This window comes from Rissa tridactyla, chromosome 4 (assembly GCF_028500815.1).
Source record: "Rissa tridactyla isolate bRisTri1 chromosome 4, bRisTri1.patW.cur.20221130, whole genome shotgun sequence".
Taxonomy (NCBI): Eukaryota; Metazoa; Chordata; class Aves; order Charadriiformes; family Laridae; genus Rissa; species Rissa tridactyla.
In genome coordinates, this window is record NC_071469.1 from 30,463,914 (window position 1) to 31,040,629 (window position 576,716).

The 576,716-nt window shown below is 39.3% G+C and overlaps 4 protein-coding genes and 1 long non-coding RNA gene across 24 annotated transcripts; 3 read left to right on the forward strand and 2 right to left on the reverse strand.

Annotated features, from left to right (window-relative positions):
• Positions 1–6,100: 6,100 nt before the first annotated feature.
• On the reverse strand, positions 6,101–201,613 carry MIPOL1 (mirror-image polydactyly 1). 14 transcript variants are annotated; one of them, XM_054200335.1, is made up of 15 exons: positions 197,068–197,124; positions 192,273–192,396; positions 172,025–172,069; positions 169,341–169,475; positions 167,997–168,076; positions 151,377–151,563; positions 148,489–148,624; positions 147,396–147,501; positions 135,013–135,142; positions 130,087–130,120; positions 129,657–129,827; positions 107,063–107,170; positions 60,915–61,009; positions 32,545–32,775; positions 6,103–12,453 (listed from the first exon to the last, which is right to left on the reverse strand). In XM_054200335.1, the coding sequence occupies exons 4-15, from the start codon at positions 169,343–169,345 to the stop codon at positions 12,387–12,389; spliced, it is 1,350 nt and encodes a 449-aa protein (XP_054056310.1). In that variant the 5' UTR covers positions 169,346–169,475; positions 172,025–172,069; positions 192,273–192,396; positions 197,068–197,124; the 3' UTR covers positions 6,103–12,386. The 14 variants fall into 14 exon arrangements, 13 of the variants coding, with proteins under 13 accessions (XP_054056322.1, XP_054056318.1, XP_054056319.1 ...); XM_054200340.1 differs by lacking the exon at positions 197,068–197,124 and adding an exon at positions 196,559–196,629; XM_054200338.1 differs by lacking the exons at positions 192,273–192,396; positions 197,068–197,124 and adding an exon at positions 199,817–201,344.
• LOC128909109 (uncharacterized) lies at positions 77,538–85,401 on the forward strand. Its single transcript, XR_008466250.1, has 3 exons — positions 77,538–77,707; positions 79,751–79,884; positions 80,981–85,401. It is a non-coding gene; the product is annotated as an uncharacterized LOC128909109 (long non-coding RNA).
• Positions 201,393–463,221, forward strand: SLC25A21 (solute carrier family 25 member 21). 7 transcript variants are annotated; one of them, XM_054200350.1, is made up of 11 exons: positions 201,393–201,596; positions 350,230–350,278; positions 395,342–395,425; positions 434,107–434,173; positions 436,973–437,164; positions 440,655–440,714; positions 442,209–442,316; positions 447,249–447,413; positions 457,243–457,376; positions 458,246–458,298; positions 460,301–460,811. In XM_054200350.1, exons 1-11 carry the CDS (start codon positions 201,530–201,532, stop codon positions 460,396–460,398), a joined length of 1,077 nt encoding a protein of 358 aa, XP_054056325.1. In that variant the 5' UTR covers positions 201,393–201,529; the 3' UTR covers positions 460,399–460,811. The 7 variants fall into 7 exon arrangements, with proteins under 7 accessions (XP_054056325.1, XP_054056324.1, XP_054056326.1 ...); XM_054200349.1 differs by lacking the exon at positions 460,301–460,811 and adding an exon at positions 460,875–463,221 and having other exon boundaries at positions 201,394–201,596; positions 457,243–457,424; XM_054200351.1 differs by lacking the exon at positions 460,301–460,811 and adding an exon at positions 460,875–463,221 and having other exon boundaries at positions 201,394–201,596.
• Positions 463,222–466,206: 2,985 nt separating this feature from the next.
• On the reverse strand, positions 466,207–485,882 carry PAX9 (paired box 9). The gene is made up of 5 exons (XM_054197981.1): positions 485,837–485,882; positions 483,895–484,521; positions 481,415–481,557; positions 476,135–476,287; positions 466,207–466,461 (listed from the first exon to the last, which is right to left on the reverse strand). Exons 1-5 carry the CDS (start codon positions 485,880–485,882, stop codon positions 466,207–466,209), a joined length of 1,224 nt encoding a protein of 407 aa, XP_054053956.1.
• Positions 485,883–537,545: 51,663 nt separating this feature from the next.
• Positions 537,546–539,330, forward strand: NKX2-8 (NK2 homeobox 8). The gene is made up of 2 exons (XM_054197982.1): positions 537,546–537,711; positions 538,780–539,330. The coding sequence occupies exons 1-2, from the start codon at positions 537,546–537,548 to the stop codon at positions 539,328–539,330; spliced, it is 717 nt and encodes a 238-aa protein (XP_054053957.1).
• The last annotated feature ends 37,386 nt before the right edge of the window (positions 539,331–576,716 follow it).

Consider the following 576,716-nt stretch of genomic DNA (forward strand, 5'->3'; position numbering starts at 1 on the left):
CCAAGGGGTGCTGGAATGAATGCCGTTCTTGTCGGTATCCAGCTTTCCTAGGGTGAGTGCACCAGAAAAGCAACAGTAAATCAAGGAGGAAGAGCCTGCCATGTTGGGTTTATATGTTGAACCATTCTACTGGGTTTCTCATCTTCATAATGCACAATAGCTTTTCAAGCCAAGGAGATCTTTTGCTTTGGGTTGAACTATATTATATGCACGTATTATAATCACCATAAATTGGCATGGTAGCTAGCTAGATACATGTGTTGTATATTAATCGCTTAGGTAAAAGAGTAACTGAATAGGAACTAAAGACATAATTTACAGGTTTTGCAAGTGGGGGGGTGGGGTGGAAGGAGGGAACAGGACATGCCTATGGCAGGTGGTAGTATATCTCCTACACATCCTGGGTCAAGAGGGTAATATGTGGTTCAGCCTGCCAGACGTCCGCTCGCTTTACTACTAGTGGAAAGCCATAGTCGCAGCACCCAGTTAGACACCTGCAGCAGGTGGTTTTAGAAGAGCTCTGAGTAGATAAAATGTCAACATCACTGAAAAAAAAATTAATATGACTTTTAATGAGATAGTAGGTAGCAGGTTACCTGATAACAAATGGTTGGCTCTACAGGAAATGAAGCTGCGCGAGGGTGAAGTTCTGGATGAAACAGCTCGTAACATGTAGTGTTAGTCATTAGCAGACCAGATTTCAGTGACTGGAAAATTACAAGGATAATGCTGTTACTGAAATTCAGGGTGGATAGTTACAATGGGCAGTTGTGGATTTGCTATATAGGGCTGTTGAGAACAGTCCGGTAGGATTTTGCAAAAACACGCACTGATGAAAGCGTATTTTCTTTAGGCACAGGCAGTTCAGATTTATAAGAGTCTTACTCTAGTGGCTGTTAGAGCTCTGGGGAAATAAAGTTATCATGAGCAGACAAGCAAAATGTGGAGGAAGCAAGGCATTTAGCCGCTTGAAAAGCAATTGGGCCGAGTTTCTCCATTAGGCGATCAAAGAAGAGCAAAACTCTGAAGCTTTCTGGCCTTCGTTCCAGCACATGCTGTGGCAGTCGCTGCTGTATGCAGATGGTTGATGCTGTAGCTGTGCAGGCGAGAGCGGTCCCTCTCACTCTCCACAGATATCCCTGCACACCTGCAGCGCAACCCTTCGCCAAGCCTTTGCTTAGCGCAGAGAGCAGGGTGAGTTTACACATCTTTGTCCTTGCTTCTCCTGCGCTTCAGGCTCTCGGGAGGAGAGCAAACTCTACTCCAAAAGTACTGTAAATGGGTGCAGTGCGTCCCATGTGCAATGCCTGTGGCTCAGAGCCGGGGAATGGCAGTCCAGCAGAGTGAGCCCGGCCCTGTGCAAAACCGATGTCTCCAAAGAGCAAATTCCCGAGGCAGATTTCACTCGGGATGCATCTACAGTTGTGTTTCGGTTTGTGCTAAGGGGGCACTTTAAAAGCCACTCTCCCATCTGGCTCCACTTTCTGTGCTTTGGTTCACATCCCCAAGCAGTCTCTGTGCACTCAGGATACCACAGAAATGATACTGAGAGATGTGCTTCTCTCGCCTCCTACCGCATAGCCCAGGCCAGGGACCAGCATGGAAAATGCACAGAAATGCACAGAAGTTGGCCGTGGGGGGCTCCACGCCATCTTTTTGCTCTAGGGATCTGCTTCTCCTGCCTGACCTGGGAACCTAGACGTGCAGGACGTGCAGCCATCATTTGTGCACAGCATGGGTTCACACGCCTGTTACTCTAGCAAGGATGGGCAAAAACACTGAATGTACTCAAAAAACCAGATTCTGTAAATGGCTCCGGCTTAGATTTGAAGCCTGAATAAAAAAGAAGTGACTTCAGGCACAGATAGGTGTTAGTTGTCGACAAGGGCATGAATGGTATTAAAAACTTGCTTCCAGTACTCTATAGACACAGAGACCAGTGGTTCCCTGTCTGTTGGGACCCCACAGACAGACAGTATCTCAAGACCCTACAAGGATCTGCAAAGCATGGTCACCTTCTACCGTTCCTCTTTCTTAGCCTCTCCTTCCCTACTTGTCTCACCAGCACATGCAGCACCACCCCTCTCAGCCACAGCTGGTTTGATTTATTTGACTGGCTTTTATGGGAACCCGTTGAATTAAAGAAGAACTTACCTCAGTACAGCAGATGTCTGGGCCCAAGCGGTCCTATGGTCTGAAAGGCCAAGGGAGCATCTCTACCCTGGCATGCACGTGTGTGCACCAGGCAAGGGATTCTGTACCCCTAGGGAAGGGGGAATGCGGCTCATGTAGTCAGCAGGAGGCACGACTGCCTACATCATGCTGCTGGTGAACCTCAGTTACTGCACACAATGCAGCTGCCCTCCAGGATAATATCTCCTGGGGGAACGGTCGGTCCCCAAGGCCACAGTGACCTTTCTGAGCCCCATCCCCTATGACAGATGCCCCAGAAATCAACTCGCTTTCACAGTATCACCCCTATATCTTTGGATGCCCTGAAACTCCACAGGTTCCCCTTTGCCTCCGAGGGGGACCCTTGGAGGGAGTCCCTGCAAAGCTGAACATTGCTACTACTGGCAAGAAGAAAAAAATAAAATATGTTACAATGGTAAACTTCAGTTTTGTTGACTCCCCTGGGAAGCTGTAACCAGCTCCAGAGGTTTTTCCACAGCCTAGTAACTAAACAGTCTACGAAGCAGCCCAACATGGGTATTATTTTTAATAATATTTGTATTATACGTGTGTACATATGTATATTGTTAATATATGTGTATTGTTAATAATATTTGTATTATCCATATGTACAAATTTTAATATTTGTACATATTTATAAAATTCCTTTTGTACATACAAAATTTGTTGCTGATATGATTTTATAGCTTGACCTACAGCAGCTACTGAGCAAATAAAGGCACATTAAAATTTAAGCCACCAAATGGCAACTTTGCTATAGACACAGTCCGTAATTTTATTCATACAGTGGCAACTCATTTTCTTGGACTAATAATGAAGACAGCCCAAAATGAATCCCTGAGGGCTGTAAATTAGCAAGGACCAGATCTTCCAGGTGTTCTCAGTGGTCACCAGTCTGGGCCACTGAAAAGGCTCCAGCGCCTCTTAGCCCCCTTTTGGCTAAGCCAAAATCAGGTAGGTTAACCAAGCCCTGCCCATTCTCTACTCACTTGAAGAGAAGCAGCCGTGACTTTCTAAGCTGGAGAGTGGGAACTATTAGAAATGTGCTAAAGAGCTGTGGATGGCAAGAGGTGGCGTTTCATGAGTGCACCTGAGCCACAGTAGAGCCACACCTGGCAGTGCTGCCTGCACCAACAGAAGTGGTAAGATCTGCCCGGAAAATCCCCAGTCTAGTTTAGTCAATTCTAATCAAGCACAGAGAGAAGAAATACAACATACAGTCAAATGCTTATTTAGGCATTTCTTCTACCCATTTGGGAATAAAGTACTATTGTTATTTATTTTCCTTTTAAATGTGTGCTGAGATTTATTGATGAAAATTGTAAAAGGGATCAGATCCTATTAAATATAATTCAATATTTACAATTTTGGTATCATAACTTTTTGTGTCATATTTATACCAAGAAAGCCTTAGCGATAGGACAACTGCCTTTTCGATTGCTCAACCTGAGAGAAGTAGAGGGGACACTGCCAATTTTCATATTGATTATACAGTGACCAAGATAGCTAAAAGGTAATTAGAAATGCTGTTTTATTTGAAATTTAGAACAAAGGTAGCTTGCCCTATCAAACAAGAATTTAGTGAAAAAACTGAACACAACCAAATTTCAACAAATTTCCTAGGCTTATGCTCATACACCAACTTTGACCTCAGTGAGACGCCTACTTTCAAATATTACAACAGCTGTACCTCGCTTTGACTTCCATGAAGTTTTCAAGACTTCTACGTATCAGCAAAGCAAAGGCTTTCTGTCACTCATTGTAACAACTTTTCCTCCTTTTCTACATCTGAAGCAGGGAAAGCTTCCACACTCAGGCGTTTTTGGATTTCACCCAATTCCTTTCTGCTGTTCTAGTCAAACTTTAATTTCTATCGTGCACTTCCCCTGTTAGCAACAACGGGGCAGTCCAGGTGTCCTGATTTGTTCTTCCTTGTCTAATGGGAAGAAGAGTCCAAATCAAAGCTATGATTTACCCACGTCTTTCTGTTTTCTGACAGGATCACACATTGAGGCCTCGTAACCCTGTGTTTGATATGGTGTTTTGGAGCCCCACAGCTCCATAACTGTATTCGATGACGTGGATATGGAGGCCTAGATTTTTGGACTGTGGTTGAGGGTAGTGTCCCCACCAAAGAGAATACGGCCAAGTGGTAGAACGGGTCTGCCATTCCACAGTCAGAGCTTGAAGCATTTCATTTTCTGCCACTGCTGTTTTAAAACAACTGACATAACAAATGCCATAACTGATCACATACCGAATCTTTATCTATTTGTGCACCTCCCACTCTTGCTTTACTCTACCGGTAATGTTTAGTAACCATCACCTGTAATATTGATGTTCTCCATGGATTGGTAGAATGTTAGGGGTGAGAAGGAAAATTTTCCCTATATAAAGTGGAAGAAACAAAGCCGAAAATTTTATATGGCATGTTAAAGCACCAAATGGGATGATATTAGTGCTATGAGCATGTGTTGATGGAGACTTCCTGCTGTTTGTTATTCTATTTCTAGTCTAGTAGGCTTTCACAGAGGCCGCACCTGAGTTGAGTATGTTCTCTGAATAAGTTAATATCCAAGTGAAGAAATAAACTAATTTTTTGAAAAGCTGATTCTTACTTACAGACACTTGAAATCTTGCTTCTAAGCAAAATTTCAATGTCTAAGTTGATATTTATAATATCAGCTAGTTGATATGGATATCAACTTACACATCAGTAACCTCATTTCTCATAGACTGATTCTTGAAAACAGTTTACCTCTTTGATAACAAAACTTGTGAAATAGTGGCACTACATCAGTGGAAGTCAAATACTAATGAACAAAGTCCTGAGGCTTCAGACAATGAGAGTAGTACCAAGGTAGTTCTTAACTTTTGCATCGTAATATTTTGATTTTCTTTTTTCGCTTTTGTAAGTCTGGCTCTGGAATTATTTCTGCTAATAGCTCATGAACAAATATACCATCGCTTCCATCCTTTGAATTCTTTAGTAAACCATTAAATTTTTCAATTTTATATGAAATACAGTGTGCACAAGTGTGAGTATCAATCATCGTAAATTCATGTAATGTATTCTACAAGGTTTATCATAACCTTGCTTTAGCATGGCCACTGGGAAGTAGTTGTGACCAATTCTATCTGGTATATCGCTGTTTTACCATATAACAATGGATCTTCTTCTATCACGTTCAGAAGCCATTCAAATAACGATAAACTGTGAGTGTGACACTGTTCGGACCTTTGGACCATGGTAGCCATGGAGAGAACATGTCAAACTCCTCCTGATGATGGCATCTCAGAAAGGAGTGTGACCCTTAGCAGCCGGCCGCTGGCTGGGCAACACCCCAAAGCACGCGCACAACTGTAACGGTGTGCTCCAGGACTTGTTGAATGGGTGTTCTTGCAGGCTTTAAACAAAATATGGTGGTTTCCATTTATACATTCTCAACTTTTTAAATTTCAGGGCAAGTTTCAGGTGAAAACTTGGGAGAAAATAAAAGGGTTTGTTTTTTTTTTTTTTAAATAAAAGGTTAGACTAGACGTTGCCCCTGCCCCCTCCCCCTCCTGCTTCTGCCAAGGGAAGGAAAAGAAAACCAACTCCAGGTGAAAGACAGCTTTTCCTTTTCCTTGAGCTATTCTATTTTATCAGTTCAGTACACCTTTTCAACCTGCTTTCTTTATTGCCTGGCCCTGCACTCACCATCAGGGTTAGTACTTACCGATGACAGTACATAGAGTGACTAAGAATAAAGCACTGCAGGATTTGGCCTCTATTCCTGTATTTGATTAATTTTACAACCAAGTCTTGGCTACCGACATGAAGCCCTAAATTCTGAAAACCCTTCTGGTGCCGTGTTTCGATTGCTTAGTTGAAGAGAGTTACCAGGTAAATGTTACCTTAAAATTGATTAAGTTAATGGCAATATTTTACAATTAACAAAAAAAAAAAACCACCCCAAAACCACACAACCCCAGAGTCCAACTTCTTTTGCAAAGACTATTTTAATAAAGGGATTATAAAATACAAAAGAGAGAGAGACAGGTAACCCAAGATGCAATTTTGGAATGCAAACTTTTAGTTCAAATGTGCAAGCTTGAACTTAACAAATGTTTAAAATATTTGAGTTTTTCAAATGGTGCCAAAATAAACCATGTCTTTTCTAAAGACTACATATTTAGCCAGGCACTGGCAATGTAAATCTTTCAACCATTTCAAGTATTTGTTTAAAAGCCTCCCAGAACACGTGTGCTCCCAACAAAACTGAAGACTGAAATGTTTAGACCACTGAAGCTCAACAGCTGACTTATAATCAACCTAATATGAGAACACCACTTTGGTTTTTTGGACTTGTGAATACATTTTATTTACCAATGCATGAGAAGAACAAACAGAGAAAGTCCAGCTCTGCAGACGTGATGTGAAATGGCACAGCGATAAGGGTCAGTACGTGTAACGCTGCGATCATAGCAAGCACGGTATCAGAGAAACTGCCGGTCAGTGATTTCGTGTGCCTCACAGCTTATTCTTGCACGGCAGGAGAATCTTAGGGGGTAAAAATTAAAAAGAAAAAACCCAACAAACCTAACAGCTTTCATCTGGAATTATTCCAAATGAAGAAGATAAAGGCTCAGAGAAATCCTGACATTTAGATAGCAAGTTCATTTGTGTACGTGGATTAAAGATGTTACAAATCTTGATCACCTGATAAAAATATTTATAAAGCCGTTTAATTTGAAAATTAAGGTATCTTGTAAAACGTACTGTGATTTGGAATAAAGAAAGAAATGTGCCTATGACAACATATTGACATTACTAAACTATTTCAATATGATGGCTTATTTGTAAAAGCAGTTTTAATATTCCCCTACATTAATGATTAACTAATGAATCTTACTTTCCTGTGAATATATTTAAAGAGGAATCAAACTGACTTCATCTACAGGATTCCACTAACAAGACTGAGCTGGCTCTGAACTTTTCAAATATCAGCAGTTTTCCCAACACTAGTACAGAAAACCCTGCTACCAATTTTGGGCTGTGGGCTGAATGAAAAACAGTACTAAATGACTAAAGGTCCACAGTTCTTTTCTGTTAAAGTTGATTTGTCACAATATTGTTAATTAGTGAGGGCTTAGGGAAGGCTTACTATGAATATAATTACAGTGCTGAAAAGCATTAATAACGCTCTTATCCCGAGCCAACATGATGCTATTTACATATTTTACCCTGGCATATACCAGAAATGGCTCCCAACGCGTAACGTGCTGCAGGATCATCAAGAGAGACACACAGAATCTCACAGGGGAAGGACGTTTCTGAGGATATCAGTGCTCTTCAAGACAGCAGGGACACTAATTTGACCAGTAATTACAACCGTCACCATAAGCATTGCCTGTGGTGAGCCACCTTTCATCATGAACTGCTGTTCCATCGGGAGGCAAATGAATTGCTACTCCCGGTACCTAATCTGATGCAATCTCATCCTTCTCTCATAAATTAGGACAGAAGTGACAATTGCATTTGTCTGCTATATAGGGCAGGCTTCTTTTCACCTTCAGAGCTCTGCATGGACATCAATCAGTTCTCAATGAATAAATGATAAAAGCCAATTAACCCTTGTTATCGTTATTGCCTATTTCTACACGCCAGACCAGAATTCCTGCCCTCCTTACCCCGAAAGGCAAAACTCAGGCCGGGTTCAATGGGGCCAGACATTCACCCCAGGGCACTAAAGGCTGGGCCTGCCTTGCTGGACCTGTGGGGCTTTTGCTGTTCACTTCAGCTGGTGAGGAAGCGAAAGTGTTTTGACGTTAGCCATGTAGATGCTTTTGCAAACTCCCCCGAGGAGCCTAGGCACCTCTTCACGGGCTGCATACCTTTTCTGGCTGTCACTAAGGGATTTGCCAAAGACCACACACCAGGTTGTTAACAAGGAAGAGCGAGAACCCAACCGTTTCCACATCTTCACCTCTCAGCACAGTAAATTTCCCAAGGTCCTTTTCAATGACGACAAACATTTCTAGCTGAATTTTAAAAATCAACACCTAATTTAATTGTGATTCAAAGTAATTTATGTACAGGATGATAATAACCCCTAACTAAAAAGTTCACTGAATTTCAGGCTATTTGGTACAAGACAGCACAGAGTCAAAAAATATTTTTTCACTTAGGTACAATGTGTCAAAAAGAAAATTGTGAAGAAAATTATCACCTAATTTTACCGAATGGAGTTATTACCCACAACCAGATGTATCTGACATTAAGCCTGCTAGACTGTTTTTGCCTGAGCAATCCTACCTTCCTAAACAAAGCCAGCTGACACAAAAGGATGGAGGTCAAACAGTTTTGCTGTATGAAGCCTGCACTCACAAGACTATTTGCTCAGAGGCGGAAAGATTTGGGGCAAGTTGAAGACTTCTCGATTCTCCTAGAGAGTAACTGAGCACATTCATGCGTGGAAAGCAAGCCCTGATTTAGTAAACTTGCATTTCCAAAGTAGCAAACAAGCTTCCTCATAAAAGCTGCCAAGGAGTAAGAGGGAAGATCTTTACATGGAAAAATAAGTAGTTAACAGTTAGATTAAAATAATGGGTAAGAATAAATATATCATTTTAACAGTGAAGGAAAGTTACCTTATTGTCCTACAGGCATCTTTGCCCAGAGCCCATGTTCAACTTAACCAAGAAATCACCTTGAAAAGGGAGTTAATTTGGAGATAGCGCTATTTCATATGTCCGTATTCAGTGTGGAGATACTGACGATACTATGTTACTGTGAGTAGTAAAGGTGAGCTGTGAAAAGAGATAGAATAGGAGCTCATGGTCATGCTAAAACAGCAGATGACATTCAGTACCCATAAATGCAACGTTATGCATTCAGAGAACAGTTCTGTCCCCATACACCCTATGATAACCTTTGAGCTGAATATTATAACTAAGGAATGAGATCTAGAGTTGTTAATGTTATTACAGAAATATTAATTCCAGGAAATCATCTGCCATAAAGCAAATCCAATGCTAAACATGGTTACAAGTAGCATAGAGAATAAAACAGACAACATTGTTATGACAACTGTTAAAGTCACAATTTGTCCGTATCTTGAATACCAGGCACAAATCTGGTTGTATCTCAGTAGAAACACTGCAGAACTGGAAAAGAAATAGATTAGCATGACAAGGCCAATTAAAAACACAGGACAGCTTCTCTACAAGAGACTAGGGATTTTCTCTGGAAAAGAGATGGTGGGGGAAGGATGCCAAATATGTAGAATCATGAGGGACCTGGAAACAATATGAAGAAGGAGAGGTTGTTCACCGTTTCTCTAATAGAAAAACTAGGTGATAGCAAATGAATAGAGCTGGCTCATAACAAAGAAATGGGAATGTTTCTTCACTCAATGCATCATTAACTGCATAAGTCCTTGTGACAGGAACAAGCAGATACTGAAAGTTTAAATGGATTCAAAAACAGGTCATGAAAAAATGCTGCTAAATACAAAGACACCATTGCTCAGAAAGCCCCTAAATAACAAATTACTGGGAGACCATTCGGGAGTAAGGTCACTTGTGTTGGCCGGACTTTATACCCTTTCCTAGGCATCTTCTACTGGTTATTGTCAAAGGCAGTCTTTGGAGTAGTTAGACCTTTGGTCTAGCATGGTACAGTAGTCTTTACATTTTTATCTTTATTCCTTCTTTACCATTTCCTTAGAGCAGAAACGTTTCAACAGCACTGACAGCTCAGGAGACCTTGTCTTTGACTTAGCGCGCTAAAGCACAATGAGGGCAGTAGGAAAAAGAGCAGTTGAGTCTTTGTGCTGGTTTTGGCTGGGATAGAGTTAGTTTTCTTCATAGTGGCTAGTATGGGGCTATGTTTTGGATTTGTGCTGAAAACAGTGTTGATAATACAAGGATGTTTTCATTGATGCTGAGCAGTGCTTACGTAGCGTCAAGGCCTTTTCTGCTTCTCACACCACCCCACCAGTGAACAGGTTGGGGGTACACAAGAAGCTGGGGGGGACACAGCCAAGACAGCTGACCCCAAATGACCAAAGGGATATTCCATACCATGTGACGTCATGCTCAGCATATAAAGCTGGGGGAAGATAAAGGAAGGGGGGAATGCTGGGAGTGATGGCGTTTGTCTTCCCAAGTAACTGTTACGTGTGATGGAGCCCTGCTTTCCTGGAAATGCCTGAACACCTGCCTGCAGATGGGAAGTAGTGAGTGAACTCCTCATTTTGGTTTGCTTGCGTGCACAGATTTTGCTTTACCTATTAAACTGTCTTCATTTCATCCCATGAGTTTTCTCACTTTTACTCTTCCAATTCTCTCCCCCATCCCACTGGGGGTGAGCAAGCGGCTGTGCGGTGCTTCGTTGCTGGCTGGAGTTAAACCGCTACAGTCACCCAAGTGCCAGACGGGCACAAGAGAGCTGGTGAAGGGGCTGGGAGTCAGGGGGTGACAGTCCTCTGCTCTGGAAGCATTAATCTTTCTTCCCACTGAATAAGTGTGGGGGAGAGATTCCAGACTCACTGGCTGTCTTAGAATTGACCAAAGGTCAAAAAGGAGCACTTCAGAAGTTTCTAGAAGTGACTTGGGTAAATTAGGCATGGAGGAATGCTAGTCATCTCCCTGCAAGGGAGTTTCAGTTTCGTCAACTGAAATCAGGAGGAGCTTAGGTCTGCAGATGAAGAAGGTTGAAATGGCATTGAAATGTGTCCCCCTACCCAAAATTAAAATTTGATTTTCTTCAGCTAGACTGCCCTATCATGACATCTGTACAAGCAAACATTAAGAGGGAAGACAGCATAACAGCATTAAACACAAAGCAGGGAAGGCAAGTGGAAGCCTTAGGGAGCTACGTCCACCCTGCCTGAGCTCGCTGGTCCTGACAGTAGCTTAAAGCCCACTGTGCTCCTGAGATTCAATACTGAATTTGGGCTGTTTAGAGATTGCAGCTGCCTTCTTGAGCAGGTTTGTAAGAGTGCTGACCTGACTCTTCTGCTCACCTTTGGTCATGTGACAAAGACACAGAATACAGGGAGATGTTTGGGTGACAAACTTAACAAATACAATATACAGGTGTGACTCTCCTGTATCTGTAAGGTCCATAGTGTCTGTGTACCCCAAATTTTCCTCCTCAGCCCTCAATTTCTCCCCTCCATGTAGGAGTCTATCCTTCAGCCCAAGAGTTCAGTCCCGGGGCACTTCAGGAGTACACAAAGCAGAGGGTTGACAGTCTGGCCTCTGGAGTACCTCTGGATGGTACTCCTGCTCTGCAGAACAATCAGAGGTCTAGAAGAAGCAGGCACAAAGTCCTGTAAGAAAGGGGTGAGGGACCCACCTTACACTGAATAGGTGAATTTTGACTGTATAAGGTGGTTTCTGAATGTTTGAGAGATTTTCCCTCATAGGAAGCAACAGAGGAGAGACTAAAAGCAACACAGGAAGCCTTCCCCCCTGTCTGACATACTGTACAGTGTCACAAGGCTTTCATGTTGCGATTTATGAAGCTGTGCCTCCAGTGAAACCCAATGGTACATTTCTTTTTAACGTACGCTGAAAACGCCATGAACTAGCAGTAGCTATTCAACCACTGTATAAAGCTATACATATATCCTTCCCTTAGACATAGCCACAGTCACTAGCTGCAATTCAATGGGCTATGAGTAAGGAGGAAAAAATCTCCAATATACTAGCCAGAGATATTTCTTGACTGTGAACCTACTTTATCAATTAATATATTTAACATACAAATACTGGGCTGTTTGCAGTCTCACAAATGACACAAGGGATTTTAATTTTGAAACTGCCTTGCAGGATTTTGCACCTGAAGCCTGCAGTATTTGAACACATGATCAAGCTGTGCCTTGCAGCAGACTATAGTCTAGTAACGTCGAGAGGACAGACTGTTAAAATAAGCATCTACATCATTTTTCACAGTACACAGTGCCACAATGCATCTGCTTAAAAACAAATATATGTTTGCAGTGAAACATTTCAACAAATCAGAGAACTCAGCAGCAAAGTAGTTAAACATTTATGATTTGATTTTATCTCAGCTTGGAATGTCGCTGGAGTGTCCCACTTCTAACAACTGTTTGCTAAGTTAAGGCTTTAGTGTTTACACAGTGCTGAATGAAGCAGCCTGGTCACCAGATGTGAATGCTTCCTTAGACTAGAGCTTTCAATCAGATCACGGTCCTAATGGTCCCTGCTCCAACCTTCTTCCTCAGGACGTCCACCAGCCTTTCCAACCTGAGAGGGGGCAGGGGAGAGGGAGAGGAGAGAAAAAAAAAAAAAGGAAGCTAACGTTAGGAATGTTCTGGCTGAAAGAGACAGTGTTTGCACTGAACCAAGCTGTCCTGGTGGTGGTCACGCTCAGAAACAAAGCACTACTGTAAAAGACAGACATTAAGGGAAAATGCAGACAACTTACGGAGAACTTTTTAACCTACAACGCAATCCATTTGCAGCCAGTGGTACATATCAACTCACTTTTCTTTTGTAGTATACGTAGTATTTGAGGTCCCCATAAGGCATTAACACAAAACCCCGTGCAGCAATCCCATGGCGCATTTACACTTTGGTGCAAGCCGCACATTCAATTCTTGCACTTTTTAAAATATGAGTGGTCCGTGGCTCTCGTTAAATGTAACACTTAGCTGCTGTTTCCCCTTAAAAAATACCCTGCCCGTTATCCAACAGATACTTTAATTGTCCAGTTTATAAATTTATGCCTAAAACCCCATGTGTTTTATCTCAAAAACTTTTTCAAAATACTCAACATGACAAGTTTCTGAGGATGTGGACGATGATATTTCGAAGATGGCCCGTATGATTATTGTGTCGACACAACTGCAGAAAAATTAACAGTCTAAATAAGTAGGACAGCGAGCCGCCTAATCCTCTCTTAGTTTTAAGGCACAGGCTATAAGCATATCCAGCATCTTACTAGCTTAATTTGTTCTTTCCTTCTGTTAAAGTAGGCAGGCAGATACAAAGAGCTAAATTTGTTCAGGGTTTTCCATTTGCACACATTTATCTTCAGCACTCCAGTAACCACGAATTCAAGCTATTTCTTCAATATATCTGTATTTTATGGAATCCTTCAATGAAAGTTCTTCCACAAATAAACTAACTATATAAAAGCAGACAGTGTGTGTAGTAGAACACTTTTAGAACCATGTCCAGCATACTATACACACAACTTCCGTAATGGATAAAAGGAGTTGCAGGTTCAAATAGCTGTATTCACTGTTGCGAGTTGACCACTTTTTCTTATCTGAAAAGACAGGACTGTTTTTTTTTTTTTAATATATTATACAATACGAGGAATGCAGATAGGAAATAAAAATAGCACAGCTTTATCAAAACTGCAAAATTCATTTTATCTCATGGATGCATTAGTAACTTCAGTGCAGGAAAACTAGTTAACACTTCTTGGATTTATTGTCACAAGTCATGACTAACACACATGGTACGTATTGAAACACTCTTGTTTTCCAGGAACCACCAAGCACCATGAAGCTACACCTTTCATTGTACTCACCAGGTGACTTAATTCCTGAAACGAGATTAAGAATTCACCACCCTAATGTAATTATCAGACACCAGGAAACGTATGTGGAAAGTTCAGCTGGTTCTTGCTGTTTCACAGGGACTCTAAAGGACTGAAAGCCCAGGTGAAAAACTACTGCTTCGCTACTCCTCTCCCTTCAGTTTTCCATGTATCGTTTTTCCTTTCTAATCAATTAGTGCATTTTTCCTGGTTTTGTAACAGGCATCTACTGCACTTCTTTGTCTTTATGGAGGCAGCACCCAGACAGTCAGTGCAGTCAGTCCCTGCAAGTATGAAGTCAGGGCTTTCACAAGTTATTTGCTCCTGAAAGTTTTCTCACAGTGGATAAATCAATGTTTTCTGGGTTCTAAGGGTTTTAACTCAGTTACTGATAGGTCATATTTTCCTCAGCCTCCCTTGCTGAGAAGTTTCCCTGTTAGATCAGTTGCTAGTCCATGTGCAATTTCAGAAAGCAATGGCAGATCAGTCCTCACTTTTAATAGCATGTATGTTCTGAAGCACTGCAGCTTTCTCAGCCACTTTAACTATCACTGGAGGTCTCTTTCTCTCTCACAGTAGCACCCTCTTTAACGTGCTTCAGAGACATAAAGTGCAGGAGAAACATTTCAAATTGTCAGGACAAACAGAAGGTTGGGGCCACAAATTGTTTTCTGGGAGACAGCAGAAAAATAGCAAAATCTGAGATCATGGCTTATTTAAACCGCTGTTCAGTTCAAAAGAAATACTGCATGGTTTATGCAAGTGGGGGAAAAATGACTCCAATAGCTGAGGTTTCGTTTGGGGAGACGTAGGTTGGAGGTCACTGCTTACACGCTGTCCTGCAATTAGGCTTAGATGTGCACCACTCTGTGACCAAGCAATGACACTGCACACCAGAGCAGACGAGTTAGCGAAGAGCTGCCCATGTTTGGAGAGAAATACCACTGGGATGAAAGTAGCTGTCTTCTGTTTAACCTTGAAACTGTCAGGCTTCATTGAAAATAATGAGGCTTAACAATCATAGCTTCTACTTTTCAAATGAATGATGACTGAAATCATCAAAATGAGGTATCCTGCACCAAACACAAACCGTGCAGGGCTTATTTGCCTTTTGTTTCAGTCATGTGTGGATTTGCAAATTTATTTACTCTTTATTAGAAGAAAGAAAAAAAAAAGCAGCAGGGGATTAAGAAACCATACCTTTGAAAGAGATTTAAACAATAATGTAAAAGAGAAACTGTAACAGCTATTTATAAGATAAAATAACAGAGGGCAAAATTCACCCCTACACAGACACAAGACCCAATATACCACTGAAATCCCACTTAAGCCTACAAAATAAAGCTATGGGCTGAATCAGTGGTTAATAACTCTTGATACAGGCCTCAGGGGGCTTTTCGGAACGATAATCCTGGACTCTTTGTTCACCAAGGGCCCAACTCTGCCATCCCGACTCACACTAAGCAACATTTTTCTTTGTGAGTAATAAAAGGCAGCTAACAAGGCCGTTTGTGTCAATGAGATGCTACCTGCAAGGGGTGCGGGTGGCAGAATCGCCCCTTGTCGATAAGGCTCTGTACCCAGCCCGGTGGGATGCTGCAGGCAGTTCCTTCCAGAGGTTAGGCATTTTAATCCATGGTAAACTGAAGGGATAGCCTTATACCTCAAGACCAAAGGTAATTTAAATATCTAAACAGACTCATGGGAGGTGCTGGGAACTACCCTAAAATTCTCAATGTTTGCAGAGTTTTATTCAAAATATGGAAGACACTGACCTGAAGAAAGCAACTTTTATTACTTTGTGCAATCATAGAATCTTCATGGTTGGAAGGGACCTTTGAGATCATCAAGTCCAAACACACACACACACAAAAACCCCCTACAGTCTCTGTCACTAGAGCATGCCCTGAAATCATGATGCATCTGCCACTATAATCTCAACATATTTTACTTAACTGAAAGCAATACTGACTATGTTTGACCGCATACTAGGACACAGATTTAACAAATGACATTCATCTTTTTGCTTGTGAAGGAAACAGTCCTCATAGCATAAATTAAATGCACAATATGACACTATCTTCTCCTGAGATGTAAGGCAGACAGCCACTGAATTTGCGTTTCGTGAAGCAAGGAAACAAGTCATTCAAGAAGAAAGTATTTCAGCTGGTGCTTTAGGTCAGACAGAAAGATACAGTGGGCAACTCAGCTGCAGGGCTGAAGGTCCAAATGTGCAAGGACAGACAGACATGTTTAGGAATGTTCAACAAAACCTCTTAAGGTCTCGTTCCTCATTCTTACACACTCCAATTTCTTGCTCAGAGATTTTGGAAAATCCCAGTAGGTGACCCTCGCTATTTCTTGATACTTAAACAATTCTAGAAAATTTGTCCCTTAGCAAATAAATTCTCTGAGCAAATGCCGCTTCAGCATTCTCCACACAATTACTGTATGTGTGCATGCAAAATAAGTAAAAATGGAATATAAAATACAGAAATAAACTACATATTCAGGTGGATAGGTGCAACTTTGGTCTTATTTATACTCACTTGCACATGCCCAAAGTCAAAAAAGTCCTGTGTTTTTTGGGATAGATATAATTCGAATCCATGAAAAGCACAAAGATGAGAACTAGAAATATTCTTTATTTACACTACCTACTTTTTGAATACTCATCTCAGTGCTTCCATGAAATGGAAACATAAAAAAACCCCCACAAATTAGGAAAGGGACATCGGGTCCATCGTTATTTTTAAGCTAGCAAGAGACACACTATTGTGAAGAGTCTTGAATTGCAGTGGCTTAATTCTTCCTCAATACAAAATTGGAATTAATCAGGTGAATCTGTATTTTGATACAGAAGTAAAAAGATTTCCTGGAGGGGCTTGCTGCTATGATATTACCAGTTCGAATATGTACTTTTAAAAAGTGTTGCTAAGCTTAAGAAGGTCCCCAACTTCAGAGGAATGCTACCTAAACAAGAACATTGCTCTGTGTGTCTTCCCCAAGACAAATTCTCAACCATTCTCAACTCCTCTTCCAGTTATTCCAAACTGTGTTCTCTTAACAGGTATGCATACATCTGACAAAATGCCTGTATGGAGTGTATGTTGTTATTTGGAGTGTTCTTATGTAGTTCCTGAACTGTCTGACAATCTGCTTTGATTTTTAGCCTTACAGAGCTTTGCTCCCTTGAGTATCAGTCTCTATCGTAAAGCAGACTTAAAATCCTTACTGACAGAGACGTTTGTTCCACGAGCCCAGAAGCCGAACGTATAGTTGCAAAAATGTTGCGTTCTCATCTCTAGTGCCGACTTAAACGCGCATTTTTGGCTTGCTCTCCTCTTCCGCTTATTCTGCTGAAGAAGTCTAGCTCTAAACTGTAGCTTGGGATCAAAAAAAATCTGCAACTGCATAAGGATCAGTACATCCTCCCATACTGCTACATCTCTCGCCAAAGGAACTCACTCCGCAGGACAGCAGTGGCCTTTATCCACAAGTTCTGAATATGGCAGAATTATACAGTCACAGAGTGATCTTCCAGGGTATCATGCCCCAGAAATAGCCAATATGGATACCCAACTGAAAGAAAAGGGCATCCTTCAAGTAGCCTATGTCCTAATCTGCAGAGCTATATATAGACTAGCCGAAAACAATAGCTTCTACCTGCAGATGGAGGAGTTAAGCGATAAAAACAAAACCCTGTTGGATTTTGAAATGCTATATAAAGGCTTATAAACCTAAACTATAACCCTTGGTTATCTTTCCAGTAGATAAGATTAGGTTTAGACTATGAAGATGGCCTTACTTGCATGATTTCTGGCTTCTTGTGGAATGTGTTTTGCTAACACTAATTCCCTTTAGAAACCAAGCATTTGAAAATATATTAGGTAAATAAAATGCATTGGACAAGAGCATTATAGGTAGTTTAGCAATAGAGCTCAGTGAATAACTGCCTGTTTGGTGAGTGGTCATACAAACAAATTCACTTAATTTCACCTCAGAATAAAAAAAATTACTTTCCTTTCCTTTTCTTCTCCTTTCCTTCAGTCCTCCTCTTGGATATATTTAATCGAATCCTTAATGGAATACTTGTTTTCAGGCACTTTCCGTAAAAGTCAAGGAAACAAATGACACCGAGAAGAGAGGATGCTGTGGTACCAGTCTCACCGAGAAACCAGTCATTTGGGTAGGACCATTTCCTCAAGAGGCTGGAGGAAACTGGTTCAGCTCTATTATCTGTATGGCGGAACTGGACTCCAGCTGTTTCCCTCTCAAGGGAGCAGCACTGCGCTAACACCGGGTGCTGTGGTGGCTTGTTCGCAGTTTCAAGTGTTGAGGCTGCTCCAATTGAATAAAACGCTTAAATATTCACTGGATCAAAGCCTGGAATGTAAGGGTATGACCTTGCAGCGAGTGGCCTATCTACCACGCTACAGAGGCATCGCCCTCTTACCTCTGGGTCACTCAGTGAATCTTTAATGATTCTTATTCTTCAATTCAGGTATTACTTTTGCCACCTCAGAAGCCTGCCTTTTGAACAATAATAATTTTTGACCGACTCACTAAAAAACGTTGCTGGTTGCATTTAACCGTCACACACCAGTCTGTAACAATTCCTTCACAACTCATCACAGTGGTAAAGGCTACACGTGGTTCAGACGCACCGGGCTGCCTCTCTCTACTTAACAAAGTTCCCTCTGCATCTTTTGGCTGGGAGACTGGGCGTCTTTCTAAACGACACGCTGGAGTTCAGCAGTGGTTTTGAACCTGATGCAGGAATTATCGAGTAAAATCCAGTGGCCTGTGTTAGACAGGTGGCTGGACTGACCGGTATTAATGGTCCTTTCTGGTCTTAAAACACAAGTCTTAGAGACTGATTTAGCAGCATCAGCGAGCTCTAAACCGTGGTAGACCACAGTGTTGAATCTAATCACTCCAGGCACCGCCGCCAATTCCTGCCTGCCCAACACTGTTTGTAATGTCACTCCAAAAAGTATGTTCCATTAAACTTACAGGCCTTAAATTTGGCAGGGCAAACCATTCTGCCTCTGAAAAGCACTGTCACAAAACAAGCATTCCTATTAAATCCCTTTCAGCGTCTTCTCAACCCAAAAGAGTAATTCTGTATATGATTAAACTTAGAAGTAAATACAGCCAGTTGGGCTCCTGACAGCAGACATATTTCAAAATAAACCTGGCTTACACAGGCCTTGGCTAAAATATTAAGCCTTTATCTGTGGTCCACAATAACTAATCTTGTCAAATTGTTTGCTCTCTACCTTCTGTTTGGAAGATTATGAGCTAGCTCACCATTACTATTCACCTTGTGCCATCACGACCAGCAGGAAAAGTGAGTGGTAAACACAGTTGGTCTATTTTGACAGCATTTCACCCTACTTTGCATTGATGTAGATTGCTACACAGTACAGGATAACACAGAATCAGGACTTTGCATCTACGCTGGATTTAATGCCACCTTGTGAAAGGTATTGCTCCTTTGCTTTCAAATGCTTTCTCAGGACAGCATATATTGATTGCCTAAAATAAACAAGTTTATGAGAAAGGAAAATAAACCCTGTAACTACTATGCTAAACCTCATCTGTGTTTCAGTAAATTGAGATCTGCAACATGCTTATCAATTAGACCAGACAGAGACTCACGATTGGATGGACCATTCATACCTGAGCATGACTGATATAAGCAAGTTAAAAATTTAACAATAATTGAAATAGAGGATATATTGGCATATGATGGCCAAATGATACCGATCAGATTATTTAATCAGATCACAGAATTTCACCTCATTACTCCAGCTTGAGTCTGACAGTTTATATGCAAATTTTATGCCAGAAAACCCTTTTATATACCTCATTCCATAAGCTTGGATTACTTTTAGCACCGACAGTTTCTGCTTCCACCCATTTGGGGTCACAGGTGGTCTCTTTTGCAGGAGAAATCTTGACATCAAAGCCTACTCCTTACAGTGAAAGCATTTCCAGAAACTTTGTGCCGTTATGAATAGGCAAGGGTCAATTTTCTTGCCAAATACTTCCTGGAAGTCTCTGTCATCTGCTTAGGAAAAGCTAGCAGATTTACATTACGCTAATATATCTTCCCTATAGAAAGTATTTTGTCACAGTACTTATTCATTCTGAAGAGGGGAAAAACATTAATTCCTACCGACTCCCGATGAACACTCATCCTGCCCATTGGTGAAGATGTTGGGTATCCTTAGAGTACCATGAATCACAGGCAACCTTACTCTGTCTCTGAACTGTTTCCCATCTTCTTGAGAGCAATACTACCTCAGAAAAGCAATTATTCTTTGCTTTGAATGCTTACAACATGGATGGATGCTCAGAACTTTTATGTAAAGTGTTCAAAAGGCAGACATCAGCTCTATTTTGCATTATGTGTATTTTGCATGCGGCAAAACAGTGTGCAGAGAAGTGAAATGACTTGTTGACGCTCAACCAATCAAGAAAACTGAAAAGATCCACAGACTTTTTTTCCTGTTTAATTTTATGTATAAATAGTCTTGAGCTGAAATGGGTTCCTCATGTGCACAAAACCGAAAAAGTATAGGCATAAATACATGCAGAATTAGAGCCTAAAATTGTTGGATACAGAGCCCACCTCTCTCAGCTTCTCAATCCGTGCTCTGGACCATGTCAACTAGTAACAACTAGCCAGTTCTCTTATTCTATATCCAGCTGAGATGTGTTTCAGGAGATGGAAGAAGGACCTACTTTTTAGAGGATTTTGTTTTGTTTTAAATCCCTCTTCAGGAATATTTAAAAGCAATGTCAAAAATCGGTTATCTAAAACAAATAGTATTTCAAACCTGCCCAAAACAAACAGATGGGATTCCTTATGAAATGCAGGACCAGCAGACTGATACATATTTACGGATCTGTACAGCATGGGGTTACTAAGAGACTCTAAACTTTAAAAGTATCAGTCTGAAACCACCACATTACACCTTTCTGCATGTTTCAAACAAGCCTTCCTTGTAAGGCCAGGTCTGAACCTCTCAGCTGCCTATTCCAAGCCAGTTCCACCCCTTTTGGGCATGTTCTGGTCAAGTCATGTTTACAATGAGTTTGTAAAATTGCAAATACTGAGGTACTACTCCGGCTGTTTCCCAAGTACATCCCATCAAAGCACAACTTTGGCAGACTCCTCTTGATATCGTAAACAATAAAGACAACATGAGCTTTTTTCTTGATTCCACAAATATTTTACAAAACCCGATGCAGACTTGCTGGCTCTAGACAGCTCCCACCCTTGTGACCAAGAGTAATCTGGAGCTTGTGGAGAGAAATTCCTTCCTATAAACCATTATCAAATCCCTCCACTTTATGTTAAAACCAATGATTTTTACATAGGTTTGATATATTTCCATAGATTTGCCTTCCTGGCATAACTGATGGGATATCGTCCAAGCTGGAATTTCTTCTATGATATCACTGAGAGATCAAGTAACAATGGAAATGGGTTTGGATGTAAGAGGAAAGCATTTAATTAAGCTCCCACTTGTGGTAAGTCCTTTGTAACATGCTCAGACTGGTAGGTGAACTCCTCACCCTTCCAGTGTGATCCAGTGGTGCCCACCCTGGTTTCAGGGTAACTCACACTTAGTCATAATCCTGAAAAGTATTTCTATAAAAAATAAGAGCAGTCTTCCCTTAGTAGTGGACTAACAAAAAATCCACGAGTGAAACACCCTCTCCTCCTCTTAATGTTCACAATATATTATAGGTAGATGTTATCAACATGAATCTTGTCTATTACGGTGATGTTTTTACGGTGATGGTGATCCCCTATGCAGGGATAAAACCAGCAAAGATGCCTAACCGCTCATTTACACACAAAAAATGGGCTTTAAAAATACATTCTGAGACTTAGCATCACAGAGCAAAGTGTCTTCTACACATGTGTAGTGCTCCTTAAAATACTTCATAGGCTTTTTCCTGTTATCAGCCATTCAAGGCCATTAAGGTAAAAACAAGCCTTCCCACTTCTAAGCTTCAGTAACCTTTCTCCAGTAGTCGTCAGACAGACTGTCTCCAACTGTCTTCTGCACCATTCTAGCAAGATAATTCACATTAGATTTTTTTCACTGGCCCCATGGGCTTATTTTGCTCCATGTTCCTTCCATCCGACTGGGAATGAGCTTCTCCTCCTGCTCCTGGGAGGTGAGTGAATTCCTGAGCAAGGCTGACACAGGAGGGAAGCAGTGGACCTTCAGCTCATTTTGAGGACAGCTTTAATTCTTCTGAACTAGTGAGCTTGCAGGCTCAGGCCGTGGCGGCAATTCTGCCTGGTGGTGACATCAATGGGACTGATTGTAGGAGAAAAAACATTTAATCCCTGCTGAAGAAAGCATAAAAATTTGGCTTTACATCAGATTCACAAAACTGTCCAAAAGCATAGAGTAAAATATTTTCTCAGTATTTAAAATCAGAAATCTGTGAAACGTCTTTTGTGTTGAGTTCATCAGTTCGGATATCCCTTTTATCAGATGTAGATGTTCACCTGTTATATCCATCAAAGAATTCACATGATTACCTTATCAAATAAAAAATTGAGGTAATAGAGATGGATATGAGGCACAGAATAAAGTGCTAAATATAGTAATCGTATTATACACCTCTCCAATACCTGCAATGTCTTCCACTCAAAGGCTGAATTCTGATACTTTGTATGGGTAAAAATTCCTTACTCTGTAGCTGAGGTGATAAAATTTGTTCCTAAAGATTTAGCCTTCCAAAAACTCAGTGTTTAGATATATATCCTTACACCCACGTCACATACAGCAAAAATGTAGAATGGGAAAGCCAAGCAACTTGCCAATAAAATAGTGGCAATGATGGGGTTAAAGCTGTTGTTAGCTCTCTTACATACAAACACAATTGATCTTTCCTTTCTACAAAATATTGTTAAAAAAAATTAAAAGAATTATGGAAAAATCTAGCTATTAATTAATGACTCAGTATTACATTAGAATAATGAACTGTAATTTTTTCCTTGGAGAACTAGCCTGTGCTTCAGTAAAGGTACACTTAATTTTAATGGAAAAATTTAAATGATTTCAAGTTTGCTTAAAATTAAATACCTTGTTGACCTAGTCAGTTGTTTCTATTTGTTGCTGTAAAGAACTGATCCAGCAATTCTCTAAAAGATACGTAATTCAGGATCTTCAGAAAGTCTGGGTTTTTTTGTTGAGCTTCTGCACACACATTTACAGTATTCAATCTTTTGCATATGTTAAGAAACAGTATGAGTATTAACAGAAAGAACCGCAAATTTATTTTTATTCCTTCAGCCAAGCCACAAATAAATGACTCTTGCAAACAAACCAAATACTATTTAGTAACGGCAATGTAAATGCCATGGACTTATTTTATTTGGATATAAAATATTAAAGTAAATGATTATTTGCTGTGACACTCATTTTATTGTCTTGGAAAAAAAAGCAAGTCTGAGAAAAAGTTTTCTTGCTGTTATCCAAGGAGCAGTCAATCTGCTTTTCAAAGTTATTTAATAATTTGTCATAGAATGGTTAACTATAAGCTTACAAATACTGTGTCAGCATGCTTCTTCCTATTGGGCAAACAACTTCAAAATCTAATTTGTTTGTGTTATTGGTCTTACTAAATATTAGTCTTTGCAAGTCTGGTTTGCACCATTGATGTTAACTACGCCAACATTCTGATTATGTTCTGAAGTATTCCACAACAAGCTGATATTATACAATACAAGCCCAAGAGCTAGCTGATCCAGTTTACTGAGTATACTTAGTGTATTTTGCTACTGATAAATCAATAAAACCATGTTGTAATCTACAAACTTCCATCTCTGTGAAGCGGCTATAAGCAAACTGTAAATGAACGCACGGGTCAAAAACTGGGATGCTGTGATTATGTTGACTCTGAAAACATTTGACTCTCATAGAATACATTTCAGTGTTTGAGAGAATGAAGTTTCAGCACTGCTTATATTTTTGTGAAAGACTGAGATGATAAATATTCAAATGATGATAAATATTTGTGTTTATATTGTAACTACCCATACTTTAAGAAAACAATATCTGCACTGCAATCCACAATTTGCAGAGGTTAAGTAAATGTAAACCATAGCTACACAAAGAAAATAAATACTTGTCTTAGACTGTATGCTCAGTTTTGCATTCTTCATCCATGTGAAACTCCCTGCAGCCAATGGATATCTCGGGTGTGCGAGGAATGCAGGAAAGGCTTATCTGTCATTCCCTTTGGTTGGGATTTTTTGTCTTCATTCTGTTAAGTACGCCACTGAACATAATCCTGGCATCAATCATAAACTGTCAGATGCTAAAGGCCTCACTGTAATTTATCACACCCAAAATATCCATGAGAACGATATCCCATAATCTGCTCTGGCAATATCACACATCGTAACCGTATGAGACTTGTGGTACTGATACCACAAACTGCTCTATTAAGGGCCATCTTCAAATGAGAACGAGACGTCAAAAGACATTATGAATCATTCGTACTACAAAGGGTGTCAGCTGCAGTAATTCTGAACATCACCAAATCTGTCTTTCAGGACTCTGGTATAGAGAACAGGATCTGCAGCTCCACGTGCGCTCTGCACTGGTGCGCTTCTCCTCCAGACTGCACAGAGAGCATGGCAGCACTTGGGATGGGATTTGCAACAACTAGTTTAAGGAGAAGGATGCTTCTAAACTAGCCAAATAGGGGGGTTTGGTTTTGGTCGTTTGTTTTTTTTTAAAGCTTCAGGCCCTCAGTTTATGTGTCTTGCTCCAGGCTGTCCAGAGGTCCTCAAGCCGCCCTTCTCTGAAACTAACCTGAGGCCACTTGTTTCTTTTAAGGTGACAAAGCTAAAAGCAGTGCTACCACTCCTCCTTTTTAAAACAAGTATAAAAGATTATACTGGCTACCAGCTAGAGCCCTCAGCCAAACTAGGGAAAACTTCGTTTTAATCCACATCTGCCACTTCTCAGGAGAGCTGTACACGCCAGAGCTGAAGAGTCTTCTCTACTTCTCGTTCTGAAGCTATGAATTTCTACAGAAGAAACAACTGAAATGTTATTAGACCTGAAGATGTGATTCTGTGGGTGGTGATTGAGGGCGCTCACCTGGAAAATAGGAGATGGGTGTTCTGGTACTGTCTCTGTATTTATGTTCAACAGGCATCGGATAAAACTGAGAAAAAGCCCTAAAGGGAAGTGTCAGAACCAGGTCTTGCTTCTCAGAGGTGAGTAGCCCACTCACTGTTCTCTGATCCAAGAAGCCTGTATTATTTTCTGCTATGTGGTACTACTTCAAGGTAAGGAACAGAGAGCATCCAGACCAAACTTGCATGGCTAAAACATCCGCCTGAGATACAGAAGATCTGAACCAGGATCTCCTCAAATGGAGGAGGAAACGCATTTCCATTCTGTACACCCCAAAGGAGTAATCCTGCTCCCAAAAAAACACTTAGAAAACTGGGGCAGGGGGGACACAGATGTCAAGGAAGCTTTCGAAAGAAAACATCTGAGGTCACACTGCTTTGTGTGGATCTCAGTGCAACCAGTGTGCATCACTCTGGTTCCGCACGTACTTCTCCATTTGGGTCTCCAAGGAACGCAGGCAGAAAAGACAAGAAGTCAATTGTTTTGTATTTTTTTCAGTCAGAAGTTTTCTGCTTATGCTAACCCAAGTCCTCTCTTCTTTGGGCCGGGAAGTTATCAGTAGTAGTGGTACTAAGTTGTCAGGCACCCCCTCCATCACAGCCTGCAAATTTTACCTGGAATGTAACATGGAGTAAGTGAAGTGGACATTGGTAAGTGAAGTGTCATCCAATAAAGATAATAGAATCCAACGCAGAAAATACGTTTCATTACAGCTTTGCATGAATAATAAAGTAGTTTTACCAAGGGAAACAAGATCTGCCTAGTGATACAGAAACATGGCATACCTACAACAGCCCAGAGAAGATGCCGTCAGTGACTGAGTTTGTTCAGCTCACCTTAGATTTGGATACTAGTTCAGTATTTTATTTCCTCCAGACCCAGAAAACTGATTTCACGCTGTATGTTGAATTTCTCTGAGGCTGCACATAACCTCACTGGCCCACTCAATTCTTTTATTACAACAAACAGGTATTTCTACAAGACTTTTTAATTCGTCATTTCACTATGCATATTATTGCAGTCTGAGGGGAATTTTTCTGAGAGGAGTCACTGGCATGAGCACAGAATTCCAAGTATTTAAATAAATTCTGACCCTACTATGTACTGCTTTCAGTTAGATCACACATGACTTTCTTCACACATTTCAATTAGTCTTAATTCCTCACTAAATTCCTAGAGCAGTCTACTTCCAAGCCTATTACCCCTAAATCCAATAAATTCACACTGCCTGTTATTGCTACCCTAGTTAATGGTAATATTTTAATATATGATATGATGTGATTGTTACTGGATTTTGTGTTTTAGACTTTCGTATGTTCCTCTTCATGTCTTGCATGCCAAAGAAACTTTGCATCAGCTCTGCTGCACTCTGCAGAATTCTTCAGGGTATGTGGTGGTTTTGCGTGTCTGGGAATCTTCCATCTGGCTAGTGTGGGTTTCCTAAACACCATAAAACCCCGCCTGTGGAGATTGTGTATCTCTTATGGGCCCCATGGAGCTTATAATCTGCTTTTAATCATTGCACCAGGCAGCCAACACATCAGTCCTCATCAAGCAGTTTTTTCCATGTTGAATCTCTTTTAATAACTTTTGATCCAGTTCTGAACATCCAGAACCATTGCTGATTTTCATTGGTATTTCATTGGTGACTGCTACAACAGTTGTCTTCCTTGGCCCCCCATTTCCTTCCACACAAACTCGCATAACCATTGACTTCTGTGGCTTGCTAGAGCAAGTAAAAGATTCTTAGCACTTTGCCCTCACTCGCTCACCTTTTGAATGTACCCATCAGCATCTGTTTCTAAGTAAACTACAGGTCACATCCTTAACTGGGACAAATGAATGAAACTCAGTGCGACAGAGCTAAGCCAATTTGCTGTAACTAAGAAACTAGCTCTATATCTACATTCTTCAACAACTCACCAGAACTCACTTTACATTTCAAAATGCCAGCACGAATTAAATTATTCCCTATATGATATTAAAAGATTACCAACTACTCAGTCCCAGCAGAACTTCACAGCAGCAGGCAGCACAGTGGTTTTCATTTAAGGCAAAACCACTTTTGACATTTGCTAAATTATTTACTGACACAAATCAGTGAAACTATTAATATCTATGAAGCTGTACTCCTAGATTCCAGTAGTTAACATGTGGATCTGACATCCATCAGAATACAGTTTTGTAAGCAAAAAAAAAAAAAGCGGTCTAGTTTTAGTAGGGAAGTCTGAACATCTAAATGTAACATCTTAATAAAGTAAGACATTAAATCCTATTTATTGTTTTGAAATATGAAAATTAAAGAAGCGTATCTGTAAAATTTTAAATAAAGCCAGTCGAATTATCTGGCATTTTGGTCGTTCCTCCAAAACAAATAGCTTTAAGTCCCAGTGAATGTAAAACTTGTTTCTTTTGTGCAGTGCTTCTGCCTGCAATTTCTAATTAACCAGCTCCATTCTTATCTACAAGGAGTGACTGAAGGCATACAAGCTACAATGTATACTTCAACTAAACATATGTAGGTATGATTTTAAAAGGGAGGTAACTAGTTAACAACATTAGCATGCTGCAAAGAGGCTCAATTAGTATAATAATTCAGAAATCTTGCTTTTAGCCTGTTCCCTGCGTAGCTGTGCTGTACTGAATACAATCTGCACACTAAAGATATCATGTTTGCAGTTAAAAATCTCCAGAGACTTTAGACCCATACATAAAGATACTTATTTCAGTCTTTTCTGAGACACTGACCTGTATCCTCATTTAAAAATGAACACCACATCTTTATGTTATTAAATCTTTGTTTTGATCTATTAGTATTCACCAAAGTGCCATTTTATACAACCCCGCACTGAATAGGCAAGGCTGGAGGTAACCATCTGCAGCTTTAGAGCCTGCGTTTGAATTGATGAAAAGAGCTTTGTGTTTTCATTGCCAAGTTTGATTCTTCCAGTCATTAGACATTCCCCTCAGATCGCATCAATGAAGCGGACTCTCTTACACCCATGTGTTAAATTCTCTTCTCCTCATGGTTTCCTTTGCCAGCTATACTCCAGAAAGACTACTGGGTCTTAGCCACATTCTTCTCACAGCTGTGTTAAAAAAGAGCATCAGAGCGTCTTCCCAAAATCCATATGTGTATCTGGTCAGTCCCCTGTCGGAGGGTCACCTCACATTGTGGTGTGATTATTCAAATATTCATTCTTGTTCTTGAACTGCACTGCTCGGATCATTCTGGGAAAGATTAGACCCTCCAGCCAGCACTGGAGAACGTCTTGGATGTTGATGTGAAGCACACACAGCTCCCGCACTCGGAAGGCAGATTAGATTTACTGGCAGAAGAGGGGGACTAACCACTTAATAAATCCTTGCTCCTCATTTCTTTACATTTTCGTACTCTTTTGAACCATGCTGAATGCTGGTGAGAACTGTTTGGTTTTGTTGTGTCATCGATGGACTTATTTACCAGCATCAGCTAAGGAACAAAACTAAGTGAACAACCGTGAAAGCAGAGAAAGTATGTTCAGAAATGCTGGAGGGAAATCCAGGATTACTAAAAAAAAGGGTGTATTCCAGTAACAATGAAAGTTAGGCGGCCAAAAAATCACGCCTTAAGATGTAAAGCAAATGCTACTACAGGTAATGTTTATTTTATGAGAGATAGTAATTTCCTTTGATAAATCTGTCTGCTTATTAAGAAGATTGCTTAGTTTTCTTTTGTATTCAATACACTGAAGTATTTTATGGAAATCTGTAACTCTCCTGACATCCTCCTTAAAAGAAAAAAAAAATCAAAAGAAAAGGTGTCTTAATAAACAGTTAAGGAAAAATGAAGTTAAGAATTTCTCTTTTACATCACTTACATACTTGCTTTATTCATTGTAAGAACTACCTCAATAAAGTGCCCAAGCAGCATATTTCTCACCATTTATGCTTATTTTCATACCTGTACAGTTTAGCATTGCACCATTACTTTGTGGATTTGTGTTTAGTTTTAGAGGATTACATAGAAATTCTACGTGGGCACCCTCCGCTGCCACCTCACGCAGCTACGTGAGCGTGCAAGTGTGACTGTGCCCACACGCAGAGAGCGACACTTTACTGAGCTAGACTCTTTAAATTCTGAGGAAAAAATAGAAGCCCCCAATAGACAAATTGCATTAAAATTCACTCCAGCTGCAAAGGCCTTGCAGAAAAATAGAACTTTTTCTGGAAAAAGAAACCACATCAAAAGAGGCCTCAACCTTTACTGATAATTGGCTAATATTGATTTGGTATTACATTATAACCTCCTCTGATCTCACTGACATCAGTAGCCACTCCTCAATCCCAGCGGTTCCAGCAGGAAGGACAGTTTTCAAATGTCTTGCTTCCTCTGCTGGCAGAGGCATTAATTAATTCACAGGCTTTTCCAGCCACCTTCTCCAGGTCAGCCCCATTTCCCTGTTGGGGCTGCACCAGCTGGCTCCTGGCTTCTCCGGCAGGAATGACTTGCAGGGGGCCTGTGGCGCTGAGCCAACACTCCCGGTGAATTCTGCACCGCTCTCCTAATTCTTTGTTTGTAGCCACGAAATTAGAAACATTAATTAAGTATAGAAAATTATGGTCATAGCCATTCTGCAGAGTATAGGTTAAAAATATTAAGTATTGTGCAGGTCATCATAATTTCCTGTAGAATAAATATGTACTGTGTTACATATGTGCATGCATGATTTTATTTACATACACCACACCATTAAAACGTGTATTTGCTTTATAAACTAGAACAGTGCTCTCTTAAAAGTCCAATGTGTATGTTGTTAATGTTTCAAAATCAAAATAGATTCAAAGAAATGCTGCTAAATCTGTGCGGTCACTCTCTGAGCACCAACAGCTTCTGTTTCACACCACCACCCCTGCTGGGATGGTGACCCCAAATCATCTTCACAGGCAAGAGCACACAGTCACAATTTATATCTCACGCTGCAGTGAGCCCACATGAGATTTCACCCTACTTCAGTATAAACAAAATTTTACTATATCCAAGTTGTCTATAAGCAGATTCCAATATATCCCCCTTCTGGTTCACAGCTGCTGTTTCATGTGGGATCAGATCCAGAAATTTTTTAGATGCTTTGTGTCCTGACGGAAAACACAGGACCGCTATTCTGACTTGGATCTCACATTTAGAAAGCAACAATTGCAGGTGGGTACACAAGTGGCCGACATGATGGCAGTGCCGTGGAGAAATTACATCTCTATTTCAAGCTCTGTATACGATGCTGAATGCAAACACCGAAGTTTTTAACAATACGAAAAAATTCTTTCGTGTTGTCAGAGAACGGATTAGCAAAGGCATAGTGAACACCAGTAAATTACGTGGTACGAAGATACGAAGTACAGCCTTTTTCAAAAATTATTTTAATTATTCTAATCATATTATTGCTTAATGAAGCTTATAATTATTTTCTGATTTTTAACTGTTGCTACATTATTCATCTATTTTACTGAATAGTATTGAGAAACTACTTTATATAGCTGCTAAAAATACTTACCACATATGTCAGAATTCAAATTTACTTGAGCATTTAGAAGAAGTTAGCAAAACAGATGTTTTGGAACCCTATTTAGGCTATGAATCACAGTGCCACATTTTAAATTACAATAAGCATCCTCTTAAAACAGCATTAATAATTAATACTACTGTAATTAATACCAAGAAGACTTTCCGCTGACAGGTTTATAAATTGTCAGTTCCTTTTTGAAATGTAGAATATCCTACATCTCCGAGATAAAAAGCTAAGCTAACAAATGAGTTCCTGCCTAATTGCCAAACACTGATTTGTATGAAGCGGTTGAGGTTACAAAGAAATTGGGAATTCTCAGCCCGGTTTCCCTGCTGATGAGTACGAACTGTCTGTGTAGCTCTCCCAGAGGTGTCAGAGGAATCTCTATAGTGTCACACAAGGGTTCTTAGCTCAAAGTAAACACACTTTCCACAAACTCAGCTGCTTAATCTGTTTGCAGGTTGAATTATAAGATGGGGGTGGATGACTCCGGGTGCTGGGAAGACGCACAGAGCATTTCCACAGTTTCTTGGTAAAAAGGGCATGCTATTGTCATCAAAAGACTTCACCCAATTGTTTAATTTTGCTATAGGCTCAGTGGTCTGATCTCAGCAATAATGAAAACTAACCTGACCAAAATTTTCCCAAGTAGCTCTGCATGTTAAATTGCGTAAATTCTTTTCGCTATAGCAGTACATCACCGCCACTTTAATTCAGGTTGTGGCTGCACTTCTACTCTCGCCACCCTGGTTACATGGGATTAAACAAGACTGTTTCACTAAAAAAACCCCAAACAAACCAAAACCCAGTCTTCACTTGAATATCTATGGTTAGTAAATGCTTACAAATAAAATGAAATTAAATAACAACTTTAAACAACGGACAGAAAGGTTTAGCCAATATTCTCTTTAACATGCTGTAATTATTTTTCATGGGCGTATTTTTATCAAGCATGCACCTGCTGAAGTTTCAAATAAATCTAAGAGTTCAGAAAAAAGATTTGAATGATTCTCAAACAACCACTGGAGGTTTTAAAGAGATGACTGAAAATATGTATTTTCAGTCATCTCTTTAAAAAAAAAACCAAAAAAACTTAGCTATATTTTATGTAGTTAAAAATAAATTAAAACCATAAAAATATGTCGTCTTTATTTTTTTTATAGGAGAACTCAGCATGTATTTTTTTTTTTTTCAAACAGGAAGAACTCTTGTTAGGTCCTTGCAATATATTATAAGCCATCTGGCTACTCCGGAAACACGCTGCAGACATTAAAGTTGAAGACAAATATGGACTGACAGGAAAATTTGCATCCGTTCAGCACTGACCACCTAGGAAGGGTGTGAGAGGGCTATTTTGCAGCTGGTGATATAACACAGAGATGAGAAGTGCCAGCCCGTGAAGAGGCTCTGCCTACACGGTTGCCTATGTCCCAGCAATCAGACTTTCAAAGGCTTATGTGATAGCAATAACAATCATGACAATAAGGACTTCAGTAGAGATGAACTTCAGGTTTTGGAGTTCAGTAACCTTTTAACAGGGAATCTTATGATGGGAAAGAGAATCCAATCCCTGTTCACCGACTCAGAGACTTCCTGTTAGTTTCAGTGAGCATTTGAAGCCACCCCTAAACAACCCCTTCAGCATTTACTGTGCCATGAAACTTGCCAGATGCATAACAGACCAAAAATGAGAACCTTAATATTCTACCATTCAATTATAAATGCAAATACTCTGTTGCCATAGGATTGCCATGGGGTAAAAAGACAGTGAAAGCCATGCACCGGAGATGGAAACGCTTCCTCTGTGCTTTGCACATGTAGAAAGCAGTTTCCATAAGAGTAAAGACAGGCACACTGACTTGCGTAATACTATAAAACTTAAAATGATGGGCTTCACACTGAGTCAGTGACGAGCTGAACAGCCAACAAAGAAGGAATCATTTTAAAGGAACTTTTCTGAGTACCACCTTCAATCACAGACAAAATACCAGAAGAAACGGGACATTTCATTTGGTTTTTGACTGCGATTTTTCTTGAAAGAAGGCAAGTGACTTACTTCTGAACTTTTTCATTGGCCTCCTGCGAAGCCTCCAGGGCTTTCTGAAGCTTCAGCTCTGTGTCCTTTTGCTCTGACCGAGCCTGCTGCAGCTGAGCTGCCAGATCTTCAATCTGGCGATAGGTAAGGGTCACAACACCCTCCCTGCCTTGCGGTCCACCTTCACAAGTACCAGAAGTACAGTTAAGCTGGTCCTTCAGACTCATTCCTTCAGACAAAGATTTGGATAAGCTGGGAAAACAAAATCATACATATATGTTATTAAGTTTCAGCCTAAGGCTGAGCTGCAAGAATACTACACTCAGTTTAATTAATGTTTTTAATATGATCATAGATGGATCTAGGTGCACTAATACCAAAACAAGTTTTATTTCAGAAATGACAGAGAACAAAAAGAACATCCTGTCTCCGCAATGCTACTCTAGAAGCATGTAACAACTATCACAATTTTTAAAAATCAAAAACCTATTCAACAAAATCTTAAAAGCAGTATTTTTCAGCTGTAGCATCTTCCTGATCACCTTTGAGCTGCAGCAAAAAGTTGTTAGTGAGATTTACATTTGAATTGATCAGTGTAAGTTACTGATATGTTATTAACTCATGTTACACAGGACTCTCTTTTAGCAAGCATACTCAGCAACTACAGGAAGTTTATTTGCAAAATTGCAGTTTTGTCAACATAACGAAAGGAATGAAAATGCTACAATGCAAAAATTAATACCATTGAATCAGCATGATTACTTAGAAATATGACTGATTGGCACATGCTAAGAATTCTAAAGGTCCTTGGTCAACGTTTTTGTCAGAGGAAACTTAAAATATTTCTTGATGCTTGTTTAAATAAGCTAGTAACACCTGTACTAGAATATAATGTGTCTTAAATAGCCTCTCTGTAGTAGACAGAGATAGGTTACCTGCCAGCATCAGGGTTTTATGACAGGACATTTCAATATCTATAGTGTCCTCTGCCATAATTTCTTGCAAGGTCCCTTCTGATCCACTTTTTTGGCTTCACTCAGGCAAAGGGTAGACATTTTTAGCATCTGTTTCACACTGAAGTGCCGTGGATGGAAATTCAATCCATTCAGTTTTATACATGATTTTCAGGTATATTCATAGAGATACCAAATCATAGAGATCAAAAATAATACTCCGCTGTTGTACAAGCCAGAATACAATACTACGCGCTTTGTACTTGTGTGCCAGAAATTTCTGGACAAATCAAAGGGAGGTCAGAAATTAAAAATGAAATTGAACAGGGTCTTAAGGTAATATATTCATGAAGCTAAAAGAAATAAATATGCCTGGATCAGCTAACAATAGCTATGAAGAACAAGCAAAAAGAAGGAGTATTAGACAGACAGGTTACCTATAAATAATGAGAAGAAATTGAAAAAGGGAGAATAAAGACGAAGATGGTGCATGAGGTAAAAAAATCTCAACAAAGCCTGTTGACTATGGAATTACTTCCCAAGAAATCAGTAGGTAGCCAGCTGCTTGAGTTACTAAGGTGCAATGGTCGAAATCACATTAAGAGCTGATTACTAGGGGAGGAGCCTGCACCAGCAAGCTCTCCGTGGAATTAGCAATGATTGCTTCCCATCTCTTCATAGCCATAATTAATTGGTGAATTTTACACCAGTCAAAAATGACACGAGTAGTAGAAGAAATTCATCAAAGACATTTGTACCAAAAATGACGGCAACAGGATATCATAATGAGCAGTGTTTTTAGATAAACAATTGAAGTAATTTCAAAACAACTTCATGAATATCAGAAGCTGTTGCTGTATTGATGAGCACGACTTGACACCATCCCTCTGACTGACGACAATGCAAATATCAAACGTTATTTCAGTGCGGATTTCTAGTAGCAGTGCGGACTGATTGCAATACTCAAGACATACTCTGCATGACAGCTGCTAGCGTGCAATAGCATATTTTCTTCCTTTCCAGTTTATGAAGTTGTTTGTATGGAAAACACCCTTCGTTATGACAGCCCACAGAGGAAAATCATACATAAACTAAAATATAATATAAATGGACAAGCAAAATGTGGATGAACTGATAGAAATACAGAAGCTAAAAGGTCAGAGTGTTGATGTGTCATTACGCCTACTACCTGTGATTGTCTGAAAATAATGTGAAGAACCTTTTCAATTAAATGAGGACATATTGAAAATATAAATATTTATAAAGGGACATTAAAATCCCTAGAACAGACTCATTAAAAATAAAATTACTTCAACAGTTGCACGTAAAATTTACTGACCGCGGTTCCATTATGGTTGAGCATTGATCACCATGGAAAAATACAAAGGTATGCAAATAGTGCTGAAAGCAGGTTACCGAAATACCACTGCTGCCTGCTTCTTAAACACCTGTCACAAGATTAAAAGAAAAAGACAGATGAGAAGCTAAACTGTTCAATGAATATACGGGTCCATGATAAAAAAAAAAAAAAAAAAGAGGATAGCCTAAATATTCTAACTTGTTCACAGCAGTTGAGAGGTTTTTTTTTCCCAGAAAAAATATAGTAATTTATTTAGATTCTAAAATACTGGCCCTTTCTGGCTATGAGTGGGCTCCTTCTCACAGACTGTCCATGAACAATACAGTGCGCAATACACTATTACATGTTTTAACTCATAATGACTGCATCTGAGTGATCAATAGATTCTGACATGTATATTTTGTAGCCAGTATGATTCCTCCAGATAAAGGCATGATGTTTCACAGATCTTTTAAACTTTTTTTTTTCAAAAGCACGCAATTGCCAGATTTCCATCAATATGTGTTTTGCTAAAATACTTTAATTAGTCCCTTTTGATACTTATTAATTTGAAATTCCTTCATTAATGTCCCCAAGATTATTTGTTCAAAGAATATTGATGCTATAAATAAAAAATAAATGGGAGTTCTAGGCCTGAAGAATGGGTCACAGAAGCATTCAAACAGTTCCTTGATTTAAGAAGTTCACATGTTCTTTATAGTAAGCCTTTTGCTTTACTATGGCAGCACGGCCCCTTTCTTGCTCCAGCTTGGGTCTGAGAGCTTCAATGGCCCACCTGAACTGTGTCCAGGCAGAAGAAAAAGTGACATGTGATGAAGTCTCTTATGCAGCTCCTGCAGAGATAGCAAGAGGCTTCCTCAGACCCCAAAGTCAGAGCAGCTTCAAGCCTGCTAAAAAATTTCGCCAGTTGTAACCGCTCCCAGAGGGACTTTACTTTGGCTGAAAATCAACCGTATGAAGTACTGCTCTTATAACACTTCTCTCCTTGCCAGGCATACTTTTGCTGCAAGGTGGGAAATGATTTTCCACCTGAAGCAGTTACTGAACAACACAGAGAAACCTTCCACCTAAAGGAAAAAAAAAAAAAACCAACCCAGCAAAAAACAAACATTCCCTATCCATCCCCTCCCTCCTCCCCCACCCCAGTGATAAACATAACCAAAGGCATGTAGGTCTGACCTTGGTTTTCACCACAAATGTTTCTGACACTCAAGTTCTGGAGACCTCTCAGACCTCAGCCTGCACTCAGGGTGGCTTTGAAGAGGGTCCCTTCATACTGCTGAGTACACTCAAGGGCCAGGAAGCATTGATACCTTGAAAATGCTACCTCAAAGTTACCCTTAGGAAAAAGTGCAATAAGACGATATTAAAAAAAGCCCATAAGACTCAGAAGGACTTTGACATTTTGCTGTAAAGCAGAGGATATAAAATGGTCAAGTTTGCATTACATCTGAGTCAGGAGTCTGACAGCTGGTAGACTGGTGACTAGATGGCATTGCCCTACCATAGACAAATATTTTACTAGCCTTCCTTCCTCTGCAATTACACTAGTTAAGAGGACCGTGTTTTCTCTTCAGTACAACCACCCAAATCTCTCTCACTAATTTAACTGAAAACAGCAGCTGTGTTAGACTCTGTGGCGCACAGGCCACAGACCATGGTACAACAGTAGTGCACGTTGCGCGTAACGCAGAGTGTGATCGTTGCACTGTCACAGCCCATCACAGAGTGTCGCTCTCTAGTGCGTGGTGTACCCACGCATTCTTAGTCTAGGATGGGCTCCGGCATCTTTTTTATTTTATATTCTCTCACCAAACCCAACAATAAACACTTGCTGAACAGAACACACCACTGATTTTCTTCTCTGTGGTGGCTGGTGATATAACTTCAGGATTTTACAGAGGATAAGAACAGGTTGACAGATAGTGCTGATCATGCATGTCCATACTGTCCAAGCTCAATTACACGTGAATATGGATCTACAGTGAGCAGTAGGTTGAGTTTCAGCCTTCTCTCCTGAAATGATCTAGAGAAACCCGCAATCTGTACAAACAGTCTGGACAGTAGATCATTCAAGCACAGGTTCATTATCTACAGTGAAAGCTTGAACTGGCTATCATCCATATTAGAACTTCGATTTTTCAAGAAACACAAATTAAAGGCCTCTGGCAAACACATTTTTCCTCCTCGGGCATCAGTCTCCTCATCTTTAAAAATGAGTAATCACAATAATACCTTTGCAAGGTGCTCTGAGCTTCATTACTGAAAAGAGACCCATCATTGTCGAAAGAGCTTAGTTAGATGCAGCACAGCCTGAATTTAGGACAAAACTAAACCCAGACAGTCTTCTGATGACACCAAGCAACACACGTTTTCTTTTGGGCCTCATTTTCCCTCTCCAGGACCACTGCAGTACCCACACCATTCTCCTACGACTAGCTTGGGAGAGGTAGTAAGGACATGGAACGTGATTTAATCATCTGAGCCTTTCTTGAAGTTGAAGGACTGCTGGGACTTGTTCTCAACAAGAAATAATCAGAAACCATACCTCCATTACAACCCCCCCATTTACAGAGTTGCACAGTAATCAAATGTCTCCGGTTCATTTCATGCAGCCACTGGGTAAATTGCTCAGATAACACAGCCTCACGTGAGAGCGATACACTCACGGCACCCAGCACCACCTAACATTCCTCACATTCACCACCCCATCAAATGGTCCAGGATCCCAACAAAAATAGTTTCTGGATTAATAATGTTTGGTTGAAACAGAGCAAAACATACATGATACTGATGAGCAGAAGGAAGCCTTTTGGAGATTTTTCCAGCTGTGGTACTATCCTCTCCAGCTAGATCCACACACCCACAGTTAATAGCTTGTAGGTAAGAAATGCACCTGGATTTCCTGAGCACATGATGCACCTAGAGCTGGGGTCTCTGTCATCTCTAACTGACTAATTAGAGTCTGGAAGATGGTAACTTAGCATTAGCTTTTTTCACACGTAATCAGCTCTCAGATATAGTGCATCGGAGTTTACTGAAGAGACTACTGTAGATTTTACGCTTTAATCCTGAATATTACTTGATGCATGTTAACATTAATTACCCATCTTCACGGTTCCGCAATGTACCTGTATTAATTGCAAGACACAGATTCACAGGCTCTCAGATTTCTTCCATGAATCAGGGGACTGTGTTTTCAATACAACAGCAACTATTGTGGATACTCTTCACAGTTTCACTAGACTGCATTTTATTCCTAGAACCGAGCTTGCCTTAAAATGTTCCTGTCGTGTTTTGACAGGGAATTGGCTGTATTAGCATATTCTAGCCTAAGCATTCATAGAGTGCAATTATCCAGCCCTGAAGGCTTGCTTCTAACTAAATAAAATTAATCTGAAAGTTTAAAAATAATTTTATTTTGTATGGTGTTTATCATGCTAGAAGTTACAAGAAAGAATTTTGCTATCTTGTATCTGTTCTTTATTGCCCATTCATATGCTTTGGCCATTCTTAAATATTTGCCAATGGCTTTAGTTAAGAAAATAACTTAAACTTAGTATTTGTGATACTGTAGTTATTCCCTACAGTAATAGATTGTTTAGGTAACACTGCAAATACAGTGGGAACCTTATCTATTAATCGAAGACAGAACTGGCATCAAGTCATCAAGAGTGACCTCAGTATTTGAATATAAAGGATGTTTAAGATGGTGCCAGAAACCCCACGTTTTACCGTGCATCGCAAACCCCCGGCCACTTTCCCCGGGAAGCAGGAGCATCCTGTCTGGGGCGGCGCAGATCCTGGCTCGGCTGCGGGCAGCGGGCAGGGAGGAGGGGCACGGCCGGCTCAAAGACAAGAGGCGTTTTCACCCTCCCAGTCCCCAGGCTGAACTGGCAGCCCCTGTGCCTCTCTGCTTGCTGCTGGAGGCCACTGGGTTGACATGGATCACTGAAGGGGTGTGTACGGGGGTGGTGTAGAGCCAGCGACTCTGGCTTCGGGCCAGCAGGGAAATTGCCTATGTCAGGGATTTGCAGAAACACAAACCTGGTGGAAAAGAGACAGAGGATCTCGTCCTAAAGGTCATAGCGGTTTATTTTTTATATTTTTTGTTATGTTTTTGGCAACATCAGTTTTAAGAACAGTGCACCTTTTTCCTCAAAATTAAACTTAATTAAGAAAGCAGAAACTCTGGTTGTGCACTAAAATAATAGAGCTGCTGGTACACCAACTAGAACAGGTAGAAAATAGACGCAATATGTACTACTTTTTTTCGGGTTTTTTTGATGATCCTTGCCAAGAGCTTCATTCTGAACACTGTCTCTTACATGGAAACCAGAGTATTATGGCACAGATGAACATCAGGCCTTCTGAGCAGGCGTTTCAGGATCAGCTCCTACAGCTCCACACATCTACCCACCAGCCTGGTCTGGACTGCAACCCCTTCAGCTCCCACGGATCTGACAGTACACAGCAAATTGCTGTCTTGAACCCTTACTCTCCAAAATGCCAATGACGGAAATCTTTCCCGATGACAAAGAATGTGCACATTCAAGGGTCAGGCACATTTCTGCTAAGAGCCTTAAATGATGCCTCCTGTCACCGTAGTTTGAATTTAGAATTCCTTGCATAACTAACAAAATCTGATTGAAATTTCTCTGTTGGAAATTACGCATGAAGTTAAGGCTAATTTGGTTTGCGCCTTTAGTTTCCTTTGCAGCTTCTCACTGGTAAGGGTAATGGCTTCTGACTTCCATTTTTATGTGAGTGACACACACACTGACAATTTTATTTCAAATGAACAAACTCCTTCTGCAAAAAGTAGTAATACTAGTAAATCACCTCCAGTAATAGATAAACTGCAACAATTCAGATGAAATAAATAAGAAACCTGACCCTGAAAACTAGAAAGTCAGTGAAGCGTCTGCTCAGTGCAAAGGGGTACTTCATATATACAACCGTATATACATCTATATAAAATAAAACTGATAGTACAGATATATATCATAATGCAGGCATCAGAATCACCTGAAAACAAGCTCGATGTAATGACTATGTGCTGTTGACTTTTATTTTTGTCTCCAGGGAATGGTGTTTACTTTGCTTTAAAATTTATATGAGTCATTTTGTTATGTGCCTTTTTTTAATTAGTCTGAAGGAAACAGTCTTTTGAGAAAGAGAGCGGAAATCAATTCTGATTCGATACAGATAGCTACTGTGCGATGTAAACTGTGTGTTCTTTCTAATTAAATGTAAACATGTGCAGTTCTAAAGTCCAGCAGTGATGACAACAACTACTAGAAAGGATTGCTTAAGCCCTGGTCAACTGATTCTTGTGAACCTTTTGTTCATACCGTAGGTGAGCTTGTGCAATCTGTCGCAGGGTGAACGCCAGTTGTAACTGACTTTATTTTAGGTCATCTTCAGAGAAAAGACTTGACAAGAATGTGGAGCGCTCTGTAATACCTCCAGTTACCCATTAACTATGTCCTTCTGATAGCTAATCAATAGCATTGCATGGAGCCAAACACACTGCACTGAACTGCCCCTCTTCCAAAAGCCAAGTCTTGGTAAATATTTAATGGCAGTAAAGGTGTTTTGAGTCTTATCAATCTGATATGTTAAAGAACTCTTGAAAGAAACTTTATCTTGCTTCTCTCTGCATAAATAATTTGTTCAGTTACAATTTTAGCCTTATGCGAAAGCACTTAATTTAATGATCTAATGCTTTTAAATCAAGGCTTTGGACAGAGAAAATGTAGTTTCAATCCACATGTCACAAAATAAAGAAAAATCGAAGTTTATTTCCTTGATAAAATGCCAACTAGAAATATACATCAAGGAACCCAGTCCTTTATACTGTAGTAGTAAATACTGCACCAGACTCGCTCAAAACCTGTTATACAAGTGCTCATTTGAGATTTTCTTACAAGGCTTCAGGTTCTGTAAAATTCTTAGCTCTCACTCACATCAAGATGGCGTAGGATTTTTAGCCTCTTTTCCGCACGGAAAGAAAACAACTCTAAAATAGTTACACTAAGATCCAGAGACTATTTGTTCCCATACAGTGAATATTCCTATCTTCAAGTGGGTATATGCTCAGCTAATGAGTTTTAGTAAGCGTTTTTCTGTTTTGTGTTTTTCTGTGCAAAGCAGTTTGTCTAGATCACTAAATGGAGAAACACTTTTACCCATATCCTTTAACACCGAGTGCATGTACACTCTGCTGCAGCCAGGTAGGAACCAAACGTCTTCTTAGAGACTTCGACAGGCTTATTCCATGCCTCTGTGCTAATGTCACAGGACGGAGGAGGCTCCTGACCTCCTCCCCCAGCACAGGATTCCAGCCTTCTCTGCATGATCCAACTTCAGTATGAGCCTAAGTATTTTGAAGAAACTGATTCAGCAGTGGATCCAAGCTTTTTCTTGGAAAATAATCTGGGAATAAAACATTGATAGCATTTCAGTTTCCAAAATGTGAATCACCATAAATGTTTTCCCAGAAGTATAAGCATTATTTTTTTTCCCCAGTGTTTAAATGGCCTCTTTAGTGCTCTTGATGCCATTCAATAGATTTCAAAAATTAAGATCACGGGAATAATTCCCAAACACTGGCATAGATAAACTGAACAGCCTGGAGTTTTCAAATCACTAGTAATTGGCTCTGATGAAAACAGTATTAATTAAAATCATAAAGGCATATAAATCAATCAAGCAGTAAAGCGCATGGCACCATTCAGCAAAGACCAGCTGAAAAAAGCCTGTTACCAATAACCTCAGAAAATATCTTGTACTTAATACAATGTTATCTTTATAAATCAGACATGATCGTGAATTTTATGGCTGTCCTGATTTGCTATTGTGATCACTTGGCTTAACTTCCCCACTGAACCAGAAAAGCAAGAGACGAAGCTGTCTTGGACCCAGGGCTGGAAGCCAGCCCTGCCTTCAGCATGGCCAGGAACATCCAGCTGAGTAGATGGAAGAGTAGAGTCTCTCCAGGAGAAGGCAATTAAAAGAAATACAAAGAATGGAAACGTGTTTCAAAGATGGAATAACCAAATACATATGGAATTTGAGAGAGGGATGATCTCATGGATGAGCTGAGTAGTGCTAAAGCTAGAAACCCTCAGTGTGACTGACCCGGGAAGGGAATTCACTTGGGGCTCTGTCCTCTTGTCATCCCTTTATTGCCGAGTGATTCGGTTGGTTAAAAATCTTCGAGTGGCTTTTAAAAAAAAATTAAAATATACCATGTTTTTTAATTGGAGGCTATTTCCCTTCTGCCCTAGGAAAATAAAACAGAGAGTATTTGAACAGTTTTGTCTGATTTTTCTCAAAGGTGTTACAGAAAAATATTAAGCAACTCTGACCAAAGGTAAACAAGGTGTCCTGTGCTCCAGCACATGCCCAGCTGTGGTCACCAATGTGCCCAGAAGTGAGGTACACTGGGGAGCTCTAGGTGAGTGTGCCTAGTACATGGTTTCCCCACTTTCTTGGTAGTGTGCACAGCCACACGTGCCGCTCTGAAATGGCAGGTGAGTCACCAGGGGGACTGCATGTGCTGCAGGCTGGAAACCTTCCTCCAGATGCCCGTAATGTCTACTTTAAAGCTATCATGGCTTCTCCCATACAAAAATGCAGTTGGTTTGGAGATTGCTAGGCAGATATACACTTAGCAAGTCACCTCCTGAAAGCCATGCAGATGACACAACGTCAACGAATCGCTACTTAGTAAGCCACGTCTTACCTAGTTGCTGCTGCCAAACCCTTATTCATATAAATCATACAGCTCCTTGGACAGTCAAGCGCTATGAAACAAGGCAGTTAAAACGATGGCTTAAATGATAAAGGTAACGCCTGAGAAATTTAATATAGGGGAAGTCTGCTTCCCTATTGTACCAGTGCTTACTGAAGGAACTGGGCAGACTTGTCTGGGCCATTCTCCTGAATGCGAAAGAAGGACGCACACTGGGGGAATGATTTAGTGGATTGGGGATCAGAGCTCTGTCTTGAATTCCCTCTTCTATTTCACATCTTCTGTGTGGTACCGAGCAAGTCACAACATGCAAACCTCAGCCTGCCATGCTGAAACTGGGAGTAAAGTGCCTTTCCCTTGCTTTTTGTCTTCCTCAAATTCTAAGCTTTGGGGGCCCAGGATTGCTTCTTATTACCTATGTGTGCCGCATCTGGAAACCTGAGGCCCTGATCTTGGTTCAGGCCTCAATGCAAATTATTATTTGTGGGAAGATACAAAAGAGCTAATTAACAGTGTGCATGTGTTGGCAACGCACATCAGCCTGGTTAACCTCAGCAGACAGATCCAGGTTTGGGACCTTTATGGAAAAAACACAACAGTTTCTCACAAGGAGGCATTTTCTGCCTCCCCATTGCAGGTTCAGCGACCATTGCCACCATGGGGTGCAGATGGTGATAGCAGCCCCCCGTGCTTTGTCGAGCTGCTGTGAGCCCAGGATCCTTGTTAGTTGCGAAGATGTTCTTGGCTTCCTCCTAGGCAAAAGGGGCCATCAGCTGGATACGGCCTACCAACTGGAAGCTGAATCGCACAACTCGCATGCCTCTTGAGAAGTGAGGGAATAGACTGGTGGCTGTTGGAGAAAAAGTGAAGAGGGAGCTCCAAAGTGTAGGGGTTGGAAAGTGGCTGAAAACAGATGCTGAATTGATTTCTGTGTCCTAAAGCTTTTAAATCGTCTTCCCTTACCTCTCTTTTCCTTCACACTCGTAAGTTTTAACCATTTGGCTACTGAAATCAAATCTGTAAAAGAATAATATTGTTGTGCACTGTAATTTAGCCTGGGTGAAGAGGAAAACAACAGTTCTAACTTCGTGAAGCAAGAGTTCACAAGAAAAACTGCATCTTTTTCTTTTTACCAGCATATAATTTCTCCATAACCAGCAGGTAAAAGTGAAATACTGTAGCAGGAAATGTATTGGTTGCACTGAACCAAAGGATTAATTATTTTCTCAGAACCTGACAAGGAAACTGAATGAGTATGAAAGCTCTTGTGAAATCTAGCCAACACTGAATTCAACACTGTTCAATTCCTGATTTATTTTTTGAACAAGACAAGATAATTATTAGTATGAATACTGCCTACTGTGCTTATACACATTCAACTGATATTATACTCTCCTCTGACAGGAGTTGTAACATTGCTTAAGAGGGAGAACTAAATTCCTTGGGATAAGTACATTGGGATAGTACTCATTCCACTGTCACAACTGTAGAAGTATAATAACATATAACTCTTTTGGTAAAGACAGTAGGGTAGAAGAACTAAATAGAAGAGTAAGTATCTCTGTATCTCCGCCTAAGACCTCAGGATGGAAGTCTAGCCTCTGTATTATTCCCTTTTACAGAATATGATTGAAACAAACAGAATGTGATGTTAGATGAGCCTGGATAACATTAAGATCCCGCATAGCTCAGAAGCAAAAGAAAAATAAATCAGATACTATCAACCTTGTTACCCATGCTTCTTTCCACTCCTTTGGGTGAGGAACAAATTCATATTACTTCTCCTTCTTCTTTGGTGAAAGCTCCTCCCAGTTCAATCTTTAATGATAGTGGAAGTCATTAGTGCATTTCCTGCTGAGGACCAGGAGAAAGCCTAGTACAGAATGCCTTGAATTTATTTGTATCGAGAAGCTAAAGGCTGTGGCCATCAGTATGTGCTTACACTGTTCTGGGTGTCTAGTACAAGTAAATGCTTCCTGGAAATCTTACTGCTTCCTCCTGATCTCTGGGAATAGAACACCAGAAGAGAAAAAATACAAGAAAATATTGCTTTATACATAAAGAGGGGCAAGAAGAAAAAGTTCCTTCAAGAGTAAAAAGAAACAATAAATAATCTAGATATTTGAAATTTTGATCTTAACCTTGCTTACCTCAATGACCATGGGACAGGTATGACACAAATCCTTCAGGGTGAATTTTGAATGCAATGTACAGAGTTTTTACCTTAATGAGATATGTAAGATCAGAACCTATGAATCAAGCCTATGATATGCCCCTAAGTTATTTTTTCATGGACAGTGGGTGAGCGGATGTCATTCCTCTGTTTAATCAGGAGTTAAAGCGTGTACAGTAATTCCTTATTTTCACAATATTCCTTCTGACAAAGATAACAACCATAAGAATGGTTCCCAGCTGGCTAAACCTGACATACAGGTTTTGTTAATAAAAAAATGCATGACTTAATTAATGAAACGGATCTATTAAGACTGTCCCCCAATCTACCACAGTGGCCCCACCTACAGCTGAACTTCACATGACCTATCTTATGCAAAAAGAATTGTAATAACTTGCACTGGAAGCTGTTATAGAGGAAAGGTTGCTACGAAGAAAAAAATATGACTCAGAAATGAATACAATGCCCCTAGAGGAGAAAGCTTAGTATTTTCACTTTTACTCAATGTTTTCTTTTACAGTGAATAATTGAAACGATTTTGCTAAACTGTGTAAAATTATTTCATCAAGAGTAATTACGCTTGATCTATTAGCACCTGATACTATCTATTGTTTAAATTGCTTGCATTCAATCCATGAGTAATGTCAACAGTATTAACGTCCATTATGGAAGCATTAGTTGAGTAAAAATCATTTTTAAGTGTTCGACATTCTTGTAACCTTCCACCAGCATAATGTTCAAAAGAAATATCATTATATCAACATCTTCTTGGATTTTTTTTAAAGGCATGTCTTTACTTAAGTCTGCAAACTCAGGGTCTTTACACTCACAAACAATTTACCTGTTTTGTTCTGGCAAGCATAAATCTGTAGCAATCTACTCATTTTACATTCTTCTCTGTTCCCGTCTAGCTGTTCCACACTAAATGGCTATCCAAATTCACCTCCATCAACTTTGGCAGGCTCAACACCTCCTTTGCTCAACCAGTTTTTTCCCCCCAACCATAAAGAGCTGCACTGTTACAAACAGAAAGAAGGAACTCCGCAACATTTCTACAACAAAGTTATATATATATTCATTGATTTGACCAAAACTGCTTCCCCCCACCTCCCCCAACCTGAACTAATACAACAACTGGACTCACCTATCTGGAAAGCAGATACCTTTTTTCTCTCTTGCAGCCTCATCCTTATTTCAAAGGCTTCCAAATTCTCGCTGCCTTTTAGCAGAGGAAACATTATGAACTGTTTGAGATTACATTCTCACTCAAAGTGATGAATGCCACAGTCTTTGCCAGAATAAAAAGCTACTTTCTCTCCTTGGAATAGTAACTTTACAGTAATTTAGAGGAAGCGGGAGAAACAGTTGGTCATTAAACATTAAAAGTATTAATGGGGCACTCACAGTGTATGGTTTGTCTGGAAAAGGCAGTTCTGTACTTGCATTTCAGAAGGACTGCTGCAATACAATACCTACTGTGATAAATTTATGTTTACCCCACTTAACATTTAGCAGAATCTAATAACGAAAGCTTAAATCAATGTATTTTCCAAAAAATGCATGAGTAGCACTATTCATATCTTACAGCTAGGGGAATCGAGAGGCAAAGAAAAAACATTCCAAAAGAGGCCCTTCATTTCCGCTCCCCAAATGGAGACCTTTAGAACTTGGTGTTTACAAGTTTCAAGGACTTGCAACTGCAGATGAAAACAATGGCAAAACAGAATATTCAAAGCAGGGGCCCTCAAGCACTTCAGCAGCATGTAAAAAATCATCCACTTCTCCAGACTCATGTCGCTCTTGAAGTCTTACTCGATTCTCTGTAAACCTCAGACCTGAGTATATGGATGGAGCATTTGGCAGCACTTTCTTGTTACGTGGCATTGTTGGAAACGGAGCTTCTGCACAGCTCAGAAAAATGATCCAAAAAAGAAGCAACACAGGCAATGTAGGATGCTGGTTTGTTTAATAAAAGGGTTGACGTGATTCCCTGGAGTAGAGGGAAACATGATTGATACGAAGTTTATTACGTTAGGAGATATAAAGAGAGACAAAATTCCTAAGGAGAGAAATTCTGTTTGCTCCCAAGACACGGTGAATCTGTTCTTCATAGTTTTCTTTCCTAGTGCTAGTTCTTCATTATCTATCAAGCCTTAAAATGATAACAATTTGGTGAAGGCTCTGTGGATCACCTTGGCCTGCAGTTCTTACTCATTTAGGTGATTAGGTCAACTTCCTAAATTTTAGGAGGCACAACAGTAGTAGAGATAAAATAACAGGACCACTTCAGAACACGCTTAAATCAATGGGAGAACTCTCAAGTCCAATGTAAATATATCTGTTTACAAGGAACTCCAGAAATGGAGACACTGAGAGAAACAGGCATGTTCACTACGTCTTGAGCTTTTAGTGTAGACCTTTTGTCTTGTGTGGCCTACTCTGGAGGAAGTGAGGTCTTAGTTTTGTCTGAGGAAAAAAATTAGTTCACAGGAATTTGAAAAACAGAGGTTAAAAACCTATGCCTGGAGCTATATGTCTGGAGCTAGGGAGAACGTGACCCAGTTCAGAAGTCATTTGTAAGAGCAGAGTAGATGACAGGATTGTTTAGATGGTGGACAAAAAGCTGTGGGACACACAAACCAGATATTTTGCAACAAACAAAACCAAAAATCAGCTTGCCAAAAAAATCAGAACCCATAATCTGATGCACATTTATCAAAAGACAGTAACAACTTGCCTATGTCTATGACGAGCAAAATTCACTGGCTGTTCAAGCTGAAGCACAGGGAAACCTTCAGCGGGAGGCTTTGGGAAAGAGAAATGGAGTATGACATTCTCTGAGTAACTATGGTGTGGGAGGGGGAAGAAATTCAGTTGCCGGCCCCATCAAGTCCTGACAAAAGGAATGCGAGAGCTGTTCCCAAGGTGAAAGAAGACAGGCTGAACAATTTGGCTAATGGGATCACATTGAGCTAATGGGATCACCATGACTTGCTCTGCTTCTGTTGGTGTATGTCAAAACTCTGATGTGTTTTCAAATACATTCTCTTTTCACCAGCAGTGGGCTAAACCTTGAGGCATTTCTGAGAGAATTTACATCTCTTCAGATTTTGAGATTTGTGTGGAAAGAGTCTACAGGGCAAGAACACTTCAAGTTCAGAAGTTTACAAATTGTGAGAGCAGTTTCTCCTCTGTCAAAGAAAGGAAAAAAAAAAAGAAACAGAAGGTTCGGAATTGTTAATATCTTATTAAATGACATTTATTCCTGCTGCCCTCAGACAGACATTCAGAGTTTACAGACACTTCACATTTGCACAAGCCCCCAGTTGCCACCTCTCACAAGCCGGGTGTAGACAAGAGAATAAGCCCAACTGCGCTGCAGCACCAATCTATACTACGGCATGTTCATATTTGGCAAGCACTGACAACACTTGGGAACGCTGTAAGCAATATTACTGATTTCTAGAAGCTCTGGAAAACTTGCTTAATGGTCTTGGTTATAGTACCCTGAAAGTATTGTAGAGATGCTCCTGGGTAAACCCACAAGGATTTAAAAATAAAATAGAATAGGTCAAAATGAACAAGCTTTGGTGCCTATAGTTAAACTATGCTCCAGTGAGCGACTGGCTTTCCAAAGGGGCATTTCCAGGTCCCTTCCCAGCTCCCTAAGTGCAAACTCAGGTGCCTAAACTTACGTATTCAAGACTGAAAATTTTGGCCACACTGTTTAACAGGCAGATCTGCTGGCAGATCTGCTGGGAGGCCTCTTGTAACCAGATTTTTTTTTTCTTAAAGCCTCATGTTATTGGACAGATACTGGCCCAAGTCCAATCCACAACTGCAAATCCAAAGAAACAGCTCAGAGCAAACCAGCAGCCTTATTAGCTTTTAAAGATTTCATTTTCAAGAACTCAAGACCCTTTATTGACTAATGAAAGGTTGGGTCCCCAAGCCCACAGACTGATGTTGCTTGGAACATATTTTAATCATTTTGGAGTGCTAGCAGCCATCTGTCTAAAGAGCTTTGATCGCATAAATGCACTCTGAACTGCAGCTTCTTCTGACTCCAAACCCTTTCTGAAAGCCAAAGGGAACCCACAGGCATGGCAACTTTGAGACAATTCAAGGCCTTGCGATGTGATAAGGCTGCTTTTATTATTTAGCACATCATTAGGTTTAATGACACCACAGATAACAGATACACTAAAAAGATACCATTGTCATCTCCTATCTTGTAACAGTAATATCCAACTGTGACTTCACTTTGTTTCTACCCAACACTTCTTACTTACGTTATTTTAAAAGCATAGATAAATGAAACAAAAGGAATGTTTTTCCTGCTGCAAGCACCAGAAATACTAACAAAATAAATACATAACAAATAAATAATACAAAAGCCAAATGAGCACTCTTTCTTTTTTCACTACTTTCCTGCTGTGACTTTTTTTTTTTTTAATATAGAAGACAAGCAAACAAATCCCAAATAAGCTACTGTATTTACAGTTTAGGTTATTGGCTTTTGGGCAGATACTGTTTGCACGTATGAGTTTAGTTTGGCCAGCACTGAATACAAATTTACATTGAAAAGAGAGAGAATCCTTGCTGTTACAGCTTTTATAGTGTTAACATTTATGAACAAATTTTACACAATTGCCATAATTATTTCCTACTCTAACTCATGAAACAGTCTGGGCATCTCAAAGCTTATTTTGTGGTGATCAGTGTTTTCATCCCCGTGTCTACTGAATGGTAGAGAGACATGCTATAAACCCTGAAAGCTTGGAAGAAACAACAATGTTGAGAACGAAGAAAAAGTACTTAAATTATCAGAGTCAAGAAATTTCTCTCAAAAATGAAAGCAGCAGCCTTAAGAAAGTGGCAAAAACTGCATAAAAATAGCTCTCTTGATGACGGGAGACACACAATAGTGGATTCTGTGTGGCAGACCATGACTTCCTTTGCTCCAATCGTCAGCAACCTCAGTGGGTTCAACCCTGAGCTTACAGGACTTGCAAGTTCTCTTCCTTCTGAAATCTGATTCCTGGCCCTTTTACTCAGTCAGGACACCACTCACCAGTCACCAGAAGAAAATTTTACTATCACACACTGCAATATTGTATTTTTCAATTCAGTAGCCTTCATACTAAGTGTGGCTAGCTAGCAGTGTGAAGAAGGTGAAAGAAAGAAACAAACACAGCACTTCTGTGTTGCTCATGAAAACATTTGTGGGTGGCCATGCTCTAATCTGTATCACTGATAGAGCACAGATTAAGAGAAAAGAAGACAAAACCAAAACATGAAGTGGCTCAGGTAGGGGAAAAGCTTCTTTAAACTCTGCTGTCAAAGAAAAAATACCACTGATGATTCACTCAGTGTAACTCCCTCCCTCTCCTTCTGTGGCTTTTCCTTCCTAACTCACAGCCAGACAAGCTTCTCTGCTAGTGAGACAGCAGCTCCATAATGCTGCTTACATGCTTTCTTGGTGGTGTTAGGAAAAACCAAGTGCTCTGTGCTGCTTCTCCTTCCTGTCATGACCATACGAACTGCAGCTTATGAAAGCAAACTAATACTAATATGTTTCATTTTACACAAATATTTGAGAGGCTCAGAATTGTGCAAATCCCAGCAGGCCCACTTCTTCACTGGATAACTGCAGCTGACGCTTCCAAGTTGGTCCCTACCCTCTATAAAAACGACAGCCTTCACACCTATGCTGGACGAATTACCCGTGCAAGATGAGTAACACATCATTATGCAATGCTGGACACAATGTTCAAACCCTTCAGCTTCCAAAACGCAAGCCTCTATCACATTAGTTAGAAAAGCAGCTTGTGGAAGGAATGTAAAACCGGAAAATATTCCAGTAAAAGGCATCAGCATGATATGCGTGTAGCAATTTAATAAAAGCTCTAACTTAAAAAAGCAACTGAAAAAAGAAAATACCTTACTCTCGGCTTCTCTCTTTGTAAACACAACAGGTGGGTAGTCTGCTGGCTTGTGTTCGGTGACAGGCAGAGGACTTCTCCTGCCACCTGAATTCCTAGATATTTCCTAACAGAAGTTTCCCATTGACTCCACGGCGAGCAGGGTTAAGCTCAAAGTAAGAAAAGCCATGTTATGTCTAGCACTGGTTGAAAATTGCTCATGTGGAAAGTCTTCTCACCAAACAAATATTTTTTTTTATTGGGAGATGTAAATTCCAACACAAAAAATATGTTGGCTTCCTGTGGCAAATTTCTAAGTGAAAATTTTCCTTTCACCTTGACATTTCAACTTGAAATGCTGTTTTGTTTCAGTTCTTCAGCTCAAGAGAAATGAACGGAAACACAGCAAAATGAACATTTTTTTTATTATTGAATTGACATTTTAACATAAAAACATGTCCTGTGAAAAATCAACAAAAAAGAAATGGCATTTAAAGTCTTCCTGACAATGTTATTACTTTATTTCTAAATATCATATTCATAACAAAAGAAATTCCCTTTCATACAATATTTATATGGCAAGCCGAATTATCTTTTTGCAGTTTTAGATTTTCTCTCAAACTTCTCATGGGAAAAATTGTCTTTTAAACAGCTCTTATTACACACACAGTTTTCCTGTGTTTCTTTAACTTGCTCTAGAGAGGGCTGCTTCTTGTCCTGTGTCTGTTCTCCTTCCCTCGTTTTAAAGTAGGAGTACCTACATTTTCATAGTCATAGATCTCTAAAGGTGTTATGGAAAATGGTAAAACTTCTTATTCAGTTTATACAAATAAAGCAGCCAAAGCAGAGTTTGCTGATGTGATTCATTTATATTCATCCAGCATTTCAATGGCAGAATCAGAATATATAGCCTCTGCTCACAAACCCTTTCTACCAGGTAACAGATTTCATAATCCTGCATATCCTCTTTATAGATTTTCCAATGTTTCTTTTGAGTATCCTTACATTATTCAGAGTAGATATTAACTCTACCGATCTCAACACCCTAATTTTTACAAGTATTTCTACCGGAGTAGAATACTTTGTGTTACTAATCTACTCCAACCTACCAGTAGCAGTCTGTCAGTTGTTCGCAGGTAGCTCTTCCAGAGACTTTAAACCTTCCTTCCAGTAACTCTACTTTATTAGGCTTTAACAAATTTGAAAAACAGTTCCTAGAAACCTCTAGCTATGTACTTATTCCAAAAAGCACAGAACAAAATTACACTTCCTAGACTTTTCAGCTCACTGAGAAACTGAGGAAGTCATAGCAGAAAGCCACAGAGAACAGAAGTAAAAGAGAAGGGGAAAGAATCGGCCAGGTTAAGGAGAGCTGCTAACAGAAACCCAGCAGGGCCATGTATACAGAGTCGTGAGACCATATCAGCATCCGATGGCAAGGAATTCCTTTCCGTCAAGAAAATCCCTGCTCTTAGAGAAGAGCAGAAACTCATCTGAAAAAGTCCATCACAGAAAAACGACAAGGTAAGCATTGTTTTAGTTCACATTACTCCGTGACAGCAAATAGGCAGGGAAGAAGTCTGCTCAAGCCTGGTGAAATACAGTATAATGAGTTGTTATTAGCTTTAATGTGCTAGGCACTAGTGACCAGTTGGTCCTCAACTGATTTTAAAAACTTGAGAAAGTTTGCCAATATAACACACCCAACACACAGAAGCAGTAGAAGAATGAGCACAGTACACAGTACAAATTAAAACTGCATCACAGAGCACGTTAGGCACTTTGGTCCATATTCACGCTGCTCATGTTCCTCCTCAGACCTTCTGCTTAGCGTTTCCCATTGGCAAGGCACCCCTGAGGGCCAAGAGCCAGCCCCTGGAAACATTAGGCACAAAGATTTCATAAAATGTAGGTCAGACCAATCCATGCCTGAGTCAACAGCAGCACAAGGCAACTTGAGTGTACTACATTCACCTAGGTGCTGGTTGCAGGGATGGCGTCGGGTGGCTTGTTATTCCATCAGGCGGCTGGGATCTCTGACAGTTCAGTGCTTCCTCTCCCTCGAAGTTTTTATAAATCACTAAAGCTGAGTAGGAAATTGTTTTTCCATGCTAAATTTTTTTTCCCCAGTGAGGTGGGAAAATTTTCAAAATCGTGTCAGGGCAAAAAGAGAAACATTCAAAGGTATTTTTCGTGTGTGTCTCTGGATGAATGAGAGACAGAGGAAGCTTGGGGAGCACTTTGATGGCTAAGATATTCCATTGGGAGGCAAAAAAAAGACACCCCCTCCTCCCCAATAGGTTCAGATACTGCTTTGCCTTTTCATTGACTGACAAACAGGCACTGGAAACACCAAGCCTATGGTATATACTGAAGTCTCTCTCTACCACCCCCCTTCTCTGCAAATGGTCAAATATTAATTGGAGTACGGATGTGAGTCTGGTCTGCCACACTCCCAAGAAAGTTCCCTATCCACTGGTTTATAAAGTCAGTCTCTCTGACTTTATTATTGCTAGCAAGTAGAGTAAATGCAGAATGAGAGACTATGATCAATTCCAGGCTAGTGAACAATAAGTCTGGGAACGGGGCAGGGGGAAGAGGATAATAATTCCAATAAAGTATGAAATATGTAAGGATAACAAGGATAACGAGCATAATGAGGTAGGGCTCTGCCTCCACTGCTTACCTGCACCAAGACACTGGGAAATACAGCTGTCTCAGTAGCGCCAGTCAAACTTCATACTGATCTGTTTTCCCTGGGCTTTTATCTCCTGTAGCACTAACAAGAGCTGTGATTGCACAAGCAATAAGGAGACAAAGGGAAGGAAGCCAGAGGCGTTTACCAGTGGGAAAATTCTTATGGGACTAGAGTGAGAAAGACCCACCAACTTAAAGCCCCAGTTCTTTTGGGGCTGCAGGACCCCACTGGAAAGTGTCACAGTAACAGAGAAGAAGCTTGAACCCACGGATTCTAAATCCCAGGTCCAAATTACCAGGGTGTTGGCTGCCCTCACCCCCACAAATTGACTAAAATTCACTGAAACTTCCAGGGGCTGCTCCGAGAAGGTGTGGTTTTAACCAATCTGATTTAAAAAAACACCCCATTTTTGACTGATTTCAGCACTCAGTTCAAGAAACAAACAGGAGGAAAGCATGCACGTTAAAAAAACGCCACAAACCTAAACCACGAACAAGGGCTAAATCGCCATTCCTTGCAAGTCCAAATCTCCCACGGAAATCAGTGGGACTTTATATGTAGAGAATAAATTAAGAAATATAGTTTGGATAGTACCTGAGTTTTTTTATAATAATGAAAGACAAACAAAAACTATAGTGTTCCTTTACAGAGCCATTGTTTTCCATATGTTGGGTTGTATCGAATTGCAGTGGGTTAGGTTCCTTCACAAGGAGACATATCACACTGTCTGCCACTGTATTATAGATGCAAGTGCCTCATCTCTTTGATATAAAAGAGAATGTCTCCTCTGCTTGGAAGTGGGAAAATAGAATTCACTGCTGCAAGGACAGGGACAACTGCCATCTTCTCCCTGATCTCCCCAAAATCGTTCTGCAAAAAGAACAGTAAGTTTACAGTGATATCATTATCCGGTCATTCGTCTTAATGACTGTAATTATACCATGTTCTGTTTAAAGCAACTAAGACTGAAACAACGACAGCAACTGCCAGAATAGCTGCGAGCAGATAGGATGACAAGAGCAGGAAAATGAGTCAACGGCCATAACTGAAAAAGTGAGATAAAAAACCAGCCATGAAAAGACCAGTTCTCTGAGGTCAACTGCAGAGGCAGGTGCTTGAGGTATCCTGCTATTGCTTTAGGGGAAGGACTAAGATCACCACTCTGCACTAGTGGTTGCAGCCTCACTAATCCCACTGTAAATGGGTTCCACTTCACTTGGACTGGGAAGCTGGATGTTAGAGCAGCCCAATCTTCTGCTACACATCATGTCCCCCTGAGAGAAATCTGGACCGAAGAAATCTCTGAAAAAGACTGAGAGATGGCAGAACAAACAGGCTGAAATGTTTGAGCAGGGGTCAGTCAGAGAACAGAAGACCAAATATTTAGGCAGTTGTATTCTGACTTGCTGCTGCAGTGGCTGAAAACCACATAGAATACAAGAAGAGGATGAATATTGACATATTAGGTAGAATAACTTATAGCTTTTAGTAGCCCTTGAAACTGGAGTTACGCCGTTATATATCCATGCACAGAATCCATGGAGGATGGTTGAAGTGGTACCATCTGAGTATTATGTTCCATAATATTGGCCATGAAACTATAGAATGGAAGTAAATTAAACACGCACCGCTGTATCCAGAGCTTGAATAGAAAACATCCTTATTTTCAGAACTGCAAATAATGCCTTGCAAAGCATCTTTTTTTCATCTATTTCTCCTTTTATAGGGTGATTTAGTTCTGTAATTAAAATCAAAACTGAGTTTTTCCCTGTGCTTGTAAGTCTCTCATTTGAGGAAACAGAAAAAACCTCTTGATTCTCTTCTCTTTCACGTCAATCAATTTCAATCTTTAAAAAGATGAACTTCCACGTCATTTTACAAGAGACTGTGAAAAAGATATGGACACCCATAAGAACAATTGTTATTTTGACCATTTGCTTATGTCACTTAAACATGAATTCCAATTTAATTGAAGCATCAAGAGTATTAGAAACTTTTAGATTAAAATTTTATTAAACTTCTTCAACAGTTTATAACTTTTCAGAAGTGATACAACTGGTTAGGAAGCAAAAAATCTGCAGTTCTGATGAAGAAGCTACCCATATTGACTGAATGTCTGATTCTAAAAATATTTCTTTCAGGTCACAGTATTTACTATTACAAGGGGTTTCACTGAAGATACTCTTCTATTTCACTATTGAAAACTGTCACATAACTGTAAAATAAGCTTTTTTTCTCTCATGCTGGTTCTGACTTAGAAGTTCCAATTACTCTGCAACGTGCGTCTCCTGGGAGGGTGACATGTATCTGCCATTAAAGCTCCATCTCTCCATGCTACTATGATCTTTCTTTCAGACCTTTACTTCATCTCAACTTCAGGAGAGTAAAAAAGAATTATAATTTAAATTTCATTTTAACACTGCCAGTTTTTTCAAATGTCTGTTCGTTGGGAAATTTGCTGCAATAAATGTAAGTTTCTTCCCATTGCGACTTCCAGCCTGCAACTATTTCTGCAACTATTTCTGCAACTATTTCAACAGCAAATTGGAAGAACCTTTGGATAAAGATTTTTTGCAAAAAGTTTTCACTGTCCTCCTTCCTCCCCTGTGAACATCAGACTTGGCAAATATATGGCTTTTACAGCACTTGATTAAATCACAAAGGAGCCTCTTAAATTGTCATTGAAATAACTACTCTAAATTACTAAAAGTATCCCTAAATTTTACCTTAGAGCCTGGATATAAAAATTTTTATCCTCAGCAGCTTCATTCAAAAGTGTGTGAACTAATGCAGATGCACATTTCTTATACAGCTGGAAAGTAAACATTTTATTGAATCTGCATCACTGCATCTGACCCCAACACGAAACCTATCAAAAACATACTTTTAAGTAAAGATAGCCCTGTATTTTTATTTTACTCCTATCTTTCTTTGCAATGGGGTTGATATGTTAGAGGCTTACCTTTTGCTGTACTAGTTAGAATCTGTTCAGATTATTTGGCTGTGAAAACTCATGGTACCAGAGATTTTCAGCGAAATATTTTAGACTTAAAAAAAAAAAAAGGAAAAATATATATGTACTTCTCTATAGAGAGCTATATTTCTCATACACAGTTGTATTGTTTTAGCTAATATGTGAAAAATAACAAGTATGCAATAGCATATATCTTTGTCAGCATTTTAACGTGTAGGAGAAGTACAATTCTGAAGCGCTACTGAACTAGAAGGAAACTGGTTATAACAATGGACGCACCACATAACTGAAAAATATGCAAATAAAAACCTTGTGCTGATGTTCAAACAACAGAGATATGTGAGGAAGAGGTAGTGGGATTAACACTCCCACATACTTCAAAAGTGATTATTTGGATATAGCCTTCTTTGGTCAGTGAGGATCTATGATTTGCATTAATCCCTAGCTTAAAGAAACTGTGTTGAAATAATTATACTAGTAAGCTAGAAACTCTATACTGTTACAAACTGTTATGCAAATTTTAATTTCTGGTAGGTATTTTTGGGTTACTATCCAGCAAATGCAATTTTCCTTTTAAGACATGACACAGAAACAACACAAGAACAAACAGAAGCAGAGAACCTGCCAAGCTTTATTCGGAGCCAACTTCTTCTCCCTTCTGTATCTAAACTAGTGTCTTCCTCCTTTTCTTTTTCTCCTTTTCACTTCTCTTTTGTTTTAAAGAAGGATGGAATTTTTCTGGGATGTGCTTTCTTTTCAGAAAGTCAAAATTCATATAGGAATCAATTTTCCATCATTTATTCCCCAAAAGCTCATTTTAATTTTGGTTTGGGTCTTTATGATCTTCCATGAAACTCCAGTTTCTGTTAGGATTCACCTTCCACTTCATCTGCAAAGAACTGTGCCTTACAACACAGACTTCTTCCACAGTTAGAGAAAAAAATGAAATGGCTTCAAGCAGCAGCAGCTACCAGATCACAGAATTGTAGAATAATTCAGGTTGAAAGTGACTGCTGAAGGTCACAATCCAACCAACCTCCCTCTCAAAGTGATATCAACTATGAGATCAGACCAGGTTACTCATGACTTTAGCAAGTCAGGCACTGGAAATCTCCAAAGATGGAGATGGCAAAACCTCTCTGGGCAACCTGTTCCAATGACGGACAGCCCTGATGGTGAAAAAGTTTTCCCTTATAACCAGTCTGAAACTCTCTCATTGCAATTCAAGTTTGTTGTCTCTCACCTTCTTGTCATGCAGCACTGGAAAGAGCTTGTCCTTCTTGATAACCTGCTCATAGACACTGTCAGGCTGCTGTTAGGTCTCCCTGAAGCCACCAAAGAAAGAAAAATACTTTTTTTCCAGACTGAACAAGAGCAGTACCCGCAGTCCCTCTTTACAGTGCAAATGCTACAGCTTCCTGACCATACTGTTGCATGTTCACACATATGGATATTATGGACCTAAACATCTCTTCCCTGATTTTGTGTAATAAAATGATATTTGGCTTTTTCTGAATTATACTAACGTTAGTGGAAGACAGATCAGTAAAAAAAATACACATTTTAAAGTTACTGTTTACACACATGTGCATTCAAAAATTCTTAATATATGCACACAGTCATTACTTTTATGACCAAACCCCTAAAATGTGGTTGTGTTAAGGCTTTAGGTATCCCTTGCACACTTTAACTTTAGCCTCTAGTATTTGGGGTTTTTTCTTAAATTTGTTTCTCTTAAGTTAAAGGATGATGTAGAAATCTCAGTTAAAGCAAGGAAACAAGGAAGAAAAGTATGAGAAAATGCTTTTTCTAAGGCCAAGGAAGACCTAATGGTCTTCCATTAGGAGAAGGCACCAAACGAAGCCAAAATTCCCAAGCTGCTGTCATGCTGGCACCCCGGAGACTACAGAAGGTGGGAGAAGCTCGCAAAGGGATGAGAGAACAGTAGGTGAAGGAAACGTGTACTCTGCATAATAATGTGTCTCATTGCAGCTCTACAGTTCAGATGAGGAGTGGAGCGTGTGTGGAAGCCTACTTTTTGCTCACTGGGGAGCCCTGAAGTCCAAAAGAGAAATAACTCCAGGGAAATGTAGTCTTGAACAGCAAAATCATCTAGCTAACTCACTTGGATCAAAGCACAAAAATTCCACCTCGGTCCAAAACAGGCTGTCTGCAAAACGTTCTCAATGCTTGCTCTAGATTACCATAGCATGGCAAGCAGTAAAAGGAAATAAAAAGACCCAGCAGACATCTACACAAACATTCCTTAAGTAGCCTCCACATACAAAACAGACAGTAATTTTTCACTCATTTGGGATGGCCTGGAAAATGCACTCTCTACTTTGTCATTCATGATTATTGTGGCCAACCCACCCTTGGCCTGACACAGTCCCCAAAGCTTTATGCACATATGCCATATATTCTTTTCTTCATCTACCTCATTTGGCATATGTTCAAAGGACTGCCACACTCTTGCATGATAGAGGCTGAAGATGCTCATGTAATACATGGGAAACTGTAACTGAAATTTTAAGATATTCATAGGCATCCCCATAATCATGCAATTAATTTCTAACCAAGGAAAAAGATAGGGATGAGGCCTCAAACATTGCTCCTTATACACTTACAGGGGCCCTTCTTGAACCTGGTGAGGGATGCAAAAGGCAAAAATTCCAGGTGGCCTTTTGTTTTCCTAGCTGTGTCTCTGTATGCTTTGACAGTGTCTCTATGCAGAAAGGTTGTGGAGTCTCCATCCTTGGAGATAATCAAAACCCATCATGACACGGTCCTGGGCAACTGCTCTAGGTGTCCCTGCTTGAGCACAGGGGTTGGACAAGATGAACTTGAGAGATTCCTGCCAACCTCAGTGAATCTGTGCCTCTGTGTGTCCACTTCAGAACGCATTACAAAAAGAACATCCCCTAAGAACAATGAGTTAGGAGATAAAATCTTTCATTTTTGATGTTCTGAGCTATGTAACTTGTATAATTTAGTAGTGATACAATAGTTCTTGCCCCAGGGGATATTCAGATGAGTATTTCCACACCTTATGAGTAACTCTTGCAAAATACCATCATCAAACTTACAATGAAATTCTCCTGTTCAAATTAAGGGCCATAAGTTAATGACACGGTACATTCTAGTGGTGATTTCTGCAAGTCATTATTGTTAACATTTCTGAGATTTAAAGCATTTACATCAGTAAACTGCAGCTGCTGTCTACTACACTTGTTAAATACTGTATGTTAGTGCAAACTTGACACACTATCTCAAAAACATAATTTAAGTCAGTGAAAAATCTCCTGCAATGTGCAGAGACCAACACAAGCAAACTCTTAATTTCTGAAATATCAATAGAAAAATTGCATTTCTGTTTTTAAATTATTCTATGAATCCCATTTAAGTGAGTAATAAGGTCACTATAATAAATTCTTTCTAGCTTGGTAAATCATACCATAATTTGTGCACATACTAAATGCTGACCAAATTCATTAAAAGCAATAATCACAAATTGCTTGGGGTTTCTATTCACTATTAACAGGCTTTAAATAAATGCCTATGAGATTTAGGAACAAAAGTTGTTTTTGAAACTTCCCTCCAAGGTTTTAATAAACTTAATGAGAAGGGGAAACTCTAAAAACCTCTAGAAACCCGAGTATTTTTCACTTGTAAATGCTGAAACACTGAAAACATACACAGTTCTTCTACTGCAAATGCTTTTTAGCCGTAACTAACTAGTCCTCTTTATTTCCAATGAACATAATATTCACACTACATTTATTATTTACCTCTGCAGCCCACATCCCTCATCACAGACATTCAGCCTTCAGATTCACAATTTTCTGCTGTGTTGATGCCAATTCTCCTGCCTTTAACCTGCTGGCAGCTCTCTATCCCCTCTCACACAGGAGGTCAGGATGAAATGAGAGCTGTAACCCAACATCACTCCATAAAACAACCTAACTCCTTCACTGGACCACACAGAGCTTTTCCTCAGGGACTAAAACCCACTGATCCATGCAAATGTTCAGTGCAGCCCACCTAAATTAATGAGAGAATGGCTATTTCTCTCATTCTACGTACTGCTACAGAACGTAAGGAATTAAAACATACACATTAAGTTAGGGTTGAAAAGAAAAGAGTCTTTTAGAACTATAGATTTTATTATTTTGAAATCTATGTTGATTACATTAGGCATGTGCAAACAAGCAGGGAAGAAACAAGCACTTATGTCAACTGGTTCTTTTGTCCTCATGTTTTGAAGTGAATGCATCGCTACAACACAGCTTTTTCATTTATATGAGAATCAACTGCCAGCAACCTTCCCCTTCCCTTAGAAGAACCTAATAGAAAATTTAGGCGAAAAGGACTTCTATTTCAAAGAGATGGTTGGTGAGCAGTAAAGCAGAAATGCAGGCCTTGATTCATTGATGTATTCACGTTTCCAGCAAATACCTATTTGATAAGGCCATTTCCTTACTCGCAGTCAGACACAGTACAGAAAATTTCCCCTATGAGTCACTGATTTATACTAGTATTAATTATTTTACCTGTAATAAACATGCAATGTCTGGATTTCTTCTTCTAATTTTTTGCACTGTTGAAGAGCGGCCTCTTTTTCTTGTTGCAAGGCTATCAAGTCTGCCTGCAAAACAACAAACAAATGATAAACAATTTATTCAGAATATCTGTATTGCTTTGAAAACAAAACAATCCTTTGTGCATTCATTTCAGTCATGCTTTATTATTATTACATATATAAAGTTATACTGCTTTGTAGTACCGCCTATTCAATTCTTATGAAAAAATCCTTTCTTGCTCTAGCATTGCAAATTTTCTAGTTTTTTTCTCCCAGCAGGATGATGTTTTGAATGGTTTCCCTCGTGTGCACAGTAAACTTTTTGAATGGCTAAAGTTAGACCTCTTCAGTTTAGCCACGTGTTTCTCAGCAAACATATTTCATATTCCTATGATATAATATTCCTATAGTGCAAAACTGTTGACCAACATATAGGGAGTGAAGCAAGGAACACAGCCACAAACTAGGGATGCGTGACTCTTGGTCTGCACATGGCTCTTCGTCTGTGAAGCACAGCTCCCGGGCTGATGTTCCTGGCAGGACAGCTGCCGGATAACCTGCACCCTGAGCCATGGGCAGGCGATGAGCCAACGGGAGCTGCTGGGACTGGCACCACCGGCTTGCTCTGGGCTCTGACTGCATTCTCACCCAGGATCTGGTTTGTAGTGGAGCGAGGGAATCCCTGAGAAACCGCTGTCATCTCCCACCTGTGAACCCTCCCGGATGTTCCCTCTCCCGCTGTTTGTTCACACTGCCCTGCGAAGGGCTTGTGACTCATGGCCATTATGGAAATTGCAGCATGCGGCTTGTAAGGTCAGGAGAGTAGTCAGCCCCGACACAGCCTTACGGTTAAAGAGGAGGTAGGAGAAATAAGTACTCATGTATATTTAATATGGCTCTATAGCTTAATCACCATTAATTTTAAAATGTCCAGTTTCAATAGCACTGCAGGACTCCCTTGAGGGCCCAGGTACCATATAAATTATCTTAAAATCAGTGGATGATTAATTATTGTAACAACAAATAAGACCGGGCTTGCACAGCAATTCTTTGACACATGAGCCTGAGCATTGGGCTGCTTTCCAATGTTTTTAATTCATGGCGTAAGTTATTAATTGTACAAATTGTAAAGCCCCAAACCAAGAGGCACATGTGTGAGAAACGCTGACTGTGGATTCTGCCAACTCTTCAGGACAGCCTTGCGGAAAAGTTTCTTGGTAAATTAAAGACCTGTTACATGAGCTACAAACACATGAAGGGAAATGCAGAGAGTTCAGCCTCTAGCTCTGCCAGACTCGCTGTATAATCATGAACAACTCCGTCTGTATGCCTCAAAATCTCTCTCCTGAAACAGGGCTCCCACTTGCTTCTGTTTCCTGTTTGTCTGTTAAGACTGTAAGTCTTCAAGGCAGGTGTTTTACTGTTTACTGTCAACTCCCAGTCATCTATGGGCAATTTATTCTCCTGGTTGATTAATCATGTCCTGGATACATGGCTGACTCCTGGCAAATTTTATTAAACACCGCACTGCACAAATGCAGCTACACAACCAGTCTCTGCACGGGGCTACTCAGTGTGTAGCGCTGCACCCAGGGTTTTGCATTGCTGGGGTACACGACCCACTGTAATTGCTCCTGTAACAGACATTCATAAAATTTTAACAGGAAGTTCCCTGGAGAATGAAAACAAAGTGTCTTACTATAAGGAGGGTTCCTTCACCTTTAAAAGCAGAAAGCGTTAATGTTTAACCTCTGAGTGACAGTGGTTTAGAGCTTCTGATACTGCAAACAATGTACTGGATGCTGGCAAGCCCTAACTCCTGTCAGCAAGAGGTTAAAATCCTCTGCAGGTGAGCCTCTTGCCCAGTGTTTCTTGCTGCCTTGCAAGCAGAACTCGCGGAACACAAGGATGTTAGCCAAACCAAGCTATTTTCTGTAATTATACTGTTCTGTAGGTGAAACAACATTCTTAAAAATTGGAAAACACGCTTGAATCAAAGTAGGTGGTTTGTTCTAGAGGCCAATAATTAACATCCTTGCCAATTTTCAGTGTACTGTGAAGTGTGATTGAAATGGTAGACTGGAAGGAAATGTTTGCAGCTGACACACCTACTCACGGAGAGATTAACGGCTAGTCTCTTTGGAGAACTATCATAAAAAATACACCTTATGTTCCACTTGCTTTTCAGGACAAAAGTCAGAAGGCACGAGAGTCTGAAGACTCTTATTTATGCCAGTTTTTCAGCAGAGAAAACTGCACTGATTTGACTGGGTTTGCACCAGCAAAAATAACAGCAGAATCGGGTGCTTTGGATTCTAAAAGAACACAGCTACAAAAACTGACGGGAAGAAAAGCCACTACATGCCTCCTCGGTAGCATGTAGTGGGGCTGATACTACGGAGCTGCATGAGACCAACAAAAATTCAAGCACAGGAGTTTTTGTGCACAGCATGCAGCCACGCGACAAAATGACCCACCACTCACGGGCCTGAAGAGTGGTAAACACAAATAAATGACTCAAATATCCTCCCAAAAGAGAGATGTCTTCCTTCACTAGAAGAATGAAAGCAAAACAGTGCCTATCACAAAGTAAAATTGCTAACTAAAATAATGGTGCCTGCACTACTATAAAACATTTGGAAGACTTCTATAGTGTATATTGAAATCCATCCATAGTGCACATGGCAAAAATCCTACATGAGCTCACCTCTAGTAATAACAATAGCTGCTTGGGAACTTTTTAACAAAATATTATTCCTTTGGAAAATGTCAAGCTGTGGAAATCGGAACTCTTCACAGAAATGGATCAGTTTTGATTAAAGTTTTTTTGGAAGGCAGGGTAAAGAAGGAGCAACAAGAAGAAAAAGAATTACACTCAGGGTCCTCTGGTGGAGGTTTTCCCGAGAAAAGGTCAATTTAGAGGTGAGGTCAGTCACCACTTTGGTGTACAGGTGACCCTCAGTGAAGTTCCTGTTTAACCCTGAAAGGGTATTCTGATCACTGGGATATGGTCTCTTTCTCACAATTTTGTCCGTAAGTTCCTACGTTTTCATATTTGGTTTAAACATGGGTAGATCCTTCCCCCATCTCTGTCCCCCACCCCCACTTTCCTATAAAAGTCCTGTTTCTACACTTCTGCCATTTTGCATCTTAGCAAACAGTTGTTGAAAATTTAAATTTTCCAATTAAATCTAAAAGCTAATTGCTACATATCAAACTTAAAATAGCCAGATCTTGACTAAGAAAATCTCATTACTGATCATTTTGCTGTTGTTTTTGTTTCAAAGATATTTAAATGAACAATGCTATGTGTTGTCTTAACGCAAAGCCTGGAAAAATACAAGATTTCAGCAAAGGAAAATAAAGGGTAAAACATGAGCACCCTCAACTGCAATCTAAATGCTTTCCAACATCCAACAGAAGGAAAAAACCATTCAATGAACTTGAGTAATAAAACTTCACAGCTCTATCTTTTTACTGTTTTTTTTTCCTCATTTGTGTGTAGGGAGCATATATACTTCCACCTAGATATATGTATAGAGAGCATATATTTTTCCTTCCTTACACAGGCTAAACAACCAACCTTTTCTGTTACCTCTCAGTAAGCAGGCTCTCCATTCTCCTGATCAATTCAAACCCATCTCTCATCAGTACTCTGCTAGCAGCACATCCTAACTCCAGTGGAAACAGCTTACCCAAGGCATTCTTGCATCCCTTTTGCTCACAGTCACCTTCTGATATCTGTCTGCTTTCCTGCCTACTGGTATTACCCAGCTAACGGTGGAAATTCTAATTCATCCTGAAATGATGATACCTTACACTTGGTGCCATTGAATTCCACCCCACTGCTTTTATTTTCCCAGTACTCAAGGCCATTCCAATCTTTCTGCAAGATAGCTTGAACTGATTTTGTGTTAATAATATCTCCACTTTGTATTAATAACATCTCCCAGCTCAGTGTCATCAAGCAATTTTGTTGGTACACTGTTGTTCTTCATGCCAAAGGTTCTCAATGACAGCATTAAAGAAAACTGGTTCAGTACCAATTGGTGAGAAACTGGAGAGAAATTCCACTAGTGAAATCCTTGGACCTTAACGTTTCTCATTTCAAAGCTATTTGCTGTTGCCTTCCTGCTAACTAGTTCCTTATTGCCTTTGACTAATCCCTCATCTCCTTCATGGGTACATGACATTTTGCAGACAGACATGAGCTCAACGTGCCCATCCTTCCAAACAAGAGATACTGGGTGAACGCAGTTAACATCAAGCAGTATTTCCTGCATTAAGCTTGTGCCTACTTGTAAAATAACAACATACACATTCTCCACTGTAATTAATAATTTTCCATATGGTACCCCATAGAAGCTTACGTGTCAGCTTATATTTAACAAGTTTCCTTATCTAAATAGCTGGTTATCATACCAAAGAAGAATTCTTGCATGATCTTATTTGGGCAAAAGTTGTACTTCAATCCACTGTTGATGGATCCACGCTTTAAAAGCATTTTCCTTCCAAATTTACTCTGAAGCCTCACAATAAAGACTATCTGGTCTGCAATTGCCAGAATTATGTTTTTTGCCCTTCTAAATACAGATGCTGCCTCTGTTAATTCCTGGTCATATTACACCATCCACAGCCTCATAGGATTTATTAAAGAGCTTTGCTATCGTTCCTGCAACTTCAGATACTAGGTCTTTCAGAATTGGGGATGAAAACCATCCATTATCTCAATCTGAGCACAATGGTCTATTGAACAGCTATGATGTACTCCATTTCCATACAGTCACTTTTCTTAACCTCTGTCCTCACAGTTGACATCATCATTGCCCAATGCTGAGAGAAAAAAAAACAAAATTGCACACTTTCGGACCTAATCCGGATTATCCTTGATCTCCATGCCATTCTCAGAGAGGTGGCACATTTCCTCTTTCCTTGTTCTTATTTCAGTCATTATGATATTGTTTGTTTTAATTTCTTTTCCAAGGGCCAATTTAGCTTAACCTCTGGCAATTTTCATTTGCCTCTATATTTCCTGTTTTCTAAGATATATAACTTTCTTGCTTGATAGGTACTCTTCTTGTAGAAGAGTTATTCTTATTTTATTTTAACTGAGATTAAAATTAACCCCATTAGAAGTGACACCCTTCCCACCCAAAGCATTTTCCCCCAGCTTGACTGCTGTTAACATGCAGGTATTCCTTAACTCAGTAATAGTTGCCACCAACAGCTTGCTTTCTACTGATTCAGGATATTCCTATGGATGAGAAGTCTGGAGAGTCTCAAAGGTCATTTCTGCAATTTATGGACTCAATCATTTACATTTGGTAGGGCTGTATAATGGGGAAAGATGGCAATAAGAGGTCTTTCTGCTCCTTTGGTCCTCTGTTATCTGGAGTCTGAAATGGAATCTAGCCACAAATGGACAACTGGGAATTGCCCCCATTTCTCATGGGGGAGAAGTATGTTTGTGCTGATACTAGCAGGCTAGCCGGACAGTAAGAGGTCAGGTGTCTCCTGAGGGCAGCAGGAGACTGGGAGGGGGAGCAAAGGTTTCTTTCATTCTGAACTAGAATGAATAAGCAAGAAAAAAAAATCGGGAAAAATGTTTTTAAACCATTGAAGAAATGTTTTTATCTTACGCTATTTTTAATGCTTTTATGTTTTACACATCATGTCGATAAGAGAAATACGTACCGCATGATAGAGCAGGTCATGTTGTGATATATTATGACACCCAACTTCTAACCATTCTGTTATTTTTACATTAGCAGCTGCTACTTAGTGCAGATTACAACAGCTCATCTTATTTTCTACATCAAAGTGTCAACATATCAAACTGTTCCACCAGCAACAGAAGCAGGTGATGCTTTGATGTAGAAAAGAATATAAGCACTTGTCTTATTAATTAGGGGATCAGAGGTTTACAGGGTCAAGAAAAAGACTCCAGCTAACACGAAGGGACAGAAAATGCCTAGCACTCTAATAGCACACTAAGTGATCTCCTTGTTTTTTAAATCACAGTGCTAACGTGTCAAACTGTTTCATTACAATACAAAAAGGGGACACATTGACCTAGAAAATTAGATAAAATGTTTCAACTTGCATTTAAGTATCAGCTGCCCTCGATGATTTTAGGAATGGAAAGTGAAAATTAGAAGTGTACTATAGTATAGTTATAAATTATTGAAACATCATTAAATACATCATTAACAATAATAAATCTGAATTTAAAATGTAAAATTAAAACTTCATGTTGAATTTTTTAAGTTTGAAATGTAGTTTCAAGTATTCACCAAATAACACTTCTGGGAGATAAACTTGAGTTGGCAAAGTTTGGAATACTAACAGAAATCATTAGAAATTCATGAAAAGTTGTTTCTCAACATATCTTTTTCACATCATAATGGAAATAGTTTTTACTAAACCTATCTTAACTTTGAGTAAATCAAGCAACTGTATTGCTGATCCCTCCCTGATGGCTCTGTGCTGCTGTGGAGGATCAGTACAGCTAGAAAACTACCCTGAAGAACCAGCTGAGGATTGTTTGTGTGCGTGAATTTCAGGGTAACAGTAGCAGTGGTGGGAAATCTAACAGCCTTTAAGCTACATCTTCCCCCAACACACCGCCACAACCACACCCGGGTTGACATTCCCTCTGGGCACAAAAGAACGGGATCTCAACAGCAAACATGACCTTTATGAGTTTGCATCAGGATCAAACAATTAACCATAATAAGATTTTACTCTACAATCTAATACTATTGTTGGTCAGAATAAATATCAGTTAATGAAACTTTTTTTTTTTTTTTAATAAAAAGCATTGTTTTACTGGAACAATAATGACCTGTCAAGACATACTGGTTTAGATGGAAATATTTCTGAGGAATGTCAGGCAGAATTTCTGACAGAAGGGAGAGCTCCTCCCCAGCCATGTGATTAGGTTATTCGTTTTGGATGCAGAAACCTAATGATGAGTCTCAGTCTCTTGCATTAACTCACCTTGGACATGGCAGACTCCCACCAGCAAGAGTACGTCTCTGCTCTAAATTCATGTGAATTACCCATGTTTCTGGTGACCTCCATTTGTCTATGTCCTCTTTGTGACTGGCACAAATAATTTTTTATTAAATTGCTAAGTATGTGAAAAGCAGATCCAGGCAGAAGCACGTAGGAAAGGAGACTAACTCCAGAGCCCAGCCATCAAAATGTTTGCAGGTGCTCAACTTGCATCAGAGAGCTGAAATCAGGGTTTTCACATATACGATGCAAGTGCACCAACACTCGCTTTTTAGCATGTATAGGTGCATCTTTTTCAGTTACTTTACAAAGAATTTCTTCATGTTTTCTCTTATTGTAATTAAAAATAATAACCCCATAATCTCCCTTTTATTCCAAAATGGACTTGTCATTTTCAAGAAGTGTTGTGCCGCAAGTCTAGCTAACGCCACCTTCCCCAACTCAGTCTTTATGCTGTCACTAATTTAATATTTTTATGGAGCTTTTCAGAAGACTTGTAAAAGATATCACTATCTGAGGTCCAGACTCTTGTTTTCATCACAACAAATTCTCTGGTAAGAATACATGATCGTACCATATGAGTATTATATTTGTGGTCATTCATTTCTGAGAGGTCCTGTTGTGAGTGGGATGACAGCTGCAAATACGCAGATTGTGCAATCAGGAAAGAAAATAAGAATTGTCAAATAGCTTTTTATGGCTCTGTCAAAGAAAATTAAAGGATCCAATAGCATTTTAGCCCAGACTAGGTACATATCTGGTTCATTTTATTACAATAAGAGCAAACTTAGTATCTACTAATTATCTTAAAGCAACACCAGTCGAACCATTATGCCTGAGATGTGAATGCCTCATTCCTGTACTGCATGGTCACATCCCACTGGGAAGCACACTGTACTAGCAGTATTTGACAAGCAGTTTACTCTTTCATCTAATGATATGCCCAAATGAGCACGTATTACAGGCAGATTCAGTCCACTACCACATTATGCAAGAAAGTGTCTCTATGCAATGCTCATGATATTTTTCAGTGAGAATTAAGAATTAGCTCGTCTAACCTTAGATATGATGTTGATACAAAGTTTCTTCATCTGCAGTATTATTTTGTAATATCCTATAATTCTCCCAAGTAATATATGGTATATTGAAATTGCAGGAAAAATTAGCCATTCAAAGGATAATCCAAGGCATGTGGTGAGTGTGTGAGACTAATACATGGAACCATTTTATTGTAAAGAAAGATTCACATAGTGAGGAAGATTAATTTGAAATTCTGCCCCTGTAAGTTTGACCCCAAACTGTAATTGACTTCCCAGGGTCAAGATTTCATTTATGGTTTCCATTTGTTTGAGTACATACTAAAAGACCCAGAGATACCATCACACATACTTACTATGTGCATATGGATAACTACCTAAGGATACTGCAAAGTTTATTTCAGGTAAGATATAACCTTAGTGACAACAAAATGACTCCTAAAAACTTTCAAGGACGACAGCTCCAAAATACACATTCATAGCTGAGCTGGGCTTTGCACATAAATAATGTCAGGTGCAGAGATGCTGACCTTTCAGTAGGAGGGATTATATTAAGAACACAAACTGGAGGTGCTTTAAAATAGCAAGTAGGTCTCCGTATGCAGAAAGGTAGACACTTGTATCATTACTAAACCGTGATGCATACTGTGAAAGAAAATAAAATGAAAACAATCAAGACGACTTTGTTTTGATAGAGAAGCAAAAAGTCATTCACAAGTTATATTTCCATAGTAGCTAGGGCTTTAGAATCTAAATGAAAAAAACAAAAGTAAATTAATTCTTTACTTCTCAGATTAAAGACTGCTTATAACTGTGGGCATGTGGAAAGGGCATATTTCTCCATGTTCTGTAATTCAGGTTTGGCCTTGGTGACATCATAGACTTTGTTTCTGATCTAAAAATCAGTTGGAAAAAAGGAATTTCAAATAAAAAATGGAAAGACATCAGCAACACAGAGAAACTGGTCTTATTTGAGGGGAAAATAAAGCACATTGTTTTGGGCATGGTGTATACTGTTTATCTGAGAAAGCCTTCTTATGTCCCTCTTCATGGCTACATAGGTAACTGGACTAGAAAACAGACACATCCCTTCTAAGGGAGACCAGGTTATCAAATATAAGCTTAAAACAAAGAAGGAAAAACCTCTCTGATCTACTTTAATAACAGGCATGTTTCCCTCAACTCTGACAGACTTGACTGGCTTCACACCGCACCATGAAGACTGTTAGCCTTTATAACAAACTTTACTGGCAATCTCCTTAGGGGAAATCAAGAAGGAAATGACCGTCTAGGCTGGAGTGAAATGAAGAAGCCTTCCAGGTACTGTCTGAGACCTACTGGAGGATTACTCTGGGAAAGCTTCAAATGTCAGCACCCATGACAAACCTGTTGTCCACACAAATGACTTTGGCCACTTGCAGTACCAAGTCAGTATCTATCTGCCACAAACCGTAGCATGTCGTCAGGATCCAAAAGGTAGTGTTGTAATGTTGTCTCAGAAGCTTTGCAGTAACAAAGACCCTATTCAATAAAAACAACGTTCCCCTCAGCCCCAAAAGTGTCCTATCCAGTTTGGGGCGGAACTGAACTGGCAGAAGAACAGAAGAAAGTTCGTGTTACAGCCAGACATGTTTTATCTGTGCTGCAGCCAGAAACTGTGTGTGCTTTCAGGACTCTCCGTCTGGTATATTTTCAGGCTCTGCTAACAGACCCCAAACTGCAGTCCACAGTAGACCACAGCAGTCACCTCTCTATTGCTGAAAAGAACCGTCCAGAAACCATGCTCTGGCCTTGAGATCTGCTGGCATGACCTGCCTTGTGTTACCATGTCAAACGCTCTCTTCCGTCCACCGCTAAAAGGAAGGGCTGCTAACATCAGGTTGTCTAAGGGGAAAAGCCCTGGTAAACACTATCGTTCAGAAGCATTGTCTGGGACAGTGGGTTAAAAATGTCCCATGGAGCTTTCTAACAAAAAGCATAAACGATTGCATGTCACTGTGCAAGCCTGTGCTCTGATCCTATTTTAGTTACTAGGGTAGGTACAGATAATTGGTCTTGTCAACTAATAATAATTGGTCTTGTCAACTAATAAGGGGTTAATAAACTTGGATCAAGATTGATAAACCTGACTTATGCATGAGTTTGACTGACAATTTGCTTCTCTCACTCCCAGCAGGCTGGTGAGGCACTCTTGACTGTTCAACAGGTGTCACCCACAGCTCCGCTCAAAGATGCAGGAGTAATTCTTGCTCGGGTAAATCTTTCTAACCTTACTCCACTACCCAACCGCTATTGCAGACTACCCCTTATGGTAAAGTTCTTGTTCTTGGCTTTGACCTTTGACCAGCCATTGACCATGCCCTTCCATTACCTTTTGGACTTGGTTACACTTTGGCTTCTCTGTTATGAGACATTCAGTTATTACAGTTCCTTACCCCTGATTTCAGCGTGACACCAGTCCAACTGAGATACTTAGTCCAATTGAGACAGTCTGCAACATTTCACAAGTCTCTTTTCCATAAGAAAATATGTACATTGAAATCATTCATGATTCATAAAAGGGGCAGAAAAAAGCACGCAAGGCGGTAATTTGAGCAAAAAAGGAGTCAACAATTTACGCTCCAAAGCTTATAACTGATGCTAAGTGATAATATACTCCAAATCATAACCTTTCATGCAAAGAGACAGAATGACTGTTACCTCTTGACAGACAGTACTTCTGCAGAGGCAGCAATGCTTAATCCCACTATCAGAATAAAGCTACAAATCTTTCATAAAACCATGAGTCTGTACAGGATTATAAAAATGAATTGTCTCAATGACTTCAGTGGGACTGCTTCAGTCCATAAGTTCCAGGATTTGGAAGGAAAGGCAGGGAAGAAATGAGTTAATATTTAGTACTTCACTTTGTGGTCTTCACCTTATGGAAAATGAATTACTAGCACGTACACGCACTCAAATTTGTCTGATATTTTTGTACTCAACAGAAACTCAAAATCAAAGTGCAGAGTTCAACAGCAACTGTTACACTTAAGAAAAGAATTAATCATTATTGAGCAAAAGTAACTGCTGGCAGGAAAATTAGAATAAGAAAGAATCCAGGAGTATATGACCCACACTGACATGTCCAGACCTTAACTACCAAGACTTTCTGAAACCAGCTTTGAATCTTCTCTTCTTCTTCTCCTTTGATATCTGAAGTTCTCATCAGACAACTTAGCAAGACAATTTGGGCTCTTTCTCCAGCTGGATTGATGTTGTGCCTAGCACTTTTGGGAAAGACAAAGCCGCACACCTGCTCCTGAGGCTGGCTGCAAGCTTTGCTACCTTGAGCCACTTGTGCAAGTGTGGAGTGACCATGAATTTGAGACACCGTGAACAAGCTACCATCATATCTCCTGTGATGAGAAGATCCTCAACAGATAATTTAAAACAGTTTCACTCTCAATCTGTGCAATTCTAGATGTGTAAAAGGGATCAATCATACTGAATCTGAATAGCTGGTGCTCATTTTGACCAGAACAACTCCCTAAATCTTGCTTTCTCCATAATCTTACTACAATGTTTTTCACAAAAGTAGAACTCAGACTAAGGATTTAAAATTAAAGTAAGAAAAGTGAATAGAGGTGTTTGTGAGAACATACATTTATGTCTTTATATGAACCACCTGTCTGGTAGAAAACGTACAGGATAGTATTTAATAGACGGCATCTTCCTATTGAATCAGCAGGGGACAGACGCCTCCAAGGATTGCTGCGGATGCCATACTGTTGGATGAGATTTGTTGATACAGGTGAGTTACCCTCACACAGGACTCAAAATAATGTTCTGATGCTAAAGAATTCTGTTCCTTTCTGCTAAAAATCTATTTACTAAAATTTATATGAGATAATCATATATGCATATCTATTCAATTAGATTATACTAGTTCTTTGCCTTGGGCAAAAGCTTTTTTTTTTCACTTTCTACCTAAGTTTTAGTGCATAGTTGCAGAACATGTCTAAATTTCTGTTGCAACTCAGACTCAACTACATTTCAAGTGGAAAAAAAGGTAGTTGCCACGTATCTGATAATTGAAATGTTCAGAGAAAAGAAGAGGAAAGGAAGGGAATGAGGAAAGTGATACGTTACTCACAGTATTTTTTTTTTTAATTATAACTTGCAAAATGAAACAAAATAACCCACTGAAAAGATAAACATTTTTGTCAACTATCAAATGCTCCAGCAATTTTCCACAATATAATCTAACACAGAAGGTGCATTTTTTCCTCTTATTTGTGCAAGACAAAAGAAACCATTTCAATCACCAAAGATTGTTCTGTACAAAAATCACGTCTGATAAACCCAGACAGCAAACACTTCTCTACCTTACTATCTTACAGTTAGAATTTTACCCAATGCTTTTGTTTTTATTTGTTCAAAGCATATCTTATACTTTTTCACTGCACTATTATACATTTCTTCACTTGAACACCTGTTGAACTGAACTTGTCTTGCCAGAATATTTTTAATTATGCAATCCCTACTCTGTCATTGGCAAGCACTTGGGTAGAATTTCTTATATACCTTTCAACATCCTCAGCAGACAATTAAGAACTCAGTGTACAGAAATATTTGCCAACTGAAATATCAGTGAGACAAGTTTAATCAAGTGATCTTGACTAACTTTTAGTAAAGAATCACAATTTTTTCCTGATCAGCTTACCGCTTCAAAATACCACTTTAAATGCTATTTCTTAGAAATTTTTATTGACTCAGGCATTCACACAATCTGCAATACATGCCTGACTTGCATAATACTTTGGGCAATAGTTCCATTAATACTTGAACACTTTCCTTTCATGGGTAGGATAATGAATGCCAAATTTGCCTCCAGCTTTTAAGATAATTTGGTTTTGCAGGGAAAATCCTGACCCATTGAAGCTAACAGAAGTTCACTGTTGACTTCAATGGGATTAACATTTCCCTGTATTTGTATACATGCATTCTCTCTTTTTAGTGATGAGTTTTCCAATTATATGTGTGCTGTACACAAGGATAACACATAGAATAAGTCTAATTAAGAGAAATGTCTTTGACTTTGTGTTTGCTGACTGATACTATAAATGTAGATACTTAGACAAACATTGTGTGGAACCCCCTCCAATTCTGTAATGATAAAATGGCAAAATATTTGTGCAGTGCAAGGTGCCACCTGGCATTTAAACTTATCAACGTATGCAGGTTTCATCAGAGGAAGGAAAAAACACCGTCTGTGCAACAATTTTTGTGAAGGATCTGAATGGCAGTAATAAACTTCTTCAAATAATCACCACTTCCAGAATGATGACACCTTTTTGGGGCAAGGGGTGCAGGGTTGTTAAACTCATACACGATCAGGGAAACCCATTACTTTCTTTTAGAGGCTGCTGGATTGGCAGCCCTATTGCGTAGGCATACTGCTGCGGATTGTAGCTGTTGTATGAAACTCCACAAAATGCTTTTGATCCATTTTATCTTGCAACTTAGCAAAGAAATGTTGCAATAAGAAACACCAACAAAGATCTGAAATACTTAAGCTCTGGATTACCATATTGTGTTCTCCTGCCATTCAATGTGTCAGACAAAGGCAGTGGTGTTCAAAGTAGAAAAAGAAAAAGAAAAAAGAAACTGGTCACAGAAAGTGCAGAGCACAGAGTAAATAATATTCCTCTACATCCCTACTCTTTCATAGATTTGTTGTTAAAAGAGTTGCAGCAATTAGGCTTTTGTTAATTACCAGCTGTTGAAACAGATGTGTTGACTGTCCTTATTAGCCAACAGCTGGGACAGGAGAACAATTGATGCTCTCTAAAACCAACAGCCAGCTGCTTTGCAGTAATTATCTCCTATCGATAATACAGGTGATAAAGGCAGCAAAAAGGTTACGAGCTTCAATAACCAAGGTACTGTTATTGAATATCAATGGCATTTATGGTTAATTTTAGAAAATGAGCAGAACAGTAAGTTGCTATGTCTGCTTCCTATCTGCATTGTGTCAAGGTCAAGCAATATGCAAATAATAGGGGAAATACAACCAGAAAAAAACCCCAAAACATTGTTTGGGTTTTGTTTTTTTCTTTTTTTTTTTTTTTTTATTTTTTGTTTGTTTTTAACCCTCTTACTGTATTTCAAATGTCTTGCTGATCTTTAAGGAATGCTTTCTCTTTCAGGTGACCATGACTAGATGGCATTCAATATTATCTCAGTTTCCCCATATGCCTTTCCTTGCATTCAATTTTAACACAAATGACTTTTTGGAAAGTGCAGATGGTTACTCTTACCTGTTGGGAAATTTTCTTTTACAATGTGCAGTACGATATGATAAACAAATGATTAAAGAAGGGGGCCATCCCTCTAGAGATTTAGGTCCTAGTTTCAGGCATGCCATCAATTCTTAAGGAAATTCACTTTACTTCTTGGAATTCAGTTTCCTGGGCACTAAAATGGGAGAACTATGTTTATCTTGATCAATCACTTTGTGATTGATGACTTTAACATACCATTCAAATGCAAAGTAATGCTTGCATAATACATTACTGTAACAGGAAAAAAATGCATGCTTTTCTAGTATTAATATACGTCAAAGGTTATAAAATGAATAGTTCTTTTAGAAGCACGGGGCCAGATTTCCATGAATGAGAACCACAAGTGTAACTGCTAATATTTAAATGGAATGTATCAACATAGGTAGTTGGATGGTTTGTATTTACTTTTGCTCCTGCTTTGATTTATATTTTCTCATCTCCATACCCTATTAAAGTGCATTAAAAGAAAAGCAAAGCAGAGATTTTAAACCATTTCTATTAGCTGCTCAGTTCATCTCAAGCCAACAAAAGACATGTCTACAAGAATCTACAACCATGTCTATTCACTAATTAGTCTGCACTTAAAGACACTGCCTTACTGAAAACACGGATTAAGGCTGGTTGAATACTTTCCCTTTCATAGACCTCCCTTATGTCTCTGTTGGGTCATCATAAGGAGCTTGTTCTCTGAGCTTTAAGTGGGGGAGCTTGACAATCAGTTCTGGGCTCATCAGTAGGCACTGGGGCAATTAACAGGAGCTACTAACATTTTAAGGGACATGTAGTAAAGAAATCAACTAGCCAAAAAGTTTCAACGACAGGGATGGGTAAAAATGTAGCATACTCCCATGGCAGTTACGTTTTAAGAAAGATACACTACAGGATACATTATTTTTTATTTCAAAATAAAGTGAAACAATGTACTTCTCAGTTCCCACTTCAGATTCAAAAGAAAAAAAAACCATGTCATTATAGCAAGAAAATTGACGTGGATCCTTGTACACACACCCTCACACCTATTAACAGGAATCCACAGCACGTTATAAAAGAAACAGAGAACTTGAGCCTAATTGTCAGTTTTTACTTTGGGAAGAATGCAAAAAAAAAAAAAAAAAAAAAGGGAAGAGGGAAGGAGAAAGAATGGTTTTAAGCAACAGCTTTTCATTGCCTTTCATTCTTTCCTTATTTCTCCAGCTGCTTCTCCCTATCCTTGCAGTGTTTTCAGGCCGTTAACACTGGGTTTTCCCCTGGAAGGCAAAACTTGGCCGTTTGCCTTTTGTTTGTCATCCATGAATGAGTTAGTGGGGGAGTAGCTGGGGAGAGTGGGGAAAGTGGTTTAGTTTTGGTCTCACGCTGCTTTGGTCTACCAATGGAAAGTTAACATTTAGACCATGCCATTGAAGAGCTAATTTGAGCTATTGACAGTACAGAGCTCCTCTGCCTTAGGAACAGATCTGAAGAAAAATTTGTATCCAACGTGGAACTAAATTCAGGATGGAAATCAGGAAATTCTTCTGAGCTGGTGTTCTGCATGGGTTTCCATGGCAGAAACTACCACAAAGCAAGCACGAACTTGAAGCCTTGAAGAAGAAAATGACGGTGAACATTGCTTCACCTCGGCCAAGGCATACTCTAGGAAACTTTCAAACTGTGTGTATGCAGCCAGGGCCTCCACTGCCTAAATCCTGCAGTTGGGATGACCAGTTCAAGGCTGTGAAATGGTCACAACTGGCACCATGTGCCTGCAGAATTAGCCACCATCCCCTACTCTAAGAGCAGAAAAGCACCCTAGGGTGTGTACTGTGTGGCCACTGGCATGCTGTCAGAGCGCTGAAAGCACCTGGACTTTGGTCTCGTGTCTTACAACAGTCACAGTCTGGTTACACACAGCTTCACTGGGCTCGCCATCTAGTTACAGCAACACTACCCAGCCAAAAAACAGACCTAAAAAGATCTGAATTAACACATGAATCAGACATATTCTGTCTGCTGAGCCCCTCGTCAACCTCTACTGCACCTTGGTATCTACTTTCCTAACAAAACCTACCATACATAACCTGGAATCAACATACAGTGCATTTCCCTTTGTATTTCTTTTTTTTTTTTTTTTTCAAATAAAACACCTCGACACAGCACAAGCCAGTACCCTGAGAATGTAAAGTTGAAGACTGCTGCCCGAAACAAAACTTTTCTGATATCTCGTAAAATCTTTGTAAATGTGACAATCAAGTGCTCAAGAAAATTCACCTGGCAACAGCTGCATTGAAACAAAGTTACTGCAGCAACAAGTAACGTCATGGTGTTAATAATTGACAAGGAAAGAATGAAAAGGTGAGCAAGGGATAAAGAGGACAAAGGAAAGATTTCAGTATAAACTTCTACTGGTAAGTAATCAATCAAAATTAAGATTGAAAGAGTCAGTATGAATGTTATATTGAGAGCTGAAGTGAGTTTGATATCTTGGACTGCTGAACGGAGCTTGTAAAGCTCCATTTTCTGCAGCCGGATTTGCAAAATTTGACAAACAAATCTCCCGCTGATTTGAATCTACTTTCATTCAATTCCCCCAAGAAACTAAAGCAAACGCGGGAACAGTGGCTTCTCATGTTTGCTGTATGCGGGAAAAGCGCTGTGCGATTCCTGGTTCTGCAGGTTAAGGCAGGAATTAGCAATGCAGTGGTAATGAATGAGTTTCTCGATTTACATAATCTAACAAAAGACCACTCCCCTTGGAGGGAGGAACTACATCCTAGAGACACTGTTTGGAAGAAGCTGTTTCGGATGACTAAATTATCAACAGCCTCGGGTGAAATGGACTGCTATCTTAATACCCACCACTACTACTGCTAGAGGTCACAGCAGCAGGAAAAACTTTTGAAAATACAAGTTAAATATTAAGAAATCAAGATTTGTTTCCTCAAATCATGATTTTTTCTGTATTCCATTTTTATACTAAAAACTATAAATTAACACAGTTTCATTTATACCAACGTAGCTTTGCCCTTTGCCGAGAATCCTGCCAGCTGGTAAAATGTAACTGTTTTCTACAAAAGATATTCTCTAAATTTAATTCAAGTATCAGAGTTAATAAAACAAATAACTCTTACACTAAAATCCAATACTCCAAAAGAGTGTACTCACAAAATGAAGGAGTTTACAAGTTCAGCCCCCCAGAATATACTGTTTTTCAGTGACATTGGTAGCCAATCTTGGTTCGTGATTTGCGAAGATACACTGAAGCCCCATCATTTCTCAAAGATGGAAATCCAGCCATGTGGCACCTCTCGAGGGGAAAGAAAGCACTAACTCGTACCAGCTCTTAGGGATATATTAACAGCAGCTGAATGTAGATGCCATCAATAGACCATGTTTTTTCAAAATATCAAAATCTGATAGCAAAGAGTTAGTGATAACTTATGAAATGTAAATAATTATAGATGAACTGTAACTGTCAAAATTATGTCATAGGATTACTTACAGTTCACTGGACATAATTACACGGGCCCAACACTGCTCCTACTGAAGTCAAGGGGAGTTGTCACAGTAAGTTCGGTAGGGATGAGGGGTTTCTTTCTGGTCTAGTCACTAACAAGTTGTCAGTATTGGCAAGAATTAATGAACTTTTTATTTCCTACAAAAATTAATTGATTTTTCAGGCTTCAAGAAAATGACACTTCCACAGTCAAAGAAGCATTATTTAATGCTCAGACTGTCTGCTGAGGCTTCACAGCGTGACACAAATTTAAAATACAACTTATTATAAAACTTAGATTTCTTTTTAATTTACTGCACTGTGGTATTCTGAAAAATTCTGAGAACTTTATCCAACGTCTAGGTGATATATATATAATCTTCCATAAAAAGTCTTACTTTTTACATCAACAAGACTGCAGTTGAATTGCCAGTTTCTCTGAAAATAAGCCCTTTTATATACAACAAAATTTCTATCTCTCCTAGATAAACTGCTAGCTCAGAGTCTGTGATCAGTAATGGTGTTTCAAACTCTAGGAAACCTCTCCTTTGACTGAGTTACTAGCAAACCCCTTTGCTTGTCCTACTCTCCTTACATTATGTTTTGGAGAACTATGGTCAGGGATAATTGCTTCCTAGTAGCTACAAATATCATCCTCATTATCGTAATTTAGCAATTAGGTTGAAATATTTGTTGCTACAAACACTGAAACTAGCTGCTGGTATCTACAATAAGCTTCACAGCTCAGTAAAAAAACACAGTAAGTAAATATTGATTGACAAATTCAAAGTATATTTGATAATAAAAGTATCTCGCTATTTCATTATTACTGCACTGAATCAAATTATTATTTTTAGAAAATGTAACTTCCCAAAAGTTTGTAAAAAATGCAGTCATTTAAACTAACCATTCATAATCTTTCCTACATCATAATTATAACATACACATTTTGCAGTTGTTATTCCACAGGAAGAAAATAAGTTACACAACTAAAGAACCAAGATTAAATCAAGAATATTGACTGGAAAAATTTCCTGTGCCAACACACATTTTAGGAATGTAATTTTATGAAGAACATTTTGTAAGAAGGTAAATAATGCCTTTACACTTCATATTTTTACATACAGGAAAGGGAAGGACAATGCCAGGGAACCTGTCTCAAGGTTAACCTAATCTCCTAAACATGTGTCTTAAAGAAGTAGATATCATTAGCAACTGATTAAAGAAAAAAATAAACATAGCCGTAGATTTCCAGGGAACACATCTTTACCCTGTTTCATTATAAACAATGAAGGACAAAAGTCAGACAACCTCTCACTGTTCAACGCGTTATTAAGCTTTTGACAGAAGCCCATTAAACATAACACGTCTTGAGTTCTCGGCTCATTTGAAGTGGAAGGAGCTGCTCCTTACCAACCAGAGTAATTTCTGTGTCACTGCCGTATGTATAACACATTTTTACTGAGATGATGTGGGGGACAGGACTACCTCTCATCAGTGACTAACAAAGCAAATTAAGACCTGGTCCAAATTCAGTAGCTCAATTCAGAAATGCAAGTTTAACACACCTGAGGCTTGATTTAAGATTTGTTTTGAAGTACCATAAGTATACAGGAGAAACAGTATTATGTACAGCTACATGTTAACACTGTATATATATGGGTGTATAGGTCCACACACACCTAAACCCATCTGTGAGCGTACCTTTCTACACAGACCTAAGTGTATAATTATACACACAAATATTACACACAGAGAAATGATGCCATTTATCTCCCCTGCCTTCAGCCCCCTCAGGTTTAAGTGAACCAAGCAGTTACAAAGAACATTTCACATACCTTCTGCATTTATCTTTAGGGAAGGAGAACTGCCTCGTGGTGATACGTTCCCCTCTTTGTATTGACTATAAGTGGAGCCCTGATAAGTGGCAGCTAAAGATGGGTGAATGAACCCCTTCCTCGACAGCACAGTAACAAGGTCATGAAGTCAAGTACAGAGATATTAGGATATGCCAGAGGGAAGGTTACCAGTACACATGCATCATGATTCTACTTTTAACTGCATGAAAATATTTTTCCAGTCTTCTTTCTAATTATTGCATGGAGTGGACCTATACCTGGGCATGAATCATCCCTGCCCAGTAGAAGAGCCTGTTACCTATTTATTCCCGTTTCTTTTGTTGCAGCCATTGGAATGGGACAGCAGTAAGAGAGCAAATACGCTTTGCATTTAATGAAGCTGAATGCTGCTCAGCAGTCATGGAATCTCTCCATCCTTTGGTTAAGGCACCTTAGCACGAATTAACTGAAAGTTTTCAGAGGGATTCATAGTATGTTACCCATTTTCTGACTGTGCAAGATAAATCCCTCATGTCTAATCTGCAGAAGTACCGTGCACTCACAGCTGCAACTGAAGTCAATGGGAGACAGAACATAAATGCTATATAATGCCTCCACGTCAGACCTCAGAGGAAATTACTAAAGGCTTCAACTGCACTGAAAACAATTAAGAGGAAAATTAAAACGTAAGTAGTTATCCACAGTTATCACAAGTGAGAAAGTTTATTTCCAGCATTTTCCGCCTGCCACCCATGACTGAAAAGAAGCAGATTTCGATCCGTGAAACAGCACGTCACAGTGAAAGAAGGGACTGTATGAACAGGACGGCCTACACCACACAAGTAGGAGGCTAATCTTCTCAGTTGGAAACTAGCTGGAGCAGCCAGGATATTAAATCAGCAACACAAGGGGAGGTTATTTGGAAGGCAAATGAGGTACATGCTCAAATTCAGCACCTAACGAGCAAGTTGAACCAATGTGGCAAAGAATATAATGAAAAGAATCTCTTCAATTGTTTATGTATTGATCCTAGGAATCTGGGTATGCACCAAGAGGAAACTCTCATTGATGGGAATAAATTTTATATAACCAGAATTACTACAACATGGTGGACAACTGGCATGTTAAAGTCTCTGATTAAGAGAAAGGATAAAACAGACAGTAAGGGACAGGAAACCTTAAGAGAAAACCCCATGCCATTATTCCTTTTAGAGTGATCAGTAACACAGGACCACAGCTCTTGAATATGTAAAGGTCAATACACTAACTAACATAACTTAAGAAAGACTTTGCTGATCAGCAAATTAACTAGGGCACAGGACAAATTTTTCTTCAGTACATACCTATAATCTTTGGATAGGAAAATAATGATGCTATAAGGGACTTCAGTTTAGGACATGTATTCCCGGAATCTTATGTGGACAATTATAAACTAGTACTACACACTTTCAATAACCATATATCATTTATAAGCATGAGGTAAGCAATCTCATCATAACACAGGAGATGTTAATCACTATACTGGAGATTGATAAATACTTAGAGATAAGTGATAATAAACCAATTGAGTTTCACATGAGAAAAAACAACCAGAATCTTTACATGCACAGAAACACTCAAACAAGTACACAAAGTACTTCAAAACTGTGACAAAAAAGGATAGAAGAATATGATAGAAAACTGAAGAGTCTTTAAGGGTGGCTATAAAAAAATATCTGACCTCACAACCAAGCAAAAGTAGAACTCCTTTTTCATGTAGAAAGCAAATAAATAAAATCTATGATAAAAAGTCACAAAACTACAGAGGAAACAAGTACAAATACATCCTAAAAGGTAGAAGTTCTGAAGCGATGCCAATTGATAAGAGTAGCTAAAGGCATCAAGGAAAAATGCATTGTTGGCAGGACTACAGATAATAAGGAGTTCTCATATGAGAGGAACACTGAATGTGTAAGCCCATTCCAAGTTTGGAATACCTATACCATAAATTGCAATGAAAAAAAAACCAAACCCACGACTGTTCAGTGTGTAAGTTGGTCTGTCTTTGGAAAAAACAGGATGATACAGTCACAGTTTATGTAAAATTAATAAGCACTTTTCAGTTTATTAGAAATCAAGGAGAGATAGGTTTTACATTTACAGATTCAGACAAGTTTCACTTTAGATGTCGCAGGGCTATCCAAGAAGATCCCTGTTAATCAATCTTAAAATACTTGGACATTCCCAAAGACTGGAAGAGCACTAATAATGTGTCAATATTAAAAAAACAAAGACTGGTGGGATTAAAACTAGGCCAAATAAGTGAAAATACTGGATTCAATAAATACAGATTTTAATGAAAGAATATAATTACTTCTGGTCAACATGTTTTTGTGTAAAATAGGTCTTGCCAAACAAACCTGATTTCCTTCTTTGATGAGATTAGAAGCGGATGTTGTACAAAGATTTGTTAGGCTTTGACTAGTCAGACATAACAGACTGATAAAAAAAAAAAATCACTACACACCGTCAAGAAAAAAACTTCTTAGGTGGATTCTGAATGGGCTGACAGTTAAAAAAGCACCAAAACCCCATGTTCCAAGAAGCAATTGTCACTGAATAATACTAGAATACTGGTAAGGTTACACAGGTGTCAGTACTAGGCACTGGTATACTCCTAGTATAGGATACTCAACATATCCTTCAATTACTCGGAACCAGGTAGCCACGGTTAGTCATGTTCATGAACAACAAAGAAAGTAAGTAAATAATGATGACGAAACAGTGCTCTGGGCCATTCGGGAGTTAGGCATATTCAAATCACATGTATTTTAATAAAACCAAATGCAAAGGACTCAGTCTAAGAACAGCGAACAGAGGCTACTCTTACAGAAAGGGTAACCATATTCTGAAAAGCACTGACTCTGAAGAAGATTTGGGACTGCCATGCACGATGACGGTGTAATGCTGTGGAAAATCTGGGAAGATGCAATCTTTTGGTGTATACACAGTAAAATAGTAAGTATCCCCACGAAGCAATTAAGGTGATTTTACTTATTATATATGACACTGAGAAACAAAGAGAATATAAGAATGCACATGCATCTGTGTCCAAATTCTAAAACAAAAGGATGTTAAAAACCCAGAGAAGATGCGGAAAAGAGCCATACCAGTAACGCAAGCACTAGAGGAAAAGGCATGTAGTGATAGATCTTATTCTGTTTAGATTATAAAAACCCCTGAGGATATGCCTACTCAGTAAAGACCTACAGAGATACATGTGATAATTCTGAACAAGGTAAATTAAGTATCAGGAACAGAATAGTTTTGTGTTGCTATTGATTTGCATTGACCCTCAATAAATGGACAGAAAATACAGGATATGAAAGAATTTTTAATTTAGTTGTGTAAGGGTAACTTGAATCACTGGAACAAATTATCAAAGGAAAATGGGAGTCTCCCCACCTCTTGGAATTTTTACATCAGACTTAGTACCTTTCTGGAAAGCAGGTTTAAACAAACATAAATTTCTGGGCTCAATACCGGGACAACTGGTGAAATCAATGATCTGTGATATTCAGAAGACCAATTAAATTACATAAAAATATCTTCTGGGCTTGACCTTAAATGCTAGGGATTTATGAATGACAAATATCGTAAAAGGTAAAGTCTTGTATGTCTCAAATAAGCATGCAAAATTTGTGGGTACTTTTGACCTTAATTTCTTCATGCCTTGGTTTCCCCACAAAGCATGAAGAAAACACTCCTACAGGAATACATTAAATCATTGTTTATTAAACCCTTGGTTCTTATAATGTTGAATACTACAGAAAATCCCCATGATGGTTACTCAAAATTCTGTTTTCAGGGAAAGGTTTGAACAGTATCCAGTAAACAAGGGATTGGCACACATAATGAACAAAGAAGATAAAAAAAATATATTGATTGGCTGTTCTCTGGATACTGTGTGGAGCAGGAATGCTGTGAAATAAAGCACACATGATCCTGTAATGAAAAATGTTAACATACTGTTTCAGGGGAAAGGGGAGTAAATGAAGATGCTCGCTTCAGAAATGCCAGAACTGAGGTTAACTCTTGATTAACTGGCTACTTCAGTGCAGCTTTTTGCACGTATAGCAAATAACACTGTACAATTGTGCACATACACAATACTTATAATTATTGTCTAAATAACTTGCCTTCCTGAAAGGACAAATGTTCTGATGAATAACTTTGCTGAAAGCTTGCCCTATCATGCACTCCTTAAATCCCCTGCAATTTGTCAACTTTGAATGCAATACTTCTCCAGGGGCTACCAATGAGCTTTTCACATCTTGCTCATGTCATCCATTTTCCGCTTGATTAGTGGGGACCTGAAGTAATCTTTCTGCTTCACAGAACAACTAAAGCCAACATACACGAAAATACCAGTATCTTAGGTACAGCTCTTAGCATGGGACAAAGGTCTCTGGGGATGTTCAGGCTCTTGTTGGCCCAATGAAGTGGCGGAGACAGATGAGGAAGAAACAAACATCCAGGCTGAAAAAAGGAAGGATAAGTTGGGAAAACAATGAGGGAAGACAAAAGAAAACATTTTTGAGAATGGGGAACAGATGAAAGCTGTGTGATGTTGAAGGTATGGTGTAAGATGTGAGAAGAGAGAAGTAATAACTTGTATGGAAACATGGAAGAGAAGAATGCAAAGCTCAATGCACTTTTCAGACATAGATCAAAAGATGGAAGGAGCAGAACATAATATGAGAATAAAAATAAAGATAGATATTTTTTCACATCCCATTTTCTTTTATGTGACAAAATTTTTGTGGGTTTTTTTTTATGTTTAGCTTTTTTAAACCTTTCTGTTTTGAAGTATTTGGATAAACAACTTGTATCTCAAAATGTTTTAACATTGAAATATTAAACAGATTATTATTCTAAAGAGAAATAAGTGAAATTATTAAGTATCTGAAAATAAGCATCACTTCTCTTTGACTTCATTAAAAATACAAAACAATGTATTTTTATATTTTTTTTCCAAGTCAGAAATGCCACTGAATAAATCTTTGACCATAAAAGTGAATGAGTTTAAAACTACTAGAGGTGTTTTTGGTGCCAGTATCTTTTCAACGTGAAGCCAATTCAAGTACCACTTCTTTTAATCTTCACGACTGCCCCCAAAACTGCCAGAGATCAGTTGGTGTTCATACTATTAAAAACTAATGAAAGGCATAGAGTTTAATTTGATAAGTTAAAACCCCTTCAAGGCTTAATGTCATCACTTTAAATGTAGCATAAAAAGAGCAACAGAGAGAAATGATTGAAGCTCTTCACCATGGGTGTACTACTCTTGATAGATTTAAAATTTGCACTTCTACTACTAGATGCAGTATTTTGATATATAAAAGAAAAAAAAAAAGAAAAAAGTTTATATTGACATTGAAATGTTTGTGATTCCTTGGCAAAAGGATTTCTTTAAAAAACAGTGTAAAAATCAAGTAAATTCTTCTGTACCAGCAATACTAACGAAGCCCTGTCTGATACTTATATTTAGCCCCTCTCTGCCTCTTACACTTTCCGCCTACCACCTTTCCTCGTAATAACAACCTCATATTCCTTCCAATATCCTCATAAAATTAATGGATTGTACCTTTATCCTTTATAGCTTTCTACTACAATACCTCCAGTTCACTCTACTTAACTTTTCTGGTCCATCATTTGGACAGTAGTGATACCGTGTTGCACAGCTGTCTCCTGCTAAACAGCAATGGCTACTGATAAAGCTCTCCTTGACTTTTCCTTGAATGGGACATTAGGAGTTTCATGAAAATTGGCATCTGAGTAGAAGAGAGAAACCCTGTTAGGAATTCAACCATTATTCTTCTGTCAGAGTTCGTTGAAAGTAGCTAAAAATCAGAAGGTGAAAACAAAGACTGTGTAATCAGATATCCCTTATTTTCTTAGGGAAATTTTTTCTTAGGCTAAAAAAACCCTGCTTGCTAGATACTTCATATAAAATCCTTTCTTCTTTTTTTACATATTAAAATTAAAGTACATTCTCACGCACTGTTCTCTTGAGAAATCATTTCTATCCATAAGAGACTGTGATCTAAAGACCACAGAGGCCTTCCAGTCACATTGGTACACAGGAAAAGAACAGAACAATGAAAGGTCATCAAGAAGATGAAGATGAGCCTTGTATTTGCAAACGAAGACATTTTTAAACAGTTGTTTCTCATGGACTGTACATACAATTGCTGCAAACACAGGAATAAACGTGGAGCATATGTGAACCTCTCCACCTATTTTCATTCTTGTTGAGGCTCTCTGAGAGAAAAGTGAAAAGGGCAGATGGATTTCTGAGTTTTTACAGTATAGTGGAAGACCCATAGCTTCTATAATTAAAGATATATACCAGTAAAGACTTTGCAGGTGGCAACCTCCCTGAGAAGATCAGAGGTAGTAGCTGATGAATGAGATTGATAAGAATGCAACTTTCCCAAATCAAGTACTGAATGGAGAAACCAAATCCGTTGCATGATGTTTACAAGTAAGAATTGCTTTGCAAATCTCAGATATTGACTTATTTTAGAAACAAGCCAAATAAAATTGTTTGACTTCCCTCCAACTGCACCTTGAATAAGACCAGGTGAGACAACACCATGCAGTCCATGCAGAACCGGGTGCAATACTACCATACTGCCTGTATGCTCTTCTGAAGATGTGATATGCCCTGGAAACACAGAAGGAGGTGGTGCTGAGACTGATGAAAATGTATCCTACCTTTAAGATATTTTCTTACCCCTGGATCAGAAAGGCATAAAGTGACTAAAAGCAAGACGATACAGCAATCTTGCCAGCACTCAGACCTTGACGAAACTGAAGCGGGGGGATCCATGATATTTCAGTTGTAGCAAGGTATACAAGATCTGTCATATCAAGTGCACTGTTGAGTAGGATGGAAAAAGAAAAAAAAAAGCTGCGGAGACTGTAACTTCTGTATTTGTCCTTTTTTGTCTGTATTTCCTTCAGACAGAAGAGCTCCTTCAATACTGATGTGATTCCAGTACAGGAAAAGTACAAAGTCCGTTAAATTCAGGAGGGTTCCCAAAAACCTGCTTTGCAGACTTACTACAAATGGCCACACAAGTTCTTCTCGAGAGTCTATGTGAAAGTGTTCCCAGGTGAGATGCTGCGTATCATGTGTTGGATTCAGTACCACCCTGATACTGCTACACAGCCTACACCAAAGGCAGCCAGCCTATGGCTGGTCTGAGCAGCTACATGATCAACCAGTTGTGTATACATCCCCTAACAGGACAGTTGGCCTACAGCTCACATAACTATGTCTTTTCTTAAACAGATGATCTATTTTGTCTTACATCTGTAATGAAAGTGTAAAGACTCAGTGGTATTTCACAGATATTTTAAGGCTAAAAACCCCCAAGTGAGCAGCTAGAGTGACTTACTAGATGGTCACAGGCACAAACTGAATAAATATAGTTCATAGAGGCAATTCCATTTTTAAGGTCACTCAAGTGTTAACTGCTAGGAAACTGCTGTCTTTAATTTTGCTCATATTAAACTATCAGCTTTCGCAGGGAGTAATTTTAACAGAGGTTAAAAAGCAAACAGACGATCAGATTTTTAGAGGTGCTGAGGCAGCTCAAGGCAGGTACTTAGTGGGATTCAAAAATCTGTAAGTGGGTTAGATACCTAACAACCATTAAAAGTCTTGAGAAGTAGGCATCCAAACCACTTAGACATATTTTGAATATTACCTCCCTATTCACCTCTTTCTTATCAAGATCTTAGTGTTGCCTTCAGAAAAACAGTTACACTCACAAAGCTTTTTCTTCAACTTTCATATGTTGATGTTATCCAGCTTGCTTTTAAAACACATCTACACCTGGTAATTTAATAAATGTGACAACTTCCCTATCTTTTAGACATATCATTTAATTACCTTTAGAGCCCCCTGGAATGAATTCTGTGAGCTCTTTAGATCTCTTGTGCCCCCCATTTCTTAGCCGAGGTACTGGCTTATATCCTTTACTGATATGAAACAGTACTACTATGTGGATTCCAGTGATACTACTGTGCAGGTACTCAGGTGAGGATCTAGCTCACAAGCTCTCTATTCAGATGAATATCCTCCTGATTTTCTGAGTCGCTCAAAATGGGTGAACATTAAAACTCCCCTATTTTCTGCGCACCTTTCCTTGCAGTCAGAGCGTGCACCCGTACCGCTTCCCCTAGCCCTCGGGAAAGCCGTGGAAAGGTGGGTGCTCTTCTGTGTATCACAAAGGAAAATCATTCTGGTACAACTTCTCGGTTTATCAGAGGTGCCTGGACTGGAGAGGACTGGCATGTTCCCACTTTGCTCTGTCGAGTCATAATGTTACACCCACAGTATTTAGTTGTTCTCCATTTAGGCTAGGTATTTTGGTTAAGGGGTTTCATGTTGTTCATCCCCGTACACTGACCTTAAATCTGTCTATTAAGCTCACAATTCTACAAAGAAATCAGCCTAAGGGAGAAATCCCCTGTGCTCCTACATCAGGGCTGTATTTTCTTTTGCCTTTTCTTCCTACTTCCAGAAAACAAAACCTGACCTATACTGAGCGATCCATAAAGAAAACCAAACATAATTATGAAGCAGACATATTTTTATAAACAGGAATGTCAGGCACATCATCTGGAGAAGAAGGTGGAAGAGATGTTAGATCAATTAAAAAACGCTTGATAAAGCAGCTGGGGTTTTCTTAAAAAGTCAAAAAAGTCTGTAAAACGTGAACAAATTTTAAAGGTAATAACAAATAAATTTGGACCAGCAGTAAAAAATATGCCTCTCATCAGATGAGTATCATAAATGCTGCCCCTTAAATGATTTAAAAATTTGTAAGCAAACACTGAAAACGTGTGATAACTCAGCCTTTTTTTTTTTTTTTTTTTAAAAAACAGTCGATCTCCGTTACCCAATTTTCAAGAGATGTCTATGTTACACGTAACTTAACTCTATAACCCATTGCAGGTCAAGGTATTTACGTGATAAAATGCAAGTTAGCACATTACAGAAAGTTAATACACATCAAATACTAGGATTTTATGAAGGAAAACTCTACTTAGAAAGGAGTTGTAAGGGGAGTTTCTGTTTTTCAGGGAGGGCGGCAGAAGGAGGGCTGTGCCTGGGTTTTGTTTTTGGTTTTTTTTTTTTTTTAATTGGAGTATGGGTACAAGCATTTCCAAATACTGGAATGAAATATCACTTTTCAACAAAAAGTGATATTTTCTGTTATTATTATTTACCATTACAACCCCCCACAAATGAACATGATGTTGACTTTATTTTCACTAGAAAATAAAGTAGCAAAGATAAAAATTTACCTTAATAGATTACGAAAAAAAATACAGGCACTGCACTGTCTGATGGACTATAAAAATTTAGAAAATGTTTTCAGCTAGGCACAAAAATGCTGTTAATGATTAGCTGCATAACAAGAGATTTATCTCTGTCTTTTTTTCCTTTCCTTTTTTTTTTTTTTTTTTTTTTCCCCCTCTGTGTGTGCATGTGTTGCAAAGGCAACAGAGCCATACTGCAGGTCTGTCTGTGCCATTCTTAGGCCACTTTCAGGCCGATTGAGAAAAGCTGCAAAGTAAACACAGGTGTTTTAAAACTGGAGCCGCTGTCATGGACAACCACAAACACCCTTAACCCTGATGTGGCAACGCCTCTTTCCCGCCTTCTCTTTTTTTAAAGCATTGCCCAAAAAGAACATGTCAAATGTTTCACCTTTCACCACCTCAAAATAACTTGGAGCTTATAGCATTGTTTGGCAGATCTCAAGCAAGGAGATCATTTTTTCATTCCTTTTCAGATGTAGCCAACTTCAAATCAGTCCCATAAAATAAAGAGTCATTCTATTTCTAATTATTTTATTTCCAATGTCCACTGATTTACCTGCAAGCACCATGTTTCAAGTTGAACATTTCCTTCTGCAAATGTAATTCAGACTCCTTGTTTTCATGATTCAGGTTCAACCAAAAAGACAGTGAGGGGATTTTGCAATAACTAAACAAGAGATTTAATCCAGTGGCTAAGAGGATAACTAAAAAAACATAACAACAAAAAAAAAAAAGCCACAAATCCCTCAAATCAAAAGAAGAAACTTTGGGTTTTTTGGTTATTGTGCAAGAATACATACAAAACTGAAAAAATACTGGCTTGTAAATTAGCTGTTCCAGGAAACAGCACCTCCTGTTTAAGAGCCATGAAGTCCTGACTAGCTAGAGAAAAAGTATGGAAAGCAAAAGCAGAACACATCCCCGGAAATTATGGAGTTAGTCTTCACTTATGCAGTTGATGTGCAGGAGGAGGGGGGGGCAGTATTACATTATCAAAAATGAAACATCTACTGACAGTTATAAGTTAGTTCTGAAAAACTGGTAAACTAACCAAGAGTGAATGTGTTGCAAACATACAGCACTGCTGAAACGATAACACGCGGCAAAATCAGGTCTTACTTATTGTTAAGAATGATTTTTCCTGTCAGCCTCAGCCTTCAGATTCCAGAATGATTTTCTTTTTGATGTAGATGCTCACACACCCCGGCTTCAAAAACCAGACACCAGACTTACTGTGTGTCCTCCGCTCCAACTTAAACAAACAGTAACGACTTCTTAAGATAGACAGCGCTCATGCATACATTTATTTATGTTAGGACACAAGCAGGACTTTTCTTTTTTCCAGATTTTGCCCGGTGTGGTAAAGAGACACTATTATTTATCAAAGGATCTGTCTGAACAGCCCGGAGCCTCCTCATCCCCTATTAACTTCACCGGGCATTGAAAATCGTTCACAATCTCACAAAACGCCTTTTAAAAGATGACTTGCAAAACTGAACTTTACAGTAAAAAAAATCAGTTATTGTTATTTCCTTTAGGCCAGTTTGTCTTGTTTTTTTACAAAGATTATGAACTATTTTGTATACTTTTATATTAAAAGTCTAACCAATAATACATTTGAAGCTTTACTGACTATAACAAACAGAACACAACCATAATGAATGTAAAGAACCAAATTTCTGCCATCAGACAGAGTCACTCACGGTGCTGTGCGTTACCTAATGATCACTTAAAAGAAATCACACACACAAGCACACTTACTAACCTACATATGTTAAGATTGCAACAAAAGCCATAAAGAGCAAGTGTATTCACTATTTCGCCTCATTTGTTGCTATTTCTGGCCTCTGCATTAAGCACACATGACTTGAAAATCATATACTGTTGAGACTATTACGCATAATGGACAAATTAGACTGAACAATATTATGTATAAATTCGCCTTTTCATGGGTTTGGATTAGAAATACTTTTCCGTTAAAATAGGAAGGATTTATGCTTGGCTATAATACAAAGCAATAGAATTTAATCTGATCCATTAAACAACAAAAAAAAGTGCACCAGTACGCTAATGGAGGAAATCATGAAACGTTCTGATAGCAACAATTCAGAGACAGCAGAAAAAAAAGGGAGAGAAAAGCTTGTTGAAATAACCCTTTTTAAGTGCAAAAATTTCACCCCATACAAAGATGCAGCAATAACGGCATTATTTACCTGCCGATCTATGAAGTCTCAGAAAGTACGTTTTAAGCTAACAAACTGAGTTAGGGGAACTTTATCAAACCATAACTACCATTAAACAGCAGTGATAGATTTATCCCTCCACACTACAGTGACCTCCTGGCCAAAAGCTAATTTCTCATTCTTCCAGCCTTTTGCATTCAAAGTTATTACTCAGTCACAAAAGGAGCTGATTTTTGAAGCTAGAAACTTGCATCCACATTTTGAGAAATAAGGGGTGCTTTCAGCTCCACCTAACTTTAAGATAAGTTGTGGACACTCAGCTTTAGGCATTTATTATTTGATGTTGCTCTAGAGAAAAACTTATTTTTTTCTACATGTCTTAAAGCACCGGCAGGAGATATACAGTAAAACTGTAAAAAATATTAATAATCTTTAACTGTGAAAAATGAGTTTCACTTAATGAAACAAATCATGAATCTGATTTTACCTTTTCAGAAATGGGGGAAAAAAACCCCACAAGAAACACTAAAAACATCCCTAAAGTTTTACTCACATGAATAATAGGTACTCTCAGAAGTAGCTTCCTGCGTGAGGTTTACTGGATTAGGCCCCAGTTTGTGAAAATGTTGTTTCTGGACTGAGACCTGCTATTCTAAGTTTCAGCTGGAATGAAGTTTTCAGAGTGGAGCTCTTAAGTCCTAAAGATAGGGGTCAGAAGGGAAACAACGCAAGGGTGTGAAATACACTGTTGCTGCTGCAACGTCAACTCGGATTGGTAATTTTTCTCAAATTACCAAAGAAAGGAAATATGAAGTCTGATGTCACTTTCTTCAAACATAAACACATCTCAGCAAGACCGCGAGTCTTTTTCTCCTAAAGAATAACTGTAAAAACAAAAATACGAGAAGCAGACATTCCTTTGCGAGGACAAAGTTAATAAAACATTTTATTTGGGAAGTAGACATGATACAATTGGAGTTTGTAGGTGCACTTAGCTCTGTTCTAATGTTTTAAATGTGACAACACTTGTCAAAAGATGTTAAAAATTGTTTTGCGGTCCAACGAGTCACTCAGCAAGAATAATTTTTAAGCAGCTTTTCTTTTTGTTTCAGTTAAAATTAAAATCCATGCTGTGTAATCCTTGGAGTCAATCTGTAATTAAGGGGATTTGAAGAGAGACCACGCACCGCATTAATGATAAAATTTAATATCTGTTTTAATACTCTAACATAAGAAAAAAACCCTAAGCAACATACAAAAAAGCAATCATCCCCCTATTTTGTGTGAATGCAGCATATATGCACCATTACTATGTCTAGCAGCAATGCTGTATTTGATGTCAGCTTTTTGTTTATAGACCAAATGTTTCAGGATTTAGCATCTACAGAGCTTAAAACTGCATCTGCTTGAAAGTTGGCACTCAGATTTAATAGGCTAGATAAACAGATTTTATTTTATCTAGTTTGGAAAACCAGTGTTTTTGTTGTTACTGTTGTACAGCAATTCCAAACGGAAGGAGCTATCAGCAGCCTTTCCAAGGTTTCAGTCACTCTCCTCCCAGTCACTTGGCCACTCTCTCTTCCAACATCTAAGCCAATTACAGCTCAACCGTAAGAAACAGGAGCAGATAACGAATTAGACCCAATTCATTTTATGCGATATGCTTAAATGCTTAAAAGTCTAATACGTTACAAAAAAGTGATAGTACTTGGTATACTAAGTTTCTCCTCCAGGCTATATGCAAAAAAAAAGTCTGAAATCTGCGTCTCTTCAAAATGCAGCTAGTTGCAACCAAGTACTGTATTCAGACCATTTACGGTGGAGGCAAATACAGTTCCATTTTTAAACTAGAAACCTGCACTAATCAGAAGATGCGATGAGGGATTGAAGTACCAAGGCAATGAGGTATTTTATGATTCATTCTTTTTATTCCCCCAAAGAACTCAGTAAGAAGCACGGTTAAAGAAGAGGTGCTCTTAATGAGATTTTGGGTGGAAAGGTTTTGAAGGGATATGATGTTTTTCACCAAGAAAGGATAATAGATTCTTTTAACACGGACATCAAAGATTTTTTTCCTGTTAAAATGTCTTCTGGTCTGAGCTCTTCTGAAAGAACTAGAAAGCATCACTGTAGCATCTCATTGTATCATGCAAGATACCTAGTTTACGAAAACAAATTTGAACAGAATTTCCTCTGATCTCTGAATAATGTCATAACAGCCTAAATGTGTGTATAAGAGCCTAAGGCTTCCCAGATTTGGGACGTAGTCCCATTAAAATTTAGGTGCATGTGGAACTCACAAGATTCTAAATCAAAGCAAGGAAGGGTTCATTTCTTCTCAAAATTTACATCCTATAACAGTAACCAGCAGTCTGCTCTCCAGCAGTCACTGCTACGTATGTGCACAGAATTGGGCCTAATCTACAAGATTAACTTCAGTGTTTGAAAGTCTCATCCAAATGATGCTTCTAATATAAAAAAATAGTTAAATGGTATTGATTTTGGGTAGGAAACTGAAGTAACAAATGCTATTGTGTAATAGTAAATACGTGTATATCGCATTGCCTGAACATGGTATAAATGCGAATTGGTGATTGTGTTAAGCTGCTATGCAGCCAAATTTACAATTTAAAATTAAACTCAAAGACTCAAATGTCATTTTGTGGTTAGATACAATATATAAAGAAGCCTACTGGGACTTCATTTTCTGAACTGTATTGGTTGATACTGTATTTTCCATCTCCAGAATTGATTCTCCACTCAAGAACAGATATCGACTTTCACAGTTTTACTATCGTAGAATCATAGAATACCAGGTTGGAAGGGACTTCAAGGATCATCTGGTCCACCCTTTCTTGGCAAAAGCACAGTCTAGACAAGGTGGCCCAGCACTCTGTCCAGCTCAATCTTAAAAGTGTCCAGTGCTGGAGAATCCACCACTCCCCTGGGGAGATTATTCCAATGGCTGATTGTTCTCATTGTGAAAAATTTTCCTCCTGTGTCCAATTGGAGTCTCCCCAGGAGTAACTTGTACCCGTTACCCCTCATCTTCTCCATGTGACTCCTTGTAAAAAAAGGAGTTTCCATCTTCTTTGTAGGCACCTTTTAAATACTGGAACATGGTGATAAAGTCTCCCTTAAACCTTATTTTCTCAAGGATTAGTGTATACTAGACATATTCAGATTTCACAGTTGCATAAATTTGCCATTTCCTTGTGGGTCACAGTCAAGATGATTATTTCAATGCTTGTTTGTTTATTAAAGAAAACGTGCTATGCTGGAGGCGTTAGTAAAATGGTGATGGTGTGACTTGTGCATAGAGTTCTTTCTTTACAAATATGTTGGCCATACATTCTGAAAAACGGAGACAGCTCTTTTCTAATTTCACCTTTTTATTGCTTTATCTTTGTAAGATATATTTACCTTACCACTAAGAAAGGCTGAATTTTGGAAGTAACAACACAGCTGGCTGAATTTTGGAGGCATAAGAAATAGAAGTTTTAATTGCAAACATATTTTACAAGAGAAATCAGACCTTCTTTAAGTGTTTCCAGTGAATAATTCATTTTTTGTGCAAGCATAATGAGCAATTTTGATTGAGCTACATGACAGAGCTATGCATGCAGTGTTTCTAAATATGAAGATAAGCCTAATATATGTTGAGTTGAAATCCTAATGCATTGATATACTTCTGCTCATGTGAAGCTTTATAACTTTCAAGTCTTCAAACAACAAAGAGCAAGGCTGAGTATTTCATATGCCAAAATTCTACCTGTATTTGTGCTACTTGGTAAAGATAATATTAATTTACTTTCTGAACAGGTGGTACACCGGTGTGCCTGCACAGGTATTTTATGCTTAAGGTCTGGAAGCTTAGAATTACTGAATTGTACTATCAAATTTACTACTTGACCCCTAACGTATAATTCACTATTCTGAAGCTTACGCCTAGAGAAAAGCCAAAGTCCAGCTGCCAGTTCATAATCTCATGAGAAAAGCTGTGGAGATCTACTGGAAGAGTGAGGTGAGCAATATTTTACTTCATAAAGCCCAGTTTCACAGAAGAAAAATATAAAGATCAAAATAAATCCAAGTCCATTTGTTTCTTCTGCTCTTCAAGCATTCTCCTAATGACCTGTATACTGCTAGGGTAGAAATATGTACCTGCTGCACACAAGGAATACACCTCTTCCCCTTAGCAACCTGAATATGTGAACAGCAGTGTCCACTTTTCCTTACACATTTGTGTGTTACACCACCCACATAAAAGTCAAATCAGGATTTTGCTTTTATTTATTGGGAAAAGAAAGGGATTCTCAAAAGCCTTGCAGTGATCAAGGAGCACAAGTTCCCTAACATCAAAAACGCACCTCTGCACCAGACTAAATAAATAGGTGGGAATCAAAAAGGACAAGCAAAATGAGTCCTCACTCCTCCAAGTAAATGATGGCTAAGCACCAAGCTGCACTTTCTGGACGTGGTCTCTTTAGGTTTTAGAATGAGGTGAAGTCAAAAGAAGCTTCTCATCTGGTAACAGAATAGGAGAGACTTTCAGATTACAGGAGAAAGAAAAATAAGAGCAAACACGCAACACCTCGAGGCTTCTGAATCCAGGCTAGCTTATAGCCTCATGACCATACTAAGACCTAATGTTTCAGTGTCTTCCTTTACCATCTGCCCCCCCTTCTACTCTAAGCCATATTTCAAATGACCACTTGCATGCAAAATGCTAGGAAATGGTTCTCCAATTCTCCAACAGCAATTTGGATAAACTTAAACATACAAAGACAAAACATTCCATTTTAGAAAATACCTAAAATTCTGAAATATTTATATTGATCCTTTATCCTGTCCCTAGTTTCCTCTATCCAAGTTCTAAAGTAGATTCTATCAATTCCAAGAGGTGTTTCAGATAAGGAGGTCATGGATGGGTCAGAGCAAGACCTTTGCTATTTAATGACCCTGTAGCTTGCCTTTTGCACAAGAGCTTTGGTTACTACCTTTTATACATTCTGTTGTAGGACAAATAAGTGACATGTCATCATGCACTCAGGCTCAAGATTTTGTTTACAGTTGCTGCTCAAACAAAAGAGAATAATTTTCCCGTGCAGCATAAAATATGAAGGGTGTACAGTAAGGCACTGAAAAAATGATTGAAAATTAAGATTTACTACACTTTCTTTCTGCATGTATGAGTAACAGTCTTCATATGGAGAAAGAAACAAGATTTAGGAAATAAAAAATTATATATAACAATGTAACTCCTCCTCTTCATTCATTAAATCCAATATCTTGACTCCAGCATCGGTATCTCTGAGAATACAAAAACTTAACTTGGCTTAATGTTTTTGTTACTTGCTTTGTTTTATTATGTTACTATGCTGATAGATACTTTGAAAACTATACCAGTGAAGATTAGGGACAATATCATAAATAAAAACTAATGCTAAGGGCTTCTTTAAACATTGCAGAAAATTACTCTTTCATGTACAAAATGCCTTCAGAATTAGAATCTCTTAACTAAGTTCAGAAATATGTTTTAAAGAAAGTGGCAAGAGAAAAAGTGAGTTTTAGTTTTCTTACAGTAAATCTGACACTTTAGGCTTTATAATTGTTTTAAATCAGATTAACATATGCCCTTAATTCCTAATCCACGTAATCCCAAAATGAAGCTCCATACTAGTGTGAAAGTAAAATATTTTTTTTATAGCTCTTTGAAGTGCAGCAATATGACACCTCCTCAGACAAAGGTTCATACTGGTAGTACTGCTATTGACATGTTATTGGGTAGAAGAAGGAAAAATGAACCCGTGACTGGGGTGATAAACTGTACCATTGGAGATGGCAACAAAGCTTATCAGTACAGTTAAATAGAGTTTTTATAATCTGCGCAATTACAGAATGGATAAATGAAAAACATGGATGAGATGGCCTTATCAGCATGAAGTTCATGGTCACAGAAGCCTATTACCATGAAAGCGATGATTCTTTGCATACCAAAAGTAAGGACATGGAAAGCAGCCTAGATGACTGTGAGAATGATAATCCAGACTTAGAATAACCTGAAACCAAAATATTGCATTCCAGGAACCTGCTGCCTTCATCAGAAATAACACTTCTACTAATTGGAAGTAGTAACACTGACTGACCTCATGGAAAGGCAATTTCCACCTATGAAATAGAAACCAAAAGCAAAAAGGCTCAGCCGAAAGGTTTGAAGGACCACATCCACATCATCGCCAATAACAAAGGGACGTTTATAGTATGTATAAACAGTTTGTTGATGTTTAAGATTGTCAAGAGTAATCTGGTGCCAAAAAAGATTTGAAGGCTGTCAAATAAAAAGCAACAGACCTCCAAGGAATCTTTAGTGGCGCAGATGAAAGCTAAAATCAAACACAAAGTGTGAATGAGTAATGAATTCCTTAATGCTTAGAACTGAATCAAAGTTCAATAAATATATCTGCTCTGGTTAGAGATGTTCAGCATCTGTTAACTGGAGAGAAGGAAGACTTACACTCCTCAGGCAAGGTGACCAAACTCTTTTAGCCAAGACGCTGTTTGTTCAGTACATCAAGACACATTCAGTGCCATTTTTGTGCAGCTGTTTACAGGCAATATGAAGCACGCTAAAATTCCTTAAGACATACAGTGCTCTAGACAAGCATAATTAACTAAGCAGATACAACTCAGGATCATTTTCAGGACACATGTTGTTCTGCCAATAAATGTTTGCTCTCATCCATATATTACCGTGCTTTGAAAAAATTCAGAAAGACTTGAGGTCACAGTAAGGAAGAAGCACCACTGCTTGGTCTCCTTTCGTTTGAACAGAGTCCAAGAAATCCTGAGTAGCTGCTGTGCAGAACACACGGTACGCACAGGGCTGCCACGCCAGACAGTGCTGCCAGCGGAAGGACAGCCCTACAGATACAGGAGGGTGGTATGGCCAGTGCAACCGAGAAAGCAAAGACGACAACTTGGGTACATCGATTTGTTTCCTTCAATTTGAAAACAACCCAAGGTTTGAACAAGTTCAAAATTCTGGCCCACGGTGACACCTTAGTGAACCAAGAACAGTACAAACGGCACTGCCGACTATCCACACAGCCACATAATGACATCGCAAGCTGACCACTGAAAATCACACAAGTACTAATGTTACCAAGAATCATTTCTATTAAACTCCCAAGTAGATAATGCTTCATATAAATCAGATTTGTCAGGCTCTGGGAGCCTGTGTTTCTAAAGAGACTCGGGCATCTTCACTCTCAGTGCCAGGCAAGTGTCTCATCTCAAAATTTATTTCGCATGTTCTCCATCAGGGGAAAACATTGTATTATTTGCTTATGGCACATTTAAGCAATTATTTTAACTTTCAGCTCCCTATACAAATTAAGATATTTTTGGTCAATGAATACAAATATCTATCAGTGATGAAATATTAATTATAAGATGGGAGGAGACTCTCAGTAAGAAGGTATCTGTCACTCGCGGGCAACTATTCTGTCAAGATCTGCACAACTAAATAAAGCCTACCAGCCTGGATGGCTAGAAAAAACAATTATCAAAACTGTCCACTGAAAGTGATACTAGTAGATCAAATTTCTGAACTTAGCTTGTTGACTCATGGTCAAATACATGTGCTAAATTAGTCACTTCCTGCCTATAGGGGATACACGTAAGCAAACCGTTAGAGTCCTAAATATGTGACAGCAGATGAAGGAGAAATCCTTGGCTGAGGATCTCTGGACCTGAGCTGACCAGAGGACCCGGTCATAACATTTGGCTCAAAGGGACAATTGGGTCCAAGGAAACTTGAAATGACTGCTTTAAAGACCACTCGACCAGTGCTCACATTTTTCCCACTGGAATTGTTGGGGAATGTTGGTCACTGTGGAATTATGTGAGCTATTTTCTCCCTCTCGATACACACAGATAACTAGGCAGGTTGTCAGAAGTCTGTAGCAATAACTTTTGGAGACACTGCAACTTAAGCAGAAAGGAATGCAGAAAATTAATGTTGAAGTGGAACGTGGGCAGAATTATATCCGTAGAAGTTGTACACAGCCTCATTTTAGTGTTCGTTTATGGCGTGATGCACCGGCTTACACTGATATCCTCTGAGGTGTACAGTACTATTTAATAACACCAGCCATAAAGTGACTAATCATGTTTCTAGCATGGATAAGAGCTGAACAGTCTTGGGTCTAACCTTAGTGACACCCTTTAAGACCTTGTGATTAAGTGCTTTTGGGTGCAGCACAAGCAAAGGCTCTGTTCAATGGCAATTAAGATTGCGACTGTATCTCCTCTGTCTGATAAAGTGTCTAGGAAGCAACAACTGAAGAAAAGGGTGCATTCTTATCCACATTCAGATTGTCAGCAACGTGTTCCAAGTTTTACTAGGTCTATTATTTCCACCTCCACTATGTAAATAAAACCAATGACTACTCAAACTTCAGCAAACTTCCACTCTAAAAATTAACAGTGATCTCGTGCTTTATAACAAGTTTTACTGACAGGGTAGCAAATCTGTCTCTCACGTTGCCTGGGCATTTAAATGAAGGCACACACTGCTTTAGGGTAGCTACTGGAGAGGGAAATAAACTCACTCTGGCTTTCTATAACTTGAACTGGACAACATTTCTGAAAGCAGAAGAAGAGAAGCGGCACCTTTCTTAGGAGAAGAAAGTGAACTACTGAAATGGCTCTTGCACAAAGTTAGAGATTGCAGCTTACTGTGATAAATCCTCTAGTATTCTATCCTCATGTAAGTTATTGGAATAGCAGCGTGAAGAACCTTTCAGCATTAGTTGTAACAACATATTATTTGCTGGAGATAACCTCCAAGAAGCCTGTTAACTATTCCCATTGCTCCTGAAATGTTCCCGTAGTTTCAGAAAAATAGATATAGATCATAAGTAAACGCAAGGGCAGCATGTATCTCCTCACATTGATCAGCAGATCTGCAATCTGCTTTTCTTCCCCTTCTACTTCCAATATGGAGCTGGCATCCCAGTCTTCAAGTATACCTATAAATGCGTTTGCAAATGTGATAGCAGTCCCTTTTACAGGTAACAACACATGATATCCAAAAGGAAAAGCAGGATTGCTTTAGGGTTCACTCCAGAGAGCGAGCTCTCAAACTGAGCTTTCACAAATCGATAGTCTCTGTTAGATACAGAGGGAAAAGTGCATACTGGCCAGAGGAATTCACAGCAAAATGTGAAAGAAATGGGTGATTTGTCCATCATATGAATAGTGGTGAGCTGCTTCATTGAAAAAAACCCCAAACCAACAAAACTGCAACCACTCTGAGGTAAGCACAATATTTTAAAGCATCTTTTATCATATGACTCACAAACAATAACATCATACCAAGAAGTAGATCAACTGCATTTTTTTAAGGTCTTTGCGGAACAATGTCTTCACCAGTGGATAACACAGCTATTCATCTGTTAGCTACAAAACAGAGGTAATCAGCAGCTGGTTTCTACCACTCACACAGCACCACAGTTAATTTCAGTCGAAATGACTGAAGCCAGCAGAGTCATGTTCTGGATCTGTCTGGGCCTTGCCATGTTCAAAACTTACATTCTAAGTTTCTTATAAATCAACCTGACCTCTGTTGCCTCATGTAAAATGATTATGGAAGTATTGAAAGGCTTTTCTCTAAGAGTTTTCTAAGATGCAATTAATAGCTATAATAAAATACAAAAATGGTATGCTGAACGAATGAGTAGAAGAGATGAGATTGGAATCTTTCAGTTTCCCACCACTGGTTAAGGCAAGTTTCCCTGGATTACAGAGCATTTCAAAAGTGTGTGGTTCTATCAGAAACAAATCAGAGGCTTTATAGCCATAAACCAGCTCTAAACTAATTAAAATGAAGATCTAAACATAAAAACATTGTTAGAATTAGTTAGTTTTTGCAGATAAGAGCCACAGTTACTACCTTCTGAAAGAAACACTTTATTCCATAGTCAATATCATATGCCTAAATAGCCTGCGTATTCCACACTTTTCAACAGTAGCAAACACTTTAAAATTCATGTTAAAGCTTTTCTTAATTTTTTTTTAAGCTCTCATGGTATCAGAGTCTCCTGGGATCATGCTCTTCATGGATGGTATGTTGACTAGATAGCTTGATTTGGTTTTGCAGTTGGCATTGTCAAGCAGACATGGAGAAATAGATTCTCCTCTAAGAATGTAGGAAATTCTGGGAATCAAAACAGAGCCTAGTACAATTTATGACAGGTATCAGGGAGTACTTAATTTAAATCTTCTAGAGTAGCTTTTCCATAGGCATCATCACTGGAACAACTACCAAAATGCTATGCATTGTGGATTTCCTGCCATTTACACAATTCTTATGTGTCAGCAGAAAGCAGATGACATCAGCTACAGTTGCTTTATGACACTACTGTAGATGAATTTCTGACAGCTCCTTCAGGTCATGTTTTTGCTTCTGACTAGATTTATGATATTCTTAATAAAATCATGGAAACACGTAGGATGCATTCTACAGAAAATCACAACTAAAAAGATAGATCAGTCAGAAAAATATAACAAAACAAGCCAATCATAACCAAAGAGTAGCATCTTAACAGTTCTGAAGGAGACTAATAACCTTTACAAGTTCTAATGACATCATACTTGGCTGGAGTAAACTCATTTAGTCACTAAAGGGCACCTGATTTTGCATCATCATGAAACACTCTCTCCTCCATTTTGAGAGTTTGGCTTGGAAGTAAAATTAGTGTGTCTCTTTGGTCTTTAAAGCAGATTAATAGCTGCTTTGAGAAGAATGTACCACCTAATTAAAAATTACAAAATAAATCAGGCATGTGAAAAAAAAGTCACCTCTCCTTATGTTTCATTCAAATCCAGTTAAACATATTCCATGAATTTTCACATTAAATTATTTGCTTCACAAGACTTATTTTGTATTCTTCTTCAACTGAGTAGAGAGGACATTCACACTGGCAAAATCTTTATTTTTCTTTAGGAAAATGTATTACTTGATACTCTGCATTTTAAAACTATATGCTACAAAGCCAACAACAATAAAATGATCCACAACAATATTTGAATACTAATGAAAAAACTGCAATTTTTAAACTTTTCTATGTTTAATTGAATCAGCTATTTCAGCGTATTGTGGGAATACATTTACCAGAATCAGTAGAGACCAAATGTTAATTATGAAGGCCAAGCACAAATGAATAATCTTATGTATAGACCCTGACACATTAGAACTGCAAAGCACTCTGCAGATCTTATTTTATGAAAATGTACTAAGAGCGCAAATGTATAGGCCCTTAGGAAGCAATTATCCCTAAAAGATTTAGCTATAATTCAATCGGAAATATTATAAGAGATTTTTTAAAATGGTTTCAGAAGAGGAGGATTATTTTACTTTAACTATGGAAATAGGGGCCCACATGCTTCTCTGAATGACCTCTGTGCAGTTGTGGGCATTGCCTGGAGGGAAGATTTGAAATTGGCCTTTTCGGTCAATTAATACTATCTCCTATGACCAATAACAACGTTATAAAAATTAGGAGTACCAGCTTGGTATTGTGGGACTGAATGGCCCACATCACTATACAGAACGTCCCATGCAATAAATACATTAAATATGGAAATTTTAAGTCACGTACTACTAGTATATATGACAGAGATAAGCTAAGAAGACGCGGCTTACCAAAGACGTGCAGATGTTATATCGCACAATAAGATGGAATGGCACAGCACAGGACTAGACAGCATGCCTTATGCGTCCTGTTTTATTTGTCACATGATCGTCAAGTGTGACATGGGATCTAAAAGTGTGTAAAAACAAAAGTATGCAAGAGTGCTTGTATCATCTTTGTGATTCCCAGATCCTGGATCTGGCCAGTTTCCTGCCACCACACCTCTCCCACCATTACAATCTGTCTCTGCTGCTCTGCCTCACTCAGGTGTCTACTGGCTGCTACTGCCTCAAAGAAGGGTGGCAGCAGCCCTGTGAGCTAATATAAGTAAAATTAAAGCTGAAAGCTTGCAACTTATTTTACCTACTAGACCGTCATACCGTCAATGGAATGAAATATGTTTCTAGTGGATTGGTTTTACACTTTTTTACTTCTGAGCAACTCACTACTGTGAGATGATTTTAAAAAGTAAGAAAGAAAAAACAAAATAACCTGTTGGTTTCTGTTGTTAACTGTAGTTCAGGACCCCATAGAGGCAATGACCTAATCTTTTATCACAAACTTTTATGCCATCCTTAATCTAGCTCATCCTGATTACTGTATTTTTATCCATTTAAGATTGCAAGTATCCTTGCACCACATCTGATGCTGACACTTCCATTACTCCCTGATGAAAATCTAGAGAGGATCAAATTCCTCCTCTGCCACCTATCACAAAATACATCTTTTGCCAAACTGAATCAGACAACTTTAATTAAGCTTAAAAGAGCAGGGAAAATTAAACATTTGAAAAACCCCACAACCTTTCTTAACAGAAACTGTCCTGGATAGACACAGAAGGAATACCTGGACTCTTGCTGGACAGGTGCTTACAGCTGAACTAATAGCACATCGCACAGTTCCCAGTTTGCACATGGAGGTGGTTAAAGCAAGTGCAGTTCTATGGATCACGGTGAAAATAAAAATAGTTGTGTTGGTATTTAACTCTGCACCACAGAGACAGATAGCCAGTTGCGTTTCTACGAAAAAAGCAAGATGACCAGAGGGTGATCTGCAGCGGAGAGGAGACAGGAGGGGATTCTTGGGTCTGTACATGCGCTCCATGTGCAGCACTCACGGTAGCTACCGAGCGCATGCGAGGCAGGAGGGGGCAGCTAAGAACAAGAGCGTTTCACAGGGCAGGGGTGTGCTGAGACCCACAGCGCACTACTTGTCAGCGGGCTCTGGCTGGATATTTTGGCACCAGTCAACCCCATTTCTAAAGGAGTCACTGGCACGACTTTCATCCCCAGCAGCCAGCCCATATTCTCTAGGCTGTAGCTTCACTAAAAAGGAGTGATAAACTTTTCATTTGCATGGGTGCTTAGGTCAGGATGAGCGTTCACATGCTGTATATGAAAGCTAACTACTATTGCCAATATTTCATATGGACATTTTAAAGTTTTCAAGGTCAAGAATTCAACAGAACCCATCGGCCTTTTAAAAAGTATTCTGTTGGACCTGTCCTCACTGTAAGCAACATTTATATGAACTGAGACAAACTCTACAGAGGTACAATATTAAAAAAGTTCAACTTTACCAAAAATTGAAAAGCACTCCTTTTTTCCTCCCCAGACTCTCATCTCTAAAAGACTACGACCAATTAACCTCTAACTTTGAAAAAATCAAAAAATGCCTGTGACAGCCAGAAATTAAATTCTTTAAAGATTAGGTGCTGGGAGAGCAATATCAGGCTTAGGATGAAATCCTAGTAACACTCTGAACTATTAAGTCACTTCTTGCTCTGAAAATATAATTATTCTGTAAGCATTATGTCAGGCAATATTAAATCTAAAATGTGTAGTTTCAATAAAACATTGCTGTTTTCAAAAGGAAAGACTCTGTGCATAATATTTTCAATGGCACAGAATAAACAAGTCAGCATGCAATTAATGAAAAACAATACTACGTTCGATAAGTAGCACGAGCAGCTAGCACTAACTTTTCGTGATACGAGACTCAAAACGATACTATTATTGTGACCAGAAACAGCCCTGAATGTTTACAATCTCTATTTCTAGTCAGCTGAGGATGGATTGCTTTCAGTATTGCACACCTGATTTTGTAATATTTACCATAGATTCTGATGGCAATTATAAACCCACGGAACATACAGCATTTGTGTGGCATGCAGCCTCTCACTGTTTATTCATTACACTTTTTTTTTTTTAACTGAGAAATGTCAAACTACGCAAGGGTTTACCTTAATTCCTATACTTTGCATCAGTCAAGTTGTTGCATGAATAATGATGTTTCCCAAATATAAAAAAAAAAAAATAAAAAATCAAAAGGAGGCAGAGGAAAATCTGCCTATAAATGAGATACGCTTGGATCTTACTGCCTAAATCAAACACAATTTTAAAATGACAACACAGTATCAACAAAGTAACTTCTGTATTTATATTGTCTCTCCACTACCCATAAAAGAGATTTTTAAGAATATAGTGGTTGAAATAGGTGCGGATGGTGTTTGCACATCTTACCTGGCATAGTCTCTCTTTCTGGCTAGCAGTGAGATTGCTGGTTATGTAGCTATCAATTCCACTGACGTTACAATTTCCCTTTCTCAAAGCAGCAATAACCTGTCACTTTACACTGTCCTTTCTCTGACCCTCTCCCGTCTGTCTGCTCATTTTTATTCTTATTGACAGGACTTATTATTCCTCCTCCCAATTCCAACTAGCTACCCTTTTGCAAATAGTAGTATCAACTATGTGGTCACTAGTAGTATAGGTCAACAATGTTATTAATATAGCACACACTGCTGGGAGCAGATCAAACAGCCATGCTTTAAAATATTAGTTTTGCAAAGGTACCGCGAGTCAAATAGTTGCAGTTTTCTTCACGTTATAAAATGCAATATTGCAAGGACAGACCCCAGGAATTTAACATTAATTACCAGCCCAATAATTTGGAGGATATGTTATTTTTTTTCTTGTTGTTTTCATACACAAAATAAAATAAAACCATAACAGAAGGGTGCTGTATCTGTGTTTAAAGAAGGGGTTGTTGGCAAACACCATAGCTCACTTCTGCCGAAATGTACACAACTGATATATGCAGCCCAGAAAGCTGGCACCAGGGGCTTACAACCTTAATTTGCCTGCAAGAAGAAATGGAGATTTACCTTCAGAGCACGTTCTTGATTGTTTTCAGCAGTCAGATGTCTCGTGTTGTTTGCTGAAGTCTGGTTCTGCTCTTTCAGATGATGAAGCTCCTGCTCCAGCCGTTTGCACTGCAACGAGGAAAGAATCCCATTAAGTAGAGGAGTGTGGGCATATTTTTTTCAACAAGCCAAACGAATTAACGTAAATAACCCCATCACCATTTCTGCAGTAGAGAAAGCATCAGACAAAAGCAAGTTACAATCCCAGATCAGTACTACAGCTACATTTTCTAAATGGGCATCATTATTCAGTTTCTTCCTGGTCCAATTGTATGCCAAAAAAAGCTAAGTTTAGTATCAGATAAAGACATTTTTCACAATGTTTTATAAAGTTTTAAAAATTATAAAGACGTCAGGTTGAAATTCTGCTCCTAGTTATGCCAATATAATGATGGATTTTCATTTTTATATATGAAGTAAGTGGATATAAAGGAAGCAATATGTGCTTTTAGAAAAGCAAGCAAATTAAAGACCCTCCTTCCAAATCTAGGACCCAGCCTTTTATCAGAAAATATACATGTAATTTTTATACTTGTCTTTTTCACACTAAGAGATTACTCTAAATCTCAAACACACACCACATCTTGAAAGAAAAGCTTTAAGATTGTTTTGTTTAAATATTTAACTTAATGACAAAGAATGAAAAAATTAACGTTTGCTATTGTGTGCATACACACGTATACTTACTGCTGTCAGCCAAACATTTTAAAGAATAAAGATGTGCAAATTGTGAGCTAAATTATATTTCATTGTTTTTTTTATGGTAACCATAAGAGGTCTTGCCAGTTACCTTAGTTTGAAAAAGTAATTAGTTGTCAGCAGACAGTTCATTGTCTTATAAAAGACAACCAAGAAACTGATTTGCAAAAAAAAAAAAAAAAAAAAAAGGCAAAACAAACCAACAAACCAGACAAAGTACCGGGAAGATGTAGGAGAACAAATGTCAAAAGGAGGGAAAAGCACAATATTAACAGGAACATTTTAAAACAGTATATTACAAGCAAGTAGTTTTGTTATCACCACCAAACCCCAAAGCTGATACTCTGTTGGAACAAAAGACAATTAATTCATTAACAGTATTTTAATAAATACTTTCTGAAAACACTAGTAAGAAAGGAATATAGTGCCCATGTAAGCACTGCTGTTTCAAATGAAAGACCTGGAAACATCAGTCTCTTGTGCTATCTTAGTGACTGTAGAAGACACAAAATCGAGCTTCCCATCAAGTGTATACAACCTTTTCCTGAGCAATTCAGTACATGGGACAATGAATCTTGCTAAAAAAAAAAAACTCTAAAAAAGGAAAAACTGTGAAACAGAGAGCTGCAGGACTGCAAAAATTATAACTGAGGTCTAAGTAAAATAAGGAGTACTGAAGGATCTCGAGACAGAAATTTTAAAAGACATACCAGTACATACATTTCTTAAACACAAAGTAAGTCCCTAACAACGTACTGCACACTAGGTCTCCAGCATAGTATATATAACGGAATGATTCAATCGTATATTTGAATAAGTTTTAAATAATTGTAGGTGCCCAAGAGTACTTTTAAAAAATTCAATTCACATATCTGTTGTACTTGATTACTTCTGTTAAAAATCAGGGCTCATTTCTTATAGGATTACTTATTTTAAAGGCAGCAAATCTCTCTGGCCTAGAGCGTTCTGTCAGCGTCTGTTGTGAAGTTCCTTAATGCACAGTTTCATTTTTATTGCAAGAAAAAGAGAAAAAGACACTTTCCCATAAAATAGGGAAATACAGGAAAAATGTTAAGATACATTTGATTTCAAATATTTTTACAGACTTAAGATATTTAATGTCTATCTCACACACACACAACAAAAATCACAGATCACAGAATCATAGCTGTAATTCTTTTTCCATGTCCAGCATGAAAATTATGTGTCTGCAGACATGAAGGCGCTAATAAAACTATTGAAGAACTAAACCCAGATTATGCAGTTTTTTTCTCTAGCAGATTTTTTTTTCTCTAGCAAAAATGATCTAAACACCATTTCAGAAAATAAAATCAATCTACTATTACAGGCATTATCACGACACTTCACACGTTGCATGTAATATCAGCAGGGCTCTCACTTTTCTGCTTTGCCAACGCTCTTCAAAACAGTGCTTGGGAATTCCCAATTTGACAACAGCACAGATTTCTTACAGTAAAGATTATTAAAAAGGCCAAAATCTCAATCTATCTTTAAAACATGAATTTATATTTATGCTTGTGGATGCCCCACCCCTGGAAGTGTTCAAGGCCAGGCTGGATGGGGCTTTGAGCAGCCTGGTCTAGTGGGAGGTGTCCCTGCCCATAGCAGGGGGGTTGGAACTAGGTGATCTTTATGGTCCCTTCCAACCCGAACCGTTCTATGATTCTATTCTCTTGACTCCAAACGAGAAGTGAAAATATGCTAAGAGCAAAACCTAGCTATGGGACCATATGGAAAGAGATCTTGATGTACAGAGCAGGTCATACAACTAAGGGTATGGGTGCAATCTTATTCTGCTCTCCACTCCTGTGAAGACAGGACAGGGAAACAAACAGCAGCAGTGCAACTCTAGTATCATGCAGCATACAGAGTATGTACCATAATGACGCAACACAAGTAACATAAGGTGGATGGCCCTCCCTATGAAGTCATCTTTGACATGATTACATTTACATCAACCTTGGCAGCATTTACTATCTCATATTTAATTTAATTTCCACTAATAATGCTGATATCTGAAAAAACTGGACATATTAAATCAGCATACTGCTTGAATCCATTTTGAGGGTATCATTGAAAGAAATTTGACCATTATACATAAGCGTCTTGATATGTTGGAAATAATGTATTAACAGAAGATGCTCTGAATTATCAATCAAAATGTATTTATTCCTAGCTGTCTAGGAAGTCAAACCTTTAATTATCCTGTTTGTCAAAGTATTATAATAATACTCGTAAATGGCAACATCGTGTATGCCTTACTAAAATTTCATAGTCTACAACAATTTGATATCTGAACTACTTTTAAAATATTAAAATAGTATTCTAAAAGCAAGCGCTCTTTTTCACAAGAACAAGAGCACAAGAAATTTCTGTGTAATCTTGCCATAAAGAAGAGTTTTAAAAATAGAATTTAAAACAATGCAGCCCTTCTATCCATTTGAGCCAACATTTTTTGAATTCTGTGTCATTGGTTGTTAGCAAGGTCCAGTAAAAATAGATGTTCTTTAAAAGAACATGTGTTTTTATTGGTTCACTCTTGGGCTTTAAAATGCCAACAGCTGCAAGCAAGAAACTGGATTTCCTTCTAAAAACATATATAAAAATACTTTTTGGAGCAGAGTGAAGAGAAAGTATCGTCTAATTCAGTACTGGCAAAAAGGAAATGTTGGATGTATCCTTTTAAGAAAGCTGAAAGCTAAAGGAAGTGTTTCATTTTAAATATTATAAATAAGAATGTGTAAATCCTGTTATCCCAAACTTGTGAAAATTCATACTTGGGAAACATTCAAACAGAACCCTCCTAAAGTCAGAGACAAAAATTTTGTGCAACACAGGTTGCCTAAACATCTGATCTGAGATATAATTGTGCACTGAAATGGAAGTTCCCATGAATTTAACACTTTGTGACAGGCTGTTAATTGAGCAAACTGCTTTTTTACCTCTGATCCTTTGAGTGTATCAAGGAATATGAGCAGTGTAGATGGAGGTCAAAGAGAATATGCCTTGATCAGAAAGCTGAAGACTTTGCTAAGTAAAGTATATTAAAGTCTCACAAATGGTAACATCTCATTTTATAAAGGTTTCACACAAACAATGCACCAAGAACTAGCTTCATCGTGTGGTCTACTGTGTTCATGCAGAGTTCTGCAACCAGAGAGGCAATACTGAAGACAAAAAAAGAATAAAAAAAAAGCAAAAAAAGCAAAAAAACACCAACCAGAAAAAGGTTTCCTCTCTTCTTTCAAACCCTCAGGTTTGTTCTCCTCTCTGAATACATTTCCCTCAAAAAGTCTCCTACCTTAGCTAGCCTCATTCAGGTGATAACGCACTTGTGAGACAGTGAATTTCTTTAAGCCTGCTCCAAGTGTTCCTTGAGCAGCCATCAGTGCCCAACTGTACAGTTTTCACTGCAAGATCATCCATTCCCAGCAACAGGCACTCAATCTTCTTTTAACCATATTTCCACTGTGCAACCCGGCTGTGCTCTTCTAAATGCACCCAGTCTTTCCAAACAAATACCCCTGCAGAGGATATATCACAAGCAGCTAAGACACAAAACGAAAAGCTATGGTATGGTATGGTAACATACCAAAAAGATAAGAAGAGATTTTGGCAGGAAAGAAAGGACGGACAGCAAGTACACCTGTTCTCTCCTCCCATCTTCTAATTTAAACGATTAGACTACTGGTGAGCCTTAACGAGCATCAGCTAACATGATACAACAGAATGAGGGTGGTTGTGAGAGACACCGGTTCAACCCGCAGTGGGTGCTGACCCCTTTCAGTGATTACGCTGGTGGGAGGGTTGAGAACGCCACCGAGAAAATCCAGACAAACTGCAAAAAAGGAGCGCCTGCTAAAAGGGGTCAGTAATGGAGAGGTCAAGAAGTGAACCAGGACAATATCACTGAGTCCTTGAGGCTAGACCACAAAGAGACTGTTAAAAGATGGTCCTAGTTCCAGGTACACAAAAGGAATAAAGATAGTTTAGAACGAATTGAGTATTTCAGGAGATAGAAAAATCAATGCAGATAACCACTTAATAGTGTTTGGCCTTTACTAGAAAATGAGGTTGCATTAACATATCAAACATAACTTTAGCACTTGTATAAACAAATCATCTTTAACATGCTGTCAGCTTTTCAGCATTTTCTTCTTCAGCTTGTACCTATAACATGCTAACACGGTGTTAGGGTGCCTGCCATGTCTACACAGACTGATGAGTTCTTTTTGATCATTACTTAACATGATTCTTCAGTGAGCTGTTCTGCAAGTAAAAGGTACAGACACCGCACAAGACATCTGTACAAGAAAAATCTGCAAGCCATTGGAGAAATAACACTATCAGGGACAAAGACGGAATACAGCAAAGCGTTAACATTGAGCAGAGCAACCCCCTGCCCCCAACCATTTGGTCCCGCTGCAGTTTGTTTATACGAAGACACCACCTATTCCCTGAGGCCTCATGCAGAAGCATATTTAACTCTGCGCTACTCAGGTCAATCAGACTGTTCACGTGCTTTCAAACAGACACAAATGTTTTGCTACACCAGGGTCCTTGGCTCTCATCTCACTGAGCTAGATCGTGACGTCAGGTGTGTTACTCATTTTGTACTTCAGCACAGATTTGACCCAGCGAAAGGGTACTGTGACACTCCTTGGCTGAAGAAGCAACAGTTAAAGCTGAATACAACAGAAAACCATAACACTTCCTTACTACAAATGCAGTCTTGGTGGCGTTTTAATCCTGTTACATCTATATTTGCTTTTAATATTACTACATAGTATACAATGTTTTCCATCGTCTTTCATTAAGAGGAACCCAAACCAACCTCTCCTGAATTTACGGTAATATGCTGGGGGGGCGGCGGGGAGCGGGGCGGAACGGAAAGAGCCAACACATTATGCCATTTATATGCTGGGAAAAAAACGGAATTGATTTGCCTCTGTTAATACAGATATGAGGGTCAAAGTCTAATGAAACAAATGTACTAGCTAGGACTAAGATGAGGCCAAATTCAGCACAAAGTTCTTTCCTGAATTCTGAATTACATTTGATTGTCTCATTCAATTAGTACATACAGAAGATAGTATTTTATGAAAAATGTGTTTGTTCATCTTGAGTCCTTGTCAAAACCTGCAATGGTTATAATCTTATGAATCAGCACTGGCATAAACACATAAACACAAGACTCCACTGATGAGACAGCTGAAAAAAGGGACAGTATGTAGATGGAGGTACCACAACGTGCTCGCCCTGTTCTTCAACCCTTCCTGAAGCCTGGACTATTGGCAGAGCAGGGTCAGTGTGGTGAAGTAGGTGGATCTTTGGTCTGATCTCATCGCACCTGGTCAGTCTTATGTGGTCTTCGGAGTTTAATAATAGATCTTGTATATAACCACAGCCTCCCACAAATAGCTTCATTCCGCCATTAAATTTAAGGTAACATATTTTTATTCAAGTCAGACAAAAATCGAAAGTGAGAGCATGGCCACTTACCATGGGTTAGCCAGTGCGTAATTACTTGATTGCATATCAGGGCATTCACTTTAAACAGTGAGTACTCTATCATGTTCTGTGGACTTTTATTCACAAAGACTTTGCTGAACTGGGATCTCAATTACTGAAGTAGTGAGAAATAAAAATAACCTAGTTCCTACTGAATAAGTTGGGCAAATGATTTATGTCCTCCAAATTATGGGAAGGGAAGTAGGAGTCCATCTGAATGGCAGATGAATTATTTTCCAACATGCATTTTTTCTTTTACGCATTTTAAACAAAATGCTCATCAGCAAAGTAAATGACACACTGTATCTTGATGGAAAATGCACAAATACCATTGAAAGATGAGCTTGTGGGATACCAGGATCCTACTACTACACAGCATAATACTTTTGTAAGTGATAAATTGCAGATACGTTTTGAAATTAGTTAACACATATTCACTGCAATGAACAACTGAAGTACAAATAATTATTCTAGACACAAAACAAGATGAAAAAACATGGCTAATTTTTCACCTGTTATATTTTTTAAGTCACCACCTATGGAAATGTAAATACAATAAACAACCATTGTAAGCAAACAAAACCAATTCAACTGATTCTTCTCTTGGTTTATTATTTTGTTCGCCCTTTCTCACTTCGTTTATAATGACCTGCACTTCAGAATAGCTCCCAGGTCAAAGATGCCGAATGGAATGCAAGTGTTCTCAGTTTGACAGCCCTTCTCTCCCCCTCCCCTCAATATTTTTTTTTTTTTTAAACAGTCTGCCCCTTGTCCCAAATTCATCATGATTTCTGGAGAGGCAAACATCTTGCGCCACTTGGATGCTGCACAACTCTTTCCTTTGCAGACAAAAATAATACCAAAGTCATCCAGTCAAAACACAAACCAACCTTTGGTGTCACTATGAATTATGTACTTTGAACGGCAGATGTTTGGAAGCACTTATATTTATATAAATAGATTTTATCCTTTTTCTTCTAAAATAATAATTTTAAAAGAAATAAAGAAATGAATGAGTTTCTACATAATAATCACTAAAAGCATTTTTCCATTAAATTATAATTTTGAATTAAGGCTTTCTAACGTCTGAAAGAAAAGATTTTCTTCAAAGTTCTGGCAAACCATCAACAAATGTGTTTAAATGATTATTTATACAATGCCCAGCAGCTTAGAACTACTGGGATTTCAAGAAAAAGAAGTGCTTTTGTAGAGCTTAGGCCTCAGAAACATATGCATCTTTAAAAATTTATATTCTATTAGTAAGAGAAACACTTAAATGTAAACAACTTTTTTTTTATTTTTTGCAGCAGGGCAATGGTGTCTTGCTTCATCAGAAGCCACAAAACGAAATGCATCAAAATACAAATTAAACATTTTTGTCTTCCTTGTCACTATGAGCCAGCTGGAACCTGCAGTATTAAGGCAGATAATATGCTGTATACATGACTTGGTTTCTCCCTACCTTTCCCTTCCCTTTCTATTTCTGAACACTCGAAAATGCAGGAAAACAAGCTTTCATTTATTTTCGCTTGAAGAGTTAAAGGAACTGTAGGTGCACAGAAAGCCATTCAGAAAATTCAGACAAGAAAGTTTAACTGTTTCCACTCTTCGTGTTAACAATCCTTTCACTTGCAGCTATTCAACACTGGGTAGTATGACACCCACCCAACTCCGTTCTCTATATATTCCTACAATTCCTTCCAATGATGACATTTCAAAGACTAAGACAAGCTTGATCTACTTCTCAAAGAGCTCAGCACACACAGACTTTCCTAATCAATGACACTCATTATAAAAAATGTGCAAGGAGAAGAAAAAATGTGATGGTCTCCAGCTATGTGTGATTCACAGGTCATTCAAGCAGGGTTTCCGTGCTGGCTGTGCCACTGGACTACCACGGCTCTGCTAACAGGGGATTGCTGACAGACCCCTGATTTGTGGGAGGAAACTTAACAGTAGGAGCTGCTGAAGCCACATAACTGGCTCTTCTTCACAGCTTCCCGTACCCATTGCATGTTACCAATCTTACGTCGCCTCTGATCCATTCTTTGTAGCCTTTTCTAATCAGAACAGAAACCCAGTAACTTGGAATCAAACATTTATTCACGAGCCTGTACTGGGTCTGACATTAAGCAAAAATGCATTCAACTAACCTAAGAGCGATTTTTTCCCTAACTGCCTGTCATATATAAATAGGTGGCTTCTGTTTTACATGGAAGTCACATTATTAATTCAATTTTTTAATTTCATGCCTGTACGTCTAATAAGTAATGTATAAACCAGGCATGTAAACTGATGAGTAGTACGCAAGGTTAGTATGCTTATTCACACACCCACCCCTCTGCAGGTTTATAGAAACACTATAAACTGGCAGAGTACAATGAACAACATGTAGTTTGTCTATCACTTACAGTCAAAAGCAAAGGAAATTACCAATACTCCCAAATTCAGCAAATGGAAAATACTAATTAAAATTTTACCATAAGAGGGAAAGATCATTCAAGAGTAAAGATTCTGTTTTAAAAGCAATGACAAAAAAAAAAAGTAAATCTTTATTAGGTAAATTCTAAATCACTCAGTAAAGATCCATCAGTATAATACCTAGACTAGGATCAGTTTTACTTTCAATGCAGGGCAGCAATTCCAGCATACAGATTCAAGAGATGATTTCAGAGTAGAAACTTCTGCATAGAAAATAATTTGGAGTAACTAACCTCAACATCTTTAAAAACATTTAAAGAATAAAACTACATAACACCAAAGAGGTCTTGGAATAAATTTGCCATTAGAGCTGGTCATGTATTAGTATGCTACTTGCAAGAGAACCAGGACTGAAATAACCTACTGACTACCTGAAATAATTTCTACCCTGGTTGAATAGTAAGTAGTACAGCAAGGAATGTCCCAAAGAAGCCAGTCAGGGCAGTTGTTTAAAATGCTATTTTGATCTTCTTTTACTTACGATCTTAGTATCAATTTTCCAAGTCAATGCAGCTCCTACATACTCATTGAAACGCTATTTTGCGAGGCAGCTTTTGCCATTCTATACTCCAGTGCTAACTACTGTGCGATTCGTTAGCACACTTAGCTGTAATATTATGAAATGTGCTACTAGAAATGCAGATAACTTAATATACTTGTCTTCAGTTAGATACCTCAGTAACCAGCCACCTCTTCATCATATCAGCTCAAAAAACAACCACATTTTATTCCAGCAGATTTAGAGATTCTACATGTATTCTTTCTAAACATGGAAATATAATCACAAAATGGTTGAGGTTGGAAGGGACCTCTAGAGGTCATCATTCCCAATCCTCCTACTCAAGCAGGGCCACCTAGAGCCAGTTGCCCAGGACCATATATAGATGGATTTTTAATATCTTTAGTGAGGGACAGTATAAAAGGACTATAAAAGACTATCTATTCCTAATAAAAGGAAGGAACACACATTTCAGAAATCCATAAATTTTAATATTACTAGCTATTTTACTTTTCTGTTTTATTTCTCCTCCTTCATTGTTGAAAGGCGGAAACACAAGTCTTCCCTCTCCAAGTTCTTTAGTCTCTCCCTCCTTCAAATGCAGCGTCTTTCCTCCTTTCTTTTGCAAGACAGAATGTAAAAATACTGTAATTCTCAATTCTCATTTTGGCCTGTGTGAGGTCCATTCTACCGCACTGTATCATTTTTGTCTACATTTTTGCTTCGACTTGTTCCCATAAATATCCTCTTTATTATGCGATTCTTCTCAATAACCCTTCTTTAATTATACGCAGTGTTTAGTGATGTTATATATAACTCTTTATAAACATTGACTAATCACTTTTTCCAATATTTAAATGAAATTAGTAAATAGGACTTCCTTTTTTTATGGGATGAAAATTTAGCACAGAAAGTTTAAGAAGCTTAATCAACTGACAAGATCATGTCAGAAATGGGATTACTACACCCAAAACCTTTGCTTTACTGACTTGACCAAATAACATGGAGTTATTGCTTCTCATGGCCACGTGTTTTGCTGGCTCCTCAGAAGAGCAGTCAGTTCCATTACAACCAGATGGCCTGCAGCCAAGAGACAGCTTGTCAAACATCTGACCAATACACCATGACAGATAGCTGATAATTGTTTTTGTTTAAAGACTTTCCCCCACCCCCAGTTAATAATCTGCAGTGCTGGTACTCAAAAAATATATAGAGTAGAATGGAGGTAGTGTTGGCTGATACACCTGAGTTTTCAGCCATGTAAACTAGTGAAGGTGTATGAAAAGGAGACGTTTTAGAAAGAAACATTCACAGCCTGATCTTCCAACTAGATCTAGAAATTAGGAATGTGATTCTCAGATGTATGCAAGGCACTCAGCTGCTGACAGAGATATATTTTTAGAAAGTGTAGCCTTGTTTAATTGAACGTAACCAATATTAGCTGAGAGGAAAACAAAATTTGGTAAACAATCTGTCATTCTAATGAGCTGGTTTTCAAATAGTCTTCAATGGATTTTCTTAAAATCCATATGCAAACAAGACTATCGCCTAAACGTTAAATTGGCACTTAGTGCACAAAAGGGCAGGAATACTTCTTGTCCATTTTTAAATATGATCGCATTATTTGAGAAAACAGTATCATGCGTCACTGTATAGATGCCACAGATTTTTAATCTCTTTATTCAGATACTGTAATCACGGGGTTGCAGGTGTTCCTCGTAGTACACACTGTCTGTTTGTCCTGATAAATACCGTACTCTCAATTGAGCCATCAATTGCTTAACTGGCAGTTCTTCAATTTTTTGTTGTGGAATGCTTTCTCCCAAAACTCCTTTAATGTGTAGTAAAAGGTACTTTAAACTAGAGATTATAACAAACTAAATCGGCTAACTAGGTAGGTGAAAGCACAAAGCTCTGCAGATATGTGAGGGATGAGAAATACTTTTTGAATAAATGACCTGAATCAGTAGTATTTGCTCTTTCTTCCTGGAATCAACATGTTTTTTAGGAAACTTTGATTACAACTCTCTGAAAGCAATATTAATATCAGTGTTTTAAAAGTCTCAGAATAAGTGTGAAAATGGAGTAACTAATTATAAATCTTCAAATATTACTGTGAAATCAGTTTTTTTTTCTCACCAGTACAGAGATCTAGGTAACAGTAAATGTATAAAATTTATATTTCAGACATATTTTCAAATTTGCTCAAATGTACCAAAAAGCAGTATAAAAATATTTTTTAAAAAAATCAAGAAATTGATCAGATTTGCACAAGCTTAAAATGAATCATACACATAAGACAAAGATACCCCACAAAGACATGTTTAAGAAAGTAAACAAAAGCTCTGCAAAACTAAAACAAAACATTTAGAAATTATGTATTGCTCAGCTTCAGTAACACTGAGAAATGTCTGCATGATTACAGTGCATGAATAAGACTTTTCAAATATTAAGTAGTGGTTGAATCTGAAGATTTTTACTTCTGTAACAAAATTTAGTTTTAGCTTCACTGAAGTGTTTTACAGGGATTGATGTGACTAGCTACCCAAATAGATGCACGCATCTCAAGAAGAATGACCGTGCGGTTTGAATTAACAGCCACCTAGAAGCTTTCTGATATGTCACTGAAACGCAGAAACCCTTAAAGCTAAAATCAGCTGCCTTTGACACATGCAATTACCAACATTGCTCTCATCCACCTCAAAGCTTCCTGACAATTCCATCCCTCATGTGTAGAGGGTAGGACACCCTAAGCAGAAAAAAATTAAGAAAAACACAAAGACAGAAGAATGTTATGACAACTTCTGAAAGCAAAGTGATGGGCCTGCCTGCCAAAACAAACAAAATGGGTAAATGCATGACTACTGCTGAGAAGTGTCTGGATACCATAGAAGACAACACACATGACATAAAGGGAACATGTATCGAGAACACAGCTGCTGGATAGCCCTACAGTAGAAAGCAGGCTGATATGACTACTTAGCACAAGGGATTAACAAGGATTTTGCTGTTTCTTCTAGGAGGCTGGCACTGGTTGCTTTCATTTTCACAGTGAGCATTTCAAGAATAGTTTTGCAGACTGAGGTTCAGTTACAGTCCTAATATTTTGATTGTGAATGGGACCTCAAGCAACGAGGCTGAAAAAATGCTTGCAGATTGAGAAAGAATACTTTTGTCTCTAAGCTACAGAAGATGAAGGAAGTAAACTCACAGGAGGGCTGGTGTTCACTTCTGTTCCAAACACTACCCAGCAGAGCTCTTTCAGGCAAAAAAAAGAGTGAAATCTATTGTTTTCTAACATTTCTGGGATCTGTAATACAATCTCTGTCTGAGGTATGAAATTCATCATCATGATTACAACATGACTTGGAAGGAAATCTTACCTGTTGGTGACAAGTCATCTCATGAGATGACTAGGAGCAAAGTGTTCACAGCCATTCTTCTGACACAGAGCTTTACTCTGTTCTTTGGGTTTTATCTAAAATTTGGTAATATTTATGCAGATGTCAGAGAAAGATGTTACTGCTACAGATGTTACAGAAATAAGCAAGTCAGCATAACTGAAAGATGACCCAGTAACATGCAGCAGAACTTTGGTTAATAGATTTACATGTTTGTAGCTGCTAATTCATTAACTAGAGGTAATATTAACCCCACCCCCTCCCCAAAAGATAGTATCAATTCTGTTATCAACAATATAAAGTATACATGCAGAAGCACTACTGCCAATTACCCTGCATCAGTACATTATACCAATAAGATATGCTGTAGTTAGCCACTTGTATTCTGTATTTCTGATAACAAACACAGAATTGCAAAAAGTTGTCATACCTTTATGATTTAATACTGTTCTTCATCCAGTTAATTTTTTTTGTTATAGCTAGAAATATAATACTTTTTACGCAATAACAGCTTCTTAAAGGTCTTTACATATTTCTACATATTTGAATTGTGTCATTTAAAAAAAGTATTTTCAATACAAAAGTAAACTATAAATCAGAAAACGATCTTTTGTGCTGAGTTTGTGTATACCCACAGCACACGCAACAATAAATACTTAAAAAACACTACTGAAAAGAATGACAACAAAATATTAACATGAGAAAGCATTAACAAGTTCCCTGACAACAACATCTTACAATCACACGCAGATCACACGTAATAGGAAAGCCTGTCCTTCATTTCCAATAGAGGGTAATAGAAGCTAAATTTTTCTCGTTCTCAAGCAACTCAGCTTGAAAAATAATTAACAGTGAATAAACAGAACATGGAAAAGAGGGTAAATCCTAGATACTCACCATCTGAGGCACGAAACAGTAAAGCCATACAACAAACAAATGTAGGCATACTTGGTGAATGAGATGTAGATAAGTTAATGCTACTGCGAAATCTTTCTTTCATAAAGAGAATATTGATAGATTTTCTTGTTCCACTTTTTTTTTGCCAGGGCCACTACACATTTTAGACCAGAATATGTAAAATAACTTCATCAAGCCTGCAGACTTCCAGAAATTGATTAGTGGCTTCACAACTGAAAAAAAAAGGTCACAATGTCCAGACCAAAGGAAGAGGCAAAATTGCTCTTGTGGTAATGGTTACCTGTTCATTTAAAAGCAATTAAAAATCTTGAAAGAAATTGAAGTAACAAAAACATTTATTAAGTCCTACATTTCAGTCACAATCATCTACCATTCTGTTGAAAATGAGTAATCCGCTTATCATCATTACAATAATTTTTCCTTACATCCTCTGTTACTGGCAGACCTAAACTTCCTTACTCACCACCTCTCTTTACAGCTTAACACATATGTTGAATCACAAGAATGACTGCAGAGGGTATTGACCTGTCTTTTAGCATTGCAATATTTCATTTTAGGGACTCTGGGGGGGCGGGGGGGGGGAGAAATCAACAAAAAGCAGGTCTATTCATTCTTCTTATTCCATTTCCCACAGTATTCTTAGTCAACTACTGATGTTGTGGTAGTGGCACTATCAACAATACAGTTTAGCTGCTATTTTTGAAGATATCTCCACTGCCCAATTAAATCCAAATTTTATATTCTGTGTGTCATTTTATTGGCGATCTACGCTACTGGTTCAAAATCTATTTCTCCTTGAAGGAAACAAGTTCATTTATATCTTGTGGACAGCTCAAAAATCTTCACCAGAAAAGTCTGTATATAAAGTAGTCTAACAATTTTCAAAGTAAACAGGCTGAATACAAATGTACTGGAATACTTCCAAGAACACCAATAGCTTTTACTTCCCTTTAGTTGTTTATTTTTATTTTATTTAATAAATCTGATTCTCCTTCTTGAAGTCATCTCATTTTTATCCTTAATTTCATGTAATACACTAGCAAAGATTTATGTAATCATTTAAAAAATTTTTTTCTTGAATTAAATGGATTTTTTTCCATTTCTATACTTGTAAGTAATGAAGGTTTGAACTTTAGATAAAAGTTCTCCATGATTCTCAATAACTCTCAGAACTTTTCACTGACGAAACACCATTTGCACACTACTTTGCATAGGGGGTGCAATTTGTAATTTCTCTCACCTGCCTCTACTTCTTAGGCTGAGTTTTGCACCATGGAGTGACTATCTGAGAACATGAACTGGATCCCTTTTTTGATTAAAGCAAACTCAAAGATGCACTCCAGGAATGCACCTAGTGCATTCTGACACGAATGAGTATTCGGTTCATAGGAGCTGACGAAAGCTAGTCCAAAGTAAAAACCAACCAAAAAAACCACCCTGAACCCCTAACAAAAAACACTCCTGCCAAACATGTTAATGTGGATGTCAGGGGCTGAGAACTATTTCATACTCCAGATCAATTCCTATTTGTTCACACTACTTGCTAATACAGACATAATCAATCACAAAGTTGCAATTGTGAACATTCAAGAAATGGCAAGTGGGTAAAAGCAAGGAGGGAAATGAACACACAGGTCAGACATATTAACCTTTTCAGACTCCCCATGAAATGTAAATATGAGATGCAAAAATCTTGTTTGTCACCTATCAAAAGAATTTTTACACAAACTCATCTGGGTATCCAAAATAAAGTATTTTTGCAGAAAGACTTATTAGAAAGTTGCCTAAGAAAACCAGCTTTTAATATGAAACACACAGAGGGATTTATTTTTTTTTAATTTTTAAGAAAATGAGAGACATTTTATCCAACAGGTAAGCAAACTGAAATTTGATTCAATGCTCAGTACCTAACTTGAAACTGTGAATTGTTGAGTACCACGGAAAACTTACTTTATATACCTCTACAATAATTTTGGTACCTATAGAACTTACGGCATGCACAGCGAATCAGTCTCTTCAGAGGGAATACTGTTTGAATTCTGCTTGTATCACATTGGAAATTTCCTCTATGTGTTGTTGTACTGAAACAGGCAATCAATAAGTATACAAAACATTTTGTCTTGCCTTCATCCTAGGGTTTTGACATTAAATATTTAAATTAATTCTAGAAATTGGTTTGGAAGACTAAGCTGTATGAACCTAGAGCTTAGCACCATGATAGATGAGTCAAATAGCAATTAATCAAACAAGCTTGCATGCAAATTTACTGTCATTTTCAAAGTGGTGAGGAGTTTCTAGGTACTGAAGAGAAGATGAATGTTTAACTGAAAATTCATTAAAGTTGACAATTAAAGACACAAAGCTTGATCATGCCCTCAAATACTATGCAGACATGTATTTTCTGAATTCTGCACAACACACTGTTTGCAGAGGAACAACAGGTGATTTAACAATGCAAACAATGATGTGTCTCAGGGCATCATTCAGCCAAAACCTTATGGCAGTGAAAAGAAGAAAAGTAGTATCAATTAAAAATTTGCTTCAGAAGTTCAAAAAGACAAACCATAATCCGCCTCTTCAAGGAAACATTGCATTAACTTTTACATATTTACTCATACCTAGCATTCATGAATTAAATACAAAAATTTGGTATAAGACCTCCTTAGGGTAATTTCCTTCAGATCCTCCTCTCCCTCACACTAATGACCTACCAGCTGACCTGCACTACCAGCTGTGAGAAGCATTAACTCAAAAACTACAAGCCCTCATGCAACCAAAGCCTTGCTGAAGTCAAATTAAGGAGTAAGCTGCAGAATACTCACTTTCACTAGTGAAATGCTGACTCCAGTGAAATCAAAGTGAGTTTCATGCCCTACTAACAGATTTCTGCCTACAGAGAAATCACAACCTCTGATATATCAACGCAAGAGCCCAACTGACACAGATGTGTTATGTCCCCAAACCTTCTCCTGTCATGCTGTCTGAACATTGTGCCTCTCCTCAGCTTTCTAAAAGCCTTGAGAACTGAGAGTTACATACAGTCATCAAAGAAAACAGCACACCATGACGAAAGATTAAACAGGTGTTTTTCTTTTGGGGAACATTCTACCAAATCAGAAAACCCAATGTATCATGAGGATTCTGTTTGGCCAGTTCTCTAATTTTAGCCTCCAGTGGACTAAAATTCCTACTTCAGAAGAAAAAAAATACTTTATACATCTTCTGAACATAGCCAAATATTTAACTGAGTATTCCCTTGGAAAATATTCACGCTCCAGCTAGCACAAATATGTCTGAGGTAGAGAGTCAGAGCATACCTAGCTGTCTCAAAAAGAAAAGAATTATTATAATTTTTCAAGCTACGTTTGTTTTTAGAAGAAGTAAGCAGCCAAGTAGGGAAGAACCTGTCCTTTTGTGAGATGCAAAAGATTCTTGATGCTCTTCAGCTTCATTCCCAATAATTTTACTCCATGCCTCCCAACTACAGCAGTTACTGGCTCTGTTTGGCTCAGTGAAAATTCTGTAACTGATGAGATTCACTTAGTTTATTCTCAGAAGCAGTGAAGAAAACATAGATTTAACCATGTTCGGTATAACATGGACTTCCTAAAACACGGATTTAGTCAAATTTTCAAAGGGTTATCTTTATTTAGGAACACAGGAAATGAAATGTGATATTATAAAGCACCATTATAAAGCAACACAACCAAATGGAAAACTATATGGCTAATCACAACAATTACTCATATAATTTGGCTTTTTGTCATCTTACTTCAGGATCTCTTACTCAGCATTACCTCCAAAGAAGAGACATCTGTGAGGTTTATCTGAGGCCAGTGATGTGAATGCTAATAAAACTGACAACCGTTTCTCTCCAGCTCTTGTTTCTTTTCTCCCTGCAGTCACAGTGCAACATTTAATGTCAAATCTCAAATTAATTTTTTTTTTAAATTATTTTATATTTTATTCCATATCCCTATTGCTTTCTTTCTCTGTTTAACCATCCTGCTGGCAAGTAATTTCCCCATGGCCACTCATCTGCTACCTCTCAGAGAAAAGCACAGCAAATGAGGGCAACAGGAATTTGCTGTTGCCTGCCCACAGGAAACCAGCCATAAGAGTGAACCAGCATGGCCCTTAGATGCTCAAATTACAATAAACATCTCCTTTACCTTCACTTCCCTCCTCAAATAAGCCCATGACCAAAATCATCAGTACCCCACAGCAGCTGCCTGGTTCACAAACAACTGTGAATATAGTGTCCTGCATTTTCCTGTTCCCAAATATCAGTGGCAAAAGGGAAAAGGTAACAGAGGAAGCATCCTGGCACAGCAGCTAGAAGGTCACTGTCAAATGTGCTCCTGCCACCCAAGAACTCGATTGGTATCCTTAACCAGGAAGTATCAAAGGGCACCAAAACACAGAGTTTAAAACTGAACTGCTAATTTGAATTACTAAAAATAACATCCCAAGCCGGAGCTTGAGTTGCAAAGGAATCACCTCTATCCTAAGATTAGAGAGTTATGAGGCATTGTAACCAGTCACCTGACTATTCCCCAATTAGGGGCTCAAGATCTGTAAATAATTTTTTCATTTATATGTGCTTCTGTTGGTTTCACACTTCATGCAGTTCTTGGGTTTATCACTTCAGTAAGACCTGTTCACTCATGTGTGCTGAGAATGCCTTAATGCTCTGTGAATCACAGATAACACGGAGTTCTACACCTTATTTGGTGTAAAAGGAGGGAAAATGCTTGAGTAGAATGTACAAAAAAAGTTAACAAGAAGCTGGCTTGTTGTAAGCACAGACATTTGCCAGTTATTAGTCATTAGTCGAAACTGATAATGATGGGCAGTCAAGCATAGTGCTTCTCATCTTTGTTTTCAATGACGATAAACTGCTGCCTGCTGCCAAACGGTGCCTCAAAATGGAGAAAGGTACTTAAACTTCCCTTAGATGAGCAACTGGGTGCATGCCAATTTTTTACATGAACAGTCATAAGCATGTTCCTGCACAGCAGGATGTGATCAAACTATTCAAAGCTGTAAAACCAGGTTTGCTTGCCAGTTATGTTATTGCTTCAAGATCAGTGTACTACAGACGATACTTTGCCAGCCATGAAACCACTGTTTTTCCTTAACAACAAATTCTACACCTTTAATATTTAAAACTCTGTATAGAACTGACTGTTCCCAATTAAAAAAATATTTACAAAATTGAAGTTAGGACCGACAACGTATCAAACACATGTTCTCCTGAACTGTAAGCCATCACTTAGCTTTAAAAAATCACTTCCTTCAAGCTGTATCAATTAAAGGTCCCCTTTCTTCTCTAAACCAGAAGAAAAGTAATTGTAATGACTTACTTAAGTTCTCAGCTTCAGCTGCCAACCCTGTAACATATTAACATTCCTGTCCATAAGGTGTGATGTGGTTAATAGGTGGTTGCTAGTTTGAGACATTGCACTGTATTGCCTCCTGCTGGAAACCACTTTTTTTGAAGTATTTTATGAAGATCACACAATGTGACCATGCCATATGTAATCTTTATTAAATGTCTATCACTAATTGGATTACTCAAACAAGAAAGACTTTTGAATAAAGGCAGAACTGTAGTACAACCAACAGGACAAATAAGTTTTTTTCCTTGAAGAGGTTAAGACAAACCCGATCATTACAGAGAAGAAACTGGTGTTCTATTTCTCACAACAGTCAGCATCTTTCTCCACTTTCCTTTCAAAGTCAGTCATAAAACAGACTCAAGGTCCCCAGTATAACACAATATCTGTTCACTAACAAGCATATCTTAGCAAATACAACCAAACAGTTGAGTTTGTTTTTTTAAGGGGGTTGATACAGGAGAAGATGGATGTCAATGTTTAGCCATGCTTTAGTTGTTTGTTTTTTATTCACTTGAAAATACATACTAAAAGTAGTATCAAATATTTGAGTTTATACCATTTTATTTGTTTTTGCACATACAAAAAGTAGTTTGCATATTTGCTCAGCAATCTAGTGAATGATCTAAGATTACATACACAGCTCAATATAGTGATAGAAGTGCCTCTATCTGCTTCGTAGTAAGAAGTAACATTCATGTTTGAAATCTCAAAAAAATATGCTGTTCTTGGGTGTTACGGCTCAAAAGAAACATTTTCATGACCTTTCCAAGACATGGACAGTGCTCTTGATTTTTTTTAAGAATAAAAAATTTATTCAAGTAAAATTCAAATAGAAGAATCGCAACTAGCTAACCGTTGTCAAGTATGCTGCAACAGCAGTCCAGTTAAACGCAACTTAATACTATGACTACGAGAACAAGTATTGCAAAACTGCATTTCAAAGACTCATTGAAAGTAATCTGTATTTCTTTGGTCATAGGAAATGCACAGTTTATAGAATGTCCATTCTCTAGGAATGTAACCTACTTGAAATCGACGCAATGTGTTGGAGCTGTGAAGACTTTTGAGTTATTGTTTCTTACCGCTAGGTACTACTTATGTTCACTGAGTTCAATTGTCAAATTCCAGGCTATTGTGAAGAAAACCATAAAGAAGGATAACAGGTGCAGTTTCATTAAATACAGTCAAGTCCCAACCCTTATTATTGTATATGCAGTTCTCTGTCATATGGAACTGGTTATGGTGGTCACTCAAATGGCATTGCTGTCTCCAGCACCATACAACAGCAATCAGGAGCAGTGCAACATGGTGTTCACACAATGTGTCATGAAGCATTTAGTTTCCATTGCCCAATTACCTCTGAACTTTAAAAATGCCTTTTCCAGAGGATAGTCACTGCATGTTAATGGTTTACTCTATTTACACTTTGTCTCAGCCCCTTCTCATCAATGCCCTCCCCCATATTTGATGTCACCTCCACCAAAAAGAAAAAGATTTTAACTTCCAGATGTTATGAATGTCTGAGGCAACCTCAGGTCTTACTTCCAATAATTTGCATTTGTTATGCTAAGCATATACATCCGCTGAATTATATCTAGTCCCTTTGTGGTCTAATGTAGGAATCCCTCTCCTACTGTTCTTGCTGTTAGCACTGTAATAACTACTGCTACTGCAATGTTAACAAAAGACTACTAATAATTCCAGTACAGTACGAATTCCCAAGGAATCATCAAGTGAGAAACGCAGGTTGAAATGGTAGCTTCAATTCCAAGGACCTATTTTCTAGATTCAAGAGTTACAGCCATAAAAGCATCGCGTATGTGAAAACACAACACATGATCAATAGAGTTCTATTAATAATAATTAATTTCAAACAATGTTATTATAAATTGTAAATGGTATCACGGCAGTACAGCTTAATACCAAATATTTAAATTTTCATTTGGAGCGGATTTATTATTTTATTCATTTATTTTTTCAGCTGCACTGTGTACTTAACATTAACTGTACTTTTTGCTGACAGGCCTAAAGATGGCTTTGTTAGTTGTAGCACTTGAACCATTACTATATATAATAATTATCTTTATTAATTTCCAAGCTGATTACTTGGAAAAGATTACTACTTAAACAGGCAGATTAAAAATCAATTCAGTTAAAATGTATATTAAAATGCCATACAATGACATTCTTCTGACATTCATAAAAGTTTCATGGTCCAAGTATTCCTGAAAGTCCCCTTCAACAAAGAGGCAAAAACTGACAAAACAAAAATAAAAATATCAATAGATCCTTCTCTTTTGCTGAAAGCTTCTTTCTTATAAGCTGCTCACTTTTAAATGCCCTGTGCAAAGAAAAATGAACATAAAATTTTGGCAGGACTGTTGGATGTTTCCCAATAGCTACGCTGCTCCTCATTATTATAAAAGCAAAAGAAAGTAGGCTGAAAAAGCAAAGTTCCAACATTAACATCTTTCAACATTAACATCCCTTGCAGTGCATCCTGGGTAGACACACAAAATAGTTTAAGCACCAGGCAGATGGGGCTTTCAAGGTTAAAGTAGGAGAGAACGCAAAAACAACGACTGCGAAAAAGTGAAAATTACATGGTGTGTAGAAGAGACTCTTTTACCAGGAATCTCCTCAATACAGCATAAATCCAATCAACATTATCAATACCACTCAAGATCACAAACCTGACTTTAAATCTAATAGAAATTAGTTAGATGTGGGCTAACTTTGGCAAGTTACATTAAAAATATAAATTTTCAATATTGGAAAAGTCAGATGAAATTTCTCGCCTGGGATGAATAATGAGGAGTTTCATTCAGTCTAAAATCTTGTTTTCCCAGGAGATATATCCCCTACTTGTAAGACTTCTCCCTACAGCCTGTTCCTATTGAGCTAAATCTAGGTTTAAATCCAGGCAAGAAAACCGTGAGGAAAACCAAAACAACAGAAAAACTCTTCCACAAGATGAGAAAAGTAAGGCAACTCTCTTCATGGTGAAGAGATTGAAGACAATATTGTTCTTTGAAAATAGGAAATTGCAAGGAATGAGTATCTGAGTAGAAAAAGGACCCCAGCTTCTTTCAAGTCATGTCGCAGAAGTGAAAGACTTTGAGTCAAGGACCACATGCTGATTTTTATCTCCTGAATGTAAAGCAGCAAAGGGATGAATTGCTTGCATTGTTGCATGTGGTACCCTTTAATGTATATTTTTGCTACTTATAATCCTTTACAAATCCTTGAGTCCCAGTTAACTGTTATCCAATGCATTATACCAATACAGCATACTGCAAAACGAAGCCCTTAATAGCCTTTTTTGTTGGTCAATACACTGAAAACTATTTTGTTTTAAAAAAGGAGACAAATAGTGATCAGGTGCAAAAAATACAAAAATACCTTTTCTCATGAAATGCATTGATGTCTTTTCAATGGGCACTGCTACCACGAAGAAACAGTTGATCATTAATCAGCCATTTACTACAAGGCCTCTCTGAGATTTTCAACAGAGAAAAGGAAACAAAATAATTTTGTTCCCCAAAAGCAAAGAAAAAAAAAAAGAAAGAAAAAAAGAAAAAAGAAAGTTGGTATTGATTGATTATATACTTGTAGTGACTTACTTGAGACAAAGCAGCATCCCGTTGTTCTATTACTGCATTCATTTCCTCAGCTATTATTTTCTTTTTACGTTCTTTGGTCCTGTGTATTCGATTCAGAATTATAGCTCCATTCTTCAGTATATCTATCCCTGTGTCTGCATTGTTTATTCTGTTCAGTAATTCCTGTAATGTCTACCAACAGCATTATATGTTAGTCAGACATGAAGTTTTAATATATTTTATTTAATATAGGGTTTTAATTAATAGGCACATGTGAATTGTAAATTGACTGAGTGAAGTTATTGAATTTTCATATTGCAGCAAAGATGTACATTATTAGTGTGTCAATTCTTCTTTTTCCCACATCTTAGTTCTTGAAACCCACTCAATTGAACTTAAGCCTCTAAGATATAAGACTGACATCAAGAAATCTCCTCAGAGAATGGCTTACCATGTCATTTTCTTCAGGGTTAATATTTTCTAGCCTAGAAAAAAGGGACACAGAAAGCCTGATCAGTAGCATTTCCTTAGTGCAGCAAAATGAGTTCGCTTTTTAAATCTTTAGAACCTCAAGTAATTTCATTCTACTAGTCTTTAGAGTCAACCATGACACTGAACATATTAAAGTGCCACCTGCTCGACTCCATCTTTCAATAATGCTCCATATCTTCAGCACTGACTTCAGACTGTTAAGTTATTAATGTTTACTGCTATATATGACTACAAGGATCAATTGTTCATATGTGCTTAGATGAAGAAAGTTCCCCAGCGATAGAAATGACTGATGCTCTTATTTTATTTATTTCTGGGCTTACAACTTTTACCTGACATTATATTTTTGTTGTTTTTACTGCATCCCAAATGAAACAGGACAGGACTTCTGTGGAGGGTTGTTTTTTTTTTTCCCCCCCATTTTAAAGTAATTCTTCTTCCACCACTCTCTTCCAAAATGAGGAAAAAAATCCTACTTCAAGTTTCCTTAAAAATATTTTGATTTTATATCTTGCATAAAATAGCAGGCTAATTCAATTCTCTGCGAGGGCCCTATTTAATTCTGGAACACCCCCCTCACACACACTTTCCCCCCTTTTTAGTTCAACAGACCTTATATTGACCTGTCAAATATAAAGCTAATACAAGGAATTTAGTCATACAGCATTGAACACTGTCTGTGCAAAAGCAGTGAGTGATAGCACAAAAATCTAATAAATGGGATTGTATGCATTTTATCTTACTTAAGGTTAGTTATAGGACAGCACATTATTTAAAACACCTATGTATATTTTGAAACAGAAGAGACCTCTCTTCTGGAAAAATGAGCATATTTAAGTTACCTTACCACTCCATTGCTACTTACTTAATGGTGACTTGTACTAAAAGTAGATCTGTCACTAGCATATGATATTTTAAAAGATACATATAGTATCATTTAACATCTACTAAACAGCTACACACATTTTTTAAACAGTGCTCTGACAGGTGCTGCTCTGAAGCCAAGACTATAGCTAGCAAACATCACAGAGCGCTTGACAGCACGAGCACCTTTTACATTAAAGCATTAGTTTTACTAGATAACATTAGATAAGACATAGGAAATCAAATGGTACAGAAATTAATTCTTTAAACAAACTAGAAATAATTCAGAATGTACTATCAGTGTACAACGACTGGTATATTTATATGGAATTCATAAGCAATAACTACTCCAATGTATCCAATCAGCATCAGAACTAAACAAAACAAAACAAAGGCTAACCTTTGCTGGGTTTGACTTGTATTCACAAAGTAACACAAATCATAAAATAACGAACATATTAAAAGTCCAAATTCTCAGAACTGTCTCCTTGACTCGTCTCCTTGTAGAGTTCCTGCTTTAGGTTTTTACATTGCTCTAAGTGCCACTTCATGTGGGACTTAAAAACGGATCACCGGCTAGTTTGTATTCACAATGAAAGGAACGGTATTTGTCAAAGTAAATTGGCAGGACTGACCTGGCTTCTCCAGAGGACTTCTACTCTGCTAAAAGTGTGGGTCAACAAAATCACCCAGCCAACCAACAGGCTGGGTAAGCAAGACACCTTAGGGAAAAACGGGGGTGGGAAAAATAACAGGAACTTCTACAATAAGTGTAGCTTTTCAGGATACTACTGGCACATGGGATCTGTCTGTAGGTGCATATACATCTCCTTAGGTGAGAGGACTTTTTAAAAAGAAGCATCCAGAGCCGTGTATTTGCCCTGCTGCCTCTCCCTGTGCTGTTGCACAGGCAATAAGTGACCCTTAGATCCCTCATGATCCAAGGATTCCTCTTTCCCCCAGTTCTACACACGTTCTGCTTCTGTAACCCCTAGGGCTGAGAGGACTGAAAGAATTTTGGTTGTTACAGTTAACTAATGACAACAGAATTGTTCCAGCTGCTAATCTAAAGAAAGCACGAAAGTGCTTGATAAAGGTTGGCAGGCTGTTCAATATTACCCTCTTGTAAAGATCTCTGATTGGAGTAAGTCCAAAGCAGATGGAAGGAGTGACCTGTGCTTTAAAACTTGATGAGTGTGGCACAAGTAGCCAACGTTCTTTAAAAAAATCCAAACCCCTATGTACTCCCCGTCTGAGGCAGAGAACTTGACCTTTTGAACAACTAGCATCAGGAAGAATATATTAAGTGTGGTAGTTTGAAAAGTTCAGAGATTTCAGAAGAAGCTCCAAAATTAAATAATATAAACAAAGTCCCTCATGGCTCATCCCAACATCTCTGCTCCTTCCAAAGGATTAGTGAAGTGGTAAGGTGAACTGCAACAAAATTTCCGTTCAGCCACAGTAATAAACTACTTAGAATAAAGAGGCTGAGAAAAGTAATTTCCTAATGGGGTTGACTCTGCTTCTGAGAATGAAGCATCTCAATTTGACTCTTTCTCAGTCACAGTCCTGGCTTATTTCTCCAATTGCAAAATGCCAGACATCCAGGCAGATATAGAAATGCATGTCTTGTCACCTCAGCTGAGATGTTACCACAGCTAGTAAAGATGCCCAATGTTCTGAAAAGCCTGAGTGCTGGAGCCAGGCAGGAATCTTGGCTCCATTCAACCATTTCTTGTTTGCAATGTGTATGGCTGCATGAATAAGCACCCTGTAAGCTTAGAATAAGTGGACCAGAAGAAGAACAGCTGAGCCTGATGGAGGCAATCCTGCTGTCTTGGTTCTGTGATGCCCAAAGGTTTCAAAAACAGCAAAGAACTTGTTCCAAAAAAACCCAAACAAACAAAAAAAAAACCACACACCCCACCCCCAACCTAATAATTGCAACAGGAAATGTTTCTCTGTACCATACCATTGCTCTTTTGGGAAAGAAATATCACATTATCTAGAAGGTGCTGTCACATAGAGGACTGATATGGGTAAGGGAAGAGCTGTGGTCAGCCTGACCTTGGCCAGGTTGTACACATGGATGTAGTCACTGTGGGCTGAGGTAATACTGAATATAAATTGATGGAACAGAGCAAGGCATTTTTGAAGTTTCTTACATTGTCTGATATGGCTTAAGACATTCCTTAGTATTATAACTTGCAAACTGTGGTTGACAGCAACAACAATTGCTATTCTCTATACGATAGCAATAAGGTTGCTATCAGTCAAGAAAGTTACTGACCCTCTCCTTGGAACAAGTACCTTTTTTGTCATTACCAGGGTGTCCAGTGCCTTCTGCTATGACATGTTTTGGGGAAGGTAGTATGTATGTTCTCCAAGAAATGGAGTTTCTTCTCTTGTCTTGTCCTTATGCTTAAAACTGAGTTGGTCTTCCAGTACACGAGTGAAGCAGGCAGAAGAGGTTGACGGGAAAACAAGTGATGGTGTTCTGAGGGATTCATGCGTACCAAGACCTGCCACATGCTTGTCTATGGGTTCCACTGCAGAAAATGCAACAATATGCCTCATACGTGCTTAATTACCTGTGATTTCTTCCAGAAACCCAAAAGTCATTGATTGGGTCTGTCGACCAGAATAATTAATTTGCTGCAGGACTTGAGTGCCTTAATCCCAAAGATCTTGAGTTTTTGCTAACAGTTTATACACAGTTTCATTTGATTTTGGGGCCACACAAAACTTTCTTGCTTTCTTTATTCTTGGAACATACAAAATTAGAAGAGTGACAGGAGAAATTGGAAAGACTGGAGTAAGGCTCACAGTTATGATGCCTCTTAGGGGAATGTGAAGCACACTTGTAATTTCCTCAGAGACTGCTGCTCAAAGCAAGATTTCAGATGCACGTACACCTAGAATGGGCTCTGGAGAGACATTGACTCTATCAAACTGTGCACTAATTCTTGTGGGAATGGAATCCCCTAATCTTGTTGTTGAGTCATACTTACAGGCTGTGACAAACTCTAGCAACTTCTAAATTCCACAGAGTAATGGTGCACAAACTATGCAGATTACAGAAATTTATTTAGATAACATTCTCTGGCCTTACCTACAAAAATACCCAAAAGACTGGTTTCTGCCATAAAGAGGAAAGAGTGTTCTTATTAGAATCATTATTTCAAACATAATTGCCTGCCATTTAGTTAACTAACAACTGCACCTATTCAGTGTCCTACCATGAAAAACTTCTCTGTTTGCTTTGTATTTCTCTTGGTAGAAAAATAGGAGAAATTTCTCAGTCACTCTAGACCTTGGGGACTACCATAGATGGCAACCAACATGATCACAACTCAGATGGAGAAGAATTACATGGAGAGGCAAATCGTAGCTTCAAAGCTACCTATATCACAAAGTGAGGAAAGAAACTGTTCTTAATCTTCCTCTCCTGACTTAAGAGTTTTGTTTAACATGAGATTGCCTATTTCTGTTGTGTTAACATGGCATACATAAAACTCTGTGAAGTATTAATTATATCCTTATTGCCTTACAAACTGCTCCTACACTAAAGATAAGAAAAACCCCATATATTTTTACTACATCACCCACATCATTAGTCGAAATTTTGCTGAAGAAAATGTCTAGTGGGCTTAAGGGCTTGATTGATTTCCTATACATTACAACTTCTGACTGACATTCTGGTACTCCATGTCAAAAGATCCCTATAAAATGTCACATTCGTCTTATTTGTCCCCGAATAAATCAATACCAAAGCTTTTGATTATATTTTTAATTTTTGTGATTAAAATTATTCACCTCACTCTCAGTCTCTAGAGAAAAATACAGTCTTATAGGACAGCTAATAAATTAACTCATGGCACAGTAAGACTAGCACAAACCTAGCACTTCATCATAGAGAAGTTTGTACTAAGTTATCCTACAAAACTACCGTTGAGCAGTTTACGACAGTCACAGACCGACACAACAACCTTTTTGCACAGGGCAGGAAATGTATACTTACTCTTTGAGAGACTCTTCTAAACGCTGGACCCATAGAAATGCTTCATCTCTCTCTTCATTGGCTAACCTAAGCCTTGCCATGACAGCCTCATCACGTTCCCGTTGAGCAGAATAAACTTCTTCCACCAAAGCTGCAAAAGTAACCAGTGTGTTTAACAAATAAGTTTGTCAGGGAAATACACTATTAGATGCACTTACATGGGGCCTTTGCCAGCATCTCCTAAAATCAACATTTCTCCACTGACTTCGGATTACTCTGGATAAGCTCTATATTACTCTTCAGACACAACACTAAATTGCTGTTGATTGCTAAAATGAATACTTTAAGGAATGAAATAAAGCTATGTTTTCAAATTCACCCCTGTATAATCAAACAGGGCAAGGAAGGGATTTGCTTTGCATTCTGAATTCTTGCTTAATGGAAAAGTAATTCTTAAAGCTCAGAATCATATGAGACACTAGTAGGTTTCTTCTAGGACATAGAGTTAAAAGTAACGATCCATTAAAACTACTTCTACCATCACACTGCTTCCTATCAAGGTGGCGCACTGATATTAAACATTAAAAATTATAATATTTTCATATGTTTCTGGTATCGCAAGAGTGGCACAACTGGCATCTCTCTTTCTCTGCCAAGCCTTTACTTTATTGTGTAATATACTGTTATATTATCTGTTACGGCATACATGGACCTTGGAGCATTAGGTGCCAATAAACTAAGATTTACTGTCTATCCTTGGGAGCAAACTAACACCTTCAAGTCATTCCTCATCCTGAGCTTACATTTTCTTCCTGCCTCTCCCCTGTCAATATGTCTAACACCATCTCTGGCACACCGCCAGAATCCTTACCTCGACCCTGCCTCCACTAAAATCTTTATTCATACTTTCATCATTTCCCTCTGCAATACTGCAAATCTCTCCTCACAGTCATCATAAAACCCTGCAGTCAAAACGCCTAGGGACTTTCAGGGATGCCATAGCAAGACTGCTATCACTCCAAGACAGAGGTCTATATCCTCTTCCATTGTCACAGGCACCTCCAAAAACTCAACTGAGGTCTGTAGGTTCCAGGATTCTCCATGCTCCCCTTCTAGTCTGCCAAGCTGGTGCTCAGCCACAGTCTCCTAACACCATACTACAGTCTCTTGCAAATTTTGGCATTTTTTTTTCTCAAGAACCTTCTTTATTAATCCATTGCTGCTGGGCTTTCTTACCCCCTTTAGAACTCTGCTCCTCTCTGAACCACTGCTCAAGTCATTAAGATCTCAAAGAAAGGCTTCCTCTTAACTTTAAGCTAGAGCTCTTATCCCTTCCATTCTTGCCTCAATTGAACTCAACTTTGTTGCCTTTATAGGTTAAATTACTCTTAGTTCACCTTTGTACATTATTGTATGAAAACTCCACAGTGTAACATAAAACACTTAATGGTTCTTCACAGAATGGAACAATAGGCACATAGCAGTATGTTTTGGTAGCAGCTAAATTGCTGGCACAAAATACATATTATCAGTACCGAAGAAAAACCCAAACACCCCAACCAACTGAAATACAAAAAGTGGTAAATTTCAGCACAGTTTACAAGCAGCTCAGACAACCAGGGAGGTAAGATGAGTGACAAGACTAATAGAAAAAGAATGCGGAGAGATTAATTAGGATGATGTTCAAGGTAGGAAAGCAATCCTCTTGTCCTCAAGCTGGGGAGAAGAGCGTCACTGAGGAGTAAGGAAGCATTTTTTGCAGGTCTAGCAAAAGGTTACACGGTAACAGCGGACTGGACGAAAGAAGACAGGGATAGTCTAAATGTCATTTCTGGGAGTGCAGACCCCCCTTTCACAAAAATCTGCAGAGGAACTGCAAGCCTAGTCATTAGGCCAGAAACATAACTAGTTGTGTCCCAACAAGAAACAACAAAAGAAGATATTCAACATCAGAAGCACAAATCTTGAAACGTACGGAAAACTAAACAAACACTGATTTAATTATCTTCTATTCGAGTATTTACTTGTCCACAGGAATAGTGTCTTTTTTTCTTGAAGCTCTATTTACCCTGTTTGCAACAAGGAAGCTTTACTTGATTTGGAACGGAAAAAATAAAGCATGAGTAAAGCAGCCGCAAAACTGCATACACACAGAGTACTAGTCAGGAATAAGTTTGCAGCACTTGCAGAGGATGAATGTGATATCTGCAAAGGTAGGGGGCTCAGCAAGAACAAATCACACGGAGTGGGCTGTGCATTTCAGCTCACCAGGCTTCCACTTGGTTGGTGAGATCTGTGATAGCAGGGAAAGTTGTGCCTCAGCATTGACTGCCAGGGCAAATGACAATAAAACTTCTATGTCCCGGCTGGATCTGGAATACACGAGCAGTTTAATTATGTGTAGTAATTATTACCTATCTATACCCTAATATATTTGTTTACAATAGTTCTTCCAGTAAATCATGACAGTTTATCTAGCATCATGCAAGAGACACTGCACAGAGAACCCTTTCCACAAAGCTGCAAGTGGAAACATGCAATTTTCATAATGAAAACAATTGCTGGAATGAATAGAAAGCTGCCTGAAATAACTGAAGATTTGGCACTTATTGTTTTTCTAGGGTTAATTAGGTTCCAGATTAGTTAACTTCTTTGAGTGCATCCCTTCTTCTGCCAGACCCTATGGCGTCACCACCTTAGCATGGAACCCCACAATTTGCTGACTGCTACAGTGGATCTTGAGTGTGCAATTACACTTAGAGGGACTGTGTTTTTGTATGTCCAGTTCCCTGTCTGAGGAACTATAACCAGTGGCAACGACAACTATACAGGCTTTTTAAAACCAGATCGTTGCTTATTTGTGCTTAAACCAAAGTAACGTGTATATATAACAGTATGAAAACATTCAGAAAAAACTTAAACATCCTGTTTATCTCAAATATTACCTGCCCTGATAGCAGCCCAGAGCCTGATTACATTGAACAGTGAACCCTTCTCCCACCCAAAGACGCATTAGAAAATACTGTCTTTTAACTATTATATTTAACTATTTAACTATTAACCAAATACCTGAAAAAAAATTTATACTTTTTCCATATCAATTACAGGTGTTTGGCTTTTGCTTCCATGTCTTATAAGTAATATTGCAAGTTAATTTTTTCATATTAAAACAGATTAGGGAGAGTGTAGAAAATCCTGTATGATGCTTGCATGGTAATCTAAGTTTATAAAAAAAAAAAAAAAAAAAGAAAAAAAAGATACTTAACTACATGGCATTTCAATACCATGTAGCAATACTGCCAGTGATCACAAGAAATGACCAATTTAAAAAATATTTGAACTCCTCATCTAGCTCGTTTTAATGGTCTACAGAAGGCTAACTCATCTGACTCCTTTACCAGCCAAAACTTCAGCTGAATTTAGGTTAGCCATTTCTGTTATCCAATGCCTATACATTTCTGACTATTTAATATTTTGCAAATTCTTTTTTTTTTAATGCTATATGGAATAGCATAACAGTTACACAATTGCAGGTAGTCCAAACTATGATGTTGTTAACAGCAATGTTCACCATTCACATTAAACTATGGATGAGTCACAAGTAAAAGTTCAGGATGATAAGGATCACTAGATTCTTCAAATAAGCCAACTACAATACATACACCTTTGGGTTGCAATGCAGCAGCAAATCTAAACATTTTGTGTCATGTTTAGGAAAGTATGTGAAGTATAAACTGTCCAATCAGAAGTCTATGACAGACAGTAACATAAACATCCTCCATATTAAAAAGAATGTCCAGATTATCATCCCTATGCTTCTTGAAAATGCCAGGCAAAAATTAATTGAGAGTAACAAGTCAGGCTCCTGAGTCCCATTCAAGGTATGGCATATCCAGCAAAATACGAGCCCCGTACTGGCACACTGACTTGATGCCTGATCCAATGAAAAAAGGGATCCAGCTACTTAGTCACCAACTGCTCTGGTCGACACCACAAGGTTTTTCTTGGAGACCTTCCAATGGCACACCAACCAACCCTATCCTGTTTATCTTGAGGCCTGACCAACAAGAAACACAAATTCTTATAGAACTCATGTTTCAAGCAAGAAAATGACACACAAAAATGAAGTATGAATAGTCAAGTATTAAGCAAAAATGAATTGTGTCATTTACTAATTCATATACATATAATGACATTCAAGAGTTAAAATATCTAAATCCCATAGTGCTAAATTAAGAAAAAAGGATTATTTTCCCATGCTTGCAAACTGTGTAATATATACAAATGTGACATTATTATTTAGTTGCATAAACTTTATTTGCTTTAGAATAATTTAATAACATCTTTCTCCTTGTAACTAAAACCCTGCACACTCTAAAAGAGCTCTTTATTTTAAAGGAATCATTATGCTAAACTCATCAATTCTAAAACATTTTTAGTTTTTAGTAAAGAAAACAATTGTAAACAGAGAGCTTTTGTAAGGTAGATAGCTATTACAAAGTTCACTTAGAAAATCAATATAGCATTTTAGCTGGAATTTGCTCATTAAACACCCACAGCTCTAATGCAAATTATGATGGAATGAATAAAGCAAATACATATGCTTCTTTCTTTTTATTAAATGTAAAATCTACTGTTAATTGCATCTGGTATGTCATATAAACTTTTCTCCTTAACTATTAAATGGAAGCTTTTACAAAAGTCATTAGAGATTCTCTTTCTTTGACTTGTATAAATTTCAATATTTGTTCAGTAAAGGTTCACAGCAGTTAAATTACATTAACAAATATTATTAGCTACTATGTAAGCCAACTAAGTAAAATACTTATATTGCAGGTAAAACAAATCAATGGGTGTTTACAATAATATTTGGATATGTCCATTTTTAAACAAGCTTATCAAATATCATGTAATTCTTAGTCAAATGAGAGAGACTCAAAGTAGATTTTTTCTTCCCAAATACTCAAATTTGTTTAGTAAGCTAATTGTTTTCTAATATGGGCAAAAGTAAATATGAAGAAGATGAACCATACTGAGTATGAGTTTACTGAGTCAAAGCAGTGTACATATTTTCTTAGTTGAACCTGATTCTTTTGGCAAACCTATCTTCTACACTTTTTGAACTACCTTTAAAATACAGCAGTAGTGGTAAGGTGTTTTGGAAATCATTCTAGTTTAAACAGTGGTTCATGATTTTCCAAACAACAGAACTTTGGGGGAAGGGAGGGAAGCATGGTTCCCAGGAAAAAAGTTTGTTTGCTGATTTCCTAGAGGTCATCTGTGTAAATACAAAAACTGAATAGGAGAGGCAAGGAAGAAGAAATTGTTAGGACTTAAAACATCCATGGCAGCAGAAATCACTTCACGTTACTCATTAAAAAATGTAAGATCCAGTACACAGGCCAGATCTTATAACAAAAAGATAAGATCACTACCCACACTGTTATCTCAGGAGATGCAGTAAATATTATAACACTATAACAATTGACTTTCAAAATAAGTGAGTTTTACAGGAATAATAACAATATTTTGGACTTTGCAAGGTGTTTTACATTAACAGATGTGATGAAATACTGCTTTTGGCTTTGGATTATGTGGAAAAAAAAGTAATCCAACAAATAGCACAATTAAAATTCTGCTAATTGTTTTTGTAACAAGCACCAATTATAGTGATCAGGTACTTCCAAGAAAAAGAAATGGTGATAAAGTTTTTCTTTTAATAACAACGTATTGTTGCAGAAGTTTTGCAGTTTAAGATTTAGTATTCAAGATCAGTGGTTGCTGAACAATAAGTGACTTGAAATTTTCTTTGGCATTGACTCTGGTACATTCAAGGTAATTTTACTGGTTACTCGCACCATTACAGCAACAAGAAATACAAATGAGATAATGTTTTCACAAAAAAGGCTCTGAGCATCTTAAATACTCAAGAATTGACTGAAATAATGATTAATAACTCAAAAAATTTTGATACATGATTCCACTTCTGTTTCATATAGGTATACAGCTCTAATATAGGAGTGAATGTTGAACTCATGAGAAAAATGAAACAAAGAATATTTTCTGTTTTCTGCCTTTTGGAGATGTATATTAGTCTGAAGGAAAAGTAGAAACATGAAAGAACTTGCTTGGCCAGGTCATACTTCGAATTCAAAATTCCTGTAATGAGCTTCTTGTTTATCCTGCTCAGTTGCTCCCCCGAAAAAACTGTCAGCTGAAACTTATCCTACAGACAGGTTTAATTGAAGCTTTTTAGGGATTTTTATTGTGCTTTCACTTTGGATTTCTGAGTAGCAGCTACACAAATGTGAGGAATTCAGGATGTATACTGGGAAAAGAGGTGCAATGACTACCTGCCTTTTCATTTTCGTCAGTCCTGACATTCCTGTCCACTATTGCTGGGGCTCTGTCTGTCTAATCACAGGAGGACTTGGACACAATCCTTGCCATTTCCAGATGGGCCGCTATTATTAAATTTTATTTATCCATATGGATATATGCTTGATCTTCTTACAGAAATACAAATATGTATGTATTTGTTATCCAGTCAATTTTAGAAGTCAAAATCCTCTGCAATGTCTTTCTACTAGATTTAATGACTGTGCTCACAGTTCTTAAATAAGCCACTCTTATCGTAGCCAAATAAAAAAAAAAAACACCCCAAATTTACTGCATTGCTATGAAAGCCTTTAAAATGTGTCATTAATTGGTCTCTGTGCATACATGTTACAAAATGCAGATAATCCCTAGAAATGTTCAAAGCCTAAGGCCCTTATGCAGTTCTCATTCAGGTTAATGGCAAACTACCATGAGCTCCAGGGCTGACTGTCAACTTAAAAATAGCGCTGAAATGTTCTATTACTAAACAGACAACTTAATTTCCTAGCTCTTTTTTTGAAAGCTATCATTCATTTACTTTCAGTTATGACCTATAGCTGAAAAATAAAAGCAAAATAGTGATAAGAAGATCAGGAAAACTACTTAAGTGTTTTCACTGTTCCGTACCAGGAATTATAGGCTATAAGTCATTTACACCTAAATGTGATTTTATAGATAAAGCAATCTGAACAAACACTGATAGAACACAGTGACTTCTTTATTGCTTTGTACTTGTTGGATGTATTTAGTGCATAGCATTCATCTGCTCCTACATTTCCAATGCTATAAACAGCGCTCTTAATAAAAGGCTAAAGTTGCTTAGTGGCAGCTCTGCATAGGGTTTTCTTTGTGTACTCAGATCCCAATTCAATTAAAAAAAAAATAAAGTGGGAAAGAATAGGAGAGAGTATTATACACAGACCCCAAGGCAGTTCTTGTGAAAGCCAATCCCTGTACAATACTTAAGCCTCTATTTCTAATACACTAAACACAGCTGACTTCAAAATTCAAACCATAGTGCTGTTACGCTTTTTTTGGTGAATAATTGCTGATGCCTAAATATTTACTTAAGGGGAAAAAAATATAACTGTTGCATTAAAGTTTGCAAGTTAAAATTTGTCAGGTTGAAGAAAAGTTTTTGTAATACTCCAAAAAGTAGATTATTTGCAGACCGTTTTATTCCTGAATGAAACCGAATGCTTTATAGTCGTCTAGCACCATAATGAGGAAGAGAGAAGGGCCAGACTAATCATGAAAATATGCAGAAGATACTGGCTTGCTTTTTACATACAAGCTCCACCCATAAATAGCTTAGTAATTTACATTTTAACCTATGCCAGCTCTTCGTATATTGTACTTCAAACAGCTGCACATAACATTCTGACAATCAATAATTCTGACAATCTGAAGGTAAAATTACATTCTTTCAAATTAAGCCATTAAAAATTAAGCCAAGATGTTCTCAGTCACAACACTCCCTCCTTCAGGGTTTTTTTTCTGTCCTTTAGATGGATTGTCTGCCTTCCCATACAGAGGATTCAAATCCTACAGGTATTTTCAAAATTCTGTTATTTACCAGGAAATCTTTTTGAAAAAATATTCAGGAAGTAGTTTTGCATTATGAAGCATTAATACAATAAAATCCCTAAGAACTATATAGACTATATACAAATGAATTATGCACAGAAAACTGAGTTAGTGAAGTATATGCATTACCTACTCAAACTGTAAAATATCATTCATATTTAGGTTTATAAACACAAGGGTTGGGAACTATTGAGTTCTTTTGGCTAAAGCCCAATATTGGCCTTATTTCAGTTTAATTGGAAGAGGATCTTGAATTCATCTTCTCCATGAGATATCAGGAACCCGGATTTCTGTTTGTACCAAAGGTTAATAAGAAATGTGTCTGCAAAAGTCAAACAGCATTAAATACCAAAAACTGATTATTATTCTGCAGGAGTTGTTCTGTCATTCATAATCTCTCCATGCTCCAACCTTCCACAGCTAATCTTTAATGGATGACATGCAAGAAAGAAAAATAACATCTAAAAAGGGACTCTAAAGTGAGCTTTGAAGAAATGGAAAATACTTTTCTTCTGTGCTGGAAGTTATTGCCACCCAAAGTTTATTACTGGCAAGATTACTTATTTCCTCTTCCTTTATGGGATATTAAATCAAACTAACTCTAAGCTAATAGCCACTTGGATATTTGTGTTCACTTTTGCTATTAAAACTATTGCATATGCATTCAGTAATTATTTTTCAAGTTAATTGTGGAAACTTCAAATAATGTTCATGAACATTTGCATACCATATTCAAGAATTCCAAAATACCACAAATGTTAATTCTCAACATTTTTGTAAAAACAAACCTGAAAAAAGGAACTTCATTGTAGGTATATTGCCGTAGTTTCCAAGAGACTGAAAGCTGTATAACATATACAACAGTATTAAAAGTACTGCTTTCCCCTTTTTCCACACTATATTTCCCATCATTACCCTGGTCTTTCAGAGAGCATCTGCAGAACGGTCATAGAGTTGTCAGGCATTAAAGGTAGTGTGCAACACCTAACAGACCTAGCAGGGCTGGACTCAATCAGCTGACTGATTTTAAAATGTATTAAGTTTTAGTAACACTATTATTAGATATTGTCAAAACCCCCCCACAGAATAGCCTTTGCTAAAGAAAGATGTAACAAGAAATATTTTCTATTGTATTTTCCTTCAGAATTATTCTTAGTCCCAATATATAACACTGTGATAGCAACAAAAATATTACAAGAGCTGAGGCTCTGACGCCAACTACGGTATATCTTGTTGCAGTAATGGTGGGAGTTACTGTGAGAAGACTAGGGCTTTAATATTTTTTCCATTTAGAGAGGCTACCACTATGCTCTACAATTCTCACACTCAACCAGCTCTTTTCCTCTAAAACTTCCTATATACCCCTGTATAATTCTTTTGTTAGGTAAAAATGAAGTCATCTACTATGTCCATCCAAAGCGAGATCTGTTCTCTCTGCTAGTTCTTTTGAAGACTTACTCCTTTGCAATGCCTCCATCCTTATCTTCCAGTCTGTCCTCAGAAGATGTGTGCTCCTTCTCCCTTTCCCCTCCCACAGACTGCACCCATTCCATTTTCTGTTTTGCAGTCCCACATTTCAAGAGTTGCCTATTCTTCACGCCTAGTTCACATGTTGTGTTCCCCTTTTTCTTTAGTTTCCTAGTTTCAGTTCCTTCACGATGTGCTCTTCCTTGATTTTCCTGATGTTGCCTCCGCCTCTGTTCTTATTCTCTTCATGATGGGGACTGAAACCCACGCTACCTTCAGACATTGGCTTATAATGAGAGGATATCCAACAGAAGAACAATGAAGAAACAGTAAGATCCTGTGGCAACGATAGTCTCTAATGCTTAAAAGCCTGCAACCAAAACTGAGAATTACCTGATTTTCCTTAGCCATAGACACCTGACACAGAGATAGGGACCCAAGGAAGTTCTAAAATTCATTTTCCAGGTCTGTAAAATTTAAAAATAAACACCTTCTGAATATAAGTTATTTACTGCACACAATATTGAACATTCTCTTCCATCATGTGGAATTTATAAAAGCAGTCTCATTAATTTCTTTGAAACACTTCTGCCTTAACTCTACTATTTCTTATTCTCTGATGAAGCATTTAATAAATTTACACTTTTCCTCTTCACTTCTTCATGTGAACAAAGTGAAAATTATAAAGCAGCAAGCTTTGTGCTATTTGTTTCTGAAGATTGTGGTAGCTTCATTTTAAAATGGCCTTTGTCTTTAGTTTTTCTGTTCTTTCCATGGGACTTGTTTAGGTAAAACCCATCAATTAGAGGGTTACATTTCAAAACGGAATTGTAGTATTCCTCAAAGTTGATAACATTTCTGATGTTTTTTTCAATACAATTTTGTGGAGTCATTTTCTTATCATAAAGTCAGTACTAAGTAATAATAAAAATGCAAACACCCATATTTACAAGCTTCACTCTACCATGTGTTATACACTGCAGTAATTAAACATTAACTAGCAACACAAAATCACAACAGCATGTGTTCTCCTTTCCTCAAAGGACTTAACACAAGGAAAAAAAAGTTTTTCCTTAAACACACTGAGTTGTCTTTATTAGGTTCTGCCTGTCCATTAGAACTCTCCCCAAGGCTTTTATGAGAAAGACACACATAGACCTCCAAAACTTTGGTTCACATCATTCCAAAGTTCAAAACATTTATCCAAACTCGGCAACATTCTTAGAACAGTGAGACAGGAAGCAAAAAAACCATGAAATATTAACAATGCTTCCTTTTTGCAAACAGCTAAAGTAGTAAGGAGCCTCTTGCCCTCTCTCTCTGCATTTAAAGGATTTTATACTTCCTGAACTTATAAAAGGAGAAAAAAGGGTATTTTTTTAAAGGTCATCCTTATTACACATTGTAGCTCTCATTAAAATTTGGTTTATTATTCCTTTTAAAATGGAATAACTACGTTACTTATTATAACCATATTCATGAGATACTGTTTTGAGGAGAATATTATGCATAGGCCATAATTAGAAGCTTTAAACAGTAACACAGGAAAAAATAATTTACTAACAAATATTTCAACTGTATCCATAAAAATGAAACTAACCAAGGTTTTGACACACCTTCTGACACACATTTCTTTCCAGTTTTTAACAAGCAATGAACACCTATGTCAGAGAGCGTATTTCTCTATTGTAGGTACAGAGGTAAAACACTGTGCAAATATCTAGGAACAAACACAAAACTTGGGATCCAACCCAAACAATTTGCATTAGCTTTCGGCTGCTGGATATAACTGTGATTCGCAGTGTGGGTTTTCTTTCTTCTGAAAATAAAAGCAAGCATTTTATGTAAACTGAAATAAGAATAAAATTATGCCTGTATTTCCATTTGTTTCGTAATATGTAGATTAGATTTGCTTTTCCCTTCCTCCACCACAGAAAATCTAGGAACTCTCTCTTCCATCTATAATATACACAGAATACTGTATTCTCAGGAGTTTGATGTTAAGTGGAAAGTCAGCCATCTGTTTCTTCAGCTGGAGAGTTTATTTTCTGCTCCGTTTTCCTGAAGACAGTTACTCCTATCATCTGTACCATTGGCTTGAGGTCAGGTATTAGTACTTTTAATACTATATGAAGCGTTGTGGTCTCTGAGGACACAATTTTTCCTAGCTTACACTTTATTTATGAAGAAATGATTCGATGAATTTATAAAAGTAGTCCCATTAATTTCTTTGAAACACTTGGAGAAAAACCTCAGAGTATTTTTCATCCACTGGATACACTGCACATACTACTTTACAAATAAGAAAAATACTCAGATTCATGACTTTAGAAATTTCCAACACCACAGAATACAAACTGTCTCCACTTTACCCAAAGAACAATTAACAACAAATACAAGCATGCATTCACTTTCAACTGTAAACTTAAAAACCTTTCATTTTGTGAATTTGTATAAACTTCATTCACTGGAGACACACCATCATCACACAAAAATTCATTAACTACCAAAAGAACAGATTTTTCAAGAAAAGTGCGGGTCTCTAGTTGAGGTGAATGTGTGACTATCTCCATACACGGCGAGGGGGTAGTATTGCTCTGAACGAGCTAAAACAATAAGTGGTATTTGAACTGCTGGTTGAAAGGTAGAGGCACTGGTAATCATTATTTCCCCTTGTTTGTTCAGGACCTTCCAACAAAACAAACAACCTTTTTGTGATTGGATTGACATGGTGTTAACAATGCATTTAATGCCCAAATCAGTATGAATACAGGTAAAGCTCCTGCTAATACCAGTACCAGGATGTTAAAGCCACCTATTTTCTAAGCAACTCTAAACAGCCACACATAAAAAAAAAGTCAAATCTTCCCTCCTTTAGCAAATAAAGCTAACATTCACTAGGCCACGTCATATAGCGACCGCGGGTACTGTATGAGCCATACAGCCATCTGTCAAACGCTTGCCTACAGTACCTGCAATCTTTTCTGCAATCTTAGCTTCTGTAGCTCTCTCTTGCAGTTCTAAGTCCAGTTTTATTGTCTTCAGCTCCTTGTCCCTTTCAGACAGCTTATCTTGAAGCTGAATTGAACAAATGGACAGTGAGATTCTTATCTAGCTGAAACAGTTAATCAACTATTTTAACCACAACAAATTTTTAAATAATAGTGTCTTACCCCCAAAATACAAACAATAAGCAATACAACAGAAGTTCAGTTAATTATATGTATTTATTTAAAGGACAAATGTTAAAATTATCTATTTTATCATCTGCCCTATCCTGCTCCACTAGACAAGCAGCAATGTGCGCACCATCATTTGTATTTGGGATTCTCTTCTTCAGGTATCACCAGCTGTGGACCTTCTCGCTAAGGAAGTTCAGAATTACATGGAACATAATGCAGGTGGCGTGCCTGCATGAATAGCCTGTTTCCTACCAAGAGTGCTGACATCACAGCCTGAAGATCCTGTGGTGTAAATGCATAATTTTTCATGTGCATCACCAGCCAGAAAACTGGTATTCTTTCACATGTTGAGGCCTTTCTTTTAACTGGGAATTCACCAAATCTGTTCTGGGACAGATATCTGAGCTTGCCATTGAATATTCAATGACACTTCATGGAAAGACTATAGACTTTTCTGTGGCTTAGGTGCATGCAGCTGCTACTAATGCTAGAAGCAATGCAGTGTGCAAGTAGGATGGAATTTTCTTCCCCTCAACAAAGAGAAGGTATCAGGGCACATTCGTCATCTGGATCACATGCACAGAAGCACAAGCTCCAGATTCTGTTCATGAAATCCCAGCCTTGATTTTGGTCCTCTTTGGTTTTCATCCATGATGCAAGAACCTATGTCACTGATTAAAAAGGTCAAAGGGTAGAATGAAAGACTTTTTTAATTCCAAAGAAGCGGTTGTTAAGCAGATACTTAGAATCTAAAATGACAAGAAAGCTATTGATTGGTTCTCTAAAATAAGTAACAAAACTAAATTAGAAACAGTTTAAAATGTATGTTTTGTAAGACAACCATAGAAGATCAAACGCTGTGATCTGAATATCTCAATTGTACCTTTTTATTTTTGGCCCTCAGAGTGTCCAATTCTTTTAAAAGGAATGCAGTTTCTGTTTTTCCACCTAAATCTGCAGCATCCTTCCATGAAGGTATAAATTCAGGGAGCATCCTGTTAGCCTTTCTTTCCATGGTGCTGTGATTAGGAGGGGGAAAAAAAAGAAAGAAAAATAATGCAAAACCAGTTCTTCCCTCCACCCACTGGAAATAAAATACACAGAAATAAATTATCAAAACTTGTTAACCATCGCAAATGGATTAAATAGCCATTAAAATGGATGTCCTTCTACCATTTCTTAAATCTGCAATTCTGAAAAAAATCTGTAAATCTGGAATAGTAAATAAATGTACTACAGTGCTAAGACATAAACCAGATGAATATGAATTGTCTATGAAGCCTATAAACAGAAAATGCTTAAGGGAAGCAAATATTAAAAACCTGTGCTTAACACAGAGTGACAAAGTAATGAAACATTTGGGGATCAAATTAATGCTCACGTTAAAAGAAACCAAATTCTTTGGTAGGATGGACAATTCCACATGAATTGAAATGAGAATGTCTGGAAGACAAGATATAGGAGTTCATCCTGAAGAAATCTGTGAAATTATGGTGTTATTATTATAACTGAGAACAGGAGTTCCGTACTGTATACCAGTCATAGAGTTTTAAGATAACTTATTTAGCTATAGACAGGGAAAAATAAGACAAGATTCAATGGCCACAAAAATTCTATCTCAAGGTAAGACTTTTATAAAATTCCTTGGCTATCTGTTGATACTCACAGATAACTCAGATCTCCTTTGTAAAATAGCAGTAAAATCAGTAGATGAATAGATTATAGAAGGGAGATTAGCAAATATTTTTAACATTCACTTCCCTTAAGTGGTTTTTGTTTATAGGCTTCATAGGCAATGAGTCATAAGAAGTAGCCACAGAAAAGCTATACCTCTGAACTAGTCCTGCTGTATACATTACTTTCATTATGTGTAATTCACATCCTGGAAAGAAAAGAAAATCTATCTGTTGCTCCAAAGAGTCGTTCTCTTAGGTAGACTGTTGTTTGTACTCAGTCACCCCTTTCTTCACCTGCTTCCATTGCATTTATTTTCTCTATGGTTCTTTAAGAAGTAAGTTAAGATCCGTACGCTGCAGGCAAACTCTGGTGCAAGCTAAAGCACATCAAACGTAAACAGCAGGGAGATTCACACTGAAAAAGTACTTAGTGTATTACACTATATATGGGGTGGAAGAGTGCTTAAACGGCTTGTCTTCACTTTCAAGATCCCTCAAAGTCTATTTCATCCTTTCTCTGTCTAGCAAATTTCATTTAGTATCATTTTGGACTACAGGTGATAGATGCCTCCAGATACTACTGCCCAGACATTACTAAAGGGGTTTTGTGCATATTCCATGTTCAGGAGAGGCTTCCCATGAACAACTTTATTATCATCTTTTAATCCCTCAAATGTTTTCTTTGTGATGTCTAAAAGAAAACTAGAAAAGTCGCATTGATGGTACACTAAGACCATCCTCTACAATGCAAATCAACACTGACACAACATTTCCTGGGTTGTTCTATACCAAGATATTTTCTCATCTCGTATTCTAAATGCAATCTGTTTGGGGAAGGACAGATTTTGTGCAGTTTATATAGTATCTACCACAATGAGTTTTTGGCCTATAGCTTTAGGATCCTACATGCAATATATTTGCAGATGAGATGGTTCAACATGCTGATTGCTGTGGGGGGTTAATCTCAGTGTTCAAGACCAGCCTGACTGCCAGTGTGAGTGTCACTGGTGAAGGGTAGGAGCAGCAATCTTTAGCTAACTCTGTGCTGGGCTGTACTTAAGCACTCAGCATTATATTTGGGTTTTAGTGCAGGATGCATTGACCTAACAGCATATTTCAGGCCCTAATGCAAAAAAAAGGCAACAAGACAGACAGAAAAATACTATGGACTGGTTTTGGCCCAATGGGTCACCACTACATCATACTAAAGATAACAAAACCAGGTGTAGAATCTGACAGACAGCTGAAGAATTAGAGTATATTTTTCAAAAGTACATCATAGGGCTCCACAGCCTTGGTCCCATTTTCAAAAGCAAATCTGTCACTCTCAGTTAAGACTTGGGCTTCAGAATGCCTAAGTCACTGAAAATCGGTAGCATGTTCCCTTGTCAGCTGGGTATACCTTCATATATTGTATCACATATAGCATGAGCATATATGTTTCTTAAGACTGCAGCAGAGGACCATAGCTCAGTATGGAAATTAATGACAATAAATGACCAAAAGTTAATGACAGAATAAAATCTTCAGAGTTTGTATTACACTTTTCAACCCTATTTCCCCTTCTGCAGATTCCTGTCACAGACTGCCTACAGGGCATCACAGCTCCTCCTCCTCAATCTTACAACTTTATCTGGACTTCACCCTACTTTATTCCTGCTTCCTAGCTGCTTTATTCCTGCTTCTACTCACTTCCATGCTGCTTCATTCCTGCTTCCTACTCAGTCATCATACTTAGGGTACACTGTGCTTGTTGTGTAAAGCCAAAGATACTGCTAGACTTCTAGATCACTTTTCTAATTCTGTTCAGTATGCATTTTTAAAATTCTCTGTAGAGATCACAATCATTGAAACACCCTCAGCATGTCACATAAGCCATTGCCATGATCATATTTTGTATCAGTGCTAGAGGGTACAGTGGTGAAATGCTGCACTCCACAAGCAAAGAAGGGCAGATATAGTGAGTTTAAGTAAAAAGTTGACTTACTGATTCTCAGTTGGAAAGTAAACTTCCCTGTCTTTATACAAAAATCCATATGTATATTGCCTATAATTCCAATCTAGAAAAACTATATATAGGGATATTTGGTTTTACCTTGGTTCTTCAGGATAGGAATTATAATCACTTGGGGCTCCTCCTCTTTGACTGGTTACTGGCAAATATGAAAGTTTCGGTGCTTCAACTTCTGCCTCGATGAAAAATTCTGTATTTTTTTGAGAATTCTGATGAAACTGAAACTCAGCACAAAAGTCATCTTTTTTCTGTTCCGGGATGTGTCTCTCTATTTGGAAACAGAAGCAAACATTTTATTTTTTTTTCATTTAGAGATTTCTCATTCGAAAATTGCAATATTCTTACTTGTACCAGAAAGGAGAAAGTACTCTAGTTTCAGATTCACGGCTTCCTCATCCCACTAAGGAACAAAAGCTGTGTTACCTAAAGCACAGGTGTAGGAGTTACAATCTATTTACTGAATTTTTCTCATGGAAACCTGAAAAAAATTCATCACCATTTCCTAATCCCTCTTTACCTTAAATGACTGCTTAAAATAATGCTGACCCTAGGAAATAATCTACCTATCTTTTGTAAAAATCAGCTCTACCCTAGTGAGACATGATGAATTTCTGCTGTAGACAGGGAAATTTGCAGGTCGTGAACTAGATTCTTTCTTATATTGACACCTTTTGCAAATCCATTTTAGCTACAAAAGGAGTATCAGCAAGCTGTAATTAGCAACGACAAATTTAAGGCCCCTTTATTCACTCTTGGAGAGCGTAAGGTACAGGGTCATACAACTAAAGAACTTGAAGAATGCAAAGCACAAATTGTGCCAAAGGGAAAAATTATCTGATTAAAATGTTGAGTGTGATAGTTAGTTCTCTTAAGCTTGGCTACTAGATATTTTTAGGACATATTTCTGCTATCAAGGTATTTAAATTAAAGAAAGATCTACATACCATGAATGTTCTTTCATAAAGTAAGAACAAGAAAGTTTTAATTATAGAACTACACTAAAAAATGAGGAGGAAGAAGCCTAAAAAAGCTGCAAATGGAAAAAAGGTGCATATACTCTTCATTCTTTCATTTAGATTAGTAGAGAACAAACACTGGAGCTTTTTCTTATTTAATGAAGGTAGCATTTCCAGACATTTTGGATAAATTAGATAGTATACATTCTTTGATCCAACTTATTACTTCCTCCTCAAAAATACTAAGAAACTGTCTATACATCTACAAATAGCCTGAAAATACACATCAATCAGTATCAAGGTGTCGTGCTGCATGTAAGACATAAAAGCACAGATTCCAAGACAAGAACACTGAAGACTGTCTCTAAAATCCGTTGCAATAGATTCCTTTCCTTGAAAAAGGAAAGACGCAGCCAATGGTACAGGAAACATCCTGAGGGCACAGAGAGATGATTTCTGGATCGGCTGAAGTCAGTTTACCAAGTTCCCATAGAACTTAGCTAGTTCAGTAGATCCTTATCTACTTCAGCACAAATCCACTTGAATCCACTCTCACCATTCCTCAAAATTATAACCACTGATTTTTGTACTAAAGGAACAACAGTCAACAGCATAACCGAATCTGTGTTTCTGAGCAGTAATAAACACGTGGGGACCATAATTTGATAAAAAAATTGTTAATAAATATACTCTAACACTACTTTCAGTACTGTGATTGAAATATGTTCCTTGGATCAATTCACAGCTAATGCAGAAATTGAACACAGCCCACAGCCACCTGGATTCTTTGAGCTAACGTATGCTGTTGCTCACTGGCTTGAAAACCTACAGGTTTTCGAACAGAGATTTCCTTTTAAGTGCTGCTACATTCTAAAGCTGGATTCAACCTCTTGCTCTCTAAACAAACAGGCACTAAGTTCACTATGTATACTCTAAGAACCTGGCCCAACTTGCAAGTGGAAACATAAGGGCAGAACTCGAAATCCTCTCCAGTTAGTACTACCTGAAAACACACCTAGTCTGAATCTCAATACTTGCAAAGCTTCTTCTAGGGAAACATACATTTGGTTGAGATGTGTTTCCCATTTGATTTACATTATAAAGAACTGCCTATAAAACATCATCCTGTCCAGTTCTCCCATTTCAGATGCAGTGATCTGCCTATATACAGTTGCAAATTATGCTTTCACACACTGAAGGGTAAGTGCAAGGCTTCACTTGCCATAACAGCTTTTCCTCCCATTCTTCTCTAGGGCATCAACATTTTCTATAAGCCATATATATTTGAAGTGCCTCAAGTGAAGTGTGTTGCATTCGATGAAAGAATTCAAGCACAACACACCCGTTGCAATAATCAGTGACTGTATTGCCATGAAAATTTGTTCCTTGTTTAGCATTAACTGCACTCTCCTTTGGCCCACACTATATGAAGGTTGGAGAAGAAAAGCCTTCTCATTTCAGAATGCTAACAAGATTAGATGACATTAGCTACCACAGTTACACTAGGACAAATCAAAAAAGGGATTCTATCCCTTTAGCATGAGAGTAATCAACTGAACAAGTTTTTCTTGTTTTCACAGTTCCTGTTTTTCAAATTTTCTGCTTTTAGTACCAGGACTTTAAAGAGAGTTCACAGAGTCATTGCAGTTGGAAGGGATCGCTGGAGATCATCTAGTCCAGCCCCCCTGCTCAAGCGGGGTCTCCAAGAGCAAGGTTCCCCAGGACTATGTCCAGATGGCTTTTGAATAGCTCCACAAGCAGAGACTTGACAACTTCTCTGGGCAGCCTGTGCCAGTGTTTGATCACCCTCATCATAAAAAAAAAATATGTTTCCTCGTATTCAGAATTTCATGTGTTTTAATTTGAGTTCATTGACTCTTTTCCTGTCAATGGGTACTACCAAAAAGAATCAGGCTGCTTCTTTACTCCCTTCCATCAGGTATTATTCATACTGGTAAGATCCGCTCCCCTAAGCCTTCCCTTGTCGAGGTTCAGTTTCAGCTTTCAGCCTCTCCTCATACATAAGATGCTCCAGTCCCTTTATGGCTCTTTGCTGGTCTTGCTTGAGTAAGTCCATCTCTTTCTTGTATTAGGGAGCTCAGAACTGGACTTGACGCTCTAGGTGTGACCTTACCAGTGCTGAGCAGAGAAGATGGATCACCTCCCTTGATCTGCTGGCAATGCTCTTCCTAATGCAGCTGAGGATGCTGTTGGCCACCCTTGCCATGAGGGCACATTGATGGCTTATGCTCAACTTGCTGTTCACCAGGATCCCAATCACTTTCTGTAGAGCTGCTTTCAAGCCAGTTGGCCCCCAGCATGTATAGTTACATGGGATTATTCCTGGCCAGCTGCAGGGCTTCACATTTCCCCCTGCTTCATGATGTTCCCCTTTGCCCAGTTCTCCCACCTGTCGAAGTCCCTCTGAATGGCAGCATAACTCTCTGGTGTATGAACTACTCCTCACAGTTTTGTATCATTAGCAGACTTGCTGAGGCTATACTTCCCTCCATCATCCAGATCGTTAATGAAGACATTAAACAGGATTGGATCTATTTTTGACTCTGGGAGTACACCACTAGTGGCTTGCCTCTTACTGGACTTCATGCAACTGATCACCACCATCTGGGTGCAGATATTCAGCCATTTTTCAATCGACCTCACTGTTTACTTATTTAACCCATACTTTGCTTCTCTATTAGGATGTTATGGGACACAGAGTCCAAAGACTTACCAAAGTCAAGGAAAACAGCACCCTGCTCGATCCATGTTTTATTTCCTACTTGCCAGGATAAACCATTTTTGATCTTGGACAAGGTGATCCTTGAATATCAACCATGTCTCTTGGATCCCTCTTCTCTCCAAAACTGTATCCTGTGGGATCCTTCCAAGTGGATGTCTGAGGAGGCCAAAGTCTATTCTCCTGAAGTCCACAGCTGAGGTCCTGCTTTTTGTCCTGATCCCTCCTCTCAAAATCCTAAACTCGATCACTTCATGGCAACTGTATCCAAGGCTACCCCCAACTTCAACATCCACAACTAGTCCTTCCTTGTTTGTAAGTATCAGGTCCAGTGGAGCACCTCCTCTTGTTGGCACCTCAATCGTTTGTGTCAGGAAGTTGTCATCAGCTTACTCCAGAGATGTCCTAGATCATTTGTGCCCTGCTGTTGTCCCTCCAGCAGATTATCAGCATCGCTGTAGTCCCTCATGAGGGCCATGACCTGTGAACATGAGGCTCCTTCCAGTTGTCTGAAGATGATCTCATTTACTTCACCCAATCCTCCTCCATGCCCTTCCCTCTTACTGGCAGAATCAAGGATAACAACAATTCTATGATTCCATGATAACACCACCTGGGGCCCCATGCTGTTGACCATCAGCCCCAGAGCCATATAGTCACATGTAATACTTCCCAGGTCACCCCAACAGTATCACTGGTGCCCACATGGAAGAGCAGCAGAGGGTAACAGACGGTCAGAAGAGCCTCAGCAGCCTCTCTATTACATCCTAAATATGAGCTCCCAAAAAGGAACAAAGCTCTCTAGATGACAAGTCAAGTCACCAGACAGATTTTTAATTTTTTTTTTTTTTAAAAACAGAATGAAGTAAACATGTCTGCTTGATGCGGTAAACATCTGCATTAGCAACTGAACTTCAGGCTAAATCCTCAGGCCATGTCAAGATACAGATTTTTATGCCTTCAACTGTAAGTTACAGCCGCTGGTAAAGAAGAATTTATAATGGGACTAGACCTGTGTTGGCATTTATTAATGCTAATGCTGCTTCTTTAAGCAACTTACATTTGCAGTACACCTTTTCATCCAGATTCAATTCCCTCAAGCACATGGGTAAGACTAAGCAGCATCACAGCAAGCCTGTAAGTGTCGTTCCCGGAAATGTTACGCAAAACACAGAGGATCTATTTTTTTCCCCTGCTGGCTTTGTAAGAGAAGATGATGGCAGCCTCCTCCACTCAGAATCGGAAGCACTCTGCCCAAGGGCATTAAGATTAGAGGTTTTACTTGTTTAATAAAGTTGTAATGCATTTTTCGGTCAACATGCTAAATCTGTCAGTAGAATGCTTTGTGGAAGACATTTTGAACGCTGTCAGATCAATGGGCATAGCGATTTTTTTATTTTTAAAACAACTTTATTCTTCATATAGTCCATGACCCCCACCCCAGGTTATTTAGGCCTTGGTATATGGTAGCTTGTCTTGCTGCTAAACTAAGTAGCAATATTAATCTATGCACTTCAGTGCTCTTCCTCATGCCTCCTGCAAATTGTATTGTGCACTAATTACCAATGCTGCAGACACACACTGGGGAATAAGTAGCACTTGCAATAATCAGGCTGCACAAGGAACATCAGAGAAAGGGTAAAACAGCCTTGCAAGCTTTGGAAAAAATGCTGTAGTTTTCATTAAGCGGTATCACCACCATTGATTCTGGTTCTTGAGTATACTAAACAACTTATTTTCCATATAAAAGAAAAAGTTCAGTAGCCCAGATTAATATTTCACAACAGGGAGAAGCTGAACAGCTGATCTTCTTCTGTATGTATTTATCTTGAATGAATAGCTTGTTCACATTGAGGGAAAGAAAAGCAAATGTTAGGAAGAAGGAATATAAAGACACTAGAATTAAAGCTGGGAATTGATTGTGAGGAATATAAGGGGAAGATAACGCTGTCATGACTTGAAATAGTAAAGATAGAACAGAATTCAATGTTGTTAAGCTGGGAGTGGTTAAAAAGTCAAGTAAAAACATTGAACCTAAACACAATTTGCAGGCAGCCACTATTTCTCATAGCTACTTAGAAGTGGGGGAATTGGCACTGAGATCAGGGAAAGCACAGCATCAGAGAATCCCGTACTGACACTAATAAAATGGACAGAAACGTTGAAGATGTAAGTGCACAGAAGGTGCAGATTCACCTGGAAGGCTAGAGAAGCAGTAGCTTCTCTTGTTATGCCACTCAGCATACTCAGCAGTCCCATCACCCAGCAGAAGCTCGGTGGGCACCTCCTTCCCCCTGTTTGTAGTCTTTCAGCACCCCACCAGCCAAATTGCGCTGATCAGCTCAGAGGTTTGCAGGAATAACAATAAAGGAAAACAAACAAAAACCAGCAGAACACGCATGCAGCACCACAAAATACACTGTTTGCTACAGATCTGCCTGCAGATGAATATGTGGACGTTGGAAGCCCTTGGTGCTCCAAACAAGCTTCAAGTGTGATAGTACTTACCGCTTACCTGTAGCTCCCTAGTATTTGTTTTCAGCTGGTCTGTAGCACAGACAAAGCGTGTTCTCATCTGTCTGCATAAGACTGCATGAATGAATGCCCAGAGGGATGGCAGTAAGAGGCAGAATAGGAAAAAGAGCAAAACCAGGAAGGAAGAGAATGTGCCATACACACTCTGGGAGTAGGAGCAAAGCCGAGCGCAAACTCAGTAGCGTACTCTTCTGACACTGCCTGCAGCCTCAATTACTAAAAAACCCAAAAATTCAGTGATCGACAAACTCTAATTTACTGTTAATCCTGTATTTTTTCTTCTCAATCTAAACTACAATGCAGCTTTAAAATTGCCTTTTTTTTTTGTGGTTGTACAATACCAAAAACTTTGAATTCCAAGCACCAAGAGGGAATATTCACTTTCCAACAAAACTATCAAAGCAAAGAGCCACCCTGCCCCTATACACACTGGAATAAAAGGACACACTTACTACAGTTTAAAAATACTTTCTCTTGCCCCTAGTTGCAAGCCACACATCTACCTCAACTTGCTGCAATAACTGTCAAGTGTGTAAGAACATTACTCGACTGGGGCAACTTCCTTTTATTTTCACTAGACTAATTGCTATTCTATATTATTGACTCTCAAATTATCCAGATTTTTTTTCACATTAATAATATTACACACATTTCTGAAAAGATAATTTTTTGGGATGCGTGTATGACAGTGCACGTGCACCTGTGAGTGTTCTAACAGGCTGTTAGGCCAAGCTGTTGCTGCATTAATAAAAAGCAATTTTAATAGCTTCATGTGAAAAATGGATTATGGAATTGTCTTAAGTTCATAACACTTAATGCTACTGGACTTGAATTCTGAAATATATTAATAAATAAATAGAAATTAAATATCTGAGTCTAACGGAAAACTTGAACCTGATAGCCACTAGGCTTTTCAAGCTATTCAAATGAAATTAGTTCTATGGCTGAATATTCCTTCATGAGGTTAAAATGATGAGTCAGCCTTTTGGTCAAAGACAAACGTTCATTCACTCAGCTGTATAACTACTGGAACTTCTACCAAACAAAATGACGGTGAAAGATTCAGATTGCTCAACAGTTCGCCCCTTACTGAATGATTAAAAGGCATAAATCCTGAAAATGAGTGCGAAACCAAAATTAAAGGATTTTATAAGCATAAATATGTAAAGAAAGAAAATGAGGCTGGTAGAAGAAATCTGATCTTATTGCCTGGCAATAGGAAGAAAAGAGTTAGTTAAGGTTTTATGCATTTTCAGAATGCCTGTTATTTCCTTTTTCATATGTATTTGAGTTGACATAGATGCAACATATACGATTTACATGCATATCTCGAGTCTCATTATTTTTGACTTTTTCCTCACTATTTTATCTTTCCCACAATTGCAAACATGTTTCAGAGTTAATCCCAAGAAAAAAATGCTGTACTTAATTCAAGAAGAAAGTAATTGCTGTTTCTAGAAAACAATTACAAAAGCTCAGTACAAAAAGTACAAGGTCAATATACATTTTCTCCAAAAAAAACAAACAAGAAAAAGTGCAGTTTTACTCATCTTTGGACTTACTACAGATTTATTCATGTTAGCAAGTATTTAGGCCCCTTCAGTGCAGTGTCTTATACTGAAAACCAATAACCTGCAACTAAGCAAATGGTTGTCTCTTCATGACACACTTTTTCTAACGTTTACAGAAAACTGGGCAAACTTTAAGATGATTATTCAGTAGGACTCTAAGATCTCACTAAATCACTTCTGTGGCACAGCAGAATGGCAGTCACAGCAACCTGATACTTCTCAGATACTACTCAGAGTAGTTTCGTAATACAAAGCTAATTCCTTTTATTTCTCAGCGCTCTGCCCAGCCAAAGTGTCGTGTATAACCAGCCAAGCCCTTGGCAGTAACGAAGAGGAAATCACCACGTAGATTCACTGTACCCTCAATGCCCCAATGATATGTAACTGTGTGCCCTCCTGAGAGCACCATGGGTCAACTCAGAAGAGTAAGGACTATCAACTTGCTTTTAAGTAACTCTTACTCAGAAGGTCCCGAAATTTACACTGAGATAGGATATCTGCTCTTATTTTAAGAAACAATTAACAGAGGTTCACTGAAGTAAGCCTTGAAAACATTTCCTGCAAACTCATAGATATTTTATAAGGGATGCATAAGCACTGTGATGGTCACTTTAATGCCATCAAGATTGAGACAGTAACGAAGTAAGTGGATCGAGGTCATTGAGCAAGTCATGTCAGAAGTAAAATTGCTGAAGTCCAAGGCTCTGTATCTATGCTTTTGGAGCCTGTGCTACCTCACTGGTGGCCCTTCCTGCTCCTGTCTCTTCCTCCGAGACCTCAAATTCTCTCTTCTGTCAGAAAGGCTTTAGCAACTCATTTCAATGGGACTTCAGGAAAAAAAACCCACATTTTTACTTATGAATGAGAAAGTAACATTTACACAACCAAAAAATTAAGAGAAATTTCAAATAACTAGATTGGTAACCTTCCGCATTCCTTTATGACGATAATTCTCATTCACATGGCAGACTACAGTATTTCTGTTAGAAGACAGATGTGCAGTGTACAGTATATACAAGCTTCCTGTAATTTCAATAGTAAGCAGGAGAAATTAAATAACTATTTTTTAACTTTTTTTTTTTTTAAATTGACTATCGTGCTAATACAGAAAACTTCGGAACAATCAAAACTGTTTTAAAAATCAGTCAGGTTAACAGAACAATATAATTCAAATGCTTGGTCTCTGGCTACAGCTAAGTATTTAAGTTGTCCAAAATCATGATCAAAGACAGCAACGTATTCTTATTGGAACTTTGTTGAGAAAGTTCTCTGCAAATGAAGTAAATATAACCTAAGTTATATTTTGCATTAATGTCTTAGTTTGCTGTATATCCCACGACACATACACACACACAAAAGGGGCTTGAAAATATTTGGTCTGCAAAAATACAGACAAATCTCAGAAGTTTAATGGTTCATTTTTTTATTCCTTAAAGGAATCTAAAGAGAACAGTGAATTCATTCTGTGTTAGCAATTTAAACGGGGGGACATCTGTGTTACTTTGAATGCTTCTTTATTCACCTGTACTTGTGTGGAACCCTGGCAACACCCTTCATAAAGAAATAAATCGAGAGGGAGATTAAGAACAGTTGGAGTTATTCTGGTAAAGGCAATTTTTTACAATTCTCCCAGGATTCTGATTATTTTAGTAATGATGCTTCCCTCGCCTGCTTCTTAGTCTTTTGCCCTCCTATTTAGCATCTAAACAGCAATTGTGTACAAACTGGTGAATATTTAAAATAGAAAAACACTTCCAAGTCTTTAGAATATGCAGCCAATCATTATTTTGGTATTCACTGCAGCTAATCATGATGCATTTATTAATGTGTAAATATCAGACATTTCCTTTGGCATTCCACTCTCCTTTTGCAATTCATTAACATATTGTTATTTTAAAATATTAGTTTCTGAGAAGACACCAGATTTTCATTGGATTGGTCTCTCACACTTGAAAAAGCATTTTTATATTCTGAAAGCATCAAAACAGCAGAATCTCGAGGCAGATACTAAGTGGGATTCACTGAAACACAATGTTAGTTCTAATGGATGGATGATTGTGTTTGGTCTTTTGAAACTTTGAAGTATAGGTAAGTCTTGATCACACAAATTAATAAATCCTAAAGCTGGAGTTAACAATAACCATTACACCCAAATTCTGCAGCTTAGCCCAGCCAATTTTTCAAAAGGTCAGGTTGTGAACTGGAGAAGATCAGGGAGGTCCACCGCATAGCTTTGTTGCCAGGCATCTCTCGTCTGGATTGTTGCAGGCATTTATTAGTATTCGTCAGCAGACTCAACAAAGCAAACAAGAAATTCAAGCACGAATAATAAAATGAAATGCTGCTATATAACCCTTTGTCATTCAGCAAATATGGGACTTTTTAGCTACATTGTTCCTAAACCTGGGTTACTACTTTAATTTTTCTCCACAGTGCTGACTGAATGAGTATGCATGTGTGTTAAATGCAGAGCTCCCTTAACAACTGCAGGACTGCCATTTAATCTGTTGGTAGATGGACCATTTCCTGTGGGAACTCTAGCTATGATTTCCAGATCCACCAAATAAATCTCAGATTAAGATTCCAAATGAAACCTGCCTTTGGCAGATAAAAAATGTCAAGATGGATATAAACAGTAAAATTATAAATTATCTAGGTGTTGCACGATGACTTGATGTGCGTTTTTTGTTTACACTTTCCCCGATATCACAACTATACAAGGCATTCATCAAATGTCACACTTTCATAATATTGGAGGCATCATTAAAACTGTTTGGCTAAGGACCTTGAAGTGTTTAAGCAGTAGCTCAAAAGTATATTTGTGCAAAGTAGAAGAATAAATTTACATATCAGCAGCAGCTCATAAGGGATGGGTAAATATTCTGTTTATCTCTCATTGTAATTCAGGTTAGTTTAAATACAGGGTTTCAGGATATCATTACAGCCTATATGGAGTTATTACATAATTTCCAAACATAGTGTCTGCTAGAGTTTTACTAAGCATGCTGTGTTTATGTTTTCTAAACCAGCTGAAAACAAAGTAAACCCTCCCATCCCATTTTTCTTTTGCTATTGTCATACCAGACAATTGCTTTTCACATATAACCCCTTCCATTATCTAAATCTTAATGATCCAGAACTCCCTTTTATCTAGGCAGGGTCATGTTTCCTGATGCCCATTAATTATAGTGAAAATTCTCTTATCCAAATGTACTCAACCTCCCCTACTGCAAACAAACAACTAAGGTTTTGCTGAATTAGAGTTCTAAACAAAATCCCAGAAAACTACAGCTTTAGAAGTGAAGAAAAATATTGTAATTTTAAGCGTCTGACATAAAAGAATGGTCACTCTGCATAAACTGCCATTAAGATACCTTGCCCACACACGCTTTTCTCAGAGTAAATGGTCTACTAAAGATGCAGGTGAACTCTCAGATAAGAGTCTCCAGTGCACTCCCTGGAGAACCTCTTTTTAATAAATGTTTTTGTTACGTCTTTGCTCTGAACTTAAGCTCCATTCTAGTTGTTATTAAAATGGAAGCAATGAAGATTTTTTTAAAGAAAATAACCAAATTCCTCTTGCACTTCTAAAGCACTACATAAAAATTTCTGCGGTAATAAGTGCTGCTCCCCCTGAAGCACATTTCAAGACGTTCTGAAGTTAGCTGCACTCATACTTTAGACACTTGAGCAATTCAAAGTGTAATACTTCATGGTGTGCATTCTCCCCATCTTTAGTGCTTGCAATACTCAGTGCAGATAAGACACTACACGTTTTCAACGTACTATAAAGGGTCTAACAGAATCATATTCACAACACTCCAATGGGTCAGGCAGATAATGGATACTTAATTGTGCTTCTGATGAGGAGTCTTTCTGCAGGCAGCCTGGCCAGGAATAAACTGTATTTAACCATTCCAAATGTACAAGGAAAGAAATGGGATGGAAAAAGGAGACACGAGAATTTATACATGTGAAAGGGTGATGATATTTACAGGAAAGACCAGACAGTATTTGATCATTTTTCAGTTATCACTAGCTACTTTTTATCTTGTAAATTATCACGTGTTATTCCCTCTTTTTCTATGCAAGATGTTTTCTTAATCTTCCATACTTAGTGTTGCTCTACAGCTACTAGCCACTCTTCCCATGTTTGACTCGTGCAAGATCATCCTCTCAGCCTCTCTTCTGCCTCCCACACTGTGCAGAGAAACCTGCAACTACCCCTGCCACTTTGCAAGGGGATCTCTTACAGCTGGCACACAGCAAGTTCGATGCTGAAAGCACAGCACACATGGAAGACACTAATCAATTGCGCCACGTGTGTGAAGAGGACTCTGCCTTTCTGCATATCATATAGATTCTTCTGCATACACACCCATGCAATATCCAAGTCTTTTTTCTTTCCCAGGTAAACAGCATTCCTTATTAGTAAAAGAGGGAAGGAGAGGAAGAATAGGCTCACAGTACCTCCTGTTGAGGCACGTAAAAGAAGAAACAGACTTTAATATGACAAGTATGGTTTATTCTGCCTCCACTACAGCCTTGGAAGAAGGGCTTCAGATTTATTTTAGAGTGTTTACAGCTGTAACTGGTGTATTCTGGAGAAAGGGGAAGCAGCACCTTTACAATGAGTTACTTTTTGACTAGCTAGAGCGTCAGATGAGAAATCTTTACAACGCCACGTTATTCTCAAAGCATTCTTTACCCCTTCATCTTTGTGTGTGTATGTGTGTTAGCTTATGTGTGTTAAAGTCACACAATAGTGATTCCAGACAAAAAGTCCTTGTAATTACTATTACAAAACCAAACCCACAAAAGAGTACATTAAAATCATTACACAACTAGAAAAACTTATTACTTCCAATAAGATAGTCTAGAAATGTGTTGAGGAACAGGAGCTTCCTTTCTAGGAATTTAGAAAAAAGAGAAATTATTCATTTTACTTATATGAATATGCATATATGCATGTGACTGTACATTGCCTTAATTACCATGAGTGCAAAAGGGATGGCTGACAATTAATGGAATTTATAAATGGGAGTAGATAAATGCAACAAAATTTCTAGAGATGTTTTATTTCCTGCATATTATTCACTACACAGCAAAAGAACTTAAAAGTCTTTTTGAGAGCAATACACAGGCATATACACCTCATGACTACGACAATACAAGGAAAGCTATGCCAGATTCTTCACAGTAAGCACCATGCATTCATGCAAGACCAATGCATGCACAAAGACACAATGCAATTAAGACAACTGTCTACGTGTAAGCTTATCACATGTACATGTGTCTGACCAGCTATATATACATAACTTGTTCATTATGTTTGCATATCCGTTTTCCTCTTCTATTTTCCCTGATGGGAGCAAGACCAGAAAACAACAACTCTACCACAAGATAAAACACCTGCTTTTCAAATTTCCCTGCACAAGCTGATTCTGTTGTTCTGTTCCAATCTACATTTTCACATCTCTTTAAAGCTAGAGTCCCCTCTGAACTTGCAGAGTTTCCAGACATGCAATTCTAAAGTATTTTTACAAGCCACACAAACATTCTTTTGAAGGGTAACAATTTACAGCATCTATAAGAATCATAACTAAGAGCTGACTTCAAATTCTTACAGGTGAAATCGATTCTTTGACCTGCATTTTCATATGTGCTTTAAGTCGTGGTTTAGAAATATATATATGTATGTATTTCTATGTTTGAACAATATAACAACCACCTTTTAAGAAAGTAAACCACTTTGCCATTAAAAAGAATCAACCTATTACCTTGTTTTAGGAAATTCCAAACAAAAATTATACAATGCTTTTCATTTTGGAGTCAGAAAAATTACAATTTTGTTGTCAAAACAGACCAAACAGTACTAGATATTCTAGGACAACCTAATTTCTGCCCTGTCCTTGAAAAATTATAGATACTCAGAACTATGACACAAGCAAAAACATTGCAGTAGTGAAAGACTATACAATACAGAACAAGTATAGCTGCACCCATTCAAACGCAGTACGTGATACGAGTCAAATGAGACACAAATTTAACTCCGGTATTTGCACACTCGCCCCTTTCCTATCCTGCAAACTCTTTTGGAAAATTGACATATCAAGTCCTGAATGTATATGCAAGTATGAAAAGCACCCAATTTCAGGTTCCCTCATGTGTTTTCACAGTGTGTTGCTGCAATTTTTGTCAAGCATGGAAACCCTGCTAAAGTAACAACTCCACCTAGGTGCAATGTGCTTCCCCCTCCTGCCACGATAATGCAAAGATATGCGTCTATTTGCCAACACAAGTTTATTTTTATAATGGACTACCATCCTAGGCTTTCTAGGTTGGATCCTGAATATTTTTCATTTGCAAATTACAGTCTTCACTGGCCTGCTGCCAATGCTCCTGATATATTTTCTCAAGTATTCTTAGAGAGAAATGAAAAAGTGACTATCCTCCTATTAAAAACTAGGTGCTGTGGAGATAAGCAGTACATTTAAATTAGATATAAACCCAAAATAATAATCCTTGCCCACAGACTGTTCTTTAACTCTTCCTAATATATCAGAACAGAGACAGACAAATGTCTTCAACCCACATAGGTATATTATATTCCAAACAACATGGAAGGTTATAAAGAAAATCTCAACTATCAAATACTTCAGATAAACGTTTCTTAAAGACTACCTCTCTTTCAAGTACTTCATTTTATAACATCTATTAACAGGTTACATATTATCCTGCATAATTGCCATAAATCTACCACTTCTCTGTACCTAACATTTTTGCCCCCCCCCCCCTTTTTTTTTTTTTATATTCTCATTGCTTGACTGAATTTTCATCTGGTCAGCTGAATTTAATCTGACAAGCTTTACCATCCTAATTTTTTGACCAATAATTTAATCTTCAACATTTCAGTATGTTATTAAAAAAATAATTTTGAATAAATCATTATATTCTAAAAAACAGCGTTTAAACTTCCAAGTTACAAGCAATAAACAACCAGATACAGTATAGTACCAGTCACAAAAAGGAAAGATATCACAGATGACAAAGCAAGCAGGACACAAAATGGTACACATTTCAATAGAAGATTAAAAGTTGCTTTGATTTAGTAGTTCAATGAGAAAACGCACCAGAATGTCTACTAAGGGTACATATTGAACATTGTGTTGCTATAATTTATTTATTATCCTTAGGATAAGAAAATGTAATTTAATTGTTAATACCCAAATAAAATTCTAAGAAAAAAAAATCCTCATCCAAAGCAGTATGATGACATGAGATTAATCCCTTTTTTTAACTTCCCTAGGAGTAAAAGCGTAAAGAATTACATGACTTATCAATGAATAAAAAAAAAAAAAAAAAAGTATATCAATTTTACTTTTGTATATATAACAACTTCTATTGGATACACAAATACGTAAGTGTTAGCCTGGAAAAAATGTCTTTCTAAACAGCACAAAATACTAACTTAATGCATCAGAAAAACAATACACATGAAACTTGGTAAATACCCATTTTTTAAAGTATCTGTGAGCAGCAGAAGAATGCCATTCTTGCAATTAGACAGAAAACATTTCACAGAGAACCACTTTATGGGATTCACTTGCCTACTTTGGAAAGTTAACCTTTTGAACCATTCTTAGGGTATGCTGACCCCTAAAGGTCTAAAAATACTAAATCTGATTAAGCCATTACACATTTAAAGTACAAATTGTCAGAATACAATTCTCTGCTAAGTTATTCCACCATGACTATTTTTGTTTTCAGAGTATATGATTCAAAAACTTTAACTTCACTCACTAATAGCTCAAAATTCCATGAACTAAAATGGGTTTACAAGTAGTTTATTTTACACAATAATCTAGATAGAAATTCCTTTACATATGTAAGAAATACTCCCAAGCGGGAGTATTTCTTCTTTCTTCTAAACAACAGACTCTTCGTGAGAGACTTGACATTTATTATCTTTTGAGAAAGAACACATAGTATAAAATTTAAAAAAGGGGAAATACGCAAGATGCTATCAGGCTCTGATATAGGAGGCATCTTTGATGTTGACACACCTATTCTATTTTTTTTTTTTTTAACCTACACACAGCCCCTTACTGGAAAAAATCCACCCTTTTATGATGTACTGAAGGTCTCCTTCCTGTGTCTTTCCCTTTGTTCAATCCACACGTTATTATCTAGTCACAAGCCACTGTCTGACAATTCTCTTCTGTAAAGTCATTCAGTCACCTGGTGTGCTCTCAAACTCAGTGTCCCTCTCCCCCCCCACCACTTTTTTTTTGTTTAAGTTTCTGCCATGAAACATAGAAGAATGTATCTGAGAGCAAAATTTTGGTCATCCAAATACAAAAAGATCCTTCCATCCTGATGGAGATGAAAATTCCATGAACCATGAAGTTCCAAGTTAACCAAGGCTCCCTTTACATCCAAGCCTACCTTACTGTCTATATTCAATTGAGGCAATAACAAGAAACTCACTAATATTAGAACATGGCTTAATCATACTCTGGCCAGGCATGAGTAGCCAAGAAAGTCACTTTAAGGCAGACTTTAGATTTGTTGTTAACTCATTAAAAAAAAAAAAAAGTTGGAAAGTGCAAGGTATAGACAAAGAATTCAAATAAGACTTCTCAAAGTTATAGAAAAGCATTTCAATAAACCAGAAAATAAAAATAAAGCCGAAGATTTACATTCCTGTAGCTGCTCTCCTCTTACCCCAAATACTTTTAAGAGGCAGTGTGTGGTTGTGGGTTTTTTGGTTCTTTTTTTTTTTTTTTTCTTTTCTGCCAAAGCCAGTCATGGATCGGCAAGAACAAATGCATTCCAGTCACTGCCTAGCACTGGTACAACACCTGAGGTTCCTTATTAATATCTTAAAAGTCCTTACCTTTTGACCAGTTCTCCATTTGTTCTTCCGAACTTGTTTGATCTGGCACTGACTCCAGCTTTTGCTTGAAGATTTTAGAGCTAAAATAAAGCAAACTCTAGATAAATAAACTTGAAACAATACATTGTAACACACCTATACTTTGCCTTCATTTGACACAAAATTTGCAATGATTTAGAAATATTTATAACAGGTCAATAAAGTATGTGTACTTTAACAGTCAGCGCTAAATTATATTTCTCAGTAAAACATTTTTTCTTCACACATCTAATTTTTACAATGGTTTCGTCCAGATTTCTGTTGTGTGTAACACCTTTGTTGAAAAATTTATTAGCTTGTCTTCTTGTTCTAGAGTCTGGTCGTGGAAGTACATGCTACTGAGCACAGCCCAAATCACACTGAGTGGTCCCGCTAGAGGCAATGAGACTGCTCACTTCGGTAATTATTACAAATGCTGGTATGCGCTTTACTTTATAACATTCTTTCTCCTACAAAACATCAGTAAAGTGGCCCATGATGACTCCAACTCTGAAACTGCAGGTTTTTCTAAACAGCTAAATAATCCATCCTAATATTTGCATACATATTGCTTTAGACTATATGGCTAATTAGACAGTTGCAGTATTTCATATAATCAAAGATCTTCTAGGAACAGCTCTCAATACTCAAAAATAAGACCTACAGTAAAATGTTATGCTTATCAGGTAACGTTCTGAGTGTTAAAGTATATGTTCTCTTATATGTTAAAAATTCAACTATATTCTATATGTGAAGGAAATCTAAATAAATTTGCAATCTTGCTAATATAGTAAGCTTACCACAAATTTTATTATGTACTCAAGCACTTATTTTAAAATGTACTGTACAAAGGACAATTTTTCATCTTTAACTACGTAGTTGTGCTTATTTTCTATGTTTTCCCTGCTATATTTTTTCTACATTTATTAAAAAGATACAACATATGCCTTGAAGAGGCAGTGGATGGATCATGAAAATACCCAGAGAGTTGTCATTGTGCTAATAAATGTACGAGTTAAAAGAGATATATAAAAAAAAATTAAGTACTTATTTTAAAATTCAAGCATATTATACCAAGACATATGTTCTAACTAATAAAGCAGCAGAAGAAATTCTTTTCCTATACAACACCAAGAAGGCTGATGTTTTCATTTTTATCTTTGAGATGACAAAAAATTATAACTGTGCAAACACTTAAGATTCCACATTAGCATTCAAAGAAATACGTATTTAACTAGTATTTGTTGTTAACTATAATCATCCATAATAAAAAAAATAGTGCACGATTTGATGTGCTTAGGTCTTAACAAACAATAACAACTTCACCTCATATCGCAGAACACTGAGCTCCTTACAAGAGTCCCTCAAATGAAGCTGTACGCTTCTTTTTCAATTCTGTGTAACTGTGTTGATTTGGAGTTGGCAATCTTTTCCTAAGTTCCTCATTTACTTTTGGATTAGCTGAAAATATAGAAGGTTATTAATATCAAGAAATAGGTTTCTGTCAATGAAGCCATTTCCCTACATATTGCACAAAAAGGTTCATAATAACTGCAGTATTTTAATAAGATATTCATATACCAAGACATGAAGAAAATACGGTATTTAATAACCTCTGGAGTATTTTAAAACATGTCTTAGGGCCTTAATGTGCCTAGTAATATACTATTTAAAACCATAATTTTATCCCTCCACAATATACAGTCATTCTTCCTCGCCATTTACCCAGCTAATGAATGCCAGCAATTAGTAAAATGTAATCCCATTGCACAATCATTTTAATGCTTTTAGCACTCAGAAAAGTAAACACCAAATTAATACTGCTCAAGCCATATCAGATCCTAGTTGGAAGCAAGCAATTATAGTTCAGCTCCTCAGGTGTAATTAAATGATTGGAATGATTTAGTTCCATAAATGCAAGTTAATTCATAAGCAAGCAACAAATATACTGGGAGTAATTACAAGAAACATTGACAGTCTAAGCAGGGCATGTGCCTGCATGTACCTGATGTAGGAAAATGCTGCCCTCTCCTGGAAATAATAGACTATGGCACGGGAATAATTGGAGACAGAAGTCAAGAGGCTCATTTGACAGACTGCCTACATAGGTGAAATATGTTCTGCTAATTAATAGGAATTTTCTGGTTTACACAAACGGAAAATAAAAATAGTTGGTATCAGATTAAGGCAACCTAGTGATCGAAGTCAAACAGAAAGGCCTTTTGGGGCTCCCTAAGGTCTGCAGTATACTTTCCCTATTATTAGAAATAAAAACGTTAGTAAATAGAACAAAATATTCCATACACTAAGAATGTAAATCGGTTGTTCTGAACACAAACGCTGCAATAGCTATCTAACTTATGCACAACATTTACATATCATTCAAGATGTACCTTTACAGTAGGTACTTTGAGCATAAGGTATTTTTAGAAACAGAATTTATTGAACCATTATTATTCAGACAGTGTTAAACTTCGCCACATCAACAACAATCAGAAGCTGTCCATGAAGGTCTCCTCAGGAACAGTCATCAGAAAAATTAAATACAATTATTTTAAAGCTTTTCTTTACTTTAATTTGAAGACAAACTTAATAATCAATCTTTCCAATAGTCAAAAGAAATTTAAGCTGAAAATTAAAATAAAGTATATCGGTGGACTGAGACAAAAGTGAAAATGCAAAATGATACTGTAAGCCAAAATCTGGAGTTAAAATATAAATACTGATTTCCTTATTCACTACCTATTTTTTCAACCCGCATTAGTGTTAAGACTACTACTTTAGCATCATGCATAGAAAGCTAAAAAAAAATAAATAATTGAAATAATTGTCCTTATTTGTTGACTATAATATGCAATAGTCACGTAAAACTCCCACTAAATATTTAAGTACAAAACTACCTACAAATATGAATATAAATTAACCAGCATCTTCCTACTAATGAAGAAATTCCAGATCTACTTTTTTTGCCCACTACAGAAGTAACAAATGCTTCCCAGTTCTGCATATAGCAGGACGGGAGAAAACTCATACGCTGTGGTCAGTATATGACTATTTTCCACACACAGAAATTGACTGTAAGAAAGCTCAATTCCAAAGCACTCCATCACTGTAAAAGCCTGAAATTGTTCTTTACCAATAGTGCTTTGGCATCAAAATATTTCTTTGTTCCAGATCTCTGTGTATTTCAAAACAAACCCAAGCTGTACACAAATACCTTCACTATTACCTTACCTATTGTGGAAATGAAATAGATTATTTTAAGAAGTTGCATTATTAAAAGTTTAAAATGTACAGCACATTTGCTTTGCCCTTTGGTGTCACAGTCCTATTTTTCTATTCAAATCTTGTACACTGTAAGTTAATTGCTTTTGGAAACTACTTATTATTCATGTAAAAATTAATGTGCCAATGTGTTTAAATCCTTTTAAATGACCATTCATGCATCTTTCTTCTTTAAGTACCAATGAAATCTGTCAAAGACATCAATGCAAGATGGTCTTAGAGAAAGTTCTAATAAAGATTTTTTCTGCTAACATAAGATTTTCATTTTCGTCAACTTTACTTAAATTCCATTAATTTTTTAAGCTGCTTTTAATAAATTCACAAGTAAAAAATTTTAGGCTCCATAGTCTGTCATTTGTGTTCCAGCTGACTTTATGAATATTAATAACAGTGTTATCCTGATTAAATAGGCTTCATATAAAATCCCTGTGAATCCTATAGCTCAGACATCTCATTTTTCCAACTCTTTATGAATTTGGATTCAGACATTAAACTGGAAAAAACCTCTAAAAAACAGATTCAATGGTACATTCGTGTACCCTTAAGCAAAAAATTAGATGTTCTAATGATTCAAATAATTAAAATTGATAGGACCACATATTGAGATTTCAGGCTTTCTGTAAACATGCAACATATTTTAACTCTAATGAAAACGTCAACACTTCACAGAACAAAGGATTAAGAATCTATTATAAAATAATAATAATGTCTATCCTTATCCTTACCTTAAACAACAGACGATATGATCTTAACTCTTCATATATGGACTGCTGATTTGCAGAAGTATTTCCCAAAGAGAAAGAAATTAGTGGATGCTTAATTACATAAGCATACACATGTGAAAAACAATATTAACTTTTAATTGGTTTATACTTCAGCAAAACCAACCTTTTTCTAAAGAATGTCAAATCGAAGCACACAGGAAATTTTAACATTATCCTACGAGACTCATCCAGTTTCAAACTGTCAACTTCTTCCCATGCTTACATGTTTGAATTATTTACACCTATGACAGATTAAAACGGAAAACTAAGCTCACTACACTGCCTTCACTTTTTCTTTTTTTTTTAATATAGTGTTAAGTAAAATTACTATTTCCTCTTTCATTCAGGGATATTTTCTGTAAACATGGCCATCAAAATATTTTGCCTTCCAGTATCTGGAAATATGAATGGATTTTAGAAGAAAAAACCCACCTAAACAAAATAATGGCAAGTTCAAAAGGATGGAATTCCGGTCCTGGTTCTAATTACTTATCAACACAAACTTTTAATAAGACTTAAATAAAAACAAAAAGCATATAAAAATAACATACATCTGCATAGCATAGGTAGAAAGCATACAGTGATTTACTTGTGCAGTTCTGAATAGCTTTTATTACAGCTGTGGCAGCATTCCCCCTTTTAGAGGAAAAGGCCTCTGGAATCTCTGCAGAATACATATTGCACAAGGGAGAACCTCACAATAAAACCAACTACCAACCATCTGCAAAGTGACGTTCACCCAAGGTATTTAGATTAGTGACAGTCTGCTGTAGCTGCCAGCACTTTCCCTCCCTGGGCAGGAGATCAGGAAGTCCATCTTCTAAGCTGGAGTTCAGTTACTGACTCCCCCTCCCCAGGAACAGAAAAGCTGTTGAGACCCTTCCATACCGAGCCCTGATGATTGCAAACCCCTGTTCCTTGGTCTTGCCTTGACAGGTTTTGAAGACAACTTCTGGATCACAGCCTTAGCCACTGTGACAGGAAGCACACACTTGCTGGTGTCGATCGAATTCACCTCTTCTTCACAAGAAGTGAAGGCTACCCTGCCTGCTCTGCCTCTGGTGGAACAAGACACCAGTTGCCACCACCCCTTGGAATGGCACCGAGCCAGTCTTCGTCCACCTTAACGATGCAGTTGACAGTTGCCATTGACAGTTGCCACTGACAGTGCAGGGACGGAGCTATGTGAGGGAGGGAACATCATATACTTTATGGATAGGGAAATAAAGAATGAATTTTAGTATTATTTTCATAAGATTAATTAGATTACCAGGATCTCCTAAAATATCCTGAAACGTTTTGCCTCAGGCCAAGCTAAACTAAAAACCTTAATTTAGGAAGGTACACTACATAAAAACCAGTTACATTCTACAAGCATTTCCCTAGGGAACAAACAGACAGTTTTCTTAGCCCAGGTGGATGCCAAGTTTTGATTCAATGACATACTCCTCCACAAAAAAAGTCACATTTCCTCACTACTTTAAGAAACTTTACGGCAAATCAGAAGTCTAAGACAACCCAAAATAAGTTAAAATTAGCTTTGGGCAGTTATAAAAATACTAGTCAAAGAATAACTGAAATATTCCACCTTTGACAAATATTTGAAGGGGCTAACACATGTCTGTTGGATACTTGAAAGCTGTGAAATGAGACATACTTTGATATTTGATTACAGTTACTTTTTTTATTGTATTCCATAACTTTTATGTGCTTTTAAATACAAGTAGTTCATGCAAAATATTCTGTTTCTTTTTAAAAGAATGTAAAACACAGGCAAGCAGATTAACCCTGTAAGTAGAAGAATGTAGCATGAGTAGTACTTCAAATTTAAAACTCTATCCTGCTACAAAGACATCAAGATTTTGGTTTATAGAAGTAATTGCATTATCTGGAATCTCAATAAAAGCATTTTCCCAGAGGGCAGTCATGTAGTAATCCCTGGCTTTTCTCCCCTACTGATTCTTGGCCCAAAATGAGATGAGACATTTGCAGTTGGTTCCAACTAACCTGCGTAAATCAGAAAAACATGGAGAACCAGGGCTCGGCTATTTTTACTGTGTTGCTGCAGCAGCTTCTTCACATTCTCATTAAAGAATTTGCATTTGGTGCTTTTTAATGATGGAATACACTAAGCCAAAGAGCGCTCATTCTTTATGTCATACTTTTGACAAAGGGAAGAGAGAAGACATACAAATGCAGTTTCAACTGGTTTACAATAGGTTATACCTATTCCTGAATCAAATTTAATTGGATAAAGGACACGTACTTTTCTCTTTATTTTTTCTCCCTGATTTCTGCTATTAGCTCAGAGTCTCAAGGCTCAATTTTCTCTTTGCACATTCCAGGAAGTGTTTTATGTGCATATTGGTTCACCAACAGCCCCTCTCTTCTCTCCTCTGTTATATTCTCTCTCCCCCATTAACAACCAAAATAACAATCTTTGTATCTTATTTACTAAACAATCTTGAGCTTGCTCTGTCTTCTTTCCCACTTTTTAGCTGTCCTTTGTCCTCCCTTTCTTTTCTTTTTCTTTAGTTTTGTCTTCTCTTTGACAACACACGCCTTTTCCTTCTCCCCCTGCCTGCCACCTCTTTGAAATGTAAAGAAAACTGCAGAGGATCTTATCAAAGACTATGTCTCCTTTTTTCCCCCAGCTTTTCTCATCTTGGTGTACATTCTGTGAAGCAGCTTTCTTCTGTGACACCTCCGTTAGCATTATTTTCACTCTAATAATGAAACTATGATATGCCTTGGTCAAGTGTAGAATAGCCAATTTATTTATCTATCCATTTAGCTAACACTTCACTGGTCTTATAACTCAATTATTAGATATCACATAGGCAGCCAGATCTCCATTTCTAAACAGTTTACATCCAGATTGTGATTTCCATAGCCTTTAAGGATAGGATATATACATGCATTTTAGGCTGGCTGTTGTCTTATCTAGAGCCAAAAGAATATTTAGTAGACTATTTTAGTAGAATCAGCACTACATCCCCATGCCGGTGAGATCTAGCTGCACATGCACTCTATTGACAGGATCATAGCCAGCGGACAAAGGGAAATGATTAATCCCCTCTAATTGGCACTTGTGAGACCACATCTGAAATGCTGTATCCAGTCTGACCCTCTCATGGATGTCCTGAAGCAAGTCCAGCAGAAAGCCGTCAAGACGATTAGGGATGTGCTGCACATGACTTATGAGGAACTCAAATGAGTTGAGTTAGTTGGTTTTAAGGAAAGAAGGCTAAAGGGGGATTTTATTGGATTTTACCTGCCTTGTGAGCGAATATACAGAAGACAGAGACAGATTCTTCTCTTGGAGACAAGTTGTAACACAGATAACTCAGAGTTATGGGTAAGAGATTTTTCACAGCGAGGGAGGTCAAACACCGGAACACGTTGCTCGGAGACGTTGCAGAATCTCCACTGCTGGAGATGTGCAAAACTCATCTGGATATAGCAACCTGATCTAACTTAGGAGATCACCCCATTCTGAGCAGAGGTGTGAACTGGATGATATTCACAGGTCACCTCCTGACTACCTATTTAATTATTCTAAGGATTGCAATAAAACAAACCCACCAGAACTAGTATTCTTATAATACACTAAAATCTGGGTTGCTTTCTGCTTTACAAGGTAGGACAGTAGAGCAGGGGGAATAAAAAAAAAAAAAAGAAAAAAAAAAAAGCCAGCAGTGAAGCTCAACTGAAGACATCCACTTGGCAAAGAGGCAGAATGCCAACCGGGAGGAAACAGTGCACCAATAGCATCTTCACCAGCAGCATTTTGAGGACTACTTGCCTCGAGAACCCCATTTCATCCAGTTTGCTACATGACTGGATGATGTGGCATTAGACCAAATGTCAAATGCTAGTTTGCACACCATCCTTCAATAAACAAAAACTGGACTACTGATACAGATATTTCTGAAAGCACTTGCCTCAAGCCCCACAAAATACACCTCCACACCCCAAACTTAAGAAAAAGTCACTGTGACTAAAGAGCTACAAAGCTAACTATGGAAATGATTAAAGAAACAGAGAACTTATGTTTGCAAAATTCATTGTCTATTATATTCACGATCTTGAAATTCCCAAATCATATTTTTTTCTATCACAGAAGTAAGTTGCTAGTCTAGATTTTACCACAAAAGCAAAAATGAAATCACAGAACATTATATGCCCATAAAAATGAGAAGCAGTAACTTAGTGACAGATTCATAAACCACTAGTATAAGTAATAGCATTAAGTAGAAATGATATTTCTCCTGCCAAAAGCATTCCAATTTAATTGTTCTGCTGCCTTCACAGAAAGAAGGAAGATTGAACATGGACTTAGTGAAGAAAATGAGGCAACAAACCCCACTGAAGCAGAGAAACTCAGTTTATCCAGCCAACTTACATTTCTCAAAGTACCTTCAAATAGCACCATTTTTCCTGACAGCAAACTTTCTAAAAATAAAAAGCATAAAGACTACAAACAGTGTGGATATTGGAGCCTGACCAAGAACTATCACGAGTGCTGAACATGCAGAGGCCTGTCAGAAACGTGCCAACCTTTCAAGACTCAGTCCTGTGGATGGGGACCGAGAGGGGCCCATTGGTCTCTCGCAGGGAAACACAGTCGCACTGGTTACGTATTTGTCAGACTGTTTCGAACAGCATGAAAACACAAATGTACCTTTACTGCTGTTGTAAACCAACATATCCAGCACACTGGATCTACCCCAAATTATTTATGCACTCAAATTCAACAGCATACATTTGAGCTGCTGAAGAGAATCGCGACACCTGAAATTTCACAAGCTAAAACGAGCAGAGAAATAAAACCACACCGATTCCAGATCAGCCAGTTTTGTTCTTTTTAAGAGAATTAACTAAGCTGTCATTTGCTTAGATCACTATCTGAAGAGAAAGCTATCCTTTAACTGAAAGCAGAATTGCTCCATAAACTACGCTTGCACAGCACTAAGAGCACTGGAACATATAGCGTTGCTCAGGTGTGAACACAAACATACTTTTGACTCAATAAACATATAGTCTCTCCCCAACTTGTGATTTTTTTTTTTTTTTTTTTAAATCTAGCAACTGGATCCAGTACATAGTGCCTTTTCTTCCTTATAAATGAGAAGTGGAGGGAGTTACAGGGGAATGGCACACTCCAGGACACGTGTGCTACGCTCTTAACAACACTTCAGAGCATATTCAGCACCTATGCATTGGCTGTGTGCTTTACAAGATGCTCAACATGTATGATATATAACATGCCCTATTATGTACTGTTGCTTATTTAGTATGATTAGCAGGCTAGTGTTTTTAGAAACTTAATACAGATGCTTCTCTCAAACTTAATGCAATATCAAAGAAACCTGAAAGCCAGTGCCATTTAAAATAGCAAGCTGCACATCCAGAAATGGTCTTGGACCGTCAGAGAAGAATCAGATATTCTGAGTTGGGCCAGAACTCAATAAGAACTGGAGAACAGTCAGTGAAATTAAGTCTGTTGAGAATGGCCAGAATTTAAATGGAAGCTAAAAATCAAAGAGGCTAAACCTGCAAACATTCAGCACCATGGAGTTGTTGCACTGCTTCCTTTTCTTGCACCAAAGGAAGGTACAAGGTTAAAGGGGAGTTGCCATTGACTCCAAATCAGTGCCAGGCAGAGGTATTAGCTAACGAGGTTTAGATCATCAGTCACATTATCACAGACATTTCTGACAGATCCATCTCCCTGCCAAATTTTAAGAAAGCAATGCAAAACATGACCATATACTGGCTTCCCAATGAAACTACTGCAATATTTTTGTTTACATCTGGGAAAACAATGTATTTATCCTTAAACCCTAGTTAAACCCTAGTTTGGAATATACCCAAAACCTTCTCTCAGCTGAAACTTACCAAAAAAAGTCACCTTCACCCAGTAGGAAGGAAATGAGTATTGTGGAAAAAGAAAAATCTCCATCTAAAACGGTCACGTTACAAACAGTGGAAAACTCAAAAAAAATGCAGAGGTGCAGGACAACTTTAAGCACAGGCAGAGCTAAGAGATAGCCTGTAATGAAAGCTCTGATATTTCTGTTCTTGTCCAGCCAACGAAATAGTTGAGCTTTTTTTTGAAATACACATTTGAATAAATTGTTCTCATTCCTCAATCTTGTCATCATTTATAATGATCCACAACACAAGGAATAAAGAAGCCGGACAGGCTTACTTTTTAAAAGATGTTTCTTTACTGGGTTTTGAAGAAAGATCATTTAAAACCCTTTGTAAGCACATTATTCAGCCAAAAACACAGAAGTAATTTACAGTGAAGAACCCTTAAAGAATTCCTCTGAGAACATAAACTACAAAAAGGTTCATATAAGTTGAGGGTTACACAACTGACAGAAAAAGTTCTTATTAGGTGTTCTAAGCCCTAAAATCAGATTCTTTCCACACAGACAAATGGAAAAAAAAATACTGGAAAAATTCAAGACCTAGGATTATCTAGCCAGTTTCAGCAAGATTATTCTCTTCAGTTTTTTTGTAAAAAGAAACAGATGGAGGTTCTCTTCTTTCTTGCAACCTCATCACAAATTTCGATATCTTGCATTCATTATTCCTTGATTCATCAAGCTACATTAATGTTTTCATTGCCAAAACACTTGACACCAGAGGTGAAAAGAAGAAATTATGTGAGGTTGCAAAGAGCTGAGACAGCAGCTGAATCTTGGCCCCACACCAGTTATTCCTGGGCGGAGCAAAGAATTTCTAAATCCACTTACTAGACGAAGGAGGCAAAATTCTTCTTTGGCACTTCTGAAACCCAGGCTTATTTTGATGACTGCTTTCTCTTGCACATAATTGTGCTGAACAGTTTGAGGCTTGTTTGCCAGATATTCTGGGCATTACAAATTGCACTGCTTGGCATCACTAGAAAGTAAAAATTAAAAAAAAAAAATAATCAAGACTTTATAGCTACAGAGGCATAGCTAACACACAAGATTAAGAAAAGGGCAAATCTGGCCAACAGTTCAAATACTCAGAACAACTCTCAGACATTGTCAAGCTGCAAGACTTGTAGACTCCAGAGTCTTACCTCCCCTTTCATGTTGAAGGAGCACCTGACTAAGTTAGGTATGTGCACTAGGATGGCTTCTTTGCCTAATCATTACACTAGAAAAAAAACTCCTAAATAGCTTCCTATTTCATAGTCAAACTGGGAGGAAAGAAGGGAGAAAGTCCTCTGGAATACTTCTTAAAACACATTATGAATAAAGACAACTTTGGTTTAGTGTTGTGTTTTTGCAACATCTTGCTGTCAAAGGCAAATCTTAACATGTTCAGACTTTAATGTTAAAAAAGGCATCATTTTTCTGATAAAGTTATGCCACTTTGACACTGCTTTCATAGTGGTCTTCAATATTCTTCTTTAAATGTCTTCAAGACTTTAAAGCCACAACATCTCAAAAACTATTTCCATTTGGAAAAAGTTATGTTTTTACATAAGTAAGTCACAGCCCTCTTGTGTTTTCTTCTTATCTAAAGGAAGTATTTCACTGTACTCAGTTCTTCAGCTGGATTGTGCATTTGCCAAGCAGACTGGTTTGGGAAAAGAGCTACAAAGTTGTTGCAGTTTTTGCCACAACTTAGCTTATTACAATGTGTTGTTCCTGCTTGAGAAGGGTTAAGTGAGTTTAATTTACTCATCACACTTAACTTCACTGAGGTGTAAGACTAGTTTTTGTTTTTATTGAAGATACTTGTTAAAATAAGCTAAACACAAGGAAAAGGTAGCTTAGTACTTAAAAGTTTTGCACAGTGCTTTCAGGACAGGTTGAAAAAAAAAAAAAAAACACACCTAGTCTCAGACATCCATTAATAGACACCTCCCTAAAAACCTGTTTCTCAAGATATTTGAGAAGTCCAGAGACCCTACAACTAGCAAAGTCATGCTCCAATCACTATTTCTTTTTAATCAGATGGGATATGGTTTTGTTTCAAAACATTTTAGATAACTTTAGATAATTTTTACAAACTTATCTAGAACTGGCATTTAACATTAGTCTGAATGAATTTCTATAGCAACTGGAATAAAATTTTGCTTTTATTTACAGTCTCACATTCTGGTATTAGTAAACAGTGTCACTTTTACATAGAATTGTATTAAATAGCATTACAGTTTAAAAAAAAGGTCCATTACTGGGTTATTTTATTACATGTGGGATTTTTAAGAACTGCAGATGTACAGATAATTAATTTCCCTGATGTCTCTAATGGACTGAATGGCTGTATTATTGGAAAGAAAGTGTAATGTGTAATACTAAATGGGCTCTCAATAAAGTATCTGGTTTGATTTTATTTTTAATTTTTTTGGTAACTTTAAGGGTAGATTTGAAATGTTTATATTACACCAAGTAGAAAACAAGCTACTGGGCAGATACAACTGGAAGGGAACCTCAGTATGATAACAGCATATGCTATTTTTAGTAAGTTTTCTCTCATAAGTGTAAGACACTGAATGTTTGCCAAAAGAATTTTACATCTAGGAGGGTTTTTGAAATACGGAAGATACTTTTAAACTATGAAAAGAATTATAATTTTTGCCTAATATTTAGTAACCTTCAGATACTGTAATTCCACTTCAGATCCTGGAAAAACATTCTGGAGACAAATATTAGTCTACCACTGGATAGTGAAGAGGAGGAACAAAATTACATTTCAAGGGGAAACTGTTTTAATTAGAGTTACCTTGTACACCTGCACAGCAGTCACCTTCAGTACAGTGTGAGAAAAAGTGTTACACCCCACAACTGTGTTTATTCTTTCTGCCATCAAATTCTGAGTCCATAAAGCAAGAAGCTGAAGCTTGCTCCCAGGCATATTTATATCTCCCTACATTTATGCCACTGCAGTGCAGAAAACTAACTTGAAACACCCTTAATTGGCTGACTATACATCCTAGGATAAGAGTCTTTTGATATATCCATTGCACCCTAATCCATAACATTTATGACAAAGGAATCCTCCATGGGTGCTCCATTCTTTTATACTGTTGGGGTGCCACGAACAAATTAGGGGGGTGGGTCCACTAGTGCCCTTTCACAGTTGTATCGCATCAGAAACAGCCTCATTATGATCCTGAAAGAAATCCCATTGTATCAAAAAATGGATGGTGAGCCTATTCTCACAGGGAGCTGCATTTCCATATCTGTCCTTCCGCAGCGTAATTGATCTTTGCCGTTTGGAAAGAAAGCCCGATCACACAAGAAGCAGACCTCAGTGATCCAATCACCAGCCCAGCAAATGAAAGCTGCTGAGCTACAGCCTGCGCAGAAGCTTACCAAGCGCTATACTAGAACTTCATACTTGTTAAACCATTTGGTACGCGAGACCCTTTACCTTGAAGCCTACCTAACAAACGAAAGAGCTGATCCTGACCCCGCCGCAGTGGCCCGCCCTTTGCTGAAGCGGAAGAAGTTACAAGCTCACAAACTACAACTACTGAAGAAAGCAAAAGACCACTTGTAATCCCAGAGCTTACCTAGAAGACCTGTTCAGCAACACCAGATCAGCACCCTAGGGATGTTGTGTCACTACTCATCGCTAGTACTCTCTGCCGTGATCTAACTCAGGTTAACAGTAGCAAATTACTGACCTCAGAGACACTGGTATTTTGACAGGAGCCCAGAAAACCTGGAGTCTGTAATAAGCAACAGACGTAGAAATCACTGCTTCTGTATAATAAGGGCAGCTGATCGAGACATGTTTTGGAAGTCAATGCTTCTGAAAAATGTCCAGCTCGACAAAATACCTGTCAGGTCTAGTAACACTTTTTGTGAAGCGGATCTCATGTCGAGAAGTCTTATTTCTTATCGCTCAAGGACTCAACAGCTCCAATACATTACATATGGAAAAACCTGTCACTGAACGTTACAGCTTATTTATGAAATATTTGTGGAAAGATGAGTGGCAGTCATTTTGGTTAGCTGCCTACACATTTCAAATTTCAGCTTGCAAATTGGTTACTTAGAGGTTGTCTCTTCCTCCAGTTCAGACTGGCACAGACGGTCAGCTGAGATACCTGAACCTGAGCTACCTCCTTAAAGGATAAAATCATCAACAGCATATGTTCTCTATGAGGACCTAGAATCCATTTTATTGTCCCGCCAAACCTGATAAATAGTTAAATTTCCTTCTAGATAAAATAAGCCTTCCTGATATAAGATGCTCCTGATAGGAAGCAATTTATTACAGAAATGGATTCTTAAATCATGAGTTCCATCATCTACATAGCATTTGGATACCATCAACTACCTCTCCAGCACACGCAAGGCTGTTTGAACAGGGCCAATCTAATTTCCAATGTTATTGCAGCAATAGTTCCATTCTCACCCACAGACCCCAAGCAAGCTTTGCATTAATCTCTTCTTAACAAAGACATGTTAATTTGGCTACAGGTAACATACAGGAGGACAGAGAGCATTAATACCTATTTACTCCTTTGAAAACCAAAAATACTCAAAGCTCTAACATTTATAATGCAAGTAAAGAGCGCATAGTAGGAAACATGGTACTTATTGGATTCATTTTATTCACTTGGTATTTCCCACAGTAGTAATGTGTTTTGCACGTGAAGGGGTTTCCATCTACTGACCTTGGCATTTGTCAGGACCATACTGTGATTTATATTGAGAATTCCAAGCCTTTATCTGATCTTATAAATAAATGTAAAATACATAAAACAATTATCCTAGTGTAAAATTGAATTTTATCTCTCTGTAACCAGCTTTTGTCTATGCTATATATTTCTATGTTTGAGTACAATTCAAAATTAATAATAGGTATAATTTATTTTCTGCCTTTTCATTATCTTGACATTTTAACAATCTTTTTTTTATATATATACTCAGGCTTTAATTTTATACAGGGCTTCAACCCTACAGTTTCTTTTTAGACACAGACAATGTGTCTTTCAGAATATCTGTTCAAGGAATAAGCCTGCTGAAAGAACATATTGGCCATTTAGCAGACAAAAAAACAGTATAAAGAAATAACAGGACTTTATAACAAAGGAAAACACCAGATTAGCAGCCTGGTCTAGTGGGAGGTGTCCCTACCCATGGCAGGGGGGTTGGAACTAGATGATCTTTGGAAGGGGAGGTCCCTTCCAACCCAAACCATTATATGATTCTATGAAAATGTAGCACTGTGTGTAAACAACAGAAAAACACATATTAGAAGAAATCACAAATTACAGTGAAGAATTAGAAGAAGAAAGTAGAGTTCTGAAGTTGGTGATTCTGGAAAATTTTTAACACAGAGCTTAGATTTAAAAAAAAAAAATTATTTTTTTTAATAGCTAAAAAAGATAACCAAGGAAGTCCTTTTCCAGTTAAAGGGCAGCCACAACTCTATATTGAATGCTGTAGTGCTAGCATTTTAACATAGAGGTTAGTCTAATGTGGACATGAGCTTTTCAGTGGTCCATGAAAAATCACTTTACAGAACAATTTTTGGGGGCTTAAATAAATTACATAAATGCACCAGCCTAATAGTTTATTTTCTTTTCTTACCACAATCAATTAACATCACTTCAACTAACTATCCCCAATGTTTTACTACCTCAGACATATGTATGTTGAATTTAAAGAAAGTCAACTGTTTCTAAAGTCAAGTTCTCACTACCGCACAGGCTCAAGTGTGCTTTGTATGCGAGTGCTATGGGTTTACACAGAAGCTTTCTTTTAAGGAAAGCAAAAGGCTCAGAATTAGAGAAGGTCAGGAAGAAAAATGACAAGAAAAATTTGTTTTCTCCAAAATGGCAGATCTGCAACAAAAGCAAGATGCCCAATTCAGCTGTGCCACATGTACACAAACATACACGGTAAAGCATGAAAAAAAATCCCAAAGAGATTTTGATGAATAAATACGAAGAATGGCACAGCTATACGGACCGGTAGAAAAATTGCAACTTTCCACACAGGGCAAGCAGAAGTTCATCATCTTGGCCACTCTGCACAAAGCCAGACTGGCAACACCAGTGACTTGTGCACACTCACAGTGGGATTCCTTCACGTCTGCAGCAAATGAAGCCACTCACTGGGCCTTTGTGATTAGAGGAGGAATGTCATAACCATGGTGGTCTAGACTGCTACCAGTAAAAACAAAACATCCCAAAATGAGTGGCCCTTGGTCTGAAATGGCTGTGGTCAGGATGAGGCATGTTTAGGACGCAGTCCCTCGAATACCTTGTGATAAACGCACACAGAGAAAATAACACGAAAGAACACTGTAGTTAACTGAATAAAAGGTTAAAGAAAATAAACAATATCTTTGCAGCTTAGCATTTATTTGTGAACTGCTGGTGCAACTCTATGCTTGACAGAAAAGCTATGAGGCTTTTGGTAGCTTGACAAGACAATCTACAGGCTTGAATGAAATGTTCAGCTTAAGGAATTAGAATAAATCTGATGACTGATGTGCTACTGAACGTGACAGACTGTCATCTGTTTTAAACAGGATCTCTGTAGGATGTACTGAAAGCAATTTTTTTCCATTACCTTAAACATACTAAGACTTTTTCCAATGAGTTCTGGCTAACCTATTAAGACAAAAGATCTTCTCAAACTCTTGCCATTTCAATAAAATAATGAAATAGTCATTCGGCTTACTTGCATAATTAATTCATGCTAACACTGTGATCAATTTACATCCAGTCCACAAAAGCATACAACAAAAACGATTACTCTTACCTCCCAAATTAACCATAAAATTATAAGATATGAACAAATCAGTGATTACACTAGCTTATCTAAGCCCTGTTCATATATAAAGTTTCATATATAGAAATATCAAATTGTTTACCTGTTATCAAAGCAATTAAATACATTCTTAATTGAGTCAGGAAAACATTCTAGTAGTATCTTTTTCATATTATCAGCAGATTTTATACAAGAAAATAGGTGCAGAGTTCTGCAATAGCTTTTTACAATCAAGAAAAACTGATCAACGGAAGTCCTACAGTGAAATGGTACTGCAACAGATAGCTAGGGATAGATTAAAAAACACAAGCTCTAGTTTTAACCTGGCCAGATCCTATAAAACAGTTACAAATCCTAATACATGCATGTATTTACTAATTTTAAATATATACATAGACACAATTATATAAACAATGTAAAATAAGATCAAAATCTTTGTGAGGCAATTTATGCTATTTTAAAAACCATACAAGTATCAAAAACATCGGCAAGTTCTAGGCTCCAATGGGAATATCCTTCCTTTGTCAGACTGTAAATAGTTCCTGTAGGAACTACTGAGGTGCTTTATTATGTCCTTATTCTAGAGATAGTGTTTCAAATCTGTTCTACAAACCAAAAATAAGGAAAAAAAGGGATTTTGTGACATCCACCTGGAATCTGTGCCTTAGATATAGGTAATGGGCAAAATTGCTCATTGGTGGATTAAGAGCAATAATGTCAGTTTGAACCACTCTGCATTTACAAAGCTGAACGAGGGAGCCAGCACAACTCCCAAGCTTGCACAATCTGCTTCCAAAGGGGAATAAGACTCAAACCACCACCAAAGTCATTCAACTTTCAGAAAAGGCTACTTGTCACAGATGCATACCATTTAAGACATTTTAGCTATCTGGCAAATTTCCCTCTTAGTTGGTTGATTTATGTGGAACTAAAATTTCACATCACACATATTTCTAAGAACAGAGCAGCCCATACCGTTTAGCCTATAAATGTCAGCATTAGACCAATTTACCTTGCTAGTTTCCCTTACTGCTATACAAGAGTATCACAATTAGTGGTAATTAGCCCAGCAGGAAGCCTGTTTCTAGGCATGGGCCAGACTGCAAGTGTATACCACATGTATTTCACTGCCCACAGAGAATTAGCATTTTGAAAGATGCTTTGCATTAGAGCTAGTGAGCTTATGTGTCTGAATGAATGTTAAACTCTGAATATGAAAGCTTTGACAAGTCCTGCTGGTAAGATGCAAATTTAAGCCACAAAAAGTTCAAGAAGCTCAGTCAAAATAGTTTTGCGTGTAAGTGCAGTTGTCTAGGTGTCCCCTCCATTTGCACTCAGAAACCACTCAGACCTCAGAAGACCAACAGACCTTTTTTCAATCAGTTGCTGTGTTATAGATGATCAATACAGAAGATCACAAGCCTCTGCACAATCTGATGATTTGTTCTATATTTTGCAATTCTTTAAATGGCTCTGTTCCCATAATCTCCTTCCCCACTTAGCGTAACAAAACCAACAAAAATACACTATAGCAGTGATGAAATCTCATGCTACAGCAATTATCAAATAGGTCTTTGAGGTACTCTACACTATCAGGAGATAAATCTATTACTTCTGCTTATATCAGAATTAGAAATTAATCTTCTTGAGTTACCACCTGAGATCTTTTGGATGAAGAGAAATGGAACAAGAGCCCAGAAGCTCTGATTCTTCCCAAAGCTTTTCACAATTGTTAGCTGTCCATTTCTATCATCTTTCTTGAGTCAAAACATCAGAGCTCACCTCTGCTATTCAACATGTGTTCTATTTTCCCTGCTAAATGCTTCAGGCACTACATAAAATCCCAAAAGAATCAGGTGCTGATACATAAGGAATGCTGAACACACACAGAGGTGGTCTCCACTTTCTTCAGGACAACTGCCAAATTCAACTGATGCATCAAGCACAGAAAAACATTTGTTATCAGTCATCTTTTCATGATGCTTTCCATGCACTAGCAGGTGCAAGGCTGTATTTCTGTGTTTTGTTTTTAAAAAACATTTTAACACCAATTTTAATGAAGGCTTGTCTTTTCTTCCCACATTTTAATGACCAGTAAACCCACCCTTGTTGATTCTACCACTCCTTTCACGTTTCATACAAGATTATTAAGCTCTTCTTTTGCTTCTAAGGGCAAACATTCATTGGAATGTCATTTTCTGGACATTTTATCTTTCCAGCTCTACCCTGTATTTCATTGAAGGCTAACTTTTCCTGAAAAAGCCCCCTCCCTCTTCAAAGAAAATGCTCCTTTAAGGAGAACATGAGCTAAAATTTTGTAACCATTCCTTTGAGAATCTGAGAAAGGGACAGAGCTGACCCAAACTGGCCAAAGGGATATTCTATACCACATAACATCATGCTCAGTAATAAGAACTGGGGTAATGCAAGAAGGGGGTGTGCAGTTTGTCTTCCCAGGCAGCTATTGCTCAGAGAATGGCTGGGCACTGGCACACTTGTGGGTGGGAGGTGGTGAGTGACTTCATTTGCATTTTTTGGGGTTTGTTTATTTTGTTTGGGGTTTTTTTTTTTTTTCATTCTTCTTTTTCCTTTGCTTATTAAACTGTCTTTATCTTGAACCATTAATTCTCTCACTTCTGCTCTCCCTATTCCTCCCCCATCCTGCCGGGGTGGCGGCCAGAGAGCAGCTGTGCAAGTGTTTAAACTGCTGGCTGGGGTCAACCCACCACCCCACAGTTTTTCTTTTCTCTCTCAAAAGCACAAGGATGTTCATAGTTGTGGTTTGTGTTTGTTTTTTTAAATGCACTCCGTCTCCAAAGTGCAACAAATAGTTGGGTTTGAAGGACTGGTGTACTACAGTTTGCTATGTGCCATGTTAAAGAAAATCCGTAACTTCATTTTTGCAAACCATAAGCAAAAGTGATTGCCAACCATTAAAACAAATAAAAACCCCAAATGATGGCATTCCATCAGAATTCTAACTCAATAATTTATTTTTGACAAATGCTTTCAAAATTTCGCTTTTAACCCTATTCCCTAACATCTGAATGCCGGTTTCACATGCATAATGAACAGCAGGCAGAAACACATTTCTGAAGATTCTTTCAGATTGCAACTTAGCTCAGTGTTCTTGTAGTCATCAGACAAATCTGCAGGCTTTGAGAATGACTTAATTTTTCTTTTTTGGGGATATAAGGTACTGTACAGGAGTGTTATTGCACAGAAATATTAGTCAGAGTAAGAATGCCACCGACCCACACCCTTCCCACTGTTTTGAAATGTAAACATTAAGTCATCTAGAATTTCAAATAAGAAACGCAGGGTATATGTTATACAAATTCTGTACCTGTAACAATCACAGAATAATCCTAATCTGTCGGATTTTTCATGTATATACTTATTGAAACAAACACAAAAAAAACCCCCACAACAAGAATAAAAACTTGCTACCTCTTATTCACTCTAAAACATTATCCTCCTTTCTCCCTTTAAAATTAAGAACCTTATGTCACATTTTCAAATAAAATTAGCACCTTGCTATTTAGGAACTGTTCTCACACTACAGCAACTTGTCTACATACAAACCCGCATCAGGTAAACTTACTACTAAAGGAAGTTGTTTGCAACTTGCACATTCTTCACAGTTTTACAAGCAGCCTACACAGATGTCAATAAAACAAGTCCATATATCAGTTGGTTGAACTGCGTAACACTGGGCTGAGGGTGTGGACACACACTGTGCAAAATGTGGAATACGCAAAATTAGCTACTGCTGATTTTGAATTTATGAACTGCACTATTTGAAAAATTTCAATACTCGAAAAGGTAGTTTCAAAAGGATCAGCAGCTGGCATTAGTGAGAAACAAAAATACAAAACCAAATCCCCAAACTTAAATTTTAAAAGCAAATTATTTTGCTCCATATTTTTCTTAAGAGCTTCCCACAGGCCCTGTTTTCGATGCTCTCAACCAAGACTTGCCCAACGACAAGCAGTTGATTCAGAAATTAACTGAAAAGGGAAAACACTTGGCCTATCAGACAAGCTCACAGCACTTTAGAACAGATCAGGCTATTTCACCCAATCACCTGCCCCCCAGGAACAACATGAAACTGGCCCTAAGCGTCTCAGCACATGGTCACTGCCTTGATTTGCACAGCTAATACTAGGCATTTAATTTTAAAACGGTGTTCATTTATTACATATGAATAAAACATATTACAGGTACAGAAGCTTCTCCTGCCTGGCTCTCTGGGTAGAGAGGCTGCAGGTTCTCTTACCAGCCTACTGAAGGCTGGCTGTTGGCACAGGGCTCCATCTACCGGTTTGCAAGCCTGTATGCCCATGCGAAGAGCTGGTGGGGAAAAAAATTAAAATCTCAGCAGCTATTTCACATCTATGTTTGCTAATGAGATCAGAATATTCAGAAAACATTACTGCTTCAGAAAAAAAAAAAAAAAAAAGACAAGACACCCAACAGTCAGAACATAGGCACTCACACATGCTAGGAGGGAACAGTTGCATGTATAGGAAATCTTTCATTATCCTTTAACATTTGCAAAATGTATCTTAAAAACTGTTCTAAAGAACCACAATTTTTCTACAAGAAGCAGCATACTATACAGTCCCAATCCAGATGTACAGCTTTATCATTCCTTCTTAAAGCAAGCAAATAACAAAACACAGATAACACAGAAAAATTACTGGAAATTAATTGCATAATATCTGCACAATTTAAAGCATTAGAGGTGGTCTTTTTTTTTTCCTTAAAAAATGGGATTCCTCAAATATACGGAAGAAAAAAAATTCAGTAGGAGACTGCCATCAGTTTTCAAGGGTATTTCTGCACTGTAGCAACTGCAGCTCATGCAGCTATAGTATGTGTAACTTTAAAGATTAATTTGGCTACTGCTGTCATATGCAGCATTTCTCAAATTGAGGCATTTAACCCTTGCCTTACTAACCCTACCCTGCCTTCAACTCATGTTTGGCAGTGAGAAAGAGCAGTGTCTTTTCCTCCCCAGGACCCTCTGTGCCCATCAGCTCAGCCCTGTTGACCTCAGGCTGCAGAAGAGAAGCCGGAACAGAAAGCAGCAAAAGCAGCAGCCGTGCTATCACTTCAGAGGAGCAGTTCAGGTAGTTACCTGAGCTCATTTTGAAGAGGGTTACAGTGGTGGCTGTAGGGCAACAGCTGAGAAATTAGATAGCAGCCACGACATCTAGTTGGCAAGGGGCAAAAAACAGCTGACCAGTCATCCCAGTTCTGTTCTCCAAGGTGTGCCGAGCAAGAGCAGCAGCTAACTTCAGACCTCGTGCAAGACAAGAGACAGTGCAAGAAAAGGACGGTGAGCTCCCCAACTCCTCCCCACGTCTTTTCTTTAAACACCCTGCCCCATACTCATCACCGAGTTGAAGGCAGCTAAGTAGGGCTCAGTACTGTTGCAGGTACAAGAACAATGGGATCAGGGTAAGAAAACCACAGAAATACCCACATCCCACGCTCACACTGTACCTATACGTAGGAAAAGATGAGAATAATTTAGCCAGGAACACCTGGAAACAACCAACAGCAAGAAGGCAGGAATGGAGCACGGAGTAATAAAACCCAGGCACTACGGGACATCCTACAAGGCAGGGAGAACTGGTGAACAAGGACAGCAGGAAATTCATGCAGTTTCTCCTGAGGTTCAGTTTTCCCAATTTAGCTTGTCCCCCTAAAATGACAGTTGAAGAGACTAATGGACAAAATCTCCTACAATGAACTTGCATAACACCACAGAATAAGAATAAAACCAGAAAGGATATTGCCTTTTTTTAAATCTTATTTTAACTTGAAGGAAAAGCAAAATTTAAACCTTGAAGGTGGCTTTTCACTTGCTAAATTAAAATTTTAATAAAAATGCATTTTAAAACACAACTGAGCAGAACTATGGAGTTGCTGGTGTCTCTTTAAGGAACAATGATATCAATGCAGGTTACACTTGAGAAGGATATAGGTGTGGAACTACATCCTTTTTCATCATACATAGTCAGGTGCAAAGAGAAAAGTTTAACTTCAAGATTCCTGTGGTCTAATGAAAACAAATACCATTACAAACAGATCCAAGAATACAGACTTATTAAACACTGTTTGTTTTTCTTTGGATATAGATCATGGGAACTGAGATATTTAACTACTTCAAGACTAATTTTTATTCTGTCTTAAACTGGTTACACTGGCAGCAAGCTCATGGTATCCTGACAACTAGCAGATGGGAAAAAAGAAAAAACAAAAAAAGAGTGGAAAAAAGTCATCTAGCGTCTGTGAAAACAGATTTAAATTTGTATCTGAGTATTTGATCGCCCTAATTTTATTACACTGAGCAAATGAATGTCTATGATACTACCTGTATCACTCATATTTGTAATAAAGAAAATCAAAATCAGAACACATTTTTGTAGCTCTACAAAAAGAGCTACAAAACATTCAACAAACCTTAAAGTCATGGTGGATGTTTCATAGTGCCATTTTCCCCATTACAAGGAAGGTACCAAGGAACAAATTGGTCACACAGTGCTTATATCAAACTTCAGACAAGGAAAACCACATCCTAATTTTCTGCTACAACAGAAAATGGAAAAACTGCCTCTTTCAGTGCACACATAAAAGCACACTATAGAAAAACATGACGAAAAAATACTGCTTTGTTTCTCATGCTTGTATCTAAAAGTTTACATAACCAAGTTAACACATACTCACCTATGTTGAGTTGCAAAATCCTACAGAACCTGAAATTTTATTTACTTGAACATGAACCACAAGGACAACACATTGAGAAACAGAATCTGAAAGCAACGCCAACTATAAATCAAATTTGAAATTAAGAACTGTACTTGAGAAAATGGAACTGTGCCTTTCTAAAAGTAATACTAATAACTTTATTAAACTATTATACTGATACTTGAAACTTTATTTTATCAATACTAATAACTTTATCATAGGGTAGGTAGAATTTATGCAACTACCGCAAGCATTAAATGACAATATCGAGACAGGACACTGCATTCAGTATGTATCTCCTTCATGTTTCACCATCCAATCTGTCTAACAAGACTAGATGTTTTTAAAGAAATATACAACTATGTATCATACCATTATTGAGAAAAATAAACGCTTAAAAGAGATCACACTTATTTTTGTATAACTTCTTTCAATAGCATTGAAGTGGCCACTGGAATGTCTTAGGATAACTTTCTAATTATGCTCAATTAGTATTCTCAGTTCTCTAACTACACTCAGCTACAAGCTGAGTTACTATTTTCCTTGGTAACTAGGCTTATCTTTTTGGCAGTCAATTAAGATTCTAAAATTAAGTTAAAGTTATAATACACATGAAAAACCCCAACAAAAACATAGTACAAATTGGAGTTTTATTTCCTACTAGATGTAACATGTAAGTGCTAAGAATAGTTCCAGTTCCTCACCTGTTGATACATTAGAATTAACAAAGGAAGGAGGTGCGTGTCAAGTACATACATTTGGAAATGGTGTAATGAAAGAAAGCTAAAGCAGAGCTGATTACTCCCAAAGGAAACAAGCCAAGGACATCTAAAAAAAAAAAAAAAAAAAATCAATGTTCACAATACAAAGATTTGTACATGTATTTAACTTTGTGCATTAAAAACTGAAACAATGCACAATGATATTTTTAATTGTGTAAGTGCTCTGGCAAAAAGAAATATTTTAATATTTTTTCATTTACATACATATCAAATGCCATGCCTCAGAAAGCCCTATTCCTGTTCTCCAAGCCAATCTAAGCTTAGTACTATTCATTTGTTAAGTTGCCAACTAATTACAATTTCTAGTTCCGGTTCATACACACACACAACCACAAAGCAAATCTTCAGCACTAAATACTCTCTTTGCGAGTGGATATTTTTATTTATAAGCTAAAGCACAAGTCAACATAAATTACTAGATTCATACATTTCAAAAACACCATTAAAAAAAAATCAGGGTTTTACTTCAAGTAAAGCATTCTTTGATCCCATGTTGAATTCTCTCACAGTGGAGCATCATACAGCATTTTCAGAACAGTTTCAGTTCAGACACAACCCTGCTCTCATTCCACAAATGCTGCCAGGAACTCCTACCGCCTCCCTCCAAAGACTTAATCAATAACTGAGCATTTTAATCCTTCTTTGTCCTAATACTACCTTACTGAACCTGATTAGATTTTTCTAATTTATTTCACACTTAACATTTATATTAGTGGATAGCTAGCTGTAATATTACTATTTAAATGAACGTATAACTTAAAGATCGAAATCTGTCTTCAACAGATTTAAATAAAAGGACAGAAAGGATAACATTTGTCTACCAGCATGTTATGTGGATCTCCTTAACTCAATTTACTATGGATTTCATGGTGCAAAAATTAATGCCCTCCAGGAGCTGAACTCATTACCAATTATTTCTTCCAAACCCACAGTGTAATCCCATGCTGCTGTGATGGATGGGAATTTGCCGTTTACTTAAAGGCAAGTTGGATCTATTCCTTGGTTTGCTACTCTAGCAAGCGATACTGAGTAAAATGATACCATATATACTGTCTTGACTTCCTCTTAACATGGAAAAGATACTATGAAACACTCTCATGTATTTTATTCCCTGATAAAACTGAGAGCAACATATTGAGAACAATTTTAACTACACTTAAAGCCGCCAACAGAATTATATGCCTTTTTCAATATTAGTTTCTAGAATATATCTCAACAAAGCAAACAGCCGGGAGTTGCTCATGGCCCTACTCAGTCCTTCATCCCCTTCCCTACTCCAGAACCCACAGAAGCATCCCTGCAAGTCACGTGGTGCACAAGTATCACTTTGAACTCACAGCACGCATACAAATAACCTCCCACTAGGCACCTGACCTGATAAACTCCTTTTACATGCCTGTAACAGAAAAGCACTGGTAAACAAAGAAAGAAAACAAAACAAACTGTACACATATTCTGGTGGCCAATATAAAGTTGACCCCAGGTCACACGTGCCACAACTCTATCTTTCAAAATAAAAAACACTTTCAAAATAATTAACTGAACCACTGAGTTTTAATACCTCTGAAAAGCATGAAAGAAATCTGACGTCTGTGACAAGGCTCAGACAAATGTAATGGTGCACAGTAAACAAAACGAGCCATTTTCACATGTAGTTGGTGTTCAGTAACATACAGAGGAAACCCATAAGCAACACATACTGCATTATGCTAGCTATCCACTGGCATTCAATTTAAGTGATTATGTCCCTGTTACTTGAGCTTGGGACAGATAAGCAGTGCCTGTTCCACACTTCATACAAGAAGGCTCAAGAAATTCCATTTATTTGAGAGAGTTGTAACTAACATATATGAATAATTCCAAAAAAATATTGATTCATTGATACTATGAAAATCCAAAATCAATCCCAGAAATATTTCATATAAAATATGTTCAAAATTCAAATACATAACATTCTTTAATATACCAAAAGCCAGTACTCTGCAGAAACTGCCAGTTTGCATTTTAACCTGTCCTTAACAGACAAAAGTCTACATCTAGAATCACTGTGGAAAACAGAAGCCTGCTGTTACAGTTTCTGTACCATGGCTCATGAGGCTAGCAGGGAGCATGACAACCATCCTAACACTTAAAAAATTAGTGGCTCAAAGCAGCAGAGATTCATCCTCGCAAATGAGCATACACACTAGTTCTTTCCACACCTGTATCTGTTCTGCAAATCAGGGTTTGGTACTGTTTCTATTAATTACCCCTTCAAAACTGTCTTCCTTTAAAACAAGAAAGCAAAAGCCAGCACTTGTACTTTCAGAAACATCTGCCAGTTGCAATATTAACAGATTTAACTACAGGGTAATGGACTGCAGCCCAGAAGGGTTGGTTAGTTGTTTTAAAATTCAGTTTCAAAACATCTATTGCCCTTATAGGGTAACAGATGTAAAAGTGAAGAGAAGCCTCTGCATAGATTTGGGAGATTTGCACTAAAGTGAACATCTGCATGCTGCCACTAATGTGCAGCATCTACTCTACCATATGTTTGACAGTCTAGAAATTTTAAAAGGTGGTAGCAAAAAGATTCATTAGGATATCTCTCAAGTTCACATGACTGATTTTACACAAAACTGTGATCAATAGGCGGGACCGTCTCCCCCTTCACCCGCAGCTCACTTGCGCCTTCTTGCTTTCAATTCTAGCGAATAATTTAATAATTCATTCCACAGTGAATTACCAAATCCATACTTTCCCTCATCCCCTAACACTTTCCAGCAAGCTCTGAAAACTTCCTTATGCTTTTACTAACCTAGGCACCTTCAAAAACTAAAACCCCCACAAACTGCAAAAAGCTAGATCTGGGCCACAGGGCATCAGCACCATACTCCTATTTCTGCCAGTAATACAACGTGTTGGGTTTGCCTCGCTGCAAGAGAAATAGCAAGCTTGACAATTGTTTTGTTTCTTACTGGTCAAGAAGAGGGTAACACCATAATAGTGCTTTTCTAATTTATCATCATATAGAATGACTTCTAACAAGCAGAGAGACAGAATAAGAGAATGCAAAGAACAAAAGTAACATTTCCCTCTCCAAAAGGGGCAAACCAATGAAATGAAGTGAATCCATAAACAAAACAAAACAAGGCAAGAAGTCTAATTAGTTATCACATGAAAACTGGCTAACAGATTTTTAAAGTTTCATTTGCTATCCCTGTATCGGTGATGGGCAGAAGAGCTCATAGCCATCATGCCAATGGTACCTCACTGGTGTACACAGCTCAGTCTCACACCTAATACTTCTGAAGGACCTTGTCATGTACATTTTGCTTACTTAAAAACAAAACAAAAACAGAACCACCACATAAAATAGCATGTTTACTTTGACTGTTACGACTTAGTTTTAATTCTTGTTAAACCTCAGAAGATATTAAAGTTAGTACCATAACTTATTCAAATAAGCAAATAATCCAAAACAGGTGGTTTCAGGTTGAACCAAAGTTGTATATTCCCAGAGCAAAACTGGAGAAGGATAGAAGCTCAAGGACAGGTGCAAGAATAAGGGAAGCACATCACTGAGTTTCCCTAACACCTACAGGTCCCACAACATCCAGAATCTGCAGCTCTGAGATCTGCTGAGCCAGAAGCCCACCTCTGTGGTTAACTGGTCCAACTAAAGCACAGCGACTTAAGGCTGTTCTAACAGTAGTTAGAACTTGCTGACATATTGAAAAAGACACTATGCTGCTGCAGGGCACTTCGAATTCCCAAACTCAGGCTCAGCAAACTCCTACATCTCCAACTGTTCCATAGGCAAATATCGAAGCGTGTGCTGTCTCAGACACAACAGGCCTCTGTGTACACATACTGAATGCTTTTCCTCCAAACTGCTCACACTGAGAAGCCATAGACTTTTTCCTCAAATGAAACAGACCTTTACAACACAACAAGAAACTGGGTTAAGTATGAAACTTACTTATATTAGAAGCTGAGGTATACAGTTCATTGAGACTCCCTAAGTATCTTTCTTGAAAGTCATAAATGTGCAATAATAATAATAATAATAATAATAATAATAATAAAAAGCACAGACTGCAAACTTTATTTTGGCAGGGGTTTTGGTGTGTTGTTTTCTTGTTTGTTTATTTTTTTCTTTACTATATTACTATTCAGACTACCCTTCACACCCTATTCTCACCTGACACTAAAAACCCAGCACTGACCTCCTGAATCTGCTCGGGAGGGGTTTCACCACAGATTCTCCAAGCGCTGCCCCCCGCTCCCGGGAGGCGGTGGCGGCAGCCTGTCCGTCCTTCCGTCTGTCCGTCCTTCCCTCCCCGCTGCCCTGACAGCCTCTGAAACTCCACATCGCCCATCCCCGCACGGGAAACTCGCTTCCCTCTCTCTCCAGCTGCAGAGCCGGGGGCCGCCCGGCGGCGACCGGGGCCGAGAGAAGTAACGGGGATCCAGGCAAGGGGCTGCCACGGCCCACGCGGCCGGTAAGCGGAGCAAGGGCCCGGCGGCGGCCCGGCCCCAGAGGCGGGAGAGGCGAGGAGGATGCCGGGCAGGGCCGCTCGACGGCGGGGAGGCGCTGAGGGCAGAGCGGCCCCTACCAACACCGTCTCCCAGCCCCGCCGCGGGAGACGGGCCAAGTTCAAACCCGAGAGCCGCTGGGCAGCCATGGCCTCCCCGGGCCGCGGCCGCCGAGGGAAGCGCCCCGACAGCCCGTTACCTGCGCGCTCCTCCCCCGCTGCCGGCGTGCGGCCCCGCACCGCCGCCGCCTCCTCAACAAAGCCCGGGAGCGGGCGGGCCCTGCGGCCGGGGCGGGAGGAGAGGCGGGCAGGCGGGAGCGCGCAGCGGCGGTGCCACGGCCCGAAGGCGGGGCTCGGGGGCGGCGCGGCCCCGCGGGGGGAAGAGGCGGCACAAGGGCAACAATGAGGGGGGGAACGGGACCCGGCGGGGAGCTGCCGGTGCGGGAGTTTGAGGGGCTGGTTTGCGGGCGTCTGCCCTGCCCGCCGCGCCCCCGCACAGGGAAAGGTCGTTTCCTTTTTGGGGGGTTCGCGCTGGACGCTGCCCCAGGCGCGGTGTTCCCTACTGAGAGATATAGCGATCACAAATGGAGAGACAAACCCTGCCAGGGCTATTAAGGAGGAGAAGGTAGTGGCCCAAATGTACTGGTTTGGGAAGGGGCCGTATGAAAATGGGGCTAAGCTTAGAGGTGCTTTGGGAAACCACCCTGCAGGTGGCCCTTTGCGGGGCACTAGGGAGGGGTGGATGGAGGAGGAGAGATGTGCAATCCATAAAAGAGGCTTTCAGCAGGAGAATTTATTTGTGTTGAGGTGAACAGATTTGGAGTTTGAATACTGTGAGATGAACTTAACATTTTCTTAACAATATCAGAGTTTGGGGTTTTTTTTAAGGAGTAGGTGTTATGCTATTCTGTAAACATATTCTATGTAAATTATGCACCCTCTGAGCACTCTTTTTTCATTTTTTTTTTCATGTAAACCTTCTTTTTTTGTTGCAGTGACACCTCCTGCAGAAAACAAATCTGAGCAACCATTTTCATCACCCTCTGATCAACTCCAAATTCTGTTTACTGTTGAACTACTGCAGCAAGTCCGCCTTAACACTAGATTTGCTATTTGCATCAAAGGGAACATTGCGCAGGGATCTCCGGAACAAAAAAGTAGTGATGTTTCAGCATCTGCTTTTTGATGATACAGAACACTGGAGACTTGATGATCCTGCTATATTTATTGAGCAGCAGTCTCAAAGAGCCAAACCAAGGGATCTAATGCAAATGTTAATGAAACATTGAAGTTGAGATTTTAATTACTTAAAGGTCAGCACATTCGATGTTTATTAATTTAAGGGAGTTATTCTGTATTCCCACAGCAATCCCCACTCTGCTCATACATAGATCAAAGAATTCAAGTTACTGTTTATTTGCTGATCCATGCAAATTATATAACTGATTTTTATAGCTGAATATTATTCTTCTTTTGAAATTATGGTCTCAGTCTTAACACTTTATTAACACGTCTCCAAGTCTTTCCTGTGTTCCCCTACTTTTCAGTAGCAATAAAAACACTGTTCTTCTCTAATCTTTGTACTAAATTACCAAAGGCTACATTTCTTTTCAAGTGTGGAACCTCTATTCAGTTAGCAACATTTGTTGCTAACTTATCCCAAAATACTCCCAGGCACTCTGTAAACAAACATACCAGAACAGTATTAACAACTGCATGAAAATGCTTTTCCAAAGACACTTTTATGAAGATTTTGCTTCCAAATACTATGGCACCTGCAATCCATTCTCAAAACAGGAAAACGTGTTTGGAAAGGTTTGATGAATGATTCCCAGAAATGCCTGTAATGGGAATGAAAACGCTTCAGTTTCAGAACCTTATGCACAAAACCCACCTGTAGGCTGTTGCAGGATCCTTCCTTCTCGTAATGCTCCTCCTGTAAAAATTACTGTGGTTTTGTTGGTAGAAAAAAAGGTTCTGAATGAGGTGGACAGTTAAACGAGATAATCTTGTTTCTAATAGGTTTACATTATTTTCTCACCAACAGCATAATAGTAACCTTTGTATTTCCATCCATCCAATCTGGAGAGCTGTGATCTGAGAACTCTCTCACAACACTCTCTGAAACAAATTGTTTCTTACTGGACTGCTTTCTGCCTCTATGAAATAAATAACGGCATTTTAATCCCAATCTAAAATATACTTTGTCTTTTATTTAAATATTTTTTTTTCATTTATTAATTAATCTCTTTGATTATGTGAATTCCATCCATCGGAATGCTATTTTTTCCTGTCTATCAACTTTAGGTATTTCCATCTTCACTTTTATAGCAGTCAAGTATGCCTTTCTTCACAATGGACTTTATCCTCAACTTTTTCCCTTTTCCTTGAGGGAAAGATGTGGTATTATTATAACAAATGCAGATTTCTCTTGTACCTTAAAGGTACCTTTTCAGGGCTGGAGGGCAAGGAAAACCAGCATATCTTCTCTTCAACTCTGCTGTGCTACATATATTCCTAGAGTCAGAGTCATAACATCCCAACTTTAGTACAATGCCTCTGGTGTGCCTAAAACTCACTGTGCCTTTACCTTAAAGTCACTACCTCAGAGGCTTTAAATGAACATATGGAAGCCCCTCTCTTACTAAACTAAAATGTATATAGACAGCAGACTGCAGTTGAATACCTATCTGAGACACGGAAAATAGTGCATAAATATACTGTTCAGACAAAAGAAACAGATCCAACTTAATATGTTTCTTAAGGAATAGAGAAAGAACTAGGTACCAACATTTGCCTTTGATAGCTGTGTTGCAGGAATACATAAATGCACCTAGTTACAAATTATCTATACCTTGCGTTTAGCATAAGCTGATGCCCTTGTAAGGCAACGGCAGTCTGTCTTTTTTTCAGGGGAGAGAAGTTAAAAAATAAGGATGTAAAAGCTACCTTTCTTTTCCTTCTCTTTTGAAGAGGTGACAGCAAATCTAGCCTCCTAGTTCTATTTCAAGATGCTTGAGATCACACATGGTATTCAGAATTCAGAATCACTTTGAAGATAATGTGAAGGATTTCTGATTCAAAATGAATATCTTGTCTGTGTTAATGCTCTAGGGCTGTTAGCAAGAAAACAAAAAAAAAAATAAAATTAATCCCAAATTATCCATGTGACTGGTTAAACAAAGTCTAGTACCTTATTCAAGAGCCATTTCCTTAAATCCGTCTTCTTAACTCTAATAAACGTGCCCTTGAGATCAACAGTAGCTCTGTTTTCTCCCTGAAACCAATGTAATTGAGCTTGTATGTACCCCTGATTGTTAGAAAAGAAGCAAAGGCCAAGCTCAGAGTGGACAAGCCTTCCCTCAGGGTAAGAAAGAGGCTACTAGAGGCTGTGGGCTACGTGCAAAAGGAGGATAGAGAGAAGAGTATGAGAAACCCCGGTGTTTCAATGCTAGGCGGAAGAGAAGTGGAGACAAGGAAAAAATCTTTGCAGCTAGATGTTGGTAATCCAGGGGTTTCACTAGTAGAGCAGGGTCAGTGATACAGCAGAGAAAATAAAAGACCACCTGCAATACTGCATCTGCTCCCAACTTTTGCAGGCTCCATATCCATAGAAACATTTAGGTATTCAGTTGTTGATTAAGTGCTAAAGCTGTAATTTATTAACCTAAGCATCATTTTGAATCTGGCTCTAAGTCAAAAAGACCATGTACTAGTAAACAGAAAGGATCTATGCCTGTTCGCTGGCCCTGAGAATAAACTTCCTTGTGCGTTCTGCATCCACATAGCTGAACTGACTTCCCCTTCATTGGTGCTGCCTCTGGGGATGAGCCCATACTGTCCCCCACGTTGTACCCTGGCATCTTCTGGAAAAGCACGGTTTGGCCTTGGTGAAAACAATGTTGAGGACTGTCAGCAATAGCACTGACTGTGTCCCAGCGCTCCAGCCCGTGCCCTGGCACCGTTTCATTTACTTTATTTCACGGGCCAATAGGTGCGCGTAACACATGCAATAGCAACTCTCCATGTGACAAAATACCCGTGTCCTTTGAACACCAAAGAGCTGGAACCAAAGTCTAAAGGTTTTAAAAGAACAGTATGCCAGTAAAAGAAAGACAGCCAGTGGCCAAACGGCACTACTGACCCTTCCTAGAAGCGGATCACCAGGGGATCTGCGGGTGTTGGCTGGGTCCCAGTGGCGGTGGGCAGCAGGGCTGCAAATGCGTGCTGTGTGGCACCGTCTCCCAAGCGAGGAGTAAACGGCACAAGCCCGAGGAGACGACAGGCCTTTCCCCCGTCAGCTCGCTGACAGGCCGCCAAGCCTTGCCTCCCCGCCCCAGCGAGGGCGATCCCAGCGCCGGCCGCCCCAGCTCTTCCCGGCTGGAAGCGATCAGGAAGGGCTCCATCTTCTGCGCCGTAATCGCCAGCAGCTGCGAGCCCGGGCCCTCCCCGCGGCCGCCCTCTGCCCGCCGGCTACTAAAGGCTGCAGCGTGGGGCCCAACCTGCGCGCCCCCGCCCCACCCGGCCTTGCCGCGGCCCCCCCGCTCCGCAGATAACCGCGGCTCCCGCCTCCCCCCGGCTCTTCCCAACCCGCCCAGCGCCCAGTCGCCCCGTCTCAGCAGCCGCTCTCCCAGCGCCAGCTGCCTCGCGGCGCGGGCGAGGATGGCTCGGAAGCCCGGGAACTTTCTGCAGGAGGCCTCTCACCAAATCGTCGCCGGAGGCTCGGCGGGTAAGTGGCGCGTTCCTCCCGGGCGGGGAGGGTCTGACCGTCGCCCGCCAAGCTGAGGTGAAGTGAGCCGCGCCGCCGCCCCCTCGCCGCTCTCCTCAGGCGCAGGAGCGGCGGCAGGGAACGGCCTGGCTCGGCGGTGGCGGCTCCTCCCTCCGCCGGGCGGCGCGGGCGGGCCCCTGAGGGGTCCCGGGGGCGGGAGCGGCGCCGCGGCCGTAACTTCCGTAACTCTGGTCGGGGGATGGTGAAGGGGCACCTCCCCGGCTCTGCGGTGTATCTCCGCCAAACACGCCCTGACAGCCCCTCGGGTGATAAGGGCGGTAGGGAGGCCCCCTTCAACCGCAAGAGCCATGGGTGTCCCCTCCACAGCCTCCCTGGTGGGTGGCAGTTGGGCTTCCCTTGCTCGAGGCTGACTGAGCCAGTAACTTTCACAATAAATTTTAATGCCAGCCTTTGCAATCTGCCAGTAGTGCATTGATGCAGGACAGAAAGTGGTGTTCCCCTTCTCAAATGCCTTCCCCCGGTTGCTGCCTTACAGAGAAACCAATACAGGGCTGCGGTGGAAATGTATTTCTGTTGGTTTGCTAATGCTTTTAGGAATGTCGCTGTTGCTAATTCATCACACTATTTGTACTGCAAAGGACAAATATCAAAACAGAATGCATCTGCTTAGCAGTGAAAGCATTGCTAGTTAATTTCTTCAGTTTGTTTTCCCTAAATCAGAATCAAGCTCAAATATTTATGTCAGCCTGCCTTGTAGGGAATATTTACAAAATATCCTGCTTTTTCAGTGTATATATGTAAATCCTGTTAGGATTTCAACTATGTAGTGTGTTTTTAAGTGTTCTTTAGTGTCTCTTCCGGGATCAAAATGCTGTTTGCTGTGTTATGTTTTAATTAAGAGGAAAACTACATGGTAACACTGCTGTGTCTTACATAATGCTTTGGCACAAGCAAAATTCTCTGGGTGAGTACTGTGGGACCCTGACACTGCATGTGAGCTGATGCTCTGTTCCCTCTAATTCCCCTGCTGCCCCTAAATCCACTCTTATGCATTCCTGCCACCAACAGACATCTGGGCGCTTCCTTTTTATGCCCGTGACTCTGCATGTCCTTTGTTTTCAGCCTTCTGCTTTGGCACAGAGAGATGTCACAGCAGAAGTGGAGAGGTTGGCTGTCCTGGCCCTTCCAGTGTGTTGTATGATGGTGTTTACGTAGCTCTCTTGCAGCCTTGGAAATCCTAAAGCTTTTTTAGATTCTGCTTGGTACCATCCCCACCTGTCCCTTAGCAGAAAAAGGAAAGGTTTAATCTGTACTAGCCTGTTGAAGGCTCTTCATACGTGAAGGGATACTGAGGTGCTTTGCAACTAGATGTTTTGCAAGATGACAAATTTATCTGCCTATAGCAGAGGGCCCATGCCTTAGTGATTCAGATCAATTTAACTTGGTATCTTCCCATCCTCTGGCAGTAGCCTGTTTTCTTTACAGGCTCTCTTTGTTCATAGAAGTATGGACAGTTTGGCTAACACACTGGTGGAAAGAAAAGTCATTTAGATAAAGGCAAAGTTTTACAGAAGGACTAGAACTGGAAAGTGAGTGTGTTTGAGGGTTGTGTGGTGAAAAGACAGCATGAAAACTGTTTGCTGATCTAGTAGGCATAAGTGTTAAGGTGAGAGAAGTCTCAATTCAAGGAGACAACTGATCTGCACTTAACGCTCTTCTAAGGTATAAGATGGGAAGCCTGCTGAATCTAGTCCAGAGGCATACTGTTAAAAGGTGCTTGCATCCTTTTGCTTGGTTTCCTGACAGGCCGGCAGCATCCATCACTAGCCTTAAATCTGTAGAGGAATTTCTACTCATTGGTTTTGAAATAAACCAGTAAGGACTGTTCTCTACTTCTGAACAACACTAAAATTATACCAGAGGGATTGGTAAACATTTGGCTCAAAGTGGAGTTCTAAGGTATTAGCAGGAAATGGATTAAACTTGAAAACTTGCTTGACAGATGCTTAAAACTCCTGTTGAGTGTTTTTCTTGGTGATTTATAGAGAAGATAGAAGAGGAAGGCAGTAGCTTTGAGGTCTTCAGTCTAAAGGTTAAATATCTCAGGCAAGTGTGGATCTAACACGGAAAAGGTGGAAGAAGAAAGGAAGGGATGGATGGTGTGAGTTGTTGACGGTGTACTTAGTATTTCATCCTAGTGAGGGAGCTGGTTGTCTGAACTTAGTTTTCCAGTATCACTTTAGATACCCTCTATATTGCTTTTGGCTGCTTCTGCAGAAGGACATAGGGCTCTTATAGGTGCTTTGTCATATTTATGGGCCTCATGTGAATGTCACAGATATCCTAGCCTGCCTTTCCTACCTGTACCACAGCCTGGTATTTAGAAGGAAACTGGTAAAAAAACCCAACCCAACATTGTGGTGAACTAATGTTTAGATTTTTAAGAAGTTCTGATCATCTTAACTCGTCTAGTTAAGCACAAGGAATGTATGAAGCTGCTTGTAAGAAAGGTGCTGTAAGTTGGTGTCTTTGTCAAAACAATGACAGGAAAGTAGCGAGGCAGTTGGGCAATGAACTGCACTGCAGAATAGGTGTAACTGAAGGGTCAGAAATATTGTCTGCGTAAGTAAAATGAGAGGTTATTTAGCATCTGCATGTCTGATGCAAACGATCTGATAAGAAGTGATTCTGCTAGGTCGAGTGGAAAATGATTAGAGATAAGCCTAAGCTGTCAGAACAGAAAGAAAGGGATTTTTGAAGCTTTATGGAAGATGACAGGACTTCTTCATAGACTTAATAAAGACAGGGGAAGGGGAAAGAAAGAAATCAAGCATGACCCCTAGTCTACAGGACTGATAAAATGGAAGATACTGGCCTGCTGAAGGAAGGAGAAATGAAAGTATTCAGCATTGTAAAGGAAAAGATTTAAGCATACCACTGGCTATCTGAGGTATTTCTAAGTTAAACTTGAACGGCTCTGTGCTGTAATTGAACTGTAAAACTTAAGCATGACAGGATCTCGTGCCTACTTGTGCCTGTGCCAAGGGCTGCATCTGCTTCCGCATGGCTCGTAATTTAACATGAAGTTAAATTAAACTGAAAGCTCTGCTTCCTGAAGGTGAAATCAATCTTAAATATGAACAAAGCCTTACTTGGTCTTGGTTTATGTTCTTTCTGCTAGCATTCAGTTTGCTCCCATCTTTCAGATTCCTGAATGGAGGTTAATAGCATTATTGAAAATACTTGGTTTTGTTTGCTTGCCTGGGTGTATGACAATAGTAAGGAACAGGACTTTGATTGAAATGTAATTGGGACACCTCGTTAGTAAGTTTGGTCCATTCTAGTACAGTGAACTACAGACATAATCCTTTTCTCTAGTGGTTAATTAGTAAACTAAGGCATGTGTGGAATTCATAAGGGGGGAAAAAAAGAAAATAAATTCTCTAAACTGTAAGAATCACTGGGGAAAGAACAAATTGTGAATATCTAAATTTATTTCTTTAGACTTATAGTAATTCTTCAAAAGGCAATTTGAGAAGTCCAGTGAATGCATGGTTCAAGTCACAGGAAGAATTGTTTCTATAATTCACAAGGATCAAAAAAATCCTTGTTTTGTCCACCTGTATGGAAAAGGCAGAAATTAAAATAAGTGTTGCATACAAAATCAATAGTCCTCTATCCTTATAGAGAGGAACTGAATACTGCAAAGTATGTTGTGTGATACCCAGGTTGATTTGCCAAGACATCCTTGTAAGAGTTCTGAGTGAGTTTGAATTACAAAGTATCACTGTAAACAATTGCACAGATGACTCTTGGCTGAATATCGTTACCCCAAAGGTTTTAGGATGCTGCTACTTGGTATAGGTATATTCTTGTTTTTTAATAACAAAAGGTTGCAGATGGAGACAATTAGCTAAACACACAGGTAACATCGTTTCATTTATATTTAGTTTGTATGCTCACTGCTCTTGCTTCCGTACACTTGCAAATAAATAAGATATAAACAGTTTTAATTTTGAAGTTAAAATTTTGAAGAATTGACTTAATATATGTAGTAGGTGGTAAACAGAAAGATGACATATTTTTCCAATCTGCAATATTGAACTGGTCTTTAAGTACTTTTCTGCTGTAATTCAGTGTGTTTCTCTTCCTAATTCCATTTAATAAATGAATGTGAATTATTGGCTTTCTCTTACTGCAAAATGAACATGGGAGAGTCGGAATAAAATGAGCCTTTTAAAAAAAAAAATTACTTTGTAAGAATAACTGGAGCTGGTCTTTTCCCCCTATTCTTCCTATTTTCATGGAACAGCAGGGTTTCTGCCTCTTTGGACCTCTTGGCTTCGATTTTTTATTTTTTTGGAAAGAGTTACGTTTCCAGCTGCATTGAAATCTAATAGGATTTTGGAGTCTAATTCTCTTAAGCTTCTTTGAAAGTCCAAACCTTTTCTTGTGAGAGGTGTTTTATTTCAGTAGACAGAGTTGATTATCCTGGATAGCAGCAACTCCTTTGAATCAGATCTATAAGCACAAAGGCCAATTGTCAAAGTAAGACTGTTGGATGCAAATAAAATACTAAAAACAGTGTTTGGTGTTCCAATGACCAGGGGCATTAGGCAGATGAACATCACTACAAGGTATGCTAGCCATCGTACTCTGCGAAACACCTCAGGTTATTTGGTCCCTATGAATAGGAGAGGGAGTGTGATAGATGTACAGGAAGCACTTTAAACAGCAGGAAAACTGGTTAATTCTCCCTTTTTCTTATTTTCCCCTGCTAGGTGTTTAAGTAACTTGTTTTGATTATTTTGCTGATGCTTTTCTGGGAATTAAAGTTAGGATGAGTGTTCTATGTTTTCTCAGCTGCTTTTTTCTTGCTTTTAAGCCATGCAATTAGCATTCACATGTGATTAAAATAATCACTTAATGCTCAGAGGTAATTCAACTAGCTAAGTACTTAACTAAACCTTGTAACCATCTTGACTTGAAATCATAATACTTTAAAGTGCTTAAACCTTCCTCTTAAGTCTTTTAAGGCTGAAATATCTAAGACTACAGTATGTGCTCGTTGTCTTTCACTGCCTGTATTTGGCATTTTGGATGCTAACAAAGACCGCTTCTATTAAAAAGCTAAGGGTGGTAAGCAGTCAAATAGAATGCTTTCTTGAAACTAATACTACAGGTTAAAGTATTCCAAGGAAACACACTTGATCCTACCAGTGAGGCCAATTTTCTCTACTAGGCTGAGAAACTGATAGTGTGCTACCTGTGGTTGGACTTAAAGCTTCAAAGGGGAGTTGCTTAGTTGGCAATATGTTAAGGAGAACTTTGAGTGAAGAGAAGGCAAAGGAAGGTTAAGTGTTTGTAACCTGAGATCAGATATCCTGAATCTCCTTAAGTATGCTCCTAAGAATCTTGAGGATGTAGGAACAGTCAGGAAGTTAAGACTTGAAGATTTCTATCTGTTTCTGCTCAACCATCCCCTCATGATGTGTTTTACAAAACATGCCGAAAAGAAAATGTGAAATACCTTTGCAAAGTCAATGCAACCCCTATGGCTTTCACCATTATACAGTTCAGAGAGGGGAATATGGTATTCAGGACAGTTTATGACTTCAGTGGGTCCCTGGGAATAAGGAACAGCCACTTGGGAAGCTCACAGAAACTGGTGCTAGTTTTGAAGTCAGTATTGTTGAATTGCTGACCCATGTCTTCTGAGCCCTTGAAAACCAGGTAAAATAATGTTTTTCATCCCATGAGAACGTACCTCCATGCTGAAGACCAGTGCAGCAGCCAGGTAGCTGAGGGTATGTAGAATGCTATGTAAGGAACCAGCGGCAGTTACCTTGTGACATTCCCCAGCAGAAATTTTAAAAATTTCTGTTTAAGAGTATCTCCCAACCTACTGTAGCATTTCAAATTTTAATTTTGTAAGTAACATTTTTCAGTCTCTGAGCCTCCCCTTATCTACTACTGATAATACTAAAAATTCACCCCTGAATCTGAAAGACAGATTGGAATATTTGCTTCATATACATCTTCCTTAATTAAAAGTGTTGTGGGGTTGTCTCAGAAAACCTTGTTTAACTTTAGTGGGAACTAATAAAATCCTTGTGGGCTATCATACACTGTGCTGAACATGCAAAATCTGGCAGCTAGCAAAATTCCTATAAATTTTCAGACAATTAGTAATTTGAAAAAACAGTATTCCTGCAGTATACTTCTAGTTTAAATGGAGCAAATGAAAACCTCTGTATGTAGTGCTTATGGTGAACTGATGTTTTTTGATCAAGTCATTGCAGTGTACTGAGAAGTTATGAACACCTGTTTGGAACTCTTCAATGTGTTTCATGCAATGTGTTTTTTTAAATGTAATAGTGTTTCTGTGGAGGTTAAGATATGAAGAAGTAATTCTTAGACATTTATGTGACAGTAGCAAAACCAAACTAAGACTCTTCATAACTTTTAACTTGTCACGATACCTGTTGTGTGCTTAGTACTTACTGTAGAAACTGGGACCTTGAAAAGATGAAGTTTTTGTCTGTGGGCTTAGAAATTGCACATAACAAACTACTTGTTGAACCTGGGGGTTAAATTTCAAACTAAGCTAGTGTTGCCTTGTTCTGATACTCACCATTGGTTTCAGCATCCTGCAGCAAACTCATCAGTCCTGTTCTGTCTTTGTTCCAAGAGAAACACTGGGGAAAGCAGGAGGGTTTTGAGAAAGGGTATACATTTTCTACTGCTTTTAGTATAACGTGTTTGGTGTTTTTTTTTTTTAAAAAAAAAAACAAACAAGACCCCGACCAAACGACCAACCCCAAACCTCAAAAACGAGTAATGAAGTTACTCGTACTCATTTGCTCTATTGCCCACAAGATGGCAGTGTAATACTACAAAAAGATGCTAAATGTGGTATTTCCTATGGGTGGGAGAGGAATAAAAGTGTCTGTTGAACCTGTTGCAGGTGAGAAGATCAGCATATGTCACTTTGGATGATAATATGTGAAAGCAAAGCTTAAAGATATAAAACAAATAATGATCAATAAATGCTGATTTCATAAGTGTACTGCAAAACCAATGGCACTGAATTTGACTTTCCTTGAATCAACTGCAAAAATTGTAAATGGTGATATATCGTTGGTAAAGGTCAAAAGATGGTCCTAAGGCTAAGACAGTACGTATAAATCAGCGAACTTGGGATAAAGTTCCGGTCCAGTGGAATTCATGTGCAACTAGCTACTGATTTCCACAGAGTGAGGATTTTGTGTCTTCATGATTTTAATTTTACCATATATTTTATGTGATATTGCAGAAATATCTTTGAACTCTCAATGCCCATCTATAAATGAAGTGAAGACTGCTGTGTTACAAGTAGCTGTAAGCCTATGTTAACTTCTTTCAGGTATTGGCAGGAATGAGACATAAAGCAGAGCATAAAAGCTTAACAAGATGTACTTTTTCAGAACAAACTCTAAATATTTTGTTGTCAGATTTCCAAGTTAAAGAATAGTACATATTTTACATGGAAAAGCAAATAGGTAGTCAAAATAATTAATACTGGAGCACGCCTGTTGTAAAGGCAGAAATGCTTTGCTGCAGAGGCAGTTCTGAAAGTTGATGCAAGTTCTTGTGAGCAAAGATTATATTAGGGCAAAGAAAAACTTTTCATTTCTGTCTTTGTTGTTTCATCAGTTGTGCTTAGTGACCAATGTTCATGTTCAAATACATATTAAATTGTCATAACCCAAAGGCTAATTATGTAATAAGAATAAAATTCTAATGTATAGAATTTTGATAGCAGTCCATGTATTTCTGTGTCAACGTTCTAGGAAGGAGAAAGAAAACTGGTGCTAATTACTTCTGTGCAGCAAATCTGGGAATTTTGCCTGTTAAGTGGTGTTACCAATTTTCCTGTAACTGTAGCTTATTTCCTGTGACGTTACCTTGGATGTCCTTATACTTGTGAACATTCTTTCTTATGCTTATTACTCTTCTATTTCAAGCTAGCAAGGTGTGAGACACTCAAAATCATACCACTGAGACTGGAAGCACTCATTTGTTACACGATTGACTCTGAAATTCTCTCTGAAAAATGGGTATATTAACCTAAACTCCTCAGACTGGCCTAAGTATTATGATTAAGGTTGATATGAATTAAAAGTGCTGAAAGAACTAAAGACAAGTAGGAAAAACCGCTGCCTTTTCAGATAGTGATGTGACTCCTAGAACCTGGAAGTGCTGAAAATCAATATTGTAATGAATGGAGAGAATTGACAACGGTTTCATTATAGGGATGCTTCTAAGTATTTTCAAGTATCTGCATCTTGATTCATAAAGGCCTTAAATCTTTTTTGCTTCAACTGGAGTTGAAAATGTAGAATTAATTTTTTTCCCCTCTAAGGAGATGAATTGTCATTTGCTGCTTGTAGAAACCATCACTGGTCCTGTTGATGGATAAAACAAATCAATACTCTTTTTCTATAATCAGCTTTCACCCTCTCATGCCTTATTATCATTTATGCAAGAAAGCGTTAAACATCAGTCATTATAATATAATAGTCTCTATGCTGACAGTCTGTAGTACAAGTCAACTGCTTTTGTTGTGTTTGAAGTGGAATAGTTGCAGGACAAGTACCTGCCATTTTTCCTGCAGTATGTCTTGTCCTGGGGCTCATTATGATTAGATATAATTTCACTAACATCTGAAACATCTAAAGCTTTAACTGTCTATAGTGTCTTTAACTGTCTATAGTGGTGATTTTCTGATAAGAAAATATGGTTATATCTTAGAAACTCTGAATGTTGTTAAGTCCCGCCCATACAGGGGAAAGGAAACACAGGGGTAATTAGCCTTTAGATCTGCTTTTCAGTCATTGAACTACACTGTTAACAGCTGCTTTTGTTTTTCCTCTGGATCCTTTTCAATCTGCCAATTTTTGGCAGGAAACATAGTTTATGGGTCATCTTTCAGCCTTTAGTCAATGGATCATTTCCCAGTTCAGGGTGTTATCCTAGTTTCCTGGGCTTTTTGCTGTTTTTATTATACTGAAGTGTGCTGACGTGTGACTGGTGTCCCCAAACAGCAACACTCCCAAAAGCAAAAGGAGAGCCTTAGCAGTACTTTCAATTTGAGAAAATTCTTTACAGTATTTATCTTACTTCCTCTTAGAGCTAATTTTAAGGGGTTTTGTGACAAAGTTTTACTTATTTTTCTATTACCAAAAATTCTTTTTTAATATTTAGCTAGAGGTTTGATTTTCAAAATTAGTATATGTTTTGAATGTATAGTAAAATTGCTCAACTTTATTTTTTCAGCTGACTTGAGATAGCATGCTGAACTTGGTAAAACATGAAAGGCATGGTTTAAAAAACCCAAACAAACACAAAACAAAAAAAAACCAAAACAACAACAGAAAACCCCAAACCCAAATGATGGTTCTAACTGCCATAATCATATACACAGAAACCAAATTTAACTCTTTATTATGGGTTTTGTGATACTTGTATCTTCCAGCTTGTGGAGTTACGTGATTTAGTTTCAAAACTTGAGTTTGATTAAAACTCAAATTTTAAAAAAACAACAAAAAAAAAAACCCCTCACAACAACCTATCTTCAGTGATGTGGCATTAAAGCTTGAAATGATGAATTGTAAAGGCTTTAAGAACCTAAAAACCAAAGCTTAAAGATGGCTCTCATGATTTTTAGATGAATTTGGGGTCTGAGCCATGAGGTTGTGAATGCTTGAGGCTGGCGATGACACACTAGCCTTTTTTTAGGTTGGTTATATATATCTTCTCTACAGGAAGGTTTGCAATACTGCCTTGTATGTGATGGTATATAAACATATGCTTAATGTAACCTTGTGGTAACAAGTAGAAAACAAAGCACTGGGCTGCTTATAGGTTGTTAGAAGAATTTGTTTTCCAAAACAGTGCTTTATTATTGATGCATGGTCAGCATGGTCTTGTAAGAGTATATACACCATAGTTTTGTCAGAATTGCATAAAAATGTGAACAAGAGTGTTTGCCTTGCTCATGCTGCACATCCTAAACATTGTGTCCAGCACCCTTTTTCAATGTTTCTGCGATCATATCCTTGGTAGTCTCCATCTCTAGACTGCAGTTCCTCATCAAAAAGAGTGCTTACATAAAGGAATCAGGAGTATTTTGAGAAGAAAAGACTTCTGGAAGAACCTGGGAGCTCTGAGAGTCCTCAGAGTCCTGCTCTTCACTCGTTTCCGGGTCTGTGGTTAAAAAGCCAAAGCAATGGGAGTTTTAAAGTATTGTGTTGTATGGATGAGAGCTTTATTCGCTTCTCCTAAATGGGATTAGGATTCTGAATGGTGTTGGGGTTGTTGAATTAAGCAGGGAAGATGTGGTTGCCACTTATTCATGATACCTGTTAGTAAAAATTTTTACATAGCCAAACTGTAATGCTGACTGGGTAATGAGACAGCCCTTGCTTAAAACAGCCTCTACTGTGCTTTTTTTTCCTAAGCAGTGAAGAAAACAAGTATCAAGATACAACATGCTTTATCTGGCATATTCTTCCTTAGTGTGAAGTATGATGATGACAATTCTAGATGACAAAAAGGAAACAAATCCATCTTTTCTGCTGATTTGTCAGCAAACTTTTGTCCTTTCTGCAAAATTATATTTCTTAATATGATAAGAAATACAGCTTTAGACATATCTAAAAGGGCAGAAGAAAGCATATGGGATTTCTGCGAATATAAAACAATTAATATTGTTAGAGACTAGACTAAATGGAAAGAAATGTCTTATTTAGAGTATGAAACTCTTCTAAGTTAATGTCCGTAAAGTTTAAATTAGTTCAGACTTTTTGTATTAGAATAAATGTTTCCTTTTAAAAAAGCATAATAATCATAATCAAGACTAAATTTGTTCTGTTACTTATTTTCAAAATGATTGTACATGTTTAGCAGACTTTTGATTTAAATCCCTAGGGATATATTGGAGACAGATGTTTAGATGACCTCATGTTTAAAGTAAAGTTATATTTGGACACTAGATCAAATTTTCCTTAAAATCTTTCCTTATATGTTACATTGTGGAGGGGTGCAGAGAGTATTGAAAGATTTATGTTGAAAATGTACTGCTTTATTTTAAAAAATAGTTATTAGAGTTCAGTAGATTTTATTTCATGGGATCCTCAAAAGCACAAAATGTCTGATTATGAAACAGTATGTTTACAAATGAAAATATTGTTTCTTGTTGGAGAGCTAAATGGGAAACAGACGTCTTTAAAAGTTCCTTGAATTCAAAAGCAAATTTACCATGTCATTTATACCTTCCGCCCAAACTTGTTTAAGACTACAGTAGAACTTAAAATGTACTATCAGTTGAAGAGTGCATAACAGGACATAACAGTAGCTGGTATTTTTACTACTCTCTGCTTTTGAACAAGTAATAGTTTTTTATGAAGCTGCAGTTAATGTCATAGTGTGAATGGCTATGCTGGTTTCATATGTGACACTGAATAACATTTTGGAAAAAGTCTTCAATGTTTTATCAAGTCATATTTATCAAAATTGACCTGTTGAAAACTTATTGATTGACAGATAAAAAAAAAGCCTCTTCAGTCTTTTGAAGTTTATATAGGCAACACTGGCTTTTAAGGTGTTTTGTTAGATAAAAAAGTTACCGAGTTGTTGAAATTCTGCCATTTGTAATTGTAACTGAAGTATCATAGTAATAGAAGTATAGCTATTTTTGTCACTGCCAATTATCTTTTCCCCAAATACTCCTTTACTGGTAGAATACTTTTCTTTGTAGGCTGACACAAAGGTTGCACTAAAAGATTAATCAGATGCTTGGCACATGGACTGCAAAATACACTTTGCCCAGACCTCATGTGAACACTTCTGTGGGACAGTGTTTTTATTGTTTTCTGTCATTTGTGATTAGGAAGGTTGATGTAGCCAGCAGAGCTCAGCAATGTATTTTGTTCTGAGCAGACCTTAAATTTAGGCAGCAAATACAGCATTTTTCAGTAATCTCATTGAGGTCCACTGGATTAGAGCCAGTGTAGCTGTCTCCTGCAAAAAACTTAAATTGCTTTGCAGTATTTGGAGCCTCTTCTTTCATGTAAGAATGGATATTTGGTCAACACTGGTATAAAAGTTAGATCTCTGCTTCACAAAGGGAGTGAAAGGAAGAGATCTCATCCTGTTCCTGAAAAAGGAGCTTTTATTCTGTCTTGTTCTTCTAGGGTTTGTTGCTATTAGGTGAATGTTGATGTACAAATGTGTATTAGGCATGGGCAATAACTGTTTTGCACAGCATGGATCTAATCAAAGCCTAGTGAATGAATGTGTGGTACCTATGTGATGCCATCTACTGTAAGCAGACATTATTTTAAGTTTTTCTTCCTGAATCAAGATTTGGTATTTACTTTATAACTCTAGAAAACAAATGGAAAAGATTCTTCTAAAAATTAATGAAAATTAACACACTTTTGCACAAAAATAGGATGATATCTGGTAATTCCCACACAAACTAAAAGAAAATGTGACCCCCTGTTGAAGCGGTATATAAATGGGACTCCTTTTCTATATTTGTGTGTATAAAAATTCAATCTGTTTATAGATCTGGAAAATCTATAAAATGTATAATCTACCCTGTATTGAACATTAAGATTTGATGTTTTTTCTGTAACATTGTACTTACTTGAAATTCAAAGATTTCTGGTAGCGAAGTAATAAACAGAAGGATTACACAAACTCTAAGCAAAAGTAGTTTCTGAAAATGAATAGGGAAAAATAAGTTTATTAAACTCCAGTTTATGCAAACAGAAGCAAAAAGCGGCCACAAAATTGGAGCAGATAGCCCTTAAACATCCACTAAAAGTGTCACTTGTCAAAATTGCTGGTATGAAGATAAGGGGCACTGTAGAATGAACTTTAAATTTTGCTGATAAAGCATCTTTTACATTGCGTTGGTTAGATATTGTCTACACAAAGATTTTCTACATTCAGAAATGTTCTTTAAAAGTGCTGCAAGAATATTGCTCAGTTGACACAACACTTCTAGTCAGACTAGTCATTTGCTTAGTCTTGCAGTCCTAGAGTGAATGCTTGGAATTGGGCTGAAGTAACTTAGGCAACAACCTTTTGTTTGTGTAGCATGATCTTACTAGTCATTATGTAACAGCCTGGTCCTTCTTTCTCCATATCAATGTATACTTTATTCAGGGAATGGAAAGAATAATGGCTTTCTATTGAAATACTCATCTTCTCATGTAATATGTTATCACTTATGCATACAACACCTGACTATTTTTTCCTTGATTATGCATGAATCTCCTTATGCTACTTGAGTATTTTCACTGAGGACTTGGTTGGTGCGTTGAGATTTGCAGGAGTCTCTGGCGCCTCAAGATATACATCACCTGCAAGTAAAGTAGATATGTTTACTAGGATGCTATGAATGTTTTATGCAACTTGTAGAGAGGCGGGGACATAATCCTAGGAGGTAGGAGGAAGAGATGGTTTTCATTGCCTTAATTGCAATGATCATCTCTTTTAAATTTTTCTCCTTGCCTATAGTCCTCTGTTTTCTGAACTGTGCATCTTCCAACTATTTTGAAGTAGAAGGGACCCTAAAGACTAAATGCTACTTTCTTACTCTGACTGAGCTGTATGCATTCTGTGTGCTGAATGGGGGTAACATTCTTCAGGGAAAACCACTGCAGTCAACTAGAGATGGTATCACAATTATGACAGCTCAGTCTTAAACTGATCTTTTTCTGTTCAGTCTTAATCTTTGTTTCCTACACTTTAATTAATCTTTATAATTGCACCTAGAACTGTAATTGCCAAACCTGTGAAGAACTGAAAAATGGAGAGAGAGAAAGTCAGTATTCTATCAATCCCCTCTTTGGTGGGACATCAATAGGGCTGGAACCTTATCTAGTGCAACTGGAATTGGGGATAGCTTGCTTTGCCTTTATTTTGACAACAAACTCTATGGTTAGGGAATTAAATTCAGACAGGAATAAATCACTGTATTACATTTTGTATGATGGTTGAACTGTTTGTAAAGCTTGAACATATTTTATGTGTTTGCTAATTGTTTTGTAAACTTTTCAGTATTCAACTTTGTAGTATAAATAGTTTTGACTATGGATAAGATTTAGACTGCCTGCATTCCACATAAGAAAAACTGGGTGCTTCTAACTTATTGAACAATTCAGAACAGACCCAGGAGATTCATGAGACCAGTGAAAGAGCTGAGACCCTCCTTGGCTTGTAGCCCAAGGAACCAAGAAAACTGTATTTTTCCTAGAGTGGTTTTTTCACCAGGCTGTAAAACTGGGTTCATTCTTGCTCTCTTTCTAGGTCTTTGAGTCTTGCAATCACTTTTTGCATAGCAGTACACATCAAACATGGGAGAGAGTAACTGTATATGCAGTGGCCCTGGTGGTCAGTCAAGTCTTCTGAAAGGTGAAATAATATATTTGATTTTTTTTTTAGCTGAGGGCAGCCTTAGGCATAATGGTTTTTCTTTCTGGACCCTAACACATTAACCTGTCATGTGTACTTCCAGGGGAACTGGAGGTGCCTGAACCATGAGACTAATCAGTATCTCAATTCCACAGAAATCAATGGAAGTTACTCTTTCCCTGAACCTCTTAACTATACTACATCTGTGTCAGATATCCTGTGGTGTCCAGCATGTCAACATACTCACTACTAGCTCCAGGTGGCTGCTCCCTGTATGTGTACAGGAGCTGAATTATTTCACTGGCTGTGGGCTTGGGAGCTCTGAAGTGTCCTGTTGAAGTCAGGCAGCAACTTTCTAAGTATTGGAGTGCCCTAAAGTATATAGGCAACTAACTTTTTATTTAATTTGAGCTTCTAAAACTGAGTGCCTAAAAGCATATATCAAGTAATTTGAATAAAACAGGCCTTATTTTCAATTACAACTCACTGAAGTTAGCAGGAATAGAATGGTGACTAGTTAAAGTAATCACCTGTCTGGTAGGATAGACTGGTAAAGGGTTCCTATCCCAGTGACTTTGGAAGTTTTCCTCAACTGAAACACATCAATTGATTACTAGAGAAAAAAGCTATAATGATACTGGAGGAAATTATTTTGCCTTGATTTGAAGCAAAAACTAAAAGGTCACTGTCACATGCTGCTTATAGGAAAAAAGAGTTTTAAACTGGAAGAATATTCACTTTATACCAAAGTAGTTCAAAGTTTTACTTTGCTAATTGAGTATTTTTAAATAACCTTGGTAAATATTAAATTCCATAATCTAAACTTTAACACAAAAAATTACTTTTGTTGTAACTATTGCAGAATGGAGGTTAATCACAGCAGTTAAGGGTGAACAATATATAATTCATGTAAGTTTTATAAGTATAAAATACAGAAAGATCAATTGATGGACCACACAGAGCCTTGACTGTCTGATTGCAATTCAAAGTTGGTCCACCTTTAAGAAAGGGTTGGGCCAGATGACCACCAAAGATCCCCTCCCACCTAAGTTACTGATTCTAACTCTATTAGAAATGCTGTTTTTTAAGTTACTTGTAAATCTGAGACAATGTAAGTTACATCTCTATGAAATCCTGCAAAAGGCTTGAACTGATATCCCCACCTGCATTTGGACGTTAGGCTAATATATTAGAAATTTTGCTCATTTAAGAAAGTAATCCTGTAGGAAATGGTTTTTGTGATAGTTAATTATATTTCTGTTATAGTTTACATTCTTGGTTTGTACCTGTGGTGGAGAAATAATATTTCTGTAACAGGCTGTAGAGCTCATAGCTGAAAAATCCAGCCAGCTCTGAATTTGTATTTCTGAAATGTGCAACCTGTTGTCAGGTTCTTCTGGATCAGATGTATTGCTTAGTGAAAATAGCTGTATGGTGTGTAGAAGAGCATCATAAATCTCTTCTGGAAAACTGGTAACCCTGGAGTCTTACATAAAACTTCTTTCCATCCAACAAATTTAAACCTTTGCAGGGAAGGAGGAGAGCTATTCTGATGTACCCCTGGCATCCTTTTCCATGAATTCTTTCATGGATGCAGTGTTCTTAACATATGTTATTTTCTGTTCTGTTCTAGAACTTTTACTCTCAAACTTAAACAAAATTCTTCTTAGTATTTGACTTCCCTTACCCCAAGTAATGTATGTAAAGTCACAGTGACACTGTTATATTTTGGACCTGGATTCATTGGCCTTTTAACAAAGGATGTGGGGTGCATATCTGGAAATAGCTTCTTTTTTGTAGTCAGTCTGGAAATGGTAGTCTTGCTGAGTGAAGAACAGGGTTTTTATGGACTCCACAGACATTAATAAACACTCTCCTGAGTTTATTGTACTAATCAAGCTAAAACCTAAGCAGTCTTCTGTCTGAGCCTATCTACATTTATCTAATAGCATTGCTGTTTTGTCTTGACTTCCTAGCTTAGACTTTGACACTGTCATACAAGTGAACTGTCAGTATTTGCCTTGGAAGCTTCTATGAACATCAGTTATTCATTCAGTTATAGCTGGGACTTGTTCAATTTCTCTTATTTTCTATTGAGATTTGCATCCCATATGTATTAATCATCTTTGGTTGGCTTTGAGTTGGAGGCTGAACTCTGTCTTCTGGGGCTGGATTGAGCACAAATTTCTTTCCATTGTTCAGTGCCCAGCACATATTTGTTTCTCCCCCACTTGTTGAAGGATGTAGATTGGCAACAGTCTGACAGTGCTAACATCTCATCCAGGTCTGTTTCCATTCAATGGCAGTTCCATTTGTTTTGCTTTGCTTCTGCACAGCAGCTCTAGCTTTATCTAAAACTGATGGTCATGCTTTGTACATAGAATATCAAGTGATTGTGTTATTTTTCTAAAATATGGTCTGTGCCAAGCAGGACCTAAATGTCAGGATGCACTGACTGTATACAATTGTGTGCTTTGTTTTCCTGTTTGTTCTTGCCAGAGTCCTCATGGTATCAAACCTGCTGATGGGAAAAATATTTGCTGTCAGTGATCTCTTCCAAAGTCTCTCCTGTTGTATGTAGTTTAAATATTCCTTTTTTCATGTCTACAAACTAGGTAAATAAATGAAGGCCCTGAGCTTTTTTACACTTGTTGTAGCCAGTAAATATATCCACTCAGTTCCTTCTGCACATTCTGATGCCTAAAGCAATAAACTCCCAAGTTTTGTAGGCTGTCTTTTGAAGAAAGTTCCCTATTTACTAAGCATGAATCTTCTATATGTTGAACTTCCATGTTTCCTGGAAGTTTCCTGTACAAACTGCTCCTTGTTTAGGTTAATCCTATGGGTTATTGTATGCCAACACTTTGTGAAATTAAAACACCAGAAAGCATGCTTCCCAGCCTGATATTTCATATTTTTTCCATTTATTATTTGTTTTTACAATTAACTTGTGTAATTGGTAGAGATGAAGTTGCTTGCGTGAGCCCTTTCTTTAGCCAAAAGCTACCTATGAGAATGCTTTTCTTATTTTACCTGTTGCTTTCATCTCTGGCTTTTTATCACTGTCTAGGTTAAAATCTGAACAAATTCTGGGTGCATTTTAAGTTGATGATATATTCTGCTGTTACAATGTTCCTCTGACCTATGAAGAGAGGTGGTGCTACCCATCTATGCCTGTTCTTATTGTGTCAGCAAACTCTTTGAAATGATGCTCACCTTCTAGAGAACTGGTCCAAGGAGCTTACGTGACAGAAACCTAACTGCTTTTGGTAGGGTTAGTTTTCTGTCAGTTTATTTGCCTGATCTTCAGGAGCCAGCAGGAATTCCCAGTCAGTGGAGGAAGAGTAGGTAATGGTTCTGGTAGCAGTTGGCTTTTTGGATTGCTTACCAGTCTTATCAGGCTGCAGTGAGTGCCAAGAATACTTCTGCTTCTGAACTTCACCCAAAGCTTAACAGACATCAGCAATTTAATTTGCTTGCTCTATTGTGATAGTTAATGAAGCTGTTTGTCACTTTCTATATTTTCCCTTGTAGGACCTGCTTCTCAGGTAACACAAAGCTTTAACAAATGCCATTAAAGGAAGATATATATTCAAATAATCCACACCAGGAAAAAGGATTTTGCTCATCTTTGTGTGAGGATTAAGAGGGAAGGAAGGTTCCACTTTGCTTTTTAAGAAAGAGCTTAATAAAATCTTCATACTACTGGTATGCTGATGGACATATTACTCATAAACTGAGTTTAGGATCTGGGGAATGTATTTCAGGCTTCATATTGCCCTTTGCTCAGTGTATAATCCACTTGACTGTATGTGTGTGGGGGGGAAAAGGCAAATTGCATCCATGGCAGTTGAGTCACTGATTGTCAGTTTCCTGTGTATAAGCACATCACTAGAAAAAACTTCACAATTTGTATTAATCTACAGTACTGACAGATAAACCAAGGCATAGAAACAGTTTCAAGTATGTCTTCTGCCTTTCTGATGCAGGTCATCTGAGGGCAGGGGCTGTGGCTGGAAATGTGAGGGGAATTTGCGTTTTCAGCTCACTTGCTCTATCCCCTCTAGGCTTCAAGGTGGCTGATTTTGATGTTTTTTCTGGTACACTATGTGGGTTAGTTTAACTAATTTTTCTGCCTGACAGTATTTCTCTTAATTTGCTCGTAAAAGTTTTAGAAGCTTTTACATATGTTCTTGTTTGCTGTATTTTGTAATCTTTTTGTGTGTGGTACTTGTACTTCAGCATTTAAGGTGGAGATGGCAGTGTTGTGCTTCTCTGCTGTCTTGCTTGGAGACAAAAGCAGATCGCTTAGTAGGATGCTCAGGCTGCTGTGCTGTTGCTGAGTTCGTGTGTGCAAACAGAAGACTAACCACGCATGGGGGTTTGCTATGTGAAATCTTTTCTTTAGGAAGATAAGCATGTTTTACGACAGAAATACTGAAATTAAGAAGCTACTGGAAGCAGTTAAAGATCAGTCTGTAGGTGTTGCAGGAAAGTATGGTATTAGTTGAAAAGTTCTATTACATAACACTGGATTGAGAAATATTTAAGCTAAGAATAAGTTTTTTGCATAGAATATTGTCTGTTAGTTCTAGATTAAAATGGAAGAAAACTGGCTTTTGAGCCATTGATAATTTGGAAGTTACAACCTTTTGTAGTAATTATGGAGACTTTATAAACACTCATAGAAACTAATATTACTTTCAAACATTATCACTAATCTTGTAGGTGTCTGGGCACAAATTCCCTGGCTTCAGTAAAAAAACCCAGTCCTGTGTTTGGAAGACCTATGGTGTAAATGTGTTCTTGGTGGAGCTGGAGCAGTGCCTCTGAAACATCTGGAACTTTGGCCTTGTGTTTGGAAAGCAGCCAGATACTGACCTTGGTGGTCCTGCACCTGTGGATGTAGTGCCCACTCAGATACCATCTACTTGCACACTTGAAGTTTGAAGATCTAAGCTCCACTGACTACTTGTGTCTTGGCTTTCTCACTTTCATATTATGGTGTTAACTATATAAGCAAATATTTCCTGAATCTCTTATTTAACACAGCCTTGCAGATGACAGATACCTTTGTTATGCTGAGATTCTTTTACTTTTAACCCCCTAGTTTTCCTCCTTAAGTTTTCGTTCCCTCTCCAGTAATGCTTTTACAGTTCGATGGTTTCACTGTACACTTTTCTTCTAACTCTGAACAAGAACATGCATCTGTTAAACTGCATCCTAGTGACTCACACAGCTATTAGCAAAATTCAGTGGCAACTGTGTAACTTTAAGCACCTATTAAATCATGGGTAGATATAAATACTTTTGGAAATACGAAGGCATATATAGTATGAAAGAATAATATACTGCATATTAGTGGTGTATGTGTTTTTAGTTCTTCATTCCTCTTGCAACTCACATCAACAGTGTTAGTTTTAAGAGCATAACCCTTAATAAATATGTGGTAGGGCTTGTATTACTGCCAGAGCCTTACCTATTTTATTGTATAAGTGAAGACTTTGGTACTTAAGGTGTTTGAATAGCCCTTGCAAAATATGAAAAGGGATTGGAAAAGGGGGATGACTATGATACATTTGTGTCCTATGTATACTGTCTACTTGTTTCTCTAATGACTGTGACTGTATTTACAACTCCAGGTCTGTCTAAAGTTTGTTCCTCAAATCAATATTTAAAAGGTGACCTCATTCATATTTTCTAGTCCTGATTCTCTGTTGCTTCTTGAAGTCTTATTTCACTACTTTATTTTCTCCTCCTCGGAAGCAGGAATTTCCTGAAAACTGTCTCTAGACTATGTAGAGCAAGGTGTATCACTTAACACATAAATATAGAATATAGTGTGATGGCACTGCTTGTGTGTGTTTAAAATATGTCTACTTACTGTATCAATGATGATTTTAGAGTTATCAAGTAAATTATTATTCTATGTCATCAGTGTTTTACCATTTAACCATTTTTAATTAATGATGAAGCTGTTTCATGGCGTACCACCATTTTGTTACTAAACTTCAAGTATTCTACTACAGGAAAGTATTACCTCTACTTTTTTTTGTTTGGTATTTTAAATTCTTGTGTATTATCTGCAAATATTGTACCTTATTTGAAAATTCAGATATATTGATATTTTTTGATTCTCTAAAGTAGTGATTGACATGCACCAATTGCACTTTTTAAAAAAAAAGTGCATTAATTAACATGGCTTCTTAAAATATTTATATAGCTTAGGTAATGAAAAGTAATTTCCCACCAAAGGTAACAACTGGAACCATGACTTACGTAAAACTGAGATCAAAAATCAGTTAAAATCTCCATTTCTGTATCATCATTCTCTATAGCCAAGTTTCTGCTGCGCATAGGATCTTCAAGACTAAAAGGAACCATAACCACTGTAGTCATGTCTATGTTTTCAGAAAACTAGATACAGTAGCGTGTGGGCATTAACTGTTCCATTTCACTCCGTGCTAATGTTATACTAATGATGATGCTTATAAATGCTAACAATTTTGCTGCTCATCAATGCATGCAAAAAAATAGTAGTAGTATCATGTTATGAAGACATGTGCCAGTGTCTTCTGAAACTTATATGTGTCTGTGATGGCCTGGTAAGACTGCAGCAGGTCAAAAATGAGTATCTAAAGATGTGTCTATTTAAAAGTTCATGCTTAGGCTTTGGAGTAACTTGATATTGTTCTGAAGGAGGGTTTGTCAGTATCCAGAAATCTGAAGTACTGCATTTCAAACATGACTGCAAAAAGTGTGGGTTATGTTAACCCATTAACTTATTTGAACTTAAGTATTAAATATTTAAAACTACTTTATTTTAAATAATATTTCATTAGTCATCTCCTTGCTAAGGCTGCTCCCATACTGAGCATACTTTAGCCTTCTGGTCAAGATATTACTAATGAAGTGGAAGATGTGAGTAACGTCCTCTCAGTGTACTTTTCCACTTTGATTTACTAGTGAAATGAGCTGACTACTTAGTGGTTATGTTGATGATATGGTGTGGCCTGGCCATGCTGTGTTTGGAGCGGTATGTTGTTTTTTGGATAGAAGGGTCAAAGTTTTTACTGTTGGAGGCAGAATAACTGCCATCCTGCTGCTGGTGTGTTTTTTTTCATGTGAATATATCACTATCACTCTTTCCATAGGCAAATGTATTTGTACAGATTTTAGGACAGATTTTGTAAGCACAGATGCAATGTTTCCATGTAACATAAGTACTGAATATTAGCAGATCAAGGGAAGGTGAGGATTAGTCAACAAAATGTGGATATGTGTAACCTTGATTGTTTAAAGTTCTTTTCTTTTAAAATTCGGTGCCTGTTTAGATCACTAATGTATTTTAATTGTTTCCATCTTTCAAAATATGTCTAGCAAGTTCAGTTTCTAGTTGTTGTTACACAAATAAACTGGTATTAGATGCATTGCTTTCTTCCTTTCAAACATACTTTCAAATTAGTGCTTAATGTGGTTTGAAGACTCTGCCAACATATTCTTCCAGATCCTTCTCTTGTATGAGGGTGGTTGATTACATCTATCTTTCTTTTTTGGTTTACAAATGCCAATATATTCTGAAGAATGCAAACCCTGGGACCATTTGTCATCACACTTTGATTGTAGTTCACTTCATTATTGTGTATGTAGGAGGAAAAGCAAACAATTAGATGCCTAAAGGGGGGAGGGGGTGGGAATTGGAGTGTCAGGGCATGCTAAACATTCTTATTGCACTGCATACTTCAACCTCCTATTGTTTTCCCATTGCTTTTAACACTTACCTGGCTGGAAGTCACAGATGTACATATACTTAAAAAAGAAACAGAACTGTTTGGCTGAAATACTAGATGATAATACTCTTGAAACATATGGAGTCTAGGGGCTACAGACCTCTAGGATTTACATTTAAGGGCTTTTCGTGGACTAGGTGCCTGACTTTTTTTTTTGGATTCTGAAAAGTTCTTTCAGTTCTCATTAGAATGAGATCTCAGTTTTCAATAATCTGATATGCTAGGCATAGATGTAGATTTATTCATGTCCAAACTGTATTAGGATTAATGGTGTAGGTAGGCGTCCTTCAGCTTCTCTGCTGAGCTCCATTCAGCAGGTGTTTAGAGCAGCTTCATGAGATCAGGCTTTGTATAAACCATTGTGGGAAGAAAGATAGTTCCCCACAGTTTTGTCCTGTGTCTGCTTTCTCTAGCTCTCCAGTGTTAGATCACTTGACTGTGATGCAAGATACTTGGGTTCAGCTCTTTCTCTGCCTGTGAAAATGCAAGCTTGTGTTATGTGCAGGGGTAGTGTGGTGTCCCCTTCAAGTTTGTGGGGAACAGCTCATGCTCTTAGCTTTCTGTATTGATCAACTTCGCATGAAATATTTAAGGACCAATGAAAGTGGTGTGCTTGTTAGACCAAGTATGAGTGTGGGGCAAGGAAGGAGATTTCAATAATCTGGACTTCCTGCTCCCCACGAGTGCCCCTTCCACTAGACCATAGTATATAGCCTTTGATCAAGTGGATCTTTAATTATGCAAAATAGACTGGTTCGAATAGCAAAGGAATGACTAAACTTATCTCCTGCAGTTCTTGTATTGTAGCTTAGCATTTAGGGCAGTCTCCTGGAGATGACAAAGGCAGGTTCAAAAACTTTCTGGTAGAGGCAAGCAAGGAATCAGTTTCCCTTGCCTTGATGTTATAATTAGGTTACCTGTTGGCTTGTGGATACAAACACTGTCATTGCTCTTTCAAAACAGGGACAAATGTTAATGCATCTAACTCCAGGATGAGGCTGCAGGTTGAAAAGAGGTAGAACGAGATTCCTTACAGCTGCTGAGAATCTGGGTGCTAGATGCTGAAGGGACAGTCTCTCCTTTTCCTTAGTACAAATTGGTGCCACTCTTCAGCTGAGTCACGGAATCACGGAATCTTCAGAGTTGGAAGGGACCTCTAGAGATCATCTAGTCCAACTCCCCTGCTAGAGCAGGGCTGCCTAAAGCACATCCCTCAGGGCTGCATCCAGGCGGGTCTTGAAAATCTCCAGAGAAGGGGACTCCACAACCTCCCTGGGCAGCCTGTTCCAGTGCTCTGTCACCCTCACTGTAAAGAAGTTTTTCCGTGTATTTGAACGGAACTTCCTATGTTCTAGCTTGTGCCCATTGCCCCTTGTCCTGTCGCTGGGAACCATTGAAAAGAGCCTGGCTCCGTCCTCCTTAAACCCACCCTTTAGGTACTTGTAAACATTAATCAGGTCCCCCCTCAACCTTCTCTTCTCCAGGCTAAAGAGTCCCAGCTCTTTCAGCCTTTCCTCATAAGGGAGGTGCTCCAGTCCCACAATCATCTTGGTTGCCCTTCGCTGGACTCGCTCCAGTAGTTCCCTGTCCCTCTTGAACTGGGGAGCCCAGAACTGGACACAGTACTCCAGTTGTGGCCTCACCAGTGCAGAGTAGAGGGGGAGAATGACCTCCCTCGACCTACTGGCCACAGTCTTCCCTATGCAGCCCAGGATGCCATTGGCCTTCTTGGCGACAAAGGCACACTGCTGGCTCATGGATAATTTGCTGTCTACCAGGACCCCCAGGTCCTTCTCCTCAGAGCTGCTTCCCAGCATGTCCGCCCCTAACCTATACTGGTGCTTGGCATTCTTCCTTCCCAGGTGCAGGACCCTACACTTGCTTTTGTTGAACCTCATTTGGTTCTTCTCTGCCCAGCTCTCCAGCCTGTCCAGGTCACGCTGGATGGCAGCACGGCCCTCTGGAGTGTCGGCCACCCCTCCCAGCTTGGTATCATCAGCAAACTTGCTGAGGATACACTCTGTCCCCTCATCTAGGTCATTAATGAATATATTGAACAAAATTGGTCCAAGTATTGACCCCTGAGGGACACCACTCGTTACAGGCCTCCAACTGGACTCTGTGCCGCTGATCACAACCCTCTGGGTTCTGTCACTCAGCCAGCTCTCGATCCACCTCACCGTCACCTCGTCTAGCCCATACTTCCTCAGCTTCCTAATGAGGATGTTATGGGAGACAGTGTCAAAAGCCTTGCTAAGGTCAAGGTAGATGACATCTACGGCTCTCCCCTCATCCAGCCAACCCGTTATAACATCATAGAAAGCTATCAGATTGGTCAGGCATGATTTGCCCTTGGTAAACCCATGCTGACCACTTCCAATAACTTCCTGTTCCTCTATGTGTTTGGAGACGACATCCAGAATGAGTCGCTCCATTACCTTCCCAGGGACAGAGGTGAGACTAACCGGCCTGTAGTTCCCTGGGTCCTCTTTCTTGCCTTTTTTGAAGATTGGAGTGACGTTAGCCTTCCTCCAGTCCTCAGGCACCTCTCCTGTTCCCCACGACCTTGCAAAGACAATGGAGAGTGGTCTAGCGATAACATCTGCCAGCTCTCTCAGCACTCGCGGGTGCATCCCCTCAGGGCCCATGGATTTATGAATGTCCAGCTTGGCCAAGTGGTCTCTGACCCGCTCCTCCTCAACTAAGGGAAAATCTTCCTCTCTCAAGCCTCTCTGGCTTTTGGCTCTTGAGGAATCCCAATGGCATTTACCTTGTCATACCCGAATCAAGCATTCGTGAATCCTATGTAACCCAGTGTGCATTGCACAAATGAGGAAGAAAACTTTAATGTAGGTGCAATAGCATACAGCATTTATTTACAGCATGTTGTTTAAGGGTTTAGCCTCAAAGCAGCAGTTTCAAACCTTAAAAGTGTCATAGGTGTGTGACAAGTGAGGGATAAAGATAAGCGTGATGAGGATAAATGCCTATTCCTCTGATAAGAGTGAGAAAAGCTCAAACAAATCAGTAGCCCCAAATTGAGTCAAGTATAGCATCCATTTCAGTGGCACTTTTTCCTGTTCTTCAGTGTTCTGAAACAACCTGCTTACTGTAGAGGCATGAAAATAGGCAGCAAACCAACATAAGGTAAATTGTATTGCATCTTTCAAATGGGCATTTTCAAAATGACACTCTTAAAAATGTGAACCAGAAGAACTGTGAATTGGATCTGTAGGCACTAAATTAGCCAAGGTGACAATTCCAGAAGAAAACATGTTAAGTTATGGCTGGTGGGGTGTACATACTGCAGAGAAGAGCAGAACTGAAGACCCAGTTGTTTTTGGACACTTCTTTAAGTGTTGGTGGGATACTTCTGCAGGCTGATAATGGTTACTTCCATTTCAGGGTTAAGGCTTCAAGAGTGTTCTCTGCTTAATTTGCTACAGTCCTTCATAGTATTAAAACCTTAAGTAGTGAAGGTAGCTTACTGGAGGCCCTGTACTTGTCCCTTCATTCTAGACAATTTTTTTCTGCTGGTTGTCTGTAATTTTGCATTCCAGTGACTTTAGGAACTGTTTTCTTAATTGGACCATGTGGAAATAGGGGATGATATCATGGCTGTTTAGTAGCTTCAAGTCCCCTGCTTGTATAGCATGACTTAAATGACAAAGATATCTGAGACAAAAGAAGATGCATTGGCCTAGAATCCCTCTACTGCTTCATATCAGTCAACCTAAACTGAAAACACAAATTTTGGTATCTTCCTTTGGCTGATGCTTGGTGCTAAAAGCAGCTAAAGCTCCTAGTTCACTACATGGTTTTTAACCAATATTATTGCATTAACTAATTTTTAACTAGCACTCACTTCAGTTACCCCTTAAATGAACATAGGCATGCATACAAAACTTTGTCAATAACCAGTTTACAGGCTTAGAAGCAAAAGCATTTACTTGAGCCCTAAACTGACTCTTCCTATGGATGCACCAAGCTGGGGGAGTCCATTTGTGTTAATATAGGAACTGAAGTTTTAGGAATAAGTCATCTGACAGTTTGGTTTGATGCAGCACTTAAGTGAACTTGGTAGGAAGACTCCCATTCATTTCCATGTTCATTAGATAGCCCTTTAATCCATAAGCAGGAATTTCCTTATTCAAAGCACATCTGTCAGCTGGGGTGGAATTGTAAACAGGCTTCGGCCTAAGCTCATCTTCCCTGCTCCCATTGAGTGACAGGTTTTGTGTTTTTTTTAAAATGTAAATAAGTGATTTTTTTTTTTTTTTTTTTTTTAGTCCAGAAGCTGGCCTAGTGCCTGCCTCTCCACCCATGGCTTTAAAAAAAAAAAAGAAAGAAAAAGAAAGCTTTTTCAAGTTATGTAGGCCCAACTAAGGAGCTCAATTGCTCTGAGAATCATGACTTGCATAGCCTGGAAAGCATTTGAACAAGTTGTCAGTTCTCTGTTCCTGACCCCTGTTTTTGGCAGCTCTGCAGTTCCTGACTGAAGAGCAGGAATGCTTTGGCAGCCTTTTGGATTTTCCTGATGCTTCTGTTAACTACAGTGCTTCCATCTGTTGTCTTCAGAGGCTCATGCAATCTGGAAGGCATAGATTATCAACTCTGGATTGCCTTGTTAGGTTTGAGAGACAGAAACGTTTTATGTTTTTTTCCTTAAATTTTAACCTGAGTAATGTATTAAGGGCTGTACTAAGCCAGACCTAAGAGATGATGGGGAAAATAACTTGTATTATCTATTTTATAATCCCTTTGTGATTACCCTTCTTGGGGAAAATGTTTTATTAAAGGGCCATAGCAAACTTGTGTACAATTGAATGAAGCAAGTAGTCTCTCTTACCAGATGTTTAGATTTATAGTCCCATAGGTTGGCATTTGTTTGCCTTCCAGCATTTATTTATCTTTGAAGCTTTGTTTTTAACTCTGTAGGTAGTTGTCTTCTCAGTTTTCCTCACTAGGGCTGTTCTAAGAGTGCTTTTCTTTTTTTCATTTTTTTAAAGCTGTTGTAATGCAATTACTTTTTTATACATGTTTTAGAGATGCAATTCTTGCCTTTATAGACTCTTTTTCTAATGATTAGGAGTACCTCAGATCAGTATAATTGCAGCTTGTTCACTCCAGTTCTCACTTAAGAGTTTTGCTATGTAACTTCCTTGAAGTCACCTGAGTAAGATCTGAGATCAAAATCATACCCAAACCAGTATGGTATACAATAGTTGGCTTCAGCTCTTGCTGCGTGAGACTGAAAGGATTGCTATTTTTTTATTTTGCTCTAATTTTTAATGTAGACTTAAATAGATACACTATAATACCTTTTAGATAATCCTCATCATGCCTGTTTTGGCTCATGTTTGGTACCGAATCATAATTCATTGTGGTAAAAATAACACTTACGTGTAGGAAAAGGAGTGGAAAATGAAACCCCATGCTCAAAAGAATGACTATTGGTATCGGTTTCAAGCAGTGATATCTGCAATCTGTAAAAGAAGGAAGTGGTGAAAGTCTTATCACCCAGGTCCTTTTAACAGTGCATTAGAAAATAGAGTAGACTAGAATGAAAGAATGATCTTGTTTGACTGGGAAAATGGCTTGTTAGGTCACTTCTAGTTCAGTTTCTGATTAAGGAACCCCAGAGTGAACTACTCTTAACCATGCAGGAATAGGCATGCACCAATACAACAAAGCATCAGCTCGGCAGGAATAATAAACCATAAAAAGTATATTTATTTCAAGATACTTGAATATTGAAAAGACGTAACATATGAGAAGATGGCAAATTGTCATTAGATTTTAGCTGTAGTGTGACTTCTGCCTTTGGTGTTGTGAAATAAAATGAACTTCTCAGTGGGGACTGTAAAGCTTTTGCAAGGCAGAAAATTTCTGCTTTATCTGGGAGAACCCCTGTGTTATATGCCTCTTCCATGTCTTGGGAATGACAGTTTAAAAAAACCAAACAAACCAAAAAAAACCCCAAAACTTAAAATCAATATATGGCAGCAGTGTCAAGAGACTGGCTGAAAATGTTGAGGGTATCTAATCCTTTTGTGAATAGATGTTCTTTTCATGTGAAATATTAAGTTGTAGACTTTAGGAATAACAGGATAAGCTGTGTGTGACTTTACACATCTGGGCAATGCTTTTAATACACACATTGCTAAGCTTTTGTCTGTGTAATGTGAAAATAAAATGCCTAGTATGGTTCATAGAGATTAGACTTACTGCTAGCAGACTTTCAGAGCATACAAGATGTTCTGCTGGAACACAGCTTTGGGTCCTGGTTTGTGAGAGAGTAGTTAACTTTGGCGTTTTTGGTTGACCTGGTTTTTCTGCTTCTGCGATATCAAATCTTTGTAAATGGGCAGTGAAATAAGTGAAGTTAAAGTAACTTAAACTTTATTATGCTGTGTAGTTTGTTAACTTTTTTGATGTTCAGGTTCTAAAATTTTTGTTTATTGGTAAAAAATCAAAGTATATTGTAGTCTATCCTCACGTCTCAGGCAGGCTTGTCAAATATTTTCCTCATGTGAGCTTAAATAATAACTTCTATAGGATTAAAATTCTTGTAATAAAATGATTCAGAATTTTCTTCAAAATTGAAGAGAAAGACACAAAACCTTAGTGTTTTATAGTGTGTGTATTTTTTTCAAGAATAAAAAATACTGAATGGCTTCAACCTTATACATAGCTGTACTGAATAATCCAACGGTGGTTTATACTGGGAAGATCTAACACAAGGGAAATGTTAGGAAATTTCTTTTAAAATATATATATATAATTAAATAGTTTTCTCAAGTTAAAAGAAACTTTGCTCTCGGCGCAAGTGAGAGGAAAAGGACGGATCCTGCTTTCTTCACAGCAGTCTACTGAAGTCATCTGGACTACTTGCATTAAAAACAATCATCTGGACTGGTCCCAGAGTATTACAGATGATGTTCTAAGGAACATGGAATATACTTTTTTTTTGCATAAGGAAGACTGCAGGACCCAGGTGCTTTACTGGCTAAGATTAATTTTGAGGAATGTAAATGAGAATCAGTTGCTATAATATTTCAAGTATCTAATAATTTGCTTCATTCGTAGCACTCTTTATTTTATAGTTATTTCATGTTCCACAGTGTTTATTATAAACCTAGTTTATGTTTTTTTTCCCATGGAGACTCTTCACTGCTCAGAGAAAATCTTTGAAAACATATGTTGTTACATAAGAGCCTGTTTGTGGGAACCTGGGGGAACTTGTGCAGACTTTTGCTTAATCATCCTCTGGAGAGCAACAACGCTTATTTCCTGTCTGCTTCTATTACTTGATGCTGTGCCTTAAAAAGGCACTGCAACCAGGAAGAAAACACCTCTGAACTGACAGAAAACACTTGGAAATATAAGGAAAAAAATTAAATAACAGCCATGTGAGGCAACTTGGTGTAAATAATAAACTAATCCTTGAATGTTGCACACTTGATTTATATAATGCAATGGCAAAAATACAGTGTGCAGGTTTCTTTAGACTTCATTACAGCTCAATGAAAGTGTGATGCCAGTTCACCAATAGGTGAAGGAGAATATGCAACTTGGTATTTAGGTTGTATACCCATATCCCTTGTGTGCTTTTGAGTAATTTAGCAAAAACTGATGATTGCTGACCCCATTTGAGACTGTCTGGTATAAAACAGGCTGCACCCTAGAAAATCTCTATTCATAATCCAGGGAAAACCACTGTCTCTTCAAGTGATGTTCTTGCTGTGTCTGTGGTGTACCTCCAGTTTCTGCTCTAATACCCAAGAACCCTTTGGTGCTGCTCTGTCCCTTTGAATCTAATTTCATGCACCTGTTTCTAGAGCAGAGATATTAATGTTTTTTCTTAAGTGGACATTGGAAACAAAACCAGAAAAATATGAGCTGGATATAATACGATTTCTATTTTACACTGTACTTCAGTGTTGTAACTTAGAGGTCAGTTTTCATGAATGTGCTCTTTCTCTGGGTGAATATATTTGATGAGACTTAGGTACTTCTGTTGTTGCGTAGCTGAAGAACAGTTTAGAATGATTCATCTTAAGCCAGACTCTGTCTTGTTAAAACACTTATTCCTCTAGACCAAAGACTTTTTTAATATCCTGTTCCTAGTGAAGTTGCTGAGGCAGTACTCCATCCTTCTTCTCAACTTGTCAGAACTTACCCTTGTCTTGAATACTTATTTTCCCTCTGGTTTCTATAGGGTCAGCCTTCAGCTTTTTCTCCTTGATGTTTTTCATCTTCTGGTGTGAACAAAGGCAGATATTTTTAATTTCTTCTTTCACTTCAGCTCAGAGGCTCTCATAAGAGTGTTCTTAATTGTTTTTTCTCATGTCCGCACATAGCTTTTGAGCAGTCTTATCTACAAAGATGAGTTTAAATATTGTTTCTATGCTGTGACTTGTATCTCTTACTTCAGACCTCAAGTGTTTTAGTCTAGCTTAAATTCTTGATTTGTTATTGTGAAGTAGCAATTTGTGTTCATGTCTGAAATGGGGTTTTTAGTCCTCTCACTGTCCAACTCATCTTCATTCTCTCTTGATAAATATGAAATACATCACCAGTTCTCTGCATCAACCAAGCCCATAGCTGTGATACCATTTCAGACAAGATAGGCAAGAGACTCTGTCTAGGTGCTCACTTTCAAATCTCCCCAATCTGTTTGCATAACACTTCTAGGATCAGGCTTTGTGGGCAGCACTAATGTGTAAAAACACTTTTTGAGGTGTCTTACATGTCTTAATGCAAGAACCTTTTCTTGCTGCTTGAAAGCAAGAAATAGTATCTTGCTCAAGATTCAGAAAGCTTATTGCTGTTGCTGGTAGGAAGTGTATCACCATGGAGGTGTCTGACCTCATATCTAATTGTTCTGGTTCCCATCCATATTGTATGCCTCCAGGCCTTGGAAGTTCTGTATCCAAGGGGGGAAAAGCACTTGTATGTGCAGCCAGCAGTGAGGGCCTCTGGAAAAGGAAGTTTTGTTCCAGAGGATATTCCCAAACTCTTCTTCAGCAGGGTCAAATAAGGAAGTTAAAGGAGGATTCTCACTCTTCTCACCTAAAGATGAAACAATTACATTTGGAGTATCTGTGAGATGGGAAGCTCCAAGCCAATGTTTATTTCTTGCTTTCACCAGACAGTGAACTATTTTACTGAAGTGATGAAAAATGTCTTAACTTTTGCAAAAAAAAAAAAAATCTCTTCATGAGGTATGGACAAATTTTCTTGCTTCTGCATTTTTGAAGAAAGGGAAGAAGAATGTATTTCACTATCACTTTGGCTTTTAAAGTAGCACAGGGATTGCAGTGTTAAGGAAGAATTCAGCTTTACGAACCTCCTGATCTTCCTTTAGCTTAGAGCTGGCCTTTTATTTGTGGCATCTCTGGAGAAGTTTGAGCTAGGACCCAGGAGTGACAGCAGTGCTCCCCTCTATGGTTTTTTCAGAGCACTGCCTCTGCAGCTTGACTTTAATTACTAAACTATTGTCACAGCTGACACTGGCATAGCTGCTGCATTCTGCGTGCTCACAGGAACATACAGAACTTGTAATTCCAAAAAAAACCCCAAATGAAATCTGAGATATGAGTTGTACCTAAGCAATAATTTTAATAGCTCCGCTTCTAGGTGTAGGATGCTAATTGGGTGGCACTGATATTGTACTAAATGAACATGCATCATTGAAGTCTATTGTTGCATTGCTTTGTTTAAATATGTAGTACACTGCCAGCAGCAGCATGCTGACGGAAAACTGTCACAACAGCGATCACTACAATCTGGGAGTTAAGTTTGACTGAAACATATGTCTTCAATTTTAATAGCTCAGCTTCCCAGATGCCCTAGAGGAGAATATTGCCTGAGAAGGAGCTTTTCATGTAAGAATAATTTGTGTTAAGTAGCTCAGTGATCTGTTTGTTAGGTTAGAGCTGACAGTTTGTTTATATTTCTAAAGGGGTATGATGAATGGGGGAGAAGTTGATGCTAATTAGCCTAAATTGTTCCTAAGAATGCAGAGCACTTTGCCAGTTTCATTGTTTCTGTTTCTTTGCACACTTTCAATAGTTGAATGGAGTTCAGACCATTCATCATAATTTTAGGTAACACGGAAATAAATGAATATAGCACGGGTCAGCCTGTACAATGGAAGATGTCACTTTAGAGGTCAATTAGATAAGACATCAAACTAGGACTAATGTAGCATTTTCTAATGAACTTCTATAAATACAGCAAATGTGTTTTCATCTAAGAAATTAATTCTCTCTGTCGTGATACTAGTATTAAGTATTCCTTATGAAGCTGCTTGTCTTATTAGCATAATGTTTTTATCTTGGACCTCAACTGTTACCTCAAGGTATGGACCTCTAACACTCCATATGACCAAACGTGTTACTTCTCAGTGTACTGTATATCAGATATAATAAATCTAAAAAATCTGCTCTTGGGAGAACAAACACGTTGGTCAGGTGTGATATGCAGAAGGTGTTAGCAAAAGGGCCTGAAATGAATTGAAGGCATGGCAAATGTAACAGAGGAGAAGCTTTCAATGTTGTTCGTTTAACTTTAGCATGCTGTATTACCCTTTGTTTTTAGGTTTGGGAAACATAACTCAGCTCAAATTAAAAACATCCTATCCATACACAAAATGATAATTTTATAAGAATGTATATTGTATCAAACATTTTCCTTCATAAATTGAAGTTAGGTTTGGGGGATGGGGATTTGGAATGTTCTGTTTTCAGTCCTTATACAAGACCATTCTTTTTTAATTTATGCACATATAATACCACAGGAAGAGATGGTATAAATTTGTGGACTGTGGAGAATGAGTGAACATTTTTGAATCAGGATCTTTAAAAGGGGTGAAATTTGAGTATGATTAAGTTAGGAAAAAGGCTCGCTTACGGCGGAAGTCAGAGACTCTGTATACATTATAGGCATGTCATGGCTTTTAAAAAGTTATGCTAGACTTCTATACAAATTCCTTCACAATTTGTATAACCCCAAACAAAATTCTGTGTGGTTCTGAACTCTTGCAAAAGTACAAAATAAAATAAAAAGGAGTGAAATAATAATAGTAGTTAGTATTCCGGTCAGGAATGAGTGTTGCTGTAGGGCAGGCTGGTAGCTTACACTGCTTGGGTGTTTTGTTGGTCACTAATTTTCTTGGAAGGAAATGATCCCATGCCTTATGCTATCCGCGTTTGTGCATATTTGCCCTATAATTGGCATTTATTAAGGGGACTTTTGGTTTGATGGATGACTGTCAGGGTATTGCCTGCTAGCTTTGATGCGGATTGCTTTTACATGAGGTTTTTTTACATTAACTCATTAGAAACTCTGCTCTGCTTCAACATGCTCTTTATTTACCTACTGAAAATGTGAGACTTTTCAGCCCAAGTTTCAAGGGACTTAGTGTGGTTTTATTTGTGTGCCAGTGTTTTAATTTGGACAGACGAAAAGGGTACATAGCAGAAAAATACTAAACTTTCAACCTGTGAATATTAAAACTTATGAGAGGTTCATCTAATCAGCTTAGTTACCTTTGAAATGCTAAGCTGCTAGCAAAGTATCTTTAGTTTATAGCATTAACTTCAGCATTCCTAATTTTTTTTAACAAAAAAAGGCAAGCAAAATCCAGTCCCATAAAAGCAGCAGGTATAGTAATATTTTCACAGCAGGTCAATATTCAATGAACATTCAACAAATCCGGGACTGGTGTCTGAGACACATTATTGTTTTCTTCAAGGCTGGATTGATTTGGTCTTTTTCCTGTAATGTATCTGGGACATAGGACTGTTAATTAGATTAATTAGCTATAACATGATTTATAAGGCAGTTATAATAAAACCATGGTTACCTGTGTATTTAATTGTACTGCCATGTTTTGATTTGACGTTTAGAAAAGCACACGAAAGAAATGGAAGTTGTGTGTGCTGACACTGTCACTTTGAAGGTTCTTTTAATAAAACGTTTTCTCCACCAATAGCTGTGCAAAGGAGAACTATAGCTTGCTGCACTGAGCAAAGCTTCTCTTAGAGTGAAGAAATAATTGGGATGTTCAGCAGGTCAAATTTTTCCTCTGGGTTCACGTTACAAGAAGAAAATTTGATAGAGAACTTCCTACTCTTTTAGTTTTTCATTGTTTACTGTCTTGATGTTTTAATAAGGTACTGAACATCTTGTGCTAGCCACCCTTAAAAAGACAAAAAAGGCACACGCTTTTTTTTTGTGAACTCTGGAATTGTTTTCCTGTTTTCAGTTGATACATGGATACTGTAACGTATTTCTTACAAGGCATAGTAAATGTAGGATTAAAAAAAAATTGAACCTTATGATTCAATATTGCTTGAATTGGAAAATTTGATGTAGATAATTGACAGAATAACATGACATGGCTCCATCTTTTCTGCAATACAAGAAGTTTGTGAAGGATCTGAAACTTATTTGGGTTGATCCCAAAATGAAATGATTGATTTATTCCCAGTCCTGTAAGTTACTTGTGCATGTCTTTAACTTGCTTGAATAGATTCTCTGGACCAACTGACATGCTGGAGCCTAATCATTTGTTTAAGGGTTTGCAAGCTTACAGCTTTCTTGCTTGTATGTTCTATTGCTGTAATTAGCTGTTGCTGTCTGAAGTCTGTTTAAATGTGACTTTTCAGTTAATTACAACTAATCCTGACCCTGTCACGAGGAACTAATTTCTATTTCTAGTAGTGAGACTTCTATGAGTATATCAAGAACATATTAACCAAATATAATCCTATTCTTATGAATTTGTAAATTAAAAGGCCTATTAACCTCACTGAACTGGAAAAAAGTTCACTGACGGTGTTTGAAATGTTCAGCTCCCTTTTATTTATTTTTCATGGCTTGATATAGTACCCACAAGATATCAATGCCAGAAGAAACTGCAACTAAGTGACCAAATATTTTGTTTGTTTAATTTTAAAAATTAGCTCTGTCTCTTACCCTTGCCTAGGGGTGGTAGGGAATGGGGAGCAACAGAGTTGGCAGAAGAATGTTTACCCATGATTTAAGCTTTTGAATTCCATCCTGAGAAGCTCCAAATACAAACTTGAGTTTGAATTACTAATGTTGTTGTGGTTGTGATGCCAGTATGAGAGAAGCAAGACTTAAGAGAGTCATCAAACTCAAGCATAGAAAACAAATTATCAGTTGCTTATTCCATGCTTGTTTTGAGTAAAAATCTGAGGTTTGATTTTTACCAATAAATAAGTCGAGTAACACAAAATCAAAAGTTCTTGCTATCCAGGGAGTTTTATTTTCCCCACAAAGGACTATCAAGTTGTTCATTATTAAACTTGACTAGCCACAAGCAGTTGGTGACAGTAGTGATTAGGCATCCCCTTCCTTACACATAATGAACAATCAAATAATGAAGAGGACACAGTTTGTTCACATTCATTTCCATGGCTTATTTGACTAAGGAAGTTTGCCTAATAATAAATGCAGAGGACTGCAAGTTGGACTTTCTGGATGTTTTTGCTAGTTCAGCTGCTGTTTTGCTCTGTAGTTCTTCTGAGCATTTGTACAGCCAATTAGAATGGGACACTGGATAGAGATGGGAGAGAAAGAAAATTTTAGGAGGGCCATGCAGTTGGAAAACTGCCGTCAACATGGATCTGTTTCTACCCTAAAGCATTTCTCAAGGTGTATCACAAAGATCATGGGACTTTTAAAAGGTATGTACCACAAGCTGTTTGGTGGAGAAGTTTCTTAGGGTTTATCATTCCATCCTTTAATTAGCTAAAAGTTTTTTCAGAGCTGAGAAACTGTACTCTGCATCTTACACTCTACCTATCAACCGTTACCTTCTACTTCTGTCTACATACGTGTTCTGCTGGCTGCTAGATTTTTTTGAGGTTCCTCCTTCCTCACCTCGCCATTTTTTCTCTTCTCTGCATGGACCAATGTGGAAAAGGATTCATATGGGCAGGTGGAGGAAAATGGAGCTAGAATTTTTGCAATGGTCAGCTGCGGTTAGGGTCCAGGAATCTTTAGTGGCAGCTACAGGTGCTGTGCCCCAGAGCAATGCCTGGCACAAGGAGGCCTCATCGTAAATTGAAGCATTAGCAGTTTTGGGCTGTCACTGTCAGTCTCGCTGAAGCTTAGAACTTGATGACTTATGTTCCTGAAATCCCAAATTATCTCTATTCCTTCAGCCTTTTGAGTTATATTCTTACCTGTGTAACTCCACATCTGTAACTTATTAATCAGCCTTCTTGCTCCTCAAATAATATCACAGAGGGATGAGTTTTTAAAGGTCACTACTGTCCTGGCTAGTTAGTATGCTGTGTGTTGAGTTGGAGCTAAAACTGGAGAATCAGGGCTATCTCTGTCAATATCCATGGTATAGAAAGGGGGAGATGCCTGAAATGCACATTTTATTCAATGGGCTGTTTTCTCTGCTTTAAGAAGTTTCTCCTGAGTGTTTTGACATCCTGCAAAAGCAATCAAAGGACACTATTTTATTTGCATGAGGACAAATCCCCTCTGGCACCACAGGGGTTCAGCTGAATTGGAGTCTTCAAGTACAGCCTGGTAGACACTGAGGTAGTGAGGAGATGACTTCTGTCACCTATTTCCTTGTGGGGGAGAGACATTGACAAGCTGAACAAGACTGTGACTGCTTACTCAAGGTATTTTTTTTTTCCTGCCCTCACTGGCTTGAACAGGCATCTTAAGAATAGCTGAAGTCGAGTGATTGATTCCACAGCTAGTTTTCTTCAAATACCTGACACTAATTATTTGCTGTGTAACTGACAGACAAAGAAGGGCCTATATCTGTAAAGTAAACCAGTGCTATGCTCTGAAAGCAGAATACAGTTCTTTGAAACAGGTACTTTTATTCCTAATAAACAGAACAGAGAACCTATCTAAGTGAAAATGCAGAGGATGAGATTTATTCCTCTTGCTCCTGCTTGAGGAACTAAGAATTTGTGGCAGTTTCAAACAGCTGGACTTTGGCCAAAGAGGGTGAATACTGAAGAGATGGCTTTTTAGCCTCATAATTGAGGCACACTGATATGTTGTTAAAAAGTCATGAGTTCCTGTTTTAATGGGAATTTGTGTTACAACATGTATTAAAAATGTTGAACCTACTGGATCTAGAAATGAATTCCACACCTCCTTGCTTATGGAGAAGTGCCTCAAGCATTAAGATTATCTTGAATATCTAATCTCTCTTTGCCTAAAAGACTTCAAGCTGATGAGTTGTGGATGGAGAACCATAGATAGGTGGGCAATAGGGGATCTTAAAGCATCACATATAGAGGATGCAGCAGAGAAACACATTTAATCCGCCCAGGTAGCCTGTAACATACCAAAACGTAGATTCTAGTGTGTGTTGTCGGATGCCTTGGGCAGAAAGTATGTAGCACTCCCGAGAACCCAAATTTTGATTTCTCTTGCTCGTATCTTTAACTGGGGTCAGAGTTACAGTCACTGACAGTCACTGAAGTTAACAGTATGTGAGTATCCAAAGGGAGCAGCCTTCTAAAATGCTTCTTGGGGATCTGAGTGTAAATTGCTGTGTGGGTCTAGCTCTCAAATCATTGTGCCAGTGATCCCATGTCAGGGATTTTTTCCCTTTAAAATTTTTGGTGTTCAGGTAACTTGCTGCTGTGGTAAAATGATGAACCATGCACCAAAAATATTAAACCTACCCACTGGTACATAGTTGGTATGAAAATTCTGCTTAGAACTTCTCATGGACATTGCTCAACTTCCTACTGTGTCTCAGTAGTTAAGCAAAAACTTGTAAAATAAAGCTTTCAAACAATTTTTGCCAAAAGTGGGTTTAAAAACAGTTGAAATGTTTGACAGATTTGTTTGAAATGAAGGGAATCCAGTGCACAAATCAAGCTTTGAAAACTGATTGAAGAGGAGAATTTGGGGCGCAGATTTGAATTTGATATAAAATCACCCAGTATACATGAATTCTTGAGATGGCTGGATCGAGAAGACTAGTTCCACCTCCACTCTGCTATAAAGAAATATGGTACAAAGTCTACATCTGTGCATGTATCATGCTGTTAATGGCAAACCTCATGTTCCACTGGCTATTCCAGACATAGGTATGAAATAATGGCTTTAAGAAGAAAGTTACAATTAAAACTAAGCATTTATTATTATGGAATTAGAGGAAAAAGAAGCATCAGGGCTATGCAGCAGTTTACAGCACAGCAGCAAACATGCTTTTGTTTTTCCAAGGGAATCTTTGTCTTCACTGCCTTTGCTTGTCAGGCACACAAGCTATGTTTGAGTAGACCTGGAAGCATTTCCAACTTCTGGGATCTGACTGACCTTATCTCATGTTGCAGCAGAACTCATGCACAAACTAAGCCTTCTGCTTCACCCCGCAGCCGTGTATCCCAACAGTAGTCCGAGACCCAGCTTTCCACCAGTTCCTTTCTCCTTCCTGCTGTCCCCCCAGGTGCTATTGATTGATGGGAGGGAAACCTGAGTATGAGGCCAGATGGGAGCCAGACCATGCAATAGCTCATCAGACTGATCTGGGTGATGAGGAGACCAAGGCACATGGTTAACATAATGTTCTGCAATAGACACCCAGCTTATTAGCCTGGGTGCAGTCAGAAAGTAGGAGGAGTAGCTTGGCTATGTCTAATCTAAGCAGGTAGAGGAAGTTACTTATGATATTACTGTGTATTTAACAACTAGTCTGTGATTGCATACTTGAAGGCTTCAGATATGACTTTTCACTAAGTCACCAACAGGTTTAGTTTTACATAGTGAAGGAGAATCAATGAAGCTATATGTAATAGTGCATCTTCAGACAGTTCATGGTAAATGGTTAAAAGCGATACAGATGCATTTGTTACATCTTAATGTCTAGGATTACAGGTTAATTCCTTTTTTATTGATTGGAAAAAAAAAAGGAGAAATCCTTTGTTTGCAGAAGGTAGTAGTCACTTCCACAAACCAAGCCAGGTGAGAAGAACTGCATTTGTCAAAGAATGTTTTATGCAGGTTATACCTGACTGGGAGACAGTAGTATGAATAAACATCACGATACCGGTTAAAAAGAGGTAGTTATGTGTGTACACTGTGAAATGACAGGGTATGGGAAATGGGAATTTCAGTCTTCTGAGGAAGAGTTATTTCTAGCAGGTTTCTAATGTGCTTATTTAAAATCTAAGCTATGCTAGCCAGTATTTACCACTGTTAGAAGGCTGCAGAGATTTTCATATGGCTGTATTAATAAGTGAAAAATAGAAAATTGCATGAGTAAAAAAAAAGTGAACACTTTCAAATTTGGGACAAGACAAAAGAAAAAAGTTACTCCATTTGAAATCCAGAGAACTTTACAATGCTGCAAGTAAGTAAAAGCAGATGTTGTAAAGTTTAGAAAATCAAGACATTATTTTCCTGTTTCCACTGAATACTTCTAAACACATTATAAATAAGCTTTGAAGTAGTACAAAATACTGTGTTTGTTTTGCTGATAGCATCTTTTTTTATAAAAAACTTTATCAATGCTTGTTTAAGTTATAGACTAAATGATATCTGTGTGGTTAAACAACTGGCTGTATCTCTTGCAAGTACAATGCTAAACTACTTGCAGTGTCTGAGCCTATCTGATTGATCTTCTGAGTTTAACTTTAAACAGATTAAATATTGTCTGTTTACAGACTGTAAAAATTAAGCCCTACTCTTTTGCAAGTTCTTCAAAAGAATATGTTTTTCTTTTGTTGCTGTAAAAAGTAGTTTTAAATCAATAAATTGTTCTAAAACACTTACCTAAGTCAGTATAACAGTCATTTTGGGTGTCTGGCTCATTGTTTCTAGGTATATGCTTTACTTTCAATAAAATGTTTAGAGGCTTTAATAAGCAAATAAATTGATCTATATTTGTGGTTCTAAAGGCACCTATTAAAGATCATGCACATTAAATCTTTTATGTGGTTCTATTAAAAAGTGACCACTGAACAACAGACTTGCTAAATTGCAAGGTGTGTCTGTTAGAGGAAGCCAAGCGTTTCCAAGTAGCAATCATGTATTTGGGGGATATGTGTATCAAAACAGCATGGGGAGACTGAGATTGCAAGTTAATTGAATTATATCCAATTAGTAGACAGCTTTAGTTTGGAAAACAGTCTTAAATAACAATGTTGTCATTCCTCAATTAGTGAGTCCTGAGGATGCTGGCTGTTGAGAATGACAAAGTAATTAAGCAGTCTTGATATTTGCTACACTATTAATATTCATCCTATTATATTGATATTCCTTCACACTCAGTGAAGTCTCTTTTTATAGTATTAAGGTTCTGAGTTTGAGAGGGAGGAATTGTTTTCTCATTTTGCCGTTTCCTGGTGAGTAGGTGTACACAAACTGCGGTAAGCATTGGTTTTGAGTGGCTGATCATGTGAGAAATACTTGGTCTTCACCTTCTTTACTTACTGGCTTGATTAGACTACGGTATCAGAAATTGTAATCATACAATTGTAATCTCTTACAAGATTTTTGGATCTGAGATTTGAATATACATTTGATTGAAATGAAACGGCTTTAGTTGGCCTCTGAAGAATTTTGATGTGTGTAGATTCGTTTGCTTCCCTAAATGGCAGAGGAGCAAACATCTGTGTTCACTGGTGGTGCATTCCAAGCGCATATACACAGCTGCAAATAGCATATGCAACAGAAGCAAATTCTTCTCAGGTTATTTTAGATGGCTGTATTTTGTGTTAGTCGTACTGGTCTCTCTCTAGTCCTTACGTATAAGTAAGTCTCTTCAGGATACTTGTCATCTGACCTGTTTTAGCAGTCTTCCTTAGGGTGACTCAAACCATGAAAAACAGTGCTTGTTTCTCTGACTACAAAGTGAGCCTGATCAATTAGCTCAGATGTCCGTGGTGGTTCAGGGGAGCTTCCATACACAAACTTTGAATAACTAGTTTCCCCTATTTATTGCCTACTTTTCTGAATTCTTCTAGTTTTTAAGTAGGACAATATTACTTGTTTTAACTTAGTCCTTCTGAGTTGCTTGAGTATAAACTGTTTTAGCAGAAGTTTCTAGCATAGTAGCACATGCAGATTTGTGATGTTAGGCTCATAATTTGAGATGGTTCACTTCCTAGATAAAAATACAACTAAGTGAACCCTTTTTTGCTGTCAGAACCAATCATGTTTTGATAGATAATCAGCTTTTAATTACCTAGGGTGACTTGGGATAGGGAAGAGGAAGGATTGGAATAACACCAGTAAGCAAAGCCACAGGAAACGGGTAAATCAAGACATAAGAATGCACACTGAGGGATTAATAGAGCAATGAAAGAAAACTTTGGTGACTATGACAGTGAATGTAAAGGCACTTGGCATAAAGATGAGACAGATCTGCACTGGTGTAGTTCTTCTGGATTAATGTTCTGTATGGACATAACTAGCTCAGTGCTAAATTAGTTTGGAGTCTGTGCAGCCCTGGTTCCATTAAACAGCTCACAGATGAGTGGCTTTTGACTGCTTGCGATCACTATTACTTCATGCATAATACGTATTGCACCAGTGAGAATGCAGCACATGGAACACCAAAAAAACCCCGAAAAGTTGTATTTTCTTTTCTTTCCATTCATGTACTTATCCCATCAGTATTCTTATAACTCACAGTATATCTGAAATCTGCATCTCAGGACAATTGTGATGTGTCTGCAGACTCCATTTTACTTCCTTTAATTTTTGTTAATTTAATTATGTACTTTTCTGAAGTGAGATATTCACTAAGCAGCAGGACCTTTCAGTCAAAGCATCACCTGCACTCCATTACTGACCTAGTCATATTTCCATAGTTTCTATTTCCATTCAGTCCTCCACCTCTGTGATAAGACAAGCCTTACTGACATTCCAGACAGGTCAAACCATGGCAAATGGCTTTCATTTACTAGAATTGTAAACTCCTTTGGTACCTCTTTCCCCTATGTCTGTAGACTATTTAGGACTAGGAGCCCTGAGGTTTTTTTTTTACTGTAGACACTAGCATAATGAAAATAGTACAAGTACCCAAGCTGGCTGAGGACTTGAATGAAGCACAGCTTGTATTGCATATGCCAACTTTCAGCCATCAAAAGGTAATTTAATTTGGCCTTCTGAGAAACTAAATTTTGGTTTTAGAGCTATAATGATTAAAAAAGGTTGGGAGGAAAAGAAGAGTGTTCAAAACATTTTTGAAAACCACGTACTACTAGGAAAATCTCCATCACTATTTAAAACTATTTTTTGAAACTGGAAAAGTTGTATAAGCAATTTTGTAGTAATTTTTTAATGAATAAATTCTGTTAGCATTCTTTGTCTCTTCTTGCATGAATTAGTTCATTGCATGATTTACTCTTTTTTTCAGAAAAGAAGCTCAGAGTTCACTTAAATGAGAAAAATATGTAGTCAACATGTACTAATTCTCCTTTTCTCACCTTTAATCTTCACAAAGAAATGTGGGTCCACAGTCATTGATGGTTTTACTGGATGTTTCAGGTATAGATATATAGTTAGATTTATATACAGATATATAGCTATTTACAATAGTTATTTTATTTAAAATTACTAAAATATTTTTGGGTTAAAACCACTTCCTACATTCAGGAGGTAGGCTTCTCAAATTGCAGTGGTAACAGTAATCAGACTAAGTTCTATAATCTGTGCTGTTGCAGAAGCAGAGCATGGTAGAATATTTTCCTTCTAGTACATTATAGTAGGTATCTTCAGCTTCATGTATTTATCACATACATTAATGTTTACATAGGAGCTGAAATAAGCAAAGATGTCACACAATTCATCCTGGTCTTTGGAAGTATGGAATTTCTTTTTGGTGCAATGTATGTTTTTTCACACTGTGCCACATCTTTCAGTGGGCCACGATAAAAAAACAATGCAATGCATTAACTTTTTCTGCAACAAGACCTGCTTCTCACCACTTGCCCTGAAAGCATTTGCTTGTCTTTCTAGGTTGTTCTGGCATTGCCTTTCCATTTATCCTATTACGTTCAGCTCTTGCCTTGAAGGACATCTCTGAAAAGCTTCCCATACAGAAGACTCTGCTATGGCTTTTGAAATGCAAAGGACTCTGATAGATGTATGAGCTGTGTCTAGACGTTGTTATGTTTTTCATTACCAAAAATCTGGGCCTCACTAAATGATAGGGTAAACTCATTAAGACTGTAGAGTAACTATCCGTGCTCTCTTTCTTTGACTCTTAACAGTGAAAAGATGAGTTACTGCTGCTAGCTTGGAACATCAGTGCTTAATACTTTACTGTATATATTTTTTTATGTAACTTTTTCCTTCCTTACTCAGGATGTATTTTTGTTTTTCAAGCTTGAATATTATATTTATGGGTCTTGTCTTGCCATAAGCTTACAAACTGATTTTTGGTGTCATAGAAATGGTTTTTATTTGTTTTGATGATAATGTGCTGTTCTGGCACACACTATTCCGGCTGCTGGAAGAGTAGTATTTTAGGAAGATGGAAAGTGGAAAGTTTTAAGGCATACAAGTTTTAATGGACAACAGGACAAAAAGATGGATGTGTGAGGAGGAAAATGTGTCAGAAATAAAAGCAAGATGATTTTTCTTTGAAGCCTGGGAGTTACTTTTTTTTCTCAAAAGGGCGAAGATAATTAAAGTTGGGTACATCACATTCATCAATGATTGAGGTGATAGACATAATTCAGAGTTGGACTGTTAAGAGATTTTATTGAAGAGGACTGTGAAGACATCTGCAGTTACTAGGTAGGAATATGTGAAAACAAATCAAGCCAATACCCCATTCATTTATTTTCCATTTTGTAAATTATATAAGCTGAGACATCATCTAGTATCTCTGCTGCATGCTTTGAAGAGGAGGATTCAGTTCTGAAGTCCTGTCTGGAGCAGTGTAAGAATAGCCTATGCAGCAAGCATAGAGTGTGAATCCTGCTACTGCTTTACTTCACTGAAATATGTTTAGTTATGCATTCCTGTTTGAAGTCCGAAGAAGTCCTGCCTGGGAGAGTTGGTTATATGAGATACCTTGACCTGTATCTCGTTAACATATAGTCATGGTGCTTTCACACTTCTGTTCCATTTTTTTCCTAGAGGTAAAACAAGGTAATGTAACATTCCTTTTGTATGTTTATTTCTTGCTTGTGATGTGTGAGGAGAATCTTATAAATTATAAAGGAACTCCATAATCTTAAACCATGAATGAAAAATTATGGAGAACCTGAGTGCACACTAACTTCCAGGTAGATCTTCTGAATTAAAAAAAGATCCAAACCAAACCACAATGAAAAGGGTCCCTAAGATAGGAGGGTCTTGGATACAGTAACAGTACCAACACTTGCAAGTATATATGCATCTTGATTTCCATATATGTCTTGGTAGGTTTTTTTTATACTCAGCTACACACTATTTTCCTCACAGTAGTTACTTATCATCATTTTTGAAATTAGGTTTTCCAAATTGATATCCATAAAGCTGTATCCTAAAATTGAGCCAGGAATACCAATGTTCCTGTATCTACCTTACATCCTAGCCCTGGTGGTGGTAACTGCTACCATCACTGATAGTGGGGTGAAAAAGCCCTTGCCTCTAATATTTTTGTGCACTTATCTTCCTTATCTGCTTCTTTATTAAACATATTGGACAATGTATGCAGTCTAGCAAAACTATTATGAACATGCTGCAACTAACATAATCAGTTTGTAGCGCTACTTAAGAAAACCTGTTTCTGCTGAGGTAGAAAACTTGAAGTTCCAGCTTTCCTCAAAATTCCTAGGGGCAAAAAAAAAAAAAGCCTCTCCAAGCAGATGAGGTCAGTCATCAAATGTGAGCCACTTCAGAGAGTTGGGGCTAACCAATTCCAAAGCCAAAAAACCTTGTGTGAGAACACCTTTCTGTTAATTCCCAGCTGTTCATATCAGCTGGGCTTCATCCAGAGTCCTCTGCTGAGTTGGGCTAGAGAGGGGAGGAGGTAACTTCTTCAGGCCCATCTCTTCACCGGGACTCCCAGTATGTACATTTGCTGCTTGGTGCTGATAGTCGGAAACTTACAGTCCTACTTACATTAGCATATTGATACTGTAGCACTTAATCACAACTTAAAAGAGCATTGTGTGTTTTTTATTTGTATGTATGGATAAAATGGTGTTAGGGCTGTAATGTTAAATTAGACTAATTATGATCTTTGAGGAAGAGAACATACCTCAGTATTAGTTCTGATAAATTTAATTTATTCACTTTCCAGGATGACAACTGTTTATATGGATGCCCATATTTCTGGCTATCAAATGTGTGAGGAAACTGATACTGTAATAGATATATATATGAATTCTTCATATGTTTTGCTAAGTAGTTATGATATAGAAAAGAAGATCAAATCACTATACCTGGCATATGGCATGGAAGGCAGTAATGTCACATATGTTCTGCTGGAATTTGTTTCACGCTTCTGTTAGTGCAGCAAAGATAACACTGATGCAAAAATGAACCCAGTGTCCTCAGGTAACTAACTGAATGACCAGGCATCCAATCCTCTGATTTTATTTAGCTTTTCAGCTTTTTGTCTGGAAACATTTAGCATATTAAAAATAAAGGCCATTCCTTTGAAGTTTTCCTGGTAGTCTACAAGGCCAAAAAAAGATAGCGGAGAGCACACTGATAAGTTCCTGGTTGATTGGTTGCTGAGAAGAAATACAGTATTTTATACTAAAGATGTAAGCCATGACTTTCTGCGGGGATATACTGCTTTCCTGTAGTATTGGGGATGACAAAGAAGAATATAGCTGAGGTAATCACAAATTATCCAACAGAGTGGGATGACTTTTTCAATCAGAAATGGTAGAAAGCTTCACCTGAAGGTACTGTGATATGAGAATTGAGCACCTGTGAGGAGTCTAGGAACATATTTGAACTATTTGGCCTGAAAAACCGGTCATGTTATGACTTATGCTTAGTTTGAGAGCTAATATTTGCCCAGCTTAGTTTGCCAGTTATGGGAAAACATTTTTTGGGGAGAGGAAGGGATGTTTGTGGTTTGGTTTTGAGTTTTTTGGGGTTTTTAGTAGAATCCTTGCCTGTATCCTTTTTTAGTGCAAGGATGCACACTGTAGAATTTTTTTGTAAACTAAGGAGTAATTTTTTCTAGGATTTTTCTTGATTCATTTATTGGTAGCACATCCCTGGGTTTTGCTCTACAGTCCCTCTCTAACTCTACTGGCTAGAGGAATGATGTTCATTCTCAGTTGCCAAAGCTTTTATATATGCCACATGTGCAATGGTGATACCAAGGTGACAAATTGCAGAGTCATCTGATAAATTGTATTTACATCCACCTTTGACCACCTCACCTGCTTTCTGCCACTAATCTATCTCCACTGGGATTTATTCAACATTCCAAACCTTGGAGCAGCTTCAAACATCTGCTAATTTAAAAAAAAAAAATCAACCTGCCAAAGAAAAATTTCCTGCCTTTCTCCTAGCCAATGAAGTACTCTCTGCCTCCAAGAAATACACTGGCCTATGTGGAAAAAAAAAAACAAACCTGGACAATAATCAGCTGTACACCCATGGCAAAGTTTAGTACTTATAAACCTTCATATTTTGGACACTTTTGGCTTCAGCAAGATACACTGTCTGGGGCTGAGATACTCAACTTTAAAACCTGGATGCTTTTATTTATAAAATTCTGTTGGAATGCAGTTGATTTCAGTTCACATGTGTAAAGTTATCCTGTATGCCCACTGATGTTAGTAGGAACAGGTTTGGGCTGCTGAGAACTTGAAAAGAGTCTTCAGTTATGGTGCAGGTACCTTTACTGGAAGGTCTGGCCTATGACTACTTTGTTGAAATTATATTGGTGTCCATTATTAATATTGCCTGTAGGCTTCATGACACTTTGGTCCTTGGAAGACTATAATTTCATTCCAGTAGGACACTATTGGCAGTGTCTGTATTTAAGCTCTTATGGCTCCATGTACTTAATCATAGACCTATATTTAAACTTGACGTTAGGCATTTACTTCAAAAGTACCCTCTGAAACAAGATGTTAGTTGGCTTTTGAACAACTTTCTCAAGCTAGGTCACAGGCCATTTAGTCTCTGTTAATGGCAGATGGCTGATCTTAAGGGGAACATGAAACAAGTGGCTTCACAAAGCAGTTAGATATTTGCAGCTGCATTTAAAAACAGACTTTATGAACTGCTTAGTTAATGCTACTGAGGAGAACAGCTAAATATGGGACTTCTAATATGAAAAAATGAGAGCGCCAGTAAATATGTGGAATAGTTTGGGATAGCAGCCCGACATCTGTGGTATGAAGGGTTGGCCAGGAATTATGCTGCAACAGGCTGTGCTTTACAGGCTACAGTATTCTTGGCTCCAGTATCTTATTCAACAATAAAAATTAATGTGCAATATAATGTTTGATAGTCACCACTATTCTGAAAATATGATCGCATGTGGAAGTATTTCATAACCATTTGCAAACATCTCTCTGCTTTTAAAAATGTACTTATGCACTGGTTTAAAATATATCTTATTGCTTAATAGGGAATGTACTTGTAAATAATTCTTTTGTCAAAGCTGTTCACCCCACCTCTTCAAACAGACACTTTGAAGAGATTACCATTTTTGTGACTCATTCAAAATGTGTGAAATAGCTTGTTGTGCTGTATCAAGCTGTTAAGTGGGCCCCTTGCCAGCTGAGTACATTCTTTTTAAAATTGTTGGAGATACTGGGACATAGAGAAGTAAACAAAAATGAGCCACTTCAATGGTAGAAATACTCAACACACACTTGCCAAATAGTCACTAAAGGGAAAACACATTTTTTCCACAATAAAAAGGAGTTATTGTGAAAAATGCCAGGCCAATAAAATTAGAAGCTGATGTTTTCAAATTGATTTGTGAGAGTACAATGAGAAACTGTAGAAATTACTTGTTATTCCTGCTAAATACATCTAAAAATTATAATGGAGACTGCCAATAAATACCAGTAGTGTTTTTGGAAGGGATATTTAAATTATGCTTTTAGAATTAATTTCCATATATGAAAATATAAATACTCTTGTGGCAAGAACAGGAGCCATCAGTAAGAATTTTCTAAATCTGATTATTTTTTTTAAGTATCCACCGCTGATGAAATTCCTGTTTCTAATGTACTTGCCCAAAGTCTTCTGTGTTACTTAACTTGTTTTAGTGTAATGAATTGTGCTTAAGATGGATAGGGTCTTACACAGGTGAATGTGGCAAACACTGAGATTAATCAATCATTTCATTTTTCTTCCCTTAAAAAGAAGGGGAGGGGAGTATGGAGACAGGGAGTGGAGAAAAGCAAGAAGAAAATAATAATATGAACCTAGTATTGAAGATGAAACATAAAATGAGTAGGGTTTTTCTTTTTCTTCACTTCTGTTCCTATAAGGTCTCCTGGGATTTAAGTATCTCTTAAATCTATTTTTGTCAAGGATCAAATTTTCCTAATGATACCTTACATATGCCAATTACCTCCTCATGTTATCACTTCTGTGAGTACGAAAACATTTATTTACTTTTCAGTATTTGTCAGTGTGCTTTGTTTCTCTGAAACTGTTCTCTAAACCTTGCTCTGTTTCTTTCATTAAGTAAAAAAAAAAAAAACACATGGGAAAGCAGCAAGGCAAAAGGTATTCTGAATTATTTTAAATTGCTAAATATGCATGCTAGCATGTATGCATATATGTTTACATATAGACATATATACACATATATACTAATATCCCAAAGTTGAACATTATAAATATAGTGTACTACATTACATAGAGATGTAGCACTCTATAGCAGTGCCAGAACTGAATTTAAGTATTTTGCTTCCCTATTTAGCATACTTTTTGGAAACGGAACACATGCTTCTCAGGCAACTTTGTAATGCCTAGAGATCAGTTGCTGGGATGTATTTTTTTCTTTTAGGCTTAACATATTTCTGCTGTTCCTGGAAATCAGGGGAAACATTTAGCTGTTTACTTAATTGTGCTTTTAACCTGCCATGTGGCAGCAGAAGCAAGGAAACTTCACGTTCTGCACTCTGCTGTCAGCTTTAAAAACACATCAACAAGTATAGGGTATCAAATTCACATGTCTGTTTTTCCATGGCAAATAAGGGTTACCCGTAGTGTAATATTAAAAGAAAAACAAGGTGATCAAAACTGTTTTGAAGAGAAGCTACTTTTAGTATTGACTTCTCTGCAAATAGCTTTGTTAATTGCTGCTTCATTAGTCATTATGTGTTGAAGTAATTTCAATTATTTGATAGCTCGGAATGTTTTAGGGATTATTCTGTCTCCCAGCTAATTTAATGGGAGTCATCTGTAGGTTATTGACTAGTTCATCCATCTTGATTCACTATAATGTAGTTGAGAATGTTAATCAGTGCATCATAGAATCATTGAATGGTTCAGGTTAAAGGGACTTTAAAGATCATTATCGTAAGCATTGCATATCTGGGACATGCACACGTTTATCATCGTGTCTTTCTATTTTTGGATTACTTGCTTCTCAGCAGTTCTTCCCAGCTGGGTTTGCCCTTGACTCGCTGTGAATGGGGTGGCACAGTTGTGGTGTAACCTGTCTGTTGAGTGTGTGCACACTCTTAGCAGTCTTCGGAGGAAGCCAGCTAGATTTAAAAATACTACAGCTCTGTTCAGCCGCAGCTGAATAACACTATAAAATTTAGATAATGGAAAACTCTGTATTCTATATCAGAGTTAACTGTAGATTCTTAGTGTATTTCTACTTAGTTTTCTATTTCTTCTGCAAGAGATGGCTTGCTTAGCTGTGATTTTTTTTTCCCACAAAAGTGAAAAAAGAGGGCAAAAGTGCAACAGGGCTAGCAATAACTAGAAAAAAAAGGAATGAGAATGGAAGGGGAAGAAGATAAAACCTGTTTTTTTAAAATTGTTTTTCATTTTTCATTACAAATTGATCTAGCCTCTATTAAAATGAATATAAGTCCATTAGGATTGCATTTACTGAAATGGGATTCAGTTGCTAAATTGCACTTATTTTCAAATACCTTCAGTGTCTTTTGGAACAGAAAGTTGTGAAATATTTTGTTGATAAATGTTGCTTTTTAACCTGTTGGGATACAGTCAATTTTAGAATAGTATTGTCAACAAATGTTGAGCCTCTTGTTTAAATTATTACAATGTCTTTTAAAAATAACATACTTTTTGCTGTTTGTTTACTAAGTTGTTGATATTCTTAAGCAGCAAATGCTGAAGGATCTAGCTTGTTTTTTCTGCTTTGATCTCAATGTTTAAATGCTGTAGTACTAGGGTTAGATGTACTGCGCGAGAGTCTTTATGCAAATTCCATGTTTCATTACGTGGAAATAAAACGTTCTAATTGTAGATTTTGGAAAAGCTTGGGTTTGCACATATAAATTCAGGGCCATAACTGCAGAGTCCTCCTTTATTAAGCCTGTTAATAAATACATATATATTTTAATTTCATTCCACAGTGTAATGATTATTTTTCCTTGAATTTCAAGTATTCAATTTCAGGTAAAAAAAGCACATCCCAATTATTTTTTTTAATATAACATATTGTGGCTTTGGAAGAAGAGAATGGGGATGTTTTGACAATAAAATGTGTGGCATTTCCTGTTGGTTGAAATTTTGGTTTGCTTACTAAGTTAATATTTAATGTTATCATTGGCAAGGCAAAATTCTGTAGGAAAATATCAGTGTGAATTTTACTAGTGAGGTGGGAGTACAGGCCATAAAAAATTCTGAGTTTCCCTTTTAAAAACTTAATCCATTTGTCCAACAGGAATGAATACAGAAGGACTGGAGGTTTTGAACTTCCCTCACATCTGGGTATAGCAGTGTATTTTGACTCCAAGCACAATAAAACAATCGTACTTGCTGGTGGTATATGACATAATGACCCAAATATGTTTTTAAAAAATCATTTATTGCTGTACATAAACAGCTAAGTTAGCACAAGGGATGATAAAATAACATTGGTAATTCTTCCTTTAGCTGGGAACCATTGGTGGCCCATTAGGATTCCAGATGTAGCTGTGTGTGCTTTTCCATTTGTTTTCTAATGTCTAGTGCTTGGGCCCTTGGTACCTTGGCTGTGGTTGTCAAGCGTGTTGGCTTTTCAGCTTGAGGTCTTCCTGGAGAAACACACTGGCCTAGCTAATAGCTATAAAGCAGCTTATTGTCTTGGGCCTAGTTTGTTGGGACTAGCTGGAGTGAGGGCAGCTTCCTGTCAAAGGTCAAACACCAGCTTGACCGAGTTTTCTATAGTAAACACTTGCAACTGGACCTCAAAACGTAGATGGTAAAATATAAATAACAAGATGTTTTAAAACATTACTTAAAAGATGGCAATCTGTAACAATTCATATCTACTAAGAGTACATTGGACTACATTCAGGTATTCAAGTATTATGTGGAAAACATTCTCTAATTTCTTTTGCAGGCAATAACTTAAAGTACTAAAATGTCTTAATGAAAGAGGGGAAAAAAAAAACTAGAGAAAGTAACAATGATGCGGTCTATTTGCCTGAAAGCTGAAATAAAACCTTCACTTTGTTTTGTATGAGTTAGTATTCACAGCTGTCTGTAGCTATTGATAGTCTTGTGATGTTGATTTAAGACAAAACACTTAACACATGAAGCTTACATTAAGCAAAGGCATGGTAAGAACAGAGCTGCTGTTAATATAAGGTCAATATATTGATACTTGTTTATATAGATCCAGACTGTCAAAATTATTGACTTGCTTAGTCCAGCTGAGTTTCCTGGGACTATTTATGTGAGTAGCTCTCATCTAGAAGTGATTGTTTGTCATTCTGGCCCTACCTGATTTCAGTGAGAATATTTGAATAAGCACTGTTTGGTGTCATTACAGCCTCCAGTGATGCGAATGCCTCCATTGAAATAGAAATTCAGTGGCCATGTAAAAAATATATTGTGAAAAATGTTGGGGTTCATTTTTTTTTTAAATTCTTTATTATACATGTGTGTTTAAATAGAACTGAGCCCAAAACAGGGCAGTCTGGACATTCCTGAACTGTTTGTGAATATATATGTGTGCATATCCTTGTTTTCATATGTGTATGTATTTTATATAATCACCTACCAGTATAATACAAATTGATCTGAATTTACTCTTTTTGAAGTCCAAGAACATCGTACAACTCTAAGGTACTTTGCATCATCTATACTAACTCTGCTTACCTGGCATTGAGAAGATTTTGATTTTCTTGGCTTTATATCCATGGATTTTAAATGCCTGTGGGGGCATTTCTGAACTGTGAACAGTTTTAAGTATAAGATTGTTTACTTTAGTTTTAATGCAAAGCTTAAGACTATCTAGATTCAATAATAAATGTAGGTGTCTGGCCCCACTAGTAAATACAGAACACACAAGCAGGATTCATTACTCAAGATGCAAAGCACAAAATCATTACCAGGGACCAAATGTATCCATGCATCTGAGGAAGTGCTGGTGGCAACCTGTTTAACTCCTGCTTGTGGCAATCCAGAGTTATATTATTTTTAAAGCCAAACAGTGGAACACTTCTTCTCACTGCTAAGAACCTGGTGTGAGTAGTCCAGCTGAAGTCATGAGGACTAGTTGTGTGCCTGTGGCCTTCTGGAAGATGACTTTGAGAGGGTTCAGACCCAAATGAACCACAACCTATCTTTTAACAATGAGGCTGTGGGCTAGACAGGATGAGAACCCTCGTGTTCCCTGGTAAAGCTTCCTGTGTGGCAAAGACTGCAGAATTCCTGCAGTCACAGCCAGAAGGTGGTTGCTGGTGAGTGGTTAGGACCATTATATGCAACGGAAAATGTCACTTTTTGTTGGGTTTTTTTCCTCTACTTGCTACCAAAGTGATTCTCAGAACAGAAAAATATTCTTGCTGACCTTTACCAAAATACCTGAATGAGCACTTCAGAAACAAACTGAAAGTGGATGGATGGAGGGGGGCATGGGTAAAGGGGAAAAGAGTGTGTAGAACAGAGGGCAATGAAGTGAAAGGCCCAAGCAGATGAGGTGAGCCTCATCTTGTCACAGCTGTGTGAGTAATCAAGAGTAGTACCTGAGTGAGTTCGAAGCAGAACTGGATGCAGTTCCTGCTTTTATAGCTAATCAGTACACCTAATTTCTTCCCTGAGCTCTATATATTTTCTTTATGCATGAGATTGTTTACTTCTGTACTCATTTACCACACTTATATTCCGAATACTGTATCAAAAGAGGGATAGGTTTCAAATGGGAAAACTATCAAAAGTCTATGAAGTCTCGTAGCCAGCGGACAATCAAAACATGGTAGAGTAAGAAATATTTGCCTTAACAGTATCTTGTAATACTAACAAGTTTTGTGGGTGTGTCTAGCTTTAATTTTTCAGTATACCTGACTCTTATTTGTCTGTACCATTAGATTTGTGTAGTAAAGTGTATAGTGTGCTTCTGTGGAGCGTTATGTTTTTACCTTTCTCTTCTTGGAGCATACTAAGCGTAAAATTGTAATCAACATAGAAATTTTCTTAAAGAAATTCTTCAGTTTTATGTAACACTGAATTGTGGTGCAGTCTAATCCACTTGACTAGCTCATTCCACAGCTGAATCAATGTGATAATTCTGATAATACCTTTCTTTGATCACTTCCACTCCAGCATTATGTTGCTATACAATTTCAGAATAGAACAATTCCTTTAGCATGTGAAAGATTAAAAACTGGCTAAATATCAGCCCCTTGACTTTACAAATTAGAAGTCATGTACCTATCAGTAGAATGTTATTTGAGAAGCCATTGAAGTCAGCAAATGTCTTTGTAGATAATTCCATGTCCTGGTCAAAGTAGGCTACTGAAATCTGCCTGGTTGGCGGCTTCTGCTCTCTCTGCTTCATGCACAGTGGCATCCAGTGACCAGTCTGCAGATACAAGCGTCATGTTTCGAACTGCTTCTCATAGGAGACAAAGACATTAAATCATTTAAGAAATCCGAGGTGAGGGAAAGTGTTTGTTTTCTTTTTTTGGCATTTGCACTCTTTAGCCATCAAGTATAAACACAACAAGCCAGCAGTACTTTTGAGGATTCATATCACCCTCGACCTCTCCTGGGCTCAGCTGGAGCCAGCTGCTGTACAGCTGGGCAGCAACTTGCAGTGTATGTAAGGACACTTGCAGACTGTCACTGTCAATAGCCACATACTGAGATACTGACAACAGTGTAACATTTTTAGTGAAGTAGCCCAAAATTTATACCCCCTTTTGAATCATTTTCTGTAGATGTCAAAGAGAAAATCAAAACAGGTCTTTCTAACTCTGACTGGTGAAGAGTTTTAAAGAACTCGCCTCTAATCTGGATCCTATTATACAAAAAGAAGCTTTGGAAACATTGTAGTGCTGGACACTGTTCCAGATGTGTCATGAAGGGAGGGAACTCTGCCATTTTGTCATCCATTACAATTGCAAAAAGGATATTCTTGTTACATACACTATGTACGCCAGAGTGAACAGGGAAGGATCTAGTTGTTGTCTGTAAATGAACAGTCTGCATTGGATTCTCTGCCCTATGATAGCCATTGTTGAGAAACAGTCAATTTTATCATGTTTCAGAAGAGATGGTTACTTTGATATTACAGTAGTTCTCATAGTTGCCTTGTGAAATGTCTCAATGAATATTCAAGGCTATGTATTCCCCTGCAAGATACAGAATTACACAGTGGAACTTAGTGTTAAATAGTATAGAATGGTCATGCTAAAGATCTTTGCTACATTCTTGTGTGGAGACCAGATCCAAAGGTGGCTAGATCACTTCTCAGGAGAAAAATACCCCTGCAGTGATGTCCTCCATTCCAGAACATAGCACTCTGTACTTTTAGGTGAGTCTGAAATGTTAAGCAATAAAGGCATGCTTTATCTTTTATAGTCTATTTCTGATGCTGTGCACTTTGCTCTTTCTGCACAATGACACTCTCCAGTGCTACTGCTGAAAGACAAATTGAAGCTAGCCTGTACCTGCTTCTGTCAGGTAAAAGATGTTGATCCACTTCTGGAATGAAGAGAGACTTGAATCCTAAGATTTGAACCATAAGGTTTCCCATTAAAAAAAAAAGTGATGGAGGCTGAGCAGTAGCAATAGCTCCTTTGTTAGTGGTGTTTTATAAGTGCCCACAGACATGTTTTCACAAGGTCCTGGTCTGTGTGTGCATATCAAATATGTTGTGGGTTTGCACAGTGGATGGGACCTCTCATGTGACTTGTGTGTTGCTCTACTTAAGTTTTGAAACCTGAACAGGCCTAAGCAGGAATTAATTTAGCTGTGGAAGGCAGATCTTAGTGGGCACAGAAGCATCACCAGGAGCTTATGGAACATTAGGCTTAGAGAGTTGCCTTCAGGGTTAGACAGCTCCTGAATAGAGCTATTTGGAAATGCGTGCATAAAATTGTCTGAAGTCTTATTTTAGAAACTTATATCCTCAGCTAGTTATTTCATATTTTTCATGGAAATCAACAGTCAATATGTTATATTTAAGTCAACATTTTTGAATTTAAATGCCAATGGAAGACTTCTGCTGCTTCTGTCAAGGCTAAGCCTGACTCAGTCTGCTTAATGACAAGGAGTCCTATTTTTACCCTGTGTATTATTCTATGTGTATCCTCTTTAAAGGAATTATTTGTTACACACTTTTATGAGCTGAAGTGCAAGAAAAACCAGTCTATTAATACATAGTTGATAACTGTTGTTAGCTATGACACCACTTAGTGCCATTCATGGATCCAGAGTGTGTTTGTGCATAAAACAATATGTTAAACAGTCGGTGGTATGACAATTTACATCAGATGCTGGAGCTGAAGAATGACTTCTAGGTGCCCAAAGATTTCTTTGGGCCTACCCTGTATTCTCTAGTAAAGCCAAACTGCTAAAGTTAGATGGGTTTGGACTGCATTCAGAGTGAAGAGCATCTAGAAAAATGCTTCTAAGGGATATCTGAAAGTGTGCAGGGGAAATCTCTGAAGCAGCTTAAGCTAGTAGAGTTTGGTTTTAGATCATCTGCTTCCCATCCTTCTATAAGGGGCAAGGCTGGAGCTCACTGTACTCCTGCTGGTAGTTAGCTGGTGGAGTTCTCCAAAGTTGCCTTAAGTAGAAAGCATCTTGCAATTGGCAGATAAATTAGAATTATTGTGCCCTTCTATTTCTTTCTCTTTCAATTTAATTCCTCCTCTTATGGGGCCCTTCATCCAGAGCAGTGGGGGCTTCACTTGCTTCCATTTGGTTTCTTCTGCAATGCTGCTGGTGAGTCTTTGGCTGGGTGTGTGTCTTGATGCTTTTCATAGCCAACATGCCTTTATTGGCTTCTATTGTATGAGTATTTGAACAATGTCAATATGGAAATTGCTCCTTGGGAAAGATTATGGTGAAGGGATTTCAGATTGATGTCTACCTGTGTAGAGTCCACTTGATTTTAAAAAGAGTAAACAGTTTACAACTATTCCTTCTTGAGTCTGTCCAATCTTTGTTGACATAAAAAAATTTATTAACACTGTGGTATTTTCAAAAATGCTATTTCTGTGGCATATACTCAGTAATTTTCATGTTTTTAGAATGTATATACACACCTTTTTTTTGGCAAACATTTAATTTGCATATATCTCAACTGAGAAATGGGAAACAAAGAGGATGGTGTGCTGGGTAAAGTAAGGATACTCTTGAAATGCTTCACAATTAATCTGTCCAACTGAAATTATTCTTCTAATAATGTGCTGAGCTGAATTCAGTGTTTACTTGAAGTTGACCTTAAATCACCTGAGTCATTTGATTTGAGACTTCCAGTTGATCTTGAGAGAAAGATTCAGAAAGAATAAGCACTTTGATTTGTAATAATTTACTAGTGTCTTATTATTGTTTAATTTTTGTTACACTCATGTTTTTAGAATTAAAGATTCAGTCTAACAATATACAGTAATTGGTACTGACTCAAAAATTGCAGCTTGCGTGTGAGGAAGGGCCAATTTTTTGTTGAATTTCCAGAACAGAAATTCTAGTACATTGCTCAGAGAACACACGTGGTTTCTTCACTTTTTAGACATTAAAAATGATGCTTCAGCCAACTAAACACTTTCATGAACTTGTACACTCTTTGATGTCTAGCAGGCAGACCAATAATACTGTAGTTATTTTTTTAACATAGATTATTGGTTCATGCTTCTTGGCAATAAAGGCACCTAATAACCTAAATAAAAGCAACTAATAAACCCACAATGCACCTTGGAATTACTGGGGGATCAAGTATTAGTTGAGTGACTTCTGTTTAAATTATCAAAAGTCTACCGTGTTTTCTTTAAGAAACACTTCAACTTTGGAAAACTAAATTTAGTAGCTTTGTATCTTGTGCTGCTATTGGTATGAAAAGACCTTAAAAGAAAGTTTCCTGTGTAAGAATGGTTTATTGTAAGAATCTGAGCAATTTTTCTGCATGCTAATGTAGAGCGTAATAGTCAAGGGAGTGGGCTATTAAACCAAGATGCTGTAACACTGCCTCCAAGTCTATAAAGCTGTTTTTCAGTGTATTTATGTGAAAACATAGTTGGAGTGACTAGAGGTGACACATCATTTGTTTGGCATTAGATATTCTAGTTTATTGTAATTAAATTTTGTGTAATTGTGTGGCAGAAGAATAAATAAATGGGCATTTAAAAGGTTTATAGGTAAGTTTTTAGAAGATTGCATTTCCAGCTTATTTTTATACAGTGGAATTTTTGATGCTACAGTAAATTAAGAAGTTGGATGATTTTCATGTGATATCCTATTTCACTAATACAGAATAACCTTGAGCCACAGTAGGGCAATAATTACCAAACTTAAATCAGAGAAAAACTTAGCCAAGCAGCTGTTTTCAGTTTGTTAGGAGATCCATTTGATTTACTCTCTTGGTCAACTTTCATTACTTTATAAGACAAAATTTCACTGGAGATTTTAACCCTGAATTCCCAATCTTGTTTGCTGCCTGCTGTAAAATTGCATGCTTGAACTGTCACGGCCACTCAACGTGTGGGGGAGCTACCGTTGTGTTTTACATTGATCACAGTTTTCATGACAAGTGGTTTCAAATATTAAAGGGTGCAGGTAGAATTCATCCCTAGACATATTTCTAGATGACCTTTCTCTCCTGTGGCAAAGGAGGGGAAAATGCTTTGTGTAAGGTCACCGTCTTGCACTTTGGCGCTTTGTTGGTTAAAGCAGTAGATCACATCGTTGTGAACACATTGGCACACGGATTGTCACCTTTTTTGTTGTTGGTATTTTACAAGGTCAGCACATCTCTACTGTCTCACCCTGAAGTTTCATATACTTCCCAGGTTTTGTTGTTGTGAAGTTTGAAACTTAATGCTAGCCCCTATCTAGCAGTTAACTCATTTGGATTTAACCATGCCTATATCCAAACACTGTCTTTGTTGCACTTTACGGGGCTACCATAAAGCCAATGTGATGTATTGATAATATGGTGATTACCAGAAACTCTTTATGGCATTATGTGTTACTGAAAGGAGAATACAGACATAAGATTCTGGTTGTTTTTCTTGTTTTGCACAACTCTTCTTATTGTTATTCTAAATATTGCTGCTTCTCTGGGTTTTCTGTCTGTTACACTACATGAAGATTTTAGCAAATTTTGAAAAACTGAAATGTGCTTGAAAGTGAAACAGCTGACAAAATCACGAAGTTTCTGATAAGTTTATTTACGGCATCAGTTCTATTATTGCAGTCTGTTTTCTTTCAGGGTAGTCTAAAAAGCAGGCATGGGAAAAGGAAACTGTTAAATGTATCTCACATCTTTGGAACTAGTTTAAAACTTTCTTTTGTATAAAATTGTTGATATTTTTTTACAGCTTCAGTAATAGCATTTCCTGCCCTTTCTGGTTATGTTTTTCCATTTAGAAAAGATAGTGCTATGCCTCATTACCCACGTTCCTCATTGAGCACACTCAGCAATCCTGTATTCTGTCCTTTACTGTCCTGCTTTGGAAAAGTCAACACCTTTAAAAAAATGGGGGCTACAAATATTGTACTTTTCTTGGTGGCTGCTTATCTGTGCAGTTGTGACACAGAAAAAGAATACTATAGTTTTCTGCATGGCCTTTTTTGTCTTCAGAACATTTTGCAATAGTTAATTATATGTTATTCTGTGCTTAAAGTAGATTTTTAGTCTCGGCTCATACACATCACATGCAGATATTTGTTTGGGAGCTCAAAGTTATCAAGGTAGTTGCATCGTAACTTTAATCAATGGAGTTTAGTTGTATAGGAAACATGAACATGTTCAATTGTACAACAGCCAATTCACCCCATCTCCAGTGGCACTGAGTGTAGCTGGGTTTTAACTGGATAGATAAAGCACTGCTCTGTTGTCCCAACAAGGGGAAATGGTTTGGAGCAAAGCTAGAAATTCCAGAATGGGGAAAGGCGGGCAAGTAACTGATCTCAGTGAAGAGACTTACAATGTAACCTACTTGGAGCCAGGGTTTCAAGGATGTGTTTGCTTCCATGGCATCAACTGGTTATCAGGCTCAGGGTGGTTCTGTTTTTTTTTCTCAAAGCTGTGGCATATGTTGTGCCATCCTTATCCTGTGTAGTTAATGAAAGGCTGAAAGGCTTGCTCTTAAAAAAAAAAAAAATCATAAATGAATGTGCCAGGAGATCTCTTTTGCTTTTGAGGAAGGTTAATGTCCTCCAAAGCCAGTAAATTCTTCTTTCTGAAGGATTAAGTTTCTAGGAAAACTTTCCTAAGCTCTAGGAAAGCTTTACAGTGAGCTCATCCTTTTAGTGAGGCTTTTGTGGAAAGTCTTCGTCCTATGTTAATACTGTTGTGTGTGTTATTGATTCTGTTGCTCACAGGTGGCACATGAATACTCAACAGAGACATTAACTGTGTAGTTAAAAATTTGCAGCATCCCGTATCACTGTTGTGATAAATCCATGTTAAATATCAAATGACAGAAACAACATATATAGACTGAAGTTATGCAACATATTTATTAACATCCTGACAATGCTGTCCAAGACACTTTCCTGTTAAAGACAAGTTCTTTCAAACATCCTTTGGGCAACATTTACATGTTGGTGTTTAAGCACAAGAGGAATAAAGATAAGCTACTGAAAATGGGTGTCTATTATCTTTAAGCATTCAACCTAGGTAAAAATGGCCTTTTCACTAGAATCACAGAAAATAGGCAGTTGATACATCAGCTCTGAAAACCCATCATCCCTCTGAGTGTAAAATACCTTTCAATAGGAAAAGCCTTGAGCTGCTTAGTGAAGAGCAGCTCTCCTTCTCTGACTGTGGAACTTCTTGTGCTCATATGCAGACAGGATGTGATACAGGGACTCCTACTTCTTTCTATTGCTTTTGTACAATTATGCCATATCAGGCAACATTGGCAGGTTTTTTGAGTGCTTTTATTTTTCCAATTACATGACGAACTGTAGAAAATAGCCACGGTTTTGATCCAAGCCCTTAACTCTAATTCCTTACCTCCTTTTAAGTACATTAGGTGGCAAGACAGTGTGATCTTCCCATAGTGGTTATTCTTGGGCTCCCCTGAAGCCTAAGACTATTCCACATTCCCCAGCTAACTTCTGCATGCCAAGAGGAAGCCTAAACTTGGAGGGGTTTTTTTTTTTCCCCTCTTGTGCTGTGAAGTCCCTTTCCATTCTTTCTGCCTGCAGTTCATCACTCTGCAGTTGCCTCAGTCAGGATCTGAGGGTTCTTTCTTTGCTTTCTTAGTTTTCCATATGCGATCTTTCATAGTGCAAACAACCCCTAAAACAAACAAACAAAAAAAAATCTTGTCCTGTTTTTACTTAGCCAAGATACCTGTGTTTTAGAGTTTCTATCTTTGCCTAGAGCCAGGAAGGAAAAAGGGCAGTACACTTTGGAACCCAGGGGGCCTAAAGAGGAAATTTAAAAAAAAAAAAAAAGACTTTGCTTTTGGTGGTTTTGGTGTTGTGGGGTTTTTTTGTGTGGTTTTTTGGTTTTTTTGTTGTTGTTTTTTTTTTTTTTTAGGAAAGGTCATAAAACATTTGATCTGATACTAGAAGTCTAACAGATATCTCCTTTTCAGAGAGATGTGGAAGCACTCTACTAAGGTTACAGAATAATGAATTGTATAAAGTTTTATTGATGTTACCTATAGTAAAAAACAGTTACATATTATTTCTGTACTTTTTCACTTATAGAGAAGATACATTCTTGCATACTTTCATCCCTGGCAGAAAAACCTATATATACCCAGTCAACATACTGCAGAATCTCGCTTTATTAGTGAGGCAGGTGCAGACTTTACCAGTTGCTCACCCTACTTAAGGTGATGGATCAAAAAAATGCTGTCTGGAGTACAAAAAATAAAAGTGAAAAAAAAAAATCAAAGTGGAAAAGTTGGAGAGTGAGCTTCTTTGTGGGAGCATCCGCAGTGGTTACTGAATATTCTCTTGCCTCTCAGACCTAGAGTAGAAAAGAAGAAAAACATCTCTGTTGTCACAGCTGAGCACACTGATAGCCAAGTTGTTTGGTTAGTGGAGATGTAATTTGTCTTTGTTTCTTAGTGACAACTCCATGCCCAAGCTACTTCATGATATTCGGGAGCTATGTAATGTTGTGTTCAAGTGATGTATTTGCTAAGTTAAGCATTGTTAAGTTTGTCTCTGTAGCAATGATACTTAGATTTTCCGAAAATTACAGGCTAAGATAATGCTATACTCAAAAATAAACTTAAGAGGCATTTGAAGGTGGGTGGAGAGAAACAATAGAAAACCCCAGTGTATCCTTATCTAAATGGCTGAATGATGCATATGTAAAGATGGAAGTTCCTGGGGACATTGTTAAATAGTTAGTGAATATACAGGAAAAGTACAAATTGAGCCCGTGGACTAATTTCCAGATTCTGTGAAAAGGAACCGAACTATGACTCAGAGCAGATCCATTTCAGTGAAGGAACTCTGTTCTTCTGAACAGTACATGCTGAGAAATATTCACTGAACTTCTACTTGACTGGTATGAAATGTCAGTCACTGACACTACAGAACTTTGGCTTTTTGGCTTTTTTGAATACATGCACATTTCCTGTGAGGCTGTAGATGTGTAGAGGGTGACAGCACTTAAGATCCCTTCTGTGACTAAGACAAAAGACCTGCAAAAGTATTTTGAAAATCATTTGATGTTGCACTGCAGTCTTTGGAGCAAGAAAAGGGAACTGGTGAAAGCTCCCCCGTGTCACAAACTTGATGGTAGGTGATGGACTGCACCACAATTTGGTTTGATGCAAATTCTGTAAAATGAAATAAGTTTCATAGTGTGTATTTTGCCACTTTTGAGGAACTGCATGCTTTCCATATTAATGAATTCTTAGTACTCTTGGTACAATTCAGTTGCCTACTGGACAAGTCTGATGTGGGATCTTATAGCTGCTGCTGTTTGATGTCTACACATTTACTCACTTAATTTTTACATACTTAAAATTTTCCTGTTCATTCAGTCCTGCTTTTTTAGAGTTTTCCCATTGATGCTGTTTGTTCCACCTTTCTTGCCTGACATAAATTTAATTGTATACTTCTACCATTACCATTGCATAATAAAAGCTGGCAAAACCAATAGGTGCTCTCCTGCACGTTGCTTAGAGCTGAATACATAAAAATACACTTCACCAAAGAGACTGTGAACTAATCTATCCCCTGTTCATTTGACAGGAATGCCTGCACTGTATTTGATGGCCGTGGAGCCTCTTGCATGCAAAAAACTGGGGCCGGGGGGAGGCCACAACAGGAGAATAAATGCAGATGGCTGATAGGGAGGGAGAAGAATTAAACTTCATATGAATTATGTTCTAATGGTGATTGCTGATCCCTTTACTCCAGTGTGCCTCATGCCTTATGAAGCAAACGATGGTATTCAGAGAAGTCTTGGGCTTAAGAGTCAATTATATCAAATCCCAAGTAATAGCACTTGCAATGAACAAAAGATACTCAAAAGGCAGTACAAGAAAAACTTAGATTCCACTGGCTAAAAACTATGATAAAGTACTTGGGGATCCCCATTAATTCCCATCTGGAAAAAGTCTGCAATGAAAAAGCAAGCCCATTGAACAAAATAGGACAACTTAACAATATCATAGATAGTTTGAATAGCACAAATTAAAAAAAAAAGCACTCTTTTCTAAACAGTAAATGAGTTTAATTAAAAAAATATATACATCAGAAAACTCAGATACCTACTACAGAATTACAGGTCGCTGGGGGGGAAAAAAACACAAACAAACCCACAATTCTTTGTAGTTTACATGTCAGTGGAACTTAAAGTACTTGAACATATCCAAGTACATCATGAAAAGTATAAAATGCAATTGCCCTTATTTAGCAACAGTGTCCAAAACACTTACCTGTTTATGAAGTCTTTAAAAATTTGAGAATGATGTTGAAGTGAAATTAGTGATGTCTTTGTTTCTTCAACTTTAAATAGTTATGTTTATTCAAGAAGGCAAAATTCACTGTTTTCCCCCCACACACACTTCTATATGGTAAAAGTGTGCTCAGGTTGAATGTTGGAAGAGTAAACCTGCTACTGGCAGTTGGAGGATAGGTGAGGGGTGAAGCTTTTAATATGTGAAAATTTTGCACACTAACAAAAACAGAGGCAAAAGAATAGCTTTTTATAGATTTAGCCTACTATTTTTAGAAGCTTTAACAGAAGAACTGGATAAGCTTTATAGCTGGTAGAAGACTTCCAGTTAATAGAGCATGGTCCCTATAAGTAAGGACTTCTAGTAAGCTGTTAGCTTTGATTTAAAAACCTTATCACAGAGCTGTCTCTGAGAATGAGACATTTCCATGATTTTTATTTTGTATGCTTGTCAATACTAAACTTGGAATGCTTACATGCATGGCTGTAACTTTATCACTTTAATGTGAACTTTTACGCAGGAAACTCTATCAAGATGACTATGTGTCATAGAATGCAATTAAAATATGATAAAACATCATACTTTTTACTCAGGTGTGAGTGAATGTTGGGGAAACTTGGGGTCATGTTCTTTCACATTCCCTTTTTCTTGTTAAACATAGTACAGTGATAATTATCTTTAAGATAAAAGAAGGTGGTTTTTCAAGGAGTATGATTTCTTCCTGAAACATACGTAATTCATTGTGCCATCATTTCAATAAGATCTACTAAGCAAGTATTGTTGAGTTGCTTTTAGTAGCGCTTTTCTTCCTAGGATTCCTACTGCTTTAAGAATCACTTTCTATTTCTCTGTAGTACTCAACTAGAGTTTCTTTTTGTAGGACAGCAGTTTCCTCAAATTTCTTCACAAATAATCAGCAAATGTAATAGATTATGGATTTTAATTGAATAAAATGGCAATGGCAATTCCAGTTGATAAGTCTCTTGTACAAAGTACATTAATCATTGGTTGCAAGTTGAAATGATGTATTTATATACATGTGTAAAGGTCCGTGTAAATATATAGTACACAATGTAGATGGAATAGCCAATAAAGGAATAGATGACCTCAAGAAAAGTCTGATTTAACAAATGTATATCTTTAAATTGTAAATCTAATTATTTGCCTTAGGTTTGCATTGCTTGGGAACTTAATGTAAGACTATGTTAAATAAACTTATTATTTCCGTTTTTCATTTAACCTGTGGGTTATGCTATGACCAATCTGTTTTATATCCTCAGTCAACAGATGATTGTATTTGGTAATAATTTATCAAGAATAAAAATCTGTTTTTGAAACTAATCACCTCATGTTAGGTCTGCCCTTTTTCAAAACCACCATCTGATATTCATTTTGTCTGCAAGACAAACATACTGATGAAAATGCATCTACCACAGGATACAGCGAGTGGAATGAAGCAGTTCTACTCTTTGTATATATTTAGAATATTTTGTTTTCCCAACAGATGGACCAAATTTTAGTATTAAAGACAAAAAAATCAATTTCACATAGCACATAAACAATTTTGAATGAGTAGATTTTGCATTTCTGATTAGTTTGTAGCAAAATATCGCATGCAGTTTGAGGGTCAACTTGGGCCATATCAGAGACAAAAGATTTAAAAGGTTACTTTAACTGCTTTGTGTTTGACACGAAAAAGCTATGTCTGGAAGTCAGAGTTCTGAGCAAGCCTTTGAATTTGACCCACTGAGTTTAAATGCTGGGGTTTTCTTTTGGATGTTCTCCATGTTCTCAGAAGTGGCTGCTCTTTGAAAAGAGATTGAAAGTACAGATGTGTTCGTGCATTAACTTCTGTATCATGAAGCCCCTCTCTGCTTAGACTTCTGGTCATTGCCTAACCTGATGTGTTCTTCTTTTAGGCTGTCAGAAGAGTCTTGCAATTATTCCTTGCATCTTTCCTGATCAAAGCTTCCCATAACGCTAAAATATAGGCTTGATTAAGCCAGCATGCGAGCCACATGCATGGAGTACATGGAATATGGAGATATGGAGCACTTACACTATTATACCCTCTATACAGTAGTACTGTGATGTTAACTTCTGCCCCAGGAGGTCTGAACCAAGAACATCAAGCCCATTTTAACTTGCAGTGCCAGCTAGATTTAGACTTTTTGACCCTACTGAAATTCTACTCAGATTTTTATAGTGCAACAAACTTATTAAATCTTAAAGTAAACCTCAAAAGAGGCAATAAACCATTAAAGTAATGAAATTATTATTTTTAAGAACTGCATGTGCTGCAGCTGGACTTCTAGTGTTCATTCTTCCCAACTGCTTTATTAAAACAAATCCAAACAGTTTCCTAAGGCAGTTGTTGTAAATTGTTATCAAAATTAGGAAGTTGGGAATTCTATGGTGTCTAGTTTGAATGATTGTATTTTTTATACTATCTTTCAGCAGTAAGTTATTCTATATTGTGATTTGAAATTACTAGAGTAACCAGTATTTAAAATTGCAGGTAATGTAATCTGGAGTCAAACTGTTCTTGTTCTACACATTCATTTTATTTTTGTTGGGATGTTTGTTTTGTGGGGGTTTTTTGTTGGTTTGGTGTTTTTTTTTTTTTTTTTCAAATTTCAAACAGGGGGCTTTTCATTCCCCTATAACTCTCCCCCTTCTTCCACCCTAATTTTCCTAGTGTGTTGGCCACCATGACAACAGGGATTTTATCTGACAAAAAGTTAAAAAGCTTTGGAAAACAAAGAGGCTAAAAAATGAAATACAGCTGTTTGCTTGCAAATATAAACCAGAAGGCCTCAAATCCTTTCTACTGATTGGCTGGATTACTTGAAATGTGGCTCATTGTTTCATAATAATCAGCAGTTATTTTTCCCTATTAAAATGTACACTGGCAAAGTATTGGAAACAGCTTTCCCAATCCATTTCTATAAGGAACTGGGAATATAAAACATCCCTATAACTTTTACTGCTTACATGCTAAGGGACCCACCAAAACAAAACTGCATAGGTTCAAAATCCATTTTATATATACATGCATATTAAAAATGGGTTTATATACTATTTTTCAATACAGAGAAATACAAAAGTCTTTTACAAAGTAGCATTTTTGGTTGCTGGCGGTGCAGGCAGTAGGCACATATGGCACCTACCATAACTTCAGTTGTAGCTCTCGCACATCTTTAGACATGTTTAGATCCGATTTTATTGAGAAAGGAAATGTTGGCCAGGATTCTGAAGTTATAACCAAGCTGTAAAGAAAAATGACAGATCAATTTCTAGTTGGCACCAACCAGAGATAGGCAGAGATCTACAGCTCTTTCATATATCACATCACAGCAGGCTGAAGTCTGGCATTGAAGTTCTCATGCCCAGTATGATTTTAATTTTCAACTGTGTAACAGTAGTTCGTCTACACTTAGTCATAATGAAATGAAATACTTGAGGTGGTGTTTTCCTGTTAGTTTCAAATATTACTGCAGTACCAGAGTATCCAGAGAAAAATGGCTACAGTATAAAAAAAGGTAGAACAGTAACGAGCAAAGGGAAGGCAGACAAATTCTGACCCGTCCTGTACCCAGCAAGGTGTACATCCATCTGCTCCCTAGCCAAGAAGGAAGATATGTAGTTTGTAGTAAATATTCAACCTCACACACAGATGAATTATACAAATTATTTAAAAAAGGCAACTTGTTTTGCGTTCTGTGCTGAGGCCCCTTGGGTAAGCGTGTAGGCAAGGAAGCACTGAGCTCCTGCAATTCTCATTTCTTGGATGTCCTCCAGACTGGAAAGCAGTGGAAGGTTGGCAGCTTGAGCAGTGGTGTCCTTATCAATATAAATGAATTGCTTTTGCTTCTCTATAATAGATTTGGGTTTTACCATAGATTTTTTTTTTTTGAGAATGACTTTAACTTTGAGTTGAAAAGCTAGTTAATACAAACTTTTCCAAATTCCAGTATTCTGATTTTTTCTTTTCTTTTCTTTTTTTTCCTTTTTTTTTTTTTAAAGCCGCACAGAAGTCTTTCATTTCTGCAAGTGTGTTCCTACTCACATGAGAGTCAAAGGAATGAGGTGATAATTCTGAGAAAGAAGTAATTACTTAGATTTCTTTCAAAATTTAAATACTTGACAGTGTTCAGGAATCCAGCTCTTCAGGTTGCCAGGAGCAGGACAAGAGCTGACCCAACTGTTGAACTAGATCATTGTCTGTTACTCTAACTGCATGACCATGAGAGTCACTCAGTACTTAAGGACTTGAAAAACGATCTTCATTGTAATGTAGTCTAATGGTTTACCTCCTTCTGGAAGAATTAACAATTATAATCCTAGTAACACCTCTTTAATGATATTTCTGTTATACCTTGATGCAGTAAGTTTTTATGGTCAACAACACATTAGTAGGTTAAAACAAGCACTTTAAAGATGACTAATGTGCCATGTATTTTGGTATATTTTATGTTCTAAGTGTTCTCACAGCATCCTGAGCAAATATTTGATTTCCTTGCATGCCTTCCTATACAACTAGGATAGTAATAAATGGAGAGGTGTGCACGTCTTGTGGAGAAAGTCCCATCTCCTATGCTGTCATTGGAATTTGCGATACAATCTTTTAACAGAGCTGAGAAGAGAGAAGCAGGGGACAGACAGACCTTTTGAAACCTGCCCTCACCACCACCTTTTTCGTTTCAGTGTAATATTTGGGGGGGGGGTGGTGGTGGTGGTTCTTATTTGTCTCTTGCTCCTTTTCTTGAGACCTTGTAAAGAATAATAAGACATTGAGAAAAGGCAAGGAGAGAAATTAAAAACTGTCATTACTCTCAGAATTTTTCTGCTGACTATGAAAAAAAATTCTGATTAAGAAAATATTTTGCATAAAAATAAGTTTTCTTGCTGTTGCATATCACTTCTTCAATATGCCTCTATTCCAAAGAAGTTTCTCAAATGAATGTTCACTTCAAAACCATCAGATTAAAATTGAGTTCTTGTATTTTCTAGATTTTTATTTTGAAGGCCAAGTTTACAAGTAACCCTTAGTGTTGTGCTGTGAAAATAGCAATAAAATTAACGCAAATGTGTATGCGCATGCCTACATCAACAAGCATTATTCCACATAAGTATTATTTGTATCTATAAATGCTAAGGTGGATGTCATATTTCTTTTTCAAACCACTTTTTGAGAAACATGAATTTCTTTTGTATTTGTCCTTATAGTACAGAACCTCTAATTACATGCTACTTTGGAGTCCCTGAGACGGATCCTTAGTTGCCTGTCAAGAGTATCAATGCTTTTCAATATCCCTCTATCCTTTTTTTTTAATGATGGCTGTAGACTAAAAAGAATGTGATGTCTCAACGTATTGTTTGGCGTCATACTAACTATATGTTTATTTGTTCAAGAATAATATATTAATATTTATTTCATAAAATATAATACCCACTTTTTAGATGCTAACTAGATTGCAGACAGTATGTTTCTTATTCTTAAAGAAGTAACAACTCAGTTTTGATGAATAAGAAAAAAATTAGGTGGAAAAATAACTGTTGTTTCTCCTTGCCTTCTAAGTTTCTTGCAGCAAGAGCAGAGTCCTGAGAAATTTTATATCTAAAATGATTTTGCTTTAGTCATACTACTTTGGGGATGAACGTTCCTAGAGCAGCAGACCTGTATTCATTTCTAGCTGTCACAAGAAGTAAAAATAGATATTAAAAAAAGAATATGCATGTGATACCTTTGTATATACGTCTGCATGATTCTTGTTAACAAAATACTGACTTCATATGCACTCTGTTTTGAAAAATAGAAAATAAAGCCAAAACATCAACAAATGAATGTTCTTGGTGGTTATGTTTGCTTTAGCTCTACTGCTTTTTATCTGGCTCTCTTGATGAGATTAATATAACCTTACATTCAGTGGCCAATTTCATATTTTGAAGTTTTCACACGTGGTTTGAGTTTCTGGAGGTCTCCTTTAATTTTAGCCACGTATAAATTCAGTGTCTAGTCTAAGCTAGTTATCTGAGCTTCCTGTATTAATAAAGTGCACAGTGAGAGGCATCTTGTTCAAAACTGTCCTAAGATTGGTATCTAAAGCGGGGACAAATGTTCTCCCATGGAGCTTTTATCTGTCTCAGTTGAGTGGGAAACTGTTTCCTTAGGTTAGATGCCTGACTTCTTGCCTAAGGTGGTAGATGAGATAAATTCCACCCTATGCGATAAATAACATAGTTTTAAGGCTTTCTTGGTGCAAGGACAATAGGCTAGTGATTTTGGAGAGTCCATTGCACTTAAGTAGCCCCACTAGCCCTGGTAGGCCTATGCATGCTTTTAAAGCTAAACACATGAATAAGTCCATGCAAGGCAGACGCAAAACGGTAAATCAAAACAGTAAGTTGACTTTGTTTACCACAGAGTAATTTTGGAGCCCTTTACTGTGTACTCATTTAGTTCTTGAAGTATCATATTGGAGTGTTGGGAGAAGCAAAGATGAGTGTGCTGTATTCCTTAGTATTGCTCCATATGTACCTTAAAACCAATGTGCAGAAGGAGGAGCTAGTGATCCTCAATTAATTCTCAGGCTCTGAAAGCTCAACTTTAAGCACATTTTGTTACTGCTTTACAGTTTACCCTTCTGTCAATAGTTTGGCCTGTAAATCACACAAGCAGGTAAGAATGAGTACAAAAGCAGTTACCATGGTTCAGCTGATCCATGTTAACTAGTTGAATTGAGATAACTGGACTGTATGTCTGGGCCCTTTTTATTTCTCTAGGAAAGTCATATAGCATCTCTAGTTCTGCCTTGCTTAGAGCCAAAAGAAATAGAGGTAGAGACTGAGGCAGACTAGAAATTATAATCTTGGCAGTGCACAGAAATTCAGCTATTTAAGTACAAGCATACTATGTAACAGTTGCTCCCAACATAATTTGAGGCAGATGCCCTCAGTCTGTCCCTCTCAAAACTCAGTTTACAATTCCTCTCACTATTTCCAGCTGTAGGAGAGGCAAGAAACAGTCTGAAGGCTTCAGTGTTCTCCTTTTCCATAGAAATGTAGGTGAAAATCTCATTTACCTCTGGGAAACAGTCTATTTAGCTTATCTTTGCCTGTATTAACTGCAGCTTGTGAGAAACTACATGTTTTGTTACTTTACTTTTAATATTAAATTTCTAATTTGTAGTGTCCTAAATCCAAATATGCCTGTCTCTGTAATCCTGCTGTGAGGATGGGAAACTGATTGCATCTCAGATAAATTGGATCAGTAGGAAATACTCCTCCCTTATCCTCCAAAGTGTGTTTAGTACCAACACATTCTCAAAACTTAGATCACAGTCCACAGTATCGTGCGGAGGGAGTGGGGCATTTGAGTTTTTTAGAGGGAGCATGTAGGAGCCAAGCAGCTGTTTTCTTCCTTGGTCACTGCAGTAGAAGAAAGCAGAGAGGGAAAACAGGTAGAAAAGGATCAGACCTATTGAAAGAGAGGGAAAGGGGACATTTTTAACAGTGAATTGAAAATAGGGCAAACCTACCTTGACCTACCTACTTCAATTTGATACGGCGTGTGCCTTTTTGTGTAATTTTACTAGGATTCCGAAATTCCAGTGTGACTGCGAGGTCGCTATTTAACTAGCAACTGGGGTGGACATTCATAATACCTTCAGCTCTCATTAAAATTAATTGGAATTGAGTGTTCTCAACATCTGGCATTATTGGGCCCATCCTTAGCACATTTGTGAAAGGCGATTATAACTAACATTTTTTAGTAGATGATATGAAGTTATATGAGACTGTATAACACTGAGGATATGTTGTATTTAGTGCCTGAAAAGGGAATTAATCATTAGGCTTCTTTATGTCATCAGTTACTTCATGTGTATGTTTACTTTCTTGCTTATCCGTTTTTAATATGCTTTGGCAATTATTGCATTAGCACACAAATATTCGTGGTGAGACTAAATCTAAAGAAAATATGACTTTATACTGAACCCCAGTAATGATTCCCCATGTGAGAGGAGAAGGTGTTATGAGACTGAGTTGTAAGCAAGTTGGAAAATTTTGGCTGTGTGTCTCTTAACTAAATGACTAAGCTGGCAATTGAGGAAAGGATGTGCTTTTATCTGAGAAACAATTGGACAGAAAAGATGACTGCTATGCCAAGCTGAATGAAAAGCCACTAGAGAAAACAATCTGTGGCAGGTTTTTTTGAAGTGAGTTTCTAGATCTTTGGGAGGAGCTCATTAGGGCTCTTTAATTATTTGACTGCCAGAAGTTGAACTACGGCACACGTTTATCTCACGAACAGACTGAGATTCAGCAATAGACTCAGAATAAAGTAGCCATGCGCTATTTATGGTTATTTTGTATGGCACTGTATGGCACAAAATCCTGTTTCTCTCTCTCTTCCTTTGAGGCATAACTTCTAGCAACTCCTGCCATTAGACTCAACAGTGTTCCCGTGCGCAACAGCTGGAACCAGGCATCGGCAGCTCTGCGTGGCTGCAATGTCAAGTTAGGGGGTGGCAAAAAAAAAGCATCTCAGCCTTAGCCTAACAGGAGGATGTCTAGAACACCTACCTGATGCCTTCACTTTAAGAAAGACAATACATATAAATTAGGTGTCCAGGTGTCACAAGAGCACAGAGTTGTGAGAGTTAAGCAAGCGAGGCAGTTAATGGAGAGAATTAGGTGTATCTAAAGGGAGGGTCAGTGCAAAACAGAACCATTTTTTTCAGGATTCTTGTTCCTCTTTTCAGCCGAGATGTGTAATTGAGTTGCACAGTGAATACTTCAGCCAGCTGGGATCCAAACTGAGAATGTCCCTCCTGAGAGCAGGATGCAGCTGGGCTCTTTGTTGTGTAATTGCTATTGACAAGCACAAAAAGTAGGAGATGTAGTTTGAATTCTCTTCAGCCTGAAGAGATTCATCCCCAGCCTTCCCATGTGCTAGAGGAGTCCCCTACTGTGTCCCAGAGAATAACTCTACCAGTAGAGGGTCCTCCTTCACCCTTGCTGCTCAGAGTGGGGTGTTCTGTTCACAGGAATGCAAGAAGGCAAACAAACACTAGGAAGCCTGAGTTGTTGAACTACTGGAAGAGGGAGAGCCAACTCATTGCTGTCTTTAATGATTGTTTAATGCAAAATTCCATACTGCGCTAGAGTAAAAGAAAAAAGAAAAATAACAACCATAAATAAATTTTCATCTCCAGCAATTTCAAAAGTGATACAATAACAAGCCAGTATATCCTCTATGAAATGACAGAAGGAAGACTACACTGGGTGAATATTTATTAGTGAGAACACGGGCAACCATTCCATTTGAATAAGGCAGCTAGACTTTGACCGTTTCCCGCTTTGTTTCACTCTTAGGCTGTGGTGCTTGCTGCAAAATGGATTAGAGCTGTTTTTAAAAACAGATTCTTGCTTGTGGAAAATCAGCTACTGGCAGCAGTGTTCTAGCTCTACGGTGGAGTCCAAAGGCGATTGTCCTGATGGCTTCTAACTTCCTCTGGGGTCTGTAACGTGATTACATTGCTGTGGGGCTGGCTAGACTGCTCTTCCTCTGGGAGCACTTTAACCTTTAATTTGGAGGAATTTGTGCTGTTACATATCTGCGTACTAAGGTAATATATCGTGGTTTGTGCTTTGGATGTGTGTTGTCTATTTCCACATACACTTTAAATTGAATCTGTGTTATGCAAAATCAACATGTTGCCTTCAAAGACCACCTACCATCAGGATCCTGACATCATGTTTTTCTTGAGAATCAGTGAGGTAAATTGTACAGATCATGCTTTCCAGCCCTCACTATTCTTATAGCAAGCGGTTTGCTAATCAGACAGAGCAATAATAGTTGAAACACTGTTCTTTTTAATATAAAAATGTTCACATTTTACATATGTTTTATCCATTCTTTTATTTTACATGTACAGTTGGGACTTTCGTAATGTTCTCAATCCCCACTGGCCTTATTGACTTTGCAATGATTTAAAGATTTTTAAGGATTTTAATTCTTCTAGTCCTTTCCCTCTCCGCTCTTAACATTTATATCTTTAGATTTTATTGGCCTCAGGAAAAATTAATAAGCAGTAGCTATTTTTAATAAATCCATTATTTTATTTCCATTGCATCTATTCTCTGCAGTATTAGGAGCTTTTTTAGGATTAATACTGTTTTATACTTTGCTTTCCTACAGCTATTGCTATTAACTGTCAAAATTGTCTAAGTATTAACACGTGTAATAAAAATACAATACTTAATCAACTGCTTTACTAATTACTTACCAATCAGAATACAGAACTGTAATGTGCTTTTAGTTGCATTTTCTTTCTGGCTTTGTATTGATTACAGCCACCAATGCTTTTTTGAAAACTTACTTCATACCATTTTCAAATCTTTTTTATTTTTCAAAGCTTTATCTTTGGAAAACGAGTCAGATTTATTTCATATATCCAACTAATTTTACATTTGAATTCAACTTTTTAAATTTCATTAATAATTTATCCTCATTCAAATGTATCATTTAAATTGTTTAATGAGATGGAATGACTTTCCAATTATACTATCTGTTTCATAGTCACAGTAGATCCCTTTGCGTAAGACAAAGAAAATCTAAGCAGAGGAGTAAATGAAGTTTTGAGATGTTTTACTTAGTGTACATACTCATAGGAAATTTTGAGGTGTTTTACCTTGTTTAGTGTACATATTCATATAGAGCTTTTTGTCTTGTAGACTTAATTTGTGGTTAATATTATTGCTCCTACAATTATTACTAGAATAATACAGCCATGTAAGAGCTAGGGGACCTCTGGATGGCATTTGGTCCAGCTTAAAGAAGCTCAGAGTCAGATCAGAGTGCTCAGGCCATGTCCAGTTCAGTTGTCACATCTCTGAGTGTGGAGATTCCACAGCCCATTTGAGCAGCCTGTTCCAGTGTTGACAACCCTAGCTGTGAAAAAAGAATATTCTTGGTATTGTGGCAGCTGTACTGGGCTCAGATCAAGAGTCAAGGATATTTGGGGTTAGTATTGTATTTCAAAAATGTAGAATGTGTTTTAAATTGTCCAAATAGCTTATTGACAGAAGAACGAACAACTAAGAAAATAATCTTCTGTACCAGAATACTAGGCTGCTGTCTTCTCTGCTGGAGCACCTACCTTAACAGTTAAACACTTGAATTCAGCAGCACTCCTCATGTCATTATGTTGCATATGTGAGTTGTTTGCAGGACTTGGTATTACCGGGTAGATGTGAGGTAGTAAACACCACTATAGAAATGTCCTTATTGATAACATATTGTGTGGACCAGAGCTGATTAAAGCTGAGGTGTACCTGCTCCACAGACAGACTTACTTATACATGGGACTACGATGATGCAAGAGAGCATTTTGTGAGTCGAAGTATTTATATGTGTCATTGTTCATATTCTCTAGGAAACTTTGTGGTGTCTTGGAGAGAATGGATCTGATCCTGTTCAGTGCCATCCAGATTATTATTGGTGGCAACGAGAAGTTTGCTGTTATTGACAAGCCCTAATAAAGCTAGAGATTAAAAATGTCTTTCTCTTGCAATATAAAGGACTACATAGATTGTATGTTTGGTATAATTTACAGCCGTTTCCCCCTGAATGGTGTTGTATCATAACCCCATAGTCAGTTGGTTTTTTCTTAGTTTGGATTAAAATCTCCTCTGTGCAGCTAGACTGTTACTTTGTACTCATTCTTAAGGATGTAGCAATGGTTACATTGGGATATTAGGAATTCTGAATCTTTGAATGCTTTTTAAAATTGGAACTGCTCATCATAGCTGCAGTTACTAGAATAAATCTTTTTAGACAATACCATGATGTTAAACTTCATCGGGGAAAGGACTGAATTTTGGAATGGTACCATTGCTATAGATAGAAGTTCAAAATTCAGTTCAAAATTGGCTTTGTTTATCTTGTAGTTCAGATGGGGATGGTTCACAGCCTGTTTTAGGGGAATATTTTGTGGAGAGGTAAGAGAAGAAGAAAAGGAAAGCCATTTCACTGTCATATTTGAAGGTTTGGGGCTATTTTCCTTTCCTTTTTTTTTCTTTCCTTTCCGTTTCTTTTTTTTTTCTTTTTTTTTTTCCTTCTGTGGCAGCTGTTTGAAGCTGCTCAGGAGCTTGGAATGTTAGAGTAATTCCCAGGGAGCTGGATTAGTGGGCAGGTGATGCAGTCATGGGTATCACATACCTCTCCAATTTTTCAAATGGATATTACTCCACGTATATGGGGTGTGAGTGTGTGCTATATACATACATCTTCCAGAAACACCAGGCAGCTGTATTTTGGTTGATAATGTATATGAAACAACATCACAGTCAGGTGGTGGGGAGAAATAGTGCATTTCATGAATTTATGAAATACTGTGTAAGTATTAATTTACATTCAAACTATGACAACATAAGTCTGAAATTACTTCTTCTTTTCCTGTAAAATTATCCTTTCTACTAACAATGAACATTTTCACTTTAAAAAGTAGACAACAGAATATGTTCATAACACTATGACAAAAAAGCATTATAGTCTGTAAATTAATAAAGGGCAGCCATGTGATGAACGTCATTTAATTCTACTTTTGTCCCAGATGTCCTGGATCTAGAAATTAAAGGTTGGTTTCCTACACACTAGTGCAGGCTGTCACTGTTAAGTGTTTCCAGACTTGCTGTGTGTGTGTGTGTGTGCTTTAAGCCCATGTACATATAGCGTGTCTCATGCACAGGGGATAATACAATTGTAATTCTAGCATCATGCTCTGTAACATTAATTCTTACCGCCTGACTGATAAATTTTAATAGGGGGATTTTGTCTAATTTTGTTTTCCTGAAATGTTCATTTTTTGTACCTTTTACTTCCTCCTTTTTAAAATGATTAAATACTCCCATAACATTTAAGCAGTCTTTACTGATAAAAGTAACTTGAAACTTGAAAGAAGTGCCGAGTTCTTGTCTTTGATGGGCACAATCTGGATGTGGCCTAGGCAGGAGGAGGAGGACTTCCCCTTCTGTTTGTGGACCACATGAAGTCCAAGGGAATCTTTCAGTTGTCTTTGTCATGCATTGCAGGAGGCCTTATGTGAAGTTTTCTGTGGCTGTGTTTCTGCTATAATCTATCTCACAGGAAAGCAGCTACTGTATGAAAACCAGCCAGCGTGAGGCTACTGAAGGAGTCTGTGGTTTTTATAGCCATATACATGTTGGAAGGACCACTCTAAGAAGGCTCACTTAGAAAACAAGATTACTTTTGACCTAGGAAGAACTTTCTAGCCTTCAAATGGAGCTTTAAGTGTTCATGATCCAAGCGCCCATAAAAAAAGGGACATAGACTCATTGCTGCAGATCTTTTTATATTTCGAGTTCTTAAACTTGGATTGGGTAAGACATCTAAGTTTCTATGGGTGGTTGCACAGAACCATTCTGAAAATGTAGCTGTTACCATATTTAGGTTATGAGCATAGGAACTTGGTGTCCAAAGTCACAGGTCAGTTTTGAAAAGATAATTTGCATGAGTAAAATTAAGTCTAACCAGAAAGTATTGCGTGGTAAACAGATTGTGTAAAGATATTTTGATACAATTACAGATGCAATTCTCTTTCTGCCTTTAAGAGCAATGGAGCATTCTGAAACAAACTATTGTGCCTTAAAAAGTTTCTTAATTTTTTTGAAAAATAATTTATCAATTACAAGTATTTTTATTCAGAGAAATAAAAAAAAATGATAGCTGTCTATATATAGAGCAACAACTAGGTAGCCGACCAACACTGGAGTGGTGTTACATATATGTAGTGTAATTTCTGTTGTACTTCAATAAAAAATTAATCATTGATGACCTCATGGTTCTTTAAATGAGACATGCAATTAATTTACTGCCATAAAGAATGTAGATTACCTGCAGAGTTGATATTCTTGATATTTGGGGATCTTTCTAAAGAATACGTCTAGACATACAGAAGGTGTGTTTTTATGGAGGCCTTGTAAAATCCCTCCTCACTTGAGTTCTTTTAAAAAAAAAAAAAGTTTAATCATAAATGTGGTGCATTTAAAAGGTCTAAAAGTTCCCTTGGATCATTTCAGCCTTGCAAACTTATTCATGCGAGGCACATTCATATGAAATGGGTTTGTTCGTAACCTTCTTTTCCCTTTGCTATATTATGTAGGAGTAACTTGATTCTGAAATTACCATCTACCTACTGCAGAACTGGTAGGAGGCATAGAAGTGGTTTTGTGACCTGAGCAATTCTTTGGAGTAGAAAATAGTAGCAAGCTGATTTAGGGGCAGTACAAAAGTACTGTAAAAATGTTTGATTGCTGCTTAAACCTAAACAGGGACATATAAAAATAATAATAAATATGTATGCAGCTCTCTAATACGCTTGGTTGTACAATTTTTGACTGGAAAAGCATAAGTGAGTAATTAGATAATTGCTGCCTTGATTGAGCTTAATAGGAAACATTTCAATTAGGCTAAAACTACACAGAGAGGAAGTAGGCTTTTACAAAGGGAAACATTCCTTGTCATGCAACTGTCAGCTTTTGCCCACAGTAAGAGATGGGATTAAGTGGATCTATGGAAAGGAAACAAAAAGAAGGAAGGAAAAAAAAAATTAGAATAATTAGACTTGTACTTAAACAGTGTCTTCTGATACAATTTCTTGATGATTCCAGTTTTGATAACATAGCTCTTATATAAACCTCTTGGCTGCAACAAATTATGACGTTAAAGCCATGTAAGAGGTTAAATTTCTCCTTTAAAAAAAGAGAGAGGGGGAGAAAACTTTTCTCATTCTGCACAATTTAACATTTTTTCAGATTATCCTCACCTGCCAACAGTGGAAAAAGTGAAGTGTGAGGTGAATATTTTTCTTGTGGAAAGTGCCTATGCACTGTCCAGAATCCAGGAATTTTTCTGCAGGATTACTTGTTGTGTCAGAAGCTGATTCCCTCTTGGTGTAATACCTAAGCTGGCACGGTGGGACAGCTGGGGCCAATTTTCTTGTGGGTACTTCCACAGACTTCAGCCATACCCACTGCTGCGTGTGGCAGTGTAGCTTATGGGCATTTTTGTCCATGTTAATACCATCCTTGCATTCATACCAACAATTAGTAAAGATGGTTCTTCCATGACTGGCTGCTATGTTAAAATAAAACTGAACAGATGCTCTGTTGTTGTCTAATATTACCTGCCCCCTGAGGCTGTGCGGCTGCTGCTGCTGAAGTCACACGCAGCAATTACATAGCTTGTAAGTCCATTACAGCTCCTATGGGCCCAAAAATGCAGCTAGGGACAGGGAGGAGTGGGAGGACCAAGATGCATGAGTCAAGCAGTATGCAGGAGGGTGAGCAGCATGTTTATGGTGCAAAAACACTGCTTTTCTCTTGTGGAAAAGGCTTTTCCTTGTTTTCCCTGTCTGGTTGCTCAACTGCCATTTACCACCTAAGAAAGAAATGTTTTTATCCAGCTAGAAACTGTTAGGTTACAAATATCTGCTCTTTATTTATAAATCCATTGTAAGCCACTGAGTCTCTATATGACGTTACCGTTAGCTTCAATAGTTTATATTCAGCTGTAATGGAAGTTTTCTAAGCTAAGGAGGACTGTGCTGGTTTTAGCGCTATGGTCAGTGACTTTGAGAAGGACACAGTTATGCTGTGAACAAAGCTGGTCTTGGGGATAAACGGTCAATCAGGACATGTGGCTTTTGGTGTGGGAGTTGTGGACACTGCTGGGAGAGGTTAAATTCTCCGTTAAATATTGCATCAGCATCATAATGTCACATTAGGAGATACTGAGAGACTTGATTTGTCTTCTGGAAGCAATGGCTAACAGTGACACCAAATATTTGTATTTATTAAAGATACCACAGGAGTCTACGACTGTGCAGGCTGTTCCCCATTGTGGTATTCTATCATAGAGGCTGGAGCATTTCAATGACAAATGAAAGAATTTCAATTGTCTGAGGAGGGACTAGATTTCATCAGTCCGCGTTTTGCAACTTAGTATTTAACTTTGGGACTGAAAATCTGAAGTGTTGATGTATGTTACTAGTCAATATGCTAATAAGTGCTCCTTTAGTAGGAAGAGATGTATGTATGGCAGTTTTCAAAATAGTAAACTTTGTGTCTAAAGAAAAAAGGGATAATTTCCATAAGTCTACACCTGCGATCTTGTATTTGAACACTAGGACAGGAAGAAGGGGATGCTAAATGCCATTAGGAATGGACTGCTGATTTCAGAGGGAGGTTCACTTTATATGCCAAAAATGAGAGTGAAGCTAGCGTGTGTGAGCTCACCAATGAAGATAAGGTGGTAGTAGTTTCTATTTATGTGCACCAAAGCTTAACATATGGCATGTTGCAGAAAGTTTTATGTAAATAGACACAAACTTTGTTTTTTAATATACTCTTCTGCATGCAAAAGTTTAGTAAAAATGAATTTCCTTTTTCAAACACCAAAAATTATATAGAATTTGCATATTTTCACATGGTACAGCCAATAATTCCCTTGAGATCCTCATGGAATTGTTACAATTGCTGCTGAAGCCTGGTGTCAAGTTTGTTTAGCCTAGAAATAGTTGGCCTGAGGTAAAGAACCATTGGAGGTTTTCACGTTTGCAGTTATAATTTAGTAATTTATGTTTGCATGATGTATGACAAATTGACTAATGACTGCCCTAAAGAGAAATGCCAGCCTGGCATTTCATATGCAGAAATCTTAAGGCAGTATCAGGTGGACTGTCTACCCTACAGGGCAGCAATAACTCTGCTACTCATTCTTAAATTTTATATTTTAGTTAGGTACAGTTCCTTGTGTAGTCTTTTTTTCCAGGAGCTGCTTTTAAATGGAGTTCTGCATTACGACAGAAGCTTGACATTCTGCCAGAAAAGTTGGAAATGAAGGCAACTTAAAATAAATACTGGTGATATTTCTTTTTCTCTCTCCCTTTCTCCTTCTCTTTTTCTCTCTCTCTTTTTTAAGGAAAGGCATATGTTCTTATCCTAACTTGTCCCAGTAGAGAGTCAATTACAACCAGTTGGCTGCAAGTCCAATCCAAGAAAAATACCGAGTACAGAAACTTCAGCAACAGGTACCAAGGGCCTCTAGTACAGTCAGTCATTCTCAGTAATATGAAATGTGAACATAAAGCCTATGGGTAAGATATTTTTAGGCCTTAAGTTTCCCATGATGGTCCAAAATGAATCAATAAATTAAAGCAGACATTTTTGTGTAGTTAGGTATTTTCCTGGATAACTCTTTAAATGTCCACAATAGTATGAGATCTTTTATGTGAATCGTGAGAATAGAACAATGTCTTATTTAGAAAAATACGCCTTGCCAAATGTTCACGTATAGGCATATATTCTGCAACTTGCGCTTGTAGGGTCAAGTAAACATTAAACTATAGAGCTAAATAATAAAAAAAAAGCATGCATAATAATAAATATGCAGAGGAAAAAAAAATACATGTTGTCTGTTTTGCTGATGTCAGTCCTCATATCCTCACACACGCTGTGTCTTAGAACCATCTTGCAGTGGTGGAATTCACCTCTGGCAAAATAAGTTTCTCCCAAATCAACTAAGGTAAGCATCAGTATATTGAATGTCAGAGCTCTGCCAGATTGGCAAAGGAACTTTGGCTGCTGCACAGATACAACGGTGTTGAGACCAAGGCCAATGTTAGTATTTAGCAGTATCTTTGGGCAACTATATTTAAAGACCAGGCAAAGTTTAGACTAGCAGATACATAATTTATTCCACAGACAGCCTACAGAAGGAGAGGTAAATGTTACTCTTTTTTGATGGAAGCATTTAATTAAGTTGGCCTCTGTTCTGCACCTCAGTATTTACAGAATGAAGAGGGAATACGTGGCTGCTAACATTACTACTTATGCGGCATATTGATTAGATTTAGGCAGAGAAAGCAGCAACACAAGTTTGAAATTGCCCTGTTCCACCTTAATCTTTATTCAGGAGACCTTTTGTCTCAGCACTTGCATGCATTTCCTTTCTATGGTTTGTCACCTGTGTGCTTTCAGTATTTAACTCATGATCATTCTTAGCCCCTGGGGTCCTAGATGCAGGTGATGGACCAACGCTCGGATCGTTCTGTTGGTATTCAAGGTGTAGAACCAAAACTCTAAGCACGAAGTGAAGTCGAGGCTTCCCAGATGCAGAAACTAATTGTTCAAACCCTTTTCAGGCTCTGAAACGCATTCCAGCAGATTACATGAACTCATCTGTTTCCAGACTGACTAAAACTGGTTAAAATATTTTTAATGGACCAGATTTCTCTATAAAAGATAAAAATGATGGTTTAGTGCAATAAAAAAGTTTTGTGGGGGCAGCTTATTTTGATAAATTCTCAGTAATAAGAATAGAAATGAGAGTCCAGCAATTTTCTGAATTCAATTCAAAAAACCGTATGGTTCTGATATGATAAAACATTTTATTTTGATGATTTTGTCTGGATTTGTTTATTACAATGTGTGTGTCCAATATTTATGTATAACATTTACATATTTATTTCAGCTTGTAACACTATATTTGATATCATAACATGGTTTAAGTTTTTAAAAATAATAAAACTACCCTACTAGGAAGTTATTTTTTTGTCTTGGAAAATTGAATATCTCAATACTGCCAGGAAGAAAATTTTACATTAGAGAAAGCAAAATTAATAGTTTAGTAGTAGTCCTGATGCTTTTTCTCTTCAATTTTTATTCTGTGGAAATTGTTAAAATGTACCTCTTCTTATTTTGACTTTTCCCCTCTCAGATGTATCAAGTCTGCAACATAATGAAAATTCTACTGAGACTATCCCTGCTGTCAAATACTGCAGGAAATTTGCCCAGTCATAAAACTTGCTATCAAGTTGTTCCTGGTGACTCTAATTTCCATTAGAATATGTGGCTCTGACTGACTAGTTTTCCATTTTTCATAAGGTGTATTAGACCGGTGCTTTTGGGAAGCACACCTGTATGACTTACTGCCAGGTTTGTCCAATTAGGAAGTTTGGCAGTTGCTGATTTGTCACCTGAGGCTGCCAGAGGTTCTCAGATAATGGTGTTTCTATGTATGCCTTTACTGTTCTCTCTGTTCCTCCTTCTCTTCGTGATGCTTCTATCTGAGCCCACAACAAAAAAAACCACCAAGTGTTTAAGGTGTGTTGGGCTACCTGACACTTCTCACACAAGTGGAAGAAAAGTGCTCTTTATTTACTATTGCTTTTCTTCGAAATTAGAGGTATCCCCAGGAGACTGACGGGTAATTAGGGATGCCTAAGAAGGCATAGGGTGTTAGAGGATTTCAGTCATGAGACAAATACATAACAGTATGTTTATCTTGTTAAGGAAAGTTATATCATAAGACAGTTTGGAATGTGCACTGTGTGCAAATATGATATTTGAAAATATTATTTTCTCATTTGATGCTTAAAAGAGGAGTTTGATGGTTGCTTAACATATGTAGCCAGGAGGATGTTTTGAGTGCAAGGGATGGATTCTTTTGTGCCACTACTATGTCACCCTAAGGAAATGAGGGCAAAAGGATGATCAAGGTGGCATTAACTGAAAGAGCAAAGATCATGAGCTACAGAATGGAAAGTGTCCTTCAGTGTGGCTTGTAATCCTCTTATTAATAAGGTACATGCTGAACATGGAGGAACTGAAGGGGCTGCACAAGGAGTTCAGGATCTGTGCTGAAGGATTGCCTCCTAATCACCACTGTTAACCAGGGAAGCAGTCCGAAATACAGTGATCATACCTCACGCTGGAGAAGCCTGATAAAGTATTTTTCAATGGCATTTTCTCCCATAAACTAAAAGATGTTAGAAGAGTATGGGAAAAGTTCCTTACATAGAAATGAGGACTCTGGCTATGAAATTATTTTCTCTCTGTTAGTTCAACATTGTGTTCCATCATAACTGCTTAATGATCCATTTCCATGTGCCTCCATGAAAAACAGAGTTTGAAAACCAAGATTTCTTCTAAAAACAAGATTTTTCTTTTCTTTTCCCATTCTTCCTTTTTGTGGGGGTTCATTTGGTCGAAGAAGAAAGTAGCTGGCAATCTTTGCTTTGGTGTATTTGTTAGTTAACTATAGGGTCTCAGTTATAGTTTCTTTCTTTTCAAACTCGATGCTGGAGATCGGACTCATACAGGGCAGGACAATAGTTCACATTATTAAAATATTAGTCTTAATGTATACTACCCAAGAAGAAAATGAAGTGTAAAAGAATTTGTGGGTCATCCAGCACTCCTTCCTGTTGAATAATTAAATCATTGTGGGCTTTGATTTGGATTGATTTGGCTTAACATAACTGCTGAGCATTTAGAAATCAAGATGCAACTGAAGGTGACCACCGAGGGCCACCACAGAAGCTGTAGAAAGGAATTGTTTCATCTGAGAGTAATGTGTATTTGACAAATGGTGTAGTAACCAGGGTTTAAAGAAATGAAAGCACGTAACCAATGACATTAAATATAGGAGGAGAGCATGCTACATAATTCCTACTGTTAGAAAACCAGCTTTGAAGTCCCCAGAAAGCTACTTAGTTTCCCCTCTGTTAAATACACAGGGACACAAATTGAACCATAGTCCAGCCTATTGCTGAACAAGTGGGTCTGTATTAGACTAATGCTCCTATATCGCTACTGGAAGTGAGGTAGGAGAGCTTGGATGCTTACATTTGTGTTAGTAAGTCTGTGAGAGAAGAAAATGTGTTGGAATTCTTGATGTATTTTGGCTAGAAATAGCTGCTGTTAGCACACTTATTTAAGAAAATCTATAATTTGAGAGGGGAAAAGCAGTCTACGTGCTCACAACTTGTAAAAATTGTCAGTTTGCAGGCTATTGTCATACAGATAGGCATTATTTACTTGTAAAAAAAAATTAAATGCATCAACAAGTACTGAAGCTTATAGTCAGTCATGCTGACACTTCATAGTCATTATACGTGCAATAAGATTTATTGTTAAAGGCCTAAGACAGGGATTCAGGAAATCTGTCCTTGGTTGCTAGTACTTTCAAAGCCCTCCTGTCTAATCTTGGGCAAAACTCCATTTTCCATAAACAAAAGGAATAATTTTTCATTATCTCTAATAAATCCATTCATTTATTGTTAATGAGGCATTCTTATGAAGCTGTTCCACTTGTTGAAAAGCTGTAAGTATGTGAGGATATATCCTTTTCTTGGTTGGATAAATGGCTTCTTCAAAAAGATTAATGCTCACTATCTTTTGTTTGATTTTTTTGTTTTTTTTGTTTTTGGTTTTTTTTTAAGGCTAGGAAAGTGATAAAGTTTTAGGTCTTCTTTTTTTTTTTTAATGAAATGGAGGCCCAACCTAAAAACTGAAAGGGTCTTATACTTTAAGCAAGTTACTATAAGACAAAAATGGAAATAATGAAAATTATGGTCATATTAATTGTAATTAAAAAAAATCATACAAACCCCAATAAACTTCATTCACAGAGCCTATTGGTTTTAATCTTTGCCTTAGTAGATTTTATTTAAGCAAGCAGGCAGTCTACCCTCTTCTATCTGTTCTTATCTATCCCTATAGAGTAGTGTGCACTGCATCATGTCAGTCTTAGGAATTTTTGTCTTTCCCTGTCTCATCTCAGCCTCCAGCACGTTTTGTCCTGTTGTGATCATGCCCGTGTGGGGAAGCTGGGACTGACTGGTTATAGTGTGCCTGGTTGTGCTGCCTAAAACTTTCTCTATGTCTCTGGCTATCATTCTTGTGGGTCTAATATTTGCCTAAGGTTACACATGGCATCACTTCTTGAATTCTGTTTCCTTACCTCTGCCCAGTGCAACATAAAATTTTCTTGTAAAGTACAGGAAACAGGAAAGGTTGGATAGGTTTCGGTGCCCTGTAGAATCTAAGCTACTTTTTCTTCCCCACTGTCATAGTTTTACATTAGGCAAGAGCAAGGGGGGGAAGAAAAAGGGACTGATCTTGCAGAAAGGATATTGGTGGATAAACAGTATGATTTGTGCACAAATGTTGGGTTAAGGATCAACGTTTTAGAATAACTAACTTCTGCTTATGTAGCAGGAGAATGCAGGACATGTCTAGTAAAATGTTAATTGTATTAAAATGAAACTATAGACACACAATGATACAGAAATCATAATAAATGCAGTTATTTCAGTGAATAGAATGCTGTTTTCTTTGAGGATTCTTTTAGTTTAAGCATTGTTTGCAAAGATAGTGTTTAGTGAAAAAGAGGTGCCTCTGTTATATAGAACAAGGAGAGAAGTGTTATATGTGCTGACAAAAGGACGACGTTGCAATTAGCTTGATTTAATAATACATTTTAGTGTTTGTCCAAGCTACTTTGTGAAACAATTCTGAATATCAAGGTCAATCTTTTCAACTTCAGTCTTTTGATTGAAAGAAATCAAAATAACTTGTGAATGATTTGCAAACTGTGATTATTGGTAACATTTACGCATCAATGTTATCTGAGACTCAGTGTGCCTGAGTCTGTTATATGTCTGTACTGTACAATTCTGTGTAAAAACATGCAAATCTGCAAACAGGACAGCTATAGAAGCATACCCTTGTGTTTGAGTTTGGCTGTGAACAACTAACATTCAAGCGAGCCATATTTTTAATCAACCCACTTTTGCAGAACAGCAAGCTGCTGATTTCCAAAATGCAAAAGAGAGCAGAAATGGACAGCCATCAGATTTTGGAGAAAGAGTATCCTGGGGATGTTACAGAGCAGTAACATTGCAGTTCAGTATTCAAAAGAAGGTTGAAATTGCAGTGGGAGTTTGGACTCAGATGACAAAATTTGGGATATGGTAGATGTGAGTTTGGTGGGTTTGACCCACCTCTCGGCTAATCCATTTCATAAGCTTCAGTGTTCTGCAAAGTGCAACAAAATTGATGCAGGACTACTACTCAGGAGGCTGTTCATGGACCAGCAAATGAGATGGAGAAAAATGCTGAAAGGCCACCTAGACGTGTTGCGAGGACATGCAGGATGCATTATGACAGATGATACCCGTCCAGTATTCCCTGTGAATACATGGGGCGAACAGCTGGGGGATTCTTAGTAGCTTTTGATTAGACTGCTCTGATATCTCAAAAACTACCTGGAAGTCTAATGTAGGCATACATTGAGTTTTACTCCTCACCAACTAATTCATTATTTATTTGCTAATTTAAGTGCTCTAATTATCACCTAAGATTCATCATAGTTTGTAAACCCTGTTTCAGATTTCTTCCTCAACGCTGGCTTTTAAGCATTGCTGCAGAACTCTACAAAGCTAGTGGAGAAAATCTCCTCTGCAAACACTCAGAAAGGGAGACAAAATCATTATGCAGACTAGACTTGTTCACAGCAATCTTGAGTTTGATGGTTCTGGCTGACTCATACTCTGAATGTATTCAACAGGCACAGTATTGTTCATGTGGAAAGACTCCACAAACAAATTCCCTACATAAAATCTACTTTGAAAGTATACTTCTGTAACAGTTTTTTCAAAGTGAAACTTTCAGCGTTGTGGACGTAGGGAAGATCATTCCCAGTTACAGTTATGACTATTAGAAAAGACTGGAATTGAAAGCTAAACTGGTAGCATTCCAAATATTTTGCTGGTGCATAGAAATAGAGCTAACTGAGATTTTTGGACAAGTGGATAAATTTTTTCTGCTCTGAATTATTATTATCTGCTCTGCTCTTATTAATTACTTTTGTTTCAGCAGGAATTTTCTTTGCAGATGTTATTGCTCCAAAATTTGGCGTATAAATTGCACATTAAATGGAAGTTATTGTCACCTTTCCTGAGTGCTGGAAAGTAAACACTGTATTTTTATAAAAATGCATTTCATTTCAAAATATCTGGTTTTTTTTTTTTTTGGTCCATCTTATGTGACTGACTGTCATGGTTAAACCCCAGCCCGTAGCTAGGACTGCAGCCACTCGCACAGTTCTTCTGCTTCCCCCCAGAAGGGCAGGGAGAAAAGGAGAGGGAAGGGAAACAAAAGTGTAGAGATAAAGACAGTTTAATAGAACAATAACAGAAAAGGAAAATAATAATAATACAAGTCACTCCCACCACCCAGTGAATTGGTACCTTCCCGAGCAGTGATCATGGATTCCCCAGCCCCTGGCCAACCCCCATTTATATACTGAGCATAACATCTATGGCACAGAATATTCCGTTGTCCATTCTGTTGTTCTGCCTGTGCTCCTTCTCAGCTTCTGTGGCAAGCTGAACAGAGTCCTTGAAAAGTACAAGCATTGCTTAGCAGCAACTAAAACAATAGGTATTATTGACATTCCTTTCACAGGGATCACTAGAAAGAAAATTAACTCTTTCCTGGATGAAACCAGGACACTGGCAAAGTGTCAAACCTGAGACTGCACTACCTTATAAAATGGGTATGAAGAGAACAAAGGGAAAACTACAGAAGAGAATTCATCTGTTGTTCCAAAGCAAGATTACCTTCCCTGTTATGAGGTTATTAAAAGATTATCTTTTCCTGCCTTCTACAAACAAGATGACCTTTAGTGTTTTCTGATGCTACTTTATATATCATGGTATAATAAAAGTATATCTGTGGGTGAGTCACTTATTTTAGAAAAAGTAAAAGCTGCTTTGTGGAAACAAACAGTGCAATCCCTCTTACGTCTTAATTCTCAAACTGAATCGTTACATTATTTTCTTGTAAAATTAGGAAATAATGCCTCTGTGAATTTGTAGATGATAGACTTGCAGACGATCATTTGGAGATAATTGGGTTTGCTACATCAATAAACATTTATTTACAAACTGTTTTCTTTTTGGATTCTGAACTTCTATATCAGTAATCCCCAGTGGCATCTGATTCCTTCTTTCAAATCTTCATTTCTATCCTTGTTTTGCTAAGCTTCGTGTTAGTACTAGCAGTAACTGCAAAACATCTTCAGGAGCAGGAGAGTAAGAGGAAAAAATGGAAGAGCTAATAACATCTAAGTTATTTCCAGGACAGTCTTTGTTTTGGAAAAGGGTCAAGAAAAGATAATATCTTACTTACCGACCTTCAGCATACTTATCATTAAATCTCTGACTCAACTCCTAAGCCAGCAACTTTTGTATGAAGCATATTTTAAAAAGGTTTGTACATCAAAACATAATTTTTTTATTTTTTTTTTTTGCAATCAAAATTCTTAAAAGGAATATATGCTATTCAGTTACAAAACCTGGAGAGGCGAGGAGTTATAATACCAGATGTGACTCTTTACAAAGCTAGACACATTCATCATCTGCTCACAGCGCGTTGGCTTCTTATTCTGCTTCGTTGTCTCTCGCTTACTTAATAGGCCTGAGGAGCATGCTGTTTCACAAACATAAATTCTCTTGAATTTAAGATTCTGGGTATGATCCAGTATTCTCTACCTCCTTTGGCAGCCTCCAAGGATAAGGGATGAAATAGACAATATGTGGCCAATTTAATTTGAACTGAATTTATGATATTGCATTTCAGTGCCCAATGTATGATGAATTTCCTGGTAAAATATTGCATAGAAACATGCAGCTTGGATCTGAGATCATAACAACAGTCAATGACCTTGCATACCTTGTTTTTTAGATACAAGTTGGGCTAGTATTAAGATATAAACTAGTGCTTATAAACCACTGCCTTTCTTTACTTTGAATTATAAGTTAGTGAAGATAAAAATAATGCAGAAGAATAAGAATTCTCTTTAAAAACAATTTGAGAAGAATTTTTCATTTATAATTGAATTTTTTTCTGTAGTTTCAAAGAAGTTTAAAAAATCAATTTTCTCTTTAAGGCAGTGGAACGTTACTAGAAAGAAAAAATTCAGCATTGACGTTTTGTGTATTTCTACAGTCAGGGAGACTTTAATTTGAAAAAGCCCTTAAACTGAAAATATAGAATATTTACAAATAGAAAAGTCGTGGGTGAATCTAGTAGCTGCTTGAATCATTTTAGAGGGCTCTAAATGTGTATTTGTAATGTTATAGAGCTGGCGAGTGTTGTTGCACAATGGCAGGAACAAGCAAGCAACAGCACTAGGGTTCATTCTGGCTGCTCGCGTTTCCTTCTGAAGCATTGACAGCTGCTGCACAGTTTGAGATTCCCAGCCGAGGCCTCTAAGATTAATGACTCGGGGGAAGAATTGAGCCTATATAACAGTATTTCTTATAGACAATAGGGATGAGCAGACAGAATATTTTACAAATACTGCGCATATCAGCAAAATTTGTCTGAATCTGAATCAACCCGTGCTCTGTTTCCAGCTTCTAAACCACATACGCTATCATTATGCCTCAGTAGATCTCCAGGTGACTGGAAGAAAAAAGATGGTCTGCTAATATGTCTATATGGGAAGACTTACAGAAAGAGTGTTCTGAAATGTATACACGTAAACTGATTACAAATTGCATATTTAGACAGATATTAAATTGGATAACTATTGTATGGGGGACCAGAATATGCTTTGAAAGTGAAGCCAGCAACAATAAATCTTACAGAACTCCTCATCAGCAATAATATCTTAGTAGATGTTTTTCTATCCCTATTGGATATGTTCCATTGTGAACAAGAAATGCTACATTTGTAACACGAAGAGAAACGGCTACTTTAGGAGCCACAGGAAAAGAAAATGGTCATTCCTTGACCTACTTGAAGTTTTGAATCAAAAGTGGAGAGTTGAAGTTGAGGCGATAAAAGCATTAGATGTATGCCAAATGATGTTTTGTAATGTGAATGTCTCACTTTTGAAATCAGTAGTATTGAAATTTGCCCTTTCTCTGCATTTTAAGACAATAAATTTTTTGCTTGTGCTTAGGGACTGGCACATGGAGAACAAACATTTTGGAAATTAGTTATTCCACTCGTCTTGATAACACATACATGTCTACTTTTAGAATACCTTGTAGAGATGATTTTTCATCCCTACAGGATAAAGGCAATCACTGGTAGGATAATGGCAATAATTGTTTGCAGCTGTAATCCCTTGGAACAAAGTTTTGTCGTTTTGACATGTTCTCTCAATAAGAATATGTTCTGGAACAAAGCATCAATTTTTTATCTCTTATACCTACCTGAAGTAAAACTAATGCAAGCTACGGGGACAACTTCAAGCTTGCAAGTGGAAGTAGTATATAAATCTAGAAGAGTCGTGATATAGAATCATGGAATTGTTTTGGTTGCAAGAGACCTTTAAGATCAAGTCCAACCATTAACCCAGCACTGCTATGTTACCACTAAACTATGTCCTTCAGCACTACATCTACATGTCTCTTAAATACCTCCAGGGATGGTGATTCAACCACTCTTCTGGGCAGCCTGTTCCAATGTTTGATAACCCTTTAGGTGAAGAAATTTTTCCTAATATCCATCCTAACCCTCCCCTAGCACAACAAAGGATTTAACTCCATTCACCACAAACCTTTGGAGCTGGCCATCTGGCCAGTTTTTCACTCAGTGAAGTGTACACCCATCCAAGCTGCGAGAAGCCATTTTTTTCAGGAGAATGCTGTGGGAAACGGTGTTAAAAGCTTTACTAAAGTCTGGGTAGACAATGTCCACAGTCTTTCCCTCATCCGCTAAGTGGGTCACCTTATTATAGAAGGAGATCAGGTTAGTCAAGCAGGACCTGCCTTTCATAAACCCATGCTGACTGGGCCTGATCGCGTAGTTCTATATGTGCCGTGTGATGGCACTGAAGATGATCTGCTCCATAACCTTCCCTGGCACCGAGGTCAGACTGACAGGCCTGTAGTTCCCTTCATCCTCCTTTCAGCCTTTGTTGTAGATGAGTGTAACATTTGCTAGCCTCCAGTCGACTGGGACCTCCTGAGTTAGCCAGGACTACTGATGAATGATGGAAAGTGGCTTGGTGAGCACCTCTGCCAGCTCCCTCAGTACCCTTGGGTGAATTCCATTCGGCCCCATAGACTTGCCTGTTTCTAAGTGGCGTATTGGGTTGCTAACCGTTGCCTCTTGGATTATGGGGGGTTCATTCTGCTCCCCATCCTTGTCATCCAGCTCAGGGGGCTGGGAACCCAGAGAGCAACTGGTCTTACTATTAAAGACTGAGGCAAAGAAGGTATTAAGTCTTTTCCTCATCCTTTGTCACTATGTTTCCTCCTGCATCCAATAAAGGGTGGAGATTCTCCTTAGTCCTCCTTTTGTTGTCAAAGTATTTATAGAAATGTTTTTATTTGTCTTTTATGGTAGTAGCCAGATTAAGTTCTAGCTGGGCTTCGGCCCTTCTAATTTTCTCCCTGCATAGCCTTACGAAATCTTTGTAGTCTTCCTGAGGGGCCTGCCCCTTCTTCTATAGGCCATGAGCTTTCTTGTTCTTCCTGAGTACCAGCCACAGCTCTTGGTTTAGCCAGGCTGGTCTTCTTCACTGCTAGCTTGTCTCATGGGAACATGGGCACATGGGGACAGGCAGCTCCTGCACCTTAAAGTTTTCCTTCTTGAAGAATGTCCAGCCTTCCAGGACTCCTTTGCCCTTCAGGACTGCCTCCCAGGGGACTCTGTCAACCAGTCTCCTAAACAAGCCAAAGTCTGCCCTCCAGAAGCCAAAGCAGTGGTTCTACTAAACCTCCTCCTTACTTCTTCAAGAATTGAAAACTTGATATGTTTAATTGTAGTAAAAGAGACAGTTATATGAACAAGTCATAACAACCTGTTGTTGTAGTCTTAATATAGGTTAGTTAATAGATCATATAATGCACAGGTATATGTAGGCAATTGGTAATACAATACAAAATACTGTTTAACTGTGGTGATTCACAGAAATAATACTGTACTTTTTTATTGCCTGAAAATCTAGACAAAATTACAGGAAACAAAAAAATATTGCATGCATTTCTTAAGTTGTCTCTTACCTATAATTTCCTAATAAAATACTACATTTAACTATTCTACTTGCAGTGAATTGAAAGATCTGGTTTGGCCCATGAATGACTTCTAATTTCAGAAAAAATAGATTGGCAAAATTGGACAGAATAGTTTTTAATCACTGAAAAGCATTCAGTTAGATGGCAGATAACAGTATTTTTTAGTGCGTTGGTGTCACAGAGAATCTTACTAGAAGTTGTTATTGAGGTTTTTTACCTGGTTTTGGACACCGATTACTGAACATGTTGTGGAATTTGAAAAATTGGCCCTAAAATATTTCGAAGTAAACTGTTTTTTCCTGCTGCCTGTAATCAATCCATTCATTTCTGATCTATGAGTGATGACTCAACCTTCAACTAAGATTTAGGAAGGAGCTTGTGTTTTGAGCTGTCAGAGAACCGAGCTCTGGATACATAAATAAGAAATTCTCACTTTCTCACAGATGTTTATCATGGCCTACTTTAATTGTGATTTGTTTCTTTGTATCGCTAGGAGGAGGGCAGAATAGAGAATAGAAAGAAAAGAAAGAAAGAGCAAGCAGGAAAATGACAGAAAAAGATACCATAAGGCATTGGCAGAAAGAATAAATGTTCATGTGGTAAATCTGTATTTTATTTTTTTTTTATCATGTTGGCTAGATACATGTGTGCACGTATTGCTCTGCCTTCTATTGTAATTTGAAGGACTGGCTCACATATCTGTGTCTGGTCTTTGAGAAACTCACAGATGGTAGCCATCTGAAACATAGCTGGGCCAAATTCGTTTCCAGACTTCTCAAAGTCACTTTTGTGTTTTCTGTACCTTAAAATGAATATATTTTCTTCTGCAAAGTTCAAATCCAGATTCAAGTGTCTCTAAGATCTGAACTACATGTGATAATTTCATACTGAACTACATAGCTGACAATGCTAATGTAATTGTAGTACCACTTCTCAGATGTTTATAAGACAAATACAAGCATTAGGGCACAAACTGCAAATTGCTAAATTGGAAAAAATATATTTTAAAAACTACAAAAAACTTATGCTTTTCCTAACAACTCAAAGGGATTGTGAGGTTCTAAAGATAGTTCACCCCCATAGAAGTTTTGTGGGACATCATTAAGGGGAGAATTCTCAAATAATAATTCTTGCCAACAACATTATTTTATTTTTTATTAAGGAGAAGTGGTTAAAGAAGAGATAATCTTGACATATTTATATCTGCCATTCAGTCTTATTTCAGGTCAGTCATTACTCAATAACTTCAGGAGATTAAGGAAAAGAACAGTGAATGTAAGAATTACAGTCCACTTGAATGACCCTATAAAACCTCTAAATAGATGGGTCGAAGCACCCGAGAAGTTAGGAATATCTGTACAAGATGCAGTGTTTTAAATCCTTCTGAGAATGGTTAATCTAGACTGATGGAAGAACACATTCAGAATAAATCCAAGGCATTTTCTAATTGGACCATTTGCATCAGAAGGCTAGTGGTATCCTGGGCTGCATCAGGAGGAGTGTTACCGGCAGGTCAAGGCAGGTGATTCTTGCCCTGTACTCAGCACTGGTGAGGGCACATCAGGAGTGCTGGGTCCAGTTCTGGGCTCCTCAGCACAAGACAGACATGGACATAATGCAGAAAGTCCATCAAAGGGCCACCAAGGTGATTAAGGGACTGGAGCATCTTTTATATGAGGAAAGACTGAAAGAGCTGGGACTGTTCTGCCTGGAGAAGAGAAGGCTTAGGAGATTCTTATCAATGTGTACAAATATCTGCAGGGACAGAAGGTACAAAGAGAACAGTGCCAGGCTCTTTTCAGTGGTGCTCAGTGACAGGACCAGAGGCAATGGGCACAAACTGAAACACGGGAGGTTCCCTCTGAACATCAGGAAATGCTTTTTCATTGTGAGGGTGATCAAATAGTGGCCCGGGTTTCCCAGAGAGGTTGTGAAGTCTCCCTCCTTGGAGATATTTAAAAGCTGTCTGGACGTGGTCCTGGACAATCAACATTGGGTGGCCCTGCTTGAGCAGGGGCTTGGACCAGATGATCGCCACAGTTTCCTTCCAAATTCAACCATTCTGTGATTCTGTCATCATAAAGTATTGAAAGATTATGTTGCAGCATTCCATCCCTTCTATAATTTCTTGTCTAAGGCCGCCTGACTTGTTTTCCTCCTGAAGTCTTGCACACTGGAGTACTTTGAAGATCACCTTATATTGACTGTTCTATAGAGTATTGAGAAAAATTTAGTCTCCCAAATCCAGTCCTTTTATTGGTGCCAATTCACCCAGGTTTCATCTCATAAGTTTCAGCCCACTACATCCCTTCTTCCGTTTTACTGATCTAGCTTGGTCAGGCTCATTCTTCGTAAATTTCTGTAGTTCTGTGCTCTTCTTTTGTAGATTAATTTAGGCTAGCTGTAGTTAGGTACCAGCATCTCCCATATGGTTGGTTTTTTTTCAGTTTAGCGTTTGGAATGGAATCATTCAGCATTGCAGGTCCTTCAGTGTTTTTAGTTTTTTTCTCTTTCTTGGGTTGTTATGCATTACCTTACATACTTGGTATTTTCTCCAGTGTGGTAGGGAAAGGGAAGAGTTTTGCCTAACTTGCACTAGAAGGCTCCCAGGCCATGATAGAAAGAGAAGTTCAATCTGGAACTTCTTGTGGCATTTCCTCCCATCCGGTGTTTGAGTTTGCCCCAGGGATGCAGTAATGTGTCCTTGGAATCTTAAAAGGCTACACCATGAAACGGGCTGGTAGGTCCCCAGTCTGAGATGACCAAAGCTGCCCAACCCTGTTCAAGCTGCAGAATAGCTAAAATGCTGACTATCTTGATAGTGAAATCAAGCAATGCTGGTGGCTGACATTTCAAATTAAAAAATGAAGGAAGTCTTTGTTTTTAACAAGTATATACCCGCATTGTCATTGTAATAACTTAAGGAATCTGTCAGTGGTACACATTAAGAAGTAGACCAGCAGAAAGAGAGTTCTAATATTTGGAAAACTTCAGTAACTTCTATTGAACCTTTCAGTAAGTGTCTCTGTGGTAGCTGCATTTCCACCCAAGCCCTAACATTTAATTACCCCAAAAATTGAAATCTACCAGGTCATCAGTCAGTCTTAGAAAGATTGAATGTGTTCTTCAATCATTCTAGATTTGTCAGGATCAAATTATTATCATGTATGGATCATGACTCAGCAGTCTGCTAAGAGCAAAGCTTAACAAGTTGTTATTCCTTCCTTAAAATAAAAGCAAACAGGTGTTGGGTCAAAAAATGTTAATGTTCACCCTGGTCCTCCACAGTTCCAGGAAAGAAATAGGTCTATTCATATATACATTGGCAAGCATGTCATAAGATGGGACCAAGGCAGTTTTAAGAACATGGCAGTTCTAAAAAAACTGTTTCCTTTCCCAGGCTGCTGCCTGCAAAGCAATTAGGCAGCACAATTTCAAGAGCAACTTGAAACGTCAAGCTACATGCTTGTACATAGAGTATCTGTTTAGCATAGTGCTACTTGGGTTAACTTTTTTATCATAGAATCATAGAATCGTTTGGGTTGGAAGGGACATTAAAGATCATCTAGTTCCAACCACCCAGCCATGGGCAGGGACACCTCCCACTAGACCAGGCTGCTCAAAGCCCCATCCAGCCTGGCCTTCAACACTTCCAGGGATGGGGCATCCACAACTTCTCTGGACAACCTCCTTTCAGGTAGTTGTAGAGAGCGATAAGGTCTCCCCTCATCCTCCTTTTCTGCAGACTAAACAACCCCAGCTCCCTCAGTCGCTTCTCGTAAGGCTTGTGCTCCAGACCCCTCACCAGCTTTGTTGCCCTTCCCTGGACACACTCCAGCACCTCAGTGTCTTTTTTGTAGTGAGGGGCCCAAAAGTGGACACAGTATTCAAGGTGCAGCCTCACTCGTGCCAAGTACAGGGGGACGATGACTTCCCCTAGTCCTACTCACCACACTATTCCTGATACAGGCCAGGATGCTTTGTCATAGTGTATAATTTCTTTACTAAAATCACATGCTGTGCAAATCCATCAGTGCTTTTAAACTGTTCTGCCATTAACTTTTTTTAAAATTCAGGCAAACTAATTCTCTAAGTCTAGAATGTCTTTTGTTATTAGGTATATTTTTAAGTTGATCTCTTTGTTGGTGGTATATTTTGCAGTCATCTCTGAAAGTGCTGTAGTAATGGTAAATGTGTCCCCTTTAAGACTCCCAGGATACACATAAGATAGTCGGTGCTCCTTGTATCTTCTTTCTGTCTGTCTTCTATAGTATTTAGATGGTACCATAACATCTTGGTGCTTGTGATTGTACTGTGCTTGTATTGTTGAAAGTTTTGTCAGAGTACATAGAAGGTTCCATGTATATTGTTGAAGATTTCAGAGTTTTGAAATAAAAGCAGTTTTTAAAATGTGGAGAGCACATAATTTCTTTAACCGTAAAGATAAATACACTAGCACGGTTTTATTGTGCTAGGTGGCATATAAGCCTATAGAAAGGGAGAGGAAGGAGTAAGTCATTCTTGTGCCTTGCCATACAGGTTCTTTAGCACATTCTTTGTGGTGTTTGGCTTAACTACACACGCAGAGTGTCTTGCCTGACATAGGTCCGATGGGTGAGAAATCTGGCTTCCTCCTGCTGAGTAACGAAAGGAAAGACAACCAGTGAGTGGTTATACATATGTATACATATGGAGGTTATGCCACGCAACGGGGTGCCTGTCTCTGACCTAGTCTTAGACGTGCTTGAATTGCTCCAGCCTTTTCTCTCCTCCTCTCTTGGCTTTCCTGTGCTTCACTACTGGTGGTCTGCTGTATACCATGCAGATGTTTTCCCCATGTTATTTCATGGTTATTTTTCAAGTGGTTTCTTAGTAGAAGGGATGGAGGGTCCACACATGGGAACATCTGCTCGAACAATTTTTCAAAGCAAACAGCAGATGGCATTGCTGCTTCCTTTTGATCTTGCAAGAAAAAATCCCATACCAATGGTTGTTGGTTTAAGTTTCAGGCTGCTTGGTAATGGTGTACATGAGTATTTGCTTCTCCCTTTTCTCTCAACAGTAGCACTACTTGCAGATGTTTTCTCTGGAACTTTCTTTTTTTTCCTTTTTACTTTTTGTGACCTTAACTCCTACTAGGTGTCACGATCTTTGGGTTTTTTTCTCTGGACTCCTTATGGGACTTTATAATTAGTGCCATATCATCATTACCAATTCTCTTTCTCTATTCATATGCAAATTGTAGGGAAATAGAAGGCTCATGCTACTCTTCAGCTTTGATTTTTCTGTGGTTCAGCCTCTGTATATACTGAGTCAAGAACTTTATATACATCTCCTTTGATACTCTTTTTTTTGAAGAAAGCTTTATTTCTCAAGGCAATTTCTTGATCTAATTACGGTTCTTTTTGCTTATTTTTTGACATTCAGACAATTCATGCATTTAAGTGTGTAAAGTGTGTATGAAATTTGAAATGCTTAAGTAAATTTGTAGGCTCTTTTTTGTCATTTGATTTAGCATTAATTGAGTTTTTAACTGAACCCTCCTTGCAACATGCACATTCATATTTTATCACCCTGACACATTTATATGACTTCCTTAGGTATTCTGATCAAATCTTACTGTTCAGGGCAACCGGGTTGCTCTTGTTAATGGGTAAGAGTGTGAGAAATTAAATTTGCATTTGGGAGGTGAAAACATGACATAAAAATAATCTCTGTTTGTAGAGAAGGGAGGCTGCAGTAAAATTTGTGTGATATGGGTAAGACAGTAATAGGAGTAGGAGCACAGGAACAGAAATAGGAGCAGTCTCTGGGGGCAATTCAGTCGAGTTTATTGTCAGCCTGATGGGGGAGTTAGGAATGTCACTCCCCTTAACAACCCTGGAAGCTTAAGGTGGAGCCTTTGAGCACTCTGTCCCTTCAGATTTGGAAGGCTGTTAATAGAAAGCAGAGTATGGGTGATTTTGTCTTGTTTCTAAATTATACTAAGTTGTATTTAGTCATTTTAGGTAGACGCCAGCAGAACTCCTGCATTGAAAACTCTGGTGCATTTGCAGAGGATCCTATTTTCAGCTCTTCTAAACTCCCTAAGTTTAATTGTGCCTCATCCTTCAGCCTCCACTTATTTATGCTATACTGCCATCATTTGCATTATCTTGTTTCAGTTTAAACCTGAATTTTCCTAAGCAGTGCATACAAATAATTTTCTTATAAAGATTTTGTCGCTGATTTTTTATCTTCTTTAATATCTTGTTTTCTATAAGATTGTATTTCAGTAATGTTAATTTCTGTTCTAAATATTCAGTTGGTTGCTCATTGCTGTATATTCTTTAGAACTTCAAGATAAATTTTTTGGGGGGGGGGTTGCATTTTTTTCAAAAATTAATTTTAAACCTCATCTAAAATAAACAATCTATTTATGTAAGTGATAAAATGCACAAAATGTTGGCCTTGAATGTTCTGTGTTTTTCACTGGAACTTGACATTGTAATTGAAACCAAGAAATAAGACAAAGAAAACATGTTTTCTACACACAATTGCAAATGGCTTTGGTATCTTTACATTCTCCAGCAACCAGCAACTTTATTTTTTTATAAGAAGTTCATTTCCTTATTGAGATAAATTTACAGATGGAAATGAATAGTTACAGTTTGTTTGTGCCTCATTTAATTGAATAATAAATAAAATGAAAAATGAATTGAATAAAAAATAAATCTGGGGACCAAAAAAAAGGATACCATTTTATCCATATCCTAAAATTGTTGGAAAATTGGTGGGTATCAAGAAAGGGAACTTGCATTATCCATGTAAAAATTACTCAAGAAGAATTCTCCAGAAAGATGTGAATTAGCTAAATGTATTTTTATTTGGTGCCATGAAAAAATAGGTCCATACTATCAAAATTAATTGGATCCATCAGTTAAAAATCTAATTTCAAATCTGTTTGCAGCCTTCACTGTATAATTTTTATATCCCAGGACCTTTAATTTTTATTGGACAAAGAGATCTTGCAACCTGTTCTGAAATACTTATCTACTATTTGTCAGTAGTGAAATGGCCTTTGTAGAGAGCTATTCTATGGCTTTTGCCTATTGGTATCATAGCAAGAAAGCTTTGATGACTGTGTCCACTCAGGGGCATGGACTAAAGACCGATGTGAAAGGCAGAATTGTCAGTGCACTTAAGTTGGTTTTTAATTCGTTTGCTTTTAATCAACGTTCTAGTATTTGCTGCTAAAGAAATCGTCTTGCTCACAGTTGTGCATTCCTCCCTTGTTGCCACCTCCATTCCCAAGAAGGAGGATTTGTGTGGATTCACTCCAGACACGCATCAGAGGATGCAACCAGGTTAAAACTACCCTGGCCGAAAAAAGCAGGAGGTATGAAGTAGTCTGTGGAGCTAAGGAAGTCACACTGACTGGAAGATTTATAATAACATATTTTATTATTTATATTATGGTAGTTTTCAGAGCTGCTGTGACAAAATGGTGTTAACCAAAAATTGTAGGCTCTTACATTATTCTTTGATTCTCACCAAAAAGGACTTTATCTGCCAGCTACAAGCAAGATCTAATTCTTGTACCAGTCCTCAAAATGCCATTTGCAGCTTGGTGAGAAGCGAATTCTAATTTCTGAGGTTCCCATACTGCACTAAAATTCAGTAATACTGGGGGTTTTGGATTTGTTTTCTCGATAGAATCTCCCTATCTCAGATTCACCTCATTTCACTCTGGACACTAGACATGTTTTAAAAGGTAAAGCAAAAAAAAATAATAATAGAGAGGATTTCAACAAAGGATTGTATTTTCAACTTTAAAATTGGAACCAAAGTTACAAACCAGAGAATAATATATAAAATGTGTTTTTAGTTGCCAATGTTTTGCTAGTTTCTGCTTATGGTTTCTCTGAACTGTGTCTTAACTGAAGGAGCCAAAGATTTGATTGAGTGGTGTTCAATCGTCTTAGCATTGTCATTCAAAGCTAAGCTTGCTTTTTTACTCAGACCACACTTGCTGGGAACTGCATGAGCTACTCAATAGCACTTCACCCCTTGAATGCAATTTCAAAATTGATTTCTAAAGTTAATCTTTCCCTTGCAAAGTAGAACTGTTTCATTCTGGGAAGCCATCTAATCTGAGTTCATATATTCTCTCTTCTTCTAGGTGGAGACCACTCTTCTTCTTCAATTGTTTTCCTTAAGAATTATCTTTTTGATTCTTTGATTAGAAAGGAAATTTGAGGATCCATAGCTCTCCTCAAAGTTTGACTGTGACGACACACATTCTCCTCCCCATAGCTCTATGAAGTTGTGGATCTTCTTCCTCCCCCTTTTATTGTAAATGAAGGTTTTAGTGCTTGGATCAGTGGCCATTGAAAGCAAATTAAGTATTCAAGGATTATTTGATCCAAATAACAAGACTTTTACAATAATTTGCAAATTACATGCCTTTGGAAGCATTCCTTCAGCTCAGAATTCTCTTCACATGATCTGTGCATTCGTAATACAGACAACAAAGTAATCACTGAAAAGTGCTTTTTTTTCCAGACTAACTCCTGCCACTCTACCTAGTACAAATGGATATCTTTAGATAGTTTTAGAGTTGTGTGCCATCACACAATCTTTGTGATTGTTCTGTTGTATAGTTTGGTGGTAGAGAATAACAAGTCTGCACTGAACTCATAGTTGATTGCACTAAAATAAAGATATTCTTAAGCTAGTAATAATAAAAAAATTATTAAATATGTTACCATACCAAGTGCAGCAGGGTAAGTCCTACCATGAGTTCATCACCCAAGTTTACACCTCATTTCTTAGATGAGCTTTTGTAATTTGTCCTGAGTTCTATACAACCACAATTAAAAAATAACAAAAGAAAAAGGACAAAAACACCAAGGCTAGCTAGTTTTGGCATGTCTTTCATTGTTTTTCCAGATACACATTATTTTTGCACCATTTTTCTCGATCTTAATATTTACTGAAAATATTATTGCTGTTTCTTTGGGCAACCCAGTGCAATCCCAAGATTTTCATGTATTTACAGGTTTTTCTAATTGTGATTTACATAGAATCTTAAAATCTTAAAAAACAACAAAATTAGGGTGGTTTTTTTTCCCTTTTAGGAACCTTGTGAAATCTTATTTTCAAAGTATAACTGGTAGGTTAACGTTGTCTGGCTTTCAGGCAACTTGACAACACGTGCAGTATTCACTTGCTGGAATTCCATGAAGCATAAGTATATGCTTAAAAATCATTCTACCACGTTTCTTCTTATTTATTCGTTGTCTCCTACTCATTCACAATTCTTGTAAAAGAGAAAACAGATGATGACATTTTCCCATGAAGCAATTCTTTATTTGTTTATTCAGGAATCATTACATGGAGTGGTGCATAAGGGACAACATTGACTTGCATGGTCTCACAAGCAGATGAAGTCACGAATTTTGATTTCACATCACAACCATTTTTTGGTCAGGTTTGTTTCTAGTCTATGTAGGTAGCAATTTAATCTCATTTTGTATTAGTTTTCTAACCACCCAGGCAAATTTCTACAAAAGGCAAATGTTCTTCTCCTATCCCACCCTCTTGTTACTTGGGGACAGATGACCTTGGAATGAATATTCTTTCTGCCATTACGTGAGTCGCTGCCATGTTTTATTCATATAAGGGACATTCACAATCCGTTTATTATGTGGAAGTGTAAAGGACAAGTGGTGATCGTGCCATAGTATTTTAGTGTGCTAATATTCTATTTTTGGTGTTTAACACAAATCTAGCAGTGTTCAGTACAGAAGACCTAACCTTGAACATTAACAGAGTAGCTGGAGCTCCAACACTAACATAAGCATGCCAAGCATTTATATCAGGCTAGATTACTCACCCCTGTTGAAGCTAAATGAAACTTCTATTCTCTAGATAGTCCATTTGAAACACAAATAAGAAATCAGAGGTACGGGAAAATGGGAAAAATTACTAATATCATGGTTTTCAAAATTTACAGAAAAGAAGTGGACCTTCTTAAAAATCCCGTCTTCTCATTTTGTTGTAATTTATTCATTCTAGAAGGAAGGAATATGGTGCTGTGAAAGGTATATGCGTACATACTAGTATTATGGCATGCACAGAACCCATAGCAGAATGGTATTGGAAGGGGAAGACAAAAGAGGACAGGAATATATGAGCAGCATTGGGAAAAGTAAGAAGAGGAGGACAATCCAAAGGAAACAGATAAGGAGTGGGAAGGAGACAGGTGACACCTGGTGTCAGCGAGGACAGGAGGAGATGATGATAGGATTTGTTTGAAGGAGAGTGGTATAATGTTTTCTGTTTCACAAACTCTGCAGAGAAGGAATGATTTAAGAAGGAAGTTGAGCAGAACAAGTAATTTGCTGTCACTGAGCCCACAGATGTTGGAATAAAAAATGCAGGAGTGCATTTGATTAGCAGGGCATGAATAAGTAAGTATTGTAAGGCTTAGTTAATTGATATCTGTAGGACACTGTTAGGATGTTATACTCTGCCATTCTCCATAATTGCATGTTAATATTTAATTTCACCACTTTGGTGCAAACAGCAGATTTAAACTATTACATGTTTAAGATTTAATGAATAAGATATAGCACTTGGTATCACAATGGAGTTCTAATTCCTGTGCCAAGAATCTTTTTGTTTATCTTACATTCTGTAATAGTGCACATGTGCATAGTGTAATGCCATCCTCTAGAATAGTCCCTGTCTCAGAGGGAGAAAAGTTTCTCTATTGGTAAATGTAATGGCATCAGGTCTCTCTGCTGGTGCTGTGTGGAAAAGACAACATCCCTGAAAGCTTTACATTCTCACATTGTTGGAGCTTCTAAGTTTTGTCAGGTGCTGGTGACTTGGACCTAACACTGAGTTGTAACTCAGGAGACAAAACAGTTGGAAAACTTGGAGAAAGGCTCTAAGGGTCAGCGAAATTTACTGTGGGCAGCTGCTGCTTCAAAGCAGCTCGCTATGCAGAAGCCTATTAAGAAGTAGTAGGTTACTTTCCTGCCGTTTCCCCAGCATGATGGATGACGTTCTGAAAAGTGAAAGGACTTCCTGTGCCACAGAGGTTTTCCCTGTGACTTCTTACCCAGACCCAGTTGCTTTCATCACACTGATTACACTTCCATCTAAATACTGTTATGGATCTCTCTAAATAAAGTGTTTTCCCCACATGATGCTGGGAGGAATTTGTTTTCATCTATGATAGGTGTTTGAATGCCATCATTTACAGATGGTACTATTTATATTCTAAATCTCCATTTACAATTCAAAACAGCAATAAATTCTTACTAGAAATAGGTTCAAGCTGCAAAGGTCAGAATTGGAAATTAATTTTTCCAAAGTTTTGGTGGGCTTAGATTTTGAAACTAAACTTCTTACTATAATAGGAGTCAACAGCAGAGCTTAGAATAGTTTTGATTTTCATATATAAAAGTTTGTGTTTGCATATGTCATCATATCTAATTTTAACGTATTAAATCAGAGTACACTTAGCTTAGGGTAGGGTAAATTCCTTGCTTTTTAATAGCAGTGTTCTTTAGCAAGATAAATGTTTTTCAAAAATATGTGAAACTGTAGCAAAAATCTACATGAGATCAGCTAAGATAATACATATTATGAGCCAAACTACTTGATGACCCTAATTAAGATACTTATCTTCTCTTCCATACTTAAAATAGAAAAATGTAAATATTGATGTATCGGTGAAGACGCTGTAATTGTGTGGGTTTGGGATCTTTAATTTTGTATATATCACAGGAAACAGAACATATTGCTAAAAGAGAAAAATGCTTTCCATGGGATTTTTATCATTAAATCCAAATATGTTTGAAGACAATGACAAATGCCCTTTTAAATTCTAAATGTTTCAAGATAAAAACTGTGGCCAATTCTTCAGCAGAAGCTTTTGCTGGAATTGTTTAGGAATGTGAAGAAAGGAGGGTCATGTAGTCCTGCTGTGTGCCTCTCTCTTGCTGCCTTTTACTCCCTCCCCTTTATAACTTCTTCGCTCTTTTGCCAATCTTAACCAGAGCTAGCAGAGGGGTGGAAGCCTCAGAACTGTTCAGCTTCAATAAATTCTGTGAGAACAGGATGAGATAGGAATGCATGCACTGGCTCAGAGCAAATGTCCAGTGAGCTCCCTCTGGCCATGGCTATGAGTAAATGGTTAGGAAAATCATACCAGAACAGAGCAAGTAAAGACTGATACTTCTTCCAGTATATTTTCCCAGCTTCTGCCTATCATGTTATAGGCTTCTTTCACCCCATGTCTATCAATCTACTTGCTGACAGATAACAGGCATTACTTGAGGTGGCCTTGTGAGATACAACTTCCCTCTATGAAAGCCACGTTAACTCTTTTTATAGAATTAGTAGCACATGGACAAACATGATATTCGTTACTCTTCATTTCTAGGGTTGTGCCTGGTACAGAAGTTAGATGTTTTGGGGTTTATTTTCCCAGTTCTGCATATCATCCCTACAGTCCACATATGATATCTTATTTGTTGCTTCTCAGTATCATTCCTTCAGCTTCTCCATGCATTTTTCCAAAGCGTTATTGGTAGGAAGAAAAATTGCCTTTTGTGTCCCCCTTTCCTCCTCACTTGTGTTACTACAGCCCTTTGTACAGCCGCACCATTGAGAGCAGAAACTGCTAAATCTGAAACCCCAGGATCACAAAACACCCTTTTGTTGCTTTCTTCATGAGATTTTCTGGGAGATTTGCTGTTTCTGTTATTGGTGGGCAAACGAACACAACCAAACATCTCTACCTACATTTTGTTTGTATGTGCTTGTGTCTGAGGTGAAGACTGCTTTCATTTCACCTGTCTAGTTACTTAAAAGAACTTAATGACTCCCTTTACATTTATGGTGAATAAATAGTGACTGTTAAAAAAATCCACCTCAGTGGCATCTATCCCAACCCATAAAAGTATTTTTGCAAGTAGAACTGAGGTTTAGACTAAACTGTATTTCGCATTCAGTTATGCCACTTTGTGATGTTTTTGCTGTTTCTGCGAGGTTCTCCGTTGCACAGACTTTGTATAATAATGGCAGCTGACCTCTACATTCCCCAGTGCTCTTTGCTGAAAGTCAGTCAAGTTACTTAAACAATTTATACAGTATTGGGCCTCAGCTGACCAACAGCTAGCTATGGTGGGCAAGAATGGTCTTGTTCTTTTTCCTTCCTTAGATATATCAGTTGTTCTTTAGCTGTAGAGCTTAACTGACTGACAGTGAGGCGGCTGACAGGGTTACATCGTGAGCCAGTTGGGGAGGAAAATCAGAACAACGCTATTATGTTAGATTGTAAGATGAATTATTTCTGACACCTTTTAAAAATGATTGCAGGAAATACCCAGGGAACTAGAGAGGAAGGAATTTGGCATCTGTGCTATGCAGATTAGCAGGAACAAGAATCAAGTCTAGAATTAGTAAGTGTCTGGGCAGAGCCAAACTGGCCATAGCAAAGCGAAGTCAGCAGTGGGAGTAATGGGAGTTCACAGGGAGTCAAAAGAAATGTCTACAAAGAATGTAGTCTAGTTGTATTTTCAAGAGACTTTTGATGAGGGTCCTCTCCAAAGGTTGTTTAAGAAACTGTCAGAGAGTAAGGAAAAACCATTGGACAAATAACTGAAGAAAAGGAAACAGAAAATAAGAGTAAATGGTCAATTTTCACAGCAAATGGAGATCACCAGTAAGTCTTCTCAAAAAAGGGAGGAATAGGGAGGTGACAGTCCATGAATAATACTGTTACACAAGGAAATTAAAACAAGGGCTAACTAAAGAGAACTGCAAATGGAGTTTACTAAGTCTGTTGAATGGCTTTGTGATAGAATGTCAGATAAAATCAGTTTAGGTTAGTGTAAATTAATAGGCGAAGGAAGCGGGGGAAATCCTAGCTTTGCATATGGAAAGACAGACCTTGAGACATCTGTTATCACTCAGTAGTTAGATCTTGGGCTTATAATAGATATATTTCTAGACAGAAGTAGAAATATTTGCATTATATTCCTTTAGCAAAAGAGACAAATAGAAATAATAGTCCTGCAAAAAGACTATCTTAGTATCAATCAAAAGAAAACAAATCCAATGTTAGTAATTATTTGGAAGGGAACAGAAAACAAAATTTATGGTTCTTTGTACAGCTGTTGTGTTACCATATTCTGAAGACCATATGCAGTTACACTCCCCCTCTGTCTCTATAAAGACTTGTTAGAGCTTGGCCAGATTCAGGTAATGATGGCAAGGCTCACCATGAAGCAGTATTCATACAGGGAACATTTAAACAAGTCAGGACTCTAGGTCTGTAAAGAAATCCTGAGGAATATAAAATACAGAAGGAACTACCTCTGGTGTGGGGAATCCCTCAGCTGTAAATTACTGAAGTCTATTGCTGGGGGGAAGGGTATCACTCTGCTCACTCTTTTCTTAAACCCCTCAAACATCTGCTGTTGGGTACTGGGCTAGATGGAGCTTTGATCTGACTCCGTACAGCCATTCTTACGATTGTCTGGTTTAACAACCTGAATTAGGCCACAATGTGGTCAGGTTATGCAAATGGAGAAGGAGGAGTGACAAATGCTGTCCTCAGCCTTATTTCATGCACTGACCCTCAGCAAGTTTACTGCTGTTATTCTGGTGTGTGCAGTTGCAGACTCAGCCTGTGTATAACTGAATTTAAAGAACAGAGTGTATCAGTGGTTTGACGTTTTTGCAGTCATTCCTTAAAATGTGCATTGAAACTCAAGAGGCTCAAATGATACTTAAATTAGAAGGAAATCCAAATAGTTTATGACATGGAAAGCTCAATGAGGGGGCCCAAACAATGCTCCTTCTTCTGGTGATGTGATAATACAACCATCCACATGTCATTATTGCAAAATCATAGATGCGTTTCACATACAAAATTGCTTTTAAGAGGCATATTCCCTTTTTTTCAACTACCACCTTTATTTCTTTTCCTGCTATCATATGAGAGCAGAAATGTCAACTCTGCATGCTTTTTGTGTTCATCTTGTGCTCAGGAGGGAACAGAAGCAGAATTCTGGCCAGATTTATAGATTTGCAGTACCAGTATATGTAATTGATAAAATGTAATTTTTTTAAAGAATACTGGTTGTAGTGGCCATATGTGCTGAATCATTTTTAGATCTAACACCTAAACTCCATCCTAATTCTGGCTTCATGCCGGCATTCATGCTTCGTGGAAGCGTACACAGGACTTCTGCACTCCCACATGTGCTTTGTGTGCTTTCCTATCCATAGAGGCTTGCTGCCTTCCAAATTAGTAGAGAATCTGCAACACATATGCTTCCAGAAACTGTGTCAAAATATGATGATTTAATACAGCATTCCTTTCTGATTAGGAAAACTACTTCCAATGAACTATCAGCTTAAAGATTTTTATCAAACATTCAAACTACTGATTCTGCTTTTAAATGAGGCTTTTCTTGGCTGTAAGTTACCTCATTCAGACATGTCATACAAGGAGATTAATTTTCAGCTTGTAGAACACTGATTTAAAAGCATTCCCCCCTTTTATATTAAGCAGAGAAAACAGCTCATAAATTGACACTTACTTTGTACTGTTATCACTGTTCTCAATGCCTCAAAGGCTTTGGGCTGCCTTGATACAAATTAACCATATTAAATATCAGTCAAGCACATAGACATAAAGGATACGTGATGATCAGTATTTCATACAATGAGAGTACACAAAAGCTATTACAGTTTTAACACATTAAACAAAAATATGAAACAACTAAGAAAAATAGAAACATAAGATGAAAGGATTAATTCAAAGAACTTTATTTAACAGTGCAGATGGTGGATTTTCTCAGTGGTGATCCCAGGTTTCTGGGCCTTCAGCAGTAAAGTTTTGCTCCTCATCCTCTTTCCATTTGAAGATACCCATCCCTCCCCTTTACCTCTTCCTTTCCTTTCCGGGGAAGCCAATCTCCAAGAGTGTAAGACTGTAGAACCTAGACCACGCTTTCCCCTGATTTGTAGCAAATGCTAGGTGTAACATTAGTTTCACAGGCAAAGGTCTTGATTTGGTTTTATTACCATGTTCTACAAAACATCCAGTGTATAAGTAGTTTGTACAACTAGTTTTCAAAAGCAGGCTTCCATAGATCACGTTATAATAATTTGGTCTGAAGGTTAACTGGTTGAATGAGCTACTGAAGTAAAAACCTTTCACTACAGAAACAAAAATGAGTTTTAAAATTTTGAATTAGTCCCATCCCTTGAGTTAAAACCTTTTGTAGAGTTAGAAAATCTTCAGTTTGGGAACCCCTCATTTCTTCTTCCCTAGTGAAGAAGAGGGAGGAGGATGTTTCCACAGGCATTTTGGTTTTTTCATAGTTATATCCTTCTTCAGCTTTCCTGTTCATTGCTGTTCACAACTTTCATCCCCAACCTCATCAAGATTTTCGCACACATTGTCTTAGAAATCTTCACCTTCACCCTTCTTCTGCAATATTGTGCATAATCATCAACAAAGGCATAGGCATTTCAGTCACACCAGGGAGAGGACATAAAATGATTCATCCTTGGATTAACACCAGCCCCTTCAATGTAAGGTGATGAGTTTCAATCACTTACTTTAATTTCTCAGCCATTTTTTTAGAAATGCTAGAAGCCAGCACAGCATGTGAGTAATATAATATATAACTCTGCTAGTATAAATGATAGCTTAGCTGTAGAGTTGGTGAACAAATGATTTGCTAGTGTAACCTAATACCTCCAGTCTAATTTGGTGCTGTGAGAGGCTAGAAGCTGAAAGCAGGCACAAATGCAACATGTAAATTTCTGTTTAATGCAGTGTTTGATAGCCACAGATGGCTACGCTTGTAGACAAAGGCAAGTAAAAAGAAATAATAACTTTATGGACTGGAGACATTTTGCAAGCTTTTTACTGCCTAAAAAAAGAAAAATCAGGATGCAGCCCATAGAAAGAAGTGAGGTGGTAAACACGGAAGAGATGGACAAATGATTTGTATCAAATAGTTTGATTGTAGCTTAGTTCAGATTTGGTGCTTTACAGATTCTTAATCTGTGCTTATGAAGGTTGTGACCATTTGCACTGTGACTATCCTGCAATCTTCTTTTTATAGCCAACCATTTGGACTCATCCTGAAATGCTGTAATGATTTTTTTTTTTTTTAAGAGTAAGTCTGCGAATCTACAGGACTGCAGTTTAGTTGTTAAATCACAGACTCTTCAGAACATAATTCAGTCGCAATCCTTGACTCAAGTTATCCAACTTACCAGTTGGTGATTTCTCTGTTACTGGCCTTTTTGAATGGCTTGATATAGGGTCTCTTTAGCATTTGCCACCTTACTTTCCATATCCGGAACCTCTTTGGGTTTTTTGACTTCCCTGGAGTAAAAATAAGAACAGGAAAACTCTCCTGTTCCTCCTGCTTATAGTCAGATCCTCAAGGGACTCAAAAGACTGTAGAGCTCTGTGAATCACATCCTTGTACGCATACGCAAGGACTCCTGGGGCTGCCTACCATTCATTCATTAGTGAATATGGCGTTTAATCTTTTAACGTAAAGGTGCTAAGAATTCAAGAGATGACCAAATGCTTGAATCCGTAAGTGAACAAAGAAATATTGGTTCCTTTCCAAACCTTCTGAATCAAACCACAGGGGTTCATTTTGTGAACTGAACCCTGCAGGATTCACACAGCTGTAGAGAGAAATCCAACACCTAGTCCAAGTGAAACAATTCCAGGATCCAGCAAAGAATTCCTAAACCACACAAGCCATAACAAAAAAAAAAAAAAGAGTCTTGTTTTCTGTTTTTAATATTGATGTAATGTATCCATTTATTGTCTGTGTCCTTACTACCAGTAAGTGACTATTCTTTACTTCAGGACAAATCATAAAACCTACAGTAAGGTTTTCTTCAGGCAAACTGTCCTTGAAGTCTATAGAAGCTGGAATTTTGCTCAAGTGAAATCTGAATGAGGGTCTCATGTTATGGCCTTTAATAACTTTTACTGACTTTTTAATAACACATTTACAGGCATTTAAATAAAATTAGTAGAACTGTGACCTGTGTCACTATGAATTTTTTCAGGATTCTGCTTTCTTCATCATGAGGGCCTTTTAGGCCTCACAAAGTGAGGACTGAAGAAACCGTAGATGGTTGAAGTGTGACAAAGTAGGTTACTGAATTAGTGATACAAGGGAAAACATAAATAGAAAATCTAGCTAGATTACATAAAATCAGACACACTTAATTGATGCACATTTTTTACATTGTGTATGGGAAGCGGGAGTTGAGAAGTACAGCTTTTGTTTCAGAAAGTCAGATGAATATACCAAAATGTATAGTTTCTGAAAAATGTTGTAAAATCTATAGAGATTAAGTCCTGCGCCTCCCTTTGTTCGTGTAGTGGACAGACTGAAGTCAAGAGGATGTCCCTCAAAATCATGCATGTGCTTATATGTATGCTGTTTGAAGTTGAAATATAAATGGATAATAGCCTCTTTTCTTTGAAATAGCACTACCTGTCCCACCCTGAAACTTGTATCCTTCTTACTGCCTGGTAACTAAATAAGTGATAGTGTGTTCCTATTGTAGTATGTTATAGCTCTCTCCCGAACATTAAGTTCATAAGCAGTAAACTGAATAGAAATTAAATGATTGCAAATTAGGAAAGCATTATTTTGTGGTAGCGTTCTCTGATGTAACAAGCACTGCGTGTCTTCCCTGTTTTAGCTTTTTTTTTTTTAAAGTGTATATCCTAGTGACAGGGAATCCACAAGCACTTAGGAATTTATTCTAAAAGCTAACTAGTATTGCTGTTGAGAATTATTTTATTTCTACTTTTAATTTGTCTAGCTTTGGCTTCCAGCTTTTTGATCTTATACTTTTATCCACTGTCCTTTTTTATCAAATACATACCATCCTATATGTACGCATGAAACACAACAAAGTTCTAACATCACACTATAAACAATGTGTGGTGCAGTAGGTGTTTTATCTCACTTTGTCATGCTATTAGTAAAAACTTTTTTGTTTGCTTTGTTTTCATTTGGAGCATCTTATGGGTGGATGTTGTTGCTAACAATTGTTCAACAAACTTTGTGCAAATAAATTTCTGTACTTGTTACCATGTTATAACAAAATAAATGAGACATGTACTGTGCAGTTCTGCCAGACCTGGAGCAGACGGGAAAAGATATAAATGTGTCAGTATTACGGGAGGGAAAATACATAAATGCACATGGCGACTCTCTTAAGTCTTGGGCTCAGTGTGATACTAATTCATTTTGGTGACATTTCGAAAACTTCTCCCAACATTAATAATAAGTTTATAGTGGGGGGTAATTCTGACAGACACAGTGTTGAAATAAAAACTTGGAAGAATGTCCATCAGATTTTACAGGTGCATAGAACATGCATTTGCAGTTGATTGATGATCTTTTTGTTAAAGGTTGACATAATGTTGAATGGAATGTTTTGTTTATATATGGTGGTCTAGTTTATTGACCAGTACCAAAATGTATGACCAATCTGGGACTTCATACAGTGTCTCTTTTTTTCTTTTTTTTTTTTCCTTGGAAAATTTTTCTGTATTTATCTTCTCTTCTGATCATCAGCATCTGGATGCTCTTTGATTATTTTATAAATATGGTTTTCTTGAACTAATTTTTCCTTTTAAAATATTCGCTTGAACTGAAAATTCCCAGAATTTTAAGCAATATTTAGAAAAAAGATTCTGGGATCGACCTTCTGGGCAAATGTTATAGAACTTAGTTTTCCTGCAGTTTTTTACTGAAAAAACTGAAAAAACATAATAGTTGGCATGTAATTTGAATAGAGCTGTCTTCTATTTGGAAGACTATTTCTGTTGAATTTCACTTAAAGAAAGAAATCAGAAAAAGAAGATCTGAAGATGTCTATCCCTAATGACTGGAAGTGGAAGAAGTGGAAAGATGATGTCCCTATTTAATAAAGAAATTGATTTGTCTCATTTATAAGATCAGATCAGTGGAAGAAGGGACGTCTTTAACCTCACTTCCAGTTCAGAATATTACACTTTCCACTGCAGCAGCTAGTTATCTAAATTGGTTTTTAAAAAAAAACTGAATTGGTTTTAAAATTGTGAAGACGTGTGCATTCAAAACCATTCTTGAAATACACGTAAAACTTAAGCTTCTATCTTAACAATAGCAACGTATAAGCTGCTCTCAGTTGTAATAAGCATGAAATAAGAACCTTTTCAGTTCTTCAGTCAATTTGATTAGCTAAAGTTGGAGTCTCTAAATATCTTTCAGTCCAAACTGACATTGACTGCAAAAGGCTTTTTTTTGAAAGTTGAAATAAAACTGGCTAAAGGTCCTAATACCAACTTTGTCCTTAAAGGTCAAGCTATGATCTTGTCTTCCTTGAGAGCACATTTGTATTTGTCCTCAGGAATTCTTTCTCCTAACTGGACAATCTTATAAACAATGTTTATTCAGGAAGAAAAAAAAAATGTATATCTGTATATTGGAGATATTAACTAGTTTGTTGGTCTGCTTTCATCTTCTTTGTCTCAGAATATGGGGATCTATATTTGCGTAATCTCAGTGTACTTGTCCTGACGAAGAAATGAATAGGACAAAAAGGGAGATACTTCTTAAAAACATCTTCCCCTCCATTAATTGTGGCAGCAAAAATTAGAATCCAAAACTGTTCTGCCTCTCCTGGATCATTGAAGTATATGGATTGAGATATAGTCAAGGAAATTATCTGGTTGTAATCCAGCCAATTCTGGAGATAATCTAACAAATAATATTAAAAAGCAAATAACTAAAAGACCTGCGTGTATCGAGATTTCAGATAGGACAGTGTATCAGTGAATCCAAAAACGTAGGCTCAAGTTCTCTTCTTATTCTTCATATAAACAGAATATTTTATACATTGTTTGTTTCTCACTAGACCTTAAGAAAAACAAAGTTAGGGAAGTTAGTAGCACCTAGATGGATCAGGGGGTCTTGGCTCATGGGCCTCTTCTGAGATATAAGGGAAGTGTGATCTTCATCCGAGTCTTTTCACCCTCAGACCAAGTTTGACTTGTGAAAAGTCTTGGAAAGTATCAAGGCTCTCCAACTGCCTCGTTTCATTATATCTTATCTCTATAGGAAGAGAATTTCCTTTGTTAGTTTGAGTAACAGTTTCTGTCTGATGTTCATTGTATAGACTCCTATATTTAAAATGTCTAATATTGTAATTCTTAGATTTTCCACAGATACAGTATGAAAGTGAGAGTTCTGTGTGTGTCCCATTCAGGCTTCAGGCCACCAAGACTTAAACAGTCCAAGAGTTGTTCTCGCTGATTGTGAACTGTATGAAAGAATTTAGCTAAATTATAACTGCTCTATGCACCTGTTTTTAATTCTGAAGGAAATTGATTCAGAATCTTTTCCAGTCATGTTCCGATGATTTTTGTGTTCCTACAATAAAGATGAAGCCCTTTTAAGCAGGTAGGATTCCCCCCTTCCGTCTTCTGATTCCAAATCCATAAAGGTTTGATCCTGATGCGCTGTATAGCCTCTCAATACCCTTTAGGCTGCTGTAAGTTTTGTTTTCTCTCTTGCTGCTGTAGCGAGTGAATGTAGACGTTAGATAGCAGTATTGACAGACTGACAACACGCTCTTTTCTTCTAGGACCAAAGACATCCTCTTCCTTCTAAGAAGGAAGTCAAAGAATTGGAAGAATCATAGATACGTGAAGTGAGGGTGTAAAATGGGAGGATTATGTAAAGGAAACTAAACTTTATAAAGAAGAGTGGAGGGTGTTTTCTGTGCCCAATGAAATTCTGAAATGACAGTTCTGTGAGGGTTGGGGCAAATAAACTTCAGTACAACTGTAAGAATATTTGAGGGTGGATCTTTGTTGAAAGAATTTTTAGAGTAGAGCTCAGATAATGGTTAGTGATTTAACCTATTTTATAAAACACTGTATGTCAGCATTTATGAATGCTCAGTGTGTGTTTCTTTTGTATATTGGGTGTTAAAGACAATTCTTATAATGTTTCTAGGATGTCTTAGAAAGTAATAAATATTTTGCTTAATTCTGCATCGACTTTACCAGCATTGATTTATTAGAAACTGAATTAAAAGGCATTTTGTTGTTCTTTCCTTTGTCTTTGTAACAAATTCAGATTTGTTGTGTGTGGAGGACTCAGAGTAATCATCAGGCTAATCAACTAAAACACATTATTTAAAAAGTTAGATATTTCTATACGTTTAAACTGAATTTCAGAGGGAGCACAGTTAGTGATGAAGCACTTAAAATTATATTTTCTTTTGTATTATTGTGATTTTATGTATTCTAACATAGTTGCATAGTGTTTTGATCTTTTCCCTTACAGATCAAAGACTGCTTATCAATGTTGGTTAGCTTGTTCTAATTGCTAATTCAAAATAGTTGATTAATGATAATATTTTAATATTGGTTTGAGTAGTTTTTTGACCATGTGCTAACACTTAAAACTACTCAAACTGCAGGCTCTTTAAAACTAAAAGGAGGTGTAGGCTTCCAGTGCAGTGTAAAATTAGTTTATATCTGCAAAAACAAGTAAACTGCAAAGAACAGTGTGGCTATCAAATTGACAACTGTTAAGTATTCCCAGTGAATTATCTTGGGTTTGTGATATTCCTCCAGTGAATACTTGGATTTTAATTAGGACTTTGTGACTTTTGAAAAGCTTAGTTTGGCACATAACTCCCAAGTTCAGGAGTAATTGTCTGGAGTTTCTGCTATTTATCACAAGGCAATGCAGATAAATGCTTCAGTAATTGCGTTGGTTTGCATATAAAACCCATCATTTCCATCTTTTACTTTTCTGTTATTCCGCAAATGTAAATCCAGTCTTGTACAAACTTTGTATAACATGGAACTTGTATGGAAAGTGATATTTTGGGACCAACACAAACTCCTGTGTTACGCTGAAGTCAGAATGCCGTCAGGGAAATAAGTCTTTATCTGACATGAAATTACTGATGAAAAATACTTCTATATTGTAACGTTGTTTTAAATAATATGCCACCTAAGAATGTATTTTGTATATAATAACTCTAAGAAAAAGTACATGCAGGTAGATATTCAGGCCTTTCTGTGCTAGGAAGTTTAAACATACATCAGGTGTGTATGTGTCAGAGCCTGTTGGAAAACTCTATGTCATGCAATTCAGAGCAGACCTGGTAAATCTATTCATCATGAGCCGCAGACCACCACTGTGTTTGCAGCGCAAAAAGCTAGCCTTTTTTTCTGGATAATAAATGATCACAGAACTGGAAATGAGTCAGACCTTTCAGACCAGCCAAAGACAAACTATCTTTGATTCCAGTCCTCTTGATTCACCTGTACATATTCCATGTATTACTCAGGTGCTAAGCAGAAGTGCTTTTTGTCTTGGAGACTGAATGGCCCTTTAGTTTAAATTAGGGACGTTCACTGGTCTTCCCTGAGAAAGTAAAATAAATTTGCTAGTGGTTACTAGTTGTAAAAAGCTGTTAAAATACACAAGTTCTGCCTCATTTCCAGTGAAATGCTGTGACTTAAGAACACTCGTTTATTGTTACACAGTATGCTGCCAGACAGTCCAGGTAGATGAAACCTGATTCTCTCTCTTATTGCTTTAAGCATTTCATTATCACTTGTGGGTTGTTTCAAAAGACAAGGAAAATATGAAACTCCTTGGAGTGAAGTAGTAACTTGCAGCTGAGATTTTTTTGGTGGGTTGTTAGGTTTTTTTAGCAATAAATTGACTGCATTTGACCTTTGACTCAGGAAGACCGTCTGGTTTTCTATTACTGAGGAACTAAGTTTCCATAATGACAGTGCTATCAGAGGTGAGATGCGTAAAAGAAGCTGTTATGTAATGAAACATGAAGAGACACACATGAAATATTAAAAGCTTGACTGGGCAAGTCAGCCCGTGTCAACGGTAATGCTAAGAACATCTATCATAGCAGAAGCTGTGCCCAGTCTGTGATACCCTGACTGCAAGCTAGGTATGTAGTCAGATTGCTGAAGTGGAGCCCTTTTTCACTGACCTGTTACAATGATATGAAGTGTTAAATGTATTTGTAGATAAGCTGTCTGTTTGCTATATCTAGACAGCAAACTGTTCTTGATTGATTCCTGCCTTTGCTTTCCCAAAGTATTTTTAGTGATTTCTTATGAACGTATGTATTAATTGTATGCCTTCGATTTTTAGCCCTTGTGCTTTTTTGTTATTCTAATGATGATATTAAAACTTAGGCATTAACAACGGTGGGAAACTGCAGAAATCACAACTGTTTCTTCGTATTTAAATGCAGTTACATAACTTTGTCATGGTCTTTTAATTCATAGGAAGTTATGTCCGCATGGAGACAGACCATAGAAAAGTTCGCTTCATTCTTAATTGCATTTGCTTGGTATTCATGCCTGTCATCTCCTAAAGTGATGATCCTTCCATTTCCCAGGTTGCAACTGCTTTTAGGAAAAAGCAGAAAGCCTTGCAGACATCTGCCATTTACTAGATTGCGGATTCTGTTTTAACGCTCTTAACGCTTGTCTTTGATCACGTTATATGTTAAAAAACGAACTTAAAAAAGGCAAGTGCATTTGAATATGTGTCACAGTTCATTGTTAAAATTAGTATAGCTGGAATTAACCTAGCTGAAAAAAGTAATTTTGCATTTACAACTTTTCTGGAGTCTGTGTTAGTGATTTATAGAATTATCAGCTTGTTAACAAGTTGTTAGGGATTCCTTTACTTTGCTGTTTGTTTTGTTGGGTTTTTTTTAAGATGAGATAGGAGAATTTTTAAATTGCTTGTATCATAAATCCTTCCATTTTCAACATCCTGTTTTCTAATTTGAAATGTATTATACTCTGCAACATTTATTCCCACAATTTCTGGTTTGGAATTTACTTAAACTTTTTCACCACGCTAACACAAAAGCAAATAATTATTAATTTTATCCTCATAAGATCCCTCTGAGACAGAGAAATACTAGCTTAATTATACAGCCAAGGAACTATAACGTGAGATAGATTGAGTGACACGCGTAGGTCGCACAGGAAGCCTGTAGTTGGGTTTAGGATTGAAACAAGGTCTCCTGAGTATCAGTCTGGTCGCATCTTTTGTTTACGGCTATACACAAAACCATTTGTTATTTTAATACTCATTTAGTGATTATGATAGTCTGGGGATTCTTTTAAAGTAAATAAAACTTTCTATAATCCACAATCTTCATTGAAAATGAAACCCAGACCAAGGATGTGTTTTTCTGTTAGGTTGTTTTTCTTAAATTCTTTTAAGATTTTTAAATTTTTTTTTTCTTTTTTTGCCTTCATGTCTATGAAGTTCCTGCTTTAGCTGAGACAGGAGGTAAAAGAAGAAACTTCAATATCTTCAACCTTACTGGACTCAGGACTAGCAGGAAATCTCACAGGAAACCTTGTGATATTTTCAACCATGAGCCTTTTTAGTCAGGTATGAGAGGAAAGAGATGCACAAGAGGTGAAATTATGATCTCATGAAGCTTGCGGGGGGGAGTGTCCATTTTTAGGTTTGGATATCAGTAATGTGTCCAGACCTGCCACAACCACCCTACTGTAATGAGAAAGTCAGGAAAACAGAGGACCGGCAGTGCAAAAGCCCACTAACCAAATTTCTCTGCTCTCCAAAGACAACTTGTACGTAACCTTCTCCATTGCTTCAGCCACTTTATAAAGTAGTTCCACAGCTTTTGTGCTGTCCTCAGTCTTGGCATGGATGATTAGGGCATACGTGTTTTGAACATAGCACAAAAGGCACAGTTTTCATTTGTGCTCTTAACATTAACCCTTTAGTTCAGCCTGTCTTATTTGCTTTGACACCAAACAGATCTAGTTCTGCTGTCAGAGGGAAATATTGTTTTCTTTCTTCTGCTTATTTCCAGGTATTGTACTTTTCCTAGTCTTTAGAAATTCCTACCTCATCTGTATTTTCTAAAATATTTCACAAAATTCAGTAAGGGTGAAGAATAAGTCTGTCTTGAACTCTAAATACTCCAGCTTTAGGAAACAATTAGTTAGACTAAATTCTGGAATGTCCTGTTCTTGTTTAATATCAAATGTCTTGTAAAGAGGACGCAGAGGATGAAAATGGATTCCCCACCCCCATTGCTGTGAAACTAGTAACTGTTTTGTTTCTCTAGATGAAACAGATTATTAGATCCAAAGTAGCTCTTGAATTTAAATTATTTATTAGTTATCTATCATTGGAGACACCCCTTCATGTTATAAATTTATGTTTGTTAAGTATTTAAGTATCAGTCAATATTGCAAATATTGCAATATTGTTTAAATGTGTATTCTATAAAATCTAGGTTAAAAGGTTTTCTAGGAAAGAAAGAAAATCTTCCTTCCATTCTAGGAAGGAATTTGTAAATGTTTTTCCAAACCTTTTTTTAAAATTACTTTGATCGATCATGCCCTCCAATGTTTGCTTTCCAGCTTTGAATACTCTAGCAAACACGTTTACTTGTAAGAACATTGACTGAAAGCACAGTCTGTAAGCACATACTGCGGACTGTTTACAGAATGTGAATTATGAATATGTGTGGCAAGCAGTTCTACTAAACACTGAGTTTAGTGTAAAAGGAAAGAGACTGAGGAAAAAGTCTCACACACCAGGACAAACTAGTACATCATATTATTTGCCACGCATGTTTTTAAATTGCAGATAGTCACATTGAACTCTCTGTTCACCTTTACCTATGCTCAGTACTTGAGCTCAGTAAGAATTTCTTCAGTGCATAAGGTTTGCTCAGTTCTGTTTTAAGCAGTGTATTCGCAATTTATAACTAGGAAGCCAGCTGTACAAGGGAATGTGCAAGAAAAAAAAATACTTCTTACTACAAAAAAATGCATAGTATAGCTCATGTGACTATGACATCTACAAATGTTTAATAATTTCCTCTGTAGATATGATAAACACTGTTTTAGTAAACATGTTACAATGCATACGGAAATAAACCTTTTTCTTAAAATCCTCGATGTCAAAACAGAGACCAAAAAATGACTGAATTGCTGTAAGTATCGTTGAAGTGAAATCCTGAATAAAATTTTTTGGTTTTAGAATAATTTCTGATTTCCACAGCATTTCAATTTGCAGGGGTTTGTTTGTTGGCTCTTTATTTGTTTAAAACATTTCAAGATAGATTGTATGTGTATTAACTAGAAAGAGAGAGAATATTGTTATTGGTATTTTTCAGTTCTTCTGGTACTAGAAAGCCATAGACTTTATCTTTTAAATCTTCTGAAAATTGTAATTTAAGGTAGGATATTGTCTGCATTTTTCTTTTTTTCCTTCCCTCTCATGTGAACCTTAGTTGAATAAATCAGTCTTCAGACTGGGGCACTAAGAACAAGTAAATCTGTTTGCTTCACTGAAGGCAAACAAGGGTGAAATGATTTAATGTCAGGTAATACAACACCATGAAGGCGTCTCATAGAAGTTCCTGTGCATATTCCTTGTTTCCTATGATAATAATGGTTTGTGGTAACATGCTGTAATGTGTGTTCCCACAGAATTGTCTCATTTTTGCAAAACTAATATGGGTTGCTCTGCGCTGCAAAAAAAGACTTCCTAAAAATGGCCATCCAAGGGAAATGTATACTTGCTACACATTTCCATAATCCATGGGTATGGATGAGGTGGTTATAAAGAACTTCAGCCAGTGTTTCTAATGCTGGAATAGAATTGAAAATTTTCTTGAGAGTATGACTATCGAATGAATGCAAGTAGAAGATAATACCTTTAATTGTTTAAGTAAGAGGTATTACTTTTCCTTTAAAAATCCATTATAGTAGTCAGTAAACAAATGACTATTCCCCAAATCTTTTTCCTCTCCTGCTGTGTTAGACTATGTGGAGGGAAGTCCCATCATATGTTTACAATTGGTACAACACTTCACAACTCTTTCTGCTGCACAAGAAGTGTTGGGGAGAGTGGCAGCATTGGCTTGGTTTAAGTTTTGACACCAGAGTCCTGAAGCACAGCTTTTCCTTGGGTCCTAAATCACAGGCTCTAATATAGGGAAAAGTTCTGGCAAAATTTCAATTAAATATTGGCCTGCTCCTATGTTAAGAAGTTCTCTGAAAAAATGTATATATGTTTGGAAATTGTACAAGTACAAGTGAGGGGTCTAATCCATGCATATATTTAGACTGAATTTTTGAATTAACTCAGTGGCTTAAACTTTTTAAGTGGATGCTTTCTAGTGTCTCAGAAACATCACACATGTAGTCTTTCTTTGTCACACTTTTCTTAAAGCCATCTTGGAGTACAAAAACAAGACGGTGTGTTCAGAGCAGAAGGTGAAAGAAAGGTCGGTCATGCAGCATTTTTTGGCTTTATTCTTTGTGTTGTCTACATTATCAGTCAGCCTCTCAATCTGAGGCTTTTCTCCTACCTCCCAAGCTCTTAAAAATGCAACGTTTACATTCAGATTTAGAATGTAATGCACAACATTACAATGAATCAATTAAAAGATATATTGAGAGCCAAAGGCTCTGTAGGTCTGTGTTCAAAGTGCTCAGAGGACCTGTGACAGCAATAAGTCTGATTCTTGATGTTTACTCATCTGTTCCAGGAAATCAATGTAAAACCTGAGGTATATTTTAATGTTGTTAAAACCCTAAGGAGCTTAAAAAGTGATCTTAGGTGTACCCTTCTACTACCTTTATCCACTAGGTGACAGTACAGCTCTTTTACCTTTTTTTTTATTGCTATCCATAGGTGTTTTTTAAAAAAGTAGTTTGGTACAAACTTCTAAGAATGTGTTCTTTCTAACTGAAAACTATGTGCCGTGCATGATTTTTTAATGAGAAAAAAATTTTGTATGGTAAGGAATTTTTTTTCTCAGTATAGTTACCTTAGTTAATGCAAAGAAAATTCCTTATAATTGAGCAAAGTTGTTTGTTTTTAACTATGAAAAATAATATAAAGTGGCTTAATTGTGCTCTGATAAATAGCTATGGAAAAGCAAATCCTCGAAGTAACTGGAAAAAAAAAAAGCAGTTTTCAACTCCAAGGTAAGATTTGCAGAACAATTATACTTTTAATTGGAGTATTGGTCTTTAAGAAAAGATCTTAAATTAATAAAACTTTCTCTTTAATGAATAATGCTTTGTGCAGTGTAGTTAACCCTTGTTTATATGACTTTTTACAGTGATTTAATTAGAGATAAATTACTCACTTTCAGTACTGTGTTTTATAATGCAGTTGTCTTTTACTTCAGCTGTTAGTTCCTTCTTGCTTTCTGTAAATGTTTGAGAAGCTCAAGCACTGGAAAGAAAACAAAAGATAAAGTTAATAAAATTGTATTTCGGTGAAAACTTGCATGCGTTTTGAAAACTGATCGTGGCTAACACTGCTGCTCTATAGTTGGGTATAGTTATGTCTCCAAGTTTCTGTAAATGAATTCCGTCAGCCAATGTCCCGAGATTAAACTTACTGTAAAAATTAACTTCACGACATACAAATATATATACATATATATATATAAAATATATATATATAATTAATTAAATTGATCATTTGTCAGGTATAGAGACCTGAAATATTCCTGAAAGCTGAGTGAAAGTATTAAAAAGCCCAGGAGTGACCAATTTAGTGTTTATAATAAGCATTTTTTGATGCATTTGATAATAGGAAGTGGTTTTGATGAGGTTATTTTATGTTACATTGTCACATTGCATATTGTTTACGGCTTGTGTAGTTGCCTGTTCATACTAAATTGTCCTGATTCTTAATAAAGAAAAAGAATTTGTTACATAGTAGAACTATTTGCTTTTATCATTCTTCTGCTGCATTCTGAGAATAAGTCTTTAAAACGAATACCTAAATGTATTCAGAGGCAAATTAAATAAACAAAATGAATATTGCACATTAATAATAAAGCATGCTAGTCAATAAGTAAAATGAAATAACTTTACTGATTTGATGGGTTGTCTTACCAAGCACCTTCAACATAAACCTTATAGAACCGTCGATTTTGAATATTTAGACTTGTAATAACTTACTCATTAAACATCGTTCCTGTAAAAGAAATTCAGAATGATTTACAGTACTGATTTCCAGCTGAAATTTTGACAAGATTTATGCTCCGGTTACTAACCTTCTTCCCCAAAACGGTGCAAGTCTGAATAGAATTTGGCCCATTTATGTTTAATGGCTGAGGACCATGTAAGGCTTACACATTTAAAATTTATGATAGAGCGTTACAAAGGATTGCTTTGTACATTGACTGAGGATTTCTAGCAACATTTAGAGGCTGGTTTATTTCAGCGCTTCTAGTAAAATGCTGTGGTTCACCTTTGAGACATCATTTTACGTACATTTTGTATGTAACTGTCATTTGTTTTCTTATTACAACACGGAGTATGAATGAGTATTTCATTTTAAAGAAAGAGTTCCTCCCCAAGTTCCATCACTTTCCTGTTTCTTCTCAGACAGTGAAGATCAAATACCTTTTACTACGTAGTCATCTGCATGCCCGTTATAATAATTTTTCCTGTTTCTTTTAGGCATACATCAAAATAATACATCCTCTGGCTGTACTACGTAAGAAGCACTTCTGTACAGTTTAACTGTAAAACAATTAAATAAGAAAGCTTGCATACATGATTTTAAGCAATTGTGTAGATATTGGACAATAACGTTAAACAAAAAAGTTACTGAGTTCTTAAATGGGAGATAAGAAGTTGCAAACAAAATGTACTTACAAAAATGTTGCATTTTTCTACTATTACTTTAGGGATCAGAGTGGCAACTCCATTCATAACTTTATGGTTAAGAATGTGTAACTTCCACAATAAGCTTGTATTTTGGGGTGTTTATGGCTGAACTCAGCCATTTAAAAATAAACTAGAAAAGCTGTGAGGTCTTTTTTTGGCAGTGATTTTTTTAAATATATATTTGGAAAAAATAGTTCTGCGTTCTCGGGGTGTACATAAATAGAAGTTAGTGGTTTTCAGACACATTTTTGTAAACTTGTAAACCAAGGAATGTTTTATTTTACAAGATACAATTTTAGAAACCTGTAGTTCTTAAAATTATCAGTGTTAACAAAAACAGTATATCAATTTTTTAAAACAGTTAGCTGCCCTCTGTGAATGCTTTTCCCAACACAAACTTTCCTGAGCCATATCACGCTATTAGTTTCTAAGAAGAACAGAAGTTAACTAGAAATTTCTTTTTAAGGGAGTCTGGTACAATATGGCTGCGTGTACTAACACCCATGGCCTGTTTTTTTTACCTTTGTCGTATTACACTAATGACTTAGTGTAATGACAGTTACAGTTACATTACTAACTGTAATGACAGTTAAGTCTCTTGTGATTTATAGCAGTGCAAGAGAGACATCGGATCAGTCATGCTTTTAGCAGCTCCTTCTACAAAATATGATGTGAAACAATACCTTCGCTACTGAAGTCTGGTCATCTCTATTCCATGTTTCACAGGAAAAATTGATGGCTTGATTCTGAACTTGCTGAAATCTGTAAAAGCAAGGCTTTTTTTCAGCTTCAGCAGGTGTCGAGTCAAGCCCTTTGTTCTGGTCCTGCAAGGATTTATGTGCATACTCCTGTATATCCATGAATTTCACATAAGCAAAGTCATTGCTGATTTTAAGGCCACTGAATTTTAGCATTACTTGTATTTTTATTTACTGTAGTTATGGTTCCGTTATAAGTTGTAGTTGCATCATTCACAATCAAGGTTTAAAAGCTATTTTGCATTATTTGCCATTTCTAGTGTTTATTTCTTCTTTGCAAAAATATGAATGAATTTCAAAATGTGCAAAAGAAAATTTTCTTAGCATAAGAAAAAGTATGGATAGATGGAGGCTGAGGGGTGAAAAGTATCATCATTCATAGGGTAAAAAAGTGAAATATTAAGAGTAACACAAAATGTAGTAGGGCGAAGGAGAGCAGATGCCTGCAGTTCTTTCAGCTGCAAGATGTACCTCTCCTATTGCTAGAATGGCTGAGAACCTCTCAATGCTGAATGTGTTTATCCTCCTGGCATCCCTGGGAGGACCAGAAATATCATTGGCCCCGTTTTGCAGCAGAATGCTGGGGCACAGAATCTACATGCAAAGTTATCTGCATTATTTCAGAGACTTCCAAGGTTGCACGAGCCTCTGCTCTATATGTAAGCACTGTCTGTCCTCCCTTAGCTGAATAGCTTCTTGCTACTAACTGGTAATGTTGTGATACTGCAATCTTTTTTGCAGCACAGGCAAGAGGGCAAGATTTTTCTCACACTTTAAGTAGCAAAAACAAACATAAAAGTGACATTTATTTTTATTAGTCTCTCATTTGAAGTAATTTATAAAAATGCATTTGTTAGCTGAACAACAGATTCATCAATCTTTTCTTCGTGCCTTCGTGCTCTGTCTGTGCTTCCTGAGTTCCTAATACCATCCTGTAATCTTGCTAGCTTTTACTTATGTGCTCTTACATTTGGACAAAGGCAGTATGAGCTGTGGCTAGTTTGGTGCAATGATTATATAAATAGACTAGTAAATAACACCTGCAACTAGCTATGTATCTGTTGCCAAACACAATTCCTAATCATAGGACACGGGGTAACGGCCTCAGAGAGAGTCCCTGAGAGAGGGTAGATTTCGATTGGATGTCAGGAAAAAATTCTTTACTGTGAGGGTGGTGAGGCCCTGGAACAGGTTGCCCAGGAAAGCTGTGGATGCCCCATCCCTGGAAGTGTTGAAGGCCAGGCTGGATGGGGCTTTGAGCGGCCTGGTCTAGTGGGAGGTGTCCCTGCCCATGGCAGGGGGTTGGAACTAGATGATCTTTAAGGTCCCTTCCAACCCGAACCATTCTGTGATTCTGTGATCAAGTTTTACTTTTAATAAAAGCTGATAAGACTATTAGACTAAAGAAGTATCTAGCTTGACTTCGCAGAAGCTGATTTAAAAATGAAAATTAAAAAAAAAAAAGCAGAATCCTATATATTTAAGATATCCGTCTCTCTGATAAACGTAATTGAAATTGGCCAATGAGTTCGAGGTGTTCAGAATAGCTGAGGTTGAAAGGTGTCTCTAGAGAATGTCTAGTCTAACCTCCTGCTTAAAGCAGGGTCAGCTAGAAAAGATTGCTCAGGGCTATGCCCAGTTAGGTTTTGAGTATCTCCGAGGACGGTAACTCCACAGGCTCTTTGGGCAACCTGTTCAGTCTCGCCCTTACAGAATACTCTTATGTGAAATCGAAATTCCTATATTTCAGTTTTTCCCCCTTGCCTCTTGTCCTGTCAGCTGGGCAAAAAAAACACTGAAAAAGGGCAGCCTCCTGCCCCATGAGGTGTTTATACCCATTGATAAGATCCCCCGAGTCTTCTCTTCACCAAGCTAAACAGTGCCAGCTCCCTCAGCCTCTTCTGCTGTACACATCAGAAGCTCCAATCCCTTAATAACCTCCAGGGCCCTTTGTTGTACTGGCTCCAGTTTGTGCATCTCTCTGCTGTATTGCTCATGTACGAGCCTGCACATGTTTTCTGTAGTTGTTCTTACAGTTCAGTACTGTTGAACGTATGTAAGCTTTACTTAGTAAGCAGTAGAGGTAATTATTAGTTTTGTACCTCAACCAAAAAATGATCAGGCAATGTGACTTAAAGGTATATTTAATTTGATTTTTACCTTTTTGTAGAATTATAAGATGTGCAGAAGCTGGAGGAAGGAATACTAGACAACACCATAAGCAGAACACTTTGCTGGTTATGCAAAGGAACAGCATCTTTTCTGTCACTAACAGGACTATTCATTGTTCAGGATATGTGAATTTGGATAAAGGAATTGACTATGTTGAAGAAAAATAATGTTGGAATCCAGTCTTCTGATTGTACCTGAATTTTAAATGAGATTTATGCAGGCTACTGACTTCTCTTTCATACAGAAGTGCCATGACCATGTGTCACTTCAAACTTTCTGAGTGTATAACTTCACTGTGTTTGGAAGTGCAAAAATAGAACAATATAAATAACACATATGACCATACAAAATATAGTTATAACTTTGACTATGTATTTTATGCATATATATAAAACTGTAAATCATATCACAAAATTACAGAATGGTAGGGGTTGGAAGGTACTTCTGGAGATTATCTAGTTCAACCCCCCATCCAGAGCACATATATACTTACATAAATACAGATATATACTTACATAAATATGTAACTGATCTGTAGAAGTGTTTTAATCCTCCCCTTTCAATACCATTGTGCTCTTAGACACAGCTTGTTTTCAAAGATGCCACTTTTTTCCTTAGCTGTGCACTGTGCCATTCTAGAAATTGTTCTGTAACATAACATTCTTTTTAATGATTTGAGTAGTTTAGATTTGAGGGACAAACGTAATGCCTATGAATTGTGCCCATTTTTAGATTTTTATTATAGAATCATAGAATGTGTTGGGTTGGAAAGGACCTTTAAAGGCCATCTAGTCCACCCCCCTGCAGTAAGCAGGGGCATCTTCAACTAGATCAGGTTGCTCAGAGCCTCATCGAGCCTGGTCTCCAGGGATGGGGCCTCCACCACCTCTCTGGGCAACCTGTTCCAGTGTCTCACCACCCTCATTGTAAAGAACTTCTTCCTAATGTCTGATCTAAACCTACCCTGCTCTCGTTTAAAGCCACTGTCCCTCATCCTATTGCTACATGCCCTTGCAAACAGCCCCTCCTCAGTTTTCCTTTAGGCCCCCTTCGGGTACTGGAAGGCTGCCGTTTATGTTGTAGAATAGGCTCCAGTGAGAGTTACATGCACTTGCACCTTATTAAATTTGATTTTTTACATCAGTATTTGCATTCGACTTTGGAGTTACCTGTCACTTGGTTGAAGAAACGTGGTGTATTCAAATACAGAAGTGACAAGTAGGAGAAAAGCAGAGAGAACAGGCATAGCAAAGTCAGGCAGACACAATTCTAACCTACCAAGAAAATTGCCTGTGAGGATTTCTCCAGCTGTGTCTCATTCCATAAATATCTTATTCAAATTTTATAGTGATCACCAAGCGGTGTTGAAAAAACAGCCTCTGAATCTACAACTGCTATCTGGCTATCATTTATTTCAATAAATAATGCAATTTGTTTATGGAATAGCATTTTTGCCAACTACAGTAATCATAATGAACTGTGTCCTAACGATTTATTACAAATTCCTCTCAGAAATAGAAATTATTAAAAAAACAAACAAACATCGTGTTCTGTAAGATACTTGTGTGTCAGGATCTTCCTGATCGTAACACACTTTGTTATGCAAATAGCGATGGAAGAATTCTCTTCAGTCAGAAACTTTTTTAGTGAACCTGCAACTAGTGACCTAAATTAAAAAGCATAATTCTGAACTTTAATTAATACTTAGCTAATTTAATTGAAGAAAACACAGATACTGTCTAATTAATTACTGATTCTCTAATTCAAAAGTGGAAGTGCAAAAGAATTTGTTTTTAAACTATATATATATATCTGTGTGTGTATGTACCTATTCATATGTCTTTTTTCAATTATTTCTATTGTGTATCAAAATACTTCCTCACCCCTATAGATTACAACATTTTCCTGAAAACTTTTTACTCATTTGTTTTCTGGGTATGCACATAAATGAAAAGGTCCAGGTATTTAGGAAAACTGAGCACCTGGAGTTGGATCAGATTTACAGGATATCGGTGCCTGAGAGTATGCACAGATGTAGATCGCCAAATAAAGGTTGCTTTCTTCTGATCTCCTTTGTCCCTAGCTTCTTCAGTAATCTATTCAATTAACACACAGCAAATGGATTTGCAAACTTTATTCGAGTGATAATGCTGAGTACCACTAACAGTTTAAAGACAGTACCTGCCATTAATGGACTCAGAAACAGTAAGAAAGGAAACATCAGGGCAAGACAAAGTTAGGGGAGTAGTCGGTGGAGAACTCATAGAAAAGTTTTCAGGAGAAAATAATTTTACACCATTTAGTTAGTTTACAAATCCCAGTAAGATAATTATTCATTAAATCAAAGCTTCAGTTTCCCTCCCTCCCTTTTCAGGGGGTTCATGAACGGTAGCAAAAAAAATTATTTGATGAAGGATCATGGGAGATGAAGAATATCTGTGGTTCAGTTTGGTAAAAGAGGTGTAGATTAACTTGTGGCATTCAGAATCTACTACTATCAATTCCTATTGATTTGGCCGATTTTTCAGTCATGATTCATGTGTTGTGAATTGAGAAGACGCAGAACACTGATACTGGTGAAGCTCATGCAGATAAAAACTCAGTAACAAAAAGCTGCTTTGATTTTCTCAAGCTAAAATTCCTGGTGGTCATGATCCCTTAACTAAATAAAAACTTTCACATAGTAATGTTGAAGTGCTTTAGCTTCAACAAAGCTAAACCAAAGTAATTCTCATGATCAGCCTGAGAATTTAGTTGGGCAATATATGTTGAAGTGAATAATTACATAAATGTTTAAAAACAAAGTAAACAACGTATGTTTTGTTAGTTTCAGAGATGTATGATGCTGTTCCCAGTTCAGTATTTCCCCAGTTTGCATCAGAGTCAAAATTGATGCATTCATATGTTGGAGGAAAACTATTGTGATTCTGTCTGCACAAAGGGCCTCTCTTAAGGTGTTACTTCTCAGTTTCTTAAGTTGAGAGACGGGTGCTACCCAGCATTTGTCAGAGCTGTGATTTTTGTCCAGTGATATAGGCATGGCTCGATTGAAAAAGCTTGTTCTTCATGCATTTTCTACATTTCTAGATAAGTTTAATGGATCTGTTCCATTAAAAATACGGCTACAGAACATCTACACGTTAGGGAGATTTCATATGGCTCTTGTTGCACCTGAAAAAATAGTTTCATTTTCAGCACTAAAGAGAGAGAGAACAGCATCAATGTTCATGGTTTTACATTTTAACATACCAGGTGAGAGGGCTACTCTTCAGAATGGTTGTCATGCTAGTTTCAAAAAATACAAAAATATTTGGGCTTTCTGGAGTTGAACGGTCCGTGCTGGCTGAGTGCCAGTATAAGTAAAATGTGTAGAAATGTAATGGCCCAGAGCAAGCTAATAAATGACAGTGTCGCATGAGATCTTCAGGGAACAACAAGAATATGCATGTCTTTAATATTTATTTGTGCTTTTGGAGAATATACAATGTATTTTCGAATGCATTGGAGAAAAAAAAAGTGCCTTCAAATGAAAACAAATATGATTTAACTTAACAGAAAACAGTAAGGCATAAGATATAAATTGGGAAATACTGTTTATTCAGAAGTAATTTAGTAAATCAAGGCTTCTGTGAGTTATGGTTCCTACTGCTAGGCTGTGCATATACAGATACAGTCTGATTTATTGTTCACAAAAATGGCAAGAGACAACAGGTGGATGCCAGTGATAAATTAAGATGTAAAGAAAGGGAAAAGACTAAGTGGTTGTAATGCAGTGATGGTGCCATGTGTGCGAAGTTTGAGTATAGCTGTAGCCATGTGAATTCTGCAGTAATCATGGGTTAAACTATCATTACTTAAGTTTTACCCTTTTTGTTGCCATTGTATAATATATGCATTGCCAGATTCCTTGGATATCTGCTAGTGTGACTTCATCTGGTGTTCACTCAGGGGTACTGTTTTGATTAATGTTTATGTTGTCCGCACACGTCTGTTATATAGCACAGATTCAACATTGATCGACAGAGATGCACACCTTATCAGACGACTTTGATTCTGAAGCATGATGGTGTCCATGGCAAATCAGTATTCAAGACCTATTCAATGAGAAAATGTCCTGGTGGTTTAGTTTGCAAGAGAGGGGAAAAAAAAATCTATGTGATCGTGATAGCACTTGAGGATGTTGAGCATTGGAAAACACACTGTACTTAAGTTAGAAGACAGGTTGCTGTTCCTAATACTTTAAACTTCTTTACTCCTTCAAAATTCCTATTGTGACAGCAGAGGCTTGTTTGTTTTTCTGAAAAGGAATACTTTAATACCAAATTAAGTGGATGAATGCTATTGTTTAAAACAAACTGTAATAGTTCAAAAAGCTGTGTCACTTTCCTCAGAACAGTTTTCCATTTCACAAAAAAACCCCTATTTTTTCCTTACATTTTAAGTCAGCAGTGGGCTGCTTTCCAGTACAGGCTTGTACAATGATTATAAATAGTCAGGTGCAGAGGCACCAGCCATTTTGAGGAAAACAGTGACGTTTTCTTCATTGGGTCTCATGGTAGGAAACCAAATAAAAGTTGCAATCTAACCATTTATGAATTAATGACCCTGCAACATACACAGCGTTTATTCACGTACCTATGCATATACCATAAAAATGGTAGTAATTAGCTACACAGATGATATCCTCTCCAGTCTAAGTATCAAGTTTCAATGCTCTCCTGCAAGTCAGTAGTGCAGGACCGCTTTCTCACTGACTTTCCTACTGGAATGGTTCCAGGGTGCAGGGCTCCTGGAGGTGGTCTTCTTCTAAAGGACTTTTATGTTTTCTGCAAAAATGAATTCTCAGAATTAACTCTGAATGAACAGACTCATTTTATACTGATAGGCTATCCAAGATGGGAATGTGTAACCTACAAATTAAATATGTTGTTACTTACAGTATCTGCAGCATTAAGTTCCAAGTGTGGAATATAAGGAATATCAAAACAATTAGATATCAGAAACTGAGCATTCTCTCTAGCTGCTAAAGCCAAGGTTTCCAACTAGCATTTCCAGGTTTTTTAAGTCTCACAGTATTTTCATGCGTCTTGTAATTTGATGTTTCTCTTTATCTGATCCGTCATGCCAGATACAGACAGAAATGGAGGCTGAAGAATGCTGAATGTAGACTGCATACACTGAAAAGAGGAATCTGGGAACTAAACCAAAAAGGGACTTGTAGCTTTAAATTATGTGTTTGCCCTAATTAAATTGTAAGATGTATTCTGTTATAGTGAGGCTGTTAGAAGCATTTTTTAAAAGTGAGTTATGACACCGAGGCTGATAAAAGAGTTTATGTATCCTATCCTACGTATTAACTACATTAATTACATTTCACTAAATGGCTCTTAGGTTGATTTTAAAGAGTACTTTAAGTAATACCTAACTTTTAGAACAAAAATCACATATGAAATAAGAAGAGTAGAAAACACATATTAGAAGCCTGGTTTTATTTAAGCAAGTAAGAGTAAGACTATTCCCATGAATAACAGGATTGTGGCTGTTCTCAAAGTGATTTGCATGACTCTTGTCTAAAACTTTTGTCTCACAATTTTTATATTACTTAATCATACATTAATTAATCATCCTGTAATGAGATGCCTTGCTCTGTGGACAAGGGGAGGGCAGTGGATGTTGTATGCCTCGGCTTTAGTAAGGCATTTAACACAGTCTTCTGTAGACTCGTTGTCACCATATTGGTGGGATATGAGCCAGATACCTGGTCAATAAGGTAGGTGGAAAACCGGCTGGACCGTTGGGCTTGAGGAGTTGTGATCAGTGATGCGAAGTCCAGCTGGCAGCGAGTAATGAGTGGTGTTGCTCAGGGATCGATACGGGGAGCAGTAGTGTTCAAACTGGATGATGGGATGGAGGCCATTCCTAGCAAGTTTGTGGATAGCGCCAAACTGGGTGAAGCGGACCAGGGTTTTCTAATGTCAGATTAAATAACCTCAGTAGGTCCCTCCTAAACTATATTATGCTATGATTTCATGCACAACAGAAATAACTGGTGTAGTGGTGTAAAAAAGCACATGTTCAAGAAAAGAGTGTAACACGTTAAAATTTATATCGCTACTAGTTGTCATCAGTAGTTGCAGTAAGAGTGTTACAGACTGCATTTTCAGTGTTCACATCTGTGCTGAAGGACAGGCAATGAACAAATGTCTGTTTGAGTTAAGGTGTTTTCTAAGGCTGCTGCCCTGACACTGTCTTCATCAGTAGAAAGCTCAAGTCTCCACGTAGCTGAATGTGGACACTGGGAGTCTCTCTTCAGCCGAAGTGTTGGTGTTTGCCCCAGTTCACTATATTTAGCTTTATGTGTGGCTTTTCACCAAATCTGAACCATTGGTTTCTGCACAAGACATTATGTGTAATTTCACATACAAACACTACCTGACATTACTGAATTCAACCTCCTTTCTTCCAGTCCCAGAGTTTTTCCATGCCTTCCTCCTATTACAACCTTTTACTCAGATAAATTAGCTTTTCCTCCCCCTATTCTATGTAAAGGGTGGCCAACCTTTGGACTTCCGAATCTACATACTGCTGATGCCTTATGTGGATGAGTGCCAGAAGGTGCAGAGAACTGTGAAAACAAGGAAGTCTGAGAAAATTTCCGAAACAGAAGATAACAGCGGCTTCCTGACACAGCGTAACTCCACTGCATTATGGAAGCAGGCTCTAATCAGACATTAATATCACACAGCAGCCCATCCTGAATCCATCGTGCTGTCCTACTGCCAGTAGTGTGATGCTACACCAGGAGATGAGCTGCAGAGTTGCTCAAAAGCCAGATTGCTGCTGCTTTTTCTTTGCTGTCACATCAAAACTGATCAGGGTATTAGCTGTAAAGCAGAGCAGGATATGTCCACTAGCAGTTTGGGAAAATAAATAAATGTATTTTTCTTTGTTTCACAAAAAAACCCTTTTCTCTACATTTACAGTGAACCAAAACTGTCTGCTCTGTTGTCAGTTCATCAAGCACTCTTCAAACCCTAAAAAGGAAAAGGCGTCCAAACCAAACCCAAGGATAAGACAAAATCTGGTTTTAAGTAAGAGCGTATGTAATGTAGATGTTTTGGGGCCTCAGCTCTAATAGCTTAATCTTGTCGCTCATTTCTGTTTTGCTTAATTAATTGCAAATACAGACATAACAACTCACCAAAAAGGAATTAATTGGATTAGTTGAGTCTTTTAGTCACACTCCTCTAATAATAATTTAAAATGCAAATACTGTGTCTTTAGGAGCTTTGCGGGAAATTTTTACTTCTTTGATGTCATAGAGTAGAAGGAGCATATGTCATCATTTGCCTCCTGCAAATGTTCAAGCTGGTTCTGATCCTCGCAGCGTGGATTTTGCAGGTCTACCTGTTCCTAATTTTCACAGCTTGAGAAGAGGACAATACTTGAACTTGCCGGTATACAGGAACTCTAATTAAGTGAAGAGGATGGATTGTACTGTCTAGCTTAAGATGATGTGGAGAGATCTGGACAATGAAGGACAGACTTTGCAATGCAGGTTTCAGGATATCCACTGTTTAGATGTCAAAAACTTGGATCTGTAGAATACCTTTCAGATTGCACTACATGACCTGGCTGTGACATACATATTTTTGCAGGGAAAGGATGGAAATGACTAAGGGATATAGAAGTTGCCTATTAGCATCAACAATAGTGTGGCCCACTATGCCATGGCAGAGGCATTTGATGAGGTCCATCTGAAAATACCATAGCTATACTGAGACTTGCAGTTTGGGTTTTTTTTTACCTGACATGTACCTGGCCACCTGTCAGTGATTAGAGCTTGTATTAAGGAAATAAACAAGGGGGTTATAGAATCCTCACTGGTTTTGTGCATTCGTTTTGTTCTGAAAAAAAAAATCACGTTTCATAAAACTTAGAGGAGGAAATGCGTGTTCTGTGAGAAAGGATCCTTAGGAATTCGTAATTACTTTCGGCATACCAGAACAAGGGCATTTGCTACCTGACCAAAAGATGAGATATTTTCTCAAAGGAAGAAGCTGAAAATATCTATCAATACAGTTGGTGGTAAGTCCTCATACTTCCAGTGGAAAATTATTCCTTCTTAACTGGTGGTATTTATGTTTTTAAGACATTTGTCTCTTGGCAAGTTCAGCATTACCAGCCTCTGTGCCTCTGTCAGAGGATTATTGCTCTGTCTTTGTGTTAAATACAGCTACACCTTTTCCCTTTCTTTTTCGTCTTTGGTGTTTTGTTTGTGTTGTTTTTTTAATGCTGGCAAGCTGCTGATGTAATTAAGTTTTGGAAAGAAGAGAGGGTGTGGGTGCCTGAAAAAGTTAAAGATGGGTTAATTCTAGACATGGCTTTGCATGTTGACATTTCCCAGTTAACACACAGCTTCATAGTAGATTTCTCTTGAAACTTTGCCATGATCTACTGCCAGCAAATGGGAGTGGTGAAAAATACTGGGAAGACCAGTGACTGCTAAAATAACACAAAATAGTGGTGCTGTCATCACCTGTTGCCACAACATAGAATTCAACAAAAAATGCGTGGAGTAGAAGACCCTAGAATATTTGACAGTACTGTGTATACAGGTCACCTTCAAGAAAATACTTTATCTTTTTTTATTCTATCTACAGGTACTTGATAATCAGTTGTTGTGTTTTAGTAGCCTTGGCACCAAGAGTCTAGTTCCTTACTGGTATACATTAGCAGGCTTATCTGAAATGCTAGGAAGCTGCTTCCATTTTAATAAGCAGGGAATTGGGTCCTGAATATCTTTTTATAAAAAGCAGTAGTTTTAGGCCTTGTGTCGTGGTTTAACCCCAGCCAGCAGCTAGGACCATGCAGCATCTTGTGCAGTCCTCCCCCTTGCCCTTAGAAGGGCGGGGAGAAGAGGGAGAAATGGAGGGGAAAGGAAAGGAAAAAAACCTTGTGGGTTGAGATAAAGACAGTTTAATAGAACAATAACAGAAAAGGAAAATAGGAATAATAACAACAGTAATAATAATAACAATAATAACATAAGTCACTCTCACCACCTGGTGAATTGGTACCTTCCCGAGCAGTGATTGTATATTCCTCCCCCCTGGCCAACCCCCATTTATATACTGAGAATTACATCTATGGCAGAGAATATTCCATTGGCCATTCTGTTGTTCTGCCTGTGCTCCTTCTCAGCTTCTATGTGAAGCTGAAAAGAGTCCTTGAAAAGTATAAACATTGCTTAGCAACAGCTGAAATAATATGCATTGTTGACATTCCTTTCACAGCAATCACTAGAACGAAAATTAATACTTTCCCAGCTGAAACCAGGACATCTTGTAATTGTGATTAATATTGGTATTGTAATCCGATAGTAAGGATCGTTAATATTGGTGGGATAATGGAGAAGAAAAAAAAAGATGCATGTAGTTATAGATCTCTCTGCTTTGATACACAGAGGTTGAATATATTCTTCTTGAGACATCATTTAGAATTTGATCCTGTCTCTGTTGTATAAAAAACTGTTCACCAAGCTTCAGTGGAAATTTTGGACAGCAACAAATCAAAAATGAGATTATTTTTTTTGTACTGCAAAATGATTCAATTTCTAGTTACCTATGTAAAATTCAATGAAATTGGTGAGCACTCCCTGCAAATGATAAGTACAAAACTTTTAATGAAAACTGAAATCTTAAAATGGCAGTAGATCAACCTAATTTTAACAGTAATATATCGTTTTTCATCATGTAATATTATAACTACTGATACATGCAAAAAAACCCAACAAACAATATATTTGAAAATCTCAGGAATATTGAAACATTCAATGAAAGTCTAAACTTCTATAGCCTTAATATTTGTTGGGGTTTTTTTCTTAATTAAGTGAAATATTTACTACAAGGAGATGCATTTGTGAAATAGCTAATTTGGGCTCTATAGAAGATGAAGGTTTTCTGTTGTGAAAATGGTTTTTGTACAGTTATACTTGATATTTTTGTCACTTTTTCCAAGTAAAGTGGAAAAATACCATTAAATTTGTTCTTCAATATTAAAGATTAAGAGGAAAGAAGAGTGTAAAGTATAGCATTGAAATGGGAAAAACCCATTGTCTTAAGTATGCTTTTAAGTAGCATGCATTCAGAAACAGTAAAAAGCCCGTTTTAAGAAAACTTTTCAGTAGCCATCTGGAATGGACTTATGACATTTGTACAACAGTAGGTTACCTATACTTTTGGATTGAATTATAAATATGATTTCACTAGGTGGGGAACTAAAGATAGTTTAGGTTTTCATAAAAATTTTATAAAGACTATCAACCCTGAAGTTATTTCACAGCCAATGGAAAAAGCAGGGACTGTTTAGTTCCATTGCAGCAACTAGTGGAGAGGTTGGAAAAAACCTGTTCCAGCTATCTTGATGGGAACCACAACTTTTTCAGAAAAGTCATTGAAATAAAGATTGGCAAAGACAGAACTAGAAAGCCACTTTGCAAAGCTAAAATGGGCACAATTTGATATGCTAAGGTACAGCAATTGTTATAACGGCATCACTACATCTCATTATAAGCTAATTCTGAAATTTTTGCTTTCATTTGTGGTCAGTTGTCTCACTCTCCAGGCAATGATAATCCAATACTGAGTTTTCCCCGATGGCAAATTAGCTAATATATTTTCCAAGTTTCATGTATTTCCATGTACTACATATGGGGTGTCATGACTGATTGGAAACATAAGTTCATAGTCATAAGTAGTGTTTTACAGCATATATACTTTATTTTTGGGTATATTTTGTATAAAATATTACCCATAGATTGTGAAGAAATGATGCAAACAGGAATTACTCTTCTTCAATGTTTCTGAAATGTTTCTGCTCATACAAGCATGAAATTGAAGCTGTTGAAATTTAATGAGGAAAGTCGGGGAGGGCTCACCCTAGGATAGCTGGTCACTTTGTGACTGGATGGTTCATCCCATTGTAAGAGACTTCACAATACTTTTTTTGCACTTGTTTTTTTCACAGCATTTTTGAGTTCAGCAGCTGTCCCAGAGCAGACTGCTGTAAGGGTCTCAAACACTAGTTGTTCCATGTCTTGTGTGTATATTTTTGGCAAAGTTTTTATGTGTTTTTTTAACTACTTAGTGTATTTTTACCCAGAATAATGGTTTATGATCATTGATTCAGAAGAAAATGAATATGTGCATGAAAATTAATAAATGCTTTGTAACGGTAATCTTTTAGGAACATTTCCATTCCTGCTGCTAGGTTTGTCTTTGGGCAAGCTTGTCTTTGACCATTTTAATATTTTCTGTACAGAGTTCTAGTTTTAGGGCCCCAGGAGTGTCCCAATCTGGGATGGGACTGGCATTTCATTATTCATACATCTTGATACTTCAATATGTGTTTATACTGATGGCACAAAAGATGGAAAAAATCCATATCTCATTAATAATTATTGAATTATTCTTAATTTTAGGAAGTATGGGACAATAGAAAGCACGTTGAATTGGTTTAAAATCCTCTTGATTTTATTTTGTTTATACGCTTTTCTCCTTTAGTTATATATCGAAGTAGATTTGACTGCTGTTTTAAATCAAATCTCTTAAATGAAAGATGAAAGATGCATGCTTCTTGAAATAAGTGATGAATAAGTCTGACTTTCAACTATACAGTTTGGGTCAAAAACTCTGTATGAACTTTTGTAGAAAAGAACTTGGTGAAGAATAAAGTTGAGGTGTAACAATAATCTCTCAAGGTTCATAGTTTGTGAGAAAGTTACTTCTGCATGTTGCTCATAGAATAGACTTTTCTTGAAGAATAAAGTTTGGCTTCTAGCCACACCTGCCTGCTAGCTACTGTACATATATTGAGGCAGGCTACTTGACTGTTTATGTACCTCATCATGACTGTCTTTGAAGGTATGCTAACTTGTTTGGAGGTGTGATTAATTAAAACTTTCTTTGGGAAGTCTAAAATGTTGACATTTTGAAAAAAAAATGAAGGTTACAAATTGCTATTACATACATAGAAAGAGATCAAGGGATAGTTTAGGCTACAGAATCAGTTTTTGAACTGGACAATTTTTTTTTCAGTTTTTTTTCAGGACAAGAGGTAATGGGCACAAACTTGAGCATAGGAAGTTCCACTTAAACATGAGGAGGAAATTCTTTACTTTGAGGGTGGCAGAGCCCTGGAACAGGCTGCCCAGAGAGGTGGTGGAGTCTCCGTCTCTGGAGACATTCAAAACCCGCGTGGATGCGTTCCTGTGCAACCTGCTCTGGGTGACCCTGCTGTGGCAGGGGGGTTGGTCTGGATGATCTCCAGAGGTCCCTTCCAACCCTATGATTCTGTGATTCTGTGAAACCTTTCTACTTTGTATAGGTATCATTTGTATAGTTTTTTTCTGTTGTTAACTAATCCTTTGTGAAATGACCTAACCCAAAATCCAGAGAATTTGAAGAGGTGCTCTCCATCCACCTCAGTGGCTTTATATAATGCCCTGTGTGATCAAGCACCAATAACACGAGTCATTTAGCACACATTCTAGCTGTTTTGTTAAACAGCTTTTTTATTTTGTGAGGGCCTTAATTTGATGATACAGTCGTTTAATGCATCCCTGACTACGGGGCTCTAACTTACAAGAACTGCTCATCGATCCTGCAGCAATGACAGAACTTTCTCGTTAATCAAAATCCTACTGGAAATTGGTGTGCATTCTGTGCTAAGTAGAGAGGTCTCTAAGTCATGCGATCTATGTAAAAAAGGGTACTGGGTATGTGACTTTCTTTACACAGAGTGCCACAGCTCCTGGAAGCGCAGTTTACTGTGCTGGCCAAAGAGGTGCTTGCTTGCCTTTTAGTTGACTATAGGATTCCTTGTTGTGTGATATTTACTCATTGCAGTGTTGAGTAGTACACAAAGAACCATAAATAACTAAATCTAAGCTCAGGAACCTTTCCATTTTGACTCTTCAAATACTGAGCAATTTGTAGCTTTTGCAGGTAAATCCAAAATAATATTGCCTCAGGTAGTATTTCCACAGTGAGACCAAAGATTTTTTCAAAGTTCCGTATTTAACATTTTAAATTTGCACTTTGTTGAAACTCTTGTAATGGTACAGTCCTTAAGGACAGGTCAGAAGGCTTATAGACTGTTGAATGTGTGACAAAGAGGCCATAAAGAATCTGGTCAGATGTAGCTAATTAAAGGTAAATGAAGGACAGCTGCTTTTTATGTTTCCAGCACATCTTTGATCTGCTCTACCCCTCAGACCTCTGTGGACAAGGTAGTTAAATACAAACTAGGAGGCCTATTTTAAAGACATTAAAGCCCTCCGGGGCAATCGAGTGACAGTCCAAGCAGCCATAAGCTGTTTGCTTTATTCATTAGAGAACTTTAAATGTGTCAAGAAATAGAATAATGTCCATGCTCTTAGATCAGCATTAGCAATGAAGATTACAACAGCTCTGGGACATATGAATGGGCAAACTTCTTATGAAAACAAGTTTATTGAGAAGCATTTTATTATAACGGCAAAGAAAATATAGGTTACACATTTTCATTGCAGGAATATTGATTCAATATGCATTGAAATATCTAAAGCTGTAGTGACACAAACATCGTGTAACCCCGTGCTGACCTCAGTGGTCCCTTCAATCATGTTTGAAAAAACTTGCTTTACAGACACACATGATGGAAAGAATATGTCATATGTGAGTGACATAATAGCACGTAATACTTGCTGAAGAATTTATAGAGAATTTACACAATATATAGCCTTTCCCTTGTGTCTAGAGACTCAGATGCTTAAGTTTGTAAATTGTGTTTATTTTATAAGTCAAAGCTTTAATGTCAATACAACATCAGTAAAGGATGTAGAAAGACTAAATAAAGAAAAAAAATCAGTTAGCTATATAAACAACTCTTTATTTTGGAAAAAGTGATTTTTGCCCAGAAATATTTGCAAGTCCAACTCAGTATAGTTTTTGAAAATTGTTTGATATCTTCGGGTTTTTATTATTATTTTGAAAATAGGAATTGAAATGGAAATTAAGGTGAAGCAAATTCCTGTAACATTCTAAATGTTAAATTCTGGGGATATATCCCATATTTCCTCGATAATATTAAAGAACTTAGAGAAAATATTTGCTTTTTTCTATGTTGTGTGCTGTGTTTTTCTCCATTATCTGTTGCGTCAGTACCTAAACGTTGCATTGTTTGACTGCATAATCAAAATCTCCATGATATTCAGCCCCAGTGGAACAGCTCTGATATTTTAAAATTAAGTAAAGGTATGAAAAGTCTGGAATTTTACAATGGTCATGTCGACTGCCTTTTTGACTTACCATAAATGCAAAATGTCATAGGTCTTACCAGTCAAAGAACATTAGTACATGGCATTTTACCTCAAAAAGGCTCTATGAGAGTAGTGCAGTTGGAATTGCTTGCCTATGAAAGTGCTGTATGCTATTGCAGTCTGAAAGAACCTTTTTTCCGAAGACATCTAGATGTGACTCTGTGACCAGCCACTGATCTTTTCTGGGTGATTTGATATTTCATCCTAGTCTTACCATAGATATATTTAACTGTACGTAATTATAAACTAACTTGATCATTCAAATTGTCATAGATTTGGTATTCCTTCAATTGTTATTCCTTCAGTTAAGTCATAGACATGAGATTCATCAAGTTGGTAGGTCTGTGAACCAAGAACTTAATTTTTTCATTTTAAAATAAGCAGCAAATTCAAATTAAACTTGAAGATGGCCTTTGTTTTTACTCGGCAAACAATACTCAGAGAATGTAAATAAGCATTGAGCAGTTTAATTTGAAGCACATTAAAAGTTTCAGTGAGCTGTATTCCAGGCAACAGTAAGTATGAAGATGTGGTTATTGCTGGCAGCATGAGCATAATGTACTGATTTGGTTGATTGTGCCAAAAACATTTTGAAATGCAAATAACGAATAAATTTGTGCTAAATTTAGATTAGTTTGCATACATACTTTAAACATTAAAGCTAGATATTTTTTACCTAGAGGCAAGAAATACATTGGTAAATTGTTACAGAATTCCACTAAATAAAAGGTACATATTGTGGATTGAGGACCCATGGCTTTGGCATACTTACTCCTAGTTCCACTCACAATGAATCTATGTGTATCAGCTTGGCTGTGTGTTAGATTGGAAAAAAAAAGCCCATGCTAGGGTAGAACTACTGTGAATGGGAAATACAGCAGCTTGATAGGACCATTTATCTTCAATTTCAAGGTCCAATAAAATAAATCAAAAAGGGAACTAAAACCTAAGAATAAAATCTTTTTTTTTTTTTAACAGCCTTTATTTTTTTTCTTTTTTTTAACAAAGTATCTGGGACATCAAGACAAACATTAAGACCTGCACAATATGTTTTTTTATTGACAAATGCTGCATTGCAAATGTTGGTTTATTACTACAATAACCTGTCAGTATTTGTATTATCACAAGGTGAAATTTGCCCTTTCAAAGGCTATAAAGGCTTATGCATGTTTGCCCAGGTATAATGAGAACTTAGGTTTGAGTATCTTGTGTTCATGGCATGACTATTTAAGAAGATCCATACCGTTTTGTGTATTTATTCACTTAATTGCTCTAACTCAATTTTCAAGATCAGCAAAAATAATCGAATGTAATTACTTATCTCTTATATTTGCAATAGAACTGAACAGTTTACCATCTGGTAATAATAATAATGCTTTCTTTAGCGGGGCAGGGAGCAGTATCATGCAGATACTAGGTAAGCATTGTCAGCCCCAAAGATGAGCAGTTTGAATGGTCTGATATGAGTATTGAGCATGAGCACATTTCTAGCTAGGCCTGTGGATTGGGACTTGGGAAGCTGAAGGGGATTGACAGCTGAGCAAGAGCTGGTCTAGATGACATGCTGCTTGAAACACTCATTTCCAGGTCCTGGCTTCCACACGTCTAGGATGTGATCTCCAGCACTTGAGTAACCTTTACTTGAAACCTTGAAGATTAAAATGCTAGTTTGCTAGACAATGAAGGAGCCATCATGAATTCAACAGAGGTTGAATAGCTTTCATGGAGGGAGCTCCGAGAACACTGATCAATTTCAGCGCAAATGCTACAGACCAAACGTCAGAAATTTCCATCTGCTGCTGAAGTCACGGGGTTTTTTGAAATCTAGATAATCGCTGTTCCCAACCCTGTTATTCCTCAGTTTCCAGGTAGTAGCGCTACACTGACAGGTTGCATCTATTAAGGGACACTGTTACCTAACAAGATGTTGAGCATGACCCAACTCCTCCTGTAGGCATGCAAAAACCTTCTTCTAAAATATGTTAGGTAACGATAGTAAACCAAGTGCTCCTCCTGGGGTTAATTGTGATCAGCTAATACATTTTTAAACACAGACGTCCTTGTCCACACCAAGGGAAAAATCATATTCAACATCTTGTTTAATTAACATGTTTTCTAGTATATTTTCTCAGTGTAGACAAGGTCTCTAAGGAAGAATGACTCACGAGTGCAGCATTGCCATTATGGAGTACTTTTTGGAGTAACTTTCCACTGCTCCACATTTTCTAAGGAAAGCATTGATTTGGCTCATTACCTAACAGGTTAATTAATGTTTGTGAGAAGCTCCAGGGTATCATTAGTTAATCCCATACCACACCGCTAAATAGAATCCTGGGCAAGAGTTAAAATAAGTGTCACTTTCCTAAGCGAAGGCTGATATGTAGATCTTTTCCAGCATAGTCCATGCATACTGCTGTATAGTTTTCCTTGGAGCCTACTTGACATATACTACAATTGAGAGGGGCACAATACGTGACTGCCTCCCTTCCCTAGGAAAGGAGTGGGCCTTGACAGCCACACATATCACAGTGAAGTTAGCATTTTGTGGCCTTTTCTGGGGAAGGTGTACCCTTACAGAACTGGTAAAAGCTTTGTGTGTCTGTGAAGATGGAGTGAGACAGCAGGCTAATAGAAATTAGCCCGTGTAGAATTGACTGCAGGGATACTTTTTTCCAAGCATTGATTATTCTTCAAATACAATCAGGAAGAGGTTCCATGCTTCATCTTGTCAAATAAAGTGTTTTGGCCAACAGACAAGTAGATTTAAGAGGAATTCGTCATTGTTTTTATTAGGATACAAAGATCAACATAAGATTCTTTCTGTCAGACATATATTCTCAGAAGGAAATGCATAGTACGCATAAAATATTTATGATCATTTCTTACATTGTAACTATATCTATGTAAAAGCCAAAATAAATACCAACTGTTCCAGCTATACAATATACAGTGCCTGGTGTGTTTATTGCCACATTTTCTGTGACCAGTCTCCTCTCTGTTGTGTTTCTCCAGCGACTGTGTTATTCCAGGGAAATGAGTAACACAAGGGGAGGAGGGTGCATAATGACTTCTACACTGTAGGGGGTTGTCTGAACTAACACATGGATCAAGCTCTTGAATCTGTGTTGGAATCTGTGTTCGGGGTGTATAACACAGAAAACTTGTAGACGGTGAGCTAGCCAGGTTTCTTTGAAAGAGAAATCAGTGTGTATCACAGGCACTTCACACTTTTCAGTTCATAGCTTTGAGGGTCAAAGAAGGCTGAAGACAAGAATTTGACTCCTAAGGAGGACCAAAGCCATAATGATTCTATTTTTATCTGTGCTATTTAGTAAGTACTGTTAGCTAGATTTCATTCTGTTTCTCCCTAATCAGTGAATAGATAAAGTGTGGAAACACTTGGGAAGATGAGGAAGGAGATAATACTGTGCTGCTGAAATCTCAAGCTTTCACTCTTTGCCAGAAGGATAATTAGAGCACATTTTAAACAGAGTCATAGTATTCTCGGGCCATGTTTTTTGATTATTGATACAAGATTTGTGTGTGTGATGGAATAGAGGAACAAAGAGTCAAGGAACTCAAAACACCATGTTTGCATTGAAGAGATGTATGTGAAGATTACCAGTTTGAAATTTTAAGTGTGAATCTTGTAGAGGGAAATGTAATGTAATCCATAATGGGAAACAATTTAAAACCAGGAGATATTAGTTGGAAAAGGGAAAATGCTCCACTGAGGAGGGTTGGTTTGGGGGTCAGTATTTTCTGTCATTTTATTCCCTCCATGGGCTCAGTTAATGAGCAGAATGTTTTACATAATAGAAGTCTGGACTCCCTTCTCGGTTGTTGATATTCCACTTGTGTACGCTCAGAGGATGTCAATGATGACAGCTGGTTATTTCTTCAAGACACAGATTTTGATTGTCTTGTTTTATGGTTAGTATCCAGTTTTCACAAGGAATGGTTTCCCACCCAGAAGACAACAAATGTTGGACTGACCTAGTAATTGTTCCTTCCTATATTTCCTTTGGGCTCTTGTTCAGCTAGTTGGATCTGAGTTGTTTTAAACATAATTAGGCCATCATAAATCACTCTGGGTTAGTTCACATGTGACATCACCAAGGAGACCCAATGGGACAATTAGAATATGTTTTTGGACAATCTGTTTGTAGCTATGTTAACTACTTTATCATGGAAATAAAGTTTGTAAACAGTAGTCTTTACACTGTGACAAGTTAAAATATATTGCACCCTGATATAGCTGTTCAGCAAATTAGATTTTCATAGTGCTAATTGAATTTGTCACAAAGCTGATGAACATTAGCTAAAGAAAGAGCAATATATTTTATTTTATTGAGCACATCTCGGAGCGCTTGTAATTTAGTAGGGCCACCACACTTTCTGGGCAGGCTATCAAGTAGGATGTTGTAATGATTTGCATGACTACTATAGTAGATGGAAAAATGTAGCTTGCGTTTGTAGCTGTTCCATTAGTGTCTTACACAGTGTGCGCTCCTTTGGTGCTCTTCAGAGAGCTGTGTCATAATCCCAGCATCTTTTGAAGAGCTCTGTCTGGTGAAATCAAATAACCATACACCGTTTAAAACCTAACGCGTAAATTAAATGATGAGACAAAGGAAAGGCTGAGAAAGGCAGATAACCAATAGAATCCTGAAGTTATCAAAACAGAGCTCTTGCCAAGGACCTTGGAATTCATCTGATTCAGTTGCTGGAAAAATGCCTGAATTAAAAATTACCCTATGAGGACCAAGAAAATAGAGCCAAATTCTGGCACTGTACAGTTTTCTCCCAAAATGGACATTAATCCTGCAAAAACAGAATAGGGTGAACAACCCCTGGCCCCACGCTTGGCCCCCTACTGTAGGCTCTATCTGCCAAAGCAAGATGGAATAGAAGATCAAAAATGGCAGGGGGGGAGGGGGGAGGGAAGGAGAATTTGGAAAAAGAGGGTGGTTGGAAAGGAAAAAACTCATAGGCTATGCCCCTGCCAGCACTCGACTGCAGCTCCACTTGCAAAGCACCTGTTGGCGGCTGTTGGAGTACTTTATAGGTTTTGGGACAGAATCAGGATAGAAAGCTTGCAGTCTATGTTCCCTTATGTGACACGTGATTTGGCCTTATTTCAGTAAAATGGAAGTCATTCCTGGGCAATAATTACAGCAATAAATATACCTGTTCAGAAATAACAATGACAGCTTTTGCTTTCTAGAAAAAAATATAACAAATATTAAATTGCATGTTTTTTATTGACCCTCCTTACTACTAATGTTTATATTCTTTGGCTGGAATCACCTCTGTTGTCTTCCTTTTATCCAGAACTGAAAAACAAAACAACGTTGCATGGAATGGAAAGAAAATACGCCAAAACAACGGTGATAAATATTAACTTAATACTGTCATTCAAACATGTGGCAGGAAGCTAGATGTAAGGGGTTATCTGGCCAGTTTTATGTTTTGCAAGGTTAATACGTTAGAGTGGAATGATAGAAAAGTAGGAAAATTGTATATGTTAAATTAGAACTCTCAGCAAGTATTTTATGTCAAGAATTCAGTTTAAACATTTTAAAATCTTCACAAATGTTCATGTAAACTCCTGTTCAAATACATTTAGTTGGGAATTTTAGCATTACAGTTAATGCCCTCCTTCTGTTACTAACTCCAGAAATTACTTGCGTACAAAAACTTTTGTAGTTCTTTGTTATATAAATAGATTATTCTTCCTTAAGAGAAATAAATAACAATTATCACTAATATATGTATATGATATATGATGTATATCAAGCAGAAAACAAACGGTTATTCTAAATATAGGCTGAACTAAAAACTCTATTGCTTTTATTGGCTAACTCTTCTTTGACCATAATGAGAATTTTCCCTCTGCTAATGCTTTGGTTCAGTGTAAAAGGCTTACTTAGATACATACCTGTATTACTCAGAAAGTTTGGATAAAGTTGGAATAGAAAGTTGCTAATGTTTTGGAATTTAATCCTTTCTTATATAAACGTAAAAAACCCACAGTTTTCCTGTTGTACTTGAAACATTAAACTTATTAGTTCTAAAATAATTGAAACTTTATGCCTTCCTTAGATTTTTATTCAGTAATGAAAGAAACCGCTCAAGTTTCTGATGCCGCAGTGTATGCTACCCAAGCAGAACCTGGTTCCTGCATGAAGCCCACCAAGAGTCTTTCTCCATCAAGTCCACCAAAGAATAGGGCCAAAACGCAAATTCCATTAGTTCAATAGTTTGTGCATGGGACATTTCAAAATGAGATTTTCACCTCGTGTTAGAGTAATTTCTTTGCCTTGCTTACAAGGAGAAAGCAGTTGAGCAGCCTAGCATGTAATAAATTGTCTTAGGTATAGAGACTGTTAGACACCAGAGCTCAGCCATATTCTGTGCCATTAAAATAAGAGGGCAGGATCTGGACCTTAAGACAGTGATATCTGAACAAGGAGAGCATCGGGTGGAACATAAGCTTGTGCTTATTTCAGTGGGACTGTATGGTGTGCATAAAGAAAAGAATTTGCAGAAATTTTAGCTTGAATAAGAATGCTTTCTTGAATCAAGATTTTTAGAAGTTTAGCCATGAATCACCAAAAGACGTTCTGTATTACAAAAGGCTTGTAATTATTTTTGCTATAATAAGAAATAGATGAAATAGATGCATTCAAACGTTATAGTAAGTATTCAAACATTATAGTAAGTATAGGCTTCACAAACTGTTTTTGCATTTTGTAGCATTAAATTTATTACTCTGGATAGAAAGAGCCAGTGGATGCTTAAAAGTCTTAACAAACCAGGGCACAGAAAGTTCAAAAACATGATAATGTGGTATCTTAGACATACACATATGTATTTTCGCAGCATTTCAAAATCCTTTAAGATTTGTGTAGTTGTTTTTATTATCTCCGCACGTTGACAGATCTCAAAAATAAACTTTTACTGTGATCCTGATAAATACATCTTTTTATTGTGTGTTTGCTGTTTGGAATGAGGGTGATATATGAAACGGGACAGAGGAGTAGGCAACCCTAGAAAAGTTACGCAAATATAGAGAAGCTTTGAAAGTTCTGCCTTGGCTATGTATGGGTGAAGTGAATGGAAGGTGGGTGGAAAAAATAACGGAATCACCTTTGAAGCTGGTGGTAGCAGGTGCATTCGGGATCTTCCAGATCTCTTCTTTCTTGGCATTCCCCCCTTGATATTCACACCCTCCGTTCTTCCACATGGAAAGTCTCTGGCATGTGAATTAAAGTGTTCATGATGAGCAGTGGAGCAGGAAGAGGGAAAGCCAGGACTATGCGTCAACATCAGCACAGAGCAGGACAGGAAGAAGAACCAGTAAGGCTGCAGCTTGGATAGCCAGCTCAGGGATCAGCTGTCATCTTAACATCAAGTTCATCTGAGTCTCCAGCACTGTTTTACATAATAGCAGTGTCCTTAGGCAGTAGTCTTACATGACAAAGAAGCTGGTGCCAACCTGAACTCCCTCCCTTCACTACTTTCAGCAAGACTTAATGTATTTATTTATGATGCCAGTCAAATGTTGCCACTCTTCTTAAGTCAGAAAACTGAGCAAGAACTATGACTATCTTAAGTCAAGTAGCTTAAGTTCTCACTTTCCCCGCTATAATGAACAACTAGCACCATTTACTCTCTAAAATCCCTGACGGTTCCAATATACTACAGAAGAATATGTTTAATATACAGGGTATAGAAGTACTGTATCATCAGTGATACATTTAGGTTTTTACTTTACTTTTCAAACTTCAAAAAATATCAGAGTCAATGAAAATTAAACTACTATTTGTACAAATATTTACGAGGCCTTTTTTTATTATTATTTTATAGGTCTTGTAGAAATTTGCCTGATGCATCCCCTTGATGTAGTGAAAACAAGGTAAGATTCTGCTTGAACAGGTTTTGTTGACACTGGAAGATATCCAAATTAGGAGCTGTCAAAAAATAAAATTCTAGAACTTCTCCAAGGAAGGTAACTTCTGCCTTTAATGGCATTTATATTTACTTACCTGTATCTACAGCACTTGACAGATGGAATTTGAATAGCATACACATTTCTGATTAGAGGTCATCTAAAGGTGTTGATTTGGCTTTATGACATGTATTTTTAATTTTGTAAGAAAATCCTATAACATGAACAGGGCTATAGTTAAATTCGCTTACTATTTGTATCATAGAATCGTAGAATGGTTCGGGTTGGAAGGGACCTTAAAGATCATCTAGTTCCAGCCCCGCTGCCATGGGCAGTGACAATTTCCACTGCAATAATGATTTATATGTAATCTGGAAATGCCATATTGCCTGTGCAATAATTTTCACAGATTTTTGAGACGTAATAAAATAAGGTGCTGCATACTCTCTCAAACTTCGTGCTTTTATCTTTTTTTTATCTTTTTATTTGTCCCTATTTTCTTTTCTGAATATTTGTGCTTATGTGAGTATAAATGATTAAGTGACCTGGAAAATGTAATCAAATAATGTTTTTTCAATGTTGATTATTGAGTTGGAAAAAGAGTAGTTGTGCTTCTAGTTTCTTGAATATCTTTTTGCTTTTCTATGCTTTTTAGTTTTCATATCAATTCATAAGCAAGTGTTACTAGATATGAAAAGCAAACGAGAATGCAGAAGCATAAAATAAGGAGGAGAAAACCTTTCATGCCATGTGTGTTACATGCAATGCCAATAATTACCATATACTGCTCCTGGAGCTCTATCTAGGTCTCAGTCACGTAGGCAGAAAAGCTTCACTTGGAGATAAAGTAGCCCCAAACAAATGATGAGGGCAGCTGTGGCCTCTGGAATATACTTGAAGCAGTCAATTATGACTTGAGATTCTAGTTCCAGTTAGCCAATGTGTGAGCTCATTACAGATGTATTTTTAGCTTCTGTTTAAATCACGTTCTGGGCTTTGCCTAAGACCTTGTGATACGCTTTTCTGCAGCTTGCATTTTGCATAAGACCATCTGTCTGTGGTCATTGCCCAACACCAGAGGATGTTAATGCAGGTTCAGTCCACGTTAACTGCTGCTGAGGTGCTTGTAGGTACACCTCGGAGCTTGGAGTTTGCACAGGATATTCTTCTGTGTGCCTTCATAATATGGAATATGTTGATTCATTTAGAGACAATACACCTGGTAGTTTCAAGGGTCCTCTCTGCCCCTCCAAGTACCACTGAGACCTTATTATTAAAACAAAATTTACATAAAAAGATTGAAATTAGAGACTTGGAAACAACAGGGTACAAGCAAAACAAAGACAAAATTTAAAAGAAAAAAGCCGTCTTGCTTTGCTGTCATCTAGTCCTCATGGAATGTGCTTTAGTGACTTCATTTTGGCAGGTCATGCTATAACTCACCTGTAGCACTCAAGCTTTTGGTTTTACCTCTTCCTGTTTTCCTCTTTGTACTAAACCAGGAGTCATTTCTTCTGTCATATAAATGCAGCATCAGTGATTTACTTCTCATGTCTTTGGTGCCTTTGAGGTTGTCGTTCTACACATCCCCATGCCTTCAGCCTTGGTTGAAAGAACTTCATATATATCCTTAGAACCATTCATGATTTAGGACATGCCACATATCATATATCATAAAAAAACATTAATTGCACATCTGTTCTGATAAACTGACAATCAGCAGATGTACTTTCAGCTTTCTGATAAAAACCACACATACAGAATACAAGGACAGATTTCCACATTCCAGATTTTACTGGTTTTGTCATACTTTTGGTAGTGACAATGCTAATCAGTCCTGAGGTCCAGAAATGGAAAGGATTAAAGAGTGTACAGAGATGTTTGTGAAGCTGTATCAATATTTAAAAAAAAAAAAAAAATAAAAATTAGGAACCTTTTAAATGTGAAATGTGAGTCCATGAACAGTGGAATTAAAGAAGAAAGCAGGAAAAAATGAAAGAAAACAATAGCTATGCAGGAGAAATCAGATTATGCGTCATGGCTGAATCAAGTAAAAAAGCCGTTAAGCAAATTTCTTCATTTGAAGAAACTTCAAGTGAAGCTAAGTTAACTCAGTTCTTCCATTGAGTTAGCTGCAACTCTTAGCAGAATTTGGCAACACCCAAGTGATAGTTTTTCTGTGTTTTGTTGCAGATGTGTTCAGAGATATTACACAGATTTTGCAGTAACTTTTCTGCTGATGTTAGCAGACGTTAGTACTTGAAAATACTGACATTTTGATAGCTAATGACAAAACCAAGAATAGAATATCCTTTGATCTCATCCATCATTCCATTCTATGTTCCTAACATCATGCTACTTCCTTTCATTTTGTAATGGTCCAAATTTACTATACCAGATAATTCTTTGATGGCCTTGGAGAAGTACAAATGAAACAATATTTTTCATTCTGAACTTTGGATTTAGAATGTTTTCTGATAGATTTTCATTTACTTTATTCCTTTGCTGCAGTGCCTCTAACCACTGCAGTGCACTTACTGTCTTCTAACATGGTATTGATAATCTGTCATTTCCTAATCACTTCCAGTTATTACAGCTTTGGTGGTTTGTTTGGGGTTTATTTCCTTATGGTTAAGTGAAAGGATGTATGAAAGCACCATTTGTTGCTTAATTTTTATGGTGTTTTGCATTTCCTGCCTTTTTTCTATAAAGTGTTTGTTTGGTGGAAAGAGTCCCGTGGCCTTTTCAAATTAGTGGAATCTTATTTGATCTAAGTTAGCGTTCTGAAGGAGTTTAGGGAAGATGCCAAAGGCTCACATCTACTGGACTGGTGGCTTAGCATCCTTGCCTCATTGATTTTTTTCCGTGTGTATGTTTTTAATAAAAAATTGGAGAAAAGAAAGTTCCTGTCAGAGATTATTTTGAAACCCTGGAAAACGGTTTGGCTCTTTTGTGACAATGTTTTGCAATATCTTTTCTGTGTTTAGCAATTTTCTATTATTCTACAGTAACAATGCTAGACTTGTTTATCTTCTCACATCAAGGGAGGAACAATATGTATATATATATATATATATAAAAAAATACATGTTTATAGACTATAGATAAGCCAAATCCTTAAAGGAATATTTTTTGCTAAATGTACATTTGAAAATAATTTTATTTTGTTATCTATTAGAACATCAAAGGTCATTATTTTAAGAAATTCATGTGAGCAAACTAGCTAGATGGAAAAAACTATGATCCATTGTTTTAGCTCTATGAATCCTGCTTATTCTACAAAGTAAAGCTCTTTTCTCAATTGCAAGGTATATTGGTATAGTTTCTGATGAGAGAATATTTAAAAAATTGTGCTAAACTTTTAATGCCTCAGTATAACAGAGGCACTGTTAGCTGTTTTACTTATCAGTTACCTTTATGATGAATTTAGCCATCTGTAGGTTAAATAAAGTACTGAATCTCAGTTCTTGTTCTCCTAAATACAAGTGTTACAGAATTTGGTAAGGGTCTATGTATGAGCAGGGAGAGCCCTAGCAAGTAAGAGTTTTCTGGTACAGATGCAGCCAAGACATAGAAGGTCTACTTTTTAATTAAGGAAGGCAGGTGATCTTTCTTTGCTGGAAAGTGAGAAGAAAACTTAGTCTGGAAAAAGAATTTGTTTTGCTTATTTTGGACCCTTTTTTGAGTCTCAAGTGTAATGCAGGCTGTAATGTCATTTTCATCCATCAGACTTACCAAAGGATGTAAAAAAGATATGTTAGGTCATGATACATAGGACAAGATATTGTCATAGATAATACTTTAAAATTAAAAATAGTAAAATACTTTTCCAGATAGAGTTTATTCTTTATGTCCTAGTGGCATATGTTTTGGCTTAAGGAAATGTACAAAATTCAGAACTTAATAATGCTTTATTGTTGGAAAATTAATATTTGTGCAGCAGCTCACTGGTGTGGTTGCTAGCGAAAGGGAGAGAATTACACGAAGTTGTCTGAAGTCAAGGGAAAGCTTGAGGGATCCCTAATGTTTGAGGGTTTAGTCAAGCAAGCCTGACTCACAACTGGAGGATGTTACTGTGGTCTGTCTTATGGCTCAAGGTTATGTTCTGATGCAGTCCTGTAGCCTTAAGCAGCTTGAATTTTCAGAAAAAAACTGTTCTTTTTTTTTTTTAATTTCCCTACTACTGGGTTGCTGGCATAAAACTACGTGTTCAGGAGCTTGATAACTTCTGAGCTACATGCGCTAATGTATAATTTTCCTCACTATTACATTTTAACACCTCAAAAAATGCAGGTAATCAAGAGCGATATTGCAAAATTAGAACTATGACTAGAAATAAAGTTTTGACTAATATTTCCTCAGGTTTATAAGTTTATTGCCTTTACTTGTGCTTTCTCTTTTTCATTGAATATCACCAATATTTATACAGCTGAATTTCAGTGACTCCACTGTTCTTGATAACAAATTTCAACGTTGCCTGTGCAAGTATTTATACAAACTGTGAAACATGTATCGAAGTAGAAATAGTCATTTTGGATGTGACTTGGTATTGTTAGGAAATGGAAACCATACTTTGTAACTTTTTTTAACAATTGTCTACATGACAGAGTTTAATAGAAAACACATATGAAGAAGTGTATTATTAAGTCCTTTCAAATAATAGAGAAAAAATAACAAGACATCACCAAAAACTTTCAAATACATAACACATCTGAAAAGATTTGTGTCTGAAGGTCCTGTGAACAGGAAAAATGTTATGTGGATTAGATGAATCATTTACTTATCTCTCTCATTTTGGCAGTAATTTGACATCGCTATAGGTTTTGAGACAAATATTTGAAAGAAAGATGGTTTCTCTCATGTCAGACTAATATAAAATTGTGTTCCAGATCTGTGTTGACTTCAGTGGAGATAGATTAGTTCATACCACTTGAGGATTAAGGTTTTTTTACTTCCAGACAATGTATTCGAAGAGTGGTAAATGTTACTATAAGCCAACTACCATCTAAAGGACTTGGAGAAAGTCTAATTTATTATTTTATCAGGAGAATCAACAGGGTAACTTGTCTCCTAACAAATTAAACATATATTCAACAGGCAGTGTTTTAATACTTCTCTGGTTAATTCATATAATGACAGTTCTAGCTGATATTATTTTTTGTTGTTTTTTATTTAAACAATCTCTTCTATTTTCAGACATAACTGTGTCTTCATAACACAGTTATGGGATGGGTGTTCAATTTGGAAAGCAATGCCTAAGAGAGACCTAGGAGGCATTCTTTCAAAAACATTGACTTCAATTCATTAGGAGAATGAGTTAATAAGAATAGCCTGTTTTCTCGATCAACCTATTCAACCTCCCTGTATTGTTTCTTAAAGCTGTTTCTCACCTTTGACAGAATGTGAGGAAGGTGCAGTCCATGTTGCTTCTACTTTAACACCTTTTTACACAGTTCAGCATTAGATCAGAATCTTCATGTGAACTAACTTTCCATCTTATGCTTGATCCAGAAAACCAACATTAAAAAAGTGAGGCAAATAATACACCTTAGAACTGTTGGAAAAAGTTTCCATCTAGTCATGATAGAGATTTTATGGTTTGCCACTCTTTCTGCAAAAATCTAGACCAACATCATGGATCTAAAGCCCCAAATTTAGAAAATAATTTGGGATCTAAGTCCAGATTTGGACTCTGCGTTACAGACCCATTTCTAGTTAGCAACTGTTCTGCTGATTTGTGTGCGTGTTTATCCATTTTGTTCCTTTGTTCCAATTCTGTCATTTTGGTCTTATTAAAAAAGTTCAGCTTACTACATGTGTTTCCGATCTCATTCCATCTGTTGTTTTGCAAGAGCTACTTCCTTTATATCATTAATTCCTCTTTGATTTCTGGTCTTTTTTGTTTGAGTGAGCAGTAATGGAGCCTGTTTCTGAAAAATGTTGGTTTGAGGAAGAGTTCATTGTCCTTATACAATGTTACCATTTCCAAATGACCATAGCTCACTTGGTTTGCATCAGGCCATGTTAAGTGCATGTTACTTGATGCAAACTCTTCTAGTTAGATTCATAACAGCTTTAAGCAGAAAACAGTCTTCCTGTCCTGGGAAAATTATCAGGATACCAAAAAATCCTGTATTGGAATGAAGATTTGAACTCTCAGAAGACTGTTAGGAAAACAAGGAGTTTTGGCCAATGAAACCCTTCGTTTACTTAATTTTGCAATTTTGGAAGTTTTCACTTCCATTTCTTTTTTTCTTTTCAATGACTTTTAAGTAATTTTGAACTAGGAATGCAGAAGTTTTTGTTTGAAAATATAGAGCACAACATCCATTGTCATCTGAAAGAAGTGTATAAAAATGTATTGAAACTGATTGTTTCCTGAGAAATGTTTTCTTCATTTTGAGGAAAAAAAAAAAACCTAGTAAAAATAGTCCCTGACCAACTCAACTTCATGTCCTTATTTCAACCAAATGTCAAAGCTTTTCTCTGGGGTTCGTTTTACTTGATTTATCAGTGGCCTTTGGCACAATTGTTCGTAGGGTTTGTGTGCGTATTGTAGCTTATACTCTGTTTTTGGCACTTGAATTTCAGCATTGAAATACTTCGAATATTTCATTGCAGATCCAAGTTTTGTATAATAAGAACTTATCTCAAGTTTACAATAATTTGGATGTGGATGTGATGCAGAGCTCTGTAATTTGCCCTTTGTTTCCCTTCTACGTACAATCTGTTATGAATTAATCAGGGCACACGGGCTAATAATTCCTGCTACATATACTATTCCAATTTAAATCCTTCCCTGAATTAAAGAACAATATTGATGTGCACTGTTAAACAGATGCTCTGATTTGCAGTGCTGGTCGAAGTGATTTCTGTTCCTATATGGGGGTTTTTGTATTCACAGGCATACCATATGTATATTTTGTAGAGTGTAAAAGGAACTGTATAAACGCAGCTTCAGCATCTCCTCATGTGATACTGTGTTATTTGTGATCAAATGGCAGAACCGCTTAATAATATCCCTATTTCAAAGAAGCGTAGATATTTGTAAAAAATACAACATATATTGCTTCTTGATTTTAAAGTAATCGTATCCCTTGTTTGATAGAAATTGAATTTGTACATCATCAAATCAGACTGCCAGAGATCTCTTTTCTTAAGCTTTTCCTTAATTTCAATTAAGTATTCTGCCATTTACTCTGATTTGTTTAATGACTAGTAGGTGCTTTCTTAAACAACTGAAATACCATAAAATACTAATTTCCATTTGACAGTATGGCATGATGATACCATGCTTTGGCTCACGTGTTATCTGTGCCATTTCACTGGCCATACCAAAACTACCCTTACTTTCTTGAGTCACTCAACAGCTGTAACAACCTGGAATTTCTAACACCCACCAAATAAGCCATGTCCACTTTCAGCCTGCTCAAGATTGAACAATAATCTCTATTTCACTTTTAAAGAATCCTTTCCTTGTTTATGAGGTTGTTAGGAGAATATAATAAAATAAATTAAAACTCCAGGTGCCTAATTAGGTATCTACATACTACACAACTGCAGCTGTCCAGTCCCTTACACTGGAAGGAAGATAAATGGCTCTAGGTGCAGGAAGCAAGTATTGAGACCATCATAGGAGAACTGAAGAGAGAGGCAGTAGTAGATGAGGGGATGAGCTTTTCAGGAGAGGAAGCAAGTGGACAGTCTCCTACAGAGAGCAAAAGAGAAAGAATGCCTGAGCAAGAACCAGGACTGATGAGAGGGAATGTGTGATGGTTTTCTTACATATTTTCTTCTAAGTCCAGTAGATGCAGAAGGTGTGTTTTGAGTTTCTGGAAAGAAGCTGGATCAAAGCTGACTTGGAGCAGCCTTAGTCCTCTTCAAAATGCAGCATATAATTTTGTTTGAGATTTTTGTTTTGGTGCATCTTTCCATAAGTCCTTTTACATATCCCAAGCACAGCTCTGTCTTGTAGGACCCTTACAGATGATTCCTTGTGCAGTTATCTGGGGAATAAATGGAAATTATGCTAAAAGACATATTGAATATTATCAGTCCTACTAGTGACAATCCTTTTCACTATGGATATTTGCAAAATGTAAATGTGCATTTGTTCTCTTAATAATTTTGTACTTGTTATTTTGTTTTTCCTTCAATTTGGACAATGAACTAAAATAGTTAATTTGAGGTCCCTTTAATTTACATTTTGCTTTTGTTCTAATGCCCTCGCACAATATTCTTTCTGTGTTTGGATTTCCAGTACTTACAAAGTTCATGTAAACATTTCCTGGCAACTACACGGGCAGAACTTGTAATATGACAAGACCCTGAGGGTTTCCCATCTATAATCTGCATCTATGTATTTACATGTTTTAAAAATAAATGTACACAGACATATTTTGTTGTACTGGTACAGCATCTTCCTTGGTAGAGAAAGTGAAGTTTCTTCATGTTTAAGTTCTCTAGCACTGGAAAAACCTGTAGTTGATTAGCTGCGTCCTCATAATGCACTTGCAAGAGGGTAATGTGGACTGCATTTTATGATTTCATGGGCTGCACATTGTGCACTCACAGTTTAAATCCAAGAGCGCTCTGAATTTTCCTTGCTTTTGTTTTTATCTTACTTTTATGAAAATATTTCCTTTCATAATACAAGGCTACAAATAACCCTCTTCTAGACAGGTTAGGCAAATGTGACAAAAGAGCTCCAAAGCTGTAATTATGGGGAAGAACCATGCCATGGGTTACAGATATGATAGAATAATTTTTTTTTCATTGCACTGTTTGATGGGGAAAGGAAAAAAAGGGAGAGAACCTAGGACTAAATGCCCTCTAAAATACGCTCATTGTTGGCTGCTTCTCTAGTTAGAACTGGTTTGAGGTAGACCAGAATCAATTTTCTGTTCAGTAATTTTACTTCTTAGCTAAGCCTCTTCTAACTCTCTGAAATTAACAGCATGTTGTGCAGAAAACTGTTCGTTCTCAGAGCGGTAAGACCTATGCTTATAAGGTCTCTGAGAGTGACAAGACTTATGCCAAGGAATGGTATGCAGGGAGGCTCTTGCTTATACTTAAGAGAGGTGGGGGAGAGCATCTGTCATCTGTCATTGGCCAATCCAGCCTAAATCACGACAAGAACCTGCCAAAGAAATAAGAGACAGTGTAGAAACACTTGCATTCTCTTTGCAGTATCTCAAGATTTCAAAAGATAATCAAGAGGTTTACATGAGTCAGAAACCATGACCAAATCTTCATGACAAAAATGAAACTCAGTTTGAAATGTTTTGGATCTGTGGGTCAGCTGACTGATCTGGAAAAAGATAGCCATATTTGTACAGAAAATACCCTGTAGTATTATAGTGTGTGTCATGGTTTGTATTAAACACAATAGATGTGTTTAGTTATTTTATTTGTTTAGATTCCCACAGCCTCAGGATACGCCATTGTATTGCATTGTATGCATTGTATTTCTGAGTTACGTAAATTGCCTCGGTACCCCTTATACTTTAATAGCGAGAAAGAAATAACATTAAGAGTCTTAGTGCCCAACGTAATGTGAACTATCCTGTACATCATTTATGAATCTGATTTATTTATTTTGGATATGGGGGATCTATTTGCCTATTCATCTGCTAGTTCATGGCAATGAGGAATGGTACCAGAACTGCTAGCATTTTGTCCAGGGCTGTACTGGGGGCTCTTTGGACCACTTCAGTAGAGCCAGCACTTAAAATCACAGCCAGTTCCCAAATGAGGTGTTACAGTCTGTGTTCATCATGTCCTGCCTCCTGCCGCTGCTGTACCAGCACTCAGAAATCCCCGTCCTGGTGCTGAGTCCAGCAGCCTCTCCTCCCCGCTCCACTCTGCTCCTCTCCTCGATCCCTGCTTCTGTTAACTGCTTGGCCCCAAACCACAGCTTTTGTCCAGCCTATTTTAAAGTGTGCCGAGTGACAAGCTCCCTCTAATTCCCTTGGGAGGCTCCTGCGTAGCCTACTGCTTCTCACAGCCAGGAAGTATTTTCTAATATTCCAATATTTCCATTATGCAGTTTCATCCCTAACAACTACCTACATCCCCTTTACTGTATGTTGTTCCTCTTTCCCTTTGTTTACTCCCTTTAAAGGCAGTTGATGCATGTCACGCTCCCATTTTCTTTTTCCCAAGCAAAAATTAGTGTGAGATAATCAAAAAAGTTCTTTAAATAATTTTTTCTCTGTATCAATCCTGTATTTAAAATATAATGAGTCAAGTGAAACCATGAGGGATAGAGTGGAATGAGAGAAAGAGCGGAAAGCAGAAAGTGGAGGGCTAGGAGGTGAGAAAGTACATGGGATTCTGTTTACAAGAAAAATATGTGCTGAAGATAAGTATTTAAGATGGGAATTGGGGAGTGGAAATGAACAGATGTTAGCACAGTTACAAAAGTAGTCTGGAGACAAAGAAATGGGATAGTTTTAAAAATGTGTGCATTTTAAAGTAATATTTTAAATAAGGATTAAGCAGCTGGGAAAGGTTACATAGGCTACGAGTTGGAGACATCTATGGTGTACATAAGATTTTTTTGAAACAATCTAGCAAAGCAGCTCGGTGAGTTATTAACAGATGTTAATGATTTGTCAGTGGTATAAAACATTAAGATCACATTGAGGGGTAGACCATGGTCATGCCTGATTTCTTCATGGACAAAAATGTTGCATTAGACCACTGTCATGCCTGATTTCTAACCATGGATGGAACATGCCTAAAATAAAACAAGCAAGGAACCACTTTGTTTAAAAAAAATAATAATTAAGTTAAAGGAAAAAAACTGTATTGACTTTTAATAGTATTTGTTCAGGTAGCAAAATGAGTGGGAGATAGTTTAAGTATGGAAAATCACTATTTAATGTTTTCATTTACAATAAACAGAAATTTTCTACCTCTTTACGTTTCTTTTTTTGTTCTAGCTTGTATTTGAGCTAGCTTTTAGAAGCTATGGATACGAGAGAATAAAGCTGTATATGTTGGAAGCACCATGTAACTGTAGCAATGCCAATAATTCTCTCAGAGAAGTTGTCCATTAATACTGTATTTAAGTATGTCCCTAAAATAACTGCATTAGGCCAGTAAGTGCCAAGTAAATCTATAAATAAATAAAAAGAGAGATAGTATCTTTATGAACTATGCTTTTTGTAGGTTTTTATGAGCAGATGCATCAGTGTGTATTCTAGGTCTAGAGGGGGTTTTGAGAAACAAGAGTCTTCATGTTGAGTAGGATGCAAGTAAAATACCATCTCCAAAATAATCTTGGCACAATAGAGCTGTCTTTTGAATTTATTTCTCAAGAGAGTAAAAAAAGAAAACCAAAAAAACTAAGGAAATATTTGCAAGTTTTTAGCTGCTGCAATGTTGTAGTAAGCTGATGACTCCCTGGTGAGACGTCAGTGGGTTAGACTGTGCTTTTACAACCCGAATTAAGCCAGGGGCAGAGCTCAGCGGCACCAGCTGAAGAGCAGCACGCAGAAGGGATTGTGCCTCAGAGTCTCTGTGACCTTTCCTGGTTTTCCCTTGTCCCAGTAATGGATTGTTGATCCGTAGCAGTACATAACTACAAAAGTACTGCCATTCCTTATACCTTTTTATCCATTTCCCTAAATCTGGAGCAGGGACGAAATAGTGCCTGAGTACCCTCTGTGTACTGGCTGCCATATACCTGCCTGCAGAGTGGCTAGAAAGTGCTTCAAGTGCCCATCTGTACATGAAATTCAGGGTCTGTAACAGAGAGAAGGGAGATACACTTTTGAGTGCTCCATGTGATACTATCCATCTAGCATCTGCCCAGGCGTAGCGACCTAGCTCAAGATGGTTTCTCCCAGGAGCTACCTTGGATACTTGTTTCTTTAGCACATCAGTGAGCTGAATCAACTCAACGCAAGAATCAGACAAGTGTCAGAGACAGTACAAGGGAGGAAGGAGGACAAGACAAATGGGAATTGTGTCGGGAGAAGTGCCTGTAGACAGCAGCAGGTCTTTAGATTATTCTGCTGTGTCATGATACTTTTCCCTGAATGAGTCAGCTACAAACTGGAAGGATCAAATTAAATAGTTCTGAGATTGCTAAACTGGAATACAAATTAGGAAAGGAAAAGCAAAAAGGAAAAAACTTTTTTGACTTTTTTGTGTCTTAGAAAGAAGTGAAGGAGGGTATATTTCATTTGAAAATGGGGTTCCACAACATTTTAAGCTCAATTCTTTTGGAATTACATTTGTTCCCTGACACTTACACTGCCATACAGTGGCAGTGCAGGGAGCTGGCACAGCAGAAAACTGATCAATTAATCATTTTCTGGTAGGGTTTCTTTTTTACCAGCTTAGTTTCCTGAATTGGTTCCTTACACAATTGTGTAACAGGCAATACCAGGACAAAGAAGGGGCAACCTAGACAAGTCATCAGTGGCAACCACCAAACTGTATGCTAAAAGTATGCAGGAAAGGCATGTGTGTGTTCGCTGTCATTAGGGTGGAGTATGATGTTATATTTAAACTGGTGAAAGGGTGGTCTGATATTGAAATAATCCTGCTCCTGGTTCCTTGCCACCCAACTCGCTACTCTAGCGTATGGACTATGGTGCCACCATTTCCCTTATGTCAGAACTAGCAATTGCAAAACTGCAGAGAAAATTAATTCAGCTTGATGATATATCAGAAAATTAAGCTATTAAAAAGCATTTGTTTTCTAGCAGCTGCATACTCATAGATCAGCTCTGTTGTAATGCAAAACTGCATCCTTATCAAAGGTGTATACGTACTGCATCCTTATCAAAGGTGTATACATATTTATTTAGTATGTCTCCAAGTTAAATATGAACTTTTATTTGTATGATTGACATTTTTTTTATCTCGTGTGATAGAACATATTTCATAATGTTAGAATATGAAGTCCAGTTAGAACGGACAAAAATATTCCTCTGAAAACGTAAGTTGAGTTCTACCACAGAGTGAATAAAAATAATGCAAAAATGTTAGGTAGGTAAAAGACTTTCCTCATTTAGCTGTTGGAAGGTGAATTTTTAAATGAATAGTAATGCATCCTTTCCTTTTCATATTTTTTTCTTTTTCTTGCCAAATTGTTTTATTCTCTGAACAATTTCCCATATTTAAGTAGTGAAACAGCTTACAATTCTAGTATTATACAGATAATGCATAGTAACAGTATATGGCATAAGTCTTAGGAAATTTAGGAATATAATGAAATTTAGTTTTCAATTTCATGAGACAGGAAATTCCAATTTTGCAGTTCGTTTTTGCTAAAAGGACAAGATGCCTATTTCCCTCATGTTGGCAACACTCCTTCTTACACAGGCTGTAGACCTTGTAGTTTCCCATGGGCCTATCATCCCAGGAGAAGATTAATTGGTACAGTTTCTGATTAATTTGTGAACTGAATCAGCTTATTAGAAGGGTTCAGTGAGCATCAGAACTATCACAGGAAAAAGCAGCACCACATAGTGAAAAAGGAGAAGGAATACAGGAGAAGGAACTGAGGGTGAAACCTCCCTGTTTTGTTTTAGGTGAACTCTTAAATCATTTCAACGGATCATACAACAGGTTAAGTCAGAGGCATCAAACCATTTAAATCATGGGTAAAATAATTCCTGTTCTTCTGAGTACTCATTTATTAGCTCTGCAATACTTAATTCATGTGTCTAAATACTTTGCCAAATTTGAATGAATAAAGGATTCCTGAATTTGCCTGTTAATGAAATTGCACAATATTGCAAAAGTTGCTTGCTTTTATTACCGTGACAAATGACTGCACATTACAAAAAGTTGTTGACTTTTCTGTGGAACATGTAATTAGGGTTGAAATTTTGTATTACAGCTTCAGCAGATATAATAATTCATGGCTACTAAAAGGAGCCTCACACTCCCTCATGCCAACCCTGCATTTAGCAGATTCAGCTTTCTAACTTGGTCAAAAACTAATTCAACAACAAGAAGAAAGCTTGAAAAAAAATAAAAACAAAACAAAAACAACAAATAAACCCCACCAAACCTGTCCAGCAAAGAGTAAGTGTGGTCGGAGAGGGAGGAATATGGAAGGGAGTAAACTGAGCGCGCTCTCTCCAGGCAGCGGTGTGTTTTTCATTCAGTTCTGCTGAGCAGCATGAGAAAAATGGAACATGAAGCGTTCTGCCCTAGCTAGGCAGTAAACCTGGATATGCAAATAAGTATGGGGCCATATATAAAACTTGTTAGATGCTTTCACGTAGGAGAGAGCAAGGACATACTTAATAAGAAGCTTGAGCTCCAGAATCATGGAACCCGGTATTATCATATAATCATCTTGCCATACACTGGCCTAATGATCCTCTATTGACCATTGGCAAGGACTAGATATTAGGATGGATTGCCTTCAGATCTTTTGGCTTCTCCTACATAATATTAGGACAAAAATATCTGAGTCTAAATTCTCCCAAATGTATTTAAGACCAGGAATTAGGCTTCAGGTATCTCAACAAGGTTGTGGAGCACCCTTCTAGTAGATGCTGTGAAGTCAAAAAGTCTCATAACTCTCTTTGCAGTAGAGCTCCGTCACTTTCTTGGGTCAAGTGACTTAAAAAAGCACATATGACATAGTTGCCTGTAATAACAGGGGCTGAATTCACTGACTCAGCCAGCCCCCTTCAGTCCACCATTTGATTTGTGTGGCAAATCATCAGAAAAGAAATAAAAGAATGATGATGAGTGTATCGTGCTCACATGCATTCTGAGTAACATGAAAAGCATCTCATGCATTAGAAACAGCATAATCCCAGAGAAAATCACACCTTGTGGAACAAGATTAATAGTACCAGATATCTTCAGCTGGCTCTGTTACAGAAGCTACTATACATCAGACCTTTCCCTGGTTAGCCAAACAGTATTTTGAGATCAGTTGGGTGCATTAATGATGCCATTTCTACTTACTTACTTTGCAGCCTTTGTGGAAATGTAGACAGCAGAAGTGTTTAGAGCTGTTGAAGAGGAAGGGCAAAGTTTTATTCTTGTCCTTTTATGCTATTCTGACAGCTCAAGGGACCTTGAGTGAGATTTTGGCACTGGAAAATTTTCTTAATGGAACAGAAATCCTTAGGCGGTAGGTGGTATACAGGTGCATTAATGACGGCTTCACCTGTTCCTCACAAACTCTTATATGGGAATAGGTAATTCTGGAAAGAAGTAAATGGTCAGAATATCTTTTATAGTCCAGCTTTTTGTGGCTGCCAGGACAGACCCTTGTGACTAACAGGAATTTGGCATCAATTAGAACAACTCCCAGAGTTGTGTTATGTGTGTTGGGGCTACAACAGTTCCACTATTCTTGGCTAGCCTGAGTGCAGTGCAACTACACAAAACAGCTTTCAAAAGCTTGGCCCACAGTCCTTCCTCCCACTTAATCACATTGCTTAAGGATAATGTAAACTTCAATCTTGGGTGACAAATCATAAAACTGGTACAGCACAAGGCCAATTTGCAGGTGCACTTGGAAGACATAAATTGTGCAGTTGCACCAAATTTCAATTGATGTGAATAGATAGCCAGAAGCCTTTGGAAAGAGATTATTTCACTGTCTGCAGACTAGATAGCTTCTAAACAGACAGCTTTCTTGAAATACTGGTGTTTGAAAGCTTCCATATTTGAAAAACAGACTAGGATTTTTATCCAGAGCATAATAAAACTGAATAAATAGAAATTTGGTCAGCTAAAGTTTTGATGAGTCATTTTTCATAAAGCAGAGACAAATACATTAGAAGAAAATATCTTTTGGAGATACATCAGTCATTAGCATTTTCAATAAACTTTTCAGATTTCAAAATGACAAAGCTACTGCTATGGAAGCTAGTGTGGGACTGCAGAAGTGATATAGATGCTGAATGCTCGTTGTAATTCATATATTCTGAACACTGTGCAAGCAATCTTTGCAAGCAGTCTTTGTAGCAGTCCTAAGAACACCATAAAGGTTTTAGTCCCTGTTGAACAGAAAAAAGAGAGAAATGGATGATGTGGATGACGGTCCAACTTTGGAGTACTGTGTCAGCTTTGGAGTCCTCAGCACAAAAAGGATGTGGACCTTGTAGAGGAGGTCCAGAGGAGGGCCACAAAGATGATCAGAGGGCTGGAGCACCTCTCCTATGAAGACAGGCTGAGAGAGTTGGGGTTGTTCATCCTGGAGAAGAGAAGGCTCCGGGGAGACCTTACAGCAGCCTTCCAGTATCTGAATGAGGTCTACAAGGAAGCAGGAGAAGGAGTTTTTACAAGGGCATGTAGTGGTAGGACAAGGGGTAATGGCTTCAAACTGGAAGAGGGTAGATTTAGATTAGGTATCAGGAAGAAATTTTTCTCTATGAGGGTGGTGAGGCAGTGGAACAGGTTGCCCAGGGAAGTTGTGGATGCCCCATCACTGGAAATGTTCAAGGCCAGGCTGGATGGGGCTTTGAGCAGCCTGGTCTAGTGGGAGGTGTCTCTGCCCACGGCAGGGTGGGTTGGAACTAGATGATCTTTAACGTCCCTTCCACCCTAAACCATTCTATGAAAATTGAAACAATTTCCCTTAGTCAGTAGCAGAGCAAGTCTCTCAGCTTCACACCTTCATCAGAGATCTCCTGAAGCATACTGGCATTACCAAAGGTGTCCTGAAGAACAGCCCTAGCTGTCCCCTCCATCCTTCTGCCAGAGGTTGCTGCTGTTGATAGATACTTTGGCTTGAGTTACTGTTGATAGATAATTTGACAACACAAGGTTTTTTGGAAATTCAGTGTGAAATATGCTTGTGACTTTAAATAGATGAGAAAATCTGAAATCTTTTTAGAGGACATTCTAATTTCATCTTTCACTAGGGCACTGCCACAAGACTCTGCAGCACCCTTCGTACTCCACTGAGTATTGAAATAGGGCTGGAGTATTTTAGATGCTCTGCTCTGACTGTCTGCATGGGTTTGAGTGACATGGAATATGTAAGCCCGGTTTTGTTAGAAATTCAGTTTTGATAAATGTAAACTTTTGTATTTGTTGGATTTTTCCTCTAAATTGACAAAAAGTGAAATTTTCCCATAGGAATCCACTTTATCAAGCTGGAATTTTTGTTTAACTTCGCTGTTAAATGGACCATCACTACATTAATGATCTCTGTAAAAGGGATCTGTAGAAACTGTTTGAAGGTGTATTATCTTATTCTGTTTCTCAGGTATAGTCCACAATGTGACTTAGTTCCCACTCAGAAGCTTCTGACATGAGTTAGGCACACATGTCTATGCTGGAGGGGTCAAATTCAAAGAATGTTTCATCGGTGTGCAAGTTGTGTAGTGTCTGGGCACATAATCAAAGGCAAAGATTTGAATAAATAATTTCAGTGTGGTTATATTTCTTTTATCTGCAATACTTTACAATATGGGCCTATACATCAAAAGGATGTATCTATAGAAGAAATATATTAGGTGCTTAATAAGTGCATAAAATTGGAAGGGGGTGGGGTGGTGCAATCTAGATACTGATTTTTTTCTGTCTGTGTCTTTTGTAATTCTGTTGTGTAGTATTATAATCTTTAATTTCAATAGTTTTCTCTTCTACAACAGTGTATTTTAGTACTTTTCTTCTATGCTAAGCAAGTCGAGTACAAGTAGTTAGGAGCAGAGAATTTAATTGCGCTTTCTGTTGTTATAAATACTTCTGTAATGCAAAAGAATTGCATTGACATTTTAATATGCTGTCACTTTAAGATACTACATGAAGTGTGAACAGAGCACAGGCGTTTTTAACAGGTGTCTCTAATTGTTAGTTTGTTTCTTAGAAATAGCCATAATGTAAAATTTGGTGAAACATGTAGATCCAAGGTGTTTGAATCCTGCAACATGCTAACCAGGTTTTCCTTTGGCTGCTGTTAAAAACAAATTGGGGTGTGTAATTGATTTTTTGTAAGTAAAGCTTTTATGTTTGCTTTGACTGCAAACTCCATCTTTTTCTTGTTATTTTTTGTCCCTTAGGAGGGTTTGCAACATGGGCTTTTAGGAAAAAAGGGTTTAGTGTATTCGTTTATTTTAGCAAATAGGATGTTTCTATTACTTTCAGATTTTTAGCCAGTCTGTAACTGCAGAAATAATCGTGAAAAGGGTAAAAGCCGAATCAATTGCATTTTTAAAAAGTGTATTTTCATTAAATTTTCCAAGTGCCTGTTATGTTCAAAGGGCGTTCAAGATTGTCTTGTTCACAGAATATTTGAAAAGCCCCTTAAAAGAAACAGATCCATTCAGAAAAAAAAGCCTGGATTGTTGGATGAAGTGTGCTTACTTTAAAAAATGGCAAAAGAAGAACATGAGCACGCATACAATCTTTTCAGATTTTCAGTGGGATTACTATTAGTTCCAAAAGTTGATACAAAAATATCTTTAAACAAAAGACCAGAATAAACACCTGGTAACGAAAGTTAATATTGAATTTTGAAAAGAAATAAAAAGCAACCAGTTTTGTTACATAGCAAATTAATTATGAACATGCATCTTCTACAAAGTTTGCTTAGTTAACAAGGTTATATTATAAACAGTTATTCTTTTCCAATTTGGCAGAAAGATAAACCATGTAAATTCTTCAAAGATATATACTTAAGATTTAGTGAACATTTCAAGATCAAATGTTTCACTAATTTTGCAAATACATTTAGATTGATTGCAGAAAATTATGGAAGTCTATTTATTAGTTAAGCTGTAGTTAAAGTAAAGGAATTCTGATCAATTTGCTAAGAATTGCCTCCAGCTGTGCTGGTTTCCGCCATGTAGTTAAACAGAAGCTCACCATAGTTTGATGTATTTGTCCTCATTTTCATGGTCACTGAAGGAAAGTATGGTGGGCTCAGCAGCAGTCATGTGTTCCTTGGTTATTCAGGTGCTAAACCAGACAGTCAATGAAAAACTTCAAAGCCATTGGGGAAATATATATTGTTATATATGTATTCAGAAATTAATATAAATTAATGTGTGCATCAATAATACATTTTAATATCTATGAAGAAGCCATGTAATAAATTCTTAATTCCAAGATAGAATTGACAGAGTAAGCTCGGATCTGGAATAGACAATAACCTCGTCATCACAGCACACACCTGAGAAGTGAGAGAAGCAGCTCAAATTCCTCCTTTCCTGAATCGAAAGTCAGACTTGGACTTGACCTTCCCAAACCCTACACAGGTGCCTTGACCTCTGAGTATCTATGGCGTAATTCTTTATTCAAACCTCAGTAACTGCTCTAGGCAAGACTAAAAATATGAACTCTGATTAAGACATTCCTCCAGCATGTTCACTGATGCACATGGTTCAACTATAGACTGTGTTGTAACAAAGCAAGAACTTCAATGTATCTCTGCCAGATCCTGTTGCGAGTACTGTAGCCACTAATATTCTGCCTCTCATTTCTCCAACAAGTACAACTCCCCTTAATCAAAGTAACAAGATGGAAGGTCACATTTTTGCTCCTCACGGGAATCAAAAAAAGAAAAATTTCTGTGTCAAATGGATCCGTTCTTAAAATGATTGCCATATGTACATCTATGCTGCAGGTGCAGAATCATGCACACCCAAGATACAGAATATTTTTATGTCTTAGCACTGTCCATGATGTATTCCTGCACCTCCCCTCTGTGTGACACGTATGTAACGTGCCCAAGTGCCAGAAGCTGATCTTGCACTTCAGCTGTTGCCCTCAAGAGTGTCATTCCAAACTAGTATTATTATTGACGTTTTTTGCTGGATCTCATTTTGGTTGAACTGTAAGAAAAAAAAACCTGAGTCGGTCTTACTCTTTCAAAAGATGACATTTCCCCTTGGGGTGCTGAGTCTGGCCTGTAGTAATGTTTGTTTCAGGGTCAGCTCTACTTCCTTCAAACAGGAAGAGTCCTGTTCTTCACACTATTTCATATCCCTATTCATTCCTTGACAAGTGTCAAAAGAAGAGTCTCCTTCCGTACTTATTCTGTTTAAATTTTCACTGTCCCACCTGAGGATCAAAACGTTTTGCATGAATCTATGAAATATATGGCTATTGCCCTGGAGTTCCTTCCAGCTCCTGTGGTAGATTCTCAAGCCTAAGTCTGACATGCTTTCATAGTGCTCAGGTCAGCAGCTCCATCTGGGTTTTAACTTGGGGTGCCTCATGGTCATCAGTGGTGATCAGTGTTTATCCTAATGACACCATTTTTCCTTTTCTTAGATCGTGGTGAAAAACATCATGATTAAGAGCAGCAAGGAGTCCATCTGCCTTACCAGACCACCTGTTAGACTTGCGTACATTGTTCAACTCTTGCGCTAATAGCGATTCTTCCCTGGTAGTTTGGGGTTATTTACGGAACCATAAGAACAGACAAGTATCTATCAGTAATGAAAGTTCTCTAAACGTTGTATCTTCTTATCATCCGTGTGTAAGAGCTGGGTATTCTCTGTTTTCCTTCTCACTACAAAGCATGTGCTTTTGTAGAGATGCAGAAAATATTGTACTCGGAGAATGTGTGCAATATATTTTAGATAAGGAATATAAAATCAAAGTAATGACAAGAACAAAATGGATGTAACAAATGACATTTTTGAATTACGTTAATCAGAGAGTTTGGGGAAAATTTAAATATGGGTAATTCATTTTATTCTTTTCTCCTGTAGTCTTTCTACAAGTGCAGCTATATGTGCCGTTGGTCACTTTTCACAATAACTACAGATAGGTTAACGTTTTAATAAACAACCAACGGTCATGAATTCAAACTGTTCAATATATTTCCCATGCCATGTTTTAAACTAAGGTCTTCTATTTCTGATCTTTATCCCTGACATTATTGCAAGACATATCTTTAGTATACTTTCAGTTGCTGTTAATGTTTTATTCTGTGATAAATTACTAGATAAATGTACTACAGGAGGATCATTCCTTTCTTCCTTCCCTAAATTTTGTAAAAAATTGCTGGTTACCTTTATGGAGGAAACATTGAAAGACCTTAAACTTTCAAGGATTAAGGATCTCTTAAAGAGCTAAAATCAGCTGTGCTGAAAAGGCATGTGCATGGCAGTTTTGGGTAAATGCCCTTTCTGGGATAAAATTTTTATTTTTGTGCTTAAGATAAAGAATCACTCTTCCTTGTACAGCTAGCTAAACTTAACTAAAACCAGAAGAGTAAGCATCTTAAAACCAAATCAAATTATGGACAATACTCCCACAGGTTGCTTGAGCTCATTCTAGGAGTTTTTCTTTTGAAATGAGTCCATCCTTAGTATTTTATCAGAATCATCTAGTAGGTAATATAGGCAGAAATATTGCCAAAGAAGAAATTATTCCACCCAGATTGAAGTGATATAACTGAAACAGAGATGGCAGAGCTCTGCAGTGTACATGAAACATCATATGATGTAGAGTGCATGCTGCATTTATCACTGTTGCAGGAGTTAATGTGCAGTAAATCCTCTCCTGACTAGTTTAGAAAAGATTCTGTCTTCAGGGACCTACTGACTTCAGCTGTTTCTTTGATTTGAATGCAAACCCAGTCTTCCTAAGGTCCCTGACAGCAGAGTTTATCTTTTAAAACAGTAGCTAAAACATAGTTGTGCTTATAAAATTCAAGCTTGGGGGAGACAAGATTTGAAAAGATGCTTCTAACAGCCATCTAATACATTCGTCTGCTCAAAGATACTGGCACTGGCTCTATACTTCATAGGTAAAAGAGTAATTCAAGTTGGAAAGAGAGATAAGACATAATGTAGACATAACCTAATGTCCAGTAATGTAAACTTATCCTTTGGAACTCTTTTTAATTCCTATATTAAATCTGAGAACTTTCTGAATTCAAAATTAGTTTAAGATATTGTTTATATATATCTTTGGAAAACATAGCAATTTAAATCCTGACTCCTGTTTCACATTCTTTTTGTTTTTACCATCCTCTAGTCTGATCTGCCAGCGAAGTCTTTCCTTTCGTGTAAAATCTAACACCATGTTTGTCTTTCTTCCCTGCAAGTGGCCTTCATTTTTCAGCTGATGAATCCTATTGTCATAATCTAAGAGTAAACGAAGAGCTACTAGAGTAAAAAACGATTTTTTAAAAAGTGTCCTTTACATGTAGAACTAAATTTTCTGACCTTCACGCTAAAATTGTTGCAAAATTACAGTCTCTTCGGATCAAGCACAAAGTAAGCAATTATTGCACACTAAGTAGTAGGTTGCATTCGCTCATGCAGTTACTTGGAAATAACTTTTCTTGCATTTAAACAAGTCTTCAGGCATTGCATATGTAAGCCACTGTACGGTGCTACAACACCTAAGGATTTTAATCTGGATTTTAAATATAACGTTATCGATGCATATAGTATTCTGTTGCACTTTGAAGTTTTTTAAAGAAATGGCAGAGTAGAACAGCATTGCAGAAATGGGCAAGTGATAGGTGAACCCGTGTACATTTAAAGGAGCTGTACCACGTATTATTATGAAGTGTTTTGGATGTGGGCATCAATGGGTTTTGTGGGTCACGGGTAAGATCCTCTTTTCTCCTTCTCTCTCTCTCTCCCTCTCCCCCCTTCTCACTCGTGCTCCCTCTCCATCCATTATGCTCCTGAATTTGGGAAGGCCAGAATTTCGCCCAGGGTGGTTTCAGTCTATGGTGGACACCACAGCACAGTGTGGTGCTAGTCTTTTTCTGGGCACCGATCTTCTTCCACAGCACAACCCCTTCTTCCCTACCATCCCAGGACTCCTGCCTCTTCTTTTGCTGCTTGGATTCTACTTTTATTTAGCACAATCTCATTGCAGATTCCTTTTGCAGGATCTGTAGGTCTTCCTGAGCCTCTACAAGGCAGGACCGCTCTACCCTGACATTTTTCAGGAGGGAGGAGAGGCACCAGGAGTGTGGAGCAGTGAGACTGCGCATGTGAAGCCAGCTCAGCTCTGAACAGGGGAACAGTGGGGAAAAGGGGGTGCGACAGCCAGAAGCAAAACCCAAAGGGGCCAAGCCATCTGCAGAGTGGACCCACAAAATTTAGAAAAAAAAATATTTTCTCCTGGTGGCATCTGGGTGCCTCTGGCATTAGTTTTTAATCAAATGAGCATTCTTGTTTTCAGTTTTTAGTGAACTAAATTTCAGTAATTTTGTTTCATGGGTGCACTTCTGGGATTAAGCAAAATACACATTGGTGTCTAGTTCTGTTGCATTTTTCAGAAAGACTTTTTGTTATTTTATCTCTGTTTTCCACAATCTTTATATTGTGGAGAAGTCCAGTGATTATATATCAAGCCTATGTTTTTATTGTAAGTGCCTGTTCATGTACATGTTTGTGGGTGCTCAAGCCACTGAGGTGCTGAGTCTGCCAGAACTTCCTCCTGTACCTTGCCCCTACTCTAGACCTTCTGTCCCTTTCCTTGTCCTCCTGCAGAGTCTGGCTTACGTCACATATCCAAAGAACACAACCTACCTCACACATTGCAGTCTTGTGGAGAAAGAGAGCAGACAAAAATGGACTGTCTATCCAAATTTCACCATTGCTGGTCCTGTGGCGACCTCCACAAAACACCGGGACACCTGCAGTGATGCTGTGCCCTGAGGATATGATTGTGGGAGTCTGGGGACGCTTGGTAATAGTTTGCTGGCAAGTTTAAGTGACCTCCTCCGTACTACGGAAAGTTGATTGTATTTTCACGTGAAATATCTCTGTTATTGATCAAAACCCAAACGGCCACCTAAGAAAACACACCTTAGACAAATGCTTGCCCCTTCTTTAAGGGCACTTGTTAGAGCCTTGTCAGTGTATCAAAGGCAAAGGTAGACAGCTCCTTCTGTAGTCAAGGGAAAGAGAGGAACAATTATGCAGGACAAGTAATTCCATCAATCCTTGATACCCATCTTTGGATGGGATGAATTGGACTTTGGAGATGCATCTCTGCACTGATTCTTCAGGGAGCCTACACGACTGACTTAAACTCAGCACTTGAATCAAAGATGGCTGAAGGTAAATAAGATGAATACTATACTTAAAATGTATGCAAGGTTTCTGCTGTAGCACATATCTCATTCCAACAGGCTGTGCGTAATTACAGGAGCTTTGGTCAGAGTCTGACTCAGTCTAATGGCAGAGCCCTTCAGCGCCACTGAGGTGTCTGTTTGTGCTAGACTTGCGAGGCACCACTTCGTTCCCACGTTCACAGCAGCAGTGGTGCCCTCTGCCTGGGTTGTGGTGCATATCTGCACGGGTCTTGCTGTGTCACACAACCAGAACTTTATGCTGTGTGAAGTAGCATTAATTGAGGACTACAGCCCTCTTATATTCTTGATGAAACCATATCTGCATCTCTACTGTAAACTAGTTAGTCAATACTTTCTATAAGCTTGCCCTTAACCAGTGGTTAGAAGTTGTGCCAATACCAAAGCAGTAAACAACTTCGCCGGCTTTTTGGCTGTGGTGAGCTCCATGAAAACCTCATTTGATTTGTGCTCTGTGCGTGTGACAGAGCTGCTTTATTGGTCTCGTATCGCAAATGGGAAAGAGCTGGTTAAGTACCTTTGTAGAAGATGCAATGACAAGGCTTTGTGGGCTGGATGGTTCAGGAACATACTCATCCCTCCCCTGAGCAGGTAACTGAGATCATGGACTTCTGGAAAGACTCTTTTTCTGTTGTGATTGACACCGTCTCCCCTTCTTTAAACTAAAGAGAACCCGGGAATTTAATTTCTTCCCTGCCAGTTAGATTGAGCATCCATGTTTTTTTCACCCAAGAGATGCATAACACATGATTTACAGAACTGCTGACTGCTGTAGTTGCAATTAAAACAATACTGCCTTTATAGCTTGAACACTGAGTGCAAACAGGCTGATAGTTTAACCAATCCAGTTTAAAATGTATTAACTAAACCAGCAGTTTACTGTTCTTGTCAACCTCTAAACAACTGTAAATCTTGTTTTCAAAAATCGACCAGAAAAAATGTAACACATTAAAAATGAATTAGACATGGCGCACTACTCATAAGCTGTATAATAAACAGATCACAGCCCTGTAGTAATAGTTGTGATTTCTGGCACGTCACCGGAGAAGAACTCATGGGTTTTCAGAATGACCTGTGTCATAAATCATTGCATTCCCTTTTACACTGAGCACATGTATCTAATTTTTCAAGAGTGGCTTCTGAAATCCTGATGAATGGCTTCGGAATTGATTACTGCAATGTATGAAAAGTGGTGTCACAAACGCCTAATTGAGGAAAAGAAAAAGGGACTAAAAATACAGTCCAGTGAAATCTGAACACAAAATTGTAATATATACTAAGTAACAAATGAATAGCCACCCAGGAGATAAGCCTAAAACATGACAAATGCAAAATCTGTCAGACTTTTCTTTGACAGATAAATTAATGTAAATTTTCAGTAGAATTAAAACAATGTAGAAGCCAAGCATAAATCATACATGTATTTTTTGACTATGCAGGCATCAATATCTTGCTGTCCAGTTTAATGTGTTCTCTGTGTGTTAGTACGTGTATTTTCATAATATGGAACGCTTCACATCAGAAAAATTTCAGACATCCCAAACCAGGAAATGCGTTCAAACTTATTAATGAAACTCCAGAGACACACTGAGGTATTTTTATGTATATCTTATCTACTTCACTTATCTACGTGATCTTTAGTGAGTACGTTTGAGGCTCCCCCCTTCACACTCAAAGCTGAACAAAAAGCTACGCGCTCGCTAAGCCCGAATTAACACACCCTGTCTCTCCATACCTCTCTGTAGACACTACAGATGTACTATCCATCACAGTCTCATCTTTCACGTGGCAGGTAGAAGTGTAGTTGCTGAATCCGATTTTTATTTCTATTGTGTAAAAGACCACAAATTATGCTACGTGCTGAAAGATAACATAGACGATTTTTATGTTTTGCCCACTTTTAAAGATTTATCTGTGTCAGCAGCTGGAGCACGTGGGCTGAAGTTGAATGTGTTACATGATTGTAGCATGTAGATTCTGATTTGGTGTTGAAAGAAACTCCTTGGCAGATAAGTAACGAAATGAAACAGCAAACATGCCATCACCTAATAAAAACATCAGTTCATAAGAACCATTAACTACCTTTTCCCAAGACAACCTTTTTTAATTGATATATTTGAATTTGTCATAAGAAAACAAATTCATGTTATTCTAATAATATGTGCTGAGCAGTGGCTATAGAATAAGGAATTTTTTTAAGGAAACTATTACCCTTTGTCCGGTCTCTATTTGCAAGGTTCAAAATGACCAGCATTCGTTAAACTTTATTACTGAGGTTCATGAAACTTTCTTTGGATTAGAAAAGCATAACCTTCTGTCCCGATTTAGAAGGGTGTTGCAGCTTTTCATTAACCTGGAAACCTCCTATTTACATGGTTCACAGCCTGGTCTCAGCTCACTTGGAGGTAACAAAGGGTGTCGGGACAAGAGTGCAGCAGGGGGCTCATCCTTTAGGGCTGCCATCTGAATTTGATCAGGTCAACTGTTTTAACTCCTGCCTCATTAGGCAAAATAAAATGGAGATTATGGTGTGTGGAAGGATCACATTACAGACAGCGAGCTCTGCCTCCTGACACTCTCTGTTGATTTTGCATTTTGACAAGACCTTACTCTCTGTGTTTTCCATTCTGTATTACAGCAGGCTTTAAATTATTTTGAAGACAAGATCATTTGTATCCCTTGGCATTTCAGAGCTTAGCCAAAGAGGAGTGAAGTAATAAGTGAAGACACATTAGTCTCAGAGGCAGTTTACCTACTGGAGAGATGTCACTGTGTAGCATGGGCTTAATGCTGATAGACACATTAATTCAGCTTGTCAAGCAATGCCTTGCTCTTCTCTTTTCAAAGTTTAGGTTAGCTGTAAATTTGAAAAAATCTGACACAAAAAAGTTCACTAGGTAAATTATTATTACCACTTGGCACAGAGGATTATTTAATCCATTTTGATTACTTATCATTAAAATGTTAAGTCTATTCAGTTTCTCTTTAGTTACTGGTTTTCGTGTTTATATGAAATTGTAAAGATTGTTTAGAGTTTAATGTGTTTGTTGCATTATAGTTATAGTTGCCTGTTAGAGTGGAGATGAGTATCATCAAATACTCGTCCCATAATAAGAACCTTTGCCACCTGGTTGTCCACTAAAAAGCATTTCCCCACTGCCCTCCTCTATATGTGCCATATATTAATAGAAAGTTCTCGGTCTATAAAAGGTAAAAAATGGTTCAGGATATCAGTTTGGACAGCTGACAACTACTTGGCAGATCTCTTATGAGGAAGATAGTTCTTATCCATCACACCCAATTATGATTTGCTTTAAGAAAAACCAGGGATAATAAAAGCAGGTGATGTTTAGCAATTAGGTATATCTCTTCTTTCTCTTATTCCATTTGTTGGTAGGATTTTCTTTAAATTCGTCCTCTATAAGCTAAGAGTAACAATTCATAGTCAAGGAAGAGGAAGTAGAAATATCAAAATTAGAAATAAATTTGCATTATTTTTGTAATTATTCCATTATAAATCAAGAGTTAGCCAGAAGTACAGACACTAAAATGCTGTCAAAACAAGAAGCTCCCCTCAGGGAATGGGGAAAAGAGGCAACAAGTAATATGTGACAGATGTGAACGTAAATTGTTTAATGCAAAGTAGAATGTGCACTATTCTATGGTTAGAAGTGTAGCATAAAATTGTTTTAAGCTGACTTAAGATTTTTTTATTCAAGTAATGACGAACTGAGAAACATACACTGTTGCTATGTCCTAAGTGAACTCAATATGGCTGAATTTATAGCCATTAGCTTTCAGGAAACGGTAAGTTGCACAATCCGTAATAATGTGTCTCTTCAGTAACACGGACCACATGACTACATTTTACTCCTTCTGCATATTAGGCACCAACTTCAGCAGCCTGATTCATTTGCAGACTATCACATACCCTGTGGACTTAAGGAGGAAGGCGTTTCAAAAAATAAACTTCTTGTTGCACATTTTTATTTCTATATATCTGCCTTAAGAATTTTATGCTGTGGGAATGTTTAAAGTTGAAAGTTTTCTCTAAGAAGTCTCACGGGATGAACCTGCCACTTCCAAAAACAAACCACAGAGAGGCAGAGAACAAGATTTTCATGAAACAATTACAGTCGCTGAAAATGTTGAAGACGTTTTGTTAAAGAATGTATCATAAAGCATGTGGACAAATCATTGCAGATCCTTGTGGCCCAGATAATTTCACTTACATCTGTTTTCAGCCTCCCATTTCTCCTTACTCTTCATCTTCCAGCTCCAAAAATCTGTCTTGTTTTTTCTGTCCACCTTACATTAATGGCTGCCCTCTTCCACCAAATCTGTTCCCTCTGTGATCTTCTTTGTCCTTTTTAACAACCTGTTCCAGGTTCCTCCTCTCCAATTCATTTCCACTTCACTTGACAGCAGTCCTTTACTTGCTCTGTTTCCTTTTGACCCCTTTAGATGGAGGCATCACTTTCTGCTTTAAGCTTAGTAGTTGCCAAGGTGGGGGGACACATACCATGTGATGATATGTCCCTTGGATACTCTGTTGAATATAGCATCTATGAGATCCTATGGTGTAAAACAGAACGGACTGCATCAGGAAAATGAAAGTAATTATTTAAACCAAAGCTGTGTTAATTTTATTGTGAATTGTATGCGTGCACCCAAGAGCACCTTTGAATTTCTCATGAAAAATAAAGCAATCTGGGTTAACAGCAGAAATTCAGGTGGAGGGTGTTTGGTTTTCCTCTACTGCATAGCCTCATAAATATTTGCATCAGCAAAACAGAGTGTCTGGCAACTAGCAGTGATCTTCTTAAGTTGTCTTTGCCGTCAGAGGAACCATTCCCTGAATTACATCCCAAATGGAAAACGCAAGATGTTAGTGATGCTTGACTGTCTTCCCAGTACTAAGGCTACCTGAATCCTAGTAGTCTTGTCTGCAGCACCTCCAGTCCTGGAAAAGTATGGAGGGCTCTGGCCATAGGACTCATTACACTGTCCAAGTATTCCTTTAGTATAAGGAAATGTTCAGTTGTCATTTTAAAGGGTTTTGTCCTTCATTAAAAATAATGTTGGCCAAAGGTCTGGTGCCACGGTTGGATGCGGAGCGGGCTCATCTGTATGTGTAGGTTAAGAGAGCAGCTGCCTAGCCTTATATGATGCCAAGGAGTCAGGATGCCAAATTCTCAGAAGTGAGACATCTATTACTCTACATTATCTGCCTCCTAATACAATTATTTCCTGTTGAGTCAGAAAGCTAAGAGGGAAGTGCAGGAAAGACTACTCTTGCCTACTGTAGGCAGTAAAGAAAATGATACTGATACATTGCAACAGCACAGTGGTGAAATTCCTCTTTCTCTGTTTTGGTTATATGAGAACAATAGCAGCCACGCAGTAGGTCCGAGTCATCTGGCATAGCTCAGCGTGACTCATGGTGGCTGGAAGAGCAGCAGTCTGTAACTACAGCGAGGGAGAGCAGAGCTCACTGGCTTGCAGAAATAGGAGCAAAGAGACAAAACGGGCCACTTTTCCAACGTCATAAGCTCACACCGTTGGGGTCCAGGGACAACCAGTCAGGTCGTGTTCCCTCAGAGTGTTTAAGGGAGCGTTAGCAAGGGGTCATGCCCAGGCTGGTTGACAAGAGAAATAAAAGAAAAAATTGTCCATGCCTTTTACAATCCAGCGCAAAGAATAAATCTCTGAGTATTTTAACATGGATGATGAGTGTGTGGTGATTAGAAGTGATGTGGTGCCACACCCTGGAGATGGTTTGTCTCAAAGAAGGCTTTGGCTTCAGAGGAGGGGGGAAAGCAATAGGATACAAAAAATTGCTTTTGGTGGCTGTACTCAATTGTTTTGAAAGATGCGGCAGGGTGAGCTGTGTTACTTAGAACTATACCATTTTTAGGAGTCTCTCTCCTTACAGGAGACATTAGCAGTAATACCACCATGTCTAAAATTCAGGAAATGCTGTTCTAAGCTTATTTGGACCAGCAAAAGAAGGTTCAGAGCTCTGACTTCTTTCTTGCCTTTCTTTTTATATGGCAGTGTGCAAATAAGGGATCCAGTTCATGTTGTCAGATTTCTACTTTAATGCTGTAATATTATGCAATTTCACTACCAGTGCATGCCAGTGCAGCTCAGCATGGATTGTCTAGAAACTGAGCTATTTTTACAAGTAAAAAATAAAAGTATGAAGCTTTTCAAGAAAAGGAAGGAGGAAAGGATCAAATACAGAAAACATCTATATCTGCATTGTAAATATTCTAACTGACCTTAGGCATAAATCATTATTGAAACTTCTAGTCTAATATACATACAATAAATTAGGTGTTTAAGCTCTTTAGTAAATCCATTGTTTACAGTGAAGGCAAATGATTAACATCTTAGACTATTTGTGGTAGATTAATTCTCCCTAAAATTTCCTCTATATCGGTGTTACATTTCATTCCTTTGTGCACAATTCTCTATAAGCCATTTTAGACTGTATCAGCTGATAGTTTTAAGACAGATTTTACATTCAAATGTTTCTCTGGGTATTGGAGATATCTGACATAAAATGTCTTATGTTCTCACTTCAGGAGGTCTGGATCTTTCAACCAAATTTAATAGCTATTTATGCCTTGAGAAGATCTTATCTAATGTACTATTGGTTCAGGGTCATTCGCAGCCTCGCATTATATTGAAACATGGACAGAGAGTGTAATTTGTTAATGTCATGAAGGATGAAGTTGGTTAGAAAGGGAAGTGTACACGATTTATAATAACACAAGCGTTTCCTTGCTAATCCCTTGGCAGGTTCATTATCTGTAGAGCCCCAGGCAACAGTTGGCCTATCGTGAGAGTGAAATTTAACCCACAGCATGAAATTAATCCTCAAAGACTTTTGTCTACTCTTTCTAGAAATAATAAATTCAAAGTGATTTTCTAATTCTCCTCTCTAACTTTATGCAGAGGTGTTAAATTGGTATCTAAACTCTACGGCATATGTCAGTCTATTGATTGATGTTTAGTTAACTAACATGCAAGTGTATACCAGCATAATAAGGAATTTGAAGACGTGAATTAGTGGTGTGTTCATTGTTTCTTCATGAAAGCCTTTTTTTCTCTGATAATACAGAAAATTCTATTCCTTTTAATTACAGGGAACACAAGGAATGTGTATATGTATGCATACATGTATAAAATCATTCAAATGATCATGTCTATATTTTCTAGAACTTCTGGATTTATGTATGAAATAACTTGGTGGGGTTTTTCACACCCTGACTTCTTTTGTAAAAATTCTTAGAAGTCTAATGAGGGCTCATTGCTGGTAAACAAATGTATTTTTGGTAGAGTTTTGGAAATTACTTCTTGAATCAGCTGTGTAAGTACTGGGTAAATCAGCTGGGTTTTTTTCAGAAAGAGGTTTCTTTTTCTTAGGAATGCAAAGAAGTTCTCTCTTCTAAGGAGGGAACAGGTGAAACTGATTTGTTACTGATTGATTCTGACTCTCCTCTGTGTTTTTTAGAATGTGATTCCTCACTCATGCACAACCTAGCCTATAGAAGTAGATGAGCAGTTCTAGATACTATTATATCTATTTAGATACTGTCTAGATACAGGGTAAAGATTTTTCCTGCTTTTAGCCAGTATTTCCCCAGCATATTATCCATCGGCTAGACACTTTATATATTTCGGTTCTTGTCTTCTAGAGAATTTTTCCACTTCTGAGGGCAGCAAGTCATATTTAATAGGTGTTTACAGTTGCCCATATCATCTATGTTGAAGAGCTTCTTCAAGATATTAGTTGAACCTCCACACAGTCATGGCCCTTGGGAAGGAAACTGAGTGACAAGAAATCAAGCAGGTCAAGTGCTTCTTAGTACACAGTCCTGACCCTGGGCAGGAAGTTTGTAGGCTACTTAGAGGCCATTATATGAGCAGCTCTGGAAATACATTACTCTTCTGATCATCCCTCTTATTCTTCAGACGTAATTTATAACTGTGCTGTAGACATTGAATCATTCTCACTTCACATATTCCTTAAAAGAAAATTAGTTTCTCAAGTCATACCATATTTCCTCTGTGTACGTTAGGAAAGATATTTTTGTGCACACATATACTCTAGAGGTGAGAGGGAAAACAGCAATTGCTGAAGTATGTTAAACAGCGGCCAGAGGAGTGTCTTCAATCCTAAAAAAGACTATAAGACATGTTAAAGATGCCACTTGATATTAAGTAGACATGAGACGTGGTGTAGGTCTAGGAAACCTCTGAAAACTACATACCTTTTTGTAATATTTATTGCTGAGGATAGAAAGTCCTACAGAAGTACCTCATATAAAGTTAAAACATAGGCTTCTAATCTATTTTTAAGCTGCTTCTATTGTTAATGGAAGCTGGTGGATTTAAGCACTATAATTTGATACAATATGGTACGGTAAATCAATACCATATAGGAATTCAGATATCATTTATGCCTACATTATCGCCGTCCCTTCGTTGCAGTAGTAGAGAGAGAAGGGAAAATTGGAGAATTGCTGTGCTTGGTTGTAGGTGTTGGAGATGCCAAGGAAGGAGCAGAGGCAATGATACATTGCTCATGTTTTGAGCCTCAATGACTGCCTCAAGGTTTTACATCTGCTCAATATATAGTGTTGCTTCAGGACCACACTCTTCTCTCTCCCACCTATTTTAATAATTTTGCTCACTCCCTATACATCCATCAGTCGTTCCCCTGTGACTGACTTTCCCTATTTGCCCTTTTCCCAGACCACAGGCTCATAGGGAAAACTTCTTGCAACAAAAGCAGCAGTGTTTGTTGATTGTGAGGCTGTGGTTTCTGCTGACATTTTCAATGACAAGTTGGCATCTTGTGACCTCTAATAAATGACATATAATAAATTGGCAGGTGATAAGTCTCTTAGCTGGTAGGCAGGATGGCTCTTTGCATTTTCAAGCGAGTCTTGAAACAGAAAAAGGCTAAAAACTCTCCCCTGCATGTAGTGAAACTGGAGATTCCTTTCTGCAGGCCTTTAAGGTCAGCTTTATTCTTGGGAGGGGTTCGGGCCACAAGTCAGACAAGCTGTAGATTTTTAACGAGGATAATACCAATGTACTCTGCAACGTAAGGTAAGTTAGGAATTTAGGAAGAAGATAAGTTACGCTTTTCTTCCAAAGAGCTAGCCATATAGTTGCTTCTCCCGTTGGCTAGCATATGTGCTAAGAAAGAGTAGGAGAGAGGTGGCACACCTACGTGTTGTGCACTAAGGGTTTTGTTTATTGCACTCTTACTCAGTTTGGCACTAGACAACAAATTGCAATTTATGGACCAACAAAGTCTTAATTTTACTTGTTATATATAATAATATATACAGTAATTTCCTATTAACTCTGTATAAGCATGCAGAAACACTTTTTCAAACAGTCCTTTTTTTACCAAGCCCATTTTATTTATCAGTAGGCATTCAGGAATTCAGTTGGTTTTATCTCTGAGTCCACATAGCACTACGAAGACTTGACTAAGTGGGTGTACAGAAGGGGTACCGAACGTGGCAAGGAAACAAAGCAGTAGTCCCTGAGAAATGCTGAAAAATCCCTGAGTCCCTGAGAAATACATCAGAATTGTCTTTTCTTGTGCCTGTTTTTCAGTCCTCAGGCTCAACAGCTGAGTCAAATCCGCCATGTTAACGTAGTCTGCCTGCCTGCCTGGGGAAGAACGTGAGCAAAATGCCTTTAAAAGATTTCTGTGAATGTACAAAATGAAAGGAGTTTTTCTAGCTTCCACCTAGTGGTTAGTGAAATGTTTTGTTTTCTGAGATAGCCATCACTGTAACAGAACTTGAAGATACTTCCTTGATTTGAAGATTTTCATTAAATCAAAAGGAATCATTTAACATTTCTTTTTGGAAAACAATCTTTAAAAGGTACAAATCTGCAAAGAAGCAGTAAAATCTGCTGAGAATATACCCTCTCGACTACTGTACTGCCTGCTACTCACAAACGCTTTTCTGAAATCCTCTCTCTTTTTCAAAAGTTGCCTTGCTTTGTACCTTTAAAATTATCGGCACTTGGAAAAGCCTTGTTAAATCTGAAAGAAGTCCTGCTTTTCTTTAGACTTAACAGTGTTTCAGATACTGATTAAAAAGGGAACTCTCCCTTTATTCCCGAAGTCAGTAAGAAATATTATGGAAAATTGCGTTAACTCTTGCAAATCCCTCTACAACTATAAAAGTACAAATGAGATCGTCCCTGCTGTTTCAGTCAGGCCTATGAACCTCAGAGCAATAGGATATTTATAAGAAAATTCCAGACATAGCAGTGGTGCCGTGATCCATATGACCCAAAGTTTCCAGTCTTTGTCTATCCTCCTGTCTTTAAGGAAAAACAGAGGGGCATAAAATGAAAACTTGGAAGATCACAAATCATTGTTATGACTCATTATAATGAATGATTTGTGCATTACTTTATGGAGTAGTTAGGTTGAGTTTGGGGGAAAAAAGAAACCTTCCTTTTTAATTTTCACCACTTTATGCCAATTTTCAAGCAACTGTCTTTCCTAAAATAACAACACTCTTTTTTTCCACACTATCCTGGATAACTAGTGAGCTTTTTCAGCTGGGAGAGTGTGTTGTGATATAAAGGTGCAGCCTTGCACGGCTGTTGTCAAAAGCCTGTTAGTGTTTCCATTACAGCATTACGTCTAATTTTCTGGTGTTTAAAACTGGGCCATAAAATACTTGAACTTTGGTAGTTTTCAAAATGTATTTACAAATAAGAAAAAAAATCTCATTGGGTGGGGCTTTTTAGCTCTGCAAAAAAAATAGTATCCTTACAGCTTTGTAGCAACTGTGATTCACAGTTTTGGATACTCAAAATTAGTCTTCTGACCACAGCATACAGCCTGGATTCTAGATTCTTCTGAGTTTTGTCTGGCATTATTTTTTGTTGTTAACTATTAATAGTATAAGAGTTATTAGAAAAATAAAAATAAATCTACTGAAGTCTGAAAATAATTGCTGTTTTTCCACTACAATGCATTTGGGAGAACTCATCTTTATTTTTGCAATATTTTCATGCAGTGGGGTGTATTCCCAGGTGTCAAAGGTTTCTTTTCACTTCCTAGGATAAATTTTAATGTTACACAAAAAATTTGCTGAAAGTGTGGTTATGTATCTGTGGACTCTGAAGGATATTGGCAAGCCACCATTGCAAGGCAGAGCAACCTTTCCTTAAAGTTATGGGATTACAGTTTTGGTTTGCTTTTTACGGAGGGAAGTGCATTATTTCAGGTAAATTGTATTACAGAAAGCAAGAGTGTTCCAATATTTTACTAGTTTCGCTTTAAGTCACCACAGCAGAGAAAGCCATAGCGCTTCAGAGGAAATTTCGTCCTTAACTTGCCTTGTTATGCCCTACTGTATGTTAAGAATTGCTGAGGTCGCTCAGCGCTGGCTGATAATGAATTCCATATAAGCTGTAATATTGGGGCACAGCTGGGTGGGTAAGAGTTGAGTTTCAGTCTTTAACTCAGAATTTCCTCATTTTACTAGTTTCATTTCAAAAGGTAATGCTACTTTAGAGGTGAACGATTTCTGTCGCTTAGCCATACAATCTAAGAGAAAAAAGTCATTTTTACATGGAATCACCATATGCATAGTAGGTAAAGTCTACGTTACGTATATTAGCTGTTAGTCATTAAAAATGGTTTGTCTGTTAACAAGAAAGGGCATGTGAGTTAAGGTTTTCAAATGGGGGGCATTTAGCTGTGCTTTCCAGTAGAGTAAATCTTGTTGTATCCCTTCCGCTATTTTAAAAATCTCAGCCACAATATCTTAATGCAATTTTTTCCCTTTTAAATATTTTCCAGTATGAGCATAGGAGGTTGGGTGAACACTCAAAACTAACATGTCTTTCAACAACTCACAATTTGATTTTGGCTATTTTCCACTGAAAATGAGTTTGGATTTCTGTATTTGACCATTTCTTTCCTTTGGGAGAAAAGATATTTCTGGTTATCTTTCCTACTTTAACCTTAGGGAGCAAGTCTAATGTATGCTTCATTGCGGTTTGCAAATTTTTGATGCTAAATCACTTTAATACTAAAAAAAAAAAAATACACTAAGCTATGATGAGACTGATCTCATCAAAGAACTTAAAATGCTAATGAATACTGAAAAGTATGGAACAATTCTCAAAAAAATCCTCCCCCAAAATCTTCTGGCCACAAAGCCGCAACAATTTTCCTGCCTTTTCAAAAAGAAAAGTGCTGTGGGATCACCATAGGGGACACTGACATCAAAGCTTTGTGGAGAAAGCTATGTAGAAGTACTTGGCTCTTTGTATAGGAATTGTTGAAGAAAAAAGTGACTTTTTCCTGCAGGATATCTATCTTAATTACATTTTCCTAAACTGGAGGAGTTTTAGAACAATGCTTATTGTTTGTATTTCAGGTATTGCCCAGTAATGACCAGTAGTAATTATTTATTTGAAGCCTTCCTGTGGCTTATCAGATACATGTTTTATTTTACAAAGCGGCATTAAGATTTGCCTTTATAACTTTCTAAAGTAATAGAGAATACCCTTACTTTTTAAAGACAGCAACATTATTCCTCTAATCTGATATCATTGATACTAAAACAATCTTAACTGATAGGTGAAGTTTTCCTACTTACATTAGAATTTTGCAAAGGCTCCAATTTGCAGAGACTCAGTAATGGATTCGTAGATTGCAGTAAGTAATGTCACAGGACACAAGAATGGCTCTGCGGGGTTAGTTTAAAGGTCCATCTAGTCCAGCCAAGAGAGGTCAAGAGAGGATATACATTTTTGTAATAGAAGTTAAACTGAGATAAGAAACTGGACAGTTTTTAAGCAGACACACGGTACACGCTGAAATCAGCCAAACCGCATTCTCATTTTTCCATTAATTGAGACGGGATACTGGGGGCTTTATGTAATATAATCTAATATCTGATTTCTTGTGAAATCTCTTCTAGTCATTAGTTTATATTCCTCATCACTTTGTCTGTTTTTTCTCTATAAGCTGTTTCAAGGGAAAATGTACAAGACTTTATCCAAAACTAATGAAAACCAGACTTCTGTTGATGTATTTATTAGGCCATGAGTGACTACCTATATTTAAAATCATAAAAATAACTCCATCATCTCTGACAATACAAAATTATTCCTTATGGTGCTATTTCCAATGATTTGACCAGTTTAGATATGGGGCAAAAAAATCCATAGATTCTGGGGGGCTGTTTTTAGTTAGGCAATAGAGATTACAGGAGATTTCAGAAATAAACTATCACTGTGAAAAACAAAAGGCTGGCTTTACCATAACTGGTTTCTGCAGATTCTTTCACCAGTGTAACTAAGTGCTTTATACACAAGAAGATGTAGACAAAAAACACAAGCAGTGTTTAAATTGACCTATTACTTTTACAGTGGTCACTTCCGAGCTGATCTTACCTTTGTATGATCATTAAGTTCACACATATTGCATGGTCTTTCACACAAAATATTGTGTGATCTTTCAAATATAGCTGTCTCTTTATGATCGTCGCTGTCATCTTGAATTGCGCGCAGCAGTTGTATCCAGGCAGCCAAAGCAAAGTTTCAAGGACAAAATTGTACCTTCGAGGTATCCAGAACACTGGCAGAGAGGCCAGCGGAGCCATTCCTGCCCTGGCAGGACTTGTAGATAGGCTTTTCAGCCAGAAGAATATTGGAGCGATTTCTAAAGGATAATAAAAATGTGTGCTGCTTGCAGGTCCATAAAAAGGAGGAAATGCTGGTACTTGGCGAGGAGCTCGCGGAAGCCCACAGCTGCCAGTTGTATCTGGGACCCCAGAAACACAAGGGAAGCTGGGGACTGAAGATAGGGAATCTTGTGCATGTGGAATAGGTGGGGAAGACACCAGCCCAGAGCCTCACTTCACCTCGCTATGAAACATGCAAGCGTTCTCAGTATTTTCATTCTTGGAAAAAAAAGAGAACTTGTGCAACATCATAGCTACGAGTATGCGTGATGTTTCCCTGAAAAGTTTTTAGTGTGGAATGAAAAAATTGTAGTTTTCACTGCATTTTTTGTTGTTGTTTTGAATTCCCCCTCCACACATACACACTCATTGATGAAATTAGATTATTAAAAATATTTAAGGTTTGAACTTAGTTTCTGCTGTATTTCTTTCTTGGGAAGGCATTAAATGATTTGTATGTAACTGCTTTGACTAATTATTTTTGTTATTCATTAGCAAAATTACCGGAGTAGATTATCATGAAACAGTTACATAGGTTAATTTGAGCTCCTTTTGGTTAAGTTTATTTTTGTTAAATATTCTCTTCTAAAACTACATGTAAAGGAAAACTTTCTGACATTATAGCTACTGTATGCTTCTCCCATGCATATAATGGAAAAATTACTATGGGAGAAAAAAGTAGAATAGTTCTTCATTAGTAGCTGGCATAATACAACTTTCATTTCTAAAACAATTTATTACACTCTTGGTATACGTAGTACTGCTTTATACTGGTATTTCTGATGGAATGATGTGCTGCTTAGCTTGAATATAAAAACAAGAGATAGAGGAAAGTGATCTACAAAAGAAACTGGAAGTACAGGAAAGATGAAGTTCTTTTTCTGTTTAGTGTACTTTTGTCTGGTCTAAGAGTAAGACTCACATTCAGAGAACCAACCGAGAGAACCAGTGGACCACCTAACCCATTTTGTCATATTTAGGACTTTGCTGTTTCTCTGTTCAATGATGCAGTTCATTCAGGGAAAATATTTTCAAAAAATTGTAAGCTCAGAGTCAGCCACTCACAGGATTTTTTCATCATTGAGGCTCAAAGAGTTTAGACCAATTGCTTTATGAGAGTTTAGAAAAGTGGCTTTTAACTAACCTAAAGGAAGGTGGCAGCTGATTGTGATCTTATTGGATTCAAATTTTGATCAGAATAGCCAAGCTGTTCCATCTAAATTCTGCTGTAAATTGCTAAATTTGTTGTTGATTTGGCTCTAACTTTTAGTGTGAATGTACTCCTCCTTCAGATGTAGGTGTTTGCTTCTTTCTCACCCACTGGTGATGTTTCCTCCTTTTGCCCTACGTACATTTCATAGCAGTTTCTGAGATTTTTTTGTCGGAGATGAGTACAAATTGCTGGATAACCAATCAGATAGGGAAAGGACAGAAGAATGGATCAGAATTGCAATAAGGCAGAGGTCTGATGTGGAATGGAGAATTTATGAGTTGCAGTGTTTGATAAATACTTTGGTAAATGTGAGAATCCATCATGACTGTCATACTTGACATTCTAACTCACATAAAACTCATCTCTGCAGAGAATTTTGAATTTTCCGGGTATCTTTACCATATTTCCATTATTCTATTCCTTCTTTTCTTCTTCTTCTTCAAAAAAAACCCAAACATGTTCCTACAAAAGTCATAGAGGTAAAAAAACTAAAAAGTATCATGAATTCCAACAAAGTGGAATTAATTTAGCTGAATTTTCAAATTATTTTTGGTAATACTTCTCTACTCATGACTCTGGTTTATTACTTGTGAAGTAAATATGAACTGTATGAAAAATTCTGTGATTAGATGGAAGCAAATCTATGCCTGCTACCGAGAATGATTGGAATAAGTGTTCTTTGCCTCTTCTCTATGTTACTACTTTATTGTATTCTTATATGGTTTTTGCAGTTAAATAATCATCATAGCCATACTATAATACTTAAAATAGGACCTCGGCACTAGCAAAATTTATATCTTTGGCTTAAAATAATTAGGTTTTTTGTTTTGAAATCTAATATTTGGTTCTTCAACAGCTCATGTGATTTACTGTTAAAATAAGTGACAGAATTATACTCTCAATTTAGTTATTATCCTGTAAGTAACATAAGCAACTCAAAGAACTTCAGCCAAAAAGTTAAATAAATTATAGTATCAAGGTCCATTTTGCAGTGCAAAGTTTTGTATGAAAGCTAAGCATCAGTAGATAGCACTAACTAGTAGTAACACCTGAATAAATGTTTAAGTTAGCAAATCAAAATCTTTTTAAATTATAATGCAGTTATTTTTTATTATAAGCATGTGAACTGTTAAATAATGTATATTTATATAAAGCTTCAGACTATACATTTTTTATCAACTTATGCTGGTAGGGGTAACTACAGCTAGGAGTGTCTGGAATCATGGGAGTTATTGAAAGTGTAAAAAAGCTATAAGTGTTGTTTTCGGTTTTCCAGAGACTGTAAATTTATTTAAAAGTTGTTTTAAATTTAACATTGCACCGATAATTTAATTTGTTTTGTTGTTATGCCATATAACATTCTTCTTTTCTTTAAAGCATCTGAACACCTCAGTAGCTGAGATTATTTGCTTTGGTACTGCATAAAACCCAATCATGGAGAGAAATGTTAGGAGCTTTATTCAAAACAGAGTAGAACATACGACAAAAATCCTAGCGAGACGTGAAGAGAAGGAAAATACAGCTAAGACTGCCACTTGTTGGCAAGCACTGCAACATGGTATAAAGCCTGGTTCTCTGAGTCAGTGTTTTTCTTTCCCTCTGAACTTTGTGGTTGAGGAACTAGTCAGCAGCACTGTGTAAAAGCAGGAAGAAATTCTGGAATTTACGCATGAGGGTATAGTCTTTGCAAACCCAGCGGCAAGAATTTGGTGAGTCTAGTCTGCTCCACATCACATTGTGGTTGTCCTACATAGCTGGGATTTAACTGCTCACTATCTACTTGAATCTAGATATGAAAATACTGGTTTCCTCCTTTTAGATTTTAAGATGACTAAAATAATTTCAGCATGAATTGGAAATCTTTCTCCAGCCCAGATCAGTAAATAAAAGGGGGCAGATTGCTAGGTAACATTGTGGTGAACAGACTTTAAACTAAATACCTGGATACTGTAATGGCAGACGTCCACAAGACAACTTTGATGAGATGTTCAGCGAGCACGAACAAAACATTTAGCAACTGGTAGAGGGAGAGAGAAAAAACATTTATTTCATTTCTTCAGAAAGCACACACATCTGCTTGTTCTCCTACAGATACTGATTGTGTTAGAAAACACTACTTAGAGGACTTTTGCAATAGGAAGAGGGGCAGGAAAGCACCTTGTGGACTGAGGATTTTACAAAACTCGGAATAAAATACTGGCTATTATAAAACCAACAAGAACTGTAAGTTAGGCATTGGAAACAGATACATGTGTTTATGTAGAGTCATTGCTCCACAATATGACGTATCACTTGTTAAATGGTAAGTGGTTCAGAGAACTGATGAAAGGACTCAAACATCTTCTGCGTTGTGGGATTCCAAGCTGAGCCCGCTGAGAGTTCTCGATAAGGACTGTTACAACCATAAAAAAATGCTGTCTCTCATGCTATCAAAATAAGAATAATTTAAGTTTATTCATTTCATGAGTAGTAGTTTTAGTGCGGATTAGTGTGGATAAGTTAAAATATTTTCATGGGTTTAGATCATGCAGAGTTTTCAATGAAGATACAGCCTTTTGAACAGACCCCAAAACCTCAGATGGTTTTACATGATTTTGAGATCCCAACCATGTGTCTTCTGGATTGAACAGGGAAGGACACTGATGCTCTCTTCTTAAGCAATATCAGGACCTGTTTGTATCAAACAAAGCTACTGCAAAGGTTGTGTTCAGTCAAAGGAGGCATAAAAGACCAAGCCCATGACCCAAAAAGGGAGACTGTGAGGTCCCTCATGGCGTGGGAGCTGCAGGTGGGAACTGCGAGGAGGAGCCGAGAGGGCAGGCAGTAGGTGCTGGGGGTGGTCCCGGGTAGGAAGAGGTAACCGGGGGCCAAAGTGACTCCCACAGCTCTGTGAGCGTTCCCAGGGTCAGAGTGCTCGGTACCACAGCATTATGGCCAGAAAGCCAAGAAGCAGGAAAATGAGAGGGGAGGAAATGTAGCCTGACGATCATTTTTAGAGTGGTAAAGCTCTTGACAAACACGCAACGCATTGGAGTGTCCAGTGACTTCTGAGGGTTGTTGTATGCTAGTAGTGAGCAGCAGGTCGTTCATCCCAGCCCTGGAAAAGCCTCTCTGCTCATATGGCCCTTCAGCATGTCTCTGAACGCTCCCTGCGCCGCCTTCTTTTCAGACTTCAAAATGATAAATTAGATCAGAAGTTAATGCTCCGATTATATTCATAGGAGAATTTATCTTTTTTGTTCTAGCAAAGCTAAAAACATACAAGGCAGGCATCCAGCTTTCAAAAATGCATGAAATTCAGTGGTTTTATAATGCTTTTAGAAAGGAATGGATTCGAAGCAGAGAAAGCCATTATGTATCCCCCAGTTGTGTTCATTCCTCTAAACAATCATTAAAAACAGGCCAGGTTGTTTTTTGAAGTGAATGCTTTCACTCGTCTGTATTATTAAGATTGCTCATACAGACTGTTGCTGCCTCCAGAAAAAAGAACAAATATGTTTTTCAGCTCTTCCCTGAGCTTCTTATAACAAGTGCTGGTGATCAATTAGCTAGTTCATTAAAAAGTTATGAATTATTTTATTGAGGCAAGCAATTCTGAATCAAAGAACCCAATTCGCAGATCTAGGTTGAAGCACATAATTGGCATGTATTTTAGGATCGCTGTTAAAGCTATAAAAAAGATTTACTAGGGAAGGAATGGATCCAAAAACCCTAAAGGAAGGAATATGTTATTTGTGTGACTCAGTGTTACAAATGGACTCATTTAATACTAAGGTCTTATCTACATTAAAACAAAAAACTGAAATAAATGTAAACCTCCTTTGATTTAACTTCTTTAGCGAGAAGTTATCCTTCATCTGATACACATAAATTACACGTGGTATTATTGCATTTCTTCTGCTGTGATTTTCATTCCTGCTATCAAAGATGTATTTTTATTAAATCATTTAAATTTAGTTGAGAAGTCAACACTCTGTTAACTGTAAAACAAAATCGTATAAGTATGTTCAGCACGTTGTGGAGATCCACGGTGAGTCTGGGGTTGAAGCCCCAGTTCTACATAAAGTTGTGCGAGTGCGACTTACTGGGAAACCTTAGACACGTGCTAGGAGGACATGCTGGAGCATTTGCAGGGTGAAAGAGAGGAAAGGCACATTATTCAGAGGATCTTTTAGAAACAGCGATGCATAGTTCTGAGTTTACAAGTGGGCCAAATCTTGAAACTTAAGGAAAGGAGTTTGGGTTAAGAAAAAATTCATTTTTTAAATACTTGGGAAAAGTTATTTACTAGTGAGTTTTTGCAAGATTTCTTTAAGCAAAAGAAAGCAATTTTTGGTTTTCAACTGTGCGGTATAAATAATCAAGTCTTAAATATATTAAAATGTGCATAGAATCTACTTTCTGTTATAATTTTGATTGCTTGATTGCCACAATGTAAAAACTTCTGTAGCTGATATTACTGTTGGACTTTGTGTGATGGCAGTGAGGCATTTTTTTTGAACTATTAGCCTTCCCAGGGGTTCTTTTCAGACAAAATGTTATGCATCAGCTCTTATTTGAATGTAAGCCTATTGAATAGCATTCTCCACTCTGCCAACTTGGCAGCAAGTTCTTGTGCTAATAAAAGAGGTTACCCCAGATAGAGATCCCAGATGTGCCTGAACTACTTTTATTAGAACTATGGAGGGACTCAGTGTTTCCTTCTAACTGTTTTCAAAAAAGGTGTGGGCTTGCCTTCATAATTGCCCAAAGAATTGTATTACATCACTGGAAATTTTTTCCTCAAAGTGAATAAAATGTTGGATGTGTTAGCACAGAAGACAGATTAGGAAATACGGGTGTTCAAAACAACGCATGCCTTTTGCCACAATACAAACCTTGATTTGACCCTACCGAATTCTGTTGAGAGAGGGGAGAACATTGCTGTTTAACAGTGAGTTAAAAATACTTTTGTTTGTTACATATTGATGAGATTCAGTATCATCATTAGAGTAAGTAATAATAGATGTTTCTCAGAAGAGCGATATGCCTGTGGCATATGACGTTCTTGACTATAATGTCAGTTATTCCTTGAAACCGCTGAACGCTATTTGTTGTGTAGAATCATTATTGTACTTAGTGATAAAGCCAACTTAGTGATTGCCTGATACAGGGGTATTGTAGACAGAAATTGCTAAAATCAATATTCTATTTTTTTAGGTACTACATAGTGATTAGCAGATTAAAAAGAAGTTTTGTTGCTAAAACTGTATTCCAGATTTCTCCATGCTATTTACTTGAATGTGTTTGCTGTAGTTTTAAAACTGCAAGAAATAGGGTTATCTGACTGAGATTCTTAGTAAAATAATATAGTTTGTTAAACTCACTGCTGCTATCCATAAATCATAAATAAAGATGTTTACAATCTTAAATCATAATCTTGATTTTCCTTTCAAGGCCACAAGCTTCCTGTTGAAATCCTTATTGTTGTCAAAATGTGAATAGAGAAAACAAGGTTTTAATTAAAATAATTCATTGCTTGCTTTTATTGTGAATCTTATTATTAAATTATGAAAAATGAATGGTGCTCTAATTTCTGGTCATGTCTCTGGTTGATTTTTATTGTAATTGCATCAGATATAAAAAGAAAGAAACTGCACAGTGTATTCATTTCATAGTGAAACTCATGATAGTATTCCATTTCAGATTTTCAAAAACAGGGTTTGACTCAAAGACTGCCATTAGTTTCAATGGGCTTTGGATCAGGCACAGGGTTAACAGCTTATTTTTCAAACAACTAGAAAGAGGTGTAAATGTCAAAGGTGATAGCTATACTGTGAGTTCCATAAACTACAAAAAAAGTTACTACTAAAGCTCTATTTTTCTTTAGTTTAACAGCTTCTATGAAAACAGTGTTAATAAGTATATCAGGAACAGTATATAATAATGAATCAGATACACAAAAAAAAAAACTTTAAAACTCCTTTTATATAATAATTGGAAAGTTAAAAGTGACTTAAAATCCCTGACTTCTCATGCTGTGATGTAAATTGTATTTTTTTTAGGTTCCAAATTCAAAGAGGGAAAACTGATCCGACCGGTTACAAGAGCCTGGGGGACTGTTTTAGGACTATTTTCCAACGAGAAGGGTAAGAGTATATGTTTTTAAAATTGTCAATTTTATGTGACCTTTTTTAATCACCCATTTTCCAGACATTAGACCCTCTTTATATTCCACCCTTTTTTGCAATTGCCAGGATTTGGCAAACATGTAGTCTTACATAACGAGCACAATTTGAAAAGTCTTAGCGTTACTTACACTCACAAAACCAAATTTTGCTATTAGGATATGCTTAAAGACCACAATTCACAGCGGTGTAGAGACACCGGGGCAAACACTGCTTCAGTACTGGGAGCAGGATGGCCGCACCGGTGGAGTGCAGTATCTAGGCTCTTGTATCTTCTTGTCCTGGTTTTCTGAACTAGCTCAGCCTGAGCCATTAGCAGTTCAGTGAACTTCAGAACTTGTTTCCAAGCTCTGATGAACTAGCATTCCCGGTTAGCTGTGGTAGACAATGTTTCCAGGACCTGTGTGAGCAAAATTCCATGGCTTTTCAGTTTGACAGAATATGAAAAAGGATTTGTGGTCCTTACTCACCTGAATTGTACTGGTTTCAGAAGGTACCACTGCTCCAAGCCTGAGCACCTCTACGGGACTTGGGCTCTGATCCAGAAGGGCATTTAAATACATGCTTAATTTTATGAGCAGTCCAGTTAAAGCCAGTGAATGTAATGGGACTGATCATATGCTTAAAGTTAAGCCTGTTAGCCACAGGAGCTCTTCGGGAGCTAGCCTTTAATCAAGGTAACTCTAATTAGTAAATCCCAGCTTTGGGTAGCTGGCAGGCTTTCCATAAGAACTTTGTAAATACAATAGCAACGCATTTTTTATCCATATATTCATCAAAATTGAACTGTTCTTATATATACTGGCATAGATACCATGTGTGGAGGCAGCGTAGGTATAGTGAGGCACAGAGTTCTTGTGTCCACAAGCTGTACCGGAAGAACAGAGGTGAGACGAGCAGTGAAAATGAAGAACTAGACCAGTTTTGTTTCTTGTAGTGAGCTGTAGCTAAGCTACGTGACAGAAGTACTTAGGTATGGAACTGGATGGTTTGAATTGCTAAAGCCGGGAGATGTAGAGAAGTTTCATTAAGGTGTCGAGAGAGGGAATTGTCACATTTGCCCTTATCAGTGGTAAATTCACTTTTGATGAAAGATTAATGTTGTACGTTATCACTACGAGGCATTAAAAAGCATAACAGCTAAAAAGATTTCACAAAAAAATGATAATTTGTGACTTCTGGCGTTTTCTAAGCTGAGTATATGTTAATTTTTATTGCTTCTCAAAAGAAAACTATGTTTTTGTAATAGGAAAGTATTAATATTTGCAATCATGTCAATCTTTTTCAATATGGAACTAGTTTCAATATTTAAGTCAGTGAGCATGAAAATGCTATTTATCTCATTGAAACTCATTGGTATTTTTATTTTGTTGAACTAGTCACAAAATGTAAAATTAAGAATGGGTAGACATGTTGGAGAATGAATCTAAATCAAGACGCAGCTTCCAAGTTAATTGATGTTAGGGTCTTATTTTATTACCTACATTATTATATTGTGTAAATGTGTATTTGTACGACCTGCATGTATACAATAGTAGCAGGACACTGCAAACTTCAAGGTACCATACAAAACACAATTCCCTTACTATTTGGGGGAGGGGTAGAAGGAAATGACTCCTCTGTTTCAGTTGTTTTACATGTTGTGCTTTTCAAGTGCTTTTCAGAGATACAGCTATCACTTATTCTACGGATTTGATTCCATTATTATTTTCCTGGTATTCAGGCAGTGTACTGCCTAACACACATAAACTGTTTCACTGTGGAGAAACAATGAAGGGTCTGAGCACAGTAGTCACTTGTGAATGAACTTCAGAAAGGAGAAATTCAGATTGTTGGCTTGTTTTGTTGTTGGTTTTTTTTTGCTGTAGAATGCTTGTGCCCCAATACTGGAACCAAACCAGAATTTTTTTTTTTTATATTTATATCAAGGCAAGACTCTCTAAGCAGGAAAAGAAGGTGATTACATGAAATTATGATAGATTTAAATCACAATTTAGCAGTGGATTGCACTAAATTTCTGTCGAGCTAGAGCTAATAGAGTTTTACTTGCCTGTTGCAAAAGCAGTCAACACTGATCTAAACAAAAAGCAAATTCTATGAATACCTGCTTTTCTCCAGGACATTAGACAGAGGCAGAAGGTCACATTTGAACAGTCACCAATAGTAAACACTAGGAAAAAAGGACACGAAGAATCTCTGATTCAAGGTAATCTTAAATTTTGGCTAAAAATATAAAAAGTAATCAACTAATCCTGAAAAACCTGTTTCAGTCCATGAGTCTTGCATTCCCATTTGTACAAGTTGTCCAGTGATTTTGACACTTGTGAGGGAGGTGAGAGAGGTGACTGTGAAGTATTTTAGTTAGTGGAAACCTTGAATCCTGATTACCCCCTCCTTGGATGACCACAAAAATATGCGAAAGAGAGCACCAAGAAAGAGTGCTCACATTTATATACCAAGCAGACAAAAACAATTTATGAGATGTTCAGATTCAGGTGTGTAAATCTGGGAGAAGGGTATAAGAAATTCATTCATGCCCCTTGCTTATTTCATACTGGCAATATGAAATACCCCCATCAGTGTGTGCCATTTTTAAAGTCATTTTCTGAAATATCTAATTCAGTGTACACTGACTATAAGGAGTCTAGGTATCTCTCTCCAGCACTCAGAATTCCCTACTGGCATATGTGATTTTATGTTAAGTTGACTACAGAACAAACTAATTAAATAAAGGAACATAGTGGGAAAAGAAATGTTACTAATGGCCCGCTCCTGAAAATGATTACATTTGGGAATAGTGCTTATGCTCATTTGTACTTATTTTTTCAATAGTAGCAACCACATGGAGATAGAACGTCAGAGTCCACTTCAGACAAGACACTTCCTAATGCCTTATTTTTTTTCACCTTGTTATGTTGAGGTTAAGTATGCAGAACTAGCTTAGGATGTACTTATTTTTATGAATACATATGCAAATGTTTCATTTGCTGCAATGCCTCTTACTGAAAATTAACCGGTATTATGTTACTACAGTATCACAGTAGCAACTTCATTGAAAGTTTCTTCATGACAAGTAATGGCCAGGATCTCTTTAACCATGCCTCTGATTTTCTCCTCATTTTAGTGAAAAGGACAGAAGAAATATTTCCAGTCTAACCACTAATACAACATCATCCTTTTCAAAGAATCTGAAGACTCCTTTATCTTCACAAAATACTAGAAATTTCTTAACCAAAAAAACCACACAAAAAAAAAAAGCCCTACAAAAGCTCCCTTCCCCCAGACTTTGAGCAGCTCTTTAGAGGAAATAAATTTTCTCCATGGGGAATTAAATTCTTCAAAGAAGGATCCATCCCTTGAACTCTTTTCTTGTCTTACAAGAAAATGGGAGCCACAAAACATAAAATTTAATTGAGACTCACTAAAGGAAGGCCCAGTCGAGCAGAGCATTAAAGGTCACATAGCTTTCTATTAAAGGGAGGCAGTAATATTAACTTCAGGGCTTTTGGGAACTTGTGTTGGGAGCATCCAGTCTCTGCCAATTGCACGGGGGCTGCAGCGATACGAATCCTCTCAGGTGGTGAGCAACCTCTGCTCAGCTGGATTCACTAGGAGCCATGCGTCCAAACTTCTCTGGTTTCGCTTATGAGATGATGCATGAATTGACAGATCTTTGACAGCAGAGGTAAACCCACCAGGAGCATATCTGTTTATTGAGGAGTGACAGCTTTATAGCCAACATAAAAATAATCTCATGTTTATTGGAGAAAATGTTTGGATACAGGATTAACTGAAACCATTAATAGAGAAAACTTTTAGTTCTTAGATCCTACAAATAAGATGTTAGATTGCATTAAATGATCGATTTTTGTATCTTTGTCATCTTTACTGCATTTGTACTCACTTGCTTTTTTTTCGATAATGACTTAGGTTTGAATATGAAATGTAAGAATAAACCAACAGTCTAGCTGAATGTATATGTTGCATTTATATTAAAGACACGTGGTGTTGTGTCTCGTATTAAGAATGGAAAATTATGCCCATCTGCACTGTCTTAATTTGCAGTTACAGCATTAAAATGATGGATGCTGTTATTTTGAGTCTGTAAACAACTTTGTTTTTATAAACTTGGATTTTCATGGGCTCATAATTTTAACAGTAAATGTTCTGGGTTACAGTTGGCTTTTTTGGTAGGCTCGCAGTCAAGAAACCTGTTACTCTCTCATTCATTGGTTAAATCGCCTGAAATAGAAAGGGTAGTAGCGTCCCGTTTCCAGTTTTTCAACTGAATACTTGAATAAGTTACACTTTAAAGTTCTGTTAGCCTTTCTTAGAACTAGATGGTCCTGGGAAAGTGCAAAACACAATTGTCGTTGATCATTTGAGACTTCATTACTTCTACCGAGTTATTTAATTATTTATGTTTAATTTGGTTTGGGAAGGAGCAATTACCTCCATGTTTACACAGCCCAATAGCTTTATAATTATTCCTGTCTTGTTCTCAGCACCGCCTTACTACTCTCTTATACCTATAATTGTCTGTAGGACCACACACCTTTTTTTTAATAAGCAACACCCTGACTCATACGTTAGTGGGATTAGGTTATAAAGCTGCACAAAACTTGTCAGCTATGGGTGGAGTAGGTGGGAGAACAGCCAAGACTAAGCAGGAGCTGGATGAGTGCGGAGTTGTCAGCAAACACGCAGAAGCTGGAGGGCTCCTGGTTTACGTGATATCAGCGATCGTTCATCAATTAAGGAATTTGCTAGCACTCTCCTTTGTCCTGGCTCTGTCCGTAGGCTGTCTGTGGTGGTAACAAGTGCTTGAGAGGCTACAGCAGTGCTCTCCAGGCCTGGCTCTCCCAGCTGGCTGCAGATGATACTCTGCTGATTCTAATTGCCAGCAGGTCAGGGAAGGAGACTTGCAGGATTGCCAGCCCTGCAGGCAAGCACCGGCCTCTGGCGCTCGCCAGCAATCATCACCGCCTGTTCCTGGGGCCCAGCTGGATGTGTGCTCTTCCAACTGGGCTGAGGAGACCTATCAGAAGGCTGCCAAATAAGTGTTATACAAGATACAAATACTTGGCTACCCTGCGCCTGAATCCTTCAATGAAATTGCTGACCAGGGAAGTGTGACATGGCCAGTCATGCCAAAAATCCCTTTTCCCAGAGAGCAGTTATGAAGCAGAGATTCATTTCCACTTACTGGAGGCATAAATTCCTGTGGTATCAGAAGACCAGACTTTAGGCTCTGCTTTAAGTACTCTGAGGCAAGCAGAAGTGGTAGATTAAGATGTTATTTCCCCCCACAGCTATCTGCCTCACTCTTTGGTTTCTTGTTGGCACTTCATACCAGGAGAAGCAGAAGTGAACGTGGATCTATATTTTCTTGCTACCTTCAAGAATCTTGTTTCTTAGTAAAGACCTGCCTGCACTGCCAGTTTCAGAGACTGTGATCTTGCAAACTGAAGTACAGGCACCTTTTCTCTTCTGCAGCCGCTATAGGAACAGTAACCTCCACCTGAACACCGAGGAAGGTCTGCTAGCACTTGTATTTCAGAAGTATCTGTACACAGATCCATGTCTTTTTAGTCCTACGGGTCTGCCTCACCACTTACAAACTCATAATACATGTAAAAGCCTTGCTAAAATGAGACTGAAGGCACAAAAAAGGGCACTGCAGTACTAAAATGTCTATCTGTATCTGTCCTGATGCATCCCCATAGTCCATAGTATATTGCTAATTTTTCTTCTGTTTATGCCACACATTGTAGAATTATTCTGTGGGTCACATTATGCTACATTACCATCTTCCTGCCATACTATTACGTCTATTGCAGACTTCACTAAAAACCCGTGATTTAGAGTACCAGAAGTAACTATCATGTTCCTGTGTGAAATAATATCACCTGAAACATAAAGTGTCAGTTAAGCGTTTATAACACCTTGCTGAATTGGGAACGGCAACTGAAATTGTGAAGGACAGTGTGTTGGCTTAAACTGTGAACCTGTGTGAAATCTGTTGGCTTTTGTGGATAAATTTAAAGTCTTAGAGCTGAATCTTTGAACCCTTGTGCTTGCTTTGCATATCTTTAAAAAAGAAATGCTCAGTGTTAGGAAAGCTAGTATTTGCATATTTTCAGGGAGCCGTGAGCTTGCAAGATTTAGGTAGGGACGTGACAAATTCTCGTATTACATAATTAAAATTACCAACTGTTTAACCTGTCCACTTACTTTTGGAAGTAAGTGATTCCATTTTCTTTGCCATTTTTTCTGTTGGTTCCAGTTCCTCTACAGGCAAACCACGACACTCCTCAGCAAGCGCTCTCACGCCCGTGCAGTTTAGAAGATGGAATTCACATGGCCCTGTGGGGAATGGGCCTCACAGATCTGCAGTGAAAGGGAAAAAAAATGCCTTAGCATAGACTTTAGGTGCCACACAATAAAAGAATTTAAGAATTTCTTCTGGGTAATTAGCAAGAGTTCCTTCTTCATAATCTATCACATATATATGCAGAGTAATAGATCTGTTTTGCCTGTTACAGTTCTTGTGCCACTTACTCTTACTTTACCCCCATGTCTTACTCTACATTGACCTACGTGCAATATCTGGTCTTACTGTTTTCAGTTTCATTTAGTTGTCTATAGCTTGTTTGGACTTGTGTCTTAAAACCGCCATTTTTGTTCTTACTCTGAATGGGTGCTGAGCCATAAAATTTCAATTATGGTACAGCCTTGAGTAAAACCATCATTAAGAGTGCTTTCAAGATTAGAGAAGAGGAAGGCACAAAATTTGACTGACAGAATTTTCCTGGTAATTTATTTTAAGATTGTGGTGTATATTATGCTCACAAAGTTTTAGATCAAATATGGTCACAAAGGAGACATCTTTTGTGTATCTATATGAAGGTGATGTGCACTCTGCTCTCTTTTGTAAATAAACATTCACATTTGATAATTCAATTTTGTCTCATTTCCCAATGAAGACAGCAAAAAGCTCAGGAAATCGTTATGCCTCATTATGTTTTGAAATGTGTGTACGTATGTGTATGCATGCCTATTTATAAAATGCTCATGCGTTCGCTCAGTCACTAAGTAGATAAAAATTAACCAGTTCATAATCCAGTGAAGTTTTGCCAACAATCCCAGTCATGAAACAAAGATGATACTTGTTCTTTTGACCTATAGGACTCAAAACACTTCACGGAAGAAGGAAGTACCATTCTCTCAACTGTACTGGTGGGGATACTGGGGTGTAAAGTGCCAGGGAGTTGAGTAGATCTGGAGTGGAGCATGCACACGTGGTTCTCATGGAGCAGCCTGATACCATGTCATTTGTTTGCCCCATGGTACAATGTTAATATCAGAGCTGTGAGGAACGTGTGTTGGACATAAAACTGCATTCTTTGATACAGGCTCCTAATTCAGAAGGGGTCCGAAGACTTATGAAGCAATCCATTTTGTGAAGTAGTTTGTCTGAGGGCATACGTGGAGGTAGTGGAGTCTTATGCCTGAAGCTGGATATCCTGACTGCAAGGCCCCGTTCAGTGGACTGCGCTGTCTTCTAACAGTCAGCAGTATTTACAGTGATGTTACTGTCATGAGGTTTTCATCATCCCCTTCAAGCAGGAATTCTCTGTTCCTGACTGGAGGTTCCCTACCCCCATCTTCATATGTTAACACTTGAAAACATAAGAAATGGCTCTGGAATGTGAAAAACTTCTATTCCAAGTTTTATGTTTGTAGCTCTCTGAAATACAATGAGACTGTACTTGTGTAACTAAGGGCAGCATTCGGCTAACCATGTTTTTATTACTGATGGACACGCATTTCACTCGCAAAATTTGAGCCGGTGTATATGGCAACACAGTAAACAAGGACACTCTTTTAGGGAATCACTTCTGAGAATTGTATGCTTTAAAGATGAAACACATGCTTATTTCTTTCCCATAGGAACACAACACAACAAAATAATGTAAATCTTATAAGCACCTTAGAAGTAAACAGGCCAGACCTTAACTGGCGTTAGTTGTTATTGTTCACTAAGGCCACTGGAGGTACACCCGTTTACACTGGGTAAGCGTCTGTTCTGTATTTTTTAAAGGTCCAAGTTGTATTTTTTTTTAAGTTTCAAATATTTTCATAATCAGATGGTTTTAATCTTAAAGTTAGGATTTCTTGAGTGTCTCTATTTTCTACCAGTATAACGTAAATAGAACTCCTTGTAGTATTAGTATTCATAGCAATAGATCCTACAGGCCTCAGTTTGGAATCAGATGACTGCATTATAAGGTGCTCATAGTAGTAAGAAGATACCTACAAGTGTTGTTTACAATCCATTTTTATCTATCTACTCTAGTTAGCAAAAGATCAGCAAAATTTAAATTTTTAGTCCTTATGATTTTAACATTCAAAAATATTTATCCTTTTACCAAATTAGGTTCCTGTTGGTTTCAAACATCGCATTTAAGTAGATCAATATAATAATTATGCTTCTAAAGAAAACTCCTTTTAGTCTAGTGTATGGAAAATATCATACTATGCTGTGTCATCGGATTTTCTGAACGTGTTTATGTTCTCAGAAATGTGAAGAACATGTCTGCCAAATTTGGTAGCCCAGGATAATGGCCGCGAATTTCTCCCTCTTCAGTCACCAGTTCAGCGTGCCGGGCTGCAGTATTTCACAGGGGTGACGGCGACATTCCCCGGTGCTCCAAGTGGAGGTTTGCACCAGGGGCCCTGATGGGGACATTTCTGCCCGGCACTGTTCTCCCCATTTTGGGCAGCGACCTGGTGCCGCCGCTGAGCCCCGAAGCCTACCATGCCTTCAGGTACGGCCCCCGTGGCCTGGAGCGGAGGGTGCCCCCAGGGCAGCTGAGCTGAGAGCCATCTAGAGTTGGAAAGCTGGGAAGAGCTCGCACAGGCTGTGCCGTACATGCTGCCCTTCTCCAGGGCTTCCTTGGCTCGCCCAGGGCCGCAGGAAAATTTTCAACTCAGGAGAAGCCCTCGGGTCGGGAACCAAAACCCCTCCGAGATTAGTCACGGCCAAGGCTGCGTATCCTCTGAGAAAGGATTTCATCAATTAGCATGAATTAGCCTGTTACAGCTAAGTAGCTAGTTTAATCTTAAATCATACTTTTTACATCATGTCGCTTTTTGGGGGTCTGTCCCTACACAACTTGCCTGTTCTGAAATTTTATATATGTATATATATGCCATCAGAATCTCCGGTATTTTTTTTATATATATATATATGGTGTGTATATAAATATATATATAGCCATCAAAATCGCTGGTATTTAAAAGGTGAGAAACTGATTCTAACACTGATGGAGGGGCGGGGGGTCTCTCAAATCTGAGCCGGTGCAAGGCTGTCATGCCCAGCTGCAGGCAGGTAAAAGGATCTGAAGTCTATCTGAAACCTTCTTCCTTATCAAAGGTAGTAGCTCTGAAATCTGATGATGACATTGTCAATAGTCAGCTGTCCGAATTAACTGTTTTATCTGTTACGTAAATCTAGCTGTTAACATTTAACATTTCATAAACACAATCGTGGATGCATCATGGGATGCAAAATTAATTGTGGTTCTGTGTTGTGTCTCTTTAAAAGACAAATCCTTATTTACTTCTCTGTAATCTGTGCTTCTAGTAGCCATTAATTGTTAACCTATCCTTTAAAAGAAAAATTCCACTGTATCGAGAGAAAAAAACAGCGCCCAGAGAACAGATAAATCACTTTTATGTCCTTAGAACAGCTGACTTTACACTTTTATTACATTGTTTGAAAAAGCATCTTTTCATCTGGAAGGAATCAGTTTAAAATGTGATTGTCAACACAACGAAACCAGCTTTCTGTTTAAAATGGCTGCTCATGAAGCTTAAAACTGCAGTTTTGCCAGGATTTTCTTTACAGACATTAGTTACTAGAACCAAGAGATTTTAGATGGGATGTTCACAGGAAATACCTGGCAGACAGCGTAAAATGCAAAGTAAAGCATTTTTGTTTAAGTTGTAGGAAGCATGCATGTGAAAATGAGCAACAGAGTTTTAGGTCAGAAGCTTTCTTTTTCAAATAGAAGTTTATAAGTTGTAGTTTGAAGCAGGCAAGAGAAAAAATCCTCATTAATTTTTTCATGTCTTGACCTAACTAATTAGACAACATAGATTTAGCACATTTCTTAGACTATATTTCATACTTATCTATAATGACACTATTATTCCTCTCTCTAATCTGCATGTCTTTACCTCATCTGATTTCATTTTCTTCACTGGTTACATCTGAAAACACAGCTTTGTCTCTTCCATGCCAGTCCTTTTCATTTCTATAGTCCTCAGTTGTTTATTTATATATAATTCTGCTTGATTTGAACCCCTAAAATTTTTAAATCTCTAAAAAATGCAGATGAAGATCCTATGCAAAATAAAGTATTGCGTTCAGTGATAAAACATTTTCACTCCAGAAATAACTGAGCTTTACATTATATACATTTACTCATTATTTTAACTGTAAAGTACAAAGATGCAGTAAGTCTACATCTGCCTATTAGATGATTAGGTAGAATTTTTTCAATATCCGTAATTTTCTTGTTTTCAGGGTAGGTTAATTATAGGTTATAATATTTTTACTAACAACTTTGTAGTATGCCATACTCTGAAAATAAAGGTATCCTCAATATTTTTTTTCCCCTATAAATTAATTTTGTTTCTTTTTTAACGTTGGAAGATGAATAGTATTATATGAGAAACTTCTAAAATACACCTTTGTTAGAAAGACCATCTTTCCCTGACAGGCTTCTTTTTGTTGAGTGGTAGAGCTGCCATTGCAGCAGTAACTGCGAGGTGTTCATCTCTGGTCATTCATCTCTAACACCGTTACCAACCCCTTTCCTCTTGGCCGTATTCTTTACCCAAGTTGAAATCTTCCTGTATATCGTGCTTCACATTCTGAAAGAAATTTAGTGAGCTAAATGTTGCGAATATCTATGTTTGACCATGGAGGAGAAACTATTCATCTAAAGCAATGCACAAACTCGAAATAAAAAGGCAAAGTAAATAGCTATGAATATTTGAGAGTTATGTAGATTTTCCATGGAATGCATTTTCAATAAAACGGTAAAATGAAGAATTAGCATCGAGCATGGAAATATTTTAGAAGAGTGCATTTCTGTATAATGCTAACTCATGTTTCAGGGTACATTGTATTCCATATGACTCTGAGAATCAAACTGTGAAAAAGAAATAGTTTATTTTGCCTGTTGTACTATTTGCCTCTTCAAAGAAAATAAAATTCTAAATACATATGAGTCTGGGGTTTTAGTTTTCACATTCTTTGCTTTGCTTTTGCTTTACTTACAGCCTGCTGTCGCTCTTTACCCTATAAATAACGATACTAACTTTAATGCGATAAAAGTCATTTTATTTAATTGTAAAATTGCCTCCACCAAGAGTAATGCCTGTATAAGACACTGCATCTCCTTACAGTAATGCATGCATATAAGCACAGATAGACTGTACCGTTGCATTCTGTCTATGCAGCGTAGACAGCTTCTTTCACAGTCAGCCAGCAGGCACTTCAGGGTAAATTTCTGAAGCTTTCGTGGAGCGTACGGGACGGTAAATCTAACTGAAGGATTGGCTCCAGTTATGAATACAAGGTCAATTCCCATGATTTTTTTTTTTTTTTACAGCTTGCCTTCAGTGTTTGTGTATTTTTGCGTATTTTGGCTCTGCCTGAACTTGCATATACACTGTTTTGTAGCTGACTATCATGGACTGGGTGTCTCAAGTACAGAATGATTTTTTAGGGTTTATTTTAATCTGATAAACAGAATTTTCCATAATAAGCAAACACCTCTGCATCATAGGAATTTGGTAGCCAAACCCAATGCATCTATTCCTTGTTCTTTGTAGCAGTTGAACTCTATGACAGGGACAAATACTTTTACACTCCTGGTGCCTCCAAATCTAGGTAGGGGCTCAGATTACTTACTGTTAAAACATTTCTTAATAAAACTATTTTTTTCATTATTTGAATCCCACATAAAATAATTTTATATCCTGACTTAACAGAAGTCAAGTTTTGATCAAAGTACCTTCTTTTATTTGCAAAACTCCATTTTATAACAAATTAAATATTCCACTTATGTCTTAAAGTAAAAATATAAATTCAAATAGTTTTCTGTATAAAATACTTTATAATATAAAAAAAAAAAATCTCAGATATTTTAAGAGCTTGTTTTTCACACCACTTCCTTTATCTGGAAATATCGTCTATCTTCAGTATGAATTACCATTTACTATAAAGGTAGTATTTATTTGTTTGATTGCCACCGTGATTTAGAAGAATCCATTTTGTGGATAAAAGTATAGTACGAATCAATTAGCATTTGCGCCTTTGTTTTAATATCTTCTCACATAATATGCCTCTACCTTTGAAAACACAAAATAGTATACTTGCATAATATTCAGATTTTTATGTTTATTGGGTCACAACATGTTAAAGTATTTCATCTCAATTTTTTCATCTTTTCTTAATAAACGGGTAATTTAATTCAAATATTGAAACTAATTTAGGTTTTTTTTAGGAAGCACGTAAAAGGCAAACCAAAACTTTCAGTTACATTTTAAAAAATCCTGTGCAAATGAAATATATTGTGAAAATTTTGAGAAAAATAAAGTGTCTCCATCAGTATTTCTACGGTTCATGTTAATAATTGCAAATAACTAGTAATTTTTCAAAGCTGTAATATTACAAGAAAAATAACAGTGTGTTTTTGTACAAATAGCAATTTTCATGGGCTTTGTCCAAATTTTTATTATAGTAATTTTATCTAGTGTTACAGAAAGGAAAAGGGAAAGAGGCATTTTAGTGTATTCCTGAGAAAAATTATAGTGGTGTAAAAGGTGAAAAATTTACTAGTGAGCAGTTTAATACAGGGAGAGTTAGCTGTCACTGCAAAATGCTAGGGATCAGTGGCAAGAAAGTTTTCTTCAGCATCCTGTTTGGGAAAATGCAGTTTTAGAAGTAAGTCTTTCTAAGTTACCATGAGGGAATGCTTGGAATTTTGTCTTTCTACCGAAAAGGATTGGTTTTCCCTTGATTGTCATCAGTTTGCTAGGTTGTCCTGCTATTTAAGCTATTAAAGACTGGTGTGCTGCTTGGTCTCAGGTGATCCATAAAAAGGAATGAAGCCTTGGGAAGGTAAACCATCACCAGACTGGCTCGGTGTATCAGCCTTCCATGACGGAAGCTCTTTGTTGAGAATTGTTGGCAATTGCAGCAGTTTCCAACCGAAGATAAGAGCCAGCGTTCTCGGATAATGCCCTCGATCACACACCTGATGACAGACTCCTGCATGCAAGTTTTTTCAGGTGCTATGTTTGCTCAGTAATCCTTCAGTGCCAATCTTTTCTAAATGGTGAGCAGGTCCCGTCAGTAATGGACATCAGCCATTAAGCTTGTAATATTTGTCATATATCAGGTTACGGCTTTGTTACTGCAGTGAGATGAATGGATGCTGTTATGCGTAGAGAAAATAAAGAAGTGCTATAAATTTAGCAGTCAGTACTAAACAAGTTGCTACTTTAAGGGCCTGATTCACATCCTTCTAAAGTCAATGGAAAGTATTCTGTTCGTTAAAGCCTTTCTATCAGGCCTTTAATTTTCTTTCTCTTTTAAGAAACAGAACCCAGGCCTGTCAGAAAATACAGTTCTGCGTTTCTCGCCATATATGGCTTTACCCCTAAATAGTAATTTTAATATAACTCTTACTTTATGTCTTAATCTTTATGTTCCGTGCAAATGTTTTGATTAAACGTGGAGGCACACAGACACCTGACCACAGAACCTGACAGGTCACTCATGAAATAGTCGGAATCGGGAGTGAGGTGTTCAAAAATTCATACAGTATTTCTCATAGCTGGTTTTTTTCGTGATGCCAGTAATTCCTATGCCGGATTTTGAAGTCTATGCTCTGACTTTATGCTTTATTTGCTTGTTGCCATTATTCTGGAAGTTACTCTGAATGAAGACAGAGTTAAAAATTATTGAGGACGTTAGAATCTGCTCATGGCAAAGACTGAATTGTGTTTCATGCTGTTTACAAAATTTTTGGGAAGTTCAGATAGTGCATAAAAAAATTCTGGTTTAAGGTATAAGCCATAAAAGTGTTAGCCTTTGTTACTATCCTTGCATGTACAACAACAGTTGAGCTGACATGGGGCTACTAAAATGTTAATTCTAGCCACATCCATAAAAATTCTGTATAACTGTTTACTTACTAGTTTGTTTGTTTGCTATAGCAGTTCCAGTTTCAAATGACATAATAGATATCCTGCTTCTGGGAGATAGACTATCATCTTACCATAATATAGACAGCAATATGTGCTGCTTAAATATATGTGATTATTTTTAAATGATAATTAATCCCCTCACGTTCAACCTGTAATTGCTATACAACCCTTATTTTCATACTCAGGCTAGTGGCAGTGTTATATAAAGTTTATTTACTCCTTCCCACTGTTTCCTAAGTGTTAGTGCTCTCCTTTGTACTACCTGTGAGATGACCTAAATCAGACATAAAAAGGAAAATAAGTATACGTGTTGGAAAAAAAAAAAAAAAAAAGAAGAAGGGAAGGGTCAGTCAGGAGAAATACACCGAGAGTTGTATAGTTTGGTGTGTTAATGCTGAGAGACCTCCTATAAGAAATACATTCTTAGCAGATATTTGATAGAGAAAGGATTTGGGGAGCTGTGGTAGTTAGAGAAGCAAAAAGAGAAGGACAGAGTTCCTTACCAAAAGATGACGTAGACAGGTGGGCAAGAATAAAAATATTTCCAGAAGCAGATGTGAAAGACTACAGCATAAGATTAAGACAGTCTGAAAACTGGAATGTATTCTCTTTGGTTTATGTAAGAAAAATTATTTTTTTTTCAGTAGAGGAAAAGAGCAAATTTGAATGCAAACTACTCAAGAGTGCAGATCCTGGTTCTTATTGCTTAGATTATACAAATGCTTTAAAACTCTGGGGTTTTTTTAAAAAAAAAAAAAAAAACAAAAAACGAAAAAAAAAAAAAGTCCAGGATCTTTGACCAATATAAGCTGCTGCTGTTTATCTACTCCTCAGGACCTTCCTTGATTCCTTCTGTGCCAGCTAAGTCATTTCATTCAAAATGAAGCTCACATTGCCTTCCAGAGCATAGCACGTACGTTTACTTTGGTCTTGCTGTGTGATCATTATAGTCCACAGTGCCATAGGCTCTGTGTAAACAGTACGCTCTTTCCACATTCATTAGTGACCTACAAAATTACAGATTATTTACCAAGTTCTTCTGCACTACCTTTCTAAGCCTTTTCTGGCGTATTACCTAAAGCTCTGTTTAAGACAACATATTAAATTACACACTTTTTAATTTTACAATTGCCCTAGGTTTTAAGATATCCATCGTGGTAAGCAGAATTTAGACACCTAGAATTCTGTCATGTAAATAATACGCATGTATTGTGCTAACAGGTGTTTAACAGGCATTTCCAGAAATCATCAGAATTATATAAGACTTGAATTTGGGTAAAATTGTGTAGACAGTACCTGAAATATATGGGCTAGTCATCATCTATTATGCTATTTTTTTTCTTTTTTCTTTAAATTGCAATTCTTTTCATTTGTGGAGGATCTTGTTCTTAATCTCAGAGTTTTCATGTCCGAGAAGGTGTTGCAGACAGCAGTGGCGAAATGTGGGGATGCCCGATGGTATTCCAGTTACCCTTGGACATCTACATTTGCTATCTTAACTGATGCATAACCAAAGCTTCTGCTTCTGTGATTCATCTGAGACCACTTTATAAACACCTGTGAACAGAAAATCTCTCACAGGAAGAAGTTAATTATAAAGCACTTACATAAGTATATGTGTAACTATAACAGAAATATCTAAATGACGCTGTTTGCCCATCACTGAAAAACAGCTGAACTAAGAATTCTGTTAGCCCTCAGGGTTTGCTACTGACTTCGTATGTGTGCCTGATAGTCATTTCATCAGAGAAATTAAGCACCTATTTGCATAGAAGAACTCTGAAATCATCCTTAAACATGTGGGACAAAATCTGCTTTGTCCCTGGAGCCAACTACAACGCTTTCTTAGCAGCCTACCGAAGATCACCCCACCCAGTGGATACTTACATGATAAAGCTGGCCAAACCGGTGCAGGGAGGAAGATGTGGCCAGAACACCGCTGTGAGTGCCCACTCACAAAGGGCAACATGTTGCTACCTGCAGGCCGCAGGATTTGGAAGCTTCAGGTAGAACAGCTACAGTAGGAATTGCTTATGAATTAAGCTACTTATAAAAACAGTCTTGCACAGAGATGTTCTACGTAAACCAGAAAATCTTTACCAATGGTTATAGTATCATGAAAACTGATGTGTTGTCCCATGAAAAAACTACAAGCTACTATTTTTCCAAATTGTGATTCTTTTAAATTAGAAAATCAGAGTTAGCCCAAGTTAAACTAACTTTTTATGGACCGTACTGGAAAGTTTGGATTTGATACTGGTAAGACAAAATTTAAAAAGCCATATCCAGAAAAAGATATTATCACCTAAATCTAAAACTCTTATTGTAAGAAAACTCACACAGTTTCCAGGTGGAAACACCTGTAAGGCTCAATCCACTTCTGGGCATTTCCAGACCATGCCTAAAACACACCCATATGATTGGGCTCCTCATAAAATACAGTTGTGTCTGATACCTTGTTTATGAGAAATAGTAGCCTCTGAAAGATATTTTCCTTTATACAATACCTTAAAGGGCTTGCAGAGGAGCTGGAGATTCCCACTCATCGATATGCACAGGAATCCAAACCCTCTGCTCCCACTCGCTGGAGTGTGGTCTAACCACCATTTTACAGCCTCTTTTGGTAGTCACAGAGGAGGGAGAGTAGAGATGGGAAGACTCCTTTTACGTTTCTGTTGCAACTGTGTACTTCAGGATGTATCCATTCAGAGAGCCTGGGACTCACTGATAGGGCACCTGGATGGAGTCGTGGCTTCTAATTGTTTCCCCTGAACTCTTTATGACAATGACTTTATTAAAAAAAAATCCCTTGCTGATGTGGAAGAGGGCAATTGAACCTTACTTTCTGGTTAAGAGAGGTAACCAATTCTTCTTCACGCTTCCCTTGCAAGATAATAGCTGTTTGTCTTCTTGACTGTAAGAGAAGTAGGTGTCTGCTTTTGAGGGGTGCTGTGAACCATGAATCGTAAATGAAGGAAAAATCCTCCCCACTGGGCTACGTACAAGGCAATAAGAGTTGGGATATTAAAGCTACTGCAGTTGAAGTCAAGTGGTTGCTCTGCAGAGTGAATCTGCGTCGTGCAGTACTCCATGCTGGGAAGCTTATTCTCTGCAGTGCCTTCTCTGCTCACGAAGCCCAGTTCTCCCCTGCTTGGGTGGAATAGCCATCTGTTAGCTTGGGTCTGTGGAGTTTCATCAACCGGTCTCTCACCCAGCATAGCACAGGTGCCTGGGGTTACACCTCCTTCAGCAGTTACAGCATCCTGAACTAGACATTCAGTCCTCACCTCGTTCTCTAACATCACCAACCCTCCCTGGTAGGTTGGTCACTATAAAAATCTCAAGCATGTAACTAAGGATGTCTACCCAAAGCTGTATAGAGCAGGTGTTGTGATCAGAAAAGCAGGCGGGTGGCTTGCCACAGGCCTTCTGCTTTGAGAGGCTACGCCGTGTTATGATATATTCTCCTATTAAAAGTTTCAACTTTGGGCTCGGGTTCCCTGTAACTGAATAATGAAGTACGTGAAGTTTGTAGCACAGCACAGGGCATCCGTTCTGTAATTGCTGAGATTTGGGGTGCTGAAGGGGGTGCCCCAGACTAGCAGGACTTGAGAGAGTCCTACAAACGGACACTGTGGGACTGCAGGAGCTGGCGACGGGGACTGCAGCATTGCGGGGGAGAGTTTACAGACCCTGAAGAGGAATTTCTGGTTTTGCTGGGAAAGAAAACACACTGTAAAAGCAGATCTGTGCTGCAGGGATAGCACTGACTGCAGAAGTAAAGAGCGGTGCTGCTTGCCAAGTTTTTATAGATGTTGCTGAGGCAGGGCGGCAGCATCTCTGCTTATTTTGCTAGCACCTGAATGCAACCTGGCATGGTTTTAGGAGAATACTTACGGGGCTTTGGTTCTCCTGTTAGCATCCCTTGGGGCAGTGCTGGCTCTTGTGCAGCATAACGGGCACGTTCCACTGCTGCACAACTTGGCCTGACTTCATCAGGCCTGCATCTGCTGCTGCACCTTTGCTGAGATACATAATATCTGTCTACAAAACTATTAACCTAATATTTTATTGTTCTGAAATAGAGAAACAGTCAGCACCTCAGACTTCACTGAAGTTAGGCTCAGAGGCATCTGTTTTGGAGTCCTGTAGGCACCGAGTAGTAAATGGGAATAAAAGAAAGTTATTCTAGTTAATTTCTGTTTCCTGTTTTTTCATGTTTGACCTGACTTATGGAGAACAATTAAATTTGAAACAGACATTTATGATGGATCTGATCTAGTTGTAACTACTTTTTGGAACAGTTTGGTCTTTCTTTTACCGTGATTTTCTTGTATTTATATTTGTGTTTCATTATTGGAAAAAGGACTTCAGACATGCTTGATAAGAGTGTGATCATTAGTGTCTTGAGTAGTCACTGGAAAAGCATTCAATTAATGTGAAAAGAGAGTATAAGAAACATTGAACATTTCTTTAATTGATTATTTATGCATTTTTCACTGGAAGCTAACCGCAACTTTTTTCAAAAATGTTTTGTTCTGAGTTTTATTTATTTAGCTGTAAGATTTCCTTAGGCATCTAGATTTTGAATCAGATATTTAAGTTAGGCCGTGTATTGCCAGGGATGACTACATCAATTACTGAAGGATAATTGAAATTTTAAGTCAAGACTGTTGAAAAAAAGAGAGATACAGAGAGAGCACGATCATTGCTCATTCCCGTGGAAAGGGGAGTTATACACAAAAGGCAAATACTCAGAGCCGGTAACAAATGAGGGCTGAGTATTCGCCAGCTTCCTGGCTCACAGTAGAAGTATTTCATCTAGAAGCCAATACAATATTTATAAAAATTTTGTTCCATTCCTGACTACACTAAACCATTATTTTTATTCATATTTTAATATATATCTTTCTTTTTAAAATGCAGCTAATATTGTTCTTCGTGATCTTGTACTGTAATGTCATGACATTCCCACAGTGACATTCCTCCCACTGTAGGAATGTATATTTTACTGCAAAGAGATCAACTATTATTACTTATGGAATTATCAGCTGCACGTTCTTCTGATTAGTCACTCTTAAAAGAGGGTGCTCTGAACAGACACCAAAAGGATATCCAATAGATACAGCTTCTCATTTACAGTCCAAACATTCCTTCTGAAATCCCAGAAAAGAAAGATTCCTTTAAATATTCCCAGTAGTCTGGGAATAAATCGCTGTAAATCTCACAGACTTCAACAACTGGAATAGAAAGAGTCCTGAGGTCACACCTGAAACAGACTTTTAGGGAGTAACATATTGCATTACTAAATGAGTCACTAGGCCAGCTGTGTTTATATATATTGTGCAATTAAAAGTTGGTGATCTTTCCCCTGATAACAATGGGGTACGGTGTACTCTGAATTCACCAGTCACATGGAGAAAAATCCACTCTTTGGCCATTATCCAAAAATGACAATGACAAGTACACGAGCAAGTGGTGATTTGTCTTGCTCAGTCTCTAGAAGACTCTTTTTTTTTCTTTTTTTTTTTTTTTTTGAGCTCTGTTATTTACAAAGTAATAGAAATGTTGGGCAATAATCAAGCATAGAGAGCTGACGGTATTAATATAGCATTGACGGACTGGAAACCAGATGGTCTGTCAGATAATGAAGTATTATCTGGCAAGAGATTGTTCCTGAAAGCCAACATCCTCACCTATTTAGCACTCTGGAATGTCGACATATCAGTTACCGCATTCATGAGGTGGTATGTGTTGTACTTTAGAAGCCATCCCTAGAAGAGGTTTTTTAATTCAAAATTACTGCCTGATGAGAGGGTAAAAGTGCCATTATTATAGCACAGCTGGATGAGTATAATATACAGCAAGATGTGAACCATACATCAAAAATCAAGTTAAAGAGGAAAACGTAATAGGCTACATCCTGATTTCTGTCTAACCCAAGCCACAGTTTCATGGATATTTTAAACCAACGCTGCCACCGGAAGAAGCAAAGGTGTATCCCGTGTGCTCAGAGCTGTACGTTCCTACTTTTGTGCCACACTCTCCTTGGTGCCAGCACATGCACTTCTGCACCTGGTCAGGAATTGTGGATGTTGGAAAAATGATCGGGCTAATATTAACCTGGCCATTTAAAACAAAATGTTTCAGTAATCCAGAAGGGTTCCTCCTGGCTGGCTCATGACACAGGCACACAGATCTTTGGCCAGCAGAAAGGAAGGGATACTGTGGAGGCAGGACAGAGCGACTGGGAAAGGAAGATGAGGGAGGTGGGATTATTTCCTCTTTGACGGCAGTACTAGTTTATGCCAAATGTGGGTGAAACCAGAATTCAAGACTAGCCAGAGCTACTGGAGGCAAATATGGTGAATCCCAGTTGCTGCAGCTGCCCCCTAGGAAGACAGAGCAGAGAACGCAAAAGGCAAGGGCAGCTGGAAGGCTGGTGGGGCCAGTGCCCAGGGTTTGGGGATAGATACCCCCTAGACACCAAAATGTCTCAGTGTGGCTGTGATTATAGCATAAAGTGGAATGCAAAATGAAGGAAAACAACATGAAGTAGATGGAATGGTTTATTAAAAAGCAGACAGAGAATTGGTAAGGCTATTATCAGTAAGGCTGTAGTTTACAACTTTGGCTTTAATTCGACAAGCCATTTTCACTGCCATTGTGATTACTTGATTGAAAACTAGTCAGCCACACGTTATTAGCTCTTTAACTCTCTGCCCATTCTAGATAGTTAATATTTTCATAAGGCATTTTCTGTAATCACGACTAGGAAGTCCTTCGCTCACGCAACGGAAGAAAAGTGGTACACGTTACTATTGGATGGAAAGAAAATAGTTATGATATAATCTGTTGAGACGTAATAAATAACTGATAGCCACTGTTTAAGAGTAGAAATATTTTTCCATCACTATTGTTATTCCTTTACAACACCTAGAAAATAATTTACCTAGATAACATAAATCAGATAAAAGGGCTTCTCTTCCGTGCTTTCAGTGCTGCAACATTCAATACTGATTATATAAATCATTTCTTGACAAAGTCTGCCCCACTCAGCAAACCCCTATACAGAAAGCAGCTTCAAATGGGCTAAAGTGGATTTGTGGCATCATCGGGCCCAGTTATCTTGGCAGGGTGACTTTTCGGTCTGCCAGGCAGATGACAGAATTCAGAATTTCCCTGATGTGAAACTAATGCTCTCACACACTTTAAATATGTATGCTGAAATATTATCAGTTGAAGTCTCTTTTTTCTCAAGCTTAGTTTGGGAATGCTTCAAAGCTATCATTATATCTAGAATCAAATGTATAATTCATCCCAGCCCTTAATATTTTTGAATCAAGAATTAAGAGTGGGAAGAGTTTCAGTTAAATAAAAAAAAAAAAAAAAAAGGGCAAGAAACCACATACAGAAAGTAGAAATTAAAATTAGCATTTAAAATCAGTATTGTGTTTTATTCACAGTGAATGTTTAATGAGGCTGGTAAATGTTTCAATAGACATAAAAATGGAGGGCAGTAAACGTGAATTTGTTTAGAATTACACCTAATTTCATGGTGACCATGCAACTAAAGGCATTTTCATATGGCCAAATACAAAGTAATTCAAGAGGGAATCAAAATTCAGATTATACTCACTATATCCACAATGCAGAGAACATTGTCTTAGGAAGCAGTAACACCGAAATAATTAGTTGTTAAAGACAATTACATCAACATGAGCTCATAGGACTATACCATCGCAAAAAGGATCATTCAATCTTAAAGCATACAAAAAGAAAAGTGCTATGTGCAACTAAGGAATTGTAAGGAAGTACAAAATTTTGCCTCTGTATACAGCTTTGGTAACACAACTGATAAAAAACTGAATTAAATCAATACTTCAAAGAAAATATAGAGATATTGAAGAAATTTGAGAGCACCACAAAACTCTCTTGGGAGGAAAATAAGCCTTGTGTCATAAAATTCAAGGGGGTAAGTTTTTCTGGTTACAAAAGAAAACATTGAAAAATTACTTGATTGCTACGTATAGATATACTTTTCACCTATGGAAAAAGTTTTCTGGCACCTGTGAGTTCAAGGGCTTTCAGCCTTCCTCACCACAACCACTACCTCTGATGTTAAGCAAATGCAGCCTTCAGACACCGCTTTCTCTGAATGTATTAAAACACTGGAATAATCATCTGGAGGGCTTTTGCTGGAGGACCATTACTTAATTCTTTCCAAATATAGTTTAATGTAGTTTCTAGATGAAAGCTTGTATCAGTAAAGTGATGTATCCTAAAGGGTCCCTTCTGAGACTGTAGTCTAGTCTCGTAACTCATCCCCTGTCTTGTATTAAGCTTTGAGAACAGGAAATCTTGCACTGCCCTAAACCTACCATACCACTTGGAGGTTTGCATTATAATAATGACTGTACTTACATCATGCTTCAGAGCTTCAGCAAGTCACTGTCAGGGATCAAGAGGGATTATTTTTTCTTAATGCACAATTGACTAGATGCATGATAGAGAGGGGGTTTTTCCTTCCTTTTAAGCATGATTGGATACAGATGAAGATGTGATAGCATGGATTAGTCCTTTGAGGTAAAAAGGAAATCCATTTGAGGGGGTGGTGGCTTATTTTTGGAGGCTCAGAGTCTTACCTATATACAGTTTGGGGGTAAGAAATAAATTTCTGCCTCACTCTGGTAGGGAATATCATAAATTTCCTGTTCCAGGCATCGTCTCTGGCTCTTTCTGGCTGTTTTCTGCATTCCACCTAGCCTGCTGTTCAGATTCCCTGCCTTCAAGACCAGTGTTGTCTTTAACCTATGTGAGAACAAATACAGCAAAATGAAAGGTCTTTTTATCCCTATTGAGCATCCCTTCAGTCAGCCTGAACAGAATTTCAGACCATAAATGCTCTGGTTACCCATCCATCACATGTTTAACATTTTAGTTTCTTTTGCTCTCGTCCTGTCATTTCCACATACATTTCATTCAGAAGATTTCCATTCCAGAAAGACTTTTACTGTTCCCAGCATTTCCTTTTTTTTGAATGCCTTTCTCTGCTCTTCGGTGATCTGGTGTGCAGTGCAGTTTTACTGATAATTGTATTAGCACGAGTGAGTGTGGAAGACCGTGGTATGGAGATGGTATGAGCATCTGGGGAAAGCTTTGTTAGGAAGGTGTAGGCATTTCTTAAATCACATACGTCACTGAAGAATGCTTGCCCTATGACAAGTAGTTACTAAATGCAGCTATTTGTGCACTTATTAAATGTGTTTTAAATCTCTCTGACCTGTTTCCTATCATAGAACATCCTTCTTAGGGCAGGCATTGTTATGCTCTCCTCTCAAAGCTGCGCTATACGTATATACAGGTTGTCCAGTTCTTTGCCCCTCTTGCTTATTATTGCCCATTATTGCTAATCCTTGCTATACCTCCAAATGATCCTCTTGGTATACTGCATTTTCTTCTGTAAAATTGCTTTCAAAGCCTCTTCTGAGGCTGAAAAATCACTAACTCATTGTAACCCCAGCGTAAGCCTCCTTCAATGTCTTTACTATCATAGAATCATAGAATGGTTCGGGTTGGAAGGGACCTTAAAGATCATCTAGTTCCAACCTCCCTGCCATGGGCAGGGACACCTCCCACTAGACCAGGCCGCTCAAAGCCCCATCCAACCTGGCCTTGAACACTTCCAGGGATGGGGCATCCACAACTTCCCTGGGCAACCTGTTCCAGCGTCTCATCACCCTCACAGTAAAGAATTTCTTCCTAGCATCCAAACTAAATCTACCCTCCTTCGGTACGAAAACATCACCCCTTGTCCTACCATTACACTCCCTGATCAAGAGTCCCTCCCCATCCTTCCTCTAGGCCCCCTTTAGGCACTGGAAGGCTGCTATAAGGTCTCCCCGGAGCCTTCTCTTCTCCAGGCTGAACAGACCCAACACTCTCAGCCTAAATTCTTAAGAATTTAGTTTTTAATTCAGATTGGGATTTAGGCTGAGATATAGATGAGGTTTTACTCTGTTCACTTTGCAAATCCAAGCACATACAACAAGAACTTCTCAGTGACTCAGCAAATAAGAGAACAAATTTAGTTTACTCCTCTGGTGGCTCAGTCAGTGATGCGTGACACTACTGCAAGGAAACCTGGTGCTAGGATTTTCTTTTTGTTGTTGTTGTTGTTTTGTTTTGCAAAGCAAAGTTCTGGATCAGTTCGAGACAATTGTAATATATTGATATAATCCTAACCAGTTGGCAAAAATACTTCAAGACCTAGGGAGTACAAGACTATTTTTTCTAGACCATTCATTCCCACAGGCCTTTCTTTGTAACAAGTAGAGTTTTATTCTATCATTTTAAAACAAATAACTGAAACTTAGATTATACTGTAATGCCATTAAAAGAATTTTAACACAGAAGTTGATTACTCACAAATGGCAGATGTATGATAGTGCTCCACTTTTTGAATCTTTATTTTTACCTTAGAAGGTAAGAATTAGTGATTACTGTGCCTGGTCCTTTGTTGTGAGACGGTGTTGCTAAATTTCTCTTCTTCTCTTGTAGCCTAGCCTTTGTTTGCAGTTCTCAAAATTTTCGGTGACGGTAGGCCAGTTTCACATTGCATCAGTCCACCCACTTCCAAGAAAATGTTTCCAAAGGCTGTGTGTACTTCTGAAAACATGAAGACTGAGGCACCAGTGTTTACTTTAATAACTGATGAAAATAAAATGTTAGTGATTAGAATCTTTGTGGTTTTACTCGATTTGGGCATATCCCACAGAAGAATTAAAAGAAAAAAATTACCAAAAGATCATCCATTACCAGTGGGTAATTTCCTGGACACTGAAATGCAAAAGATCCAAGAACGTTCTGCAGCTCCTCACAATTCTGTATGTGTGGAACTCTGCACAGATACAGATGTTTCCACTGCCGCAGAATTCGCTAAAAACTGCCAGGGAATTTGGCCCAGATGTGCTATAGAATTACAATGACCCTGGTAATAGTGAAACTTTAAGCAGCAAACACCAGATGTCCAGTAAAATGGTTAAAACTGAGATCCAAAGCATTTTTTTTACCACATCATCACAAACAAGTATGGAGTGAATAAGCTGAAAATCTCAAGTAATACTTCATTATTCGTCATCTCTGAGATGATTCTACGTGCTTGACTTGTTGTGATGTAGTGCCATTCAACTATAACGTCTCGTAGGAAGGCTGCGTTCCCAGAGGCTTAAATAATTTTGAAAAATGAATTAATCAGATGGGTATATACATTGAGCTTAATACAAGGTTGTATTTTTCTCCTTACCTCCTTTCTCTACTCATTTTGCCTGAAAAGTGATTCTGGCTGTGTGTGTGCTGTGCTGCTGCCTCATGATAGCTTGCCCGCAGACAGGATAAATGAGCTGCTGGTGGTGCCAGCTAATGTAGTTCTGCTTTAGCTCAAATGGTAGCAGACTCGAGCTGTGGTACCAGGGCTCCGTGCACTGCTACCTCCTGCGTCTGTGTGCGTGGTAAATGTACTTTTCCTACAAAATACAAGTATTCATTACATTATGAGGCACTGCTTTATGCTTTGCGGTTTCCGAGGGGTCCATGTGTAAGGCAGACCCCAGAGACGATGGAAAGCATTACATTTCTCTTTCCACTCTCTATTGATTATTTATGATTTTTTGTATTCTCAAGTGTAAGTTTTATACCTTTGTGATCAGAATGTACATTCAGCCATTTTTTAAGTGTCTCTAAACCCAAAAATTATTTCAGTTACAAATCTTCAATCTGAATGTACTATGTTGTTCACGGAAGCCTGGTTGTGTTTGATAGTGGTATAGATCTGTATAGGGCGATAGACGTGTATCAGTATTCATAGGTTAAATTCACTAGTTTTGCTTAAAACTTGAATGTAGGAGTAGTCCGCTCTGTTTTGTCCCTGGGAAACTAACGATACCAAGCTTTTTTACTTGGAACTGGGTTTACAGGCTTCATAGATAAAAACTGAAGAAAAATAGGAAGAGCCAGAGGTCTTGGATGCTTAGAGAAAAAAAGTAAGGAACATGTAGGCTTTGAAAGAAAAGGGATAGTTATGATGTTCTTCAAACTCTCTTAAAACTTCTTTGCAAAACAGGTGACATAAACGCTATTAAAATAAAGAGTATTACTTTGACTTCAGTAGTAGTTGAATCAGTGAAGAGGAGTCCATAGCTCTGTTACTGTTACTCACTTTTACATAAGAAAGTGTAAAAATTTGTTTACTAAAAAATGCGTTCTTCCCTGGAAGAAAAACTCATCATAAACCGACCAGCGCATCATGGCAGAAAGAAAGTTAAGTTAAACTACTGCTTTCAGAAATACTACTGCTCAAGAATTTATGTTTTCTCTCCTTTTTTATTTATGCAGCTGTTTAGATAATTTTCAGCTGGCCGCAGGTGACGTCCTTGTGTGAATTTTTGTAACCCAAAAGGAGAACACAAGGCTGTTGTCAACACTGCTGAGTTTCTCTTTTTTTACTGTATTGACAGTTTTTTCATAGTTTCAGTACAAAATCATAAATTGTGTTGTTCTTTCTTGAACTGCCACCACGCGCTTTATTAAAAGCTCACTGAACACTCCTGAGCTTTTTAGCATTTTTAACTTACAGCGAAACAGGACCCATAGAAGAACCCGCTGTGTTGTGTATCAGTGCTGATAGCATTGGATGCCTTTTCTCGGAGCGTTGCCTGGGGACGCCCAGCCCTCCGAATGACTTTACCACCTCTTCCTTCAAAGGCCAGCTACGATTACAGCAGAAACCATTGCACTTGGAGCTCTCTGCCCACCCTTGCCTTGCAAATCTGCTGGTAGCACAGACTTTCTTGTCTTTGACAGCAGTTTGCCAGGTTTGCAATGAAACTGCTTTAAAAGTGTTTACAAAATTTAAATGTCTTCTTAGGACCTTGCTGGTTTTAAAGTCCGTAGAGAAGGTTTTCGTGTGGCTCTAAATCAACTCTGTAGGATAGCAGGTAATTATTAGTTTTTAGTCATGCGTAGTGAAATGTTTATATTGACTTCGTAATGTTCTCTGATGACGGTGAACAAGGAAGTAGTGTGGTTGCAAATCGCAGTTACACTTACAGAGTGTGAGATCATGGCAAATCATACTGCTGCAGAGGTGCAGTGATAATCTCCGGCTAATCTGGCTGAGTTCTAAACCCAGCTCAGAGCTGGTTACCGAGCAAGCCTCGTGGCACGTTTGTGAGCTACGCCAGAAAAAAGGTTTCTCTTTTGGAAATTCAGAGAAAATCAGTGATCTAGAAGAAAAGCAAATTTGACCCAAATTGACTTTCTTTATGACGTATTGATGGTTATAAAGGTACTATTATTTTAATCCATGAAATGCGGAAAGGTTTGACACCAAAAAAATCACGCTGTCTGCTGTGAAATAGCTTGTGTTGCATTTACTTGAATTGCTACATGAAACGCCTTCTTCATTTGTAAAGTAAAATACTCTGCATGCTTTTAAAAGTAACTTGGGAGAGAGAGTTCATTTGTTTTGTTTATTCAACGCCAAAGTGGCAAAATTTCTTTTCTGCAGAGGAATTCAAGTTGAGAAGGGTGCTGGATCAAAAGAGTATGTTGAGAAAAAGAAAACATTTCAAAAGACATGTACAAGTTAAACCTGCTGAGGCAGGTCTGCTGCTCAAAGAACACATTGCAAGTTTTTTTAAAAAATAAATAAGCCAGCAGAAACTGCCACATCACTGAGACACAGAGTCCATTACTTTTTAAAAAAAAAAAAATTTTTCAGGTTTCCTTACAGATGTCTGTGGAGATGAGGAGACTATTGATAGGTCGGGCATGGCTACATAAAACAAAAATAGATCACTGAATAATAGATAGCAATAATAATAATTAGGGCAGCTACTTCTGCATGATTCTTCCTTTTATACATTTGCTTGCCTGTTGATCTGGTCTGAATAGGTATGTACGTATTTCTGCATCACAATCTCGTAGCAGGTTTGTCATCGGTAACTAAAGTGTATCACTGGTGTAAAGCCTTGCAAAATCCATTCCTAGTTGCTTAACAGCCAACTTTGGTTGAAATCCTTTGGTAAATCTTTGGTAAGCCTTCTTTCATTTCTCAGTCATTGAAACTTACCTTGTTTGTCCTTTTTCTCTTTGAGAAACTCAGAGTGAACGTTAGTCACCTCTCCAGACAAAGTAATTACATGACATCATGGTGCTTTATCTTATAAATTGTGTGAGAAGGACGGGAAGAATGTCACCATAGTGTGGGAGTTTTATAGTACTGAAGGTAGAATTAGTTTGGAAGCACTGCTGCGTATTGCCTGAAAAGGGAGCTTTCATGTTTAAAATGTATTGTGATAAAAAAAAAAAAGTTTTTTGTATTAACTGCCAACTCTATTTGCTCTTAGATTGCCATAACATTGAGGAAAATGTCTTAATCCATACACCATTTTTAGGGTGTTTGTGTGTGGTGCATGAAGAATAGGAGGTATCTTTTTGGGCATCGTTCCAGCATCCGTGACAGTGAGTGTATAACACAGATCTTCATCTGACAGAGTTTTCTGAAGCAGCGTAACCTGGGCTGGGGTGAGCTGCATGCAAGAAAGGGCTGGAATTTGATTTCATGCCTGTGCCCTCGCTTTATCACGCTGGCACTCCAGAAGTGGAGGAAAGGATCTGTGACACTGTCACTGTGCCGAGGGACAGCACCTGTAACTGTAAGAAATTTCTGCTTTTCCCGGTTCTTTTCTTGCTCCCAAGTCCATAAAACTCTTTCCAGTAACTTTCTTCTAACAGAATCCAGTTTCGGTGACACACAGAGATATTTTGTCTGTCTTTAGGCAGGTAGCTGCCATTCGTGTGAGTTTCCTCACACATCTGTGTAATAATACCTTTCACTCCCATGGTACACCTAGGCACCACAACTGTCTGCCAGATGGAAACTCAAATGCCAGTACGTGTACGTATTCGTGGTGCCGTTCACTACCTAAGTAGTGCTACAAATTCTGCACACTTTGATCTCTGTGCCTGTAAGACTGTTGCTCTCTTCTGGTGCAACTATCAACAGTATTACTGTTACAAAATCATGAATCTTTTATGATTTCCTGCTAGAGGCACTGTAAAGGAAGTAAGAAAAATACCTCAAAGGTCAAAATGCTAAAAGATGGAATCAGATTAATTATTAAGTGCGTGTTTGTATATATTTAATGATTCTTTTATTCTTTTTAATGCTAAAAAGTGCTGCCTTGAGATGTTTTTGAGAAACTGGAAAAATACGTAAGTTTCTTAGTTTTTTAAAAACACTACAAAACCACGACTGGCCTAGTTTTACTTTAGACTTCAGAAGTTCGATGTGTTTATGAACCCAAATCATTGCAGACAAAATTTTGCACCTGCAGTTACGGTTGCCTGCAGTTCAGTTCAGTTTAAGTATCTACATCACTGATTGCATCTGTAAATTAAAAACATCTAAGTAACCTAAATTACGAGCACAAATAATTGCAGGTGCAAAACTCATACAAACACAAAATGATCTCTGAAAGTTGGTCTTCTAAATCTCATTGTACGTTATTGACTGTATCATGAACCTGGAGTCCTCTTGGGAGAGTCACTAATCTCTATAATGACACTGAAAGCCTCTTGAATCTCATATTTAGCAGCAGATGGGAAAGAATATATGTAGTCATATAACTCCCTAGGGATTTTGCATGTGGATATTGAAAAGTATAACTTATTCCAATGAAGGCTAACATTAACTCGCAATCAAAAATTTCCTTCCTGAGCCACATTTTTTCTGATGAAATTAAAACAGCTTAATTTTGTATTTTTATGAAGTCACAACCGATCTGAGTAGGACACACTCCCCGAGTAAGCACAGAAATTTTGCTCATCTCGTGATTTTTCATTTAATGAATCACAGCATCGGTTTAACACAGAGAAATGCTGTCAGTCTTTTCCAGAAAACACATCTAGTTATCCTCTCTATGATTATTTTTTTAGTGCCAGAAACAAATTTCTAAGCACACAGCTACAAAAGGCTATTTTTTTTCACTGGTATCAAAACTGAAAATGAATCATTTTCTTGCATTCTTTAGCTTCAATAGACGTAGGTGTGGAGCTACTTGAAAACAGTGACTGCTTCCTGTCGTACCAGTTACGGCAGTACTGTTAGCAAAAGAGGCGGGGGGGGAACCCTTAAATTCTCTTCTAGTGTTTGAACAACTAAAACTCCTACTGAACGAACAAATGAAGCATTCTGCCAGTTCTGACAATCCAAAATGCAATGAAGAATTTTTCTGTCTCAGAAGCTCTAGGCAAAGCTGTTTTGGCATGTCTGTAGCTTATTCCTATTGCAAACAAAGGGGCAGCTAGAGGGAAAGTCTTTGGGCGAAGAAAATGCTGTCAGTTGTAAGAAATGAGACATGTAGGCCCATTCTACAGCCCAGCTAGTGATTACATGCAGGCAATTTTGTAAGAGCCTAGACCAGCTGCCAGTGATAATAACACTGCCATTTGCACTGATTTCCAACAGGAATTACATCAAACAGACCAGCTTAAGGCTTCTCAGAAGCATGGGCAAAACGGGTATTTCGTTCGTTGGCCATGGGGGCCAGACTACAAGGAAAGTCCTAAGAAGGATCAGGGAGCCCTGCAGGGTCCTGGTAGGGTCCATCCTCTCAAGTAGCCGCATTCCCCCCTCGGCAGCAGCCCCCAGCCCAGCTTCACAGGCCCCTGGCACTAGCGTGGCAAGTGGCGGAGGTGTGAGCGTTATCTACATTTTTTAAAATCCTATTTAATTTAATACGCATGAATCTATTACTCAAGCAGTACATGGTAACAATGCCACTTAACTAATTAATTTATAATCATCCAGGGGGGGAACAACAACAAAGAAACAGAACAAGATGTTCTTTTTCTACACGCGAAGAACTGTTGAGGTTATGTTATACAATGCGATGCACAACAATGTGAATGCAAACTTCACCTTCCTAGAATTTTTTTCAGGCGCCTGAGTACAGTGAAACACAGAAAGCATATAAGAAATATGCAGTGTAAGAGACAGCCTCATTTGAATAGAGAGAAATTTTAACAGGGATTCCTTTTTTTTACTCTCAATTTTTGCTGCACAAAAGACACAAGATAGAAAGGAGAAGGTTTCGTCTTTCCCTCTCTTGAGGGATTTATATTTAGGTGTGTCCTGTAATTTATATTAATTTGGAGTGCAGACTAAAAAGCCAAAAATTAGCAAGGATTTTGACCAAGAAACTGAGAGGTGATTAAAAGTCGTGGAAGAAAGACTCATTTCTCAGTAAGAATAACAAAGTCAGATGGATGATGGATCATAATAACTTCATAATCTGACCCACATGCAGTCAATGTGGTGATGACTGTCATTTTAAATAAGTGAGGTAGATTGATGTTGATTATTAATCCATTTCTTGGCCAGTCTGATTGTTTCTGAGCCAGATCCTCCACTGTTTAGTATTTTTCTGAAGTATCTTAAAAGTACCTTTCACTGACAGTCCCTTCCTTTATAACCAGTTCCTTTTTATACTCCGTGTTGCCTTAACTTACTTGAGGGGTTTCTTTCAAGAGTTGGTCTGCTTCTAGTATTCTCATAGCTGGACACTTGGTCTTCTTTTAGCATATAGTGTAACAGCGGGGCTACTACAGACACATGTTAACATATAATTCTGTATTACATTTACTTGCTGTGAAAAAAATTCTGTTTTTCCTTAATTCCCATGTGTTGCAACTGATAGTGATTTATATGAATGCACACTCAGTGAAAAAAGCAAAATATGCGATGAAAATTAGTACCTAGTATTTAGTGCTGATGTCGAAAATGGCAGGTATCTGTACAGTAGACACAGAATAGGTAAAGAAATATATTTGCCTAATAGAAATTCAGAAGCTAGCTTGGTTAAGTGTGTCATTGATAGCTTTATATGAGGTTCCTGTGGGGACATGTGTTTAACATTTGCAGTAGGATAATATACATACCATACTTCCCAAGAAAAAAAGCTTTTTCGAGAAGAACAGCGTGTCCAAGCCTGGGTTTCTGTGAATGTGTCCAGCCTTTAATATCTTTTCAACTCTGTGCCTGTTTCCCCCGAACGACACCCAGCCTTCCCTATAGCATACCTCTTCAGCTGGGCAAGTGGTTGTAGACACTGCGATTGTGGGTGAACTACATGTGTGAACTGGCTAGTGGCTTGCTGCTCTCAAAATAAATGTCCAATATTGTAAGTCCCTTTCTCTCAGCAGTAGGTACTAATTTGTGCCTGCCTTCGCTAAGCACTCACTAATTTTCCGGAAACTTCTGGGAATTTAAAATCTTTCAAATCTCCAGATAGCTCAACATAAAGATTACTTACTAATAGCTCAACATAAAGATTACTTACTAATAGCTATATTAAAGTAATATTGCCCTGTTTTCAGTTGGGTTACTTTCTGTTAGTAATAAATTCGCAAGATACTATATACCATGAAATAAAAAGACACCTTTTTCCTGGTATAAATGAAACTCCAAGTAAATTTTATTACATTTAGACATGCTGTCTTCCTCACTTTGAACACCCCACCCTTCTACGAAACATGTCTTCAAAATTCCTTCCCTTTGTTGAAATAAAAAATTTTGTAAAATCAGAAAGTCGCGCACTCATTTAATGTAACTGACATGGTCATGAAACCCAGGTCTTTTATTTATACTTGGGATAATGCAGAGGTAATGAAAGCAGAATTGAACCTAAGAGGTTTTTTGTTTCAATTATGAAACAATGTGGGTAAGAGACTTGGATTTGACAGCAATAGAAGAAAGGGAATATTATGTTCATGCCTTCAATCAGCTTTATTAGATCCTTAAAGGGAAAATTATGTGAAAGACAGAGGAAGAAAACAACAAACTAAGCAAGATCCCAATTTCAGTATAATTTGGAGAAAATAACTGATTTAGGTTGGTCGTTTTGCCAGGGTGAATGACTCAAGGCTTCCAAACAAGAAATGGAAACCAGAAGGATAGCAAAAGCCTGAAAGAACAAATTGAGAAGATATGATTGACTGTAATGTTTCAAAATCAACTGCTGCAAAGATGAGTTTGGGCTGTTGCCCAGAATACAATTGAATGGTGATGTTCATTTAGACCCTTAATGCTGAAACAAAATAAGATGTAGCTGTGTTTCTGTTAGAGATTTACTTGTTCTTTCCAGTGTCTCTAGCTAGGGATATGATGTCACGTCCACTCTCTTCTGTCACACGCTGCAGGGATTGCTGCTGCTGTTCCATAGTTTATCTGAACAGCAGTTTTCTGAACGTAGTCTTTAATCCAGGTGATAATGTCTTTCAAATGTGAAATGTCATCACCATTCATTATTTGACTTGGAAAATTTTATACACTGTGTGCAGGTAGGCTAACTCAGTGTTATTGACCAAGGAAAAAAGAAGTATAAGATCGTTGTGTGTGTATGTACTTCCCGACTGACAAAGCTGTTCAAGTTTTTGTTGCTATCATGTTATTTTTTTAAAACCAAGTAAATAGCTTATTCTGCAAAAATTTCAAATAATCATATCTTTAAAGGGTATGATTTGTAAAGCATTATTTGGAAAAGTTGGGTGCAGCTGCTTGTCCTCCACCTCAGGCACAGAAGGTTCTAAAAGAGACTACGCTTTATGCAAAAAATTTAGTCAGTTGACAATAGGCAGTGATGAGATGAGTTTGTCTTCTACTTCCTCCTTTCCTTTTTTCCTTTCATCTCACTGGCTGTGCTTACTAACCTTTTTTCTGTTTCTTTTTCAAATGAGGAAGAGAAAAAAAACCTAAACCACAGTTCATAATTAAATACTGAGCTAGTTCTTACCATGTTTACTGAATTACATATTGCATATATGGATGTATATCCTCAAAGTTTTCACGTGTTTTCTAAAGTTAATGTGTTCCATAGGAATAGACCTTAACTCCTTCCTGTCTGTTTCTCATGATGAAATTTGCTTCCACAGAGGAAAAGAGGAGTAAAGCAGTGAAACCCAGTTACAAACCCTTACAATTTTAGGGATTTGTAGGGCCATGAATATAGTTGCTGAGCTCTGTGGATTCTCCTGGTTCACAGTAGAGATTCCTCCAGCAGAAAATCTTCACTGTTGACCTTACAGCTGCAATAAGCAGATCAGCTTGACATGACATGCACAGTGATACCTTTGCACAGGTATCTCTGCCGCAGGTTGCTAACCTGGCACAGAGGGCTTTAAACCAGGAACCAGGAGGAAGGGAGGGAGGGTTACCGCAGCTCTGGGGGAGCGATGGACAGACTGACAAGAAGCCCCTGGGGTGATGTGAACAACTAGGAACATAAAATTAACAAAACAGGGCTTAAGTGGCATCACCTCAAGCATTTGCATGTAAGCAAGGAAGTCTCTCTGAAGTGCCTGCACACTGAGGCACAAGGCATGGGGAGTAAACACGAGGAATTAGAGATCTGTGTGCAGCTGCAGGGCTGGGATCTTGCTGGGATAACAGAGATGCATTGGACCGCTCGCGTGGCTGGAGTGCTGCAGTGGGGGAATACAGGCTCTTCAGGAAGGACAGGCCAGGAAGATGAGGAGGGAAAGTTGCCCTTGCTGGAAGGCATGGAGCTCTGCCTGGGGGTGAATGATGGGAACTTAAGGGTAAGGATGAAAGAGCAGACCAATAGTGGTGACATTGTAATGGGTGTCTGCTATAGGTTGCCTGCTCAGGAAGAACAATTGGATGAGACCCTCTACATACAGCTAGAAGCGGCCTCAAATTTGCAGGCCCTGACCCTCATGGGGACCTCAACCACCGTAATACCTCCTGGATGGACAACATAGCAGGGCATAAGCAATCCAGGAGGTTACTGGAGTGCATTGATGACAACTTCTTGGACAAAGGAGCCAATGAGGAGAGGTGCTCACAAATGAGGAAAGCCACATTGGAGATGTAAATGTTGAAGGCAACCTTGGTTGTCATAACCATGAGATGGTGGAGTTCAGGATTCTGAGAGGGAGCAGGGCAAAAAGCAATATCACAACCCTGCACTTCAGGAGAACAGACTGAAACCTCTTCAGGGACCTGCTTGGAAAAGTCCTATAGGATGAGGCCCTGGAGGGAAGAGGGGTCCAGGAAGGCTGGATGATATTGCAGGACCAGCTCCACTCAAAAGAAGTCCAACATGCAGGAAGTTGGGAAAAAACGAAATCTTGATTGCCCAACCAGATAACCTCCTATGATGAAATTGCTTGCTTGGTATACGAGGAGAGAGCAGTGGATATTGCCTTCCTAGACTTCAGCAAGGCTTTTAACACTGTATCCCATAAGATCCTCTTAGAGAAGCCATTGAAGTATGGGCTGGATGAGCAGACAGTGAGGTGGATTGAAAACTATCTGAATGGCCAAGGCCAGAGAGCAGTGATCAGAGATACAAAGTCTAGCTGGAGGCCAGTAACTAGCAGTGTACCCCAGCAGTCAATACTGCATCCAACTCTGTTCATTAAGGAACTGGAGCATCTTTCATATGAGAAAAGGCTGAAAGAGTTGAAATTGTCCTGCCTGGAGAAGAGAAGGTTTAGGGGTGGATCTCATCAATATGTACAAATACCTAAAGGAAGGGTGCAAAGAGGATGGAGCCAGGTTCTTTTCAGTGGTGCCCAGTGACAGAACCAGAGGCAATGAGCACAAAAGGAAACACAGCAGGGTCTGTCAGAACATCAGGAAACGCCTTTTCACTGTGAGGGTAACCGAGCACTGGCACAGGTTGCCCAGGGAGGTTGTGGAGTCTTCCTCCTAGGAGATATTTACAAGCTATCTGGACATGGTTCTGGACAACCAGCTGTAGGTGGCCTCTGCTTGAGCAGGGCACTGGACCAGATATCTCCAGAGGTCCCTTCCATCCTCATCCTTTCTGTGATTCAGGAGCAATAGGGAATTTCTTTTCATATTTTTAGTTCCCATTTTTCTAGAATTTTCAAACAACCCACAGCCTGGTCTTCTGCTCCTCTGAATCGCTGGTATTTCAACACCCGGATGTGATAGACTGGTGGATTACTCTTTAGAAGCAATTATCTATCTGCCAAGATTGCTGAGATGGCAGCTCTGTTGCTCAAATTCCTGGTATGTCCTTCCCCTCCACATTTTCCCCAAAAGTTTTTCCCTGAGATCCTCAGAGACTGTGGGAACGTTACAAGATTTATATATTCAAAAACTGCATACATTTGAGTATACATGAAAGCTGTGCTGGAAAAGCGACCTGTACTGCTGTGTAAGGCTAGGTAATGCTGCTGTGTGTTTTTAGAACTGAATTGTTGTTTTACACTGCATATTTCTATGCTTATGCATCTCTTACTAAGGAGAAAATTTGGACCACGTTCGAGTCTCACTTTTCTGTAGTCAGAGCTATGTTTGTGAATAGAGCAGCGAAGCATTTTTCGTTTTCTGATTCTGGTCGTGATGGAATACTAGAAATTCTAAGCAAGATGCTGATTGTAGCTATGCTTATAGTGTTTTAGATTGAGCTGAAAGGAAGAAAGTGTTTATAAGGATCTTTGGTTTTGTAGCTGATCCTACTTGGACCTCAGTTTGAGTTTGAACTCGCATTAAACTCTATGAGTCACATGCTTAAAGTTATTCAACATTTCAATAGCTTGCTGATCAGCAAGAATATACCCTGAATATGTATGAACAATTAATACTAAGACTGGATCCAGTATTTCTAGATTGTTATATCAATAGGTATCTATAGTTTATATCTATGTGGATAGTTAAAGATATATGTGTGTGTATATATATATTTATGTTCCTAAAGTGAGACTTTGGAGAAATTCAAACATCTGGTTCCTCAACTGAGTTTCTGAAATCTCCTACCCAAAGACTTTCAGTGTTTTGTCACAAAACCATCGCTGTATAAAATGCTCAAGGTTTCCTTTTACCATGGACTGGAATCCATAACATGTTTACTTCAGAAGAAGGATAACCGATATTCCCACTCTGGATCATTTACAAAGCCTAAATTAATTTATTTATGTTGGAGCATTTTAAAAACAGAGCTCCAGAGAAGCATTAGAAGAAGGGTGGAAAAGATGCTAGAGCATTTGTGGTATTTCACATTCAGGTTGGGAATATGAATTTAGTTGTTTTCCTTTGAGGGACACAGGATAACTGTAGGGTTAGTACTAGGCTAAGTAATAGCCTATTAAATAGCCAAGTAATAAGCTCATTTAAAAAGGTGAATGACCACTTTTCTACATTTTAAAAAGACACAAATGCTTTACTTTAAGAAGGAATTCTTCTGGAGGCAGTTTCCCTCTTTCAGTCCTGAAAGAAATGTATAAACTCCGAAGATGGAGAAGGTGTAAGATATACCCTTGTTGGCTAGCGAGGGAGCTTCTTGCTGATGCATTAGATGCCTTTCTGAACTCTCCCCATGCACTGCCTAGGTAATGCGGAGGCCCAGCAAATGAGAATTCTGTCTACTTTTACCTCACCAGAGGATTCTGAGAACTGCCTGAGGTTTAAAGCATTCCCCAGGCCCAGCCTTAGGCATCCACGTTGGCCTTGTAAGCAGAGCTCAGGCTGCCTGCAAATTCCATGTCTCCCTGTAGCTCGATGAATATGTAGAAAATTTAGATGATGCAAAGCAAAGCATTGCAACAAGTGGACCTTTGGCTTCGGGCCAGCTCCAGTTATCAGCAGCTATTGTAAACTCCTCGAGTTCTATGGAGCCAGGCAAGAGAGGGGCAAAGACCTGAATGAGTACAGTGGCAAGATATTGCCCAAATGTTTTTCCCAAGATGAAATACATGCACTCTGTTATGTCTCTGCGTTAAAACTAAGTTGCCAAAAAATTTACTTCATATATTTTGTGGCATATTTAAAAGTAAACTTCAAAAGGTGACTTAACCTAGCAACTGAAGATGAGCGTGCAGGTTTTTTTGTATGCAGCTTGCTGAAGTCACAGTTTTTTCCAAATCTGTATTTTTTTACTTCAGGTTTTAATAATATCATTGCTATGTCAAAAAAATTAATGCAATGAAATAATACTTCTCCTTCATTGTCAAAACTGTTCTTCTTCCTTTAAATACAATTTCTTGTCTACTCAGAAAAAAGAATGATTGAATTTTTACTTATTCATTGCTGATTTTTGAATGTCATCTTGCCAGCACATAACAGAATTGGTAGCGCATTATTAATTAGCAAATAAGCAAAGGGTATCATTATTTGTCTGTATGCATGGAAATGCTGAAAAGATAGCTGCTTTACTCAAAAGTGAAAATAGAATTGGCAGTATGGTAATGATTTGTTGTTTATCCATACAAAAATAATTCCGTTTTTTCTTCAATAGATTGCTTGGCTTCTACAAAGGAATATTGCCTCCCATCTTGGCTGAGACACCCAAAAGGGCAGTGAAGGTAAAAAACCAATACTTCCTACTCTAAAAATGTGTGTTGGGGCAGCGGCATCTGTAAAACATTTTATTTCTCCCCCATTTATTGACATTAGAATGTTAAACTTATTTGGAATATTGATCCTTTGATTTTTACTAGGAGGAGACTTTCCTGTTGGTAGCACAGTAAAAAGTGTGCTTGATTAAGAAGTGTAGGATGAGCTAATGCTAGCTTAAATGCTATTTTTCACCTGTATATGTAATGTTACTGAAAAAACAAATTACAATTAGTTTACATAATCAAAGTTAACAAAATACGTTAAGTGACATTTTAGTCTCAGGTTTATGGTTGGGTTTTTTTTTTTACTGAAAATGCCTAGCAACTTACAAAACAACTAAGAATAGCTTAATAAATTAACACAAGAAGCCACTCCTCACAAGTACTTAGTAACTTGAAGTAGCATATCTGTAGGTTTGAAGTGCTGCCCAGTTTTCTTGTACTCCAAAGAGCACTCTATTCCATACTCACACTTTTTTACAGATTGAATATAGTAATGGGTGCAACTCTCCATCATGTAAAGGACATTTTGCTCCAGCTCTCTTGCAGTTGAAGGAGATGTTAGCCTATCAAAGTGTATGCGCTGTCAAATGTTGATCTGATTTACGTTTATTATCCTTTTTGTTGATTTATAGAGCATTATTTTAGTAACATTCCTAAGAAAAATACATCAATATACCAATTAAAAACTAGTAATTTTAATCAAAACCTAGTAATTAAGCACCTCATCTTAAAGTTCTAAATCTATCAATCTATCAAAGCATCCATTGTGCTATGAGCAAATGTTTCTTTGTCTTTTACCTCAGAATTTTGAAGTTTCCTGTAGTTGTATCAAACGTTGTAATATTAAATGTATAAAAGCAGTTGTACAGAATGACTTGATTTTCCGTTCTTTTTTTGTTTCTTTCTAAAAAGGCTGCATATGATTCTGGTCCTTAGTCTGCAATTAATCATTCCCATTCCAACTCCTTTACAGAGGAATAATATTTGTATAAAGTGACAGGATGTGACCTTGTAACAGAATCCTAAAGGAGTTCTGGTAATGTCATCTTCTTGTTTGCATTGGCATTTTAGATGCAAACGACATATGTCACCTATCTCAAAGTTATATAACAGAACTAAGAGAAGTAAAGTGCTATTTAATAGTGAAGTGGCAGTGAAGAATAGATGGATGATATTTAAAAGATTCCTAATAACTCATTTTCTTTGGGCTGGGATCTTTCCTCTGTCTCTTCATTTTGTTTCATTTGTAACAGGTCAAAGTCAATCTGATCATGCTTTTTAGATTCCAGCAGATATTTAGTTAAAATACAAACCCAGGCTTGATTTCTGTCCTACCAACCTGAGTCATTCAAAAATCTTGAGTCAGTTTCTCTTACTCAAATTGTTGATTAAATAGGCTTAAACCCCAAAATATTCTATATAATTATAGAATCATAGACAGATTTAATTTGGGACAGATCTCTGGAGGTCATCTGGCGAGCCTCCTGCCCAAAGCACGGCTGACTGCATGGTTAGATCAGATTGCTCAAACGCGTTGTGTAGTCGAGTTCTGAAAATCTTCAAGGATGGAGACTCTGCAGCCTCTCTGTACTCCTGTTCCAGTGCTCAATTGCTCTCACGGTGAAGAATTTTGCTTTATATACAGTTCAAATTCCCCTGTTGCAACTTTCGCCTATTGCCTCTTGTGCTTCTATTGTGCACCTCAGAAAAGTCTGACTTTGTCTTCTCTATAACCCTCCTTTAGAGAGTGGAAGACAGGAATTAGATCCTCTTAGCCTTCTTGTCTCCAGGCTAAACAGATTCAGTTCTCTGAGCCTCTTCTTGTACATCACAAGCTCACAGCTCCTTAGATGTCTTACTGGTGCTTCCTTGGTGGGATGCTTTTTACCTAATTCTTGGATATTTACCTAAGGGCTCAGTAGTTTTTCTGGAACCATGAGAATATGGTTTAAATTCTAAACACGCTTTTTAACTATTCCTTTAAATTTTAGACCGTTCCTAGGACACCAGGAGATCTTTAAGTTACCTTGAGACATCAGCTATATCCTACATTAGAAGGATTCAGTGACAGAATAGGGCAGGACAGTTAGGTCCCTGTAAGATCCTGGATAATGAAGCTATTCAATGTGAGATATTATATGCCAGTACAATTTCTAACATCCAAAGCAGAGTTTGTACCCATGCTTTGACTTAAACAGAATCCAACTTGTCTCAAATTTCCACTAACCTTATTTAGATATGAATGTAAAACCTCAATGGAAAAGTCACCGCTTCCTTTGGCTCACTCTCCACCTTTTATTCTTCTAATAGTTTTCCTCATTTTAAAAGGCAACAAGATGCCCCTTGTCCACTGCCAAGCTCACTGGTGAGATTTAGAGGAAGACTGTGTCCATGCCTATGGTTTTGAGAGTTGAGAAAGCACAGAAGGTAGAAAGGCAATTTCTAGATTCCAGCAGCCTTGGTTTGTGTTTGTAATGAACATTTTGGAACCGTCTTGTTATAGTGTCTTTTATATCTCATGAAAGCGTATAGAGAATGGACAAAGCAGATTTTGTCCTAAGAAGAAATGGACTTGTGCTACTGGAATATTGTATTTATCTGGTGTGGTTTTTTGCAAATAAAAATAAAGCTCCTAAAATGAAGTTATTTAGCCACAGTTACACATCTAAGTATTGAAGATACAGCTGCAGTTTTAGTCAACTAGGTTCTCATGTCTGTCTTGTTATTTTTTTCTCTTTCTCTCTTTATTTCCTTTCTAAGAAGAAAGCTGGTATTTCTGGAAGACGAAAAGTCAAAGTTTATAACTTTATGTTAGATTGGACTTGGAGGAAAGAAGTGATGATGCCAATACAATGGTTAACAGATGAACTTTTGGGGCAAATTTATATTGTTCATGTGTTCCCAGACATCTTGTTTCAAGCATATATTTTTACCTTAGAGTTATTGAGACATCTGGTAAGTACTTTGACTATTTTCTGTGTAACTTGAATTAAAGTGTATCTTTACCAGATGGACAATATTGGTTATTATATACACAAAAGCATGTTTTAAATACATTTATTCTGAGATTTTCTTGCACAAAGCTATTAACTTAATACAACTGTAGAGAAAAAGACAAATTACTCTGTGTTTTTAAAAACATTTTTAGTGCACGTACATGATATAAATCCATATGACATAGCTAGATACTTTTGGCAAATTTGTATGTTTACTAGGCACTCTAGTATACCCAGCAACATTTATTTTGAGTTTTATTGCTATCGATTTTTTTTCTTTAAAAAATTATATAAAGCATAGTTACTATTAAGTAGTTATTTTATTTATGACTCTAGGAAACTATTGATTTTTAAGGTAACATTTTTAAGACCAAAAAATTGCCAGGTAATATAATTCTGCCTTTATTACAACCATTTTACAGATCTGTGACACTATGGAAAACATTAAGGAATACCAGAAATTCCATTAAAGGTTAGGAGGGTAACAATGAGTAGAAAGATGCTGGAGAGAGAATAAAGCAAACTTTATCACAATAAGAAATGAATTTAGTTCAGTGAAGTAACTCACCCACCCACAATTGCCACTTTCTCAGAGGCTTCCTTTTACCTATAAAATATCTTCAGTTATCCAACAAGATAGACCTACAGTCTAAGTAACACTTCTATCTTTTCTGATTATTGGCAAGGCCCATACAACAATTTTAAACATATTTGCAGGATATTTGCAAGATTAGTGTTCAATCTGTACACTATTTGGAGGGCAGTTAAAATCTGGGCCCTGATTCCAGGACCTTGTCTGCAAAATGAAATAATAATTCCTATTGAGGATAAAAAAGTACCCATCTACTGGCCAGAGTATCAGTTCTTCAGTTTTCACAATTTAACATCCTAATTTTGCGTTATGGAGGTCTAATACTCATTCCCTCCTGCTTCAAGTGCAATGGTATTATTAACTCTTGGACACCCAGTTCTCTGCTGGTTTTGGTGGGGTTCTAGTGGCTTTTCAGTTGAAGCAGGCGATGACTGAAAATGTTAGTGACTTTCCCATAGGACAGGGTTCTAAACAAGTTTAAATGACAATGTGGTGCATATTACTCATGTTCCTGTATACATGGTTTATGGAAAAGCTGTTTTGTTCTGATAGGTCTGTGATAACTGAGCCCTGAGGGACTGAGTTTATCTTCTTTGGCTGAGGCCCAGCACGGATCACCCAGTCTTTCTGGTTTGTCTGAAAAACTATTCCCTTGTGTTTCTTACGTATCCCACGTCTCTGTTGACCTCATTTCCCATTGCCTTCCTCTCATGGTGGAACAGTTTGATCGTCACATGCACGGGCAGGTGCTGTGTGCAGGATCACGGCCTCACGTATGGGAGCGAAATGCACAGACTTTCAGAGGATCCCGCCTTCATTTGGGTCAGCTTGCTCTAAACTAATCAAGTGTTACAGGTCAACTTTGGAAAATGGCGGGGAAAGTCAGAGGTTCCAGTTATTTACTTTTACTATACAGGGGTGTGACAGCTCTTCCTCTAGTAGATACCCGCCTGCGCCGATGTAGCCTTGGTGAAGCTGTGACTGGTTTTTGCTGTTCAGTCCCATAATACTGGATGATGTGCCGTGTAAAAGCCACTCTCCTTTTGCGTGCATTGTGAATACTTCTCAGACAGATTACACAAATAAAAGTTTGCTTTTATTTAAAAAGCAAACTTTTATTTATTTAAAAGGTGCTGTAGTTACAGCCTTGTGTTCCATGCGTGAAAATTATGTGGAATAACACCTCCAATACCTTTGGTTTTACCTGGAATTCAGATATCTATTTATAACCTGCAAGATTTTCTGCTGGTTTTGTTCCTAATGCTAGAAGGTAATTTTCACTGCCATCAGAACTGCCTTATGTGGCGTCAACCTGAAGTGCTTTTTCAGTGGCTTCAGCAACATATTTGCAGAATATGAATTTGAAACAATATGGGGTTTGGGGAGATTTGCTGTACACGGAAGTGCTGGACTAGAAACGATCTCTTAGGTCAGCAAGTCTAGTCCCCTGCTGTTTTATAATCTCCTTCATAAACTTATCAAACTCTCCCTTACAAGTGATTAAGGTTTTTTCCCTCATTATTTTCAGTGGAAGACTGTTTCAGGACCGCACTCCTTTGGTTGTAAGAAAGCTTCATCACATCTCAAGCTACATTCTGTTTATGAGTAGTTTTTACTTTTATACCCAATTACTTTATGTTATGTATCTTCCCTTTCCTTGTTTTTCATTCTCTGGCAGACTCTTTTTTGCTAGGCTAAACAATGCAAGCATTTATATTCCTTCATCCTTTAGTCTTAAAAAAAAATCTCTTCTCTTTATGGTCCTGGTAACCCTGTTTTGAATATGCTGTAGTCTGAGTTCATCTTTTTTGAACAAAGGCGGCCAAGATTGTGTGCTGTATTTTGGAGGGCATCTTACCCATAATTTGTAAAATGTCACAAATACTCTTTCGTTAGAGTATATCTTGACTGGTGCATCTTAGACTTCGTGTCCACGAGACAAGGCAGTGAAAGCCCATCTTCCTATGTCAATGGGAAGCTTCTTACTGACTTTAGTGCAGCCAGGATTATTCTCAACACTCTTCTTAGAAGAACAAATCCATTAATTTATTCTGTTTTGATTTTTAGAAGATTTCACAAAAGGTATTCTAAAAATTAATGGATTTGAGTAAATGCAAAGCGAACCATTCACAAATGGTTGCCTCTCTCCATCTTGGTGCAGGTGAAACTGAGCTTCTCATTTCTTTCTTGAAGTTCAAACACCCAAGAGTACAGCTTTCAAAACTCATCCTCTCAGGGATTGCAGATGCTCAGAACTTCTGACCTCCACTGCCTGAAAGCAGACAATTGGGTGAAAGATTTATTTGTAAAGAGAAAAAATAAAGCAAATGGCTTTATTTTTGGCAATAAAATATTATAAAAATCTACAGACTTTCCGTCTTCAAAATCTGCAATTGCATCTTTCTGATGAGAAGTAGACTAGTATCTGAGAAATGTGAAAGTGATTGAAGTGTATTATATTAAAGATATGAGAGTGATTTCTTGGGAGAAATTATAGTATCTACTACTACTCATATACCAGTATATGAAAGTTCAATGCTAGAGGAAAAGTTTATAAATTAAAAGCACAAACTATTTGTCATAAGCAAACTCTTACATGAAACGTTAATTGCACTTAAGCTGCTATTATGCATGCTACACTAATAAAATCAGTTCTGAAGCCTAATTGTCTACTATTGCACACCTAACACTGCTACAGAGAGTGTGAAACAAAAGTTGCTTATGTTTATTTTGCAGAACTGCACATGGCTACTCAGGATATGAGGTAGTGAAGCTCCATTGAAGTTTGGTTTTACCGATTTGCATAAGTAACTCCCATTTTTTTTCAGTGCAATTTCAGTCTAACTTTTATTTACAGTTTTTCACCTTCGAACAATACAAGAAGCTACTAGGATATGCATCATTACCACCAGGACTGGTATGTATGGATACAGAATTTCATGTTCTAATTTAATGTGTGTATACTGAACAGTCCCTGAACTGAACATGTTATTTTTTTATATCAAATGTCTTTAAAATAATTCCCTACAATGTTGTACCATTTGTTGACAGTCACCATGTAAGAGCATGTATGCAGCTTGTCATTCTTCATTCTTGCAAAATAACTAAAAAAAAGTTGAATATTACCAATTTTTATTTATTCGTGTGATAGTGACTAGAAACCTCTACCAGGTATCAAAGTGCTATTCTGCAAGGCATAGTGCAACTATAGCAAAAGTATCGACCTCAATCTTATTCTAAAGACTTTATAATGGAAACAAACTATTGATAGGAAACTGCTGCCTCCTCTGAAGTCGATGGCAAAACTCCCTTATACATCAGTGGAGTTAGGCTGATGGTGAAAGAGATAGGTTATGTTCCCATCTCATATTGGAAAAATAGATTTGGTGGTAACCCAGTGTTCTCCAAAGACAGTAGGGCTGGAGCTTGCCACTGTGCGCCTAACTTACCATTCTTCTCTTTCTTGAGCTCCAAAGAGTCCCCGCTCGAACCCCTCTGTATTGAATAAGTTATTTTTCTCACTATTGTTTTTTCTGTACCATTGGTTCCCTTGAATTTCAGCAACTGTACTCAGTACATTGTATTTTGGTCTTGGGACTCTTTTCAGTGCCTAGAAAGTTTGGAGATGTTAAATGGAGGCAATAAACATGTAAAATGATCACAAAAATTAACCCCTCCAAATTTTCTCCATTGACCTAAATATTTCAATAGTATTTTTCTGTTACAAATGCATTAAGGTATTTTTAAATGCTGTGTCACAATAGAAAGCAACGCAGCAACTATCTTCATTTCTGTGACTGTAATGTACCATCAGTTTCTAAGTAAATGTAGTTAATTCATTCTTGCAGCAGATGCTGACATTTCCATGTGTGCCACTTATTCCCCTATAAATTTTTCAGGATTGCTGTTTTTTTAGGAAGACTTTTCTTCCAGTTGTGCAATTTGCTTGAGCACTGCACTATTTGAATTTCTTACCTTTCTTTTATTTTTTTAAGTTAATATGTTAGCGTTATACGCTTAATGCACAGCGCAGAGTTTTTCTTTTCTCCAGTGCTGCGAAACTGCATTTATATTTGTGTTTTTATGCAGACACCACCCAAAGATAACATGAGGGCATTGTTTTTCCATGTTTTTGTAATAAATTGGTACCACAATTTTTCTTCTAGCTGAAAAGAGAATTCATTGACAGTGCTATGACATTTTATTTTGTATTTTTTGGAATGTGGTTTATGGCTATTGTCGTATTGTCTTCATGAACTGTCAACATCTAATCAAGGGCTAAAATTGTTTAGTAATAAAATACTGCTGCATTCCTGTAATATTACAGTTTGCATTGTATCATTCAGTTTCGTAATCTGATGTATGGGAAATTTTACTCCTTAATTTTTAACTTTAACTTTAACTTTCCCAGGCATTTGCTGTTGCTGGCTTGGGATCTGGGTTGACAGAGGCAGTTGTGGTTAACCCTTTTGAAGTAGTAAAGGTTACCTTACAGGCAAATCGGAATGCCTTCGCAGAGGTATGAGAATTGTTCCCTTCTTCTTTTCCTGGTTTGTTAGGCATAATGCACTTCGAAGTTCATATTTAGAGCAGAATGTCTATAATATATTGGGTTGATGCAAATGATTTTCCCACAAGCTTAAACAGAAATGGAAAAAGAGAGAAGAGACTCAGTAGGCGATGCCTTCAGATATGCAGAGATGCATACAGTATTGTCAGCGGCGTCAGCGTCTCCACTGTAAATATTCTGAGCCTGAAGCGTAAATATTCAGCCCTCCAGAGCAGCCAGCAGCCCAGCACTGTGAGGAACTGTAATCCAGAAACACGAACCTGAGCCCCTTGTCCACACTGCATTTGCCCCAGCAGGCTCCAGACTGCAAGGGAGCACCAAAGGTTAGCGTAAAACGCCACAGCCCCATGCCCTAGCCAGCATCCCGCGGGTGTATTTTATGTTAAAAATGTGGCTGGTGGATTTCAGAGTCTTGGATGAAATTAATTGTGTTCTAGGTCTTCACATTCATAAGCACAAACAGGGAAACAGTTATATAATAAAGCACACGGATAATTTAAATTCCCGTTTCGCTTCAGACTTTTATTATTCAAATGTTGTTTCGTTCAAAGAAGTCAGTGCGCAAAACTGACTTTGTCCACAGTTCTGAAAGGGGAAAAAGATTAAACTGGAAAACAGTGATTCATAAAAATCAAGTGTTCCCAGGAATGCACCAGCTTCAATTAATTTTAATGTAGGAAATGTTCCAGGCTAAAGTGAAGGAAGGCAGTCACACAGTTCCTTCTTTCTTTTCTCAGTGAATAAGATTAACAATTGTCAAATCAGCTCTGAAAATCTTTTGAGAAATCAGCTGTACCATGATAGAAGTGCCAAATCACATAACTACGGCATGAAAAGGTTGGCTGAATCCCTGGCGAGGCAATATTTTTGCAGTAAGTTATGACTGAGTTAATACTTGCATGCTTTGTAGCACTCATCTACACAAACTGAACCCTTTCTGGGGATGCACAGTAAAGAGATTTATCACCTGGCCATTTACATAAGCTGTTTGGGCCAAGCTCCTCAGCTACACTCTGCCAAAATACTGCCACCGATTTCCAAATGTCGTAGACTAGATGGTACCGACTCCGTGGCTCATCCAGAGAAGCATTCTCTTTCTGAATGAATTTTAAAACATTTGGTAAATTTCTGTTCAATTCTCAATGCATATGAAAGAGATGTTTGGTTCTTCCAGGTCTAGACATTTTTCAACCACGGGCAGCAAAGCCACTGAAACAGAGAGCTGATACGGTACAGGAATAAAAAGGTTAGGATCCTGGAAGGAGAGAGACTGGAAGAGGGAGAAAGGAATGTGAGAGAAGATCTCCCTCTCAGGAAGGCAATATGAAAAAATTATGGACTACTACTGCTCCAGCAGTGGTAAACTAAGCAGATATTCTGGATCTTTCTGCCTCACAGTTGTGAAGATACAATTAACCTGTCTTAATAAAACCTCTGGGTTTGAGTGCAAATACACCAGTATTATATTTTGAGCAAACTAGTTCCTGTAAAGTTGCAAGAGACCAAAACATCCTTTCTCTTCATACATTTACATTTTTTTCTCCATTGCAAACTTTATAACAAAGTCTGGGGTGTTTTAGTTAGTAAATTTTATGCAATTGCTTACTTTAGTTACAGCATCCCATCCTCAGTGACCTTCAGAACACTCCGATAATCACAGTGTAGCTGTTCAAAAGCATTCTGAGTTGTTTGGTTTAGGTGAATATCCTTTGAATTTAATTTAAATGCAGATTTTTGCAAAATCCAAATAATAGTATATTATCATACAAATAAAACTGTAAAAGAATGCTATTGGGAGTCCAGTAGGGACCTAGTTTAGACCCAAAATATAAATGAAGGTGTCTATTTGCCCTAATGAAAAAATCCAAAGGACTGAAGTTCTTAAATCACAAAGATAGGTAAATCACAGATATTTTAATTTTTAATATATCTTTTTTTAAAAAAGTGTTTAAATTTCACATTTTTCTGCAAATCAAGAAAACTCCAGTGACTTCATCACCATGATCTCAAGTTCTCATTAATAATATGTTAAAGAACATTCCACACTAAAGCACGTAATCTCAAGCCTATTGGGAGAAACATGTGCACATTATATTGTACAGCGTAAGGCAATGGTACACTCATTTCACCACCACGCACTGTTTTTCTAAAAAGTTTTAAGTAAAGTATGTACCTCTCCCATTGTGTAGCTTTCATACTATATGATGAAACCTAATGCAGGTCACATACTTCTTTGACTATTGTATTGAAATAATAAATATATCTTGTTTAAAAGGAACAAGGAAGAGCATGAACACATACACCCACACCCAGACTCCTGCACACCCCCAAAGCAAATATTCACACACTACGGTGACAGCTGAATTATTCTGTGGTACCAGATCATCTTTCGAGGCCTGATAGGTTTAAAGAGGAAGGCCTCTATAAATCACATATCTGCACTTTTGTAATGTGGATTGCTACAGGTAAAAATAACGGTGACTTTTTGTTAAGGTAAACTGCTAGAAGGCCTGACACCTTGTTGTTTGGTGTTGTGGATTTTTTCCTTTTCCCTGTAGCCATGGATAACTCACTGGCTGTAGAAACTAGTGTGGTAATAAAAAACTTCTCACCTGACTGAAGAGTTGGGATTAATTAAACAAATACAAGTTTCCACTTTACGATGAGAAGAATCTGACTCCAGATCCCACTGACTTGGTCTCTATGAAGCATAAGTTAATAGTTGTGTGAAGTGAATTAAAGTCCGGATGTTTATAGAATAAACTCCTCTGTCTGAATTAGTCATCCTGAGGGCCTTCCACCATCAGTGGAAACACAACCTTCTATGGTTTGATCAGCTGATATTTTAGAAGTCTATTTTGGATGAAGTGAAGTTCTGTCTAGGAAAGCCCCCTTATTGCTAAAGGACTGAAAAAGGGAGTCTTTTTCATTAGCTCAGATGTAGATGTAGATATTGCAGGTATCTAGATTTGGACTGGTGAATCCTATCTCAAGTGTTGAGCAAGTGATAGGCTTCCCCTCTGTGTCATTAATAAATCTGTATTCAAGACGAGACCAAGGGATACCTTACTATTGAAAGTTGCTGTATTCAGCGTAAGTCACTTTATTCAGGACCACCAGTTATTTTTTAAAGATCTAATCCTCATTCTTTGTGCATGAGAAAGGATATTATTGCTAGTACCTGGACCATATTCCATGTTGGGTATCTACATTTTAGAATAGATTCTGATTTGAATCCCTGGGTGTAGGCAGAAAAGTAAACTATAGTAAAATGTATGCAGAGCATTAACAGGATAATGTTAGTTTCCAAATATGAAAAAACAGAATGAAACTTAGTATTAAAGACTAAACTTGTCAGTCACCTAAATAAGCAGTCATATGCTGTGTCAGATATAATAGGCATCATTTGGCTGATGCTGTTGATCTACCACAGTGATATTTTGAAACGGAAAGCTATTAAACAAATAAGTGTATTGAAATTAGCAGTGTTCACAGCGTTGTAGTCAAAATTCTTCTGTATTTTCATGTTTGAGCCTCCTAGTGGAAGTCATGTTTTGCCTTTCTAATTAAATATTTGGTTACCCAGAGCTGGCTTTATGCTTTGGAGAAAGCCAAACTCAAGTCAACAACTTTTTTAAAAGGAACTGTTCTAGAATTCTGCTAAAAATAAATCTTAAATGTTCAGAAGGGGAACACCTGATTCTGAGCATCACAGTATATTGGAAAGTAGATCAAATGTGTCGATAGTCAGGCAGATCCTGCCTGAGGAACTAGTCATTGTATAAGTGGATTCTGAGGGACTTTCTTCTTTACTGCCTTTTGTTAAATGGGAGTTGGCTGACTAAAATTATTTCTATGCCTTTTGGGCATTATTTTCAAAACAGGATTTCTAAAGTCAATCTCCTAAGTCTGTACTTTGGAATTTAAATGGGTGTTCTGATTTTCAAAGTCTAACTACACTTTTTAAGTCAAACAATTCATTAGGAAGGAAAAACAGGATTTCCAGTTGGATGCTTAAGAAAAAAAAAGAAAAAAAAACTTCTTTTTAAGATTTTCAACACGACAAGAAAATTTAACATGTGATCTGGTTTTAAAAAGTGCTGTGTACCAAATAACTCCTTCAAAAGTCAGTGTCTTAAAGCAGTGGTTTGCCTTCTTAACAGCATGAAGAGCCTCAGAGGATCCAGAAGGGTTCCCAGACAATATATATGCCTTTTGTCACCTTTCAGCACTATTCCTAGCATTGAATCTGGAAACTGCCAAACTGAGCTTCAACACGAATACTTACAGCCTCCCTTGCTGCTCTAATTTGTGTCTCCCAAGGACTTGCTTCCCTAGCCATAATGGCTCAAAAATTTCCTCTTCCAATTCTGTCCCTTTTATTAATCCCTCACCTCATGTATGTCCCTGTGTCATTGGTTTTACTGGAAAAGCTGGTTTTATCTTTTTATTGTCCGGAATAATTGTTATATATTCTAGTTGTGTAAGGGTTTCATCTGTTGTAATCTTCACAACATCAAGGATAAAAAACTATCGCCGAATTCACAAGTACAAAGCCACATGTTGCTCTATGAAATCTGTTTTTTTTATTTATTATTTTTATACCTTTTCCTTTGCTTTAGGGATCCTTAGTCTTTTACAGTACTCAAGTCATGATTTCATCTTTTTTTCTGCAATCAGAAAAATGAGGAATCTTTTTTTTAACAAAAGTTGTGATTTTTACATTACCACAGAAAAGGGAAAATAACAAATATGGTGAGACTTCAGATAAAATAACAAGAACTGGCAACGCTGTGTTTGTCAGCAGGATTGAAATGATGCTATGGTTATTGTTTTCTTTTTGTAAAGATGATCTCTTCCTTCTTTGCTTAACTTGTGTAGCAACCATCTAGCTTTGTTCAAGCTCGTCAGATCATTAAAACGGATGGCCTGGGCTTCCAAGGACTCAACAAAGGTCTTACTGCAACACTGGGCCGTCATGGAGTTTTTAACATGGTTTACTTTGGATTCTACTTCAATGTGAAAAACATTCTTCCAGTCAATAAAGTAAGTTCTTCACACAATGCAATAGACAAACAGATAAGAGGTTTGGCAATTTAACTAACCCTGTATTTTTTCTGTGGAAAGCTGTGGTATTTAGTAATAAATATTGACCAACATAGCTCTCTGTTTTGCAGAAATCTATAGCATTTTAATGGAAGTGAACCAAGGATTTGTACTTCTCACTTTTTAAGAAAAGCTGAGCATAAATAAAGTAGTCATGTTTCAATTCTCATTTTTATGAATTTCCCTTTATACCATGGTAGCAATGTAAAGAGGCAGAAATTGGGATACAGGTATGTTATGCTTATGTTAGGTATGTATGCGCTTTTTCGTGGTAAACTGGCTTAGAAGAGAAAAATCAGTTTCTAGCACTTCTTCCAGTATTCACAAAGCTAGTGGCAAAGCCTGAGGAGATGGCAGAGCTGGAGTACGTAGGGTGTTCTGGCCACGCACTGGGCCTATTTACTCAAAAGAGAGTTCAACCTAGTGTTGAAGGACGACAGGGCAGATTTATCCATATGGGAGGGAGCCAGCCCAAAACAGGACTTACAGGGGCTTATGTAGTTTGTAATTAAAAAAAAAAAAAAAAAGAATCTTTATAGCTGTAATTTCACTTGAAGCAATAACAAAGGAAACATTTCCCTTTACAACAAAGGATAAACGTGGTAATACCGGCAACTTTCTAAATGACTGTGTGAGCAACAGCTAATGGTTTATTAATGACTCCAGTACGTTACTTACTGAAGTGTGTTTTCACTAATGTGATTTTTAGATGATGACAGTTAAACAGTCACAGGTGTAATATGTAGTGATACTCACACAAGAAGCTGCAATTTACATCAAAAGGGATCAGTTTCTGTTCCCAGATGAAGTAACACCTCTTTTTTTTCTGTGCTTCTGAGTAGCCTGGTATTTTTGTTGGCAACATTGCGTACATTGAGAAAAGCTCCACTTCTTATTTGCAGATCATTACAGTAAATTGAATTGTTCAAGAGCAGCTAACGCACAAGTTTCTACAAGTTTCTTTTGGTTCATTTAAGCACACTTTACAATGTACTTTAATCACACATCCTAAAAACTCAAGGCACATACAGCATATCAAGAATAGCTTGATACTGAGATAGGAGTAAACAGGTTTGTGTTTCTCAAAAGATGAAAAAATTATAATTACGATGCAGAACACTCAGAATCATATGGAGGTAAGGACAAAGAAGCTTGTGTGCAACTTCTATGGAAATCCCAAAGTGTTCTTGTATAGCAATTGAAAAATAGTAATATTATTTGGCATAAGCATGTTTTCCTAACATTTCAGGTTTAAAAAAAATGGGACAAAATATTGCATGATTAGAAAGATTCAGAGCTTTATTATCTGAGAGAAATTAGCGCTTTACACAGATTTTGTTAACAGAGAGTTGTTAACAACTACAACATAGATTTAAACGCATCTCGACAATCAAAGAGAAACTACTTCGATGGTGTCGGACAGTGGTCCAGCGGTCCTGTACATTCTATCAAAACCAAAAGGCAATTTAATCAATGTAGGATTCAATTGCATTAACTGCAAAAAAGTGGAGAGGTTTGCTTTGCGCTTGACCAGTGCAAAGTGGCTTGCCCGGTGGCTTGCACAGTGGCTACATCTGTGCTAGTAAATCGAGCAGCATCACTGAAACTCAGTCATCTGTGCCGTTAAATGTTCCCTGGCACAGCTCTGGCCCAGGCCAGCCAACACTGTTCCTGGGTATGGCTTAGGAGCTAGCACAGACGAGGAACCATTCCTAATAGGCAGGTTTCATGCAGCCAGTCTGTTTTGGATGGTAATAGCATTTAATAGTGCTAATAAAGTTAATAGGACTCTCTGGGCCAGTTGGCATCAGTGCCATAGACAGTTCTGCACATAGAGATATAGCCAGTAATTCTGATCAAACTCTTAGTAAAATCAATGCAAATCTTAATCTGAATTTAACAGGGTACAGATCAGGCCTCATCTGGCTTGTGTTACCTAACAGTATGTCTCGGGCGTTTACATGCATTGAACTTCACTTTAGTGACTGGAAAATAAAAGTATTCAACAATATTTTGCAATCTGTAACTTAAAACTCTTCTGTCAGTAGGCAGGTACTAGAAGCTGAGTTATCAAACCTGTACAAGGAATTTGATAGAAGCTGTTTTGCAGTCAGTCTGAAAAATATTAGACAGTTGTAGCTTTTCAAGATTTCTCACATACTTGCTTTCATTACAAAACCTAATTTGTTCACTTTATATATTTTGCCAGAAAAGAAAATCTTAAAGGCAGTCCTGTGATATTGACAAACATATAAAAATTGTGAAATAAGAATACTACACTTTTGAAATAATTTTGGCTCTTGACTATGTATCCACTCTTCACCATCTGTAACGTAAGTGGAAAAATGTATGGAAATGTCCGTTTGAGCCTTTTAGCTGTCAACAGTGCTAAACTGTGCATTAAATTTGCATCCCAATTAAGGATGTTTGCAGCTTATTTTGCCAAAAACAATAAACTTTTTATGTCGAGTGGTCAAGTGATATAAATGACATGTGTGGGTTGTAAATGTTCGTAATGAATAATTTTTCATTTAGCAGTCTATTCTGCTGAACAGACCATTTACAGCCAACCTCATGGTCTGTTTACTGAAAATGGAATAAGCCAGACTTGTTTCAATTGCCAGTAATGTATCAACCATAGAGCATTAACAGCTATGCATCTGCACTAGCAATCAAATTAGTCTGCAAATTTATATCGTCTCAGTTTTATAGCACCCTCTTTTACAGCATATTTCATAGGCAGCTCACGCTTTTTGATTTTTTATCATAGTTAGGTTTGATGGTGAACGCTAGTTTCATTAAAACCTTTGCTCACTACCACCTCCAAGTGGCTGTCGTATTTTTTTTAACAAAGTGAAATATCCTCGCTGTCTTGTTCAAAGCGCCCTTTGAAACGTGGCCAACTGCAAAGCTCCTTTCAAGCCGGGCACTGCCTGCCCCGGCTGCCACAGATGTGCCTCCTGGTAAAAGGGCGGCTGCGTCAGAGAGCGGGAGCTGAGCAGTGTGTTGTTTCGCCAGGGAAAGGGCTCTAAACTTCCACAGGCAAAGAAGAAGAGATGGGAAACCAAAACGGTCTGTTCAGCTTGGCGAATCAATTAGATAGTAGGCAATAATTTTATTTTTAGTCGTTTTCAGATCTATGCCAACATAGAAGTTGTATGTAGGAACAGACACTGAAAAGGGCATGTGGTACAACACAGTTTGAAAAATAGTAAACTAAGATGATTTAGAAGACTGGATCAGAGTGAAATAGAATAACCTCAGAGCTAGCATCCAAGCTGAGATTTCAGGATGACCTGTGAAGTGGAAAGAAAAAAATGGCAGTGCCGTATCAAGTACGATGTTACAAGCCACCCATTGATCAATCTCCAATCATCAGAGGTGTCCTGTTTGCTGTGGAAACTAGTACGTGGTGTTTAAAGATTTTAGCCTAGTCCATCATCACCAAAAGATGTTGTGCCAAAGGAGGAGAGTCTGTTGCTACCTCAGCTGCTTTTGTACTGTCGTATTCCTGTAGGCAAGAGAGAGACGAATTTTCGGGACAGGCATCTTCTTGTCAAAATAAAAATGTGAAGAAGAAAAAACAAATTTCTTCCATTTTCCCACAGAAATTAGGATAATGCTGAAACTGATAATCGGGTTCAACCTTAGCTGGCAGAGAGGTAGTCTTAAAATATCTCAATTCTTGCAAGACAAAAGAATAATCATTTAAAAGGAGAAGAGATCCTACAAGTGCATTTTATGAGTGCCCCAGGTGAGGGAAATTTTCCGAGGGAACTTATGCCATATTAAACACTGAATTCCATGCGAAAAAGCCCATGTAAGCCTTAGTCTGATCTTGTTCTTTGGTGCAGCTCTTTGTTTTAGGACTAATGAAGTCCTATAGGTCCAAAAGGTTATAGAAAAGGAGTAAATAATAGATAATAATGCTACTTATAAATCTGGAGTAAGATTAATAATTTTATCAGGAAATTGCATTGTAAGAAACACCAATCACCGAGAGGATTGCAAACTGTTTGAAAAAAAAATATATATCCCCTGTACAGCAGACAGCCATGTCACTCTGGAGACTAGCCAGGACATTTACCCTAATGGCTGTCATTCATCTTCTTAAGCTGTCATATATCTGACAGGTGGATTTTAAAAACTGAAATGAATGTCTGCTCTCAAGAAGGAATCTGAGATAATACCAGTGTGAAAAAGCACATTCAATTCAAACAAAGTGCAGCTGTGACTATGCATTTTGGAATGCCTTTCCTGATCACCAATATGTTTATTGTAGTTGTAATTTCAGCATTTCTTATGTGTCTTGACAGAGATCAGACCATCATTGTACTAATCAGACAGCAAGCTATAGTTTACAATAAGGAGCTTACGTAAATGCATGAGGTGGACCGAAGTTCAGGGTCAATAAAACTATGAAGCAGCTCCTTAAACTGTGGTCAAATCTTGATTAAGTTACAAACAAAAATTATTAATATTCTTTAAAAGAATCAAAGCATGATGTTATCACAACAGTGATGAGACTCAGTTTCATCTTTTCATTTTCCCCCTTTCTGGAGCCTTGCAGTGAGTCTCATTTTCTCCACTTTACTGCTGATTTCTGCCGGGAGTTTCCATGCCTCCAACCCATCTGATCACATCTGTACCAGCCTCTCTCTCTCGAAGAGTAGAACTTGACAGATTTTCTTCCCACCTCGCTTCTGGGACTCAGCAGGAAGACCCAGACCCTGTCTCTCCACTGCGTTCTGGCGCAGCATCTGTGTTTAAAGCAACTTGCTTGAGTTTTTCATCTGTTCCTTGTTGCTTTCCTGAGAGCTATCTCCCGTCTTGCCTCTCTCTGAATATACCCTTTCTCCTGTGTCTCGGAAGCTTTCTTTCCTCAGATCACGTGTTCCTTTCTTCCACTGTCTGTTGCTGTAGGAATCTCCTTTTAGTGATTAAAAGCAATTAGCAGGCAGGCTAAAGCAGTTTCTTACCAGCGTAGGTCAAGTTTTGTGGCACTTCTTAGTTCACCACAGAAGTTCCTATGCTATTACACTTCACTTTAGCCAAAAAGGCTAAGAAGCAACCCTACCCACCTTGTTCCTTGATACCAACGTCAAGCATTACTCTATTATTATTATTTATTCTTCATGCAAGTTGATGGGAATTGATGTTCTTATCCAGTAAGCATTATTCTTTCATAGTAGACTTATCTACAAGGTGCTCAGAAGTACTAAAAAATATTTATAAAAATATTCTTTCTCATACAATATATCCCTTCATCAACTGGAAAACAAACAAACAAACAAACAAACACCAGTGATTTCAAGGCAAACATCCTAATATCGAAGCAAACATCTAAAAATAGCTTCAGTTAGACAAATTAATACTTATTGATCTTTTTATTTTATTGGCTTTGTATAAGTTTCTTTGCGATTCATTCTGCCACTTTTCCTCTGACTGCACAGGGCCTCACAAGGGAAAAACAAATAGTGTTCCTGAGTCAGGTTTCTAAACACTCTTATGCCTGTTGATAGACCGACCGTCCACATTATCTATTTCTGGTTACTTCAAGCAACCAACCTTAGGGACTTTGAGGTGTTTCTTTCAAGGTACCTACTTCTCTCCACTGCATAGGCGAGTGTGGTGTCCTACCTTTGAACTCCTGGATTGCACCTAAGGTGGGTGTCTAAATCAGTACAAATACGTCTACTATGGTGAGTCATTATCTACTATAAAATGATTTTTTGAGGGAGGTGATTCTGCCCCTCTACTCCATTCTGGTGAGACCCCACCTTGAGTACTGTGTCCAGCTTTGGAGTTCTCAGCACAAGAACGACATGGACCTGTTGGAGCAAGTCCAGAGGAGGGCCACAAAGATGATCAGAGGGCTGAAGCACCTCTCCTATGAGGACAGGCTGAGAGAGTTGGGGTTGTTCAGCCTGGAAAAGAGAAGGCTCTGGGGAGACCTTATAGTGGCCTTCCAGTACCTAAAGGGGGCCTACAGGAAAGATGGAGAAGGACTTTTTATTAGGGACTGTACCGACAGGATGAGGAATAATGGTTTTAAACTGAAAGAGGGTAGATTTAGATTAGCTATTAGGAAGAAATTCTTTACTCTGAGGGTGGTGAGACACTGGAATGGATTGCCCAGAGAAGTTGTGGATGACTCCTCCCTGAAGGTGTTCAAGCCAGGCTGAATGTGGCTTTGAGCAACCTGGTCTAGTGGGAGGTATCCCTGCCCATGGCAGGGCAGTTGGAATTGGATGTTCTTCAAGGTCCCTTCCAACTCTAACTGTTCTATGATTCTGTGACTCTGGAAAAATTAAATTATCTGAGTTCCAAGCATATGTACATTTACCAAAGAGTTATTTCATTCCTGGATTAATGTTTATGCTGCTTATTGAATTAAGTGACCTTCCTTCAGTATAGATGAAGATAGTCTGGAAGCTTTAGACTGAGATCAAAGATTTAAACAGAGGTTTTGACAAAGTGCCCAGCAAATAAACAAGTGAATAAAGTGGTAGGGAAAGGAAAGCCCGGGGCTTTGGCAACTGAAACTGATAAATTAAAACTGTCTCCAGTGGGTGACACTCTTGTACATGGGTGTGTATGTGGTAGATTTAGGGCTAGAATTTTCTGTTGCTATAAATTATGGAATATAAAAGAAGGAATTAAGCAGCATATGATTCTGGAGGAACTTATGGAGTCTCCACTTTTTAAAAAATGTTATGATAGGAGTAGTGAAGTATAAATAGCAGAGAGATAACAACTCAAAATTTTTTCTCACAAAGAAAGCAGGGAAATCCAGCAGGATGTGCATAGATGTGGCATTTATTAGTGATGCCTTCTTCTGTCTTTATTTTTGATGGCTGCTGGTGCTTACAGGGCAGGGACTCGGGTGTACAGGAAATGTGAAGAGCATGGTTAAAAGGTGAGATGATCACAGATTACATTATCCAGACACACCAAAGTTATTCCATTGTGAATAAGCAAACTGGCATTTCATTTCCTTGTGGTATACTGTACTGTGATGTGGCACCATCTAAAATCAAGTTTCTGTTCTGTATGTTCTACTCACACTGCAGAAAAATCATCTTTGTCTAAGAACAGAAATCATACATGGTTTTCCTCCAGCTCTGCCATTTATGAAAGCAAAAGGAGCTTGTGAGAATCTCTTTTTCTAGTGTACCAAACATGAAACATATAGTAGTCAGTCAGTGAACTCATGGTGCAGAAGTTAGCGACAATAACTTGATGATAACTGCCTCTGGTAGCCACTTGCAGTGTTAACACTAGACAGATGTGTTATCCTCATGTCTCCTTTCACAGAGCCCTACACTGTTAGGGTTATTTTGGCATTGTCCAAAGTTCAGATTTTGGTATAAAAAGAAAAACACCGCTTCCTGATAACACCTACATGATAGACAGCCAATGTTCCTTTGTCCATGTAAGCATTGTAGACAGAGGTAATAAAGCATGTTTTGGAATCTCTGTTTTTCACTTGGGAGCAGTAGCACAGTAAAAAGCCACTACTCTGTGCCTTTAGAAAAAAACAGCCTTTTAATTATTGCTAAATTTCTTTTGAATCTGTTATACAAATTAAACGATCCAGATATTACAGTGACGATTACCACAAAAACCTTTCCCATGAGACTTGTAATAAAAAAATCAAGTTATATAGCCGCGCTAGCGTATACCATAGCACATTTGGTTAGAATCCAGTTTTGTGAATGAGCAAAATGCTGCCTTTCAACATCTTCTGTGTCACAAATACTGGAGGAGAAATAAAGCAGTCTGTGGTCGTTTCCCTTTAGTGGTGCTGGTGCAGTGTCTGGTTCCAATAGACACTCACTTGATCGGACACCCACTGTATCCCACACTCTGTGGCACTCTCAAACACAAAGCAGGCAACGACGGCATTTTGATTCACCAAAATAGGAAAATGATCAATCCTTCAAATATAAGGGATTTGTCAGGAGAAACAAGGCTTTAAATTCGGTGCTTAACAAGTAAATACTTTCGCCTGACACATATTGCCTACCCCAGAGAGTGGCCCTCTATGCTCGGCACTACGGAAGAAAGTGTCCTTGCACCAGATTGCTTGAAAAAATATATTTCAGACCATTCTGGAATATGAAAAGCCAACAGACCAGTGGTAGTGTCCTCACTGCAGCCTGGTTTGAGGTGGTTAATACAATCTGGAATAGTACTTAGCTCTCAGGTGTGGGTGTAATCACACGTCTGCTGCCTGGAGGTAGGTAGGCACCATGCTGGAAGGGGATAGCCGTACTGCTGCCCCTCGAACTTCAAAAAGGGTCCTTTTTTCTTCTCTAGATACCAGAAATACTGGCTTTATTTCATTTGCATTCAAAGCACTGTCAGGAGGTACAGAATAAACAGAAATCTGCTGCTAAGCTTTTTGCTAATAAAGTCTTGCAATTTTTTATGCAGCACAAGCCATTCTGATTTTTAAAAGGTATTACCAGTATGTTTCATGTTTTGTGAAATCAAGGTGTTAAGTTTTTCTGCAAGTAATAAAAAGCCCTGTCGATTTTGACGTTTCTCTCTAAACACCTGTATGGACTTTGTCCAATGCATATTATGGAAGTTTTAATTTATGTTCCTTGTTGCTAATCTGGAAAGGAAAACTTCTTCATTGTTTCCTTTTTCAGTCACAAATGTACTGGTTTAGGAAACAAAGAACTCTTTCATTTTAATATTTTGCTGATGTTATAACGTGGCAAGATCATTTGTTATTTTACTGATGATTTTCTATAATTAAAGTACCTTCATGAAAAAAAATGGAACTGCATATATAGAGTCTGATACAGCAAAAAAGTGTCCTTGCTGTTGAAGACGAATAGCAAAAAAATCTGTGCACAGTAAATGCACTGGAACACACTTCCCTGTGACTTCCACTACTTAGAGAAATAGGATTAAACTTGCTTCCAGAGACTTCGACTCCCAGATAAGACCGAATTCTTTAATGTCATAGAAAATGCCGAGGTAGGACATCTTTCTAAAAGATCAAATGAACAGTGAGCGAGAGCAAAGACGGTTTAGATGCACTTCTAACCTGCTTCTAACTTTTCCCGTGAATATAGAGTAGGGCTCAGAAACAATCTGTTGTAAATTCTTCAGCCAATTAGCTGAGTGAGTTACCACCGTTTATAATGCGCAGAACGTGGAGGCTCTTTTGCAGTTGCGCCGAGTTGGATTGTTAATAACAGGAAGCTAGCACTTCTCAGTACAGTGGATCAGCTACACGTGAAAATAAATGTAAAAAACCTGGAGGGGAATGGCAGCAGACTGAGATTAGCCTTTATTTAATTTAGCATTTGGGGGTCCAACACACAAATGAGCGTTTTAGTAGGCTTCATGGTGGAAGTTGCTGTCATTTGTAAAATATTCTGGCCAATTAGCTAATAGTGTGCTTGGATTTCTCCTGTTTTGATACAGTAATACTAAGTACATTGTGAAGCCCAATTATACAAATCATCCCCATATGCCATACCAGTCTTTCTTTATGAACTGTGTTTATAAATCCTGTGTGAGGAAATGTGTACTTCAGCAATTTAGACCATGTGTAAAAACATAGCCAATAGGATTGTCAAGAAAACAAGTTCCAGCATAGGAAATCCTAATGTGTTCCGCTAAAATAACACGAGTGTGTTGTGTTGTGTGAGTTTTCTGATTAAATACATATTACTTTATAGTGCTTAACCTGCACAGGTCCTTCCGTTTCCCTTTTTTCTTCTTTCTTTCTCTCTTTTTTTTGTAGGATCCAAATTTGGAGTTTTTGAGGAAATTTGGAATTGGGCTAGTCTCAGGAACAATAGCCTCAATTATTAACATTCCTTTTGATGTTGCAAAAAGTAGGATTCAAGGACCACAGCCAGTTCCTGGAGAGATCAAGTACAGAACCTGTTTTAAAACTATGGCAACAGTCTATAAAGAGGAAGGGTAAAACATTTTTATTTTAATAAATGTCCAGACCCCTGTTTTAGTTCATATGGGTCCATAAAACCATGTTGTTATATTTCAGATTTGACGAGGACCATTAAACCACCCTGAATTCACATATCAAAAGAGCACAATGTAACAATTTGAAAATGTATTTTTAGAATTACAAGGAGATATCCTCCTACTCCATGTGAACTCTTACAAAAGACTTACAAGATGATTATTGGCTTGTCTAAGTTTATGTTCCACAAGTAAATGCTTGGTATATCTCCTACGTAATTTTTTTGAACTCTTCATTTTGTAAAAGGGAAATATCATCAGAAAACAGAATATTTCCCAATTTAATCTAATTGTAATTATACAGAGCTCTGTACCTTTAAAATGACTGCTGAAATAATTAAACTGGGGACGGATTCTTGTGGCAATAACGCTTTTCCAACTTTTTAAAATATTTCTCAAGCGGGGACTGAGTTGTAGCTTTGATATTCAATTATAGCAGTCATTTTGTCCATGTATGCAGCTGTTGTTAACAGACTTGTCTTGAAAGTAAAACCATCTCACTGATTAAAGTCATATTTCTGATTGGCTAGGCTCACAACATAGCTTTTGTGACTGAACATTGATTAACTTTTTCTCTTCATCTGATCTGCCTCTGTAAAATGTTAAAATCCAGATACTGCCTGCTATTGAACGTGTGTAATTTCAAATAATTGCTTCTAAGTGCTCTGCCAGCATTCTAACAAACACATGCTAAAATTCCATTCTTCTTTTAGAGTAAGAATATTGTTTGAAATGTTTTGTTTGTTTTTCTTCTGCTACAGATTTCTGGCTCTGTACAAAGGCTTGGTTCCCAAGATCATGAGGCTCGGTCCAGGTAATTTTCCCTCTGTCATTTCTATATTGCTTTTGTTCTTGCTTTCTCTTCCCGTTTTCAGTTTCTTGACAAAATGTAGTTTGCATCAGTCGAGTAACTGAAACGGTGTACCAGAAATCATCAAAATCTCTTTCACTTTTGAATGATATCTTTTGGCAATAGCATAGTCTAATAGTATCATAGATGGATTTGGCTGAATATGTGTCTGAAAACATCATATACACATCAGATGATTGACAATCCAAGTAACTGCTGGCTTGTGCAATTGCTTTATTTGTGAACAAGCCAAAGTGCATCCATGCAAATGCCAGAACTGTAAAACCTTTGGAAGTGTTTCTTATAGCTTCCTGTTTTTTCGAATGTGATTTTTTGTTTTCACTACGATTATTCTGTACCTATGTAAAGTCACCTTAAAATGCAGGTTCAAGTCTCTCCAGTATAAATGCTCTCAACTAGTCAAGGCATAGCCCAGGCATATCAAATTCCAGTTACTTTCTTCTCCTGTGCTCTGTGGGGGCTGTAAAGAACAGACATGAAAAGGCCGATAGCATGAGCTGGGAAGAGACTTGCGTGGCCCTAGAAGGCTCAGAGGACAAGGATAACTTAAAAATGGGTTTTAAGCTTAAAAATGGGTTTTAAGCTTAAAAACCCCTTCTCAACTAGTTGTTACTCCAAATGAGGCAGCACAGTGGTTGAGACCTAGATCTTCTGCAACTTTTAGACTGTTTTTCCCTGACTGGTTTTGATTAATCGTGAAAGCAAAGCACTGGGTCCTTAGACTTCGCCAGCCCACAGAGGCAGCCTGTGTCAAAAAAAGCCGAAGCCCCAATTTGAACAGTATCCCATGCCCGTGAAATTGTATTTCCAATTGTGGAAGGTGATTTAATAGGCAAGAACACACATGGTTAGAAGCAAGCAGGTACAGAGTCTGTTCTGCAGTATAAAGGAGGCATTAGGTTTGTCTGTAAATGTTTGCATGCCCAATCCGTCTGGCTGAGTGCTCAACCATGCCTGGTTATTGTGCAGGGTAAAGGAAGAAGGTGGGGAGGGGAAACAAGGCAGCTAGGGAGGACTCCGGAGCTAACAGCCTTTTCCCTCATACTCCAAAGATACTAAATTACATCCAGGACAAAGAGAAGGCAGGGTTTCGCTTCCCCAGTATGCGTTAGCACAGCAGATTTTGGAAGAAAGTTTTCCATCTTACAAATGACTATGCGTTCTGGCCCAGATCCAGCAAGTCAGTTAAGTGTGCACTTCATTTTAAATGCTGCTGCGGTCCCATTGACTGATACAAAGATTTGGCTTTCTGATGAAACAATAATGCAATCTTTATTGTGACTGGAAAGGTAATTCCTTCTTTCAACATGTAAATGCTTTCAGGAAAAGAGATACACAAAGGGGTCACACGGTATGAGAACTGGAATCAGCCTTGATTTGAGTTCAAATCACATCTTGGACATTGTGTCTATGATTTGTTTGTTGGTCAAAGCCCTTTGCAAACTTGTGTTCTGTCTAGCTGTCTGGGAGTTGCTGTTCATAGAGGATTTTGAGTTTGATGATGGTTCGTTAGGATAAATAACATGGGAAAACTCATGTGGTCGTTCTGTGTGCCTGGTAGTCTGAGCCCATCCCATCTACCCAGAAAGGTCAGCCCGTTCAGCAGAAGACTTGTTTGTAGAGGTGCCACTCTAACCTGCTAACTGAGCCAACAGGTGAAGGCAAAGGAAAGAAAATATTTGTGCCCCAGTGCTGGCACCCACAAGTAGCACATTGTAACAGACTTTTACTCCTACAGCCTGGAATCTGATTCTCCTTCCCCTTCTTCTCCAACTCGGAGCTTCTCTGTATGCTTGGTTATATATATATATGTACACCTTCTGAAATGTTCCCTTCTTTAGCTCATACAGCAATTACAGGCCAGTTACAGAAGGGCTTTAGTCTGGCTTCACTAACAGTAAAGATACTTCATGGCATTCAAGCTAGGATTTTATACTGTTGTCAGTTCTAGCAGATGATGCCATTTCATCAGATCGAAACTTCGCCTGTGGATTCACAGCCAGGTACAGGCACAGGAAGATTATACTCACTTCAATACTGTGATCTTCTCCTTTAGACATGGTAAACAAACAGCTGAAAACCTTTCTTGAATCTTACCTGGGAGCACTTTCATCACCCTGGTGATGAATTTTTCTCATTCCGCGACTCAAGTTGCTCTTTCCTTGGCCAAATCTAACTCTAAACAAACACACAAATACAGGCGTATTCGGATTGCAAGCTTCGCTTGTAAAAGAACAAAGAAAAATATTAACCTTGAAAAAAAGTTAGGAAAAATCACACTGAGGGTGATTTTGATTTAATATTCAAGCTTTTCACATCAACTTTATGGTCTAATATTAAGTAAAGTTGGTATGGTTTAAGAAATGGTGAATTTTTAATGAATTAGGAAATTAGTGGAATTATCCATTTTGCAAATAAGGCTTTGCCATGTCCTGGGTTAGATTACACACTACAAATGCTCTACAAAATCTTAAAAATATTGAATTTTGTATCTAGTAAAATAATATCTTTTCTTCCAGGTGGTGCAGTGATGCTTTTGGTTTACGAATATGTTTATGCATGGCTTCAAGACACAGTCGATCACAAGTAGTGCTTCTGAAAAATTTTCTTTTTAAAATTATATGCATTCTAAAATACACTTCAATAAAGTAAAAGTGATTCTCATCCTTTATGGTGCTGAATGCCCTCAGATTACACTGACGTTAATATAGTTCAAAACAAATTTGGTCTTCAGATCCAAGAAAACATTTAAGGACATGCTTTTCTGTACGTGCATAAGTAAATAGCACAGTTGATATTTGCAATTGTTTTACTGGATCAAGAGAAAATATAAAGGAGACATACAAACAAGTTAGTTTTTCAAGGACAAACTGAAAAATCTGGACACTGAATTATACTATGTGGTCAATAGACTTTTTAAAATGTTTCAGCTGAAATGGCAAGGTAATAACTTTCAGAGGATTTTGAAGAAAAGAATGAAATAATCCTGTGAGGCCAGATACTAAGCTAGTGTGAAGTGACAGCTCCATTGTCTCCAGGTTAAGCACATGACCCAAACTCTGCAAACTCTTGCGTCAGTCTTGGGTCCAGTTTCAATTCAGTCCAGTACAATTTCAACATTGATAAGAAGAGTTGTTGGGAGTCAGGATAGAAAAAGGACAGCATGACTAGCCACAACCTTGAAAACACACATACTGTTAATGTCCTACTTGTTCTTAGCCACAAATCTCACTCAGGTCACAGAAGATACTGAAGATAATTAGTCTGAATTAAGTTAAATAAAAGTGCAAAACAACTGTAGGAATCATGGAAGAAATGAGTAAATAAATTAACAGAAAAAAATACTTTTAGGCATATGAGATTTTACTGTGAATGTTTTATCCACCTTCATATATTATTGTTTAAAGAGCTGTCCTGTGATAAAAATGCTCAGTGCACCTTGACTCTCCCTTTGGCCTTTCATTACCACCAGGGGATGGAGAAACAATATTCTAGACTGATAGTACATATGCAGTCGTAATTAGGTAGCCATACACCTCAAAGAAATGCACCTTGCTATAGATGCTGCTCTAAAGCTAAAGTTGCTCCTTTTACCAGTCACTGTAAATATAAATAATATTGCAGTGATGTACTCCTGTCTTTACTATTTATTCTAACCAGCTCTGTGAAATACAATAATTTCTGTGCTATTCTGTGCTGTGCTAATTGAAGACGTTGTTTTAGTTCATGCAGTTGTGCTGCTCTACAGTTTCTTTTCAAGAACTCTTTAAATAACTTAAAATTACACATTATTCTGTTATAAAGATGTTCCCCCTATCTAAACGTGGCGTATCGTCAATGAATGCATACCTTGCAATTGATGAAAGTTTCTGTATCACCTCATACTGCATTCACACTCTTAACTTTAAATGTTCTTCCTCTTAAGGAGGTACAAACCTTTTTCCCAGCAATCCTAAAGAAACAGCTTTCCAGATTGTTACTTGAAAATGGCAGTTCACATGTGAAGTCTCGTCTCGCAACTGTTTTTAATGCATTAGAAAAGCAACAAAAAGCTAAAAATAGAAATGCATTCTCAGCACTTTCAAGGATGCTTGTATTGACATGCTCAGTAAACCTCTCTTTTGCCTAAATTTGACGACAGCGACTTCTCATACCTATGCTACTTCATAGTTAAAATCAGTAAAATTAGCTCTCTTACAGTTTATAATTTTAGGGCAAACGTTCTTTGTTGTTGCTTTTCATTATCGGTACTTAGCCAAAGAGAAGACACTACTAAGATAATTTTGAAAATTAAAAGCAAAACGCTTTATAATTAGTCATTTATTAATTTAGAGCATTCAAAATATAAAAATAAAAGGCTTTAAACATACTGTATATACATATATAGCCTTTGGTTTTACATCCTTTCCAACATGATTTTTTTTTCAGTTAATAGCTCAGCCTGATCTTTGGTAAAAAGAGAACCGTTAGAAAGTAGAAAACACAGCATTGTTTTAGGAAAAAAAAAACCGTGAGCGTGCCAGCCCAATCCCCCATCACTCCTGGTGTATCATGGGTTCTCAATCAGTTTTACACCAGAGGACTTCTCTACCGGGACCAAGAAAACACAGTGGGGCTGTCATAGAAGGGAGTATTAGGCTTCCCTGATTCCTTTGAAAACATTTGACACTGTGGGAATGGAGTGTAAGCTTTTTGGATTAAAAACTTAAATTCTGCGCTCACATGTACTGCATATTTCCCAAATTAATCCATTCATCTCAGTCAGTTCACTCCAGGTTTATACCCCTGTACCTGACAGCGGCAGTTGACCCTTGTTTATTATTTTAATTTAAAAAAAAAAAAATCCCTTTTCCTCCTTTGTTTATGGTAAAGTGGCTTAAAGTTGTGTGGCTAATTAGCTACCATGTTGTGTTTTTCAGTTTACCCGTGAGTATAAGCAGGGAAAAAAGTCCTTGAGCAAAAGAGTATTCTGCATCGTGGAATTTAAAAAAAAAAAAAAATTTTGGGGGGGTGAAAACTCACACCAAAAAAAATCCATCACCAGCAGTTCACCAAGAGCCAAGGCCAGGTACCTTTGCTGACTTGGAGCAACACTTTCTGCACGCAGCCCCACTGGCTTCCCACTTTGGGGTAAGGTATTATATACAACAGGCAGATGCACAAGGAGCTGTACCTAAACAAACAGAAACAAAAATGGTCCATGATGGTGTTTTCCCATGTGAGGAGTAATTAACATCGTGTCCTGTCCTTGCTTTATAAATTATCCCGATTCAGCTGAGGACAAGATAATGCAAACAACTGATACAACCTAAGGCTCTGTCTCTCCGAGTATCTCCCAAAAGACACTAAAGCCTCATGGGAATGTCAGAAAAGACGACTTTTATTCCAGAAATGACCTCTTGTTGCTCGGGAGAAATTGGAAAACTTTTAAGATAAGCACACTGTTACAGGCTCGTGAATTCTTCGAGCTCAAAAAGTTGTGCTATGGAAGGCTGCTCTTCTTTTTTTTTTTTCAATTTTTTTTTTTCCTTTCATGTACCTTGTTTGTGCTGTATGGGTAACAATAAGTCAACTTACTCAATAATTCTATAATCCAGTAAAACAACAAGGTTGAAAGCTAAAATCCTGTTGCCAACTTAATCATTTGTTGACTCATGATCTTTTTCTTATCTTTTTTTTTTTTCTCCATTTTATTTTTAGTGAAGACCTTGTCTGGAATTAAACCTGTTTCTTTTTCATGGTATTAAGGCTCATCTTATTTCAGCTACGACTGCATGAAGGCAGAATAACATCCGTCATGTCACTAACAGTGTGGCAGGGTGGAAATGCACTTGTGTGCACATTACCTTTAGTGGTTCCAAAGAAACATTCTTTAAAAAGTGTTCTACTGAATAACAAGGGTTTCAGCATCTCACTAAAGCTAAACAGCCGTTGAATGCCTTTGAGGCTGAAGAATACGGGATCAGATCTGAGATCAGATTTTTCTTTCCTTGGGGCCATAATACAATACCTGTGTTCTTTATAGAAATACAGTTGCAGTAACTATTTTTTAATGCAAAAAAAGCAAAGGTGGCAGCAGCCAGTTGAGTCCATCTATATTGCAGTGGATGGACTGTACGTAACATATGTACTGGTTACTTAGATTGTTATGAAAATTTACCCACAGCTGTCTTGACGATGAAAGCTGGAAATCCATAAAGAGGGGACTGTATTTTAAGAGGGGATTGTATTTTACCTTCCCACTTAATGAATGCTTAATATGGTATGCAGATAGAGCAATATCTGAAGAATGAAGTTTTCTCCTCCACTTTAACTATCTCTAGTGTAATTTAAGTTATTGCACAACTTTTATAAAAAATACACAATATATTAATGTTCTATGAAAGATATGAAATGTCACACCAGGCTTTTTTTTGTTTTTTTCCATTCTGAACATACCTACAGCATTTGGAAAGCATTCTGGAATAATAGTCAGAACTTTATTATTGCCCAAGGAAAACAGGTAAATTTTCAAAGATCAGAACGTTATCTCTCTTGGGGTTAAAGTAAAATAACTGGCACAGAGTACTTGCCACCGGATACAGAAACGTAGAAAGGGAATTTGTTAATATTAAATAATATCTGTGTTTGTAGCACCACCACCAGTATACCTATAAGGGAAGAAAGATGCTTCAGAACAATAATGTAAACTTTACCAAGAGCCATATTTTACATTCATTAAAGCAGAAATTAAAGACAACTTCCTCTTAAAAAAATTACAACATAATCTCGGGGCCGAAAATGCTGGACACAAGTGAGCTGACAATGACGGTACAATTCTGTTTCTCCGTGGGTTTGTTGACTGACATGGCTTTGTAAGCGTCTCTGCACAGGTTGCACACTGACGGCATTTTCCTCTACAGTTTTCAGTTTTGTTCAGATATTTTCCACCCATTTCTGTTTGTACACTTCACACACATGTGGTGTTTCATGAATCTGGGAGGCTTGGTATAGCTGGGGAGAGTTACTTGCCTGGATTTCTGCTTTTGAATCTTCTGCTAGAGATAACTGTATGTATTTCGTGAAATGCTGAAGCCTCCACTGTAGGCACAAAAACACGGTGAAAAAACCTTTACCTAAACCTCATCACCTGCAGCTATCACCCCACCACGCAAAGACACAGAAAATAGCTAGAAAGTCACATTTTTAACTTAAAAAAAAAAAAAAGTAGAAATAAATGTACTGGAAGGTGAAAACAAATGCTGTCAAAAGCCTATATTTACAAATGGATAAAAACACAAAGGTATTACTACTGCCTGACGATGGCGACATGCCGGAAGAATCGGAGAGACACCTATTGCCTTGGTTCTATATTTGATTACCAAAACCCAACAAAACAACCAAACAGTGATCTCTTAATAGCAGTGGATTGTATAACCTTGTTGACGAAAGGGCTGTTCTCTAGGCAATCGGCAAACACCTCCCAGTTAGCCACATTTGCTGATTCGAGGCATAGCAGAATTTTCTGTCGTGATTTTTCTTTATTGATTTTTACACAAATCTCAATAACAATTGCACATTTAGAAAGTCTGTGATGATTAAGAATAAATACTTGTGGTTTGACCAGGAGAGAGTGGGACAAGGCTCCACGAGCCCTTTGAGGGACGCAAGGTCTTTACTTAAAGAGCGCAACACCACGCTTCTCTCAGTTTCTGATGTTGTCTTCAGCTCTTTCAATCCCAAAAGCCTCATGGCAGACAAGTCACGAGGAGAAATGCCAGGTGTCGCTGGCACGAAGAGAGCAGTCCGTGAGCCAGGCTCAGGGGACGACCAAGCCAGCGGGCTCATGGTGGTCCTGGACCGGCTCCTGCATCAGAGAGCGGAGGCTGTGACTGAATGGCTGCCCTCCCTGGCCGTCTGCATGCCCTTGAACGCCAGTGAGGCGGGGATGTCACAGCTGTGAGGGGACAGCGGGGTGCCTCCAGCGTGCTGCCAGCCGTGGCTCGCCATGTAGCCGGATGGAGCGGCGCTGTACGTCATGTAAGGTGACACTTGGGCTGGTGTGGCGTAGGGAGGCATGGCTGGTGCTGACACGAAACTGCTGACAGCCGGGAGGCCGTTGGGTGCCTGAAAGGAAAGGGAAAAATGTTTCTAGCAGAGTAAGACACAGCGGGTCTGCCATAAAAGAAGCTGCCCTCAGATGCTGCTGGGGCTTTGTACAAGAACCGGGGCCAGTGAGGACACCCAGAGAGCCACCCATAACCACTCCCCTAGATTTCAGGGGCGCAGTGCCCCACTTGTGCTTTGCTTTTAAGACCAGCTACCCCACATCAGCCCTGTACACCTCCCCCAGCAGCCTGGCCCTGATAGGGACCAGCAGCAGACATTTAGGGAACATACCCCAGGAGCAGGGCAGGAGCCGCCGAGCCCCCCGCCGTACACCTGCCTTCCCACAAGCTGCTGTTCAGGGACTCCTGAAGCCCATGGTTGCATCTAAACATCACGTTTGAGAGCGCCGCTGCTGGAGGTGCTTGTGATGAGTTTGTCCCATCTCTCTCGCTGAGCACCTTCATCCTCATGGCAATGAGTCCCATGGGTTGGAGCGGGTGGGCTGTAACATTTACCCACCTTTCCCAAATTTCCCATGGGGTGTTGGCCACCGTGGCTGGGCCCTGGCAGGTAGCGCTGTGGCAGTTGACGCTGGGTGTGCGGCGTGTAACCATGGCCGTACCGGCGGTAGGAGAGACGGATCCGTCCCAGCGCCTCATCTACCCCAGCCCTGAAGGAGGGAGGGCTGAGCCCTGAGCTGCAGCAGGCAGGCGCGGGCACAGATCCCGGAGCAATGCTCCCCGGAGCGGAGAGGTAACAAGCAGCTGGGGGAGGTGGGAACGTCTTAAACTCTTTGGTAACTGTTTGCTCAGAGCATGAGTCAGAACTGTAGCAGTATTATGATTATCGATGGTGTCTTTTAAAAAAAAAAATAAATCTTTCTGGGTACTTGGGATATAACCTTGCAAATGTTCTTTGCTCACAGCTTCTCCCGGTTTCAATAGGGCTTCTGTGCACAAAACAATCGCAGGGCTGGGTCCTTTCCTGCAAGCTATTTTCCTAGGTCCTTCCGTAGGCTGGGGAGAAGGTTTCTATTTAAATAGAGAAGGGAGAGTCCTTCAGCCTGCCATGGTAGGATTTCACAATGAATTACTCCTTATTTAAATAAAAAGTGTTTGGTGGTTTATTTCACACCCTGTAAATGCTTCTTCGGCAGAACAGGTACAAACCAGGATCATTTATCTTGCTTAAGTTTCAATTTTTGTAGTGTTTGTGTTTTAGGATTTGGGGTGGTATTTTTTCCCAGAAATATTTTCTATCTGAATATGAAAGAACAGGTATTGATTCAGCAAATCATGTAGCATCTGCCAATTTTACTCACCTGGCAGAACCAGACCTAACCTGGATAGTGCAGAGTTAAAAAATGGAATAGACTTTTTTGTTTCTGCTAAAACTTCACATGAGGTTACATTTCACTTGTTCGATTCCCGACTGGATTGCACCTGCCTAAATTTCCAGTATTTACCTCCATCGCGGCACTGGCCGGGTTTCAGGCTCATGAGTTTCCTACCAGTGTAACTCACAGTTCCACTGGCTGGACTATCCTCCCGTGGCCACTTGGGAAACCAAGCAGTAATCCCGCTGGAGTCAATATAAACATGTACAGCAATCTAAAACAGCAGGAGGCAGTGACGGGATCCCATCCACAAGCCTCCAATAGGTATATTAATTAGTACAAAACATACAGCTGCAGCAGCAACATAATTGTCATTCCAAATCCATAAACACTTTGTTGAAGCTGAACTTGCCTTATTCTTTTGAAAATCCAAATATGTGACCTGACCTTCAACTCCAATTACACGTCCCCTACTGTGTCTCAGAATTACACTTTAGTCTCAGCTCCAAATATCAGCGTTTGCAACAATGCTAATTAATACAAACCTTCAAATAATTGCACTGTAAATTAGCACACTTCTTAAATCACATGGAAAATTATTTCACTGAATTTACTGGAAAATAAAAAGTGTGGCAGGCCCTAAAAAGCTGCTGTTCTCCAAGCTCCCTGCCTATTCCACGGTGTAAAGTGCTTTTCAGAAGAATGTGAAACAAGAAGAGAGCACACCTCTATTTTTTCTAACAAACAGCAACAAAAAGCTTTTTGCAGAGGCAGTAAAGCCATTTGAGCCGTTTTGTTACACGGGGACATCGAGAGCCGCAACCCAAAGGGATCCTGCAAAGAGAACAACTACAGAAACCCCAAAGGGCTGCTGGAAGGAGAAAAGGAGAAAAGACCAGTGGCAAGTCCCTGAAGAGTCTCATAGCCATTGTGGGAGCACAAATCTACAGCCCCTGTGGCTCAGAAGAGGTTTTTTTGGACTCTGCGAGGCCACCCTGCTTCTCCAGGCTTGCCCACTCCCAAACAGGCTGGTACCAAGCAGTGGGCTCAAGGATGTGCCTGGAAGCCCCGTTTTAAGTAGGATTCTTCACTATGAATGGCCATGTCCCATGAACCTTGGCTGTACTTTTTAAAGGGTTCCTCCCAGGCCACAGAGGAGGAACATGTCCCTTCAGCCTCCTGTGTTGTCATTGCTCCCCTCTACCACATGTGACTGGGAAAAGCCAGAGTCCTCATTTGCCACAGAGAAGAGAAAATGCTTCTTGTATGCTGTACAGACTGCCATGCTGTAGGATGCTCTAGGATGCTCTCCAGCTGCTGGCACTTCCTCTTAGAGCTCTTTAGAAAAGGCAAATGTTCTAACAACATTTCATCTGAGAAAGAATAAGACTGTAAATGCATCCTTCCAAGTTGTGCATAGTGCTGCATTATGCCAAGGCGAAATACTGCTTGATGCAATCACGTTGCCAAGCACCTCTCCCCACCCCACCCAAGAGTACACGGGTAGTGCTACCTGTGAGAAACGCAAATTTTTGTCCTCAATAAATGACTTCCTGCTATGTACAAACGCTGTGTCCGAGCAAAAAAAGTCCCTGGAGCTGATGAATGTGTCTGTACATTTAAATAAAACAGACCAGGGCCAATCCTTTGGCCCTGACGGTGAGCAGCGCCATGCAATACCCAGCCCTATGGCTCTCCGCTCTTCTGCCAGAAACAGCGTGGCCTTGTCCATGCTGTTCCCTGCCTGACCTCGTGCTGGGGCAGAGCCTGGTTGTGTGCTAGTGGGACACAGGCAAGATCTGTGCCAGGCAATGTGCCAACAAGCCACCTCTTTGCTGACCCACCAATCCTTGAGTCCACGTCCTGGCCTCCTGCATCTCCTACAGACAAGGCCGCCAGGGGTTTCTCAGCAAACAGAAACTGAGCACTTTTTGCATGATTTGGGGCAAATCTGAGCTCCTGAACAGCTCGCATTAACTAAGGCATCGCTGATGAATATTTAATCTAATGTATATATTTTCCGCCACTTCTATTTATCGTTGTGTGGCCTTATGGCATGAAGTAAAATGAAAATCTCTGAACTGTAATTAATGGAGATTGGAAATTAATGAATGGAAATTAATGGTTTGTTACTGGATTACATTGGAGGTGCTACTTGGGTTGTTACTGATAAAACAAATGGGACTTGACTAAAGATTTGCTCGTTTTTGTAAAAGCTGAATTTAGAAGAATACCTACTCTGATTTATAACAGACAGAACAACCCTTTCACCTTACCCCACCACCACCACCTTTCAGGTAAATTGCAGCTGAGATAACTGATCTTTTTATAGTGTCTAGCTATTTTGAATGTGAGAAAGATCTTGCCCTAACTACGGAGGGCAGGACGTGGAGGCAGTTGTGTAGGGACCGCCAGTTGCAACCTGCCAGAGGCCACCAGTGCTGGAAAGCTGTTGTCGCTGCCTCGTTGACTTTAATGAATCATTCTTATTTTAGTTCCAGTGCTACAAAGCTTTACCACTCAAAACCATGTTGATGTGGATGCCTGCAGCCAGCCAAGCAGGAGGCACTGGGATGGGTAAAGACTGGCCCAGCACAGAGCGTGCCTCTGCTTCAGGGGAGGTTTCAGCCATCCCCGCAGAGCAGCCAGAGGCCTCCTCTCATCGGAATTTAAAGCTGAGGGGACAGAGAAAACCTCACCTTATGCGACTTAAAACTATGCTGCTTAAAAAAGAAACAAAACAAAACTGATTTTTCATCTCTGACTTTCATCAGTGAAGGACTTGACTCAATAATTTTAACCACGAGAGTTTTTACTTCGAAACGGCTTTAGGTACAATGTGTAGGTTATCAGAAGGGTTGAATCTTGTCTGTCAATCTGGCACTTTTTACAAACATGACATTCACTTAAAATAAATGGAGGAGATTAAGTTCCATGACCCTGTATATACTGGACGAATAATTCATCCTGCAGTATTTCAATCAGAGGAAATGAACGCCAAAATCTAAACATTCATAATTAGGAGTGCGAGAACCCCCTGGTGTTTATGGATTTTTAAAACCCTTAGAACATGTTTTAAGTGCAGAGCTTCTTGAACCTGGTTTTTAAGTTTTATAAATATTTTTTTTCCTTAATTTAAACCATTGCTTTTCAAGGGAAATCTAATTTTTTAAAGCAAACAAACAAACATGTAGTCCTAAGTGAACTAGAACCTCTGCTGTGCAAGTGATAAGGGTTCCTGTTTGAAAGTGCTTAGTGTCCGGCTTCTACAAAGACCACAGAGAAACATTTGGTCCGAGTTGCTGCTTCTATCAAGGTTTTGAGGCAACTGATGCAATAAGTATTTCCAAATTTTCAAGTGGTGTCCAAAACCTAGAACACACAACTTCTCACCAATTCACAAGTTTCACATGTTCTCACAAAGACACCTGCAAAACAGTGGCTGGGTCAGGATTACAAGTTGGGTCTGGTGCCTTTCTGCTGAGTTACTGCTGATACGCACCAGCGCCAGTGAAATTAATATCCAGGGCAGAATTCAAAGCCAAGGTGGACATAAAGTCTTGCTTTAGGTCACATAAAATGATGCTGCTGAAACAAATGGACGGCATGTATTTTTGCCAGTGAAGGAGTTGGTTCAGTAGTTTTAACAGAGGGAATTTTTAGTTTTAGACGCTTTAGGTACTATACTAACAGGGGAAGACTTTTGTTGTCATTATAGTTTTCAGTCTGTTTGGTATTTGGGACATAGAGGGGGTGGGTGGAAAAAACCAAGTCTAGAACCAAGCTTATGTGGGATTGTCTTTGGAACAAGTAATTTCCATTAGCTCTTTGGACTCCTAAAAGTCATAACAGTTCCTCTCCAAACCAGAGGTAACCTCCACACACACCTTGATTTCTGTTACGAAGGTTATGCTGGTAGAATGTGTCATACAGCTTCAGTCTCCTCTCTCCTGCATGGTAAGGAGACAGGGTACAAGCTTTCTGGACAAACTTCCCCATCAATCCAGGTCAGACAAAGTACCTGACTCTTTTTTTTTCTGCCTTGCTCATGTTAATACCAGAGAAACACACAAGCTAGGTTCCACTTTCAAGCATCATGGTATAAATCCAAATTCTATATTGTAATTAACTGGTATTATTTCATTTTGTTTCATCCCCTTCTCTACTTTTCCTTCTCTGCCTTTTTCTTGCTGGCTATGTGTTCTCTCAGTATCAAAATTAGACCCTTTCCCTGCGATCCGCTCCCGTGTGGCTTCTAAATATTTCAGAAAATGACCCAGAGTCACCTAAATTTTCTCAGAAATAGCATGCAGAATCACAGATCTGCATTTTATGTTAGTTATTACTAACAGCAATAATGCAAATGATCTCATTTCAGGTTTACACCAATAAAACCAAGAGCAGGTTTGGTGCCAGAGGTGGATGCCACCTCAGTTTTACAGTCTAAATCTAAAGTAAGTGTCCAAAAGAATGTAAATGATTCTTCTTATTTTAAAGTTACTGTGTCCAATTATTTGAATCACTTGCCCGTTGTAATGTAGTTGTTACAGTATTTTATTAAATAGATAATTTATTGCATAGACTAAGAGTGTATGTTTTGTAGACTAAGAGTCTATGTTTTGTAGAAGTATTCTAAATATCTAGGAAAAAAAAAAGAAGTGTTTCTGGAGAAACAACATCGGCTTCAAGCTCAAGTTACCTAATTCACCAGCCCTAAAGAGCTTGGACAGTGACTCAGCCCAAACTCCCCTGCTGGAATCAGCAGAAGTTCAGCCTGTGTCAAGACTTGGGGAACACACCTCTGGTGAATAACGTTGCTGTTTCATTTGGATTTCTCAATTCTAACACTGACTTGGATGGAACGAGTCCTTTCTGTCCTTGGATCAGCAAGCTCAGCGCGTTGCCTTGATCCTTCAGCACGGGGCCTTTCCCCGAGAGCAAACGAAACAAATCTGCAGAGGGATGACAACCTCTGAGTTGACTGAGAGCGGCAGCTCCCCAGCAAAGCGGAGGGCTGGCAGCAAGCTTGAGCTGCAGAGACGCTACCGGAGCTCCTCTCGCTGCTCGTTTTTCAAAACGAAAAACATAAACAGCTTCTGGAAAGGCTGAATCTTTTCTGAATGTCCTGAAACTGCAGTCGCAAAGAGAGAAGTCTGCTCCAGACTACTGGAGAAGTCATTTTTTCCACAGCAAGGGAAAAGCGTAGCAGGGAGCAGAGGTGAATATCTAGTCCTTCAATCAAGAAGGGCAAACTACCTTAAAAACCCAGAGGATATCTCATGTTTTTAGCGACATGCACATAATCAGTCAAAAAGGTTATGGCAACAGGACTAGGAGCAATCAAACTCCTAGTTTGAATCCTAGCAAATCAAACTGCAAACATAAAGGAAGCAAACATGCTAAATCTCCCTTTTTAATTGGAGGTTGAAGATGATTTATAAATCAAACCAACATATGAGATCCCAAGGGAAGAGTAAACAAATTTTCCAAGTAAAACATCAGCAGCAGGCCTGTAATGGAAATCTCATTTAGGGAAAGGGCATTACCTAAAGATGTAAGTAATACACCTATGTTTCTTTTCAGGTTTTAAAGTGAATAATTTCAAATAATAGTTCGGTAGAACTTGTATTTAAGTAAATTACAGCTTAATTCTGAAGCTGAATTCAGTACTTCAGCATCAATGGGAAAAATTACATGATCTTACAAACACTCATTCAGATCAGTGTCCCACTAAAATTAACGTGCCCACACAGGTAAGTCGGGGTTACCTAGAGAAGAAGGATTACAAAAGTCAGCACTGAGTAAATTTCTCCAGTTTATGATACCATTTTTCATTAAAAATCTTTTTAAGAAAAATGTCATAAAATTGCTAAGCTGTATGTGAATAACCTAGTCAGAGCTGACCCTACAAACTAGTGTTGGCTGTCTTTTTACAATGCTGGAAAAATCTTGCAAAAATCTTTCCATAGCTCATATTAGACCACGTATCCATATTCTTAGACGAAGGAACTTCTTTTTCTGAACATATTTCCCCTGCAATTTTCTATTAATTTCACCGCAAGCAGAAGAGAATAGAACAGACTCTGACAAGTGAGTACATTATCATTAAATAATTTTGACAATCAAAAAAACTTGTACAGAAGGGGGGACATTCTGTAGGTAGGACATTACTTTGTAACACATGCCTTTATTTTCAAGGAAGACTGGACAGCCATAATACACCGGAGTTGAGGAGCTTTTAAAATAACACACGGGCAAGGGGTTTACAGTAGGTCTGTGCTCAGCTGAACTGGGTTGATTCCCAGAAGATTGAGCTTCAAAAAATGGGAAGAGACCTTTCAAGAATAGGGAATTACAATATTTCTCTTTCACTGTAAGTCACACAAAGCAATGCTGATATTTTAGTTGAAGTCACAATTTAAAAAAAAAAAAAGTTATTTGCATGCTCGAGTGTTTTAAAATTCCAAACGTAATTAGTTACCCAATCCTATACCCTGTCTCTTACAAAGATGTCATTTTCTTTACAGTTTTTTCTCCTGTTACTAAATTAAATGCATTACAATGCACTGCATGAGAAAATCATGCTACTTCCTTCTAAAATAATGTTCATTCCCTTAATAATGAGCGGATCCCATTCCCCGTGTTTAACGTGCTTTTTTATTAACTTAAAGTTGTTTCCTTTACTTATAGGCATCCCCAGCTGCACTGAATAACACAGAAATCAGATAATATCAAATGAGTGTTTTAACTATAGTTGCGACATGCATCACGATCACTCTTAATTATATTTTCTTATCAAATTTTAAATCTTGGCCTCTTCTGGGAAATAAAAACCCACTTTTGGAAATAGTAATAGTAACTTCAATTTACACACCATCACCAATCCTTTCCTAAAGGAGCTAGGGGCATTTTATGTCTTTTCCAAAACAAACTACACCAGAAACAAAAGTAAAAAAAAAAAAAAAAAAAAAAAAAAAACAAAAAAACCAAACCTCTTTCTCAGAGGCTGAGGAATCCACTACAAAAACAACCGAGGAAAAGAGAGGTAGGAGAAAAAGGCCCGATGGAGACAAGGCGGACAGGGGTTGTTGTAAAACCTAAGCGCACTCCGAGGGAAAAGGGGGCAGCAGGGGTTTCCAATGCTTCTGCAGAAAAGGGATGGGTTTAGACGGTTTTCACAGTGAAATGAGATCTACCACTTATGGCACACTCTAGTATGTCCACCCAAAATGTCTCCCAAACGTAGATTATTGTGCAAGGTCTGTATGTTCACTGAATGGTTGCTTCCCATTCATACTCCAGTTTAGAAAGGATGATATAAATGGAAGTCACTGCCTTCCCAGTGAAGATGCTGGGTCTTGGGTTATATTCTATTATTTAACAAGCCTCACAACTGGAGTGAACACAAACTCTCTTTGCTGCGAGCACAAAGCTTAATTTTGGTGACAAAGACACAACTTGAGTCTCCCTTAGACAGATATCCCGTGCTTAAAAGAAGAAAAGGAAAGTTCAGAAAGAAATCATACCACATAAGCAAACTCCCTGGAGTAGGAACTAACAACAAATTCCCATAGTTTTAGAACAGATTTGCACAATAATTCCCTCTTGCTATTTTGGCAAAATCTGGAGTTGGGCAGGGCATGAACATTACACAAGCAAATACACTGAAGGGAATAAATATTTGGTCTTTCTACGCTAATGGTTAAAACTACAAGTATTAGCAAAAAGTTCTATGAAAAATGCCTTCTTAATATAATACATTTAACAATATATTGAAATATCAATACGATGTTATTTAAATTAAACTGAGGTTGGAAGAAGGAGACATTATGGACAGAGAGACATCAAAGGGATTCTTGATGGCTAGAAGCTGGGCAAATATGGGGTCAAACTGGTAAAGTCCCCACTTTGTCCTCTTCAGGGAGGAGAGACAAAACATCAGTCCCCTTTGTCTGACAAACCTCTGATGCTGCAGAGGCAATTACTGAGAAGCTGGTAAATTAATGAGGGTGAAATCACAGCCCGTGGATTATTGAATGCCCATCATCATTGTGACTCGGTTATGTAGGCAATTCTAAGAGCTGATAAATTGCCACAACAGACAAATTCAAACACACCATACAGTCTTTATCTACCTCCCACTCTACTGCAAGCACCAGAAGGCTGAACAGATCAAGTCCTATCTAATCCCCCTGCCCCTGGCACTCTGCTCCTTGGCTGTGATAGGTTTCTCCCACCACTCTCGCTTTTCGCTCCCTGGTCCTGTTTGTCATGGCAGAGCTCCTGGTGGGTTGGGGCCCTTTGAGCAGAGGGTGCTCAGAGTGCAGCTGGAGTGTCATTATACCATTCACTCACCTCTCTGACTTTCTTTATTATTTTCGTCCGGGTGGAGTGCCCTGAAGCCATGTGGGTTGGTGGGCAGGGCACTGTGTTTTGGCCGTGGAAGCAGGTGGCCAGTAAGAGGCAGGTCTCACAAATGGGGTTCGAATGGGGTGCCATCCAGATCACCTGGGAAGGAATCGGGTGCATGTAGTGGGATCAGCTCATGCCCCTCACCCACAACATGCAATGACATGGATGCCTAGACCTCGAGCAAGCCGTCTTAGTGACAGTATTTTAATAGCAGGCACTGGTCTGGAGATCCTAATGAGAGGGACATGGAACCAGACAGTCCCCAAGCCAAGGTCTGAACCCCTGCACCAGACAGGAACTTTGCTAACAATTCTGCTAGGTACTACAGCCAGAGAGCAAATAAGCACCACTCCTCAACACCTTCCCTCCCCCTGGGTACGAGTGAGGAGCAGGAGGTACGGACCTTTATCACTAATGGATTTTGCACGGACCCATAGCAGGAATCCAACTGCCTGAATCCTGAGTTAGAATATAAAATGCCAAATAAGTAATCTGATCTTTTTTTTTTTTTTTTCAATAAATAATCTGTGTAGGAGGGTCGTGTAATTGGCCATAACATTTAAGGTTACATTTTCATTGTATTTCCAAAGAAGTTACCATATGGTGTGGGTTCTAAGCACTGCAGATAAAAGCAATTACAGATGCTTTGGTCACCACATATACAGTTCATTGTTCATCTACAATCAAAGATCAGGAACTAAATATTTACAATGCCTACGTTTTCTGCGCAAATAATTGTCCAGGATTGCACCCACAATTATTTGCGATCACTTGCCCTAAAGTGGAGCCTTCCCTTTACGTGCTGTAAGCACAGGCCGCTCATCACCCCTAATCAGAGCACAACCAAGGGACAGGGACTGCTACCCCAGAAAAGCCAAAAACTCAAGCCACTAACTGATGAAGTTCAGCTGAGACAGAAGTGAAGCAGTTGCTGCTTTGGGGTCTGCCCAGTACGTCAGAGGAAGACTTCACCCAAATCGCGTTCACAAGCCCTTCTGAATTAGAAGGAATGTTTTCAGCAACTCCGGTAGATTTGGGATCAGGCCTCCAAATAGCTCACCCTTTCCAGACAGTTTGCAGTAACCGCTTGCTCTTAGACCCCAGTTACAAGTTTTTTTCCCCGTTAATGAATATCAGCTCCCTTTGGCAATGTGCACATCTGCTTCCCTGCAATGCACACAGAAAATATTTCTGAAAAAAAAAAAAATACTTCCAAAGCTATTTGCCTCTCAACAAATCGTATAGACATATGTCTGCATTTTCATACATGTGTAAATACAGACCACAATTTTTGCAGTTGGCATATCCATGACGTTAGTCCAGAAAGTCACAAGCATCAGATGTCTGAAAACTGCATTTTAAATATGATACATATTTATTAAATGTTTTCATTTCAAATGCAGGGTACAAATGGGTTTCTATTTCAAGTGATTTCAGCTATTTCTTTTCTTAATGCAGCTGTCAGTATAATCTGCGTAATGCATAAAATACTCACAATATTCATCCTTTGTATTAATAATATACTTATCTGTAGAAGCCATTCCCCCAACACCACATTAAATGTGCCTCTCCGGATAAACACGGCAATATTACTGAGCTCTGTATGAAATGTGTATGACCCAAAACTGCCAAGCTCTCAGAAAAATCTATTTTCAGTTTCTCTGATTCACAGTCGCCCTGTTTGCAAAGCGGTATGACAAATTTGTGAATATGCTGCATCAGGAAAATACAATGCAATTGCTTATGTATAAACGACAGATTGGGACATCAGGTAATTAAAAATGAATAGAAACTTGACAAGGCATCTCTGTGATTTCCCAAGGAACATTTGGTACAGAATCACAGTCTGGCAGGCAGAGCTTTCAATTCCCCAAACCCAAATACCAAAGAACATCGCAAACAAAGGCCCCAGAGACATCAAGAAATTCATAATGCTTAAAGTAAAAAATCTTCTACATCCAGAGGTTCAGCTTCGTGTTAAATGAGTGTGACTGCGTATTGCTGAGGCAAAAATGTGAAGTCTTCCTGCCTCTTTTGTGGAGTCTTTTCTCAGGCTGAATTCCCACTGATGCATGGGACAAGGGGTGAAATGCAGCCGTTCAAACCCGTGGAAGAGATCAGCCTTGGCTGCTGGCTGACAAGTCTGGGAAGTCAACAAGAGCTTCACCTGAACAAAGCCTACAGGACCCCGTGCGTTAAAATAAATGCATGTAATTTAAAAGGAGGGATCAAATAAATATATTTTAAAAGCGCAGAAGACCTTGTTCTTTGGGCTCAATTCTTCTAGTCTTCCTCATGCAGGGGGAGTTTCCAGGGGATTTCTTGAGAAGTATACTATTATCTTCCATGACTAAAGCTGGGGAACAAGTCCTTCACGCGCTTAGTAACTATGGAGCTATTTGCAGGCTGTGGACAGGTGAACTTTGAATGTTGCTAATGCTTAAAATGTATAGCTGACATTCACTGGAAACAGCAGAATTCCCTATCGCTCACACAAAATCCTTTGTTACTGCGCTTCAGAGCGCATTCCCTCTGCTCCTGTTGTGTAATGGGAAAGCCTAAGTAAAACAGGCACGCTCGATTCCCTGCTGCTCTACTCCTCTTGTGGACGCTGCTGACTTTGGTAACACAGACATAAAACTGGAATATTTCAGAACAGTCGCTTCTCTTCTCTGGAGGAAATCAGCTGCCTGCCTTCTTAAGACCCAGCTTTTGTAATAAGCTTTGCCCAAAGGAGACGAGGAAAACAGCATTTACCCTGAAGTCCAAAGACAGAGCACCCTGAAGTCCAAAGACAGAGTCTATTTCACCGTAGTCCTCCTGGCACAGAAATCATGACTGTGGCTTCCCCATTTTCCACCTTTCCAGATACCCATTCGCTAGATCCGTACAAATGAGCCAACGTTCTCTACTGTCCTTTGCTCATCTATTTACACACCAAGCAGTACACATTGCAAGAGACTATGTAAAGATCTAGGAACATCAGAGTATTTTACTGTCACTCACTGCATAAGTCAGTGCTACATGCAGCAAGAATTCAGTTCATAAATTTCACTTTGCACCTGGTTGGAACAGATCTTTTGGCAAAAAGAATGTTGCAAAAAACTGCAAAAAATCACATCTCCACATCCTGACTTGACACGAACTTTCTCTGAATAAATTCTAAATTAGCAAGGCAGTAAACTTGTGACAGATGAAGCAATTAATGTACATGTGGATTAATTCTCTGGTAAACAAGTCTGAATACTACATGAACAGACTGGTCTATACGTTCCTTTCCAAAGCCAAATTCTATTTAACCATATTGTTATGGGGAAGGACCTGGGGGGAATCTCCTCTGTATCTTCTTTTAGTGAGCAGGGTTCTGAAAAGGACCTTTCTGATAAATACTTTTTAGCTTTTCTGCCCTTTTAAACTGTCTGGACAAAGTCTTTTGATAAATGAATTCCATTTTATTAATAGCAATTTGCTCCATTTTTAAATAGTGAATATGTTTAAATGACATATATCAGGTGATCTTTAAGGTTGGACAACACTTTCAGACTGGTATTGACAGTAGAACAGTGATGTATTATGAAGATGAAAGCATAAATAGAGTGAAAAAAAAAAAAGATAAAAAATAGTTTCCAACACCAGCATTGAAAATAACCTGATATACATAACATTGTTGCTCAACACGTGTGCTGAGGTAAATGAGATTCCAACAGCGGCGATGGTTTATAGCCTTTGAGCCGGATCCCGCACAGCAGAATTGTGTGCAGAAGGCCCAGCTTGGAACCTAAGACAACGCAGCCGCAGCACAGCTGTTCTTTACAGAATAATGACAAGCTATTTCCATCATTTTAACTAAGGCTGCTAGCACTTTATTTGTTTCGTTTTTAAAGAAAATTGTGGAAGGACGAATATTGACTCTAATTCTGTCTTTAACCGTACAGTCATGTCTATACTACATTGCTCGTTGTTTGTAATATGAAATGAACAGAATAATAATGGGATGATAGAAAAATGTAATACAAAACAAATATGACAGGGTTAAGGTCGGTATATTGTTTGTAAGGCAACATATGGAATAAAGTGGTTGTTCATCTTTGGGGCCCACGATATTTCCCACCCTGCCTCATTCACCACTTTGCAAGCGTTCCCGCAGTTTGCGCTCCACATCTTAGGTTTGAAAAGGTCTAATTCAGCTACTCTCAGCACCAAATCCGAGCTATAAAAGTCTCCTCAACATGGAATCCAAAGACAGACACAGAACTCGAAAAATATGTCCAAACCCTCTGTCTCTGAATGGGAACACGCTAAACAGAGAGCACGGATTTTCCTCAACTTCGTTATAAGCATAATAAACGAAGGGCAGGGAAATCACAGTCTGAAAGACCTGTGATACGTTTTGAAATGTCTCCATTGCACGGAAGAAAAGTTTTCAAAACCTGTGCCTTCCCAACTAGTAATAGTTGAGCCTTTTATAGCTGTTCTCCTGGCATGGGATTTGATTAGCAAGTACAAAGATTTAGACAGAGATTTATTAAGTAACAGTTATATTGTGTTGTAATTAAAATGTAGGAAATTCGCCGTCTACTTAAGCGTTTAAAAATGCTTAATGTAGGAAGCAATTACACCTCATTTTCAAATTATTCCCCTGCCTGCAGAGCACGCTGTGGACAGGGGGAAAGGCGCTGTACAAGGGCGGCGGGCGGGACGTACCCGCTCACACGGCCGGGCCCGGGGCAGCTCGGCCCGGCGGGGGCTCGGGGCCGGGCCGGGGGCAGAGCCCCGGTGGGCGGCGCGGCGGGGTCCGGTGGCCGGGCGGCTGGAAGGGAGGGCGGGCAGAGCAGGCAGCCGGCGGGAGCCGGTGCGCGGCGATTCTCGGGTGTCTGCCGGGAAGGCTGTGCCGCCGCGGCGGGGGCAGCGCCGGGAGCCCGGGGCGACCGGGATGCTGGAAGCTGCCCGCCCCGCCAGCCCTCCGCCCGCCGGGAGCCTCTCAGCCGGGAGAAAGGCGGGCTGGCGGCTGCCGGAGGGGGCTGCGGCGGCCGTGCCGAGGGAGGGAGCAGAGAGAAGAGCAGAGGAAGGAGCCGGGCTCTTTCCCGACGTCGCCCGTCTTGGCGGACTCGTTTTGCAAACCAAAACCGGCCCCGGCTCCACACCGAGAGCCGCAGGGCCACAAGCCCGCGGCCGAGCTCAGAGGCCCTGTGCATCACGGCCATCGCCCCCCTCTCTCTTTACCTGGCTGTACTTGGCCTCCTGCTCCAGGGAACTCTTCTCCAGCCCGTTCACGGCGTGCTGGGCCGGGGGAGGGAAGCTGTTTCGGCCCAGGCTGCTCCATTCCTCCACCTTGGGGCTAGGGTAAGGCGAAGTGTCGCTCACTGCTGGGAAACACGGCGGGGAAAGGGAGTTAGAGGCTGGGATAGGGATGCGGAGGACTTCGCTCCGGGCTGGAGACGGCTCCCTCTCCCCACGGGACGCAGTCAGTGGGGCAGAGCATAGGGGAAGCCTGTCCCTCTCGCCCGCTACACCTCGTCGAGCCTCCGGGGAGCCCCTGGAGAGGGTGATCCGGAGGGAGAAGGGAGTCGGGTCCCTCCGCGCAGCTGATGGCAGAGATCGCCAACCGCGCCCGGAGCTGGCAGAATCGCTCGTCCCCGCGTCCCTTCACAGCTGGGCGGAGCTGCCCTCTCTTCCCGGTATTTGTTCCCCGGGATCTCCTAACGGAGAGGGGTACGGGAATCGTCTCGTGTGTGTGTGCACGAGTCTGAGGACAAACGATACCCCCTGTTAGAAATAACCCTGTCACGGCTGCAGATAAACCAGACTGCAAAAAAGTTTCGGACGAAAAAAACCCAAGAAAACAAAAAATAAAACACGAAAAGACACTTTAAAAAATAATAAAAGGAAAAGGGAAAGGAAAATACAAGGAAAACAGAAGGAAGAGAAGAAAGAGGAAATAAAAAAATAAAAGTCCTGTCATTTACACGCGCATCAACTGCGGCACGGGAATACCGGGCTGTTTTGCAGGCGCGCAAATTCTCCTTCCCCACCGGGGAGCCCCGGGAGGGGTGGCGGGAGTGGGAGGGGGGTCCCCGAGCCCACGTCAGGCCGCATGGGAGGCTGCGGGGCCGCCGGAGCCGCCGTGGGAGCGGGATCCCCCGCGACACCACCAGGCTCGGCCCCTCGGCGAGGCTGGGGAAAGGCACAAACCTGAAGTTGTCTTAAGAAATTGAGCTCTCTCGGTTAGCGCCCTTTTCTGCTGATCTCACACTTTCCCATGAATAGGGGCTTCCTTTCCGTGTCAGCAAGGTCAGTTTATCCTATAAATCAAGGGCGAGCAGCCCCCTTCTGCGGCATCAGCCGCTCGGCAGCCCCGGCTCGCTGCTGGGAAGGGGTGGGGGGAAGATTTTAAGGCTGCAGAAAGATGTGTGCAGCTCCAAGGTCTGAGGAAGACGGGGCAGATACCGAGGCACCCGGCAGAGGCCGGCCTGCCTGCCAATGTGGTGTTAATAAAAGAGGAACTCACTAAAAAAAAAAAAAACAACCTAAATTTCTCATGTGATTATAACGTTCTCATTCTTTTTAATGTTCATTGCCAACACTACCTCTCCCCAGCACAGAGCAGAGATTGCCAGGCTTGTATTTGTTAAAGTCGACTCAGAAACACGTTTTTTTTGTGCCAGTGAGGTCTGACGATAAAGTTTATACCGTGAAGTAGAGGGCAAAGAAGGACAAAAACTGATATATTTTTGTAAGTATGAGTATAAATAAAACATACTTATGTGTGCCTGTGTGTATTGCTTGAAAAACCACACTACCTTTTTGAGAAAAGAAAAGGAAAATTATTCTGCAATGCCTAAAGGATCAATTTGCATTTGCTGCTGGAACCGGATTGTTGCCGTTAAAACGCAATGAAAACAGAAATCACAGTCGTCCCCCCCCCCGCTAATTGGGAGGGAAGAGTGGGACACAGAGATCGCTGTAGGCGAAGGTTATTTTAGACTGTTGTTTTAACCACATTCACTCTTAGTTCACTGGCAGAGACCGAAATGGAAAAAATGTCCCTTTCTTTGCGGCAAAGCGTAGCGAGCGGCTGGGAGACGTGACACAGTTTCCAGGCGGAGAAACAGAAAGAAGGTGGAAGGGATAAAAGAAGCAAATCTTGGGGGAAGGGGGGTTCGTTTTCCTGGACCACCGCTTCGGAGGAAAATACAGCACCAGAATGAAAGCAATTAGGTGACATTTGAACTTCCTGCCGGAGCAAATTTGGCCTGATTGCGAAAACTAGAGAAAATGGACTTCTCGGTAACGCCAAGGCGGCGCCTGAGACTGGAGGGCGGCAGCGAGCCCCGGCCGGCACCGGGACCGGGGCCGGGACTGGGAGCAAGCTGCTCCGGGGCCTGGGGCCGCCGCAGCCCGGGCCGTTCCCTGCGGCCGAGGTCGCTCCTTCTAGGGTCACAACGGCAGCGGTGACGGCCGATATTGTACCGTTGGCTGGTCCGCCTGGAGCCCACCCCGGGACCTCCGATCTGCCCGCGTCCCCAGGCGCATCCTCCGGTAAGCTCAGCGCCCGGCTGGGGCTGGGGAACATGGGAGAGCTTTCCCGAGGCAAACCACGAAACCTCCTTCCGACCCTCGGAGAGGAAGGAGCCCAGGAGCAGGGGATGGAAACGCTCCGGCCCTGCCTGGCTGCAGCTGCAGCCCCTGTCCCCCCTCCTCACCTTGGTCTGTGATGGAGCGGATCCCCAGGATGTCCGTCACCGAGTGGGAGGACGGCCACGTCCTGGGCATGGCCATGGTGCTGGCAATGGCTGGCACCCCGGGAGGGGTGGGCACCTTGGCTCCTGCAGCAGCGATGGGGCTGGGGTAGGAGTAGATGTGGTTGTAGGGCAGAGCGGGCTGCGGGGGCGGCTGGTGCTGCTTGTAGGACTCGTAGTGACTCTGCTGAGACAGGTTCCCGATTTTGTTCCGGAGGATGCGGCTGATGGAGCTGACCGACGGCACGTTGTACTTGTCGCACACGCCATCGGCCAGCAGGCGATCCCGGATCTCCCAGGCGAAGATGCCCGGATCCCTTTGTTTGTAGGTCCGGATATGTTTTACCACCGTGGGGGTGGTGACCCGAGGCTTGCTGCCTCCGATAGCCCCCGGTAGGATGGAGCCGGTCTCGTTGTAGCGAGCCAGGATTTTGCTGACACAGCCGTGGGAAACGCGGAGCTGCCGGCTGATGTCACACGGCCTGATCCCCAGTTGCGCCAGTTCCACAATCCGCAGCCGGATGGCATTGGGCAGGGGTCTCCCGTTGACAAACACCCCCCCGAGCTGGTTCACTTCCCCGAAGGCAGGTTCTGCAAGCAAACACACAAACACACCCGTCGGACATGGCGAATGGCTCAGAAGGGGGCGTCTGAACTCGTCACAAGGCAAGTATCACAGCTCGGAGACCCCCCGGCCACTCCACGCACGCTTCTTTATAGTAGCGGGGTGTTCTCAAATTTGAAGAAAAATAATTTAAAAAAAATATTTTAAAAAAAGCAAGGGTGAGGGGAGAACAAATAAAGAGAATTAAAAAAAAAAAGAAAGGAAAAAAAAGAAAACCCGTGGCAACAAATGTCAGAGCTCTCCGGACTGTGCATCAAGCATATTCCAAAAAAGCACATTCCAGAGATGAAAAACGTGATCGCCCCACCAGACAAGCCAGCTTTATTGCCACAGGAAAAAAGGATCACGAAGAAAAGAAAAAGAAAAGAAAAACATTTTCGAAGATGTTGGGGGAGGGGGAGGAAGGAAAAGTAGTTGAGGAAATTCTTTTACATCTTGGGAGAGGCAAGGGCAACGCGGTGCTTCTGAGTCGCGACTAACTTTTTAAAGACCGTTTCTGGTGCTGTTAGCGCCTCTCGCTTAACAGCACAATTACACCAGGCTGTAAAACAAACGTGCTAAAATGTTAACTGCTAAGATCGGTGTCAGGAATAATATACAACGTGCCGCAGGCTCCAGCCATCCACTCGGCTGCGATCCTGCCTCGCACTCGCCTAATAGCATTAATAATAAACCGAGCAGTCATTAGCTTTTCTCTCTTCCCTGCTCCTGACCCTTAACGTGTTCTTACAACTTGTAGGAACACGAGCAAAGTCAATAAGGGAGCTGCGGCGGCGGCAGATGACGGCGCACGGGTGCTCCCCCTCTCTTGACAGCACTTGAACCCTCCTGCAGCTCCCGGCCACTTACCCATTCCTCTGAGCGGGACACCTCTGGGGCTGCCCTAAATCCCAGACGGAGACCTACGCCCGGAGCCGGGCTCCCAGCCTCCCGGCCGCTCCCGGTTGCCACTAGCCCCCGAGGCTCTCTGCTCCCCACCGAGGAGGCAAGCAGGGGCGTGAGGGGGGGAAAAAGGCTACAAGGAAATCTGCTTCCCGAGGAGAGAGCCTTGACTTCTGCATTTCAACCTCGGGGCAACGTGGGCAGGGCCGGGGCTGGGCAGGGCGCCGCGGCCCACCCGCTCCCCCGAGCCCGCCCCCGGGGGCGGCCCCGCCGCCCAGACGCCCTCCCAATGGCCGGGGGAGATGACGGACAGCGCGGCGCCCGGCGGCCCTTCCGCTTTGCCCGGCGGGCGGGACCGGCACCTGGGTCTCCGCCGTTACGGCTATGGCTGTTCCCTACCTGCCCGGCGGTAAGTGCGGTCTGTGCTGAAGTGGGGGTCGGGCATCGCTCGGACGGCGGGCACCGGGGGGGAAGGGGAGCACCGTCGGGGCCGGCGCCCCGTCTCCCGGAGCGAGCAGCCGGGGAGGGGGCGGCGGGGCTGGCAGCCCCCCGCCTTTTCCCTGACAGAAGCAGAGCGGCGTCTCCCCACACGCGCCGTTTGTCCCCGCGTCGGCTTTGCAAGACGCGGGAGAGTTGTTCTTCGTTGCTTGCGGCCGCCTCCTTGTAATAAAGTACTATTTCGCTAACGAATACTTTACGGGTGGTGTACGAGAAGGCTGCGAGCGGTGAGCGTTGACTTATTTTCCGTGGAAACCGCCAACCGGTGGGGAAATGGGCTGCAACTTCGCTTGCCCGGGGAGGAGCCGGGGCTGGCGGCGCCCGGGCATCGGGATGCTGATGTTCCCCGGCTGCCAGAGACCGGCTCAGCCCTTGTTTTAATCCTCGCACTAAACGTTGCTTAAACGTTGAGCTTAACTGTAAAATGTCAACGCCTCGCAGCTGATTTCAACTTCTTCAAAGACACTGCTGCATATTAACAGTTAAAAGAAAAACAGACAAAGCTGGTAGGAATTAAGGTATGTGTGGGTCACGGCGTGTTTGTGTATGTGGAAGAAGTGTTTGGTTTGGCATTAGGTGTACGGATCCCGGTCGGTGAGCTTGTGTGAGTGCCTCCTACATCCCACGTACATCATGTTGCACACAGAGATCATGGGCGTCCCATCATCCAACACAAAATTTATCATGTTTTTCTTTATTTTTTTTCCTGAGATTCTTTTTTACTTGTTTTGTTTTGTTTGCTTGTTTTGTTTTGTTCTTTTTTTTTTTTTTCTAGTAGAGTCTCGACAGTACAGGCTCTATAAACTAAATAAAACGTGAAAAGAAATAATGTGGTGACCGGAGTGCACGAAATATCAGCGTCTAAAATACGAAATTGATGTCGCTGGTGTGTATGAACACTATATAAATATTATTTTAATTGAAGCGTTTCTAAGACATTTTTAGAAAAACAAAAATCAAACAAATTAACTGAGCTAGATTTCAGAGCCTGGACATACCGCAATGAACGTCTAGTTAGGAGTAAGTAGGATGTTGCAGGAGATCGCCCAGAAATTAATGGCGTGGTTTTTGTGGTGGAAAGAAGGCGATCGTGGTTCTTTCGCAGGTATCTCTTTATTTAATCGGGATATCGGCGGATACTTCCGTTTCCTTCACAGGGATTAAAAAAAAAAAAAAAAAAACAAACCAACCTGACAACAACAAAATTTCTATGGCAGTTTTGTGGTTATTTCAGAAACGTGAGTTGCCCATTCAGAATACCACGCTTGTAAATTGTGGTGCTTCCTCAACCTAGATAAAATTGCCTCTGGTAAAGGGGGACACCCCCCACCCCGCGCAAATGCCATGGTCCGAAAGCGATGGCGTGCTGAGCGGGCAATACTCGCAGGCGTTTGCTGAAGCCAGAATCCTTTTCTGTGTCGTGGGCTGACCCTCTCTGGATATTTTTAAGGCAGGAGGCATTGAACTAGTGGGACCCGGATCCAGCCTTTAATTAGGTTAATTATGTAATTAAACAATGGAAGGGGGTGCGTTCCCTAAAACTTCCGATCCACGTTAACAGCATACTTCTTCTCGAAGCAGAGTCGCTGGAAGGACCCCCGACAAGGCTGCCCGCCCGGGAGGAATGATCCTGCCGGGCTCTGCCTGCCGGGAAGCTCCCCCAGGGCTGCTGGGATGCTCGGACGTGACCCCGAGCTGCTCTCCCACGCTGCCCGGGGAGTTTCTCTCCCCATCTGTGCCTATTGTGCTCACAATTGTGTCCTTTTCTCCCCCCCGCCGTGTCCTCTAACCTGTCCCCCCTCCTTCCCTCTCCCACCCCTCCACCCCCGAGCCCGCCTCTGATCTCCTGGATATTTGGTTTCTTTCCCTTTCTCAATGTGTGTTCCTGATGTGGTCCTGTCGGAAAAGCTCGTTTACTCTGCTCGGGTCTCCAGTGGTTTAAGGATAATGTTTATCAGAAGTGAACGTGCTCAACTTGTTTCCATTCAACTGCTGAGTGTGGGCTGAAATACCAAAGGTCACATCTACAGTGAGTCGGTAGAGGGCAGGGGGAGCCGAGAGGAATATGAAAACATTATAATATACAACAGCCTGTTGATCGCTTGTGACCCGCCTGGCAAAAAGATTAATTTTTATTTTTTTTTCAGGTAGGAAATCACTGAAGAATCGGAGGGGAAAGGCGGCAGGGAGAGGAGGGAGAGGGGCGTGGGGTCGGGGTGCCTCCACCCGGGGAAAAGGCACGCGTGGCCGAGCAGGGGGCTCGCCCCGAGGTGCGGGGCCGCTCCGCAGGCGGCCGCCCCGGCACCCGCGCCCCCACCGCGGGGTCACCCCGGCTGGGCAAAGCAAAGCGGGGGAGCGGGGGGGAGACTCGGGCAAGGGCCAGCCGAGAGCGTGGTTTCCCCTCCCGCTCCTTCCCCTCCGTGCCGCAGAGGGGGACTGAGCCGTGCCGTCCCTCACGATGCTGCCGGAGCCCCGGGTGCCGGTAACCGCCGTCCCTCGGAGGTCACTGCCCCTGCTTGTCCCCTCCCGCCCGACACCGGGGCATCGCAGAGGGGACCTAGAGGCTGCTCCCCCGCCTCTCCTTTCCCTCAAAGCCCGTTCTTTCGCTCCTCCACGAAACGGACTTTGGCGTGAGTTGCCTGCAGCAAATCGCCTGTACGGCAGCAGCCCCAATGCGCGGCCGGTAGCCCCTGGCTCCCCTCGGCCACGAGGGCCTTTTCCGGGGCCGATGGGCCTCCAGAGAGTGCCCAGGCCCCGGGGCACCCTTGAACCCCACCCGGAGCGGGGTCCCGGCGCAGTGGCATCCCGCCCCTCCGGCCGGGCTCCAGTCTGGAAGGCGGCCGAGGCCCCCAGCGCCGGCGTACTCGCCTCGGCGTGTCCGGCTCCTGCCTCCCTGAGCCGCCTTGAGAGAGAGCCCGTCCTCCGTGAGGGCCTTTCTGCAGGGGCTCCACGGGATGTATCGCCTCGCTGATCCCCAGCTTCCTCCGCTCTCCTACTGTAGGAAGAAATTAGCCAAAGACAACGCGGCACACAACCCCAGCCCCTCTTTGAAGCTGCAGACTTTTAATGATTTTTTTGCGGGCGGGGGGGAAAGGAAGCTAACCCCCTTTCTTTCCCCGAGGGGAGGAGGCTACTGAGGAGCTGCTAAGGCAGAAGGATGCTCATATGGCAACATATTTTGTAAGTAGAAGCCCCCCCCGACCCTTCCCGAGAGACGAATCACCCCCCGCCTGTGTGTGTGTGTGTTTAGTAGGGTGGCCAGGTTTCTCGAGGCGATGTGGGGAAACTGTGGGTCTGGGGTGGCGGAGGTGAGACCCACAGAGACGTGGTGCAACCGTCGCCGGGACTGTCGCAGACTGTCGCAGCTGTCCTGTCTCCCTTCCCAGCTCCTGCCATGCGGCGCAGAGTCGCGAAATTAGCCCCCGGGAAGCGTTGTGAACAGTTTGGAGGGTAAAGAGCATCTTGGAGCCGCAGCAGGGGTGGGGGTGCAACGCGGTGGTGGTGTCGGAGAAGCCTTTAGTCACCTCTGAAAGAAAAGCAGGGAAAAGCGGACAGAGGCAGGTGGAAGGGCAGCGACAACTTAGCGACAGCATTGGGCTGCGGCTGGAGGTGAACCAACCCCGAGGGAAGGTGCTGTGTGATGTGTAGAGAGACGGGACCCACGGCGCTTTGAAACGGGGCTTTCGTTTTGCACAGAGCTATTCCTACACGCGGGCGTATAAAAACCCCAGGGGATCTCCGGGGATCGCTCCTATTTTCTGCGAGGCCTGTCAGAAACCAAATACACGATGAAGGAAGGCGCCTTCGCGTCTCGCTGGCTGCCACGTGCGTTCCTTTATGCGACAAAAAAGCTGAGCCCAGCAGGTTGGCGAGGCCACCGTGCCTTAGCAGGGCGCGGGGGAGGCTGCGGGGCCGGTCCCGGCTGAGCCAGCACTCCCTCGGGGAGGGACGGGAGGTCGGTCCGCCGCTCCCCCTCCGAGCCTGAGGTCTGCAAAATGCCCGGCCTGACCCCCAGGTCTCAGGTGTGATGACCACCCCCCCCCCCCGCCTCCCGCGTTGCCTGCGACAAGCGCGCTTCAAACAAGCCCCCGGCAGACGCCCGCTTGGAAGCGGCGGCGAAGGAGGGGGGGGGGACGTGTTTCGCGGGGCGATGCCCCTTTCTGCCTGACCGCCGCCTCCCCGCAGCCCCCGAGCCCCTTGGCGACCCCCGGCCCCCGCCCCTCTGCAGGGGCAGGCCCCGTTTTCCGCTTGTTCTCCCCTCTTCGGGGGAAAAAGGCTTTGTGAGAATGATCCTGGGACACGCTGCCGATCTTTCGGTGCTAGATGTCGCGTCTCGCATTGCTGCCCGCTGCCTTATTTTACCTCGCTAAAAACCACACGCTTATACGTTTGTGTTCCCATAAACTGCCCGCATTCCAGGAGGCGGTATTTTTACATTAATTGAATTAATATAACGTTCAAACGTGCACGGAAATACTCGCAACAACTCCGAAGCTCCCACAATTTATATATTTTTTTATTTTGTCCCGTCCTCAAACAAACTGGGGGGTGGAAGGGAAGCAATATCATGTGTGAGTGTGTGATTAAAATTTTAAGAAATGGATTCGACGTCAGGGACAAGATGGAGAATGCAAATGTAATAGGACGGAGTTTAGTGTAACAAAGGTTAATCGGAGACAAACAACCCATACCTGAACATCTCCTGCACCCCTATGAAGCAATGGTGGGCAAAATACAGTCAAGTCTTGGAGTCACCTTGGCGGTGACAGACCCCATAATGCGAAGGGAAACGGAATATAGCAAGAAATCAAGTGGCTTTTGAGTGTCATGTTTTGGGTGAAGGACGCTCCCTCTGGCGCGCAGGAGCAGGGAAGCTCCGTGCCACCGGTTAGAAAATGTCCGTGCAGTGTCGGGTTGCCTCGGCGGCTTGTCCGGAGCGCAAACATCTCTCCTGAGCTCGGGCAGCGGCTTCCCGCGGCTCGGCGCCAGCTGGTTCCCAGCGCCCGGCCCGGCCGGGGCTCCCAGCCCCCGGGAATGCCGCGGGCAGCCGCCCCCCGGTCCGCTGGGAGAAGGAGCTGGAAAGGTCTGTAAAAGTTCAGGCGACCCGTGGGGTGTGCCTCCGGGCATTTGGCTCCTTCCCAGGCGAGAGGAGGGGACAGACAGACAGACAGACAGACCCGGCTGCCTTGTCCGGGTTGACCCCCCGCCTCAGGTCCGTAGCACATCCTCTCCAGTGAAGGCAAGAGCAGGCGCCTGCACTTTACTGGGGCACACTGCGGGGAAATGAACAGGTGAAATAAACGTGCAGTAGCGGGAAAACACGCCAAGAACGGACCGAGCTTCCCTCCAAACCCCGCCGCGCCACAACCCAGCCCTCTGGGGCGGGGGGCATCCCACCCGGCCCACGGCGGCGGGGCCACCGTCCTACTCCTGCCATCTCGCTTGAATATTCAGATTGAGGTTGGGAGGGTTGGGGAGGGGTGGTGGTGGTGTCTTAATGATGTGTTAGTTGCTTGGACAGATTTAATAACTTTGCCGCCACTTGTTCTTAGCAACCCCTCTGGAAACCAGACAGTCTCTCATTAGGGCTTTCCTGGTGCAAACATTTGACTTGAATGAGCGGTGCTGAGTTAATTCCTCTTTGCACTAGGATTTGTTTAATGACATATAGGGAAATGGACAATACTCGTCGATCAGGCCATAAAGCTACAGAGGGCCAGATTTTAAAAGCATATTTTGTTCTGATAAAGCAATCGGGTTTTCATTTGTCACATGTTACATGAATTTAGAGTAAATGAAGAAAATACCTCTATTGTTCTGCATTAAATTATAGGAACCAATTGGGAATTCCTAGGCAATTTTCTCCATTTCTGCCTTCGCTTCTGCAACACCTAGTACCAGTGCCACCTACAGGAATAATTGCTCTTTCGAGCTGCTTTCAAGTAACCAGAGGGGTCTGAGAGAGTCCTGGTAGCTCTGTCGTCTTCCCGGACACACAGCAGGACGTACGATTCCGAAAGTCGTTGATTTTCTTCGTGAGATCGCACGCACAGTCACACACACACACACCAGTGCGCACACGCGTGCAAACACGCGCAGGGTCCCCTGTGTCACGGCGGGTGGGAGGGACGGAACCCTTCCCGCGGGACGGGGGGGAGTCGCCGCAAGGCGAGGCGAGAGGCAGCGCTATCTGCTTACACCAAGCAGCGTTTCGAGGTGTCGCTGGCGAGGGGGGCGAGCAGAGGCGGGTGTCTGGCCGGCCGCGGCTCCCTCTTGCCCCGGCGGAGCCCACCTGAGGGCACGGGGGATCTAGGAGCTCGTCTGCACAGCGACCCAAACCCACGCAGGTTTATGTCCTGGCTGTGTTTTCACAAAGGGGCAACTATTATACGCCAAGTGCGGCTCTGCCTCCCTCTCCCGCACAGCTTTACCTTCGCCGCAGGTTTTATAACGAATGCCTCCGAATTCCAGGGGAAAAATAATTATCCCCTCCCTCGCCTCTTTGGTGGGGGACGCCTTGGCTGCCAGTGGGGTTCCTCCTTGGCTGCGGACGCGCAGTCCCGCGGAGTGAGCCCGAAGGGGGGTTGCGAGGCTGGGGAGGGGATGGCCGGGGGCGCCGGGCAGCGCTCCCGCAGGTGGCTCCGCCGGGGAGATCGTTCCCTCATTTGACTTTGTATCCGCTAATCCTTTCCCACCGTCAAACCGACCCCCTAAATATTTGTCTTCGGGACTTAGCGGCCATCCTTCCTGACCAGGATTAAAATTGCGCCCTTTTTCTCTTGATCCTTTCTCTTTAAGGGTTTTCAGTTCCTACAGCTCTACGTGTGCCTAAAGCCCTTAAACAAAAATGTGCCTACGAATATCTTCATACTGTGCACTATACTCGTGGATGCCCTGTTGCTCGGGAAAGGAGACACTTCCGAGATGACCTGAGGTTTGTCTGCAGGTGGGGACATGGGTGTCTGCGGCGGATGAAAGACCTCAGCCCAGGTGGAAACACGGAGGAAGATGGGGCATGCAGGGCCCGGGAGCTCCAGGACGGAGTCTCCGCTGGAGACATTAGCAAAGAAAAAGGGCTGTTCGCGCTTTTCTCTGAAACCTGGTCTCCTCTTGCGTTACATAGTCACAAAAACAGGAGTTCTTTCTTTTTTCTGACAGGGTAGGAAATGCGATCAGCTTTATGAAAGAAAGAAAGCTTTTTGGCCTACACTGAAAAATTCGTAACCATTTTAATGTTTTACAGCCTAGAGAAAACTCGATCGTTCCCGCTCTGGGAGTTTCCTTTCGTTGTGAGAATAAAACGGGAAGAAAAAAAGCAACGCGGAGAGAGAGCCGAGCTGCCCTTTCTCCCTGCCCCGTCCCCTCCTGCCTTGCGCGGGTGCGCAGCTGCGCTCGGCGATCGGTGCCCGGAGGGGGACCACAGCGTCGCGCCTCTCACCCCACTCCCCAGAGGGCCGGCGACATTCGTGGTGCACGTCGAAATAAATTATTTGCGCCGTGAAATAGCAAAGACGTAATCGAGCGTGGAGTTCACCAGCGGTTGCGGTTTTCTTATAAAGTAAAACAAAATTTCAGCCTCCCCGGCTTGAAGTTTCTGCGGTGAAGCCGTGTTTCTCTACACGGCGAATGCGGGGTCGAGCCCTGCCCGCTTACACCACGCGTGGAAATTAACGTGTCGTTTCACCCACGCTGCGTATCACCCAAATGATTGCACTTATCCCCGGGCAGCCTGCGCTGCCGCTCCTCTGGCAAAAGCCCCAGCCCGGGGCGGCCCGGGGCGGGGGGGGGGGGGCGCGGGAGGGCTCCTGCCGGCCGCGGGGGCTGCGGCCCGGCGGGACCGGGGCAGGACAGCCCGCTGCCGCCGAGGAGCCGCTGGCCCCGGGCGTGCGGAGCTCGGGCGCCGGGTTTCATACGGGGCCGTCTTGATTTCGTTTGCAAAATATTTCTCTCCTGCAACTGCCGTGTAACAACTGAGAGGATAAAACCCATCCAGCGCATTTACAGCGTTGAGAAGCCGCAACGTTTAATGCCGAATAGTGCTGTAAATACACGTATTTTTTTCCTTTGGAGAAGAAGGGCTGTTGTGAGGGAAGAATCCCGCTGCCCCTCCGTTCCCGGGGAGAGGCAGACGCCGCTCGGCACGGAAGAGGGTTTTTCCTCGGGCTTCTGGCGGCGTCAGAAAATGACATTTAAGAGTGGGTTCTCCGTGGGTTTTCTGCCAAACGCAACAATAAGGAGTAACGCAGGGACGATGCGGGGCCAGCTTCCAGGATGGAGAGCCGGATCCGGCCTTTGCAGTCCATGCACTGCCCTGGGATTGTTTCCGGCGGCGGAGCTGGAGGGAGGAAAGTGAGGGAATTTCGCTGAGCACAGGGGCATCGTCTCAGCGGCTACGGCCGGCTCCAAACCGCCAGGCAGCGGGGGCTGCTCGCTGCCTGGCCCCGGCCCAGAGTACCTCGGGACACCTCAGTGCCACCGATTTGGCCCCGGCGGCAGGGCCCCGTGTCACAGCGGGCTGCTGCTCACCGCCTGCCCCCGCCACTGCACCGGGACTGACGCGTCCTGCACCCACCTGGCCTTACCAGTGTTTCCCTTGACAGTTTTCCTGCTCCCTAAGGATGAGAACTGAGATATCCCCGTTTGGGACATTTTTCCTCAGAGCTTTTTAGATGATCTCAGACGACCCAATAGGCAGAAGGTGCTCAGCGATGGGACGGGGGAACAGAAGGGCCATGAGCCATGTGGGCTTTTCCTGCTGCTTGTAGGAAAATAGGACCTATATAATGGGAAGAAAGGTGATGCCAAGGCCTCCAGAGAAAGTTTGCTGGCAACACCTCCAAGTATAGTTGCTGCAAAGGTCTCCGCACAGCCCTGCTGGAGATGCTGCACGGAGACTCCCCTGCACCCCTGTACTAGGGCTCCTCTGCATGACAAAGGTCGATGCTTATCCCAAAGCAGGGAAACCACGCGGCGGGAGGCCGAGTCAGAAGCTCCCTGCAGCGCAGTGCGAGGTTTACTGCATCTCTGCGACTTCCAGAGCCCTGGAACCGAGGTCTAACCCAGGCGAGTGGCCTTTTAGCTGCGAAGATCTGCCGCGGGTCGCTGGGCAGAGGCAGGGTGAAGTGACTGAGGTGGGGCCTGGGCACAAGTTCATAGATTAGTGCCCATATCTACGAACTCAGCAACTGCCCAGCAATTCAGGAAACTCCATCCAGCTGCTCCCTTTCACAGTCAAACCCAGCAGATATTCCTGTGATATCTCTCTTTTATCATCCAGCGTACTGCGAACAGTCTCTGAGTCTCTGGATATCAGGATATAAGCCACATTGTACCTCTCTTCACGGGTGTACAAACACTCTCCACTTAGAATAAATGTAATAGATAAAATGTAATTTAAGAGGAAAAAAGAAGCAATCAGCAACCCATTGTTCTTCATATTTGAAGGGTTTGTTTATTCTTTGTATGCACACAATTTAGGATGAAGGCAGGGGCTTCCATGGGATTTGAATAAAGTGCCCTTTTACCTTGTAGTTTTTAAACTATTTCTTCCACTAGTAAATTGTGACTATCAAAAGAAAAAAATAATTTAGCTGTTATAAATCACACTCCTGTTAAATACAGTTGCCAGAGCAAATAATTGTAAGATTCTGAATGGGAAATTAATTTAGAGGAATCAAACCATCCTAGATGAATTATTAATGTATTGCTATTGTAAATTAACAACCATTTTATATTTGGACAGTAGCAGCACGATAGAAGATACAACACACTCTCAGGACCAGCTTCCTATATTAATATGCATACAACTTTCTTAAAAATTGTGCGTGGCTTCTTCAGGAACAAAAATGCTTTAAAACTCTGAACCTATTACCCTCAGTGTTTCTGTCCTTGTATACATAAAATAGAGTTTCTCATTTGCAAACAAATCTGAGCATGTTGTTCCGAGAAACAATGCAAAAGAGGTAGGTTTACACTGGGAATGTGGTGAGGATTTAGGCAATAAAGGCGAACTTTAGCTTCGCTTTCAGAAACGTTTTTATTAAAAGTCAGCTAAAAATTTTATGCTCGTATTTCCCGGTTGGTATTTTCTCTGAATGTACAGGTACACATTAAAATGGGTGTCCTTTATATATATAAATGCATATGGCTATATGCATACGAGTGCTCGCTCGTTGGGCTAAGGGAAAGGTATATTAGGTTGTCAGGACTTCCAAAGTGAGCGGCAGCGGGGAAAGGACTTTACAGGCTCTGACATCTGTATTAGTGAATCGGCGTGGAAAGGCCGACAGCAGGCAATGACACCCGCGTGGCGGGGGGGGAGTCCGACCCCCGCCGTGACACCGAAGGACCCCGCGGGCTCACCCGCCCGAGAGAATCGCTTTCCGAGCCCCCCCTGCCCCGTGCGACACCCGCCCGATGCCAGCTCAAGGTGACCGCATGAAAACTGCAGAAAGCAGCGGGGTGAGCAGGTCCCCGGCCGCGGCACACGCCCGCAGCGCTTCGCAGCCCCTTTGCCCCTCTTTCTACAGCGGCTCTTTCCCGCCTCCCAGCCCGGGGATACCCGGGCCCCCCCCGCAGCCCCCGTGGGGCCGCAGCCTGCGCTTTCGATGGCGTCTTTGTGGTCCTCACAGGGAGGGAAGGGACGCCGTGAGGCGACATCGGCAATGAAGGGGGTAAAATTCACTTTCTAGGAGACAGCTTTTTCGCCGGGAAGCTGTACGCCGCCTAGACTCAGGTTGCCTACCCCATCCCTCCTCTTCATCTGGGGCACCCCCTGGGAAAGAGAGGAGCAGGGGGGGATGCGGCTCCAGGGCGACTCTGCCCTGGCAGCGCACGCGTGGGCGCAGAGAGCGCCGACGCCCGCGGATACGGCGCGGAGTGCATCGCCCGGCCGTGGGGAGAGGGGGGAGCCCTGGCCCCGGCTGCCGGGGGAGCAGGGAGAGCCCCCGGGGCCGAGAAATGTCCCTTCTTTCTCTCCTGGCGGGAAGGACAGCGGTAAGCCCCAGTCCTTTCCCATCACACGATCCGTATATAGCTATATATATATATATTTGTTTTCAACATAGCTGTGTCTTACACGATCCGGGACGTTTTCTGGGAGCAGGAGGCGGTTCCTTGCCCAGGAGCTTTGCCGGAATAACGAGAGCAACGTTCGCCGCCGGCTGCTGCGCTGGTGCTCCCCCACTACGTGCTTAGAACCAACTCGTTTGTTCCTGCTTGTTTATTTTTCTCTTGGTGTGCTCCGGGATTCTCTAAATAAGCTGCCGGTAATATATCGAAATCCCTTCTGGCGTCAGAAGCAAACGTAGCAAAATGCAGGCGCTTTTGCCTCTCTTTTTTTCCATCTCTCCTTGAATCTTTGAGGCGGATGGGAAAGGGTTGGGGGAAGACCCGACAACGATGTAGACCGAGCGAGAGAGAGAAACATATTTTTTCGAGTCCGGAGAGTGACATTTCTCCCGGCAGGAGCCCCAAATCCGCGCAGGAGGGGGCGGTGGGTGCCGGGCGCGGCTGCGGGGAGCCGTCCGCCAGCCCCGCCGGCTGGAGGGGCAGCTCCGCTCCGCCGCTTTGCCAAGGTGTTGTTTGCCTGGAGAGGCTAATGTGCTCTTTCTACGGTATTTCTACACGTTGGACGGTAAGAAAAAAAGGGTCCGCTTCGCATGAACACCGTGAAATACCCGGCGAGAGAAACAGCTCTGCCCACCACCCGCGGTCTTCCTGGCTGCCTGGATTTGCCGGGAGGGGAGGCAGGAGCTGTGGGTGCATCGCGTCTTTCTTAAGGAAACTTAGATTTATTCTCTTGACAGGTTGATATTAAGAGTGATTAGAGATTTGGAGCAATACTCGCCTTGTCCTGCTTAACTGAGGCTACTCTGGGAGCAGCCACCCCCCTCCGAAATGCCCCGTGTGTGGGTCTTACACTGGGGAGCCCAGAGGGAGCTCAGAGTCAGACTTTGGTGCTGGGGGGAACGCCGGCTGTCCCAGAAAGGAGATGTGTACACCAGCTGCCGTGTTGGGTTTTTTGTTTTGGTTTTTTTTTGGTTTTTTTTTTTTTTTTTTTTTTTTTACTCAGATCTTGGGAAAGCCCCTCCAGGTGAGAAGGAGACAGACGGGTAATGAAAGATCCTTCTCCCGGTGTTGAACTACAGTCAGCGTGCCTGCCCCATCAAAACCATCATGCTGCGGTCTTTGCCACACTAGCCAAGGTCTGATGCTGGTGAAAGGTGACCAGAGCTGGGACAGAGGGTGACGCCATTATCTAGCGGTGACTGCAGAGTGACCTGATCTCTACTGCTCCTGCAGCCACCGCTGTCAGGCTTCGCCCCTTCTGTCTGCTAGCCATCCTCGTAGAGTGCGGCTTCTCGTTTAGAGGAGCAGCTCAGCAGCCTCACTCAAGTCAATGTGACGTGTGGTTAGACTAACCCTTGCTTGCTGAGCGGTTGGGGTGGAGGAAAGTCTCTGAGCTTAACTGTGCTGGGAATTTTCCACTTTCAGTTCAGTCCCAGAAACTGGTTGTTTCCAATGTGGAAAGTGCTCCAGGCCTCTGCGTGATTATATTCATCTGCAGCATTTGGGATGGGACATTGCAGTGACAGATGCTGAGACTGGGACTTTCTGCTGGGTCATGACAAGGCTGCAGGCATTGTAATTTGGAGACTATTCATATACCAAAAGGGTTATCTCTCCCTCTCACTCCTTCCCCATCTCCCCTGTGAGCACAAAGGTAATCCTGGGCTAAGCACAGTGTTCATATCTAACATTCCCCTTCGTGTTTGAGTCAGTCACACAATTTTGAGAATAACCAGTAAGCCATGAAAGATGGTTTCAAGCACTATCATTCATCCAGCTTATGGTAGCATCTACATGAAAGACAGTGAATCCCATATTGATAGTGGTGATGATGATTGCCTTATTTGCTGTAAAGCAAGACCACAAGAAAAAACAATACACTTTGAAATAACACGGTACCTCTCACTGACAGCTGGTTTCTCTTTTTTCATCCTTCCCTCTGCCAGTCCTAGGATTATAATTTTAACTTTATGTTTTCCCTCTTTCTCTAGTATCACTATTGCACTTGAATGAGATTACTCACAACCGAAGGGCTTCTCTGCTAATAGTCTATCCTTGAAGCCTTTTTTTACCTTACCAGTCCTTCAATACTATGGAAGTCCTGTAGTCCTTCCCGAGAGCCAGTCAGCCATTTGACCCCTCTTGAAGCATTTAAGAAACCTTCTCTGATTTCTTCTCCTCTTTCTTCAGGTCATTATGTTTGTCTGCCTGTGAGGACACAAACTGAAAACCTGTCTACTAATCTGTGGAGGAACAGCCCCTCCCAGCTGATAAATGGAAAGAACAAGTCCTCTCAAACTAGTACATTGAAGCCACCCAGGTGATCTGCTGTGCCCAGCCGTGGGCAGAACTCAGCCCTCCGCGGGCTGCCAGTGGGTGTGGAAGCTGCCTGGTACTGGCACGCCTGGAATTTCACACGCAGTGCCTGACACTTGCACCGTCAAGCCCAGGTTTCCAGGTATTTTCTTTCTTTAATTCCACCACCATGCACCAGAGCAAGTAGTATCTTATTCGGCAGTGAGTTTCACTCAGTCTTAGTCATGAAGGTGGAATTGTTCCCACACCACCAACAATAATAATAGCTCTGTACCTGAGTCCTTTCCAACACTCCCTACACGGCCTCCCCGTCACAAAAGCAAACAGAAGCTCCCAGAAAGCAGCAGCAAGTTCAGAGGGATCTGGCTTCTCACCAGTTCGAATTTTGCCAGGTGGTGCTTGCTCCAAGAGCTTGAGCTGTAGCTTGAGCTATAGCGTTTCCTTTTTAATATTGAACTCCTGGGAAGATGCTAACTCTTTGATGCAATGGAGAACTAAACACTTTTAAAATAAAGTTATCTAGTGGTTAACAGCACTGACTTTTGTGTATGCTACTACTAACCTGAGTCTGCCTAGCCTCAGCTTTCAGAAACCAAAAATTAAAATTACATCTTTCAGGCAAGAAGTCTCTGTATTTGATAACAGGAGTGGATTACAGCTCTTGGCTCAGTTTCCCACCTCTCTCCCTCCTACCCTTCCTTCCACTCCTGTATTGAAGTCTGCGAGACTTCAGTGGACATTGTGGACACTGGGGAAGAGGACTCATGCCTATCAGCAGCTACAATTACTTGAGTACCTCAGCCTGGTGCGAGGTGAGCCAACTCAGGCCATGTGTAACAGCTGAATAATTGGGCGTAGCACCTCAGTAGCAGCTGTCTCTGTGCGCGGTTATTCATCCCAGGTGTTTTTGAAATAATCTTCTGCTTTTTTTGTTGCCTTCCATTTTGGTCACATCCAGCTCTATATTACAAGGTGCTGAGTAACCACAGCTCATGAACCCTATTAAATAATGGCTCCGGGGTTTGTTTACCAACATCCACTAGAGACTCCAGCTTTTCTGTAGAAAGAGAAACTGAGCCCAGGCTTATCCAGGTATCAAGCTGTCACATTCCTTGGGGCCTGCAGAGCAAACTGGCCTTTGTGAAGAATGTTTACCATGACTGTAAAGCAGCTGTGTTTAGAGAGTCATTTCAGGAAAGTCTAGAAATAACCAGCTGGCTTTCCACAACAGATTTGTACCTAATGTAAGGGAAGAACAACCGTTCATCAATTGGAGCTTTGCATCCATCACAGGTAATACAATGAAATGGCAGTGACAAGACTCAGAGCCACAGTCAAACAAGGATGTGTGGAAGCCTTCAGCGTCTAAATGTCAGCCGGCACTCAGCTCTAACTCAGATTTTAATTTATCAATTATTTCAGGACCTCTTCCTGAAACATTAGGAGAGGAGCCAATTGGCATAATCCTAATCTCTGTGCCAGTGGTAATTACTCCCGCTCAGTGGGACCACCACTAGCTTTAGACTCTTGTTGTGTGAAGGCTGTGCCTACAGCCCATTTTTTTTGCAGCAATTAGCAGCTTCCAACTTAGTAGTTGTGGAAAGATATGCTGTCAGGTTTAGGATACAGGAGAGAGCTGGTCACAGAGAGGTATCCCTGCTTCGGGACAAGAATAAGTTTTTAAAATAAGCAATATCCCCTCTGTAAAGAGTTCTGCCCATTTTTTCTAAACTGCAGCACCTCTCCATCCTGAACATCTCCTTTTCCATGCCATCCTCTGGCACCAGAGACAGGCAAGCACAGCACATGGAAGAGGGTTGAGCAAACCTTGAGGGAGCTGATCAAGGATGTGCAATTTACTTTGTACCTCTATGGAGCACTGACTCCGGACTACAGTGCCTTTAACTCACCCACTCGGGTACTATTTAGCCCAGGCAGGACAGGTCCTTTAATTGGACAAATAGATTAGTTGTATTTTTGTTTTTCTTGGGGGATTTTCTTTTTTGCTACCAATAGGTTCTGTTTGTCAATGCCTTCAGCAGACTTTGGGGGGAATATTTTAAAGCTTAATTTAATCACCTCCTTTCAAAGGTGAAACCCTTCTCATCTCCTGTGATGAACCCAAACTTTCAAAATTTTCCAGACCAGGAGGTTGCAGAAAATTCTAATATATGAATTCTTAATAATTCTGTAAAATCCTTTGCCATTTTTGACATCACTGACAATGAAAACTCTTGTCTCCCTGTGACCTTATTTTCTACTTTTGCTGCTGGTGTTTATTTATGACTAAAATATTAAGTTATCGTAACAGCAACACTGGTTAAACTAGCTGCAAAAATGGTACTTACTAACTGAGGGAAATATCCAGCTATGGTGATAAACTGATGAAGTAACTCAGATAACAGATTTATTTTCTCTGTATGACTGCAAAGTGCAATATTTTAGAAGCCAGAGGGCCAAGTTCTGCCTTATAATTCACCTGCTCTGCTTTCCAGAGAGGGTAGGAGCTACCAGAAAGTATGAAAGAGGCTTTATACTCCATACCATATTCCAATTGTCTTGTTAACTCAAACTCTAGCAGCTTCTGCTTTCACTCTGGAGTTCCTTGAGACAGTTCTTTGATTTATGATGGCCCAAATGGTAATTGGCAAACATGCACATGCAAAGGAGCCACAGGAGCCAGCAGCAGCCAAACACACACAACTGAAGGCAGAAGTTTGTTTATGAAGTGAAACTACAAACACTCCTTTCTTTTTTTCTTTTTTTTTTTTTCTTAAGTAACTACAGTTCAAGAGATGGTGGAAATACTGGAAGGGAGGAAAATTAGTTCTCAGCTGTTTGTGCAGGCTTTCACTAGGAGGAGCCATACCATATGTAATGAATGTGCAGAGCTGTTTGCAGTTAGTAAACATCAGATCTGGTCCCAAGGCAGCATTTTCGCTATTGCCATTTACCTTTTTAATAAGGACTTTTCAAATAGATCAGGAAGTAAAACTGACTCAAGCTATTGTGATCCTTTGATTTCTCAGTCGGTTATTTTTGTAGACTTCATTCTGCCACCAAGAGGATAGTAACTATAACTACCACATCACGTACACGCTTTATATAAGACAGTACTGTTTTGTAAAAAGTTTCTATATCTTCCTGTAAGTTTTGTACAACAATGAGCACAACTGGCATGATCCTGCCTGGGGCTTCACCTGCAGTAGAAACGATAAGCAATAATAATCCTATGGGGAGTCAGGAGTGGGAGTGTGACTTATTGCTTGAGTTCTGCAGTTGTTCATCCCAAGGAAAAGTACAACTGTATTTTTAAGGTACTGAAAACGTCACAGAGCCACCCTCCTCCAGGTTGGAAAATATAGGAAAAGAAAGGTAAGCAATGAGGCAGACTGCCTGTGGGAGGGAGCCCTCTGGGGTTACTGTCACTGCCATGTTCCTTCAGGAAGCCCAAAGTCCCCATGGGCCTGGCCTTGGAGAAGATGGCTACAGCTCAGCCTCCTGTTTTGCCTCTTGAACTGCTGTGTATCCCCGCAGCAAATAATGCTGCGCACCTGCTTCTGGGTGCAGGAGTAAAGGTCCATAATGTCCTCCCACTTCCGTGTAGAAATTTTCGTCAGGAAAGAGTAATCAGTTTTCCCAGCCTGTAGGCTCATGGCAGACGGGCGGCAATACCGTACAGTGAAAGTACAGCTGCCAGTATCTCTAACCTTGCAAGCCACATACCAACATCTTCCGATGGCTGAGTTACACTCTTCAGAGAGCGGAGCGAAAAGTCCTCCATTAGACTGATTCACAGTGATGGTAAAGGGTCATTTACTCACATGAGCTAGGAGTACAACCCGTGTGGGAACCTGACCCTACGGAGGACCAATAGACACCAGCCTCAGGAGCCCCTGCTGGGTCATCTCTACCCACCATAAGGGACTTGGAAAGCCCAGCGGATTCCCCACCAGCAGAAATCGTTCTGCATTTCTCTGTCATAGGAAACACAGCCGAACTCTTCAAAATCACTGAAGTGTTTCCTTTTCAGTTCTCTACTGTATCAGGTGTCCAAGCTCAGCTAATAAAGGTGTAAGAGAACAAAAAATGAATATCCCATTTGAACATTTCCGACGAGCATAAAGTTTCTCACACGAGTAGAAAAAAAGTCACATATTTGGCTCCTTGAGTCTGGTTTTAAGGAAAAAAATGCCAACTTTCTTCAAAAGTAACATTTAAACATTTTCCGTACGGTGTGCTCCTTGCGAATGGATGCTGGGGTCTTAGATGTCACCCTGCTTAAACCTACTGTAATAATTCTGTTTGCAGACTGACTCCATTTAGATCTCTGTGAAATGAGGGTGACCTGACTTACCAGCATCAAAGGGGCTGTTGCAAGAATACTAGCAAGGAACTGGAATACGGGAGGGACTGGAAACATTCCTGGGAAGGTTTTAGCCCAGTGATTGAAAATAGGTTTGTGTTATTATTTTAGCACAAGTGTCTTCTATAATGCTAAGATTTGCTATCAAACACAATATAAATTGCACATCTGGTCGGAGGAAATAAATGCAATAATGCTTCAAAGACTATCTGTCAGGCTTAAAAAGCAAAGAGAGGAGGATTTATTGGTGTTTTTATTATTAACAGAAAAGCCTTGGGATCTCAAAATAGATCAGGGTTATAGGTAAAATGGGTTCTCTTTCCTTCTTTGTTCACCTTAACAGGCAATTAACATCAAGCTAAAATAAGATCATCTGAATGCTAATATGCTGACTGTGTACATTTAGATAATGTTAGCTTCATCAATATACAGATAAAAAAGACCGTTGAAAAAAATATCCATCATAGGCATATTTCACATCTTAAACATTTCAGACAGCGTACTATTCTGGAGATACAATTTGCTTAAGAAAGCCCAGTCTTACCCTTTTCCAGTCTTGCAAGACCTTTGTGAAGCAACAGTGGGCTGCTTCTGTGCAAAGGCTTAGAACGAATGTCTGTTTGCAATAGAATGAGTGGTGAAGGAAATAGGAACTTCTAAAATACATGCCTTATAAAATTATAATTTGAGGGAGTTGGGGTAAAAATAGCATTTCCAAATGAGCAAATCAAAGGCGGCTTGAAGACATACACATAAGATTTCCTGCCTGAGTTGCTGGTGGCTTCAGCCTCCTTTCCAGAAGAACACGGGTCCATGCAATGGTGGTTAAAGCCTCGCAAGAGTCCCTGTGAGGTATTGGAGGGAGCTGTACAAATCCTGGCCCCCTCTTTCTCCTAAAAAGTGTCTGCAAGAGCTTCTCTTCTGCTCAGTCAGGACTGAGTTCAATCTTTCATGGAATTTAAATTAAATTCTTATGGTAACCTCTTTATTGAATGTATAACAAAATCTGACCCATGCTGTGTTAAAGCGAGGACACCCTTTATTTTGTTGGGTTATTCCTTAATTATTAAATAAAGAAATATTAAGTACAAATTTCATGACTCCTAGAATATTTCAAAATGACATGTAAAGTCCCATTTACATCGACCATATTGGTGCTTAGCTCACTTTCCATTATTCCTGAGGCTATTAATGTCAGTAATTACAGGAGGTAACATGTCTAATATTGACTGTATTGTGGAATAAAGCGATGTTGAGCTGCTAGAGTGTGTTTTATATTAAGTACAAAAAGCTTCTGATGCAGTTAATGTAACTATAAATCTTAACTCAAATGCTTATATGTCTCTTTTATGACCTGAATAAACTCCGAGGTAGAAGCAGGGCAGCTGAATAGCCGCTCGCTGCCAAACCGCATATTCGGCTGAATATGCACTTACAATATCCTTTTCATATTGAATAATAACAGAAAGACAGAAAAGGGGCTGAATATTTTCTCTAAACGACGTATTTTTTTTCCAGAACACTGAGTTTAATGGTAAAAAAAATTCCCTGAATAAACACGAACTTTAGAACCATAAATATATACATAAAACATAAAACAATCAAAATAGTGTGGGTTGTGGGGTTTTTTTCCAGTGGAAATCTAGTCCATGCTTATGATAAGAGGTGCTCTACTGATTTTGATGTCTTAAATATCGAACACCCGGGCACCCTGCAGCTTGGGGGATGAGCATCGCTCTACCCCTCTGGGGAGGCTGCCGGGCTGGCTTGGGTGTGGAGGTGGCCAGAAGCCACGGTCACTTCTGGAAGCGCTGGCATTTGCTGTCTGTGCGAGCTGCCAGAGGAAGGCTGGGCTGTGAGGGTGAAGAATATTTTGGGAGGCTCAGCTGGACACAGCTGATAACATGATTTGACCTGGCTTTGTGCTTGCTTGCACTTGCTGATGCAAAACCCTGGAGCACAAAGCCCACGAAGGAAAAGCGCTCGCCGGGGACATGGCAAGGACCAGGTAAGACCCTGCCAAGGCTCATCCTCACCCCCATGTCCCCCCTAAGACATCAGTACGCATTTGGTGAGGTTTCAGCCCTGGCGTCTGCAGTGCGAGAGCGGCTGCAGCATGGGAGCCTGCGGGGTGAAACAGGCAGCAAAACAGTTTGACCCACAAAAAGTAAGATTTAGGTGCAAGTTGCAGAAAGTCACAGAACTGAGCTCAGAGAGGGATCAACTACCAGAAAGCACAAACCCTACTTCAATCGGTTCCCACCGAATTCAACTCCTTTGAATGGGAATTTTTCTCCTTAAAAACCTTCAGTACAATATGACCCTTTAATATTAAGCATGTCAACATTTAAATTGATGATGCTAATTTTTTTAGAACTATTTACAAGGGGAGTATTTCCCTATGAATTTGTAATAAATCATGTAACACATCTTTTCATTCCATTCCCCTCTAAAAAGACATATTTGGTAGTTTAAAATGTTTAATGTAGTGGAAAATCTAAAGGGAAAAATAAAGCATCAATAGGCTATTTCAGCAGCAGAAGCCATTTGGGACCTGCTTAACCTCCTAAGCTCTTCTCCAAATTTATTTGGAAAGGGGCATATAAAGAGCTCATCACTTTCCATCTCCATTTTCATGTGTGGAGCATATGAAATAGTTTAGTTTCATACTCACACTCCAAGCTGATATTGACGGTGGGCTGAAGTAACTTGAGATCGCTATTTCTTCCTCCTTATGACAGTTCTGGAACATTTGGATGACTAATTACCTTGTTACTAGTCAGCATTTTTTTTTTATATATATTTGACATTATTTATGAATGTACACGTCTGTAAGGGTAAGCGCCACACACAGATGATACCATTTTAAAAGAGAGGATTATTACACCACCATGTCCCCCGGCTTTCCCTGTGCTTGTGATGGGAAAACTACACAGGCACAAGAAAGTTTTACTCACGTCCAGTGCTTCACCCTGTCCATTGTCCACCCTGTCCTCCAGTACAGCCCAAACTGGAGGACTGACACAAAGATGTGATCAAGGTCTTCCTCAGTTCAGTGCAAACCTTCCCCTGACTTCAAGGATTAATGGACAAAACCAGAAAGCACGAACAGAGGGCATCAGGCATTGTAGGATATCCCCTCCTCTTCTCCTCAGTTTAAATCGCATTTGTAATTAATGAACCTGTAAGAAAAGGTTCTTCAAAGCCCTTCTAAACATGACAGCCAGGTTCAGCTTAGGCTGAGGGACTTGACATAACACTCCTTTTGCAGACAGCACTCCCATTACTGTCAGTAACAACCAGCCAAGCAAAAACTGCAGATTTAAAACCTAAATTAATTATAAGGATGCGTGTGGGTCAGTGGCTGGCTAAGCCTGCATCTGTATCAGTGTCCCTGTATATATATGTATTTATTTATTTATTTACCTCTTGTGTTGAAGATAAAAACTTTTAACCATAAGCAAACTGTAAAGTGTTATTTCTAAAAGTTGAACCCCTCCAACAGCAGTGTGTGCCCCTCTCCCCCTTCTTTCTATTTCTTTTTGCAGCAACGCCCGGCTTGGCAGACCCTTGCAGGAGTCTCTCTTCTGCATTCTTCAGAGGCAGCTCAAGCAGAAATCCAGGCGGCCACCCCACCTCCCTGCCCTCTCCCGCAAACCCCTGCTGAAAGCCCGGTGAAAAGCTCCGTGACACTGAAACACAGCATCGGCATTAACACTACGTACATCAGCATTTACCCAGCCAGAGAAAATTACGTTCCCTAAAAAACGGATTGCTAGCTTCTATAAGGTTGAGTCGCATTAACCTGACAGGCTGCTTCCAGAAAGAGCAGCGTAGCTATAAGGGTAAGAAATGTCTCATTTATTTATGATAAAAATGTAAGTGGACCCTGCTGAAGGGATGTAATTTTTTTAAAAAAAAAGGTATCTGGAGCAGGGAGGGGAGTCATGCTGGATGATGACAGGAGGTTTTATCCCAGCGGAAGGTTTTTACTTCAGCACTTCTTGGGAGGGTCTGTGGCTGCAGGGAGGCAGAAGAAGGTGATGAGAGAGATACAGACCAGGTATCAAACATGACTAGAGAGCAACTGGGTGAGGAAACGGGGGTAAGGCTCTAAAACTAAGCACGTGGGCAAAAACCTGGAGCTAAGAGGCTGTGTTCGGGAGGTGAAGAGCTGGGTCTGGGGACCTAGGGGCAGCAGGGCTTGAAAACCAGATGAGAGAGACCGGCACCTTCAGGTAACAGGCTGGCAGGGAGAAAGGATGAGTGATTGAGACTGGCTGGGAAATGGGAACAGGAACCGGGTGAGAGAGAAAGCAGCGGCTGGAAACAAGGATCCAGAGATGAGGAAGGAAGAAGACTGGGACAGAGAAGGTTAGAGAGGAGTAAAACAGAGCCAGAGGAGGAAAATGTTAGCGACTACGGACACTTCACTGGTTGTTCCAGGGCAGGGAATGGAGCATGAGGCCCCCGGGTTGTGGCACTACTCTGGTCTCAGCCCTTAGCAAAAGTGTCCTCTGGTCTGCAGAGGAGTTAGCAACTTAGTATTGCTACAAATTACTCTCAGTGGGCAGAAGTCCATATGGGGAAGCTCAGAGCTAACCCAAATAGCGTGAGGCATAAAGGTGTTAATATGATGCCACATAATAGAATTTTTGTTTTTCCACTTTGCTTCATTAAGAACCTAGGAAATTACCTACAAACACTCTCTTAAAAGAACTCTGTGAGCTGCCAAAGCAAACACGCGGAAGTTGGAAAGCGCCAGACCTGAAGTTATCTGTGCAGGTTTTTTTCCCCTTTTCCATCTATGCACTGGGAACAGAGGAAGCCCATACTCTTCCCACAGAGGTGTGTCAGCCTGTGCTCAGTGCTGGTCCTGCTCAAGACGAGTCAGGATTGTGTAACGAGAGATGCTCAGCCCCCTTTTCATCTGTTGCAGGTTGAGTGGTGTGCTTTGAATACAGCTGAGCGGTTGGGGAAAGCAATGATGACTATCTTGCTTAAAGCTGTCGAATGCCGATCTGAAGAATTGGATGCATCCCTCCCTGCTCGCGCCACATACCTCTTTTAAGGCATCAGTAAGTTCTTACACCAAATTTTGCACATGTGGTCACTAATTGCACGGTCCCAGTTATACCAATACCTGGCTTGAGACTCCAGGGTCTGATTTGGAGAAATGCTGAGCACTCACAGCTGCAGCAGGACTCAATGGGAGCTCTGCTCTGAATATCTGAAGAATTACATAATGGTAAGTACCCTGACAAATTACGTCCTGGAGTCTTAAATTGGGCACCCAAAATCACTGCACCTCTCTGTTCTTCTGTTTTCCAGCTGTAAAACAGGGATGACAATCATAGGGGTGATCTGAAAATAAATACACATTTGTGAATTGCTTAGAGATTGCAGCCGTTAAGACTATGGGAAACTTCCCAAATTATATTAAAAACTCTTTCGTCAGATCAAGATCGACTGGTCTGTGGTAAATAGGGGTTTAGGCCACATGTTAAACACATGGAAAAAGCAAAATATTGAACGACTTTTCAATAAAGGAATGCCGCCCATCCTGAGCAGTGAATGAGGCAGGGATCCTGTGGGAAAGTCACAAAGTGGTCATGGATTTAAAGACAGCATCACAAGCATGCATATAGAGGGAGCATATTTAGACTGCACACTCCTCAGGCTGGCTTTTCAAACTGCTGCACGTTTAATGTCACAACAAAAATTGCTAATATGTTTTTTGTGTGTGGAGGGTTGGGGATAATAGATGCTTTGGAATTGTCTTTTCTTTTTGGGGAGAGATTTTCTGATTGAAATCAAGCTAAATGTGGCCTGTATGTGCTATTAGCCAACCCTAATCCAGCTCAAAAAAAATAAAAATGTGTATATACTGTTACAAAAACCTAATAGGAACTGGGTGACTGCCATATATTACCTGGCACACTGAAACTGTAAAGTCTGCTTTCACCATCAGAGTGTGACTTATCATCTGGAAGTGATTTAGTTGCGTGGTTACCTTTGGACTGCAGTTCTTTTCGGTTCTTTACTAGCAAGCAAATAACGATGGAGAGTAAGACTTTAGCACTGTCAAGTAAACAAATAATTGGGCTGCAGATTTCAAAACCAGAGGTGAGAAGTGATTTTGAAGCTTGTCAAAACTCTGCAGGTTTTATCCTCCGTGGTTGTTATTAAAAGTAGTTATAAAATCCAGATCTCTGCCCTCCCTCGCTCCCCAGCCCCCTCTTCCCTTTACTACATGGTACGCAGGCAACATTGCTTGAAATATACTGCTCCTCAGCTCTGCACGGTCCATGTCTATAAACTGAGTTTGTTTTCTGAAGTAATTTGGACTGTATAGATCCATATTCTCCTCTAAGCGCATACACCTGTAATTTCCATCAGCATCACTGGGAGCCACTTGTATGTAGTGAAGGGAGAACGCGTGCTGCACTGAGAACTTCACATGAGAATCTCCAAATGGGTTCACGTTACCATGAAAAGCACCTCTGATAACTTTCCTATGGCTGGTTCACATGGCAGGTGGCCCTCCATCAGAAATAGGACAGTTATACCTGATGCCCCCGATATTTCTGAACCGATGACAGAAATCTCAAGAACATATCAGCCTGAAGGCATCATTCTGTGTGGGATCACAGCTTTCATACCTACTGCATCCCCAAATGCTTTTGCAGAGTTAACAGGCACTGTACACTTAGTAATAAATAAACACAGAGGAAAAGAGAAATTAAAAGGTGATGACAAGATACACGCTCATGGTCAAGGCTGAATTAGGTTGAAGTGAAGGAGTACTGGGAGGAACTTTCAGATGGCAGGAGCTCCAGGGGGTTTTGCACAGCACCAGCTGAGGTGAAACTGTAGGAAGGGCCAAAGGGGATGCCTCAGCTACGGTAGCAGGAAGAAGGGAATGAAGAGGGGAAAGCGTGATAAAGACAGGCAGGTGAGGCTAGAGAGTTCAACTGGTAATTTTAAATGTGACATATCACATATATTACTCTTTAGTGCTTCCATAAACCCCCATTCTCATGTACTCACTAGAAATTATGTGGGAGGAGCATCTTACGCTACCCCGGCAGGGGGAAAAACACAATAAGACTTGGAAGATGTTACAGACACACAGTGCTGAAATCACATTTTCTGAAAGCGTTTCCAATTAGTCTGCAGAAGAAGAAATAAATCTTTAGTTCAGATTATATTTTAAGAGACATTTCTTTCCTAGGAGGATAACACAGTGCTGGAAGCCGTAACTCAGGGGGGCTGCAGATTCTCCATCCAAGGAAGCTTTCAAGGCTGAGCTAGAGACAGCCAGGGCTGACCTGGTCTGCTGCTGGGGGTAGTGGGGAGTGCTGACAAGGAGGGGCAGAGCCCTTGCGGTCCCCTATTTCCCATAACCAGCAGTGGTAAGGGGAGCGGGGACCCTGTGTTTTGCTCTGTGGAGGCCCCTCTATGGCTCTGACATCAGCAATCAACAACAAAAAAAATTACCTTGAACTACACCCCCTGAGAAAGCATCGCAGGTCACAGGAGAAGAGTTTGATAAGTTTTAGCTGACACGTTTCACATTTGCTTTCAAAGCTATGGCTAATGAGTAACATGGAGAATAGCTTCAGACCCATCAATTTTTTTTCAGTTTTGAAACGTAATTAAAATATGTCTGACATTAACAAGGGATCCTTGAGGCTGGCAGTGCTAGGAAAAGTAATGCCGCCTCAGGCCCTCCCCATGCCTGCAGGAGATCAGGGATGCCAGGCAAGATCGGCAAAAGGATGCTCGGTCTGTGAATCCTGTGGGGCTTACATGGGAGCTGCTTCCTTACAGAAAAGATTTCAGATGATCCTCTTCTGCCCAGCAGGGGAAGTGTGGGCATGCAGGGGATTTAGGCAGCAAGTGCAAGAGGTACCTTCAGGGACAGGAACCAGCTGTGAGGGTGAGGAGGGGCACGTTGTGAAAGCCAGCGTTAGGGGCTGCTGGGCACAGGAGCTTAAATGAGCAGAAACGTAATTACAGCCTGCCCCATATAGTTAATATTTAATATAAATCTGTTCTGGGACAATTTTTCATAAATTATTCCTATCTTTATATGTACTAATGCCTCAGACATCTTGGGGTACACTCTTTTTTAACTAGCAGCATCATTTCCTGGAGGAGAAATGGGCATGGAGTGTACCAGCATCTTGTGGTCAGCAATTCTGCTATTGATGCCCATTTCTTAACTAACAATCAGACAGTAGCTGAGATTATGCGCAGAGTAACCATCCCAACAGCAGACCCAATCTGTGTGATGTGGTGTCCTGATAAATCCCATGCAGCTAGCAGAAGAATGAATGTCAACAATAATGCAATCAAAAAAGACTCACAGAAGGGCCAAGAAAATCAGTGGCCTGGATTTCTGTTGCCTCTCACTGGAGCCATTCAAAAGGCTTACATTCCTTTTTTTCTAAGCAACTGGTCCCAGGCCACCGGCCACTGGTCCCTTCCACCCTCTGACCTTGCCTGACCAGCACAATCCAGAGCCAGGGAGACATTAGGGTGCGATGAGCCCAGCGTGTGAGACAGCAGGGCAGTGGTGAGCTGGTATGAGTGGAGCCCAATGAATCTCACATCCAGAGCATGAGCTTTACCCTGTGCATCTGTGACTGTCAGGACAAATAGGCTTTTGTTTGTTTGTTTGTTTGTTTGTTTGTTTGTTTCTTTCTTTCTTTCTTTCTTTCTTTTTCTTTCTTTCTTTCTTTCTTTCTTTCTTTCTTTCTTTTTTTTTTTTTGTTTGTCACTCTCAAAAGCAGTTTAAGTTCACGCAGGAGAGACAGTAAGTCAGTTTTATGGCTGGGTTTGGATTGGTAGTTGTGCAGTCTAAAGTACTGAGTGACAAGTGACATCCCATCAGCTGAGCTGCTGTAGCCGGCTGTACACGCACTCTTAGCACACTCCAGCTGCCAGGGATGACGTGTTAGGTGCTAAGATGTCCTCATGAGCACGTGCAGGGCTTCAGCAGCAAAGAAAGAGCTGGAAATTCTTCCATCCTTCTTCCCAGCATTAAAGAGAGGAAATTGGCAGGTACAAGGAGACAGCTCATTTATGACTAATTGAATTATGATGGGATTTACTTTACCTTGCGGAGCCAGAGAAGAGTAAGGTGGTTTAACCCACCTTACCTGACCCACAGGTACAATTATTTTGTTTCTTTTACTTGCAGAGACAGAATTGGATCTTCAATTAAGTTGCTTACCAGAGATACAGAGCTAGCAATATTGGGTTAGTTATTTCTTAGGAAAAAATATCCAAGCTTGACACGATGTAGGTACTTCTAACTGTTGTATTTTAGTGCTTCCAACACCTGTATAAGATATTGTGGACAACATACCAAGAAATACTTTTTGGTCAATACAATATATTTATATATACAGAAAATGACCGAAGAAGGCTGATGCCACAGATTCCCTTCCTCACATCACTATTTTATGGCAAAGCCTAATACAACATTTGCCCTAATTTGCCTAGAGCGTCATAACTACATGTAGCAGTGCGTAAGATTATGCCTAGAACACTGGCTGATACCGTAGGAACACCTGTGTATTGCCAGCTTCTGTACTTTTAGTGACCAGTGAAACCTCCAGACGTGTCCTTTCTGCAATTTTTTATTGGTTAAGTTCACAGAAAACCCACTTAATTATTGCATAATGCCTTCATGAATCAAGCCTTTACTGTGCAATTCAAGTTGCAGTAAAATGTGTGCTTCATATGTTAACAATTACAGGCTAGATTTATAAGAGCATCACACACTGTTTGCATTGGCTTTTCTAACTACTTTATTCATAAAACAGTGTTAATGCACCTAAAATAAATTCACCTTCCTTCTGAAACTCATTAAACTCTCACGTCTCTGCACAGATAACTCTTTAGTCACTGTGGGCCCTAGGAAAGCGTCATGTAAAATAAAGAAGGCATGTTCCTGCTCACACTCTTTTACTGTTCGACCAGGCAAATGTGTGAGTTGGACATGGCTGGAGCCAGGTCTAGGCTGCTCCTCACAGGGTTTGAAGTTACAGACATGAGGGATCATCCACGACGGACTCAGTCCTAAAGAGCAAAAGGATGAATTACAGCAAGGATCTAGCCCACTATAAAAGGACACCAAGAAGAATTTTGCTTTGAAATTCTAATCTGTGCTGCAAGTTCAAGTTTGCTCGGCTTCCACTGGCTTCAATGGATGTCAGCTGTACTCACACAGCTGTAAAATGTTATTTATACCTGCAAGTCTAGCAGGGTCAGAGCAACGCAGAACTGGTGTAAGAGAAGAAGCCAGCGCGTTGCCTTGCTGTGAGTGAAGGCAGGATTGTCTGCAGTACAAGGCAGGCCCCTAGCAACAGAATTGTGTTTTTACAAGCCATGTTTCATCTGGATGGAAACTCAGATTTATTTTGTAAGAAACACTTATTTTCTTACTTAATGCAATCTGACCTTTCAAAAGCAGTTTTTGGTTTTGCACTAATAAGAAAAATAAAATTGCTTTCTAACGGTTCTTGACCCTTTTTTACAAAGTTTGATTGGTTGTTTTTTTTTTTTAATATGGATTCACACACATATATATTTATTTAACATTTTGTAGAACATGATTCGTAAAAGAGGCAGTAAGGAAGAAGATGTTGATGGAGAGGACTCTCCGCATAAGCAGGACACCACTGTTTTTTGATTCAGCCTTCCTCTGAAGACCCATAGAAACTGTAGTGTTTCTCATGAAATGAATTTCCTGATTGGAACATGTGATCAGCTTGGAAAAAGCATGGTTTTGTGCAATCTGTTTCCTGCCCAAGTACAACTTTGCCTTTGGCTAAACTAGCACCACAAGTCATAATCAATTAAAGTTCTTGTTTTTCCTTTTGGAACCGAGCACTCAAGCTTTTCGTGTGAAAGTCTTAATGGTGGGTATATGTGTAAGTGTGAATGTTTTCCTATGTCATTCATACTAATGAAGGCCTGCAGGTGTATTTGGAACACATTTTCTAAAGTAACTCACAGAATTATTTTTTTTCTTTTCTTTTTCTTTCTGGAGACACCATCCCTCACACCACCGCCCCAGCATCTGCATACAAAATCAAATTTCGTGGCCAATCTGGAATTCCATAGCCCCAGTCACACCATGAACTCATACCTAGTTTAATCTCTTCTCTGGAAAAATACTCTAGGAAAAGACTTAAACCATTTATTCTACATTACAGAAGAAATACACTACTAAACAGGGCATCGAAGTACTCTTTCAGATTGACCCAATCAAAATGAATTTGTTTCATCTTCCTACACTTGAGTAATAGATCTTGACAAAGCCACTGAACGTTTTCGCTCCAAGCCTAGCTGAAATTTCTTTTAATGATGAATATGAGATAAATGTAACAAATGTGGCTCAGCCTTGAGCAGCAAACTGAGAATTCCCGCTTAATAGATGACAGAGCAGCCACTCGTTACCCAAGTTTCTGAGGTTTTCTGAAATGAAAGCACAGAAATCTGATAGGAAGGCACACGGTGTTTGCCAGAATGAGTAATCCCAGAGAACTCACCAAGCCTACTGAAGTCAACTGAGATATTTTTCATCTTTTCTCTGGAACTTGCGCCAGTGTTCACATTTTCCCACAAGCAGTGTCATTCAAAGCCTAGGAGCACCTCTTCCAGGACTGTTAGGAAATCCGAGACCAGGAATTTAGAGGGAGTAACCCAAAGGTGCTCACCTAGTGAAGCTCTTCTGCACAGCATTGGTAAAACAAGACTCACTGTGTTTAAAACCCAGAGATTAACAAGGAATTAAATTCCAGTTGGAAACAAAACAGCAAACTGAACTCCCCTCAGGAAAGATGAGATTTAATGGTGATTTAATAGCATTTACAGACTGTAACCATGACCTCAGTGAGCTAGGCACTCTGCAAACACAGCTTTCCTAAAGCCGTTGCAGAGACACCCTTACTTTTGACTGCCCAGGCTGGAGCGCAGTATGTGCTCTTTCCTTCCTTCAGAGTTGGCTTTGTTGGGACACATGATGGGCTGCTGCTTCCCCTCCTGGTCCCAGTTGTGTTTTAATGGGCTTCACGGTTTCCTGGTCTCACAGCACACTGAGTCAGCGGTGCTACATTTACTGGAGTATGAGGAAGAACAATTCTGCATTAGACCAAAGGTCCAACCACCCCAAAGTATCACGTCTTCAGCGGTGGCCCAGAATAGCTGTATGTGGAGAAACACAGGGAGAGAGAGCTCATATGACAACATGTACCCAGAATACTCGCCAGATCTTGAGCAATCATTGGGTTAGGAGCTCTCTTGCCAGAGGTGACGTCTTGTATTTAGTGATGACCATAATTTACCATGTAAGAAGGACTCACGGAGTTGTGAGCATTTACAGACAGCTTGTGGAAATTTAGCACCACGAAGGACTCTTATTTAATATATGCAGTGCTAGCGCAGAAGAGACAGACGTGTGATGATCACTATATGTCAAATGCTCCTCTTCCTCTAGAAACACCTTTTTCTTTGCAGTCTTTTGCTTCACAAATGTCTTGTAGCAACATCAGCATGCTCTGTCTCATCTTTGCACTACAACAGTTGAAACACAGGAAATTCCATTTAAACATAAGAAAAAAATTGCTGTGAGTGTAGTCAATGAAGGGAACAGTTTGCCTGGAGAGGCTGTGGATTCTCCACAATGGAGATATCCAAAACCCAAACGGACATGGCCCTGAGCAATTTGCTGTAGCTGACCCTGCTTTGAAGAGTCGGGTTGACCCAGGCTTGGACTAGATGATCTCCAGAGGTGCCTTCCAACCTCAACTAGTCTGTGAATTCTGTGGCCTTGCAAAAAAAGGGAACTAAAAGATGGGACACATACCAGAAATTTTCCTTTTCCTCACTTGTTTCAAACTTTCTGACCCTCACGAGAACAGGGAGAGTAAGGCCCTGTGACCCATGCTCACAGATCTGCACACTTTGATTACATGTCCATAACGAATTCCTGCATCGTCAGGGCAACGTGTAACTTAAAACTCGCACCAGAAGCCGTTCAAATGAAACGTACACTTGCACATTTTTGACTGCATATTTGCACTTTGAGAATCATATTTTGATGAAACACCTTCTTTCAAGGCCTTTCTGTCCTTCCAATCATGACATCCCTGTTTGTGTCCTCCAAATTCATGTCATGCCTTAACATTGTAACCGTGCTTATTTACTCCCTCCCCATCCTATTCTGAACAGAAATCAACAGCAAAACTCACCTTGACTTCAGGGGACATCGGGGCTGCAGCAGCAGAACCTCCTGAAAAAATAAAAAACTCAAAAGCTTAAACTCAACACCATGCCGTCTTTTTGACAAATCCATTTTAACACAATAATGTGAGTTTTTGCATTGTGTTATTCCACATGTGTTTTAGGGAAGGTACATTATGGGGCAAAACATCTCTACAGTTTCTTGTACCTCTAATCATTTCCAAGCCACCATCTTCAGGTGGGTTTGCAACAGTCACGCAAAGTATTTCCACGTCTGTATTGGTACATGTCCATGCATAATAATTGTGAAAACTGTAGGTTTTCTGTGCCACTGCAGGGTGCCCGTGAGATGCTAGTTCTGTTTGGGAGGGTAGAGCTCAGAGCAGCTCAGCTATAGGGGGAGCAACATATATATCTATGTATGCGCTGCGTTTCCTAAGGGCTTGTCAAAACTTTGCAGTCTTGTGATTAATGCGCAAAAAACCCCAATATAGTTATTCCCTTCAGACACAGGCAATGGCTGTATGATTTAGACTGAAAAAAACAAGGCAAAATATTAAGAAATATTTTAAAAGCCAACTATTTGGGGTGGATTATTTTTTTTTTTTCTTTTTTGCGCCGCGGACACTGAGTCAGAAACCTGGTTCCTCCCCTGCCTTTTACCTTTACTTTTTACCGCTTCTGACACCCGAGCAGAGGAGCGTAATTTACAGTCCCCCTGAACGGGCGGTGAGTTCGCACCCGCTTCGCGCAGGCGTACGGGATGCCTACAGGTGGGAAGCGCTGAAGATGGCATAATTCAGTCTCCGCAGCAAGAAATCCAACCCAAGCCCCTGCTGTACGGGTGCTGTGGCAGCCAGGAGAGCCTGGGCCACTGCAGAAGCTTCGGATAAGCCAAGTGCTTTTGCTGATGAAGGTGCTGCAGAGTTTTACCTCTAGAGGGGGGTAGATGCCCGTGTAGTGCTCCCAGCCCGCGGCGGGGACGGCTCGGCGACGGCTTCACGGGGGCAGCATCTTCGGCCAGATTCCACGTAAACGTTACCGAATCACCCGGCAAATACGGGGTGGTTTTTGCCGGAGCTGGAGGCACTGGCTTGTAGCAATCCTTGCTCCGGTACCAACTGGCGGCGATTTGGCGTCGCCTGATTTCGCACTTAAGAACGTGTGGCTGCGGGCTTCGAAACTGGGCAGAGCTGACCAGGGGGACAATGCCTTGTCCCCATGATCTGCCCAGTTATAACTGCTCCTGTGCTGTCCCCAGAGCCCCCCCTTCGCTGTGACACTGCACAGGCCAGAAGGCATCACGCGTTCTCCTGCATTGACAGCAAGGCAAAAACCAAATGAGGTAAAGACAGCACATTTACTGCGCGGCCACTTTACCTCACTGGGAGTGAGGTAAAAGTTGGGGTTATCACTCGGAGATGAAGCAGAGAAGAGGAGGTGTCGCTCCTGTGGGAAGGTCTGCCCCTCAATTCCACAGAAATCCTGAGTGTCAGTAACGTAAAAGATTCAGTTTATGCAGAATATAAACAAAAGTAATGAATATAAATAATTCCTCTTGCCTTGCTCATTCCTGCCTGTCATTCAAGAGATAAGGGAAGAGCACGATAGCTAGCACGGGCGTTGTATATAAATGGTCTCCAGATGGAAAAGGAATTTAGCCACTTATTTGGAGTTTCCAGATGCTTGGAAGCCCTGGACAACTCACATGGGTACATTAACAGTGCAGACCATGCACCGGGTGTCTGGAGACTAAAGCGCATCTCTGCTGTCGGTTTTCTGCACACGTAGGGAGCCTGACGTATGCGCAGTGTGCTGCATGCACAGCACACAGGTTGCTCGTCTATGCCCCAGCTCCTCGGTGGAGCTGCTCAGCCCTGGAAGTGCTGGTGCTCAGATTTCGGACCTGGATTCCCCCAGAAGAAGGAGAAGTCCTCCATTTGCAGGCAGCGGAAGTAGCAGATTTTTGGGGGGCCTGTCTTGGCCGCGGGTAACATTTCCAGCTTGTGTTTGTTTGGGAACCTAAGCTGAATGGCAGGTTATTGGTGGTACCAGTCAAAACACAAAACTAGAGATTTTCCAAAATTTTAAAGATACTAATGGGGAAAAAAAAAATCACCTTTTTCAGACCCAGGAAAACAAAAAAAAAAACAAACTATAAATATTGAGAGAAAAATATTTATTGAAAATTGAAATCAGAATTCTTTTTTTTTTTTTTGCCTCTTCAAGCACAAAAAGTGGGTTATGTATGATTTAGTTAGCATTTAGAAGCTCCTGCAAGGTATAGTTTTCAAAAAAATAAAACTGATAACAATGTAAGACAGCCTGGGACCATGGAAAGAGTTACGCTGCATATGAAAGTACGTCAACAAATTCTTTTTCTACTTACACACCTCTAGATTAAGAAAAATCTTACATTAGAAAATAGAAAATTTAGCCTCAGTCTCTAAGCCTTGTGAGTATAGGAAACAAAACATCTGTAATAAAACAAGTCCTGCAATACCATTTTGGAGGATTGAAATGCAGCAAGAGTAGCATCAATTTAACTTTAAATTAAAAAAAAAAATAAAAATCAATGCTTGTGCAAAGAAAAATCATATAAAATGTCATTTCCCACCTTTTTTATTTTTCTTTTTCAGAATATCCAATATTTACTGTCAGCTCACAGGAATGAAATAGAACGAAAGAAACGACCAAGGTTTCCTCCTAGTGTTTGGTTCTTTCTTTTCCTACAAACCATGATGTGTCAGCTCACACACGTGCAGCCTGCATTCTGCATTGCTTTCCCTCCCTGATGCCCAGAGTTCGATACCTCCTGCTTCTTCCCAGCAACCTCCATTTCCTTTGCATGTTCAGAGCGCGGTCCTCTCGCTGGCAATGGGGGCCTTCTGCCCGTGTAAGAAAGTGAAGCTAACATAATACATATGCCGTCAGAGTTGGTATTTCAAAAGTCCTTCTTCAGGATATCTTTGTGTCTTTATTCACCCTCTTCACCCTCCAGTTACTCCCCCCACCCTCAAATTAAACGGTTTGATCTGGCATCAATAAGGAAGGAATTTTATGGCTTTAAACTGATTTTATTAAGACATGAGCAGGACCAAAGAGGTCTCCCTTACTTTTGTACCGAGGCTTTCATATTTAGTAGTTCTCTCATCTGTGCAGTAGGTGCACAGGTTGTGGACATAGTTAGATTGGCTGGTTTTGGACATAGTAAGATTTTGAATCAATGATCCATATCCACAACACAAAGATTTCCCTCCTTATCTCTGTACCTGGCGTGTCAACTGATTTCTCTCTCAAAGGTCATGAATTACCTTACAGAAATCAGGACAGATGTTTGGCTACATTGACTCCCTTGATCCCGATCTGCTCAGTTGAAAATCTCAGTTATGGAGAACAGAATGGCTGTGGAGTTGCAGAAATTCACAGTATCCCTTCAACGTTTACTTTTGTGACCTTGAAAGGCCAAGAAGACACATCGCAATCAACAACAGCAAGAATTCTTAGGCTTGCTAAAATTCTTCCTAGGAAGCAAAATAGTTACAGCGTTTCTAAGTATTCCCAGATTTACTTCAGAATTGCTTGTGTTTTCATCATATACGTGCTTTTTTTGATGCATAAAGCGACTTGAGATGAACAGAAATCAAACAAAGGTAAATGGGGTCCAATTTATTTTAAAGTAGTGCTGATTCCATAGAAGCTGCAGCTGCATTTAAGGTTTTAAAACATTTTATTTTATATAGTGTTTGTTGGATTGAGTCATGATGAAATTAGAAGAGGGTGAACCAGCTGAGGAAAAACATACACCTTTTTTCAATCACCTGCAAAAGGGTTTTTCACCCCTCTGAAGCCTAGTGACCTGCAGTCAACCACTCAGATAGCTGGTTCTCTTCAACTGCTAGTTGTTTTTTGGAGCAATTTCTTTTTTTTTTCTGGAGAGAAAAGTCTAGAAAAGGTTGGGGGTGTAAGTTCAGCCTTTTCTGGGCTGTGAGAAGGCCGGTGGCCTGTGACTCATCTATGTAGCTTTGCTCACTTGAAGACAAAAACCAAGTTAAATGTCTGCTTTGGCTCTGAAGTAGTTTATCGAATACGGGGATGACATGAGTTTTCTTGCCATTTCACTGGAAGATAATTTCACGTGACTCAATTGCAACCTCTAGATCCTTCTGGGACAGAAGTTACGTCACTGAACAAGGCTGGGTTTGACTCCTGTGCGTGCTCTTGAGCTCTATATTTATCCTGTTAATTGCAGAGACCTTTCAGGTGCCAGGCATGGACTTTAGAGCTTACTCAGAGTTACCCAACCTGCCTCTGGATGGTCCCACACAGGGCTTGGGAGGAGAGGCGGTCTGTCAGGCTCACACACTGGCACCGTGGCATGGAGGTGGGTGATGGGGAGTTGGGCAGCATGATGGGGACAAGGCTAAAACAAAGAGGGAAGACCATTCTCTGTCCGCTGGATGGGTTCCTGTGGTTTGGGGATCCTGTGACCACCTGAGATGGGAGAGGAGCACATGACACCCTAATGTGCGTGGGGGCCAGACCACAGGGCTGCGTGTTTGTATCTCGTGCTGACACAGGGAGACCGAGCTACCTTAGAGTTCATTTTGTTGAGTGACGTCAGTTTTAAGCACTGTTTTAAACCTGAGAGGAGCGTGGTCAAGAAAAGACAAATGCAAGTTTCCACAGTGTTTAAAAGTGACAGTAAATCGACTGTGGAGAGCAGTTCTCTTGCAGAAACCCATCAATCTATGTATTATGGTCAATGACAACCAAAAGACTAAATTCTGAAGGAAGCAATTATATTTTTGGCATGAGTAATCAGTGGTTGGACAATAACTGTTTCTACTAGAACAGAACAAAATTTGAAATTTCTGTTTCAAACTCTCAGGGAAACTTCTTTTCCCTAAAAAAAAAAAAAATAATAATTTTCCTCTTGCTTAGAATCAGAATAAAAAGTCAAAATTGCTCATGACATGAAATACCTCGAAAAGACACTCACAGCAAGCTTCAACCTTTTTGCATTGACTTCAATGCTTACAGTTTAGGGTATTTTGTTATTTTGCTAAAGTCAAAATATTACAGCTGAATTGAAGTGCTTCAACTGGAGAGAAGCAAAGCACTTCAAGCTGATGAAATGAGATATTCTGATATTTTTCCACTGAGCAATTTAGGTAAAATGTTAGAATCCTAGTGAGTCTCCAGACAACAAAGAGCCAGCAGCAGGCTACAGAAGGATGCAAGGAGGAAGAGCAGGCTGTGGAGCCAGAGAAATAAATGGAGTGGAAGGTTGACAAGAGCTTTTTACTTGTCAGCCTTAAAGGACCTTGTGTGGGAAGGAAAGACGCTTTAAAAATAAGCATTGCCAGGGTTCCCTTTCTCTGTTGTTGTCTCTATGCTGCCATGAAATATGTCAGGTTGTTACAAAGAAAGAAATGCAGGAAGGGTGAAAGCAGACTGCTGTCTTCACGTGGCCAGGTCCCAGCAGCTTATTTGTCCCATGTATGAGCCTCTAACATGTGGGTGATTTTTTTTACTGTTTATGTTAGTTGTCTGCCCTAGAGAAGATGACTTAATACCTGTGCACAGAACATATACAATAAAAACCTAGATGCATTTCCACGAGCTCTTTACTGTCTTCTGGTAAAGGGAACTGGTCAGTGGCATACATGCTGCTGGCTCCATTGTTCACTGGGCCATTAATACTCCACTCGCCAGGAAAAGAACTGTTTCCATTAACTTGTTTTACTGAAGATCTCAAAAACGTGCAGCTTAGTTTTGAATCACTGTCAGACTGGATTGACCTCCTTCATCCCACCCGCCATGGGACTGAGTATCAGAGTACTATGGATGAGCTTCGTTCACTGAAGGATTTAATGGTGCTTCTGTAGGCTCAAACCAGCAGACTTAGGATCTTTTTCTCAGCGCATGGCTTTTGAGGCCTTAAAATCGTCTGTCAGCTCAATTTCTCTTTCTGTCTTTCTGAACAGGATGAAACAGCCAAGTCGCAGGAAAACCTCAGCCAACTTTTTCCTTCCTAAACCCATAGATTCACATTAAAAATCACTGTCTTTCATGGCATTTTGGGCTCAGACAATATTTCCAATTCCCCACTGCCTTTTAATTTGAGCGCCCCGAACAATGTTTATTCTTCAAAGCTGGAATGTGATACCGTATTACTGTAAAAGATAGAAGTGCAGATTGTTATTTAAACTAAGGGCCTCGCTTTGTCAATGAACATCAAAGTAAGTTAAAGTGGATACAAACACAATGCAGATGCCTGGAAAGGCATTTTATATTGTCAGAGCAAAGGGATGAGGCCTTTGTAGGGTCGGTGAGTCGCACAGATTTACAGTAATTTGATTTTTTTCCTTTAAAGCCCCAAGTCCTGACATCATAAGAACATGAAAGAAACTCAGCTTTCAAAAAAGGTTCATTTCTATCTTTTGTGTTTGCAGGATATCATTTCACAAAAGGACCTTAGAAGCCAGGTTATCTATTACAATACGATTATAATTAGTTCATGATTAGGGGCAACCTTATAGCATGTTTGTTTGTATTATATCTGAAAAAAAAAAACCAAACCACCCAACATTGAAAATACTTGAAAATATTTACTTGCGTAGTGGCCTTAAAAAAAGATTACAGCGAGGATAATGCATTGTTTCTGACATAAATATATCATTTTGAACTGTGTAACTCCTCTAAAACATTGATGCCAAATGCTGATTATAGTGATTCTTTTTAATCGGCTAAAATATGTCTCAGCTTACATCCCAAGCAAAGAGATGAAGAGGAAGAGAAGGTCAAACCTACAGACACAGGAACCATGCTGCTTACTTGCTGTTTACTGCGTTCTCAGAGAAAGGGGATGGTAAGTCATTTGGAAAGACCAAGAAGATGGTAGGAAAAAAGCGGGAGCCCTGGCACTGTCCTTTCCACTGGTTGAAGGGACATAACCTACGGCCAGTACACTCCGGAGGTAAACTCCTACAGGCTGTGTCCGGACTGCAGCCTTTAATATGTTGTTATTGCTGGTTTGGTGCCCAAAACACCAATGCAAATGCTGCCTTTGCCAGCTCAAGTGGTTTTATACCTTTTTAATGACAAGCATATCTTTCAAACGGCTCTTTAGGAACAGACAAACATGGAGGATTTTTCAATATAAGTTTATGGACCTGTATTATTGTGGACTGTGGGAGCTGCAACCTGGCACCGTGTGCCACCTGTCATCCCGTGGGATGGTTACATACGACACCAAATGGGGAAAAAAAAAAATAACAAAATAAATTTTTAAAGGGAGCAAGGGAAGTTTCTGAATTGAGGATGGAAACTCTATTTAGCGCTATCCTCCTAAGATTCTGTAGAGTCTAGGTGCTGTAGTGTCGGATTCTCTTCTCTTCTCTGTTATTCCCATTTATATGATGCAATTTTCTGGCCAGATGAGCCTGGCTGGGGCACCCAGCCGGGCTGGGAGCGGACAGTCCGTGCTGGAGTGCTGCTGGACGCGGAGGAGCGAGCGTTAGCTCTTACCTTCCCTGCTGTTTCTTGGCACGCAGCCTGTTCCCATGACATTATCTGCAGCTAGTCATGGAGGTTTATGGTTTATTTTTATAGCAATATTTTCAAGCAATTATCTTCCAACTTGTAGCGATAGACCTTTATACTCTCAATCTAGCAAGGGCTTGTTTCTGTAAATCCACTTGTTTAAGATTTCCCTCATGTGTGTGCACTAAACACATTGTTAACCTTGACGAGCAGTTAACACTTAACCAGCACTGCAAAATTTCAGCTCATTTTCAAGTGTTGTAAGCCTTCATTTCTCCTGTCTGTTCTGTAAGCCTGGCATGGTAAGGCAATAAAGGAAGGAATAAAATAGCTAGAGACAGCAACTTAACTGGTTTAAATCAGCGCAGCTCCACAAAGTCAACAGGGCTATAGAGATATTCACACACTCTGAATCTGGCTTTATGTAAAAATGCCTCAGTACTCACCAAATTTCATAGGTCTACCTGTACTTCAGTTCTCTCTTTTTGCTTCTGGGGAGCTTCTGCTGGGGGGAGGCTGTTTTGTTTTAAAGGGAAGACACGAAGTTTATTTAAAAGCGTACTGGCAGCTTATTAGTCAATTTTGATTTATGGTGTGTTTGAGTTGTCATAAACACCTGGCATAAATGAATGCAATTACCTTATGCTAATAAAACCTACTAGAGATCATGCTGGCCAGTGAGTTTTACATCTTCACAATGGACTCAAAATCCAGATTCTGATTCTGTATCGCACTACTGCGGCTTGTAGTTGGTGTAACTGAAGTGATTGAGCTGGAGATGCAGAAGAATAACCTTAGATGCACGGAGCCAGGCTCCCATTCACCAGGTGTGGTACCTAACGAGTAACATGCATTTCACATGCTGGTCATAGGCTAATTCTGGAGCCTGAGTTTCTGGATCTGGAAGAGGAAAAGGGAAAATGTTGCCGTAGCAGTTACTGAATAAGTGAAACACTAAACAGAGCATATGAGGATCAAAAATGAGGCAGGAAGAACACAAACTTAAACACTCTGTATACAAAGATTAATTACATAAAATAAAAGCTGGAAGAAATAAAAGAGCCAAACAAGGCAGCACAGGAAATTTCTAAAAATGTTGCTGTTGACACTAAAGAAAGACAGAGAATATTCTGCCTGCAGCTGCAATACAGCTGTCGCATCCAAACAAATTAAAACCCTCTGAGGACCAAAAACCACAGTAAACTGTAACATTATTTAAGCGAAGCAGCATCTTTTCTCTGCATCCCAAGCCAAACATTTTATTTAGAGTGTGGAAGAGTAGCCTGGGAGCACCCAGTGGCACAAAATATTTTTCTAGGTCCAGGGAAGCTTCAGATCTGCTTTTGTGGGTGTTAAAAAAAGATGTGTTCTTACTGTCTTGCTGCGACTGTACAAATGAGACTTCTGCCCTGTTTCACCGTCTTCATTTCAAGACTGATGATGGTAGATTCTGGCGACCCGAGCAATCAGAAGGTGCACGTGTACAGTTCTCAGCTGAGCGCTGCAATATTCCCTGGCAGCCCGGCTTATTTGCTGCGTGACATTTCAGACAGTACTGTACAAAAAGAGCAGCCGGGACTCTCTGTGCTGCTAGAGGTTTCCTCACAGGACCTCCCCCCCCGCAGCCTCCCAATCCCATCTCAGTTGCACTTGATTACCGAGAAAGTTTTGCATTCGTTATAAGGTGCTTATGCTGATTTACAAAGCCGCTGAAAAGCAGAGCCCAAGTCACCTTTCTGAGTTGGTGACTCTTTACGCCACTGGTCACAGGCCGAGGTCAACTGATAACAGGTCTCTGTGCATCTTCAATACTGAAACGCGTCACTTTGGGTGGTCGCTCTTTCAGCCTTTGTGCACGTGGCCCCGCTGCCTCCTGGCAGCACCGGCGCTCTACCTTCCCCGCCGCTAAAGTCCAACCGCGAGACGCAGTTGTGCTCATCGGCCATGAGCTGGATGCAAATCATTGCCATTTCTGAAGAATCATTGCTGGCGCCAGTTTTGCGGTCATTTCTTTTTAGTGTTTTGAGGTGTGCCTGCGAGATGAGGCACTGAAAAGAGTGTTTTCTTTTTCCCCTCGGCTGTTCTGTTTTTATTTTCTGTTTGCAAATGTAATTCCCCCCGCAGTACAGCAGAGTAGCGTGCATAATTGTGGTGGGTAACTATGTGAGCACAGACGAACTTTTTCCTACCCTAAAGAAAACATTTATTATGGTCCAGAGCACAGAAGAGCTTTACAAAGCACTTCTTTGATTAAATACATAAAATAAACCAGCTGCTGCTGTAAAGAAACATGAAATATCTATCAATTTAAAATATGGATCATGCAATCTTATGCTGACTGTTTAACCTTAAATGCCTACTAAATCAATGCAACAGGTATTCTGAATTCACAGAAGTCAGCCTTCTAAAGCCATTATTATTAATCATTACATTAGAGTTCTGTAAATCTGTTTGATGAGCTGGGGTTTTAACTGGGTTGTTAATCAGTAGATGTATTGTACCAAAAAAAAGCATATTGTAGCATAATATAAAGCATGTTATAAAAGTTATTTAAAAAAAAGGAAAAAAAAATTGGAATGTGTCTGCTCCAGAAATAGTAAAGTAGCTTTGTTTCATTGATGTAACAAATTCCATCATATGAAAACTATTACACAAAGGTTGCTCATTATTAAAAGTATACCACAAAATGTCATGGTAATAGAGTGGTTGTCATGGGATAAATATATCTCACTTTGAAATATTCTCCATAAATGCCTCAGTCACCACAACTTCCATTTAGCTGCAGAGGGCTGGCAGGAATGTTTTGTTTTAAAATTAATCATCCACTGTTCTTCCTTCCTGTTAGCAGGCTTAAGCACTGCAATATGAGGGAGAAAATCTTGGAACTGTTTTTTTATAGTCATCCAATGCCCAAGACCAGAGGCAGGAAGGGGTATTCCCAAACCTGATACGGGGAATAATATAACTTTGAGAATTTCTGTGAGAGCTCTCACTTAGCTGCAGTACCCAAAAACAAAACTGCTCTGACTCTAACATAAGAACTGACTGTTTTAGTGTGGTTAGTATTTGTCCTGCAAAAAACTGAGGGATTATCACAGACGAGATGGCCAGACATACTAATTCCAAGTATTTTAATTTGGGAAGAATGTTAGCACACCGTCAGTTGCCAAAGAAGCTGTAAGATTATTCAGCTGAGTTTAAAATAGTATGTGTAGAACTAACTGAAGACTCCTAAAGCAAACAGCTGACGTACAACCTTACTCTGGGACCAGCTTGAAAAGGAGGGCAGAGATGGGGAGGGTCAGCAGTCATTTATTCACTATTAATTATTGTGTGTTCTTCCAGCCCTTTGGCTTTCTGTCCTGCCTTTTTCACGGAGCCTGTGTGTTCAGGATTTGCCTGATGCCTGAGCCGGCTCCTTCTGTGAGAAGGCTGCTGGGGGGATTTGCTGGCTGTGCTTGTAGGACGAGAGGCAGACGCAGACTCTGCCCTGCTGCTGCATCCGCAGGCTTTCAAACTGCTCCCCAGTGTGCACGGGTTAGCAGGGCCGCCCCTGCTGACCTCCACGGGAGTACCTGGCTCTAAACCAACACACAAGTCCACTCAAAAAAAAAAAAAAAAGAAAACAAAACAAAAAAATCCAAAACAAAAAAAAAAAACACCAAAAGTATGCCTGTGAGTATCCACAAACATTAAGTTCTCACGAGGCAGCCGGTCGCGTGCCCAGCAGCTGGGAGAGGAGCGCGCCCACGAGTGGGACCGAAGTGGTGTGAAAGCAAATGGGGTTTTCCCACGTGGTTAATTGGTGCCCGCCAGTAAAAAATTCTATTTCCTTTTTTAACAGTGTTGCTGCCTGGCTGAAAACTTTATGAGAAATCGCTCCTGGATCTTTTATGGGAGCTTCAGCAGTCACATTTTGGAAGCTGCTACTTAACATGATGTCACTGGGTCTGCAAGTGAGTAAAATCCGAAAATAACTTTTCTTTTGAAATGTTCTTGTGGCAGCTGTTTCCACATGATTCATAACTTCTCTGCCTTAAGAACCGTGGCCATTTAAATAGTTTTAGCGAACAAAAGCACACACACACCAGTCCAGAACAAAGCACGGATGCTTTCAATAGTGCGGGTTTAGCAGTGAGTCCATTATGAAATACCTGTCGCCACAATCTTGTATGAGTGCTTATGTAGAATTTTTGACAGCATTTTATATGGTTATTGCGCTGTATGGATGCACACTAGTCACACCATGTACAACCACAGCAGTTGTATGAGACAGCTGATTTAATACAATCTGACCCTATTTTATAGGCAATGAAATAGATCAGGGAAGCGAAGCCACACGGGATGAGAGTGGCAGCACCAAAAATAGGTATTAGATCTTCCTCCCTCCTCATCTAACACGTACTCCTTCAGACCGTGTTGCTGCCTTACTGAAGTTGGACTTTGATAATTACTGTGCAAAAGAGCCTTTGAGAAAATAATTTGGGGAGACATTCATATTCTCACTATATATAAAGGTAGATGCATAAACTGATTCTCATCTGATTCCAATAAATGACTAAATTTCCCTATCTGACCCAAACTGTGTCTGCCTGATTGGAGTCCTCATCGCCCTTTGGGGCTACGAATGTACAATGACAGCAGAATCGGGCCCAGTGACTTTACCAGACTCTCTGATCACAAGCTTAAAATAAATCATGTATGAAAACATGCTTTCAGATACTGTCTCATAATCAAATATTCCACTCTGGGATTGTTTGGGAATGTTTCAAAGCTTTGCTGTTCGGTTTTCGTTATTAATAGCAATTAAAAAACTGCAGCAGGATTGAGAGATTACCTCGTATTCTCACAGCTTCTTAATGCAACCTCTGAGAGCAGGGTATGTTCGGCACCTGATGTTACTGTCCGAAAATGACTGCAAATAAGCTTCAAAATGGAAAATGTGGAGAGAGAAAAATGAGGACAAAAAAAAAAGAGCTAAATCATGGGTTGAGAAAAGGCAAGAAAACCAGAAGAGAGCTGTGGGGACGGACGCTGAGGAAGAAAAGAAGATGAATCATCTACTGAGGTTTAAAGGCCATTATTATGTGATATAATTAGCATTAAAAGTGTGTGTATGCACTTTCATGTATAAAATGTATACAGCTGGATGGGTGTTGTTTGCTGATTCTTAGCTTGGAAGTTTGTTGTATGTGAAAAAAAGCTCTTGCTGCACAAACCTGAAACGGCCCTTTTTACGACATACATTTGTAGGGGAAATAAAAAAAAAGGCAGCCCAATATCAAGTCAGAGCAAAGCTGAAAAAATTCAGATGCAGATTTTCAATTACATTTGGAAATGGGGATGTTTGGATCTGGGCTTTGGCCCCTGTACAGTCAAACATAAAAGCCATTTTGTATTGCTATAGACTGGAAGTGACTCTTTCCCAGCAAACTCCCTCGTGGTGACTTCGCGTCCAGCCAAAGCCGCTCTGTCACTTATTGTGTGGCCACGCCAGAGCCAGCACTGCTTCACCCAGCTGAACGCTCTTGAAGTCAGCAGAGTTGCTTTACTCAACATTTTCGAGGCAGCTGTAGTCACCAGTGTGTAAATGAAAGGAGAACTCAGCCCGAGAGTGGCAAGAAGCCGTGGAGGGCAACTGTAAAATCGACTTTTGGTGCTTATATCTTTTTTACCTGCTGTATCAGGGACAAATTTTTCAGTTTTGGAAGCAGCTATGAGACACCTTTTCCCTAATATTCTTGCTTGGGAGCTGCAAGTGACTTTTTAGCTTGATTTCCCAAAATGCAAGGCTCACACAATCTTATTTTCTGCCTGCCATCTGCAAAAAAAAAAAAAAAAAGCCTCAATCGAATTTGATAGATGGTCGGAAGTCGCAGAACCAATTATGATCACAGGATGTTTGTGAGACCTAATGGCTTGAGAAAAAGCCCAAAATATTGGCTCACTAACAGGAAACAAACATTTGGCTTGGCAGCAGCCTGCTCGCCAGCCAGCGTATGTGACGGCCAGTCAGTCGGTGTGTACCCAGCCAAAGAACTGCTCCCTCCTGGGGACTTGGTGTGTCACAGAGGAAGAAAATAATGCCTTACGAAACTAATAAAAGGATCTTGTTTAAGGTTAAAATTTTGGCTGCCAATTTTATTCTAGTAGAGGTTATGCATCAGATTTTAATATAATTTTACCAACAGAGCATATTTATCAGAATTTAATGACTACTTAAAAATGTAATCGATATGTTACAGTGCAGGACAAAGAATTATACATTGAAATCCAATATATACCCTTGTAAGCTGTCCAAAGCACAAAATGCCTTTTGCCTTTGTAAAGGTGTGTTGAAGATGATGGCGGTGGTGACAGCACAGTGTCCCTCAGGGACACTCCTGTCCTCTACTGCAGTGTCTCAACAACTGCTTAAAGACTTCACTTTTGTCCTACCATTCCCCCCGTTTTCCCTGCACCACCCACTTCAGTTTTGGGGCCAGACTCTCAAGGGGCTTTAGGCATCTAATTCCCACTGAAATAAAGGGGGGGGAGGCTAGTGCCTAAACACTAGGTGTACCTGGGGCAAGGTCACTACCTCTGCTCTAGAGCAGCTCCTTTCAAGGTCATCGATGCTACCGACTGCCCTCTGGGCTCCAGACATGCCATCTACACCCTTAAGCCTGCACATCTTGCACAGATGTGTTACAACCAGGAGGGGAACGGGCCCCACACTCCAGCTACAGCAGCTGAACCTGGGCCCAAGGGAGAGCACGCCCCATCCTGGGAGCACTTTGCCCTTTGGCTGGAACTTGGTATCACCCCCCTGTACATCCCATGCGGGCTGAGAGTGTGGGATGAACACGGGGCGAGGAGGGAAACGGCGTTGCAGCGGTGGTAGGTACAGAGTCTGCCCTCCAGCCAGCTGTTAAGAGAGTGACCACTGCAGTTTCATGGCCCAGGTAACCCCAGTGGCCATTCCTCGCTTGCCCAAGGGGAATGCGCTGACGAGGAAGCGACAGCCCCGTCCCCTCAGCGGCTCCAAGAAGCCCAAGGGAAGGAAAGCCCAGGCAGCTGGGCAGCCCCGCTCATGTCCACGCCAGTTGGGCTCTGCGCAAGCTCATCCCAAACCAACTTAGAGAGCAGGGAGGGCTTGTCCCTCGCTGCTTTTTCTTGCAGTCAATTTGCAAAATAATTCCTCTGGGATGATCACAGAGAGCAAATGAAAAGCTCAATCCTGAATCCTCCACTGCTGTGGGTAATCCCTGTTCCAAGGAGTAAAGTCTCTTGTTTAAATGCAGAATAGAAAACTGAGAGTTTCAGAGAAAGTGTAAGCCTCGGATAGCATGCTTTGCACGTATCAGATTTAATAATTATTATTTATTTTTAATTAATGAGCTCTGTAAAACCAAAAGAAGTCTGATAGCAGAGAGAGTCGTGATTTGGGTGGGTTGGAAGTTAGCACATCAGAGAGTAAGAATCTTCAAAACTGGCCATGAAAGAAAGAAGTTTAGTTTAAGCTTGTTGAGGTTTTTAATAGGTTAAAGTTGATGTATGTATGTACTTATACTGGGGAATAGTCATGAAAAGAGGAAATAAAGGAGCTGTAGAAAAAGGTGTAGATTCTTAGGAAGTATTAGGAAGTGGAAAAAGCAACAGCCAAAAGCAAATTACATTATTCTACCAGGAAAAAGAGACAAATACAACACACAGAAGTACATAGAAACCAATCTTTCCTATGGGAAATACTGCACTCCTTCCACAATGTTGCCCTAATTAGAAAACATACCATAATGAACGTCCGTTGCAAACCAAGAAGACAAAGAAGACCTTGTAGTAAAATTCAAAGTTCAACACTGGTTAGAGTGAAAGATATTATTTTCAGGAGATGATGAAGGAAAAGAGTGTAAAGTTATGGAAATGTTTATTGTTGGAAAAATAAAGTAGAGGATTATTTGTTTTTATAGAAGGGTGGAATCCTGACTGTTTTCAAAGCAATTGTAAAATTCATATTGAATTCTGTGAGGTCAGGTTTTCTTTTCAGTAAAGTCGAGGTACTGATTTAACTCCCTCGCAGATAAGTTGTATACAGATTAAATTATTAAAATCCAGTATTTAGAGAAAGGAAACTGTTGGTCAGGGGTCCATTGGCCAGCTCTGGTAAAGGCTTTTTTGTGATGTTTGCCAAGTCACCCATTTTCCGTGCCTCAGTTGCCAGTCATGAACCGACCCGCGGCCGTGAGCCTGGCGAGGTGTGTTGTCTCGGTAGCTTTTCTTCCCAGGGATTCAACCCAACATTGCAAACGTATCCAGTCCACAACACAGCCTGGAAGCTTCCCAGCCAGAGGGCTCCTGGCTGTTAGCACTGCCCCACGTTCCCCTGGCTCAGCGCTATGGAGAGTTCCTCCTTACAGCCGGGACTACACCAACCAGAGCTAGAAGGACGCTTGTATTGGTGTAAATTTTTTTTTTCTTTTTTTTTTTTCTTACTCTCCTCTCTCGAGGTGTAGACACAGACAACTGTTTCAGGGAAATGCTCGATTTCTGCACCCCACATACATCGATTTGGTCGATCTGCTTTGCAATCCTCCACTGAGCACGATAAATGAGCCCATTCAAAAAAAAAAAAAAAAAAAGGGAAAGAGTGAGGGGAAAAGCCGCTATTTTCTCAGGTGGTCGGAGGTGTTCTTTACAGCCCGACTTTCCCGGTGGGGGCCGGTGGAGCCGGGCAAGAGCGCGACGGGAACCCCGACGGGACGGTCCGACGCGGCCCCGGGCTATCCCAAAGGGCCGGGCCGTATCTCGGTCTGGAAACCCCCCCGGTATCCCTCAAATCCCCCGGTCCGCCGGGGTGAGAGCAGCCCGGGGATGGGCTGCCGGGTTACCTCCAGCCAGGTGGCCGCGGGTGGCCGTGGGGCCGCGGCCGCGCAGCCCCACGGAGGGTGGCGGCCACCGCGCCCCCACTTCGCCCGGCTCGGGCCGCCGCGGGGGGACGGGGCCGGTTCCCCCAGCTCCTCGCTCTCCTGCCCTGCTTCATATGAGCAGCAACCAAACACGGTCAAGCTGAAAAGGGCGCTGCGAAAAACGTGGGAAACAAACAAACAAACATTTTAATTATTTTTTTTCTTTCTTTACCCCCTTGGAAGCGGGAAAATTCATTTAAACGCACGGAGGGGGACACCGAAGTGCTTCTGTGGGTTTAGCTGGAGGGACGGGGCGGCCGGGCACACGCAGCCGTCCCCTGCGGGCCCACGGAGAAGGACGTGGTCTCACCCCGTGGGCCCACGGACACAGGCTCGCCGCGGGGCGGGGTGTCACCTGCTGTAGGACCGCCCTGCGGGTGGAGCACACGCGTGGGGCTGCCGCGTACGTGTAGCATCCCCGGGGAAATGCCTCCTGCCCCGTCTCATCCCCGTGGGTGCCGTCGGGGAAGAGGGGGTTCTCGATCGGCGGGGCTACCAGCCGGTCCGGGAGCACTGCGGGGCAGCAGGGTGGCCTGTGCAGAGGGGCGAGTGGCAAACCCACCCCTCGGTCGAAGGATGCCGTCTCCCCCAGGGGGACCGCGGGTCCGGGGTCCCGTGGGGGAGAGTGGTCCCCCGGCCCCACCGCCAAAGTGTCGCGGGAGAAGGTGAAACCTGAACCGGCAAACGCCGAAATGAAGCCGGGCAGCCAGAGCTGAAAAGTATCCAAGTCAGTCCCAAGGAAAACAAGAGATGAAACATTTCGGGTTATTACGTTTTCCCTTTGAAGCGAACTATTTCCCGCAGATAACAATGCGTAGGTATATTTAGACAGCTCGGCTCGTCCAAGGAGAATGTGTCTTGCGCTATTTGAGAAAAACTCTAAGAGTAAGTGCAAATATTTGATGCTGAAGAGCTCTTAAGGCTTGAAGAGTACCATTTACTTATTTCTACACATCAGTATGGGCTTAGGATGTTAAATAGATTAAAAGGCTAAGAGAGGTCACTGAAGTAGACTCTCTTTCTCTCATCCTGACTTTTTTTCCTTGCAAAGTTTTTTGCACTTTCTTTAGAGGGTCCTTGGCAAACTCCTCATAACAGCCACCTCGGATACTGTATAAGTTTGTGGTTCTCTGAACGCCGGCCCCCGCCCCTCCCCTGGCCGCCCCCCCCCCGGCCTCCCCCCCCGAAACTCCGCTCCAGCCCAGGCATTCAGCAAATGTTTGCCTGCGGGGTCAAGATATTAATAAGCACTTCTCGGCCTCTTTTTACGCTGGGGGCGGCCGGGAGCGGGGGGCAGCGGTGGCTCTGCCCGGGGCCCGCCGGGCGGGCAGGTGAGCCCGGCCGTACCTGTCGGGGTGTGTGTGGGGGGGTCGGCCGGGCGCCCACCTCCCGCCGGCCGCGGGGTGCCCCGGCGGTGACACGGGCAGTCGGTGTCGGGGGGGGGTGGGTGCCAGGGCGACGACGGGAGGATCCGCTCCGCCGAGGACGGCCACGTCGTTTCAATTTAATCTCATTTAAAAAGACATAACTAATAAATTTGTATGGACGGGGCTGCCGGAGACGTAAAGCAGAGTCGATAGTGGTTCAATCCCATTGAACCCTATTGAAAACCATGACAACAAGGAACAAGCTCCGATTTATCCCGGAGAGTTAAAGCACATTGTGGGAAGGCGTCAATCACCTATTATTCCAGATCTGAACAAATGCAAAATCTTGACTGGAACAAATGCTTCCAACAGGTCCGGGACATAGGGCTACATTTCCCTTTTGTTCACGGCCTAGCAGTTGGCATGTATTTGTGCTCCCCTCGCTCCGACCACCCAGGACGGCTGGGAGGCTGTGCTTGGAGCGGGGAAGATAACTACTGTCACCAGGCACGCTTGATAGGTGGCTGCAGTAATCACGGCCTGGGAATCGGTTATATGGAGCCTGTCCAGTCCCGAAGAAATATGCGGGAAGTTGGCCAAATGGAGCCTTGTGCCCCCTTCATCTCGCCCACAAATCTCGCCGATATAAATCTCGCCTCCCCCCTCGTCGTTATTGCTCTGTTGACGTTTTCCCCGTAAAGTGTAACCGCTTCCAGAAGCGGCAACGCCGAGCAGAGCGGGGAGGGGCGGCGGCGGCCGGGGGCAGGCGGGGAGCGGGGCTGGGGGGCGAGAGCGGGGCTGGATAAATGTGAGCTATACACAATAGCTCATAGATGTCTGTTTGGACAGGGAAATTTGAACCAACAAAGCGGCCGGCCAGAAGAGTGTCCCCGCGTGTATCTGGGTTTCTTATTTCCAGGCGCCCAGCGCATCATCACACGGTTCCACGCCGTTTGCCCGACGGGCCCGCGTTGTGTGTGCCTTGGCCGGCATTCAAGGGAAAGCGGATCTGCCCGGGGGAGGCTGGATGCCTCCCTCCTTCCCTCCAGGCTTTCCTCCATCCAGCCGGATTCGCCTCCCACTGTTTTTTCTAGACGGGCGCCGGGTCTCTCCCGCGATCCCGGCGGGAAGAGATGGGGACGGGCGCTGCGGTGTGCGGGTGGGGAGCGTGTCCCGCCCCCCGCCCTCTGCGGCCCCCCCGGCTCGACACACGACCCGCGTGAAACAGGCTGATCGCGCCCATCAGTCCCGTCTGCCCCCGCTCTGCGGCTGAGGACCGAGCCCTGCCACTGCAGCTTTGCATTCGAACGGCTCGTCAGGCTTCTTGCTTCCATATCGTATTTTTTTTATAAGTCCTCGGAGGCCACCGAGGCTGGGGGAAACCCGACCGCAGCTTGGCGGGGGGACGGGGCCGCCCGGTGAAAGGCTGCGAGGAGGCGTTTGTCCCGCGGAGGGGACCGCGGAGCTGCCCAGCCGATGCCCGCAGCCTTCCTCCTGGGGGGGCCCGGAGCTCCGGGTCTGCTGGCTGCTGCTTTCGGCACGATGAAGCAGAGCTCGGCGGGGACGGGAGGCGGCTGATAAATAAACGCGCCGTGTTTGATCTTTTCTCCCTCTCTCCCAGCTGGAATCGTTTCAGCCGCTCACACATAGCGCCCAAGGGGGTATTCCTTGGGTTAGTACAACGCAAAATGGTGCTAAAAAAAAAAAATCTCCCCTACCCCTCATCCCGACTCTTGCTTATGGACCGATTGTGTTGGGCTCCCCGCGTTTCCCCAGCCAAGCTCACTCCGTCACCCTTCCCGAAAGAAAGGTGCACCTTCCATCCACCGTGCCCAGGAGAGGCAAAAAAAAAAAAAAAAAAAAAAAAAACCAAACCAAAAAAAACCCACAAAACCCCCCACAAAACCCAACCCAACCAACCAACCAAAAAACCACAAACCCAAAGAAAAAACCCCTCTCGGAGATCCCATCCCCTCAACGCACACACCCGCCAGCCTTCCCCGCCGAGAGCTCAGCCGAGGTGTGAAAAATCCCCCGTGGAGGGTAAGGAAACCTGCCAATGACAAGTGGGAGAACTGTAGGCAGCACGGCAAAACAGCCCGGGGAAATAAAACAAATAACGACTTAAATTCCTTCCAGGTTTAAAGAGAGGGGGGGAAATAAAGAGGGAGAAGCGGGGAGGGGGCTCTCGACAGGCTCTGCGGATGTCCTGGGAGGATTCACTTTGTCTGCGGATAGAAGGGACGCTGGTGGCTTTGGTGGCGGGTGGAGGGGGGTGGTTGTTGGTCATCCACATGCCACCCAAGATGTTATTCACTGCTAACAATTACCATTATCTGTCCCCACTTTTGGCTAATCAGACAGAATATGTAATGATGAAGCCTGTTTCCTGCTGTCTTTGGGAGGTAACGGGTTATTCTCTCATGGGGGTGGCGGGAGGGGGGGTTACACCTACTCCCATTAGGGCTTTAGCACTTGACTAATTCAGGTACTTAACATCCTATAGACAGGGACGGTTTGAAAGCAGGCAGTGTTTGCAGTGGGGAGGACTGTTTATATAAACAGGACACCTCTGTAAACGACACTAATATTTGGGGTTAGGTGGCGATGGAAGGGAAGGTCCTCTTGAGCCAGGAGATTCCCCAGTAACTGGGCGCAGTCTTTTCCTCGCAGCCTGTAAGGGAGGGGGTTCGGGGCTTTGGGACGATATTTTTTTGGGGGTGTGTGCACAACCTACCATGGCCACATCTGGCAGGATCAGTTTTACAGTGAGGAGCATTTTGGATTTACCAGAGCAGGATGCTAATAGCATAAAGCAAGCCTCTGACCATCACCACTCAGCGGAGAACTACATCGGCTCGCCGTACCGAGGGTGGACAGAAACAGACAGAAATCACTATCCCTGTGAGTATGAAACGGACAGGAATTCGCCATCTCCGCACAGCTATTTTTCATTTGTTTCCCCCCTTCCTTTGGGGAAGACGTGAAGAAGGGAATCGCCAGCGTGTGTAGCCTACAGGATCGGGGGGAATCCAGGCTGGGAATTTTATAGAATATTACTGAATTGCAACAATGAAACAGCAGGAACAACCCGGCCACGAGCTTAAGAGAGAAAAGATTTTTTTTTTTTTCCCGTAGGTCTGTGCATGTTCCCAGCTATGGCAGAAAGCAAAACCTCAGGCTGTGTCCGTCCTTCTCTCTGCACTTATCGTTTAAGCTCGTTTCCCGGATTCTTTTTTTTTTTTTTTTCCCCTTTCACTGTTGCAAGAAATCCTGCCTTTTTGTGCTGGAGGGGTTTCAGGTCACCCCACGCACGGCAGAGGAAAGCCAAACACACACCCCGTGCCTCGCCTCACCTCCCCCCGCTGCCGCCGAGCGCGCCCTGGGAACACCGCCTAGACCCACGCACTCGCCACCGCGGCGAGCAGGCTCCGGCTCACAAGCCCGGCTATGTAGCACATCGCTCTTACTTCACACATATAAATTGCGCCGCAGCTATACGGCGTTCAATCCATACCTGTGTGTGAGGAGGGGGAAACCGTCCTTGGGATGGATGCGGGAACCCCATCGGGATAAGTTAAATATTAAGGTAACAGAGCGGCTGGAGAAAAGCAGCAACGAAAGGACTGGGCAGCCCGTTATTACGTTTTGGCACCGAACGAGAGCACAGACGCTACCAGCCCCCGGGCTGTGCGCTGCGGAGGGGCCGTGCCCGTCCGGGGATTGAGCCGCTCCCTGCGGGGGCGAAAACCCGCTCCGTCCCGTGGGCTAGGTTTAATGTATTCGGGGTTGCGGGGGGGGTGTGTTAGCTCACATCGCTTGTTGACTGTTGGGATTAATCGGGTCCGGTAAACAGCCGGGGCTCTCCCTGCGGGAGACGGTTCGGCTCTCGACGGCCCGCCGCCTCTTCCGTGACGCCCCCGCGCCCCGTCCCCGGCCGCCCCCTCTCTCTAACCCCCTCGCTGTCCCCAGCTTCCGACGAGAGCGGCCCGGAGCTGAGCCTGCCCGACTCCACCCAAAGGTCGCTCCCCGCCCGCGGCTCGGAGGCCGAGGAGAAGAAGAAGAAGCGGCGGGTGCTCTTCTCCAAGGCGCAGACGCTGGAGCTGGAGCGGCGGTTCCGGCAGCAGCGGTACCTCTCGGCGCCGGAGCGGGAGCAGCTGGCCCGGCTCCTCAGCCTTACCCCCACCCAGGTGAAGATCTGGTTCCAAAACCACCGCTACAAGATGAAGAGGGCGCGGAGCGAGGGTCCCGGCAGCCCCCCGCCGCGCCCGCCCGCCCTGCTGCGCCGGGTGGTGGTGCCGGTGCTGGTGCGGGACGGGGAGCCCTGCCGCGGCTGCCCCGCCAGCCCCCCGCCGCCCGCCGCCCGCCCCAAGCTGGGCTGCCCCTTGGCGGGCTGCAGCGCCCAGGCTGCCCTCGCCCTGCAGGGCTACCGGGCCTGCCCGCCCGCCTCCGCCGCCGCCCTCGGCGTCTTCCCCGCTTACCAGCACTTAGCGCACCCCGCCGTCGTCTCCTGGGGATGGTGACAGCGGCGACTCGCCCTCCAGGGCCGGACTCATCCCACGGGCGCGGGGTGTCCCCCCCATCCCCAGCCCCGGGCTCCTGGTTGCGGGGAAGGCACCGGGGCTCGGGCGGGCCGGGCGACGGAGCGCGGCGTCGGGGCGGCGGGCAGCGCGGCCGGCCGGCCGGGACGAAGCTCGCCTGGGCCGCCCATCCTTCCGCCGGTCTCACCCCAGGGCGCGGGGGCGGCTCTATTTTTGTCAAACCTCCGCTCCTCTTTCTCCTTTTCGAGAGGTTCCTTGTTAAAAAATTAATAATAATAATAATAACAACCCTAGCGACCTAGTTTATTTTCAAATAGCTGATTCTTCCAGTGACTAATAAAATGATTTTTGACAAATAACTTTTTTCCCGGCGGAGAAGTGTATTTTTGACGATTGGGGCTTTTTTTGTAGGATTTACCTCCTGTGCCATAAAAGCTTAAATAATTCTCTTGTATCGCGCCAGCGGAATCTCACTTTTCAAGTTCGTTGATTTTACCCACGTGCGCCGGTAAACGGTGAATAAAGTTCGCTGCAAGAATCTCGCTGTAAACCTGGGGATATTTCCTACGGGAAGCATGAGCCTGGAGCACCCTGTCTCTGCAGGTTCCCTGACTTTTCGTTTTGGGCGGCGATGCCCGGCGCCGGCCGGGGCTCCGGAGGCTCCGGTGGGGGTTTTCCTCCGCCCAGCCCGGCCGGTGGGCGCAGCGCGGGGCCGCGGGCTCCCGGCGGGGACACGGCTCGTTGTTGTCTTCTTTAGAGCCCCTAAGGCAGGATGCGGGGTTAAGGCAATCTTCCCGTTCGCCTGTTGTCTGTTCCAGAGATCGACTGGGGAAGGGCATCCGAGAGAAAACAGTAATGCCTTTTAACGCCCAGAGAATTATGTTTTGAAACGCTTTGCGGAACTATTGATTTTATTAATTGGAGGGGGGGGTAATATTATATAATTGTTCTGGCAACGGCCAGTGGGGAAAAAACCTTCAAAGCCCGCCCCAAACCCAGGTTTCTTTGAAATATAGACTAGAACGGCTGGCTCTATCCCTCCGATGGGAGCCGCGGATCAAGAACGCGGAGGGAATATTCGGGGGCGAAGATCCCGCGGGGACTGATGCAGACAACCTGCCAACCAAGGAAAGGCTGTCGAAGGAAAAGGACCCGCAGAAGCTGTTTAGTTTGGGTGTTGGGGCTTTTTTTATTATTCCCTGGAAGGGGGTTACTTCGGACGAGATGTGCCCCCGGGATGTGTCGTGCCGCCTACACATCCCGGGCAGCCCGCGGGAGCGGGGCCGCGACGGCGGCGGCAGCATCGCGGGGAGGATGGAGTGACACTGGTTCTCCCACCTGCATCCCCTTCCCTGCTTGGGCAGGGCGCCGTGTGCCAAGGGGGAGATGCAGAGCGGACCAGGCTTCTGGGATGTGCAGGAAGGAGCAGGGGCAATACAGCCCCCGTGTCACCTGTTTTTTTGTTGTTGTTGTTGTCTTTCCCCCCTTCCCTTTATTTTTCCCTCTGCCATCCGAAATCTTTTTTCCCCCTTTTTTTTCTTTTTTTTTTTTCTTTTTTTTTTTCGTCTCAGCTGCTGGCCACCTTGTCTCCCATATGGATGGGGTTATCTTAGAAGAATCTCCCAGAAAATCGCTCCTTAAACCTCCTTTTGTCTTGGGGGTTGAAAAGAGCATTGTTGTGCATGAAAAGGACCTAGACAAAATCCGCACTGTTTCAATTCAGGACTGTTTAATCAGTCCCTAGTGACAATTTTATGGGTTTTAGGCGGTACAATAGTATCTTTTAAAACCTTGTGGCCTTCATGAAAACAAAGGGCTTGAATTTTATGGGCTTACAACTCCAATTAGAACAGTGCCAATGTGTATGGGAGATTATCAAATTTGTATCATAAAACCCCTTTATAATAAATGATTGCTGGAAGCTGGGGAGGGGCGGGGGAGAAGGGACCCGGACTTCAAGCAATGGACTTTGTCGCATGTAGTTTTAAAATGCTGCTCTCCGTTTTAACTCTTTGCGACCCAGCTATGCAGCAGGATCAACCGTGGAAATAGTGTGACATCGTCATTAGAAACGGAAACAAAGACAAAAGAAGAAGACGACCCCTCCTCCTCAGCCCAAATCTACCCTCCGTCAGGTTGCCGAGGGTTTTGCAGCATCCCAGCCGGAAGGCTCCCTCCTCGGCTCCTTGGTTATCTGGGCTGCTCTCCTGTCCTGGAGCCCACACATGGCCATAGGAAACGTCTGTAAAATAGGTGGTCTTCATTATGTTACTGCTTTTACCAGTTATTGGTTGTACAGATGATGACAGAGGGTGCTAGGGTTTCCCTTCCCAGCCCTAGGCTGCACTGATTTCCTCCAGGGACAGGTTGCAATGTCCCCTCCTGCGGACTTCTTTATGCAAAATGTGCGGTTTGTGAGCGTTTCCTTTTACCAAGCCCAGAGAATGGGAAAGGTGCGATTCCTGGGTGCTGGCAGAGGCTAAAGTCGTGCTTTTGCAGGCCGAGGGGAAGTCACCGCAGCAGGGATGCAGGGAAGATGATAAAGTCAGGTTCAATTACTGAGAAAAGCAACCCCCTTAATTTGATACATCCAAGTAGAAAGAAGAATGTATCAAATAATGAGTCAATTCAATGGACTAAAGGAGATTTACGGCAAAAAGTCTTGCAAGGAAGATAGGGTGGGACTGAAAATATTATTTTTCCTGATAGAAACAAATGAATCCATCTAAACTTTAAGTGTATTTAGCAAGGAAAATTGATTTGTTAACCTCACCAGTGGTTAAGCCGTATCTAAGAGATACATCTTAACAAATGACGTTGATAACAGCTTTGAGGCAAAACAAACTTACTGCCTTTCAGTGTATTTTCTGTTACTTTGTCTTGGTTTTTAATAAGGCACAAAAATCATCTCCGTTGTTGGTTTGGTTTTTTTCTTCTCCTCAAAGGGGTGAACGCACACACAATCTCTGCCTTTTCTCCCTTTCTTTTGCCTCACCAGGTCTCACTGCTACTTTCACCCTGCAAACAGGCCTGTGATTTCACCGAGCCTAATGAATAAACATGCCATGATCATGACTTAAATGCCATCTTCAGCTAAGGAAAAGCATTGCTAACATCTTCAAACATCTTCCCGGGTGCTCTATTCTTAGTCAGCAAATAAACTATTGACTTTGCAAAGTCCCGGCCCTGTTTCAGTGTGAGCCCCTGGGCACATGTTTGTTAGAATCCAGGCATTAAAGCCAATCACTAGACTGCCTCCAAAAAATGGACGATAGTTCTGAAAGAGCGTATAATCGAGATTCTTTGCAATAATTTATGAACGAGCTGAGTGTGCCCCTGCCAATGCATGTCTTTGGATGTACGCACTATACATTTTACAAATTGGAACAGATGAAAAACATCACCTGGCAGAACTCTGCCATGCACCAAAATAAATTCTCTTATCACTGGCTTAGGAAAGGCTCCTGGCAGCCTTGCAGAATGTATGCCTGGGTTAATAACCCATCTGCTCTATGCTGTTAACTATGCGCAAGTGAAACTCTTTGGAGTTTTCAGCCCCTCCTACCTCATAGCACTTTATAGGAGTAAACCCTCCTCCTCTGGTCAGAGCTCAGCTGATGCTGGAGGGGACAGTGACCTCACTTTGCCTTCAAAAACCAGTGGTGTCCAGCACAATCTATGGAGGAGCACAGGCCTGGCTCTCCCTGTACTCCGTGCCCTTCATAAGTCCCAGTTCATTGATGAAGGTAGTGTCTTACTGGACTCAAATGACTGATACCTGCTGCTTCTTGAGAAGATGGGAACAGCTAGGATACAAGAAATAGCAGTTTCTGAGCCTTAGTAATGGCACTCAACGCTTTCATCAAAAGCCTAGACAGCATATTTTCCTTTTCCTCAGCTGGTGCTTCCAACTGTCGAGCACTGATCCAGTCCCACACCTATTGGCCTTCAGGTAGTCCACTCTTTCTGGAATTCCTGCCATGACCTGACCAAAGAATTGCAAAGCAAAGACTCCACTCCATCTACTTGATGTAAAAAAAAAAAAAAATCAGATGAACAGTCAAGTGCCACCAGCATCAGCAACGACAGAGGGGTCCCAGGCACCTCAGGTAGGAGGCTTCTAGCTCATCTACTTAAAAGGGAACTTCCTGTGGCAAAGGAGGCAGTCGATGCGGAGTTGCTCATGTCAGAGAAGTTGCTTTATGCTCCTCAAGCACAAAGCTCTGCTCAAGTATCATGCAGGAATAGAGTAGCTCAGATCAGCAGTAACTAACATTATTAATATGATTAAAAAGTCACTTACGCATCTACAAGGTTTAATAGGCATGAGAGATCTCTGCCTGCCACTAAGTGGAGATTACTGAGCTATGAGATCAGGATTACTTTTCATCATGTTCAGGCTTACAACTGCATTCTAAACAGTGAAGGCAGTCAGCTCTCTAGACTGAGGGTGTTGGAGTTGTGCCCGTTTTCATCCTGTTTTCTCCAGTCCTCTTCTATTTAAAAGAGGTCACGAAGTATGTTGTAAATGTACCCTCCAAAGTTAGGTCTCCCAAGGAAAAACTGGGACACCTTTCTCCATAGCAGAATTATACCTTTCTTAATATGTAGGACCAATATGGATAATGAGTCCATTTCAGATATCCACAGGTCCCAGACTGTTTTCCTGAACAAAAGGAGACCAAATCATTTAGAGACGATGTCATGTTAGTAACTTCTTCATGAGCATTTGTTCCATCTAATGCTTAAACGTGGGAGTTGGATATCCTCTTCAGAATCTGACAGAATTTCGCTCTGGATGAGGAGTACTTTAACAGAGAAAAGGAACAGAGAGAAATGGGAAAAAGATGTAGGTAAGCCAGTAACAAAGAAAAGAGTAAATCTCCTCACCAGTTCTGGAACACGGAGGGTGTGTTTCCATGGGACTGTCCATGCTGCTTTCGAGTAGTCAGTCAAATTCCTCAGGGACATCTGACATGCAGAACAGTCCTGCTCACTAGTTCATAGTGTCCCTGAGCACAAAAATAATTTCTTGACATTCCCAATAGCCGCAGTATTTTCCTTTGCAATATTCATTGGCAGGAAGCATCAGACTTTGTATGCTGGGAATGCAGTTTTCCTCTTCTCTCCTTATTTTCCTGTTGTGGATGGATGGGAGATTTGGTACTAAGTTAATAAATTTATGATATTCAAGACTAATCATGGTTTTATGAAATCATAAATATAGCTGCTTAAAAATATACAGAAAATATAAATCTGCAGAGAAAAAATCCTTATTTTTATAAAATAGATTGATTTATGTGGTTACATATGAATTATATAGTTGAATTTCAGTATATCGGTGCTATGTTGGGGTGTTTGCATGCCTTACCCCATACACATTACATGTGTTTAAGTAAATCATGTCTTTCTGTAGCTGTGATAAAAGGGCAATTGAGAAGAAAATATACTGCTGATACTTCTCCATATCTGAAAACTGTGGAAAATGACTGAAGATCACTGCCACCTGTTGTATTTTTTCTCGGACGTGTGACTATTTGTGTTAACTGCCATTTTCATAAAACCTGTACAAAGCCTTTTACTTCTTTTTTCTACTACTGTTGTCTTTCTAAAGGTTTGTATCCTGTCTTGGGTATCTTCTACACCTATCCCATATGCTCATGACTTTCCAACATTGCCAGACAAAGTAAACTTCCCTGAAAAGGCTGCATCCCAGTATGGAAAGGTGCCCAGTAGCTAGTGTGGTGCTTTTCTGGAAACTGTTGATTTATGTCTTTCTGTTGTTTGTGTGCATTCACGTAGAGCTCCTAATTGGACACATCTGCTCTCTGCAAAATACAGTATCATCCGTGATGATTGCTTTGCCATCACACTTCAGAAAATGCATCTGCTGCTGCTAGCTGGGCACCAGTTGGGGGCTCCTCCTGATCTATTCTGTTTCGCAGTTGCTTTCAGAGAGCACCATGTTATTCTGTGCTATTTGTGCCTACAGTTAAAAGGCGGACATGACTGCTTCTACTCAGCTCTTCCCTTTACCACCCCTGCATTGTCCCCAGGATGCCGCACCAATGCTATTGTTTGTGTTTTCAGCATTGAAGTTCTGCCTTCATCACCACAAGTACTTCCTCTGTGCTGCATTTACCTGCCTTCTGCTGGAGGTTGAGATTGTGTTAATATTCTTGCCTTCCTCATCTTTTCTTTTTAACCCGGTAATTTAGCCCTCCATTTTCTTCACTCACATCTGATATAACAATCTTGATGAATTAGTTGTACCACTGAGTAACCTTCACACCCAGTTATCCAACCAGTTTTCACAGTACCGATGTGTATGTTTGTGATTACTTTAACATTTGTCTATTCAAATTTGTCTTCTGAAAACTAACTTTATTTATGCTTCAAAGTAACATAGAGTTTATTGGTTTTGGCTTTGAGTACTTTAGGTTTTAAGTGTTCCTTTGGCAACAGACAGTTGAATTTCAGGCACACTGAAATGTCAAGCTGCTACAGGAATACTGTTTTGGTGTCTACATTGTAAGAAAGACGTTGAAGGACTCAAGACCCACCATGCAAGAGCCACAGGAAAGGCAAATGCTTGGCAATCATCCTGTGGGGTGAAGGTTGGCGTAGGTGTCCTGTGGATTCTAGCTTACCAAAGAGACTGAAGAAGCAACCTAAGTTAAAGCACTCACGCAGTAAACATAAAATTCATCATAACAGAGTCTTCAGTTTAGCTGGCAAAGTTTAACGAGGTCCAGTAGTTAGATAAAACCTAGTTTGAAATCTGGCCTGACTCCGAATCAGTGAGAATAATTAGCCATTTTTATCACAACTTAGCGGCAAATTCCCTGACTCTGAAAAGTTCTAATAGGACATTTAAACAAAAATGTTCTAGTTTAATCATAGATGTTGGCCTTGTATTGAGAATTAATTCCAGGGATCCTCATGGCTCATATTGTATTAGAGATGACAGTGTTTGCTCAGAACAAGCCCTTTTGACCTTAAAATCTGGACATCCAAATCTGCTACCCTGGTGGACTTCAGGTGCCAGAACAGCCTCTGTCATCAATCCATGTAAATTAACACCACCCTTCAGCTACTTTAATTTCAGTTCATCATGAAAGACCCCAATCAATCATTATCACAGAGGTGGTTTTGAGCTGCACCAGGTATAGCTGGAAAGCTCTTCAGTGCTACGATTGTATAAGCCAGCTCACAGGGAACTGGCTTGTCTAGAAGAGTTGCTGAATTTGGGGTAGATGCAGCTGCGAGGGCGGTGGTGGAGCTGAACAACAGCATGGGCTTTTCTTTGTTGCATGGCATAGCCCCACAGCCCACACTGCTAATGGCAGGCACCGGCTCTCCTGGGCTCCTCAGAAATCTGTGCCCAGCCTCACATGACGCTCTCTACGTCTTTATTTCTAGCAGCACGCACCTACCAATTTGCATACATCCTAGGATAGCGATGCTACCGAAAGGTCAGATCTCTACCCCTCTCCCCAGCACATTTTCCCCTCTGCTATGGCAGCATGAAGATCACCCAGGCTGTCTTAGGTCTCCTTTTGGTGACTGTCCTGTCTCCCTCTGGCACTGACACCATAGAAAATGGGGGCTGCTAAGGACATCTTCAGACTAGGTTCCCAAGGGCACCTTGTAACAGCGGGGAAAAAGAGCTGAAAAATCAGGAGGCTGACGAAATATATGTGTGAGACTCTGTTGCTTTTTATTCCCCTTTCTCTTGTTTTCTCTCTCCACCATCAGGCTATGCCTGCTATAGAATCAGGCCAGTAGCTGCTCCTAACAGCTTCACTTTGCATTTTTCGCTATTGTCACTGTACCAGCCAATCATGTAAAAAATGATATATTGACTTGGCAGGTGCTTCTGTTTTGAACATGATTAAATAACTTTTTATTGTCATCTTCAAAGCATTTTTATGGTCATTTACTGAGTGAAAGGGGCTCTGATTTTGTGAGCATCTGCCAGAATATGTTTGATCCTGTCATCATTTCTTCAGAAAATCACGCGCCTGTAGCTAGAGTGCAAGATACGGTAAGTGCATGAATTGTCCATTGCACTCTGCACTTACAACACTGCCTTCATTGTCAATGATAACAACAGCAGGGGAGAGATCTTGGGAGTTAAGATACCTGCTGTTTTCTCCTTGATGTTTGAGCTCTTGGATGCTGTATGAATCTCAGAGATGCAGAGTGCAGCTTCTTTGTTGATGCCCTATTTTATTGGTTATTTAGACGTGGTATGCTGTTTGTAATTAGAGCTGACTAGAAAGGAGGATTTCCATTTCACAGGAGATGCTGGGTGTTTTGGTGTGTACCAGCATGGCACTGTCACAGCGCTGAGGTAGACCTGGACCGGGCTTTGCTGCTGCTCATGGAGCTGCTCTGCGGACCTCCGCCGGGCACCCAATTTTAAGCTCCCATCGTGTTCCCACACATTGAGCAGAATTCACACGTACCCCTCAAACGTCCCAACTCCACTGAATCAGCACTTTCCTGCGGAAAACCAGTTAGAGCACTCAGCATTATCTATCTATGCAACAGCCTTCATTGACCTTCATCTGGGCTTACAGTCCCTGTGCACATCAAAATAGAAGTACTTCTTGCTAGCTGAGTTAGGCTAGTAATATTGTGTGGATGAAGCAAAGAGTTACAAGTAGCACATCTTTGTTTAAATTTAGCAGTAACCAGCTGGCCACATTCTGTAGGAAGCAGGAAGGGAGGATTCATAGGGAGGGAGGGATCTGATGGAAAATCAAGCAGAGGCTATATAAAAACATTTCTCTAAAATGGCAGCATAATGAAAAAGGGATGCCAAGCAAAGAGCTTACTGATCATCTGTGTATCACTCTTACACCCCAGCTAGCTCAGCCCTCGGTTCTGAGGGGGCATGCAGGTGTTGGGAAGGATCGCTTCCCACACATGGTATTTTCTGCAGGATCCTTTTCCGCAGACAAAACTTATTTCTACTTCGTTGCCACCCTCTGAGACAGGCTGTTAAACTGCAAGGTGAAAAAGGCAAAAAGTTGAAGAGATTGAGAGTGCCGGTATTCCTGAGAACAACCAAATTGAGACCTACAGCAGAGGCTTGCTTGACTTTCAGAGGAAACCTATGGACTAACTGGTTGCACCTTCCCCTCATTTTCATACCCCTGTGTCCTTCAGGACTGCTGCTCCTCAACCATTTGTCTGCCATCTGTGTTTCTTTCAATGCTGGCTGTGCCACAATGCCCTCCTCACCTTTGACAGCCATTACCTTTCCTCTCACAAAATTGACAATAAAGAAATGAAGCTCATATAAAACCAGTTCTCACGGAACAATTTGAAGGACAGATTTGAAAGATAAAAGAGGCAGTAACATTAATGTCCTTTGATATTGCAAACAAAACAGCTCCTCACATCAGGAAGGCAAAACCATTTGCTTTCAGGACTTCTTTCTTTTGATTGGGAATGCCAAAGGAAAGGAACTGTAGGAGATATCTAACACTCTCATTAATATCTCTAATGAGGGAATATTTCTGGCTATATTAATGTATTTATGCTTATGAATCCATGCCACATTTTCAGGACTATGCCACACAAATATTAAAAATCAGCGAATCAGATGTCAAAACTCATGAAGCCAGTGTAAAGAATCATGAGATTTAAAAAGAAAGGGATAACCTTTTTTTGCCTGACAGTTTCTTTTTGAAGAACTATTATGTTACATTTTAAGTGTTTTTGGATCTATTTACTCTTTTCAAAAGAGCTTGTTAAGCTTAAAGAGTGCTTGTACACTTCATCATTTGACTTCAAGAACTGGGACACTGAAACAATGGCAGTAGCAGCCCTGTGAAAATCACGAGAGTTGATGAATGCCGCATTTTCAATGGCAGACCCATGCTGATGTAAAATAATTTGTCCCTCGTGTGGTTAGTGGTGGTGGAAAGGTCCCTTCAGTTCTAGCCCTACCTTTAAAAACATCATGAGCCAGGTCTTCAGACAGTGTTTGTCACCATAGCTGTAGGAACATCCCTATGTCCAGATAAGGGTCTGACCCGATTAATTTAATCATCTGGCATTGATACATACACATTGTATGTTCTCTTACCTTCATGTTTACACAGCTCTAGTCCATAGTCTTTGACTAACCTACTATCTTTATTTCTCATAACTACCCCCTTGACAGTGTATGCTTGCCAAATTAGGCACAGAGCTTTTGAAACAGAGACTCCCCATCCATGTATTTTCCTCCAAAATCCATGGAGTTGCAGGCAACCATGCCATAAATGTGGAAAGATCCAGAGGACTTGCACTATTCACCTTTCACAGACCAAAAGCAACATGGTATTCCCCAGAACCTGTAACACCTAGCACCCCAGGACACTTGCACATTATAAAAGTGTTAGATTTCTTACACTAACAGCTAATGCCCTACTGTAAAAAAGAATGGAATCAAGGGGAGAGAGAAAGCAAATGAAAGCGAGAAACAAGAAGAGAACATGCACATGGAAAGGGACAAAGCAGGAGTGCATTGGCATGGGATAGCTATATACAGCTCTTGAGAGACCTAGAACCTCAGATGTGACCACTGCAGGGACAGGCGATGTGCAGGTGAACTGGCTCAAGTATCACAAGAAATGCAACCATTGACTGCCTGATTTGGTGTGCTCTGTAACTGCAAGGCCATGCCATGACACTAGTGTCCTTCAGACATGATCCCTCAACCTGATCCTCTGCTGTGCTGCAGAGAAGGGCAGCACATCCACAGCCCACCCACTGGGGCTGGTTGGGAAGCTAGTCTTCTCCTCATGAAAGCTGAAGGTGATGGAGAGATTCACCCTGGCCTTCCAGGGTAGAGTGCCTCAGCCCACAGGACTACCCCAAACAGATTTCCTCTTACTTTTTTGGTCACCGTTCTGGGTGTGTTTGGCTATTTGATCTGACTTTGTGAAGCCAGAGCAGTGTATATAGGGCAGGTCATGTGGAGGAAGAGCCTGACTCAGAATATTTGCTGGATCTGATTTCTTAACTGCTAAATATTGTACAGAGTGAAAACGTGGGGGGTTTTCCACCTTGCTAATCAGGAAAGAGGTAGATCTTAGCAATGAGACAATTATGAAAATCAGGAAGCAATTTAATTGTCTGAAAACAGCTTAATTAGAAAGAATATAATTTTCTTAAATGATAGTAATCATTTTCCTGGGGATTAAAGAATAGCAGATCTTAACTTCAAGGAAAATACCTTTTGCTACCAGAAACCAAATGACTGAAAGAATAATGGAAATAAATAAGTCCATCTTCCCCTAGGTTCTCTTAAGCATTATTCATAAGGGAACATTTTCCTTTTTTTTTTTTCTTACTATGTAGATAAACCATCAGTATTTATCTATAGCACAATAGCGTCTAAGCCCCTCCACAGGAGGAGGGCTCCACATTGCGGTAGAAGTTGTCTAAATATATGGCAATATACTATCAGAGCCTCCCTCACAGGCCAAAAAAGGGGAAAAAACAGTACAGTAAGCAAGTTAAATGCATTGAGCCATCCTTGACTACTTAAAAACACCTGAACCTATTTAGTTTATTTGCATAGTAAACATTAGTTTTCAGGGTCAGAGCAGTGGAGGAGTATAGAAGATACCTGCATAGGGGTGAGGCATGTATTGTAGGCAGATTAGCCAAGGAGGAGAGTGTTGCTGGACACTTCATATTTCAAAAAACTAGCCCTTGACACCACGAGGGGTCATTAGGAGTGTACTTGGAAGCCTAAGTATGCAGTCTAAAAACTCCTACATTGAGCTGTAATTTTAGAGTGATAGTTAGGGTCTGCCTCATTCAGGGAAAAGCTTAAGCACCTGCTTAACTTTAATTTAAAGTTCATGGTGTGCCTCATGCTTATCCAGAGGCTGCTTCCTAGGGGAGATAAACAATAAGTGTTACATATGCAAATATATTTAAATGCCTTTTTATTTGCAAAGTCAAACCTTCAAAAGCCAGGACGTTCCAGAAAGATGGTAGCCCCTTGGGCTTATTTACTCTGACATAGTCTTTTATCAACTGATCACACTGAATTTCTCCTCTGAAATCTCTGCCTCATTCAGCACGCAACACGGCTGGAGTTCCTTTAAAAGGCAAATGCTCAATGTTTTTTATTTTTCCTGCTCTTCACATTATTTTTCTCAAGTTAAAACATGCATAGACGACAGAGAACCTTTTCTATGTCCCGTCAATAACGATGGCAAGATGTCCGAGCTAATCTACCAGCTTGTTGCTGCTGGAAAGGGCATCCTATTCCCTTTTCTTTTCCCATCCCTGGCACCCCAAGTGTAGGGCAGAATGTGAGTGGGAAAGGCAATCATAGAAAGCAGCCCATGTTCCTTTGAAAGATGAGTCTCTAAAGAATGCATTTGAATACTGCCACAGGAAAGCGGTACGTCAAGGACTGAAACATACTACAGAAGGAATAGGGAAAAGATAGTTGGGAAGCCCTGAGCCTGAAAGAGATCTAGTGAACCAGTGGAAGCTGACAGTGCAACTATGTAGTACAAAAAGGCTAGTGTAATCCTTGGATTTTGAAGAATGAGTTGGAAAGCCAGAGAAAGAAAGTGATTTCTCTCCCCCACTAGCTCTGATGAGATTGGTGCTAGTTCACTACGTCTACTGGCTGTATCCATATTTTCAAAACACATTGCAGGAGCGCAAGCAAACAAGAGACAAAAACTAATTCAAGAAAGATGAAAACAAAAGGATAAAAGACTTTAAAAATTTATTTCTACTGGGTTTAGCAGAAACAAGATTGAAATGATCATTATAGCATAAAGATTTCTTCCCAGAGACACATGGGATTGCTATGCTGATTATTATGTGAAGAGACATATGGGATTTTATTGCTGAATCTTCTGCAGTAAGAGGGCTGATCCACAGGATCGGCTGTGCCCTTGTCTTCCTAGAGGCAAAACGCTCTTCCATCTAGCGCACAAAGGCATAACAAAAACGGAGGCTGAAAGCCAGACAAATCCAAACTTGGAGCAGCGCACACCATTGGAAGCGTGAGAGCAATTAGCGAAGGTAAGGACCTTTTAGTGAAGACTGGAGGTCCCTCTGCAAGGCATGTTTAAATCCCACTCAAATCATTCAAGGCCCAAGACAGGTCTTAACAGTGATATAAAATGGCTGCTGATATGTAGGAGGCTGGAATAGATGATTCATTGCTTTCCAGTTTTATTCTCGTCTGTGTAAATCAGTGCAGAGGCCAAGCTAGTGATAGGTCTGGGGGGCACAGCACGGCTCCAACTGTGCTTAGCAGGCTGGACCCTCAGAGCAGGCGAGCAGGAAGGCTGTGAGGAGAACTGCAGAAAAGAGGATCTAACCCTGCTTTCCAAGGCAAATTCTAACTCAAGCGTTGCATCTTAAATCTTAACCTTCCCACTCAACCATTGTGATTGGAGAAGCTGTTGTTTTGGCTTGTATTTCTTCTTGTAAATCACGTTCTTTTTCAGGCTGAGTAGCACCTTTCACCAGCAGTGCTCAGGCTGAGACTAAACATCCTACTTGTAGACTAAGTCACTACTTAATGCAAGAATGGCTGTGGCAGAATCTGGCTGCAGCACTGCTCTTGTGTTGAGGAGCACTTTAGTCACCATCAGCCCTTGTTTGTTTTCATCAGAGAATCACTTATGGAGTCAAGAAGTTCTTCATGCAGGCATGCAAGATATAGGAAAATATATTATGTAAAATGTGCTTTAAATTACATCAAAAGGAGCCTTTTTAAGCCACACAGGTGCTTAACCGGTTATGTGCATGCTGCAGTCTAGCGTTTATCCTCCATGACTTCTTCCTGCCTGGGGGCAGCACACCAAGCTCAGTGGCTCAAGGCATGAAAAGCTCCTCTGCCACCCACTCGGCCTCGCTGAATTCTTTTTAAGACACCAGTGCAAAAGCATTGCTTTGGGTTTTCAAACTGCAGTGGTGGGATTCACACCTTTTTTTTTTTTTCCCTGGAGTATTTCTAATTCTTTAACTCCTTTTCCGAAGTAGACCAGGCTTTTTGTTGGTATTTTGGAATTCCTTGCAGAATACGCATTCCCAAGCACAACAACTTATCGCAAAGAAGTTGCTTGTGCGGAAATTGAGGAAGAAGTACAGTTGTAGGACCGAAGAGAAGTGTAGTCCACTTTTGGTTGCCCATGCCTCAAATGCTAGCTGAGAATGTACGATCTCCAAAAGCAAGTATGTCCCTAGGGAGCCGGTGCAGCTGCATTCTCAAGTCACAGACAGGCTGAAAACCATGGTGAGAACTGCTCTGCTAGTGGGATGTACAGGGATAAAAAAAGCACGATTAACTGACAGACAAAACAGACAGCCTGAGGACATCTCTGGGGATGTTAGACTTCCACAAATAACTTTGCAGAAGCAAGCCCTGGCCCTTTACACTCTGCTGGGACTGGCACAACCAAGGATGGAACATGCAGAGAGCACCTGTGCTGGCACCTCCTGATCTGGAGGGTCCCAGTCCAGAACCTGGGGAAAGGAGTTGACAGCCGTTTTTGCAAGGGTTGAACTGTGCAATCAGAGAATGTGATTCCCACTGAACCGTGGAGTTGGGCAGCCTGTAAACCCAGCAAGAACAACAATTTGCTGTTAACCTGCAGAGAGGTGAGTGGGAACACGTGATTTCCAGACAGTTCATATTACATGACCATGGAAACTGTACACTGCGATAAGCATGGGCGGTGAAAGCAATGGCTATAGCTAAAGAGCAATACTAGAAATCTCTTCCTGTGGACACGAGTAACCTGTGAGGACACCTCTTTTTGCCTTGGTGGAGATAGGTTAGCACAGAAAGAGCTATTCTACCCCTGGTGGAACATACCTCCAGGTAAACGGAGCACCTACACAAACCCAGAACAAACCAGAGACTTAACAGAGCACTCAAGTGAATTTCCAGTCTATTACAGGAGGTATTGCTCAAACTGCCCAGGCCAAATGTTTCTCTGGTTTGTGACCCTAAGACAAGGTTCTGGCACATCAGCAGGTAGACAAGTCATTGGGCCACTACACCACTGCAGGACAAGTACCATTCAATGTTAGTATCAGTGGTTACTGGTATTTGTAAAAGAAGCACCTACCAAGGAAGTGTGAGCTAAGGTATAAAGATAGCGTTACTCCTAAACAGAGAATTGAATACGAGGTTAAACACACACTTCTGAGATTTTGATAGGATGAGGTGAGAATCATCAGAGACTCAGGAAAGCCAGTTATTGTGGAGTCACTGAGCATAGCATGACACAGCTGGACCACTAGAAGTGGAAGCAGAAACCATCAGTGTGTCATGGACTACAATACAGGCTGTACAAGCCTGAATAAAGCAAATCATACAATAGGGCTGTACTAATCAAAGAAAAAAATGCTGCAGAGATGGCTATGGCCAGGCAAGGAAGCATATAAGAGAAATTTTGCCTAAGAAGGCTGAACAGTTTACCCTTCCAGGTATAAGAACAACCTTTATAAAGTGGATACAGACTTTAAAAGAGACGGAAGCATGGCTGAGTGAAACTAGAGGGTGGGTAGGTGAATATCTCATGAACTATTAGCATGGAGCAGTATTAAGTATGCCAAGATTGAAGTGAGAAGCCTGATCATGTAAAGCTGACAGCTCTAAAATCTCATAAAAGCCCAGTGTGATGCTGGGAAAAGGCCAGAACAGACTGATTTGTTCGTAATTACTGTTGGTCACAGCAGACCGTTACTCCACTGCAGGGAGGATATCAACAAGAAACCGGAGGCATGTTGCAGTGCTCAGACCACTCATTCCACAGTAAAATTAAAATTAATCAGGGCCAAATGAGAGCTTCCCACAATATCTGCCTTGAAATACTGATGAGCAGGATGAGGGCAGAGTTGGCCAAGACGCTTACAGTCAAGTAAAAACCTAGAGGAAGGACTCATCCCCAAAGCATCCCAGATCAGGGATTTGTGAGCTACTGGACCAAGACCGTCTTTCCCAAAAAAAAGGAAACTCTGCTGCTATACGACCTGGCTGCTTCAAGAAAAAAAGCCAAGCAGCAAAGCAGATTTGGGTCCAGCTATCAAAGCACAAAATACAATAATGACCTGGTGAGGCACCCCCAGTTCCCAGCCTTGTTTCTTAATTCAATCTGGCCAGTCAAGATTATGCTGCTATTTTAGAATTAAAATGGGATGAGGAAAAGCCAGTAGCAGGATCATCACATCAGTAAGGAACACTGAAGGGGCCAAGAGTTTGATTTTTTGGAGATAATTAGACAACTAGATGTCTAGCCTTTTAGCCCTTTGCAGTAGGCTACTCTCCTTCCTTAAGAAGTGTTGACGACTCTGTAAAAGCCTGCAGGTTTCTCGACCCACCTAAAGGCCAATCTTCTTAATCGTCATCTTTCTCTTTTTCAAAATTTAATTTTCATCCTTATTTTCCTTTGTTTTACTTTTATATTCCATCAAAAAGCACTCACAGTTGTTGATATGGTGAGTTTGTTGTTGTTTTCTCCATTTTAAACAGATCTTTTTTTTAAAAACATTGAATGTGAGGTTATGTTTGATATACAAATATGTATGTTCTCCACACAGAGTATTTAAGTATATAAGTTTTCTTGTAATTCTCATGCAGTACCACCTGAAATCAATGGGAAAGTTCCTCTGATTTAACTGTATCGACTGGACCCTTAACAAACTCCCTGATGTAAAATGATGAATATCCTGTGCACGTGATACGCAGACGTGCATCCAGAAAGCAGAGACCCAATGCTAATTATGAAAGCTACTTCCCAAGAAAATTAATACTAATTACACTTTAAAAGCTAAATTATGAGCTCTGTACATGGATTATTATGTTCTACTGCAGTACAAAGGAAGTGATGTATTTTTTTGTGAATTAAAAAATGTTATTATGCAAAAAGCCCTCGCTATCTGCCTAATCCCCTAGAGGGCAGTATGACCTAAAAATAAATTAAACTCAGCCAGGCAATTAGGATTTTTCAAAGGCTTATGTTAAATAAGACTGTGTTTCCTCCTTGCTCTGACAAATTGTCACAAAGGTGCAAGAAATAGGGAGATACTTGTAGTTTCCAAATTATATGAGAAAATCAATATAATAAAACGAGCAGTATCACATTATATTAATTTATTTAGCTCACATAATGCATATATTTAATTTTGCAAACTGTCAAAGCCAAGTACATTGTATTTAAGTATCCTCTCAGCTGATTTCCTAAGAGGGGTTTTATGGCTTCTCTTTCAGATGGTCTCAGTTCCCTGGGCTAGACTTAAGGTTTTGCCTGTCTCTACTACTGCATGGGCTTGATCCAGAATTAAATTAATTAGGGTACCCAAGTGCGAGGGAGGTAGGGAGCACTGGCTCATTAATCAGGCACTGCCAGGGCTTGGTAGTCTAAGGTAGCCCAAATGCTCACCAAACAGCTACATTGGCCCAGTCCTCCAGGTGCTTTCAGCGTGTGCACGAGGGAGGGATTTGTGCCTGCAGCAAAATGAGGAAGCCTCCGTCCCATACTGCATAACTTTATATTATATAGTATATGAGGGTCACAAAACACCTTTACTTTGCAAGCATGAGCCTTCTGTTTGATGTTAATGGAAGTAATGAGGGGCAGGTTTAAACCACCTAGTGGCTGTTTGTCTAATAAATGTACAGCTCCCATTTGTGCTCAGGTCCCCGCCCCCTTCCCATCCAGAGCTCCACTTTCTGGGTTTAGGAAACTAAGGTCCGACATCCTTAATTGCCTGATCAGAGGGAATACACACACTCACACACAGGCAGACAGGGCATGTTTGGCACACACCTTTCAACTATCGTTTCGTTTAACAACAGAGGGGAAAAGCTCCGAATGGACATGAGTGTGGGAGCAGACCCCAGCAAACACCAACATCCTTCCAGGAGCTACAACCTCACTGTCCACATGGACAATGCCGTCTCTTTGTCCGTGTTTTTTGGCTGAAAATAGGTTTTCAAGGGCTGAAGGCTATCTCCTGGAGAAGGTACCTCTCTTTGTCTACTTCAAGAAATTGCAGAAACTGAAGCCAGACGCCTAGTAACAGTCACAATTTCCTTGAGCAGCAGATCCTGGTCAGTTAACAGGCTCCATAGGTGCAATAGTTGGTCATCGGGAACCCTTCAATTGAAGGCTTTTCCAGGTGGCTGAAAATAAGCTGGAGAAGGAAGGATAATGCTTCAGTATGATTTGATTTCAAATAAAATTGACGGGAAAAGGGACAAAGAAGCCTTCTAACAGAAAAGTGCTATATAGGTGTGCACGTTTTTATGTTGGTGTCATTGCAGAAAGCATTTTTGATTTGTACTTGTCCCAGACCCGCTTAAAGACGATTATATGGATTCTTTGAACACGGAAGAACAAAATATGTATATCTGTGTATAACCGAATCAAAAAAACAGGGTTTGGTTGTAATCACCAAGGACAGGATGGATTAACTCAGTATATTCTGAACTACTTCACTCATTCCTCTAAATTCAACAGCGAAATATGTTTTGACACCAGTTATGCTGCATTCGGAAACACTCTGACATAATAGCTATTACGTTCCTGGAATACTCTTTTCATGAGAAAAAACATTTCTGAAGAAGTAGCTGTCAGTTACATAAAAAATTACTTACATCGCTAAGTGTGACTGTTGGATCTGATGACACGTTTTAGGTTAACTAGTTTACATTTCTTTTGAAGTGAATTTCCTAGCGACAATGTTTGCACTATTCACCTGCCTCATCAAGGCCTGTTTAGAATACAGTGCTTAATACAGTTTTTAACCCATTATAAAGCCATGCACAGATAATTTAAAATGATCATAACAACTAACAAACACGTAATCAAGGAGCTCTTAAAATGTATTAAAATTCAGGTCTCTCGCTATTAGCAAAACCGCTTCATTAACATATTAAGACAATGTTCATTTGATAATTAGCTTCAGTTTTCTTTGCATTCTGGCAGTTAAATCATCCCTGTGAAGCTAGAGGGGAAAAGTTTATGCTTCTACAAGGTATCTTTGGTGAAGTCTGGGTTGCCTCCTCATAAATTTTAATCAACTTCCATATTTTCTTCTTCTTGTACTCTGTTTCTGAAATGTTGCAGGTTAAAGCCCACTTCCACGGTGAATATGGGAGTTCACAGCTCTCAGGGCTCAGAACAAGGAAAACGATGGGCTCCTTTTCTCCTTTGGACTCATGCTACTCTGGTAACACAGTTCTCCAGGGAAAGAACTTGCGAATTCCTTGCATATGTCCTCCATGGCACGCTTGTGCCCCATGTAGAGCTCAGAGCCTGGCAAAGAAGAAAAACTAACGGGTAAAAGTCCATAGACTGAGAGTAGGATCATTGTTCTCCATCCTTTCCCTAGTCACCAGTCGTTCGTTCCAAACAGTATTTTTCAAGAAAAAAAAAAAGGGGGGGGGACGACACTGTTATTTAAAATAGATTTTAAAATATTTTTCAATCCCAAGAATGAGGCATTTGATTCCAGATTTTTTCCAACACAAATGTCAGCTACATCTGCTGAGCCACCTCTGAGGTGCACATGCAATGTCTCATATGTGCAGTCTGTTCCCACTGCAGCAATAGCCAATGAAGTAGCTTATTTATAGTGAAGGAAGAAGAGGGCATGGATTATTTACGTGAAACTGCTCCAGATCACGTCCCAGATGCATCCCCTACCCACCATCACACCACCAGCCATTTCCAGGGAAAGCTTCTCATCCTCTCTCACCAATTTGCAAGGAATAAGAAGCCTGCCATTACTGAATATACAAACTAGGCCACGTGGTTATAACTTTCTCTGATATATATTTGATTTGAATTTGTTCTTAAAGCTGAATAGCAATTAACTGCACGTTCTACTCTTTGAAACAGCAGATACTGAATGCTTCAAGTATAGGTAGTAGTGTGGCAGAACTGTCCAGAAGGACCTTGCAAGACGGAGTGGCTGGGTACCAAATAACAGATGAAATCTAGTGTAGATGAACACTAAGTGATGCACATTAAAAAAAAATTAAAAAAAATCCTATGATAACTTCACATTGCTTCAGAGACGACTACTCAGGAATGGAAAGTTATAACAGACAGTCCTATGAAAATGCCATCTCAATGCTTAGCAATGGAAACAATGCTAAAAACGCCAAGGAAAGGGAAAGAGCACAAAAGACAAAACATAATACCATTGTACAAATTCATTCTACCTCTGTATCCTGAACACTATGTACAGTTCTGGTTGCCCTTCTCAAAAAGGACATAGCAGAATTGGGAAAGGCTCAGAGAAGGTTGACACAGGTATGAAATTATTTCCCTAAAAGGGCACGCATCTTCAGTCTGAAAAGAAATAGCAGAAGGAAAATATACTGGAGATGTATAAAGTCCTGAGTGCCAAGGAGAGGACAAATAGAAAATGATGACTGTCCCTCTCTCAGTACAAGAGCGAGGGGGCACCCCATGACATGGGCAGATGGCAGATTATGAACAAACGAAAAGGAGATGGTTCTCCTACCCAATATTTTTAAGCAAAATAATTCTTTATCAAAAGACATTGTGGGTACTAAAACTGTGCATGAATTCAGGGAAAGACTGAAACAATTCAAGTAACAGAGACTCATCAATGATTAAATACCTTGCTTGGCTCAGGAGATTTTTGAGCAACAAGTTTCTGGAGAGTGGAAGGTTATTTTGGAGAAGCATCACTATATGTTTTTCTCTACTCTCTTGCTCTCTTCCAAACATATACTGTTGGCTGTTATAGCATATTGGCTAGGTGGAACTTTCATCTGACTTAGCAATGAAGTTCTTATAGTCTCGCAATCTTATAAGATTCTGCTCTGGGAAAGCCCTTACAGTAGGAATTTTGTTAGAGATACAATACCCTCAGACAAATTACTAAATCTGTCCAGCTTAACAGAAATGAAGTGGAGCCACCAGAGAGAAGAAAACGCACCATATAACAAACCACCACTCACTGATTTTCATCTTTCTTTGTTCAGACCACTTTGTATTACTGTTTCATATATCTGCTGTGATAATGAAGAGATGCGATAGTGTCGCTGATGTCTTCTCCCGATTGGTGACTTTTTAAATTATATTTTTGTTTAGATTTTTTTGTTGTTAGATTACACGCACTGAATTGCACAAAACCCACAAAATTACTTTCATCCTACCACAACCACAAGCACAGACACTGACTGAAGTGAATAGGGAAGAGGTTGTATCTTTTCATATATATGGATGAAGCAGCTAGATGTCAAGCAGAGGTGTTAGATAATCAGTCTTTGTATCTTTTACCTTAGAAAGTACTCATCTCTGCTTTGATATCAAGGGCAGCTGATATCCTTTTCACCCATCCATTTGTTTCTGAGATGTGTGGCAACAGCACTCACAGAAGACAACAACTAAGAAAACAGTACAAAAGTACATGAAAAAAGGGAAAGCAGTCTTTAAGCTGATGACATGTTCCCTTCCTTTCTCCTGTCACATCATTAGGAATCCTAAGAGGTGATCTGCTTCCCTCTTCCACAAGGTTTTCTCAAAGCCTTGCTGTGGGACTGACACACTTCTCAGGGCATGGAAACAGGCTTCCCTGTTCTACTGCAAGCAATCCTTGCAAAGCCCTGCAGGGATCACCCTGGCCACCTGCTCCTGCCCAGCTCAGGCTGTTAAACAAGGTCTCAAATCAGCAGGGAACACCCTCTGACCAGCATGCTCATGAGAGCCAGCTCTTTTCTCTTCCCGTGTCTTGAGTAGCTTTTGCACAGTTGCCTGTTTCTGAAGGAACCTGCGCCTTGGATGGGAAGAGTTGAATTCAGTGGCTCCTGGGAGGAGTGGAGATGAGTGTCTAGAGAGAGGAAAGGACTATGGGGAAGCAGGACAAACTCCATCAGGTCTTTGCCTCTCATGGTATGCTGTCTGGTTGGCAGCACTTGTGAAACTTACTGGCTCCTAGCTATTTATGAAACCTACCGGCTCCTGGTTGCCTTCATGACCACGGGAGGTTTGGACCCCCTGCCATTGCCTTTGGCAGATCAATTCAAATTCATCACGTAGCACCCATTAGCACTGAGGTACTCACAGTGTGTTACTGAGACTACAAGTTTCAGGTCACTTTTGGTAATTTCATCTGGCAATCAGAATGCAGGAGGAGAACAAAGACTTTCCTCCATCTAAAAATGTAAAATACTTGACCTTGGCTGTAACAGAGCTTTGCCAGATGCTGTGATATATTTAACCTTCACTTTCAGAGTTTCAGAAACTCAGTCTTGAGGTGTTGAAAGCCCTGGATTTTTTTGATGGAAAGTGAGAGAAAACGGCAAATCAGCCACAGAGAAGGCTCTGCCGAAAACTGCAGCTGCATCAGTGTGACTGAGTAAAAAAAAAAAAGTGTTTTTAAAACAGAAACTGCTGATATGGCTTTTGGTGAAGCCTCTGCAGCAGCTGTGATGGCTTTTAACTTTGAGTTTTCAGTGGGGAAAAGACGATATTTCTTGCGTTGTCATTTTTATGAATAACACAGGCGGGTTTCAAAATGTCAGGCCAGGTTGAGGAGCAGATGTAAGGTTAGCTGTGCCTTGGATTGATCCGACTAGCAGGGGCTGAGCAGTTGTTTGCTGGAGGTGATAAATACAGGGGACACAGAAGTTGTGAGTCCTCCAACTCGACTGGCTTCAACACAAGCTGGCGGTGGTGTTGGGTGGCAGCATTGACGCTCAGGAAGATGTCTCTGAGCAGCTGTCTCCCGGGGATGCCAAGGTACCACATGGGGAGAACAAAGCAAAGAAATAAAAGTCAACTGTGAGAAGAGACCTGGTATCTCAGGGCACGGACAACATCTTCCTCGCATGGCAGAACTGCTCAGCCTCTCGACACTCCACGCAGGAGAGGGTTGCTCTGGGGCAGAGTCTCCCATGAAATCTCTGAAAAAAGAGTATTACATCTTCCAAATCAGACTCTCCTTTCAGGCAAGACAGAGAGAGCGAAGCAGCTGGTTTCAGGCACCATGGCTCTGGATTAAAATCTGCTTCTGGGAGAACAAAGGGATGAGGAAATGCTAAAGGCTGGCTGAAGACCAAATGTCTTTGTGAAAAGTTCTGGTTTTGAGGAATGAACATTTTCAAAAGAAATTTTTCTTGTGGGGGATTTTCTGACTAGCTTTGCTTGAATCTCTCCTAAGGAGAAAAAGGAAAGGATCCTGCAACTCATGGGTGATTCATATTGAACTGTCAAAAAGATTCTGAATTTTCTCCCTGGGAACAGAAACACTCCCATGAGGCTATTCCCTGCCTGAGAAAGCTGTCAGTAATCTTTTCTTTCATTGAATATATAAGTTATCAAGAACTGCAGTAGGGCTATACTGCTGGAAACCATGATTCAGTTTTTTAGGGATGGTAACCTTGAACGCACTCTGTTTCCCCACTAAGATTTATTAGAAGTTTGATTTAGGATTTGTTCATGCATGAGCCAGGGTCCAGGAGTCCAGAACAAACTTCCCCAAGTAACCTTTTATTTTTCTCCTACCCCTTTCAAATTCCCTTTCTTGCGCTCCATGCAAGATTCTTAGCCCTGCAGGCAGCTGATGGATGGAAGCAAAAGTGTGGCCACTTCAATGCCAAGGACACACATCATCTATTGAAATGCAGCAAAGGCAGAAAGTGTCCTTTGTCAGTTGTTGTGGGAATAGATGTTAATGTTTCCATGGTGGATTTGTTCTTTATTGGCAGCTTGTTGAAATAAGAGAACTGGTCTATTGGAGCTGGAGTTCATCCTCGATGGGAGGAAAATGAAACATGGGGGCTGGCTCATTTTCCCAGTTTGGAAGATCAGGAGAAGGCTTCTTACATTCCTGTACTTTGCAAGTGTTTATAGGAATGTGAAAAGAAATGCGCCACTGAAAATCAATGGATATGTTATGAGAACATCAACTAACCAAATCCAACACTCCCTCCCTGACCCAGTGCTGAGTCTTTGATGCTAAATTAAGCATTGTGCTGTGTAAGATGCTTACACTTAATGTCTTTTCTCGGTATCTTTGTTTAGACCATTTTTTCTGAGTCATCGAAGTGACCTCACTAGTGTCATGGTTTAACCCTGGTAGGCAGCTAAGCACCACGCAGACACCCACTGATTACCCCAACCAGTGAGATAAAGACAGTTTAAAACAAACAAACAAAAAAGCACACAATAAGGAGGAAAAAAAACCAAAACCCAGAAAAACAAGTGATGGAAAAAAAACATGTTTTGTGTGCGGTTTAATAATTAGGTATTAGGTTATCTGACGGCTGCTCAGGACTTCTTCTAGCTAGGTAGTGATTCTTATTCCAAATCTGAAAGGTATCCAGTTTCCCAGGCTCAAAAGTTTGCAAGTGTTACTTTCTTTCTCTAATAATTTTCTTCCCTGGAAAACTGGCATCAAAATATTTTGAAGAGTGCTGGGCTTTTCCTGAGTGTCTGGAGAAAGGAGGAGGAAGAAGGAATGGTTTTTCATGTATAGAGCAGAGAAGAGAGAGAGTTGTGACCTTGAGGACTCGTACCCGCTGCTTTGTTCCAGGGAGCAAACCATCACCATTGGGATCTGAAGCCACCTGGCATAAGTCTTGCTGTGATGGCATCGGGGATCAGCGCAAAATGGATAGAGCTGGGGCTAACTGCAAAAAGGATTTATGGAACCGTCTCTGCTACTGCTGCAAAGCTCAGAGGAGAAAAAAAAAAAAAAAATCCCTGAAATTGCTTACCATCTGGTTACCATCAATTACAACAATAACATACTTCAATAAATAATCAGGCAGCCTGTGGTTGAGATTTTACTGGACTATATGCAAGGGTTTCAGTGGATTTTCTTTAAGATCTGATGGGCTTTTCAATACTCAGTAGATTGACCTGGATTTTTCAGGCTATATAACATGATCTAAACAAAGGGATAAATTTGATTAGGCTCAATGCTTCTGAATTCTTTCTTTCCATGCTGCTCATTCTGACTGGACACTGATTTGATTCTGTTTTTCTTTACTTTTCCCTGATTTTCTTCTTTTGTCCGCTGCTTAAAGACTTCATATTATGACAAATCTTCCTGAAAGGAAAAGTTTGTGCTGCCATCCTGTCAGGGACCAGCAAAATAACTCATAATAGGCTAACTTCTTTTGTATGGGATAATTTACCTTTCAAAAAAGAATCTCATACATTTGCACCACTGTGAACACCAAATGTCCAAATATTTAGGATCAGTCTCTCCAAAATATTTACACTGCCATCAAAATATGAACTTGTTAAAAACAGGGAATTTCTAGCTCTTTTTCTGCCTGTTACTCCTTGAACTTTGCATGTTCTGTCAAGCTGTCTGTCCTTTGTAGGTATGAGAGCAAGAACCTTGCCTTAAGAAGATAAAAGAAGACTCAACTGAGACAATCATATGTTTAAAGAGACCTTGGGGTCCACACAAAACTCCAAGTATCAGAGGGCTCATGTTAGGATGATGCTGAGAGAGCCTGAATTCTTTATTCCAGGTAATGGAAAAAAATATAAAAAAGGGGGGTGGGGGGGAGAGTACTCATGGGGTACTCAGTGCACTTCTTGCAAGACTGATGGCTCCTTCTCCCAGTGACAGAAGTTCCCACTAAACAGTCAAGATTTGGTTGGAATCTAGCTGGAGAATCAGATCAGCAGCACAGAAGCAGAAACCATCTCTGTGTTGCTTGAACATGACCCTGAAGAGGGATTTGAACATCAGACCGGAGGCCTTTAATTTGAGCAGGAAGCAGGAGCAGAAGGCAGATCCCTCTGGGGCAGTAGCAGCCAGTGTTGTGTTTTTGGGTGCTGGAGAACAGGTTGGTACCAGGACACATGCCATCCATTCCTTCCTCTCTGATTTCCTTCTTTTCTTTTTCCTTCCTTACTTGGCACTCTTCTTCTGTCCCTTGGCCCTCTGCATGCACTCTGCTGTGCAGGCTGATGGACCCATGAGTATCCTCCTGCAGGACTTGCCTCACCTTTTCTTTCCTGCACGCTCCAACCACTGCGCAGACTGGCTGGCCTAATGTTTGCCTTGGAACTTTCGACAAATGCATTTCTTGGGAGAGCAGGCGAAGGGAAAGGAAAAGGAGAAGGAGAAAAATTGGGTCTTTCTTTATCCTTCCTCGCTGAACAGGGTAGGAATTGAGCTGTAAGGTTTTGGGAACCTTTGTTTCCAGTGCATTGTGCTGGGTTTTGTACATGAACCTGAATGAAATTCCACTGATGACTGTTTTTCCCAGCACACTCGGGAACAATATGCGGCCAGTACAATAGCATCCACTGCGGCTTCGTGAGAGCTGCAGCCCTATGAACATGTTCTGATCCCCTACCCTAGAAAGGGCTTTACTTCAGGGCATAATGTAGCACTAAATGGAGGAAAAGATGCAAAAATCCTTTAAAATTGTTAATGTTTGTCAATGGTTTCACATAAAGCTGATGATTATGTGATAGAAAAAAAAATATATATAGGACAATGTCTTTTTAGTATGGATTATTTTAGCTTGCCTATGAAATTCTAAACTTAGCAGAAGACAAAGAAATTGGAAGTGTATGTGCACAGTAATGTTCATTAGCATGTACCAGACTTTGAGCTTCACAATCCAAACTAGACATGACATTGCATACACACGGAATGAACAAAATGGCAGTGGTAACTCCCAAAGAACCGTTTTTACAAAAAGAGCCCTAAACCAGCATCTAAGTGAGGTCAGAATTTGTTTACTGAAACTTAAAGATCTTATAATTAAACACAAAAAAATGGTGCTTCAGATTTCTCTCTGACAAGAAAGCAATGACCTCTGGATACTGATGTATATCAAGAAACAGTATTTAATACTGCAGAAACATTAATGTGTACTCTTTTATTGCAAAGGCTGCTTGAATCATTTTGTAAAGCCAATATCATGAACTAAACATACAGAGAAATAAAGGGTTTTTTTAAAGAAAGATAAAATTTCTATTCCTTCATATTATTACAAAAGCTTTGAAAAACAACATGTTCTGGCCTTAAGTATCAGACTTACGTTCTGTCTTTTGTTATCACTTACAATAGCACTGCTGCTTGAATACCCAGCCATATCAAATGTAAGTTATTTGTATATCTCTATCCTCTCAGGAAATCTTGACCTTGAAATAGAATAAATATGTAACATGTTCATAGCTAACACCACCAGTGCTAAAAACCATAGACATTGAACAAAAACATGCAGAAGATGAGCTTGTGCAGTGCTATTTGACTCATTGTTGCAAAATGAGAAATTACAGTTTAAATGTTTTGCTGTCTTTGAATGACCCTTCATTTGTAATTGATTCAGCTCAACAGACTGCAACTCTGAAACCATTGAGATATGGAACTTGTTTGTCCCATGTTTAGAGTATGCTTCAGTCACTCTACCAAAATCAAACTGCACAGGATGGGACCTCCTCTATTTGAGAGCTTTCATAATGTGACACATTAACTTAGAGTCTGAGACAGCTGGTTATTCAGGCTGAGATTTTTAGAAGTCCATCATATTTAGCATTTGTTGACCAGCTCTATAAAAGGAAGTGGATTACACATAGAAAACCCAGCCCTATAAATAAGCCCACCATGTGAAAAATAAATGGAAATCCTTTGAATGACTACTTAAGGCAAGTCTGAAAATTCCCTCTAAGTAGCCTTACTTACAGACCAGTAAGATAACAATCCTTGAGGTACCTGCACTGATAACCAAAGATATGGTCAACTGCAGTCAAACTGGCAAACCCTGAGGAATGTGATTTTTACATGAAGACTTGAAGGCCTGTGTTCTAGTAAGGCCACAGCACAGACCTCTGATGGCAGGAGACTGGGGCAAAAAAGTTACAATACGTGGCTTGGGTCCTTCCTTTTGCCACTAGCTCAGTGTGAATATGGGCTGTAGCCTTACAGATACCCAAAACCAACAGACATCAACTTTACTTTAGATTGATAAAAGATGAAACAAGCAATGTTTGGAGTCAAGGGATCACATCATAACATGTTTGACACCTAAAAGGTATAAAAGGCCCATCCAAAATCCTGCTTGTTGTCACCAACAAAGAGGAACCCAAGAGATACAGTGAGGACTCAATAACTTGTCTTCTTTATCTTCCCAGTCACACACAATTGGTCCTGGGGACACATACACTGTTGTGCTTGTGAGTATGTGGATGCGAGAACATGAGCGAGTAAAATCTGTGGGAGAAGGAGCATGAGATACTGTAGTCAGTTTTCTTTAAAACAAATAACACCCTTGCTTCCAAAAGGCCTGGAATTGTGTTTTGTTACATTAATTTTCTTCAAGAGCGCTAACACATGAGTTATAAATTAGCTGTTGGACTGAATTGATAAGCACTAATGTGACAAGCTGGGGAAGGTGCCTAGAGGGTTCTTACAGAGACCGAAGCTAGCTCTGATTTCATTTAATATCTTTAGTGTGATTAGAAAAAAAAGAAGATTAAAAACACACTGATGGCATTTGCAGATGATTCTTCCCTGGGAAATGTTCCCATCCTTCACTGGGGACATCACGTTATACAGATGTACAATATGAAAGGACTAAAGGAGTCCGGGGAGATAGCAATAAAAACACAAGATTGATCGAGGAAAAACAGAAGGTGCAGAATCTGGAGGAGGGGAGGAAATCCCAGAACGAGCCTGTTCAATGGGGATGATGAATCATATTGTCCTCCTTGATGATGCATACATTAACAGTGGACAGAAAGTACTCGCTGAAACTTGCTGTCCAACTAATACTTCTCATGCTATATGACTAATGAAATACTGTAGCTGTCTTACTGATGTTGTGAACAGCAGGAGGGCCATCTAAGCTAGGAAAAAAAATGTGCTAATTAAGAAGTACAAACTCAGGAAAGGAATCTTACTTCTTAGTTTTGCATTTTTATTTCAAAGAATGGGTAAGAGAAGGGCAGAGAGGAGGGATGTGAATTTTCACAGCGATATACCACGTCAATGAATATAATTTCAAAAGCTACATTGCTACTAGATGGGGGGGGGGGAAAAAGGAAGGTAAGGAAGCTTTGAATAAAGGCATGTGAGAAAAGGGACTGAGTTTCAATCTTAAGCAAAGAGGCAGAGATGAGCAGGGAGAAAGAACCGAGGGGTTAGCACTCAGCTCCCTGGGTAGTCCCACTCTGAGGAAGAGAATTTCAAAACACTGCTGTGCCCATCCAGCAGTCATTCTGCAAGGATGCTGCTGCTGACCAAAAAAAAAAAAAAGCCTAGATTCAACACACCTAATTGGAGATATCAATATGCATATTTCTACTCAGCGACAGCTATATAAACTGCTTTTCATGGGCAATACAGTGAAGCAACTATTTATAGAGTGAGTCAACTCACGACGTACGTGTGTAAAACAGGGCAAAACAGGACATCTGTAGCATAAAATTGTGACAGAGACAGAATATTCATGGCTAAAAGTGATGGAATAACAAAATATGTGAGTAAAAGCAGCCTGTGACAGAAATAAAAAAGTAGTTTTAACACTGGAAAAAACAGAGGAGGGGGGAGAACCCTCAGGGAAAGCAGTGGAAAACACATTCAAGACAAGATAAAGCACTAGAGAAGGAAGAATCAGTCCTCCACTGCTGGAGCTATGCTACTGGGTGTAAACCACACAACTGAGCCAGACACTTGTGACCGCGATTGTGTGGTCTGATGGAGTGTCTGCTGCGTTGGGCTCTGGTTGCCCCTGCTCCAACCAGTATATCATCTTCAGCAGAGCAACAGACTCAAAAAACGCCAGTGAAGAAGTGAGGTGCTGTCTAACAGGCACAACGGGGTGAAAGCACTAGCCTTTGGGGCTAGTAAGCTTGTTCAGATCCCCTCAGGAATCTTGGTCCCCTAAAAAGGAGACGACTCTTTTAGTCAAGTTGTCCATCTAGCCCTGTTATTTTGTGCAATTTGCACATGGATATCATCACAAAAACCGGTACTGCATTTTCCAGCAAATTTACTGCTCATTAAAATTATATATTTGAGCAAGTGGAAATGGCAGAGTTCAAGTTTGTTTTCTCTTACTGATGATTCATCTATGTAGACAAATAAATTAGGCAGTCACTGGAGATGGTCAGAGCTACCAGATGCAGTGATTCGGAAGAGTTTATAAGTCTGAGCTACTGGAGAAAACAATTGCAAAACCAGGTGATGAGAAGGAGAAATCCAACAAAATATCAAAATTCTCAGCTAGTAGGAGCACGCAAACAATAAGAGTACTTTTTAAAAATTAACATTGCCTGACATATCCCATATTGTACCACAAAGCTTTAAACAATTGTGACAATAGGCTTTGCTTTGTTAAAAATAACTTGTCCCTGACTTTCCTCTCAAGTACTCCTGGAGTAACTACTGAAGTCAATACAGCTATATTCCAGCCACATACCCTTCAGACTCCAGCCCTTTGACTCTGCTATGCACATGGATGGAGACTAAGGAAACCTGCCCTTTTCTGAAAAGAAAAATGAACCATGTGGTGTGGAAAAGAAATGAGATGTGGCAAGAACGAATTTTAAAGAAATGATTGCCAGAAAGAAGCTAACCTTGAAATAAACATGTGAATATAGAATATTTAAAAGTGTAAATCTTCTGTGTTCCTCTCTCATACAATCACTTTGAGAGGGACTTTATCATGTAGGTGGATACTGGAGATTTTTTTTTTTCTGGTGTTGGATTCTAACACTCAGGGAAAGTTTCAGTCACATTGAGTCAAGTCTCAGACCAACAGAAAAGGCACATTTTCTCTCAGTGTGCAACTAGAACCTTGGTTCCATAAACAACAAGCAAAAGGAGCATCTCCCCCTAAGTCCCCATGGTAGCTTCAGTTTTACTTGTATTTCGTCGGGTTGCTGGCTGAGAGTCACCCATATCGTCTCCTCACTTTGCCACATGCCTCTCATGCTCTCTGAGACGGACAATAAGCCATCTATCACCCAGTCTTCCAGGCTGTCTGAGCACAGCTGGGTTGGAGTAAAGGTGAATGGACACAAGTAGCAGCTACCTCACCGGGAATCAATCCAAAAGCTGTACATCGCATGTAGCTATACACTGGGGAGAAGCGGATGCCAGAGAGACACAGCTTTCAATGCTCCCTCCCCTCTTCAGTCTGTCTTGGCACATGGAGCCCTCCAAGTACAACATCTCCCTTCCACTGCACAAATGGCTGTAGAGAAATGTCCATACTTTCTACTTTCTAGACTATTTAGAGGCCCTTTGAGCAACTCATGCAGCCATTGAGCAGCCCACAATGATCTGTCCCTCCAAAAAGGCTTTTACTCATGTGGGCCACTTGCTCTTTGACCCCTTTTCTCCGTGACTTGCCAGTTCTGTGAGTTTCTTACAACAAGTCGACATGCTTCTGGATTTGGAATAGAAACATACTTTGCAACTGCATAGCCTTTGTTGTCACAAAACTGTTTTCTTCTGGTCTGTGACTTGATCTCAGCTCTGTGTCATAAAACCAAGAGAGAGAACGCAGGGATGGAAGGACAAGGGAAGGAGGAGACTTAGCACCAGAAAGCAACAGATAAAGGAAGTGGCAACCACAGAGAGACGAAATTTAATATTGATTTGATGAGTTGAATTTAAAATTAAAGAAAAAGCCAAAAAGATCATATTGTCAGTTGCGATGGTGGCCACTACTAGGTGTCTACCCTTTCACTACATGTGCACAACTCTGTGAGATCAGTAGAAGTTATGTGTGCACATAAAAAAATGGAAGGATTGGAAAGTGAAGAGCTTTACCTAGTATTCATTTAGATAACTAATCCAAAAATGGACATTATAGTGTACAAAGAATAATGCCCATTGTAAAACTTGGTGGAAAACATTTCCTGTGGAAAAAAAGAGAGAAGATGTTTACCTATGCATCTCTGGAGCTGCTGACTTGAAAATAAGAAACAAAGGAGCTTTATACGGCAATAGTAAAGTTAAGCTGGCAGATGTTTTATGACAATTTATAGCGTGGCTATTGGTTGTCTTACCCAAAATATTCCACAATTCTCTGTTTAAAAGTGATAATGCTCTGTTTAAAAGTGATAGTACAGAATGGTCTAGTTCACATAATAAAAGGATAATAAGCGTGTCTCATATGGAGACATTGGGTTTTGTTCTTCCATAGAAGACCAAAATTCTAGGGGCATTCTGATTCCCTGTTGAAGAGCAGCTTTTAAAGTAAAATTCAATAATACTATAAAGAAGACTGAAGGAAACAAATACATGTGGAAGGAACAATGACTAAAGAGAAAACACTACTACTTTTTAATTCAATTATTTTTAAACTAGTAGAGATAGAATTATATGTTTAAAAAAATCCTGAGACTCACACCCTAGGGACTGCTAGAGCAAAGGCAGGCACGTTTTCTAACTGGGCCTTGGGATGCCACCGCAGTCTCTGGTGCTCTGACTTCAGAAGACTCAGAAACAACCCTCTGGGAAACAAGCTAGGAGACGCAGGATTCCTGCCTTTGGCAATGCCTCAGTCTTGCCACAACAGTGATAATAATGTAGTCAGCTCAGCGTAATGATTATCTGAAGGCTTTCTAATGCAATGAAACAGTATGGCTTGACCAGACTCTGTACTGCTCAAGAGAGTTCTGCAGTCTAGACCATAAATGTGTCTATAAAGTGAGATGGTTAGTATGTAGTATCTATAGCTGTTGCCTAAAATTTGATTCTAGCTGTTTCCCAGCTACATCCATTCCCAACTGTATGTCTTCTAGGGCAAGAATTTCAGTCATGCTGGGCTTTGGATACAGAAACCCCTAACAGCTAAGAATGAAGCCCTTCTCCAACAGATAATGAATGTGGACAGTAATTGGTAAAGGAAGGTCAGACATCTTTCAATGCCTGGAAAGCAGTCATAACATTCCTGATGTGAAATAAGACACAGTTAGTCCTGCTGTGGTGACAACACAACTGATTTTCCGTTCTCATTCTGATAAACTACACAAGTGAACAACAGTTATTCATACAGGAGGGAAAAGATTGTGTTAACTACTTAGCTTGTGTGATGGAGCAGGCTTCTGCCAAACATTTCACGTTCAGATGCACAGTTTGAGAGGTTTTTTCCACAGCTTTCTGCTCCCCAGAAGGAAGCAAGCTTTTAGCCTTTCTCATGGGCTTTTTGTTTCTCAAAACAATTTTAAGAATTCAGATCAATTGGAGTTTTAATTTAAATTTGAGATGATTGCAAACTGAAATTTCTCTCCCACAGAAGAATTTGATACTTCTCCTGAATCCAAACCACTTATCAAAACATCTGAAGTTCTGGCGAAATTTCCATCTCTGAAAAAAAACCCTTGACATTTGATATTTTCTTTGCCTCTGTATTAAAATGGAGAAAAGGAGATTTGTGGGAGAGAAAATTCAACTTCTGATAACGTCAGACTGTAATCAACAATACAGCTGAGGGATTGTGTCCACCTAAGGAGCTGGAGGACAGAGAAAAATGTGAGGAAGCAAAAGCCCTAAGGAGCTTCAATTAGATTTGGTCAAGAGAAAAATTTGGCCAATTCAGAAAAAAATGTATTTTCTGCTGAAAATTGTAAGCTTTAATCCAGCTTTAAACTTGCCAGCTTTAATTACAGTATAATATCTATCGATGACTCTTCACCTAGTTAAACGTCAATAGCTGTAGGAAATACACAATGAAAACATGATCAACAAATTTACATGAAAGAAATAAGACTCGTGATTGAAATTCACCCCACCTCTGATGCTTATTTATAGGCTTGACTATATGAGCGATAATTCTTTTGATTTTCCAGTAACAGTCACTGCATGTCTAAATGCCCTCCTCCAAACTTCTCGGTCATGGATTCTCCTGAGACACTTGCCTTAATTTCTCTCCAAACCCACTTCCACAGCAGTTTATTCAAGGTCCATGACGGTGAAGCACAGGGCCATTTGTCTCCAGTTTCTGTCGCAAAGCCCTACCATGGGCCTCAAGTGGTGTGAAGAGCCAATATAAGGCTACTGAGTAATATTAACTTTAAGGGAATAACCACTCTCGTAAGCTAAAGTGCAGCAAGGGCACTGAAGTGCCCCCACATGTCAGAATTTCATAATCAGAAAAAGAAGCCATTTCAGTGCTCAAAAGAATGTAAACTTTCAAATGACACTTCATTGAGGGAAGGATGGGAACCTGCTGTACTTGGTTTGTCATCCCCTCTCCTCTGCCAAAGGCAGTTGCCAAAATAGCACAACCGAAAGCACGCTGGATGTTGAATCATGTTTGATTCAGCAAAGATTGCATCTACTGAACTGACTGCATCATTTTAGGATAGCGCTTATACATTTACCCATCTACAGAAAATGCTTTGTGCTCCACAGGAGGAGGTATTTTTTTGCTTTCTCTCTGCATTTCATGTAGATGCGTCTGAGAACATTTTCTGTGGTCTTCTTAATATGGGTGTATAGGTGTGCATGCTATGTTCTGCCATGTGATTTCTTTCCCTTTTTATAACCATTTTTATATAAATAGTATTAAATGTTGATAAAAAAAAAATAATCATCAACCAAAACATAGTTCTTGTTTTAAAAACAGAGGTAAGAGCCACTGTCTTATTAGAAAAGGAAGAAATACCTGAAAACAGAGCATTTCTCATGTGCATAGAAGAGGGACCAGAACTGAGCCTTATTTTCTAAGTAGCCAAGAAAAAAAATCATGTAAGAATTCAGACCTCTGACCATCCCTGAAGGGGAGAGCTAATGGAAACGGCACCTCACTGGGGACATTACTGCATATCATCACCTAACAGTGACCCTGAGGGAAATGAAACTGAAGAGAAATGGAGCCATGTGCGAGGGAGGTGGAACCGTTCTCATTTCTGAATCTGCAGCAGAATAGCCTAATTGGATATACAGCACAGCAAAATGAATAAATACCAGAGGAAAAGTATTTTCAAGCTTTGTAAAGAAATGACATGTAGATTGAGAGAAAGGCAAAGTCCTGCATTTCTAACCATTTTTTAGTGAATGCAGGATACGTAATAACTTACTCAGAAAATGAAAATTTAGAGAAGCTCATCAGTTCAAGGGGCTGCACATTCAGCAAAGCGTTATGCCTTGCAAGGAACAGGCCACGAAGAGCTGAGCATCTGAAGCTCGTTGGAAAGTTTCTACAGAAGCCAAAATTTCTCAGAGGTGTAAACAATTCAGACACCTTTTCTTTTTTTTTTTCTGAAGTGGTTGATCACCATTGGTAATTCACCATTTTCCTATGGAAGATCCTGCAGCCTGCGTACTGCTGCTGGCGCTCAAACTGGTCTGAGTGCTGTGTGGAAAGGTGCTCAGCCAGGAGGCTGGTACCTGTACTTGACTGTGTCCCACCGCCTCTGCCACCGAAGCCAGCTCTTGCCAGTACACTGCCAGTGCTGGTCCGCTGCTGAAAGTGCAACAGGAGGAAGAGAGCGGGGGAAAAAGGGCCGTGTGGCTGGTTAGGATGCTTATGGTTGACATCCTAGCACTGGAGGAGAGTTGACAAGAGGCTGGGGAGCTGGAGGTGGGATGAGCAGAGGTGTAGGGCTGGTACCATCGATGTCAGGAGCCCTGGCCAGAGCTGACACCAACAGCTCCAGCTGCTATCCCTGCCAGCAGCTAGGGTTGCTGCAGCAAGCAGTACCCAAAGCAAGATCTGTTTGGAAACCCCTGCTTCATGTAATATGTATTTCCATTTGATGTTTCCAGGCTGCATTCAGGACAAAGCTTCTTTACTGAAAAAGCACCAAAATGCACTAATGAAAAGCAAGTACTCTTCGACAGGTTTTGCAGCGCAAGCTTTAAAGGCTGTAAGTACCAGAGACTCTTCCCACTGAATTTAAATGCAATTCTTATTTCTCACTCTGTGAGAGTCCTGGGCCACAGGTGGCAAAGTGGCAGGATGGACCCCTGCCTGCAGGCGATGGCAGCGTGTACGTGCTCCTGAGGCACAGCCTGCAGCCCTGTTTGCAGCCCCACAAGGAGGGACTGTGGAGCTGCTGGGTCCAGATGTTTTTCCTCTCGACCTTTTTTTTCGCTGCTCTGTACTCGGCGCAGGCACAGGGACCACTGGGGGCTTCATTTGTCTGCAGCAATGAGCTGCCCTGACTGTGCATGTACTTTTTACCAGAAACCCTGCCTCTCAGCCTCGGCAGCAAACTGTGCTAGCTGTGCTGCCAGAGAGGTCATTGTGGCAGTAGGTGGACTTGCCTCCATTCATTAGTCAAAACAGGTTTCTAGAACGGCACACTGATGATGTTGGACCCACCTATTTCCCATATGACCATGAGCCAAATCTTTGCCTCTTATGCCGTTTCAAAATAGGCATAAAATGCTTCTGTTTCTCACCCTAAGACCGTTAATATTTACGGAGTGTTTTGTGATCCTACAGAGAATATGGGATGGAGATGTCAAGTTTATTCACCTATAAAGCTTGTGTCTCACAAGTGGACAAATCTATGATGCTCTCCCTGCCTTCTGGCAACTTCACAGGGCATCTAGAACCTGAAGCTGGCACCCCTGTGGGGTGGCAGAGCTGGCACAGCAAGTATTGTATGTAGATGGCAAAATGGCTTTTCTCCTTATCCCTGTGTTAAGTGCTCACTGAATGAGTTTGACTCCACAGACTCAAGGACAGCCAGCTCAGGTTGCTTCCTCCAATAATAATACGTAAACAAGTTACTCACTTGTTTTTTCCAGTTATGTTATTCAGAGACAGTAAAACGCTGTAGAGTATTCATTCTGGTTCCAGTTGTGGAAACGGAGCATGTATAATTACCAATGTGGGTAGCAGTCCATCTCATAGCCTTACTTATGCCAGTGAAGGATATTATCTCATTATATCAGCTTAGCAGCCTTCTTTCCCTGGAATTTGAAATAAGCAAGGCACATAAAAGAATGATGAAACAACTAATTACAAGGGACATTATTTTAAAAACTGCACAGTAGTCAAAATCCATTAATGGACCATTTTACATCATTAAACTACTTCCAAGAAAGTATCTAGGCTTTTTCAGCATAAACATTTCTACATTGAAAATGTAACTTGAACCTAACTCTATGGTTAGCTATTTTTTGAATGAGTATAATATGTGCTTTCATTTATGACAGGGCAAAGATGAGTGAAATTTTTAACTTCATTATGCCTATCATCCAAAGTAATTTAGAAGATAGTCCTGCTACATGGAGTCTCTTCTGCACTAGAATGCTAATAATGACTAATGTCTGGGGAAACAGAAAATAGAGCTACTAGCAAGGACTTGTTTTAGCACATGTTTTAGGATTTTTATTTTAACAGAAATTGCTGTTCTAATTCAAAGGTAAAATACTTCTGAATCTTTG

Coding starts and splice junctions, on each gene's coding strand:
- MIPOL1 (XM_054200347.1), bottom strand. CDS start 196,704: ATGTGGAGTTTCAGAGGCTGTCAGGGCAGCGGGGAGGGAAGGACGGAC. Junction 148,625..151,376: donor TCCTATCCTGAAGAACCAAG/GTAAAACCAAAT, acceptor TCCTAATCACAG/CACCATGGAAAGAAAGGCTA. Junction 135,143..147,395: donor GATTGCAGAAAAGATTGCAG/GTACTGTAGGCA, acceptor TTACTTTTGCAG/CTTTGGTGGAAGAAGTTTAT.
- SLC25A21 (XM_054200348.1), top strand. CDS start 201,530: ATGGCTCGGAAGCCCGGGAACTTTCTGCAGGAGGCCTCTCACCAAATC. Junction 442,317..447,248: donor ATCGGAATGCCTTCGCAGAG/GTATGAGAATTG, acceptor TAACTTGTGTAG/CAACCATCTAGCTTTGTTCA. Junction 457,425..458,245: donor ACAGTCTATAAAGAGGAAGG/GTAAAACATTTT, acceptor CTTCTGCTACAG/ATTTCTGGCTCTGTACAAAG.
- PAX9 (XM_054197981.1), bottom strand. CDS start 485,882: ATGCCCGACCCCCACTTCAGCACAGACCGCACTTACCGCCGGGCAG. Junction 481,558..483,894: donor CCGCTCCATCACAGACCAAG/GTGAGGAGGGGG, acceptor CGTGTTTCCCAG/CAGTGAGCGACACTTCGCCT. Junction 476,288..481,414: donor AGGAGGCCAAGTACAGCCAG/GTAAAGAGAGAG, acceptor ATTCCTTCCCAG/GTGATCTGGATGGCACCCCA.
- NKX2-8 (XM_054197982.1), top strand. CDS start 537,546: ATGGCCACATCTGGCAGGATCAGTTTTACAGTGAGGAGCATTTTGGAT. Junction 537,712..538,779: donor AGACAGAAATCACTATCCCT/GTGAGTATGAAA, acceptor CGCTGTCCCCAG/CTTCCGACGAGAGCGGCCCG.